Source organism: Chiloscyllium plagiosum, unplaced genomic scaffold (genome assembly GCF_037043375.1).
Source record: "Chiloscyllium plagiosum isolate Xiang-an unplaced genomic scaffold, Cpla_swu_hap1 HiC_scaffold_11, whole genome shotgun sequence".
In the NCBI taxonomy this organism is placed as follows: domain Eukaryota; kingdom Metazoa; phylum Chordata; class Chondrichthyes; order Orectolobiformes; family Hemiscylliidae; genus Chiloscyllium; species Chiloscyllium plagiosum.
Window position 1 is genome coordinate 65,275,006 of NW_028270149.1, and position 576,716 is coordinate 65,851,721.

Genomic DNA, 576,716 nt, shown 5'->3' on the forward strand with positions numbered 1-576,716 from the left:
CAACCAGTATAATGGGTAACATCCATGGGAACATTCTGCATTCATTAAAGCAGTTCTGAAATATCAAGCTCTTAACACTGCTTGTGACCTTTAATGCTGTGACATCTCAAAGTTGGTCTTCATTTCCTTTGGTCCAAACTTTTTCTAATACCAGCATCTTTCCAACATTCTGGTTCCGTGAATAGATTTGGATGGTCAGGCCCATTTTGAATTCTGCTTTATGGTCAGGCAAGGAAAAAGTTCTGAAGCACTTGGGAGCTCGTGGGCTTCAAAGTTCAGACATCATATTGAAAAAGTATCTGGGCAGGACTTCACTCTGTGCAAGTCTCTGTTAGTCCTTCTCACCCAATACTTGAGATGTCTGAGCACAGACTGGATGTAACTCCATGCTTTAGCAGTTCTTCCCTAGGCATTCTCCTGCAAGCCATCCAGTTCATATGGAAGGATGGTTTCAAGGGAGACAGGGGGCCATTCCAACTGGTAAAGCCCACCAAGGTCACCGCAAAGGTTAGTCCTATGGGCATTTCAAGGGAACCTAGGTTTAGCACTGCACGGTTGGATGATTGATGAGCTGTGTTCTGCCCGTGCAATTAGCACTGATCTCTCAATGATAACTTACACTCAAAGTAGCATGAAGAACTGTAAGTTTACCAATGCAGACAACTATAACACAAGAATGGGTGGCAAGCATCTCCATCAGGCACCTTGTGTGCACTGAACATGTTTCAATTAACCAGATACAACCAATGTTGTACCATAGTGGTACTGCTTCTCACACCTCTGTCAGGGTTCACGGTAAAACTTAAGGGAAGCTACAACACTCGGCAGCTCAACGTCATACTGTCACTGACCTTTCATCTCAATGAAGAGAAATTACACATCTGATACCAAAAGGAGGTTGCAGAGGATAACGACTTAACCACAAAAGGTTACTTTAGTCAGAACATGTCAGGAGGTAATTCAGTTACAAACATCACATAACTTTTATTGTGTTTCATCTTCTCAAACTTCTTGATGAAATGGACATGATTTGGAGATGTCGGTGTTGGACTGGGGTGTACAAAGTTAAAAATCACACAACACCAGGTTATAGTCCAACAGGTTTAATGGAAGCACACTAGCTTTCGGAATGTCGCTCCTTCATCAGGTGGTAGTGGAGGGCTCAATCCTAACACACAGAATTTATAGCAAAAATTTACAGTGTGATGTAACTGAAATTATACATTGAAAAATTGATTGTTAAGTCTTCCAACTGTTAGAATACAGTGATAGTTTCACTTCTTTCATGTGTAAATCACAAACCCTTTTTTTAAAGGTTGCATTCTCAGGTTAGCTGTTAACAATGGTGATAGCTCGACAATATGTTGAAGGTGTTGACCCCCTGTGTTCTCTATCTATGCCATGATGTTTAGATTGATTCTAATCTAAAAAGTGAGATAACGGAGTTTTACATTAATTCTTACAGTTTTTGAGCTCAGAGTTCTACATGAATGCATGCAGCTTTTGAGCAAAGTACAATGTAACCCTGCAAGTACAAATTCACCCCACAAAATATATGTGTGCATGTGGGTCTTTGCCTGTCTGTGTGTGTCTGTCTGGGTTGGGGGTTGTGAGTGTGAGAAAGTGTATGTGTGTGTGTAGTGAGTGCAGAGTGTCTTAAGTCTGTAGTCTGTGAGGGGGTGCATGTGTGAGTGTGGGAGTGTGTGTGTCTGTAAGGGTGTGTGTTGGTGTCTGTGTGCACATCTGTGTATATGTGTGTCCGGGTGTATGTGTGTATAGGAGTCCCTGTGTGTGTGTGAGAGTGTGTGTGTGTGGGAATATCTGTGTGTGTGTATAGTGCAATGGTGATCACCTATAATGTGACATGAACCCAAGGTCCTGGTTGAGGTCCTCCCTACGGGTACCGAACTTAGCTATCAATCTCTGCTCGGCCACTTTCCTCTGCTGCCTGTCCCAAAGTCCACCTTGGAGGATGATCACCCGAAGATCCGAGGCTGAATGTCCTGGACCATGGAAGTGTTCCCTAACTGGGAGGGAACACTCCTGTCTGTTGATTGTTGTGCAGTGCCCATTCATCCGTTGTCGTAGCCTTTGCTCGGTTTCTCCAATGTCCCATGCCTCCGGGCATCCTTGCCTGCAACGTATGAGATAGACAACGTTGGCTGAGTCACATGAGTACCTGCCATGTACAAGGTGGGAGGTGTTCCCACGTGTAATAGTGGTATCTATGTCCACACTCTGACATGTCTTGCAGCGCCTACCGTGACAGGGTTGTATGGAGTTGTCCTGAGAGCCGGGCAGCCTGCTACGAACAATGATCTGTTTGAGGTTTGGCGGTTGTTTAAAGGCAAGTAGTGGAGGTGTGGGGAAGGTATTGGTGAGGTGCTCATCCTCATTGTAATATGTTGCAGGTCACGAGGAACATGGCATAATGTTTCAGCTCTTGGGAAATACTGAACAACGATGGGTACCCTGTCGGCTGCAGCACGTGTCTGTCTCCTGAGGAGGTCATTACGGTTCCTTGCTGTGGCACATCGGAACTGGCGGTCAATGAGTTTGGTATCATACCCCGTTCTTGTGAGGGCATCCCTGAGTACTTCCAGGTGCCCGTCACGTTCCTCCTCATCTGAGCAGATCCGGTGTATGCGTAGGGTATGTCCATCGGGGATGGAAGCATTGAAATGGAAGCATCGTTTGCTCAGAACACTTAATTTATCAGCTGCTGCAAATCCTATTCTTCTTACCAGCAAATGCAGACATTCACAGCTCCAGGGACTGACACCTTAATCTGAATCCATAGCTGCAGGGAAAATGCTCGTGTACTGACACTAACAACTATCAATACTTTGTTTTGTCTGCCAAAGAAGAACTTACACACACACAGACCGGACAGCGGGTGTATGTCAGACAGAAGGCTCCTGACTCCCTTTGAAGGGCAGGGTGTTAGCTGACAGGTGGGCAAGGAAATGATGCTTTTCCTGAAGGTGAGATTTAATATGTACACACATCTGTTCAGAAAGCCTCATCTCTGCTACTTACAGCTGTACATCTAGTAGCAACATCTTAAAAATATCATGGACACGAATGATGGCTCATGACACACACAAAATTTATGTCTTTTAAATAGCGTCCAGATCTCTCGAAGATTCAGGGGAGAAAAAAGGAGCCCGTCCCCCTGACTCATCTCTTGCTGGTGGAGGGAGTAGATGCTTGAAAAGTAACTCAGTGTTGTGTCTTCCTTCTATGTCTCTGCATTATAAGAATGCCCCTTGCTCACAGATTTTGAAACCCCTGTGTATCCCAGCATATTTCCCTTCTGATTACCTGGCCCAGAGCCTGAGCAGGAGCTTGTAAGAGCAAAGTAAACCAAATAACTTGCATTGAAAGTTAAAAGAGAAGCATAAAGGCTAATTGTTAGAAATCAATCATTCCCCTGAGGGCTGAAAACTACAGATGCTTCCTATCTCTCAGTGTCTACATTTTAGACCAAAATCATTTATTGTCAAATTTAGCAACTATTAGAAATAAAAACAGAAAGAGCTAGATAGATTCTGCAAGTCTGGAATTATCTGTGGATGGAGAAGGAGATTTAATGTCTTGTGACTCTTCTTCCATTCTCTCAAACTTATGTGCATCATCCTCCCACTGCCTTGGCTTGCTCATCAGCAGCAACAGCATCATCACCTTCACCTCTGGTGTTGGACTCACCAGTTCCCTGTTCTAAGGAGACATTTGCCTGGACAATTTCTACCTCTGCTAAGTTGCCATCCCATCATTAAGTTAGGTTGTGCAGGACACCACAAACAGTCACTGTCCTGGAGACATGGGTGGCAAATACTGGAACGTTTCTCCTGAGTGGTGAAGGAATGGAACCATGCTTCAGTGGATCAATTGTTGGTTTAATAGTAGTCTGGGATGCTAAGGTAGCATTGCAGCACTGTTCAGCTAGAGTCAGAGTGTTACACACTGCTTGTGCCTTTGTGAGTACTCCTTATCACCCGTATGCCAACCTTGGAGATGGTGCATTGAAGAATGGAGCACATTTTAACCTGTGGGCGGCTGATTAAGAGTTTCTACATATGTCCCACTTATGATTTGAAAGAAGTTGGCGTGGAGAAAGTTCAATCCTGCAATGATCTTCAACAATAGTGTCTTGCTGGGCTTAAAAATGATATCTTCAAACCAGACCATAAAGGTTTAATTGTGAAGGGTTAATTACTCATGGCCATTGAAGGAAAGTGGGAAAATGCATGTAAAAACAGGCCAAATGAAACAAACAGCCTGCTTTGATTGGAAGGTAACTACATGACACTGAATTGTCTTTGAGATGTTCTGTAGTGACATGGGGCCACCTGGATTTATTTTTTTCAGCCCAATTTAAAGGTTGGAAAAGTAAGATTCAGAATAGCATTTAATATCAGGGACTTTGCCTCATTCATCGGACTTCTTTCCAATTGGGCTGGAGTTGACGAGATTGGTGCCATGGAACCTGAGATAGATGTCCAAGTGCCACAGTCTCTAAAGTCCCTGACAGAGAGAAGGCAATGTAGGACTCACTTGATTGTATGTACCTGTATATGTATGATATGTTGATTGAGCTATAAAAAGTTTGAATCTGTCTCTCATACATTAAGTAAATTAAGTTAATAAATTTGCATCATATTACAAAGTACACACGTCTTCTTATATTAATTTTGATCAGAACTCATTAGGTACTTTCAGTCTAAGGATACTCACAGGAATAGCACAAGTTGTTTGATGACAGCCCTTCCTGGAGATGGTGGTAGATGATGGTGACAGCATCTGCAGTCAATTGAAGATACCACTGCCTCCAGGATTGGCAATTGGTTATCTGTCAGTAGCTGCAACACCTTTGGTAGTACGCTGCCTAATGGTGCAGAGGACAGTGGTTTCTCTCTTCAGATGTTAGAGCCTCAGGTCTTTGTGGCTATTGGTGCTGGTCATTCCTTTGACTTCTCTTTCTTACCCATAGATGCACAAGATGCAGTGCAGCTGCTGGGTTTAGTTTGACATGGGAAAGAAAGGATTATGGATCAGTGAAGAGAAGAGAGATATTTGGTTTCCTTTTGAGAACTTGCCCTCAACAATGAAACCTTTGGGCTTGATCGGGTCTCTTCTATCATACGTGAAAACCTACTCTGCAGTCACCTCAACATGGTACAAGACCTGTGACATTGGTAGCTAGAAAGACACTGATATAATTCCTTTTTCCTTTGGCTGTGTCAAAGGGCCTAACTAGTTTACAGTAATAGAGAATGGCTTTACGACAGTATTAGATTAAAAGCTATAATTTGAGGTATATTGGTAAGATTTTGTTAGGTGTTTGGCCAAGAGAAGCAAAATGGAATATTTGAGGTAAGATAATCAATGACACTTACCTGAAATAGTTCAGGTCAGCAGGAGATCTGCATGTAAATGTGAGTAACTTATATTTAGTGCACAGCTTTGCTAGCCAGGAGACAAATCTTCCTCTGGGATACTTTGCTTCTTGAAGTTGATGAATAAAATGTCAAGCAAAAAAACAAAGAGGAAAATATATTCCCTCAGGCTTAGCCTGGAAGCTGTTATAGTTGTACAAGCACAAGATGTTATTTCTTTCTCATCAACCTCAGCTTTTGCTGTAGCCTGCAATCATGTCCTCTTGAGGCTATATGACTTGAATATGCCTTAATAACTTCAATGTTTAAATATTTGAAATGCTAAAATGCCATAGTTAGAACATGCTGAAAAAAAGGTTTGCACAGCTGCTTTAAGTGCGCAAAAAGCACTTGGTCTCAATAAAATAATTTTCTTGATTTCATGAGAGTGTTTGATAGTCTGACACTGTATATTTCTCAATCTGGCCATCAGTTTACTGAAGGTCTAAAGTGACATTTGTTTCTTCAATGAATGCGATTGGTGTGTTTGTATCCATCAAAAACAAAGCCCTTCTCCTTTGAAAGATATATTTGAAAGGTAACCTTTCCATCCCACAGCGCACCAGCATTTTGGATTTCAGCACACTGGCAAGTAGTCCCATTAACTATACAAAACACAGCATGATTGGCAGCTGGCTGCTGTGCAGGAGCAATGGGAGTAAATTTGACTTTGTGTGATACTGTACAATGAGCGATAGCGAATCAAAAGTGCATTTAGATGTAAAATTGGCTGCCAATGCGGTATCATGCATTGTATTCCCATAGTGGAAAAAACATTTTTGAAAAAAGAGCAGTAATACTTTGGAAACAGATGTATTGATCACAACTGGGTCTTTATGTTGAAGTATAGAAGATGAGTTGGACCAGTATTTCTCATTCACCACTTTAACTGGTTTTACCTTCTGGATTGTTAAAGCAGTACTGACACCATCCAAACCCCAATATTCTCATTATTATTGGAAAAGGACAAGTTACAACAGGATCTGTATTTAGCCAGCACTAATAATTTCTTTAAGACAAAACAAAGTAGAAGCACATTAAGGGTACCAAGTAACGAAGGCTGCTGTGCAAGTGACTTTGAGTTATTGGAATGATCTTTCAGGAGCAGTAACTAACATTAAATACATTGTTCAAAATACAATGACAGAATACATGGATGGCTGCTGCTGGCATTATGAGTTAGCTTCTCATTACCATAAGGTTGGTGTTTGATTCATCATCACAGTATGCAAGCTGTAAAAGAAATGTCCAAAGCCATCTGGCTTTAGACCATAGTTAGTTTTCTTGGACATACAAACACAGCAAGAGATTTACCTCACTCCCTTTTTGTAAATAAAGCAAAACAATAATTACAGAATGTATTAAGAGCAGTGTGAAACTTGTACGCATGATTCCAATCAACCACGTTAAAAACAAGTATTACCAGGCTGCTCTCTTCTACATGACTGACAGATCAATCTGGAAATTGCATTTGAGCGACTAATCCTATGGGTAAGCTTACAGTTCATCCAGTGATTATTGGGAGATATGAATGTGCCTGGCAAGGCCAACATTTATTGCTCATCGTTAGTTGCCCTTGAGAAGGTGATAGCGAGTAGTTGAACTGTTGCACTGCATAGGATGAGGATTCTCTCACAGTGCTGCTAGATGGAGACCTCTGTGTTTGCAACTCGATGGTAATGAAGAAATGCCAATAACTATTATGATGGCATGCAGTTTGCAGGGGATCTTGTGTTCCCAGAAAGATATTCTTCCTCAGACAGCATTTCAATCTTCTTTTATACCAGGAAGATATCATATATATCTTCCTGACATATCATATATGCCTGACATATATAATGCAGATTTCCCAAACAGTCAGTACCCTTAACATGACACTAAAATTGGAAAGGAATGCATTAAATGGCCAATGCATAAATTGATTGCTATGAAAATAGCAAAAAGTGAAAAACATTTTGGTGGTGTAGAACTCCAATTAAAAACAAGTTGATATATTGACAAAACTCAAGATTTGTTGCTCATGACAGCATCTCACTTTTTTGTTCCGTGTTTCCTTTAATCACATCTTCTGGTGATAAAAAGTAAATCTCTTCTGTCAAATCCTGCAGACCCCCATTGTGCATAAATGAGGCGGGTTTACTAGTTTTGCTCCTATGCTCTTTGATTTTTGACATAATGAGCAAAATCACAAGTCAGATGCATTTTAAGAAGGAACACAAGCAGAAACATCTACTGCTGCAATATAAATCCCTTCAAAAGCAGATGTGGTACAAAGTATGCTAAATATGCTTGCTTAAAATCCAATTAGTCCTGAGTACTTTTATCAAGAAAAGGGACCCTGCGGCAAAATCTTCTATTTTTTTCCCAATTGTCACTGCAAGTTTAAGTTCTTTACTAGTTGTCAAAAGCCTACTATATTTATAGTATCAATTCCAACCACATCTACATTTCTTCAAAATAAGAAGATTGTACATGTCAAATGTACCGATATAATGTAACAGACGACCAACTAATGTTTAACACAGTTGCATCAGACAGAAAAAAAAAATCCATTTCTGTACAAAAACAGATTTGAGGCGAATGTAGCATCCACAGTGCCCATCCAGTATCACAGGAAAGAGGTGTCAACAAAATGGAGGATTATGCCCTATGTGATTATGGTGGGCAAGTAGTTAGCAATACATGCTCTGGGTATTAACAGTTTGTCCATTGTGTCAGGCCGCAAATCTGTGAGCACTTGCAACTTCTAAAAAGAAGTCCGCACCTCCTAAAGAAAAAAGCGCACTTTAAAAATACAGCTCACTTCTGTGGCTGAAAGTAGAAACATTGAAAAAGATCACCAAACATTTTGGAGGTGCCTGTAAAGAAATTCAACATCATGTTTTGCTGATATGAGAGGACTGCCAAAGGAAGTAACTATCCAAATGAGAAGAAATAATGAAGCAGATTGAGTGCAAGGTGCATAGCTCCCAGGTGCAATGTAGAAAAATAAACTTCATGCTTTGAACTTTTTAGGTTAAGATTCTCACTCATTCTTCTCACTCCTCTCTTGTTGCCTTTTTAGACTACACCACTCAGCACACTTCCCGACTGACCTCACTCTTTCCCCAAGTACATGCAATATGTTTATTTGAACCTTTTCCTGCCACTTCTAGTACATTCTGCATCTATTACTGTCCTCACAACCACTCCCTTCACTGTCTGGTATCCCTTTGCCCCATTCACTCTATTACAACCTGACAGGGACATTTTCGTAACACTTCTGCAGGCCAAATACCAACACAGATCTTGTGAAGTCGATAGATGGGTTCATGTACAATAAGAGGTGTATTCAGGAGGAGGCCATCATTATTGGAGGCTACTCACTGGGGAAGAAGCCACCATTGTTGCAGTGGACAAAGGTCAGATCAAAGCTCTTATAACCAGAGAGAAAAAAAAATCTGCAGATTGTTCAATCATTTGACTCTCAAATTCTCTTCTCAGGGAGAGGAATTTGTTAAGTGTGCACAAAAAAATTTTCTGATTCAGGATTTACCTACCAGAGAAGGTGCAAAACTTGACCTACTCTTGGGAAATAAAGCAGAACAAGTGACTGAGATGTCAGCTGGGGAGAACTTTTGGGCCAGTGAACATACTTCTATTAGTTTTAAAATAGTGGTGGAAAAGGATAGATTAGATCTCAAAGTTGGAGAAAGACCAATTTTGACGGTTTTAGGCAAGAGTTGATTGAGTTGATGTTAGCAGGTAAAGGGATGGCTGGAAAATGGGTTGCCTTCAAAAATGAGATAACAAGAGTTCAAAGACAGTTTATTCCTGTTAGTGTGAAAGGCAAGGCTAGTAGGTTTAGGGAATTCTGGATGACTAGAGAAATTGAGACTTTGGTCACGAAAAAGAAGTAAGCATATGTCAGGTATCGAGAGCAGAAATCGACTGAATCCAAAGTAAAGTATAAAGGCAGTAGGAGTAGACTGAAGAGGGAAATCAGGAAGGCAAAAAGGGGACATAGGATTAAGGAGAATCCAAAGAAATGTTATAAATATATTAATGACAAAAGGGTAACTAGTGAGAGAATAGGGCCCCTCAAAGATCAGCAGGGCAACTTCTGTGTAGAAATGCAAGAGATGGGGGAGATACTAAATAAGTATTTTGCATCAGTGTCTCCTGTGGAGAAGGACATGGAAGATACATAATGTGACATCTTGAAAAATGTCCATATTACAGAAAAGGAGGTGCTGGATGTCTTAAAATACTTAAAGGTGGATAGGTCCCCAGGACCTGATCAGGTGGACCCTAGAACTCTGTGGGAAGCTAGGGAAGTGATTGTTGGGCCCCTTTGCTAGATATTTGGATCATCGATAGTCACAAATGAGGTGCCAGAAGACTGGAGGTTGGCTAATGTGGTGCCACAATTTAAGAAAGATGGAAAGGAAAAGCCAGGGAACTATAGACCAGTGAGCTTGACATTGATTGTGGGCAGAAAGTGAGGTCTGTGAGGACATTGATTGTGGGCAAATTGTTGGAAGGAATCCTGAAGGAAGGATTTACATGTATTTGGAAAGACAATGACTGGTTAGGGACAGCTAACATGGCTTCGAGCATGGGAAATCATGTCTCACTAGCTTGATTAAGTTTTTTGAAGAAGTAACAAAGAGGATTGATGAAGGCAGAGCGGTGGACATGATCTATATGGACTTCAGTAAGGCGTTCAACAAGGTTCCTCATGGTAGACTTGTTAGCAAGATTACATCTCATGGAATACAGGGAGAACTAGCCATTTGGACATAGAACTGGCTCAAAGGTAGAAGACAGAGGGTGGTGGTGGAGGGTTGCTTTTCAGACTGGAGGCCAGTGACCAGCAGTGTGCCACAAGGATCGGTGCTGGGTACACTACTTTTTGTCATTTATATAAACAAGTTGGATATGAACATGGGAGGTCTCCTTAGTAAGTTTGCAGATGACACCAAAATTGGAGGTGTAGTGGAGAGCAAAGAACTTTACCTTGGAGTACAATGGGATCTTGATCAGATGGGCCACTGGCTTGAGGAGTGGCAGATGGATTTTAGTTTAGATATATGTGAGGTGCTGCCTTTTAGAAAGGCAAATCATTTCAGGACTTATACACTTAATGGTAAGGTCCTTGGGAATGTTGCTGAACAAAGAAACCTTGGAGTGCAGGTTTATAGCTCCTTGAGTGTCAAGTAGAAAGGATAGTGAAGAAGGTGTTTAGTATGCTTTCCTTTATGGCTCAGAGCACTGAGTATAGGAGCTGGGAGATCATGTTGCGATCGTACAGGTCATTGGTTAGGCCAGTTTTAGAACATTATTTGCAATTCTGGTTTCTATCATATAAGAAGGATGCTGTGAAATTGAAAAGGTTCAGAAAAGATTTACAAGGATGTCGCCAGAGTTGGAGGGTTTGAACGATAAGGAGAGGCTAAATAGGGTGGGGCTGTTTTTCCTGGAGCACCGGAGGCTGAGGGGTGACCTTATAGGGGTTTATAAAATCATGAGGGGCATGGATAGGAGAAATAGGGTGGGGCAGCCAGAACTAGAGGGCATAGGTTTAGGATGAGAGGGATCTGACGCGCAATGTTTTCATGCAAAGTTGGTGTGTGTATGGAATGAGCTGCCAAAGGAAGTAGTAGAGGCAATTGCAACATTTAAAAGATATCTGGATGGGTATAGAGTCATAGAGATGTACAGCATGCAAACAGACCCTTCAGTCCAAACTGTCCATGCCGACCAGATATCCCAACCCAATCTAGTCTCATCTAACAGCACCTGCCCCATATCCCTCCAAACCCTTCCTATTCATATAACCATCCAAATGTCTCTTAAATGTTGCAATTGTACCAGCCTCCACCGCAGCCTCTGGCAGCTCATTCCATACACGTACCACCCTCTGTGTGAAAAAGTTGCTCCTTAAGTCTCTTTTGTATCTTTCCCCTCCCATCCTAAACCTATGCCCTCTAGTTCTGGAATCTCCGACCCCAGGGAAAAGACTTTGTCTATTTATCCTATCCATGCCCCTCATAATTTTGTAAACATCTATAAGGTCACCCTTCAGCCTACGACACTCCAGGAAATCACCTTCAGCACCTAAAATACCTCAAAAAAAGGAGCAGCTCTTACAGCCAGAAATTCTTCCTGTCGTCCATCTTGGATTACCTAGAATCCAGATCCCACTGTTGTAGCTACACAGAAACAGTTTGACGAGGTGAGTATCTAGTGCTGGAGAAGTATTCAGTGTTATTATCGAGATACTCTCAGAGCTCATAGCTTTTGCAGTATTCAGTGCCTTCAGCTGTTTCTTGATATCATGTGAGTTGAATTATAATTGGTGAAGACTGGAATCTATGGTGTTGGGGACCTGAAGAGAAGCTGAGGTTGAATCATCTACTTGACACTTCTACCCGAAGTTGGATAGAAATATTTAAGTCTTGTCTTTTGCACTAATATACTGGCCTCCCCTGTCATTGAAAATTGGAATGTCTCTGAAGCCATCTCCTCCAGTGAGTTGCTTAATTGTCGACTACTATTCACAAATGAATGTGGCATAACTTTGTCTAAGTTTGCCTTAATTCTGTGAGATTCGATAGGATGCAGAGTCAAATTTGAGGATGCCAACTCTTTCCCAACTCTACATCACTGTATCACCACCTCTGTCCTGCTGATGGAATAGGACAGAGCTAGTGATAATGCTGATGGTGCCGGGGCATTATCGAATTGTATGATTTCATTAATATGACTCTTTCAAACTGTTGATTGTCCAGTCTGTGCAAAAATTTTGAAAGTTTTCCCACAATCTCCTGGATGTTTTTAAGCATGATTTTGAAAAGTCAATGGGGTTTGCTGGACCATTGTCATTCATGACACCTACACTAATGCCAGATGGACTATCTGCTTTCATTCCTTTTACACTTTTCTCCAACTCATTGTTTGATACACTGAGTGGCTGGCTCAGCTACTTCAGAGAGCATTTTGGAATCAGCTATATTGTTGAGGGCATAGAGTCGCTTGTGTGCCAGACCCAAGGACTGCAGATGTCTTCCCTAAAGGACATTGGTAAATGAGGTCGGTTTTTAAGGCAAATGAGAATGATTTCATGGTGGCATTACTGAGACGAGCTTTCAATTCAAAAAGTTATAATCAAATTGAAATCATATCAGCTGCCACGGTGGGATTTAAACACATGTCCCTAGAATATTAGCCTGATCCTCTGGATTACAAATCCAATAATATTGAGACTAGACAACCCCCACCTTCTGCCTGGTATAATTGACTTCAAAATTGTTGAAAAAGTTTTTTTTGGGAAAGAGTTGTAGGGTGCTGTGTGCCTTGCTACTTCTTGTACAAGGGTCTAGATTAGAGTGGTGCTGGAAAAGCACAGCAGTTCAGGCAGCATCCGAGGAGCAGTAAACATCATCTCAAACATCAAAAACTGTAAGTACAACAAACTTTTATCTACCCACCTCCATAACCAGCACTTCTCAAACATTCTAGTAGATTCCCCCGGCCTCTGGAAGCTCACGCAGCCACTATCCCCATGCTGATTGAGGATGTCACTTCCATCCCTCACAATTCCTCATGCACCACACGTGACATTACTTTCATCCCTCACATCATCACTGATGTCACACGCTCAGTGGCTTCCACCCCCCCCCACTGCCGTGTTTGCCATCACTTCAACCCCCACCACTGCCACTCACCCACATTCTGCTGACACGCCCCCCACAGATCCCACTGTCACCATCCCCGCCCCCCAGAACCCTGAGGGGAACACTACCCCTGCTCACGACGCCACCCCCAGTCCCCCCATCACCACACCCACTCTAGTTACCAGCTCCGCCCCCACTCCCAGCTCCACACCCACACCAGATCCCAGCTCCCAGCTCTGCCGAGTTTTCACCATCCCTCCAGACCACCCCCTCACTGAGGACGAATGATCAGTCCTTAGCAAAGGACTCACCTTCGTCCCGCTCCGCCCACGCATCAATGAATTTAATACATGCTGTGACGTCGAACACTTCTTCTGCTGCCTCCGAGCTTACTTTCACAATCAGGTCTCCCGCCCACCTTCCGAGGTCCCCTTCGCCTGCCTCCAATACACTGCATCCACCTGGACACCCAGTGCTGGCCTATTTCCCGCCCTCGACCTCTTCATTTCCAACTGCCGCCAGGACATTAACTGCCTCAACCTGTCTACCCTCCCTCCCCCACTCCAACCTCTCACTCTCACAATGCGCAGCCCTCCAATCCCTCTGATCTAATCCCGATCTCACCATCAAGCCAGCAGATAAAGGGGGCGCAGGGGTAGTCTGGCGCACTGACCTCTACACCGCTGAAGCCAAACGTCAACTCGAGGACACCTCTTCCTACCACCCCCTTGACCATGACCCCACCCCCATCACCAAACCATCACCTCCCAGACCATACAGAACCTCATCACCTCAGGAGATCTCCCACCCACAGCTTCCAACATCATAGTCCGGGAACCCCACACTGCCCGGTTCTACCTCCTTCCCAAGATCCACAAGCCTGACCACCCTGGCCAACCCATTGTCTCAGCATGCTCCTGCCCCACTGAACTCATTTCTACCTACCTCGACACTGTCCTATCCCCCGGTCCAGGAACTCCCCACATACGTTCGAGACACCACCCACGCCCTCCACCTCCTCCAAGATTTCTGTTTCCCCGGCCCCCAACGCCTCACCTTCACCATGGATATCCAATCCCTCTACACCTCCATCCGCCATGACCAGGGGCTCCAAGCCCTTCGTTTTTTCCTCTCCTGACATCCCCAACAGTACCCTTCCACCGACACTCTCATTCGTTTGGCCGAACTGGTCCTCACCCTTAACAATTTCTCCTTCAAATCCTCCCACTTCCTCCAGACCAAAGGGGTAGCCATGGGCACACACTTGGGCCCCAGCTATGCCTGTCTCTTTGTTGGCTACGTAGAATAGTCGATCTTCCGTAATTACACCGGCACCACTCCCCACCTCTTCCTCCGCTACATTGATGACTGCATTGGCGCCATCTCGTGCTCCCGCGAGGAGGTTGAGCAATTCATCAACTTCATCAACACCTTCCACCCTGACCTTAAATTTACCTGGACCATCTCTGACACCTTCCTCCCCTTCCTGGACCTCTCCATCTCCATTAACGACAACCGACTTGACACTGACATTTTTTACAAACCCACAGACTCCAACAGCTACCTGGATTACACCTCTTCCCACCCTACCTCTTGCAAAAATGCCATCCCGTATTCCCAATTCCTCCACCTCCACTTCATCTGCTCCCAGGAGGACCAGTTCCATAACAGAACACACCAGATGATCTCCTTCTTTAAAGACTGCAATTTCCCTTCTCACATGGTTGAAGATGCCCTGCAACGCATCTCATCCACGTCCTGCACCTCTGCCCTCAAACTCCACACCTCCAACTGCAACAAGGACAGAACCCCCCTGCTCCTCACCTTCCACCCCACCAACCTCCGCATAAATCGCATCATCCATTGACATTTCTGCCACTTTCAAATGGTCCCCACCCCTATCTGCTTTCCGCAAAGACCGTTCCTTCCACGACTACCTGGTCAGATCCACACACCCCTCAACAACCCACACTCCTGGCACCCTCCCCTGCCACCACAGGAATTGCAAAACCTGTGCCCACACCTCCCCCCTCACCTCCGTTCAAGGCCCCAAAGGAGCTTTCCACATTCATCAAAGTTTCACCTGCAAATCACAAATGTCATTTATTGTAACCATTGCTCCCGATGCGATCTCCTTTACATTAGAGAGACCGGACTCCTTCTCGCAGAGAGCTTCAAAGAACATCTCCGGGACACCCGCACCAATCAATCCCACCGCCCCGTGGCCGAACATTTCAACTCCACCTCCCACTCTGCCAAGGACATGCAGGTCCTGGGCCTCCTCCATCGCCACTCCCTCACCACCCAACACCTGGAGGAAGAACACCTCATCTTTTACCTCAGGACCCTTCAACTCATGGCATCAACGTGGACTTCACCAGTTTCCTCATTTCCCTTCCCCCTCCACCACCATCTGACCCCAGTTCCAACCTTTCAGCTCAGCACCATCCACATGACCTGTCCTACCTGCCAATCTTCCTCCCCACCTATTCGCTCCACCCTCCTCTCTCACCTATCACCAGTACCCCCACCTCCATCCACCTATTGCACCTATTGGAAGGGTGGGTTAGGAACTTTGTTGATGACATGATGATTGGTGGAGTTGTGGATAGTGTGGAGGGCTGTTGTTGGTTACAGTGGGACATTGAAGGAATGCAGAGCTGGGCTGATAAGTGGCAGACAGCGTTTCACCTGGAAAAGTGTGAAGTGATTCATTTTGGAAGGTCAAGTTTGAATGCACATTACAGGGTAAAAGACAGGATTCTTGGCAGTGTCGAGGAGCGGAGGGATCTTGGAATCCATGTCCATAGATCCCTCAAGGTTGCCAACCAAGTTGATAGGGCTGTTAGAACATAAGAACATTGAACAATACAGCACAGTACAGGTCCTTCAGCCCCCGATGCTGCGCCGAACTGTGAAACTGATCTGAAGCCCATCTCACCTACGCTATTCCATTCTCACACACATATTTATTCAACGACCATTTAAATGCTATGATGGTTGGCATGTCTACTACTGTTCTAGGCAGGGCATTTCACACCCTTACTACTCTCTGAGTCAAAAAGCCTATGTCTGACATCTGTCCTATATCTGTCACCCCTCAATTAAAAGCTATGTCCCCTCGTGCTAGCCATCACCATCCGAGAAAAAAGGCTGTCACTGTTCACCCTATCTAATCCTCCGATCATCTTGTATGTCTCTATTAAGTAACCTCTTAACCTTCTACTCTCCAATGAAAACATCCTCAAGTTCCTCAGCTGTTCCTCATAAGACCTTCCCTCCATACCAGGCAACATCCTGGTAAATCTTCTCTGAACCCTTTCCAATCCTCCTATGTCCTTCCTATAATGCGGTGACCAAAACTGTGTGCAATACTCCCAAGTGCGGTCCCACCAGGGTTTTGTACAGCTGCAACATAACCGCGTGGCTCCGAAACTCAATCCATCTACCAATAAAGCTAACACACCATATGCCTTCTTAACAACCCTACCAATCTGGGTGGCAACTTTCAGGGATCAGATTAATGTCTACAGTCCCAAATTAATGAGTTTGACACAAACTGTGACCTTGAATGTTTCTTCCACCGCCTCCGTCTCTGTGCCTGCTTTTACAACCCAGACACCCACCCACCCACCAAGGACCCCCTCTCCCACCTCAAACATACCCTATCCACCTGGACACCCCATGCTGACCTGCTACCCGCTCTTGACCTCTTCATTTCAACTGCCACTGTGACATCAACCGCCTCAACCTGTCTACCACACTCCCCCACTCCACCCTCTCGCCTTCACAATGCGCAGCCCTCCAACCCCAATCTCACTATCAAACTAGCGGACAAAGGGGGTGCAGTGGTAGTGTGGCACACTGACTTCTACACCGCTGAGGCCAGGTGCCAACTCGAAGACACCTCTTCCTACCGCCCCCTTGACTATGACCTCACCCCCCATCACCAAACCATCATCTCCCAGACCATACACAACCTCATCACCTCAAGGGATCGCCCACCCCCAGCTTCTAACCTCATAGTCCGGGAACCCCGCACCGCCCGATTCTACCTCTTTCCCAAAATCCACAAGCCTAACCACCCTGGCTGACCTATCGTCTCAGCCTGCACCGAAATTATCTCCACCTACCTCGATACTGTCCTATTCACCTTGGTCCAGGAACTCCGCACATATGTTTGGGACACACCCACACCCTCCACCTCCTCCAAGATTTCCATTTCCACGGCCCCAACACTTCATCTTCACCATGGACATCCAGTCTCTCTATATCTCCATCTGCCGTTTCTTCAAGCCATCCGTTTCTTTCTCTCCCAGCGTCCCCAAAAGTACTCTTCCACTTACACTCTAATTCGTTTCGCTGAAATGGTCTTCGCCCTCAACAATTTCTCCTTCGAAACCTCCCACTTCCCCTAGGTATGTCTGTCTCTTTGTCAGTTACGTAGAACAGTCCATCATCCAAAGTAACACCGGCACCACTCCCCACCTTTTCCTCCACTACATTGATGACTGCATCGGCCATACCTCGTGCTCTCACAAGGAGGTCAAACAGTTCATCAACTTCACTAACACCTTCCATCTCAACCTTAAATTCACCAGGACCATTTCTGACATCTCCCTCTCCTTCCTAGACCTCTCCATCTCCATCCACAATGACCGACTCATCGCAATATCTTTTACAAACCCACCAACTCTAACCAACACCACGCTAACTGGATTACACCTCTTCCCACCCTACCTCCTGCAAAAATGCTATCCCGTATTCGCAATTCCTCTGGCTCTGCCATATATACTTCTGGGAGGGCCAGTTCCACCACAGAACACACCAGATGGCCTTCTTCTTTAAAGACTGAAATTTCCCCTCCCACATGGTTGAAGGTGCCCTCCAACGGATCTCATCCACATCCCGTGTCTCTGGCCTCGAATCCCACCCCTCCAACCGTAACAAGGACAGAACCCCTCTGGTCCTCACCTTCCACCCCACCAACCTCTATATAAATTGCATCATCCATTGACATTTTCGCCACCTCCAAATGGACCCCACCACCATTCAGTATATAAGTCCTACAATGACCTGGTTAGATTCATGCCCCCTAACAAGTCACCCTCCCCTCCTGCCATCTTCCCCTGACACCACAGGAATTGCGAAATCTGCACCCACACCTACCACCCCAACCTCTGTCCGAGGCCCCAAAGGAGCCTTCCACATACATCAAAGTTTCACCTGCACTTCCACACGTGTCATTTACTGTATCCGTTGCTCCCAATGCATCTCTGCTACAATGGGGAGACTGGACGCCTTCTCGCAAAACGCTTTAGAGAATATCTCCAGGACACCTCCACCAACTAACCCCACCACCCCATGACCAAACATTTCAAATCGCCCCAAAACTGCCAGGGACATGCAGGTCCTGGGCCTCCTCCATCGCCACTCGCTCACCACCCGACACGTGGAGGAAGAACGCCTTATCTTATGCCTCAGGACCTTTCAACCCCAAGGCATCAATATGGACTTCACCAGTTTCCTCATTTCCTGTGCCCCCACCTTATCCCAGTTCCAACCTTCCAGCTCAGAACTGCCTTCATGACCTGTCCAACCTGTCCATCTTCCTGCCACCTATCCGCTTTACCCTCCTCTCCGACCTATCACCTTTATCCCCACCTCCATCCACCTACTGAACACTCAGCTATCTTCTTCCCAGCACCACCCCGCTCCCATTTATCTCTCCACCCCCAAGGCTCCTAGTTTCATTCCTGATGAAGGGGTCCGGCCCAAAACATCAATTTTCCTGCTTCTCAATGCTGCCTGACCAGCTGTGCTTTTCCAGCAACACACTCTCGACTCTGATCTCCAGCATCTGCCGACCTCACTGTCTCCAACTTTCAGGGATCTGTGCATATGGACACCGAGATCTCTCTGCTCATCTACATTACCAAGAATCTTACCATTAGCCCAGTACTCTGCATTCCTGCTACTCCTTCCAAAGTGAATCATTTCACACTTTGCCGCATTAAACTCCATTTGCCACCTCTCAGCCCAGCTCTGCAGCTTTTCTATGTCCCTCTGTAATCTACAACATCCTTTTGCACTGTCTACAACTGTTGTGTCATCTGCAAATTTACTAACCCATCCTTCTATGCCCTCATCCAGGTTATTTATAAAAATGACAAACAGCAGTGGCCCCAAAACTGATCCTTGCGCAACACCACTAGTAACTGAACTCCAGGATCAACATTTCCCATCAACCACCACCATCTGTGTTCTTTCAGCGAGCCAATTTCTGATCCAAACTGCTAAATCCCCCTCAGTCCCATGCCTCCCTATTTTCTGCAATTGCCTACCATGGGGAACCTTATCAAATGCTTTACTGAAATCCATATACACTACATCAACTAATTTACCCTCATCCACCTATTTGGTTACCTTCTCAAAGAACTCACTAAGGTTTGTGAGGCATGACCTATCCTCCATAAAACCTGTATTGACTATCCCTAATCAAATTATTTGTCTCTAGATGATTCTAAATCCCATCTCTTATAACCCTTTTCAATACTTTACCCACAACCGAACTAAGGCTCACTGGTCTATAATTACCAGGATTGTTCTACTCTTCTTTTTGAATAAGGGGACAACATTTGCTATCCTCCAATCTTCTGGCACTATTCCTGTAGACAATGATGACATAAGGATCAAAGTCAAAGGCTCTGCAGTCTCCTCCCTAGCTTCCCAGAGAATCCTAGGTTAAATCCCATTCAGCCCAGAGGACTTACCTATTTGCACATTTTTCAGATTTGCTAACATCTTCACTTTGTGAATGTCTCCCGTCTGGTCTAATAGTCTGTATCGCAGTATTCTCCTCAACAACATTGTTTTTTTCTTGTGTGAAAACTGATGAAAAATATTCATTTAGCACCTTTCCTATCTCCTCAGACTCCACGCACAACCTCCCACTACTGTCCTTGACAGGCCCTAATCTTACTCTGGGGGTCATTTGTTTATTCCTTATGAAGGTATATGTTGTGTTGGCTTTCATTGATAGGGAGATTGAGAGTAAGAGCCACGAGGTTATGCTGCAGCTCTCTAGAAGCCGAGTTCAACTACACTTGAGATATTGTGTTCTGTTCTGGTCACCTCATTGTAGGAAGGATGTGGACAGCTTCAGAGAGGGTGCAGAGGAGATTTATCAGGATACTCCCATACTGAAAGACCAATATTATGAAGAAAGTTTGAGAGAGCTAGAGCTTTTTTCATTGGAGCAAAGAAGAATGAGAGGTGACTTGATAGAAGTGTACAAGGTGATGAGGGGCATAAATAGAGTAATAGTCAGAGACTTTTTCCCAGGGTGGAAATGGCTATCATGATGGGGTATAATTTTAAGGTGTGTGAGGAAGTTTTAGAGGAGATGTCAGAGGTAGGTTCTTTACACAGAGAGTGGTGGATGTGTGGAATGCACCACCAGCGGTGGTAATAGAGTCCGATACATTAGGGACATTTAAGCGACTCTTGGATAGACACATGGATGATAGTAAAATGAAGGTATGTATGTTAGTTTGATCTTAGATTAGGGTAAAAGGTTGGCAGAATATCAAGGGCTGAAGGCTTGTACTGTGCTGAAATGTTCGATGTTCTACGTTCGTCTCCACAGAGTTGTTTCCTGGGTTATCTTGCCCTAATTTCCTAATCTGGAATTGAGTAAATCTTCTAGTGCAAATCTTTCTAACTAGCATTAGTCATTTGGAGTTTGTTCTTCCAGGGTAAACATTAAATGATGGTGTATCATGTTATGGACCAGACCAAACACTCTCAAAATATATTAAAAAGATAGCCGAGACCCTAACTATTTTCTTATTTTAAAGATAAATGTAAGGCATTGCATTCCAGACACAATTCAATATGTCAAACTACTCGACTTTAAGCAAAACACACTTCGTTTCCACACTACAGTTAAAATACACACAAAATAAGAATCTGTAATAACTGTAACTCTATTGAAATGCTGAACAAAATAATACATACATTATCTACTACTACTTAATTGTTCCAATATAGTAACATCCCATAAACACACTCTTGGCAAAGGCAAATGCAGTAAAATAGATTGTCTCACATGCAATTCCAGTAGCCAGAAGAGAACCTTAGATTTTAGCTGTAACAGGGAGAGGAATAAAAGCTTCCACAACCAGCTTCAAGACCCTAGCAGCTGCAGAAAGCTAAAACTAAATATCCTGGTTCTGCGGGAACTTGGCTCCACCCATTCAGGCTGCATCTATAGTTCCAAATTTTCTTCAAAAAACTCAAGGCCTCACAAGCTGTTTGCTTTATTGGCTTTGAGCAGACATCTTTATACCTCTGTCTCAACCTTTCTTCATAAAAAAAATCCAGGGCAAAATACACCACCGAAAGCTATAAGATTGTCACAATCTTCATTGTGATCATCCAGTTCTTCCTTTGTTCTAACTGGGACGGGAATTTCAGTTGGGCGTGGAAAAAGAAAAGAAGAGACTCCATGGAACTAGCAGGAAAATGTAGGTAATAGGTTAAAATTGTACAATGCTGACATTATATATATAGGACAGCCAGTTCACTTCACAAAAAGAGGCAAGATTGAGTCATAAAGATGTACAGCATGGAAACAGACCCTTCGGTCCAACTCGTTCATGCCGACCAGATATCCTAAATTCATCTTGTCCCATTTGCCAGCATTTGTCCCATTTCCCTTTAAACATTGGCTATTCACAGGATGGCAGTTATAGGAAGGGGTGAAAGTCTCAGATACAGTCACATAGATGGGTTAATGCCAGGAAGGGTAAGAGAGGTAGGTAGCTAGGGCATGAGTCTTTTGTGGATATACCCATTTCAAACAAGTGTGCTGTTCTGGAAAATGTAGGGGGTGATGGATTCTCAGAGGAACGTAGCAAGAAACAGCCAAGTTTCTGGTATTGAGACTGGCTCTAATGTAACAAGGGATACATCAGCTTCCAAGAGATCAATTGTGTTAGGGGATTCTGTAGTCTGAGGTACAGACAGATGTTTCTGTTGCCAGCAGAGAAAAAGCAGAATGGTGTGTCGTTTCCCTGGTGCCAGGATCAAGGATGTCTCAGAGAGGGTGCAGAATGTTCTCATGGAGGAGAGGGGTCAGCAGGAGGTCATTGTCCACATTGGAACCAACGACATTGGAAGGGAAAAGGTTGAGACTCTGAAGGGAGATTACAGAGAGGTAGGCAGAAATTTAAAAAGGAGGTCCTCAAGGGTAGTAATATCTGGATTACTCCCAGTGCTATGAGCTAGTGAGGGCAGGAATAGAAGGATAGAGCAGATGAATGCATGGCTGAGGAGCTGGTGTATGGGAGAAGGATTCACGTTTTTGGATCATTGGAATCACTTTTGGGGTAGAAGTGACCCGTACAAGAAGGACGGATTGCACCTAAATTGGAAGGAGACTAATATACTTGCAGAGAGATTTGCCAGAACTGCTTGGGAGGATTTAAACTAGTAAGGTGAGGTGGGGGGGTGGGATCCAGGGAGATAGTGAGGAAAGAGATCGATCTGAGACGGGTACAGCTGAGAATAGAAGTGAGTCAGTCAGGGCAGGCAGGGACAAGGTAGGACTAATAAATTAAACTGAATTTATTTTAGTGCAAGGGGGTCTAACAGGGAAGGCAGATGAACTCAAGGCATGGTTAGGAACATGGGATTGGGATATCATAACAATTACAGAAACATGGCTCAGTGATGGGCAGGACTGGCAGCTTAATGTTCCAGGATACAAATATTACAGGAAGGATAGAAAGGGAGGCAAGAGAGGAGGGGGAGTGGCATTTTTGATAAGGGATAGTATTACAGCTGTGCTGAGGGAGGATATTCCCAGAAATACATCCAAGGAAGTTATTTGGGTGGAACTGAGAAATAAGAAAAGGATGATCACCTTATTGGGATTGAATTATAGACCCCCTAATAGTCAGAGGGAAATTGAGAAACAAACTTGAAAGATTTCAGCTATCTGTAAGAATAATAGGGTAGTTATGGTAGGGGATTTTAACTTTCCAAACATCGATTGTGACTGCCATAGTGTTAAAGGTTTAGATGGAGAGGAATTTCTTAAGTGCGTGCAGGACAATATTTTGATTCAGTATGTGGATGTACCTACTAGAGAAGGTGCAAAACATGACCTACTCTTGGGAAATAAGGCAGGGCAGGTGACTGAGGTGTCAGTGGGGGAGCAGTTTGGGGCCAGCGACCATAATTCTATTCATTTTAAAATAGTGATGGAAAAGGATAGACCAGATCTAAAAGTTGAAGTTCTAAATTGGAGAAAGGCCAATTTTGATGGTATTAGGCATGAACTTTCAAAAGCTAATTGGAGGCAGATGTTCGCAGGTAAAGGGACGGCTGTAAAATGGGAAGCCTTCAGAAATGAGATAACAAGAATCTAGAGAAAGTATATTCCTGTCAGGGTGAAAGGAAAGGCTGGTAGGTATGGGGAATGCTGGATGACTAAAGAAATTGAGGGGTTGGTTAAGAAAAAGAAGGAAGCATATGTCAGGTATAGACAGGATAGATTGAGTGAATCCTTAGAGTATAAAGGCAGTAGGGGTATACTTAAGAGGGAAATCAGGAGGGCAAAAAGGGGACATGAGATAGCTTTGGCAAATAGAATTAAGGAGAATCCAAAGGGTTATTACAAATATTTTAAAGACAAAAGGGTAACTAGGGAGAGAATAGGGCCCCTCAAAGATCAGCAAGGCAGCCTTTGTGTGGAGCCACAGAAAATGGGGGAGATACTAAATGAATATTTTGCATCAGTATTTACTGTGGAAAAGAATATGGAAGATGGTGACATCTTGCAAAATGTCCAGATTACAGAGGAGGAAGTGCTAGATGTCTTGAAACAGTTAAAGGTGGATAAATCCCCAGGACATGATCAGGTGTACCTGAGAACGCTGTGGGAAGCTAGATAAGTGATTGCTGGGCCTCTTGCTGAGATATTTGTATCATCGATAGTCACAGGTGAGGTGCCGGAAGACTGGAGGTTGGCAAACGTGGTGCCACTGTTTAAGAAGGGCGGTAAAGACAAACCAGGGAACTATAGACCCGTGAGCCTGACCTCAGTGGTGGGCAAGTTGTTGGAGGGAATCCTGAGGGACAGGATGTATATGTATTTGGAAAGGCAAGGACTAATTAGCGATAGTCAACATGACTTTGTGCTTGGGAAATCATGTCTCACAAACTTGATTGAGTTTTTTTGAAGAAGTAACAAAGAAGATTGATGAAGGCAGAGCAGTAGATGTGATCTATATGGACTTCAGTAAGGTGTTCGAAAAGGTTCCCATGGGAGACTGATTAGCAAGGTTAGATCTAATGGAATACAGGGAGAACTAGCCATTTGGATACAGAACTGGCTCAAAGGTAGAAGACAGAGGATGGTGGTGGAGGGTTGTTTTTCAGACTGGAGGCCTGTGACCAGTGGTGTGCCACAAGGATCGGTGCTGGGTCCTCTACTTTTTGTCATTTACATAAATGATTTGGATGCGAGCATAAGAGGTATAGTTAGTAAGTTTGCAGATGACACCAAAATTGGAGGTGTAGTGGACAGTGAAGAGGGTTACCTCAGATTACAACAGGATCTTGACCAGATGGGCCAATGGGCTGAGAAGCGGCCGATGGAGTTTAATTCAGATAAATGCGAGGTGCTGCATTTTGGGAAAGCAAATCTTATCAGGACTTATACTTAATGGTAAGGTCCTCGGGAGTGTTGCTGAATAAAGAGACCTTGGAGTGCAAGTTCATAGCACCTTGAAAGTGGAGTCACAGGTAGATAGGATAGTGAAGGCGGTGTTTGGTATGCTTTCCTTTATTGGTCAGAGTATTGAGTACAGGAGTTTGGAGGTCATGGTACAGGACATTGGTTAGGCCACTGTTGGAATATTGCGTGCAATTCTGGTTTCCTTCCTATTGGAAAGATGTTGTGAAACTTGAAAGTGTTCAGGAAACATTTACAAGGATGTTGCCAGGGTTGGAGGATTTGAGCTATAGGGAGAGGCTGGACAGCTTGGGGCTGTTTTCCCTGGAGTGTCGGAGACTGAGGGGTGACCTTATAGAGGTTGACAAAATTATGGGGGGCATGGATCGGATAAATAGACAAAGTCTTTTCTCTGGGGTGGGTGAGTCCAGGACTAGAGGGCATAGATTTAGGGTGAGAGGGGAAAGATATAAAAGAGACCTAAGGGGCAACTTTTTCACGCAGAGGGTGGTACGTGAATGGAATGAGCTGCCAGAGGTGGAGGCTGGTACAATTGCAACATTTAAGGGGCATTTGGACGGCTACATAAATAGGAAGGGTTTGGAGGGATATGGGCCGGGTGCTGGCAGATGGGACTAGATTGGGTTGGGATATCTGGTCGGCATGGACAGGTTGGACTGAAAGGTCTGTTTCCATGCTGTATCTCTATGACATCTCTATGACTCTAATTGGCAATGTGGGGAATTGCTACAATATATGTAACAGCTTAAGGACTTTAGAGTAACCTTACAATGCTGTGATGGAACTTCTCCTGTCTGGGCTTGAATAGGACAGTGTGCGCAGTGTTAAGAAGAAGAGAGAAACATATGGAGAGCAAAAGTTTAGCCATGTCAATAAATGAAATAAGTGTTAAGAAAGTGTTAAGTAGACTAACTACTAGGCAATGGTATTAATGGTTAGACTATTAATACAGAACTGATACACATGAAATACAGAATTGTGAGAAGCAGAATATGAGCTCCCCCCCCCCAACACACACACAATTATATCAATTGTGTGCCTTAGTTCCAACCCTTGCCAGACGCTCATAAATGCATCAATTACACATTTTTTTGCCACCACGTGCAACAAATATCCAAAGCAACCAAACTCAAGTTCCAATGTAGTATCTCATTGTGGAATGGTTTTTGCACTATTAACTGGAATAAGACTATCCAGTTGAATTTCATAAAGAAAGCTTTCAAATATAAGCCTTTATTTCTCCTCAGTTTGGGCTTGATTTAAGTGTGAAAGCAATTGTGTACATTTCTCTTCCTTATAAAAATCACTTAAAATAATTCCTTTATCCGACGACTAATGGAAAATATATGTGTATTATCAATACATATTAAATATGTATAATAAATGTCACATGCATTGAATAAAACAGTGATGTGAAAAGTTTGCCTCTTCACAAAGAAAAATTGCTTTAATAAGGAGCTTTGTAGTTCATGAACAAGATGATTCAACTTTCCAAATCACTGTAATGTAGGAAATCAATTAGCATCTCTATCCACAGAAATCACGCTTTAAAGCTTTTATGTGAAACTCTATTTAATGTATCAGTCTCCTTGTTAATATAAACTTTAAAAAATAAATACAGAACACATCACATAGAGGTCCCCAGCATAGAAAAGGACCCTTCAGACCATCAAATCTGCGCCAGTCAAAAGAATGCACCTAATTATTCTAATCCCCTTCCTGCAGCACTTGCTCCACAGCTGTGTATGTCTTGGCATTGTAGATGTACATTTAAATAGTTCTTAAATGTTACGAAGGTTTCTGCCTCCAAACTCCCTTATAAGCAGTGAATTCCAAACTCCTACCACCTGCTGTGAAAATGTTCTTTTCCTCACATCCCCTCTAAACCTCCTGCTTCTTCCTTTAAGTCTGCGTCCTTTGTCATTGATCCCTCCAGCAAAGGGAAAGGATCCTTCCTCTCTCCCTTGTCTATGCCCCTTGTAATTCTCTACATCTCAATTATGTCTCCCCTCAGTCTCTTGAGCTCTCAGGATAACAACCTCAGTCTTTGCATTATCTCGTCACAACTAAAACTCTCCAGCCCAGGTAATTTCCTGGTAAACCTCCTCTGCACTCTCTCCAGTGCAAATATATCCCCCCATAACATAGATTTCAGAACTGCACACAATTGTTAGGTTGCGACCTATTCAGCTTTTCATACAGTTCAGCATAACCTCCATGCTCTTCAAAACTACCCCTTGGTTGATAAAGCCAAATATCCCATATGCCTTCTTAACCAATGTATCCACCTGTTCCATTATAGTAAAGGAACTCTCATCCTTGGTGTTTCCCAGGGTCCTACCATCCATCATTATTCCCTTGTCTTGTTTGTACTGCCCATGCACATTACATCGTACTGATCCAGATTAAATGCCATTTGTCAATGTTCAGCACATCTATATCCTCCTGTAATCTAATCCTATCTTCCTGACGATTCATCACGCCAAGTTTCATATCATCTGCAAATTTACTGGTCAATCCAACATTCAAGTCTAAATAATTTATATTTACCACGAATAGCAAAGCCCCTAAAATTGATGCCTGTGGAACTCCAGCAAAACAGACTTTCAGCCACAACAACAGCCTTGACCATCACTCTCTGCTTCCGATCTTTCAGCCAATTCTGTTCCAATTAGTCAGATTTCCTTGAGTCCCTTGGGTTCCTTGTGGGACCTTAGCAAAGCCTTGATGAAAGCCCAAATAGATTGCATCAAATCCATTGCCTTCATCCACACACGCAGTTACCTCTTTGTTAGGGCTACCCATAACTGAGATACACGGAAAGACTGATGTTGGGTTTGCCCGTAACTGAAAGACACAAAATGGCTAACAAGTGGTTAAACAGAATTAAAAGCCTGATCCAGCATTTAAGTGAGATCATGAGTTTACACAATGGTACCTTTGAACAGAGGTTATTCCAAGGTCAGTTCTGCATAAACAACAACTGCAAAAAGGTCTGTTAGAGACAGTTTGAGAAATGTTCAAGGACAGACTGCTTGAAGATTTGTAACAAACATTTAAGGAAAAGAAAGCTCCCACAATAGCAAATGCAGATGGACTAATGGGATTATGTCTTGTAAAAATCAAGAGGATGAAACAAGTTCATTAGACTGTGACAGTGATTGATTCCTAGGCTCATTAATGAAAGAATGTTGTCACATTCGGTGAAAAGATTTAGCCAGAACCAGGGGAGTAAATCTCATCTCAGAAGACAGTACATGATCAGCCTAGGTCATGGTCGGGCTGTGAAAACAATAAAGATGTTTCACAATAATTCGTTGTTTCTTTGAAAGTATTCACAAATTTAAAAGGTAGCTCCCAGTTAAAGATTCTTCAGATAATCACAGGGATAGATTTCAGTGTAATTATAAATACACATAAATAACAAAAATATAAAGATTACTAAAAGCTTTAGGGGAAAGATTCAAATAAAGATGTGACAGTTAACTATTCTCAGAAAGCCTTCCCACTATCATTAAAAGAATACCTAATGCACACTGTAAGAAATAAATTGCTCACACCTCATTAGTTAAAGAATGCTAACAGTAGAGGTAGATATAAAACTTTCCATAAAACTAACTTCATAATAGAATTAATATTATGAATCATGTAGCAGTTAGTAAGCGTCAACTGTGTTTTGTATCTTTTACAATTTGGACAATGGGAAATAGAAGATGAGTAACAGGATCTGATAGGGAAAACATATGAATACAATGAGTAACAGAATTCAAGCAGTCCATAGAGATAAGCAAATCTGGGACATGTCTGAACGAGTACAGCCAGTAACTTTGGAAAGCGAATTATTTGGATACATTGAAAGATCCCAAGACCTGGTGATTACAATGTCTGTTAAACGTCATGAGATCTTGGGGAACCTGGGAGTGTCTGTAGAAGTATCCATCATGGATTAGGAGTTTCCCAGGATTGGATGTGTAGAATAAGGAGGAGGGCACAGTGACCATGTTGTATGTGCTTCTTGTAACACAAAATGTATAAAAATACTGTGACCCATTGACAACATCAGAGAACCTTGACCTCTCTTCCAATCTGAGCCAAAGATTAAGGGGATAATTGAGTCCTCATTGAGGCCTAATTCAGGCGTAGTCTTTGGCCCTGTCCCTGCCTGATCTGGTGATTGTTTGAAAAAAGCTACCATGTGCCTGAATTCTGCCTGCCTCCTGGGTCTTTGTCCCTAGTTGGAAATTTTTCTCCGACACTTCAAAAATGTAATCATGTTGGTCAGATATGACCTATGCTAAACTATGCTGACTGTTCTTGATTAATCCGTGTCTCACCAAGTGCAGATTAAATCTGTCCATCAGAATTGTTTCCAATAATTACCCCATGATTGAGTTTAGACTGGCCTGTAGTTTCCTGATTGAACAACCTAACATCTAACAATGAAGTAAAATGACAGTGGTACCTGTTAATCTTCAATATTATAATTTTATTTTTCAATATACTTTTAAGCGGTTAAATGCAAATTAGAATTTTATCTCCAGATCCAGCCAACTAAAACAATTCAAATATAGATTAAATAGAGCATTTAAACTGGTAAAATCTCACAATAAATTCACAGGACTGTTGTTAAAAACAAATTTGCCATCTCACCACAAAAGACATTTAGGGCAAAAAGTTTGGTAACCAAAGGTTTGGTCAAAAAAATAGGCTGCATACAGATGCAACTCATCTGAATTCTAGCTGCAAAAGGCATTTGTTCAAGTCTAAAATGGCATCCATACTGTGTATGTACTCTTCTGGTATAGTTCACAGACAGGACTAAAATTTGGTGATGTTGTCAACATGGCTGCTGGAGAATGGGCTTGAAGTTTCCCGAGTGAGTGTATCATAAGGCCAACCTGATTATATAGCACTGGATTGATGTCAGCACTACCATTTTTGGCCTTAACACTCCAGTTTTCTCTTTGCCTCATATGGTTGAGCATGCATTCAACAGCAGGAAAGACCTCTGGGGATCACCAGTTACTTTCAAATTGGTTGCTGATCAATTTCTATAGTTTATTGCTCAGCTAGTAGAAAATTTGGTGACTTGTTATTGCTACTTAAGTTCTATAGAGAATGTCATGGGTCATGGTGAAAGCCTTTGCTCTCCCTTTAAGTGTTCTGCTCAGAACACTTGTATGGATGGGTCCTGTAGTTCAATTCTTCTTTTTTAGGAGTATGAGCAAGAAAAAGAATAAATATGACAAAAAGGTGATCAAAGAGGGTGGACACGAAGTTATCTCAACAACAGACATGAATTAGCATCTAAAAGTGGGTACTTTTTCTAGCTCAAATAGGAAAAGTTTATATGAATCTCAGTTTCACAGAGAATGCCCATGTCTTGTGCACATGAAATGCCAATCATGGCCAACGTATGGCTGAGCAGCTAGCTGTCATTATCTTCGCTCTTAGACCGCATCTACAAAGCCTACTTGGTTTAAAGATGATGACGGAACACCACAAGGTAGTCTGATGAGCAGAGGCTCTTGTCTGAATCAGGATGTGGTTTAATTCATGGTAGCAATCAGATGCAAGTTACTATGGTAAGATGAACCTAGTAACTAAAACTACTGGAAGATCTTTTCCTTCAAGACCTTAAGGTGTTCTGTTGTTGCTAACACAAGTATTTATGGCATTATCAAATTGTGACTTAATGCAATCTTTGGCCTTAACCCTTTCAGAACTATTTGGCAGTATGGTGTCACAGTGGTTAGGGGAGAAAGTGAGGTCTGCAGATGCTGGAGATCAAAGTTGAAACTTTATTGCTGGAACAGCACAGCAGGTCAGGCAGCATCCAGGGAACAGGAGATTTGACGTTTCGGGCACAGGCCCTTCTTCAGGCCTGTGCCCGAAACGTCGAATCTCCTGTTCCCTGGATGCTGCCTGACCTGCTGTGCTGTCACAGTGGTTAGCACTGCTGCCTCACAGCACCAGTTCCTGGGTTCAATTCCACTGTCTGTGTGGAGTTTGTACGTTCTCCCCGTATCTGCATGGGTTTCCACTAGGTGCTCCGGTTTCCTCGCACAGTCCACAGATGTGCAAATTAGGTAGATTGGCCATGCTAAAATGCCCATAGTGTTCAAGGATGTTTAGATTAAGTGCATTAGTCATGGGAAATGCAGAGTTACAGAGATAGGGTGGGGGAATGGGTCTGGGTGTCTCAGAATACTGTTCCAAGGGTGGTTGTGGACACATTGGGTCGAAGGGCTGTATCCTCGCTGTAGGGATTCAAAAGATTACTTTATACAAAAGCTCGCTGAAATATATCTCCACTTATAGCAATACCACAGTGATGGTGATTCTTGCTATAAATGTCTTCACAGCGGATATATTTCTAGACTCAGTCAGGACAAATCCCCAAAATCTTACCGTTCCCATCCACCTGCTGTATTAGAGAGATGATCAACAGACTTTATATAAAGAGAGGAAAATTTATGCTTTCAATTTTTCCAGAGCTTGTATTTGAGTCTGATCTCCTAATGCAATACATGGAAATTGGGCGGCTTCTGCGTTTGTTGCACTAGAAACAGAGAGATTGGATAACAGATTCAGCATTACATTTGGATCAATTACATTGACCTGTTCTTACTGTCACCTAAGAGTTAGTCTGAAGGGCCATCCTGGGCCCCTATGGGTAAAGGACATTTAACTTCCATTAACCTCCTGCACCACCACCACTCCCAGCATCTGTACTGGCAAGAATATGCTTGGCTTTAAAAAGTGCAGGTGAGCTTTTAATAGTGCTTGATGGTGTACGTGAACCTGAACCTCAGCTGTCGCACAGAGCACCTCAACAGCTTGTTTATCACAGGGCTTCATGTACCCATCATTAATATGAGCAGACAGCATGTGGATTACATGCTGCCTACAATAGCAAAAACAGGCATATGCTAATCTCATATTATCTTTCCCATGCCTGTTTATGATGGCTAATGTGTTTTGTCTACTTATGCCAGAAGGAACATGTTTTTTTTAAAATTTGTTTATGGTATGTGAGTGTTGCTGGTTAAGTCAGCATTTATTACTCTTGAGGTGATATTGCTCATCTACCTTATGCTCATCTACCACGCACATAGTGCTGTGAGGCAGGACATTCCAGGATTTTAACCCAATAGCTGTGAAGAAATGGTGATATATTTCCAAGTCAGGATGGTATGTGGTTTGAAGGGGAATTTGCAGGTGGTAACATTCCCATGCGTCTACAGCTTCAGCTTTCCAGGTGGTTTGGAAGGTGCTGTCAAAAGAATATTGATGAGATGGTGCTTTGCAACCTAAAGATGGTATGAGGACTAAAGAGGCAGTGAGATATAGGGAGGGAATCCCAGAGTTTAATAAAACATCTTTCGCTAATGTTACTAAGTATACTGATACCACCTTTTCCTTCAATTATAGCTTGGAAATAACTGACATGTTTGCTTTTTAAAAAAAATATAAAGACAACAAAGGTTACAGGGAAAAGGCAAAAACAGTGGAGGTGAGGAATATTGATTCAATTGTAAGCTCATCGAAAGAGTGTACAGCAGACTCAATAGGCTGAATGTCCTATTTTTCTTCCGATTTCCAATGGCTTAAGGTCCAACTCTGCTTACACCCAACTGAAAAATATGCCATGTTTTTCCCTTCTTGGAAACTTTCAGCAAGGATTCACTGTTCCTAGTATAAGCATTGAAAATGAAACCATAATCATGTCAGGCCTCTACCCATTATTTTAATGTTACCATTGGCCTGTTTAAAGTAATTAATTTCTTGTCTCCTTGCCCTTTTTTGGGAAATTTATTATCGTGTTTCCATTGAGTAACTATGGATTTGTTAGCTAGAATGTTAAAGGAAAGGTGACATCTGAATAAACTATTGATTTAGTGCACTGAGAAAAATGTTTTGTGGTGATGTTTCGCAACTGACAATTCAACGCACTTCTGACTCTGGACTCACAAGTAGAGTTGTTCCTGTGTTTAATTACTCAGCTGCAAGTCACATTCAGCACAGGCCACAACACTCTGCTTTTCTTTATAGGAAATCATTGCAAGAATCCAGAAAACATTTATCTAACAAATCAAGAAGGACTGATTATATTGATAAACTAATTTATAAGGACATGAAAGAATGACCCTTCAACAGACAGAAATTGCTTTAATAAAAGTGTCCCTGCAATTTATGAAGAAAAGATACTTCAGTGTTTAAATTACTTGAACATTTTCTGGTGTAATATGGTTTCCATGGATAATGTAGACCGTGACTGCTGTGTCATACTGTAGAATATTAATTATTATCACTACCTACTGAAGTCATAGTTTAAACACTTTTCATAATAAGAAATCTAAATGTCATGGTCTGATTCCATATTGTAGGCAGAAAGGAAAATCCATTTTAATTAATAGAGATCCTAGATCAAATGCTTATCTGCCCTTGAAAAGGGGAACATAAATGCTTTATTTGTGGTATTGTAAACGTAGCTCTTAAAAATTTCATCACCTTCCAGAGAGACAGTAACCTTCGAGCTAATTGAAACTCTGCATTCTAATAGCTTCTGCAAAAATCAATCTGACCACTGTTACATGGCTAAGGGATTATCGAGAGTTGTCAACAGATCTAGATATCTGAAATCAAAAGGCAACTGAAATATGCTTATCTCATACCAAATGAGCTGCTAGAGTAAAGCCTAACCAGAAAAAGTAAGATGAATCTCTTCTTTAGTCGTTACAATTTAATGCATGTGGATACAAAATAAATCAAAAGACTTACAGATACGTGACAGGAATTTTGACAAACTTTGATCTTGTTCAAAATGTTCCCAGGCAATCTTTGACAGTTTAAATGTCTAATAAAACTTAATTTCCGTTGTCAATTTGTACTTTTTGAAATGGACAACATGATTATTACAAGCACAAGCTAGACAAAGGGTATCACAGGTAAAATAGAGATTCAGTTAGAAAGGTTGACAATGGGAAATTCACAGGATAGATTACAGGAGCAAATGTGAGGGGTAGACCAACTTGGGAAACAACTTATTAGATGGAGGAGGGGAAAAAATTTCTGGCTGTAACAGCTGCTCCTTTTTTGAGGTATTTTAGGTGCTGGAGGTGATTTCCTCGAATTCCAGGAGCAGCTATTACTATTTATATGCTGTTGCATTGCTTTGGAACTTTGGAAAAAAGTCAAAACAACAGCAGTTTTAAAAGGGAGGAGAACAGACAAAGGAAGCACGTGGTGAGGTCCGTGCAGGAGAGAGAGAGAGAGAGAGAGAGAGAATCTGCGCAGTTAGTGCCTTTGCTGTTTGAGTCCATGTGTCGCTGGACATCGGAGTGCATCTGGGAAAATTAACAAACAGTGAAATTCACAACTGATCTTGGAGGAACTGTTGGGTGAAGTTCACAGCACAGAATCAGATAAGTTAATTGTTGTTTTTAAGTGTGGCCTACAGAGAATCTGCAGTAGTGAGTAAAGTGGGTTCTTTCTTGATTATATATTTTTGGAGATATGTCTCTGGATTCAACTTAAAATATAAGCCTGGGGCAGAGTTTGTAGAGGAATAAGACAGTGTTATTTTCTAGGTCCGTAGATTGTGAAGGAGCAAACATGGCCTTTAATAGAGTGATATGTACTTCTTGCCAGATGTGGGAGTTTAAAGAGAGTTGAAGGGTTACTGCAGATTATATCTGCCATAAATTTTGTTGGATGCGAATCTTATCAGATGAAATGGATACGTTGGAGAGACAGTTAGAAGCGATGAGGAATTTGCAACAGCAACAGTATGTGATGGATAGTAGTTATAGGAAAGGGGGGAAAGTCTCAGATACAGTCACATAGATGGGTTAACTCCAGGAAAGGTAAGAGAGGTAGGCAGCTAGTGCAGGAGTCTTTTGTGGATATACTCATTTCAAACAGGTATGCTGTTTTGGAAAATGTAGGGGGTGATGGATTCTCAAGGGAATGTAGCAGGAACAGGCAAGTATCTGGTATTGAGACTGGCTCTAATGCAACAAGGGGTATGTCAGGTTCCAAGAGATCAATTGTGTCAGGGGATTCTCTAGTCCGAGGTACAGACAGACGTTTCTGCGGCCAGCAGCAAAAAATCAAAATGGTGTGTTGCTTCCCTGGTGTCAGGATCAAGGATGTCTTAGAGAGGGTGCAGACTGTTCTCACAGGGGAAAGGGACCAGCAAGAGGTCATTGTCCACATTGGAACCAATGACATAGGAAGGGAAAAGGTTGCAATTCTGAAGGGTTATTACAGAGAGTTAGGCAGAAATTTAAAACGGAGATCCTTGAGAGTAGTGATATCTGGATTACTCCCAGTGCTAGTGAGGGCAGGAATAGGAGAATAGAGCAGATGAATGCTTGGCTGAGGAGCTGGTGTATTGGAGAAGAATTCACATTTTTGGATCATTGGAATCTCTTTTGGGGTAGAGATGACCTGTACAAAAAGGACAGATTGCACCTAAATTGGAAGGGGACTAATATACGGGCAGGGAGATTTGCTAGAGCTGCTCGCGAGGATTGAAACTAGTAAGGTTGGTGGGGCGGGGGGGATCCAGGGAGATAGTGAGGAAAGAGATCAATCTGAGACTGGTACAGTTGAGAACAGAAGCGAGTCAAACAGTCAGGGCAGGCAGGGACAAGATAAGACTAATAAATTAAACTGCATTTATTTCAACGCAAGGGCGTCTAATAGGGAAGGCAGATGAACTCAGGGCATGGTTAGGAACATGGGACTGGGATATCATAGCAATTACAGAAACATGGCTCAGGGATGGGCAGGACTGGCAGCTTAATATTCCAGGATATAAATGCTACAGGAAGGATAGAAAGGGAGGCAAGAGAGGAGGGGGAGTGACATTTCTGATAAGGGACAGCATTACAGCTGTGCTGACGGAGGATGTTCCCAGAAATACATCCAGGGAAGTTATTTGGGTGAAACTGAGAAATAAGAAAGGGATGATCACCTTATTGGGATTGAATTATAGACCCCCTAATAGTCAAAGGGAAATTGAGAAACAAGCTTGTTAGGAGATCTCAGCTATCTGTAAGAATAATAGGGTAGTTATGGTAGGGGATTTTAACTTTCCAAACATAGACTGGGACTGCCATAGTGTTAAGGGCTTAGATGGAGAGGAATTTGTTAAGTGTATCCAAGACCATTTTCTGATTCAGTATGTGGATGAACCTACTAGAGAAGGTGCAAAACTTGACCTACTCTTGGAAAATAAGGCAGGATAGATGACTGAAGTGCCAGTGGGGAGCACTTTGGCGCCAGCGACCATAATTCTATTAGATTTAAAATAATGATGGAAAAGGATAGACCAGATCTAAAAGTTGAAGTCCTAAATTGGAGAAAGGCCAATATCGACGGTATTAGGCAAGGACTTTCAAAAGCTGATTGGGGGCAGATGTTCGCAGGTAAAGGGACGGCTGGAAAATAGGAAGCTTTCAGAAATGAGATAACAAGAATCCAGAGAAAGTATGTTCCTGTCAGGGTGAAAGGGAAGGCTGGTAGGTATAGGGAATGCTGGATGACTAAAGAAATTGATGGTTTGGTTAAGAAAAAGAAGGAAGCATATGTAAGGTATAGACAGGATAGATCAAGTTAATTCTTAGAAGAGTATAAAGGCAGTAGGAGTATACTTAAGAGGGAAATCAGGAGGGCAAAAAGGGGACATGAAATAGCTTTGGCAAATTGAATTAAGGAGAATCCAAAGGGTTTTTACAAATACATTAAGGGCAACAGAGTAACTAGAGAGAGAATCGGGCCCCTCAAAGATCAGCAAAACAGCCTTTGTATGGAGCCGCAGAAAATGGGATAGATAGTAAATGAGTATTTTGCATCAGTATTTACTGTGGAAAAGGATATGAAAGATATAGACTGTAGGAAAATAGATGGTGACATCTTGCAAAATGTCCATATTACAGAGGAGGAAGTGCTGCATGTCTTGAAATGGGTGAAGGTGGATAAATCCCCAGGACCTGATCAGGCGTAGCCTAGAACTCAGTGGAAAGCTAGAGAAGTGATTGCTGGGCCTCTTGCTGATATATTTGTTTCATTGATAGTCACAGGTGAGGTACCGGAAGACGGGAGGATGGCTAACATGGTGCCACTGTTTAAGAAGGATAGTAAGGACAAGCCAGGGAACTATAGACCAGTGAGCCTGACGTCGGTGGTGGGCAAGTTGTTGGAGGGCATCCTGAGGGATAGGATGTACTTGTATTTAGAAAAGCAAGGACTGATTCAGGATAGTCAACATGGCTTTGTGCATGGAAAATCATGTCTCTACTTTTTGTCATTTACATAAATGATTTGGATGCAACCATATTTGGTACAGTTAGTAAGTTTGCAAATGACACCAAAATTGGAGGGTTACCTCAGATTACAACAGGATCTTGACCAGATGGGCCAATGGGCTGAGAAGTGGCAGATGGAGTTTAATTCAGATAAATGCGAAATGCTGCATTTTGGGAAAGCAAATCTTAGCAGGACGTATACACTTAATGGTATGGTCCTAGGGAGTGTTGCTGAATTAAGAGACCTTGGAGTCAGGTTCATAGCTCCTTGAAAGTGGAGTCACAGGTAGATAGGATAGTGAAGGCGGTGTTTAGTATGCTTTCCTTTATTGGTCAGAGTATCGAGTACAGGAGTTGGGAGGTCATGTTGCGGCTCTACAGGACATTGGTTAGGCCACTGTTGGAATATTGCTTACAATTCTGGTCTCCTTCCTATCGGAAAGATGTTGTGAAACTTGAAAGGGTTCAGAAAAACTTTACAAGGATGTTACCAGTGTTGGAGGATTTGAGCTATAGGGAGAGGCTGAACAGGAGGGGCTCTTTTCCCTGGAGCATCAGAAGCTGAGGGGCGACCTTATAGAGGTTAACAAAATTATGAGGGGCATGGACAGGATAAATAGGCAAAGTCTTTTCCCTGGGGTGAGGGAGTCCACAACTAAAGGGTGAGAGGGGAAAGGTATAAAAGAGACCTATAGGGCAACTTTTTCACACAGAGGGTGGTATGTGTATGGAATGAGCTGCCAGAAGAAGTGGTGGAGGCAGGTACAATCGCAACATTTAAGAGGTGTTTGGATGGGTATATGAATAGGAAGAGTTTGGAGGGATATGGGCCGGGTACTGGCAGGTGGGACTAGATTGGGTTGGGATATCTGGTTGGCATGGACGTGTTGGACCAAAGGGTCTGTTTCCATGCTGTACATCTCTATGACTCTATGACAGATATACTTTCTGATCCTGTTCCAGTTGATACAGGAGTGTACCTTTAATGCACTGTTTACAGCAAAGTAGCTTGATTTATTGAACTGCTTACCAGGGACTAAGTAGCATTTCCAATATCACTGGAATGACATTGTGCCGTGTCCCCTGGGCAGTTCTTGTCTTGCCGCTCCAAAAAACATAACTTGCAAAAAACTTTATAATCAACTATAGCAGGCAACAAATATGCAAGAAAGGCCACAATCAGTCAAATATCAAATCAGATACTTACCTAAACACAGAAAGATGACCTCTCTAAATAATGCTGGCTTTGCCTCAACTCTGACAGTTCTGCTCAGGATTTATTACAAATTAAGCAGGGAAAATGCTGAAATTTGGAAGAAGGGTCTGTAAACAGATGTATAACCTTCATACATTATATTCATTAATCCAACAATCCAAACTAAAACTTGCTGCTGTTACAAGGATCCTTGATGATTATTTTTCATTAGCTTTCAAGGGATTGAAGTAATTTCGAATATGTTAAAGGGCCTGTGGTGTGTTCTGGAGTGAAAAGCTCATCAAATGAATTAAGATAACTCAACCATAATACCATTAAAACAGCTGTCAATTGTAATTTGAGCTTCCCCCTGCTACTTCCTGGAAGCTTTGGTCTCAAGTTAGTATTTGCAAAATGGTAATGCTAATAAATGCCATACTTGTTCACAGAGGGATCAGTCAGGTTTAACTTTATGTTTTCCAAGTTTCATAGCTCAGTGTTCAATGTTAATAAGTATAATTATAATTGATTTTGCTGAATAGCTCTCAGCATCAGACTGAGCTCAGTGGTATTATTTGCACCTAAGTTGGAAGGTCATTCGTAACAAACTCTACTCATCAATGTCATAGCATGGTTACAGAGCAAAAAGAGACTATTTGACTTGCAATGTCCATTCCAGATGTCTGAAAAACAAGTCAGCTAGCACAACAAGCCTAAACCTTCCCTGCAGCCCAGGATTTTATTTTTATCTTCAGATAAATATTGAAAGGCATGACTGAATCATCATCAATTATATTGTCAAGTTGTAAATTTGAGATCCGAGCCACACACTGTATTAGCTTTTTCTCACTGATTGCCATGAGCAGAATTTACTGTCTATTGTCAAAGTGTTTTCATTTGTGAAGTGTGTGTATTTTCTTACCCTCAGAATGGTTGTCTCAATTTAAATGTTTCTAACTTCATGCTTTTGAGACTTTAAAAGTTAAAAACAAAGGGTTCATTGCGATGAAGGGTTGTGATCACCTGATGAAGGAGCGGCGCTCTGAAAGCTAGTGTGCTTCCAATTAAACCTGTTGCACTATAACCTGGTGTTGTGTGATTTTTAACTTTGTACACCCCGGTCCAACACTGGCATCTCCGAATCATGACAAAAACATTAGATATGGTTAAATAAAGAAAGTATAATTCCAGTCTCTTTAGTTGCAGACTGATAGTTTCTTGGATAGATTGATGCTTCGGTAGGAGGGAAGGTCTTGAAAAGTAAAATATTCTCAGTCAAGTGCAAGGGTCCTTGTAGATGATTTGCCAGGAGAGGGGTTGGAGTTCTCATGTGAATTCGAAGCTGGAACCATTTCCTTCTTACCCACTTCCCAGGTAAAGCTTTTGTTGCCTTGACTGCTTAGTTGCATTGTAGCTGCACTGACAGATTTCAAATAGTTGCTCACTATCAGATTGGACTCTAAAGACTGAGTCCAAGTTGCATTGAGTTTTTTGGAGGGATTCCCACTATGAGGCCGATGCAGGTTTTCTCACCTTACCTTACCAAACTCATGTCACCCCCAATCTAACCTGCCCCTGTGGCTTTCTTTACATCTTATTCTAACCCAACCTTATCATGCAGCATTCGTACAACAGCTTGCCACTCAGAGGTTATCATAGAATTCACTGGTATTCATTGCACCCACTCCATCTTTAAAAGCCTGTTGTGCACTTGGTCAAATGCTTTCAATATGGATCTACCCTGCATGGTTCCTGACATTTGCTGTGGTCCTGACAGACAGGGAGAGATTGGCCTCTTGCAGTGCAGGCAAGGAGCTGCAGGTTCTGCTGAATGCCAGGTACAGAGGCAGGACCGACTCTTCCTCCAGGGACCAAGAGTGAAGGCCACAACACCGCACCATGCTAACCTGGCCTGTGGTTGCTACCGAAATTAAAAAGAGATCTCAAACATCTAGAGCAATGTCCAGCACGGTAGGAAGGAGGTTAGAGATCTTCTCCACTTTGCCAGCGTATATGGCCTGATCTTCTCCCCAATACTCATAACTACTCTGTTTCTGATACTATACCCCCCCCTTCCACCAATGCTCTAATGCTCTCACTGTTGATTGCAACACCATCTCTCATTTGCTGTCAGCTACTCCAACCCAAGTAGACCTGTGCCGCCTACTCATTCACTCGGGACACCTCTCTAACTCCATCAAAAGTAACAGTTGTGTCACCCACTTCTACCTCCCATAATATTGGAAATCTGTCCCTCATTCCAACAGGAAAATAGCCCACAGTCAGGCAGAATGACTCTTTTGTCCAAGGTGAAACATGGAAACAAGTTGCCTGAAAATGCCATGGTCTGTAGACTTGACTGCATCCTTAAACAAATCTATGTATAAATCTCTTGAATGACTGTGAATGTATCTACTTAATTAGGGATGTAGGAACAGGAGCCAGCCATTCAGCCCATCGAGTCTGCCCTGTCATTCAACATGATCATGGTTGATTGTACTCTTCAAAGCCTTTGACATCACAGCCCTATACATCACTGGTAATCAGAAATCTTTCAAACTCAATCTAAATATACTCAAAGACCCAGCCGCTACAGTCTTCTGTGATAGAGAACTTCAACAATCACAACCCTTTTACTAAAAGAAAATTCTCATCTCAGACCTAAGTGGAAACCATTCCATTTAAAATGGTGCTCCTTGTAACAATAAAGGATATTCTATTCCAGACTTCCCATTAATAGTCAAGATATATTGGTCTACTTTTGTGAAAGGATATAGTAATTAACTATGTCAGTCTTTCTGGAACAATGATTTTAAACCAGTATGTGCCTCCTGGAGTGTTAATGAATCCAAAGACTGGGAAGAGTTTGGAGAGTTTGATGGAAACCTGACTACATCAGATGTAAGAACATTTTCTCCTAGCAAAAAGGTTGTTCAGAACAGTTAAAGAAATGTCACCTTAAGTTAAAAAAAAAAGTTTTAATGTGTGAAAATTCCAGTCAAGGATTATCTGCTCGGAAGTCTGAAAATTCTTTGAAAAACTCAAAGTCAAAAATCTCAGTTGTGTGAGTATACTAGGGAAAAGATCTTGCACTTCCGATGACCAGAGCTAAAGACACAGATTTGATACAAAAGGGAGGTTTCTCTTGTTTTTGACTAATATGATGGTATTGAGGAGAAGAAAGGGTTATATTTGCTACGTGTTTTGATACTTTCATATTCTATTACAATTACATATACGCTGGCAGTGTGGAGAAGATCTCTGACCTCCTTCCTACAGTGCTGGACATTGTTCCAGATGTTTGAGACCTCTTCTTAATCTCAGTAGCAACCAAGGGCCAGGTTAGCATGGTATGGTGTTGTGGCCTTCACTCCTGGTCCCTGGAGGAAGAGTCGGTCCTGTCTCTGTACCAGGCGTTCAGCAGAACCTGCAGCTCCTTGCCTTCACTGCAAGAGGCCAATCTCTCCCTGTCTGTCAGGTTCATTTGTTTTCATTTTATTTATTTTGCACAATAAATGTCAGTTTTATTGTTAAAACCAAATGTACAGCCTGGTATTCCTTTGTTTCAGTGAAACAATGCCACTTTAAATTGAAAGAAACCAAAATATGGTTGACTGAACCAAATTTCATTCTGGGAGCTAATTTGTCCAATTGTATCATCAGTTGAGGTCACAACAAAATGTATCCTATAACTGCAAAAATATATTAAAATGTGCAAAGGACATGAAGTATAATGCACATTTTTCTTTTATGAAAAGAAGTGTAGTTATAGGTAACCTTTTATACATGTTCTTAAGATCCTGTATTGATTGCTGTTCCATGATAGGTCAGTTAGTCATTTGACATAGTGGGAAAAATAGTATTGGGTTGTTAATTTCTCTAGTCGTTGACACACAAATAATTTCAGTGCAATGAACAAAGAAATTATTGGGGTTGTTTTTCCACAATTGCCACTGGATAAAAATCTGTTGGGCCTTACTAATTTTTCTGAAGTACTTTATTGGAATTGCTTGTAACTAGATAATGGAATATTTGTTTTAAACAAGCAAGGAACTCTGATTTGGGGTAAAAACTGGCTAAAATAGATGCACAGCTGTATTTTCGACATGTTGATATGTAATGGAATGCTCCAGAATTTAAGAAACAATTCAAAGAGTAGAGGTTTCTTTGTTAAAGATCCAGATATTCACTCAGTCAGTATCAATTTTAGAATAAAACAAAAAATATAAGGAGCACCAATGACAGTTAATAAAACCAAGCTTTCTGACAGCATGTGTGCAGTACCACAGAATAATTTCCACTTATTCCATAAGAATATAAGAAATAAGAGTAGAACATATGGCCCCTTGAGTGTGCTGTACAATTCAACAAGATTATGGTCAAGTTTTGAATTAGATTCCACTTTCTTGCTCGGTCACCTTGGCCATCAATTCTCCCAGACACCAAAACCTATTGATCTTAACTTCTGACTGATACTCCACAGTCCTCTGGGTAGAAAATTCCAAAGACTCACAACTCTGAGTGAAGAAATTACTCTCCCATCATCTTAAACAATCGACCCGAATGATCCTGAGACTCTACCTCTGCATTTCAGATTTCCTAGTTGGGGAAACAATATCTCTTCAGCTAACCAGTCAAATCCCCTCAGAATTTTCTACGTTTCAATGAAAGGCTAGTGAATGTAGACCAATTCTATTCAAATTCACATCTTTTAACCACTCTCTCATCTCAGGAATTAATCTAGAGAACCATCTCTGGAGCACTTCTGAGGCAAGTATATCCTTTCTTATCAGAAAGATCAAAATTGTTCACAGAATTCTAAAAATGACTAGACCACAAAATAATCTCAAACTCAACAGTCACCTATTTTTCATTGTTTCTAATATCTGCAATAATTCTCAAAATGCTCTAAATGATCTTTACTAATTTGCATGTCAATTCACTAAATAATGGCCTTCCACTTATATGATTGATTGCATGTGTTATGATGCTGGTAGAAGCACTTGCTTGTTCTAATGTCACAGTTCTGAAATAAATTTAACTAATTTAAATTCAATAAGAATGAGATAACATAGTGGCTCCAACACCAAACTAGTAATTAAGAGTGTGGAATCTTATAGGAGTCGGAATGGTATGGACAATGGCAAGATTTGTGGCAGAATCAGATTAGAAGTCAGACAGGGCTGATCTCAACATCGGGAAGATCTTGTTCAATGTTTATGCTTTTAATTAGCAGTGTGTTGATTTTCTCACTAGCTAGCAATAAGTTGCCAACTCAGGAGGATTGCTGCCTGTGAAATGCTTTGTTAAAGGCAACCTGGCTTCATTAATATTCAGCTTCCTGTCTTACCAAATACTCCAAATAAGCTAGACGTGGAGACATTTCAGAATGAGATCAGAGCAGACACCTGGCAACTACAACTTGCCACTTGCTCCAAAGCACTTCCATGTTGCATATGACTGAACTGCACCTTGGATCATAATCTACAAGTACAAGCCACACTCCCCCTCTTCCATGGACATTGGCATCCAGAATTTGCCAACCCCCCTACCATGACCATCAAGATACCTGTTCTGCTCAGTAAGCACATGTCTATATTGCAAGGTGCACCTGCATTGAAAGGCTGCAGGGACCAGCTCAAGGATTGGATCAAGCTGCAACTCAGGGCTGCTTGCTTATTCCCTTCACACTCACTCACTTAGCACCAACCTGCATGCTCACAGCAGCCATGCTTTTCCATACCATGCAGGCTGATGCTTCAGGCAGAATCAAAGGCTCTCAATACTAATGTACAGAGGTAGATATTTTCAACTAAATGACCATGTCTGAACTGGTAAGGCCTAATCCTCAGTCATATCAAGGAGTAGCTGCTGTCTGTCAGAAGGTCCTAACACCATTAGTCATGGGCACAGCTTGCAGCCAGTCCAGGGGCTTGGCCACATCAGTTGTCAATGTACGAAACTCACAGTCCAGGGAATGGGCAACATAGTGTGCTGTCTGGCCATCAGAAGCAGTCAGGACAATTGCACATCATCAGCCAGAGAGCTGCAAGAACTCAGGAATCTGGTCAGCGTTGTCAAGGAACCAGTCATCAGAATCGGTCAGAGGTCTGGGGTGAATACATTGCTGGGGTTCCATCCATTGATCATTGAGGGGGCCCTGTAAGGGTAGTAGAAAGGGGTCAAATCACTGCTGAAAGGTGTGGGAGAGTCCAGACTGCAAATGGAAACCAAAGACATGCTGGAGAGAGATCGAAGAGCCTCGGGGTGGAGACCTTCCTTCCCCAGGGGCCGCTAAGGTGATAGCTGCTTTAAATTTCTTGGCTTCTGGCTCCTGCTAGGGAGTGACAGGTGACCTATTGGAGATCTCTCTGCTGTGCACCCACAAATGCGTCTGGACAATACCATCTGTGCAAGGTAACCCCCGTTCATTTGTTCCCTGACACAGTCAATGTTGGGTACAGACACATAGCTGGCTTCCTACGGGCACAGGGTTTCATTGACTGTGCATACATGGCACTGAGAGGATTATATCACAGTTCTGTAGAATTCATCACAGGAACAGGATTCCATTTGTTTAATGTTTAAGTGAACAGTGATCACCCATGATCACTTCCTATTTGTGTGTGCCCACTACCCTGGCAGCTGCCATGATTTCTAAATTCTGGAGCACTGTCATGTACCCTGATGCATTTGGGGGTCCAGGAACCTGACAAAGCTGATGAGTTGGTGACAAGGACAAACCATTGCACAATCTCTTCCTAATACAGAACACTGATGCAGTGCAGCCTATGCTTAGGCCAGGGGCATAGTGGAACAGAGCATAGGGCTTCTGAGAAAGTTGTTCCACTGCTTAGACCAGAGGGTGGAGGACCCTCCAGCATAGTCCAGACCAAATGTACCACATTATTATACTGTATTGTGCTCTATGTAACTGTAAAAGGTAATATAGCAATGTGCTGGATGCTGAGTAGCCAGGGGAAAAGGAATAATCTTCTGAAGATGAGGTCATGGATGTTTGTGAACAGGAAGCTCTCCTTGTCCATGACGGAGCTCTGCTGTGTCAAGTGCTACACGTCAAAAGCAGATTGCAGCAGACAGTTATGGGCTGGTCATTGATCACTGTGCCAGCATTTGGTTCTTGGGGATTGGGGATGTAAATGCCAACCTCTATTGGTCAACCTGTGATCCATCTTGTTGTCAGTAAATAAAATGCAGATTTGACCAATTGCTTGCTTGTATGAGATGTTACCCAACTGCTCAATGACAACTGCAGGTCGGCATTGGGCACTCGGGACAGAGTAGTGGTTAATTAGGGAGTATTCAAATAGAATGCAGGTACAGACAGGGTTGAACAGTGGCTAGGGTGAGAGAATGAGTTTGTAAATGAGAGGGACTGTCAACCATGCCAACTAGGTGTGATGGGCAGCATGGCTTTCTGGGAGCTGTTGCCAGTGAGGGCTATGTCGCATTGCCAACATTTTTCTGGGTGCTTAGTGGTTGGTTAAAGATGTGCAATGCCAAATATTGATCTTTTGGCTGATATCCAGTGAGTGGTGAGTAGTTCTTGGTATGGTGTGGGGCAAGATGGAAATAAAATCACGTGATGGATGCCATGGAGATGGGGGAGGCAAATAATGAGTTGAGTTTGATAAGATCTAGTGAGAAACCCTGCTCAGCCTCCTAGCACAACATCCTCTGTGAAACCTGGGACAACTTGCATATAGTCAAGTTTCAGCCACAAGAATCGAGAAATTGAGATCATGTTCCACTGTGGAAATTTGAAATCAGATAAAAATAAAATGGAAAATAGAATGCTATATGGTTGGTAAATGCGATCATAAATCTGTTGCATTGTTGTATTTCCAATGCATTCATGAACATCCTTTCAACAAGATGTAATTTCTGTTTGGTCTGCAGATGACTCCAATCCCACACGAATGTGATTGACTTTTAATCACTTGCAGAAGTGGGAGGAGAAGTTGTTGTCCTTACCTGGTCTAGCTTACATATGACTCCAGACCAGCAGCACTGTGTTGACTCTTAACTGGTCTCTCTGGGCAATTAGAGATGGCCTAACCAAAGATGCTCACATCCCATGAATGAATCAGAAAAACATGTAACTAAGATATATTAGAGTCTAACAGATTATTCTTACAAAATGCAGGTCATGCCATCATTGGCTCTGCAACACCTTTGAAGAACAATTTGGGATGAGGACCCGAAGTGCAAAAGTTCTAATAAATAGGTTTTGAGTATCTTCTAATTTTAACAACACCACAGAATAAGTCTACTTTGTCCATTTAGCTTTAGAATGCTCTCCTCAGTCTACCTCCTCTTGTAAGGTTGGAACTGAACTGCTTAGAACCAAGATACAAGTCACTTAAAATAATGGAGGAAAGATTGGATGAGCTTGATTGAATGAGACACTTTATGTTTAATTGAAATATGATATAAAACTTTGCACGGTTCCAATTATTTCAGGGAGATTTTTTGGAAGTTATATCAGTTTGAGCTAGTGAATGTGAGTGATATGTCAACAGTAACACTTGTTTGCCTGAATCTGAAATGCCAGACTGTTAATGCTAATGGGAATAATGCCTGTCTCAGAGACAGAAATGACATCTGGTAGTGACACAGAGAGTAGTGTCCAAATTCTGTGACAACAGTTATTGAATTCAAGACATTGGCAGAAGAAAATATCTGTCTGCTTTCAAAGAAAATGCCAAACATGACATTAACAGTTGAACAGATTTGTTTGAAGTGAATTCAGTTGAATGTTGCCACTCATTCCAGTCACAATAACTGACTAAAGTAAATAATGAGTGGTATTTTGAAATCTTTCACCAGGAAGGAGAAGCAGCTGACAAGATCTGATTGGTTATCCTTAACTCTTGACCTACTTTTCAGGAGAAGTGTGAATCAGATAGCTCATCCATTACTTCTATTTTACACTTGGACAGTAGATGGAAGCTCTTATCAATACATTATGTATATTGGTTCACTCCGATTCCACTGATTGGAAATGAAATTCTATTGACATTGAAAACCATATTCCCACTTTTCATAAAGGATTTTTTAAAGAGTCAATTGTGGAATATTCAATAGCATGCTAATATAATTTCATGAAGAAATCCACAATTCCCAATGGTTGCCATTGAAATACACATCAGACCAAACAGATGCGACAACATGGATGAATGCACACCAATCACCAAACAGGGCTGTTCCCTTCCAGTCGGGGAATACTTCAGCAGTGAAGGAGATTCGGCCTCAGACCTTTGGGTGACTGTCCTCAAAGGCGGACTTTGGGAAACACAACAATGCAGAATTGCCAAGCAAAGGCTGAGAGCAATGTTCGGTACCCATGAGGATGGCCTCTACTGGGATCTTGGGATCATGTCACACTGCAGGTGACCCCACTACATTATACACTCTCAGAAACACACAGACACTCTCACACACACACATACAGATGCCGTATCACACACACATGCACACACTCATTTCCTATCAAAGGCATGTACTCCATCATACTCATGCACATACTCTATCTAGCACTCGCACACACATTCTCTCTCTCCCACACACTCACACCCTCTCTCTCTCACACACATACATATAAGTCTATGAGATGAATTTGCATGTGCAGATACATTTTATTTTGTTCAAAAACCTGTAAGCAGTCAATGTAACATTTTACAAATTCCTACTTTGGAATTAGAACCAGTTTGACTCAAGGTTGGAATACAGACAGACTCTAACCTCACACCTTTAAAACATTACCTGAGCTGAGATATCTCCCTTTTTCTACACACTGATAAAAAGGGGATTGTGACTTGAAAGAAGTTCTGGAATTTCCATATTAATGGAAACCTACATCCCCATTCTAAGTGACTAAAAATTTAACAGCAATGAAGGTTTTTGCAACACATCGTATCAGTTGTATGACACTTTGACATTTTATTCTAAATTCTGTGTCCTATGATCCTGCTCCACTAGCTACCTGATGAAGGACCAGTGATCCGAAAGCTTGCACTTTCAAATAAACCTGTTGGACAATGACCTGGAGTTGTGTGATTTTTAACTTTATCAAAATACACATCGTTCACCAATGCTGCGGTCTTTGAAAGTTGGCAGCAGATCACAAACCATTTGAAGAACATCTGAAATATTGTGAATGGCTCCTCGCATGTTCATTTCTGTTTTCCTATTGAGGACAAAAGTGTGCTTCCCTGGATTATATTTCAAAATCATATATCTGTTACCTGAGCCAGAAAAAAAAGTGTCTAAATTAATCAAAGATGTGCCAGCAATTAACTGGCAAGCATTTTGCTTAGATGTTAACAGACATCATATATATTCAGGTCACATATAATTGTTAAAACCTAATTTGCATTAATTCAAATGTTGAGGTCTTATGACTGAAAATGGCTCTGTCATCAGTAGCTTAAATATTAAGAGCACCAATTGCTTTTGAAAGAGTAATGTTGCAATTTACATGTACTAATATTAACTTGTTAAAACAAAAGCAACTGTGAATGTTGATTTCAATGTGCAAAGTAGCTTTTGTTCAGCTTCTTCCTATTTGAAAGATTCAACTTTTTTTTAGGAGTTCCAAAAGTGCAACTTCGAATGTAGTTTTGGGAATTTAGTGAGTAATCGACTCCTTAATCTCCTTCTAAATATCTAATTCTGTTTGTATCTCACATTTAATTGCTAACTGCAATTCACTGTTTAATTTCTAAATTTCACACACACTTTAGTGTGGTTTTACAGACTCTCAAACTTGAGATCAGCTGAAGTGATATTAATTCTGCAAACCAATTGAACCTTTCTTTTGTACATGAGTAAGTCAATTCTACTTCAGAAGCAAGACAAATTGTGCCAGTTACCTCATTACAACTTAGCACTGCACATGACTTTGAACAGCGTGCTCAGAGCTTAGTGAGTGAGATAGTTAGGGGGAAAAGAGCTGCTACTTTGCATTTTCAACATTTCATCTCATAGAATTTGTCCTTGCTCTCGGGAACAAGGGAAGAAGCTAACTCCTTGGTGCAAATTTGTACATATTTAAGGACCATTTTATTCCTAAGTATTGAAATAGTACAGGAACAGATGGTAAAATATACAGAAAAGGAAAATAAATAATTGGATAAAGTAAATCGTTGCTTAAAAGATATTAAAAATGTGGGAGAACTATTGCAATTATGACATTTGGAAGCTCCTGGACTCCATGTGATCCGGGGCAAACACATCTGCATAAATGTTTGTAGCACAAGCAGCTTCAGCTCAAGAGTTTGAGTTGGAGGTTGTACAGATGCTACAACAAAGATTACCTATTAGTTATTTCAGAAGGCAGTTAAACCCTTGGGACAGGGTCTTCTGGTTTGGTTACTTGTCAGGGCAAGAAATGTGTACTTGTGAGTGAAGTAAGGGGACCCAAAAGGGCAAGAATGCAGAATTCTCAGTCTTTGCAGTTGGAGATGGTTCACATTGGCTGGTCAGATGGATGAGAAAATGAGGAGTATCTCAAATTGGAAGCAAAACTAGTGAGAAGTAGTAGAAGAGTAGCAAGCGACATGCAAAGTGAGGCAAAATGAGGACATCGCATTAACAAAGCATAGAACGTGGAATAATGTCAAAAGGACAAAGTCAAGGACATTCTATTTGCATCTATTTGTATGTTCTGTAGACAAAAACCAGAAAAATTCCTACCCAGCTAATTACCACTCCATCAGTCTACACTTAATCATCAGTAAAGTAATGGAAGGCATCATCACAAGCGCTATCAAACAGCATTTGCTTGGCAATAACATGTTTACTCAAGCTAAATTTGGGTCCCTACAGGCTGCTCAGTTCGGAATGCAGCATTTGATCAAACCTAGAGAAAACAGCCAAATTCCACTGAAATTGACTGCCCTTGACATCAATATTGTATTTCACCAATACTAGAGTCAATGGGAATTGGGTGAGAATTCTCTGCTGGTTGGAGTCATATTTAGCACAAAAGGAAAATAGCTGTGGTTGTCAGTCATCTCAAATTCAGGATTTTCTGTCAGAGATCCTTAGGGACTTGGCCTAGGTCCAACCATTTTCAGCTGCTTCATTAATGACTGTTCTGTCATCATAAGGTCAGAAGTGTGGATGTTCACAGATGATTGCACAATGTTCAGCACCATTCATGATTCCTCATATACTGAAGCAGTCCGTGTGAAAATGCAGCAAGACATAGACAATACCCAGGCTTGGGCTGACAAGTGGCAAGTAACATTTAAGCTATACCTGTGCCAAGTAATGACCATCTCCAAGAAGAGAGAACCTAACCATAACTCCTGTAATTCAATGGGATAACTATCACTGGATGACATATCATCAACATCCAAGGGTTACCTTTGACCAGAAAATGAACTGGAATAATTATATAAATTTTGCAACTACAAGAACAAGTCAGAGGCTAGAAATGCTGCAACAAATAACTCACCTCTCAATTTCTCAAAACCAGTCCATCATTCATATCTAAAATGTGTAAGTCAGGGTCGTGATGTAATACACTCTACTTTGCTTGGCTGAGTCCAAATGCACGTAAGAATCTTGACACCATCTGGGACAAAGCAGCCTACTTGATTGGCACCGCTTCCATGAACCTTCACTCCCTCCACTGATGATGCTCAGTAGCAAGACTGTGTAACAACTACAAGATGTACTGCAGAAACTAACCAATGTTTCTCAGACAGTATCTTTCAAATCCATGACAACCACCATCTAGAAGAACAAGAGCAGCAACTACATGGAAATTGCAAATTTCTCTCTATCTGGCTCATCATCCTTGTTTGTCAATACACTGCCATTCCATCTGTGACACTGGGTCAAAATCCTGAAACTCCTTCCCTGTCCCTACACAAGATGGACTGGAGCAGTTCAAGAGAGCAGCTCACCACCACCTTCCGTCATTCAGGTTAGCAACAAATGCTGATCCGTGCGATGAAGCCCATTTCCAATGAATAATTAATTAATTAAAGTCAGATGTGGGCAAAGCAGTACTGAAAGATTTTACGGACATTTATTACAGCTCCTTTTATCAGCATATATTAATACCACAGGCACTGATATGTCTAGGCTTGTACTTAGCAATTCACTTCCAGTCTCTCACGTGCTTCCCTCAGCATTTCATGCTGCAAGTTGCCTCAGTAATATGAAGACTGAGACAATAATACCAGGTTATAAACCAAGATATGTTGATGATATCACAAACATGTCTCAAAGGTATTTCAGGAGAAAGTGAGGTCTGCAGATGCTGGAGATCAGAGCTGAAAATGTGTTGCTGGAAAAGCGCAGCAGGTCAGGCAGCATCCAGGGAACAGGAGAATCGACGTTTCGGGCATAAGCCCTTCTTCGGAAGGGCTTATGCCCGAAACGTCGATTCTCCTGTTCCCTGGATGCTGCCTGACCTGCTGCGCTTTTCCAGCAACACATTTTCAGCTCAAAGGTATTTCAACCAGCTGAGGCACATAATATAAAAGATGGTCTCGCCCAATGTCTTGAGAGACCTGTATTGCTTCCCTTGAGGAAGGCTGGGCATATTGAATGCCTACTGGACACTGAAAAGATCAACATTCCATCAGCCCAGGGTGAAGGACCCCACTGAGAAGACCTACCTGTGATACAGATGCCGGCAGCTCCTCAGTCTTCTCTCTGGTGACTGTGACAGCAATGATGGTCATCAGTACTGTAGCCACCAAAGACCCAGGATTAGTGAGGGCTACAGGTCTCAGGTGAATGAGGTAGAATGCAGATTCTGGAGAGGGAGTCTTCAGGTGATGTCAGGGGCTAGGTTTTCAGATGAAAGGACAAGGGTGTTTCTGAACAGCTGTCCCTTCCCAGTGCGGAGCTCCTGGATCACCAATTTAGTTTTTGTAATTTGTTCATGGAATATAGGCATCACTGGCTAGGCCAGCATTTATTACCCATGAATAGTTGCCCAGAGGGCAATTAAGAGTCAACCACATTGCTGCAGATTTAGAGTCACATGTAGTTCAGAACAGAGAAGTCAACAGTTTCTTTCTCCTAAACAACATTAGTGAAACCTATGGGTCTTTTTGACAATTGGTAACCATTGTCATGATCATTGTTGAATCCTTAATTCCAAATTTTTATTCAATTTAAACTTCACCATCTACAAAAATATGATTTGAACCCGGGTGCCCAAAACATTTCATGGGACTCCAGATTAACATCTAGCAGTAAATCCACCAGGCCACTACCTCTCATAATGTGTCTGATGCTAAGGGAATGTACCATAGAAGTGCAACAGGGTTTGCTTTTCTGGCTTTGTGTGAGTTGATTGCCCTGTCCATTGCTGGTTGATTGCCAATGGAGTTGAGAAGTGGGTAAGGACCTTAACTGACGTCAGGGTACTAAAGCTGTCCTTGATCATTTCCACCTCAAGCATAATCAGGACAAAGGTAGGATAGCAGCAGGATATTCATCCTACCCCTCTAGATTTATTCATTGCCCCTTGCCTTCAAACTCACTTTGAGGGAGGGCATTAAATTTTGCTCTTCTGGTAGCAAGAAATTGCATAGGACCTTACATAGGATCTTACAAATTCCTTACCTGGTCTGGCCTATATGCAACTCCAGACACATAGCAATGTGAGTGACGTTCAGTTGCCCCCTGGGCAATTAGGGACAGGCAATAAATGCTGGCCAACTAGCAATGCTGTGCCCCATGAGTAACTTTTAAAAAAAAATCCTTACAGCGTTGTTGCAGAGAATGGGAATAAGAATTCTCCTGTTACTCAGCTTTGACTCAACAAAAATTATTCTTGCAGTTTGAAACATTTTTTGAAGAAAGTTTAATTTGTGTCTCGAAAATTCATCATAAAACAATTAACTGCCAAAATCTAGTTTCAAGTGAATGTATGCAATATTGCACAGTACAATCACTGCACATACTGAATCATGGCCTACTGTTGATATTATATACATAAGAGGTACAAGTGAATGGGCTTGATTAAGAGAAAGGGAGGGTTAATTAGAGGATAGGGGTGTTCAGAAGTATGTGAATTAGCAGTTTGGTCATTTGCTACATATACAAAAAAATGCTGCGAGATTTGAGCCCCAGGACAAATTATCTTGCTACATTGAATTTCCAAGTAGCCACTTATGACGTCTATGCTGTTCAAATTCCATCTTGTCAATCATAAAGTTATTGAACTTCACATCAGGGGATCAGAACAAGCCCCTGATGTTATAGATTTTATTTCCAGTCTGTGACCTACATGGGAGGGAATAAGTGGATATGACGGAAACTTTGTTTTATCAAAAGTAAGAAAAGCACTTAGTGAAAATTATCTTGTTCAAATGGCTCTCAGTCATGTCCTTTGAATGTTCAATTTATATTTTATGATTCACACGGCAGTAACACAAGGCACACAGCACAACTACAGCTGGTTGCAGGTCGGAATAAGTAAAATCTAAAGTAAATATAGGATATGGTCTGAACAAGAGACTGAAAATAAAGGCAGAGGTAAAGTTGTTGAGCCGTTGTCATTGACATTTTGATGAGAGATGAAAATGTGTTGCTGGAAAAGCGCAGCAGGTCAGGCAGCATCCAAGGAACAGGAGAATCGACGTTTCGGGCATAAGCTGAAGAAGGGCTTATGCCCGAAACGTCGATTCTCCTGTTCCTTGGATGCTGCCTGACCTACTGCGCTTTTCCAGCAACACATTTTCAGCTCTAATCTCCAGCATCTGCAGCCCTCACTTTCTCTCATTTTGATGAGAGAACCTAGGTCAACATGCTACCAATTTGTGGTGTACTTTCCAAAGGTGTTTGCGAAAGGACACATAATGCACTTATTAACAAAACTGAAACCATTGGATTAAAAAGGGACGGTGACAGCACAACTGAAAATCTAACAAGAAGACAGAGAACAGAGTCATGGTGAATGAAGTATGTAGTGCTGTTTCAAGATGTCAATATTAGGACCACCACGCATTTTGGTATGGTCAGAAATCAGACAACACCAGGTTATAGTCCAACAGGTGTATTTGAAATCACAAGCTGAAAGAGCAACATTCCAAAAGCTTGTGATTTCAAATACACCTGTTGGACTATAACCTGGTGTCGTCTGACACTTGACCTTGTCCACCCCAGTCCAATACCGGCACCTCCACATCATTTTGATATATACAAATGAACAGTCGTCAGATATAGATGACTTAACTGAGGAATGTGAGGGTGACACAAAGCTGTAAATGTAGCAAGCTGTAAGGATGCTAGTAGCAATGTCAGGCAACATGGATTCCTCGGTGAAATAAGTTTGACACATGACAGAGAATACTAATACATCAAGTTTTGAAGTGATGCATTTTGTAAAGATAAATGAAGAGATAAAAATCATTAAACATTAATTGTTTAAAATCATTGCAGAAACAGACCGACGTAGGAGTTTGCAGAGAGAAATATTTGAAGGCAACAGCACAAGTAGCTAAGTTATCCTAAAAGCGTACTTGATTTGTAAAGTGGAGGCAGAGTGCAAAAGCAAGGGAGGTATTCCTGATTCACTGTGATTTCCAGCATTTTCTGTTTTCAAGGAAGTTATTCCAAACCTTTATGACACATTGCTTAGATGTCAGCTTGATTAATGTGGCCAATTATGCGCCCCACACTTTTAATAAGTTAGGCTGAAAATCATGGGGTTGGGGGAATGGGTGGAAATGTGGCAGACTGAACATCCATTCTATTTTACATACTCCCTCTCCAAAAATATAACTTGTGGGTTCAAATATGATCCAGCCCTGTCAAAAAGCCTTACAACTTATACTTGCTATTGATTTAATAGGAAAGACAGACTTTTATTACATGGAGAGAATACAAAAGTTCAAACAGTTCTCCAGTGAACGGAAAAGGTGAAAGGAAGATTTCACAGAGTAAGAAAAAAGTTTCAAGATTTAAGTGTGTGTTTTTTTTTTTCCCATTGGCAGGAGGGTCAATCACCCAAGGACACAGACTTAAGATCAGTGGTAAAAGATTCAGAGTTAAGAGGACTTTTCAATGTAATGGTGTTATGAACAGGCATGCACTATGTGAAAAGATAAGCAGAATAAATTCAATATTAAATTTCCAAAAGGCATTGGATATATTATGTGTCAGCTCTAAATCAGTTGTTAGCACAAGAAAGTAGTTCAAATCCTACTCCAGGGCGTGAGCACACATGGTCAAGAGCATGGTGTTGGAAAAGCACAGCAGGTCAGGCAGAATCAGAAGAGCAGGAGAATCGATGTTTTGGTATAAGCCCTTCTTCAGAAATGAAGAGCTCATTGTAAGCACACAGGACTGATACTTCAGTGTAGCAATGAAAGTAATACACTGTCTTTCAGAAACATTAATCCAAAAACCCATCTGCCTGCTTGGATGGCTTGTAAATAATTCAGTGCAACTATTTTGAGGAGCAGGGGTGTTATCCCTTGTGTCCTGGGCAATATTAATTTCACAGCCAACTTTACCTAAAATGGATTCTGTGACCACTATTACAATGTTTGTAGGATTTTGCTGTCCAAAAATTGCGGCAATGATCAATAGGATGCACCAATTAACAGAATATGTTTTTGTTGGATGAAATCTTGAAAGTTCATAATTATACATACAATTGTTTTCTGACCCGCAAGCTTGGAGATATAGTTCCCTCATATAAATCAATATTGTGAATAGCACTGATCCCTGTCATACCTCATTGGCCACTGGCTGCCATTCAGAAAATGCAGTTTATTCCTACCTTTTTGTCTTAATGCATGACAACCAGTTCCTTATCTAGGCTGATACATTATCCGCACTCCCATGCGCTTTAAATCTGACAAACAAACGTCTTACATGGTTACTTTTGTCAAATGCTTTCTGAAAATCCAAGTAAACCACAAACATTGGTTCCCCTTATCAATTCAAGATGCTACAGCCTCGAAACATTCCAATAGGATTTGTCAAGCATGGTTTTCTTTCATAAATCCGTGCTGATCCTGTCACTGTTTCCAAATACTCTGCTATTAAATCTTTTATAATGGACTCTAACATTTTCCCTACTACTGATGTAAGGTTAACCAGTCTATAATTCTATTTTCTCTTTATCTCCTTTTAAAGTCATGGGGTTACACTCAAAGGTCAAATACAGAAAATCTAAGCCCAGTTGTGTGACTAATCGAGGAAGAAGCTACCAAACTCATGAGACCAAGAATTGAAATAAACAATTAAGTTAAACCTCAATGTGTGATGGAGAAACAATCCCTCTTTGGTGTTTGAAGATTGGAAACTCCTGGTGTTGGGATAGACAGGATTGTATTTTTAATGAGAGTTTTAAAATGTATTAAATTGTGTCCAACATAAATAACATTTTATTTTATTTTCTAATGTTTATTAAACTTTGATTTGTTATAAAATTATACTGCAGCGTTGTAAACTTACATTTCAAAGAGATCACCTCAATAAATAATGAAAAAAATCATTTCTCAAGCAAGATCTTCATTTGGGATATGACTTGTCCAACAATAGCATCAGTTAGGATCATAACTCAAGCAATGTCACACTTATGAACAAAGGCATTCAGCAGACAGATGACTAAACTGTGTTTAGTTTCCTGAAAGAGGAGCTTAAATAATGAGGAGTAAATACTGTATACTATGTTGGTAGATCTACAAGTAAGGGAAAATGACGATATTGTGTCAATGTCACTGGTGTGCATGGGTAATTCAGCTTCAAATCCCACCATGTTAAAAAGTAGCTTCTACAATGTTGGCAGTCACAACTATCGCCAATCACCATTAAAAAAACTATTGGGATTCATTTATATCCTTTAGGGAAGGAAATATGCCAATTTCATTTGGTTTTGGCCACGTGTCACTCCAGACCCACAGCAATGTGTTTGGCCGTTAACTGCCCCCTGAAATTGTCTAGCAAAGCATTCATTGCCAAGGTATTCAGGGAGTAATAGTAAACACTGGCCTTGGAGTCATATCCCATGAATGAGTAAGGAAAGATTTACAAGTTAATCACTATTTCATTTTGAAGGATTGTTTGGTGTCCTCGGACAACAGATGTATATTTCTGGTGGGTTTTTTGAACAATGAATCTCTGTTGCTGGCCAAGTGACAAAGAGACATGTGGATGAGTCAGTTCAGTTATTTTATCTGTTAAACCACAATGTAATGGATTATTTCAAGGTAAACCCAAATGAAAGAGGGCTGATGATCCAACTTGAGTGAATAGATCTGAGAAGAGCCAAGATCTGCTTATTTGAATATTTTAGTGGCATTTCTTGTACTAGTGAAGAAATCAAATAGGATTCCTATTGCAGGAAAATCTCTAAAGGCTTTTAGCTTCTCTCAAAGTCTTCAGTCTTTAACTGGACGATCTCCCAAATGTACCTTATATCTGAACATTTATTTAAAGATGTTGACAGTCTGCTACATTGAGAGTTCCATGTACCTCATTGAAATTCTTTTCAGAATTTGTGCTTGAATATCCCTTTGGGCTGAAGACATAGCTACAGTGAGTAGCTTAATGTCTTCCTGATCCTTGGAATGATAAGACCGTGGATGTATAATGAATTATGTCAATTTGCAGTGCAGTGAGCATTAATGCACATGTTCAACTATCAACAAACAGAAACCAGACATTCATGCAGCAGAAGTTCTGTCAAAGTTGCTTTGAGCTTGTACCTGTGCATCCGACTCATTTATTAAGCTCCACATCAGTCTAAGTAACGTTTCTTGAAAAGGGGTGCATGAGGTCAAGTCATTTTTGATAAATTTGTCTTACTGCAGAACCATGAAGAACAGAGGTACGACTCTGTCTCCATGCTAAACCTGCAGCCTGTAGCCGACCTATGCATATCCCACTCCTATATGATCAACCTCAGGCGTTCTTGTGAACCAGCACAGTGTTTAAGACAGCCAAAATCTGAAGGGTCAAGATCAATTTGGATCCACTTGTTACCATATTTATCGGAATTTGACCTAAGCATGAATTTAGGACAGACTCTGACTTTAGTTTTCAGGAGGAAAGGATTTATTCTCTCATCTGTCCAACCCAGCTCATACACTAATGCATCTCATACAGGGACCACAGACTGTATGGAGGTGAGGCAGTCTGAAGCCAGGTATTGGAGGTCCTGAGCAACCAAAAGTCATTCTGCAAGGCCTGTGAAAACAAAGATTCACCAGTCATGCGGCAACCGCTAGAACAATACCACAAGGAGAGACAAAAACTGTCTGTAATACAGGCATTATACCAATATCGTATAAGATCATGGTTCAACTAGAATAGAGAATAGAATAGAATATCCTTTATTGTCACATGCACTCAAATATAGAAGTACAGTAATACAGCGAAAAGTTTACAATGTCACCTCTCATGGCGCCATCTTAGGTGCAAATCTTAGATACAAAAGAGGAATAAAAAAGAAAAGTTGTATTACCTTACAGTAATTCACATTATTAGTTGGAAATAAGACATGATTAAAATGATAAAAATTACAGTCAGGTCAAAATATTACAGATTAATATTACATTGCAGTAGCTCAGCGCAGGAGATTCCACATGTGGTCTGACCAGCCTCTCAATCCACTGACTGCCTGCACCAGATCCCAGTCCAACAAACATCCACACTCCACTCCATGCCTCCAGCCTGCTCCCAGCTGCTCGAAGGTAAATTTTCTTATCAGAGCAAAAAACACTTTAAAATCTAAGAAAGAGCGAGAGGAAGAAAAAGGGAGAAAAAAAGCAGATGGATTGACAAGTCCCATTCTGAGGAAACTGAACGCTGCCTACTCCGCTGCTGTCATCGTAAATAGTGATAACGTGTCTGAATAGTTAATGCTGCATTAAGCTCCACCCAATCCGATGTTGTCATTGGGACCTGTTCTGTCTTTTCGCAACCATCTTAGGATCTTGAAGGCAACCAACTTGTTATCTTCAGTCTCTGTAAATTTAGGAATATAGGCCCGGATTTTCCACTGACCAGATCGTCATAAATCATAGAATCCCTTCAGTTCAAAAAGTCCACACTGACCCTCCAAAGAATAACCCACCCAGACCCATTCCTTTACTACTCCACGTTTAACCCAAACTAATACATTTAGCCTACACACCCCTGAACACTATGGGCAATTTAGCATGGCCAATTCACCTAAACTGCATATCTTTGGGTTTTGGGAGGAAACCAAAGCACCTGAAGGTAACCCACGCTGACACAGGGAGAATGCACAAACTCCACACAGACAGACACCCGAAGCAGGGATTGAATCTGGGTTCCTGGCGGTGTGAGGCAGCGGTGCTAACCGCTGAGCCACCATGCTGCACAATTACCATTGCAGTAGGCTCTGAAGAAAATGCTTGTGAAATTAAAGATTCTGCTTGGCAATTGCTTTACATCTGGAACCCTCTGAAAGCTTCCACAAAGAAAAATCAGAGACTTTAGAAGTTTTCAATGAAGTTAAGTAAGTTAGTAACTCAGGAGAAGTTAGACTATTAAATACATAACTGACACCCTCCCCAAGGCCTGAACATTTCCCTGAACCTCATTGACTTCCCCGACCGCCAAACACAATACCTCTACCCCAGTCTGCATCTGAACAGCCTCCCTACCACCATCATACTCATCCCCAACCCGCTTCCCTGCTGCCACCAATGGACCTGATTAGAGTGCTGCTGGAAAAGCACAGCAGGTCAGGCAGCATCCAAGGAGTGGGAAAATTGACGTTTCGGGCAAAAGCCCTTCATCAGGAACCACATGTGTACTCTCTGTTTGACAGCTGCTGTCAAAGTGACTGTCAGGACCTCCACTTTTCGGAATTCTACACTTCCAAACATCTGTCAGACCGGAAGTATGGCTTTGCACTTCTGGGAAAGGTCCACTTTAAATTTCTTCTCAGAAATGCAGAGCTTCATCCTTTTATAAAAATAAAGGTGGGGTTGAATGAAAAATGCAGCTCAATTACTGTCTTTAAACCTATGACCTCTATCACATAGAGGAACAAGTCTAGTGGACGCTTGGCAACATCACCATCTACAAGTTCCCCTCCAAGCTACACACCTATCCGACTTGGAAGTATTTGCTTTTTATTCATTCACACAATGTGCACAAAGCTGGAAAGGCCAGCATTTATTTCCCATCCCTAATTTCCCAGAAGGCAATTACGAGTCAACTACATAACTGTGGGTCGAGAGTCACATGCTGGCTTGACCAAATTAGGATGGCAAATTTCCCTTCCCTGAAGCACATTATTAACAATACATCAATATGCTAATCCTCCAGACAACCTGAAGGACTTATTTTGGACATATATCGCTGTTCCTTCACTGTCACTGAGTCAAAACCCTGGAAACTCCTTTCATACAGAATTACACAAGAAGTGTAGTACTTTAATATGGCATCACACCATTATCTTGTCCAGGCCATATAATAATGGGTAAAAAATGCTGGCCTAGATAACATGACCCACATACCAGAATCAAAAATAATTTTAAAGTAAATGCAACTTGTACTTGATTGCTAACATGAAATAAATTATATCTTGTTTAAGGCAACAGCCTCTACTTGCTTGACTTTGTACAGTCAGTTCTTCTATAACAAGATGGTTGCATTCTTGTGCAACCCCATGTTAAAGAAAAAACAGCACTTAAAGTGTTGGCAATGTAATTGCATTACATCAAACACGTTTTAAGAGTTAGCACTGTAGAAACAGCGTCCCCAATTCATCAATTGTGTAACAGCGAATTTGTGTTGATGAACCATGCGTAGTAACAGAATGATTTCTATTTTTCTACCAGTTTAGATCAGGTAACCTCCAGTCAGAAAATGAGGGCAGCAGTAGCAATCTATTCAACCACATGTTGGGATCAAACGTTCATTCAACATGGTAGGAAGCAATGCAGATTGGAATTCAGTTATAGCAAATGAATTTCAGTGAAAAATTCCAAGTTCCAGTTTTAAGAGTGACTTAGACAGTCAGCAGTGAAAGGAATTGAATTAGCAAGCATCCTGCAGGAGACAAATGTCTGATAAGATTTCACAAAACAGCATCTACAGTGAAAAGAAACAAAACACTTCAGACTTGGGAAGAGATGTCCAGAAGCAAATGTGACAGACAAGCCTTGTGGACCCAGCACACTAGTCACACCCAGGATACTGATCATCTGTCGGACCAGTCCCAATCAGGGATTCAGCCACGGAGACTGAACAGATATTAATGACTCATAGAGTCATAGAGATGTACAGCATGGAAACAGACCCTGCAGTCCAACCTATCCATGCCGACCAGCTATCCCAACCCAATCTAGTCCCACCTGCCAGCACCCAGCCCATATCCCTCCAAACCCTTCCTATTCATATACCCATCCAAATGCCTTTTAACTGTTACAATTGTACCAGCCTCCATCACCTCCTCTGTCAGCTCATTCCATACATGTATCACCCTCTGTGCGAATTTCACTACTTGTTAATTTTCCCAGATGCACTCAGATGTCCAACAATATATGAATTCAAACAGCAAAGGCAGTAACTGTGCAGATACACTGTGATGTCAGTCCATAAGTAAAGTCAAAATTCTTCATGGCCAAAGAGTTAATTTTAAAAATTAAAACATTGAAGTTGCAGGCTAAAAAAGCTAGCTAAAAAAAAAACTACCAGGGACAGAGATCCAGGATAATTCCAAGAAGAAATTTCCTGTCCCAGAAATCCACAATCAAGCAAAAAAGAAAATGTTTGTATCAACTGGAAGCAATTTGATATGAAGGAAATGCATGAGATTAAAAGATTTCCAGATGGCATTACAGGCAATTGCCTGTTACAGCAGGAAAAGCTATATCCACAAATAAAACTTAGGAAATTAATGATTCTTCAGTTAGGTCATGGATCAATTAAAAACTTCCATCCTCTGCCGCAAATATGCCAGAGAGAAATGTACTTCAGTGGAGAAAGGTTTTACAGACCTGAGAGTCCAACAGTCCTCAAATCAAAAAACAATCAAATCTTCCAAATCTCAAGAGAACACATTGTGGTGGAATTATAATTCCTTCACTCCATTTGAATTTGTGAAGTCAGAGATTTTAGTGAAGATGAGATAGCGATAAATGTAAATATATACAAAACATATAAATGTTAATCTTGGGGAAAACGCAAAGGATGTTGTATAATGCAATTGTTTTGAAAGGATTAAGGCTGAGGCTTGCATTAATTTCATTTGACGTATTAATGTCATAAAGTCTTCAGTGAAGAAAGGTAGAAAATTGTAAGATCTGGAAGTGAACAGATCTGTTATCCTTGCTCTCCCACTCTGATTCACAGTTGGCTGAAACTATAGAGTTTTTGGGTTAGGGACAGTCTTTGAGTTCCAGTTTCTTTCCATGAGATCTAGCAAGTTTGCTCATTTGGTCTTACCAAACTCACCTCATTAGCTACCTATCCTGCCTCAATGGTACTCCTCACTTCCTATTCTAGCCACAATCTACTATTAGCCTTACCCAGACAAACTCACCACAGACTGGATATTCCCATAGTGGACCCTTGCATTTGCACGATCCTTAAAAATCTGTTGAGCACTAACGTAAGTAGTGTCAGTGTGGAGCTGCTCTGATATTTGCACTAGACATGGGTGGGCAGGGGAAATCAGTGTCCCAGTTTGGAGACTTGGGAGGTCCTGTTGTGATGCAAATGCAGGATGTCCTTTTCCTCCAGGATCAGCCACGAAGGCTATGACACCAGACCATGCTAGCCTTGTCCAAGATTGCTACCAGGTTTAAAACTCTCTCAGCCTCCTAGGCAAATACCTAGCACTGTAAGAAGCTGGTCAATAACCTTCTCCATTCTGGGAAAAGATGTACCTGATGAAGGACATTTCAGCTATAGAGGGAGTGGAGATTTACCAGACTGATTCCTGAGATGGCAGGACTGATTGTTTAGAATTGTATTTACTCAAATTTAGAAGAATGAGAGGGTATCACAGAATTTTAGAGTTTCGTGGTTTCTAACATGATAAACACACATGAAGGATATTCCAAATGACTGGGTAGTCCAGCACCAGGGTCACCATCGAAGGACATGACAAGAGGACAAGAGTCTTCACCGAGAGATGATTTGGAGATGCCGGTGTTGGACTGGGGTGTACAAAGTTAAATATCACACAACACCAGGTTATAGTCCAACAGGTTAAATTGGAAGCACTAGCTTTCGGAGTGACGCTCCTTCATCAGGTGGTTGTGGAGGATACAATTGTAAGACACAATTGAATTTATAGCAAATTTTTAACTTTGTTCACCTAGAGAGTGAGAGAGACTGAAATTCTCTGTCGCAGAAAGCGGTTAAGGCCAAAACATTGAAAGTTTTCAATGAGTTGGATAAAGTTCTTAGGGCTAAAAAAACTCAAAGGGTATGGGGAGAAAGGAGGAATCAGCGTACTGATTTGGATCATCAGTGATGATGATTCTGAATGGTACAGCAGGCTTGAAAAGCCAAGTGGCCTACCTCTGTTATTTCTACTTCTATGTATTTAATAGTCTAACTTTTCCTGAGCAGCTATTTTACTTAAGTTCATCGGAACCTTTCAAAGTATCCAATTTAAATGGAAACTTGCACAGGGCACCAGGAGTGGAGAGATTGCCCTGCGGAAAATGTAATTTCCTGGGCAATTCCTTTGGAGTGTGCTGTGATTAGGATTCAACAGGGCCCTCATGTGAAATTCAATATCTGTGCAGAAATAACAACTACATGGCCAGTGGAAATTCTGGGCCATTGTTATAGAACATATTCTGGCTTGTTTTACAAATATATGTTGTGTGATAATGTTCTCTGTAAACAAGCACTGTTCAAATGTGATCAGTGACAGCAAGAGACATAAGCTATGCTTACAGTGGGTAGTTTCTGCTCCGCCTCTGGTTCTCTGCATGTTTTAATTCGAGCAAGAAAAGCTGAATAGCCTAAGATAAACACGTTGTTGTCACCAAGAGAGAGTGGAAATTCACTGCCATGATGCCCTATGCACGGTTGCACATCAGCTGAAATTTCAGGAAGTGGAACCTTGAAACTTAAGTATATCTTCTGATTGAGATGTGACACCTGCAGAGAAATATAAAGCCAGTCAATGGCTCCCAGGCAATTTTGTGCATGTGCTCACTCCAACTGCATCTTTCTGCTAAGAGATAAGACTTTGAACTCACTAATGCAGCAGTGCATTGCCAATATGACTCAATTTGCCATATCATTAACTCTCTGTTAGAAGTAATCTGATGTGCTTTGTATTTCCCCTCCAGCAGGGTATATACTTGATGCATATTGTCCTTTGTAACATCAGAACTATACGGCTGGTAATGTGGTACTTAAGAATCTGAAAGAATATTTATTATAACTCATTGTTATATACAAACATACATTCATGGACACATGCCTGGACTAGGTTATTTGATTACAAAGAGTGGCATGTTTTCATCAGTGTGTCATGCTTCAAATGATGCAAGTTAACACTGAGTTTGAGACCTCAGATCACAAGCTATGATACCATGATGATATCGTGGGCATATCTGTTAACGGTATACTGGTTGCATCTTTTGCAGTCACGCAGACATACTAAGGAATTACACAACCAAGTGTACAAATTTAGCAGCAAGTGATGTCCCCAACATCACCTACACCATCCTCACTTGGCAAAGTGACTACAGGTGTGGGTACAGGAGGTGGCATAGGTCAAATAACAACTTGTTTAACTTATACACAAACCCTTTACTGAGATGAATGTATGAAGTGCTTCCTATATATTCTACTTGGGTACAGCTTTATAGTGAGGCACTCCGCCTTCTGTGCACAGCTTTCTCTCTCTCGGTGTTGCCTGTACTGTTGTACTGTACACCAAGAGGGACAGGAACTATAGCCACCTTAAGTGACAAAGACTTTCTGCTCAGATGTCTTCAAATCCCACAAAACCCTGCTCCTTTAAATTCCCAACAAGTTCTAACACTTCTTCCAAACAAACACAGTACAGAGGAACCTCGATTGTCTGAATATTGTTTCTGTGAATTTTGGATTACCCGAAAAAGATTTCAAGGTCCCGCAAAAACGTTACATCAAAGAGGTAAGTATATTCGATTTACCTGTACTGAAGATGTGAAAACAAAGAAGCACAAGTAGCTCAAGCATCAGCAACTAGATTTTTTTTAGGTTAGGGTTGTTCCACAGCCCTTTGCAAAAGTAAGTGTTTCACAGTATTCCCGTCACTTTACTGGGCCATTCATGAAACAAATGGCCGAGTATGTAAATGCGAGCGGGAGGTGGTGCTTCTGTATTTCTTTCACAAGACCGCATTCCCAGGAACTGACAAATGCTCTTGTTTAATGCTGTCTTCACCATTCCTTGCCAAATGTTATCGACTGCTGCATTTTAAAAAAGAATTCTCGTGTTATCATTGCTTTATTTTGTTCCGCATGTAAAATCTGTGCCCTCTTCCGCTCAATACAGTAAAATTATAGATTTAAACAAATTCTCCGGTTGAGCACAGCATTAGATCAGCATGGATTCCCTTGTTGAAGGTAAAATCTGCACATAATATTAGCTTTGCAACTGTAAAAGGAAGTGAAAAGTAACTTACCTGAAAACCTTATGTTAAGCCCAGTAAACAAGGCTAAGTACATGTTTAGCCTTGAGCATTTGAAAGAGGGCATTAACAGGGCCTGTCAAATCAGAATTTTGAGTACATTCTTTGTTTGAGTGAAGAGTTAATTTAACATTATCCCTAATACTACTGCACACTTAAAAATGCAAATTATATGAAGCTTATTTTAACTGAAATAATCTAAATTATATTTCATTGTGGGTTTTAAGAAGACTGAGCATTTTCATACGTTTAAGATTGAGTATGTTTCAAACTGTTAGCCAACTCCATTAATCATAACATTATAACTGTCCCCATATGTAAAAGGAATAAATTGCAGGAAGATTAGTGAAGATTATTCTTTATATTCCAGAAAGGAAGTTATCGAGAAAGGGGTTTAGTAAAGCAGATCAAAAGTTAAATATTACTTCAAAAGGCTTTCAGAAATAATACCAGTTGACATCCCAAACAAAACAGCTATTAAAAACATAATACATCCTTATGCAGAGGGCTAACCAACATGGTATCAGAAGCAAAGTATCAGAATTTTGCAAAATATTATTGGATGCCATGGTCGAATAGTTGGTGCTCTAAAGTGATAAACAAAAAAAAAACACTTGACTTAATTCTTCCTCTATTTTCCTTAAGAAATCTTACCTTTTTGCTTGTTGTTACATTGTAAATTATGTGGGCAAGACATCATTTATTATCCATTCCTGGCTACCCCAAAGTCTTTGTAGTTCTAGTGCTCTCACAATGGTATTTGGGCACTCCAAGAAATTGACAAAGAGACAGTGAAACCAGTATCAAAGTCAGGAGGTTGTGTGGCTTGGAAGGGAACTTGCAAAGGATTGTTTCCTATGACAATGCTGCTCTTATCAATCATGGGCTGGATACCATAGGCTGCAGGGTTCTGTTGAGGTAGTTTTTGTGTATTTTTGCAGTTACAGATCATTAGAGCTGTAGGTGAGATGGATATTCAATTCAGTAACTGGAGCACTGTCCAATTGGATTTTTAAAAACCTGGATACTGTAGAGCTCCTTGAATATAGCCATCCAATAATTCTCTCACACAACAAGCATGAGTCTTGTAGATATGGGACAGGCATTAATGGTTCAGGAAGTCAGCCACCCATGACAGAATACCCAAACTTGTCCTTTCTTATAGCTTGAACGGTGACATGTCAATTGTTAAAACTTAATGTAGTATTTTCTTTTGAAATTCTGGGTAAGTGGTTCAGGCTTCATTTGTGAGAGATGGTTATAGTTTGGTACTAATGTGGTGTGAATGTTATTTGTCACTTCTGATAAATTTAAAGTTTATGATGCCCATTAAATTAAGCCTCTCCACTTAGCTAAACCTTCCACCACTTTCTCTTCAAAACTGTCACAAAAGTCACACTTTGTTTTGACCCCATGCTCCTTGATGAGCAGCCACAATGCCCCCAGACCTATACTGGTCAGCCACATTCACTGTCTTCAGACTTCCATAAGAACCAGCTGTTTGCTGAGGGAAATGAGCGACTTCCTGTACAGCACGTACTTCCAACGTCTCCATAGCAGACAATTGGCTTGCAGAAGCTAGCATTCCACTACATTGACTGCTGGTAGGGAGCCCTACAGTATACAATGGAGTGGCTTTCAAGGTTCAGAGTGGTCTGCTGCATCCTCCATAACATTACAAAAGGTACCAATGTCGTCTCCATGAGTCTGCAGACAATTTTGGGTAAAGGAAAAGTACATAGAACAATACAGCACACAGAAATGGGCACTTCAGCCAATGATGTTATGTCTAACATGATGCCAAACTAAACTAACCCCTTCTGCCTAACTTTGGTCCGTATCCCTCCATCCCTTAATTAATAATGTGCTTATCTAAAAGAGCCTTAAACACCTCAATCATATCGACCTCTACCTTGACTCCTGGCAGCGCATTCCTGACTCCTACCACTCTGTGTAAAACAAAACTTGTCTCTCACATCTCCTTTGAACGTTCCCCCTTCACCTTAAATGCCCACTCCTGGTATTAGGAGAAGGAAGGGAGGAGGCATTCTGGAACCCATTGATCCAGATGGGCTAGCAGAAAGACTGTTTTCAAAGAAAAAGCTTTCCCTGACTACCTTGGACAGACAATTCCCACCTACACACCTATGCTCTAAATATCACTTTTTTGGCCATCATCCAACAATAAAGGCCAGGCGCATAAAGATCTTCTTATTAACATTGTCACGATGGAACATGTCATCCTTGTGTATTCTCTTAGTTCTTGTACTTCAAGTGGGCTTGATTGATTCTTACACAGTGCTAACCTTGCAGTTGCAGGATGCCTGGTGAACGACAGCAAAGGACCTTGCGGGATGACCTTGAGCAGCCCTGAGGTTTGAAAGCAGGCTTCAAACATCTTCATCACAGCATGATTTGTAGATATTATAATGATTAGCTAAGAGCAAATGGTGAAACAGAGTAGTGGGAGCACAAATGTTACCAACCTGAAAGGAGTGAAGGTCTGTGCTCTATGGAACTGTTGTCCCTCTTGTAGGGCAACACGCATAATGTAAGAAATATAGTCAGTATGAGGGAGACTTCACCTGAATGACACAGTAGCCAAGTGAGTATATCTTGGAACTTGGTTCAAACTGTGAATTTGGTGCATGGAGGGAAAGAGGTGCTTTAGGCAAGATTTACTGCAATAAGTAAAGTGTGCTGAGTAGGGAGTTAATTGAAGTATGGACAGAAGCTTTCTTTAATTTCTACTATTTTCAAACATTACATTTGATTTCTTATGTTGTACAACAGATGGTGCCAGTATATCAGTAACTGATAATTATCAGAAACTATAAGCTTTATCAGGATTATAAATATTGCATAACTTTATCAGTAAAGTTTAATTTAAAATATAAGGAAGGTATAAGCTGTACTAATGAGAAATAAAATAACAATTACTAATGAATAAATTCAGAATACAGATTGCAGGCAGGTGATGTGCTGCAATTGCAGAATGCAGGAGCTTCTGGATGCAGGGATGATCCAAGACCAATGAATACATCGCGATAATTACTTGTGATTGCAGGAACGTCAGCTCAGAGTTATTGAGCAGGAGGCCAAGCTGCAGACACTGCAGCAGACTAGGGATGGATAAAGTAGTGCAGGAAGCCATTTGTGTTGTTTGAATTGGTGTGTGTGTGTTGCTCCTTCACACACGTTGGAGGAGCAAGAGGAATGTAATTGTAATAGGGACAGTGCATTGAGAGATTGACATGGAGCTCTGTCGCAAAGGGAGTGAGTCCAGACAGCTATGCTGGGATAGGATTCTGCTCTGAGCTGGAAAAAAAATTGTAATGAGAAGGGAAGAATGCAGTGAATGTGCTCTATGGCATGATCAATGATATAGGTACAGGAAAGTGGTGCTACTGAGAGAGTATGTGAAGTTTAGTACTAAATTGAAAAGCAAACCCTGAAAAGTAATAATTTACAGATCACTGCTCGAACCATATGCAAATTGCCATAGGATGAATAACATTAGAGAAGTGAATATGTAGCTTATAGGTTAGTATTGGAGAAGTTCCAATTCATGGGATACTGGCATCAGTACTTGGAAAAGTGGGACTTATTACTGGTCTTAGGATAGTCTACACTTGAACTGTGTTGGAATTGATGTTCTCATGAGCTGCGTAGCTAAGGAAGCTCACAGGGCTTGAAATTAAATAAAATAGTGGGAGCAATCAAGCTTGGGTGACAGGACCAAATCAATGTTAATGTGGAAAACGAAGGTCAGAGAATGGCAGGAAGGTACAGAGACAAGAAGCCTAAGAATATATTAACAGTTACGGCTAGACACCATGAAGATCACAAAAAAAGCTGAAAAATCTGAATCTGAATGCATAATAGCAATAAAAACAAAGTTTATGAATTATTAGTATGCATTGATGTGAATAAATATGATCTGGCAACTAGTATGGTGATACGTTTGTAGGATGATGAGGATTGTGTTCTGAATACTGAAGGGTGTGAGATATTCCAGAGAGTAGGAAGCTAGGTAAAGGTGAAGGAGTGACACTTCTAATCAAAGATAGTATTGGTGCAATAGCAGAGATGACCTTGGTTTTGAAGATCAGTTTGTAGAATTTCTTTGGGTGGAGATAAGGAATAGCAGAGAAACAAAATCATTTGTTGGAGTTGTCTGCAGGCACCCGAACAGTATCCATAACATTGAACAAAGAAATCCTGAAGACTGGAATAGAGGGACAGCAATAATTATCAATGCTTTTATTCCACACATAAGCTAGAAAGGAGGAGATTTGTCATTGTCACTTCAACTGTGCTGCTTTAAGAAACTCTGATCTGAACAGACAGCAATCTGTACAAGACCTGCTATTGTGAAAATTGAGGGGACTAATTAATGACCACAGCCAAAAGGCATCTTTGGGTAATAGTGATCCTTAGATGAAATGTTTGTGTTGCATTACATTTGGTTACTCTGTCTGCTGTTGCAGAACAGCACATATATGTAAATGGAAGCAACAAAAGATCTGTTGATTTGGCTGGTATCACTGGAAGATGTGTGTCTGAGTGAGGCAGGGTATGTCATGGAGTCATAGAGATGGACAGCGCAGAAACAGAAACAAACCCTTCGGTCCAACCCGTCCATGCCGACCAGATATTCCAACCCAATCTCATCCCACCTACCAGCACCTGGCCCATATCCCTCCAAACCCTTCCTATTCATATACCCATCCAGATACCTTTTAAATGTTGCAATTGTACCAGCCTCCACGACTTCCTCTGGCAGCTCATTCCATACATGTACCACCCTCTGCATGAAAAAGTTGCCCCTTAGGTGTCTTTTATATCTTTCCCCTCTCACCCTAAACCAATGCCCTCTAGCTCTGAACACCCCCTTCCCAGGGAAAATATTTTGTCTATTTATCGTATCCATGCCCCACATGATTTTATAAACTTCCATAAGGTCACTCCTCAGCCTCTGACCTCCAGGGAAACAGCCCCAGCCTATTCAACCTTTCCTTGTAGTTCAAATCCTCCAACCCTGGCATCATCCTCGTAAATCTTTTCTGAACCCTTTCAAGTTTCACAAAAGTTAGTTGTAAGTTCTGAATGTCAAGGAGTACTGCTTGATAAGTAATGTGATGTACTGAGTTGATAAGAACCTCATAACTAAGTAGAAATAGATGCAATGTCAAAATTAATTCACTATCCTTGACCACTACTGTCAGGTCCATGGGCTCAAAAAATGAACACGGACCACTGAGATACATACTCCATTGCTTCTTCGAGGGAAACAGAGCCAGATCTTTTTCTGGCCACCTCTATCACTATTATATGCAGCGCCTCAGCTGTGAATATGCGACTCTTCTTTCTGTTCTGGTGTTCCATTACCCTTTTGCAGAATTAGTCCAATTGCCGTCAACAAGAAACTCCTGTGATTCTAGTGCACAATCGCTTTTAGAGAGGCAGATCACCTTTCAGGACATGTGTAAGTCTCACATATTATCAACGTTGTCTCAGGCTATAAACTGAAATTCCAATCAGGAAGTATCATGCCAGCTTCAACGACAATAGATGAAAGGGATTAAGAAGCATAATTCCTGTGCCCTAACACAAGTCAGATGAACTTTCAGTTCAGATATTCCACATGGATCTTCAATCTTCTCTTAGCTTCGTATTTTATTACATGCATCTTGCATTTCAGTCAAAATTACGTGTCATTCTCCAGATCTTCTCATGCTTCAAGACCCTGACAGCCATTCTGTAACAATTCAAGAAATCAAACTGCAAGTTCTAACTGGTATTATATAGCACAGGGCCAGCACCGCCAGGGTGATGCATATGTTGTAAACCTGGACCCACATTAATCCTTTCAAACTATTTGAAATGCCGTGGGAATATTGTCAGCACTTATGATCTAAATATTCAAATGTATTAGCTCATATACTGTAAAATTTAATGCAGGAACTGCACTTAATGCTGCTGATAAATCTAATTTAAAAGCACACAGTGGAACCCTCACTTCATCATACCCAAGTTGCCAGTGAAATTTATAGACCATAGCAAGCTGCCATAAAAGGTGTTTTGTCATGCATAAGTAATATAAATCTCGATCAGATCATCTTTCCAGGATAGCAGATTTATAACAATGTGAAACCATATATTTTTGACTTTTTTTTCCCTAAAAGACAGTATTTATGTCTGCTGCCAAAATTGGCTTTAGAGAATTCACTATGTTAACTTAATTAATAGCTGGTAGAGAAATCTCTCTGCCAGATGTGATGTTAATTGAAATTTCAATGTCATTACTCTGTATTTTGAAAGAATAGAGTGAAGTAATATAAAACTATAAGTGACAATTTTATTTGGAAGATGCAAAAAGTCAAAGTTCTTTCCTTGATATACTTGGTTATAAGTTAATATATTTAGTGATTCGGCTAATTAACAACTGGCAAAGGGAGACAAATTATTTCTTTAACAAAGAAGTGAACATCATGATGTCCTAGGAGGTTTCTGTGCAGTTTCATTGCTTCATACTGAGGATGGCTGGTACATTGGGAATAAAGAAAAGAGAATGCATTTGTAAGAGTTACGATGATTTAGTTATGACACCTGGAGATCAGTGAAACTGAAGGGAGGAACAGTGAGGATTTTCAGTTTTGAACTCTGTCATTATCAGTGAGCAAGTACCCTGTAGATTAGCCATGCTAACTTGCCCCATCATGTACAGAATAAGTGGATTAGCCAGGGGAAATGTGAGATTATGGGAATGTTGTGGGTGGAATGCTTTTTTGAGGATTGGTGCAGATTCAACGGGCTGAATGACCTGTCCCTGCCCTAAAGAGATTCTGAGTCTATTTAAAAACAAGCAAAGGAGAGAAGAGATGATGCAGTCTGAATGCAGCAGCCATGCTTGTCATTGCTCCTGCCAGGTTTCCAGCATTTTGTAAAGGTTGAGCTAGCATAAATAATGATTTATTATCAAAAAGATAGAAACTATAATATGGCCCAAATGACATAAAATTGTTGTCAGTAAAAAGTCCTTCGAAGTTTCTTGTCCTGAAGAAGGGTTACACCTGAAATGGCGACTTCTCCACCTCTTGATGCTGCCTGGCTTGCTGTGTTCTTCCAGTGTCCTGCTTGTCTATTTTAGAAGTTTCTTGTGTCTCACATGCACAAAGTAAGAATGCTAGCGGCAATCTTGAATCCTTTGCACATTGGAAAGGCGATACATGTTTGAAAAATCACTTTCAGTGATGCTTTCCCACACTTCTTTACAACAAAGTATTTAAAAATTTTAAACTCATTGTGGAATTAAAAATTAGCAGAATTAGTTAATTGAACGGTCAACCATTAAGCTAATTTTGTGCCCTTGAGCTAAATGTCTGACTAGGCCATTTCAAATTCAGCTAAGTGATAACCTTCATTGCTTGAGTCTGAAGTCGCATGTACTAGACTGGGTAAAGATAGCAGATTTTCTCCCTGAAATGACGTTTGTGGGGTTTTTAATGACAATTTAGGATTGTTTCATCATTGACAGCAAATGTAGAATCCAAGACACTGAACAATATGGGCTATGGTGAGAAATGAGGGAGCATTGTGTGAGACATCAGGCGAGTCTTCCACCCCCCCCACCCCCCACCCCGGTCAAGATTAAGAATTCACATTTTCCTACCAAGCTCAGTGTGTTGCTGCAGGCCTGTGTATTACATTACTTAATGCCCCTGACAAATCTTTGTGTCTTCTTCTGTACTTGCATGAAGTCCCTAATTGGTGAATAGTTTGCAGATGACAAAAAAGCAGAGGGACCCTGTTTTCAGGTTGAACTCTGTTTGGCGACAAGGCATGGACTGGTCTATGGACTAGTGACCTACTATTGATGACAAAGTCTTTTGCCTGGCAACAACCATGTCATTGGTTTTCATATAACTGAAGAGCTTAGGACTGTGAACAAGATACAAGGAAGAAATTAGATCTCCACCAGCTCAAGAGCCATTTCTCTGTAAATAAATCTCACTATAAATTGAAGAAAAACTTCAATGTTTAGTTTTACTTTGATTGTTGCTATACAGGTAATTCTCCAATAATGCTGCAGTTGCATTCCAGGAAAGCCTCACTTAATAGAAAATTACTCAAGAGAAATAATGGGGCCTATAGGAAAAGTGGGGTTGGGGCTGATCAGCAGTAAATAGCACTCACAATTGCTCAAAAATCACCTTAAAGTCTAACACCAAAGTATAGCCAAGCTTGAATGAAGATATAAATCATATTTATCAATGAAGCAAAAGTAAATTTAACACAGTACATGTAAAATATATTATTAATGCAGGGGCAGAGGGACATCATGGTGCATAAGGTAGACTCCCTCATTCCTGTTAAATGAGCAATACCACATATTCTCTCCTTAAGCTCAAAATGCTTTCTAATATCTAACTTTTCTTCCAGTGTTATAGACTTGGTTTTGCATTTACCACCTGCAATTTTATCACCAGGTTGATAACATTGTTGTTCTACTAACATTGTTGTCACTATGCCCCTCCATCTTTTCAAAAAATGGGATAATCTAGGAGTAGATTAGATTACTTACAGTGTGGAAACAGGCCCTTCGGACCAACAAGTCCACACCGACCCTCTGAAGAGCAACCCACCCGGACCCCTACATTTACCCCTTCACCTAACACTACGGGTAATTTAGCATGGCCAATTCTTTGTGTCTTCTTCTGTACTTGCATGAAGTCCCTAATTGGTGAATAGTTTGCAGATGACAAAAAAGCAGAGGGACCCTGTTTTCAGGTTGAACTCTGTTTGGCGACAAGGCATGGACTGGTCTATGCCTTGTTCGGCACAACATCGTGGGCAGAAGGGCCTGTTCTGTGCTGTATTGTTCTATGTTCTATGTTCAATTCACTGAACCTGCACATCTTTGTGACTGTGGGAGAAAACTGGAGCACCAAGTGGAAAGCCACGCAGACACGGGGAGAATGTGCAAATTCCACACAGACAGTTGCCTGAGGTGGGAATTGAACCCAGGTCTCTGGCGCTGTGAGGCAGCAGTGCTAACCACTGAGCCACCGTGCCTCCCAGGAAACCTTTTATAGGAAGCTGCTCAATGTGCCTCTCACAGAAAGCTGCTCTGTCAGCAGCTCACATCGGCGCATGTGCTGAATAGTGCAGACATCAGTGCATGTGCAGACCAAAGCATGCAAAATGATCACCACAGGAATCATGCTATTGCAAAGAGGTTAGTGTTCTTGAAAATACCATTCCTTAATTCCTCAGCAATGTTATAAGCAAATTGCACTGCCAGAACATATGTTCTCTGAGAAATACCTATTGTTGTGATATTTTCATTGATTAGTCAGAGAACCATCATAAGAAAATCAGCCACCCTGTGCCTTTTGCAAATTAATCAAAGTGGAAAAGGAAGGCTCAGAGGGCTTTGACAAAGGGTCAGTTAGACTCAAAACATCAGCTCTTTTCTCTCCTTACAGATGCTGCCAGACCGGCTGAGATTTTCCAGCATTGTCTCTTTAGCCTCAGAAGGTATCTTTTGATCAGAAAGAGTGTGTGTGTATGTCTGTGTGTACTCACATACATGGGAATTACAGTTTTAATTGGTAGTGTTATATGTCAATAATTAATAACTGTTTACCTGTAGCTCGAGTCTAATTATTTCAATATATAGGAATTATTGGTACAGTAACCTGATTTTGACTAACCTGGATTTGAAAATGAGAAATCAAGGAATTTTGTGTACTCATTTTAAAACATCAACTTTTTTTTAATGATTCCATAAAGACCAAGGCTTCATTTCCATTGGTCTACCCCAGTGAATTGCATAAAATATTGTTATGTTGGACACAAACTTTAATTCAGTTTCTGTCTTCACAGATGTCTCCAGACCTGCTGTGTCTCTCCAGCACTTCATTTTTATTTTGAATGATAACTCCAACATCTGCAGTACTTTGCTTTTATTATAGAACTGTCATTATTTTCCTTTAAATTTGTGATTTCCTTCTTTTGAATTCATGATTTATTGCTGATGGCCTGTTTGACCACCTAGTGGGAATGGCATACAAAAATAAAAGCACTCTCCAACTTAAAATAGTGATGGAATCATTAAAATAGACTGATACTTATGCCAATCCATTACATTTGCTACAAAAAGCATTTGAAAAAATGTTTTGAGTGAAGAGGTGTCAAACAAGTTCTTTAACTGTAGTTCTATAACAGATTTATAATTGGGTCTCTATTCATCACCATGGACCTTTGCTGAGTGCACATTGACCAACTATGATGTGATCTGAATACTGGATCCCTCTTCTGGAGATCCAATTGTCTCCTGTGGAACATTTTAAAAGGTTCCCTCTTTGTTTGAGAAATACATAAACTTATTAACTACCTCAAGAGACAAGAATTCAAGAACCAATTAAACAGCAATTGTTCATTTCTAATCCAATCACTCTCAAGAAGGCAACATTCACTTAAAATTTATCAGATAATATAATGTTTTAAGATCTTCAGTAAGTACTGCTCCAACTTTGTTAATGAATAACACAATTAAAATCATTTTCTCAAAGTGTAAGGACCCTAATTAGGTGATTTTCTCAGCTTTGCATATTTTCAGAAATTAATTTATGTTGAGATCTTTCATCCAAAATTAATTGTTGCATATTCAATTATAAAAGAATAGGAAATAATGATTTAATTTCAAAATACAAGATATCTAAAATTAATGGCAAATTTAGGAGCTTTAGGGAGAAAATTACTTCTTTAATTAATCAAAGGAATGGAAAAGGTCCTTGAAAATTATGTATGATTTTCCACTTAACACATTCCTCCCTGCATTTGAATTCTATTCGTTATATTCTGCTTGTAATGTAACCAAACTGTGCTGTCATATCTTGCAGGATGTCTCTACAACAGAGACTTAAAAATATGGACAATCTATTCATATCTTTGACTTTTCACTTGATTACTGAGGTAAAATATGACCTTTTCCTTCTCCTAATTTGTAATCAATGTTAAAGAAACTACTTTCCAAACCATTAGCTTCAGAAAAAAAGTCATAAAAATTGCAATAGTTATGAGCATAACAGAGTTCAGAAGATAAAAATCATTTTCTCAAAGTGTAAGGTCACTAAGTTCTGAAGAAAAATCAAAATTTGCTGGTAGTTAGGGCGACAGTCTGTGTGGAGTTTGCACATTCTCCCCATGTCTACGTGGGTTTCTTCCGGGTGCTCCAGTTTCTTCCCACAGTCCAAAGGTGTCTAGGTTAGGTGGATTGGTCATGCTAAATTGCCCATAGAATTAGGTGCGTTAGTCAGGGGGAATGGGTTTGGGTGGGTTACTCTTCAGACGGTCGGTGTGGACTAGTTGGGCTGAAGGGCCTGTCTCCACACTGTAGTGAAATGTAATCTAATCTAATCTAAACTTTTGTAGGCTATTTCATGAAACAACAACTAGAAGGGGTAAACTTAAGATCATCATCAAACTAAAGGTTTTATTTTAATGCTAAGGGATTGTCCTAATATTATTTCTGATGGGGCATTTGATAACGAAAACATATTATTTCAAAAGACAAGTAGATAAATACTTGTTAAACAATTATCAAAAGAAAATAAATAGGACTAAGTGTTTCGCTACTTTACAGAGCTGATAATAAATTATTTCTTTCTCTGCTGCAAAATTCCATGATTTTGTCAGATAGTTTCCTTGTGCAGCAAAATGAATACCACAGATTTGTAACAAAGTATTTGAACAAGAGATAATACTAAATCATGGGGATAATCCCATGGCACACAGAATGAACCAAGTGCCAGCTAAATTTTGAACCAACACAACGGATGATTATCACTTCCATAATTCACCTTATTGAAGTGTTCAGCTTGTACCATAAGGCTGTATATAAACACCAATAGAGATAATTTCTGAATTGCAGTACCTACCTCTGTATAATTTTTGAATGCTCAATCTAGTACTGGAAATTTCACCAAATTATTAACAAAAAGCATACTTGCAAGTAAAGTCTTTTTTTTTCCCTTGTTTGGTACCGATTGAAGTAAATGACAGGCAGTCTTGTGATGTCACTGACATGAAATGACAAAATAGCTGATGTTCTGCAACTGTTGTGTTAGAATACTTAGGTTTGCTTCAGTAACATAAATGAGAAGTGGGTCACATTGCATGGAAGAACTCAATGCACTTTTAGAACAACACCTGAACAAGACAGATGTAGACTACAATCAGAGACACTTACGTACCTGGGGTCCAGCTAAAACAATTCAGATACATTGCAACATATATCTGTTCATGTTTCAAGCAGTAAAAGGACTGTGTCTCCATCTTTCTGAGGTTTATGACATTAGGTCACATGCCATAATAGAATGATGGCATGGTGAACATGTCCTTTAAAATTAAAATGGATGTCTGTCTTTCGGAAATAACAGCCCCATAATTAGTTTGTAATAATCTATCATAGCTGCTTAATTCAGTACGGAAATGCTTGTTCAAAGTACCTCAAATAAAATTAGTGCCAACTCCAAAGGGAAAAAAAAATCTCGATAAAAGTAATGAAGTTGTCACTTTAAAAATTATATCATCTGCACTCTTACCATGATTTAGAGGAGCAAGACTATTAGATAAATGGAAACATTCATGAAATTCTTGACAGTACAATGTCCATGAGCAGAAATGATATTTCAGAGCCTGAAAACTTGGAGGCTTCTTTTTTAAAGAATCTTTGCTTGGATTTAATGTGTCTAATAATTCTGATATGTTCTCACATTAGGCTAATAGTAATATGCGCCTTTCTAATTTTCCTGCCACTGAATTGTCAGTGATTTTATCTAGTGAGAGACAGGTAGAGTTGCAAGCCACCCATCCTTGGCTACTCAGCAAATGTTAAAACGATCGCTGTAAACATCATATACTTTAGTCCTACTGGAAACAGGCAGAAAGTGTCGAGGCAGAACAGTTGCACAGCAGTAGCTTCAGAATCCACAGCATGATGCCTTTGCCTCATCCTGAACTAATTATCAGGCAATCAAAATATTCCGGTGGAGAAGTAGTAAAATTATCCTGATCACCAGTGTATTCTACCTTTTCAACAAAACTAATTCTGAAAACATCAGTGGCTTTAGGAAGCTATTATACATTTAGCTTACATCATGGCAGATAACACTAATATAATGTCTTTATTGAAAAACTTAAAAACAAAATAGTGTTCATGAGATCTGGTTTGAAGTTGACTTAGACTGAGACTCTTAGTTAGAATCTGAGTTTAATCATTCAAACATATTAGAGGACTGAATGGAAGCAGTATTATATCTGTATCATGAGGACAATTAATTGTTAATCAATCCATTTGTCTTTTATTTTCAAGAAAGCATTTAACTGTTTGCAGTTCAATGCCTTTAAATATCAAAGAAAAGAGTTTTGTATAACTATGTTAACCAATCAGCATTAAAACACATGAAATAGGATCATTGCAGATCTATTTGTGCTTTGAATTCCATATTCACATCTGTACCTGATAACCTTCGATTCCATTGTCTAACAAGAATATAACCAAAAATATTCAGTGACATCTTCTGAGTCAGAGTTCCAACTCAGAGAAAATATGACTCTGGAGATCTGCCCTAAAAATAAAGGGCAAAAACAGCACTATTGTTTGTGACTAAATCATAAAAGAGAGCATCCTTTCCATTTTCCACTTTGTTAAGCACCTTCAGGACCTTATACACTTTGATCAAGTCATTTTGCACTCTAAACTCAAATGGAAACGAGCTCAGCTTGTCCAGCCTGTCCTCATTGGACAATGCACTTGTTACGGATATCAGTGTATCAAATCTCCCCTGAACAGCCTCTAACCCATTTATAGCCTTTATTAAGTCATGATAGCAAAACTGTACACAGTATTCAATGTGTTGTTTCACCAAAACCCTGCAAAACTGGAACATTTATTACCGCATTTTCCAAAACCTCTCAAAATGAAGGATAACATCCCATTAGCCTTCCTGATTATGTGCTATATCCTACAATTGCATTATCTTTGTGTCAATTGTGAATTTGGCTGCCAAGCCTTCATTCAAGACCATTTGACATAAATTGTCAAATGTTGAAGGTCCAGCACAAATCTCCATCGGACTCCACTCATCCAATCAGCCAGCTAGCTTCTATCCATGGCTTTAATGTTACCACACATCTTGAGCTTCTTATTTTCTGCAATAACCTTGGATGTGGCAAGGTAACAAAACACTCTCATTAACATTGCTCTCATTTCAATTTTCTAAATTTTAACCTATGGTTACTTTTGTTGGGAGAAATAAAAAGTGCAGCTGTTGCCAGTCTTTGTGTTCCTGTTTCCCCCTTGAAGCCCTCAGTACTTTAATCTTGTCTCTTGAATCACCATTAATAGTCATATTCAAACTTAAGCTGAACTTCACAGCCCCATCAAAGCTATTACTCAGATTGTACATTTGGACGATTATTTGCTTGCCTATCTCTGAAACTGATTTATACTATAATCACCTCAAATCTTGACTTCTTTAATTTCCTGCATTCAACACAGACCTCAACTATTCCATAATCTTGTAATAATTATCCTATCTGCACAAAGTCCAATTACACACCTGTCCTAGTCACACTGTCACCACTGACTCTCTGGCTTTCAATGTACTAACATTCTGCTCATTCCTGTCCTTCCCTGCATAATCTTGCCCCATACAATGTCTGTTAATGTCCACTAACTTCTTTCTGTTCATTGTCCAAAGCTCATTCTTGTAAAGACTTTGTTTTTTTTCCCTAATGTTATACTTTTGCTGTTGGTATTGACTGGTTTCAGTTACTACCTCCCACAACTGGATAAGGAAGTTGCAAAAATGTTTATATTATGTTAGAGATAAAGTATCTGTAAAAGCCTATGCAGTATAACAACAAATTAAAAAAAGGTACTTTCTGATGTGATTCTTCACTGTGTCTTTTCAGTGCTAGTGTGGGAGGTGCTGATCCATATCCAGATTGTTCTACACAGATTGGAAGAGTGTTACCTTCAAAACACCATTTCACATTCCTGACCAACTTTAATTAATGAAGTTCTGGGAACACATCAAACATTTGTTCCCTTAATATGGCTGATATGAGAGGTGACAAAAAACCAAAAATCTTAAATGAGAGAGCTCATTTCTAAATGAAGTACAAATGTACAAAGATTCCATGTTTATCTATAGCTGGAGACATTGTAAAATGTGAACTAATATTTTGACTCTGAAGGTGTAAATAATACTGCAAGAACTGATTTGAAGATGCCGGTGTTGGACTGGGGTAGGTAAAGTTAAAAATCACACAACACCAGGTTATAGTCCAACAGGTTTATTTGGAAACATTAGCGTTCTGAGCACTGTTCCTTCAACCACTTGATGAAGGAGCAGCGCTCTGCAAGCTAGTGCTTCCAAATAAACCTGCTGGACATGTATGGAATGAGCTGCCAGAGGATGTGGTGGAGGCTGGTACAATTGCAACATTTATGAGGCATTTGGATGGGTATATGAATAGGACGGGTTTGGACGGATATGGGCCAGGTGCTGGTAGGTGGGACTAGATTGGGATGGGATATCTGGTCGGCATGGACCAGATATCGGCATGAATAAAAATATGAACTGGTTGGTAACATAGTGGGCATTGTGAATTTATCATTTATCCATTGCCACATCATCTCTCTGCTCAGCTCTGTCAATTGAGAGATACTCTCCTCTTCCCTTACAAGTATCCCTACCCACGATCACTTCTGTGCTAACTAAGTGGGAAGGAACAAACAAATTTTGCTTAGATCACCAACCAAATAGAAAAATTCTGATGTGTTTACACAGAGGTATTTCTTCACCAGTAGTTGACTAACTCATCAAGACAAGGATTAACATTGAATACTTCTTCAAAGCGTATTTGGGTCCTCCACAGAGGAAAATAGCCTGCTCACAATTACTTATGAATAAATTGATCATCCACAAACAAAGATACCCTCTTACACATCCCCTGGTTTAACATTTCAATTAAATATAATTCAAAAGAAATAACTAACCACTCATCTGCAAAATCAATGGTTTTAGCACAAAAAAACAATAATTTTGCAGTTTTAAATAAAATATTTTAAAATTTGCACAATACAGATTGTGCATATTTTATCGATACTCCCACTGGCTTAAAAAACATAAATACTTTTAGCAATATTTATTTTGTATCATTCCACGATATTGCTTCTTTTTTAGGATGGCCTATTATTCAGCAAATCAATAATTAAGAGCTACAATGCCATTTAAAAGCAGGACAAATCATTCCATGAAGGAACAGATGAACAGTGGCATCTGAATACACTTACGGGGCAGGATTTTAACACCTAACCTCCACCCCCAGAGGTGAAAAGAAGGGGAAAGAATTAAGTGAAATGGCTTTGGGGAGATACTTGTTATGTTATTGCCACATCATTAATTAGGTTCTTGAGAGAACGGTCCTTTGAGGATTTATTTGACACATCCCTAATTAAGACCCATAACTAGTCCATTAACTGACCACTTAAGGGCCTTAATTCAAGACCATGGGCTCAGAGGCCCCATTGTGGTACAAAGATATTGACCCTACCCCTGTACTAAGAGGCCTGGATTCAAGTCCCACTTGCTCCAGAGGTGTGTAATAACATCTCTGAACAGGCTGATTAGGAAAATAGATTAAATTAGAAAATAATAATATGGGTTCTTGCTGCACAGTAGACCAAACAGAGGCATAGATAATATATGGGGAGGACAACACAACACCTATGTCTGCATTGCAAAATGGATCAATATACACATAATTTCTATCTGCTGAATCCCTTGAGGTGTAGGACTGAACTGATCAGCTTCAAGAACCTGAAGCTGCTGGTTTGTAATGACCTGCTGCACCAATGCCAAAGCTTTCTATCTGCTGATAAACTGACCAGTTCTACCCTCGATGTTTCAAAGGGAGAGATGATACTCGGTAAACTGAACTGAGAACTCCTGAGAGTTGTCTCCCTGACTATGATTATGGTGTGAAGAGAGTAAAGGCAGTACTGAGTGAAAGACACTTTTGCATTTTACCCTTCCAGAAATAAGCAGGAAAGAGGGCTAAAAATGCAATTGCAGCTTTTAGCCTGTACGTGGCAAACAGTTAGCATGGGGAGGCAATGGCCGAGTGGTATTATTGTTGGACAAATTTGTTTTTGTCTCCAGGCAACCAGCTACCCTAGCTGTTGGACCACATGTGACATTGTATCTTATTCAGAACACTTGGTGCTGTCAGGTAGTTCTGTTAGCTTTTAACTCTCTTAAAGGTACAGTACACCCACATCTTCATAACAGTGGAGAAGTCAACATTTCAGGTGTAACCCAGGTGACTTGGGGTGGGTGTAAGGGGAGCTGCAGATAAAGGCAGTAGTGGTGGCAGGGTGATTAAGTGGGGATAGGTGAAGACAGGTAGAGGATACAACCTGGTTGATCAATGGAAGGAATGAATCCGGTCAGTGGCTGGGAGGAATGGAAGGGAGGGGGAGGAATGGAAGGGAGGGGGAGGGCTGTGAATGGAGTTGGGGATGGGAAGGGAGGTTATTTGAAATTGGAGAACTCAATGTTAAGTCCTCCAGGCTGCAAGCTGCCCAGGTGGAAGATGAGGTGTAATAAAGAAAGAGAAATAAAATGCTAGCCTGTGATTTGAATTCCACTGTGTTAAAATGTGCTGTTAGGAGGCATATCTGTAAACTTCCATTCAACACCCCTGCATGTGCAGATAAAAAGGAATGAAGAGTTTTTCTTGAATGGCTGGAAAAATTAACTGGGGAAGTCACTATTGATAAACTCCTTTCAGCTAACTGCAGAACCAAAAATCTCTAAATAAAAAATTGAAAAATCTGCAAATGCTGTAAATCAGAAACAAAAATAGAAATTGCTGGAAAAGCTCAGCAGGTCTGGCAGCATCTGTGGGCAGAAACCAGATTTAACATTTCAGGGCGAGTGACCCTTCTTCAAAACAATTTTCAAATCACCCACCAAAATAGTTATCAAGTTTCACCATCTATTCATTATGGCCATGCCAAAAGTCATTTTGTATTCTTAAATTTGGCTTTTTGGACTCATCCTTCCTTGTTAATCTGTGAGTATGTGTGTTGCATTTTAATTCCAGTCTCATATTTTGGAGGCTAATAAACACACTCACTCAAGAAAAGTTCTGAGGAAGGGTCACTGGACCCGAAACATTAACTCTGGTTTCTTTTCACAGATGCTACCAGATCTGCTGAACATTTTCAGCAACTTCTGTTTTTGGTTCACTCAAGAAAGCCTGGTTAAGTTGATCTCTCTTGGAAACATAAAAATTGGGCTGGGGAAATGACATCATTGAGGGGAGGGATCCTTTTCAAATGAACCTCAATGCAATTAACTGAGGGAGGAATTGAGTAAAAGAGGGGAGCTGTTCATCCTTCCTCACCCAGAAATACAGTATAACCTTTATACCATTTGGAATAGTAATGAATTTGAAGCTTCACTCAGGGATGGGTGTCTGTTTTAGCTCTTTAATGCCTCAACCTCCCAAGTGACTACTTAAATGTGGTTGGTAGATCGGGTATAATAAGGTGACTGTTTCAAAACCGAATTGTATGCTGTACTCTTTCATGAAGAAGTGTTCAAAATAGGGATGGATCAGTTCACCAAAACAAAACATGGAAATTAAGTAAAGATAGCAACTATTCAGACCAAATTGTGCTTCTAACAGAGAGGTAACTTGTCTCCATGCATTCACATGATAACTTTTCAATAAAATCTTAGCATGGTGGGGTACTGTGTAATATGAAAAAAAAGGCATGTGTTAATTATATATTCCAGCCTGTAACATCTGCAGAATATTTGAGTATATAATGAGACTGTTATCATTTGACTGAATCAGCAATTAAGGGTCTCTTGAATCACTTTTCACCTGATTTGCTTCAGCTAAGAATTAAATGGTAATATGCAAACCTTACATGTGTAAAATTGACTCATTTAAAAAGGTTCCATGCTGCTATGCCTGCATGGTTCATAATGCTCCAACAAAATATGCAGACTTTTTTTAATGAGTAGAATGTATAGTAAAAGCTATAGTCACTGCAGATGGACTGAACCCAATTTAACCTTGTTTTCTTGTAATTACAACTTTCATTCTTTTCTAATAGCTGCAATACATATTAAAAGTGGTTTCCAGCTGTTTTTAATAAAAGATCTTGTATACCACTCAGCACCTAAGGCTGATTTGTTTCTATAGATTAATTAATCGTTTTTAAGGTGATTCAGAAGCTTCACACTGGTGAGAAATGGTTCACACTTTCAACTACATTAAACCTATGCACCCATAAATATTAAGGCCTTACCTGACTTTACGGTGAAGTAAAAACTGTTTTTTTTCTTCAGCGAATTTCAGTAAGTCTCTTAATCATGTGTCATATGAAGTCCAAAACTGGTTGCGTTGCTGTACCAGTAATCAAATCTACCTGCAGTCTGCTGTGCAAAGAGAGGGATCTTTGGGCAATTCTGGGAGAGATTTCAACACAGAGGAGAAGTAGTTTGCATTGCTTTGCTGTCAAGAGCTTTTGACTCATGTCAGAGCTTTTCAGTGATTGTGTAAAATATGCAATTCTGATTAAACCACCCAAAGCACATTTCCTTTGAAAATTGTGATCGCCCATTTTATGCCATCAGTCAAAATCAAAATTACCCATATTAATTTTAGTAAAGATTGATCCTACAGAATTTCTTGCCCTCAAGGTAAACTGTGAGAGATGTGAAATCATTCCATCTATTGGGAATGATCCAATGGCAGCCTGAAGTCATGGTATTGTATTTCCTATGTTCCCACTCTGGGAGTGTTGAAAGGATAAGAAGCAAATATATAAAACAGCACGAATCATCCTAAAATTCTTCATGGTCTCTCTCTCTCTCTCTCTCTAGAACAGAGAGCTAGATCAGAACCATTGGGAGAGGAGGACACTGGCATCTCCTGAGTATGAGGAGCAAGGTCTCAGGATCTTGAGATCAGGAATGAGTGAGTCAGTTGCATCCATATTGTCGAGAACATTGATTGCAAACTGTTTTCTGTTTTATGGCCTTGTTCAATTCCCACCTTGATGTGGGTTTTGCCTCCTGATGTAATGTGCACAGTTTTGATATTTCTTGATCTGCTCACTCACTGTATTTTTTGTGCCTTGCTATCAAGAAGAACGTTCAATGTTAAAATGTATGGGTGGCATGGTGGCTCAGTAGTTAGCACTGCTGCCTCACAGCTCCAGGGACCTAGGTTTGATCCCTACCTCAGGCGACTGTCTGTGTGGGGTATGCACATTCTCTCTGTGTCTGCATGAGTTTCCTCTGAGTGCTCTAGTTTCCTCCTGCAATCCAAAGATGTGCAGATCAGGTGAATTAGCCATGCTAAATTGTCCCATAATGTTAGGTGCATTAGTCCGGGGTAAGTGCAGGGTAGGTGCATGGGTCTGGGTGGGTTATCCTTCGGAGGGTTGGTGTGGACGTTTGGACCAAAGGGTCTGTTTCCATTCTGTAGGTAATCTAAACTAAAAATGGTTAAACAGCTGGTAACTAGGCAAGGTCATTCTCACCAGTTTCTGAACATATTTTGTGCTTTGAATGGTAATCTTTTCTCCATTGGTGTACAAAAATGCAGCAATGCAATATTAAAACCTTGTTTTGTTTTTCAAACCTTAATGATTGTTGATTTGATAGTACTCAAAGTTTATTTTGTTAGACTGTTTGAGCATGGATTGTGGGGTGACAATGCGATACGCATCATTCAGACTTGATACACATGTCTTCAAAGGGTTTGGCGATTTATTTTGATCTGTTATCCGGCCCTCTGTTCCAGGACACAGAACAAACTGAGAACAACACTCATGATGTCAACAGCGGTCATGCTTAGTGTGTTACTAATTCATCAAAAAATGGGAAATTTAGACAAACCAATCAGACACAGCAATTCTTCCCAATACATTGTGAATAGTCTGATTGCTTCTTTTGGGGAGGAAGTGGGTGTAACATTATGTGAATGTAGAGGATCATTGCAGCATGGTTTGGCATGCCTTACATGCATTTCACATGCAGCTGACCTCTGTGTTCAATACCCATGGATTCTTGGTGTAACATGGACATGATATCGAAGCACAATATTCTAGATATGAGGACATATTTTCCCAAAATCAATTAATCTTCTCAAGTACTTACTAAATAGTGCCAGTTGATAAGGATTTTCTGAAACTCTTGTAGTTGTTCACCTTCAGCAGTTGCTGACTGGTCTGGCCAGAGCATAATGGATCAAGCTTCAGAACATCTTTAACTTTATAATGTAGAGGCAATGTGTAAATTAAGAGCAACATCTTAGCCTTTGTGTGGGATGGATAATCTGCTCAGCGTGTCAGACACAATCAGCCTGGTACTTAGTTTATATCTCAGCATGGAGTCACATCCTTGCACCTCGCTAGGTAGGTACTGCAAACATGGTAATGCATTTGTTAGCAGTTTGTGGCATATTATTCCTAAGAGCTTAAAATCTGTATCAATGATAAATTTCTTATGAAATAAAAATGTGTGAAACTGCATCATGATATATGTCAGAGCTAATGTCTCATGGTCCATATTGCAATAGTTGCCTTTCACAGATGACAGAGTTTTTTTGAACTAAAAGGAAAAGATCCTTTTTCGTGTAAAGAGATATATATCTCTGCCTTTGTGATGCATCCAAAGAACACTGTGTCCTTTAGTTTTGCTTTGATTTGCAATTCCATGTTTTTAATTTTTGGAAGTGTCTTAGAAATTAACCTTAATTATAATCAAAAAGAAATATTCATAGACCAGTATAGCTCTCTGTACTCAAGAAACTGATCCTGCTGATGGTTTGAGTTAATGCCCAATTGATCTTTAATTTGTTTTCTTAAATGTCTGAAACACAGATTTTGTAGTCCTTTCCATGGATGACCAACATTGCTAACCATGGTGTAGGTTTTGCCTCCAGCAGTGAATATTACCTGATGCGCAATGCTTGTTTTATCTCTCTTAACATAATGAATTAGATTTTCATATCACGGTATAAAAAAATCCAAAACACATTTGTTACAGCGAGTTATGCAAACATCAAATTCACAGGCACATCAGCTTGAGGACTAACACGAAGTTCTTAAGTTACACAGCACAGATGTTTCTTGTATAACATGCTTAAAGTGATTCCTGGCTAAGATGGAGCATACAAACTTGATAATTTTACGTAACATGCTATGATAAAGTAATATTATAAATACATCCCTTAAAGGCAGACTGACATACTGTTTCTCTAAGAGTTATTAACCATGAAACATAACAGTTTTTTTTTATAAAACTAGTTTCCTAATTAACCTGTTCAGAGATGTTATTACACAGCTCTGGAGTATGTGGGACTTGAACCTGGGACTCTATCTTTCAAGGGCCCATCACTGGGCCCAAAAGGGTCCTAAACATAACACAGGTTACCATCATTCTGCTCTGGCATGACAATCAGTGATGTTGTGATCATGGTCCTCCTGCTTCCTATCTCAACTCAATTTTTTACCAATCTTTGTCTTCCACCCTCTTAATTTCAAACACAAAAGAAATGTTGCTTGTTCCCCACCTCCGGACAACCAAAACCAGCAGCAGCTCAACACGAGGAAGTCTTCAACCTTACTTGATCTGATACTTACAGCTACCAGTTCAGACACTGGTACCTTGAAGGTTAGTATTAAATTGGGCTTATAGCAAGTTCCTGGGTGTGAGTGGCCTTGATTGAAGGAGTGCACCATTGTTTTAGACTCACTATTCTGTGGAGTACAACATTTTTTTTAATCCTGTTGCCAAAATATCTATTTTAAACACCTCATTTATATGGACTTTTAAACAAAAAAAAATCTCAGCTGGCTTTCTGAATAAATAGTTCCACATTTGTTATCAATTATAGTAATAAAACTTAAAAAAGGCACAATAATGGTTAAAATACACAAGTAAAATGCTCATGTCTACAAATATCCCAAGAATATCATGCACATGAAAAAGAGAAAAAGTGGTGGATTTCTGGGGGAAAAAAAGAACAGTTTGGACAATTAGAAATTCTTGAATATAAAATGATAAACACATAGGATATTCAGGTGTTGCTGTCCTGAATCTCTGGCCCAAGTGATCAAGTCACTAATCACACATGATTGTAAGACTTCAGAAATATCACAGCTAGCTCAGGATCTTGGCATGTTCTTTCAAAAAAGAAAATAGGTTTTATCCTGAATGTAATTAGAGGGCTTTCTTTTCAGAAACCCCGAGTCTTCCAAGAAATATTAAATAGAAAGCATCTTTATAACAAAAGAGCAAACTATTGTTGGCCCACCAGACAGTGCAGACTCCAATGAATTCTGCAGCACGGACCTCAGATAAGGATATGAATGGGGTGCATTATGGGAGGGTGGTAAAACACGTGTATACCAAAATCCTGATTGCATTGTATGTCCTGCTGTACAGCCTTCTGTCAGTGTTGAATAAAATGGAGATAGCTAGCTAAAACTAGATGATAAAATGAGGCATAGGGTTTGACTTTGTTTGCAAGCTCCACTCCATTTCAATGGGGTCATGTGGACCCAGAGGTAGTGTTACTGCTTATCCCACACCTCATGCCTCCTTTATGTGCACAGCCTACATATCCCTCTGGCTTGGTCTTCAGGGATTTAGAACACTCACTGCCAAATTCAGGAACTCACCTACATCTCAAAAAATATTCCAGAGTGCTTTGATTTATTTTGCCCAAGAAACTAAAAACTACAAGAAAGAACAAAATATAGATTTTTATACTGAAAACCATCCATCTTCTTTCATTCCTTGCATTAAAAAATTCTAAATTGAAGACTTTCTTCTCATCATGGACTAAACTGATTTGGAAATTAACATTCTCTGAATTAATTGGCACTAAGCCCCTCTTTTCGTTCAGCTGGAAATTTTCCTGAATGCTTTGAATTCAAAACAAGAAACAAAGGCTGAGCTTGAAATATTAACTGGACTCTATTAGATAAGGGTTGGTCAATTGAACTGCCAAACATTCCACTATCTTCGCTTTGAAACTTTTCTGTTCTTTCTTGGTAGCTAGGAGAAAGTGCAGACTGCAAGATACTGGAGATCAGAGTCAAAGAGTGTGGTGCTGGAAAAGCACAGCCGGTCAGGCAGCATCCAAGGAGCAGGAGAATTAACATTCTGAGCATAAGTTCTTTATCAGGAATGAAACGCCAACTCTCCTGCTCCTCTGATGTTGCCTGACCAGCTGTGTTTTTCCATTGCCCTTCGACTTCGATGGTAAATGCTGATTTCAGTCTTCCTCTATAGAAGAGCCCTCTCAACAATGATTCTAATACACAATCCCTTCTAAATTGTACTACCCAATATTTTAAACCAACAGCCTTGGTCTTGCAGATCTCAGGAGAGAATGTCTTCCTCTACATGTTTGGAGCCAACTTAAAATTGCAGGACTGCGCAAAGTCTTTTGTTTTAAATGGAATGGAGGGCCCTTACAGGACGGAGATGAATTGTAGCTGTATGAAGCTGACCATTCAATGATCTCACAAATTCTGGCAGGCCTAATGTTCGAGACCAGTGGCAGTCCCATCCAAATCATCAAATCATGCTCTTGATGGTAACAAAAAGGTCCAAATAATTTCATTGGAGGAGCAGATTTTTGGAACAAGAAGGCATTGATAATTTTCTACATCGAGATCATAACATTGCATTTCCTCACCTTCCCCACTATTGACAGTTTCCATTTTAAGCTTTGTTAGAGTTTGTTGGGTTCTTCACGACTTACTTTGATAGGAAGGTCAAAACAGTACTACTACTACTTTTGGATATATAAGCTATCTTATCCTCAGCTGCCACTCTATCATCTAGCAGAACTATGATTTATATTCCACCAGGTGCAAAAGAATATAGGTTATTAATAACAGGGCTACAGCAAGTGACATTGTTTTGTGTTTCCACTAGTAAAAAGCAATCATGATCTAAAATAAATCGTGATTTCTCCAGAAGCCCAAACACAGAGTGTTGTGTAAGGGCCAAGAGGGTCATTGTTCAAATTTCAAATTTATTCCTGGGATCTGTGATCTGCCAGGCCACAGTGTGAAGCAATTTGCGACTAGACTCACACAAAAGAAATGTTGCTGCAAGTCAAGACAACAGACTGATTGCTTCCTCAACAACAGCAGCCCCAATCATCTGACAGGAGAATAAACCAAATATAACAGGTTCTTTCACTACTGGACTCCAGTCATCACTGAAAAACCTGAACAGACTGTTAATGCCATAGATAACAGAGCTTGCAATTGACAAAACATGCAAATGTGTTTCGATGGCCTGAGCATAAGAATGTTGAAGCTTTGATAAAGCTCAACTTTCTCTCAATAAGTAAGTAAGATAAACTTTTCTCATTCTCTCCCTAAAATGCCCATGTTGTCACATGGAACAAGATTTGGGAGGGTCACATATTAATAACTTCTCTTATTGGCTAAGTAGTTTGAAATTAATTTTTAATATCTGAGAAAGGTTCAGAAGTTCTGATTGAGCTCTTAAGAGGGATATCATCAATTAACAACGGGGAAAGGACCGTGATGTGAGATGGTCATAGTTTTAGTTATCTGCATGTCCCAAAATGTTTGTTTATTTAACACTGCTAGATTTGTCATTTGGAACCATTTTGTATTTGAATTGGTATATTTTTAGGAGCAAGTGAAGACTCGTTTCTGAATTCAATTGTCTTAGACTGGTTCAGATTGACTCAAGTGACATGGTCCCCATTTTCTCATACTAGCACCGGTAACTGGAAAAAATTAAAATGGTGACTGAACTATTAATATGTTAATTTATGTACTAATAGCAGGCTGTTGACCAATACAAAAACAATTTTAATCACAGCATGTTTACCATCTTCACTTCACAATTAAAAACAAAATTTAATTATTGACAGACATGGATTTTAAGTTTCTGACCTGTCTAAACTGTACTGCTATTGTACTTCACACATTAGAAAATGCTGTTGTACTTAAGTTTTCATCATGTCAGAATGAAAAACAAGTGCAATCTCTTGCTGCCAGCATTCTCTGACTTCTGCTCTGCCAATGGAAACAAGGTGAGGGACCTGATGAAATTGTTCTACTCTCTTTCATGATTTATACTGACCTGATGGTTCTTCTTTATTGAGGACAAAGATAACTACATTGCAAGTGGGAAACAAGATACTGCGTGAATCACCATCTTGTTGTATTACTGTAGAACTCCACATGGACAAAGTACTAAGGGGTTTTACAGTTCCTACCTGTGATGGGTTAGTAAAAGTAATTCTCTTTTGTGGAACATGATATTTATAACTGGTGTGAACGGTATAGACAAATCCACATGGTGTGCATAATGCAGACAAAACAATGTTGGCTTTGCTGGTGACAAACTATCAAGAAAATAAAATACTTCAGAAACAATAGACTTTAAACAGCAAAAAAAAATGACAGTATAGATTACCTCAGAGTTGTCTACACTATTCCTGACTGCTTTTCAGCATCAATTTCTATCTTACTATTCTGGATCTCTTCCAAAGCAACTTTCTCTCAAGGAGATGAATGGCTCAAGTGACTACAGCAAACATCATGCAGAATGTTCAATAAAACAAACCTCTGCAGATGAAATAAATCTGAAGCAAAAATAGAAATTGCTAGAGAAACTCAGCAGGTCTGGCAGAGCTGAAGAAGAGTCACTGGACTCAATGTTAACTCTGCTTTCTCTCCACAAATACTGCCAGAACTACTGAAGTAACATTTTGAGTCCAGTGACTCTTCTTCAGTTCTGCCAGACCTACTGAGTTTCTCCAGTATTTGTGTTTTCATGTTGTGCTTACGACCTTACAATTTTTGTCTGTGCCTGATTTGCTTCAAGACTTTTTTTTGAAGGGTTTTCACCATGAAGCCTGAATGTATTCTCTTGTCATACCTTAATTGCCCACCACAACTTTATAGCATCTCAAATGACCAATTTCCACCTGATCTTGCCATGCATCCTCTCTGCAAGAAACTGCCACTAAGCGAATATCCCAGAATTCACCATATCCCTTGCATCCATGCCATTGTTAAATGCCTGTTGTGCACCAAGACACGTACAGTCAGTCAGAGCTGCTCTGTCTGGTTCCTGACATTTGCCCCAGAGCATGGCAAACAGCAGTATTTGTGGGCAGGGTCCTGGAGCTGCTGCTGGATGGGATGTTACACAAGCAGGAAGTCCTCCTCCTCCAATACCAGGAGTACATGCTACAATGTCAGACCATGCCAACCTGCTCCAAGGTTATCACTTGGGTTAAAACACAGAAATTTGGAGGATTGCTGTTGGAAGGCAGCCAATGATCTCTCCACTCCACCAGGGTAAGTTCTCCTTTCTGGTACCTCTCTACTAATGGACACACCTCGCAGCAAGATTCATTTTCCGTCATTCTTCAAGTCTGCCCACTAGCTCTCACCCACAACTGGCACTACCAAGTCTGAATACCCTCTGGCCTTTGTAGTCAATTAGGTCACTTCCATACCTGCACCCACAGAAAGACCTGTACCACACACTTTCATCTCCTGTAAGACCTGATTCTCTCTCATTCCTGAGGAGAAAGCTCACAGAGTCAAGACATGTAGTGTTCTGCCCAGTATTCAGTTCTCACCCCTTATGAGCAGAGGGTTCTAACTCTGACGACCTGAATAGGACCTAGATTGAGGCTGCTCTCAACTTAACATGCTGGGAAACCCTTAGTGAAGGCTATCATCCTTGACCTGATTGAGAAGACAAAGTGCAAAATGGCAAGGCAAGGCAATGCAATGCAAGGCAGGGATATTGTCAGCATCGAGGTAGTGAGTCAATGTCATGAAAACTGGTGAAGAGCTAAAAGGTACAGCCTGGATCAGCCCATGAGGTCAGTGTGTGTCCTGGATTATACTCAAACTCATATGACTTGCTATAACATGTGGGACTAGAAGTTAGTCCTCTAATGAAATTGGACCTCTTTCAGGAAGCCATATAGAGTGAAGAACCAGAAACAGATTTTGAGGGTCTAAGGCAGGCTGTGGTCTGAAGTCCTGCTCTACCTCTGGAGGTCAAACAGCAACTGGCTCTAGGAAGGATGTTGTGAAACTTGAAGCGGTTCAGAAAATATTGACAAGGATGTTGCCAGGGTTGGAGGGTTTGAGCTATAGAGGGATGCTGAATAGGCTGGGGCTGTTTTCCCTGGAGGGTCAGAAGCTAAGAGGTGACCTTACAGAGGTTTATAAAATCATGAGGGGCATGGACAGAGTTATTAGCCAAGGTCTTTTCCCTGGGGTGGGGGAGTCCAGAACTAGAGGGCATAGGTTTAAAAGGTGAGAAGGGAAAGATTTAAAAGGGACCGAAAAGGCAATGTTTTCACGCAGAGGGTGGTGTGAGTATGGAATGAGCTGCCAGAGGAAGTGGTGGTAGCTGGTACAATTATAACATTTAAAAGGCATCTGGATGGGTATATGTAGAGGAAGGGTTTCGAGGGATATGGAACAAATGCTGGCAAACGGTACCAGATTTGTTTAGGATATTTGGTCAGCATGGACGAGTTGAACTGAGTGGCCTGTTTCCGTAATGTACAGCTTTATGACTGAGACTCTCAGAACTGCATATTGGAGCAATTCAAATGGTTCCAATTTCAGTCAGGTGGCAAAGAGCTGTGTTTCAGGTGTTAGTGGGCTAATTGGAAGCTTGTAAAGCTAACAGTGTGGCTTTACTTCCCCCATTAGCATATCCATTGTGAGGTGATGAGGCAACTTTAATGGCATTCACACTCATTTTAGCAAAATATATGTTGTGATGTTTTAATTTGAGCAGAGCTAGCTGCAAGTCGACACAGTCACAATGCCCTTTGATCATCTGTAGCTGGAATGTGCATAAAGTAACTGAGGCATTGTATGAGATGTCCAAGTTTGTCCTTGACACTCCTGCTCCTCAGATGGTGCCTGACCTGCTGTGCTTTTCCAGCATCACACCTTTTGACTCATTTTCTTTTTATGGAATAGAATTTAAGTGTAGAAGTATTTCTCATCATGTACCCTGTTCATGAAGCTTATTAATCACTAAGAGCACATGTACTCATTTTAAGAACCTTACCATTAGGCAGAAATGCTGCAAAAAAATCTCTCTGAAGAAATGATTTGGAGATGCCAGTGTTGGACTGGAGTGTACAAAGTTTTTTAAAAAATTACACAACATCAGGTTATAGTCCAACAGGTTTATTTAGAAGCACTAGCTTTTGGAGCACTGCTCCTTCATTGGGTTCAATTTCAGGTTCAGGTGACAAGTTGAAAATCTTCCCCAATGTTACAATATTACTTCTGTGAAAATAATTTTTTTGCTACTTATAACATTGCACATTTTAATTTCATTTATCCAATACACGTTACACCACAGTTAAGGGTAATTAACTAACTTTTAAACATCAAATGTCATGGAGCAGGCCACACCCCTCAAAACATTTCAAGAAGGTAGCCGAGACCCTAATTTTGCTAGTTGTTTTAACCAGGTGTTAAGTGGATATTCCAGGAGAGAATAGGCTGGTCAAACTATTTAATGTTAAACAAAACAGAGAATGTATTTTCAGGAATACTGAATAAAACACACAAAAAAGAACAGAATGCAAAATAACTTAACCTCTCCAAAAACCCAACAGATCATTGCAACTCAATGATGCTGTTCCAAATACATGCAACAATCTTCATAAACATCCCTTGGCCCAAAAGGAAAATTCAAACACAGTGTCTTACAGGAGACAAGTCAGAGAGAGAGTACCAGCCTGGACCTGCTTCTTTGGGTCCAGCAGCTTTTTCCACACTGCTGTTTAAAAAAGAAACCAAACCAGAGAAAAGCTGAGCTGGGAAAACTGGCCAGTCAGCTTTCATTGTGCAAATGGTTTTAAAACTTGAAAGCCTTCTGCATGAGGCAGTATCTGTCAGCTATTACAAAACCCTTGGCCCTAAAACCCTTCAATTTCAGAGCTATCGGAGGCTGTGTCATTTATGACCTCTGAGAAAAAGCCAAGAACAGCATAACCTTGTTAAAGGAGCAGCTTCGTCATACAAGGTTTCAGATGATATATAAATCTGAGGTAATATCTCACCAAAATACTTCTTTGTGATTTTAGGTTTGCAAAGATCAGATGAGCCAATGAACTGAGGATGGAGTTTAAATTTAGATAAAGATGAGGTGCTGCATTTTGGAAAGGCAAATCAGGGCAGGACTTATACACTTAATGGTGCATTGGGGAGGGTTGGGGAGTGTTGCTGAATAAAGAGACCTTGGAGTGCAGGTTCATAGCTTCCTGAAACTGGAGTCCCAGGTCAACAGGATAGTGAAGAAGGCATTTGGTAAGCCTTCTGTCATTGGTCAGTGCATTGAGAATAGGAGATGGGAGATCATGTTTCAGAAAGAATGTTGTCAGGGTTGGAAGGTTTGAGTTTTAGGGAGAGGCTGAATAGACAGGGGCTATTTTCCCTGGAACGTCGGAGGCTGAGGGATGATCTTATAAAGGTTTATAAGATCATGAGGGGCATGGATAGAGTGAAGAACCAAAGTCTTTTCCCCCAGGTGAGGAGTCTGCAACTAGATAGCATAGGTTTAAAAGGTGAGAGAGGAAAGCTTTAAAAAAGGCCTTAAGGGGCAACGTTTTCATGCAGAGTGCATCATGTGCATAGAATGAAGTGGAGGCTGTACAATTACAACATTTAAAAGGTATCTGGATGGGTATATGAATTGGAAGGTTTTAGAGGGGTATGGGCCAAGTGCTGGCAAATGGGACTAGATTGATTTAAGATACCTAGTCAGCATGGACGGGTTGGACCGAAGAGTCTGTTTCCGTGCTATACAGCTGATGACTCTAAGATTGTATATAGTACTGTTCATGAAATCTGCATAGTGCCATTGTTTGAAGGCTTCATTTTTAATGAACACATGCATAAATATTTAATGTGTGGGGGTGCAACAGAACTGAACAAAGCTTCAAACTAAGACAGATCCATGGAAATACTAAATTTAAAAAAAAACTTTTATCCAAGATATAAATGTCTAACAAACTTTATTTGTTGTATCTTTTTCTTGTATGTAAATGTTTATTTTATAACCTTCATTCTGCAGGGAATCATTCCCCCAAAATGTGTCATAATATAACACTATTGGGCTAAAATGTTATATTAGGTGTTTGATTTTACAAGGTATCAGAATGTTGGATACTGTGTTTGACAGTCACTTTGAAAATAATTGCTTTTATGCATGTCATAAGGACACAACAAAATTTCTGAGGAATGCGAGAACTTGTGATAAGATGGATGTTCAAATTCCATGTTTTCTTTTTGCAGTGCAGTACCATACATATAATGAGTCCCACTGTTAACATCCTCAAGGATTCTGGAGTACAATATGTAAACCAGTGGGACTGTGGGAATTTAGAAACAAATTCTGGACAAACGTCTTCAAATAATACAATCCATGAGTAGTCTGAGTATTGCCATACAACAGGCATTTGACATGTGCTTTGGCACATCTGACAATGTTCCACAGCAAACAAACATTAGCAGTTATTTGTACAGAGTGCATTTGGAAGATGGATTGTATTTTTCATTTCTTTAAGTAAATACTGAAGTACGACAACGGTATGTTGAACACTTGCCCCAGTTAGCCATAAATTAAAATTGACCATATCCAGAGGGACAAAAGCATTGATATATATGATCGATGTGAGAACTCTAACACTCTAAATAGCATTATTATGGTTAGAATAAATCAAACTCATCTGTTACAAAGCAGAATTGACCTCAACACTATTCTTCAGTCAAGCTCCATCATTATTAAAACTTAATGTTCAATTTAGTTGGAAATATTCCTCCATATTGAAAAATGAAAGCCAAGCTGTGTGGCGCTCAATAATAATAGTTCCAACTTTACCTGTGCAAATGCACTTTGAAAGAAAGACTTATTCAGGAAAATGTTTGAGAGCAGAACACACAACCAATGTTAAAGTAATATTGCTGTGACCAAAATATTCCAACTCATTACTTTCGAAAATCTGCAGGCCACAGAATGTCCTGGGACTCAACTATTATCTATTCCTTGATGAAACACACAGAGCAGAGTAATAATGTCACTGGGTAGTAATCCAGAACCCCAGTCTCATGTTCTGAGGATGTGCGCTCCAATCTCCCTATGCATATGATGAAAGTTGAAGTTAAAAAAAAACTAGTCTGATGGTGACCATGTAACCAATGTTGATGATTTCAATAAAAACCTATCTAGTTTATTATACTCCTTAGGGGAAGAAATCTACCACATTCTGTGGTCTGGCTTACATGTGACTCCAGATCAGCACTAGTATAGTTGACATTTAACTGCCCTCTGTACAATTAGGTATCACCCGTAAATACTAGCCGAACCAACAATACCAACATTCCATGAATAAAGTGATTAAAGATCAATAATCCCACAAAATATACTCTGTCACTTAACATAATTGTACTGACATTTCAGTAAAATGTCATACCCATTTATAAAACACTGAATGTTTATGAAAATTAAATACTTAAAAAAAAATGGAATGGAAAAACTGGACATTTTACAAACCTAAATGCATGTCGAACGAGAGAGAGAGAGAGAGCGCTGGAACGTGTGCGCATTTGTGTGTGCCAGTAAAAATACATTAGAATGTTGGTAAGTAAATATACTATTAAAAATGGTATTATACGAAAGCCTGTCTATTCTAGAGTTTTAGCAGTTTCTTTTTACAGAATCATGTCTGTGGTCAGTTAAGAGTTGGAAATGGAAGTGAGAGGGTACCATCCGACCATTTCTTCTATCTATACTTCTCAAACACATGCTGACATCCAATGGAAAATGAATTCATTGCTTCAAAAAATTATAAACAAATACCACAGAGTGGTTTCAAGGTTACAATACTACCAGGTAGTTAAAAGTTGATGGATTATATCATAATCACATCTTCATCCTGAAGAATTCATTTTTAAAATTTAACATATTCATTTTCAAGTAACCTGCTTTAAAAAAAAACACACACACACAAGCCATGCTATGAAGTTAACATTTTTAAATTTACAGCATACGCTGCTGCTGGCATTCAAACGGAGAATAAAAAGAGAAGAAAATTAAAATTTAACAAATGACCTCAGTGACATTCACAACAACTGAATGACAATACACAAAGCATTCTATGACTGAGGGCAAACTATTGAGATCCTGAAATAATGATTCTTCTGCTTGAACAGTGCCATCAGATTCTCTCTAGACGGTGTGCAGATTCAGCATTGTTTACTGCATCTTCCATCAGCCATGCTGCAGTCATTGTGACTGCTACATCAGATAAAGATACCAACAAAAACAAAGGGAGTGTAGAAGACTGAATATTCAAACATATGAACAAGCTACACGAGAAAGTCCCTCAACCCCTCGAGCCCGCTCTGCCATTCAATAAAATCACGGCTGGTCTGACTCGATACTCCTGCACCTCACTGATATTTTGACATCCCATTGGTAACCAAGGATCTACTTACCTCTGCCTGACAATTTCTAAAGTGTTGTTCGAAGTTTTGTTCCAAGAAAAGTTGTTATGGAATTTTTTCTTGTTGTGTGGTTATTTTCCGAAGAAACTGATGGTCCGTGCCAGGAGGATTGAATTCTGACCAGTTGTGATTTTCATCTGACATTTCAAATGGCCCCAGTTTGCTTCAGAACAGGAGTTCCAGATATCTCCTAGCTTCCTGGTTTTCACTTTCCTGAGGTGGGCCTCATTTACCTGGTGACAAGTCATGCACCCTCATGATAGTGAGGTAGTGAAGGCACGATCTTGCAGTAAACCACTAAACTGAATTTCAGTCCAGAGAGTACCTGACAGCACAGCTTAGACAAGTGAACCATTATTTCAAGATGTCAATGGTTTTCGCCCATAAGTGTTCCTGCTGGCTGCATGTCTCCCATCATTGGTTCACTATTCTCAGGCAGACAATTGGATAGCAGAAGGGGAGCCATTAGCCAGGTACATAAAGATATTGCTTGCCACAAAGAAACAGCCTCTAGCTCTTTGGCGGACTGCTGGCATCAATACAACTGCCAAGGTAGCAGGTAATCATCGCGAGAAACTTTCAGTTATGGTCACACATCAACTGGATGGAAATAGACTGGGCTTATGGGGGCTATGGGATAGTTCACAATAGGTTGGAACTGCAGATTCAGGAATTCAATTGATTCTGCAGTGCACCAATGCAAAGCCAGGCACATACTCTTCCTACTTCTCATGAAATCCTTTCCCCTGTTGTAGAGGGCTTCTCACATGTTCCTGTTACAGTAATGGGATGTAGATTGCATAATATTGTTGATGCTGCCTGTTCCCAACTGAAGGTGCAGAAATCCAGGATAGGGAAGGGGGATGGGAGAAGAGTAAATGAGGACCTTGACGGCTTCACCCTCAGCCAGCTATGTAGATGGATGATGGGTTGTAGGATGTGGGAGTTAGGCCCCTCATATACTTAGCTCTTGGCTAAGCTGGCAGGTCAAAATGCTCCCTAAAGATACTGGGCAGTCACATTTTCTATTAAAGGACTCCTGCTTCTTCCCTGCAGAGTTTCCCCTCTCTGCCGTCTGTGCTCTATTTTTACATTATTCTGCAGTTCCAAAATGATTGCAACTTTAGCTCCATTTACTGGAGAAGACTTTGTCCTGACAGCTTTTCCAACTCCTCTGACCTTGTTTGATTACACCACTACTCCTTTTAAAATCCAATACATTAGCAAAACTCCTCTAATAAATGGGAAATATTATTTGCACTAAGTTTGCATTTCGCAAAAGTAAGTCAACAACACCTCCTCTGGAATTGGATGGTTCTCCTTTTTACCAACTGGGAGCCCCTCATGCAACTGAATGCATGCGTGGCTGGGAGTGATCAAAAGGGATGTTTAAAAACCTTCAAGGTCCAAAAGGGCAGTGCATTCATCAAATCTGTCAGAGTATGCGTTAAATGTCATAACACATCCACTGTTCAGACTTTTGTTGCCAAAGTGGAATATTCTCACTATGGTTTTCTCAGACAAGTTCTGTCATGGGCTATACCAGGAGGAATCATAAGTATTCAGCCAACTTCTTGTCAATATCAATATCATGACAGAGCCCAATTTGTAAAGACTTCATCTTTTTTATCATTCTGTACTTTTGATTGTAAACTGAAGAGAGAAAAGAACCATTTTAAAAACAAAGGATTGTCAATGGACTGTTACACTGTTTAGAAACAAGTAAACTGAAACATATTAGAGGCATTGTTTACACAGCTGCTTTTTCAAGCAAGAATGGAAGTCCAGTTATCAACAAGCGAGAGCTAAGGGGTGTGTATGAGTGCAGCTTTGGCTTGTAAGTAGCTTATTGGTCTATGAACTACTGCCTAATGTTTGATGACAAAGGCCTTCTGCCTGACAATAACTATGTTGCCAGTTTGTTTTGAGTGTGAGGGTGTGGCATGTTTGGCAGAAACTTCTAGAGGAGAAGAAATTGCTTTTGTACTGTAGCAGAAAGCTTTAAGCCTGAAGACAAATCTAAGAAAACTGGGACTTGATTTTCAGCTCACCACTCTGGTGAGGCGTGGCAAATTTCATTACATTATTTTTTATGAGCATACTGTGTCTCTGCATAGCTAAAAATGTGTTGCTGGAAAAGCACAGCAGGTCAGGCAGCATTCAAGGAACAGGAGAATCGACATTTCGGGCATAAGCCCTTCTTCCTGAATAAGGGCTTATGCCCGAAACATCGATTCTCCTGTTACTTGGATGCTGCCTGACCTGCTGCGCTTTTCTAGCAACACATTTTCAGCTCTGATCTCCAGCATCTGCAGCCCTCACTTTCTCCTCTGCATAGCTAGCCTTCAAAATGGTTGCTCATGACAACATCACAAAATCCATGGTAAATATTAAGTACGGGGAAGGTGTGCAAAAGGTACAAATCATATATTTTCTTCATTTTACTAACAAAGCAGAACTTAAGTTCTATTTTTAAATCACACAAAAAAGAATCAGTATTTGTTAAACGGTGTGCACAATAGGATATTGACTGACAAGGACCAACATAATGGAGGTAGATGATCCATAAGGTATTTTACCACTATTTAACTGGCCACAACTGTTGTATACTATCAAGCAGTGAATGTTAAAAGATGAAGTGACTAGGAGTTACTCTTATTTTGGTACAATTCCTACAGAGACCTGGAAGACAGAATGCTGTATTTATGGATTTTTGTGTTTGATGGAATGTGATTGGATGAATTATTTTTAGCAGAATGCTATGGGAAGAGAAATCAATCATAAAGCGAACTAGAATAACAGGACCCTGCAATTTGTATTTCTGCCCTACAGATAGAAGGATAGTTCTGCAGGACATCAGCATGGACATGATCATCTTTAATCCTACACAGGGTCAAGAACAACAAACATTCAGTCTGTCAGTTGGAAAATGAGAACACATTCTGATTCCATGACAGAGGGAGTCCTTAAAAAGTTAAAGTTGGTAATTAAACCATCTTTCTAAAAGATCTAAGTACAGAATAGAGGTGATGATCTAACTGTGATAAGATTTAATATTGTGTCAAACAATATTTTAAAAGCTGTGAAGCTTGTAAAGAGATTATTGTTGGAGAGACTTGACTATACAGTACATGAACAAGGAACACAAAAATAACATTGTTGTGATCCCAGCTAATCAGATTAGAGAATGATATTTGGACTGATAGATTTTTTTCCCTGTTTGTTGAGTTAATATGGTGGTTAGTCACTCAGAAATTTACATGAGTCTTCAGGCTTTTCTTTAACAACAGAACAAAATAAAAATTGTTCCCATAATACAGTTCCTCTGGGGACTGAATCTATAAAATTGACTCTGCTTTCTCTCCACAGATGCTGCCAGACCTGCTGCTGAGTTTCTCCAGCAATTTCTGCTTTTGTTTCAGCTTTCCAGCACACAGCAAAATAAGTTTCAAACTATTTCCCAAACTGTATTCAGCACGGAGATTAAAGTACAGAAAGGTATACCCTTGTCTTGACAATTTTACTTGACTTACCCATGACAGTTTCTTTGCCATGGACTATTGAGAGGGTTCAATGAGTCCTTTACAAATCTGTTAAACTGAACTTGGACAAATCCGAGAGGCAAAACATTCTCTGTTCTGAAAACCTGTATATTTTTAAATCAAGCTCTCCTGGTGTGAACCTTTCACCTGCCAAACCTTTCTGTTGACATAATTTCTTCCAAGAACTGCCCCGAATCCTCCTCCTAGCTCAGAAAATAAAATTTGCTCGAAAATTTAACACTAGTAATCTGTAAATTGAATTAAAAGCACGACTTGCTCAGCCTAGAAACATTTGAACTGAAAACACAGCTAACGGCCATACTTGTTGACTCTATTTGTCATAAATACTGCAGTATAAAAATGTTTTCATAAAGTAATATCTGCCTACAAAAAGGGTTCTGAGCTGCTCTACTTGCAGGACACTTAGGAAACACACACCTAGACTGGAGGACACACCAGTAACTAATATTGAAAGTCAGCTGCTAGGCCAATTTGCACCTAGTGACAGGCACCCAGCTCATGGATTGTACTAAACTATACTTCAGGGCTGCTTGCTTGTTCTTAGCGCTCACTCACTTAGCACCCACTTGAATGCACACATCATTCCATGTCTTGCCTTACTGTCACACAACCAGGCAGCTTATTTTGATGGTCAGCAGTCTTCAGTCAAGAGGACAGATGTTTTTCTCTACAGCTTCAATCTCACACCAGCACTAAGCAAGCATGCTCTGTCTCAGTCTCAGGAGAGTCGCCCATGGAGGCAACAGTCAAAGGTTCCTGTCACAGTAACTAAAGAGCAGCCTCCAATACCCCTCAAGGCAATTGGCCACAATCAGATATCTAATCAGGGCATTGTCAGTCAGAAATTCTTGTCTCCACAGTCCATTGGATCCATAGTGGCTATGCCAAGACATAGGGCTAACATGGGCGGGGAGATGTATAGGCATCAGTCATGTGTGTCTGGACACTTCTCATACAGAATTGTCCAGTCTGTTCACTTAAGTGGGTGAATAACAGTTCATCTATCATGTCTGTCCAAATTGAACTAAGGTGAGAAAGGGTCAAGGGATGGGGAGGGTTGGGGTTGCTGTCATAGGAAGGGCTTGGGAGGCTATTTGTAGAAGGATGGTTGTTTTCAGCTGGACACAGTGATGCTGTTAAATGCGTTCATTGAAATTCTGTGTTTCATTGTCCATGTGGAGTTTGCACAATTACTTTTTTTTTTAAGAACATTCACACCAAACACATTGCATAACACCTTTAAGGGACAACAGTGAACAACATTTGACAGAGCGTGATAGGAAATAAGGATGGGTGAATAAAATGTTTGGTCAAAAGAAGATTATAAAAAAAACTTAGAGGAAATAAAGCAAATCAAAAGTCTGAGAAATTTAGACAAGGATTTTCGGAGCTTGTGCCCTCAGCACTGGCAGCCAAAGACAGAATTGTCAACATTGAAATGATAATAAATCAGAGACATAAATGTAGCCAGAACTAAAGGAGTACAGAATGGAACAAAAATTACAGAACCAGGAAGGAATGAGCCACATGAAGAACTTGTCAACAAGTCGAGAGTGTGGTGCTGGAAAAGCACAGCAGGTCAGGCAGCATCCGAGGAGCAGGAAAACTGATGTTTCGGGCATAAACCCTTCATCAGGACTTGTAAACAATGCAAGTATTTTAAAATGTAGGTATTCTTCAGTCAACCATAAGTCAAATTATGTCAACAGGCTGAACTTGGTGAATCGGGACAAAGACAGCAGAGCTTTTGATGAGCTGAAGTTTATAGGTCATGGATGATGCAAGAACTATCATTGAAATAGTACATTGTAAAGGCAATATGATGTTGATGAGCATTTTGGCAGTGTATTTATACGCTGAGAAAGTGGATGAGATGGATTTTTTTCCCAGGTGGAGACAATGGCCCTGTTGATAGAATAGTTATGAATTTACAGAATTGTTAGTCATGAAGTGTGTAAATGATTTGATTCAGCCTCTGACATTCACTCAAAAGGGATGTAATTGGTGGTTATTTATTTGGATGAAATTTGTACCAGTAACAGTGACCTCACCATCAACTTAAATTTACATTAAATATAAACTACACCAATTCTATCCAATCACCATTGCTCTTTCTGGTCTGTGACATTGCAAAATTCTTGGATAATCAAAAAATTAAGGTAAACTGATTCAAAACAATAACGTCTTAACCTGATTTCATTCCTTAGTTTGTGAAATACACACTTTTTAAAAAAAGTAGGCAGCTTCTTTAACAGAAATTCATTTGAAATAATTGATGCAGAAGTAAATTTTCTTAAACTTAAATCATATTATTTCTACTTGCATACTGCAACCAAATTTGTATTCTTTGCTGGTAAAATGCCTTGACAGTTTTAAAGTAAGATTAGTTTTACTTCATCTACTTCTATTATTTCTAACATGTTTGAAGAGTTGCTTACTGTTATTACTTTTAATCCTTACAATCATACCTCCTACGCTTAGTTAGTAATAATCACATACAGTCAAGAGTCCCCTACTCCTGGCAAAGAAAAGCAAGTAGATTAGAGTGCTCAGTATTATCTCTGAATAGTTTTCCCCCTGTGAATTTCTAATGAAATGCAGTTTCTCAGTAAATCAAATACTAAGTTTGAGTAGACTCCCACAACATGAATTTGAATGAGATTGATTGTAGAAGCAAGCTGAGCCTCTCTAATTTCAAAAGATCATTACTAACTAACAGCAATGTTTCAGGAATGAAGATACACAGCATGACTTCAATGCACCTTACTAGAAATTGAACAGCCAGTTACACATTTTGGTTTAATGTGATAAAAGTTAGTCAATCAAAAAGAAATAGACTAATAAAACAGTATGAGAGAGTCAGCATGTGCAGTTATAATATTCTATTTTGTAACCAAGAAATTAATGATGGTTACATCCGTCACATGAATTGATCAGAATAATTTAGGGGTAAAAAAAACACAAGTAATTGATAGACAAAATGCCAGAGGTGTATTTCGAGACTTTAGGTTCACTATTCAGAGTACAGCTTTAATTACAACTGGTGTTTATATTTTTCTTTTACTCATAAATGAGTGAATTCAGCAATAGAAATGAAATTAAAAAGTCTGGCCTATATCAAATAATTACTTTTTTATAAATAATGTTTCTTGTTTCATTTCATTTCCCAGTAATTCAAGTTGTCCTTTCATTTTATTAATCTGAATTATAAAGTGCTCAGAACCACAAAACTGATTCACTGGTGTTTTGGGTGAGCTGTTATTATTGGGAATAATGGCTGCCTGTGGCTGTTCAATTTGAGGTGGGCAAAGGGCAAACATCACATATCCATCTTATCAGAATAATAGTGGCAATAGTTTGAGTGGCTCTGCTACTGCCTTCTGCTCCAGAATGCAGCCTGCACACTGTAGGAAGTTGAAGCAATGTTGTCTGCAAACTATGTGGTGTAGCAGGATATTATTCTTAAAGGCAAGCTACGTTTAAACAAGATATTCGTGCAACTGCAAATCATTGCATGCTGTACCAAGACCAACATCTCATTGAAATGCCTCCAGAAACATGCCAGACTGTTTACAATATTAAAAGTCCAAAATTGTAACTTAGCAGCAATCAGGGTGCCTGTTGCTTTAAATAAGTTGATTCAAGATGCCAACTTCCTATGTGTTTATTGGAGTTGAGAAATATTATAGAAAGCTGTCCAGCTAGTCATTGCTTATATTTGGGATCCAGATGCAACTGAGGCATTTTGGGCTATTTGATGTTAGCTTGGCAATGTGTAAGGCCATTTATGTTCATGCAGTTGTGTGCTCTTAACCTGGAAGACCGTCAGGTAGAACGTGCAGGAATTGGCTGGTAGCATGGCCTCCATAGCCAGTGTTTCAGCAATGTATTATGCTACAGAAATCACGATAGCAGAACAATGGCATCTGATGAACTACACTGCTCTTCAGCTTAAAATTATGTTACATTCTGCAATTGTCACGGACTTTTAATTCTGTTTAGAGCAAACCAGAACCAGCAGCTAAACTGTGCTCAGAGCCTGGGCAGATGTCATAACCAACCCTCTGGTTTCATTATCTTGCTCAGCTGCTAATGATTCTTTTTACAGCCTAGAGCTCAGCTCAGGTCTGGTTTCACATTGATAAGCAAAATAACCATGGGACAAGTCATATTAATTAACTGGAAATGCTGTCCTGACCCATGAAGTGAAGTCAAGATTTTTTTCTCTCTTTACCTTAAGACAAAGTAATAGCTGGAAATTTTGAAATCAGTATTTAGAAATATGTAAGTGTTGGATTACAAATTCAATAAGGTTCATTAATGGGCTGGGTATCATGATGCACAACTAAGCTTGTTGAAGGAGACACATGCAAACTTCACATTGCCTGCATATTTTATGATAATGGTGTGTAGACTAGTTTTAAGCAATGCTGTGATGTGGTGGTTCAATTGCCAGAGGTCCAAGTGCATGTGAAGGTACTACCAATTGAATCTAACCTGCATTTATAACTGTCTCTTTTAAAGAGATGTATTCTGGTTGTGGCACTTTCAATTTTCTGAGAAATACCTATGAAGCAGGAGCAAACTGAAATAAGAGCTCAGTAGGCCAGAGACAGAGAGGGCTTCCAGGATCTCCCATGAAATGTGAGAAGGTCTTAATGTAGGAGATTGAAAGGGGAGTGGTAAACTTTCTGAAGAGGATCATCTCTTCAGATGAGCAACCATAACTCTATAAAGCTCATTGACAGGAGGCTGGTCTAGAAATCCTGGATGTGATTTCATAATCAGTTCAAAAATATCACAAAATTGAGCAAATTCCAAATTGGAAGTGTCATAATGATATAAAATTTGGATGATCAATTTTGAGTTTCATTGTATCATTTAATGCCTTGGACTTCCATGGACTAAAATGGTTATAGAGTCAAACAGCACAGTAACAGGCCCTTAGGCCCAACTCATCCATGCTGACTGGGTTCCCTGAACTGAACTAGTCTCATTTGCCTGTGTTTGGCCCATATCCCTCAAACTTTCCCATCCTTTGCCTGCCCAAAAGTCTTTTGAATGCTGTAATTGTGCCCACTTCTACCACTTCCTCTGGCAGCTTGTTCTATAGATGCACACTGTGTATGAAAATGTTGCCTTTCAGGTCTCTTTAAATCTTTCCTCTCTCACATTAAATCTATGCCCTATACTTTTAGGCTCCCCTACCCTGAGGAAAAGACCATGGCAATTCATCTTATCTATGCCCCTCATGATTTTATAAACCTTTATAAAGGTCATCGCTCAGCCCTGTATACCAGGGAAAAAAATACCAGCCTATCCAGCCTCTCCTCATAACTGCAGTCTTGGTAACATCCTTGTAAATCCTTTTTATACCCTTTCCAGTTTAATAGCATCCTTCCAAAAGCAGGGCAATCAGAATTGAATGCATTACTCCAAATGTGGCCTTACCAATGCCTTGTATGGCCATAACTGGACATTCCAACTCCTGTACTCAATGCTCTGACTGATGAATACAAACATGTCAAATGCCTTCTTTGTCACACTGTCTACTTGCGATGCCACTTTCAAGGAACTACGTACACCCCCATCCCCAGGTCTCTCTGTTCGACAACATGCTCCAGGGCCATGAACTGTACAGATCCTGCTGTGGTTTCTCTTACTAAAGGCAATACATTCCATTTATCTGAATTAAGCTTTATTTGCCATTCCTCGGGACACTGGCCCAGTTGATCAAGATCCACTTGCACTCTTTGATAACCTTCTCCACTATCCACTACACCATCAATTTTGATGTCATCGACAATTTTTTTCTTAAAAAAGAGGAACCAAAAAACAATGACTTCCATCTGGCTAGTTCAGTTTAGGAACCTTGGCCAGCATGATGAGATGGGCTGAAGGGTCTGTTATTGCGCAACATGGCTCTATAACCATTTTTGTTCAAATTTCACTCTGTATCAAAAAGGACCTTGAACCAGAAAGCTTCCAAAGTTTATAGATGACTTGGGGAATAGGATCACTAATTACTGATTGACCAAAAGATATATTTTTGGACTTTGTATTTCTGTTTTCTCATATTATTTCTGTAGATACATGAGCAGGGCTGACATGAGGATAAGATGAACCAAAAACCAATAGCTCTCCCTACAGAAGGGCTTTCAGTTCAATCCGGACTGTTGATATTGATGATTGTTTGTCCAATATTTGTCATTAACTCTTCAAAACCAGTGGGGAATGCCAAACAAAGAGAATGATGTACTTAGTTACTTCATTTCCATTTCTCCCATATTCCATCAACATTATGAAAAACATAATATTTTCATCACAGATACGAGGCAGAATTCTGACTAAAATAACAATTGTTCTTAAATAACATGTGATGGATCAGTAGATAACTGTTCTTCCTGTAGATATACACAGTCAGGGAGATATAGGTCATGCAGTACATCGACAGCCCAACCTTCACCCATTGCGCCAAGACCTGTTACACAAGCATTTTTAAAAAGTGAAAGAGTCCGCCTTATATAAATTCATTCATGGTCCAGCATCACTGGCTTGACCACCATATCTTGCCTTTGAGAAGGTGAACTGCCTTCTTGAACTGTTACAATTTATTGGATGTAGGTAAATCTACAATGCCAAAAAGAGATGGAGATCCAAGATTTTAACTCAATAATAATGAAGGAATGACAACATGTTTTCTAAATCAGGAAGGGTAGTGGCTCAGGAGAGGAACTTATAGGTAACTGGTGTTCTCTTGTCACTTGTCCTTCTAGATGCAAGTGATTGTGAGTTTGGAAGGTGGTGTCTGAAGAGCTTTGATAAAGTTCTGTAATGCATCTTGTAGATGGTACACACTGCTGTTACTGGATACTTAAGAGGGAGAAAAGCACCAGATTGAATTGGTGCCATTGTTTTTTTTCCGGTACTCAGTCAAAGTAAAAACAGAAGCATGCTGACGCTTTTGAGAGCGTTGTAGAATTCTTAAGCATTGTATTGTGTGGGGTTTAGTTCAAATGTCTATGTACAATTTAAGATATTGATGTTTCCTTTATGCTGCTCTCCTCACTTGGGTACGTTCAGCATAGTTCCAAGCAATTAGCATGATGTGGTAATACTGAGGCACTTAATTATTAAACTCAGAGGAACCTTGACTATTAAAGGACACGGGCTGTGAGTATTTCGTTCGGTTAATCGAATGCCAAATAACAGTGTGGTCGAGCATCCGAACCGTGCAACCTTGCCAGATAATCCGATATTCGGATAATTGAATGCCGGATAATCGAGGTTCCTCTATGTAGTGTAGCAAAGGCCCCTCTTTTCACAGATTAAATCAGCTAATAACAGTGTGCCACAAATATCCTTATTTGTTTAAATAAACAATTGGGCACTGGGTTCAAAAAAAACTGTTGCCATTTGTTGTATTGAGAATTATCAGGGGTTTATTTTTTAATCTGATAATCTGAGTGGGAGTATATGTATCTGATGTCCTTTACAATAGTCTGTAAAATGTTCTCCAATGTTAATCTTTTGTGAACCATCAATGAGAAACCTTTTATGCATGATGGTTTCACTTAAACCCACCTTGGATAGATATTCTGGCCAATCTGAGATGCTATCATTCAGAAACGTAATGAAAAGATGGTGAATGCCAGTGAGTTTTGGAATTCTGAGTATTTCATTGCAAAATGTAGGGACAACCTATAGTAATGTGTTGCCCTGTTACTGTATCCATATATGTTCTGTTTATTCCACTACTTGGCAAATTTGGAAATATTAAGTCAATCACAACAACAGCTCCCTACTCCTAGCATTCTTCTTGTAGTTTTATTCCGTCAATTCAATTCCATTCACAACACGCTACCAGGACACAGATTCCTCTAACCAATATTGAATTGACAGTCACAATTATTGTATTTCAAAGAGAAAGGTAGAAATTAGAACACTAATTACTGGTTGCTACAGTATGGATATGACAAGCAAGCATTGTCTAGGTTATAGAAACAAAATAACAGCTGCAACTTGAAGAGCTAAGATGTGAGAAAGATTGGAAAACTAACACTGACCGACTGAAAAGACAAGCAAAGCATTACTGAGGTATTTAAAGCCGGAATAGTAGCTTTTTAGATTTAGATTATAATTTCACATGTACTCAAACAAAGGGTTACAGGAGTACAGTGAAAATTTTACAATGTCACTATTCCCGGCATCATCTTGAGTACAAGAGATACCTTGGTACAAAAATCACAAAAATAAAAGATGTTAAAAAGTTCAACACTACAGTTTTTCTTAGTATAAAGTAGAAAAGTAAAGGAATATAAGTTAAACATTACAGTCCTTTAAACATTGGGCCTGCAGATGGTCCATGCTGAGCTTACTCCATGAGGCCTTGCTCTCACCAGTGCTAGGCATACCTTTATGCTTAGTATGTAGAATTTCAAATTAAACTTGTAAACTAACATTTTACTTTGAACTAGTTTCAAAATACAATTTGAAGAACTTGCTTTCTCCAAAAAAAGGCAACAGTTTCAATGATTGGGTCATAGAGTGATGGGCAACTCAGGAGAAGTAATAAATACTGGCCTAGTCAGAGATCCCCACATTCCTCCTGACTGAATAAAAGCAAAGGCTACATGGAAGAGCAGTAAACTGGTGGTCTCGAAGAAAGCGTTTCTTTGAGCTTCAGCGCTTTCTAAATCTGTTACCAGTTTCCTACATAGTTCTATTTGCTCTTTAACTTCCATTGAAAATTTATCAAAGACCTAGTGAACCAAGATTGTGAAAGAGAAGTTTTGTCCTTTGTCCTCTCTTGTAGGGAATGAAATCCTTGTTTCGTGAATGAAGGACACCCTAGCCATAAAGGTAAAGAGGTGATAAAATATGCGTGATAATGAAAACATGCATTGATATGGCTAATGACCTTACTATTTAACATGCAGATATGACATTAGTTCCAAATTCAAATCAATAATTTATTATCTCAACTGTCAAGTGACCCTGTGTAATTTAATATGCACACCCTTGATTAGAAATTAATGCAAACATGCATTGTCTGCATAACTACCCAGATGGAAAGAAGACAATGATGTATAAATGCATTACTTCATTCCTTCTATGTAGCATTCAAATTAACTGTTGCCCTACCAGTTATTTATTCTTACTTTGTGTCTTGAAGAATTAGAGTCATACAACATTTAAAATGCATCTGGATGGATTTATGAATGGGAAGGGCTTAGAGTGATATGGGCCAAGTGCTGGCAAATGGGATTAGATTAGTTGAGGATATTTGGTCAGCATGGACAAGTTGTACCAAAGGATCTGTTTCTGTGCTGTACATTTCTATGACTCTGAGATTATCATTTTTTAAAAATGTCCAAATATCTGTATGAATGAACTGTAAAGAGGAATTGAGGAGCCTATTTTAAGAGGTACACAGGTTATTTGATTGGAGGTTGTTCTAGCAAATGAAGTCCAATGTCCAAAAATGTGGAATTGTCCGTTTTAGCGAGAACAAAATAAAATAAAAACCCAAAACTGAGGTGTCTGGAGGTTTGCACACAAAAGTATTGAGGTTTTGCTACAGTCATGCAGCACACTAAAGGCTACATCTGAAATATTGTATACAGTAATGATCTCCTTAATGAAGGAAGTTTTAAATGCATTAGTAGCACTTGGGAGGTGGTTTGCAAAATGGAAGAGTCTGGTGCTGGAAAAGCACAGTCAGTCAGGTAACATCCAAAGAGCAGTAGAATCAACATTTTGAGCATTAACTCTTCATCAGAAATGATAGGGTGGCCATGGGAGCTGAGAGATAAATGGGAGTGGGGTGGGGGGGAAGGTAGCCCAAAGTGCGATAGTTTGATGAAAGGGGGGTAATGGTGAAAGGTCAAAGAGGAAGGTAGAGTGGATAGGTGGGAAGGAAGGTAGACAGGTAGGACAGGTCATGGGGGGGGTGCTGAGTTGGAAGGTTCGATCTGGGATATGTTTGTGGGAAGGGAAATGAGGAAACGTGAAATCCACATTGATCCCATGTGGTTGGAGGGTCTCAAGGCAGAAGATGAGGCATTCTTCCTCCAGGCATCGGGTGGTTAGGATTTGGCAGTGGAGGCAGCCCAGCCTGCATGTCCTTGGAAGAGTGGGAGGGGAATTAAAGTGTTCAGCCACGGGGCAGTGGGGCTGTTTCATGCGTATGTCCCAGAGATGTTCTCTGAAGCATCTCACAAGTAGGCAATCAGTCTCCACAATGTAGAGGAGACCTCTTCAGGAGCAATGGACACAGTAGATGACGTGTGTGTGTGGAAGTGCCAGTAAACCTCTGATGAATGCAAAAGGGTCCTTTGGGGCCTTGGATGGAGATAAGGGGGGAGATGTGGGCACAGGTTTTGCAATTCTTGCAGTAGCAAGGGAAGGTGCTGGAAGGGGAGTGTGGGTTGTTCTCCTCCAGCTTCCAACCTCATAGTCTGCCTCCTACCCTAGATGCACAAAGTTGACTGCTCCGGCCAACCCATCATCTCAACCTGCTTCTGCTCCACTGAACTCATCTCCACATACCTTGGCACCATCCTATCCCCCAGTCCAGGAGCTCCCAACTTTGTTCGGGACACCACCCGTGCCCTCCATCTCCCCTATGACTTTTGTTTACCCGGCCTTCAACGTCTTATCTTCACATGGACACCCAGTCCCTGTACACATTCATCCACCATGACGAAGGCCTCCAAGCTCTCCATTTCTTCCTCTCCCATCGACCCACCGGTACCCTTCCACTGACACTCTCATTCATTTGGCTAAGCTGGTCCTCACCCTTAAGAATTTCTCCTTTGAGCCCTCCCACTTCCTCCTGACCAAACGTATAGCCATGGGCACCTGCATGGGCCCCAGCTATGCCTACTCTTCGGCAGTAACATGGAACAGCCAACTCCCACTGCTACACTGGCACCATTCCCCACCTTTTCCTCCACTGCATCGATTACTGTATTGGCACTACTTCATGCTCCCACGAGGAGGTTGAACAGTTCATCAACTTCACTAACACATTTCACCTCGATCTCAAATTCACCTGGACCATCTTGCACACCTCCCTCCCCTTCCTGGACCTCTTCATCTCCATTTCCAGTGACCAAATCAACGCTGACATCGACTACAAACGCACTGACTCCCACAACTACCTGGACTACACCTCCTCCCACCCTGACTCCTTTAAAAATGCTATCTCTTATTCCCAATTTTTCTGCCTCCACGGCATCTGCTCCCAAGATGACCAATTCCACCACAGAACACACCAAATGGTCTCCTTCTTCAAAGGCATCAATTTCCCCTCAATGGAGGTAAGAAAGGAGGAGGAGTGGCGTTATTGATAAAAGATAGCATTACAGCTGTACTTAGGGAGGATATTTCCGGAAATACATCCAGGGTGGAACTGAGAAATAGAAAAGGGATGATCACCTTAATGGGATTGTATTGTCGGCCCCTAGTAGTCAGAGGGAAATTGAGAAACAAATTTGTAAGGAGATTTCAGTTATCTGTAAGAATAATAAGGTAGTTATGGTTGGGAATTTCAACTTTCCAAACCTCGACGGTTACTGCCATAGTATTAAGGGTTTTGATGGAGAGGAATTTATTAAGTGTGTACAAAAATATGTTCTGATTCAGAATGTGGATGTACCAACTACAGAAGGTGCAAAACTTGACCTACTCTTGGGAAATAAGGCAGGGCAGGTGACTGAGGTGTCAGTGGGGGAGCACATTAGGGCCAGTGACCATAAGTCTATTAATTTTAAAAATTGAAGTTTGAAATTGGAGGAAGGCTAATTTTGATGGTATTAGGCAAAAACTTTCAAAAGCTGATTGGGGACAGATGTCCGCAGCTAAAGGGATGGCTGGAAAATGGGAAGCCTTCTGAAAAGAGATAACAAGAGTCCAAAGATAGTATGTTCCTGTTAGGGTGAAAGAAAAGGCTTGTCAGTGTAGGGAATGCTGGATAATTAGTGAAATTGGAGGGTTTGGTTCAGAAAAAGAAGGAAGCACATGTCAGGTATGGACAGGATAGATTGAGTGAATTCTTAAAAGAGTATAAAGGCAGTAGGAGTATACTTAAGAGGGAAATCAGGAGGGCAAAAAGGATACCTGAGACAGCTTTGGCAAATAGGGTTAAGGAGAATCCAAAAGGTTTTTACAAATACATTAAGGACAAAAGGGTAACGAGGGACAGAAAAGGGCCCCTCAAAGATCAGCAAGGCAGTTTTCATGTGGAGTCGCAGGAGATAGGGAGAGACTAAATAAGTATTTTGCATTAGTGTTTACATGGACATGGAAGATATAGAATGTGGGGAAATAAGTGGTGACATTTTGAAAAATGTCCATATTACAGAGGAAGTGTTGGATGTCTTGAAACGCATCAAGGTGGATAAATCTCCAGGATATGATCAGGTGTACCCTAGAACGCTGTGGGAAGCTAGAGAAGTGATTGCTGGGCCTCTTGCTGAGATATTTGTATCATCGATAGTCGCAGGTGAGGTGCCGGAAGACTGGAGGTTGGCTAATGTGGTGCCACTGTTTAAGAAAGGTGGTAAGGACAAGCCAGGGAACAATAGACTGGTGTGCTTGACTTTGGTGGTGGGCAAGTTGTTGGAGGGAATCCTGAGGGACAGGATGTACATATATTTGGAAAGGCAGGGACTGATTAGGGATAGTCAACATGGCTTTGTGCGTGGGAAATCATGTCTCATGAACTTGATTGGTTTTTTTAAGTAGTAACGAAGAGGATTGATAAGGGCAGAGTGCTGAACGTGATCTATATGGACTTCAGTAAGGTGTTTGACAAGATTCCCCATGGGAAACTGATTAGCAAGGTTAGATCTCGTAACACAGGGAGAACCAGCCACTTGGATACAAAACTAGCTCTAAGGTAGAAGACAGAGGTTGGTGGTGGAGGAGGGTTGTTTTTCAGACTGGAGGCCTGTGACAGTGGTGTGCCACAACGATCGGTGGTAGGTCCACTACTTTTCATCATTTATATAAATGATTTGCATGAGAACATAGGAGGTATAGTCAGTAAGTTTGCAGATGACACCAAAATTGAAGGTGTCGTGGACAGCAAAGAAGGTTACCTCAGATTACAATGGGATCTTGATCAGATGGTTCAATGGGCTGAGAAGTGGCAGATGCAGTTTAATTTAGAAAAATGCCTGGCGTTGCGTTTTGGGAATGCAAATCTGAGCAGGACTTATACACTTAACAGTAAGGTCCTAGGGAGTATTGCTGAACAAAGAGACCTTGGAGTGCAGTTTCATAGCTCCTTGAAAGTGGAGTCGCAGGTAGATAGGATAGTGAAGAAGATGTTTGGTATGCTTTCCTTTGTTGGTCAAAGTATTGACTATGGGAGTTGGGAGATCATGTTGCAGCTGTACAGGACATTGGTTAGGCCACTGTTGGAATACTGTGTGCAATTCTAGTCTCCTTCCTATCTGAAAGATGATGTGAAAATTGAAAAGGTTCAGAAAAGATTTACAAGGATGTTGCCAGGGTTGGAGGATCTGAGCTACAGGGAGAGGCTGAATAGGCTGCGGCTGTTTTCCCTGGAGCGTCGAAGGCTGAGGGGTGACTTTATAAGAAGTTTATAAAATCATGAAGGGCAAGGATAGGATAAATCAACAAAGTCTTTTCCCTGGGGTAGGGGAGTCCAAAACTAGAAGCATAGGTTTAGGGTGAGAGGGGGAAAGATATAAAAGAGAGCTGAGGAGCAACCTTTTCATGCAAAGGTAGTGCGTGATGGAATGAACTGCCAAAGGAAATGGTTGAGTCTGGTACAATTGCAACAGTTAAAAGACACCTGGATGGGTACATGAATAGGAAGGGTTTGGAAGGATATGGGCCGGGTGCTGGTAGGTGGGACTAGATTAGGTTGGAATATCTGGTTGGCATGGACAAGTTGGACCGAAGGGTCTGTTTCCGTGCTGTACATCTCTATCACTCTATGACTCTGAGACGTGGTCAATGATGCCCTCCAGCGTATCTCATCCACTTCCCATACCTCCACTCTCAAACTTCACCCCTGCAACCGCAACAAGGACAGAACCTCTCTGGTCCTCACCTTTCACTCCACTAACCTTTATATACATCACATCATCCTGTGCCATTTCCGCCACCTCCAAACAGACCCCCCCCCCTCCCCCACCAGAGATATATTTCTCTCTCCATCCATAACTGCAGTCCGTAAAAACCATTCTCTCCGGAATTCCTTGTTAGGTGCACACACCCCAGCAACCCACTCTCCCCTCTCAGCACCTTCCCCTCCCAACACAAGAATTGCAAAACCTGCTCCCACACTTTTTCTTTACTTCTGCCCAAGACCCCAAAGGAGCCTTCCACATCCAGCAGAAATTTACCTGCAGTTGCACACATGTCATTTACTGTATCCATTGCTTCCGAAGTGGTCTCCTCGACACTGGGGAGGCAAGACACCTCCTTACAGAATACTGCAGGGGACATCTCCTGAACACATGCATGAAACAACCCCACCACCCTGTGGCCAAATACTAACTTGCCCTCCCACTCTGCCAAGGACATGTAGTCCTGGGCCTCCTCCACCTCCAAAGCCTTACTTCCCGACGCGTGGAGGAAGAACACCTTGGGACCCTCCAACCACACAGGATCAAAGTGGATTTCATCAGTTTCTTCATTTCCTTTCCTTCCACCTTATTGCAGATCCAATCTTCCAACTCGGCACCCCTCTCTTGATCTGTCTACCTTCCTTCCCACCAACTCACTCCACCTTATCACCTTCACCCCCAACTTGATCTACCCATCTCACCTTCAGACCCCTCCCTCCCCCACCCCAACCACCACCCCCCATCCCATTTATCTGTCAGCCCCCTTGGGCCACCCCCTCATTCCTAATGAAGGGTTTATGCTCAAAATATCGACTCTCTTGCTCTTCCGATGTTGCTTGAATGGCTGTGCTTTTCCAGCACCACACTCTTAGACTCTGATCTGCAGCATCTGCAGACATCACTTTCTCCTATATGGTTTAGTAGGCCAATATCTGTACCGTTAAGTTCTAAGGCGAAAAGGTTGACCAGGCTAGGCTTGTATCCACTAAAGCTTAGAAGAGTCAAAGGCAACTTGACTGAACCATACAAGATCCTGAGCGACTTTGAAAGTGTGCATGTAGAAAGGATAGGACTCACTTTGTGACAATCTAGAACTAGGGGTCACTGCTTATAATAAAAGGCATCAACCATTTAAAGCAGAGATAAATGGAGATTTTTGTGTTGTAAGTCTTCAGAACTCTTCTTCAAAAGGCAATGGAAATAAAGTCATTGAATAGGTTTAAAAGGCAAAAGTTGGTACATTCTGGATAAGTAAGGGGTGAAAGGTCATTGGGGACTGTAAACTAATCAGATCAGTCATGAATTTATTGAATGAATGAGCAAGCTCATAGAGCTTATTTCTGCTCAGAATTCATATGATCATAATTTCATTATCTCCAGTGTATAACCTGTGTACACATCTCACTTACCACTATAGAAAACAAAGTAATGAAGTCTGAGACTTACATCAGATGTTCGTAATGTCACTAATGCTACACCTTCCCAAATGTTTCAACATTATATTACAGCAAAATAAATGTTCCATTTTACAAGATGGTGAATGTACCGTTTGGAATTTATTTCTTAGTGAGAATTGCACATTTCAGTTCAAATGAATTTCAAAGAAATCATTGGCATTTAATTGCCAACTCTGCACAGTTCAATTGAAGTTCACGTAATATAGGTTTTAAATGCTTACCTGGGAACTCAACAACAGTAACAATGGCCTGTATTACTTTTTGTTATAATATCAGGAAAAAGATATAGTACATTGCATTCATGCATGGTATGAGTCTTGGAGGGCTCCTCAACCTCTAAAATAGTTCAAATAGCAGAACAGAAAGTTACTGTGACAAGCTTATTCAAGGGAAGAGATAATAAAAACAGATTACCATATGTATCAATTGTGATGCAAGATTTTTCAGCAGGTTCAATTCAGCATTAGTGGGCTTAGAAAAAACAGAAAACTTGAGCATCACCTGAATAAATTATGGAAATTAAAATGTTTAATAGGTCAATGAAGATTTAATGCAGAAATGATTTTTAGGTACCTCAGCGCAGCAAGTGGTATATAAAATAACTTATGTGTTGGAGGCTACAAGCTGCTTAGAGTTGGGACACAGTTGAGGAATATTTGCCATTTGTATGAGGAAAACTGATCAAAGAAGGACAAATGCATTGCCAACTAAATTAATGACGAGCAGTGCCCTTAATGTTAATGGATTGGACTCAGCATGATACATACAGGGAAATATCAAGTAATCAATGATTTTCCCAGATATCAGTCCTTTAAAGTTACAGCATTTTCAATCTTTACACATTTCTACCCACTTTAGTAATAACCAGCAACTCGAAAGTCAATAATGGATTTTCAAATTATTGCCTTCCCCAGAGAGCAGTGATGCTTATTGTAAACGTATGATCACCTTTACACCTAACAACAAGGAGGAGGTATGAATAAAAATAAAGTATTGCAGATGCTGGTGAGCTGAGATAAAACTAGTTGGTCTAAGTTATTCTCACCTGGGAAACTCTGGCAATATGGCAGAGAATGGGCTCTGGGAATTTCTACTGCTGCACTAGAGGACTTTGTTTAGAAATTATAATCAAGGTAGAGACTGTCCAGCCAGACTTTGCAACGACCCGAGAGCCATAGCAGTAAAATTCAAAACTGTAGACCGAAGAAGGAAATGTATAAATCATTGCACACATTTCACTCACTTCACAGGATGTGGGGAGGGCAACAAGGAGGAAGTGGAAGGTGGTCAGTGTCAGTGAATGCATCTTCAAGCAAAAAATGTCACATCTTAGTATGATTGTAATCATGCACAAATGCAACACACATCTCATCATGCACCTTCTATCAAGCATTGTTCAACTTGACATTAAAATCTTCACCTTTATTTTACACTCGGCATTGCTGTAAGCTTCGCACCAACAACACTGAAGCAATCCGCCAGAATATACAAGGCACACCACCCTAATACATTGCAAAACACTTATAAATATATATTTCCCTCTTTCTTGTCAGGACAAGATAGCCTATATCTGAAGGCAGTAAGATCTAACTGGGGGAGAAAGAAAAATGGGATGTCGCTCTGCAAAAAAGTCTAAAGAATAGTGTTTGTTATGTGGAATCCTGATGGGTGCAATAATTGCTAATTACATTAATACTTCTTAATTGCAATGATGCTGCTGAATTGAATGGAATAATTTTAATTGAATAACACTGTTCATCACGCTGGTTCAAATGAGTAGAGGTTGACAGAGATCAGACAGCTAAATCACAGCAGGGCATAAAGAAATGCAGCTCAGTCAATGGAAGACAACTTGGGATACAATAATCAACCAACAGCCAACCATACAACCAAATAATCATTCTGCATTCAGAGAAGTATTTCTCATGAGCTCTTGCATAAACTGTATTCTGCACGTAAAATTAGACAGGAATATAAAAAGATAGTTGAACATAAAGCAAGAGGAAATGTCTTTAAAAATGTTAATATATCTTTACTGCAATGGTCATAGTGACTAATAAACTAGGGGGGGCTCAAGGCATTCGTGTTGTGAAGAATAAATCTGAGAGGGATCTCTGACAAAAACCAGGGAATTAAATATGAAAAAATGTAACATATTTAGAAAAGAGAAGGATAAAATGATGAATTGAAATAGGCATGATAATTAGGGTTAATGTAATCTAAGTTTAGAGAAGGTGCACAGCTATTGGCAGGACAAAAATAGAATTTCATATAGATAGAGATAAATGATAGTAAAGAGTCAATAAGATTTATGGCTGTGGTCAACCAAACAATGGATGGTTGATGGGAGAAATAGGCAAATTAGAAATTGAGTAATAAAAGAATTATAATTATGATTTCATCTACCCTGATAATATTCTTATGGAGAAGAGGTAGATAAATGGGACAAAGGAATAGAGCTTATGTAAAATGCCCAACACTACTTAATAACACAATATATGTTTCAGAGACATGTTCAAGAAGGTGGGCAGATTAGCTACTGATTAGAATAGAATCATACAATCCCTACAGTGCAGAAAGTTTCTATACCAACTCTCCGAACAGCATCCCAATCAGACCTAGGCCCTGACCCTAACCCTATATTTACCATAGCTAGTCCACCTAGACTGTGCATCCCTGGACACTATGGAGCAATTTAGCATGGCCAATCCACCAAAATTGTACATCTTTAGACTGTGGGAGGAGTCCAGAACACCCAGAGAAAAACCCACGCAGACATGGGGAGAATGCACAAATTCCACACAGAGGAATTCCAGCCTGAGGCTGGAATCAAACCTGAATCCCTGGTATCGCAATGCAGCAGTGCTAATCACTGAGCCACTGTGCTGCTCTCAATAATGGGAAATGAATCAGAGCAGATTGAATTGATCAAAAATAGGGAAATATCTGGGGAGAAGGAATTAAATATGATGAAAATTAGATTAATACAGTAGACAAAAGCTGATTTTGAGGATCTGAAGGTAGAAGTTGGGAAAATTAAATAGGCAACAACATTGCCAAACAAGCTTCAGAACAAAAATTAAAAACAAGATAAATTCTGCTAAACAAAAAACAAACTAAATCTGGTGGGATTCCATTGATGAATAAAGGCATAAGTGAATAATTGAGGATTAGGAAAGAGTCATACAATACAGATGTAGACAGCAGAGGGCTACATGTTTAGTAGGAAGATACAATTGAGCACCATCACATTAAATCATGTGATATGCATTGGGATATGTGATTTAAAATTGAAAAAAGGAGAAAAATTGAATAAACTAACATTCCAAGAGGACGAAGACCATGTTCCTGATGGATTAAATGCACATATCCACTGACAAGTTAGGCAAGAGATAGGAGTTATTACTGCTTGTATTTCATAATTTAATTGAAAAAGATGTGCCGAGGCAAATAGCTTGTACAAATCACATTTTTTTTAAAAAAGGGGAGGAGACAACATGTCCAAAGATCACATCAGATTACTTTTAGTGGTTGGAAAATTAAAGAAATCTTCACTAAACAAGAAAGTAGAACAAGATCTAGAAATCAGAACTATAATAATGAACAGTGAGTTGGATTTTGAAAAGAAAAATATTATTTAATTTAAGCTTTTAGATTTTTTTTGAAGTGGAAACAGTGAAAACAGACAATGGTAATGCAATAGAAGTCATTTATCTTGATTTTCAAAAGACTTTCAAAATGATGCCCAGAATAGATTAATGAATAAGCTTAAAAAATATGGAAGAAACTGCACATTAGATTGCTAGCTGACTTCAAAATAAAGCAGATGACAAGAATAAAGGTTGGTTATTCAGAATGCAGAAGGTAGAAAATGATGTTTCACAATGATTAATATTGGGACTGTTTCTGTTTTATAATTTACATCAATATTTTGAATGTTGAAATAAAAATAAAACTCCCAAGATTGCAAATGGTGGAAGGGGTAGTGGTGTTGTGATAATCAATGCTGAAGAGCATAGCAGGAAAGTACAGAAAAAATGTTAATAAACTTGCAGAATGCACAAATAATTGTAAAGTGAAATTCAATAATTGTAAATTAGCACACTACTGGGAAGAATATGGGTAATTACTTTTTAATTGAAAAGGTACAAAGAGAATAAATGAGAATAAATATCAAATCAACAAAAGTTATACCATTGAAAAAAAAGGCTAATTAATTAAAATGAGGCTTTATTTCAAGAGGAACAGAAGAATTGAAAGATAATGGAATTATCCTAAACCTGTATCAAAACTTGGTTAGACCGCACTACAGTTCTATTTGCCATATTACAGAAAGGATGTAGAGGCACTGGAGATGTTGCAGAATAGATAGACAATGATGATACTAGACATGAATGCATAGATTTCTTTTGACATGTGACGATTATGAAAGAATGCTTCTTCATGTGGGGAAGAGTATAACTATGTGACTACCGTACATCAAAATCCTCCAGAATTACAATACACACTTCAGAAGAAAGTTCCTCACCCAAAGGTAATGGCAAAACTTTGTAACTCATTACTACAGGATCACAGGAAGCAAGGGAAGCAAGACATGCATATAAGAGAGAGAAGTTAATGCATGATTATAAACTGTGGATGTAGATTAGAGAAGACATGATGAGGTCTAAGTGGAGCAAGAACAACAACATGGGACTGATTGGGTCAAATAACCTATTTCTGGTCTGTACACTTGATATAATCCTGTGTAATATTGCACTATGATGCCTCTGCTCATTCTCCCGATCATACTGTAGGACAAAGAGAATACGTATTGTTGCACTCATGCCTTGAAGCAAGTTTTCTCAGCAGAAATCTTGAAGTCGGAACAAAGATCAATCAGTATGTGTCACACCACATGTTGGTTTCTGCATCTTTGAAGTGCTCTTGAAACCTCAAAATATTTCTACAATCGCAGAAACAACCAAATGAAATAAATCAGCCACAAACTTGAAAAGAGTTGATCCCATCTCTTTGTATAGCACTGGCAGTGAGTGCTAACATCTGCTGAGTGCACGTTTTGTGGAACATAGATAAGAGATGGTGTTAGCTGGAGTGTCCATTGGTTCCAAAATGGTCACACTGGTGTCAAACAATGCATGTGCTGAATGACAGCACAATGTACCTGATTTACATATTTCCACTAAACTGTTTGCATTCATGTTTACGTCTTCATCAAATAGTGTAGCTTGTACCAGAATTGTACTGTGAATTGTATGCAATATTTAAAGAGCAAACATGACTCAGTTTTCGAGGTGAACAAAACTAAATTACACACCCTATATTTTTCTTTATTTAGCTTTTCCAATTTATGACTAACCTCAGTCATAAAAGAATGACAGACTCTTGTATATCAAATGGGTACATAATTCTGATAAACAGCTATAACCTAGGCTAACGCCCTTTCCTTAGAAATAGGCACATCAATATCAATTATGTGACAAACAATGTTGAAGAATGGAATAAGTTGTCTAATGTGTTACAAGGTACAGAAGAGAAGAATGAAAAAGCGCAAACAATTATCTAATTGGAAATCACTTTTCACTTGTATTGCATGCAAATGGTATTAATGAAGAGCATAACATTTCTGTAAAATATGTGCACACAAAACTGATTTTATTGCATACAGCTTAGTGCTAATCATCTCCTTGGGAGATCAAGGAATATTATGAACACAGGTGTTGTTAACAGCATGAATTGACACAAGAAAGGAAAAAAGCTAGACATTGGCAGCTAGTCAGATAATAGAAATCGATAAAAATATTGGAGACAGACAGAAAAATGAGCCTCATAGAATTAATTTTCCAATCATAAGAGAAAACAAGGTGGGTTTATCATGAAGCAGTTATACAATTAACATAATAATATGGGATGCTTCCCCAAAACCCTGTAAAAAATAATGTTAACACAGAAAATCATCACACACTGCACTCAGCATCTGGAAAGTGTTGATAAGTGAATCAATAATTTTATCTGATGTCTAAAAATTGTGAAACTTTATTTGCCACACCAACATGTCTTTTTTTTTTGTGACATGTTGAAACATCTTCACCCCAGAAAATCCATTAGGAAGTAACAAATTTCTTTTAAATCCAGCCCACCTCAAAATGCATTTCGAGGAATGAAAAAATATCAAAGAAAATGCACGCTAAAAATACAAGTTGCAGACCACAGAAAAACAGTAGTTAACATAGTGATAATAAATTTGAGATGGGAACTAAAAAAAAGCTTCTCATTTTTTTCACAATCATCATAAAATTTTGTTCTCTTGTCAGCAGCTTTCATGTATTCATCCTGTAACTCCAAAAAATGTACTTTTAGGTCGTAGGTTGTAGTCGTATTGGTTCCTAATTGACATGAACATATTAAAAGTCAACCACAGAAGATGGAGCTGGAATCATATGTAGATTCGATAAAGCAGTGGGGGTGTAAGTCTCCTTCTCTCAAAGGCAATGTTCAGTCAATTGGGATTATACGACAATCCAGCAACTTTCAAGATCACTTTCTTCTCCAATGCTAACACACAATACCATGGCTGCAATAATCAAAATGCCACACTTCAGACTATCTGTAGTAAGAAAAGCTCTAACTTCCCATCTGTTATTTTACTACAATTGGCGTATAAATGAATAACATCTTTAATTAATAAAAAGAACGAGGACACATGAGAAAATGTTTTTGCAATGCTATTTGATGAAGAGCAATCTTTTTTGTTCACCTGAGACACCAGATGCAAGAGTTCATAAGTAATACAGTAGTTGCAAGTGATTTCAAAACTTATGTGAAGATACAGATAGATAATCCTGTTTGAATTTCTCATGCAGCACTGAATAACATATTTAATTAATAAAAAGAACTGGGATTTTCAAAGGAAACAAAAAACACAAATCTATGATGCTGTTATAAAAGATTTCACAGGCTTTGTAATTTAATATGTAGGCATACATGGCATTCATTCTCTCCATTAGAGTTTTGGCAAGAGCAATACAATGGTTGCAATTCAAAAAGGTTGAGACTTCAAACCATGTGCAAGCATGCAAACAGATAACCCAGATGGAAGCTTTAGTGCAACACTGATGAAGAGCCTCTGTGGCAGAGGTCCACCCCCAGTGCAAATGGCATGTTAAATGGAAGTCACATCTGGTCTCTGTGGATACAAAAAAATTGCTCTTCAAATAGCATTGCAAAGAAATTTTCCCAGTTAGCAACTGTTCTAACACAAAACACCAACATAAATGTTTAATTGTCGTGTGTCATAGATTGTCCACATATTGCACCTTTTCCACATATCAAGAGTAAACATTTTACAGATGTCAGAAACATTTTGTGACATTGAGGTGGTGACTGGAAAACGAATGGTGCAGCATTAACATATTCATAACTGTACAAATCAGAGTTATTTAAATACACAAATTGACTTTCATTTGTTTTTGAGGAGATAACTAAAACAGAAATCCATGAAACAAAGACACAGAGTGCTGGAGATACTCTGCAGGTCTGGCAGTATCTGTAGAGAGAAAAAAATACAGTGAAATATTTTGAGCCAAGTGACCCTTTGTCAGAATTGAAATGCTAACTCTGTTTCACTTTCTACAGTTGCTACCACACCTGCTGAGTTTCTCCAGTACTTTTTAAAAAAAAATTAAATCTCTAGCATCCACAGTATATAGCGGATAGGTATTTGGGAAAAAGGAGGTGACTTACTCACCACAGAAATGTTAGCCTCTGACCTATCCTTGTACCATTTGTATAAATACTGTTGATCCAGTTCAGCACTGTTGGTCCAGTTCAATGGTTAATCCTCAAGAAAGTGTTGACAATGAGGGATTTAGTAATGCTAATATCATTGAATGTCAAGGGGAGATGATCAGATTCATTCTTGTGGAGATAGTCACTGCTTGACCATGCCTGGTGAATGTTGTTATTGGACAAAACTGCTTCAGCACCTGAGAAGTCACATATCGTGCTGAACTTTGTACAATCAGCAGCGAACATTCCTAATTCTTACCATATGAAAGGGACAGAATTTATTTTAGAACTTTTTAAACGCCATGAGACCACAGCTTCAGAACTGCAGAGAGTTTTGGTCAACAGGTACAAGTTTGCCACTGTGACTGGAGAGGATGCAGAGGAGATTTACAAATATGTTGCTGAAGCGTTTTGTGTGTGAGGAAACATGGCATTGAGATTCTGCAGTCTTTGTTCTTGCAAAAAAAGGAGTATGAGGCATGTTTCAATAAGGTATATTAAATTATTAAAAGGAGCTTTGTTAAAGTAAAGAGGGAAATGCATTTACCTCAGCTGAACAGTCAAAACCATGGGGCTTATACACAAAAAAGTTGATAAAAGGATTAGAGAGATGAGGTGGAAAATGACAACTGTTTTATACCCAGAGGGTAGTAGTGACCTAGAACTCAATGTCTGAAAGCATAGTAGAGGCAGAAATTCTCACTGCATTTAAAATATACTTTGATGTCTACTTAAAAAGCTGTGGCTTGCAGGCCTACAAACATAACAAAGCTAAGATGGTATAATCTCTTCATCGACCAATAAAGTCATAGTGCACCAAATTCCCTCTTTTTCATGAATTCTTTATAATTTCCATGAGCACCAGAACATTACTTTATATTTCTATAAAACCCATACAACACAAAAGGAACAATAACCATTGAAGAGCCAACTTATATAGCTCCCAATTCCTTTTTACTTCACAGAAACACACACTCTTCCAGTTCACCAAATTCATTCCTCTCACGTCCAACATTTAGGCTGGCACCATGTCTCTTCATTTCCTGCCAGGTACTGAAAACATTTTCCTTCCACTTCCACTCCAGATTGCAACACTGGACTTCTTTTAATCACTCATCAAGAGAAATCTACTGTTCCCACGGGTTGTAATCTGGAGGTGGGAAAGTCACCTAATTAGGCAAGGTGATGACTGTCCACCTTCCTTCCCATCTATCTGCTCTACCCTCCTCTCCCACCTGTCACCTTTACCTCCACCTTTAGCTATATATCACATTCCCAGCTACCTTTCCCCCAGCCCCACCATTCTCCCATTTATCTTTCAGCCCCCTTGGCCCATAAGCCTCATTCCTGATGAAGGGCTTATGCCCGAAATGTCAACTCTCCTGGTCCTCAGATGCTGCCTGACCGGCTGTGCTTTTCCATCACCACACTCTTCGAAGGTGATGACATTCTCCAACTCTGCAATGCCTTCACCAGAATTACATTCTGAGAAAATGGAAGTCCACCTACCAGTTAAGTTGTGATTAACTGGCCCCTTATGGATCTTAAAAAGAGGCACAAGCACATGATTCTATGCCGGCCAGCATGCAGTGTACATAGAGTCATAGAAATGTACAGCATGGAAACAGACCCTTCGGTCCATGCCGACCAGATATCCCAACCCAATCTTGTCCCACCTGCCAGCACCCGGCCCATATCCCTCCAAACCCTTCCTATTCATATACCCATCCAAATGCCTCTTAAATGTTGCAATTGTACCAGCCTCCACCACATCCTCTGGCAACTCATTCCATACACGTACCACCCTCTGCATGAAAAAGTTGCCCCTTAGGTCTCTTTTATATCTTTCCCCTCTCACCCTAAACCTATGCCCTCTAGTTCTGGACTCCCCGACCCCAGTGAAAAGACTATCTATGCCCCTCATAAACCTCTATAAGGTCACCGTTTAGCCTCCAACGCTTTAGTTAGGGGGCAGGGGGAGCCCTTGATAAAGCAGTAAATAAGAACAAAAAAGTCAAAGCATTGCTTAAACAGTCAATGCTGTGGAATTCAAAAGATGTGAAGGATTTAGATTTTCTGGTGCAGGAGATGCCAAATTCAGGATGCCATTACAGCACATAATCAAGGCAGTGTTGTTGCCATTTAATACTAGAGGAAAATAATCAGAAACCTTATGCTTTAGTTATGCAGGCAAAATCACAGACAGTCTGCAGTTTTGTTCTCTTTATTTCAAGGCAGGATGTAACTGTGTTGGAGACTGTTCAGAGGAGGTTTACTAGATTGATAACTGCAATCACCAGCTTGTGTTATGAGGATAGGTTGGTTAGGTGAACTTGTTTCCTTTGGAGATTAGAGGATTGAGGGGTGACTTCATTGAAGTGTACAAGATCCTGAAGGTTGTTGACAAAGCGGATATGGAAATGATGCTCTAAATATTATCAAAAATAATCTATAGGTCAATATGTGGAATTTCCATCTAGTGAGTTCTCTCATGCAATTCTCTGCCGTTCACCCTATTATCAAAACACTGAAGCTCTAGGATGCACTCACCAGTGGCAGAAATGCTTACTGCTGCTGCAGACCTTTCTAGGATTTGTGTTACCTGTATTACATTTAAAATCCCGTTGAACACCAGTGGGTAGGAAATAAAACAAAAGAAATTCTGAGGGCACCATCGTGATACAGCTGACACTTCATTGCAAATAGAATACAATTGTCTATTTATATCATCATCTGTCTAATAAACTATTTTAGTAACTGCAGCTATAAAAATGAAGTCATCCTTAGCACCAGACCGGTCTGAGAGAGAGGACTACATTTTCCCTAATACCCAGAATAACATTACATCTTATCATTGTTCAATGTGAAGCATCACGTATTGTAAAACCTTTAAACAGTTGACAATGTTAGCTTTTTGTTATTCTTTCAATAAACATTAAAAGAAAACTGCATCTGCTTCCAAGAATAAACAAAGACTTCTTGTTTTTTGAGGAACAGCAAATTTACAGTCAATATGTGATGATCTCACCCATCTAACATCTAACATCTATTGACAGTGGGTGTCAACACAATCCTATCTGGCTTGTAGTGTCCAATGCTACACTGCTCCATCATGCTGAAGGTGATTTCCCTCTGCCCTTTGCAACTGGATCCTGAGCTCCCTGACCCACAGACTGCAAACAGTGATGATAGGCAACTGCACCTTCTCCATGATAATCCTCTACACTGGAGCTCCCCGCCTCCCGCCAAGGATGCATTCTCAGCCTACTGTACTCTTTGTAAACCCATAACTGTGTTGCTAAAATTCTAAACAAACGTCATCCACAAGTTTGCTGATGACACCACCATGGTAGGGCAGATATCTAACAATAATGTGCCAGAATACAGGAAGGAGATAAAGGACTTGGTGTTGTGGTGCAATGATAACAATCTCTCTCCCAGTGTCAGCAAAACAAAATAACTGACTATTGACTTTAGGAAGAAAGGAGGAAGACACGCCCCATTCTATAATGCAGCGGAGGTTGAGAGTGTCAAGAACATCAAGTTCCTGGGAATGATGATAACCAACAGCCTGTCTTGGACTTCCCACATAGATGTGATGGTCAAAAAAGGCACAGCAATGCCTTTTCCTCCTCAGGCAATTTGGGAAATTCATAAAGGACCCTCACCAACTTTTACAGAGGCACAACAGAAAGCATAGTATCCAGGTGCATACTGGCCTGGTATGGCAACTGCTCTGCCCAGCACTGTAAGTGCAGAAAGTTTTATGTATGATCCAGAACATCACAGAAGCCACCCTTCCACCCGTGGACTCCATTTCCACCTCTCATTTCCACAGAAAGACTGTCAGCATCAAAGACCCCTCCCATCCTGGTAATACTCTCTTTCAGGCAGAAGATACAGAAGCTTGAACACATGCACCAACAGGTTCGAGAACAGCTTCCTCCCTGCCATTATTAGACCGCAGAATGGATTCTCTACCTTCAAATAACGCTGATCTTGCTAATGCTGATCTTACTTGGCACACCTTCTATGCAGTCATAAGCTGTATGCCTCACTCTGTCTAAGCACTCCATGATCTGTATGTGCTTGCTTGCTTTGATCTGCCTGTACTGCTTGCAAAACAATTTTTTTCACTGTGCTTAGGTACATGTGACTACGGTAAATTCAAATCAAATCAAGATAAAAAGTGACATGAAAGATAAATGAGTCAAAAGTGAAAATCTACACTTTTGGAATGACATGAAGGCTTTAGTGTTGGTACGTGGAATGTTTACAAGAAACGGTTTCAGAAAAGTTGTACGCATATATTGAGAAAATTGAAATTGCTCTCCTTAGAGAAAAGAAAGTTGAGAGGGGGATGTGAATGACATGTTCAAAATCATGAGGACCAATCAGAGCAGCCAAAAAGAAACTGTTCCATTTGGCAGAAAGATCAAGCACAAGACAGCGCTCAGTTTTAATATGATTAAGAAGTGAATAAAAAGAAACATTAAGAAGAGGAGATGTTATTTATTCCTGCTCTAATTGGAAGCCAAAGATTCCTGATTGCTGGGATTAATGCATTTGCTGCTATAATTTGGAGATGTACAGCTCATTTGGCACTTTTGGCAGCTTTCATTACTACAAAAAAATCAAAGCCAATAATTCTGCACAGGTAAAATAATGTACATGAATAGTTGCAAAAATAACAGAAGAATAATAACCTCAAAACAGATCAAATGTTCAGATACCTATTAAAATGCAAATTGATGTGTCCCTCTTATGGTTTAAAAGAATTTTGATATAGGTTCTAGGAGGTTTCTTCAACATAATATACTTTTATTTTATTCATGTTTACATAGAAAAATGTAAAATAGTTTTTTTTTTAAATGGTTGGAATAGCTGAGTGAAAAGTAAAAATAAAATGACATCGGTTGTGAATTGTAGAGCAAAACAACTTCTTACCTTTTTTTCCAAACAAACTGGTCTCATGATGGTTTTAAGTAATAAGGAAAAAAAACCTATTGCACTAATGTTAAGCTTGGCAACCAAATGAAGCCGGTTTTAAAATAAAGGTGATAGGCAAAAAAAGTTATTCTAAAATGTAAAACAGAAATCGAATACATAATAAATTTTACTTTCCTATAAAAGTTATTTACCATAATGTACTCAAATTGATTTAATTCCTTTGACTCGAGAAATTAGTGCAGAGGAACATTCTGCACAACAAATCAAACCAGTATTTTAAGGCAGTCAGTTTAGAGTAATATCTGAATTCTAATTTGGAATACAAACCTTACAAATAATCTTGCAATAATTGAAATTTTACTTACAAGAAGTGGGTCAATATTTGGACAAAAGAAAAATAAAGCAAGGGTATAGAAAATAAGTCAATTAGTTCCAGTACTATATTTCAATTAAAATCGGAGAATGGGGCACTCGTAACATCAGGAACAAATGAAAAGGTGTTGATGAAACCAACTTTAGCTGACTACATCTGTTATTAATGTTCGCTGCTTGAATAATCATTTCACCTCTGACTAACTATGTGACAAGGTTATAATTTTAGTTTCATTAGAGTAACCCTGCAGAAATATGTTCTCACTTTTATTGAACTACAATGTTGACATTGTGTTGAGTTATTCATTGTCTGATTTTAGTCTAGAGGATTTCAAAGCCAACATCAGTTTACCTGAAACACCATACTATCTTATGCTGAAACCTTCTATTTGAAGTCTCTCCTAATTTACACAATTCATAGAAAACTCTGGGTTCAGATCAACTCACATTGAAAGATAAGACACCGCTTCAATATCCACTTTCCTCTCAAGTTAATTCACCTCACTGCATCAGTAGCAATAATGTGATGCAATCATGTCATACTGATATCAGGATGCAGACAGTTGATTAAAATTTCTTGTCTATCTTTTCTGCTCAAATATTTTTAAATGTGAACTGAAGTAGTCAAATCCTCTTGTTTAATCTATCTTGTTTAATCCCCAAATTCTGGTCTCTCGTCTGAAATGTTTAGTCACTGCATGAATTCAAATTGTCATCTATTGAATTGCCATTACACAAAACTAACAGCTCAGAAAGGAATTGATGTTAATTGTATTGCCACCTTTTAGTGAAGAACTTATATGGCCTGATGGAATATTTAAATTCTTGGTCATACTTACAATGGCAAAAATGTTAAGCATACTGTAATTTAATTCAATCAGGTTAGTCAACAGAATAATTCTACTCACCAATCTCCATTCTTAATTTTTATGAACAAGCCTTTCAAAATGGAGGAAAAATCAAAGACATGATGCCTGTATCATTAAATAACATGACAGTCAGTGAAGTGTTTTTATTTTTAGATGAGCCTTCAGTAAAACCTTGATAGAATTGCTAAAACAACATTTGGTGAACCAATTTTGCTTTTCTTCACATCAGTATTATCAGGGGTGCACAGTTATCTTTGGTTGGGTTGGAGAAGAGAGGAGAGGTGGGTAGGGGTGAATCATTTGGCTCAGTTGACTGGACAGCTAGTTGGTGAGGCACAGTCATACCAACAGTATGAGTTATATTTTCACACTGGCTGAGGTTACCATGAAGGATTTTCCTTCTAAATCTCTTCCCCCTTGCCTGAGGTGTGGTGACCCTCAAGTTAAACCACCACCAGTTGTCTCTCTTCTGTGTGGAATAAGCAGCCGATGGTCCGAGAAGACTATAGTGATTTTATCATTCTATTGACGGTTACATATGAGGCTAATTTGCCTTTTTAAAAGAACAGATGGAATAAGCATGAATGGTCTTGATGTGGGATTGAATTTGACCAGAAAAATCAGGTAAATGTTAGTTTTGATAAGTTTCATGGAGGGTTTCTCATGGCGAACCTTTACAAACTTTCTCACACTATTTAGTGAAGCAAGCCTCACTATGCCTTCATCTTTGATCACACCCCCTTTCATCCTCGACTACACCCCCTTTCATCCTATCTTACTTGACACCAAAGGTGGAAGAATTACATGACATTGCATTACCCACAGTGTGGAAACAGGCCCTTCGGCCCAACCAGTCCACACTGACCCTCCGAAGAATAACCCACGCAGACCTATTTCCCATGCACCTAACACTATCGGCAATTTAGCATGGCTAATTCACCTGACCTGCACAGCTTTGGACTGTGGGAGGAAACTGGAGCACCCGAAGGAAACCCACACAGACACAGGGAGAATGTACAAACTCCACACAGACAGTCGCCAGAGGCTGGAATCGAACCTGGAACCCTGGCGCTGTGAGGCAGCAGTGCTAACCACTGAGCCACCGTGCCGCCCTCTTCATCACCACCTGGACCTACCGGGTTTCCTGTTGCCATATTTAATGCGCAGTCATGCACCAGGTGAGACACAGCCAGGCAAAAGTGAGGGCTGCAGATGCTGTAAACCAGAGTTTAGATCAGAGCGGTGCTGGAAAAGCACAGCAGCTCAGGCAGCATCCGAGGAGCAGGAAAATCGACGTTTCAGGCAAAAGCCCTTCATCAGGACACAGCCAGTCCAGAGCTGCTGTGCATAGTTTCTTCATTGCCATTACCAGACCAGTATTTGCAGAAAGGAAAACTACTGACAGGGATCTGGAGTTCCTGGTGGATGGGTTGCTGGCAAGGAGGGCCACCATTTTCCTTAGGACGAGCAGAGGAGGAGCTACTACCAGATCCTGCCAGTCTGGTCTGAGGTTACCACCCAGAGCAGTTTTGTTTCCGTGGTCGGGGATGAACATGCACTGCCACCAGGTGGTCAATGACAATCTAACTTAGAAAGGATAAATGCCACTCTTTTACATGCACCTTTACTCCAATAGGTCTCAGGCTAGCACTCTCACCATCTTGTGCAGTATTGTCCCTCATTTGCTCTGACATCCCTCATCCCTGCTCATCAGGTTTCTAACCTTGCTTGGCATCTGTAACCTATTCACTCATAACAATTCACCATCTTATCCTGAACATCATCAGCACTTAATAGCTGTGCCAGACACCTGTATCTCACTTAATCCTTGTGATTGACTCATTCCAGGAGAAAAAAAAATGGAAGATATTCAGGGACCGAATGTCAGAGTTTAACACCAAGGCTCAACTTCTAATGCTAATGGAAAGGAAAATGGGAATGCACAATGTTGTGTAAGTTAAATGGTTCTGTAAGAAAGCTAAATTGAAGTTGCTATAGATCCACCCAACTTGGTGTTACAGTATTTGGCTGGAGAAACAGTTAATCTTGCACAAGTTCATGATGGAGACCATGTGATATACTTGGCTCCTGATATTAGTTCTAACTATTAACTGGTTAGACATAATTACATCAATTGCTATCTGTAAATATCTTTACCTTTTTGCAATACAATTGCTTCTTATCATTAAAGCTCACAAGCAATCTTTCGTCTATGACTGATCATGAGATAGGCACTGAAAAAGAAGATTACCCATGGTTATGCTAGTCTGAAAATGAGCAATTCGGTCCAATCTCAGACTCACACCTAGTTAGTCTGAGAGCTCTTGTGGTACATTGGTAGCATGAGCCAGGAGACCTGGGTTCAAGTTTCACCTACTCCAAACATCTCTAACAACATCTCTGAACAGGTTGATTCAAATATACCAAAAAGGAGGACTGTGAACTCTTGTGTGCAATGGTTGTAGTTCTGAGACAAAATATTTAGGTTCATGTCCATCTGCTCCAGAGGTATCTCATAACACATCAGAAAGGATTGGTGGTAGCAAACTACCCCAATGTCTAAATGTGATTAGTTAATGCTCACAGGGGTGAAAGTGAGGACTGCAGATGCTGGAGATCAGAGTCAAGATTAGAGTGGTGCTGAAAAAGCACAGAAGATTAGGCAGCATCCAAGAAGCAGGAAAATCAACATTTCTGGCTGGAGCCCTTCATCAGGAATGAGGGGCTCAGAATTCAACACAATGCACCAAAGATTTGAAGTGGAGTAACACACTTGAACTGTGACATGGCTCACAACTTCTCTCGGTGGTTGGTGTATGGAATGACAACAAAGAAAACACAATCTCCTCAGTGTTGAAATGATGCCTAACCTAAAACAACCTATATAGATTATGTAAAGCAGAATAGAACAGTTCATTTGAGCGCCCTGCATTCAGTTGATTTACTACTGCAGGATAACCAGCCAATCCTACTATCTTGTAAAACAAGTGTCTTCATGAAAAGAGTGGTCAATATTTGGAGCTTTCTTTATGTAGTTTAGTGAAAGCATTACAATGCTGTTTGGATATATGATGGAAGACATTATCTTGCTACACAAAGAACTACTCAAACATAATGCAATCTTCGATGTTAGCCTTTACTCAATGGAAACTCTCTCACTCATTATTGGTTCAAGCATCACTCTAGAGATTTGTAAACTAATCATGGCTGGTATTTCAATGCAGTGAATGTGTGGTGTACAGCAGTGGTTCTGGTTTTCAAACTGAAACATTGAATCCAATCTCCATCTGTTATCTCAGGTGGTCATTTAAGATCACAAGGCATAATCCAAAGAGGAGCAGTAGAGGAGTCATAGAGTCATAGAGATGTACAGTTGGTGGTGGGCAAGTTGTTGGAGGGAATCCTGAGGGACAGGATGTACATGTATTTGGAAAGGCAAGGACTGATTAAGGATAGTCAACATGGCTTTGTGCGCGGGAAATCATGTCTCACAAACTTGATTGAGTTTTTTTTTGAAGAAGTCCTTGCCAATGTTTATTCCAAATCAAATATTATTTAAAAATCTGTTCAAAAATAATACTATAGTATTATGAATTGTGGCATTGGCTGCACTTCAAAAGCTATAGGGTATTTTTTCATTCTTGCGGTGGGTAGTGGGAGTTGGTTAAATTCCCAGCTTTGCGCACCTGCCTCAAGAAATACTGGCACCAAAAGGGGGAATCTTCAACGGATACTCACTACCAATAAAGTCAGGCAAGTCAAAGTGGATAATGTTTGGATGTAGTCAAAAACGTGATGTTAGCAATGGTAGTGGGCTAAGTGGCTTCTGCCAGTGCTGTATGTCTTCATAACAGCTGCAAAACTTTAAAGAACAAGTTCTGCACCTCTCTCACCTCCTCAACCAACCCCATCCCAAACATTTCAAGTACCACATCAGTGCCACCTCATTCCCAAACTCCGTTTTCCCTCATGCACTCTCCCTACTCAATGCCCCTACATGCACCTTCTCACACTCTCCATAGACATCTCCATAGTTACACAGTTGTATCGCTAAAACAAGAGTTTGTTTTTTTTAAAACAAAGGAATTTTCATAAATGTTTTTAACATCATAGAAAATTATCATGATCCAAGATTCACCTACAGTTCTGGATAAACTGTGAATTTTCCATAATTCTAAGAAAATCCACACTACAGTATGTTTGCAAAACTTGACCAAACAGGTATTAATTTTGGGGTACACCAGTTCTGCTTAGTAAATTTAAACAAAGTTTACTGTTGAAAAGCTGCCATTCTACCTAGAAAATCAATTTAGTTTTAAATGTCTCCTCAAAAAGCTAACAATTGGCAAAAGATGTCACACAGTTTCATCTGTTCTGTAAATGTGAGCAGTTTTGTGGGGAGGACAAAACAAAAACAAATATTGAGAAGATTAAGAACAGTTTAAAATATTGTACAAACATAATCCACTGCTGTACTGACAATTCCACAAACCATTAAGTCAAGTTGACCAGTTCCTCATAGAATTTATACCCTTGTATCTTTAGTTAATCACCAAGCTTGAACTTCAGAAGCCTTTTTCTGCACCTTGTGGAAATTTCAACTGTGATCAAACCATCCCCTCTTTGAAGGCCTCACAATGTTCAGTTATATTTGATTATCAACTTTTGATTCTAATCCATCTGTCCAGCTTTTACAAGCCAATGAATTTAATCCTCCTCCAGTCTTATTTCTTTATGTTTGATTGCTGCTTGTCTTTTTCCATAACTATTCTGACTTGATTATATTATTATCACTGCACTCAATGTGCTCACCCACTGAAACAGGTCTGGTTTGCAATAAGACTTGTAGGCATGCACACATATGTGTAATGGCAAAAGGTTAACAATTATGCACATTGCATTCCTATTAAATAACATTCAATTTCTTTTACCCCATTCATAGATATGGAAATACATATTTTTTTCAAATGTAGATATTTTCTAATTAACTCATTCAGCAATGCTATTACACTCCTCTGGAGTAGTTGAGATTTGAACCTGGTTCTCTCACCTCAGAGCTAGGGACACTACCAATACACCACAAAACCTCTGTTCTTCATGAGATTTTTATAGAATCCTATAGACATGTGACCTGAATAAGGTAAAAACAGCAATGCGCCGGCACCTAACCTCTCTACAGTCTGCCCTGCCTCAGCTGAGGGCCACACTCTCTCAGAATTGCAAAGGACCCACTCTGTACTACATCCTCAGGAGAATTCATACTCTCAACAACCAGTATTTCAATTCCATCTCAAACATCAAAAACTGTAAGTACAACAAACTTTTATCTACCCACCTCCATAACCAGCGCTCCTCAAACATTCCAGAAGATTCCCCTGGCCTCGGAAACGCAATTAGCCATGTGGCTGCTGCAGCTACCACCCCCACGCTGATTGATGACGTCACTTCCACCCCCATCATGGTCACTCCCACAGCCACTTCCGTCCCTCACATCATCGCCGATGCCACACGCTCAGTGACTTCCGCCACCCCTACTGCCGCGTCTGCCACCACTTCCGCCCCCACCAGCGCCACTCACCTGCATTCTGCTGACACGCCCCCCACAGACCCCACTGTCACTATCCCCACCCCCAAAACCCCAAGGGGAACACTACCCCTGCTCATGACTCCACCCCCATTCCCCCCACCATCACACCCACTCCAGGTACTGGCTCCGACCCCACTCCCAGCTCCACACCCACACCAGATTCCAGCTCCCAGCCCTGCCGAGTTTTCACCATCCCTCCAGACCTCCCACTCACTGAGGACGAACGATCAGTCCTCAGCAAAGGACTCACCATCATCCCCCTCCGTCCACGCATCAATGAATTTAAAAGACGCGGTGACATCGAACTCTTCTTCAGTCGCCTCCGAGCTTACTTTCACAATCAGGACCCCCTCCCACCTTCCAAGGACCCCTTCGCCCACCTCCAACATACTGCATCCACCTGGACACCCCGCGCTGGCCTATTACCTGCCCTCGACCTCTTCATTTCCAACTGCCGCCGGGACATTAACCACCTCAACCTGTTGACCCCCCTCCCCCACTCCAACCTCTCACCCTCACAACGCGCAGCCCTCCAATCCCTCTGCTCTAATCCCAACCTCACCATTAAGCCAGCGGATAAAGGGGGCGCAGTGGTAGTCTGGCGCACTGACCTCTACACCGCTGAAGCCAAACGTCAACTCGAGGACACCTCTTCCTACTGTCCCCTCGACCATGACACCACCCCCCCATCACCAAACCATCATCTCCCAGACCCAGACCATCATCAACTTCACCAACACATTCCACCCTGACCTTAAATTTACCTGGACCATCTCTGACACATCCCTCCCTTTCCTGGATCTCTCCATCTCCAGACGACTGACTTGACACTGACATTTTTTACAAACCCACCGACTCCCACAGCTACCAGGATTACACCTCTTCCCACCCTACCTCCTGCAAAAATGCCATCCCGTATTCCCAATTCCTCCGCCTCCGCCGTATCTGCTCCCAGGAGGACCAGTTCCACCACAGAACACACCAGATGGCCTCCTTCTTTAGAGACCGCAATTTCCCTTCCCACGTGGTTAAAGATGCCCTCCAATGCATCTCATCCACATCCCGCACCTCCGCCCTCAAACCCCACCCCTCCAACCGTAACAAGGACAGAACGCCCCTGGTGCTCACCTTCCACCCTACAAACCTTCGCATAAACCAAATCATTCGCCGACATTTCCGCTACCTCCAAAAAGACCCCACCACCAGGGATATATTTCCCTCCCCACCCCTTTCCGCCTTCCGCAAAGACCGTTCCCTCCGTGACTACCTGGTCAGGTCCACGCCCCCCTACGACCCACCCTCCCATCCTGGCACTTTCCCCTGCCACTGCAAGAACTGTAAAACCTCTGCCCACACCTGCTCCCTCACCTCTATCCAAAGCCCTAAAAGGAGCCTTCCACATCCAAAGTTTTACCTGCACATCCACCAATATCAATTATTGTATCCGTTGCTCCTGATGCGGTCTCCTCTACATTGGGGAGACTGGGTGCCTCCTAGCAGAGCGCTTTAGGGAACATCTCCGAGACACCCGCACCAATCAACCAAACCGCCCCGTGGCCCAACACTTCAACTCCCCCTCCCACTCTGCCGAGGACATGGAGGTCCTGGGCCTTCTTCACCGGCGCTCCCTCACCACCAGACGCCTGGAGGAAGAACGCCTCATCTTCTGCCTCGGAACACTTCAACCCCAGGGCATCAATGTGGACTTTAACAGCTTCCGCATTTCCCCTTCCCCCACCTCGTCCTAGTTTCAAACTTCCAGCTCAGCACTGTCCCCTTGACTTGTCCGGACTTGTCCGACCTGCCTAGCTCCTTTTCCACCTATCCACTCCACACTCTCCTCCCTGACCTATCACCTTCATCCCCTCCCCCACTCACCCATTGTACTCTATGCTACTCTCTCCCCATCCCCACCCTCCCCTAGCTTATCTCTCCACGCTTCAGGCTCTCTGCCTTTATTCCTGATGAAGGGCTTTTGCCCGAAATGTCGATTTCGCTGCTCGTTGGATGCTGCCTGAATTGCTGTGCTCTTCCAGCACCACTGATCCAGAATGTGACCTGAATAACCTAGTGTGTGTATACAGGGATATGTCATTTCTGATTATTAGGCAAAGATGACAGAAAAAGGATTCATTCTGTCCCCTCAGCTTGGGTGCATCTTATGAAGGCCTACCAGGTCATGTTTTTAGTTCTGTTCAGTTAGTCTATGAAAATGTTGCAATTTGTTCACAATTCCAATAATATTAAACTAATAACCAAAAGAATAACAGTTTTAAAAAGAGACTTCTGATCTCAAGACATTTTCCATAGCAAAAAGGCTGAAAAACCCACTATTGACTATCATTATGGCAGTGTGAAGGATGTGCGTTTATGTACAGATGAAGACAATGATTATGAAATCTCAAATATCTTCCATCTTGTAAGTAAACAGACAGCTTAAAGCACAACTGTTTACAAACCAAAAATCTCAACACTTTTCTGACATTTAAGATTCACAATCCCCAATATTAACACACAAGTTACTGCTAATGTCTCCATAAATAGACATTGCAAATCTTCCCTGTAAAAGAATATGGGTTCTTTATACATCACTGACAATCAACTCACCCAGACTTGCAGAGTTCAAAACTAGTCTTATGGTTTTTTTTAAAAAAAAATTTGTAAAATGTAATGCTCCCAAAACATGAGAATTTCATAAACCATGCAGTTATGACAATTAAAAATCAAATGTGACTTAATGGGTCTGACAACCAGAACAGTTGTAAGTTCAAGGTTCAATGGTGAGTTTACTCAATATTTGGTAGAGAATTCATAAATGATTTTAAGATGGTTCGAGGTTACTGGAAGTGACCGTTTAGATGTGATGAATATGTTAAATAGGTAAGAAAACCAGATAGCCTGTGGCATTCAACAGCAGTTTACTAATTCTGCAGTTTGAACAAATGGATGACAGAGAGTGCAATAATTGCTACAGAAGCAGTTTGTTCAATAGATATTCAATGTTAGGAAGCTCTTTCCCCATTTTTCTTCAAGAAAACAACTGCATGATATGAATTGCCTCCTACATCTGTGTATCCTTTATTTTTTTTTCTAAATCAGCTTGATCAGAGATGTTATCACACACCTCCGAAAGAGGTGAGACTTGAACCCTAGATCTCCTGGCTCAGAGGTAAGGGACATGACTACCAAGTTCTTCTGTAACTGTTGTACACATTTGACATTATGGTTACATCATGACATATACACCATTTCATGATCATATCCATTCTCATTTACCACCCCCAACAACAGTTACCAGCTGAGGCACGTTCAGATCTAGAAATACACCTCTACAGAAGAGACAGCGCTTAAAATAAGTGAAGTATCATACTGTGGTCAGAGATGAGCTGAAACCATCAAACATCAAAATATTTTTGTTGCATCCCAGCCTATCACATAATTAGTTCTGATTTGTTAATCTGGAGATGCCATAGACAATTGTAAAAGCTTTCCAAAATGACACGGGCATTTTCCAACATGAATGCGAGGGAGATGGGATGCTGACAGGAGCAAAGATAACACTATCTGGATTGATGAAAGATGTACCATAAAGTGGAGGGTAAATGAGTGATCTGTTTAGAAGATTTAACGAATTGAACAAGATAGGAAATAATTCAATGGAGTCCAACAGAGATCAGAGTTGTAGTCTCAGTAATTTGCTGTTTTTTTTTAAAACAGAAAAAACTGAGATAATGGGATAGAAGTCCACATGCCCCACATTGCCACCCATCTTTGTATCATTAACAGTTATACAGATAACCCCAGAAAATAAAACAATATTAAATTTGGGGGTTTACATTGTGGCAAATAGACTTTGATATGGGTAAATGTGAGGTTATTTACATTGGATCTAAAAATGATGGGAAGAGAATAATTTGTGAATGGTGAAAAACTCAAAACAACGGAGGTGAGAAGATTAACTGTTAATCTGCATAGATCGTTGAAATGTTCAGGATAGTTTCAAAGAATAATCAAAATATTTGGTGGTAATTAGCACTTTTAGAAAATGAGAATACAAAGATCTAAATGGCCATGCTGTAGCTATATTGTGAGCTGGGCATCTCATTTTGGTGAAGAGCTTTTGATCTTAGGTTACCTCAGAGTACAATGAGATCTTGATCAGATGGGCCAATGGGCCGAGGAGTTTAATTTAGATAAATGTGAGGAGCTGCATTTGAAAAGGCAAATCAGGGCAGGACTTATAAACTTAATGGTGAGGTCCTGGGGAGTGTTGCTGAACAAAGAGACCTTGGAGTAGGTTCACAGTTCCGTGAAAGTAGAGTCACAGGTGGATAGGATAGTGGAAGTGGCAATTGGCATGCTTGTCTTTATTGCTCAGAGCATTGGGTATAAGAGTTCAGAGGTCAAATTGTGGCAGTACAAGAAGGACATGGATTCAGCCACTTTTGGAATAATCGTACAATTCTGGTCTCTATGCTATAGGAAAGATTTTGTGAAACTTGAAAGGGTTCAGGAAATATTTACAGGATTTTCTCAGGGTGTGAGGGTTTGAACTATAGGGAGAGGGTGAATAGGCTCGGGCTATTTTCCCTGGAACATCAGAGGCTGAAGGGTGACCTTATAGAGTTTTATAAAATCATGAGAGGCATGGATAGGGTAAACAGACAAGGTCTTTTGCCTGGGATGGGGTATCCAAAACTTGACAGAATAGATTTAAAAGGTGAGAGGCTCAAGATTTAAAGAGGGAATGAAGGGATAAGGTTTTTTTTTACTCAGAGAGTGGTGTAGTATGGAATGAGCTGCACGAGGAAGTGGTGGAGGCCGCTTCAATTAAGCATTTAAAAGGCATCTGAATAGGTAAATGAATAGGAAGGGATAAGAGGGATATGGGCCAAGTGCTGGCAAAATGGGACTAGATTAATTTTGAATATCTCTCGGCATGGAGGATTTGGATGGAGGGTCTGTTTCCATGTTGCATATCACTAGGACTCGATTTTGGCATGTGTAGATTTGTAGAATATGACTCCAAATGCATTATATTATCTAGTGAGGAACAAAAACTTGAATTTAGAATGTTATCAAGCATCTTGCTTGAGGTTTTCAATATATTATCCATAACACAGTTTTGCTCTGCTGACTCTATTTCTGCTTTCAGGATTCTAGGATTCTGAGATCTAGTCTAAAAAATTTGAGTGAAAGCTTTAGGATTGGAGATAGGAAACTTTTTTTAACGCGGAAGGTGGTAGATGTTTGGTACTTTTCTGCAAAATTAAGTTGCTAAACCTCTCAGTTAATTATGTTAAGCAATTATATTAAAGGGTTCTGAAACTTCTTTTTTGAAGGTTGTCACTGTACAGGTTCCTAAACTGCTAATTTTAAACAGAATTGAAATGCAACATTTTCAGTGAGTCAACTATTTTGAATGCTTATGAACATTTCTTTATACTCGGATGGAAGACAGTTTCAGGAAGATACTACACAAATTTGCTATAAAATCCCAAGGATTAGAAGCATGCCTTTCACATGAAGTGCAGTTAAAATTATGCACTCTAAATTCAAAATGTTCCTTCTCTTAAAAGAGCTTTTCTTTCAGAATTACACCTGCTCATTGGATAGTTTAATAACTTTTCATCAGAAGTTTGCTAAAAGGGTTTTTTTTTTAGCCAAAGCCACAACCGCTTTTTCAAATTTAGTGCTCAACTTACTTAAATAATGATTAAAGCATAAAAGTGAGGAAATGCAGGCGAGAACTGTCGACTGCAGCATCAGTGCTGATCAAAAGAAAGATCAGCACCAGCCTGCCTTGGAGATGAAAATCAATACTGCATGACAAGACCCATGCTGTGCTTTGGACTAATGAACTGGAGAACAGACTTACATGAAATGTTTTGGCAAAACAGACAGGGATGCTCCATAGCAACATTATGAAATGAATATGCTGAAAACATACAACATTAAGTGACAAATGTAAGGCCAACTTTGTATTTTGTGTTGATAATGCTTGAGCACATCAGTAATAGCATACAAAATTCAACTAATTTGAGAGAAAAATATTGGGCAAAAGTAACATTTTCGTCCTTTAATTTTCCACATACTGCACCTCAAAAAACACAAACAGCATTTCGTAATTTACATTATCAAGTAAAAGCTGTGTAGTTAGAGACATTGGACTCATGTGCCACAAATGCAATGAAGTCTTGGTTTCATTGTGTAGCCACTTCATTGATGCATGAAGTAGTCAACAAAATGAGCAAAAACCAGATGATTGAAGAAGTTGCAATGATAAACAGTACAACACGTACATCTATTTTCAATAGATGCCTGTGCTGTGTCCGAGATTCACCATAACAACAACACCAAGTCGCATCTTCCTGTCAATTCCTATAGAATAAAATCACTGAAGTTAGCTTAATTTAGCAGTGAGCAATGGGATAGCATGTGAACATAGAGAGTATCATTTGAACCACAAATTGAGAGAGAACACTTTGAAGCATGTTCATATCCAGATAAGTGATTCATCATTTTGCATAATAGTAATAGCTTAGAAGCTTGATCCAATTTGTATCATTTAATGCTGATAAGTCCTGTACCACTTTTTAAAATAGTTTATCATGTGTCAGAAAAAGTTAATCAGAATATTTAGGCTTCAGAGTCCAGTGTTATAGACTAGGCCAAATCACTCCAAAACATCCTTAAGCAGGCAGCCCAGACCATAATTATCCACCTGTGTAGCCACCTTCAGGGTACAATGGACCTGTACTCCCAGGTCTCTCTGCTCATCAGCTTCTCCCAAGACTCTTCTGTTTACAGTATAGTTCACTCTCGAATGAGACCTTCCAAATGCATCACCTCACAGTTACCTGGATTGAACTCCATCTGCCACTTCTCTGCCCAACTCTCCAGTCTGTCTATATTCTCCTGTATTCTTTGACAGTCCCCTATGCTTTCTGATACTCTACCAACCTTTGTATCATCTGAAAACTTACAGATCAGACCAACAATGCCCTCTTCCAGATCATTTATGTATATCACAAACAACAGTGACCCCAGCACTGACCCCTGTGGAACACCACTGGTCACCTTTCTCCATTTGGAGAAACTCCCTTCAACTACTACTCCATCTCCTGTTGCTCAACCAGTTCTTTATCCACCTAGCTAGAACACCCTGCACACCATGTGACTTGATTTTCTCCATTAGTTTACCATGAGAAACCTTATAAAACACCTTACTAAAGTCCCTGTATATGAAATCTACAGACCTTCCTTCATCTATCAACTTGGTCACTTCCTCAAAAGAACTCTATTAAGTTGATAAGGCACAATCGACCACTCTCATCTTTGTCAACAGGTATTCTGAAACTTACAGAATTGTGGTCACTATTCCCAAAGAAATCCCCACTGCAACTTCTACCACCTGGCCTCGCTCATTCCTCAACTCCAGGTCCAATATGGCCCCTTCCCTTGTCAGACTTCTGCCCCAAGCAGACCTCTTACACTAAGTGTATCCCGGTCAATGTTGGAAAAATTAAAATCTCCCATCACCACCACCCTGCTGCCTCGACATCTTTCCATAATCAGTTTACCTATTTGTTCTCCTACCTCACACTCACTGTTGGGAGGCCTGTAGTACAGCCCTAACAATGTAACTGCAACCTTCTTATTTCTCAGCTCCACCCATAATGCTTCACAGCTCAAGCCCTCCTTTAGCACAGCCATGATATCATCCCTGACCAGGTAAAAACAATAACTGCAGATGCTGGAAACCAGAGTTTAGATGAGAGTGGTGCTGGAAAAGCACAGCAGTTCAGGCAGCATCCAAGGAGCAGTAAAATCAACGTTTCAGGCAAAAGCCCTTCATCAGGAATACAGGCAGAGTGCCTGAAGGGTGGAGAGATAAATGAGAGGAGGGTGGGGGTGGGGAGAAAGTCGCATAGAGTACAATAGGTGAGTGGGGAAGGGGATGAAGGTGATAGGTCAGAGAGGAGGGTGGAGTGGATAGGGGAAATGAGGAAACTGGTGAAGTCCACATTGATGCCCTGGGGTTGAAGTGTTCCGAGGCGGAAGATGAGGCGTTCTTCCTCCAGGCGTCGGGTGGTGAGGGAGCGATGGTGAAGGAGGCCCAGGACCTGCATGTCCTCAGCTGAGTGGGAGGGGGAGTTGAAATGTTGGGCCATAGGGCGGTGTGGTTGATTGGTGCGGGTGTCCCGGAGATATTCCCTAAAGCGCTCTACTAGGAGGCGTTCAGTCTCCCCAATGTAGAGGAGACCGCATCGGGAGCAACGGATACAATAATTGATATTGGTGGATCTGCAGGTAAAACTTTGATGGATGTGGAAGGCTCCATTAGGGCCTTGGATAGAGGGGAGGGAGGAGGTGTGGGGACAGGTTTTGCAATTCCTGCGGTGGCAGGGGAAGGTGCCAGGATGGGAGGGTGGGTTGTTGGGGGCGTGGACCTGACCAGGTAGTCACGGAGGGAACGGTCTTTGCGGAGTGGGGAGGGAAATATATCCCTGGTGGTGGGGTTCGTTTGGAGGTGGAGGAGATGTTGGCGGATGATTTGGTTTATGCGAAGGTTGGTAGGGTGGAAGGTGAGCACTAGAGGGGTTCAGTCCTTGTTACGGTTGGAGGGGTGGGGTCTGAGGGCGGAGATGTGGGATGTGGACGAGATGCGTTGGAGGGCATCTTTAACCACGTGGGAAGGGAAATTGCGGTCTCTAAAGAAGGAGGCCATCTGGGTGTGTTCTGTGGTGGAACTGGTCCTCCTGGGAGCAGATATGGCGGAGGCGGAGGAATTGGGAAAAGGGGATGGCATTTTTGCAAGAGGTAAGGTGGGAAGAGGTGTAATCCAGGTAGCTGTGGGAGTCAGTGGGTTTGTAAAAAATGTCGGTGTCAAGTCGGTCGTCTGGAGATGGAGAGGTCCAGGAAGGGGAGGGAGGTGTCAGAGATGGTCCAGGTAAATTTAAGGTCAGGGTGGAACGTATTGGTGAAATTGATGAATTGCTTAACCTCCCTGAGCATGAGGTGGCGCCAATGCAGTAATCAATGTAGCAGAGGAAGAGGTGGGGAGTGGTGCCGGTGTAACTACAGAAGATGGACTGTTCTACGTAGCCAGCAAAGAGAAAGGCATAGCTGGGGCCCATACTGGTGCCCATGGCTACCTCTTTGGTCTGGAGGAAGTGGGAGGATTCGAAAGAGAAATTGTTAAGGGTGAAGACCAGTTCGGCCAAACGAATGAGAGTGTCAGTGGAAGGGTACCGTTGGTGACATCGAGAGAGGAAGAAATGGAGGGCTTGGAGGCCCTGGTAATTGCGGATGGAGGTGTAGAGGGACTGGATATCCATGGTGAAGATGAGGCATTGGGGGCCGGGGAAACAAAAGTTTTGAAGGAGGTGGAGGGCGTGGGTGGTGTATCCCTGACCAGCAATGCAACTCCTCCCCCACTTTTACTTCCCTCCCTGTCCTGTCTGAAGTATCTATATCCTGGAGCATTTAGTTACCCAATCATGCCCTTCCTTCAATCAAGTCTCTGTGATCGCAATAACGTCATACTCCCAGGCACCAATCCAAGCCCTAAGTTCATGTGCCTTACACACTATATTCCTTGCATTAAAGTAGATGCACTTCAGGTTGCCAGTTCTTTTGTATTCATCTGCTCTCTGCCTACCCTTCCCCTTGATAATGTGAACTTCATGATCGTTACAGTCTCTAGTTTCCACCTCACTGTCTACTAATCTTCTCTTCTGTTTCCCAGGCCCCTGCCATATTAGTTTAAAACCTCCCCAACAGCAGTAGCAACAACTCCCCCAAGGACATTAGTTCCAGTCTGGTTCAGGTGTAGACCATCCAATATGTAATAGCCTCACCTTCCCCAAAACCAGTCCCAATGTCCCACAAATCTGAACCCTTCCCTCCTACACCATCCCTTAAGCCACGTGTTCATCCTGCCTTTTTTTTTCATTTCTACGCTGGCTAGCACGTGGCACTGGTAGCAATCCTGAGATCACTACCTTTGAGATCCTCCTTGCTAACTTCTCTCCTCGCTCCCTGAATTCTGCTTTCAGGACCTCATCTCCTAATTTACTTATATCATTGGTGCCAATGTGCACCACGACAACTCGCTGTTCACCCTCCCCTTTCAGAATACTCTGCAGCCAGTCGGTGACATCCCTGACCCAAGCACCTGGGAGGCAACACACCATCTGGGAGTCTCATTTTCGGCCACAGAACCACCTATCTATTCTCTTGCAATAGAATCCCCTATGACTATGGCCCTACGAGTCTTTTTCCCACCCGTCTAAACAGCAGTGCCTGCCATGGTGCCATGACCCTGGCAACTGTTGCCCTCCTCTGGTGAGCAATCTCCCCCAGCAGTATCCAAAACGGTATACCTGTTTTGGAGGCAGATGACCACAGGGGGCACCTGCACTGCCTTCCTGCTCTTTCTCTGCCTTTTGGTCACCCACTCACTATCTCCCTCAGCAATCCTAATCTGCGGTGTGACCAGTTCACTAAACGTGCTATCCACGACCTCCTCAGAATCGCTGATGCTCCACAGTGAGTCCATCCACAGCTCCAGAGCCGTCATGCGGTCAAACAAGCGCTGCAGCTGGACACACTTCTCGCAAGTGTTAGAGTCAGGGATGGAAATGTGTTGCTGGAAAAGCGCAGCAGGTCAGGCAGCATCTAGGGAACAGGAGAATCGACGTTTCGGGCATTAGCCCTTCTTCAGGAACCTAGGAAGAACTGTTTGTTTAGTTTATGGATCCTTCTGTGGATGAAGAACAGTAGAGGTCCTTTACAGGTCTGTGAGAGTGTTGTCCTGAGCTGGGGTAGGTCGAGTTGCAGGGAATGTAGATAGCGGCGCATGGCTGCAAGCGTGGAGCGGAGGATCCGGAGGGATGTCTGTTGCTGGAGGCTTCGGATTTGTTGTAGGTACTGGTTGTCCTGGTTGGGTCCAAGTTTTGTTGGTCGGAACGTAGTCCGGAGTCCGTGCGGGATCAGTCGGTTCCGTAGGCAGGTGCTGAGGAAGGAGATGTGGCTGTGGTAGCGAGACTGTTTGAGAATGTGGCTGAAGAGCTTCTGTGCAGAGGAGATGACCTGGGGGGTGCAGTGAGAGAGGGACTCACTGAAACCTTTGTAGAGGGAGAAAGAGAGCTTCTTCAAGGAAGGCATCCTTGTAAGAGGATTCGCAGTAGGTTGAAATCTTTGAGGAGAAAGTGAGGTCTGCAGATGCTGGAGATCAGAGATGGAAATGTGTTGCTGGAAAAGCGCAGCAGGTCAGGCAGCATCTAGGGAACAGGAGAATCGACGTTTCGGGCATTAGCCCTTCTTCAGGAGTCAGGGATGTCAGCCATGTTCCTGAACTCCCACATCAAGCAAGAGGCACATGCCACACATTTGAGGTTCCCTGCCATTGTAAGCCTTAGCTTTATATCAACTAACTAAAACCAAACAATGCACTTAAATATATGAAAGAAAAAAAAACTTACCTTACAAAGTCCGTTTCTTCTGCTTAGAGGAGGCAGGTTTGGGGGCAGGGTGGAAGAGGTGGGTGGTATTGGAGGGAAGACACTACACATGTATTATCTTGGGCTTAGCTACTGCTCAAATATATACCAAATCCTTACCTTCCCAGCAACCTTCTGGTCTCCAACCTCACTTCTGCTCTGTCTCCCACTGCTCCTGGACAGGAAAAAGGCCGTAGGCTCCGAATGCAATATCAATACTAAGTCCTTACCTTGCCAGCAACCTCCCGTCTTCAACGTCACCTCCATTCTGTCTCCGACTACTCCCAGACAGGAAAACAATATTATTTACAAAATTACAATGAAACATGAAAAACAGAATGAAGAATCCCTACAGAACTCAGTCTATCCAAACTGGACTTAATTATGCTGCTCCGAATATACACAACAGTCCAAATAAGCAAACTCCCTTTAAAACACAGAACAAGAAAGGGTCAGATGTTTACAGGTTGAAGTTAAAAGGACAGAAGAGAGAGTTTCCACACAGCTCATTGTTGAATTCCCAACCAGTTCTGGACTGAACTAAATTGTTCAACTAGAGAGCTGACAACTCCCCTATCATTATACAGGTGACTTCTAAAACATGAGACTTCAGGTCAAAGTGATCATCTGTTTACATGTAACCAAAAGGCCTCTCAAAATCTTTTTCATCTCTGTCCCAAACCAGTCTGATCGGAGCCTGGCCTGGTTTATTACCCCCTCTGAAAACAAAATCAAGGACAGAGTCTCCTTGAGCCAAAGAGCAGCTATTTTCTAAAAAAAAAAGTCTAGCTTTGTGACACCAGTACATCTCAGTAAACGTATTTCTCACTCTAGACACTCTAATTTAATCTTATTTAAAATCCAGAGAAGGCACCATCAGTTACACGCCCAGATTGTAACTTGAAATTCTACCTTAAAATCAATCAGTTATTCTCAACTATGGAGCTGTAGCTCACATTTATTTATCCAATACCAGGACATACATGACACATTGTGGATTGGAGAAATATTAATATTTGGTTTTGAAGCTCTAGATAATGAAAGCTTCATTTAATATTGTATTATTGAGCTACTACTTTTCAGACAAGTTTAAACCAGCAAGCCTGTCAGAAATAGACACCAATCCCTCAACAACTTGACTTCAATGGTCAGATTTCCTCCCTTGTTTAAAAGATGGTAACTTGTAGCAAAAAAGAAATCTATAAACATGAGATTTTGTGTTGTTTGTGCTTGTTTCTATTTTCTTGCTACACTGCAGTAAAAAAAACAAGAGCAGAGGATTAGTGAGACAGTCCCATTGATCCAACACATCAAAGCATGAAGTGCACTTCAGAAGGAGCCCGAGATCACTGAACATTGCAACTCTTCCATTTACAGAGGAAAATAAATACAGTTTAGCAGCAAAAACACCAACCATAAAAACCAAGGGATTACAAAATTCACTCTGTTAAATGATGCCTAAATCTAAAAGTTTATCGAAATTGGTGAGGCCTGTTGCAAGACCATACACTACTCAAAAAGAAGAGAGATTGCAGTTAGGTCTGTGATGATGCTGTTTTAAAAATCAGTAAAATGTACCACTTAAATCACACACAAAGGAAGCAGAGAGATCACTAGTGTACAATTTGGCTTTTCTGTCTGCCATGTAGAAAGTAATTATGATAGGAGCTTTCTATTCCTTAACTACTAAAAAGCAATTCTAAAGATGCTGTAGCCACTGGCCTCTTTCTTCAAATTACAATTCTTCTTTATTTTTACTATTATTACTGCTTATCTCCTGCACATCTTATTTTTTTATGTGATTGGTAATTTCCTATTACTGCATTATAAAAATAATATCTTGCATGCACAACGCTGTTATGGAACCATAAAATTGTCTGCTTTTCTCCCATCAATTGATGTCAGGCTTGAAGTAGCTATTAATGACCAGAATACTTTTGATAAATCAGGGATGTCTGAAGAGATGGAACTTAATGTACCCTCCCTGACAGGCTGTCACCTTCCCTACTGCTCTCTTATTAAAAGGTTGGGATGGGAAGCACTGAAGAAGGCCATCCTTCCTGGACTATATAGTGACCCTTAACTCTTTATGCCTACTTCTTCCCATCCCTAGCTGTCCATCTAACTAACACTCACTCATTCTTATGGGATTTCTCACCCCTCCCTCATTAGATGCCTTTTGCTCTTTGCATTGCCTTAACACATGAACATATTGCATACATTACATTGCCTGGATAAATGCAGCTCCAAAAGTAAAGAAGCACAACACAACTCAAAACAAAGCAACCTACCTAATTGGCACCCATCCACTATCTTCAGCATTCTGCTGGTCAGCCAATCCTCTCTCCATGCCTGCACTTTGCCACTCACACCAAGTGCTGTTATCTTATTTAACAGCCTCCTCGGTGGGCACCTTGTCAAAGGAGTTCTGAAAATCCAATTAGATGACATCTATGAGTCTAACTTGCTTGGCATCTCCATGTGCTACCAAATTTGTCAGGCATGATCTCCCCTTAATGAAACCATGCTGAATGTCTCCCATTTTACCATGGACTTCCAAGTACTCTGCAATCTCATCCTTAATAATGGACACTAAAATATTTCTAATGACCAAGATCAAGCTTATAGTTTCTCATCTACAGGGGAACCTTGTCTACCCAGCATTCGATTATCCAAATACTGGATTACCTGACAAGATTGCAAGGTCCCAATGCTCGACTAAACTATGTTATCCGGCATTCGATTATCCGAAATTTGATTAACTGAACAAAATGCTTCCCGCCCGTGTCCTTCGGATAATCGAGGTTCCTTTATACCTCCCTCCCTTCTTAAAACAGTGATGTTATGTTGGCATTTTCCAGTCCTCTGGGACCCTCCCTGACTCCAGCGCTTTCTGAAAGATCATAAAAGCTGAGGAAGTGCTAAAGGCAATCTCCTTCAGGACTCTGGGATTAGTCCGTCTGGTCCTGGTGATTTACTCACCTTCAGACCTTGAAGCTTCCCCAAGTCGTTTTCCTTAACCATGGTTACTGTCTGACCTGACTCTCTTGGAGTTTTGGTATGCTGGTGAAAACAGGTGCAAACTACACAATCAGTGTCACTGCCATTTCTTTGTTCCCCATTACTATTTCTGCAGCCTTGTCTTCCTGTGGTTTAATGACCACTCTTGCCTCTCTTATCGAACATAGAACATAGAACAGTACAGCACAAAACAGGCCCTTCAGCCCACAATGTTGTGCTGATCATTGATCCTCATGTAAGGTAAACCTAATGTACGAACTCTCAAATTTCTGTGACCATATGCATGTCCAGCAGTCTCTTAAATATCCCCAGTAACCTCGCTTCCACAACTGCTGCTGGCAACGCATTCCATGCTCTCACAACTCTGCGTAAAGTACCCGCCCCTGACATCCCCTCTATACTTTCCGCCAAACAGCTTAAAATTATGATTCCTCATTTTAACAATTTCTGCCCTGGCAAAAATGTTTCTGGCTATCAACTCTATCTATGCCTCTCATTATCTTGTACATCTCAATTAGGTCCCCTCTCTTCCTTCTTTTTTCCAATGAAAAAAGTCAGAGCTCAATCAACCTCTCTTCATAAGATAAGCCCTCCAGTCCAGGCAGCATCCTGGTAAACCTCCTCTGAACCCTCTCCAAAGCATTCACATCTTTCCTATAATAGGACGACCAGAACTGGACACAGTATTCCAAGTGCGGTCTAACCAAAGTTTTATAGAGCTGCAACAAGATCTCACGGCTCTTAAACTTAATCCTCCTGTTAATGAAAGCCAAAACACCATATGCTTTCTTAACAACCCTGTCCACCTGGGTGGCAATTTTAAGGGATCTATGTACCTGCACACCAAGATCCCGCTGTTTCACCACACTGCCAAGAATCCTGTCTTTAATCCTGTACTCAACTTTCAAGTTTGACCTTCCAAAATGTATCACTTCACATTTATCCAGGTTGAACTCCATTTGCCACCTCTCAGCCCATCTCTGCATCCTATCAATGTCACGCTGCAACCTACAACAGTCCTCTATACTGTCAACGACACCTCCAAACTGTGTTGTCTGCAAACTTGCTAACCCATCCTTCAATCTCCTCATCCAAGTCATTAATAAAAATTACAAAGAGTAGAGGCCCAAGAACAGAGCCCTGTGGAACACCACTCACCACTGACTTCTAGGCAGAATATTTTCCTTCCACTACCACTCGCTGTCTTCTGTTGACCAGCCAACTCTGTATCCAGACAGCTAAATTTCCCTGTATCCCATTCCTCCTGACCTTCTGAACGAGTCGACCATGGGGAAGCTTATCAAATGCCTTACTGAAGTCCATATACACCACATCCACCACTCGACCCTCATCAACTTGTCTGAGTAACGTCCTCAAAGAACTCAAGATTTGTGAGGCACGACCTGCCCCTCACAAAACTGTGTTGACTGCATTTAATCAAGCCATGCTCTTCCAGATGGTCATAAATCCTATCCCTCAGAATCCTTTCTAACACCTTGCAGATGACAGACGAGACTGACTGGTCTGTAATTGCCGGGGATTTCCTTTCTTGAAGAGAGGAATTACATTTGCCTCCCTCCAGTCCTCAGGTACGACTCCAGTGGAGAGCGAGGATGCAAAGATCTTCGCAAGCGGTGAAGCAATCACATTTCTCGCTTCCCAAAGCAGACCATTTGCTCCAGACAAACCATAAAGACCATACCTATTTACAAGTGAAGAGCTATACTCCCAAGGAGACGCTGAGATGGAGCAGAGAGTCTGGCAAACAGATTCTTGGACCCACCCCCATGTTCTCCAGCTGAAAGTATGGGACCAAAAAAGACAGCCATACTACGAGAAGTGAGGTACAGTGATCTCCCATTTCAATAGACAATAGGTGCAGGAGTAGGCCATTCCGCCCTTCGAGCCTGCACCACCATTCATTATGATCATGGCTGATCATCCTGAATCAGTAACTGCATAGCTTTGTGAGCTTCCTGAAGGATGCACACTTCATATGTTTCTTCAAAGAATGCGAAGTTCCTTAACTACACTGTGCTTCTTTGCTCTCATTAATTCGGAGGCCAGTCATGGCAGTTTTCATGTCAACAGCTAGCTGCTATCAACAACACCTATTAAAATGCAGAGGGAGTAGCGATAACGTATGCTCCAGCTCCTTCAGGAGCCCAGTGTAATGCATCTTAAACTGCCCCTTCTCATTCTTCTTCTTTGTCTTCAACATGTTGCTAGTTCTTGACACACCAAAGTGCAAATAGTGCACATCTTTGTATTTTTCCAAGAAAATAACTCCCTCGCTCCCTCTCAGCAACAGTAGATGGTTGACTGTTGTGATTGGGCCAGTCTTCCGGTCATACATGCACACATCAATAAATGCTTTTGAACCGAGTCCAAGTCCACAAATCTACGACAGTGCTTTATTTCAATTAGGATGTGGAGGTGTCTGTGTTGGACTGGGGTGGACAGAGTTAAAAATCACAACATCAGGTTATAGTCCAACAGATAATTTTGGAAGCACTAGCTTTCAAAGCGCTGCTCCTTCATCAGGTTGCTGTGGAGCAGGATCATGAGACACAGAATTTATAACAAAAGATCACAGTGCCATACAACTGAAATTATATATTGAACAAATCTTATTTCAGTTAGAAATGCTCCATTAAATGCACCTCACCAATTACTAGTTCTCTGCATTTATGACCATTTCACACAGAATTAACGTGTCCATCTCCTGCTTCCTCATTCCATTGGGTCACACAAATCCCCTCAGACTATATTACATGATAACACCTCCTACTAATCTTTCAGTAGCTCACTAACTACCAGATTCTGTGGCTGTTAATTGGTTTGAGCCAGTCAGGATAATGAAATGTGCTGTTTCCAAGCAGGTATGGCTTCACCACAAAGATCATAAAAATCCAGACACTCTACTGCTTTGATATTGTCTCTTTTTTTGTGTTCCTAGAGACCTCATCCAGTATCCAGATCCCAATGACACAAATCTCGCCTTGTTTACACAACTACAACTCTTGGAGTTTTGTACCTCAAGGTGCACACAAAGAAGCATCTTCTCTACACTTGTCTGGAAAACAAACACTAACAGATTAAACAACCCCTGGGAGGAATCCTCAATTCTAAGCTGAGTTGAAGGGAATATTATGAAATGGTAGAAGATAGACAACTTGAGATTTTTAAGAAAAAACTTGTATCACACAAGCCATAGTTTATTGCATGATAATAATAATAGGTACAATTAAAGCTAACTCATTATTTGTAACTGCAACTCAGGGATCAAGCATGTCACATTTTTCTCCATCAAGAACCCATGTAACCCAAAGGCCTAGATATCATAAAGGTTGGGTAGAGCTTAATAAACTCAACATCAACTCTTTCAAAAACATTAGCCTGCACGACACCTACTCCTGAGCTTGCAATTTTAAGTACTCAATTACATACACATGAACCTGTACATTTACCATTATCTCATTCTCTGGACCACTGGTTGCTCTGTCAACCATTCTCAACTAGAGGATCCTTCATCTCCTGGAAGTGTTTCAGAGAGATTGGTACTCCTGCTGAACCTTAGTGCTCAGCAATTACCTTACCAAGACAAGCCTCAAAACTCTTGCATTTCATATATGAGCTCTTCCCTGTTAGTATGAGTAGTAACATGATCTGAGGGACAACTAATCACAAAAGATCAACCATGGAAGGTGGCTACATTGCTAAAACAGATGCTTTCTTCCTTGTAATATCCTTGGCATGCAGACGAGACAATTCTCTCTGTTAGACCACATTGAATCAGTGTGTGTTTATCAGCCCCCAGGAGTCTTATGTAGCTTGATTCAATTTTGTTCAAGAATATCTTTACTCTCATTCTGCTGATATGTTCTTCGTAAAGCATCCAGGTTCTCTACTTCATTTTGATTCAATTGGATATTTTCATTTACCCTCAGTTGACGACTTTGTGACATTTACACATCTCCAGCCATATTGCTGGAGGATTGGTATTCACTCAGATACTCTTTGTCATCAACATTGACAATTCCGCTTGACAATGGATTCCAGAATTCCAATGGCAAGGAAAGTAATGGAAAACATTTCCACTAATCCTGTAAATTCTGTAGCTTCCTTCCAGAGTGTATGAAGCAATTGTTTTTTTAATCAACGTAAGTAATCTCAATGGGTGTTTCAGCACAGAATGAATTCAATTTTGCTATCAAAAGCATTAGAAGGGAGTGCATAAGTTCCAAAGAGTACATAAAGGAATAGAGGGATAGAGAGAGGTTAAATAAGTGGCCAATGAATGAAGTTTCAGTTCGGAAAGGGTGAGGTTTTGCAATTTGTAGCAAGATTCAAAAGGCAAACTGTTATACAAATGGAGAAAGATTCCAAAATAGTGTAGCGCAGGAGGATCCGAGTAATCTTATGCATGAAACACAAAACGTTAGCATGCAAGTGCAGCAACTGTTAGGATGACAAAAATAATTTTGCACTTCATTGTTAGGGAGTTGGAGTTTGAAAATAGAGAGAAGTCTTGTTACAATTATACAATGTGCTGTTGAGGTTATATCTTAACTGCAGTTTTCAGATTTAGTCATTGTGTTTAAAAAACATATTTGGGAATTATTTAAAATAAGAATTCAATCAGCCGATTCCTAGCTTTTGGGAGAGTTATTATTAAGTATAACTGAACAGTTAGAGCTTTATTCATTGGTGTCTAGAACAATGTGGGGTGATTCCTCAACTTTAATATGGTATTGCAATAAATTGAGCAGGATTCCTAAAAGGACTAAACAATCAATTCACCCTAATATTACATTTAAAGCTTTATTTTCACAACTTAATGAAAATTTAAACAGAATGGTAACCAATATTTTTAAATCAGTTTTTGTCATCTACAAGATTTATTCCACATTGCCAAATAGCTTGTCTCTTAAAGAAAGAGTTAATTTATTGTATTGCAACTTTAAAATTAAATAAATCAGATTTAAATTAACATTGTTTTATTCTTTCTTAAACCAACAAGCAAAACTCTTCAGAAATGAAAATGTACACTTCTTAAAATGAATTCCTCATAATTTATATATGCAAAACCTTTTATGTGCTGAAATATTATTATAGCTTGTAAAATTCTGATTTAGTGTCTGGCACAGGTCCCATCTATCCAAAAATTTGTATCAATATTCCCAGAATCATAGAATCCCCAACAGTGTGGGAGCAGGCTATTTGGCCCATCACGTCCACCCTGACCCACCGAAGAGCATCCCATCTAAACCCACCCCATCTCTGCATTTCCCATAACTAATCCATCCAGCCTGAACATCTCTGGACACTATGGCAATTTAGTATGGCCAATCCATCTAATCTGCATATCTTTGGACTGTGGGTGAAAACTGAAGCACCTGGAGGAAACCCACAAAGACACGGAGAATATGCAAACTCACATAGACAGCTCCCTGAGGGTGGAATCAGACTCAGGTCCACAGCACTGTGAGGCAGCAAGGCTACCGTGGATCCACTGTGCTGCCCTAAAGAACTGTATCATCATCCCCTCCAGCACCTTTCCAGCAGTGTATTCAACAGCACTATCTTCCTGTTTCTAAGTCCAATAGACTTATGGACTTAGATTAAATTAATTAAAATTTTCATCTAAATTACATTTAATTAATATTTTAACCTCCAAAATGGAAGTCCTGAAAACAAGTTTGAATTGAAGCAATTTAACTTGAGCTATTACAATAATACACCTCCAAATTCCATTGAATATGACAGCTTTCATGACTGTTTGTCTTCACTGACAGGTGACAGTGAAAAACCACAAAGCAGTAGTGTTACTTTTTGTTCAAACAAACAAGAAAGTGATTCATCTCTACCCCTTTCTGCTGTTAAAATGACCAGCCGTCAATCTACTTCCAGAACCAATTCTATGATGATCTGTAACTGACAGAAAATAATAGAGATCTGACCAGGTTGATTATAAACTGTTAGGCTGTCCTGCTTTCTCTCTGTCATTCCTTTCAACCCAGTATCCTGCTAAATCCTAGTAACTATGGGGATGACACTTTCTTAACAGAAGTTTTGCTTAATTTCTGAATTGATTGACTGCTCCTTTCCAAAAAAACTATTCATCGGATACCTTAAAAAGCATTTACCAAAGTGATTTTCAAGGAATTTTAGATTTTCAGTTGCAGCTCAACTGTGGTGTGCATAGCCAGGACAGAAAACACACATAATAAACTGGATTCTGCTATAATCCTGCACAAAAGTCACAGGATCCAGGTTATAGTCCAGCAGGTTTATTTGAAATGACAAGCTTTCAGAACACTTCTCCTTTTTCAGGCAGTTACCTGGTGAAGGAGTAGCACTTCAAAAGCTTGTACTTCAGTAACCTTTTGAAATCACAGTGTGTATGACAAATTAGCCAACATAAATCAATAGAATCTTCAGGAATTACAAAGCTTCCAAGTTTGTCAACGTGTCGTTAGCATGCAAAACGCGAAACGCAAAAGGTCTTTACACAGGTGTTTGAAGGATTCTTGGGAGGTTGCAACAAACTTTTCATTTCATAGTAGTCCATCCTCTTAAACATTGAGAAACAGACTGATGGACTGGTTACTCTGATATAAAGCGACCCCATTTAAAGCATGGTGATTGAAACCTTTCAGCAACACGATGAATGAAGCACAAGAATTCTACCCATGAATACCATAGGTCTTGTGTAGTTCTGAGCAAGCCATCAGCGGGTTAAAGATGTACTTCAGCTGCCTGGACTCACCTCACAGTCTGCACTAGCTAGAATCTGCAGAATGGTCATGATGTGTCACACTCTATACACCTTTATAGAGCAGCGAAATTTGGACTTTCAGCACTGTCCATCTATATCCCCGCCGTTAGGACATAAGGAAACTGGAAGGGCAGTTACAGAGAAGGTGCTAGGGAATGTGGTATGTACATGTATGCACATGTTTATGTAAATTTTGATGTCCCTTTTCACCATCATTCTTCTCAGGGTCCTGCCACATTTTCAAGTTTAGCAGTGAGTTTGAGTTAGAATGTATTATTTTGTTACATTGAACAGTCAAGTTGAAATAGAATGACAACCATTATGTTAAAAATTTAGCCTGAGAGTAATGGGAAGACCTTTTAGAACAGAGATAAGGAGAAACTTCTTCAACCAGGGAATGGGGAATCTATGGAATTCATTATCACAGAAGACTGTGGAGGCCAGGTCATTAACTATAGTTAAGACTGAGATAGATAGGTTCTTGAGGGTCAGAGGAATCAAGGGTTATGGCAAGAAAGCAGAAGAATAAGGTTGAGAAACTTATTAGCCATGATTGAATGGCAGAGCAGACTTGATAGCTGGAATAGCCTAATTTCTGATCCTCGTGTCTTATGTTCTTCAGTATTTGTGCATGAATGCATACACGACTGATTGCTGTGCCTAATGCTTCAGAAATATGGCCACATATTGAAAAAGGAAGACATCACTGAATCACTTCAAAAATCAATGCAGTACAAGCAAAATAGGTCTTTCCAATGTCTCTCTGTAAACATGTACATTGCATGTTGCATTGTAATTTCTGATGTAGCCATTAATGGGGCTTTGGTTGTAGCATCTGCATGCAGTCGATCAGAGTTGCAGCATTTTGCATCCTCTAATGTGAATTCTCTACGATTATCTCATGTCTCCTAACCTGAATGTAATTGTGTGAGATGTTCGTCATTAGTTGGCAACCCTGTCTGCCATATTGATCCTCCTGAAGTGAGATTATCTGGGCTGGTGGATTGTCTTCAGGAGCCCTGTGATTCTATAACCTCAGGAATTAACCTCCTTTGAGGGGTTGGAAATGATGAGCAATAATCGGGCCATTTCCTACTGATTTTGTGAAGGGCCAATGGGAGAAGAAAAAAATTAATGACACCAATGTTAGAAACTTTGACATCATCATGCATGTGATAATATTTCAGTCACCATTGACATCAGGTTAACAGAAATTAGCGAGTATCAGAGCTTTAATGGCCAGACATGATGAGATGACACTTCTGCCCTCCTCTGCTGGAGCAGTCAGCTGTGAAAGGGCTGGGTGGGTGGGTGTGTGTGTGTGTGTGTGTGGGGGGGGGTGGCAATTCTAGGTCTTGGCATCTTCCGAATGTCTTACACTTCCTGCTCTTATATGATAGAAAAGAAGAGACATATCAGCGAGAGTAATGGTATGTGATAACCAGGTGAACACAAGACATTTGTTGAGGCTCATTTTCAGAAAGAGGCATAACATTGCACAAGGTTTCTACAGTTATCAGTGGCTGGATGGACCAATGGAGATGCAAGGAATATCATTGACGGTTAGGTCTAGGTGCACCTAGGTAAGAGTGATAGGAGTATTGTCCAAGAGTAGGCTTGACATAACAAGAGGGTTGGAATACTAAACGCCTAAATGAATCATTTCTCCACTGTAGGCAGCTCTACTTCCTATACTGTACCCAGGAATATGATACTATATGGTTCCTTCTAGTGATGCCTTCCACACAGTTCACAGACAATATTCAGGGATCTGAATTCAAAACATTCATTCTGGGCTTCCTCCCGAATGCATCAAATAGCATTCAGGCCCATGCTGAACCCTTGTTTGCATCTGCCTTCAGGCAATCAACAGACATGCTTTTGAATGCCCAATATATAGAAGTATGAAACTAATTCAAATACAGGAAAATGTTCAGATATCTGTGGTACCTCCAGTATTTTCTTCCTTCAAGTAAAACATTTGATGCACTCTGTGCCATTAAACCACAGAAGGGAACGGACAGAGGCACACTACAATAAAACACATGCTAGACCTTTATTAGTACATTAAACAAAGGCAAAGACACAATTCAACATGTTGAAAAAAAAGACAATAATTGTTTTCTTTCAAAAGTAGCCACTTGGGTTTAGACAACATGACAATACACTCTTGGGTTTCTGCACATTTCACAAACCTGTCAACAACCATTTCTCTTGATGTTAAATGCAGTATCGAGCATTTGTTAAGTTACAAAAACAAAGCACACACCTGTACAACAATTTTTTATTTAATTTGGCTGCATTCCTGAAAAATACAAATAAATGCTTTGTTTATCAGAAAGTGAACATGGCTGAAAAGGAGATCTGAAGCTTTTCATCTTACACACGGAACGTGGAGATGGGAAACTGACTTGAATGAAAAGAGTGTGATGATCTTAAATTGGTTTTCAATAGAATTTAGCAGACTTTCAATATCAGAATCACATCTTATGAAGGAAATGCCTTTTGGAGGTTTACAAGCAAAGGCTTAGTTGTGAATGGGCAATGGGATGTGTTGTATGATCCAGCCTGCCAGTTGTTAGGGTGTATGGAAACATACCTGATATTACACCAGCACTTAACTTCACAATTGTAATAGGCAAAATGTTGTGTTGGCTCAATCCTGTTAGTGGAGCAAACCACTCATGGATTTCTGCTTAGTGGCAGCACAAGGCTACTAGCTCCATTTGTTCATATTATGCACCAGACTAAGAAGTATATTAAGAAGGTAGCCGAAACCCTAACATTTTTCTTATTCCAAAGGTAAATGTGAGGTACTGCATTCCAGATGCAATTAAATTAGTCAAACTACTCAATGTTAAGCAAAACACAAATTTATTGAAGCACTATACAGAACAATCTCAGTTATCCAAATTTTGGATTGTCCAAACAAGATTTCAAGGTCCCATAAAAATGGCAATAGGCAACTCAGCGTTCTGTTAAAGTGGCATTATGCTGTGCATTGCTGGATAATTGAGATAATATTGATAACCGGTATTTAAATGACCACTCATTTACGATCAGATCAGTTTTCAGTGAAAAGGCATTATGGCGTGCATTACTGGATAACTGAGGCATGTTGTTCAGATAACCGGCACTCAAATTACTCCTTGTTTACGATCAGATCAATTATCTGAACAAAATATCCCTTGCCTGTCTCATTTGAATCAAGATTGTTCTGTAGTTAAAATGCAACAGAAGAAAGAGGAACTTGGAATAATTTACTTCTACTGGAAACCTTAACAGAATAAAAGACTTGGTCAGGGCCTATGCCATCATGCAGAATAGCTTTCCCAGCATCAAACTTACGTGGTAAGCAGATGATTGCAGCCTTATTCATGAGTTATGGGAAGATAACAGGAGTCTGCTCAGCCACATTCCCCTATATTACAACACAACCTTTTTTTCTCAACTCTCCTTCCTATCCCTCCACTTCCAGGCCCATTATCAGCACAGGGAATGTAAAATTCTGTTTCAGATGCAGCGGAACCAGGAGTGGGAGAGAAAGATCCAGTTGTCATGAACCATGTAAGTACGAGTGACATGTGTAGACGGAAGAGAGAGGTTCGGTGAGGCAAAGTAAGCAGGTAGGGGCGAAAGTAAAAAGCTGAAACAAAGAAGAGTAATAATCTCTGGATTATTATCTAAATTACAAGCAAAATTGCACAGGGTCTACAAGATTAAAGAGGGAAAACATGGGTTAAAAGTTTGGTGTGGGAGAAAGGAGTTTGTACTCATGGAACATTGACACCAATACCGGGGAAGCAGGGCGATGTTCCAATGGGAGGGGTTCCAATTGAATCATGGTGGGACAGTCCTGATGAATCGCATAACTAGGGCTGAGGACAGAGCTTTAAACTAAAGAGTAGGGAAAGGGAGGGCTGTTCAATTGCATGAAAAAAATTAAGTGGGGAGGTCTCAGCGGAGGTTATTAAAGTTTCCAGAACAAACAATAGGACAGGGTATAGACAGAGTCAGAAATCTAACTTCAGTCACAGCAGATAAGGAGACAACGACGAATGGGGAGTGGCCAGTCAATGCAGGGTCGAGGGTTTTGTACTTAAAATGCATGCAGCATATGAAATATGATAAAGGAGTCATAGAGGAGATTAAAATTGGCAGGTGCGATGTTCTTGGTGTCACAGAAATGTAAGTGCAAGGGACCAATGCTGGGAACTAAATATCCAGAGATATATGTCCTAGTAAACGGGTGAACTGAGGGGCCTGGGTTGGCTTGTCAGTAAGAAATGAATTAAGATTGATTGCAAGATCTATGTGTCAAAAGATGTAGAATTGGTGTGGGTAGAATTGAGGAACTAGAAAAAGGAATAAAAAGACCTGAAGGGAATTGTGTTCAGGCCTCTTTAGCCCCATTGCAGGATTTGGAGATGAAAATAAATGAATGGAAAAAGCATGTAAGAAAGGCATAATTACAATAATCATAGGGGACTTCAATATGCAAGTGGATTGGGAAAAATCATTTTGGCAGTAGATCTCAAGAAAAGGGATTTGTGGAAAGTCTACAAAATTTTTTTTGGAGATCAGTAGGAATCAGGCAATTCTGGATTTGGTGACAAGTAATAAGGCAGACTTGATAAGGGAGCTTAAGGTGAAGGATCTCTTGGAGGGGCTGCAGTATAATAAAATTCACCCTGCAGTATGAGAGAAAGGACCTGGAATTAGTTCTTAGGCTATCACAATTGTGGAGAAAGTGAGGACTGCAGATGCTGGAGATCAGAGCTTAAAAATGTGTTGCTGGAAAAGCACAGCAGGTCAGGCAGCATCAAAGGAACAGGAGAATCGATGTTTCGGGCATAAGCCCTTCTTCAGGAATCATTTAATACAATTGTGTAAAGGTATGTACAAAGACATAAGAGATGAACTGGAGTTTGGAAGAGAAGACTAGCAGGGAAGATGGTGGAACAACAATGGCAAGAGATAATTCAGGAGCCACAGCAGAAATTCAAGAATAAGAGGAAGATGAGGCAACCATGGTTGACAAGGGAAGCCAGGGACAGCTTAAAGCAAAAGAAAAAGCATGCAATGTGGTGAAGATTAGTGGGAAGCAAGTGGATTGGAAAACCTTTAAAAACCAGAGGACAACTAAAAATGCAATAAGGGGGAGAAAGATGAAATATGAGGGTAAGCTAGCTCATACTACAACAGAAGATTGCAAGAGTTTTGCAAGAAAAGGTGTCTACAACAGGCAAGATTGGACATTGGACCACTTGAAAAAGGAGACTGGAGACATAGTAACAGGAAGAAAGAAGTGATAGAGGAATTGAATAAGTACTTTACATCAGTCTTCATGGTGGAAGTCACCAGCAGCCTACCAGCACTTCAACTCTGCCCCCTGACTCTCTTGATTGTAGTGGCCATCACTAAGATGAAGGTGCTGTGGAAACCGAAATAAAATTCTAAAGGTGGATAAATCACACAGATTGGATGGACTATATGCTAGCTTTCTCAGGGAGATAGTTGAGATTGAGGCATTGTTGGTGATCTTTCAAGAATCACTGGCATCATGGAGTGTGCCAGAGGACTGGAAAATGGCTAATGTAATATCACTGTTTTAAAAAGGGAGGGATGCAGAAGATAGGAAACAATAAGCCATTGGTAAGATGTTAGAATCCATTATTAAGGAGGAGATTGTGGAATTCTTGGATGTGCATGGTAAAATATGGCTGGATCAGCACAGCTTCAGCAAGAGGATATTGCGCTTGACAAATCTGCTAGAATTCTTTAAGGAAGTAATGAGCAAGTTAGACAAAGGAGAGCCAGTGGAAGTGATCTGTTTGGATTTCCAGAATGCACTTGTCAAGGTGTCGCACAGGAATCTGCTAAATAAGATCAGAACCCATCATGTTAAGTACAAGGTACTGATATGGACAGAGAATTGGCTGACTGGCAGAGGCAGAGAGAAGGGATAAAATGGTCTTGTTCAGGATGGCAGCTGTTGACAAGTGGAGTTCTGCTTTCGTCAGTGTTGGGATGACAGCTATGCACGTTATACATTTATGATCTGGACAAAAAGAAACTGGGGGCATTTTTGCTAAGTTTGCAGATGATGCAAAGATAAATGCAGGGACAGGTCGTGTTGAGGAAGCGGGAAAGCTACAGGCTAGGAGAGTGGGCAAAGAGGTGGTAGGTGGAATGCAATGTGGGGAAGTGAGAGGTTATGCACTTTGATTAGAACAGCCATAGACTATTTTCTAATGGGGAAAGGCTTCAGAAATCTGAAGGACAAATGGAGTTAGGAGTCCTAGTTCAGCATTCTCTTAAGATTAAAATTCAGGTTCAGTCAACAACTATGAACAAAAGCGATGTTAGCATTTGTTTCAAAAGGGCTAGGATACACATGTAGAGATGTATTGCTGGGGCCTTACAAGGCTCTGGTCAGACCGTATGTAGAATACGGTGAGGGCTTTTGTGTCCTGTATTAAAAGGAAGAATATGCTGGTGTTGGGCGAGGTCCAGAGGTGGTTTACAAGAATGATCACAGGGAATGGAAAGCTTGTCAATATGAGGAGCGGTTGAGGACTCTGGATCTGTATTCAATATAATTGAGAAGGGTGGAGGTTCTCATTGAAACATAGAATACTGAAAAGCCTGATAGATTGGCCATGGAAGAGAGTAGGAGAGACTAGGATCACAGGACACAGCTTCCAAATGAAAGGATGACCTTTATAGATTGACAGGAGGAGCGGTCGGGGTGTGGAAGGCTGAGGGAGTTTCTTCAGCCAGAGGTGGATCTGTGGAACCCATTGCCACAGAGGGCTGTGGAGACCCAAATATTGAGCACATCTAAAACAAAGATAGCTTGTTTCTTCATTGGTAAGAGGATCAACAGGAAGCAGGTAGGAGAATGGAGATGAGAAACAGATCAACCATGATTGAAAGACAAAGACAATGCAGGCCTGATGGACTGAATGGCCTAATTCAGCTTTTTTATATTATAGTTTATTGTTATCATTCACTAAAACCTTACATTTCTCCCCTTACATAATTAAGAAAATGACAAAATCAATTTTAACCCAACTCTTCGAAGCACAACTTGAACCAAATATTTGCAAGATTGATTTTGGGAGGGGAAGAGCAAAGTGCAGATCATTAACTTTGGGAACCATGACGGATTTATAATTAAGGGAAATTCAACAGTATGGATGTTGTGACAAAAAAACCCGATTTTCTTTTTCAAATCAGGGAATATTTAAACTGCTAATAACTGCTGTAACAGTGACAGCAGCAATAGGCAATTATGTAGATGTTCTGTAAACCTGGTAAAAACTGTACAACCTGTTCAAACAATTAAAGCACCATGACACAGACACCCACACGCATTTAAGAAAGGCCACATCCATCTCCACACAAGACAGGGTTTGATAATTAACTATTTCAATACTCTAAAAACACGAATAGCTGAACTTGAAATTGAAAGAAAACAAAAGTACAATTACAAACAGACACTGCTACAATATAGTCTTCATTGGAGAGGGAGGTGGGTGCTACCTTTCTGTCATGACAACAAAAGCAGAACCTTAATGTTTCTTATAGACATTAGACTTATTCCTTCTCAAGAAAATTGTGATTAAAAGAGGGCTGCGATAGCAAAAAATCACTTGGATGTAACATTTAGTGACTGCCTGGCAGAGTTCTATGAGAATACAGGACATTATCTGCACAGGGTCTAGGAACCTTCAAACAGAAAAGGCTAAAAAGAGCCAAAGAGGTGATGACAGGCTGATTATCCATACCGTCTCAGTAGGAAACATATCCTGCAGACAACATTATGTTCTATCCTTTCAGAGATGCACAAAAGACAAGGGTTCAAAGTTCACAGTGTGGTCCAACGTTTGTGGCCAGATGCCCTGGATCGTTCATGAGTGTGCTGCAATGTTGACAGTTCGAGAACCACCATGAAACATCTCTGCACTGAAGGGACAGGAAGAGATGGAACATGAAGGAAGAAAAAGTAAATTGAGTGATTCCAGCCCAATTACCATCAAGACATGAAGTAGGACAACAAAGAACTTCAGTGACCACATCCTGCTCCATATTCAAATCCCTTCCCTCTGCTTCTAGATATGCAAGAGCCAATGCCTGTATGATTTCAGAAGGATAAAATAGCACAAACAAGCTGCCAGCAGCTCAGGTACTTGCACTTCAGTTAGTGTGTGCACTCAAAGGTACACGGAATAAAGTTGCAGTGAAGTCAGGATAATGTTTAGAGAGCTGGTAGGACAGTTAAGGTTTTAGCGGTGTTCTGCCGCAGGGTATTCAATCAAGGGCTTTGACAACACACAGATGAACATGATTTAGAAAAGGAGATCTATAGAGTCATCAGTAAACCTGTGGGAGAATTTCTTTCCAGTGTCAGGGAGTGTGGAAGTAACATGGCACAAAGCATTTGATATAGAGCATGAAGCTCATCCTCATTAGTGGAAGGAATGTGCAAGTAATGCCCAAATCCACAAAAACATTGGTAGATCTACCCACACTACAGGGACTAGTGATCATCGACTCAGCCTCCGATATGCAGCTTTCATTCGTTGGCTGCCAATGTCATTAGGTGGCTGCAGATTTGAAGGGATCTTCTATGGGGAATTGGTGAACTTTTAAAGTACTTCTTGTAGATTGTACACATTGCTTCTCCCAAGCATCAGTGGTGGAGGGAATTGATGCTTGTGAATGTGGTGTCTACCACATGGGCTGCTTAGTCCTAGATGGTCTCAAGCTTCTTTTGTGTATTTGGAGCTGCATTTATCTGGACAAGAGGGAGAGTATCCCATCACATTCCTGACTTATGCTTTGTCGACAGTGGACAGAATTTAGCAAGTACGGTAGTGAATTATCCGCTGCAGTAGTTCTAGCCTCTGACCTATTCTAATAGCCATTGTTTTTATCTGGCTAGTCTGTTTCAGCTTCTGGTCAATGGTTACTCCCAGCTTGCTGACCGTAGTGGGATTCAGTAATGGTACAATGTGTCTTACTGGAGATGGTCCTGGCATTTGTGTGGTGCGAATGTAACTTGCCACCTTCCAGCTTAAGCCTGGATATAATCCAAGTCTTGCTCCATTTTGGACATGGACATGCTACTTAAATAACATTTACAATGACTGTCAGGTAATATGTTTATAAAGAAAGAAATTGCAGCAGTCCTTGTGTATATAAATAGTTATTTTCCAACTCCAGTCTGCAATCTAAAATATAGGAAGATAAAACAAGTAATCTTTACAACTCTTCATTTTGCTTCTCAGTCAGCTGGCCCAACCTGCTGCCTCCTGTGCTAAAATTCTTCAGTCCAAAGCTGGGGCCAAACAATTCTGGAAAGCCAGTTGTCTCCATCAAAAAAGTTAGAACTTGGTTGGTGGAAGACTGCTATCTCTACATATAGTACTGAGGAGGAACAACAGAACACAACCACATTCTGGTCTGATTCATTTTGCATATCTCACAATGGAGCTCCAGTAATACCAATGTAGTTATTTCCAACTATTGCTACTTTTAAATCTTCACCCCTCCATACCCCGATAAATCTCCAAATCATCACTCCCCTGGCATACTGCCACCCCGCCCATTCCATTGAGTGGGATAACTTTTATAAGTTTCTGTCTTAAAAATCTCAACTGTCCCGAACAATAAAATGCCTATTTTATTGAGAAGAACATGTTAAACTCTGAAGTATTATGATTTTAATAAAAATGAAACAGGCTATTATGGTTGCGATTTCCAGAGATTTGAATTGTTATTTCTGATATGTTAAGATGATTTCAGCTTGTTAAAAATTTAAACTTTTTCTTACAGACACAGATGCACACAAAGAACATTTTCCTTTCCATTAAAAGAATTGGCAACTTTGTGCAAATATGTTCAGAGACTAACCATAATACCGACATTGAAAAAAAGCTTAAATTTGATTGAGTCATTTCTCACTGTAGGATCTTATTTGTCCATGTAACAAACCTTTGTGGAACAGTGGTAGTGTCCAACCTTCAGGGTAAAGGATCCATATCCATATCCCACCTGCTCATGATCTATGACATAACACATGCATACAGATTGATTAGTCAGCTGGAATTGGCAACTTTTGCTAGGATTTAAAGTTATTCTTACTAATTGAAAAACAGTTGAGAAACTTGCTAAAACAAAAACTGGACTTAAAGAAGGGCAAAACTGGGAATTCAACTGTCCTGTTCATGCAAAATAGTGAGCGGGAACAACAAAAAGTTGTTATCGCATTTCAGGTTAATAAAACATAGTAAAACTGTAAGGAGGAATGCTATACTAAAGTAAGAAAATGATGGTTATAAACACTCAAATGGGGGCAGGCATACTGCTGTGAGAGAGTGATCGACATACAGCAGGAGGTAGAAGACCAAATCAGAGTACATAAGCAATGGTAGAGGACTTCAATTAACCTAAATTAAGTTGGGAGATGGTTAAAAAGACATACATTTTTCAACGATTCAAGAAGAACTTGAGGCAATCAAGCAACAGGCTCAATAAGAGGGAATGCAATCTGTGATTTAATTTGAGGAACTTAAGCTGGAGAAGGAAAAGCAGGAGCAGAGAATCAACATTTCAGAGATGTTGAAAATAATTGAACAGGAGTCAAGTTAAATCTTCATTGAATAAAAGAGGAACAAATAAACCAGTGAGGGTGGGCTCGAGTGGGAAGGAAAGAAAAAGGGGCATTTGAAAGGGAGATTTTACGAACAGTTTGGACATGGCCTGATTAAGAAAAAAATGTTTGAACAGTCAGTCAATCCAGAGAGCATAATTATCATAAAGCTACAGGGCAAGATAAAACATAAGCTTATGATAGTCAAAAAAAAATGCTGTAGAAAGCTTAGAAACAGTATAGAAATTAGCAGAGAAAACAAATTGAAAAACTAAGGCCAAGGGACACAAGGAAATATTGCCATGTCAAAAGAAATCCTAAACATGTCTTTTCTCCTTGCTCTTATTGTAGTCATTACAAAATAAAGACAACGGTAAGGTTCATAATGAGTATGGTCACTGCATCATCACTGTCTTGCGTGAACACATCTTTTAATTCAACAGAAGGCATTTGAGATATTTAATGCAATAAGCAGAATGAGGGAGGAAGTACTGACATCCTTGGAAAGGTGGATAGATCACCAGGGTTGAATTATTCCAGGTTGTTAAAAGGAAAGCAGGAAGGAAATAAATGCTGAGGATCACTTCCTAATCCTCACTAGCCAATTCTAGGTCAGGCTGATTTCAGTGTGGGCAAATTAAAAATCAATGTGAAGAGAGAGGAGGAAATGTCATGTGGAAAGACAGACAAAAATCAGCAATAATCAGTATGGTTTTAAAGGTAAAGGTAATGTAGACTCACGACAGCAAGGTTTTGAGAAAACAAGAAGCATCGAGGACGCAAAATCAGAAATTGATGGCACAGCTGGCAACATCCGTGGACAGAAATCAGAGTTAATTTTTCAGGTCCAATGACCATTCAATTCACTTTCTCTCCACAGATGCTGCCAGACCTGCTGAGCTTTTCCAGCAATTTGTTCTTTTGGTTTCTATTAAGTATTGAGGATTTAGTGCATGCTGTCTGTGTGGATTTTAGGCATTTGACAAGTGGACACATTACAGAGTGATCAGAAAGAAAAAAAGGTCATGAAAACAGATCATAACCACAATGATACTGTGTGCATTTTCAGCTTCTAAATCTAAATGTGTTTTTTTTGAAAGCAAAGACTATACATTAACTTAAAAAAAGGCAATATATGTTTGGCAAAGTCTAGAGTAGGATGTACAAAATTTCACAACTGGAATATCAGGCAAACTTGAAAGGCACAATTAATATAAAGAGAAAATAAGGGGCTTGATTATTTCCCCACTCATTGCAATAAATTACAGTTAGGTCTAACCCGAAAACTCTATTGCAGGAATAAAACAAAGGATTTAAAACTGCCTGTTACTTTATTCTGGTTGAGTAGGTGGATTGAGGCACCCATGAATAGTATCCAGTATTTGAGTGCAAGTGTGTTCTGAACTCAGAGTCACATTGGTCAGCCCTGCATTGCAGCAACAGGAAAAAAAGGACCCTCTGTCTTAGTGCTGCCAACTTCCATCAAAAAAAAAAGGAGACAAATAGATTTCAATGAACTACACAGGCAATCATTTTGAAAAATAAAAAGAAAGCTGTCCTACTAATAACACAGTGAGACTGTCCATACCTCTTAATTTTTTTCCTTTTGGGCTCTTCTCACTCATTGTCTAGGTGTTTGTGTGCTGTCATTATTTCTTCACATCTTTAGGTACAAGTAACTCAAGCAAGGCTGATTGATGAGTTTTGAGAAGGCTTGTAGCTCAGGTTGAGGTTCTGGATGTAGGTTTGCTAGCTGAGCTGGAAGGTTCATTTTCCCACATTTTGTCACCCTACAAGGTAACACCTTCAGTGGGCCTCAGCTGAAGCACTGCTGAAAAGTCCTGCTTTCTATTTATATGATTAGGTTTCTTTGGGTTACTGATGTCATTTCCTGTTGTGATGTCATTTCCTGTGGTGAAGTCACTTCCTGTTCTTCCTGTTCTCAGTGGGTGGTAGATGGGGTCTAACTCGATGTGTTTGTTGATAGAGTTCCGGTTGGAATGCCGTGCTTCTCGGAATTATCGTGCGTGTCTCTGTTTGTCTTGTCTGAAGATGGATGTGTTGTCCCAGTCGAAGTCGTGTTCTTCCTTGTCTGTATATAAGGATACTAGTGAGAGAGTGTCATATCTTTTTGTAGCTAGTTGGTGTTCATGTATCCTGGCAGCTAGTTTTCTGCCTGTTTGTCTAATCTAGTGTTTGTTACAGTCCTTGCACGGTATTTTGTAAATGACATTAGTTTTGTTTGTGTTTTGTATAGGGTCTTTCAAGTTCATTAGCTGCTGTTTTAGTGCGTTGGTGGGTTTGTGGGCTACCATGATCCCAAGGAGTCTGAGTAGTCTGGCAGTCATTTCCGAGATGTCTTTGATGTAGGGGAGAGTGGCTAAGATTTCTGGACATGTTTTGTCTGCTTATTTGGATTTGTTGCTGAGAAATCAGTGCACTGTGTTCATTGGGTACCCATTCTTTTTGAATACACTGTATATGTGATTTTCCTCTGCTCTGCATTGTTCCTCTGTGCTGCAGTGTGTATTGGCTCATTGAAATAATATTCTGATGCAGCTTCATTTGTGGATGTTGGGATGATTGCTTATGTAGATCAATATTTGGTCCAATTGATTTGACTCATTTTAAAACAGTATAACTTGGCCATCCACAGGGGAAGGATTCTTTTTAAAAACTATCCTCAGGGCAACAGAATCAGGTCAATAAAGAAATGGAGCCACTCCAGCCCTCCACACCTAGGAGATAAGTGTGTCAGGTATCCTTCAGGGATCATAACAACTTGGGAAATATTGAAGAGAGTCTGATTGTCACACAAAAAAATGGGAAACTTCATGAGATTTCACATTAATTTGAGAGTTTGAACTTACTCAGTAACAGGAAAGAAGAGAAAGGAAATGATTGATAGACCATTAATGGCCATTTTTGTAAAGGGGGAAAAAGTGTTTCCAGTGATGTTTCACAGGGCTCAGTCTTGATTTCTGGATTGTTTGTGGCATGTGGCATATGTATTAATAATTTAAAGACTTCAAATGTGGCAGATGAGATTGGAAATTTGCAGATGCCAAAGATTAACAGTGTAGTTGATAGTGCAGAGAATGGTCCTTAAATCTAGAATGGCATCTATGGTTTGGAAGGTGGAATTGGAAGACAGGAAAGTGCGAGGTGATGAATTTCAAGAGGACTAATAAAGTTAAAGAATAAACAATAGAAGAGGACGAATGAAAAAGTTTGAGGAAAGGTACCTTGGAATGTTTTTCTGCACCTTTTAAAAAAATGACAGGGTAGTTAGACTTAAAAACAAAATGGTGGAAAGCACAGAGAATGAATGATTTTTATTGGAAGAGATACAGAATGCAAAAGTGGAGATGTAGTACCAGAACTGCAAAAATACTGATCAGGCCACAGCTGGAATGGTGTTCAGTTCTGCTCACAATATTACAGAAAGGATATCATTGATCTAGAGAGGAGTAGAAAAGATTTACCAGAACGTTACCAGGTTTTCAAAGTTGTAGCTAGGGGGAAAGATTGGATAGGCTATGATTGTTTGTTTATTCCCTCTCCAAAGCAAAAGGTAGGTGAAGGGTAACTTCAGTTGATAAATGCAAAATTGAGGGGCCTGGATAGAATAGATAGGAAAGTTTATTCTCCTACAGTGGAAAGGTTTAAAAATGGTGGTTAGAAGGATTGCAGGAAACATTTTTTTGTTCCCAACAAGAGGGTGGTGGGTGTCCAGAAACCCCCACATTTACAGAGAGTGATACCTGAATCTTCATGGAAAATACTGGAAGGCTATGGATCAGGTTCTGGAACATGAGGTTCCAAGAGTGAATGGCTAGCTCCCACCATCGCTAACCCAGCCATTACAGACAACATTGGCTGAATGAGGAGGTAGCTTTTCTATTGCAAACAACTCACTGTAGACAATGGCGGCTGCTCAACATTGTTAATAAAGAACCAGACAAAGATGGAAGATGACAAAAGAAACTTCACAAGAGCATGATTGGGCCTTCAAATCTGACAGAGTGTCCAGTGAAAAGAAAATCAACTTTTGCAACCTGTGCAGAGATAATGTCAGCATTGTAATTAAGAAAATTACAATGATCACCAATAGTCAATTTGGTCCAAGATACTTAGAGTCATAGAGATGTACAGCATGGAAACAGACCCCTCGGTCCAATCTGTCCATGCCGACCAGATATCCCCAACACAATCTAGTCCCAGCTGCCAGCACCCAGCCCATATCATTCCAAACCCTTCCTATTCATATACCCATCCAAATACCTTTTAAATGTTGTAATTGTACCAGCCTCCACCACATCCTCTGGCAGCTCATTCCACACATGCACTACTCTCTGTGTGAAAAGGTTGCCTCTTAGGTCTCTTTTATATCTTTCCACTCTCACCCTAAACCTATGCCCTCTAGTTCTGAACTCCCAGACCCCAGGGAAAAGACTTTGTCTATTTATCCTATCCATGCCCTTCATAATTTTGTAAACCTCTATAAGGTCACCCCTCAGCCTCCAACGCTCCATGGAAAACAGTCCCAGCCTGTTCAGCCTCTCCCTCTAGCTCAAATCCTCCAACCCTGGCAATATCCTTATAAATCTTTTCTGAACCCTTTCAAGTTCCACAACATCTTTCCGATAGGAAGGAGACTAGAATTGCACACAATATTCCAACAGTTGCCTAAGCAATGTCCTGTACAGCCACAACATGACCTCCCAACTCCTGTTCTCAATACTCTGACCAATAAAATAAAGCATACAAACGCCGCCTTGTTCAGTAACACTCCCTAGGACTTTACCATTAAGTGTATAACTCTTGCTAAGATTTGCTTTCTCAAAATGCAGCACCTCGCATTTATCTGAATTAAACTCCACATGCCACTTCTCAGCCCATTGGCCCAACTGATCAAGATCCTGTTGTAATCTGAGGTCACCCTCTTTGCTGTCCACTACACCTCCAATTTTGATGTCATCTGCAAACTTACTAACTGTACCTCTTATGTTCGCATCCAAATCATTTATGTAAATGACAAAAAGTAGAGGGCCCAGCACCGATCCTTGTGGCACTCCACTGGTGACAGGCCTCCAGTCTGAAAACAACCCTCCACCACTGCCCTCTATCTTCTACCTTTGAGCCAGTTCTGTATCCAAATGGCTAGTTCTCCCTGTATTCCGTGAGATCTAACCTTGCTAACCAGTCTCCCATGGAGAACTTTGTTGAATGCCTTACTGAAGTCCATATAGATCACATCTACCACTCTGCCCTCATCAATCCTCTTTGCTACTTCTTCAAAAAACCCAATCAGGTTTGTGAGACATGACTTCCCATGCACAAAGCCATGTTGACTATCTCTAATCAGTCCTTACCTTTCCAAATACGTGTACATCCTGACCCTCAGGATTCCCTCCAACAACTTGCCCACCACTGACGTCAGGCTCACTGGTCTATAGTTCCCTGGCTTGTCCTTACCTCCCTTCTTAAACAGTGGCATTGCGTTAGCCAACCTCTAGTCTTACGGCACCTCACCTGTGACTTTCGATGATACAAATATCTCAGCAAGAGGCCCAGCATTCACTTCTCTTGCTTCCCACATAGTTCTCGGGTACACCTGATCAGGTCCTGGGGATTTATCCACCTTTATGAGTTTCAAGACATCCAGCAAGTCCTCCTCTGTAATATGGACATTTTGCAAGGTGTCACCGTGTATTTCCCTACAGTCTATTTCTTCCATATCCTTCTCCACAGTGAATACTGATGCAAAATGCTTGTTTAGTGTCTCCCCCATTTTCTGCCGCTCCACACAAAGGCCCCTTTGCTGATTTTTGAGGGGCTCTATTCTCTCCCTAGTTACCCTTTTGTCCTTAATATATTTGTAAAAACTCTTTGGATTCTCCTTAATTCTATTTGCCAAAGCTATTTCATGTCCCCTTTTCAGCATCCTGGTTTCCCTCTTAAGTATACTCCTCCTACCTTTATACTCTTCAAAGGATTCACTCGATCTATCCTGTCAATCCCAGACATATGCTTCCTTCTTTTTCTTCACCAAACCCTCAATTTCTTTAGTCATCCAGCATTCCCTATACCTACCAGCCTTTCCTTTCACCCTAACAGGAATATACTTTCTCTGGATTCTTGGTATCTCATTTCTGAAGGCTTCCCATTTTCCAGCCGTCCCTTTACCTGCGAACATCTGCCCCCAATCAGCTTTTGAAAGTTCTTGCCTAATACCATCAAATTTGGCCTTTCTCCAATTTAGAACTTCAACTTTTAGATCTGGCCTATCTTTTCCATCACTATTTAAAAACTAATAGAATTATGGTCGCTGGCCCCAAACTGCTCCCTCACTGACACCTCAGTCACCTGCCCTGCCTTATTTCCCAAGAGTAGGTCAACTTTTGCAACGTCTCTAGTAGGTACATCCACATACTGAATCAGAAAATTTCTTGACACACTTAAGAAATTCCTCTCCATCTAAACCTTTAACATTATGGCAATCACAGTCTATGTTTGGAAAGTTAAAATCCCCTGCCATAACCACTGTATTATTCTTACAGAATCCTTGCAAGATCTCCTTGCAAGTTTGTTTCTCAATTTCTAGGGGATCTATAATACAATCCCAATGAGGTGATCATCCCTTTCTTATTTTTTAGTTCCACCCGAAAAACTTCCCTGAATATATTTCCCGGAATATCCTCCCTCAGCACAGCTGTAATGTTATCCCTTATGAAAAACGCCACTCCCCCTCTTCTCTTGCCACCCTTTCTGTCCTTCCTGCAGCATTTATATCCTGGAACATTAAGCTGCCAGTCCTGCTCATCCCTGAACCATGTTTCTGTAATTGTTATGATATCCCAGTCCCATGTTCCTAACCATGCCCTGAGTTTATCTGCCTATCTTGTTAGGCCCCTTGCATCGAAATAAATGCAATTTAATTTATTAGTCCGACCTTGTCCTTGCTTACCCCTACTGTTTGACTCGCTTCTGTTCTCAACCAGTCTCAGATTGATCTCTTTCCTCACTATCTCCTGGGTCACAACACCCCCCCCACCCAACCATCTTACTTGTTTAAGTCCTCCCGAGCAGCTCTAGCAAATCTCCCTGCCAGTATATTGGTCCCCTTCCAATTTAGGTGTAATCCGTCCTTCTTGAACAGGTTATTTCTACCCCATAAGAGATTCCAATGATTCAAAAATGTGAATCCTTCTCCCGTACACCAGTTCCTCAGCCATGCATTCATCTGCTCTATCCTCCTATTCCTGCCCTCACTAGCTCATAGCACCAGGAGTAATCCAGATTTGACTATTCTCAAGGACCTCCTTTTTAACTTCCTGTCTAACTCTATGTAATTTCCCTTCAGAATCTCAACTTTTTCCCTTCCTATATCGTTGGTTCCAATGTGTACAATGACCTCTTCCTGGCCCCTCTCCCCCTTGAGAACATTCTGCACCCCCTCTGAGACATCCTTGATCCTGGCACCAGGGAAGCAACACACCATTCTGCTTTTTCACTGCTGGCCACAGAAACGTCGGTCTGTACCTCAGACTAGAGAATCCCCTAACCCAACTGATCTCTTGAACCCTGACGTACCCCTTGTTGCATTAGAGCAGGTCTCAATATCAGAAACGTGGCTGTTCGTGCTACGTTCCCTTGAGAATCCATCACCCCCTACATTTTCCAAAACAGCATACTTGTCTGAAATGGGTATCGCCACAGAAAACTCCTTCACGAGCTGCCTACCTCTCTTAGCTTTCCTGTAGTTAACCTATCTATGTGACTGTATCTGAGACTTTCCCCCTTCACATAACTGCCATCCATCACATACTGTTGCTGTTGCAAATTCTTCATTGCTTCTAATTGTCTCTCCAACTGATCCATTTGATCTTTTGGTCAGGCAGCATCCGAGGAGCAGGAGAATTGACATTTTGGTGTGAGCCCTTCACCAGGTTTATGCCCTGCTCCTTGAATGCAGCCTGACCTGCCACACTTTTCCAGTGCCACATTTTTCAACTCTGATCTCCAGCATCTGCAGTCCTCACTTTCTCCAAGATAATTCTGCACTGTGACAGATGTGATGGGATAATGAAAAAGAATTACAAAGAATATGTCTATTAAAACTATAAGCTATGTGGTTACAAAGATAAGCAGTCCACAAAGTCTCAGGATGAGGTTGCTGCAGTGAATCTCAGAATTCAGACTTCTTGCACTGAAATCGAATGATCTGTACGACCACAGGTCTGAACGCCAAGTACTGTTAAGCAGATGCTCAAACAGAGACTAGCCTTGTATTTGTAATTACACAAAACAATCTTCTATCAATGAAGAAAAAAACATTAAAATTGTTTCATTAAAGTGCCCTTGAATCACATTTTGTTAGAAATTGTCATCAATACAAATCAGGCTTTAATTAACAAATGTTCAACCCAAAAGTTTTAAAGTAAATATACTAAAGTGCACAGCTATTTTGAATGAATGATCCAAAGAAAAGCTCAAGACTACATATAAATAATAAAAAAGTGTATTTCTACCTTTAGCCTGCAAATGCAGCTTGTTTATCCTGCATTGCAATGTCTGTAGTTTTAACAGTTCACTTGGAATACTCTGAAATCAGAGTTCCTCCAAATGCTGATCTCATTCTTGATGTACTTCACACAAATCACTGGTGACAGTGCCTTCAGCAAAACGTTATTATAGGATTAGCTCTCTAAACCACTCTCCAAAAGGCTTAGAAAAAGTAATTTGCCCCACCACTACCATGCTGGTTCTCTGTAGAGGACATCAGTTAGTCTCATTCCCCTGATTTCTTCCTGTAAGTCTGCAAGTTTATTTTGTTCAAATTGTCCATTCGAGTTTGTTTGGTGTTATTTTGAAAATCGGTGTAAAAAGAATCAATGATTTAAAAAAGAATTTTCTTCCTTGACTGCCAAATGTTCAAAACTTGAACAAACCATTCAACTTTAAAAAGGCTTCTACACTATTCTCTAGAAGAATTTCATAGTTCCATTTTTATCTAAAATCAAAAGAATCTTACTTGCAACTAGTTCTTTCCCTACTCCCACACTATTAACTCTAGCATCCCCAAAGCATCAATCCTTGGTCCCTTCCGATATTGTTCTCCAGCAACATTGAAAATACAGATATTTTTCACATGAACACAGATAATATCCAATTCTCTCTCAGCATCACTCCACTCCACTCCAAATGGAGTTTATTGTCCAGTATGGGGCATTGGATAAAAATCAGTTATTTCCTCCAGTTGAGTTTCTTTGTTCCTGGCTTCAAACTGTTCCCTAATTACCGACTGCCTGCCAACTGAGAGACTAAAAGCATTTGTGAGTTGAAGTGACATTGGATCAAATGATCCAACATCATTTATGGCATAAAAGGCTGCATGTTTCCAAATCAGTTAGCCTACTCTACCCCCATTTTAACTATTTCTGAAATTCTCAATCATGCTTTGGTTACTTTTAGCCTTGAAATTCCAATACACTTTTGGCTGAGCTACCATATCCTGCCCTCTGGAAACTTGAAGTCATCAGAATTTATGATGCTATGTCTTAAATCAGCTATTACCCATTCATTTCTCACTTATGCACATTGACCTCCATTGCTTGACCTGTAGCCAGGGGCATGATTTTAAAGTTGCCATTCTATATTTTGGTTTTAAGATACAAAAAGGGTATTTAACACTCCTCATCTCTTATCACATCCAGCCCAGACAACCCTCAAAAAAGATTGAATAACTAAATCAACTCATCCAATCTGGACACAAGAGTATTACAGTTTAAAATTGCTCCACAACTGGTGGTTATTCTTCAGTTGCCTGGACCAGAGAATTCCCAGCTTGCACTCCTCTGAAGAGTTCTGCTGTCACAATCAGTTTTAGATTAAATGATGGCCTTTATATTTTCAGTTCTCGTCTGATGAGACGACACATGGGTCTATTCCCTTAACAATGTGGCTAACGTATTCCATGACATACTCTACAATCACAAGTGCTGTTATGTCATGCTAGCACTAAGCAATTAGAGTCTTAGAGTCATAGAGGTGTATAACACAGAAACAGACACTTCCATTCAACTTGTCCATGCTGACCAGATATCCTAAATCAATCTAGTCTCAGTTGCCAGCACTTGGCCAAATTCCTCTAAACCGTTTCTATTCGTATACCTATCCAGATGCCTTTTAAATGCTGCAATTGTACCAGCCTCCACCACTTCCTCTGGCAGCTCATTCCATACACATGAGGATCTAAAATTTGAATTTAAGCTTAACAAGTATATATAGATTTTTATTAACCACAAAATTGCTTTTCAATTTAAAATAACACAACATAATGGCTGAAAGTAAGGATTTGATTCTGTGAACTTGTACTGCTGCTTTGCTGAGTTAAGCTAAACAGAAGATAAGAGAATACAATGGAGTTTTCATAAAATGAATCGTAAGACAGTGATTTGGTATTCAAATGAACCTTGAACTGCTACCATGGCATGACAATTTACATAAATAAGATTTCTTTTCCAAGGAATACCAACCATGTCACCATATTACAGTTGATTGGACTTTTCTTGTAATTAAGAACCCTTTCCCAGGAAATATCATTGGATTAGCTTGCTGTGAATCATGTCACCTTATTATATGTGATTGGTCTTTCTTGGAATTAAGGCTGTAATATCTCTATAAAAATATACAAATAATGTGTAATTTTCAAATGTAATTGCACAACTTCACCACGAAACACTGAAACTTTAACCTCTGTGTTGCTGGATAGAATTGCATCAAGGTACCTTAATTCAATAAACTAATGACTCTTGCTTTTTGAACAGACGGCATTTGTTGATTCTTTTGACCAATCTGGAACCAAGAGACCTCTCTTCAGGGGTCATAGATCTTCACACACACTACCTTCTGCGTGGACAAGTTGCACCTTAAGTCCTGCTTAAATCTTAAATCTTTGTCCTTTCACCCTAAATCTATGCCCTCTAGTTCTGGACTTCCCTACCCCAGGGAAAAGATCTTGTCTATTTACCCTATTCATGCCCTTCATGATAAGGTCACCCCTCAGCCTTTGGACGCTCAAAGGAAAACAGCCCCAGCTTGCTCAGCCTCTTCCTGTAGCTCAAACCCTCCAACTCTGGCAACATTCTTGTAAATCTTTTCTGAACCCTTTCAAGTTTCACTACATCCTTCCTGTAGGACGGAGACCAGAACTGCACACCACATTCCAAAAGTGGCATAATGAATATCCTGTACAGCCACAACATGACCTCCCAACTCCTATACTCAATGGTCTGATCAATAAAGGAAAGCATACCAAATGCCTTCTTCACTACCATATTTGCCTGTGACTCTACTGTCAAGGAGCTATGAACCCGCACTCCAAGGTCTCTTTGTTCAGCAACACTCCCCAGGACCTTACCATTAAGTGTTTAGGAGAAAGTGAGGACTGCAGATGCTGGGGATCAGAGCTTAAAAATGTGTTGCTGAAAAAGCGCAGCAGGTCAGGCAGCATCAAAGGAGAAGGAGAATCGACGCTTCGGGCCTAAGCCCTTCTTCAGGAATGAGGAGGGTGTGCCAAGCAGGCTAAGATAAAAGGTAGGGAGGAGGGACTTTGGGGGGGGAGGCGTTAGGAATGCAATAGGTGGAAGGAGGTTAAGGTGAGGGTGATAGACCGGAGAGGTGGTGGGGGCGGAGAGGTCAGGAAGAAGATTGCAGGTCAAGAAGGCAGTGCTGAGTCTGGGGGTTGGGACTGAGAAAAGGTGGGGGGGAAGGGGAAATGAGGAAGCTAGAGAAATCTGCATTCATCCCTTGTGGTTGGAGGGTTCCTATGCAGAAGATGAGTCGCTCTTCCTCCAAGCGTCATGTTGCCATGGTCTGGCGATGGGGGAGGCCAAGGACCTGCACATCCTTGGCGGAGTGGGAGGGGGAGTTAAAGTGTTCAGCCATGGGGCGGTTGGGTTGGTTGGTGCAGGTGTCCCAGAGGTGTTCTCTGAAATGTTCCGCAAGTAGGTGGCCTGTCTCCCCAATGTATAGGAGGCTACATCGGGTGCAGCGGATGCAATAAATGATGTGTGTGGAGGTGCAGGTGAATTTCTGATGGATATTGGAGGATCCCCTAGGGCCTTGGAGGGAAGTGAGGGGGGAGGGGTGGGCACAAGTTTTGCATTTCTTGTGGTTGCAGGGGAAGGTGCTGGGAGTGGAGGTTGGGTTGGTGGGGGGTGTGGATCTGACAAGGGAGTCGCGGAAGGAGTGGTCTTTCCGGAATGCTGGTATGGGTGGGGAGGGAAATATATCCTTGGTGTTGGGGTTCGTTTGGAGGTGGAGGAAATGACGAAGGATGATCCGATGTATCTGGAGTTTGGTGGGATGGTAGGTGAGGACTAGTGGGGTTCTGTCATGGTGGCGATTGGAGGGGCAGGGTTCAAGGGCGGAGGAGCGGGAAGTGTAGGAGATGTGGTGGAGAGCATCGTCAACCACGTCTGAGGGGAAATTGCGGTTTTTGAAGAGGGAGGCCATTTGGGTTGTTCGGTATTGGAATTGGTCCTGTTGGGAGCAGATGCGGCGAAGGTGAAGAAATTTGGAATATGGGATGACATTTTTACAGGGGGCAGGGTGGGAAGAGGTGTAATCTAGGTAGCTGTGGGAGTCAGTCGGTTTAAAGTATACGTCCGTGTTGAGTTGGTTGACCGAGATAGAGATGGAGAGGTCTGGGGAAGGGGAGGGAGGAGTCTGAGACGGTCCAGGTAAATTTGAGGTCGGGGTGGAAGGTGTTAGTAAAGTGGATGAACTATTCAACCTCCTCCTGGGAGCACGAGGTAGCGCCGATACAGTCATCAATGTAGCGGAGGAAACATTAAGTGTTTAGGTCCAGCCCAGATTTGTCTTTCCAAAATGCAGCACCTCACATTTATCTGAATTAAACTCCATCTTTCACTCCTTGGCCCATTGGCCCATCTGAATCAAGATCCTGTTGTACTCTGGAGGTCATCTTCTTTGCTGTCCACTGCACCTCCAATTTTGGTCCAATTTTACAGCAAATGTATTATATACCTCTTATATAAATGATACTTTCATGTGGACACAGATGACTTAAAGCAGTGGACCCAGCACGGATCCTTGAGGCACACCACTGGTCACAGGCTTCCAATCTGAAAATCAACCCTCCACCACCATCCTCTCTGTCTTCTACCTTTGAGCCAGTTCTGTATCCAAATAGCCAGTTCTCCCTGTATTTCCTGAGATCTAACCATCTACCATGAGGAACGTTATTGAACACTTTACTGAAGCCCATATAGATCACATCCACCACTCTGCCCTCATCAATCCTCTTTGTTACTTCTTCAAAAACTCAATCAAGTACGTAATACATGATTTTACATGCACAAAGCCATGTTGACTATTTCTAATCAGTCCTTGTCTTTCCAAATACATGTAACTCCTGTCCCTCAGGACTCCCTCCAACAACCTGCCCACCACTGATGTCAGGCTCACCAGTCTATAGTTCCCTGGCTTTTCCTTACCACCTTTCTTAAATAGTGGCACCACATTAGCCAACCTCCGGTCCTCTGGCACCTCACCTGTGATTATCGATGATACAAATATTTCAGCAAGGGGCCCTTTGGTTCCAAATTGTACCATGTTTCCCTCACCGTGTCCTACTGTGCATGGGCCCAGTCAAGATGGAGGTGGAGATAATCACACTATCAGGTCACATGTTAAAATATCCTTAGCATCTCTCAAAAGCTATACTGCACACTAGCCGCAAGACATAAACCACACACTCTTGCAGCGACTTTGTTCCTTTTAGGCACAGCTTAAACCTCAACCTATGACCAATCTATGGCTCAGTTTTTAAATTATTAATTGGGTTATTACATTTGAAAAGGTGCCATGTCATTATTTCACCAGTCACTATCACAGGTGAGTATGATGTTAAAATTAGCCACATGTCAGCTGTGTTTTGTCTCAGAAATGTTACTTCAAACTATTAGTTTTTGCAATTTATTAGAGTGCAGAAAAGTCAATCTCTGACTGCAGAAGCCTCGTTTGACAGCCTTCCTTGAGGCAGTTAATTGAACCTCAGAAGCAGACCTTGGTATTCTTCAGTCAACCATTCTCATGTGTGCATAATAAAATGATGTTAATTAGCATAGTGCAGGAAAGTCAGAAATCTCTACCCCAGGGCACTGAAACATAAAAGTTAGTAAATCTAAATGATGTAGTGTCAGTATTTGCCAACTCTGAAGCAAGCACTTAACACTATTAAATATTTACATAATCACTCTACATAATATCATGCAATACTTTGAATTTGGAGAAACAGTGGGGGGAGTAAATTCTCTTGGAAATATACAAACAGACTTAAAGGGAGATTTCCATCACCCAAGGTGTTGCAAGGTTGCTGAACATCTCGCTCTGCATTCATGCAAAAGATTGATAAATACAGAAAAAAGATACAGTACTACAGTTGAAGCTTTTAAGATGCACAAAACACAGAGTAATGATACACCATTTTATACAGTACAATAGAAGTAAGTGTCCACTCTGCATAAAATAGTCTCTTGTCTTTTCTTCTGCACCCCACTCCAAAAGAAATCTCTTACTTCCTTGTTCTGATGCAAACAAGACAAAAAGCCTCAACTTCTGGTTTCTTTTGTGGAATATTTACCTCCGTACTGTCAAATATTTATTCATGTGATAGTCTTGGTCATTCGGGTCAATAGGACAGTTAGTGTCCAATCACAGCATAGTTTTATTTTATATCATAATCACAACCAGCATTTCATAGACATGCAATTAAGCCACTTCACAAAATTTTCAGTGGGATTTTTGGTTTTGACCCATTTGGGTAATACCATATGAGTGAGCCTTGCTACTCCTAGAGTCATATCAAATGCTAATTTTCATTTTAATAAAAAAGGGTACACAGTATCCCAATTTACTTGTTTTTCAGATCAAGATTGATAGATAGCATGTACAGAGTTTTTCCAATAAAATATCATTTATTATAACTGGTTAGACAATAGCAACAGGTAAGCAGATATGAATAGTTAGCACATGGAACATTAAGCTTGGGAACTGAGATGATCTAGTAGCCTTCATGGACCATAACAACTTGGAAATATTACAGAGATTCTTCTTGTAACAAAAAATATGAAAGCCCATGAGATTTCATATTCGAGAATTTGATCCAGAACAGATTCAGTAACAGGAAAGAAGAAAAATCTAAATGATTGATGGATTGTTAAATGGCCATGTTGGACTTCTAACAGAGATGCAAAACAAATGGGAGTTTCTGTCTATCACAACATTGAGAATTTGATGCTGGATTAAATGGGGGGAAAGTGCAACAGTGTAGGACAATTCAAAATAATTATCTATTTTGAGTAGAAAGTATTTGATTACCAAACTGCATTATCCACATGCAAATCAACAAACACTAAATTGGAGTCTCTCAGGTTCTTAAAGCGGAAAGATGAGTATGGTCAGGATAAACAGGGGTTCAAACTGATTTTGATAAATGTTTTGATAAACTTTTAATTCCTGTTTTCTTCCTCACTATTACATCAGATTTTCCATTAGTTTTGAACTGGCCCATATCTCTCAGCATTTTGCAGGAGAATTAAAGCAAAATCAGACTCCAAAAGGTTAAGAGTAAATAGCCAAAAACCTGGTGTGACAGGTCTTAAAAAAAGGTATAATCTTTAAAAGAAAACTGAATACTCAGTCTTCAGGTAATGGCAATGGAAAGAAAAACCAAAATGCAGAGCTAATTGCACTTGATGTTACAAACAGACCCTTGGTAAGATTTCTCGAATTGTTATGGCTCAGACAGGACAATCTAAGCTGTTAAATCCCCAGGACAGGAGGGATGGATGGGCTCCCCTTACTTATTCACCCATGTCTCCCCACCCCCTGTTTGATTGCAACAAGGTAAACTTAAAAATAAACCTTCCCTTGAGGCTACCTTGCTCACTAATCCAGACTCAAAAGGAAGCCAAGTTAACCAGACTTAATTGATTTATGTCTATTAATTACTAAAATGTGAGAAGAATTAGTAATGCAACAAACAGACACTAAGATTAGAAATAAGAGATAATCCCAAAAGATAGAAGTTTATAAAAAAACACATAAACACATTCATACACTGGTAGCTACTATGTTGAAGTTTAGGACAAATGTTTGATGAATGTCAGGTAAGAGGAATAATCCCTGCACATAAGAGATTAAGTGCAATAATAAACATAATTGTTAACCGGGTCAAATTAGCCATTTGAAAAGGGAAAAAGAAGCTTCTATCTCTGCATCCTCAAAAATTAGAAGTAACTGAGCAACTTGAGTCGCCTCCACTCTCAAGTCTTCATGGGACATGATAGGGCTCTGGCGTTTCAGCTTCAGCTGTCTTAGGTCAATGTCTAAATCATTCAGGAAGAGCAGATAATTGTATATTACAGCAATTGCAATGGATGTTACTGATAGTATTAACATTAGTGATTTAATAGTCAGCTTTGCTATCCTTAATTGATTAGTTGGGGTTCTGTGGTTCTGATTCCTTTAAATTCTAACATTCAGGGTGAGAAAGAATCCTTTAATTTCCCTAATTTCCTTTAATAACTGTCCTGTAGCACTCTGTGTGAGAAAAAGTCTTTACCTGTGACGAGAAAGTTGGCTGGAGACTCGTGCTTTGGCTGTGACTTTCACAGCATGCTAACACTCAAAGGCAGATGGGTATATACAATAATGTTTCATCCCACTAACACACTCCAGGAGAATTGGGCAGGCTTTAAAAAGCCAGTTCATTTTATTTTCTTCAAAAGGAAAATTAACAAAATGTCTGCAGTTTGGGACATAAATCATTAGGTTGTGGCTTATTGTTGATCATCAACTCCTCACTATCTTTTGTAGCCACAAGAGATCACAGATAAGCCTAAGTGAAATTTTTTTGATAGGTGTCATGTCTCATTAATCTGATACAGATTTTTTTTACACATAATATTACGTTATTTTAATAGTGGTCCTCTTCTGAAAGGCACAATGTTAAATTAAGATCTAAAAAAGCCCATAGTATTTCAATGTTTTGTCTTCATAACACCTCTCCCACCAAATGAATTGATTGAGATCCATCCTTATTTCATTATAAAGTTAAAAATCACAGGTTATAGTCCAACAGATTTATTTGGAAGCATTAGGTTTCGGAGCACTGCGCCTTCATCAGGTGGTTGCCAACTTCCAAATAAACCTGGCGAAAGTGAGAACTGCAAATGCTGGAGATCAGAGTCAAGATTAGAGTGGTGCTGGAAAAGCACAGCAGGTCAGGCAGCATCCTGATCAAGGCTCCTGCCTGAAACGATGATTTTCCTGCTCCTCAGGTGCTGTCTGACCTGACCTTGTCCAACATCACACTAATCTTGATTCCAAATAAACCTGTTGGATTATAACCTGGTGTTGTGTGATTTTTAAACTTTGTACACCCCAGTCCAACACCGGCACCTCTAAATCAGTTTTACTTAAAATAGTCTAGTTGATAGTCTAGTTTAGATGGCAAGTAAAAGCCAAAATGTGATAGATGCTTCCTATTTTCTTGAACGTTGTGTGCAGAACCTCTTCAAATTCCCTTATCCTCTCCAGTCAGGTGTCTTGCAGTATAAACTCTGTCAGCATAGGAATTTATTCTTAAAATATTGCAGAGAAGAGCCAGAGTACAGGGTAGGAAGTTGATGAGGGATAACAAATGCAGCAACTTTGGAGCAAAACAAGGTTGTAGTGAAAATCAAATTTAAAACGTTAAGAAAATGAAAGCTAGTAACTCACCAAAAATTAGAAGGTTCCTACAACAGGACCTTCCAAACCAGTGACCTCTACCACTGAGGTCCCCATAGCAATATTTGAGTAGGAATGTAAGCTAAAAGTTCATCTCCAATCCACACACAATCCTGACTTTGAATTATATGACAACTCCTTTGTTATCACTGGATCAAAAACACATACTCCCCAGTTAATTGGTTGCTGTTCTTAACTACCTGACAGTTGTGGAGATGGAGGAAAATAAATGACAGCTCTAAAATGATCTACATTCCCTCTGGCACCTAGAGATCAGTATCTAACATTCAACAGCATGTATGCTTTTGAAGGGTGCAATCCTGCCCAATATTCAGATTGTGCCATTACCTAAGGAATGCAGTAACACACCTTAAATAACAAAAAACAAAAGAGGACAGAATGACAAAAAGCGTTTTTGTTGAAAAAAATAACTGCCACCCAAGCTGTACACCAAAACAATAACTTTGTAGTTTCCCTTGCTCTCTTCCAACTTTCCATCAAATTAGATTCCTGACTGGAGGAAGAACAACTCATCTTCTGCCTTGGGACCTCCAACCACATGCAATCAATGTCAATTTCACCAGTTTCCTCATCTCCCCTCCCACCACCTTATCCCAGATCCAACCCTCCAACTTGGCACCACCCTTTTGATCTGTCAATCTCCTTCCCCTCTATCCACTCCACCCTCCACTTCCGCCTATCACCATCACCCCCCACCTTCATCAACCTATTGCATTCCTAGCTCCCTTCACTCCGAGCCCCACACCCCGTCCCATTTATCTATCAGCCCCTTCAGGGCCCCCCCATTCCTGATGAAGAACTTATGCCCGAAATGTTGACTTCCTGCTCCTTGGATGCTGCTTGACTGGCTGTGCTTTTCCAGCATCACATTTTTTGACTCTGATCTCCAGCCCTTACTTCCTCTGCTAGCTGAGGCCACCCAAATCAGTGAATCCTTCAGACCTGATGGAAACACCTGGATTGGCCCATGTGTTTGAGCTGCTGCCATAACCTGCCAATGTCTAAGTCTCAAGACAAATCCTCTACAAATCATCTGAGTACTTTCACCTTCCTGACAATCCCCTCCTTCCAAGACCCAAACAACCTATCTTCTACCTATAACTGACAAATAACATACCCACAATCTGCAGGATATTTACAACCAGGACTGTATCTTCAAGCACAGTTGGACATGAAAAGCCTCCACATTGCAGTGAACAAATGAAGGTCACCTGCCTTCAGTAAATCCGAGACATGTTTTTCTGTTCAATAGCTCAGGCCCATAGTGCAGAGTTTCTGGCTTGCTATTACTAAGTTGCTGATTTTTAGGTGGTTTGAATCACCCCCAGATCCCTGGTCAAACTTAGTGGGTGGCACGGTGGATAGCACTGCTGCCTCACAGCAACAGAGACCCAGATTCAATTCCCGCCTCAGGCAACTGTCTGTGTGGAGTTTGCACATTCTCCCTGTGTCTGTGTGGGTTTCCTCCCACAGTCCAAAAAAATGTGCAGGTTAGGTGAATTGGCCATGCTAAATTGCCCGTAGTGTTAGGTGAAGGGGGGGATGGGTCTGGGTGGGTTGCTCTTTGGAGGTTCGGTGTGGACTTGTTGGGCCGAAATTAATTTAATCTAATCTTATTTTAATCAAGCTTCCTACCTTTGGGGTCCCTGCACTGTTACCACCTGCCTTCCCCTCCTCGCTAGCTAGGTTGGAAACTTTGGGACCTCAGGATTTTCAGCTCAGCCCAGGGAGAAACACCATTTTAAAGTGTGTCCGGTTGCTGAGCTTCTTGCCATCGGTTCTCTTGGTTCGGATCAGGCCCGTGTCTGAATGGTCGTGTTCAGATAGCACTTGGTTGGCCTCCTCCCCGTTGGATGTCCTTTGTTACAATGATGCTCTCGGTTTGCCTTCCTGACTCAGCTTCTCTGTTCGCCCTCTGTGGTTTTTGGTTCCAAAGCTGCTTGTTGGGGCGAGACCCGGTGGGGAAATGGTTTCTGCAGGAGCTTGAGGTTGGAAAAGGCTCTGCCTCTCCCAGATCAGAGCTAGCAGTTATACAGATTGTGCACCCTGTTATCTCCTCTCAGATCTGTGTTGACATTGTGTTTCTGGTGTCCCCTTTTTGAGGTCACTTGGCTTCCTGATAGTTAAGAGTAGGTGTGAATATAGTTTGATTAAGTGGAATGTCCAGTATCTCTGTGCATGAACGTTGATTGAAGTTGATCTGCCGAGGCCCCCTCCAGTCTGGGTTGGATGGGTTTAGGCCTGTTTGATTGTTCTTTTAGAGACAAAATGTGTGAATTTGATTTTTCGGGCAGAACAATGGTTCCAAGCAACTATCTTTGTGTCTGCATCATTTTCCCAGAATCTAGCCCAGCTGCCTACCTTATGCTTTTACTTTTAAAAAATGATTTGAAAAGTCCAGGATTTTGGTCCAGTATTTCAGAATATGGGAAGTTCTGCTTAATCCTCTTATCAGTTACTGCTTTTCCAGTAGCTACAGGTGAAGATTGGTAAATAGTTAGGTCGAATTTGGACGTAACAACTTATGTACCTCTTCATGCTGCCTGGCTTGCTGTGTTCTTCCAGCCTCCTGTCAGTCTACATTGGATTCCAGCATCTGCAGTTTTGTCTCTTAATATAGTTACTGGTTCCAACTGGCTTATTTTTCTGGGTCAGGACAACATTTAACAATCGACATGGACCCATGAACAGGATATCCTCAATATGTCAATTGCACTATTAATTTTTCTGTATTAGTGCTCCCCAGCCCTAACACTCATCTTGTGGGCGGCACGGTGGCACAGTGGTTAGCACTGCTGCCTCACAGCGCCTGAGACCCGGGTTCAATTCCCGCCTCAGGCGACTGACTGTGTGGAGTTTGCACGTTCTCCCCGTGTCTGCGTGGGTTTCCTCCGGGTGCTCCGGTTTCCTCCTACAGTCCAAAAGATGTGCAGGGTCAGATGAATTGGCCATGCTAAATTGCCCGTAGTGTTAGGTAAGGGGTAAATGTAGGGGTATGGGTGGGTTTCGCTTCGGCGGGTTGGTGTGGACTTGTTGGGCCGAAGGGCCTGTTTTCACACTGTAATGTAATCTAATCTAAAAAAAAAAGGTCAGGATGCATGGTAGCTCAGTGATTAACATTGTTGCCTTCTAGTGCCAGGGACCTATGTTTGATTCCAGCCTCAGGTGACTGTCTGTACAAATTCCACACATTCTCCCCGTGTCTGCATGGGTTTCCTTTGGGTGCTCTGGTTCCCTCCCACAGTCCAAAAATGTGCAGGTTAGGTGAATTGGCCATGCCAAATTGCCTGTAGTGTCTAAGCCTATGCAGGCTAGCTAGATTAGCCATGGAAAGTGCAACGTTGCAGAAATTGGAAGGGACGCTTTTCAGAGGGTTGGTGTGGACTCAATGAGCCAAGTGGCCTGCTTCCACATTGTGGGGATTCTATGTTCAGCTCTATGCAAAATCAAATTGAAATTGGCAATTAAAATACTTGCAATATAACAGTTTTGATCATCTATCCTACTTGCCTGATGCTATTCATCAGTGAGACTTAGTTTGACAAAGTCAAAGGCTATATGCACAATATATTTAGAGTTGGTCCTTTACAAATTAAAGGAAGGAATGCAAAATATACCACATGAAGTACAAGAAAATCCGACATCATCTCAGTGTCAAATGATATCAAAGTCTACAAACAGCCAACCTCTATCTATCCAACTGCCCAGTTGTTGCCAGCAACACTCCTTTTACTACTTAACTAGCCCCTTGTTAGAAAATTCTCCATCATTTCCAAATGTCTTTCCAGGAACAAATGACTAATTCCTCCCTTATATTAATCCTTTAATGTCAGGCAGTTGAGGAGATACTCAATTTGTGTAGATTTGACGTTGGCAACGTTTCTTGCAACAACATTTTATGTCTAGTCTGAGAGTTTGTAGTGTTGTAAGTAACATGTCTAATTAAAGCACATTTGATTCATTATAGAAGAGAAATCTATAGTCAGACTACTTTACAGATAGAAGATAAATTGAACTCTATTCCCTGCTTTCCATTCAATACGAGAGACAGAAACATTTTATTTTTATTTCTTGCCATGTTGAAAACAGCCTCGTTGCGTTTCCCTAAGAATTCAATTCAGTGGATTTGTAAAGTGATCTGCATTATAATTCTTTCGAATAAAATCAGAGAGGGTTGTGTGGTGAAGTGATAGGGATTCTGCTTCTGAGCCAGAGAGGTCTGAGTTCAAGTTCCACCTGGCACTGAGGTATATCATAACATGCTCGAGAAGAGAGTGGTTAAAAATAACCAGAATTAAATCAGGAATCATATGTTTTATTCATTCAAGTCTGGGAGATGATTGATATAACACAAAAAGAACAAAAATATTTACAAGAAATAACTTGGTATTACAGCACACTGACATTTAGGAATCCAGAAAGTTAGTGAGGATTTTTTCCTGTTTGAATTTAGACCCTGATGCGCACAGCTAGCTAATGCAGAGGTTGAAGAATTCATTTCAAAGTTGAAGGTGCCACAGTGAGGTTGGTACACAGCAGATACTCATGTGACTCAGCCAAAGTTGTCCATCTCATATCTGTAGGCAAGGATACCCCCAAGGCATGGTATATTGCCGAGACCATGCAGATGTTACAACAAATCGATGAATGGACACCGAACAATAATCGCCAGACAAGAATGCTCCCACCCAGCTGGGGAACACTTTAGTTGTTAAGGACATTCAGCCCCCAGTCTTCAGGTAAGCGTCCTCCAAGGCAGCCTTTGAGACACACAGTGAATAATGAGAGTAGAAACTGATAGCCAAGTTCCATGCCTGTGTAGACAGCTTCAACTGTGATCTTGGGTTCATTTCTTGCTGCACGTAAGCCTACCACACTGTTCTGTATTTATAAAATCTTATTTACTGTCCTGTTTTAACACCATCACCTTGGTAACCTTACAAACTCTCTACCTTAGTTTATACAGTTTTGAATTACTTGTTACTTTGGTTAAACCCTCAGCATGTGACTCTTCTACCTTCCATGTTATTCCAGCCATTTGATTTGTCTGTAATACCAGCTTATTTTTTAATTGTGTAATTATCTCTCTGCCTCAATTAAGTAGATTACAGGCAATCCCCTTTCACTGACTATTCAGCTGTTGACTCTTTACTCAAACTGTTTGACACGTTTGATCACCTGCAGAGCGACAGTTATTATTCAGCATACGGATACTCCACTCACACCATTTATATGATCTTTTGATCTCTCTGATTAGAAATTCTGTCTTGGTATCCTTTTCTTCACTTTCACTGGATTAAGGGGCAGTGTACCAAATGCTTGTGATTTCAAATAAACCTGTTGGACTCTAACCTGGGTGTTGTGTGACTTCTGACCATGTCAGAGTTAAATAAACATCATTGATGATCTTGTTGAAATCTAAATTCCCAAAATACTGTCAGGTTCACTTTCGGTAATGGTTTTGGAATCAAGATATGAAACATCTAAAACATTAGATAGATATTGGGGAAAACTCAGACTAAAGCATTTACTTGTGTACGTGTATTCCATTATCTATATTTGTTGGCCAGTATATATTCCCTTAAATCAGATTCCATTATCAGTGGATACTTTAAATGGATTTCAAAATGCTATGCAAGAAAGTGATTCGAAATGGATTCATCTGACATCCTTTTATCTGAATCCTTTTATTTTTAAGAGAATGTGCAGAAAAAGGTCAAGGATAAGAAAGTGGCATGGCCATTAAAGACATCTTTTCACAACGTAAATGTGATATCTGCAAATTGGTTCTTTTCCCCCTTGAGAAAGACAACAAAATGGTCATTGGAAAGGACATGACAGGTCTATGTATTCATGAAACAAACCCGGGAAGTAACTCCCTATCTTGCTAGGGTCCGTAAATGAAAAACACTCAGTCCACTCAAGAGTTCATTTCCTGAAAAGCATCAACTTGAAGCAGATGTTTATTATCTGCTAACAAACTAATCAGTGACTTAATCACAAAGTGAGGATGTCAGTTCTGCACATTGAGCAGCCACATTTGGCATTGAAGGCCGACTACACTGACCGTGTGACAACAGCAATCTTCCAAATGAACTTTTAGGACCTTTTGACAAAGAACAGTTGTAATCTCCATGCCTGAAAAAGAGTATTAGAAGGTTGGAACATCACAAAGTCACTAAGTCTGTGCTATTTTACATTCATAAAATTGCTAACCAGAAAAGCAATTAAAAACACTTTGATTGCAAAGGCAACAGTTACTTTATGAACGTTCTGCAAGCAAGTTCCATATAAAACTTCAGCTATTGAGCTTGTCTTCAGTTGAAGAAAACCTTGCAACTTTCCTTGCCCAAGATAACTGTTTGAATTATAAAAGTATTCCTTTTACACAATTAGTGAAATGTATATTCTTATTCCAAATGCATTGGGGAAAAGTACAGTTAGAGAGAATTAATCTGTATCCTTAGCATTTGAAATTGGAGTGAATACAGAGGGCTCAATAAGTTCATCACATTTCTTGATTTTAAAAAATTGTCTTAGAAAAGCCTACTATTCAGTCTTTGAATTGTCCATACATTCTGGGCTAAGAAGCACATTTTCCTTGAAATGTTACTTAGTGCGGAAACAGTCAGGAAGGAAGATAGGGATCTTAATGTTTCACTTTGTAACAAAAAAAAGTCAAAATTACTTATACAACAAATATGCAGACATTTTAAAATTACCCAAAATGGCCAATGATATCCCATGGGGTTTAATGTCTCATCTAAAAGATAGCACCTCCAGCAATGTTGTGTTCCCTGTATGGGCTGAAGTGTACCCATGTCCAGAGTAATTGGGAAAATAAAGTTGTAGATTAAGTGGAAAGATGTAATTGTAGAAAAGGTCTCAATTCGTAGTTGCCTATCAACTTATATGACTTTAAGCTCAGATCAGCCTTTCCAGTTTTTAAGTCATCCAATGCAGTATCAAAATTCACTTTGTTAAGCTCTCCCCATTCATCTTTCAATACATAATTCAAAGGAAAGTAACAATTATACCTAGACAGCAAATTGGTGGTAAACTTTACACAAGTGAACATTTTTTATGGAAGTTAAACTATTTAGAAGTGACAGCCTTTTATTTGTGATATCAATCATTAAAATGACAAAAACGTGAGAAAATATTTTCACCTCAAGAAGTTAGCAAAAAACAAGTTGAAAATACTAAGAAAAATTCCAAGTCCAACCATGAAAACTTTATTGGGTTTCATGTAACTAAATGTTTACAGTTACAAAGCAGTCCCTGATATCCCATGGTAAAGGACACATGTTCTTATTTTTCAGAAACCAAAATAGTCACCAGAGAACAAAAATTTGTTTGAAAGTACTGTTCAAGAAGCTTACCTTAAGGAGAATACCAATAGATTAATTTACATCAAGACAAACTTAATTTTTCAAACACATGCACATTACCAGGATTTGTATGATCCAAAGTCATCAGTGGAACAATGTATTAATACACCTGTAGCAAATAAAAGAATTAAGAGATAGCTCAGGAACCAATTAATTATTGAAGTGGACAACTCAAAGAATCTCCACCAATAAAGTTTGCACTAATTTATTCATAAGATTGTTAATTTATATCTGAGCTTTAAAAAGCAAATTGTGCTGCTGTGAGAGACTAAGGGTTATAAACAATGTGTTGCTAACTCTAAGACTTACAGCCCACTACTCTGCACCTGGCTAAACAGAGCTAAATCTGACTTGATGTATATTTTGTCCTATATAGAATTTCACAGTGCTAGATATTGTCACTGAAGCACATGGCTCCCACAATTGAGGCTGTAGCAATAACATGACATTGGTAGAAGATGGTCCCAACACTGCAAATGTAAAATTACAACTTGTGCTTCAAGTATCAACCTAACACTAGGGGAGGGATAAACCATTTTCTATTTCAGTTTCCTATCATGTGTCCTTAAATTCCAGTTTGAAATAATATACTGAGCTCTCTGGACTCTTATCTATCCAATTCCAACCTTTTTGAAATTATTTAAGACCAGGAAATGTTTGGTATTCCAATGTTTAAAACTTCCCAGCCAGATTTTCTGTAACCAACCAGAGGCGGATTTCTATCGGCACAAACAGTATCATTCCTCAAAAACTAATAAGAACAAGCTGCTATTGAAAACAAAATTTTAAAAGTGCCAGAAACTCAATGAAGACTGAACTTGTGACACACAAGATGTGTATTCTTCTTAATGGATCATAATCACTCCATTACACAGCAATGCTTCTCTTTGTCCATGTGCAAGGTCTGAGAAAATGTAACCAATTTCAGTGGAAGTTCAGTATTTTTAAAATTCTTTCACTGGATGTGAACACAGCCAAGAAGGCAAGCATTTGTTGATCGCACTCAATTGCTCTTGAGCAGTCAGCCTCCTTCCTGAATCACTGCCATCTGACTATTATAAGTACACCCACAGTGCTTTCAGGAAGTGTGCTGTAGGATTTTGATCCAGTGACAGTGAAGGAACAATAACATTGTTTCAAGTCAGCATGCTGTATGACCTGCAGGTAGTGGTTTTCAAATGTGTCTGCTGCCTGTGTTCTTCCAAGGGTTTTGAAGTTGTGGGGTTAGAAGGTTCTTTTGAACTAGCCTTGATGAATTGATGTAGTGCATCTTCTCTGTTGTACAAAGGGAATCAGTTGTGTTTAGAGTGAATGTTTAAGATAAGGTGCCTATCAAGTGGGCTGCTTCACCTTGAATGGGATATAGCTAAAGCTGTGAAGTTACATGAATCGAATTAGTCAGGCATATTATGACATATCTCTAGGACAGGACGGACTTGAACCCAGACATTTTGGCCCAGTGCAGGGACACAGTCACTGCATCAAAATAACTCAACTAAAGGCTCCAAGAAGGTGGAAAGTCACACTTCTGTCATAACTTGTTGACGGTAAATGTCAGAGACAGTTCCTGAAATATTTAACACAGCCACCATGATATAAAAGAAAGGAACTGACCGTCATTGTAGAGAGTTCTCGATGTGTTCACCAGTGTGTATAACTCTTCAGTAATTGTCCTTAATGTTCACAGCACATTGCTAAAGTAAAGTAACTTACTCATAAATTGAGTCCAATGTCTCCAAGAGACAATTGTGTATCTTAGTTACAAAGTTATCAGTTATTAAATAATCTGCAATAAACCTACTTACTGTTCATGAAGATCTTATTTTATCATTATCTTATGCCTCAGATATCAAGTGAGCATTCTTGCCACGTGGTAAGGGTAATGTAAACTAATACCAGTTGTGGTGAATCTACCAAAAGTATTCCAAATCATATCCAACTCATAAGATAGTGAGAATGGTAGGATGCACCATCTCTCAGAAGATTTGACAGGCTTTTGTCAATCAGGAGGTGAATTGCTGAACACAGAATTCTAATATTTGAATTGTAAACCCAGTGTGGTGTAAAATTATGTCCCAATACATGTGTGAATCATAGTGTAACACATGTATTGGGCCAAGCAGTGGAATGTGGTGAAAGGGTTAAAATTGTGTCCCAATACATGTGTGAATCTAACCGAAAATGGAAGGTGTCGCTTAGTCCCGTGTGAATCTTATTACACACCTTCCCGTGTGAATCTTCTTATCTGTATGTGACCAGAATGGAATGTGTTTTTCAGCCTTGCTCTGCTGTCCACATGAATGTTTAGATCTCGAAAAGAGTATATCAGCTGGAAAAGTCTCCAGTTCGGTAGAGTCTGCTCCGGGGTTGCGTTTAACCGCCGAGCGTGGGTTGTTGGCAATCGCTCTACGAGAACTGACGGCTCCCAGTTCCGGTAACACGTAGAGTGAGTATAAACCAGACCCGTTGTAAGTACGAGACCTGGTTGTGGCGACGCTGCGGGGAATAAAACACTTATATTCTAGCAGACTCGCCTCTTGGCTGTTTGTTCTGTGTCAGACTACTTTCCTGCGAGCCTGGTCCTTGACCTTGAGAATTTTTTAAAACACCCAGTTGAATTGCCAGTGAATGGCAACTCCTGAATGTTAATGGTGGGATTTCAATGACTGTAATGCTGTTGAATATCAAGGGCAGATGGTTAGATTCTATTTTGTTGGAGATGGTCATTACCTGGACTTTTCTTGGCATGAAAGTAACTTGTCGCTTATTAGTATGAGCCTGAAACTTGTCAAGGTCTTGCTTCATATAACCAAAGACTGTGGCAGCATCTGAGGAATCATGGATGATATTTAGCATTGTACAATTATCAGTGAAAATCCTCATGTCAGCATATGGTGGAAGGAATGTCATTGATTAAGCAGCAGAAAAAGAATGGACTTAAGATCCTAAGACTGTTAAATTTATATCCTGGGCCTCAATAATTATCTTCTTCCAATCACAACCATCTTCATTGTCCCAGCTATGACTCCAAACCATGAAAATCTTTACACTAACCACCAAATTGACTTCAGTTTTATTGAGACAGCTTGATGCCATACTCAGTCAAATGCTTTCTTGATATCAAGAGCCGTCACTCTTATGTTACTTCATCTCTTGAATTCTGCTCTTATCTCCAAGGCTGTAGTTATCCAAGGCTGTAATGAAGTCAGGAGCTGGGTGTCAAACTGCATGTCATTATATTCAGGCTTACACAAATCTATTGATCAGCATCTTGAGTCTGTTCCACATTGACAAAAACGCTGACAAGAGGACCTTGATAACAGCAAGGTGTACATGTATCACTGGAAAATTGTAGTCTGTCATGTCCATCGCAAAAGAAACACATATCCTGCATATAGCTAATGAAAACGTACCTGCGCTGATTTTCCTTAAATTAAGATAATTCACTAATTTATTCAGAACTTGGGACTTACCATGGTAGGCTGTGTTCCTGCTGAGGCTCCTCACCTCGAGTCAGTGGAAAAAATGTCAGTGCTATGTAGTTGTATGTTAATAATGTTAAAGCAGTATGATGAAACTCACTGATCTGATTCTCTACTGTGCATTTATTCAGTTATGATGAAGGACTAAATTCCTAAAGACCGCACATAGAATCATAGAGTCATATAGATGTAAGCATGGAAACAGACCCTTCGGTCCAAACTGTCCATGCCGACCAGATATCCAAACCCAATCTAGTCCCACCTGCCAGCACCTGGCTCATATCCCTCCAAACCCTTCCTATTCATATACCCATCCAATTGCCTCTTAAATGCTGCAATTATACCAGCCTCCATCACTTCCTTGGGCAGCTCATTCCATACACGTACCACCCTCTGTGTGAAAAGGTTGTCCCTTAGGTCTCTTTTATATCTTTCCCCTCTCACCCTAAACCTATTCCCTCTAGTTCAGGACTCCCTGAACCAAGGGAAAAGACATTGCCTATCCATACCCCTCATAATTTTATAAACCTCTATAAGGTCACCTCTCAGCCTCCAACACTCGAGGGAAAATAGCACCAGCCTGTTCAGCCTCTCCCTATAGCTCAAATCCTCCAACCCAGGCAATATCCTTGTAAATCTTTTCTGAAGGTTAGATCTCGTGGAATATAGAGAGAACTAGCCATTTGGATACAGAACGGGCTTAAAGGTCCAAACCCTTTCAAGTTTTACAACATCTTGCCGATAGGAAGGAGACCAGAATTGCACACAATATTCCAACAGTTACCTAACCAATGTCCTGTACAGCCGCAACATAACATCCCAACTCCTGTACTCAATACTCTGACCAATAAAGGAAAGCATATCAAATGCCTTTTTCACTATCCTATCTACCTGTGACTCCAGTTTCAATGAGCAATGAACCTGCACTCCAAGGTCTCTTTGTTCAGCAACACTCCCTAGGACCTTACCATTAAGTGTATAAGTCCTGCTAAGATTTGCTTTCCCAAAATGCAGCACTTCGCATTTATCTGAATTAAACTCCATCTGCCACCTCTCAGCCCATTGGCCCATCTGGTCCAGATCCTGTTGTAATCTGAGGTCACCCTCTTTGCTGTCCACTACACCTCCAATTTTGGTATCATCTGCAAACTTACTAACTGTACTTCTTATGCTCGCATCCAAATCATTTATGTAAATGACAAAAAGTAGAGGACCCAGCACCAATCCTTGTGGCACTCCACTGGTCACAGGCCTCCAGTCTGAAAAACAACCCTCCACTACCACACTCTGTCTTTTCTTTTGAGCACGTTCTGTATCCAAATGGCTAGTTCTCTCTGTATTCCATGAGATCTAACCTTGCTAATCAGTCTCCCATGGGGAACCTTGTTGAATGCCTTCCTGAAGTCCAAGTAGATCACATCTACCACTCTGCCCTCATCAATCCTCTTTGTTACTTCTTCAAAAAACTCAATCAAGTTTGTGAGACATGATATCCCACGCACAAAGCCATGTTGACTATCCCTAATCAGTCCTTAGCATGTACATCTTAGCATGTACAGAGGAGCATCAATTATCTGACATTCAATTAACCAAATATTGGATTATCCGGCAAGATCACAATGTCCCGATGCTTGGCTAAACTATGTTATCTGGCATTTGATTATCCTGAATTCGTTTAACTGAACAAAATACTCCCCGTCCGTGTACTTCGGGGATAACCAAGGTTCCTCTGTACAGAGTTTGGAGCAGCATTTCCAGCCATACATGCTGTTAACAGACCCTAGCTGTGTTCCCTTTAAACAATTCAAGAGCCTGACTATCCAGGTAATTAAGAGTGCATCAATGTGGTATGTAAAGCAAAAACCATGGCACCTGGGATAGACCATATGAGAAAAAAAAAACAGAAAATGTGTTGGGAAACTATCCAGGAACTCTCAGAATAAAAGATAACTAAGAAGATGACAGTGTCAAGGAGAAGAGACCACCGACAAAAGAGCCAAGAAAGAGGCTGCAATAGCAAAGTGATGGAGTGTGAGTAGGTCTGCAAGAAATCCTGAAACTCTCAACAGGCTGGAACTTTACCGATTGAGCTGGTGTTGGAAAGCTGTCTTGGGAAGACAAGAGTGATTCCTGAAGAAGGGCTTATGCCCGAAATGTCGATTCTCCTGTTCCTTGGATGCTGCCTGACCTGCTGCGCTTTTCCAGCAACACATTTTCAGCTCTAATCTCCAGCATCTGCAGTTCTCACTTTCTCCTCGAAGAGTAAACCTTTGGCAGGTAAAGCATGTGTCCAGGCATTCCAAGTCAGAACAGCATTGGAAGAGTGCAATCAGAAGTGGAATTTTCAAAAGTGAAAAGTAGAAGTTTCTATAAAAGAAGGCTGAGAGGTGATGAGATTTTATGATTCATGACGGTTTCTGATGTCTGAATGTGTTTTTTATTAACAAAAATATAAGGAATCAATCTAGATTGCTTGTGCCATTTAATTTAGAGGAGTTTGTGCTTAACCATGGTCTTCTTGCTAAAAATTACTGAAAGTAGAGGAGAAGCTGAAACTTTTTGTCTTGCATTCATCAGGCATTACCATGGGAATGCAACAGAGTTTGACTGTCACCACTTGCTTTATTTAAAAATGTTGCAAAGTATGCCCAAATTCTTTTTACATACTATTCATTCTCAGCTGGCCTATGCTTGCAAGTCTCAGAGAAGTTTATCCAGCATTAGATATGATTGAACTATTGGAAATTATTTACTAAATAATCTGGACTGTATTAAGCATTACACTGGAAGCCAATATAGAATCATTATCTGGGCACAGCTTTCAAATGCTAGAAGCTACTTGCAGAAATAATCAGGACATTGTTTTATTTAGGTCAAAGGAATTTAAGATACATTACATTGTTTTGAAACTAAGGACCATTGAGTCTGTAAAACATTGCCTTATTCCAATGTCTGTACTCTCTCTTATACAATCATATCATTCTGATAATGTGGCAACCAGAACTGCAGACTGTATTCCACTTGTGGGCTAACCAACTTTTCATAAAGTTTTAAAAGACTTCTTTGCTCCTTCCTTGCTCCTATATTTTATGCCTCATCTAAAAAAATGCAAGCATTCTGTGTGCTTTTTTGTCACCTTGACTATCTTTAGAGATCTATGGACTCACGCACCAAGGCTCCTTTGTTCCTCAGTTCTCCCTAGAGACCTACCATTCATTGTGTATGTGCTTCTCTTATTAGACCTCCTAAAATACCATAATGATTGTTCTGCCCAATTTACTAGTGGATCAATATCAGACTGTAGCTTGGGACTATTCTCCTTGGTACCAACAGCACTACCAAATTTTGTGTCACCTGCAAACCCACTAATTCAACCTTGTACATTCATATCCAAGTTGTTAATGTACATATCAAACAGCACCAGTCCCCGTGGCTCACTATTAGTCAGAGTTCCAATCACAAAAAACAACCCTCCACCATGACCATCTGCATCGCATTTGGAAGCCAATTTTGGAGCCAGTTTGCCAACTTGTCTTGGATCCCATAGACTCTTACCTTTTGGACCAGTCTTCCTGTGTGATCTTGTCAAAGGCATTACTGAAGTCCATGTAAACCACATTAACTGCACAACCATCATCAGTATAGTCAATTTTTTAAAAATCTCAATTAAATTAGTCAAACAGGATCTCCCTCTAATAAATTTGTGTTGACTGCCCCTATAATAACTAGAACTGGAGGTTAAAATGAAAATCTATTAACTTGAAAGTTATCAAAGTGAGAAAGGCTGCATTAAGAGTCAATTTTATAGGTCAATGATACAAACTATTTTATAATGTCCAAACAGAAGATAGCGTTTCTCCAAATTAAACATCCACGATAAGTTAAAAATAATGTGCTCTCACCATTTATGATGACTATAGGCTCGAAAGTGGTTCACAGTGGTTGGTCCATGCTGATGCTAAATACAAATAATCGACTTTGAGTACTCTCACGCTTCTGTTTTATTTAAAGGACAGTTACTTGGAGCCCAAGGCTACCATCTGTAGCCATAGCTGATGAATCAGGTGTCCAACATGCTGAAGAGGCAGAACATAAATGCAATGCAACTCATTCTTCTGCGAGAGGCATCATAGAGCAGATAAAGAATAAACTGCTTGAACATGAGGTTTTGATTTTTGGATCAGTCTGTGGGGGCTATGCAGTATCCTCCATACAGAGAGTATGTGATAGTCCATGCCTGCTGTGTCTGCCCAACTGGAATGTGATTGGAGTTCTTCTGAGGAGCTGTGGGTGTGGCATTCTTCTGAGGCAGGAAACATTTTACAGGAGGAACGCCACCTTCAGCATAATAGAGTGCTGCAACATGGGTCACAATAAGCCAGACAGGATTTAGTTTACACGTGCTTCCAGTAGATGTGAGTGAGTGTTGTAATCAATTATCGACTGTCGAGTTGTTGTTGTTTTGAAAGGTAAACAGTGCTGAGTTATGCCCAGAAATGAATGCAGCTTTTCTTTGCTTTTCTTTTTTCTTCACTTTTCCTGTTGTTAAATGTGTTCAACAATTTGAAGCTTTTGTTAGGGCTGGTCATTACTGAGTGACACAAAATAGCCAATGGATGCCCAACACTTAGTAGCAAAAGATGGCTGCCCTGAACTATTGCTGAATGACATTTTTCTCGGTTGCAAATAACTGCATTTGTCAAGACAATTAACATTCACAACTGACACGTAAGATAGAACAGTTGTAGCTAACGCATAAGATAGCAACAATTGAACAATAGCTAAAACATACATTTGAAGAACATTCTGTAAGCCATAGATAAAACAAGTGCAATTTTCGAGGTCATAATTAACAATATTTGACATTTTATTCAACTCTATAAATCAAGTATTTTCCTACCAGGGTGAAAGGGAAGGCTGGTAGGTATAGGGAATGCTGGATGACTAAAGAAATTGAGGGTTTCACTAAGAAAAAGAAGGAAGCATATGTCAGGTATAGACAGGATAGATCGAGTGAATCCTTAGAAGACTATAAACAAAGTAGGAGTGTACTTAAGAGGGAAATCAGGAGGGCAAAATGGGGACATGAGATAACGTTGGCAAATACAATTAAGGAGAATCCAAAGGGTTTTTACAAATATATTAAGGACAAAAGGGTAACTAGGGAGAGAATAGAGCCCCTCAAAATTCAGCAAGGCAGCCTTTGTGTGGAGCCACAGAAAATTTACTGTATTTACTGTGGAAAAGGATATGGAAGATATAGGCTGTAGGGAAATAGATGGTGACATCTTGCAAAATATCCAGATTACAGAGGAGGAAGTGCTGGATGTCTTGAAATGGTTAAAAATGAATAACTCCCCAGGGCATGATCAGGTGTACCCGAGAACTCTGTGGGAAGCTAGAGAAGTGATTGCTGGGCCTCTTGCTGAGATATTTGTTTCATCAATAGTCACAGGTGAGGTGCCGGAAGACTGGAGGTTGGCAAACGTGGTGCCACTGTTTAAGAAGGGCAGTAAAGACAAGCCAGGGAACAATAGACCAGTGAGCCTGACCTCGGTGGTGGGCAAGTTGATGGGAGGGAATCCTGAGGGACAGGATGTACATGTATTTGGAAAGGCAAGGACTGATTTGGGATAGTCAACATGGCTTTGTGCATGGGAAATCATGTCTCACAAACTTGATTGAGTTTTTTGAAGAAGTAACAAGAAAGATTGATGAGGGCAGAGCAGTAGATGTGATCTATATGCACTTCAGTAAGGCGTTCGACAAAAGTTCCCCATGGGAGATTGATTAGCAAGGTTAGATCTCATGGATTACAGGGAGAACTAGCCATTTGGACACAGAACTGGCTCAAAGGTAGAAGGCAGAGAGTGGTGGTGGAGGGTTGTTTTTCAGACTGGAGGCCTGTGACCAGTGGAGTGCCACAAGGATCGGTGCTAGGCTCTCTACTTTTTGTCATTTACACAAATGATTTGGATGCGAGCATAAGAGGTACAGTTAGTGAGTTTGCAGATGGCACCAAAATTGGAGGTGTAGTGGACAGCAAAGAGGGTTACCTCAGATTACAACAGGATCTGGACCAGATGGGCCAATGGGCTGAGAAGTGGCAGATGGAGTTTAATTCAGATAAATGCGAGGTGTTGCATTTTGGGAAAGCAAATCTTAGCAGGACTTATACACTTAATGGTAAGATCCTAGGGAGTGTTGCTGAACAAAGAGACCTTGGAGTGCAGGTTCATAGCTTCTTGAAAGTGGAGTCGCAGGTAGATAGGATAGTGAAAAAGGCATTTGGTATGCTTTCCTTTATTGGTCAGATTATTGAGTACAGGAATTGTGAGGTCATGTTGCGGCTGTACAGGACATTGGTTAGGCCTCTGTTGGAATATTGCGTACAATTCTGGTCTCCTTCCTATTGGAAAGATATTGTGAAACTTGAAAGGGTTCAGAAAAGATTTACAAGGATGTTGCCAGGGTTGGAGGATCTGAGCTACAGGGAGAGGCTGAACAGGCTGAGGCTGTTTTCCCTGGAGCGTCGGAGGCTGAGGGGTGACCTTATAGAGGTTTATAAAATTATGAGTGGAAAAGATAGGATAAATAGATAAAGTCTTTTCCCCGGGGTAGGGGAGTCCAGAACTAGAGGCCATAAGTTTAGGGTGAGAGGGGAAAGATATAAAAGAGACCTAAGGGGCAACTTGTTCATTCAGAGGGTAGTACGTGTATGGAATGTGCTGCCAGAGGATGTGGTGGCTGGTACAATTGCAACATTTAAGAGGCATTTGGATGGGTATATGAATAGGAAGGGTTTGGAGGGATATAGGCCGGTGCTGGCAGGTGGGACTAGATTGGGTTGGGATATCTGGTCGGCATGGACAGGTTGGACTGAAGGGTTTGTTTCCATGCTGTACATCTCTATGAATCTATGACTCTATAGATGAACAATTCTAGATCTCACACTATTAATTGTTTATTCAATAATTATAAAACCAATTTAGTTCATTAATGGATTCAAATCAGACCACTAATGGTTAATAACAGTCACAAGAAAGGTTTTCTCTCTCGCTCACTTGCTTTAGATTTGGAATTTTAATTGGAATGTGATACATCACTTAACTGTGTTGGAACTGATCAAGAGTCAATATTTTTTTGTTTTACCTGTAATGAGAAATTTCTGATTAATTGGCAGTTCTGGCAAATATTACTCGAAAAAGTTTCAAAAACAGAATTGTAACTGTGGTTGAGCCATCTAGGCGAGAGCCAATCACAGAGTGACCAATAATAACTCGGCTGACCAATAATAATCAAAGTGGGGGGGGGGGGTTGTGTTCTAATTTAAAAATGAATAAAGAAAGAAATTTTGTAGCTGTGTATTTGATTCTGTTGTGATTTTCTGATTTTTTTCTGTGCTTTTGTGACCTTGTGCCTTTTTTGTGCTGTATGCTGTATCTGAACAGTACAATCAAATAAAAGGTCATATTTTGAATCTACTTCTGTAACTCAGATTCTCATTGAAAGAAATGAGATCTACCAGCTTTGTAACATGTTATATTCCCATATTGAACAGTGACAAGATGTTATGCTGTGGTGAGAAATAAGGAAACAGTAACACTGTCTTTGACAGGGCACTAACAAGATACAGTGCTATGGATGGGAGACCTCAGTAGCTCGATTCTATTAGCTGCAGTTATAATGGCAGTTGATCAAACAGATGATGATGTAAAAAAGCAATAAATTTACAAATATAAACATGTATTTCCAATGACCTTTGCCACTGATGCACTCTCAGAATTTTATTTTACTTTACTCCTGTTACATGTACTGTGCAGGTTACTCACAGCTGGAAATAAATGCTGGGATGCAAAGCTAACATCATAGAAATCCCAGAAAACCATGGCACTGGCAAGAACTTCCACTGCTGGTGAGTGGGTGGTAGGGCAAGTGTGGTATCATAGAGATGTGATTCATTACATGATGCTGACATAATAGTTATCAGTGTAAAATTGTGTCAGGTAACTTACGAGAAATCATGAATAGAAACACTCTGAAATTGATATCTAGCTAATTCTTGATAAAATTCTGCCCATACAATTTAACATTTGGGAATCTTTTCATCCGAGAAGCTGCCACTAGCTGACAGTGCAGCAGCTCAGTCAGCCAGATAAAGATTTATAGTTAAACAGGAAGGCTCTCATCTACAACACAGCCACTGCTTTCCTGTCTTAATCCGTTGTTATTAACATAAGACCTGGGAACACAAAGGTGACAAGGATGTTCTTCATCATAAATGTTTAGTTGCAAACTTTCCAATTACATTGGTTTCATTTTATTCATATGTGCATCATTGTCATTTGTTGAATCTATCTGAGTTAGAGAACAAAAATTGCTATGTCTCATTGTTACCCACTTCAGGAAGGTTCTGCACTTTTCCTTTATTGTGCAAGAAACAATGTTGTGTTTCTGATTCACTTTTCATTTCATAATTGTTTTGCCCATGTCACTCTGTGGGACATGGCTGAACTTGCAGGCTCACCTTCCCATTCAGTGTAAAGGACATTTATCACCACCACAGTAAGTGGGATTAATTCAACTGTTAAAAGCGAACAAAAATTCTACCAACCAACACCCCAAGATGGACCCAATTTGGTCAATACTGATATGGGCTTTTAGGCCCCTCATTTTCTCACCTTCCTCTTCATTCATCCTTATCTCTGACAACACCTTGTGTCTGCTTTTGATCCCAAGAGATCTGACTGCTGCAGAGATCTGAGCACTGTATAATTTCATATATCTTCAGTTTATTTTGCAGCCTATTTTACAATGTTAGCTGCTTATAAATTTTACTAAGGACAAAATGGAAACAACATGGAAGAAATCCATTTTAAAAACAGTAAAGTGTTGTGCTTATTTGTGGATCAGATTTATATTCCTCTGTGTTAAATGTGAGACATACAAACATCAGAATTAGTCAAAAGCAGATTGCAAATATGAAAGAAGTTATTTATTCCTGTTGACTAGATCATTTCAAAAAAATGTTCTCCTCTCATCAATGATTTTACATTCCTAACATTTACAAGGTAAATATGAATTTATCTCACAAAGTCCATTTCAACCATGAAACTTGGTCAGTGGTAGGGTTTCTATTTTGAGAACAAACTTTAAAATGGGAGCAAATTATGCTCTGAATTTTACCCATTTCGAAACAATTTTCATTTTCTCGTTAGCACTCAAATGTATTTATGTATTGCAATGGAAACAATCTGCCAAGGAAAGTGCAGTCAAGCAGCATTTTTAAAAGTAATTTACAAAATAAAAATTTGTTTTAAAAAGTATTCCTTGAGTTATTCAGAAGTGTTAACGCGGTATAACTGAAATATTTTAAATTATACGTAAGCTTTTCTCAGTTTTATTGGGATATGGCAACTACTTTTTCAGCTCTTGATGTTCATCGAATCATAAAAAGTTAATTTTGGGTATTTTTGGAAAGGCTATAAAGGCTGTCACTGGACAGTCTGCATTAATGTTAATGGTACACACGCACAGCACATTTAGACCATCTGGGTGAGTTTGAACTGAAGTGTAAATTTGGAGGGAGATAGTCACACACCTCTCTCATGTGATTCTGCATAAATGGAAAATCCAACTGAGTTTCCAACTGAGTTTAATAAGTACTCAGGTACTTAACTGACCTGAAGTTATCCTAAGTGCTCAGATAATGCAAACACTGCAATCAAACAATTTTAAGTGCTAAAACATTATAAGGTAATTTGTCTAAATGATTGGATGGGGCCTTTGTATGTAACACTCATGCCTCTAAGTCATTGGGTTCAAATCTTAGTCCAGGCCTTGAACACAAAAATCAAGGTTTGAAGGAGAACTCCACTGTCACTGACGTCGTCTCTTCGAAGAAATATTGAAGCAAAACTCCATCTGCCTGTATCGAAGAATGTGAAAGATCCCATAGCTGTTATTTTGAGGAAGAAGAAGCAGGGAGTTACTTTAGTGGTACTTTGGTGTCCTGTTCAACAACTGACATCCCCCAAAACTGATCATCAGACCATTAACACAATTTCAATAGAGGTGAAGATAGAAAAGCACAGTGGGTCAGGCAGCATCCAGGGAACAAGAAAGTTAATGTTTCAGACTGAAGCCCTTCATCAGGACTGAGGAGGGGAAGGGGAGCGCAGAAGTAAATAGAGAGAGGGGAGCAGACTGGAGCTAGGTGGGATAGGTGGATGCAGGTAGAGGGTTATTGTGATTGGTCAGTGGGAAGGGTGGTGCAGTTAGGTGAGTAGAAGATGGACAGGTTAGGTCAGCTCAGGGAGGTGATGAGGAGGGGAGAGCTAGACATGGGATAAGGCTGGGTGTGGAGGGATTTTGAAGTTAGTGAAGTCAATATTGACGCCGTTGGGTTTTAAGCTCAACATATCAGGTGTTGTTCCTCCAGTTTATGTATGGCCTCACTCTGACTGTGAAGGAGGCTAAAGATGGTCACACCGCCAGGGGAGTGTAAGGGGAAATTAAAATGGATGACAACTGGAAGTTCAGGCTGGTTGATGAGCGCGGAGCATGGGAGTCTGCTAACCGGTCTCCAAGTCTGTGTTTGGTCTTCCCGATATAGAGGAGACGACATCAGGAACAAGTGAGCAGGTGAATGTCTGCCAGATCCAGAAGGATTGTTTGGGACCTTGGATGGAGGTAAGAGGTGAGGTGTTGCATCTCTTGCAGTTGCAGGGAAAGGTATGGGTGTGGTGAAGAAGTTGTTGAGACAGTCACGGAGGGAGCAATCTCTAAGGAAAGCCTTGGGAAAGAAATATCTTTTTGGTGGTGAGGTCTGATTGTAGGTGGCAGAAATGTTGGAGGATCATGAGTCAGATGCAGAGGTACGTGAGTTGGTATGTGAGGACTAAGGGGGCTCTATCCTTATTGATTTTGGGTAGAGTGTTTGAGGGCAGAAGTGCAGGAAATGGAGGAGATGCTGCTGACTGCTTGTGGGAGTATGCTATGTATTTCATATGTCTCACATTTCAGCAGTTACATTGTTTTAAATGCCAGGTACTTTGAGATTCTTGTGGCAATTAAGAATGTAGGTTTCTCTTTTCTTGCTTTCAACAATGTGTGTTTTTTGAGCTGAACCTACAAATTCCTGTGCCTCCAAGAGTCATTAGATTAGATTCCCTACAGTGTGGAAACAGGTCCTTTAGCCCAACAGGTCCACACCCACCCTCCAAAGAGTAACCCAGCCAGTCCCATCTCCCTCTGATTAATGCACCTAACACTGTGGGCAATTTAGCATTCCCAATTCATCTGACCTGCACATCTTTGTGCCTGTGGGAGAAAACTGGAGTACCGGGAGGAAACCACACAATTCCATGTGGAGAATGTGCAAACTCCACACAGACAATCGCCCGAGGTGGGAATAGAACCTGGGACCCTGGTGCTGTGAGGGAGCAGTGCTGACCACTGAGCCACCATACTGCCCATTCTTGGATGTCCTAGCTACTGTATATACAACTTTCTGAGGTACCATAAGCCATATCCTTTTTTGACTATCTTCTTTGAAGCCCTTAATAAAGCCAATATTTTTGAGAATGACTGGACTATGGCAACTTCAGCAAATTCAGCACCTTTGCATTTGATCACACAGTTTGGACAATCAACTCATGACGAAGTGTGTTTTTAAGTGTCTACAAAAGGGATAAATTACTATTACTAAAAAAAAATTCTAAATACAAATGTATAATAGGAAAATGAACACAAACTTGTGGTAGCTAATTTATTATTCATGCATGCTGTTTGTTTTACAAAATGAAGACAGGCAGGAATAACAGATCAAAAGTAATTTGCAATTTTTAATTTGTTTTTCATTCTAATTTGCCACTTAGATTTGCTGATGTTATTCTGTTTACAGATTGTTCATTTTTTTAAAAATGAGATTGCTTATGGAAAACATCAGAAAAGCTGTCGAAATAGAAGGGAAGAAGAGAACGAGTTTGTTTAATTTTTCTCAGTCGACAAGGTCACAATGCAATGGTTGGTATTACTTGCAAATCTAACTTTCCTAGCAGCATTGCCATGTTCATTGAAAATAAGGCATATGGAGGACACAGGAACAGGATGAGGGGAGATCTTTAACAGGATGAAGAGAGATCTTTAACAGGTTTTATGTGCTTGCTTATGCCTAAAGATTCAATTAAAACTTAAAACTCACAAAGCTCTGACTGCCAAAACACATGACAGAATGGCAGCAAGTTTCAAGCTAATTAGGATATGTTGCACTTGCACAAAGTGACAAATCAGCATCCAATTGTGCATACAAGCAGAGAAAAAAAAGATACAGAATTTAGTCCCCAGAGAATCTTTCTTGCCCCAAGTAACTTCCCGTTTCATTAAGACAAGCTTATTTGCTGTTATGGTCACTGTGGCTCATTGCAATTCATACATCATGTGTTCGATTTCATTCACAGCGGATGATTTAAGAATGGCTGCTAATATCCGTCAGCCATTTTCCAAAAGCTAAGACACATTTACTGTGGAAGTTTTAACTGGAACTTATTTGATTAAGCATGGATGTTTGCACAGGGATGATGTAGGTGTTTCATTTTCATGGAACACAAATGTTGCCCATTCTGCAGCTCGAAGATGACGTTTCCATCATTTCTATTGCTTGAATGTTTGTCTAGATGTTTGAGATATATTAAAGGCATATCATTATAGGTACACAGTGATTGGCTGCTTTTCAGTCCTTCCATCTCATGAAATCTGATTTAACTAAATTGCCTGGAGCAAATTGTTCTCACTCGCTGTTTCGATATACGCTTGTTAAAATGGGCAGAACAATAATGCAATTAACCCTTTTGTAGGAAGAGGGAAACATTGTATTCAGGGAGTGTTACATTTTTGGGGTTTACTCAGATTTTTTTCCCTTGTGCTAAGCTCAGAAGGTGAGATTTTGAGGTAAATTATCCCTTCCTGTGAATTAAAGTGCACATTAATATTCCAAACATTTGACTAGAGCAGCAAAATTGGGCCTAAGGAAATTCTATACACTTACCAGCTATGCCACAAATGCTCATGCGAAGACGGTTTTCACCTTTTATATCTGTGCAGAACTCTGGTGATTTTCTGACATTCTGTCAGAATACCACTTGGGCAGGGAAGGATAAATTGTACCCCGTGGTTCTCTATCCTTTAGAAAGCCACAGAATAAATGCAATTTAGAATAAATGTTAGAGAATCTACTAAATAACAATCACAGGATAAGCAGTCATAAAGACAATACATCAGATTTGCAGTAACACAGAGAATGATTTATTTCCCCTTGAAAGTGGAGAAGAATAAGCACTGCACTCTTAGCTTCAAGTCAGGCTTTGTGCATATGGAGCTCTGCCTGACAGGATCAGGACCCCTTCATCAATAGGAGCCCTCATTGACTGAGTTAAGGACCAGCCCCACCAGTTTCCAAGATGTTCATTGGTTTGAATAAATGTGCAGTGTTTGCCGTGTAGTCAGCTAGCACAAGTTGTGTGTATTAGCTTGATATCTTTGCCTGCCATACAGCAAGATCATCCCCTGTAGGATAGATTCCTACTAAAACAAGCAACCTCTCTGTGTGTTTGCATTAAAGAGCATGTCAATACAACAGTGCTGATTGTATGTAAAGGGTTCAGCCAGAGCCAGAGACTGACTGGCAGGGGAAGGTGCAGTAAGGTATGGCTTCTGCAAGCTTGCAGGTAGGTGCAAAGTGAATGAGCACTAATAGAGCAAAAGAGCACCCCTGAAATCCAGCCTGCTTCAGTCCTTGATCTGGGTGCCTGTCTATGTGTGGAAAGTGTTCCTGTTGTAGCTTTCGAATGCCAGCTGGTGGTGTGCCCTGTTATGTGAGAGCTTCCTAAGTGACCTGCCAGTGCACCAGAGAGGTACCATGAAAGTAAGGGTTTGACAAATGCCCAGTGCCTATGTCCATAAACAAGGGACGCATGTAACTAGTGTCCTTGGATAGTTTGATACTTTTGGCAAGATACAAAGTTGAATATGAATGAGGCAAGTTATGCCACTAACAACCAATTGCCCTCTTTAATCGACAACTTGCTGTGACCTGGAGAGAAACTGGCTATGCCACTTGTTAAAGGATAAAAGGTCGAGAGAGATTATCCTAAACTTGAGATCAGTCTATCCAATCCTGCCACAAATCTTGTCACAGTCCAAATCATGCCGACCTGTTTAGGTTTTCACCCTATCTTCTCTTCTGGAGGCAGATGCTGTTGGGTTGATTTGAAAGATGCTTCTCATTTTTTGTGTGTCATTAAAAACAGGCAAGGCTCAAGCTTTCAAGACAGATGTTGTGCGCGTGTGTGTGTGAGAGAGAGAGAAAAAGAGAGAGAGAGAGAGAGAGATCTCACTCAGAATCTGTCTCATTTTGACTAACCTGGAGAAAGTCAGATGCCTGGGGCAAATGCGGACCTGGGCACCTATTTATTGATGTTTCAGGAGACTGCGAGGGGGGCCCTGTTGGGACAGTGAGGTATCAGCATCAAAAGGGGTCAAGATTTGGATGACAAAGCAGAGACAGAGCTAGGAATAAAGACAGTGACATGGGGAATCTCAAGTGTGTGGGTGGAGAACATTTGCAATTGCACAACAGGTAGACTATGGGCGGGGCAGACGTGGGATTTAGTGGCAGTGACCACGTGGAGTACAGCGAGGTAGTTTGGACACCATCAAAGTGCAATTCTGAGTTCAGGTGGGCAGGGAAGACAGTTGCGGGTGACGTTTTAATGTCTTCACACTATGGGGGCTGACCAGGACTGTGATAGAGTAGGGTTTGCATCTGCTGAAGATGCAGGTCTACTACTTGGAGCAGACCCTCCAACATAATCCAGACAGACAAAGGCACATCACCCTAGAGCGCTGAGCTCTGCACAACAGCAGCAGGCAATAAAGTGGATTACTGAATGCTGAGGAACTGGGAACAGGAACAGCCTTCTGATGAGGAGTCGAGAAAGTTGCACTTGTCCATAACACCGACAAGTGTCCAGTGACAAGTGTCACTGGACTAGAGCTCAGCTATGTCCAGTGCTACAAACCAAACAGGAACTCATTTCTCTCAAAGAGAGGTGGCTGCAGCAGACAATTGTAGACTGTAAAGTATTCATCGGGGATGATGCTAAAGTCTGGTTTGCACTGTTGGAGTGAATGTCAGTAATGTCTGTAAATAAATGACTGCTATCTGTAAATAAAAGCTTGTGTTTTGGAATTGTCTGATTGTTTGCCTGTATCTGCTATTCTCCTACTGGACGATGATGAACTGTGGGTCTCCAGTGGGCTTTGGGGTGTGGTAGAGCTGACTTAAAAGCTATCCGGATAGGACGTAGCTATGGCCAGGTAAGTGTGTGGTGTGATGTTTACATATTGACTAGGGTAAGAGAAGAAGGTTTTATGTGCAAAGGAGTGCCAACATGCTGTCTATGTGCTGTGGACATAGCTACTGTGCCATTACGTTGCTGGTTTGCCAACATTTGTCTAGGTCCACAGTGGGCTTTCAAAGATACTATGTGCCCAAGGGATGTCAGTCTTTCTACAGCATGAATTATTCTGAGAATGATGTGCGGAAAGGTCTGTGTGGGGTAAGGTCTATGTGAGGTAAGGTCTGTGTGTGGGATAATATGTGTGTGGGGTAAGGTCTACGTGTAGGGTAAGGCCTATGTGTAGGGTAATTTTTGTGTGTGGGGTAAACTGTGTGTGGGGTAAGGTCTGTGTGTGGGGCAAACTGTGTATGGGTAAGGTCTGTGTGTGGGGTATGGTCTGTGTGTGGGGTATGGTCTGTGTGTGGGGTATGGTCTGTGTGTGGGGTATGGTCTGTGTGTGGGATAAGATATGTGTGTGGGATAAGATGTGTGTGGGGTAAGATAGGTGTGGGGTAAGCTGTGTATGTATGTCTATTTCCTTTTATTCAAAAAACTTACAAGGATACCAGTCCACATGTCCTTTATAGTCATACCGCGGAAACAGTTGAACACTCTCAGAATTGGCAACTGGATTTTTAAAAATACATTTATTGCAGACAGACAAGGAGTGGGAGAAGATGGCAGCCATTCTTTCACTTTACATCTTACTGTAATGATTGACATCTCCCACTTTCCACACCACAGCCGCTCATGTTGCTCAATGCACTGCACCCTCATCCACCAAGTAACACTCCACTTCCTCCAAGTCACCTTCATTCACCTACCAGGGCTGCTCAGTTCATTGCATCCACATACCACCAACTATTCAGTTATAGCTGGTGCATCACCAAAACACAGTGCCACAAAATCATTGACATTCTTCCCTCTTTGTCATAGGGCAAAGTGAGGCACAACAGATCACAAGTAAAGCAGACTTGCTGAGGGACACCTGTAATAAACTAACCTGATCCCAAACTGTGCAGAGGAATTGATCATCTGCACCAAGGGCAGGCTTGACATAGTTCATGGCTTCCATCAGTGACAACATTCAAGCTGAATTATGTCACATATTAATTATGCCTTCAGCCCCTTCCTAACTCCAAGCTCATCGCAATCCTTCTATATGACATGACAAGCAAGTTATACATGGTGTGACCACAGACTTCTGGCATTTTGTTTCACCTCTTGATGTTTCCTGTAAACCAACTTTTCCTTTCTCATTTTCTGCATTCAGACGCTAAGGAATTTCCCAGCCACAGCACGAATAAGAGGAAAAGAGGGATCAAGGAAAAAAAAAACACGGATGAAGAGAGACTAACTCTTGATCTGACACCCAGTAGTCACTAGTTCAGAAACACACGGCTTGTGCCTTGGACTAGAGTATTGAATTGTGTTTGGCTCATGGTTTGTCACGGAACCTGAGTGAGATACGGCAGATGGAAGAGTTTGTTGAGCCAACTGACCAGGGAGCAATTTTTACAATAATTTCTGCTACAATGGACTCAGTCAGTCTCCTGCTACTATCAGGAAGCATGGAAAACTTGTCTCCAAGTTAGCAGAGGGAAAAGAAGCAAATTTGCTCTCTTTGTAGCCTTTGCTCCTTTTCTCTGATTTACTGCAGGCCCAGAAACACAAGCACTGCAGGTTCCACACCAGCAGCTTCTCTGTGGCTATTTCACCTCTTTTAATGGCTATCCCTGTGGCCAGACAACCCAATACTTCAAGCCAAATCCAGGAACTAACCACAATACCTCCAAGAACACTGGGAGCTGAGTGTATTTCCCTTTCAATAACAGCAGCTGAACTTCAAGATGTTTGGTGAGTAATATACAGTGGATCTGTCAGGTGCAATTTGAGGCTAGTCAAGTTGTGTGCCTTCAGGGCAGAACTGATTTAGTTGTTTCAGGCTCAGGTTATGGATGCCCATGTGTGTCATGCAGACCATACAAGGACTGGCTGCCAGAACAAAACATGGTCCCTCTTCCATCCCTGAGAGAGATCAACTTTTATAATATTGTCTCCCATTTTCAGCAGCACGGTGGGATTGAAATTTGTCCCTGCTACGTTTTAAATGTTGCAATCGTGCTAACCTCCACCACTTCCTCTGGCAGCTAATTCCATACACATACTACCCTCTGTGTGAAAAAGTTGCCCCTTAGGTCTCTTTTATATCTTTCCCCTCTCACCCTAAACTTATGCCCTCTAGTTCTGCACTCTCCCACTCCAGGGAAGAGACTTTGTCTATTTATCCTATCCATGCCCCTCATGATTTTATAAACCTCTATACGGTCACCCCTCCGCCTCCGATGCTCCATTGAAAACAGCCCCAGCCTATTCAACCTCTCCCTATAGCTCAAATCCTCCAACACTGTCAACATCCTTGTAAATCTTTTCTAAACTCTGTCAAGTTTCACAACATCCTTCCGTTAGAGAGAGACCAGAATTGCACGCATTATTCCAACAGTGGCCTAACCAATGTCCTGTACAGCTGCAACATGACCACCCATCGTCTGTACACCTTTGCACAATCCAAGCAAAGTCAGCTGAAATAATGCAGAAGTTCGGGGAATTTTAAATATGAATTTGACCCAAAATATTTGCCCTTTCCATGATGTTTTATATTGACAATTTTGAACGTGATTTGACCAGAAAGTTAACAAGCCATTGCCCTAGGGCAAAGTTATTAGTTTCTGTTGGTTTGAGAGAGATACCAAATTTCATGAAGTGATTTCAAGAGGAATATCTATCTTATTACATTAAAGTGAGTAATCAATGCTAAAACCTCTGGAGATACACAACAGGCCTGGTAGCATGTTAAAGAGAAAACTAGAGATAATGTCATGAGTTCAACATGACTCTTCAGTGATAATCTATGTTGGGATTTCTGAGTATCTGAGGATGGGGTGAAAATGCTTATTTAGAATATTTGGGAAAGACAATTGGGCACATAATACATCGTTTCTTGTTGGTCGAAAGATGTTTGGATGTGATGGATACTCACTGGAGGTGGGGACTCGCTCTTTCCTGGTTGCCTGCTGGAGCAGTAATCACTCTCAAAACATCTGCCTTGATGCAGACCAGGTATGAGCCCTTTACACTATAGCTTGAACTTAGACTCTCAACTCCCCAACTCTGACCTGCCTATTAGCAGGCTTTTCTTTTCTCCCATTTGCGAAGGATTCCCTACCTCTCCCGATCATCTACCTTTCCTACCTCTATAATGGGCCTCTATGATTTCCTGATTTCCAGGAATAGTCTCCAAAATAGCTCCAATTATAGTTACTTGCCGCTATTATTTGCTGTTGTCCATACTGTTATATTGTCCACCATGGCAATCCCTGGCAGGAAATAATAGCTAAAAACATGTTTTCTGCCATAAAAATCAGCTAGACCTCCAGATCTCTGGTATTGCTGGGCTCATCAGCTACTTCTGGCCTCAGCCACTCCCACCCCCCTGTCCCATTAATATTATGAAGATCACATTGGAAACATGGCATCTCAGTGCTGGGTATAGATCATAAAGTGGGGCTGAAACTCCAACTGTCCAATTTAGAAGCAAGGGTGTGATTGTTCTGATCCTGTTAGGGACCATTAACATTCACAAAAGGAACTACAGACAGAATGATGCCGCAAGTTTTCATGGTTTTAAGCAAAGATGAGTTTGTCTGTATACACAAATGGAAATCAAACAAATCAAGTGCTACAAATTTAATACTATAAATTATAAAGCCAAGTCATAAACTCAGCTTTACATTTTATTACCCCTAAAGAGTTCTTTTATCTTACAAAATCTTGCTTTGTTCACAAGTCTGGGGATCAAACCAAAAAGTATGCCATAGTCTTCTGCAATGTATTTTAATTCTCCTCAGTCATTTGGTTACATGTCAAGGTACAAATTACATGGGGATCCTTGGGGACTGTCCCTAGAAATCAGGAGATTGAGAAGGGATGATGAAAAGCCTATGAATGGCAAGGTCAGAAATCCTGGGAACTGGGAGAAGTCTGCTGTCAAGTAGATCAGACAACCCAAAAAATTGCTGGGGGGGTGGGAGGCAGGAGGATGTGGGGACATGGATTTGAAAATAGCTTAAGATCAAGCCTGCAAAATAGTGGGCTCAGGGCTAGTCCATTGTTTACCAATCTTCTAACTTTTTCAAGACTACAACTAAGGGCTCTTTAGCTCTCTATCTAGTTGCAAATACACATAACTGCTTTTCCCCAGCCTGCTCCCACAGCTTCTGTACAGCTTCTTCCAATCTAACTATTCAAGTTGACAGCATTCTGCCACAAGGCTCTGTGGGGATCACTGTAAATCTCTTCACTAGGCACAACTATAACAAATCTCTCAGCTTCTTTATTGTTATCATTTCCAGACATCCAAACAGAAGTGAGTTGCTGCTTCAGTCAACAAGCACATTCAGATAAATTAAACAAAAGAGCCTTCTGAATCACTATAACAATGGCCATGTAGTATGCTTTTATTAATCCAAAGAGAAATGCAAACAAATTATTTTCCCTTCAGCACAAAACTTTGATTCAGTGACCTATTTGTAAAATTTGTATTCCTAATTGAATGTTACAACTCTTCTTCCAGCCTTTCTGGTTGCATTATTACCTTAAAGATGGATAATGCGTTGTTCAAGTTTATTCCACTATCAACTCTGACTTGTAAGATAAATATAGGCTAGCTTCTAAATGTGATAAACACGGGCTTGTTTAAGTTGCATTTATGACAGAACTTCTGAACGGTTTCTAATCAGATGCCCCTATATATTTACAGTCAAAACTTGAATTCTAAAAAATAAAGTTATTTTCTCTGATATATAATATGTGAACTGGGTTTTTGCCACACTACCAATCAGTCACTTTAACATGGTGGCGAGGTTTGCGCACTTTGATTATCCCTTCAGCAAGCCATCAGGAGCTATTTGATCCTGGGAGGACCATCCATGATGGCAAAGTCAGGTTAAAGTTGCTGATCAAAGTGGAGACCAAAAGATCCTCAATAACCATTCAGGCTAAGGAAGACTGTATGTCTCCATGGCTGTGAAAGCAAAAGAAGACAGCAGCATCAAGGTCCTGGTCCTTGTGGTTTAACGTGTCACTGAAATCTGACCAAGAACCCATCAAAAATATGTGACAAAGTGGAGTCCACAAAATCCTTAATGTGTGGACAACAGCAAGAGAAGTCACTTGCTGTGTCTACCAGCATCTACAGAGAGAAATGGAAACAAATCTTGCACTTTGGATCCCACTATCTCACGGCAATTTGTAGTACTTCTGCTCAAAGATCTGTGGTCAAGAATATGTCTATTCAGTCACGTGAAGTCCCATGGCTGAAACCTGGAGTAGGTTTCACCAAGCTGAGGGACAGACATGAATAGAACTAACATTGGAAACAGCTGTCGACACGTTTCAAAATGCAAAATAGGACACATCACAGTCCTGTTGGATACATTTGTATTTAGGATTCTGCTTATAAGGCAATAAATTCCATTGGCCTTTAGTACAATGAATGTATGCAGATAATATATTTTCATAAGGGATTGGGAGATCATGGCTCAACCAGTTCATGTTTTATTTTATCGGCTTAAGTTTGCCACAATGAATGTAAAAATACCCTCTTTATCATCTGCTCAAGAATATAATAAACATATTAAGTCAAAACATTAAATCCAATTTTCTCCACAGATTCTGCCAGACCTGCTGAGCTTTTCCAGCAATTTTTGTTTTTGTTTCTGATTTCAAGCATCCAGAGTTTTTTCAGTTTTTATATTCAGTTGAATATTGTACTCGTAGATAGCAAGACATCAATGACCTAACATATATCTTATTAGTAAATAATTCATGACAGTTTGCATTATTGAAGTACGATGAAGTATAGTACATATCAAATATAGATGGAACCAAGCACACTGTCATGGGCAAATAGTTTTTAATAATGTTTTAGCAGCTAATGATGAAGTATGGTTAGTTTTGTCTTCCTTTGTCCCTGTAATGTTTTCAGAATGTCGATCAGTTATCTTCCACATAATCCATTAGCTAGATATACTCTTTCTAACATTTGTGTGGGACATCTTCACAAAAGGTCTTTACACAAGTCATAACCTGATTTGAAAGGGGAATCAAATGCCACTGTCAAGATTTTTCATAGCAAATGACATTTTTTAGTGTAAATGTCACTGAGCTCAGACATGGATCAGAATCCATTGCAGTGACTGAACAATGCACTTTGAATCAATCTTTTCATCTCTTGGTGTGAAGAAAAAAGATACTGAAGAAAAAAATCCTTCTCGTCCTAAAACATGTACTTTTCTTCTTGGAAATCAATACATTTATAAACACTCCAACATTTTAGCAATCAATATATAAATGTCTGAAACTTGCAGGCGTCCTTCAGGATTGTTATTATGATAATATACAATGAGGGAGGAAGCCATCCCAAATCTTTCTAAAATGCTCAGATTAACTTCATGAATGTGAACATGTAGGAAATAAACAATGGAGACAATTCAGAAAAAAGGTGATGGACAGCTTTTTTTCTGGTATTTAGAACACAAAAACTGGAACAGTTAAATCTCAAAATTATATATTAATTGATAAAGTGTGCACAAGAAAAATAATAAGACTTTTTACACGCAAGAATCCTTTCTTATCATCATAATAGAATAGAATTGCTTTTATTGTCGCTTGCATTCAAGAGACTGAAGTGAAAAGTTTATAATGTTGCCGCCTTGGTGCTATCTTAGGTACAGGGTGTCTTGGTACACAATTACAGACTTGTACAAAGAATCATAAATAAAACTCAGCAATAGAACAACAAATAAGGAAGATTTACTTTCAAAACTCCCTCGAGTTCTTGACTATACACCAAGTTCTTGGGACCTGCCTGGACTTGCCGCCCTAATGCTGGCCTGGCCTGATGCTCATCTCCAGGACTCACCTGGTCTTTCCTATCCCACAGATTTGCCCCCAGGCCTCACCACCTCCATGGACTATTTAAACCTGGTCATTTCTGAGTTTTAACTAACATGTTATGATATTGCACACTACAAACAAAACGTATACAGTCTATCACTCTGCACATGTGAGGGAAACCAACTATTTTGGCAATGTCTATACTGACAGGGCTGCAGGACTGACCTCAACATGGGGAAACAAGTCATGTTAAGACTCATCAGTCGTTTCCTTCTGGCTCTAAAAGTGTTATACCTGAATGTAAGCAGAAAAGGAAGGAGGTAAATGAGCTTATGGCACAGATTGAAATTGGCAGGTATGATAAGGTGGGCATCACAGAGATGTAGTTTCAAGTTAATTAGGATTGGAAGTTGAATATCAATACATCCGAATGAAAAAATAGACAAGTGGGCAGAGGGGGTGGGGTTGCCTTATTAGTAAGAAATTAAACTAAATCAATAGTGAGAAACAAAGTAGAGTCAGATGGTATAAAATCTGTGTGAGTAAAAATAAGGAACCACAAAAGAAAAAAAAAAGCACTGTTGGAATTACGTGCAGGACTCCATATAATAGTCAAGAGCTGGGGTGCAAGATACATCAGGAGATAGGAAGGGTGTGTAAGAAAGGCAAAGTTACAGTGATCATGGATTTCAATACACAGGGTGGACTGGCAAAATCAGGTTGGTAGTGAATAGTGTAAATATATTCCTTACTTTAAAAACAGAAGGCTGGCTGTGACTCTGGATGGATTCAGCACTCAAAACCCTGTGGTGACTCAGTAACCCAAGCAGGGGGGGTGGTCACATGGCGTCCCCGTCTCACACCCGGAAGAGTGCGGGGCGATCACGTGACGTCCCCGTCTCGCACCCGGAAGAGGGTGGGCGATCACGTGATGTTCCGTTTCGCGCCTCGGAAGTGGGTCGAGGAGGTCACGTGATGCTCCATTTCGCGGGCAACAGAAGGTCACGTGGGGTCGGACAGCTAGGAATGCGTGGAGGCGGGGAATGGAGTCAGACTAACACCCAATCAGAAGATAATTCTACCTCAGTGTTTATATGACATTTTTTATTGTATAAATGACTGGGGCAGGGATAAAACGAGGTCTTACTTTTTGAACTGATACACTTTGTAGTTTGTCAGGGACAAAGAGGTTTAGACCCAGAGCTCTGAATGCTTTGTTCACTTACTGTGTAAAATAAAATTAAGAGTGTGAGACCGAATATCTTCTCCTATTGCTTCATTTAAAAGAACACGCAGGACTTGGCTCACACATAGAAGAATGTAAGTTTAAATTGGTAGATTGAGCCAAAGTCCAACAATTTGGTGACCCTGACGTGATGAAGACGGAGAAGTGACGGAAAGAGAGAAAGATAGAAACAACGGACAACTGACGTTTGATGATAACAACAAGCGGCGCCGCATAAAAAAAGGTGAGCAGACACCTGTTTACATCAAAGTTCTGCAATTGGAGATACTAAATTGATTGTTGTCATTATACTGCAAGTGTCCCAGTAATAGTAAGTGGACAAAGCATTGATAAGGTACGTACGGGTTTAAAGTCCCTTGGGGTTAGAATCCCCATAAAAGCAACAAGGTACGTAAATGTGAGGAGGTTTAAAGTCCATTGAGCAGGATCTCATAAAAGCAACGCTCAAAAATTTTGATGAATGATTGATGTTTTGTAAGTTTTAGAAATTATATTGGGGAATGTACGGAGGGTGGAAGAAAAGCCAGTAGCGTTTTGAAGATCAAGACGGTGGTGTTTCAGTGAGAGAGAGTTGGTAGTGGAAATCTAACGGTGACAACGAAACTGCTGATAAATCTCGCTGAAAGGGTCAGTTGCTCGGGTGTATTTCATCCAAACTGACCAGCCACCGGCTTTGTCTTTGATTGGGTCGGTTGTTTGGTTATATTTATATCTAAACTAACTGACTACTGGACGGGAGGATTAAAATAAAAATACATAAAATGGAAGGGGAGTTTGATAAAGAGTGTGAAGAATATGGAGGATGTTCTTCCGATTTAGTGTTGCCTGTAAAACAGCAGTGGGGTAAAGCCAGAAGTCAGTTAGTCAGTGGGCTTGCAAAGAATAAACAAAAAGCAATGATGGAGAAATATGATAAGATTTGGGAGGAATTACAGAAACAAGGCAAAGTTCCTAAAGATGAGGAGAAGAAGAAATTGTCACTGTTTTTAGGAAAAGCAGAAGAGCAAGCTAAATTAGAAGAGCACATGAAGGGAAAGAAAGGGTCAATATTAGTTAGAAGAAAGTGGACAAAAGAAGGTGGGAGGAAAGAAGAGAGGAGGATTCATCTGCACAACATGACGTTAGCCTGTATGGCGGTAGAAACATTACAAAAGGGAGTAGGTGGTACCTTTACAACAGATTTGACAAAGGAGATAGAAAAGGCAGGACCATCTGCGCCATTATATCCTAAATTGCCTGTGGTACAATCACCGCCTCCATATCCTGTAATACAAATGCCACTTATGTATGTTCAATAAGGGGTGTTAGACATGCGAGAAGTAGGAACAAGAGAGTACAATGTAGTAAAACAGAGACTGGCGGAGGCTGTAGAAGAAAGCATTAGAAAAGTAGAAAAATTAACATTAGAAGTTGATCAGAGGGTTAAGGAAGCGGAGGAAGCAAATAGGGTGACAATGATGCACAGTAGGAATAAAGAACAGCTAAAACAGGGCAGATGTTTTCCAGTGCAGGAGCCAGATGCTCATTCAACACCATATAGTGCTGAGAATGAAAAGAGGGGAAGATTACATGATTCAGGTCAGTTATTGGATGACGGGTTCTCAGACAGAAGAAGGAGAGATTTGAGGGAAGAACAGGATAGAGAGAAATTGGATGAGGAGGAGTCTAAAAGTAGTATAGATATTGAGGACGGAGAATCCCTGACAGACAATGATCCAAACACCTACCCGGTCACCTTGAAAGGCTCACTCACAATGCATACTGAACATGGCCCTCCACTGAAGCCCCTCCCTGAACTAAGTTACGACTTGTGTCAAAGAGACACATTACGACAACCTATAAAGTATCAGCACCACCAAATGCCATTAATGTACAGAGGCTCTTATCTGGGGAATGTCTATCAGCCTTTTACATTTACTGACATGAACTGTATCCTGGATAAAATGCCCCCACCCATGGAGGGGGGTGGGCCCTGGATGGTAAAGTTTTCTCAATATACACTAGGGTACAAGTTAGCCATGGGCGATTGGAGAGCATTGCTGGGTAAGCAATTGAATATGTGGGAAATACAGCAGATTGAAGCATCTGCGGGGACCACCTTATTACCTGATTCGGAACCGTTTGTGCAGCATGCCACCAGTGTGGGAAGGGCAATGAGGGATAGGTTTCCGATTCCACCAGGAGCGATGCACTCACTCACCTTCACAATGAAGGAGGGTGAGGATATGTCTGTCTTTTTGGCTAGGTGTAAGGACACGTGGGCAGATACTGCGGGGAGCCATCCAGGGTCAGGTCAGCTACAGACCACGTTATTTAGGAATGCCGTCATGACAGGGATGCCAAAGGAAGTAAAAGAGGCAATGGAGAGTAATCCTGACATCCCAGGTTGTACTACAGAACAGTGGGAAAAACATTTGACGCATCACATGAAGCGTTACAGGACAAAACAGGATGAGGATAAACAGAGTAATGAGTCAGCTAAAGTACAGTTGCTGAAGTTACAGCTCGATGAGGCTAGAAGGAAGAGATGGAAATGTGTTGCTGGAGAAGCGCAGCAGGTCAGGCAGCATCGAGGGAACAGGAGATTTGACGTTTCGGGCATTAGCCCTTCTTCAGGAAAGGCTAATGCCCTGAAGAAGGGCTAATGCCCGAAACGTCGATTCTCCTGTTCCCTAGATGCTGCCTGACTTGCTGCGCTTCTCCAGCAACACATTTCCATCTCTGATCTCCAGCATCTGCAGACCTCATTTTCTCTTCGAGGCTAGAAGGAAGGCTAATGATACAAAAAAGGCCTCCCAAAAGACAACTAATCAGATGGTTCAGTGGCCGTTGCCACAAAACAATCCGCCAAGTTTAGATCCAACACCTGATTGGATGCCACCCTACCCCCAATATGGGGGCAGAACAATAGGTGTACCGGGAGGAATGCGTGGTAGAGGAAGGGGCCGCGGAGGATTTAGAGGTCAGCCACTCAACACCTGTTTTGAATGTGGCCAACCCGGGCATTGGAGAAGGGATTGTCCCATGTTGTGGGGAACCCAGGGAGGCCAGGGATTGATCAGAGGACGGTATCGCCGTGCAAGTCAGCCTCCTTTTCAACAGGCTGTTCAGCCTTATCAAGTCCCAAATGCAGCTGCAGCCCCAGTGCAAGGACAGTACCCCCAAACTATGCTGGAAGGGCAGGGGTATGAATATTGACGGGGCCCGAGAACCGAGGGGCATGTGGGGTTGGCAGACCCCTATATGCAAATGAGGGTAATGGATAAGAATCTGTCTTTTTTGGTTGACACGGGTGCAAGATTTTCTACCATCACTTGTGATATACCTCGGTTAAGCATGTCATCCTCTAGCGTCCAGTTAGTAGGGTTCTCGGGTAAACCAGAAAATCTGCCTTTGACATCGCCACTGATCACATCAGTGGCCAGACAGACCTTTTGTCACCAGTATATTCCATCACCTGCATGCCCCGTGAATTTGATGGGATGTGACTTGCTGGTGCGATGCGGGGTTTCGGTTTTGTGCAGACCAGATGGACTGGTGGTGACCTTTCCAAATGGCCATTCCGTCAACTGTTCTATGACAATGATTCACTCTGGATCCCAAATGATGTTATCACCGGACACATCACCAACGGCAGAAGGGCAGTGGGCAGATATATACTGGGGACTTCTCGAACCCGAAAACAGGCAAAACAACGACATACAGTCTTTATACAGTCAATGGCGACCCTGGGTTCAGATGTTGCATCCCTATGCTCCTCCTGCAGATCCCCTTCATGTTACTTTATATTATGATAGAGATGATAATGAAATTTATCAGCATGCATTCTATCAGCACTTAGAAGGGACTCAATGGGATATTTCTTCCAGTTGCTTTCTGCTTGGCAACGAAGGTGTGGCGGGTGTTGTTGAATTAACTGCAGAACAGTTGGAATGGTATGAGATGTCTGAAGAAGCTATACCTCATGTCACATTGGCTGTGCATGCTGAATATCAGGCCAAGGATCTGGGACCTATGTCCAAACGCTTGATGGTGCTAGCGGACTGGGTGTGGACTCAGTTACCCGGTTACAATATTCACCATCGGAGGAAGCCTATAGAATTATGTACAGGACAACTGACAAGGTGCTGCTGGAACATAGGCAGATTGAACGGTTTCATGGTAGGGAGAAAACAGACCATCCACAGGCTGCGGCGATGCTTGACACTCTACCAGATACCTTGTGGTCAGCAGGTTCAACGGACGTTGGGTACTGCAAACACGTCACACCGATCACATTCGATTTAATAGACCACACTCCGATTTGGCAGAGACAATATTCACACAAACCAGAGGCTGAAGCTGGCGTTGCCGACACAATCGAAGGATTGTTAGCAGCAGGGGTGCTAGAACCCTCCCAGTCAGCTTGGAACACTCCTATCTTACCTGTAGAGAAGCAGAATACAGGCAGATATAAGATGGCACATGATCTTCGACGGATTAATAGTGTCGTTTCTACTCCAACAGTTCCAGTTCCAAACCCATACACTGTGATGTCTGTGCTGACCCCTGACCATAAGTGGTTCTCGTGCATTGATCTCGCCAACGCGTTCTTTTGTTTGCCCTTAGCTGATCATTTGAGGGACATTTTTTCGTTTACCTACAAAGGCCAACAACTATGTTATACAAGGGTCCCTCAAGGGTTTATTTTGTCACCTGGGGTGTTTAATCAGGTACTGAAACAGCAGCTGAAGGACCTGACGCTCCCAAAGGGGGTGGTATTGATCCAATATGTGGATGACATTCTTTTGGCAGCACCTGATCATGTTTCTTGTTTGGAAGCCCAAAGTCGTTGCTATTTCACCTGTATAGTGTCGGTTTTAAAGTTTCACGGGTTAAATTGCAATGCTGCAGACAAACGGTGTCTTTTCTGGGTAGAATTATTTCTGCTAAGGGAACAGGTGTGTCTCCGTCCCATAGATCCTCCATTCTGCATCATACCAAACCAGTCACTGTAAAAGACATGCTCTCATTTCTTGGGTTGGCAGGATACAGTAGACAATTTATTGCATCATATGGGGAGCTCACTTTCCCTTTAAGGGCCATGGTAAATGAGCAAGGTATGAGAAATTTGTCAGCCCATTTGCAGTGGACTACGGAGGCAGACAAAAGTTTCATATCTCTTAAACAGGCTTTAACGCGGGCTGCTGATTTAGCGGTCCCAGATTACAAAGAGCCATTTTTCTTCGATATTTCTGAAAGATTACACACAATAAATGGTGTTCTTTTTCAGAAAAAAGAGGGAGGCAGGCAGGTGTTGATGTACGTAAGTGTTACTCTTGACCCAGTGGAGGACAGACACCCGCCATGTACAAGACATGCAGCAGGGGTAGCAAAAATTCTCCAAAAGGTAGCACATATAGTCATGGGCCATTCATTAACAGTACTGACGACACATAGTATAGTGGCCTATGTGAACTCAACAGCTTTTACAATGACGTCATTGCGGCAAACCAGGTTAGAGAAAATCTTGAATGCACCACATATAATTTTTACACATGAAGGAATTAACATGGCTGATAACATGGGAGAAGGAGAGCCACACATCTGTGAGGAAAGGGTACAGAGAGATACTAAAGTAAGGGCAGATTTACAGGCAATTCCATTAGTAGACCCAGAAGAAGTGCTGTTCACAGATGGTTGCTGTTATAGACATCCAATTGAAGGACTTAAAGCAGCCTATGCAGTGGTGCGACAGACAAGTGAGGGATTTGAGGCACTGTTGACAGGAAAAGTGACAGGTAAAGAATCAGCTCAGTTGGCTGAACTACAGGCAATGATTGCTGCGTTAGAATGGTCAGAGGGAAAAAGAGTAAATATCTATATCGACTCTGCATATGTGGCAGGGGCTATACAGGAAGAACTTAGTCAATGGATCAGGGCAGGATTCTTAACAGCAGCAAAAACCCCAATTAAACATGAAAAAGATATGAAAAGATTAGCGGAGGCCCTGATGAAACCTGCAGAAGTGGCGGTGGTCAAGTGTAGAGGACATGATAAAGCAGATACAGTAGTAGCGAAGGGTAATCAGGAAGCAGACTCAGCAGCAAAGAAAGCAGCAGGGTATACCCCACAGTATATAATGATGCAAACAGAGAGAACAGTGTATGACCTGCTGCCCGCTTGTGATGCGAATGTGTTAATAAAAGAGCAGCAGAAAGCCTCTCCTCATGAACTGACAGTATGGAGAAAGAGAGGGGCCACAGAGTCAGAAGGGATTTGGAGGTCACCGGATGGTAGACCAGTACTACCCCCAGGTTTGATAGCTTCTATGCTTCAGGAGGCTCATGGGCTCACACATTGTGGAAAAACACAGATGCAGAGGTATCTGACACATTGGTGGCATCCGTTCTTGCCAGCGATGATTGAAAATTATATCAGGGAATGTAGAACGTGTACAGAATACAACGTGAGAGCAACAGTGAAACCACACGAGGGAAAATTCCCTCTTCTAAGAATGCCAGGTCAGGAAATAGTGATTGACTACACTGATATGATAGAGAGAGTAAACGGATATCGGTACCTTCTGGTAGCAGTGGATGCATACACTGGTTGGCCAGAAGCAATACCTGCGAAAAAGGAAGATGCAAAGACAGTGATCAAATTCTTGATAAACCAATATATTCCAACGCATGGGTTTCCAAAGAAAGTCAGGTCAGATAATGGCACACATTTTAAGAATAAAGACCTGCAAGAAGTTGAAGCAGCTTTAGGACTGAAACATACGTTTGGAACAGTGTACCATCCTCAGTCACAGGGAAAAGTGGAAAGAATGAATCAGTCCATAAAAGGAAAAATAGGAAAAGTGTGTGCACAAACAAAGTTAAGCTGGGTGGATGCTTTGGTGTCAGCTTTCTCCAAACAGGTTGGACCGGAAAAGGGGGAACTACAGAGCCAGGCGCCATCTACTACAGACTGGGTCCTGCTGAAGGTGATCAAACGGAAGTGGTCGGAGCCGAGGTGGACAGGACCTTATAAGGTGGTGGAGAGGACATCTCATGTGGTTAGACTACAGGGGAAAGGAGAAAGCTGGTACCATTGGAGCCAGTGTGCAGCCACGGAACCGCCAACCAGAACTTTAGAACAAATAAGAACAGGAAACGAGTAGAAGGGTCCTAAATGTTTAATGTTTGTACGAAGAAGGTTTTGGAAAAAGGGAGAGAGGTTCTCAAGATTTCTAAGCAAAGTTGTGTAAAGGATATAATGTTTATCTCTGTAAGCAGCCCACATTACCTTAGGCTGTGGAGATTGGGAGTCTTTGCTATTGTCTTATGTATAAGTGTTATGCTGCTGTTAATAGGAGTATTAACCATGAGGGACAAACATACAGGCGTGGGAGGAAGTTCCAGGAACAAAAGAGTAGTAGGACAAGAGGCGGATAAATGTTTAAGGGAGATGAGCCAGGTACACATCAGACACGATAGAAATCATGGTACAACATATCAGTTTGATTTATGCGAAGTAATTGATTATGGCAAAGATATAGGTAGCTGGAGGGAGTATGATGTATACCTTTGTTTTTATGCCATTTATTATGACCCATGCCCGTCGTGGGATAATGTATTAACATGGACTGGGGTACAATGGACCCCCAAGAGGTCGTCACCCTTGGATAATAGATGGAACATTCGAGACCATGTGAGCCTGACAAAGGGGCAACTTGATCATTCTTCAGAGTTAAAAAAGAAACCACTTTTGTTAACCCTGACAAAATTTGATATTAATCCTAGTCCAAAGGAGGTACAGAGTTACTGTGAGAGTGATGACAGAAGCTTTTATCTTGTAATAGGTGTAGATCAATCTGGAGTGGATAATATGGGATTATTAAAGGTAACCTTAGTGGACCCTCCTATGAGCCAGCCACAAACTGAAAATACAAGTATGGAGGTAGAACCAAGTTCAGGAGTTGTGGTAATAGACCACAACAACCTTACGAGAAGGGACATTATTAAATTAGCTACCGGGTATGGGGACAAGAACTTATGGCTGGACTGGATGACAGCGACTGCAACCTCAATGAATATGAGTAATTGCGTCGCGTGTTCTTTGGCAAGGCCAACCTTATTTACTACCCCGGCCCCATTGTTCCCTAACATAGACCCAGTCGGATTTCACTGTATGATGGCCCTCACTATGCAAGCGGACCCTCCAAATTGTACCACATTAAGTGCTATTTTCCCACCTGTAAAGAATTCTATGTTGCCTCCAGTGTTTACACCAAGAGCCAACAATTACACTTGTTTTGCTCGAAAGTCAAATATTGTCTTGGGAGACATGCCCGCTGACTGGTGTCAGGACACAATTAATGTAACTGGCTGGCAGAACGCTAGCACAATGGTTTGGGCCAGAGCTGATCTTTTTTGGTACTGTGGAGATAGAACACTGCATATTAGTCTACCTCCAGATTGGTCTGGAACCTATGCAATGGTTAGGTTAGGGGTACCCTTATTCCTTTTGGGAGAACGACGACAGGGAATAAATCCGTATACACAAATTCGTAGGGATTTGTTTGATGTCACATCTGGCTCAACCACTTACATAGATGCAATAGGTGTTCCCCGTGGTGTACCTGATGAATATAAATTGGCAGACCAGATAGCAGCAGGGTTTGAGAATCTCCCAATTATCGGGGTTTTATTCCCAGTTACGCCGAATAAAAACGTTGACCGAATTAATTATGTACATTACAATGTACTTAGGCTCGCCAATAGAACTAGAGATGCGGTGGCGGGACTTTCTGAACAATTGGCAGCAACCTCATTGATGACAGTTCAAAATAGAATGGCCTTAGATATGTTGCTAGCAGAAAAGGGGGGAGTGTGCTCTATGTTTGGAGATCAATGTTGTACGTTCATCCCCAACAATACGGCACCTGATGGTTCGATCACCAGAGCCTTGGAAGGACTAAGAATTTTGTCTGAAGAAATGCATGAACACTCGGGTATTTACAACCCTCTAGGAGGACTGTTCGATTCATGGTTTGGGAAATGGAAGGGATTAATTGCCTCTGTGTTTATGTCCCTCGGAGGTATGATTATTGTGTTAGTGTTGTGCGGATGTTGTTGTATTCCCTGTATTAGATCTTTGTTGAACAGGGTAATTATTACAGCAATTGAAGGGAAGGCTCCCCCGTCTTACCAGATGTCACAGATGGAGACGGAAACCATGGCTTTAGCAAGGAGGGAGGACTATGCATCAGAGAGCGAATATGATGTATAGAACAAAAGGGGGACTTGTAAATATATTCCTTACTTTAAAAACAGAAGGCTGGCTGTGACTCTGGATGGATTCAGCACTCAAAACCCTGTGGTGACTCTGTAACCCAAGCAGGGGGGGTGGTCACGTGACGTCCTGTCTCGCACCCGGAAGAGTGCGGGGCGGTCACGTGGCGTCCCCGTCTCGCACCCGGAAGAGTGCGGGGCGGTCACGTGGCGTCCCGTTTCGTGCCCGGAAGAGGGTGGGCGATCACGTGATGTTCCGTTTCGCGCCTCGGAAGTGGGTCGAGGAGGTCACGTGATGCTCCATTTCGCGGGCAAAAGAAGGTCACGTGGGGTCGGACAGCTAGGAATGCGTGGAGGCGGGGAATGGAGTCAGACTAACACCCAATCAGAAGATAATTCTACCTCAGTGTTTATATGACATTTTTTATTGTATAAAAGACTGGGGCAGGGATAAAACGAGGTCTTACTTTTTGAACTGATACACTTTGTAGTTTGTCAGGGACAAAGAGGTTTAGACCCAGAGCTCTGAATGCTTTGTTCACTTACTGTGTAAAATAAAATTAAGAGTGTGAGACCGAATATCTTCTCCTATTGCTTCATTTAAAAGAACACGCAGGACTTGGCTCACACATAGAAGAAAGTAAATTTAAATTGGTAGATTGAGCCAAAGTCCAACAATTGAAAGAAAGGAATGTGTGGAATGTCTATGAGATGGCTATTTGTAGCAGCTTGTGGTAGAGCCCACTAGGAAAAAGGCAATACAGGATTTAGTATTAAATATGAGGGTAAGCTAGCCAGTAATATAAAGGAAGACTGTAAGAGTTTTTTTAGATATATAAAGGGCAAATGAGAAGCAAAAGTGAACATTGGGCTGCTGCAAAATGGCACTGGAGAGATAGTGGTGGGGAATAAGAAAATGACTGACGAACTGAATCGTTACATTGTGTCAGTCTTCATGGTGAAAGACATGAGTAATATCCCAAAAAAACTAAAGAGAGTGAGGGGGCAGAGCTGAGTATGGTGGTCATCACCAAGGAGAAGGTACTAGAAAACCGAATGGCCTGAAGGTGGATAAATCACCTAGACCAGATGGACTTTGCCCTAGAGTTCTAAAGGAGATAGCTGAAGAGATAGTACAGGCGTTAATGGTGATCTTTCAGGGATCACTAGCATCAGGGAGGGTCCCAGAGGACTGGAAAATTGCTAATGTGAATGTCCTGTTTAAAAAGGGAGTAAGGCAAAAGATGGAAAATTACAGACAGATTACCCTAACCTCAGTCGTGGGTAAGGTTTTGGAGTCCATTGTGAAGGATGGGATTTCTGAATACTTGGAAGTGTATGGTAAAATAGGGCAAAGTCAGCATGGTTTCATCAAGGGGAGGTCATGCCTGACAAATTTGCTAAACTTCTTTGAGGAAGTAATGAACAGGTTAGACCATGGAGAGCCAATGAATATTATCTACCTGTACTTCAAGAATACACTTGACAAGGTTCTGAACAGGGGGCTGCTGAGTAAGATATGGTCCCCATGGTTTTGGGGACAAAGTGCTAGCATGAATAGAAGCCTGGCTGTCTGGCAGGAAGCAGAAAGTGGGGATAAAAGGATCCTTCTCAGGATGGCAGCCTGTGACAAGTGATGTTCTGCAAGGCTCAGTGCTGGGACCACAACTTTTCACTTTATACATTAATGATCGAGATGAAGGAACTCAGGACATTCTGACTAAGTTTTCAGATGATAAAAGATAAGTAGAGGGGCAGGTAGCTTTGAGGAGTTAGGGAGCTGCAGAAGGATTTGGACAGGTTAGGAGGCTGGGCAAAGAAGTGGCAGATGGAGCACAACATGGGAAAATGTGAGGTCATGCACTTTGGTAAGGAGAATAGAGGTGTGGACTATTTTCTAAATGGGGAGAAAATTCAGAAATCTGAAATTCAAAGAGACTTGGGAGTTCTTGTTCACGATTCTCTCAAGGTAAACTTGCAGGTTGAGTCAGTAGTTACGAAGGTAAATGCAATGATGACATTTATTTTGAGAGGATTTGAATATAAAAGCAGAGATGTACTTCAGAGGCTCCATAAGGCTCTGGTCAGACCACATTTGGAGTATTGTGCACAGGAAGATGTACTGGCCCTGGAGTGTGTTCAAGGGGAGGCTCATAAGAACGGTCCCAGAAATGAAAAGCTTAAAATCTTAGGAACATCTGTGGACTGTGGTCTGTACTCAATAGAGTTTAGAAGGATGAGGGGGAATTGAAACTTACAGAACATTGAATGGCCTGGAGACAGTGAAAGTTGGGAAGATGTTTCCATTGGTAGGAGAGACTAGGATCTGAGGGCCCAACCTTAGAGTAAAGGGAAGACGTTTAGAATGGAGATAAGGAGAAACTTCTTCAGCTAGGGAGTGGTGAATCTATGGAATTCACTGCCACAGAAGGATGTGGAGGTCAGCTCATTGTGTCTGTTTAAGATGGAGATAGATAGGTTCTTGATTATCTAGGGGGTCAAGGGTTATGCGGAGAATGAGGTTGAAAAACCCATCCCCCATCAGCCATGATTGAATGGCAATGAAGACCTGATGGGTTGAATGGCCTAATTTCTGCTCTTATGTCTTATGGTCTTATGGTCTCTGTAAACAAAGTCGGCCCAGAGAAAATAAGAGAATGGTGGCAGCAAACTGGTAATGACTGGTTTTGCTACACGTACAACAGAGTTTTACTTTGAAACATACCTGATGAATCTTGACCAAGGTAGCCAAAGTGGCAGAAGATACTGGAACATTGCCTGTGTGAGCTCAAAAGCTGCCAAAAGTATGAGTTTCAGTTCTTTGGATGGACTGGAGAAGGTGCAATCAAAATAGAAAATATTGGGAATATTTAATAGATGAGGTAGTAGCATAACATCTATGAATAGATAAATAGAGGCAATGTCTCAGATTGGGACCTTTCATCAGAACTGGAAAAAAGTTGCAAACAGTTTTTAGGCAAGTACAGAGGAGGAAAAGGGGAGGGAGCAAGGAACAAAACAGAAGACAACAGAAGAGCAAAGATTACATGACATAGACAATGATGGTGCAAGGTACAAAGAGATGGTAATGTGACGATTAAAGAAAGTAAACATGGATCCAGAGGAAGTATAATTTGGATTAGCAGAATGAAAAGCAGTGTCTGCTATTGAAATGCTGGGAGCAGCAATTATGCTTTAAAATTGTTAAACATAACGTTGATTGTGAAAATCTATAGGACGACTAACTGATCTTGCATTATGGTGAACAGAAGAAGTAAATATTCCAAATTTAGGAGGGAAGTATGTAAACCAAAAAAAATGTGTTTAGAAACAGTCCACAAATTTAGCATCTAGCATGTGGTGCATTGCATGAAGTTAGGACATGTAAGTCTAGAATTCAAGAGATTGAACATTTGCTGAACTCATACTAACATTCTTGTGGGTTTCGAACTAAATTTTGTCGATGTCCAAATTTCTTGAGGGTTGCACTAGTGTAAGTTAAAACCTAAAAGTTGCATAAAGCAATCAGCATGAGCGATTAGAACATGAGTAACACTTACAACATCTCACTTCTTTGAGTCCCTCATTAAATTTTATGACATGATGAGATAAAATTTCAAGTCATCAAGCTGCTATTTAGGTACAGTTTGCACAGCATGCTTAAAAAACACAACTGTGGAAGCTTTTAACACAACATTCTAATGTATGGAAAATAGAGAACAAATCTCAATAAGATAATTTAAAAAAAAACACAATCACAGTAAAATATCCAAAATTAAGGCTGCAACCTTTACTTTGCCTAAAATTTTGAACGTCGAATGACAGCAGTTCTGAACTGACATTAATTCAGGACAATTGTTTTCTCTTTTATTTGCATGGAGAAGAAACATATTTTTTTAATTCATTCACAGGATGTGGAAGTCACTGTCAGGCCAGTATTTACTGCCCATCCCTAATTGCCCAGAAGGCAGTTGAGAATCAGCCATTATTGCTGTGGGTCTGGAGCTACATGTAAGGCAGATCAGATAAGAATAACAATTTCCTTCTCTACAGCATGTTGGTTATATGTTTGTCTGACAATCAGCAACTGCTTCATGGTCATCATTAGACTCTTAACCACAGATTTTGTTTTATTAAATTCAAATTCCACCATCTGCCCTGGCAGAACTGGAATATGGGTCCCCAGGACATTACCTGCTTCTCTAGGTTAATAATTTTGTAATAATACCATTAGACCATCATCTTCCCCATGAGATTAAACATCCTGTCAGCATTAATTCTGTCAAGCCCTTTAAGAATCCTATATATTTCAATGAGATCATCTCTTACCCTTCTAAACTCCAGTGAATAGAGTCCCAATCAGTTTATGTTTTGCTGATAAGACATTCCTTACGGACCAGGGATTATCCTAATGAACATTCTCTGAACTACCTTCAATGAAATTATTTATGTTCTTAAATAAGGGGACTAAAACTGCTCACAGTACTCTAGATGAACTTTGAACAGTTGCATTAAGACTTGCCTACTCTCATATACCAACCCCCTTGAAATAAGGGCCAACATTCCATTAGCTTTCCTGATTATCTGTTGCACCTATGTGCTAGTTTTCTGTGTTTCATGTATATTTACCTCCAAGTCTGTGTTGCAGCTTTTTGCAGTTTTTCTCCATTCAGATAATATTCTGTTCTTTCATTCTCCCTTCCAAAATAAACAACTTCACATATTTCCATGTTATACTCCACTTACCAACTTTTTTGCTAATTGACTTAAGCTATCAACATTTCTCTGTGAACTGCTTGCACCCTGCCTTTCTGCCTATTTTTGTACTCTCTGCAAATATGGCTACAGTGTATTCACTTTCTTCCTCCAAGTCATTATATACATTGAAAAACAATTATAGTTCCAGTACTGATACCTGTGGAACTCCACTGGTTATGGGTTGCCAACCTGAAAAAGCAACCCTTATCCACACTCACTGTTTCCTACCCCTTAGCCAAATCTCTATCCATGCCATTGTACTACCTCCAACACCATGGACTGTTATGTTACCACTTCACCTTTTGTGAAGCATCTTGCCAAATGCCTTCTGGAAGTCCAGATACAACATATCTGCTGGGTCTCCTCTATCTACTGTTGTTGAGACTTCCTGGAAAAGCCTGAAGAAATTAGACTCACATAATTTCATCTTCATGAAGCCATGCTGACTCTGTTTGATTAAGTTATGATTTTCCAAACATTCTGCTGTTATGTCCTTAATAATTGATTCCAATATTTCTCAACAATTTCTCGAATGTACTTTCAGCAAATTGAGACACAAAGACCAACCAATTCAAACTGTATGTCTAAGCTTCCAATACAAAGTGCAGGAAACATGCCTATTGTGTGTTAAAGCCATATTGCATAAGCTAAGTTTATGGCATCCAGGTGATGTGCATAAAATGGGCTTGATACCTACTTATCTGAAATTCAGATATTCAGAACACAATCAGTGTTGGATACCTTGGTCATTGCATGGCCAAAAAACTGTTTATTAACAGGATCATCAGAGATTGCTATCAAAGAGCTAACATTTAAATAAACACTATTCTGAATATGGATGTGGGAGTTGGTGGCAGGTATTCTAGGGATATTCCCTGTGTGACTGAACCCCATACTAAATGTACTTCATCCTAATGCACTTTTTTTCAATATTCTAATTGCCCAACATCCCTAAAGTTCCCTGTCCTCTCTTTCCAATCCAATATCCAAAACATCCTCAGCTCTCAACCCTCTCCAAAAATCATTTCCTTCCTTGAACCATAACTTGGAAGTTAATATTGCAGCCAGAAATCCCAGTGATCTTGAGGATGTCTTTGAAGTGTTTAGTAGCTTAAGGGTTGGATTTCCATAAATCTGATGGGGGAATGGGGATAATACTGGTTAGGCCTTGGTTGTATACTTAATGATTGAATTTCAGATTAGCTATTGCCAGAAGATATGTTAATTAAACAACATTGGCTGTTGAACAATGCCACGTCTCTTCAGAGACATGACATAATTTCTTTCACACAAAGCTGATTTGTCCTTGACATTTCAGGTCAGCTAATAAAGTGGGACACGAACTGATGATTAAGTATTGGCCTGAGCCACTCAAGTTATGCTTCATTATACTCTATCATTATTTGCTGAAACTTGTCAGATTGTCTTCCAGTATTGATATATTATACATCTCTAACAACCGGAGGTTTTCATGTGGTCACAAGGTGAGTTATTCTCTTCAAGTGTATCACAATGGTATAGTCTTCAACAAACATCACACATATTGCAAACCTTTGCTTAAACCAACAGAATTTGACTACTTTTTTTTGTATTTACTCAATAATTAATCAAGTTTGAACTTACAGAGATAGCAGATATGTATGGTAAGCTGTTAACAGTTTAGTATTCTCTGATTTGAAAGATTATCTGGTGAAACTCTGTTTCTGTTGTACCTTACATTTCAATGAACAAGGTCAGATGGGCTAGGGGTTCAAATGATGCACTGATCAAAAGATGCCCAGAAATTCCAACAATTCAGAATATTAACCACATCCATTTTGAAGTTAATTTAGAAAGATAAAGAAAAATTCAATATTAGATCACAAGAAATCAAAGAAGCATTAAAGCTTTTGATTTTTAAACTTGCTGATCAGGAGAGTCTTTTGTTATTATGGGTTACCTTTTTTAGTTGAAAGGGATTTCGTTGCAGTGTTATGTCCATCCCAGTGGTCCAGAAGGGCTGTGTTTAACACTTACCTCTTATCTCTGATGATCCTGTGAAAGTGAGGACTGCAGATGCTGGGGATCAGAGTCAAGTTTAGAGTGGTGCTGGAAAAGCACAGCAGGTCAGGCAACATCTGAGAAGCTGGAAAATCGATGTTTCGGGCAAAAGCCCTTAATCAGGAATGAGTGAATCCTGATGCCATTCCAGATGAAGGGCTTTTGCCCAAAGCATTGATTTTCCAGCTCCTCGGATGCTGCCTGACTTGCTGTGCTTTTCCAGCACCACTCTAATCGTGACTCTTACCTCAGGATGCAATGGGCATGGAGGTGTGTCACAGCAAGTCCTAACAGGTTGATAAGAATGCAAAGAAACTTGCATTAGAGTCATAGAGCGATACAGCATGGAAACAGACCCTTCAGTCCAACTCTTCCATGCTGACAAAGTTTCCCAAATTAAACTTGTCCCACTTGCTTGCTTTTGGCTCACATCCCTCTAACTTTTCCTATTCATGTACCTGTCCATATGTCTTTTAAATGTTGTAACTATATCTGCATCTACCACTTCCGTTGGCAGTTCATTCCAAATGTTAATCACCCTCATGTGAAAAATTTGTCCCTCAGGTCCCTTTTAAAGCTTTTTCTCCTCAATTTAAGAATATGCTCCCTAGTTTTGAACTTCCCCACCCTAGGGAAAAGACCTTTGCTATTCACCTTATCTATGCCCCTCCTGATTTTATAAATCTCTATAAAGTCACCCCTCAACCTCCTACACTCCAGTAAAAAAAGTCTCAGCCTATCCAACCTCTCTTTATAACTCAAACCCTCTAGTCCCAGCAACATGCTCGTAAATCTTTTTTCACTCCAATTGAATTCACTCCAATTGAATAATATCCTTCCTAAGCAGGTTGACCAGAACTGTGCACAACACTCCAAAAGTGGCCTCACCAGTGTCCTGTACAACTCAACATGATGCCCCAACTCCTACACTGAATAGTCTGAGCAGTGAAGGCAAGCATGTCAAAAACCTTCTTCACCACCTTTTCTACCAGTGACACAACTTTCAAAGAAATATGTACCTGAACACCCTAGGCATCTTTGCTTGTTAACACTACCCAGGGCTCCACCATTAACTGTATCATTCATGCCCCTGTTTGTTTACTAAAATACAATACCTCACATTTATCCAAGCTAAATTTCCACTTGCCACTCGTCAGTCCATTGGCTCAAATGATTAAGATCCCTTTGGAATTTAAGTCAACCTTCTTCGCTGTCAACTTTACCACTAATTTTGGTATCATCCACAAACTTACTAACTATGCCTTCTAAATGCTCATTCAAATCATTTACATAAATGACAAACAACAGTGGACCTAGCATTGATCTCTGTGGAACTCTGCTGGTCACAGGCTTCCAGTCTGAACAATAACCCTCTGACACCACCCTCTGTCTCCTCCCATCAAGCTAATTTTGTATCCAAATGGCAAGCTCTCCCTGAATTCTATGCAATCTAAGTTTATTAATCACTCTACCAAGTGCAACCTTGTCAAAGTCCATGTCAACAATTTAATAGGAGATTTATTTGCAATGTCATAAGATTCTACAATGGGGGACACTGTGACACATTGCTAACCTTATCCGACTAGTATTCCAGAGACTCAAGCTAATGCTCTGGTGACAGGAACACAAATCGCACCATGATACTTTTGGAATTTAGTTCTAATTAACACATTTGGAATGTAAAGTATATCTTAGTGATGCTAAGCATGGAAACTATCCGAAATTGTAGTAAACACTCATTTGTTTTCCTCCTATCCTTTTGGGAAAGAAATCTGTCATACCAACTTGGCCTGATTGATCCATGACAGATAATTTCCATCTAAAATGACCTTTGTTAGAGATAAAAAAAAATTGCAGATGCTGGAATCCAAGGTAGACAATACAGCAAGCCAGGCAGCATCAAAAGGTGGAGAAGTCAATGTTTTGAGTATAACCCTGCTTCAGGAATTGAGGTGGGAGGGAGGGGATGCAGAGTTTTGGGTTGAGAGAGGGACAGAATGGTGAGTGATGATAGATGAATACAGGTAATAGGTACGACCTGGTTGGTCGATGGGAAGGATGAATCCAGTTGGTAGCTGGGTAAAGCAAAGGTCGGTAGGTGGAATGGAAGGGAGGAGAGCGGGCTGGGGAGGGAGTTGGGGGATGGGTGGGAAGATTGCTTGAAATTGGAGAACTCAATGTTGAGCCCTCTGGCCTGTCAGCTGCCCAGATAAGGTGTTGTTCCTCCGATTTGCGGACTGATTCACTGTGGCCATGGAGGAGGTCGAGAATGGACTTGTTGGAGGGAGAATAGGAGGAGGAATTGAAATGGGCAGTGACCAGGAGGTCAGGTTGGCCATTTCGGGCCTGGCTGAGATTGGCGAAACTTTGACCTAACAACCACTCTTCAAAATAATTAAGTTTGGGCAACCAATGGTATTTTTATAAATGATCACTGTTGGCACATGCCAAATCTACCACTATTGAATATTCGTAATCTGAGGTAGTTCACTCCCATCAATTCTCCTTTGTCTTTACTTGTCTCGGGCCTTTTGGTATAAAATACATCACCATAGATTATCAACAGAAGAGACAAAAGTTTTAGATTAAAAAGAAACTTTATGGGTGCAGCTTCAAGATGGCACCGGATACGGTCGGCTCCTTGCAAGTTTCTGCATGCAGATCTAAGTTTGCTATTTCTTACAATCGTGCTACACTCTAAACTTAATAGCAAAATTTTTTAAATTACTAATAATTATGGTATATCTTGACTCACAGGTTTCAAGCTCCTCCGATTCTCAAAGCCAGCTTACCAGATGAAGGCAGCAGACCACATGGTGCCCACGACCCATCCAACCCCGGAAGAAGGCCAGGCCAGCCAGAGGCAGCCTACGCGAGCACTAGGCATTGGGCCTGCCGGAAAATGGAGAGGCCCAAGAGACCTGCACCAGGAAGGAGAACCGACACAAAATGTTCCCGGCTCCATAAGACACCTGCCTGACATGAAATCGATCAGAATGTGCGTGGAGAGCAACCCAAACCCTGCTGCAAAAAACATGGCTGGACCTGTTAAAAAACACACACAGTAAATTACCTGCTACACTGGGGCCTAAGCAGACCCTCTCCAAAAGTACACTAAACTGCAACCTACCTGCTCCAGAGGGTCATGGGAAGGATCACATAACTAGAAGTAGTCACAATCCACTCCACCAGATGACTGGACCACTCAGATGTGAGAAACCTGCAAGAAAGCGGGGCAAGCGTGCTGGCCTGCTACTACGACTGAGACTACGCGGTTTCAAGACCACACCCTGCACCCCCCCCCCCCCCGCCCTTTCCTAGCTTACTCCCAGCAAACGTTACAATCTCTGGAGAACTAGATGGATGAACTCAGATCATGGCTCAGCTCCCAGAGTGAATTGTGGGACTGCTGTGCACTCTGCTTCACAGAAACCTGGCTCAACCCATCCATTCCCAACTGCGCACTTCAGGCTGATGTTTTTCTATCCATCGTATGGTATGTACGGCATCCTCAGGTAAAACAAAGGGTGAAAGGGTTTGGTTTTTAATCAACAACTTGTGGTGCACGGACATTGCCACCCTGGGCAGCCATTTCTTCCCAAAACTCTGAATTCCTCACCATCAAATGCCCAACTTCTATCTACCATGGGAATTTATCACTGCTATACTAACTGCTGTGTACATACTGCCACAAGCAAAGGTTGAGGAAGCTCTGGATGTGCAGTACTCCACCACTAACACCCTGGAGATGGAACACCCGAGGCCCTGTTTATTGTTATTGGCAACTACAAACAAGCCAATCTAAGGAAGGTGTTGCCCAAGTACCACCAGAACATTACCTGCCCCACTCAGGGCCTGAACATTTTAGACCACTGCTACACCACTATGAAGGATGCCTACTGCTCCATCCCCGCCCTCATTTTGGGAACACTGACCACAATGCCGTGTCTCTTCTCCCGGCTTACAGGCAAAAGCTCAGGCAGGAGACCCCCTTGCGGATACAGGTCCAGTGCTGGTCAGAGGAGGCAGAGGATCAACTCCGGCGCTGTCTGGAATTGGCTGGTTGGGCCATGTTCAAACAGTCTGCAGGTACCTTGGACGAGTATGCCACCACCATCACAGACTTTATCAGCAAGTGTGTGGAGGACTGCATACTGAGGAAGTCATTCCGGGTGTTCCTCAACAGGAAACCTGGATGAATAAGGACATACTGAACCTGCTAAAAACTAGGCGTAAGGCCTTCAGATCAGGAGACCTACTCAAATATAAAGGAATCCAAGTAAGACCTTCGCAGAGCCATTAAGGCAGCCAGGGACCAACACCGATCCAAACTAGAGACCCAGACAGATACCCAGCAACTATGGCAAGTACTGAATGACATCACAGGTTCTAAAAAGAGACAGTGCAAGATAGCAGGTGATGACACGTCCCTCCCAGATTGTCTCAGTGCCTGCTATGCTCACTTTGAGCAGCATTTTGGAAGAGAGGTAACATCTAGTCTGACAGGTCCTGATGAACCTATCCAACAGTCACTGCCTCAGAGGTTGGGTCAGTTTTCCTTTGTATGAATCTAAGGAAAGCAATGGGACCAGATGGAGTACCAGGCCGCGCACTCGGAGCATTTGCGGAACAACTGGCAGAGGTCTTCTCGGACATCTTAAACCTTTCCCTGCAGCAGGCCACTGTCCCTTCCTGTTTCAAGAGGCCAACATCATCCCTGTGCTTAAGGCGGCTCATGCAGCATGACTCAATGACTACCGCCCAGTGGCCCTAACTTCCATGGTCATGAAGTGCTTTGAAAGGCTGGTCACGGCATTAATCAACTCCAGCCTCCCCACTACTCTTGACCCGCTCCAACTTACCTATCAGACCAACAAATGCCGTATCACTTGCCCTTCACGCCTCCCTAGAACACCTTGACACCAAGAACAGCTACCTAAGAATCCTACTCATTTACTACAGTTCAGCCTTCAACACTATTATCCCCTTGAGACTGATTATTAAACTTAGTGATCTCAGATTAAGCCCCACTCTCTGCAACTGGATCCTCAGTTTCCTGACCCACAGGCCTCAATCAGTGAAGACTGGGAACAATATTTCATCATCTCTAATACTCAACACTGGAGTCCCCCAGGGGTGTGTACTCAACCCCCTACTGTACTCACTGTATAGCAATGACTGCGTGGCCAAATACCAGACTAATGTCATTTACAAGTTCGCTGATGACACCATCATAGTCGATCGAATCTCAGATGGTGACGAAACAGACTACAGACGGGAGGTGGAAGACCTGGAAAAATGGTGCACTGAGAACAACCTAGCTCTCAATGCTGGTAAAACCAAGGAACTCATTACTGACTTTCAGCGAGATGTTACTCATGCTCCCCTACACATTAACAACACAGAGGTAGAACAAGTGGAGAGTGTCAAGCTCCTGGGAGTGGTCATCCATGACAAACTTTCTTGAACTCTTCATGTGGATGCACTGGTTACAAAGGCCCGACAACATCTCTTCTTCCTCAGGCATCTGAGAAAATTTGGCACGAGAGCGAATACCCTTGACAACCTTTATAGGTGCGCTATCGAGAGCATTCTGCCTGGATGTATCACTACCTGGTATGGTAACTGTACCATTCAAGATCAGAGACAGTTATAGAGAGTGGTGAACTCGGCCTGGGCAATCACAAAGGCCAACCTCCCATCTATAGAATCCATCTACCACTGTCAAGGAAAGGCTGCCAACATTTTTAAAGATCCATTCCACCCTGGCAATGCTTTTTTACAACCTCTCCCATTGAGGAGAAGATACAGAAGCCAGAATACATGCACCAGCTAGTTTCGAAACAGTTTCTACCCTACTGTTGTTAGAATACTGAATGGACTTACAAGTTCTTAACATTCACCTGTACCTGTGTTTTTGTTTTTGCCGCTGTTTACCTATTATTTACTTATTTATGCTACTTAACTCTGTGATCTGCCTGTATTGCTCGCAAGACAAAGCTTTTCACTGTGCCTCAGCACACATGACAATAAATTCAATTCAATTCATTTCAATGTTTGCAGTGAAGGTATACATTGATCAGGCATAATTACTGAGATCTTGCAGATTCACCTGCTCCCTCTGAGAGTGGGAATAGAACTCTGTCTCTTCCTATAAACTGTGTGACATGAATAGAATGGGTGTAGCCAATATCGCACATATAAGTTCTGAGGAAAGGTCACCAGACCCAAAACGTTAACTCTGATTTCTGCTCACAGATGCTGCCAGATCTACTGAGCTTTTCCAGCAACTTCTGTTTTTGTGACAAGTACATAAACCCCTTCAGAACTATTATTTCTCCAACAAAATACTGACCCTGTCCACAGCTCCTGAAAAAGTCAAAGAAAAATGGACTTTAAATAAATCTAAAGTGAGTAGATGATTAAATTCTTTCCAGAAGTGTATCAATGTTCATTTACTTTAGTTAGACCAGAAAACGAGTTACACTTTACTGTTTGTGATAAAGTAACAGTGTTTGCTATTTTTTTAAAATTTTCCATAAAGATCTAGAGTACTCCAGGGTGTCTATCTGCCATTTCCTGATGGTAGTTAATTCTGACATCCAGTTAATAGGATCCACAGGTGAACGGCACCACTAATGACTGCCAGCTGAGTAATCATATTAAAGCAATCTCATAGAATGCAAAATGGACAGTTTACATTTATGAATCCTCATATATTTAGTCGAAATGCCCAAGTAACAAAATAAGTGTCCATGAATGAATTCAGATATAAGCTAAAATATAGCACTTTAAAGTAATATTTTCAAATGTTATATTGTTTTAACATAATGTGAATATTGGGCATTCTGTAAATACAAAAATAAACTATAGATAGAAACCTCTGGTGTTCTATGTTATTTAACACATTTAAAGACTCTTGAAAATGCTACCATTTTGAGTGGAGTAGTGCAGAGAATGCTAAACAGCCGGCTGTCGGTAATATGATAAAATCCAGATCAATACACTTGGTGTAACTTAGCAATAAGATCTGTATTTGCTAGTTGTTTCAATGCTTTGTTGAACTATACTGCAGTTGTTGTTTTAATTCAAGTAGGCTCATAATTAAAATTACCACAGAATAGGATATCCTAAGTTTTCTGAGCACGGTGTTGAAACACCTTACATTCTCAGACAATGGAGACTATGCTAGGTCACCAAACATTTTTTATCGCACTCGGTTTCACTAGCTTTCTGGTGTCTGTGGGGATTCTGTGGGGGTGGGGATAGGAAGAGAACATTTCTAGAGGCTGCATGTGGTTGTCACAGTTGTGTCTATAATGAGACATCTTCAGGACAGTGGATCTGCTGATGTTTAGCAGAAGATTTTGGAGGATTGCAAGAGATATTTAAAGCTTTCTTTTCCAACTTGTAGGTAATCTTGAATTGTGGGGTTTTCTGTCTGATCTGTCATCAGTTCCCAGGCCACTTTTTTTCAGCCCTAAGGCTTTTTTTTCATGTCCAGGGCAGATTGAGTTGCTAGAAAAATTGGCTTTATTAAATGCAAAACATAAATCGATCCTACTGACTCCTTAACTATCTTGATGGACCTGAATTTGTTATTGAATAATGATGAGGCAAATAGTCCTTGTTCTTGGGTGGCACGGTGGCACAGTGGTTAGCACTGCTGCCTCACAGCACCAGAGACCCGGGTTCAATTCCCACCTCAGGCGACTGACTGTGTGGAGTTTGCACGTTCTCCCTGTGTCTGCGTGGGTTTCCTCCGGGTGCTCCAGTTTCCTCCCTCAGTCCAAAGATGTGCAGGTCAGGTGAATTGGCCATGCTAAATTGCCCGTAGTGTTAGGTAAGGGGTAAATGTAGGGGTATGGGTGGGTTACGCTTCGGCGGGTCGGTGTGGACTTGTTGGGCCGAAGGGCCTATTTCTTCATTGAATAATATCATATTGCTACGCTTACAAGACTGGTATGGACTAGACTTATCACATTATTTTAAGTGATTTCAAGTCTAAGTATCTTTTTATCTGTAAACATTAACTAGCTACCAAACTCTCTGGCAATGAAGTGTAATTAATACAAATGTCAATATGATTTCTCAAGCTACTGATTGCAATAATAAACTTTAAAAGTATGAATTTGTGTTTTTGTTTCGGATTTACAGCATCCACAGTACTTTCGATTGGCTGTTGGGAAAATTTGATTTCCTCCGTATTCCTCTTTGAAATAAAGTTTAAAATTTCTATATTTGGCTATTTTCAGTGATTTTGTGATCCTAACCTCATGATCTTGTATCTGAATCTTGACTCCCTGTGCATATCAGAAAGAAGCTGTATTTTCATCATTCTAGCTTGGAATGAAAGTACAGATGTCAGTATCTCGAAGATGCAACTTCTTTCTATAACCTGAATTGCTCAATAGACATGACTGCAGTGTTGGAATCTCCTTCAAATACAGATAGGCATTATGCTCCTGGAAGTAACAGATATATATCTAGCCATGGTTGGTCAGAACACTACAACCCAACTGTGATAAGATTCCAGCAAATATGCCAGGCTCATAAGTTCTTTTTAAAACATGCAGTAAACAGTCAAAGTAAAAACCGATCCATCATTGAACATGATGAAAAGGAATAAATCAAATGGATATTCAGTAAAATACTGCAAATTCCTGCTGTAATATCAAATTATAAATCTAATAGCCTCAATCACAATTAAGACATCTTACCTTATGCAGTCAAAATTTGAAAACTTTAAATGATCTTAAAAAATTTGTTCCGGATAAAAATAAACTATTTGACCAATTGAACATTTTATTTGTGTTTCAGATTTATGATCATCAAAAAGGGAGGCAGAAGAGGTCAGTTAACATATTTTGAAAGATTGGGATCCAACAAACCATAAACAGCCCAAACAATCTCAAATTAGCCTCTGATATCGTATCCAAAATATTCTTTTTAGCGTCTCCCTCCTATCGGAAAGATATTGTGAAACTTGAAAGGGTTCAGAAAAGATTTACAAGGATGGTGCCAAGGTTGCACGATTTGACTATAGGGAGAGGCTGAACAGGCTGGGGCTGTTTTCCCTGAAGCGTCGGAGGCTGAGGGGTGCCCTTATAGAGGTTTACAAAATTATGGGGAGCATGGATCGGATAAATAGTCTTTTCCCTGGGGTCGAGGAGTCCAGAACTAGAGGGCATAGGGTTAGGGTGAGAGGGGAAAGATATAAAAGAGACCTAAGGGGCAATTTTTTCACACAGAGGGTGGTACGTGTATGGGATGAGCTGCCAGAGTAAGTGGTGGAGGCTGGTACAATGGCAACATTGAAGAAGCGTTTGGATGGGTATATGAATAGGAAGGGTTTGCAGGGATATGGGCTGGGTGCTGATAGGTGGGATTGGATATCTGGTCAGCAAGAATGTGTTGAACCAAAGGGTTTGTTTCCATGCTGTACATCTCTATGACAATGATATTTACTCTATCGCTCACAGTTTCAGAACACATTAGTGTGAATAATCATCTTTTGTAAGAATGTATGTAAATTTTTAGAAATGAAACTGGGCAGCATGGTGGCTCAGTGGTTAGCATTGCTGCCTCACAGCACCAGTGACCTCATTTCAATTCCAGCCTTGGGTGACTGTGTGGAGTTTGCATTCCCTCCCCTGTGTCTGCTTGAGCTTCCTCCTACAATCAAAAGATGTGCAGGTTAGGTGGATTAGCCATGGGAAATGGAGGGATAGGGGAGGGGAGAGTGAGTCTTATTGGGATGCCTTTTGGAGAGCTGCAGTGAGCTTGTTGGGCCGAATGGCCTGTTTCCATACTGTAGCATATCTGTGAAAACCTCAGTCTAATTTTGCGGTTGCCAGACTGGGTACAGAATATTTCTTTGAAATTGCCATAAAACAAGGCAGGGCACCTCATTTCTTGCTGCTGACTCAGTGTGATGAGCTGTGTAATGTTCCACCAGGCCATGGAATCTACACAAAGTTGACCCATCCTTTTTTATGGCCAGTGCATGGATATTTCTCAGAAAACTTTGTTAAATTATTGAACCTTTCAAAATGTTCAAAATACCCTCCTTCCCCTCACTGGATCTTAAATGTTTTGTCCTTCATAGCCCACCAATTTGTTTAAAGTATGGAATCACTGTTAGTGAATACAAGTCAGGGCAGAAACATCTGAGTGATATGAAATATAGCCAGATTTATAGCAGAATCACATTATCTCAATGCTGAGAGCATTTATTCTGCATCTTTTATGCATTTTATTGAGTGGCAAGGTGAGTTATCAATTAGGGTGGATTATAGACTCTTAAATGCTCTATTGAAGCCATAATTGCCCTCATTAATATTCAGCTTTATCTTTTATGCTATACACTAAAGAAACTAGACAGTGAGAAATCTCAACATGGAAATCTGAGTGGGTACTTGGCAACTTTAATATACTACTGACTCAGAAGAGCTTCCAGCACCATACAGCATTTCAGAGCATCATTCATAAGCACATGGTCTTCCACATCCTCAGACAACAACATCAGTCTCCTCAGGATCATCATGGTACCTCTCTGTCAAACCTGCTGGGCACTCACAAAGCATACTGCTGGCACACCCACAACTGGCACTGAAAGGTTGCAGCAAGAACACTTTGCACACAGGGACAGGAGCCCAGCCCACGGACTGAGGCAGGCTGCATCTCAGGGCTGCTCACTTTCTCTCTTACAGCTTGTTCACTTGACATTTAGCTGCATACTCGCAGCATCTATTCCTTCCCTTGATCAGCACCAAAGTACATCTCAAGGAATTACCCACAGGCCTCAGCCATATGCATCCTTTGCCGACAGCCATTGGCAATCAATCCCTCACGCTGATCCTGGCAACTGTCCATGCTGTTGTAGGAGTGGGGTCGGGTGGAATTAGAGGCATTTGTGGAGGTCGAAACAAGGATGGTGATGGCAGGAAAGTTGAGGTATATCGGAGGGATATGTGGAACAACATCTGATGGAATAGTAGGCTGAGGGAAGAGGTATTATTGGCCATGACCACTCCATGTCCTCCATAGGGGGAGCAGACAATAAGAGAGTGGACAACATTAAGGTAATGATGGGATTCACAGGAAAGGGAGGATTGTTAGAGACAAGCTTTAATTTGATGGGTCTCTGTGAGCTGTGGTCCCTGTCATTACTTGTCATTCTGTAAATGTGAAATTCAACTGAAAATTAACTTGGACAGTGCCCAGAGTAGGTGAAGTCAATATCATTTTGATGGTGGATACTTGTGATCCATATCTGAACATTAGGACTTGGTTGAGTAAACGCATAAAGTGTCTGTTTGCAGACTCCACCTATATTTCATTTGCAAACATTTCTTGGCATGTATGTGATATATGCAGACAATGTGCTTCTACATCAAATGTTGGTCAAAGGTGGGTTGCAACATCCCATTGGTGCTAAGTAAATTAACATTGGCTCTCAGTGAGACAAGATGTTAGTGGCAATAACTTAAAATGTGATGAATACTGGCAAAAAGCATCCTGTCACTTGTGGAGTTTCTCAGGGTGCTGTGGAACATGGGAGCACCACTCTGTCATCTGACATTGATGACCGACTCTTATAAATACAATGGAAAGTGGAATGCTATGGGTTTGGGTTGGGAAAGGGTCGGAGCTCAGCAGACACTCCCTTTTGGATGTAATGTTTCGGTCACTCAGCCAGCACAGCACCTTTATCAAGTTGGTCTACATGCTGCGACCAGTGCCGTGACGGAGCAGAGAGGAGGATTGCTGAAAGTGCAGTTCCACTGTCTAGAATAACCTGAGAGAACCTTCTAGTCTGGGTGGAGTGTGCTACAACATCATTGGGGTGCTTTGTTCTATATACCTCAAGCAAGCAATGTGGCAATGTGACAGGTGCTGAGGAGCTGGGGATTGGAACAAGTCATCCAAAGAGAAGGATGAGGACACTCAGCTCAGAGCATTACAGAGCTAATTACACCAGACTCTATGAGTCAGACATGACATGATGGACTCCCATCTCCAGTGGATGAGAACTGACTGCAGAAGTGCATCATGGACTGCAAAGGTCAAGATGCCACCATTTGTTTCACTTCGTGAGTATGAACTGAAGTTTGTACTGGATTTCTTTGAGTTCTCGTTTGCTGTCTGAGAACAAAGGAGGCACCTTCTCCTTGCGTCTGTGACTGCTCCCCCTGCCCCAACCAGCCCACACCCCACTCTCAGTCACCTTCCGCTGCCACCACAGAAAGTACAAAACCTGCGCCCCCTCCCCTCACCACCGTCCAAGGCCCCAAGAGATCCTTCCAGATCTGACAGAAATTTACTGTACCTCCCTCAATGTTGTCTACTGCATCCATTGTACCTGATGTGGTCTCCCTTATGTTGGGGAGACAGGACACTTACTTGTGGATCGTTTCAGAGAACATCTCTGGGACACCCACACCAATGAACTCCACTGCCCTATGGCTGAACACTTCAACTGCCCCTCCCACATTGTTAGGGATATGCAGGTCCTGGGCCTCCTCCATCACCAAACCCTTACCACCCGACACCTGGAGGAGAAACGCCTCATATTCCTTCTTGGGACCATGCAACCACACTGGATAAATGTGGATTTCACCAGTTTCCTCATTTCCCCTCCCCCCACATTATCCCAGTCCTAAGCCTCCAACTTGGCACCGCCCTCCTGACCTGTCCATCACCTTTCTCATCTGTCCACTCCACCTTCCTCTCCGACCTATCACCTTCTCCTTCATCTTCATGTACCTATTGCATTCCCAGTTACCGTCCCCCGAAACTCACCTCCCCCCCCATTTATATCTCAGTCCCCCGACCCACAAGCCTCATTCCTGATGAAGGGCTTGTGCCTGAAACATTGATTCTTCTGCTCCTCGGATGCTGTCTGACCTGCTGTGCTTTTCCAGCACCACACTCTCGACTCTGATCTCCAGCATCTGCAGTCCTCACTTTCTGCACAGGAAGAAAGTCAATCGATGTGCCTGAGGCTGAGAGTGGTTGGCAGCTCCATCATTTGACAAGTTGTCCTGTGGCCAGCTGACCCCTGTATCTCCAGTACAGTTTGGGATTTGAAGGAGATGTTGATGGCCTTCTCTGTTGCCACTGAGATGATGTCTCCAGGTACCTGTCAGACTCAATGGGTGGATAGTTCACCATCAGGAAGATCCTGGAGATATTCACCAATTTATTCCGAAGTGATCATTAAGTTAATTTTAATCGGTTAATTGCCATCCTTTTATGTGTACTCAGTTCTGGCAAAAATACTCAGAAGTAGGGACAGCATCAGATAAATAACCTAATGTACAATTTTCACCCTATTTTTTTGAGTAGATGAAAAGGTTCCATCTAATGTAGCAAAATAGGCCTTAACCTTCTGTCAATCAGTGTTGAATCAGCTAAGATGTATCAATAAACCTTTCAGTAAATTTAAGTTCATTTCATGTTCTGGATAACTTAGGTAATGCTCTATTTTCAAAAATAGAATTACAATAAACTTATGCATCATTTTCATCTACTTATTGGTCAATCAATATCTCCTCAGTATACTTTTTCAGACAAACCAAGGCTATTCATCGTTTGGTTATAAAGTTTTTTACCTTAGTATCTTTCTAGTTTTAGTTAATGCTTTCTGTTGCTGAATGATCCGATGTTTCATTCTTCCCTTCCAATTGAACAATTATCCTCAGTTTGGCAAAAGACAATTTATGCAATGGCTAAATTACAATAAAAAATATTCTTTGAAATTTAATATCTCTTGAGAAAAGATTTAAATTTCCTGTAAGATCTTATTTAGCAGCAGATTAGACTAGCTCCAGTCTTTGAAAACTGTGATAGATTTTTCAATCTGTTTTAATATGTGGTGGACATTTCAGTCAAGCAGATCTGAGCTTTCTCTCAGATTCAATGTCAGGGGAAAAGAGGCAACATCTTTCCTGATTGCTGGCAAATTATCCATTCAACTTTTTTGCAACTTCATTGGTAAAACTTTCTTGCAAACTAGAAAGTAATATTCTCTGTGACTTTGTATGTAGTTCATCACTGCATTTGAGATGTAATAATGTCCAGGCTTAGGAGCTGATCTTTCCTTCAAATGTTTCTTTGAGCAATTGATATAGAGTCACAGCATGAAACAGACCCTTGGGTCCAACTTGTCCATGCTGTTTAGATATGCTTTATTAATTTAATCCCATTTGCTAGCATTTGACCCATATCCCTCTAAATCTTTCCTATTCATATACTCATCCAGATGCCTTTGAAGTGTTGTAATTGTACCAGCCTCCACCACTTCCTCTGACAGCTCATTCCATATGCACACCACCACCTGTGTGAAAGTGCTCCTCCTTAGGTCCCTTTTATATCTTTCCCCTCTCACTTTAAAATTATGTCCTTGAGTTTTTGACTCCCATACCATGGGGAAAAGACCTTGAATATTCACCCTATCCATGCCCCTCATGATTTTATAAACTTCTCTAAGGACACCCCTCATCCACTGACATTCCAGGGAAAATAGTCCCTTGTATTCAGCCTCTTCCTATAGCTTAAACCATCCAACCCAGCAACACCATTATGAAACATTTCTGAACCCTTTCAAGTTTCAAAGCATCTTTTTTGTAACAGGGAGACAAGAATTGAATGCGGTATTCCAAACGTGGCCTAACCAATTCCATCCTCCAAGTCTTCTGTTTCCCCAGCCCCCAATGCCTCATCTTCACCATGGATATCCAATCCCTCTATACCTCCATCCGCCATGACCAGGGTCTCCAAGCCCTCCGTTTCTTCCTTTCCCGACGTCCCCAACAGTACCCTTCCACCAACACTCTCATTCGTTTGGCTGAGCTGATCCTCACCTTTAACAATTTCTCCTTCGAATCCTCCCACTTCCTCCAAACCAAAGTGGTAGCCATGGGCATCCGTATGGGCCCCAGCTATGCCTGTCTCTTTATTGGCTACGTAGAACAGTCCATCTTCCGTAATTACACCGGCACCACTCCCCACCTCTTCCTCCGCTACATTGATGACTGCGTTGGTGCCACCTCGTGCTCCCGCGAGGAGTTTGAGCAATTCAACAACTTCACCAACACATTCCACCCTGACGTTAAATTTACCTGGACCATCTATTACACCTCCCTCCCCTTCCTGGACCTCTCCATCTCCATTAATGACGACCGACTTGACACCGACATTCTTTACAAACCGGACTCCCACAGTTATCTGGATTACACCTCTTCCCACCCTATCTCCTGCAAAACTGCCATCCCATATTCCCAACTCCTCCGCCTCCATCCAATCTGCTCCCAGGAGGACCAGTTCCACCACAGAACACACCAGATCGCCTCCTTCTTTCGAGACCGCAATTTCCCTTCCCACGTGGTTAAAGATAACCTCCAACTCATCTCGTCCACATCCCGCACCTCTGCCCTCAGACCCCACCCCTCCAACCGTAACAAGGGCAGAACGCCCCTGGTTCTCACCTTCCACCCTACCAACCTTCGCATAAACCAAATCATCCGCCGACACTTCCGTCACTTCCAAACAGACCCCACCACCAGGGATATGTTTCCCTCCCCACCCCTTTCTGCCTTCCGGAAAGACCATTCCCTCCATGACTACCTGGTCAGGTCCACGCCCCCCCCCGACAACCCACCCTCCCATCCTGGCACCTTCCCCTGCCACCGCAGGAATTGCAAAACCTGTGCCCACACCTCCTCCCTCACTTCCATCCAAGGCCCTAAAGGAGCCTTCCACATCCATCAAAGTTTTACCTGCACATCCACCAATATCATTTATTGTATCCGTTGCTCCTGATGCGGTCTCCTCTACATTGGGGAGACTAGACGCCACCTAGCAGAGTGCTTTAGGGAACATCTCTGAGACACCACCACCAATCAATCACACCGCCCTGTGGCCCAACATTTCAACTCCCTCTCCCACTCTGCCGAGGACATGGAGGTCAAGGGCCTCCTTCACCACCGCTCCCTCACCACCCGACGCCTGGAGGAAGAACGCCTCATCTTCTGCCTCGGAACACTTCAACCCCAGGTCTTCAATGTGGATTTCAACATTTTCCTCATTTCCCCCTCCCCCACCTCACCCCAGTTCCAAACTTCCAGCTCAGCACTGTCCCCATGACTTGTCTTACCTGCCTATCTTCCTTTCCATCTATCCACTCCACCCTCCCCCCCCAACCTATCACCTTCATCCCCTTCCCCACTCACCTATTGTACTCTATGCTACTTTATCCCCACCCCCACCCTCCTCTCATTTATCTCTCCATCCTTCAGGCACTCTGCCTGTATTCCTGTTGAAGGGCTTTTGCCCGAACCGTCAATTTTACTGCTCCTCGGATGTTGCCTAAACTGAAATTTTTCAGCTGTCATTGTAACCTCTAATCCAATATCCTATACAGCCAACTGTATAGGTTAGTGCACTAACCAATAAAGGCAATTGTACCAAATGCCTTCTTCACCAGCCACTCCACTTTCATGGAACTATTAACTTGCACCCCAAGTTCTCTTTGTTAAGTATAGAAATAAATTATTTTGTTTTTCCTGATTGCATCCGTACCATCTGCATCCTCACAGCAGCGGTGGTGAAGGTGACATTACAGAGGAGGGTGGCCAAAGCAGGACTCTTGGTGGGACCATGGCAGCTCAGCCTGGCAGCAGAGCAAGGGATCCTTGGCTATGGGAGGCCCCTTCATCTGGTAGTTCTGGAGTAGCCCTCCAAAAGCTACTGCTTCTAAATAAACCATTAGACTATAACCTGGTGCCATGTGATTTTTAATTTTGTATACCACAGTCCAACACTGGCACCTTCAAATCATTAACACAATTGTACAGCCATCTTCCCTTTATCTCCTTTAACACAGTGTTTTGTAATCACCTGTTCTCATACATACTGGACTGGGACACTGTTCCAGAAGGACTCTGTGATTTTTTTTATCATAAAGGAAATCCTTCACAAACATACTAATTTTGAATTCCAAACTCATTACAAACAACATGTTTCATCACAGGTTTAGTGAGCTGTCCAGAGCTGGAGTTGTGGAGGAGCTGAAGGAATTCTATACGTTTGACACTTCAACAAGATCTCAGCTCTGTGTGGTTTCTCTGGAAGCAGACTGCAGCAACAGTAGTTGGCCACTTGGCTACTAATCATGGAAATCAATCCCTACCCTGGCAAGGAATTGACAATTTCCTGACAACTAACTGCTCTTGCACAAAATGAAGATCAGAAGGAAGTAGGGTGATGGAGAAGGAGTTTAAACACACAATAAAAGCCTTTTTATAATAATTCGATATCTATATATTGCAAGGCTTCGGTCTCCCAAGAAGAAGGCTTGCTTTCATAGTCACTTCACAGTGACTGGTTGTTTTTGCTAATGTAGCATTCACAGTAATAGCTGTTAGTTCCTTTTTACTGCAGGTGCCCGCATGGCACTGTTGTTACTGCTATCCCCTCTGAAGCACCCAAAACTATGATGGAGGCTGGTGGTGATATGCATGGACAGCGTTGAATGCACACATCTGGAAACACAGCCTCTGGTACAAATTTGGCAGACCTTTTGAAAATGACTTGTAGATTGGCTGCCTCTGACAAGATTGTGTTCGACTCCTGTCACAGCCACTTCTAGGTTTCCAACCTCGAATTAAGAAGCACAATCCCCTTCCCTACTTCCACACCCAGCAAAATTTGGCTTAGAATGATCAGAAACCCCTCTCTCATCTCAAACCTCTTACAATGACAGCTGAAAAATTTCAAGCTTACACTGCTCTCTCATAAGATCATAAATAAGGTTGGATTTGGATGAGAAATCACATCCCTCACAACTGAAAATCAAGAGTTGGAATGTTTGGAACTAACAATTTTAACAACATAAATATTTTTAACAACTTGAGATATTTAATTCTAAACTTGTGCACTATTCTCATTTGTTACTATATAGACAAATCAAATTATTTCTCATAAAACTTATATATCAGGGCACAGTATGCACAATGAGTAAGAAATGAACAGCTCCATTATAATCTTGTCACTTTGCTATTGATTACTCTTTGTAAACACTTGCTACTTTGATTGAGTGGAAAGCAAGATTCAGTACAAAAAGCCTCTGATTTGAGAGTATTTGCAGAAATTTCAAACTTTGCCTTTATTGGTTTGAGGCAAATATAATCCATCCACATTTCCCAGTGGAGAGAGAAGGAGCATTCATTTTGTTCAAGTTGATAGCACATCCGATCCTCCATCACCTGTCATCCTCCCTCCTGATTGACAAAATTATCTGCTGTCTCCTTTCCCATACCAAGGACATCAGAGTATGGAGTGAGTTATAGGGGAGTGATTAGGGGAGTGCTGAAATCAACAAGACTTGTTTGGTACTGAACCATAGAATGAAAACTTCTGAGTTGATGTATTTCATTGCAAATTCTGGATTGGGGTTATTAATCCAGTTTGTTACAGCTGTTATTCACCAAAATCTGGAGTTTTAGATAGGGTATGAGAAAGCTATACAAGATTGATCTTTACTGTCTCATGAGCATAGACTGGAAAACTTGGAATATCTGAAAGTTCCCTTATGGGGAGTCGGAAATTTACACATAGAACCTCATTTCAAATTCAACTATAAAGATTGGGATAGGAGGGACAACATCTTACCATAAATATCCTGCTGGAGGCAAAAGCCCGCATCACGATGGCCTATTATTTTGGATCATCAACTTCCTCATGCAATACAATTGATTTATTTTCTATTCTAGCTTCTACTTCATCAACCACCTCTCTGTGGGTAGCTGTTTTTACAGAAATAGCATTTTTAAATATGATCATAACTGCAAGGTTTTCTTGCTCCACAATGTTGACACTGATTTATAGTTATCTGCTGTCTGATCTACTCCTTGGATTGGGTTCTCACATGTGCCTTTACAATGTTAATGGAGTCTGCAGACCTCCTATAATAAGGGTGATGGACAGAGGACCACCACTAGCACCATGCTATAAGAGGTAGCTAGACCCTTGGTCACTATCAAGAAGGAAAATTATGAATTAATATTGGTATGGCATCCCTGTGAGAGAAATTAGATCTTTTTTTTTCCTCAGATGGTCATGAGTCAGTGGATTCACTTACCCAGAAAACAATGGATGCAGGGTGATTGAATATTTTAAATATACAATTTGATAGATTCTTGGGGACTGATGAACATGTCGAGGGCTATCAGGAGCAAGCAGGAAAGTGGAGTTGTGAACACAACCATGTTGTAAAATGCAATTGATCTGCAAGGGTTGCATTAAGAGATTGCATTAACAGAACTACACTGAACAAATCAGGCCCTGTAGATCCTGACTAAAATGAAGACGGAGGAAGCAAATCCACTTGATAGTGACCAAGAGTCGAGCTATCTCTTATAGCTTGGTGCTAGTGGTGGTCCTCTACCCATCATCCTTATTGTAGGAGGTGTGCAAAATCCATTAACATTGTAAAGTATAAAAACGCTAAGGGCATGTGTGAGAACCCAATCCAAGGAATAGATCAGACAGCAGGTAACTACAAGTCAGTGCCGACATTGTGGAGCAAGAAAAATTTACAGTTACAATCGTATTAAAAAATGTTATTTCTGTAAAAATAGCTACCCACAGAGAGGTGGTTGATGAAGTAGAAACTAGAATAGAAAATAAATCAATTGTATTACGTGAGGAAACTGATGATCCAAGATGATTTGCCATCAGGATGTCGGCTTTTGCCTCCAGCAGGATATTTATATCTGATGAAGCAATACTTACGTTTGCTTTTATAGCATAAAAAACAGATATTGGTAATGTAGTACTGAAAGATTTAACAGATGCTTATGGTGGCTCCAAACATAGGCACTTTTGTGTGTGGCCTGATGTTAAACTATTCTGTTAAAACAGAAGCACACTTCCATCAATGGGTCATACTTCAAACAGCCTCAGTTAAAATGGAGCAGAAGACCAGTGTACTCATAGGTCACATGCAGTAATAAAGGGATGATATCATGAGCATCTCTCTGAAAGATACACTGTATATGAGTTGTAAGATGTAATGCAAGAACAGCTTCTTCCAACGAAAAGCAAGAAATCCTGAACAGATATATATGTTTGCTTACAAACAATTGTTGTCAATTTTGATAACTATTACAAACAGGTTAAAAACAGAATTAACAGGATTAACGATTCAAAGATCAATATACTGTCTTGGAGATTTAATAATTCATCCTGATCTGGTGATCACGGTACTAGTCTGGAAAGATACATTTTGTTTGTGTTTCCTCTTGGTTGTGAACTTGATTATTGTTGTCGCTCAACAATATCACACAATAACCACCAACAAAATGTTCTTCCTCACTGCCCTTGTGCATGATTGACTTTGTTATAAATTGGTCTGAGCTGACTTCTGTTCCTTCATAGAACCCCTCCTGTGTGGAAACAGACTATCCGGCCCAACCACTCCACAGCGACTCTCCGAAGAGTATCCCACCCAGACTCACCCATCGCTGTAACTTCACAGTTCCCCTGGCTAATTCATCTAACCTACACATCCCTGGACACTACTGGCAATTTACTATGACCAATTCACCTAAACCTGCACATTTTTGGACTGTGGAAGGAAACCGGAGCACCCGGAAGAAACCCACACAGATACAGGAAGAACATGCAAACTCCATGCAGACAGTCACTCAAGGCTAGAATAGAACCCGGGTCCCTGGTGCTAACCATGGAGCCACTGTGCTGCCCCTTCAGAATGTATAGACAGAGAATGTCTTGAAATGACTTGTCAGTGAACTACAGTCTGTTGCCAAACACAATTAAATCTTGTGTGCTGAATATATTTAAAGGTAGCAGTCACTGTGTTAACAATGACACTCATAGCATTCCTAAACTGCTGAATAATGAGAAATTTGGCAAAGTTATGTACCAGAAGGATGTAATCCTTTCCTTTTCACTAAATAAGAATGTTATTATCTTCGTCCAAGGAGTGGATGGAATATTGTGTGGGACTAGAGACTCTCTCCACTGCTGGGGCTGATACATTTAGCATGTTTCACATGCATTCACAAGTTATTAAATATCCTGATACATCACTGGTCAGTACACAGATTCAAGTTCTACTTGTCTCGTATGTTCAATACCTATGCGTTACCTCATGTAATCTATACCTGACACCTTGGTGTTGTGCTTTCAGTATTTGATCATTTTGCCCGTGAAAATGATTTGTTGTGATATACCAAGTTCATCTTTGACTAAAATGAATGATGGTTCTCAGGTTAACTCTGCATATAGTATTTTACAACTCTTGCGATTGCTGACTATTGGCAGTTTCCAATTATAAATGTTTGCACTGGCTCTGACTGAAGTGTAACAAATCAACTTTGTGAATGCCTTCAACTTCAAGTTGTGTCACATGACCTATTCCACTGGAATGGGTGGAGTTCAAATTTCATGAATGTGAATGCACTGAGGTCTGTGCACAGTGATAGACCTGCCACTGCTGACCCTTTGGTATCTTCCAGGTAGAAAGTTTCAGGAAATGAAGAGGTGCTTGTGTATCAGCACTGCAGTGTGATTGTGTTAATGCATGGAATTGTGATACAAATATTTGATGAGACAGTCTCATAAATTGTACCATTGGAGCAAGATTTGTTATGGTGCTTCAAGAAGGATCAAGGTGATGTTATGGCACTAACTTTTATGGTGTCAGTTTTCAAATTGCACAGTAAAGCTGCTTCAGTATAAATGGTATAATGTAAAGGCATCTGATTGCCTTATGTCATTGACATCATATTTATCATTAATAATATAGCAAGGTTGGCCATCTTTTGAAATTTGCCTTTCAATTGGTTGACTGTGCCTTTCTGTGATGTGTTTGGATACATTCTTAAGATATTCCTTGCTGCTAGCTTTGAGATGTTTTACCATCTTATTTGTTGCCTGCGTTTTGTTCTGTGTTTACTTTGGCCTTGGCAATCAGATTTCCTGACCATGTGTGTCCAATGCCCTTTGGTGCCACATGGTTTGCAAGTGTGCAGAAAAAAAGACTGGCCAAAATTTTAATCAGTGTGACAATTCACATCTGTTACAGATCTTGTTTTGGCACACTTTTCTCTTCATAACAATCGTGTTGGTTGCCCCTAGAGCATATAGTTGTTGTGGCCAACATATCTGCACATAACATCTGGCCCTTTCATGCCCAGAAGATCCTTCCTGAAGGCTTTAATCAGAATTGAGGTGCTTACTGATGTGCTGATTCTCTTTGAGAGTTTTTCTTCAGAGAAACCATGCTCATGCCTTTTGTTGTAGCCTGTTACAACAAACTTGTTAACAGACTCATGGTGTTTCTGGTTGTATCCTTTTGATTTGCAAGCCTACATTCCCTTCCTTTCATCTTCATTAATACACATGCCTCATCTCATTAGACTGTCAAGACCTTTCCACGACAACGCTGGGCACAGCATGCACTGCAGATTCTAACATAACATGAGGATGTTGCCAACAAATTTATATTACCAGGTATATGCTCAGCAATATTTCCAACTATGGATGAGTTCCAAAGCTTGTGTTAGACATGGGCAAGGGGAAAAGGCAGAGAGCTGACGCTCCCTCAGAATGGCATTAAGAATCTCTAATGGAAGTTGCGAAATTATGGGATTAATCCCAAAATTGTGGAATTAATTCCCATTTGTTTCCCTGCCATGGGGATTTGATAAATTGCCTGGTGCTATTCAGCCATTTATTTGTCTTAAGAATTCCTATCAATAAGTTCAACATAAACCATGAGAAATTTTACAAAGCAGCAACTCATTAAATCTCAGCTAAAAGAACATGATTTTCATGAGATTAAATAATTGAATGAATATTAATATTGAACCATTGATAATGCGTGTGCATGCTTTTGAATGTTAACTGGAGCACTTGAAAAACAAATGTGAGAGTGACACATCAGGAAAACTGACAAGGAAATTAGTTTTCAAAACTTTTGTAAACATTTGAAGTGGAAAATTAATCTTTAATATATGCACAGACACAAAACTAATGAAAATGAAGAACTGTTAGAATTGTATATAAATCAGAGGAAAGTTTGATTCTTTGAAAACATTGTGTAAAATGCGCAAGCAGTTGTATCAATGTGCAGAAAGAATAAATGTAGTAGCCATAGCAACTGATTAGTTTGACATTTCACAAACCATTTGTACATCTGAAAGTGTTTGACCATGTCATTTAGAATTCTACATTGCCTGATCAGCTCCAAATGTAACAGGTGCCTATTATTAGTGGAAAGAAATTGCATTTAAGAGGTTATGCTACATTCTAAGTGTTACTTTCTATGATATTTTCAAATTTATGCCACTTTTGTTTCATTGCCAATGTGCATTGTCAATAGTTTATTCAGATTCCATCAATGCCATTTAATTTCAAAAGCTTGACATTGATTTGGTAATAATTATAGACAAGTAAATTCAAAACCTACCGCGTCCATATTCAGTCGGGACTTAGTAAGCATTGCTTTACTATGCATAATTCTATCATTGTCTGATCAGCAACAGCTAGTGTCGCTTCTGTATGTGAACATAACCAGATTATTTAACAGTTTCACATGGTGTGGCTAATGGAGGAGGTCTTCAAAAAGAAAAGAGAGTTTTCATCCATAAACTTATATTTACTTATATAAACTTATATAAACTTATAAATGCCGGAGGAAATATCACAGAAGCGCTTCACAGGAGGCTCCCAAGCACTGAGTATGTCACCTAGACAGGGGACGAAACGTCTGCAACACAAATTCCCAGCTCAGCAAACAGAACCACAACAACAAGCACCCGAGCTACAAATCTTCACCCAAACTTTGAACACTTATATTTACCATTTATGAAATCTATTTAAACCATGCTATGTAAAATGTATTTTTCTTAAAAGTCTAATGTTGATATACATATAAGCTTTGGCACTTATAGATAATTGAAACACTTAGCATGCATTAATGCATGCAATGTTGAAATGGAAGGTTGTTATGATCAACATGGTACAACATTTCATTCATGGGATTTTTATCCATTCAAAGAGGGATGTTGATCTTCAGTTGTTAGGCTGACTTCAATCTCTTCTTGTGAACAATGTTACGAGGATGTCATGTACAGAATATTCAATTCTAATTTCATCAACTGTTTCCTTCATTTGGATTTCTAAAAGGGCAACTTTTACCTGAAACAAAGAACATTGCCTGAAAAGTAAGATGGCCGAAATTAATTTGTTCCGTTGTGTAGTCACAGAACATGCTATTGGCCCAGAGAAGGAGACCTCAAGCGAAATAATGAATCCCTCGAAGTGTGAACTGACTCCTTCCTTCAAAGGAAGAATGGACCATTTAAGAAGTTAGTAACTGAGATCTTGATTATCTCAATAGCTAACCAGAAATCAGAGATTAATTGACTGTCCTTTATTATTTAAATATAACAATAGATGAAGGAACCAACACTTTATGGGATTATTATGAGACTTTATTTGGAACTTTGACTTTGCAGTTTGGACATCAGACACTTTTTACCAACAATCTTGATTGCCAAGTGTCATAGAGTGACAGAATCATGGAGTCATGCAGCACAGAAATAAACCCATCTGCCATCACGTCCATGCCGACAGGGTATCCAAAACTGATATTGTCCCATTTGCCTGTGTTTGGCCCATAATCCTCTGAATCTTTCTTATCAATGTACCTGTCCAAATGTCTTTTAAGTGTTGTAATTGTACGCGCATCAACCACTTTCTCTGGCAGCTTATTCCATATAAGAACTACTCTCTTTCTGAAAACGTTGCTTTAAAGTTCCCTCTGAAATCTTGTTCCTCTCACCTTAAACCTATGAACTCCCCTATCTTAACAAAAAAACCTTGGCTATTTACCTTATCTATGCACCTCATGATTTATAAACCTCTATAATTTCATCCCTCAACCTCCTACACTCCAAGGAGAAAGGTCCCAGCCTATGACCAGATAAGGGAAGCCCTAAATGAGTTTTTTTGCTTTGGTTTTCTGAAGGTTTATCCTAGTCTGCTCCGGGATGTGAGAAAGGAGGTTGCTAAGCCGCTGGCGAGGATATTTGCCTCCTCACCCTCCACGGGAGTCGTACCAGAGGATTGGAAGGAGGCGACTGTTTTTCCACTTTTCAAGAAGTGTAATAGGGAAATCCCTAGCAATTATAGTCTTACGTTTGTGGTCAGCAAAGTTGTGGAAAGAATTCTGAGGGATAGGATTTATGACTATTTGACAAAGCATAGTGTGATTAAAGGCAGTCAGCATGGCTTTGTGAGGAGCAGGTCAGGCCTCACAAATCCTATTGAGTTCTTTGAGGAGGTGTCAAGACAGGTCGCCAACGGTCGAGCAGTGGATGTGGTGTATATGGATTTCAGCAAGGCATTTGATAGGGTTCCCCATGGTAGGCTCATTCATAAAGTCAGGAAGTATGCGATACAGGGAGATTTGGCTATCTGGATTCAGAATTGACTGGCTGACAGAAGGCAGAGAGTGGTTGTAGATGGAAAGTATTCTGCCTGGAGGACAGTGTTGAGTGGGGTCCCGCAGGGCTCTGTTCTTGGGCTTCTGCTCTTTGTAGTTTTTATAAATGACTTGGATGAGGAGGTTGAGGAGTGGGTTAGTAAACTTGCAGATGACACAAAGGTTGGCGATGTCATCGATAGTATAGAGGGCTACTGCAGGCTGCAGCACGACATAGATAGGGTGCAGAGCTGGGTTGAGAAATGGCAGATGGAGTTCAACCTGGATAAATGCGAAGTGATGCATTTTGGAAGGTCGAACTCGAATGAGGTATATAGGATTAAAGACAGGATTCTTGGCAGTGTGGAGAAACAGAGGGATCCTGGTGTGCAAGTAGATAGATCCCTCAAAGTTGCCACCCAAGTGGATAGGGTTGTTGTGAAAGCATATGGTTTTGGCTTTCATCAACAGAGGTTAAGAGTTGCGAGGTTTTGCTACAGCTCTACAAGTCCCTGGTGAGACCACACTTGGAATATTGTGTCCAGTTCTGGTCACCCTGCTATAGAAAAAATACAGAGGCTTTGGAGAGGGTGTAAAGAAGGTTTACCAGGATGCTGCCTGGACTGGAGGGCTTGCCTTATGAAGAAAGGTTAAATAAGCTCAGACTTTTCTCTCTGGAGAGAAGGAGGAAGAGAGCAGATCTGACCGAGATGTACAAAATAGTGAGAGGAATATATAGAGTCAATAGCCAGAGACTTTTCCCCCGGGTAGGATTGACTGGTACGAGAAGTCATAGTTTGAAGATATTTAGAGCAAGGTATAAAGGAGACATCAGAGGTAGGTTCTTTATGCAGTGAGTTGTGAATGCAAGGAATGCATTGCCAGTTGAAGTAGTGGAAGTGAAGTCATTGGGGACATTTAAGTGACTGCTGGACATGCATATGGATAGCAGTGAGTTGTGGGGTGCGTAGGTTAAGTTACTATATTTTACATTAGGTTTAGATCTTGGCACAATATCGTGGGCTTAAGGGCCTGTTCTGTGCTGTACTTTTCTATGTTCTATGTTTTATGTACTATCCAGCTTCTCCTTATAACTCTAAACCTCCAGTCTTGGTAACATTTTTGTAAATCTTTTTACCCCCTTTCCAGTAAAATAACATCCTTACTATAGTAGGGTGACTAGAATGGAATGCAGTATTCCACATGTGGCCTCAACAATGTCTTCTACAGCTGTAACAAGATGACCCAACTCCTGTACTCAATGCTCTGACTGATGAAGGCAAGTGTGCCAAATGCCTTCTTTACCACCTTGTCTACCTGTGATACCATGATGTACCTGAACACCTAGGTCTCTCTGTTCGACAATACTTCCCAGGGCCCTAGCATAAACTATGCAAGTCCTGTTCTGGTTTGTCTTATTAACACATAACACCTCACATTTAAATTAAATTCCATCTGTTGTTCTTTGTCCCAGTGACCCAGTATGAGTCATGTGTGTCTTATGGTCAATATGGTAAGTATACTTTTAAGAGGCATGCTCATGGCATCATCACTATTCTTGCATGTGACCTGAGTATAAAAGTTTTATACTCCATCATACATCAGACCTGTTGAAGTATGGCATGCGCTTCTGTTACAACCTATTAATTTAAGGTTACCTCAAACATTTAGGTGTCTGAGGATAATATCATAAAATAATTAACTGCAATTAGATATGAAATAAGTGCATAGAGGCTGGTATCCTGTCACCAAGTCACTTTTTATTTACTTGTGCACAATACACTAGCTGTAGCTAGCCAGCCAGCTCAGAGCCAGTTCCTGAACTGAGGAATTTCTAAATCTCCTGATTATATTTTTTTTCTTTCTTTTTTTTTCTTTTAAGGGCAGTGCAAACACTCCTGTTTATTTATTTTTTTTTTCTTTTCTGTGTGATCAAAAACAGTGAAGGGACACTCCTGTTAATTTTTTTTTCTTTTTAACCCCCACACTACCTCCTAACTGCGGTAGTGCTTATTTTATCCCCAGCACACATGGTGTGTGTGTGCAGGTGTGAGACACAGTGAAATCTCCTGATTATATATTTTTTTTACTCCTGTTTATTATTTATTTTTTTTATTTTTTTATTTTTTTTTGTTTTTCCCCTTTAACCCCCACACTACCATCTAAGTGCGGTAGTGCTTATTTTTTCCCCAGCACCCATGGTGTGTGTGTGCAGGTGTGAGACACAGTGAAATCTCCTGATTATATATATTTTTTTTTTCTTTTTTTTTCTCCCCACACTACCACCTAAGTGTGGTAGTGCTTATTTTATCCCCAGAACCCATGGTGTGTGTGTGCAGGTGTGAGACACAGTGAAATCTCCTGATTATATAGGTCAGCCAGGGCTTTCCTGATTGGCCCAGGTTAACAGCTCCAATCAAAGATCTCGTAATCACCAAGGTCCAACTGGTTCCAATTGTTACAAAATATCTTTGCTGGATTTTTCATTACCACACTACAGATACCCATTTCCTTATGTTTTGGGAGATAAAATAATCTCTGAAAACATCCTACTGGAGAGAAACTCACTCAATGGTAGTGAAAGCGGCTGATAAAAAAAAACTTGGTAGTAGATATGTTGAAAGTTAGTTGAATATGAACCAGTCAACAGCTTTGGACAATAGGGAATTCAGAAAATGGGATAGTTTCTCACTCTTAAACAGCATCACTATCTGAATAGAAACAGACCTGAAAATCCTTAGACAAAGCATTAACCACAACAAGACAATACTAATGTCTTTTGATTGCACTGAGACTTTCAAGGTAGAAAGTTATTTTATGACTATCTCAATTAAAGATGCTTTTTTCAAACAACTGCAGTGTACTTTTGAGCTGAAATACAGTATAGTCCACAGCAGGAGCTGATAATATTTCCTTTCTGAAAGTTGATGCAAATGTACCAGTCTTTTTAACAAGGATCCCTGCTAATTTCCACTGATATAAAATTAAGGAGCTTCTCTTTTAATTTACACTGACTTAAAGATATAGTCCAACATTTTAAAGCAGAATCATATACAGTAGAATCCTCATTTCAGACCGGGAATCCAATGTCACTTTTACTGACTTCACACTATTCAAACAACACTACAATTATTACTTTTCTAAGGAGGAACCACCAGAGAGGCTCACTGAGTCGATCACCACCAGCACAATGAAGCTTTTAGGAAGGATATTTTGGCTAAAGGAAAAGAAAAAATCACTGACACATTACGTGAGAGCTGACACAATATGAAACCAATGTGGCGGACCAACAGCAATAGCATGTTATACATACAAACAAGTAATGATATGGTCAAAGCACACCAAGCCAATAAGTTTGTGAACAGTTATGGATCGCTAGACCTACCCATAAGCTGTGCATCTTTTCTTGATATCTGTAAAGCATGCAAGATAAAAGGATAATGGACATGTATGTGGAGAAATTCTGGTTCTAAAGGTCAAGTCAGACCACAGAACTAAATGTAGACTAACACAAGATGGTCCAACATCATCACACTGGCAACAGGGAAAATATTAAGAAGGTGCACAAATACAAACATGTCAGCAAGATTCAGAGTCAGCCAGGCAAAAGGTAAACATCAGAACTGATTGGACTGTTTAAACTGCTGACCTCACACACCATGTCGACTGCAAGCTTTTACAAACATCAATATAATATGTCCTGAAAAACAGGACAACATTAGGTTAGGGTGTAAGTGACAGAGGAACTCATGCCAAATAAATTATCAACATGCATCCTCAAAGCTATGTACCTCACCAAGTGGCACTCCACAGTACAGCCTAAAATGCATCATCTCACAGATCATTTCCAACATATCATCAGTTCCGTACATGAGAAGAATCAGATTGTAGTGCAAATACTTCAAGTTCATCTTGGCTTTCTGAAATTTTTAAATTGGTAAATAAAATTGGGCGAACACTGTTAGAACTACTAGCAGACACAGATCTCTTTATCGTCACAATTCATAAGATTAAAATATCATTCACCATAGTGTAATAGATCGTGTTAGACGCAATTGCAAATATCTGCATCCAGACTGATTGGACACAATTTGCATTTTTAAAGGTGATGCTTTCCATTGTAAGGATGATGCAACCCTCTTAATAATCCTTCGAGCATGTACAGTGTATACATTCAAGCAAAGATTTATTGGAATTAAGTGGGATGGAGTAGCTTGGTATAATTTGGAAGGTCAATCACCACACTGATGTAGCTCTGCGATATTGACTTCAGAGAATGATAACAGCATTAAGGTATGCCTAGGAACCTCAAACACTCACTTCAAAAGCGTCCACTCAAAACGTTAATGCTGAAAGAATGCAATCCCAATCTACTTGGATCAAGATTATTTTCTGAATAGATTTAAAATAGATACTGGTTTGTACATTTAACAGAAGAATCCAATAGCTGATACTATTTAGGATGCCATTGAGACAGTGCTGTTTCTGACAGTTAGCATTTGGACCATCAGTTAGCTAAGACCTATTTCAGCAACATATGAATAGGATCACTGAGTATGTGTCTGGCTCTGTTTACAAAGATTTATAAAAAGAAATTTACAGGGCAATTTATTGCCCATCCTAATTAAGAGTTAACCACTTTGCTGTAGATTTGAAGTCACATGTAGATCACAACAGATAAGGATAATAATTCCCTTACCTAAAAGGCATTCATGAACTAGATGGTTCCTCATGTTATGGACCAGACCAAGCCCCCTCAAAACATGTCAAAGAGATAGCCTAGACTCTAATTTGCTCTTATTTTAAAAGAGAGTGCCAGGCATTGTGTTACAGATGCAATTTGACTGGTCAAACTACCAGTCTTGAGGCAAAACACTCTTTATTCATACATGATAGATAAAATTCACACAAAAGAAAAAGAAAATGAAAAAGAAAACGAAAAGAGTTGGCTTAACTGTAACTTTATCGAAATGCTTAACAAAATAATAAATACATTAACCACTACTAATTAACTGTTCCAATATAGTATTATCCCAGAAACACACTCTTGGCAAAGGCAAATTCAGTAAAATAGATTGTCTCACATGCAATTCCAGCAGCAGGAGAACTTCAGCTTTTAGCTGTAACAGAGAGAGGGAAAACAAATCCACATCCAACTTCAAGACCCTAGCAACTGCTGAAAGCTAAAACTAAAATCCTGGTTCTGTGGGAACTTGACTCCATCCAGGTTGCTTTTATTCTTCCAACTTATTGTTCCAAAACCCAACACTTTCCCAGCTGTTTACTTTATTGGCTTTGGAGCAGACTGCACTGTACCACTTTCCCAACCTCTCTTCATTACAAAAAAGGACCAAATACATCTTGTAAAGCAGTTGTATTATCACCTTAATAACCAATAATGGTTATCATTAGATGCTTAATTCCAGATTTTCATTTTACTGAATTTAAATTCCATCTGCCATTGCAGGATTTGAACATGAGAAGCCACAACATTACCTCAATCTCTGGGCTAATCGTCTAGTGATAACACCATTAGCCCATCAGCACCCCATTGATTATAATGTGATAACTGGTAAATCAAAGGAAAGACCTCACAACAACTTTCGCCTTCTGATGAAAAAAATAGATTAATAATTAAACAGCTCAAAATGTCAGGTTGGTATCACAGAGATACCCTTTTTCAGGTCCACTTACTCCATGAATGGAGGCTATCCCAATCTAGATACGTTTGCAAATATTAGATTCCCTGGAAACAGGCCCTTCGTCCCAACAAGCCCACACCAACCCACCCTCCTCTGACTAATACAGCTATGTGTAATTTAGCATGGCCAATTCACCTGATCTGCGGGAGGAAACCGGAGCAAACCCACACAGACACAGGGATAATGTACAAACTCCACACAGTCACCCAAGGCTTGAATCTAACCTGGGACCTTGGTGTTATAAGGCAGCAGTGCTAACCACTGAGCCACCGTGCCACCCTAAATGCTAAACAAATGTCAGTGCCACAGGATAAAGAAAATCTACTCTATGTTCTCAACTTTGTGCACAAGATGTCGCCACTGAGAGATTTGCTCAGGAAATAACTTCCCTGTGAATGGAAAGATGACCGTTAATATGTCCTAGATTCTCTGAAGCAGGTTGAGTCAGCAATCTTTACTTACTATGCTATGACACTTGGAAAGCCATGGACACATCACAAAATGGCTTACAGACAGATCCTCTTCAAAATGAAAAACCTATTACTATTATTTTGAAAAAGCTGCCATGTACGCCAGCCAGAAATTAGCTGCGGTCTTTTGGCATCATGTGTTTTGACACCTACTTATTTGCCAAGGAATTCACCATTGAATGACATCATAAGCCACTGGAAATGACTTGTCATAATCCATTCGAGTTAGCAGCACTACATTTCAGTGTCTACATGCCAAGTAGCTGATGAGCTGGTTCAGGGCTCAGGATTCTCTTTCAGTTATATCTTTTCTCCTTTTTATTCTTAAAATATTCAAAATGGTGCCAGATTGTGATGGCTGTTGAAGCTTTTCACTGTACCTTACTGTATTACTCACTGTCATTTAATCTGTTACACTTTGGCCACGCCTTGGATATATTGTAAGATGTACTTACAGTGTATCAGGGAAGATTTTTTTTAAAGACAACTTATCTAACCAAAATTACTGAAATTGATGCTTTCTCTCTCTGAATGCTAGAAACAAACAAACCAATCAAAAGGAAATTGTACAAAAACATTTCAATCAACCTGCAAAACCAAGAACCTTAAAATCAATTGCTTGATGATCAACGTTGGATTATCTACTCTTCAAGTATCATGTGAAATATGAACAATATACTTTTTAACCTTATATTTATTTGGACTCACTTCTCATTTCTAATCTATGGGTATGTGTCTTATTTAGTATTTTGTCCTGCATTGAGCAACAAATAAACCTTTGTTAACTCATGAAAGCCCAGTTAAATTATTTCTTTTCAAAACAAATTAATTTCATCTGGGAGAAAGGATACCTTGTGGTACCCAATCAAGAGGACAGGTGAAACAAAAAGGAAAACTAATTCATCCCTCCTCACCGAGAGTCGGATAATTTGGGGTATTCCACCTGGAACTGAAAATAACTTGAGGAATCTCACCTGGAGTCTGAGTGTACCAATTCCCTAAACTCCCTTTTGTTTGAAGACTTCAGTCATACAACAAGCAGGACTGTCGCTGATGCAATGAGAGTTTTTTTCAGTTGTTCTACGTTCAAGTTATTTAATGTTCGAAATCTTGATGGTGTTGGAAATATACATTGTGAATGCTAACAGGTCACTTGCAGTTAAAAGTCTTTTTTTTTAAATTGTACTTCCAAAACCTGAAGTCAGAGATTCTCTTGCAGGAAGACACATCTAAAGAGGTCACTTCTTGCACTTGGTATTAATTCAAGTTTGGATTTTGAATGTTAGCTGATGAAAGTAAACCATTCAATATATGTGCTTTAATAGTCAAATCATGCCCTATTACCAAAATACAGTACCATGTGTACAGATTAATATTGTTGGCAATATCAGACTTGAAACTCTGCCTATTTTTTGACAGGACCACTTCAACTCAAGGTGTCAACACTAGAGGACGTGAGTCAGCATCTCATGTTCATCTGTCTTGGTGGGAAATGTGAAGCATCAATCATAAACTCCAACCAGTGGCTTCAGATGATGCCAATTTCTTTTGGAAGATTGCCAGCTGAACAATATGTTTGCTGATCCTTTGAAAATTCCATGTCGATACAGATTAAGTGCTGATCAGATGTTACAAGTATTGTTCTTTTATTATGATCCAATGTAATGTTATTACTGGACATGTCAGATCTCCCAGCTATCTGGCTTGTTTTGTTTTTATTTAATGAGGCGGTCTTTCACTGAAATACAACACGTAATGCTGTAAATTTGGGTTTAACAATGAAACAAATATTAATTATGCAAAAGAAGTGAAGGTAAAATAGAATACATAATATTATTTACATGTAATACAGCTTGATAGATTTGAGATAAACAGTCAAAAAATATCCAATTTATACCATTCGTTTGACAGTACTCAAATACTAGAGACATCACACCTTCAGGTATGACTTGGCTGTTTCTTAAAAGACGTGTTCTTGATGAGTTTGATGGCCTTTTTTCTTCATTAGTCACACAGCTAAGCTTAAAGCTTCTTAGTCTGAAATAGCCCCTTCAGGTTCTATCGAAACACTTCTAGTCCAGAACTTTCAAACTAAAACTCTTAGACGGAGATAACCCATGTCCTAACTTCTTTGAACTAATTCCATCCTCTGGAAAAAATAAATTGTTTATTACTTCTAATGTCAACTCAGACTTTGCAAACTAAAACCAAAAGCTTTCCAAGCTAATGGAAAATGAAGAACTGCAGAGGCTGAGGATCTGCAACAAAAATAAAAACAAAATCTGCTGGAGGAACACAACAGATTTGGCAGTATTTGTGAAAAGAAACTTAAATCATTAACTCTGCTTTCTCTCCACAGATATTCCAGGCTTGCTGAAATTCCCTCGTAATTTCTGTTTTGCAGTAGCATTCCAAGATGTGTTTCCTTCCAACTGCATTCTTACAAAAACCAAAAGTAAGCAATTGCTTTTCAATATTTACTGTGTTAATCATGAACTCTCACAAAATTCCATTCTCATTCTAGTGACTAACTTAAAAAAAAAACATGGCTTTAGAAATACTGACAAGTTAATCATTAAACCCTCTCACACACAAACCAAAACTCATATCCACTAGTTCAAAATCCAAACTCAACAATAAATGATATTAGATTGTATATAAATCGCACACATTTCATCACAGTTGAAAATATTCCTAGATAATCAGATCTTTCTTAAACATCTGTAAGCATGACTGTTAGTGTGTTCGCTAAGAATTTGAATGAAGTTCATTTAGAGTCATAGAGTCATAGAAATGTACTGCATAGAAACAGACCCTTCTGTCCAACACGTCTATGCTGACCAGATATCCTCAATTAATCTAGTCCCATTTGCCATCACTTGGCCCACATCTCTCCAAACCCTTCCTAGTCATATACCCAACCAGATGCTTTTTAAATGTTTTAATTGTATCTGCCTCCACCACTCCTCATTCCATACATGTACCACCATCTCTGTGAAAAAGTTACCCATTAGGTTCCTTTAAAGTTTTTCCCCTCTCACACTAAACCTAGTTCTAGACTCCCTTACCCCAGGGAAAAGACCTTGATCATTTACCCGATCCATGTCCCTCATAGTTTTATAAAACTGTATAAGGTCACCCCTCAGCCCCAATGCTAAGAGAAAATAGACCCAGCCTACTCAGCCTCTCCCTATACCTCCAACCCTCCAACCCTGGCAACATCTTTGTAAATGGTTTCTGGACCCTTTCGAGTTTCACAACATCCTTCCTATAGAAGGGAGACCAAATTGCACACAAATTTTCAAAAGTGGCCTAACCAATTTCCTGTCCAGTCGTAACATGACCTCCCAACTCCTATACTCAATGCTCTGACCAATAAAGGAAAGCATAGCAAATGTCTTCTTCACTATTCTACCTACTTGTGACTCTACTTTCAAGAAGCTATGAACCTGCACTCCAACGTCTCTTTGTTCAGCAACACTCTCCAGGACCTTGCCATTCAGTGTATAAGTCCTGCTCTGATTTGCCTTTCCAAAATGCAGCACCTCACATTTACCTAACTTAAACTCCATCTGCCTCTCAGGCCTCCAGTCTGAAAAGCAACCTCCACCACCACCCTCTGTCTTCTACCTTTGAGCCAATTCTCTAACCATAAGGATAGATCTCCCCGTATTCCATGTGCTCTTCCTTGCTAGCCATCTACCAGAAAGAATGCTGTTGACTGCCTTACTGAAGTCCATATAGATCACGTCCACTGCTCTGAATTCATCAATCCTCTTCATTACCTCATCAAAAAACTCAATCAAGGTAGTAAGACATGATTTCCCATGCACAAAGCCATGTTCACTATTCATAATCAGTCCTTGTCTTTCCAAATGAATGTAAATTCAATCCCTCAGGATTCCCTCCAACAACTTGATGTCAGGCTCACTGGTCTACAGTTCCCTGACTTTCCCTTAGCAGCTTTTTAAATAATGGCACCACATTAGCCAACCTCCAGTCCTCTGGCGCCACGCCTGTAACTATTTGTCCAAGTGTACAATTGTTCATGGCAGCATCTTTTTGTTTCCTACTTGAAATTCAGAGCATCAGTCAGAAAATGAGCCTGAGAGAAAACAGTGCTGCAGACCAATGATCAAAGCAGGGATGCAGTGTGAGAATCAGAGATGTTGTACCTGCAGGAGAAACAATGCTAGAGATCTGCAATTAAACTCTGTGAGCCAGAGAGAAAGCCTGGAGTGCAAATCAACCAAAATGAATCAAGAAATCACAGGACAGCAGGTGAGTGATTAGTTCCATGTAAAAATAAATCCTAGATGTGGAACATATAGCTGAAGGAGATCAGATTCAGAAGAGCAGAACAAGATGAGCATCTAAATTATCTTGACACTGCTGGGTATAAGACTCCTCCAGGTACAAGTTGGCAGCAAGTAGGTGTTCAATAAAGCATTTCCCAATCAGTTGCAGTCTCTCAATGATCCAGGTATTCTTTCCCACTAATGGCAAATACTGACATAGTCACCAGGATTGAGGTACCACAATTTCTGGCAATCTTAAATCCAGGAGTTTTTGTGTGGCTTGGTGGACTTTAGAATTGCATATACTAATGGTGCCTAAAGTAGTATAGTCCATTAATTCAAATCTTTTTGCTTAATTATCAACAACTTGCTTGGATTTTTATATCCAAAAAGTTACAAATCATAATAACAGGCATATATCAGCAACGTTCGTAAAAGGTAAGTCTGTCAACCAGGCTAGATGTCAGCAATAAGATCAAGACTTCATTGCTATAAATTGGTTTCACTGGAAATAAAAAATGCTTTTTGTTATTCTCCTGCTCTATTGTTCCCCTGACTTCATGAGTTCCTTAACTCTGACCCAAGTCTCCCTCTCTGTTTTCTTCTTCACTCCAAGCTCCTTTCTCCCCCTCACCCAGCCTTATTCCCTGCCATGAAAAGGGAAGTGTGCAGCATAGAGGGAGCCAATACATTAGGACCATCAGAGGGACCCTGCAAATCTGTATTCGGTGCAGTGAATGAATCTTTGAGTCATATTGTTTCCCATCAAAGTGCCTTAAATCAGAGGTTTTGCTGTCCCCCTCGTGCACACATTGAGCGACTTGCCCCATCCAGTCTGGGTGTGGTTGCTGCCATTTTCTTTTCCATTGCATACTTTCAATTTCCAGCACAATGGAAGGTGATAGCAAGCACTCTTCAGCCACAGGATTCAGGCCTTCAGCTCTACCTATCATTGAGGTCCTGAGCATCCAATCACTTCCTGTGAACATACAGGCTTTGCAGCTTCCCAAGTCCCACTCAACCCATCTACAAAGGCCTGCACCTGCCTCCCTTCTGCGCCACCTCAGCCCCAGGCATATGAGGTGACCATGCCAGATATGCTCATTTGTTCTATGCCTTGAGCCAAACTCCCTCCTGCATTATCCTGTTCCCATCCAGGTTTTATCATTTCTCCCCCTTACAAATACAGTTGCCCCCTTCATAATTAATGTGGCATTGTGCCTTACAACAAGATCTATATCCTCTTGACTGAGCGTTGGTGACCAACAATGCAAGTTGCCCGGTTGTATGACTGAATTAATTAGGTTATCAACTTCCATTTCAAGAATTTCTGACATTTAACTTGTTTGGTGCTTTAGTAAGACAGGGAGCTGAAGGAAAGGATTCAGAGAAGCTGGACAGAGGAGTAATCGGGGGCAGAGAAGCTCATTAGTGCTGATGCTCAAGGGACAGATTCCAGGAATATTTGAAAATTGCTACCAAATACTTCAAAGTATTTAAAGGTTTTATAATCTTTTATCTTTAAAAATGTCTTAACTGTATTGAATTACTAATGATCACTCTAAAAAACCTCCCCTGTAAACAAGCGCTTAAAGTATTTGAGTCACTTCACCGTTCAGAGTCTTCTTGCAGACAGAAGTGTCCAGTCTCTTCAATGTTCCCTGATGATGATACCTCCTCAATTCTGGGAAAGCGTTTTTCCTTCCATCTTCTCTCCATCGCTTCTATATTTTCCTTTACAATATGGAGACCGAGGATGTTTTTTTCAAATGCTATAGCAACACTGTCAGCCTGGCTCATTTATTTCCAATTTAGTGTTATCTTTAATTTTACATGTTTGAGATAAAGTCAGGAAAGTCAGTTTAGATTGGATTTGGTCCATAGTTAACAGCTTTGAATAAAATGGATATATTAAAGCATAATTAGTTCAATTTATTACCCATCAGCTTGCAACTGTATAATGATTCCAGGACCTGAGGCAACCTGAACTTTATGACAATTGTTGGCTTGCTTTCCTCTTTTGTTTGATTCCAGCATGTCTGCCAGATAAACCTCCACCACAAATTTTCCTTTTTCCTTTTATTGGTGAGTCTCTCAATAGAACTAACCCGGCTCCTGTTCTCAGAAACTCAAATACAACCATCCACTAAATCATTTGACTATCTCTAGCAAGCACAGTTCTTAAAACCTCTCTGAACTCTTGCAACCTCTCTCTAGATCTTTCATAAATCTTAATAAGTTTGATTTCAATTTGTGATTTTCCCATTGCTGTTCTCTCACATCTGTGTTCAAACCATTGCTTTACCTTTGATTATAAAGCAAATCTGGTTTTGTAGATTTTGAGCTGATCTGATTGACAGTATATTGCAAGGATCCCCTTATGGTTGGTGCCAATAGCTTAAGAAAGTTTCAAGTTCAGAGTTTGCAAGGGCAAATTTAAATTGCTAAGAAAATAGGGAATCTGTTTACTGATTGTAGAAACACTAATTAACTTGCATTGATTACAAATACAGTACTAAAACAACTTGTACAAGGATTAAAAACGTAAAATGCGGAAAATACTCATCAGACTAGTGTGATGGAACAGACCAAACCTTCTTAAAATATACTAGGAAGATAGCCTGGACCCCAAGATTTTCTTATTTTTAAAGGCAAGTCTAAGGCATTGTGTTCCTGATGTAATTCAATTGGTCAAACTGTCAGTCTTCAAGCAAAATACACGTTATTCTTACACTATGGTTAAAATTCAAATAAAAGAATGAAGAATTGGATTAACAATTCAATTGGAAAACTTAACAGAATAATAGATTATGTAACTACTAAACAACAACTGTTCCAATGGAGTAACATTTATTAACACACTCTTGGCAAAGATAAATTCAATATAACAGATTGTCTCACATGCAATTATAGAAACAGGATGAGAATGAATGTTTTTAGTTGTAACAGAGAGAGGAATAATAACTTCTACATCCCATTTCAAGACCCCAGCAAGTGCTGAAAGCTAAACCTAAAATCTTAGTTCTGTGGAAGCTTGATTCCACACATTCTTGCTGCTTCTGTTGTTCCAACTATAAAAAAAGACCTCACAAGCTGTTTACCTTATCGGCTTTGAGCAGACTCTGTAACTCTGTCTCAACTTCACTTCATAAAAAAAATACAGGACACAATACACCTCTTAAAGCCATAGTATCATCAGACTAGGTTGCATCCATAGTTGGAGACAGAGATGGACTGGACCTTCCCAAGATTTGGACCCCTGTAGAGATGTGTTTGGATCTTAGAATATTAGGGGAAGTCACATCAAGATAGATATGGGCTCTTTTCCAGGAAATATGGTCAATTCTACGGAGGGAGGGCAGCCAATTAGTCCAACTGAGACCTCACCTAACAGCCATCTTTTGAAGGTGCTAATATTTTTCCAAGATTGGAGCAGCCTTCCCCTACAACTCCCTGCATTGTGAAGTAGCCACTTGCCCAATCAAAGAGGCTTCCTATTGGTTAACAAATGTGAGAGGCGGACTCATCAGTATTGAAGGCTTCATGCTCAAATGAGGAGTCATTGGGATGCAAGTCATAGGGTTGCATATCACTAATCCTTTGGAGAGATTTTCCCTTAATCTGACATATTTATCAGCTTTAGGCCTCTTGGTTATATTTTTTAAAAATTCAACATTAAAAGTGTGCAACACCAGCTAAGCCAGCATTTATTGGCTATCCTAAATTGCTTTAGAGAAGTAATGGTGTGCTGCCTCTTTGAACTGCTGCAGCTCTCTGGGGCTAGATAAACTGACAATACTGCTAGTAAGGAAGGTCCAGGATTTTGTCCCAGGCGTGAAATCATGAACTCTATGCAACCAACCTGGGATACCTCCATGTTAAGGGCCTCCATGTTTGCCTGCTTACCTTGGCAACACCCATTTCTCACAGAGTAGCTGCCATCCTGCCTCAGGAATGTCATTTAAGTCTGAGACCAGGGTCTCATTTCAGTTCATTTTTCAAATCAATAGGCTTCTAGAACTGGGAGTTGTTAGTTATAACACATTAAGGCAATACAGAGGAAGCGCAGCATACATTGATAACCACATTGTCTCACTTCCTGTCCTGCCTTAAAAGTTCAACAACTTTGCATCTAATCCCAATCCTCCCTTTGCCTAAATATAATCATTTTCTGATTCTTCTATTCCCCTTCCCAATTTCTCCATTTCTAATTCAGGGGATAAGCTATCAACTAACATTGATAAGAAATTCACTCACATGTTTAGTCTTTCTGTGACTTTATGTCCTGGATTGAATTCACTCTAATCACCCAGTTTCTCAATTTTTGTTGCATTTGTTCTCATTCTGCCTTTTGATCACTTTGCTGAACATCTCTATTCTGTCCACAAATGTGAGCCTGAGATTCTAGTCACTTGTCATTTTAATCCTTCTTCTCACTCTGACCTCCTACACTATTTTAATGAATTCCGACAGAAATTCAAGGAACAGCATTTCATTTTTTGATTCAGCTATTTACAGCTTTCCAAACTCAATATTGTGTTCAATAAATTCAGATCATAACCACTGCTCCCAATTTCTCAGATAGCAAATGTTGATAATGGTTCTGTTGTTGCATGATCTCTATACTTACACTTTACTTCTTGGTTCTTTATATATACCAATTCAACCTAATTCATTTCCCCTTTTATCATTTAATCAAATGTGCTTTCCATCATAAAATGATTCTTCCTTTTTCTTCAACTTATCTCCTCACATTTCCCAGCATCTGCATTTAATTCAAATCTGTTAGATCCATAGTATCTGCAATTTCTAGGAAAGGTCATTGAACAGAAACTTGAAATCTGTTTCTCTCTTCAAAGATGCTGTCTGTTCTCTTGACTACTGCCAATATCTTCCAGTCCATCATCTAAGTGCTTTCTTTCCATCAGAATTAAATTATGCTCAGGTATCCTTAGTTTGTTCACAAAACACAGCCTTCCGTTCATCCTTGACAAAGTTAGGTGTACGCCGTGAGGCCTAGTCGGTGGCATTTTTGCCTTGGAGTTGCAAAGTTCAGACTTCAAGTCCCAATCCATGGTCTGGGTTTTATGCTGATCCATTCCCCAACAAACTGGTGTGTTTTCAGCAGGAGAGAGACAGAGCGAGTGTAGAAAATGACAATCAGCGCACCCAAAATCTTCCCCCGCACTCATTCTGCACAACACAATCGGTATTTAAGGCACTAACTAGGCCCTTCATCACCACCTATCTCCCTCTCCCAAACCCCTATAGCCAATTCATTCATTAATTGTTCCAAGTGTGATCATTAGGATGAAGCATTAAACTGAGAATCCATTTGCCTATTGCCATGGATAAAAACAATCCAGTGCAGTACTAACGGGGTATTTCCAGATAGGGCTATCTTTGAATGAGATGTTAAACCAGTGGTCCATCTGCCTTTTCATGTGAACATAAAAATTCCATGGTACTATTGCGAAGAAAATCAAAGGTTTTATCTGCTGTGTCCTGGCCAATTTTCATGCTCAATCAATTTTTTAAAAAAAATCAGGTCTTTGTCATATTGTAGCTTATAGAAGTCTATTGTGGAAAAACTGGCTGCCTAGTTTCTGACAAACTTCATTGCCTGCAAAGTGCAATGACATGTCTCATGGCCATGAAAAGTATTATATAAATATAAACATTTCTTTTGTCTTTTTAACCAAGCTCCATCACTAATTAGAACATAGCGTTAATGCCAAAGAACCGTTGTTTTCACAGGGTAATGTGCTGTGTTGAATATCCATTGTTCTTTGTAATAAACTTCATTGTATTCTGATAATTCAGCATGATCATTGCAAACAACATTTTTACATCATTTTATTGGATGCAAAACTGTGCAAATGGACTATCAGAGTAAAAGAACACCCCTATAAAGTATGCATGAAAAACATATTTTTTCTAATGTAAGAAATGGACAGCTACTCAGTACGGAGCCAATAAAATCAGATTTTAGATATGTTAAGCCTCTACTTGTTAACTGTGGTTCTCAATAGAAGAGAAAATCATTCATCCACCACCTGCCATGAAAATGGAAAACTAATATGAGATCTGACAAATTGTGAAACCTTTTCCTCTGTGTTATTTTAAAGAACCAGTTATTTCAAATATAAGTGATTGAAAATGTGGTTATTTTCAAAATAATTTGGCATTGCATAGTTCATGTCATTGAGTTTGATATTCTCTAAAATATCAAAGGAATAAAATTGCATTCACACGCTTGAGAATGCATCTTATTCTGTTGTCAATACGTAAACCATCTAATTTTCATTCTTTTACCTACTTAGAATAATGATGTTAGAATTGCTGGATTCCCCTTGAGTCCACAAAGTTAGAACAGTGCCACTGTGTTTAGACAGGTTCATGTGAATTTTATTCATAAATCAAAAATAGGAGCAAATTCTTCTGGGGGGAGGAGGGGTTGAATGTATGCAACCATCCAGAAAGGAATGTCAGCACTTTAATAAACTCAGGCTGCATGCTTCATTTTCACCAATCGCTCATAATTTAACCCTGATCAGAGGAGTTTGCAGTCCTCTTGCAAGCTGCCAACCAAACGACAGAGAGGATTGGATGAATCAGGAGGGCAGTGGCTTATCACAATCAACAAGCCACCCTACTCACAGCTGATATCTCCCTCCCAGGATCCAATATGCATATAGGGACTTACATCTCCGTGAATATAATTCCATTTGAGCCTTACGGTGAGATCTTCAATCGCTTCTTCAGGCTTTTTACACGGACCTAACCGCAAATCCCCACCACTAGCAAAACCCTCCCCACCCCCATCCAGAACGAAACATTCAAATTTCAACTACAAAGCCTCTGAACTTCAACCCACCATACCTCCAGTCTCCATTAACATAGAAACATAGGTAAAATATCCCGTTGAGATGGGATGAGATTGGGAGAAAATGTGCCTCTCCACTGTAATCTAGACACAGCAGCCTGGCACGCTGCATTTTGTACAGTTGAAGCAGGCAATGTGTTAGATGCTGAAGATGGGGAGAAATGGGAGAACTCTGAGGAGAAGGCCAAGGACTTGGAGAGGATGAAGTTCTCCCTGTCCATAGCTGAACTCAGCTATGTCGAACACAACAATTCAGATAGGAGAAGATTGACACCAATAGATAAGAGCTTGGTGCAGCAAACCATCATGGAATGTGAAATACTCATTGCTCATCATCCCAACACTCGGTTTATATTGTGGAGGCAAATTATTTGTTTCATTTGAGCTTGCTTTTGCTGGCTGTAAGTAAAAGTTTGTGTTTAGAATTATTCAATTGCTTGCTTTTGTGTGGTGTTTCCACATTGGCCAATGACAAGCTTTGGTCGTCAGTAGGAGTTGAAGACTGACTAGCGATAACCATACAACAGTGTTTAGATGGGATACAGCTAAGGAGAGATAAATTATTTAGTCGGGTGGTTACACAGGGACAAGAGAGAGAGAATAGAGTTTTATGTGGGAGGCAGTGTCAGACTTGCCAGACAGCTCTGTACCAAGAGCTGTGTGACTTTGTGACTGTTGTGCCATTGCACTGCTGGTGAAGGACAACATCAGATCACCAATTTTTACACAGCAATCTTTTAAGTTTGGTGCAGGCAGCAGTGTTGCCGATCTATTGGCAGAGATCGAATGAGTGGCAAATTGAGGAACAGCACATGGTAGAATCGCTCTGGAAATGGGCAAAAGAGGAACCATAGGGGCAGGGTAGGTAAGAGATGAGGTGAGTTTGGCAGGTTATGGTGAGAGATCTTGCGATATCTCACAGAGAGAAGCCCTTCTTGAAACTCAACAAAACTGACACTGTGCCACATCAGCATAAGATTCAACCATTTGTGAATTCAGATATTCGTGTTTGCAAGTTTCTAAGCTTTATGATCATGTAATTGTTTCTTGAAGGCAGTGAATGTAGCATTAGCTCATCTTTCCTTCTTCCTCTAATGGATCTGCAAAATACTAAATTTCAAAATACAATGTTCATAGTGGAGATAAAACATAACTGATTTGTGACAAATTCTTTACGTGCTGACAATCAAAGTATTTTGTCTTGCAAAGTGACACTCTGCAACAACTAAATTGCTCCTCTATAGTGTAAAGAAATTGCTGAAATGGGTTCTAGCCAGGAAAGAATCATTTATGATTTACAATTACAGAGAATGTTCAGCACAACAACAAGCTATTTAGCCCATGACAGTCCATGTCAGTTTATGTTCCACCTCTTGTCACAGAACAAAGAATAAAGAACAAAGAAAGATTACAGTCCTCCAAGCCTGAGCTGATCGAAATCTACTGTCTAAACCTGTCTGTCAATTCCTAAGCATTTGTATCCCTCTGCTCCCCACCTACTATGCATTTGTCCAGATGCATCTTAAACAAATCTACCATGCCTGCCTCTACCACCTCTACTGGCAATGCATTCCAGACATGCACCACCCTCTGTGTAAAGTACTTGCCACGTGTATCCCCCTTAAACTTTTTACCTCTCATCTTGAAAGCATGACCTCTCGTTATTGAATTCTTTACCCTGGGAAAACAAGCTTATCTCTATCTACCCTGTCTATACCCTTCATGATTTTGTAAACGTCAGTCAGGTCCCCCCCTCAGTCTCCTTTTTTCTAATGAAAACAAACCTAACCTACTCAACCTCTCTACACAACTAGCACCTTCCATACCAGGCAACATCCTCGTAAACCTTCTCTGCACCCTCTCCAAAGCATCCACAAACTTTTGGTAATGTGGCGACCAGAACTGTACAGTTTTCTAAATGTGGCTGAACCAATGACTTGTACAATTTTAACATGACTTGCCAGCTCTTATACTCAATACCCCATCCAGTGAAGGCAAGCATACCATATGCCTTCTTGACCACTCTATCCACCTGTGCAGCAACCTTCAGGGTACAATGGACCTGCACTCCCAGATCTCTCTGCTCATCAAGACTCTTCCCAAGACTCTTCCATTGATTGTATAATTCACTCTAGAATTAGACTTGCCTAAATGCATCACTACACATTTGTCTGGATTAAACTCCATCTGCCACTTTTCTCCAGTCTATCTATATTCTCCTGTATTCTTTGACAGTCCCTTATGCTTTCTGCTTCTCCATCAATCTTCAAGTCATCTGAAAACTTTATGATCATATGTATCTTCTTGATCATTTATGTATATCACAAACAACAATGGCCACAGTGTCCTCCCATCATTCCCAGTCAATTGCATAATCCTCTCTTTCCTGCACTTTCACAAGGATCCAGCAGCAGAGCAGAATTGGTGGCATCATTTTTGGAAAAAAAAAACTAAATGAAAGGCAATGATATTGGCCAAACAATTATAGAAATGTTGTAATATGCAAAAGGTTTCTGGTATATTTGCTCGACTTCTCTGTCAAGCCTGGTTATGATAATTGGTTGACCATAATGGGAAGCAATGTAATTTGATTTTGAATTTATATGATATTTTATTTTTCAAATAATGGGAAACTATAAGTACTTTATATATGTTTCATTTCATTGGTCCTTCTGACTAAAGATATTCAGGCTCTGAGATAATATTGGAGTGACAAATGCTTTAATTATAAATTTGCTCTCAATAAAGTTTTCTAACGGATGCACCATCCATTTGATTTTTCTTTCAAACCTATCAGCGTAAGAAATTCAGATATAGCAATTTGTTTTATGGTTTAGTCAATATCAGGGACCAAAGCCAAAGATTGAAGATAATCTTGAATTTGTTAGCTGGCAATCGAAAGCTTGGACCATGAAGTTTGATCATCTGGAAACAGATTCCATAATTATCCCATTCTCCTTGTTCCTATACAGATAATAACACTCATGCTCTCTAATCTCAAACATGATTGCAGCAAGCACTCAACATTAAATACACAGCCAAGTGGCTATGTTCCTGAGGAAGATTTTCAAAACATTGAGAGATTAATTAAAACTAAGACAGACAGGTCGAATGGAAGGGCATTTCGACTGGACCAGGTGCTGAAGATTATTCTGAAATGGATTTTGACTTGGGATATTAGAAGGAAAAGACATACTAAGGATAAAGATTTGGAGGACTGGATGAAGCCAGATTGAAAAAGATGCTTTATCTTCAGAGAGGTGCGGCAGCCCTTTAATGACAATGGAAATGGAAGCTACCGCAATGAATACCATAACGTCCTGAATGGGGTGCTGTAAGAATTTAATAATTTCACACAAGTATTTGAGATCAATGAATGGATCTTCCAAAGCTTTATCCCATCCATACCATTGGCCTTACACTCTGCTTAATGCACCACACCCCATCACTCACCCATGGGCAATCTCCAACCCTTAACAAACCACACTTCCACACCTTCATTGATACTTTCACCTCAACCTCACATATATAGTACTGCTGTAAGTCACATTCACTCCTCAGCTTGCACACACAGCCATTCAAGGAACAGGGAAGGAGGCATTTGTTCCAAAGGAGGACATTTTAGTGTCTATGGCTGAGGGTGTGGTCAATGCAGGACTGAAATAATTGAAAGTGACAGCATCGTCATAGTTAATTCTTCTTCTGATATTCCATTTCCTAACATCCCGCAAGCTCTACTGATCTGCAAGCTACAGATGGTCTAACCATTCTTCACCAATACACCCCACCAACTCCCCTCATTACAATGCTATCTTTGTGCTTTTCTCCTTTGTAATAATGAAGAACTGCATCCTGGCCTGGCAGAGGTGGAAGAACACCAAGTGGAAGAGGAAGAAGACAATGACAATTGCCAATTATCGTCATTTACCTTCACAATCCAGCTGTTAGCTCTGATACTGACACTGGCCTTATTTAAGAGGGTGTTCGAGAAGCAGGATCTGGATGTGGTTAGATGTTGACCATAAATAAATTACAAATAGCACAGGTGGAAGGGATACCATAGGTCACCAGTTATAGAGCCCTACTGCATGGAGACAGGGCCTTTGGCCTGAACTGGTCAATGCTGACCAAAAGGTCAATCCACGCTCAACCCATTTCCTTGTATTTGGCACATATCCTTCTAATCGTCTCCTGTCCATGTATTTGCCCAAATGTCTTTTAAGTATTGTTAATGTACCTAGCTCAACCACTTCCACTGGCAGCTCAATCTATATGCGTACCTCTCTCTGTGTAAAAAAACGTTGCCCCTCAGGTTCCCTTTTATTCTTGTCCCACTTGCCTTAAACTGATGCCGCCTAGTCCTCAATTCCCCATTCCTGGGAAAAAGACTGAGTGCATTCACCCTATTCATGCCTCTCATCATTTTATATACTTCTATAAGATTGCCCCTCTGTCTTCTACAAGCACTAGCTTGTCCAATTTCTCCATTTAACTCAGACCATTGAATCTTGGCAACATCCTTGTAAATTTCTTCTGCTCCCTTTCCAGTTTAATAACATCCTTCCTATTGCCAAGGTGACCAAAACTGAACACAATACTCCAGGTGTGCCCTCATCAACATCCTGTACAATTACAACATAACTTCTCAACCTTTATTCTCAATGCCCTGACTGATGAAGGCCAGTGTGCCAAAAGCATTCTTCACTGCCCTGTCTACCTGTGACTCCACTTTCAGAGAACCGTGACCCTGAACTCCAAGGTCCCTCTATTCCATTACTCTCCTTAAGGCACTACTGTTCACCATGAAACTCCTACCTTGATTTGACTTTCCAAAATGCGAGACCTCACACTTATCTATATTAAACCTCATTTGCCATTTCTCAGCCCACTTCTCCAGCTGCTGAAAAATGTGCTGCTGGAAAAGCGCAGCAGGTCAGGCAGCATCCAAGAAGCAGGAGAATCGACGTTTCGGGCATAAGTCCTTCTTCAGGACTTATGCCCGAAACGTCGATTCTCCTGTTCCTTGGATGCTGCCTGACCTGCTGTGCTTTTCCAGCAACACATTTTTCAGCTCTGATCACCAGCATCTGCAGTCCTCACTTTCTCCCACTTCTCCAGCTGATCAAGGTCCTGCTGCAGTTTCTGATAACCTTCCTCACTGTCGACGATACTGCCTATTTTAGTGTCATCTGCAAACTTGCTAATCATGCCTTGTACATTCTCATCCAAATCATTGATATAGATAACACCAGCAATGGGCCCAGCACTGACCCCTGAAGCACTCCACTAGTCACAGGCCTCCAGTTATTCAAGCATCCTTCCACTATTGCCAATCAAGCCAATTGTGTATCTTATTTGCCAGCTACCTCTGGGTTCCATACGATCTAACCTTCCAGAGCAGCCTACCATGTGGAACCTTATCAAAGGCCTTACTGAAATCCATATCAATTATGTCTACTGCCCTCATCAACCTTCCTGGTCATTTCATTAAAGAACTTTAACAAATTTGTGAGGCATGAGCTCCCACTCACAAAACCATGCTGACTACTCTTAATCAAATCCTGTCTTTCCAAATGCATGTATATCTCATCTCTCAGAATCTTCTGAAGTAACTTACGCACCACTGATGTTAGACTTTCTGGTCTATGGTTACCAGGTCTTTCTTTGCACCATTCTTGAATAATTTTCACAACTTTCACTTCCCTCCAGTTTTCTGGGACCTCACCCATGGCGAATGATGAAGCAAAAATATCAGCCAGGGCCCCCACAATTTCTTCTCTAGCCTCTTGCAGAGTTCTTGGATACATCTGGAGATTTATCCATCTTCATACATTTTAAAACAACTAACATCTCCTCTACTGTGAAATGGACTGTCCCCAAGATATGACCATTAACTTCCCCAAATTTCCAAGTCTTCATGTCTTGCTCCTCAGTAAACACAGAGGAGAAATATTAGCTACCACCCAATTATTTATGCTACATATGGGTTCTGCTCCAGAGTTTACAGATAAGGGCTTATTTTGGTCAGGATACAGAAAAAAATGATTGTGCATGCTGTACTGGCAGGTCTATTAGAAAGCCTGGTGACGTTATCAAATAACATAGGGAAGGTTGATATCAGACCTGCACACAGCATTTTGCAGATTTTTGAGCTCATTCTTTCCAGCATGGAAGTGGTAGCCTCTCCGTTATACCTCATGGTCTCAATCGTGTTGCAGCATAAGATGGCTAATGTCTTCGTTTTCATTGCGAAATAAGCAATGCCACCCAATGTTAGATTACTGCAGTGGAAGCTTACACTGAATCTATGCAACTTCAGTCTGCAGTCACAAATTCTCAATTTGCAGAGAATATGACTGTGAACACCAGTGCTCATAAGGGCACAGCAGAGTCTCACCATCTGTCCTCGGGCACATTACTAGGATGTTGAAGCACTACCAAATTCAAACATGGGTTTATAGTTCAATGCTCAATTCCAAGGGTATGGACTAAATGTATTATCTAACAGTAGGGTTTTCCAGGCCTTCTGCTAATGTTAATACATGACAAAATTTATTATGTTATGCATCCATGTTTGAAAAGTCTATTAAGACCGTGTTATAGTGCATGCATCCAAATAATTTGCTGAATGCACTGATTATGAGTAACATCAACATATTTAATTTTGTGAATTTTTTCATTAAGTCAAATTAATTCAACCTCCACTGAAAAATATGCAGAGTCACGTTTGTGTAAGTCTGACATTTTCATGAGCTTCTTCCCATTAGGAGAGACTGACGCTTGAATAAAATCAACTCTCGATGAAGCACCATATTAAAAATTGAAGCATTAAGAGAAGTAAGAGATTCAATGATCTTGTGTTTGCAGAACTACAGTATTTCACACTGAAGTCTAATTACACAATGATACAGAGAAAATGACATTTTAACAAGAGAACATACAAAGCCTTTCATTTGAAGTAACAAAAGCTCTCCTCCTAGACTCATTATTTTGTGGTGAACTTGATGGCATTCAAATTGCAGTATTTAATAAATGAAAGAGCTCTCGCACCATGAAGCTGAGGTGGAAATTAAAACAGGGTACTTATTTTGTCACACATACAACCATGATAAGTTCACTTAACAAAGTAGGAGGGAAAGACTTGAAACTTCAGTTCAGTTGGATGTTCATTTTGCTGATACTTGCATTTCTAACTCTGAACATAATTACATGATATGAGAGAAGTTGTTTTTTTCTTTTGAAAGAATATGTATTGAATTTTCAGCAACATTTCTTGTGAAAGCGTATGTGCAAGCCAGCCCAAATATGAAACGGGTGACCTTTTCTTTAGCCACATGAGAATTATAAATAGAAAGACAATTGTTGCTTGACTCTAAGACTGGATTTTCCATTTGTTTTGGCTGAGAGGAAGGCAGTTGAGAGCAAAATAATATTGGGGGACTGTTTAGTTTGTTCCCTTGCTGCTTCTACAACATGCTACTTCAACTGAAAATAATATAATGTGTTGGTTGTTAACATGTCATGTACCTTATAATTAATGCATTAAAAGTGCTAGATTTTAAGATTGCATTCCATTTCTTGCCTGCAGCTTTCTTCTGATGGGATGGGGAGTCAAGTGAAAAGGAAGTTTTGTTAATGTAATCATTGATTTTCTTATAGACTATGTACAAGTTTCTAATGTTAACTGCCATCCATTGTTATATTATTTTTGCCCCAATCCCCTCTAACAATGGCACCTTAATGTCAAGGATACAGCACTGGAGATCAACAAAATTGTCAATTAAACAGGAACAGGTGGATTATATGCTGGGGTCAGTGGTCTTGTTGACAGAAAATAAAACTATGCCAGCTATGCAAAATTTAATATATTCATAATTAAAATCAGAAAATACAGGACAGATCTGGCAGTAATGGCAGAAAGGGAAACAATGCAAGATTTTAGGTCAAGACCTGCTGCCTGACATGTTGAACCATTTCAGCATCTTCCATTATTATTTCACATTTTCAACATCTGTAATATTTGGCTTTTAAGAGATTCATTTTGACAAGCTGAACTGGGTTCTCGGTAAGTTCGATTCAGAATATACTGTTCTATGACTGTGAATCCATCATTAATGTTGACATGTGAGTCTGACCAGTTGGAAACAATCTTGTCAAGGTATTATATTTTTCTTCGAGGTTCCACCTGAGATCAAAAAAAAAGTGACCTTTTCTGACAGTGCTGGAGTGAAGATTAATGGAAGTTGGATGAATTGCATATATACATCTAACCAGTTCACTGCTGAAGCCAAATATGTTTGAGAGGGTAAAATAGAGCATCTAATGTTTAGTTTCATTTTGTCAATGCCTTCCTGTATTCAGTAAAAAATAGTTTTAATCTCATTAAATAAAATATTTATGAGACAAAATTGAGTAGTTAACAGCAGCGAACTTTATCACAAGTTCTTAAATAGCATATTACTTTTGGTGTACCATCCGTGAAAAATTTATTTTATTGACAGACACAGATTCACTGGCTACTAATGTGAATCAGTTTGAAGATATGTTATAGCATCTATTCATGCATGAACCGAAGATGATGAGTGTTACCATTTCCACTGCCTACCTTTTACCATCTTTCTCTATGGTTTTCTTGCCCAGTCTCTCTCTTTTTCTCTTTAGCATTGGAAACTTAACACGTTGAGGAAGGTCAGTTGTTCAGTATGGAGGTCTTCCCATTGTCAGTGTTTGCAACAAACACTCCCAGGTCAAATTATAGATGTTCGGGTACAGAGTAAAGCTTTGTCTGCTCTGGGAATTACAGCTACAGTTATATAGCTGTAAATATTTTTCAAAATGCTTCTAAAATGTCAGAGACCTTTCTATAGAAAGAATAGTTAAAAATATGTTTTAAAAGTCCTCTTGAACAATGTTTTGGCCAAGGATGTCTCTTTCATAACAAGAAGCAGAATTGTTTGCAGAACAATTCAATTATTTGTTACCTTTTCTTTTGAAACATTTCCAGACCTTCAAAGTTATTCTACTGAGGCGTCAGCTTCAAAGTATCTTTTGCTTGTCTGTAGTACGCTTTGCCCACTAAGTCACATGGATGATGCAAATTAGCTGCCAGGTTTGGTAACCTAAGAACTACAGAACAGATCAAAGTAACTAATGGTTCTCGCATTACATTTGATCAGCCTTCCTCTGAAGAGCGTGATGAAATAAGCTTGCAGATGGTACAATTATAGGCTTTAAGTCGCAAAGAGATTTTATTGTGGCATTCCAGGATTTTACAGCTGATCAGGTAGGATGCGGTGTGAAGTAAGCCCTGAGTAAAGTATAATGTACAAGCTGTTAAGGGAGATACCGATGCCTCTGATCCTAAGAAGATCTCTATGGTAAAATTGACTTGTCAGTGTTGGATTGTACAATTAGAAACATTAATGGAAATCTCCACAAGCACAAAGCTATAATGGTTCTGATTTTCTTGATTACACTGGCATCAATATCTTGGGCCTCATGTTTTGCAAAATACTTTTACTTCGACTAAGAGTTTTGATTTAAGCCTGGATGATTGATTTTGTGCCTTTTTTTCTACAGAACTGACAATGGTGTGGCTTATTTCTTACATACTGCAGTCTCAGCAGTTCACCTGCTCGTTCTTATTTTATATTATCAAACATAAATCTGTATGTATTGCATATTAACTCTTGTACAAAGCAAACACCTTGCATGTTTGATGACTGACTAAGTACACTCTCTGGGTTTGTAATAGTTCAGGTACGTGCCTCAAATCTGCCTATGTAAAAAACAGCGATATCCAGCTGCTCTTTTAAGCTGATATGCAGTAGCTTTACTTAATATTTGATGAGTAAAATATCTTAACAGTTTAGGCTAGGTGCTGCAATGGTGTGGTGGTACATTGACCAAGTTATTGGCTTCACCACACACCTACATTTTCCAGTGACTCTTGAGCTAAGCTGACATCACATCCATCCCACTTGCAAATCTGAAAATTTCAAAATCCAACCGGGACTCAGTCCAGAGGTGATTAACTTTGAGAAAACGCACCTGTTCTTTTATTAAAAAATAAAATTCAGATTTATTAACAGGCATGAGATTTTATTTTCCATTATAGAAATGGTTGTGAACCAAGACACATAGTACAGGCTTTAAGAACATGCACAACCTCAGTTTAGAATTTTAATTTTTTGGAAACTGCAACATTCTATTCTAATTGTTGGGTTGTAATGTCAGGCTAATTTCTGACTGAGTTCTCAGATGAAGGAAACTGATGTTGGTGATGCATAAGGTTAGGATTATTATGCTGGAAAATGTGAAAATGCAACTTCTTAAAAAAATTCACGACTGAATCAAGATGGTGGACAAGAATTATTTTGCCTCTGACCTGTTAGTATAGTTAATTCATTAGTGAGTACAAAAAAGGACAGAAGGAAACTTCCCTGCATTATTTAATGGCTTTCCAGCTCTTTTGGACATGAAGAACAACTGACAAAAATGTACACCAATGAACTGGCTTTTTTCAAAGGTTGGAGATCCCAATGGCATCAAAGTAAGCCACTTCCCTCTGGCATCCAACAGCCAGTGAACTACAATTACGTGTTGCTATATTCCAATGAATGCAGGAATCTATCACTAGCAGTGCCTCATTTCCCATCTTAGCTGTTGAATTAAACATTCACTGCACATCCTTTTAATTATGCAACCTTCATGTAATTGAATTCAAGCACAAATGAAAAACAACTGCAACAATGGGAATCTGAAGTTTGAGGAATAATACCTCATTTTGCACCTTGGCACTTTGCAACAGGTCTCAGCATTCAGTTCCATAACTTCAGAAACTGCTCTCATTATCTCTGTTCTCTATCTTTCTTACATCCTCTACACCCTCCCCTCCCCATATCTCTGCCCCTCTAGTTCTGTCTTGTTTATGTTACTCTTAGTAGAGAGGACCCATTCTCTTCCCATTTCACACGAACTTTCCATCTCTTTTTCTCTTACACCACCTTAACAACCCCTTTTTGTCTTTTGAGATGGGACTCTCTACCATTGGCTTCCGTGCTTCTTGCCCTCTTCAGTCAAAAGTATTTAAAAAATGTGTGTCCAACACCTTTCAGTTCTGAACGAGAGTCGTACTCGGCTTGAAATATTAATTCTATTTCTCTCTTCACGGATGCTGCAAAACCTGCCGGGTTTCATCAGTAATCTCTGTGCTTATTTTAGATTCCCATTGTTGCACCTATCTCTCAGTTGTGCTTGAATTCAATTACATGAAGGTTGCATAACTAAAAGGATGTACAGTGTATGTCTAGTTCAACAGCTAAGATGGGAAATGAGGCACTGAGATTGATAGATGCTAGAGGACTGTCATTCCTGTATTCACAACTGTCTGCTTTGAAAGAATGCCTGTTTGCCTGACTGGCCTGAAGATCCCACAACCTGTCTAACAACAGCTGACAACCAAGCAACTGAACACAGGAGACTGCAGAGACCAGGGCAGAAAGAAGACTCTGGGTGTTCTTGTGCTTTTAGCCATGCCCCATTCTAAAAGATGGCAAAACATCATAGTCATGCCTGACCAAGCATGAATGGAGATTACAGAGGAGGGAAACAGCCCAGACATTACCACCTCCTCGAACTTAAGTGCAGTCCGCTGATCCTGAAATTGTAGACACAGGATTTAATCAATACCTTGACGAGCCACACATGCCCAGTGGTCATGTAAAAGGATGTCGCTAGAAAGTAGCAATTAGTACAGCTCAGCACAAGAGAGTCTGCAGCATCCTCTTCATGCACATATTGGATTAAGTGTTGCTTAAAAAGACACTTGGAGATTTGGCCCAAACTTGTATGACAAATAGATCAAGCCATACTAAAACATAGTAGCAGCAGTGCAGACATGATTCTAGGGTAGGTGGTATTTCTCTGAGGAAAAGGAAGAACTATGAGGCAACTTTGAATGACAACGAGGCAAGGTTGAGGAACCATGAGGCAAAAACCCGAGAAGTCTTCCCAAATTCAGTAACTTGAGAATCCAAAGTGATGTCTGATAGTCAAAGTCTTCCTGAAGAGAGATAAAGTATGCTTTGAAGTGGCAGCACATTCATACCACGTAATGCCAATCACTTCCACTTTAAAGAACCATTGAAGAATCATTGGAGACACAGCAAAGAAATCTGGCAATCGAGAATGATTTCAACCATCAAGATACAGTGTTTGGAGGCAATACCCTTTCAATTAAAACTTATTCTTCAGCAACACTTAGCAAAAATAGTAAAGCTATGAAGGAGCCTATTTATGGCTGAAACTGAACAAAGTTTTGTGGATTTGTCATGCTTGTATCCAACTAGGTCTGCTACAGCCACTAGCACACATTCCAGCTGAGACAAAGGATGCTCCATGCCAAGCTGATGCCATTCCATTTTGTGAGGAGTTTCCTCAGCCTTTCCATACAAGATTGGAAGTTATTTTATGAAGATTTCCAATGACTTTTTCAGTCTAAGGTTTTACGCCAAAAAAGATTGGACAACTTTTAATGTAAGTAGCTGCTCAGAGTTTGACCAACTTCATGATTAGATTCCCTACAGTGTGGAAACAGGCCCTTTGGCCCAACCAGTCCACACCCACCCTCCGAAGAGTAACCCACCCAGACCCATTTCCCTCTGATTAATGCACCTAACACTACGGGCAATTGAGCATGGCCAGTTCACCTGACCTGCACATCTGTGGACTGTGGGAGAAAACCAGATTACCCGGAGGAAACCCACGCAGACACGGGGAGAATGTGTAAACTCCACACAGTCACCCGAGGCTGGAATCGAACCTGGGACCCGAGTGCAGTGAGGTAGCAGTGCTAACCATTGAACCACCGTGCCGCCAATCATGATCCTCCTCTGGTCATGTTAAATAAGTTTGGACATCTTTCTTCAGAAAGATTCCCAACCTAGAGAGGAACTGAAAATATATTTTCAGGCCCAGTCAGTAAGGAAACCCAGTGGCACCTCACCTTTCCATTGCTGATGCAGTACAGCAAGACCCCTCTGATACTCTCATAAAAACTAAAAGACCTGCAGACATTGGAAATCAGAAACAAAAACAGAAATTACACATAAAGAGATTCCTTTGAAGGGTCAATGGACCCAAAATAATAACTTTCTCACCACAGATGCTGCTTCGCTCGCAATTTTTTTTTCGCTGATATTCTCTCAGATCAGAATGACCATCAAGGCTCCACCCTTTCTTCAGAGATGGAAATGGGCACAAAGTCTAGGTGGATTCGTGCCATGTTAAACAGGTATCCTCCCAGTACTGCACATTCAGTACAGCCAACTTCCAGCCACATATTCCTCAGAGTACTCCCATGGAAGAAAGTTCCACTATTTATCTAGTGGGCAGCACGTTGGCACAGTGGTTAGCACTGCTGCCTCACAGCGCCAGAGATCCGGGTTCAATTCCCGCCTCAGGCGACTGACTGTGTGGAGTTTGCACGTTCTCCCTGTGTCTGCGTGGATTTCCTCCGGGTGCTCCGGTTTCCTCCCACAGTCCAAAGATATGCAGGTCAGGTGAATTGGCCATACTAAATTGCCTGTAGTGTTAGGTAAGGGGTAAATGTAGGGGTAGGGGTATGGGTGGGTTGCGCTTCGGCAGGTCGGTGTGGACTTGTTGGACCGAAGGGCCTGTTTCCACACTGTAATGTAATCTAATCTAATCTAACCATTACAGTATTGCCCCTCAGTTTGTGAAGGCTCCTTTATTTCCTCTTCTGTCATTGCCTGGCAATAGCCTTCGTGCACCACTCTCCCCTGCACCATAGATGGCAGGTAGAGATAGCAGTGAACTGTGCCCTCCTTTCCATCCCTCTTTAACTAAGATGAGATCTGAAGCCTCTTGGTTCCTGTGTACCATCGATAAAATTAGAAATATGCCTTTAAAATGTTAATTAAGTCACACGCTTTAAAATCTTAATTCATGTGTTGTCACCTTAACACCAGAAGCCTGCTCCCCGTGCCTTCTGGTGCGAGTGAACAAGGAAAGCAACATCATAGCACTGGGACTCTAATATGTTAACATCCCCACATCTCTCAAACTAATCTCACCAGCCCAGCAAAATTTCAGCCATCAGATACTGTGGAAAACCACCAGGCAGGTGAACCCATGGGTTCCTGATAACAAAGAACTTAAAGGAAATTAATAAAATGTGCTAAAAATGAAAATGAATAATGCGGTGTCAAGTGATAAAGCTGCCTTTCAAAGGTAAGGTCAGAATGAGTTGGAGGAAAGTCAAAGTAATTGTAAAAAGAGAAAAATTGGTAAGGCTCTTGATAGTGTCCAAGCAGTATATAACAAAATGGAATTTATTTAAGGCTCTACAGAGGAGACTTATATGAGATGGCCCAGTGGTATTAATCACTAGGCTATTAATCCAGAGACCTTGGTAACGTTCTGGGGACCTGGGCTTGAATCTTGCCATGGCAGATGGTGGAATTTGAATTCAATAAATGTCTGGAATTAGGAATTCAATGCTGACTATGAAACAATTGTCAAGAAAACCCATTAGGTTCACTGACACCCTTTAGGAAAGGTAACTGCCATCCTCACCTGGTCTGACCTACATGAGTACAGACACCCAGCAATCTGGTTGACACTTAACTGCCCTCGAGAAATGGGTAAAAAATGCTGGCCTGGCCAGTGATGCCCACGTTATGTGAATGTATAAAAAAACAAAATGGGTAAGGCTGGGTCATAGTAGGAGGTGAAATAGAGATTTGCCCATACTACCCAGTGTGTATATGGAATTATTCTTGCACATTACACCCATATGCTCAATTCTTATTCTCTAGCTCCTGCAGTGAAAACACAATGTCCAGAGAGATAAATGTCTCTAGCTCATAATATTCTAACTGTTTTCTTCAAGAAGCAAAGGAACTTCAGGATCAATCATGGCCCAGCTGCACTTCCAATTGATTAACCGTAATCTTGCTCACTTTCATCAATCAACAATGCAGGTACACATTTTATCCATTATATTGTTGATCAGGTAGCAGCAGGTGATGCACAGGTCAGTATTGTAAAAGGTTCATAAAATAGTGATGAATAAGAAGCTAAAGGATCAATTAATTTGAATACCACTCTAACGTAGTCATATGAAAACAAATCTTAGAGCCTTTGCTTTCAACTTGTAATGTTGAAACAGACAACTTGTATGAGAAATGGACTTGATCCTTACTTGCATTACTTAAGGGACAGATAAATGTTGAGGAGTACTGCAGTCTCTCATTAACAAGCAGCAATATCAGTGCCAATAAAGGTGGTAATCACTATTATACAGGTCTATAGGTAATTCAGGAGTAAATGAATAGGCTCTGACAAAGGTCTTGCATATGCAAATGAACTGAATGAAGAATGATTGGATAAAGGAGCACAGAACAAGCAAATGTCACTAATATCAGGAATTGTTTTCATTTAAGTACTGGACCTCTTAACAAGTTAACATCTACAAAGAGGAGTTTGGAATGAACATATTAAATATTCATATATAACCACTACTAATTACCTTGCTGATTGCATATGGATTTATCGACCTATCAATATGAACTCAAAACTCAAAACAAAGCAAAGATGAAATAAAATGGAGTTGTGAGGTGGGATTACCTTTTCTTTCCAGTAAATATACATAGAATTGCACGAGTTCCTTGAGCTAATCTTAGTGTCAGTACAAATGTTTAAAGTAAAGAAATGTTTTTTCAACATATGTTTAGTCAGTTATTAAAATACAATAGACCTTTCCTATGGTTTATGGCAGTACTTCTGCAAATAAAGTTTTTCTTTGAAATATTACTCACTGACTTTACAGCTTCAGAGTTGAATTCCAGAGAATGTGTATGAAATAAACTCTGTTCTATCACCATGATTTGAATGGGTGAAGATCAGATCCCATTGTTTTACACTGGGCTAGTTGTCAGAAGCTATTTGTAATGGCAGAAACACATGACAGAAACTAAGGGAAGATTGCTCACTTCCACAATCAGCTGAAGAAAATCCGGTGATAAGCAATGGACCAGAAATGGACCACAGTCAGAATGTGCTGAGGACAGGCTGAATTGCTGGAGATTGGGACATTTGCACCTCAATGGAGAGACATTGACTGGAAGCTCCCCTGGATGACAATCTGACTGTTGACAGTGCCAGGGATCAGTTATGGCTACTGCTAAGCTTACAAAGAAGTTCTTGAAGGAGGTCTGATCAAGTCAGTCAAGGTTTTTGAATGGGGAGCATTAACCCACCTTAGGGAGGGGTGCAAGGGGAAGAGAGTATCAGTTTTGAAGTATTGCTGGATAGGAAGAGAGGGTGCTGACCTCTTGGGGGTATACTTGATGGGCTTCCAAAAATAGTACCCACACTTCCTTCACACCATCTGAAAAGCTTTCGGAAGGTCTGCCTATTCCTCTGTCACCACCCTACCCTCTGACCCCAGCTGCACACACTACCCACTTTGTAGCATGACAGGGAAGTATTGTATGCACAACATGGTTGGGTTGCTGATTTCAATATTACTCACCCTCCATATTATGGGGGTGACCTTGATGATGGGTAGGAAGGTGATGCTTATTTGACATATTTCATATCCCCCATTTCTGTAAACACTCTCAATGGGTGCATCATCTTCATTCAGATCTGTTGTTCTTGAGTTTAAGAAATCATTCCTTCTTTTGAAATGCACCCGGTTTTCACTTGTTTGAATTGAGGACAAAGATTGCTGACACATTGCTAAAGTAGGAAGTATTTTTGGACAGTTTGTTTTTAAATCTCTCAGGTACCATGCTGTACTGAGAGAGTTCCAAAACTTCAAATCAATCACCCAAAAGAAGAATCACAAATGATAAATTCCTTTGAGTGATTCTATTGTATAAAGACTTGATAAGCTTATGCTAAATTCCTTGCTGCTTTACCAACAACATTAATCCATTCATGGTAAGTAGCTAAAAGCATTAAACAACAACATAACATGGACATTTTCTCACTAGTACCTATTTTAATAACTACTTGTAGCACTCAAGTAAAATGGGCCTTTTATGATCTTTTATCTGAACTTGATCAATTAATCCACAGTGACTATGAAATCATGTTGGCGGTCCTATGTATTGGTAAAGGGTAGAACTCAGTTTATTTGAAATAAAATATCTTCTACTTAAGAGGGATTATTAAACGATATAAATAATTTCAACTTTAGCTAGGTCACTTCAAAATGATTTTTAATATTGGTCCTTTGAACACTGATGGATATCAGGGTCTGCAGATTCAAAAGAATGGCATCTCAATTAAATGGAGCAGATAGTTACATCCTTAAAAAGAGTGGTGCTGGAAAAGTACAGCAGGTCAGGCAGCAAGCGAGGAGCAAGAAAATTGATGTTTCGGGCAAAAACCCTTCATCAGGAATGATGAAGAGCTTTTGCCCGAAATGTCGGTTTTCCTGCTCCTTGGATGCTGCCTGACCTGCTATGCTTTTCCAGCACCACTCTAATCTCGACTCTAATCTAGACTCTTATTTCCAGCATCTGCAGTACCACCACCCCCCTATTTCTGCCTTATCACATCCTTGATGACTGTTACCACCAGAAATCTGACTGTCTAACTCCTGACCAATTTCTGTTGGTGGTAAGAACAGGCCAACACTTAAACACAGCCATTCTGCTATTTTGTTCCAAGTGCTAATACAGTTACCTTAACGTATTAAGCATCTGTCCATTAATAATCATTGATGATTTTTTTAGGCTACTGACTTCAAAACTGTTGGCTCCAGTTCCATTTTTGTTAACATTATTGCTGCTCTTTTTTGTCAATCCTGGAAAGAAATCATCAATATTCAAAGTACTTTGTATATCTAAATACAAGTATTGATTGTGTAAATTCAAAGCTAGTTACATTTTATTTGACCAAAATATTTTTAATCAAATATACACCTAAGAATTGATCTGTTTATTTATATTGAATAAAAATCTATTTGCTTTCAAATAATTTTCATTGTACATGGAAACATGAAGCTCTACTCAGAAGCAACAACAATTCATTCGATCAAATCACGATAGAACTTGCTTTACTGTCAGGAAGTCATTCCAAGGATCGTCCTAAATGGTTTCTTCACAGTGGTTGAAGGGCTTGTTTAGGAGTCAGTGTGGTTTCATGCTTCTAAAAGAAACCACAAACATGTTTGTCATTCTGCCTGTAATTCAAACAAAAACAAGGAACACCGTTAACCACTGCACCTGCCATTTCCTCAACGATTACAGTTTGGTTAACTGTAATGGTTAACAGAGTATCCTCTTCATTTTGTCTGCCTAGTATTCACTACCATCCTTCACCTATTTCATGATAACATCCAAGGTGTGATTCTCCCCAGCAGAACCATCAACACTGAAATATCGGATTAAACAAAGTTTATTGTTGCATCAAAACTCTATTTTCCTCACTGCAGTACTGCATTTCACCTCCATCAAATGATGCACAAGTGTAGAGAATATCTGCAGGACAGATACAAAACTAATCAATCTATACTGCCTACAGCCCAAACTATCCCACCTTCAGTCATGGAGCTCAATACACAGATGACTCTTGCGTGCATGGCCATCGAGAAAATCAGCCGCAGGTCATTGTTCCTTCCTTCTCAGAAGTATATGGCATAATGGGACTTTGATTAAACACACAGAAAACTAAATCATCTTCCAATGTGCTCTAACTGCACCATCCACTGTGAAGATCCACAGTGTAAACCTGAAAAATATGGAACATCTTCTGTATTCCATTAGGAACTTCCCCTCAGCAAACATGGATATTTTAAGTTTGCAGATGACACCAAAATTGAAAGTGTAGTGGACAGCAAAGAAGGCTATCTCAGATTACAATAGGATCTTGATCAGGTGGGTCAGGGCTGAGGAGTGGCAGATGGAGTTTAATTTAGACAAATGCAAGCAAACCTTAGCAGGACTTATACACTTAATGGTAAGGTCCTAAGGAGTGTTGCTGAACAAAGAGACCTTGGATTGCAGGTTCATAACTCCTTGAAGGTAGAGTTGCAGGTAGATAGGATAATGAAAAATGTGTTTGGTATACTTTCTTTTATTGGTCAGAGCATTGATAATAGGAGTTGGGAGGTCACGTTGCAGCTGTACAGGATTTTGGTTAGGCCACTTTTGGAATATTGCGTGCAATTCTGGTCTCATTCCTATCAGAAAAGATTTACAAGAATGTTGCCGGGGTTGGAGGAATTGAGCTATAAGCACAGGCTGAATAGGCTAGGGCTGTTTTCCCTGAGGCATTGGAGGCTGAGGGCTGACCTCACAGAGGTTTATAAAATCATGAAGGGCATGGATAGGATAAATAAACAAGGTATTTTCCCTGGGGTGGGGCAGTCCAGAACTAGAGGGCATAGATTTAGGGTGAGAGGGGAAAGATATAAAAGGGACCTAAGAAGCAACTTTTTCACATGGAGGGTGGTGCGGGTATGAAATGAGCTGCCAGAGGAAGTAGTGGAGCCTGTTACAATTGCAACATTTAAAAGGCATCTGGATAGGTATATGAATAGGAAGGGTTTAGAGAGATATGGGCCAAGTGCTGGCAAATGGGATTAGATTAGGTTGGGATATCTGGTCGGCATAGACAAGTTGGACAAAGGGGCTTGTTTCTGTGCTGTACATTTCTATGACTATGACTCTATATGGTTATGAAATTCATTATAGTCTCCAATGTGCCAGTTTAGCCTTTAGCCTTTATCCAACACAGGAAAAGAGGACCAAGAGTCCTGAACTCAGGACAAAGGTTATTGTTTACCGGGCTACAGTGATTGCTGCATTCCACTTCTTCAGGCATCTACTGCCGGCATCTGGAAAATACAATTGCACTGATTTCATAAGATTCTCCAGATCAATAAGCCAATTGTTCAGCATTGAGGTACCAATCACTCAAAACCAGCTCTAATGTCCAGAACATGTCTATGCCTGACATCAGACTCCCGAAGCAAATATTTTAGACAGAATTTCATGACAGTGGAAACTCTTCAGAGATGTCCTCAAAGCACCCTTGAAGAGATTACAAATCTCCAATGATTCTTGGGACTACTTGGTTCATGACCAACCAAAATGAAGGAAGTTGATTCAAAAAGGCACTGATCATAGAGAGACTTCACCAGGGAATAGGCACAAACCTCCAACTGGTTCAATTGTCAGACCCTTCACATAGCTGTCCAATGCATAGTATTTTTTGTTGTTCATACATTGATCTCACTAACCATTTCAGAACCCATTAAACACAACTAGAGGAAAGTCATTCTCGAGCCCAAGGGACCAATAGAAGAGGAAAAGATAAGTCAGAGAAATGATTCAGCCCACGTCATCAAATGCTGTTTATTTTCACATGGCTGCTTATGGGACCTTGCTGTTTGCAAATTGCTTGCCATATTTCTTACATTAAAATAGTAACTACACTTCAAGAGTATTTGACTGACTGCAAGGGCTTTTGAAAGGTCAATTGTTCGGATACAGACTTTATAAATGAAAGTCTTTCTTTCATTTATCATATGTTAAATCATAGGTTGTGTTATTGGAATTATTCTGAACAGCTTTTTGATGGTAGATAATAAGAGCTTAATTCACAGGTAGCAAAACCATCTCCAAACGTCTAAGTCTATCCATGATGTCCATTTCCAATGACTTCACAAATTGAGTTAACAATTAGTTTGAAATTTACAAATGATTTATTTTCTGGTTATATACAATGACATTTAAACAAAAGCTTGGTTCTGTTACAAAACTGCATCACTATCATACAGGAGACTGACGGGAAATGTGGGCTGTATAACGATGGAAGGGAATAGGTGTTTTTGGGACATTGCAGTTCAGTCAGTTGGCTAGACATTTAGCCTGTGGATCAGAGTAACACTAACTGCATCGGGTTTAATCCCTATTCCAACTGAGGCAATCTTAAGGCTAGCTTTCGCCTTCACCAACATAGCTGTAATTTTGCAAATGAATTGACGGATAGGGAAGAGCCTGTTACCTTAGTAAAGGAAATGTGGATTTAAAGCAATTGACAGAAGAGTGAGAGAGGAATTACAATATTTTTCCCCACCCAAAGGGTAGTAGGGATATGGAACTCATTATCTGCAAAAATGGTTGACTAACAATCTCTTACAACATTTGGGGAAAAAAAAATCATTTGTTTATATATTTGAGATGCTGTCAAATAGAGGGCTAAATATCAACTGCTTGAAAGTGGCTAGCACAGACATGATGACTGAATGTCTGTGTATCTTTCTATATCATTTATCTGCCATTATCAAGTTGTAGTCTGACTGTGGATCTATTTAAATGTTGCTCGATCACAATTTTGCTCAGGAATACTGCTTAAAATGTTGATTATGAATACAAGTAACTTTGCAACATTTAGAGACTGACTTGAGAATCTCATTTTTCACAACAAAATGAAGGGAATGACATTTCATAAAGGTAGAGATAATGCGCAGTGAATTTATTCCTCTGCCAAAGTAACACAGTGTGGAAGCAATCTGAACCTTTATGACCAGAGGGTATAATGGTTATAAATTGGAACATTCTGAGGTAGTTGGTAATCATTTGTAGATAGACAGCTGATTCAAAAGTCAGTGCAATCAACAAGAAATTATTGCATTTCCTTTCTCATCCCTTCTTCTGACATTGTAAATGCAGCATTATGTGTTAGTCACAAGATTAGAACAGCATTAGTGGCAGTATTGACTTCTGAAGGGAATCTCTGCTGTTCTGTATATGTCTGTCACACATGTGCCAGGAGTTGTTGGAATAAGTGCAACGTTTTGAAGGGAAATAGGAATTTTCCCTGCTGGTGTTCAGAGGTATGGTGTTCACACTGCACAGGAGGATTAATAAATTTAGGGAAAGTTATACTAGTCAAATTGCTCATCAGCTGCTTGAGATCTCTTGAAGGATTATTCATGGAAGTAACATAATTAAAAACCAACAGAAAGGTTTCATCAGAATGCTCCCATTGCTATGGTGTGAGGCTGACTTAATGGAGCAGGGGTGAGGTTTGTTGAATGCAAGAGTTATGTTCACTTAGCTGGTGCATCAGGTTTGTCTGCTTCACTACCAACCCTTGCTTAGACACCAACTGTTCAGATCCTCCCTTCATCTTCTGCTCTCACCCTAAATCTTAAAATCGATTCCACAAGTCTTACAAACTTCCTTGAACCTTCTGATCTTTTCTGTAAACCCTCTGTTCACCCCGAGGAATCACCACACACACTATAGTAATGCAGGTGAGGCCTCACCCTTGCGTTGAGAAGACCAAATTTGTGAGGCTGGAAGATGTATCCATATTGTACAAAAAGGTAATCCTCCAGCAGCGAACCATAGACTGTCTTTCACAATAAAAGGTTAAAAATTATCAGATTGGGAAAGTAAAAGAATGGAATTGAGTCTTGGGGGAGCTATGATTTATGCACAACTGGCTTCCGGATAATTGAAAGGTTATTGATGGAACAATGTAAAATAAACCTTCAAAGTAGGTTTTTGTTTGTGCTAAAGGTAAAGGGGTACGTTGGATTTTGGGATTGAAATTACAAGTTACCAACACAGAGTGTATTTAGTTAATATTTATTTCATTCCTTGGCTGCAGTAAAAATGATGTTATATTTGCATTTGTTAAGTGGGATTTGTCTTTTTAAAATATTTGACTCTATTCAGAGATCACCAGGCGGTTTGGAAAAAGGTGCTATATGAAGGCAGGAGATGATGAGATGCAGAATCCGAATGAATCATATTAGAAACATATTACAAACATTTGCTCGATTAATGAAGTAGTAAAAGTTTGTATTTTTGCTTGTTACTGATTGGATGCCCATGTTAAAATGACGGGAGATGAAATGGAGTGTTTGTAGAATGCCAGTTGGAATTAAAGGAAGGCTCTTCAGCAACTATTTAATCATGTAAGTTTCAGTACATTCTCAGAGGAGGAAAGAAAGGGAGTTTATGCAAATAGACCTTGCTGTTTCTTATGGCACTTAGAAGGACTTGGCTGACCAGCTAGAGACTGGAAAAGGTCTTTCCCGGTACATGCCTTAATTAAAATGTGCCTCAGTTTACATGAGTTTATTAAACTCCACTTGCTTTATCCAACTGGTCATCCATCCAAATTAGTAATGTCAGGGAAAGGTTGAGCTCTAACAGTAAGCCAGGTCCAGCCTTCCAGGCCAATAGTCTAAGCCTGGTCACATAATCCAGGAGACACGTTGGACAGTTTGGAAATCCCAACACACTGACTCTGTGGAAATTGCTCAGGAAATTTGAACTTCAGACAGGTAATTCCCTTGCTCCCATAATCACCCAACAACATCACCAACTCGGAGTCAGTCTGAGACTTCACCTATTTGGATAGTTTCCCAGGAAATGTTAATCAGATTAAAACCATGTGTAACTCTGAAGTAACTGTATAATTGATTCCTCTCCGATATCCCTTCAACACACCACAATCATTTTGTATGAAGCCTCAATTCCCCTCATCAGTCCCCAGCCTATTTAGCCTCTCCCTATAGCTTAAACCCTCAATCCTGGCAACAACCTTGTAAATCTTTTCTGAACTCTTTCAAGTTTCACAACATCCTTCCAATAGGAAGAAGACCAGAATTGCATACAATATTCCAAAAGTGGCCTAACCAATGTCCTATACAGCTGTAACATGACCTTCCAACTCTTATACTCAGTGCTCAGTGCTCTGACCAATAAAGGAAACTATACCAAACACTGGGAAGTTATAAACAAAAGGTCCAAATTTGTTACCTGCTCCTAATTTTTTCTTTATTTAAACATGCCATTTAGGCTTTACATTTTTGGTTGGAAATTCTAATGTTAGCCTCTTCAGAAATGCAGAGTATTGTTTAAATTCAAGTCATTGCTCATAGAGGTGGATCATCGAGGCAAATTCTAGTGAGTTAATAAGCCTTTTATGATCTCAGTGAATTAAACAGTGTTCAGTTATGATGATAAGGTAAATGGGTAACAGGGTTGGGAGAGGAGATATCTGTTGTCTTGTTGCTTCCAGGACACCCTCAGTTCACTACTTACTGCAGCACTTGGGCAATTGCTCGTTAGCTTTGAGCAAGACACTTGTCTTTCACATTCAATGCCTCTGCTGAGTTGATGACTTTCAGAGTCCTCTGAGAAGTTGCTTCCTATTGAATCTGGATGACCTTTCTCTCAGTCACTGCATCCTCAATATTCTTCACAACGAATGCTGCTCTCAACAGCACAATCAGCAATGTGCATCCATTTCCCTTGCTTGTATGATGATTCCCAATTCCTCCGCCTCCGCCGTATCTGCTCTCAGGAGGACCAATTCCACCACAGAACACACCAGATGGCCTCCTTTAGAGACCACACCACCAGGGATATATTTCCCTCCCCACCCTTTTCCGCCTTCCGCAAAGACCATTCCCACCGTGACTACCTGGTCAGGTCCACGCCCCCTCTACAACCCACCCTCCCATCCTGGCACCTTCCCCTGCCACTGCAGGAATTGCAAAACCTGAGCCCACACCTCCTCCCTCACCTCCATCCAAGGTCCTAAAGGAGCCCTCCACATCCATCAAAGTTTTATCCGCACATCCACCAATATCATTTATTGTATCCGTTGCTCCCGATGCAGTCTCCTCTATATTGGGGAGACTGGACGCCTCCTAGCAGAGTGCTTTAAGGAACATCTCCGGGACACCCGCACCAATCAACCACACTGCTCTGTGGCCCAACATTTCAACTCCCCCTCCCACTCATCCGAGGACATGGAGGTCCTGGGCCTCCTTCACCACCGCGTTCTCACCACCAGACGCCTGGAGGAAGAACACCTTATCTTCCGCCTCAACACTTCAACCCCAGGGCATCAATGTGGACTTCACCAGTTTCCTCATTTCCCCTTCCCCCACCTCACCCCAGATCAGCACTGTCCCCATGACTTGTCCTATCTGCCTATCTTCTTATCCATCTATCCACTCCCCCCTCCCCCCTGACCTATCACCTTCATCCCCTCCCCCACTCACCTATTGTACTCTATGCTACTTTCTCCCCACCCCCACCCTCCTCTCATTTATCTCTCCACCGTTCAGGCCCTCTGCCTATATTCCTGATGTAGGGCTTTTGCCCGAAACGTTGATTTTACTGCTCCTCGGATGCTGCCTGAACTGCTGTGCTCTTCCAGATCCACTAATCCAGAATCTGATTTCCAGCATTTGCAGTCATTGTTTTTACCTAGGTCCAGATCTCTGCAAATGAAATATTCTTTGCAGATATTTTGGAGACCTAGAAGTAGTTTGAAGAAGATGCTTTGATGTGGCTTATGGTTCAACTTCACGGTCACCTTATTTCTTTCAAACAGGAATTAAAATACACACAAGCAAATACAAATGCCAGGCACTCTTTCAATCTGAGTGCAGTGTGATTCAAGTTACTATATGAGCTCCCTAAATTTGGCTGACACTTTGGCTGCCTAAAGGTTGTTCTAAGACCTGTTTTGCAAGCTTAAAGCTACAAGGTAATTTCACCATCGATATTGTGGCATTTCAAGCATTGGTATTTTCGCTAGTTTCTGAATGGAAGCTGCTTCAGTCTTGCTGTTGGGTCATGATCTTGAGCCACTTTCCACATATCTGCAAAACTCAAGATGTTGCATGAAACACTAGTGTCTGACAATTCATTATCACTTGATTGCTTTCCTCTATGGTCAAAGTTCTAAAAGTCACATACCTTTTAATATACTTTCACCTTACCTATTCTATGGAATAGAGTAATTCAGCAGAATCAAAATGGCTTTTCTTCAGCATCCATATTTGTGGGTTTGCTTTGCCTCTTTCTATTTAACACAGTTATTTAGCTTCTTTCAATTAGAAGACAGCTTTCCCCACACTATACATGATTTATTTTCTTCTGCATGTGTGATATCCTAATTGCAACCAAACTTCTGTGCTTGCTCTTTCTCGTGGTTTTTCACAAATGTTATTTTCTTTTTCTGATATTTAGTTATCTAAACCTGAAGAGTCTCTCAACATATTGTAAAGACCATCAATTCACCCATTAATATACATTAGCAGATGATAGATAACTTCAGAGCTTCTGAATGCATTGATTGCTTCCTTGAGAGTAATTTTCCCATCTCTCAGCAAAGTGTTCTGACATTAGATACACATATGTCCTATGTTAGCCATCAAGACTGGTGGTCATTTTAATTTTGTCTGATATCTCCTTTCAGCAGCAGGGACTAGAGTAATTATAGCCAATCAGACTAACCCAACAAAATATAGAATATAAATTTATTGCCATGTGTACTTTACTTTTATATTTAAAAAAACAGTGTAAAGGTTTATAAGTCACCCAAACATGGTGCCTACATCAATGACTAAAGTCATATATGAAAAGTTGTTCAAAAAGTAAAATTAAGACAAAGTTCATCACAGTTCAACTAATGTCTCCTGGGCTCAGGGAAAGTTGATTAAGGAATGATGGAATATCCTGAAGATTCACCAAGGTCAGACCATCACACCAGGACATTGGAAACTAGACTAGAAGCAACCACCAAAGAAAGCCATTAAGACTGCCAATCCTGGATGTGTCTGCCTGTCGGGCCACTTGAATACCTGGATGCTGAAGCTGAAGAAGGCCTCCACAAGTGGATGAAGCATCTTCACTGAGGTGGTGGGGTGAAAATTGTAACAGGTCAGAGTTGAAGATTTATTCTTGTTCACAATTTCATTTTTTCGCACACTAAATCTTAGCTTCACACATCATGTCCTTGAAATTCTGATCAGAGTTGAAAATCCTATTTCTGATCATGGGATGTGTATCAAAAAACATCTACTTACCTTTAAATGACTTCTGCAGAGAGTGCTAGATTGGGGTCTTCTGTTTTGAAACTGTTCAGGAATCCTCAAATCTAAAAGCAGAGAAATCCTGCTCCCATTGACAGCACTCTGAATCATATATTGAAGTTTAATTGTGCAGCAGACATACTGAGCTACTGTGAAAGGATGACAATGTAATGAAAGTGAGAAATAAATTGGGAAGTTGTCATCTTATCAATATTGGATAAGGAAGGTGCAGATGGGAGGTAAAGTCTTGTTACTGAAGGCAGACTAGGTACCAAGACCTGATGACCTGTACTCAACACTTTTAAACAAAATGACTGCTGTAATAATGAAAACATTGGTCAAAATATTCCAGAACTCAGTTGATTGGGGAAGACAAAAAAGAAAAACAGTAAAGCAATGCTTCATTTCAATAAGGGAGGGAGACAGAAAACAGGAAACAACAGGTCAGTCAGCCTAGCACCTGTCATTGTGAAAATACTAGAGGCCATTATTTACGAAGAAATAACAAGACATTTAAAGAAGTGTAACACAATCAAACAGACTCAATATGGTTTTGTGAAAGAGAATTCATCTTTGACAATTTTGCTGGAATTCTGAGGGTGCAGCAAACAGAGTTGATAAAAGGGAAGTGGCAGATGTTGTGTATTTGGATTATCTGGAAGCATTCAATATTCACAGTGGGATATCTGGTCCATATGAGGTTCAGGTCTGAATGGGGGATATCAGGGTTGTGTTGGGTCAGCGAGGTTTAAGATCAGGGAATGGAGCTGGGGTATTGGTTGTCTTGGGGAGTGATGTCAGGTTGAGGCGCATCAAATTCAGCAGGATGAGTGTCACATTTGATGGGGTCCAATGGCAGATGTTATCGGTAGGTCTCAAGAGATGGATGGGGCAGTTGGCAAGCATGGGCTATTGATGAACTGGGGATCAGCTTAATAGCTATCCAGGAGTTAAAGGATGGTTTTTATCTTTTAACATCTGCTGGGTAAGCAGGAAGCTTGATAGTTAGGAACATTTGATTTCTCCAGTGTTTAGGGGCTTTTTTGAAGAATACCAGATGAAGGGGGAATTGCCAATTGAACGTTTCAATGTTTTTTTCTTTACTAATTCACAGGAGGAGGGTATCGCTGGCTAGGCAGCATTTATTGCCCATCTCTAATTGCCCAGAGGGCAGTTAAGAGTCAACCATATTGCTGTGGGTCTGGAGTAACATGTAGACCAAACCAGGTAAGGATGGCAGTTTCCTTCCCTAAAGGACATTAGTGAACCAGATGGGTTTTTCTGACAAAGAATTTCTGGTCATCATTAGATCCCTAAATCCACATATTTATTGAATTCAAATTTCACCATCTGCCATGGCGGGATTTGAAGCCAGGTCCCCAGAACATTACCTGGGTCTCTGGATTAACAGTCCAGAGATATTACCAATAAGCCATCACCTCAGGCAATTCCCTCCAAGTTTGGCCTCATTAGGATTTCCATAAGGTGCTGATGCAAAACTCCAGTTAATGTTGCCACAACCATCCAGCATTTGGAAGGCTTGGGCCCACATTTCATGCAAACTGGTGAAAACTCTTACAGCTGAGGTAGGGGTCATGACTGAGGCAAGCTAACTGGTAAAACAGCATTTTTCCAAACACCTACCACAGAGATCATCCAAGCACTCTGATATTGCACTGATACCACACTTTGTAAGCCTCAGCTGCCCCCTCCATATAGAATTCAACTCGTTACTCCTCAAAAAGGTGACACGCATTTTAAAATATTTATAATTAAATGCTGCAGTGAAGCTGTATTCCACTTTTTAAAAAAAATTATAAAGTTGATGCTGGTGTCCAAAAACAATGTATATCTGTGATACATTATATTCAATTATTGAAATTTGACCTGGTTCTTCTTGAATTTTTAATTTAAAAAGGATCAGTTAATTATTCACAAGCATTTGAAAGGATTGTTGAGAATTATTTACATAACTGCTCAGCTGAAAATATTATAAATTATAAGCACTTTTAAAATATTTGTTAGTCCTATAGTTCCTTCTAAGCTGGAGATTTGCAAGCTAGAATATTTTACTGCAGAGGGCACTTCTTTGGGGAATTTTTATAATTCAATCACAGTTGGTTATGGACTAGCCTCAATCTAATATTCATAAACTGCAGCAGGGTATTTCACCATATATTGCATTTGTTGGTTATTGTTTTAAATTGCATCAAGTTTTTTTTTCATGTTTTATTGAAGATAATCCTTTTGAGTGCCTCAGTCAGTACAGTAACTTACAAATGATATTCAGAATAATGCTATGGAGAATTAAAAGCTTCTAGCATGTCAGATTATTAATACACCTAACTCTTGATCTTCAGTATAGGCTTCCTTTCATTATTTATTGTAACCATCAGAAACTTCTCCCTGTCCACCTGCTTCATAGTCTTGCTTATAATCTTGGAAGAGTCAGAGACACGTTCTTAGTTTCCAGAGGATGAAATGAAATCACCAATAATCCAAGTGCTCAAAATAAAAAAAAGTGCAACAATAAATCTTTAAGTAGATGTGCAGGCTGGCGTCACTGTAAATTGATGATTTTGTTTGATCCAAAACAGAGCCAAACCATACACCACTGCATGCAATCTGGTTTCTTAAACTGAAAGGGGAAATTTCATCTTGTAATTTAATCAAAAACCATTCTTAAAACAAATGTCAATGCTTGCTTGGTCTGTTGTTACACAAAATATTGCAGTTAAATAAACTACTAGGAGCTTCTCAGTTACTTATTGTTCTTCAAGTGAATTTAATTTGGTACATTTTGCATTCTTCATAATTCTGGAATCCCTGATGTGCATGTATTCAACTAATCTTATCGATTCACAGTGGATTTGGTTTCAGTTGGAAAATGATCTTTCAAGTTTGACCAGTCAATTGAGTAATTGTAGCTGAATTAATGTCTACAACAAAGAATCTATAAATGAAGCCAGAAATACTTAAAATACAAATTTAATTTCTTTAACAGGTGGCTATTTTAATTAATTGATATAAATGTGGTCAGCGTTATTGATGTCATTGTACTTTTTAGGAATTAACTCTGGTACCAGAGAAATTGATCTTGACAGAACTTTCACAGTAGATTTGTTTTAGGAAATGGCAAATAACCATTATGTTGTTAGAGAGGGTTGTAAAAAAAAATGGTTGAGCCATTGATTACTTTATCTGTCAATGAAATAAAGTGCATAGTTTAGATACAATTTTTAAAAATTCATTTGTGGGATGTGGACATCGCTAGCTGACTAGCATTTATTGTCTGTCCTGAGCTGCCCTTGAGAAGGTGGTGATGAGCTGCTTTCTTGAATCACTGCAGACAACCATCTATGACTTGATCTATGATGCCATTAGGGAGGGAATTCCAAGATATTAACCCAGTGAAGGTGAGGGAACAGTGACATATTTCCAAGTCAGGATGGTGGGTGGCTTGGAGGGGATCCTATATATCTGCTGCCCCTGTCCTTCTAGATGGAAGAAGTCATGGGTGTGAATGATACTGTCTAAGGGTCTTTGCTGAATTTCTAAAGTGCACCTTATAGATACACACTGCTGCTACTAGACATCGGTGGTGGAGGGATTGGATGCTTGTGGGATGCTAGAAAAGTTAAAAAGTCTTAAAATTGATAAATCTCCTGGCCCCAATGGGATACACCCTAGAGTTCTGAGAGAGGTGGCTGAGGAAATAGCAGAGGCATTGGTTGAGATCTTTCAAGAGTCACTGGAGTCAGGAAAGGTCCCGGATGATTGGAAGATGGCTGTTGTAACCCCCTTGTTCAAGAAAGGATCAAGGCAAAAGATAGAAAATTATAGGCCAATTAGCTTAACCTCGGTTGTTGGTAAAATTCTAGAATCCATCATTAAGGATGAGGTTTCTAAATTCTTGGAAGAGCAGAGTCTGATTAGAACAAGTCAACATGGATTTAGTAAAGGGAGGTCATGCCTGACAAACCTGTTGGAATTTTTTGAAGAGGTAACAAGTAGGTTAGACCAGGGAAACCCAGTGGATGTGGTCTATCTAGACTTTCAAAAGGCCTTTGATAAGGTGCCACACAGGAGGCTGCTTAGCAAGGTGAGGGCCCATGGTGTTCGAGGTGAGCTGCTGGGATGGATTGAGGATTGGCTGTCTAACAGAAGGCAGAGAGTTGGGATAAAAGGTTCTTTTTCAGAATGGCAGCCGGTGACGAGCGGTGTCCCGCAGGGTTCGGTGCTGGGGCCACAGCTGTTCGCATTATATATTAATGATTTGGATGAGGGAACCGGGGGCATTCTAGTGAAGTTTGCCGATGATACGAAGTTAGGTGGACAGGCAGGTAGTACTGAGGAAGTGGGGAGGCTACAGAAGGATCTAGACAGGTTGGGAGAGTGGTCCAGGAAATGGCTGATGGAATTTAACGTGAGCAAGTGCGAGGTCTTGCACTTTGGCAAAAAGAATAAAAGCATAGACTACTTTCTAAATGGTGAGAAAATTAATAAAGCCAAAGCACAAAGGGATCTGAGAGTGCTAGTCGAGGATTCTCTAAAGGTAAACATGCAGGTTGAGTCCGTGATTAAGAAAGCGAATGCAATGTTGTCTCTTATCTCAAGAGGGTTGGAATATAAAAGCAGAGATGTACTACTAAGACTTTATAAAGCTCTGGTTAGGCCCCATTTGGAGTACTGTGTCCAGTTTTGGTCCCCACACCTCAGGAAGGACATACTGGCACTGGAACGTGTCCAGCGGAGATTCACACGGATGATCCCTGGAATGACAGGTCTAACATATGAGGAACGGCTGAGGATACTGGGATTGTATTCGTTGGAGTTTAGAAGATTAAGGGGAGACTTAATAGAGACGTACAAAATAATACATGGCTTGGAAAAGGTGGATGCTAGGAAATTGTTTCCGTTAGACGAGGAGACTAGGACCCGTGGACACAGCCTTAGAATTAGAGGGGGTCATTTCAGAACAGAAATGCGGAGACATTTCTTCAGCCAGAGAGTGGTGGGCCTGTGGAATTCATTGCCACGGAGTGCAGTGGAAGCCGGGACGCTAAATGTCTTCAAGGCAGAGATTGATAGATTCTTGTTGTCTAGAGGAATTAAGGGCTACGGGGAGAACGCTGGTAAGTGGAGCTGAAATGCGCATCAGCCATGATTGAATGGCGGAGTGGACTCGATGGGCCGAATGGCCTTACTTCCACTCCTATGTCTTATGGTCTTATGGGTGTAATGCCAATCAAGCGGGCTGCTTTGTCGTGGATGGTGTCAAACGTCTTGAGTATTTTGAGCTTTACCCATCCAGGCAAATGGGAAGTATTCCATTACACTCCTGTCTTGTTGTAGGTGTAGGTTTGCTCACTGAGCTGGAAGGTTCATTTTCAGACATTTCGTCACCATACTAGGTAACATCGTCAATGATCTTCTGGACAAAGCACTGCTGATGATTCCTGCTTTCTATTTATATGCTTGGTTTTGTGTTGTTGGTGATGTCATTTCCTGCAGTGATGTCATGTCCTATGATGATGTCATTTCCTGTTCTTTTTCTCAGGGAGAGGTAAATTGGGCCCAAATCTATGTGTTTGTTGATAGAGTTCTGGTTGAAAAGCCATGCTTCTGTCTTGTATCTTGTAGATGGTGTACAGGCTATGGGGAGTCAGGAGATGAGTTACTCACTGCAGTATTCCTGGCCTTTGACCTGCTCTTGGAGCCACATATATTCATGTTTCTGGTCAATAGTAACCCCCCCAAGATGTTGATAGTGGGAGATTCAGTGATGGAAACACCATTAAATCTCAAGGGGCAGAGGTTAGATTGTATATTATTGGTGATGGTCATGATCTGGCATTTATGTGACTCAATGATACTTGCCACAATTATCAAATTTTATACTTAAGATATGGTTTGCTTTATTGATATCAGTTCATACATGTGTTCTGTTTCATTACTGTAATTTTTCTCTCCTTTTCTAATATTGGTAGCTGTTGTTTTCCACACATTTCCCTTTTGTTAATTCAAAAGATGAAAATAATATTCTGTACAGCAAATATTAAAAGATGAACGCTCACTCACATTTTACACAAACAAAGAGGGACCATTGGCAAAATAAATTCATATTTTGAAGTATGAGAAAGCCAGAAGCCAATTCACCCACTCAGTGCATAGAAGAAAAGTATTGATCCCACAGTGGAGTCTGTTGATTTTTCAGCACACAAGCTGTTGAATGTGTAGTTTAATCAGCCAGAATCAATGGGTCAGATAAGATCAAGCAATGTACTACAGTTCTTTTTAAGCGAAGCTAGTGTAATGAAGACAGCTTAGATGCTCACTCCTTATTCAAGTGAGGATTAGTAATGTAAGCCCATTTGATTTGTCAAATAAAAACTCAGCACTGTCGTCATAAATACTTTTCAGTAAAATCATATTTTCTCATCAATAAAGCCAACTTTAAATATAAAGCATCCCAAAGTACTTACTGTCCTGAAACAGGCCACTCAACTCATTGTATGCACAACCAGCCTTCTCCAACCCATCTGCATCTCAACTCCTCAGCAAACTCTTTGATTCCACTCCCTTTATGTTAAACGTAGCTTCCACTATACTATTTACTTCAACTTTCCGGTGATAATGAGTTCTTTATCCAGTTTGTGTTGTATTTTTCACATTATTCCTGGCAGCTGTTTTCTCACAAGCAAGATGTATATGAATTAATTTCAGGTGAGATGGAAGTTCAAGCCTATCCTTTTATTTTGTGCATGGATCCAACAAATTCTGAATATTTCTTCACCAAGATATCTTTTGAAGCAATCATGGAATAAACCTTTTGACAGTAGATTCACACAACATATTTTGATAAAAAATTAACTGCCCCTTGACTTCCTCTAAAGATGTTTTAACAAAGGCTAGCACCATTGCGTTTGCTTAATCAGCTTTCCAGTCGAAGAATAATCTTCAGGATGAGACAGTATTTGTACCATTTCACATCACAATGGCAAGTTGGCATTCAGCTTCTGATCAAAACTAAGGAGGCTGAGAAGATCACATGAGTGAAATCTATTGTACCCATAAGATTCTTTGAATCCCATTCATTACCCTAACTCTGTTTTCAAGTACAATCGCATGTTATTGTATAACAATCATGCAAACTGAGGGCAGTCATTTGTATTCAGTAGCGAATAATTTGAAAATTAACCCATTCCCTGGGAGCATAATTGTAAATATAAGTGCAGGATGAGATTAAAAGCGTGTTTATCATGGCAATATCATTGCTGAGTAATCCAATAGTATACTCTCAGACATACGTTCAAATCCTATAATGACAGCTAATGGAATTTAATTTAATAAAATCCTGGAATTCAGAACAAGTCTCAACAATATTCATCATAAAAGTTTTACCAAAATGTTGTAAAAGCCTTTCTGGTTCACTCATGTTCCTTGGGGAATAAACCTGTTGGCATTTATGTGACTCCAGACCTGCAGTGATTTGGTCTGTTCTTAAATGACCCAGCAAGCTGTCTTTTCAAGAGCAATCAGGTGTAGGCAACAAATGCTGTCCTTTCAAATAATATCATCGCATGGTTTTTTAAGCAAGTCTTAGGTGCTTGTAAAGGATGAATTAAAGGAATATTTGATTGGGTCAGCTTTCTTCCATTCAACGTGTCAGTTGCTTTATCTACAGCAGTCTGTTTAGCACTGATCTTTAAAAGTGGAATGATTCTGCACACAGTCTGATAATTGGTAAATTCTGTCAACTGTGGATCTTTCTTCCAGTCTGTCATCTGGAACATTTAGCCAATGTTTGTATTTATCAGTTGGCCTACTTGCACTGCTTATAATGATGTTTTTTTTTTCCATCATTGGTTCCCTCTGGCATATATATGACTTTTGGTGCTAACTATTAGTTGTTGCCCTCTGCGATAGATGGCCTTTTACTGCATCTCAGTATTTCTATCTGCACAGCAAGTGCACAGTGCCTCATAAATTTCTTCGACTTGTCCAGATTCTAAGTATGCAATCAGTGATTTTAAACCTCGAGGAATGCACTTTAACAGACTGGCTGCTGTGATTTGAAATTCCTTTTCGCAATCACTAACTGTAACTTTACTCAGATCTTTCAATTCTTTCTATCCTTCAACTTTTTTCAATACACCACATTCCTAGGACTACAATTTATTTCAATGCTTTTATATAATTCTGTAAGGTTTGCTGAGGTTTCTCTGAAACTCCAGCCTGCCTGAATGAATGAATGACTTTCTGTCTGCATGCAAGGCATTCAAGTGCTTAGAAATAATTGAGGTAATTGTAGTAACTTCCCAATTCAGTGATGATCACCCATTATTAATGGACATTTTGGATTTCTTCCAAAAGTCAGTTGACCTGGACTGTAGACAAAACCTTTGGTAGTGAGTTCTTTGCATGGTCTGACTATACCAATGTGGATATTAATTTGGTCTGCTAGGACTTTATGAAGCATTTCATCTAGAACCTGATGATTTCCTTTACACTCCATTACCCTTTCTCTGCTGCAGTCATGACTATAATTTTCAAATTTTCATACACAACCTAAATTCATCATTGTAGACTACCCTCATTGGTTCAATTCCTAACTGACAGTGTCCCAGCCCAATCCCTATCTATTTGTCTGTTATCTTTTGTCCTTACTACATATTATGGTGGACTGACTATATCAAGTTGTCGTGTCTAAGAAATGCAAGATGAAAATGCTTTTTTTCCTCATCCCATACTTCCAAGTTAATTGCTAAAACTTTGTTAGGGTCTCTAAAAAAGGCATATCATATTTACCACTGATCCCTTCTATCAGTTGAAAGCACTCATCTTGCTTTACCCCTGGATCTCTCAGTAGGATTGTTAACACGTAAAATGACTGAGAGGCAAACTGCTGACATGGTTGACACGGAGACTTTGATATCAAAGGGCAGGAATAGTTATTGGGTGTTCCAGGCTTTCAATGTTTCAAAAGGAATTGGAAGGGAGGTAAAAGAGGTGAGGGAGTGGCATTACTAATCAGGAAAAGCAGAAAGGGAAGTCATCAAGGTGGATTTGGTCCACTGAGTCAGTATGGGTAGAAGTCAGAAACAGGAAAGGAGCAGTCACTTTATTGGGAGTTTTTTATATCTCTTGTAACCCCCCCCCCCCCCCCCCCACAATAGCAACAGAGACACAGAGGAACAGATTAGGAAGCAAATTTTAGAAAGGAACAGAAGTAACAGAGTTGTTGTCATGGGTGACTTCAACTTCCTTAATATTAATTGGAACTTCTTTAGTGCAAGTAGTTTGGATGGAGCAGATCTTGTCAGGTGTGTCCAGGAAGGATTCCTGACTCAATATGTAGGTAGGCCAACTAGAGTGGGGAGAGCATTTTGGTGATAGTGATCACAACTTCCTGACTTTATTATAGTCATGGACAGGGATAGGAACAGATGTTATGGGAAAGTATTTAATTGTGGGAGGGGGAATTACAATGCTATAACGTAGGAACTATGGAGCATAAATTGGGAACAGGTATTCTCAGGGAAATGCACAACAGAAATGTGGAGGTTGTTTAGGGAGCACTTGCTGCGAGTGCTGGATAGGTTTGTCCCACTGAGGCAAGGAAGGATGGCAGGGTGACGGAACCGTGGGTTACAAGAGATATGAAACATCTAAACAAGAAGAAGATGGAAGCTTACTTAAGGTTGAGGAAGCAAGGATCAGACAGGGCTCTAGAGGGTAACCAAGTAGCCAGGAAAGAACTAAAGATTGGACTTAGAAGAGCGAGAAGGGGGCATGAAAAAGCCTTGGTGGGTAGAATTAAGGAAAACTTAAGGCATACTACACTTCTCTGAGGAGCAAGAGGATAGCCAGAGTGAGGGTAGGGCCAATCAGGGATAGTAGAGGAAACTTGTGCCTGGAGTTGGAGGAAGATAGGGAGATACTTAATGAATACTTTGCTTCAGCATTCACTAGTGAGAGGGACCTTGTCGTTTGTGAAGACAGCATTAAAAAGGCTGATACACTCAAACAGGTGATGTTAAGAAGGAGGATGGGCTGGAAATATTGAAAAACATGAGGATAGGTAAGTCGCCTGGGCCAGATGGGATACATGCAAGGTTACTACGGGAAGCAAGGAAAGAGATTGTTGTGCTTTTAGTGGTGATTTTGCATCCTCACTGTCCACTGGAGTCGTGCCAGATGATTGGAGAGTGGCAAATATTATTTCCTTGTTCAAGAAAGGGAATTGGGATAGCCCTGGGAATTACAGACCAGTCAGTCTTAACTCAGTGGTGGGCAAATTATTGGAGCGGATTCTAAGAGACAGGATTTATGATTATTTGGAAAAGCACAGCTTCATCAGAGATAGTCAGCATGGCTTTGTGAGGGGCAGATCATGCCTCACAGCCTTCTTGAAGTCTTTGAGGATGTGACCATACACATTAATGAAGGTAGAGCAGTGGATGAGGTGTACATGTATTTTAGCAAGGTGTTTGATAAGGTTCCCCATGGTAGGCTCATTCAGAAAGTAAGGAGGCATTGATACAGGGGAAACGGTCTGTCTGGATACAGAATTGGCTGGTCCATAAATGACCGAGGGTGATGATAGATGGAAAGTATTCAGCCTGAAGCTCGGTGACCAGTGGTGTTCCACAGGGATCAGTTCTGGGACCTCTGTTCTTTGTGATTTTTATAAATGACTTGGGCGAGGAAGTTGAAGGGTGGTTAGTAAGTTTGCCAATGACATGAAGGTTCGTGGAGTTGTGGATAGTGTGGAGGGCTATTGTAGGTTGCAACGGGACACTGACAAAATGCAGAGCTGGGCTGAGAAGTGGCAGATGGAGTTCAACCAGATGGAAAAGTGTGAAGTGATTCATTTTAGAAGGTTGAACTTGATTGCAAATTATAGGGTTAAACGCAGGATTCTTGGCAGTGGGAAGGAACAGAGGGATCTTGGGGTCCACATCCATGGATCCCTCAAAGCTGCCATCGAAGTTGATAGGGTTGTTAAGAAGACATATAGTGTGTTGGCTTTCATTAGCAGGGGGATTGAGTTTAAGAGCCATGAGGTTATGCTGCAGCTCTATAGAGCTGTGGTTAGACCACACTTGGAATATTGTTTTCAGTTCTGGTCGCCTCATTGTAGGAAGGATGTAGATGCTTTAGAGAAGTGCAGAGATTTACCAGGATGTTGCCTGGACTTGAGGGCATGTCTTCTGAAGAGAAGTTAAGGGAGCTAGGGCTTTTCTCATTGGAGTGAAGAAAGATGAGAGGTGGCTTGACAGAGGTGTTCAAGATAATGAGAGGCATAGATAGAGTGAATAGTCAGAGACTTTTTCCCAGGACAGAAATAGGTATAATGAGGGGGCATAACTTAAAGGTGATTGGAGAAAGATTTAGGGGAGATGTCGGGGGTGTGTGTGTATGGAATGCACTGCAAGCAGTGGTAGAAGAGTCAGACATATTAGATACATTCAAGCTACTCTTGGATAAGCATATGGATGATAGCAAAATGAAGGGTATGTAAGTTAGTTATATCTTAGAGCAGGATAAAAGATTGGCACAACATCGAGGGCCAAAGAGCCGGAACTGTTCTATACTCTATGGTTTTGACATAATAACAAAATGCTGGAAATCGTAAATATAAACAAAAAATGTTAGAGAAGCTCAGCAGGTCTGGTACATGTGTGGAGCCTTAATGTTGAGTCCAGTATGAATCTTGTTCAGAATTGAGAAGAGGTGAGATTAGAGATGGAATCCAAGGGCAGGGAAAGGGAGAAAAATGTCAGATCGATGTTGGTACATACACGTTTTGGGAACTTGTGTTCCTTAACATCTGAAAGGAAGAGACGACATTTCTTGTTAAAGCATAGATGAGATGAAGAATGAAATGGAATTGAGGACTGGAACAGCTTTGAGATACTGCAAGGCGGTGCTGATGAAGACGTTGAGAGCATGCATATGGCAGTGTATGGTACTGAGTGCGGATCTCAATGTGGTGGGCACAGCCGTCGCAGGAGCATTATATATGTCTTGAAGATCAACTTGGGTAGATTCAATAAAAATAAAATGAACTCCAGTTAGAATCTGAGAGAGCTAAGATGGAACTGGAGACAGTCACTGAAGAAATAGATGCGGCATTGAAGGGGAGTTCTGGTAAACACTGTCAAATATTCAGGAGGAAATAAAATCAATGAACATAGAGTCATAGAGATGTACAGCATGGAAACAGACCTTTCAGTCCAACCCGTCCATGCCGACCAGATATCCCAACCCAATCTAGTCCTACCTGCCAGCACCCAGCCCATATCACTCCAAACCCTTCTTATTCATATACTCATCCAAATGCCTCAAATGTTGCAGTTGTACCAGCCTCCACCACTTACTCTGGCAGCTCATTCCATACATGTACCACCCTCTGTGTGAAAAAGTTGCCCCTCTCAACCTAATCCTATGCCCTCTAGTTCTGGACTCCCCAATCTCAGGGAAAAGACTTTGCCTATTTACCCTATCCATACCCCTCAATTTTATAAACCTCTATAAGGTCACCTCTCAGCCTCCAACGCTCCAGGGAAAACAGTCCCAGCCTGTTCAGCCTCTCTCTATAGCTTAAATCCTCGGAACCCTTTCAAGTTTCACAACATCTTTCCGATAGGAAGGAGACCAGAATTACATGCAATATTCCAACAGTGGCCTAACCAATGACCTGTACAGCCGCAACATGACCTCCCAACTCCTGTACTCAATACTCTGACCAATAAAGAAAAGCATACCAAACGCCTTCTTCACTACCCTATCTACCTGCGACTCCACTTTCAAGGAGCTATGAACCTGCACTCCAAGGTCTCTTTGTTCAGCAACACTCCCTAGGACCTTACCATTAAGTGTATAAGTCCTGCTAAGATTTGCTTACCCAAAATGCAGCACCTCGCATTTATCTGAATTAAACTCCATCTGCCACTTCTCAGCCCATTGGCCCATCTGGTCAAGATCCTGTTGTATTCTGAAGTAACCCTCTTCACTGTCCACTACACCTCCAACTTTGGTGTCACCTGCAAACCTAGTAACTGTATCTCTTATGCTCGTACCCAAATCATGTATGTAATTGGACTTGTGGCACTCCACTGGTCACAGGCCTCCAGTCTGAAGAACAACCCTCCACCACCACCCTCTGTCTTCTACCTTTGAGCCAGTTCTATATCTAAATGGCTAGTTCTCCCTGTATTCCATGAGATCTAACCTTGCTAATCATCTCTGATGGGGAACCTTGTCGAACACCTTACTGATGTCCATATAGATCACATCTACTGCTCTGCCTTCATCAATCTTCTTTGTTACTTCTTCAAAAAATTCAATCAAGTTTGTGAGACATGATTTCCCACGCGCAAAGCCACGTTGATTATCCCGAATCAGTCCTTGCCTTTCCAAATACATGTGCATCCTGTCCCTCAGGATTCCCTCCAACAACTTGCCCACCACCGTGGTCAGGCTCACTGGTCTATAGTTCCCTGGTTTGTCCTTACCTCCCTTCTTAAACAGTGGCACCATGTTTACCAACCTCCAGTCTTCCGGCACCTCACCTGTGACTATAGATGATACAAATAACTCATCAAAAGGCCCAGCAATCTTTTCTCCAGCTTCCCACAGAGTTCTTGGGTATACCTGATCAGGTCCTGGGGATTTATCCACCTTTACCCATTTCAAGACATCCAGCACTTCCTCCTCTGTAATCTGGACATTTTGCAAGATGTCACCATTTATTTCCCTCCAGTCTATATCTTCCATATCCTCTTCCACAGTGAATGATGCAAAGTACTCATTTAGTATCTCCCCCATTTTCTGCAGCTCCACACAAAGGCTGCTTTGCTGATCTTTGAGGGGCCCTATTCTCTCCCTAGTTACCCTTTTGTCCTTAATGTATTTGTAAAAACCCTTTGGATTTTCCTTAAATCTATTTGCCATGTCCCCTTTTTGTCCTGATTTCCCTCTGAAGTATACTCCTACTTCCTTTATACACTTCTAAGGATTCTCTCGATCTATCCTGTCTATACCTTACATATGCATCCTTTTTCTTAACCAAACCCTCAATTTCTTTAGTCATCCAGCATTCCCTGTACCTACCAGCCTTTCCTCTCACTCTGACAGGAATATACTTTCTCTGGATTCTCGTTATCAGTTCTGAAAGCTTCCCATTTTCCAGCCATCCCTTGACCTGCGAACATCTGCCTCCAATCAGCTTTTGAAAGTCCTTGCCTAATATCATCAAAATTGGCCTTTCTCCAATGTAGAACTTCAACTTTTAGATCTGGTCTATCCTTTTCCATCACTGTCTTAAAACGAATAGAATTATGGTCGCTGGCCCCAAAGTGCTCTCCCTCTGACAGGTCAGTCACCTGCCCTGCCTTATTTCCCAAGAGTAGGTCACGTTTTGCACCTTCTCTAGTAGGTACATCCACATACTGAATCAGAAAATTGTCTTGTAAGCACTTAACAAATTCCTCTCCATCTAAACCTTTAACACTATGGCAGTCCCAGTCTATGTTTGGAAAGTTAAAATCCCCTACCATAGCCATCCTATTATTCTTACAGATAGCTGAGATCTCCTTACAAGTTTTTATCTCAATTTCCCTCTGACTATTAGGGGATCTATAATACAATCCCAATAAGGTGATCATCCCTTTCTTATTTCTCAGTTCCACCCAAATAACTTCCCTTGATGTATTTCCGTGAATATCCTCCCTCACACAGCTGTAATGCTATCCCTAATCAAGAATGCCACTCCCCCTCCCTTTCCATCCTTCCTGTAGCATTTGTATCCTGGAACATTAAGTTGCCAGTCCTGCCCATCCCTGAGCCACGTTTCTGTAATTGTTATGATATCCCAGTCTCATGTTCCAGAGCATAGAGCATAGAGCATAGAGCATAGAGCATAGAGCATAGAGCATAGAGGAATACAACGCAGTACAGGCCCTTCGGCCCTCGATGTTGCGCCGATCCAAGCCCACCTAACCTACACTAGCCCACTATCCTCCATATGCCTATCCAATGCCCGCTTAAATGCCCATAATGAGGGAGAGTCCACCACTGCTACTGGCAGGGCATTCCATGAACCCACGACTCGCTGAGTAAAGAACCTACCCCTAACATCTGTCCTATACCTACCCCCCCTTAATTTAAAGCTATAACCACGACCTGAGTTCATCTGCCTTCCCTGTTAGGCCCCTTGCATTGAAATAAATGCAGTTTAATTTATTTGTCCTACCTTGTCCCTGCCTGCCCTGACTGTTTGACTCGCTTTTGTTCTCAACTGTACCAGTCTCAGATTGATCTTTTTCCACACTACCTCGCTGGGTCCCACCCCCCCGGGTCCCACCCCCCCACCTTACTATTTTAAATCCTCCTGAGCAGCTCTAGCAAATTTCCCTGCCAGTATATTTGTCCAACTCCAATTTAGGTGCAATCCGTCCTTCTTGTACAGATCACTTCTACCCCAAAAGAGATTCCAATGATCCAAAAATGTGAATCCTTCTCCCATAAACCAGCTCCTCAGCCATGCATTCATCTGCTCTTTCCTCCTATTCCTGCCCTCACAAGCTCGTAGCACTGGGAGTAATCCAGATATTACTGCCCTTGAGGACCTCCTTTTAAAATTTCTACCTAACTCTCTGTAATGTCCCTTCAGAATCTCAACCTTTTCCCTTCCTATATCGTTGGTTCCAATGTGGACAATGTCCTCTTGCTGGCCCCTCTCCCCCGTGAGAACATTCTGCACCCTCTGAGACATCCTTGATCCTGCACCAGGGAAACAACACACCATTCTGCTTTTTCGCTGCTGGCCACAGAAACGTCTGTCTGTACCTCGGACTACAGAATCCCCTAACACAATTGATCTGTTGGAAGTCGACGTACCCCTCATTGCATTTGAGTCAGTCTCAATACCAGAAACTTGGCTGTTCGTGCTACATTCCCCTGAGAATCCTTCACCCCTACATTTTCCAAAACAGCATACCTGTTTGAAATGAATCTCTCCACAAAAGACTCCTGCCCTAGGTGCCTACCTCTTACCCTTCCTGGAGTTAACCCATCTATGTGACTGTATCTGAGACTTTTCCCCCCTTCCTATAACTGACATCCATCACATACTGTTGCTGTTGCAAATTTCTCATCGCTTCTAACCGTCTCTCTAATTGATCCATTTGATCTGATAAGATTTGCATCCAACAGCATTTATGGCAGATATAATCTGCAGTAACCCTTAAACTCTCTTTAAACTCCCACATCTGACAATAAGTACATATCACTCCACTCCTGCACCTGCACAATCTACAGACTCAGAAAATAACACCGTCTTTTTCCTCGACAAAACACTGCCCCAGGTTAAATTAATAGTTATGGCTTATATTTTAAGTTTAATCAAGAGACATAGCTCCAAAAACATATAATCAAGAAGAACCCACTCTCCTCACTACTGCAGCCTTTCTATTGGACACACTTAAAACAACAATTGACTTATCTGATTCTGTGTTGTGAACTTCGCAAAAACAGGTTCCTCCAAGATTAGTTGTGAATTTCACTGTTTGTTAATTTTCCCAGATGCACACTGATGTCCAGCGACACAGGAATTCAAAACAGCAAAGGCAGTAACTGTGCAGGTTTTTCTCTCTCTCTCTCTCTCTCTTGCACTGACCTCACCATGTGCTTCCTTTGTCTGTTTTCTCCCCTTTAAAACTGCTGTTGTTTTGACTTTTTTTTCCAACATTCCAAAACAATGCAACAGCATATAAAACAGTAATTGCTGCTCCTGGAATTCAAGGAAATCACGTCCAGCAGCTAAAATACCTCAAAAACAGGAGCAGCTCTTACAGCCAGAAATTTTTCCCATCCTCCATCTTGCAACACACACTCTCTCATGAAAAAGCAACAAGATTCAAACAGAAATCTTGTCAGAGGGACAAGCAAAATATCAAGAAGAGCTTAACTGGAAGAGAAGTGGAAATAAACTAAACACTTGATTAAAACCAAAATATTGCAGATGGAGGAAATTTAAAATAAAAGCAAAAAAATGCTGGAGAAATTTGGCTTGTCTGGCAACATCTATAGAGAGAGAAACAGAGTTAATTTTTTGAGTCCAATGTCACGCTTCTTCAGAAGAGTTTCAACATTATGAACTATTTTCTTTTAAACTCCTACCTCCCGATGCCAATATCACCCTCTTACTATTTTGATTTTTTTTTGTTATTTGGTCACAGGATGTTGTTGTCACTAGCCAAGCCAGTATTAATTGCCAAGATGGTAGTTAAGTAAGAGTTAACCGCATTGCTGTGGGCTGGAATTATATGAAAGTCAGACTAGGGGTGGTATGGTAGCTGAGTGGTTAGCACTGCTGTCTCACAGTGCCAGTGGCCTGGGGTTGATTCCACCCTCAGGTGCCCGTCTGTGTGGAGTTGCACATTCTCCCGGTGTCTGCGTGGGTTACCTATGGGTGCTCAACTTTCTCCACAGTCTAAAGATGTGCAGGTTAGGTGGAATAGCCATGCTAAATTGTCCATAGTGTCCTAAGACATGCTAGGTGGATAGCCATAGGTAATGCAGGATTACAGGGGTAGGGAGGGAGGTGTGAGTCTGGGTGGGATGCTCTACAGAGGGTTAACAGGACTAAATGGCCTGCTTCCACTGGAGTGATTTGATGATGATGGTCACCAGGTAAGAATAGCACATTCTTAGTGGATATTAAGATTCACTAAAAGGATATTAGTGAATTACATAGATTTTTCTGACAATTGGCAACAGCTTCACTGTCATCATTAGGTTCTTAATTCCAGATTACTGAATTAAAATTACACCATCTGCCATCATGGGAAGCAAACCTGGGTCTTCCGAACATGACTCAGATCTCTAGACAGGCTAGTGATAATACCACTAGGCCATTACCTCCCATCAAAAGGGAAGTTAGGACTTAAGAGAACACAACAATATCCAGATTTAAATCATCCTGACTTCCCACAAACAATGCATTGTCATGTTCCATGCTCAATTTTATTTCAACCCTTGTTTCAGACATGGCTTGCTCGACAGGAATGGTACTTCATTTCACAAACAATCTGTGCTGAGAAAATAGACGAGGGAATCAGCACATGCTTTAGAAATTTCAAAAATGTTGCTTCCCCTCAAAACTGAAGCAGGTAGAACTCTCGAGTTTCTTCAATTTACTTTGTTCTTGGTAACATTTTGCTCAACACACTATTGAATGAATCTTCAACTAAAACATTCATGACTCGGCTGAAGATTTTTATAATTATTACAATTCCCTCTGCTTGATCAGTATCACAGTCTTGTCCTTCTAACCTTTCCATGTTGAGCATAATTTCAAGAAAATCTGTTATTCCATTTGAATAATTCATTCCATAATGTCACTTGAGCTGCATCTAAAACACCTTTTGACCATACCATGTACATTGCTGTGGTTCTGTCTTCATTTAGAATTCCCCAATTCTTATCATCTGTTATAATTACCAGAAGCATTTCTATTCTCATTCTTTTTTACTCTTTCCACATTTAGCACTTTCACACAGTTCAATTATTTAAAAGCAAGCATTATTTTGGGAATAATAGAGTAGAATTTTTGCGATATACATATTGCCGATAAAATTCCATTGTATATGGTGTTCAATCATATATCCATCTTGGTACTCAAATTTATCAATGTCTAACCATGACTCACATGCATTTAGTCGGAAAGCTTTTCAAAAAATAAATATTGTCCATAAATTTGAATAGATTATCCAAACCTTCCTCAGAGTCCAAATCCTAAAACTTTGGCTCAGAGTATATGTGAGCCTGATTCTAGTAGGAAGTGATTGGGCCAAGATCTTACTTGGGTTTCTTTGTCAAGAACATAAATTGTGTCCATATAGCCACTTCAAATTTTCATAATTCATACTATTAAGCTTCACAGAGCAGTGGTAAGAAGGAACAGCCTAACACTTGGTTTTAGCCATTCTTCTCAAAAGTAAATCAAGTTACAATCTTAGACTCACCTTATCATTTAGAAAACCATCTAATGTCAATTTGAAACTAGGATGATCTGTGATTAGAAAACCAAGTCACATTCCTCTGCTGGATATAATTTACTGACTGCTAAATATTACAGCTCACCTCACTCTTCACCCAGTACCACAGACTCCCCCTATGTATATGCTCAGACATAATAACAATGATCAGTTTCTTCTTAACCAAATTAAGATATGAACACATTTAACAATGTGATTAGACAGACATTAATTGGATAAGGGAATGCAAAGGAGAGAAAGAGGAGCTGCTAATGGAAGCAAAGGGCCCACAAATGTCTGTGTGAAGTTTGCACGTTCTGCCCGTGTCTGCGTGGATTTGCTCCGGCTTCCTCTCAGTCCAAAGATGTGCAGGTTGGGTGGATAGAGAAGTTAATGTTACTGTGTGACTTTAACATCTAATGAATACCTCTGGTTGACATGTGCAAAGTTTTGAGGGGCGTAGACAGGATGAATAAGGAGAAAGTGAGGACTGCAGAGGCTGGAGATCAGAGCTGATAAATGTGTTGCTGGAAAAACACAGCAGGTCAGACAGCATCCGAGGAGCAGGAGAATCGACGTTTCAGGCATAAGCTCTTCTTCAGGAATGAGGAAGGTGTGCCAAGCAGGCTAAGATTAAAGGTAGGGAGGAGGGACTTGGGAGAGGGGTGCTGGGAATGCGATAGGTGGAAGGAGGTTAAGGTGAGTGTGATAGGCCGGAGAGGGGGTGGGGGCGGAGAGGTCGCGAAGAAGATTGCAGGTCAAGAAGGTGGTGCTGAGTCCGAGGGTTGGGACTGAGATAAGGTGGGGGGAGGGGAATTGAGGAAGCTGGAGAAATCTGCATTCATCCCTTGTGGTTGGAGGGTTCCTAGGTGGAAGATGAGGCACTCTTCCTCCAGGCGTCGTGTTGTCATGGTCTGGCGATGGAGGAGGCCAAGGACCTGCATGTCCTCTTTCCCTTAATAGAGGGGCCAAGAACTATGAAACACAGTTTAAAGTGTAAAGAAGCAGAAGGTTTAGAGGGAATTTGAGGAAATGTCTAAAACCCAGTTGATTTAACCCCATCTGTCATAGTAGCTCAGTGGTTAGCACTGCGGCCTCACAGCTCCAGCAATCTAATTTCAATTCTGGCTTGGGTAACTGTGGAGTTTGCATATTCTCCCTGTTTCTGTGTGGATTTCTGCCTGGTGCTCCAAATTCCTCCCACAGACCAAGTATGTCCAGGTTAGTTGGATTGGCCTTGCTAAAGTGCCCCATATCATGTCTAGGCATGTGCAGATTAGGTGGATTAGTCATGGTTACTACAAGGTCATGGAGGTAGGGTGGGGTCTGAATTTGGGTAGGATGCTCATCAATGTGGACTTGAGGCACTGAAAAGTCTGTTTCGGCACTGAAGGGATTCTATGATTGAGGGTATCTGCAGCTCAATGCCTGAAAGGATGGTAGAGGCAGAAACCTTCAAGATCTTTAAGAACTATTTAGATGAGTACTTGAATTGTCATAGCATATAAGGCTTCACAAAACGCTTTGAAAAGTCGAATTAGAATAAATTTACCTGCTTGGACGCAATAGATTGAAAGGACTCTTTCTGTGCTTTAAGACTTTAGAACTCTGTACGACTCCTTTCTTGAGTAAGGGTATTACATTTGAGTATTGCTGAAGTAAAGAACACATTTTGTCAAAGCTTTTCATCTTGGATTCATCAGGACAGCATGCGAGAATACCAATTCAAGGAGAAAGCCTTTTATACTGCATGACAGGAGAGTGCTGAATGATTGGGAAGAGACTCTGATTAATAAAGCTTTTGCCTTAGAGGATACATCAATTAATGCTGATTGACAGTTAACTAAGAGGGTTTGATTAAATTTTAAACCAGACAGGTTAATTCTGATTGGTTCATTTTTCAGGACTATGCCTTGACCAAGAAATGGCAGTCCCTATTGTGCTGAGTTGAAACATACACAGTGTCTGTACATATCCTTTCTGTCTCCAAAGGCCAGAGCATGAAATTGTTCTGATTGCCTGAAGTAATGCAATGACTAAAAGTACAATTTTCCAGGAATCAGTCTCATCAGCAGTATTTTAGAATAAAAAGGTCTTGCTTATATATTTTTCTTACATCAAAATATCATTTGATATGAGCAGTTAACTGGCACAATGTGTATTCACAGTTGCAAATGTGGTTAACATAAAAAGTATATGTTTTTAATCAGAAGCATGTCTTTAAATCACCAAAATGAATTTTAATCAACTTGGACAAACGTATATGACTTTCAATGATCTACACTGATCAGTTTTAAATATGTTTTCATTTCTTTATGATTTTATCCTTTATGAAAATGGACACCATGCTGATTGTTTCAATATGAGTGTGACATTTTCTTACTGGGGCTGAATTCCATTGCAACCTTTTAAAATTAGTGTTTTGATTATGGAAATCAAGTTATGCTCCACTTAAACAGTATTTAATTTTCTGTCACCTTTTACACTGATGTACCTGATTTCAAGTATAAAGCCATCGAACAGTATCTCAGTTGCAAAGACAAGGCCATAATACTAATAGAGACATTTCTTAAAGGTGGAAAACGTGATTATAATGTAAATCATTATTGCAGCAACACAAGGTTATTGATTCCTGACCACATCTTGAATGATTCTTTTCCAGGTTTTGTTTCATAAATTGTAAATTATTTCTGAAAGATATGATGAGTATATATGAAAATGTAAAGGTGAATGCATCAATATTAGATGGCATATATATTTTGGTGAGATAGCATGCATATGTATGTTCAAATATTGAAAAGAGCACCTCACTATCTACCTTCTCAATAAGTCTCATTTGGCTTGTCAAAATTACTACTGAATCTGCTGCCTGCACAGAGGAACAGCTTCTCAAGCCTTTCATTTCCACACAGATTGCAGAGACACTTGATAATGGAACACCAATTTTCTGAATAATGGCCTCTAAATTATTTTAACAATAACCACATAGACAAGATTATTTTCCTCGACAATTACGAACAAGGTTGGAATTATTTTCAATCACTCAGACAGACTACTTCGAGCAGGTTTAAATTAGATTACTCATGTTAGATGTTCAATCTGTGAAATTCATTTCAGAATGATTTTGGTTCTGAAGTTATTTTTCAACACTTTTCTGTCCTTCTCCACTCCTCCTCTCTCAAAGTAATCGACTGTGTCTGTTCATACAGATTAAAAGCGTGGAATTTGGGAGAAAGCAGCAACTGGGTGTTGAGTTGATGGTCAACCACGATCATGATGAATAGCAGAGCAGGCTCAAAGGGCCGAATAGCCTCGTTCTGCTATAATTATCGATGTTTTTGTTTCCATAGGACATTTACCTCACTTGCTGAAAAGGTGACGAGGCATGTACGCTAACTCTTCTGAGCAACGTCTGCCATAAACTCCTTCAATCAGGCAGTTGGATGGTGGGTCTTTCTCTTAAATCAGAGACCAGCAGCACTCACACTCAGTAGCTCCACTGAGAAACTCATTGCTATGGTCAGAAGAAGAACAAACATAGTGATGACCAAGGTAAGTACTTGTTGTGGCAGTGGAATGCTTCCAAGGTTTAAGGATCCAGCGAGAACAGGTAGTCAAAAGCAGGTGTATGGCTCTTAGCAGCCACCCCTAGATGTAGGTCCATATCTAGAAAATCCTCTCCACCACTACCAGGCTGTCCACACTTCCTGATGAAGGGTTTTGCCAAAAAACATCAATTTTTCTGCTCCTCGGATGCTGCCTGACCTGCTGTGTTTTTCCAGCACTACTCTAATCTGGAGTCTAATTTCCAGCATCTGCAGTACCCACTTCTGCCTGTCCAAACTGTTTGACCAGCCTCATGGACTGATTCTTTTCAATGCCACCTGGAGATGAGATAATTGAAGCCTGGACAGGACTGGGCCCTCAAGTGCTCATTGACTGGTCACTTTAAGGGCATCAGTTCCTTTGATGGAAGATTATTACATTTTGAAGATTTTGCGATTTCTTGTGCATAATTGATGACAGTCATCAATTCACTGCAGGGATCAAGTAAGTCTCTAGAGGAGAATTAAGGCAGTATATACTTAAAGAAGGAAATCAGGAGGGCAAAATGTGGACATGAGATAGCTTTGGCAAATAGAGTTATGAAGAATTGGTGACAGACTAACTAAATAAAGTTAGTAAATGCCCAGAGATTTAACAGAATGTATGTGACAGGAACATACAGAAGTTGATTGGGGAGGGTATTCACTGATAAAAAAGGATGGTTGGGAAGTGGGAGGCCTTTAAGAAAGTGATAATAAGAGTTCAGAGATAGTATTTTCCTGATAGTGTGAAGGGCAAGGGTGGTAAGTATAGGGAATGCTGGATGACTCGAGAAATTGAGGCTCTGGTTAAGAGAAAGAAAAAGGCATTTATCAGTCAAAGACAGCAAGGATTGGGTGAATCCCTAGAGGACTGTAAAGGCAGTAGGAATAAACTTAAGAGGGAAAACAATAGGGCAAATGTGGACATGAGAGAGCTTTGGCATATAGAATTAAGGAGAATCCAAAGAGATTCTATAAGTACATTAAAGTCAAACGAGTAACTAAGGAGAGAATAGTTGAAGATCAACAAGGCTGTCTATCTGTGGAATCAGAGGAGATGGGTGAGGTACTAAATGAGTATTTTGTGTCAGTATTTACTGTGGAGGAGGATATGGAGGCTAAAGAACGTGGGGAAATAAATCGTGATATCCTGAAAAGTGTCCACATTATATAAGAGGAGGTGTTGCAGATCTTAAAAAGCACAAAAATAGATAAATCCCCAGGATCTGGTCAGGTGTTTCCCAGAATTTTGTGGCAAGCATGGGGAGAAATTGCTGGGCTCCCTTGCTGAGCTATGTGTATCCTCAATGGCCATGGGTGGATACCGGAAACCTGGGGGTTGCCTAATGTGGTGCAATTATTCAAGAAATGTTGCTAAGAAAAGCCAGGGAACTGCAGACTAGTGTGCCTTAGATCAGTGGTGGATAGGATATTGGAGGAGACTCTGAGGGATAGGATTTACATGCATTTGGAAAAGCAAAGACTGATTAAGGATAGACAGCATGTTTTTTTGTGTGGGAAGCCATGTCTTGCTAACCTGATTGATTTTTGTTTGAAGGCAGAGCAGTAGATGTTGTCTCTATGGACTTCAGTAAAGCTTTCAACAAGGTTCCACATGATAGACTAGTTAGTAAGGTTAGGTCATGTGGATCCAGGGGAGGCTCGCCAATTGGACACAACATTGGCTTGAAGGTAGGAAGCAGAGAGTGGTGGTGGAGGGATGTTTTTCAGACCGGAGGCCTGTGACCAGTGGTAAGTCACAAGGAGCAATGTGGGGTCCACTGTTTTTGTTATATACCTATCTAAATGATTTGGATGTGACCAGAGGAGGTATGGTTAGTAAGTTTGCAGATGACATGAAAATAGGTTGTGTAGTGGACAGTGAAGAAGATTACTTCAGAGTACAACAAGACCTTGATCAGATGAGCCAATGGGCTGAGAAGTGGCAGGTGGAGTTTAGTTTAGATAAATGTGAGTTGCTGCATTTTGATGAGATGAACCAGGACTGGAATTATACAGTAAATGGTAGGGCCCTGGTGGAGTGTTGCCAACCAAGGGACCTAAGGGTCGACATGCATAGTTCCTTGAAAGCGCAGTAGACAGGATGGTGAAGAAGTGTTTGGCACGCTTGCCTTCATTGGTCATAACTTTGAGTACAGGAGTTGGGATGTCATGTTGCAGCTATACAGGTGAGGCCATTTTTTGGAATATGACATGCAATTCTGGTTGTCCTTCTATAGGAAAGATGTTATTAAACTTTAGAGGATTTAGAAAAGATTGACAAGGATGTTGCTGGGACTGAAAACTTTGAGCTTTAGGAAGAGGCTGAATAGGCTATGTTTTTTTTTTCCAGAGCATTGGGGACTGAGATGAGATCTTACAGAGATTTACAAAATCATGAGGGGTGCGGGTAGGGTGAATAATCAAGGTCTTTTTTACTTGGATGGGTGAGTCCTAAACTAGAGGGCATAGGTCTAATGTGAGAGGGGCAAGATTTAAAAGGGACCCGAGGGGTAACTTTTTCATACAGAGGGTGGTGTGTGCCTGGAACAAGCTGCCAAAGGAAATGGCCGAGGCTGGTACAATTACAGTATTTAAAAGACATCTGGATGCGAATATGAATAGAAGGGGTTTGGAGGCATGTGGGCCAAATACTGGCAAATTGGACAGGATTAATTTATGATATTTGGTTGGCATGAATGTGTTGGACCAAAGGGTCTGTTTCTATGCTGTACAGGTCTTTGACTCTATGACTCTAAATGCACAATTCAGTACGACACTGCTTTCAGCCACTCGAGATCCACTGAATAGTGTGTGCCATGGCTACAGCTAGATTTCTCTGACATAAGTTGAGATACCCACAGTGGGGGATTTAATACTCCTGTTTATCATTTATAGTCAAAGTAGTATAACAAGAGCCACATGCAACTCTTGTGGATTCTGTAACAAAATCCCTAATGTGACATCAATGAAGGAGTTCATGAATTTGTAGATTCCTGGGTTGGGAGGACATCTTAAAGTTACTTTCTGTCCTGGCTTCAACAAGTTACAGCACTGAAGATTATACATGCCTTTTTCTTCTTATCTTCTGTGATTCAGTGCTAAATCCAGGCAGGCGATGTCATATGTTTGATAAATTGTACTTCACTAAGCATAGTTGGTATTTTGACAGAAAAATGAGGCGCTGCTATGGGCAAACACAAACATAATTTACACTGCTTAATTGTGAAACTTGCATTTTTGTAACACCTTCCTTGTAATAAAACATTCCAAGTTGCTTCACAAGAATGTAATCAGGCAAACATTGACACTGAACCAAGGAGATGTTAGTACAGACGATTAACTACTCAGTTAAAGAGATATGTTTTAAGGCACACTTAAAAGAAGAGCAGTGAAGTTGAAGAAGAGGACTTCAAGGGATTAGGACATAAATGGATGAAGGCATAGCCATCAATGATGGACTGTGACATACAAACTGTTACAAGAATTCAGACTTGAATAGAATAAATAATGACAATGAGAAAGGCATAAAATTATAAAATGAATTATCTAATTGAATTGAATTATGCTCCAAAAGCACAAGGAAATGAATAGTGCACTACTAGGTGATGAACAGAGATTAACACCTTACAGGATCTAACAATGCAAACCTCAACACTGATCTCTTTTCATTCAGTTGTGTTCTCACTTTATAAATGCCCCAAAGAAGCTGAATCCTCCCTAACCACAGAATCATTGGCCAGTCTTACATAAACTACGAGATCAAACGTTTACACATCCAGTAGTCTGCTTGATATCTTTCCCATAGACCACAGCCTTGCTTTTCAATCCCTTTATATTGCCCACAGAGAATAACTTGTCTCTTTCACACAAGGATTCTATCTTCCCCTCAAATATTTTAACACACAGCCAGGAGACTAAAGGGTTACATAATCCCACACTCACAATTCATAGTTCCAAAAGGATAAGTGGCCACCTATTTCAAACGGAGAGGAGGAAATAGTTTCTGAGTGTTTTTGGAATTGCCTTCCTCAACATCAGTGAACATAGAATTTTTAAATATTTTTACGGCAGAGGTAGATAAGTTCTTCATTACCAAGAGAATGAAAGATCATTGGGGATATGCCTGAATGTAGAGTTGAGATTAAAATCAGATCTGCCATTATCATATTGAATAGTAGAGCAGACTTAAAGTTGAATGAGCAACCCTTATTCCTTGCCCATTTGTTTGTTTGTAAAGTTTTCTCTTGATCAGCGAACATCACAATTCAGACCTTATGATTGAGGGAAAATCAATGACGCAGCAGTTGAAGATGGCTGGATCTTGAACACGAATTTGAGGAACTCTTGCAAAGATGCTCAGGAGTTGAGATGACTAACTTCCAACAACCACAACCATCTCACTTTGTGCTAGGTATGACTCCAAACTGTGGAGAGTTCTTCTCCTGTCTCCTTTTTCTAAATCTTCTTGATGCCGCACTCAGTCAAACACAACCTCAATGTTAAATACGGTCACTCTCTCCTCGGTTCTGGGGTTGAACTCTTCTGTCCATGTTTAAACTAAGGCAGTGATGAGGTAAGGAGCTGAATTGCCCTGCAAAACCCAAACTGAGCATCAATGAGCAGGTTAGACAATAAGGTCATACAACGTAAGAGCTGAAGTAGGCTATTCAACCCACCAAATGTTCTCCACTGTTCAATAAGACCCTGATTAATTTGATGATCCTCAACTCCACTGTCCTGCCTTTTCAATTCATTTAAAATATGTTGTGTCTTGGCCTTGAATATATTAATAACCTGGACATGAGAGATCTCTGCAGTAACAAAAATCCCAGAGAATCATTAACAAACACAGAAATTGCTGGAAAAGCTCAGCACCTGTGAAGCGAAATCAGAGTTATCGCATGGCGTCTAGTCTTCCCTCCTCAGAACTTGATCTGCCAGATTGTTGCCCACTCACTCAAACTATCTATATTACTGTGCATCCATCCCTCTTCTCCCGCCTTCACAGCATTCTTCCTGACCTATCTTGGATCATTCAATTCAAAACATTAACTCTGATTTTTCTCCACAGATGCTGCCAGACATGCTGAGCTTTTCCAAGAATTTCTGTTTTTGTTTCTGATTTCCAGCATCTGTAGTTTTCTTGTTTTCCCAGAAAATCGCTACTATTTGAGAGAAGGAAACAAAACTCCTTATTTCTCTCTTAAATGGGCAATTCCTGACTCAGAAATAAACCCTCTGGTCTTCGAGTTCCAATAAGGGAAAACAACCAATCTGCATCCATCTTGTCAAGCTCCCTAAGAATCTTATATATTTTCACAATGTCCTTCCATTTGTCTTATGAACTCCAATGACTGCAAGACTAACCTACTCAATCTCATCTCATGAAAAAGTGTCTCCATAGCTGGTATCAGCCTACTGAGCCTTCCCTGGACTGCCTCAAATGCCAGCATGTCTTTCCATCTATAAGTGAACCAACATTGTTTGTAGAATGATAAAACAAAGAACTACAGATGCTAAAGAGCTGAAAGAATCAAAATAAGAGGTTGCTGAAGAAATTCCGTAAGTCTGGCAGCATCTGTGGAGAGAAGACATTTCAAGTTCTCAATACATACTGGTTGATTTTCTTGCATTTTCTTCTACTCACTATGTATGCTGCAAAAAAGAACAAGACATGCTGTTGAAGTTTTTCCTCACATTAGCATAGAATCGTAAAATAGGAGCTCATGGTATAGAGATAACAGGTTCGCATAGATAGAAGAAAGTCTGGCTGAAATTACAAGTATGTTTTAATAGGTCCTTTCCCAATTCACTGGGTGTGAAACGCATAGCCCCACAGGAGTCAGTTCTTGACCCACAGCTCACAATTAGTATCTCTGACTTAGATAAGGGAAAAAAAAGACAAGATAGCTAATTTTACAGAAGTTACCAAGATAGGTCAGAAAGAATATTCTGAAGAGGACAGAAAGGGATGGATGCATACTGATATAGATAGTTTGAGAGAGAAGGTCATAATCTGGCAGGTCAGGTATAATGTAGCAAAATATAAAAGTTGTTCATTTTGGCTGAAAGGATGAAAAGCAGAATATTGCTTAAGTGGGGAAAACTGCATTGTTCTTGGATTCTGAGGGATCATAGTGTTCTGGTTCTAGAGTCAGAAAAAGTTAGAAGGTACAATACATAATCAAAAAAGCTAACAGAATACATTCTTTACTACAAGAAAATATCATTAATGCAGGACACTGGTAAGATCACATCTTGAACACAGTGTGCAGTTTTGGTCTCCTTATTTAAGAAGAATGTTAATGCTTAAAGATGGTTCAAGGGAATTTTTACAAGATTGACAAATTGAGAAAAGATTGGATACACTGAGTTTGTTTTCCACTGGAGTTTATAAGTGTAAGGGATGACTTGATTGAAGTATGATTGAAGATTGAAGATTCTCAATGTCTTGACAAAGTAAACAAGAGAATGATGGTCCCTTTTGCTGGTTACTCCAGAATTGGGAAAAAAAAATAAAAATGAAGGGTTGCTCTTTTAATGCAAAGATGAGGAGAAATTGTTTTTTTTCCCTCCCCAGAGTAGGTGAGGAGCTTGAATATTTTTATGATGGAACTAGATAGAATCTTGTTAGACGAAGGCATCCATAGATTCTAAAGTTAGATGGGAGTGTGAAATTCAAAACACAAACATGATTTTATTATATAGCAGAGGATGATTAAGGCGCCAAATGACCTATTTCTGGTTCAGATTCTTACGTTCCTACGTTTATATCTAAAGAGAACAATTTGACTAACATGGAAAGAGGGCCATCAAGGACGGACACCTCAGCACCACACTCTACCGCAAACCCACAGACAACCTCACAATGCTACACTTCTCCAGCTTCCACCCAAAACATATTAAAACAGCCATTCCCTATGGACATACCCTACGCATACACCAGATCTGCTCAGATGAGGAGGAACGTGACGGACACCTGGAAGCACTCAAGGATGCCCTCACAAGAACAGGGTACGATGCTCAACTCATCGACCACCAGTTCCGACATGCCACAGCAAGGAACCGTAATGACCTCCTCAGGAGACAAACACATGCTGCAAATGACAGGGTACCCTTTGTTGTTCAGTACTTCCCAGGAGCTGAAACATTATGCCATGTTCTTCGTGACCTGCAACACATTATCAATGAGGATGAGCACCTCACCAAGACTTTCCCCACACCTCCACTACTTGCCTTTAAACAACCGCCAAACCTCAAACAGATCATTGTTCGTAGCAAACTGCCCGGCTCTTAGGACAACTCCATACAACCCTGTCATGGTGGACGCTGCAAGATGTGTCAGATTGTGGACATAGATATCACTATTACACGTGGGAACACCTCCCACCTTGTACATGGCAGGTATCCATGTGACTCAGCCAACGTTGTCTATCTTATACGTTGCAGGCAGGGATGCCCGGAGGCATGATACTTTGCGGAAACCGAGCAAAGGCTACGACAACGGATGAATCAACAGACAGGAGTGTTCCCTCCCAGATGGGGAACACTTCAGTGGACCAGGACATTCAGCCTCGGACCTTCGGGTGACCATCCTCCAAGGTGGACTTCGGGACAGGCAGCAGAGAAAAGTGGCTGAGCAAAGGCTGATAGCTAAGTTTGGTACCCATATGGAGGGCCTCAACCGGGACCTTGGGTTCATGTCACGTTACAGGTGATCACCATTGCACTACACAGACACACAGATATTCCTACACACACACACTCTCACATACACACGGACACAGGTACACACAGACACGCACACAGACACCCACACACCCTTATAGACACACACACTCCCACACTCACACATGCACCCCCTCACAGACTTAAGACACTCTGCACTCACTACACACACACACACACACTTTCTCACACTCACAATCCCCACCCCAGACAGACACACGCACACAGACAGACAAAGACCCACATGCACACACATATATTTTGTGGGGTGAATTTGTACTTGCAGAGTTACATTGTACTTTGCTCAAAAGCTGCATGCATTCATGTAGAACTCTGAGCTCAAAAACTGCATGAATTTATGTAAAACTCTGTTATCTCATTTTTTAGATTAGAATCAATCTAAACATCATGGCATAGACAGAGAACACAGGGGGCCAACACCTTCAACATATTGTCTAGCTATCACCATTGTTAACAGCTAACCCGGGAATGCAACTTTAAAAAAAAGATTTTGTGATTTACACATGAAAGAAGTGAAACTATCATTGTATTCTAACAGATGAAAGGCTTAACAGACAATCAATTTTTCAATGTATAATTTCAGTTACATCACACTGTAAATGTTTGCTATAAATTCTGTGATACGATCGAGCCCTCCACTATCACCTGATGAAGGAGCATCGCTCCGAAAGCTAGTGTGCTTCCAATTAAACTTGTTGGACTATAACCTGGTGTTGTGTGATTTTTAACCATGGAAAGAGGGTGCTGATTTGTTGTCAAATGAAGACAGATCTCTACCAATCCAAGTCAATCATGTCAGCACCCCTTTCTTATGCTATATAAATTGTTGTTCCCATTAGATGGGATACTAAAACCATAAGACAGAGGAGCAGAAATTAGGCCATTCAGCCCATTAAGTCTGCTCCACCATTCAATCATGGCTGATAAGCTTGTCAACACCATTCTCCTGCTTTCTCCCCATAGCCTTGGATCCCCTTGATTCTCAAGAACCTATCGATCTATTCTCGTGATCAGCATTCGTGGGAAGAAAGTGAAATTAACTCATAGTGCCAAACTTGCTGAGTTTCGTCAGTAATTTCTGCTATTGTTTCAGATTTCCAGCATCCTCAGTTCTTTGTTACAATACAGTTAAATCATACTGCCAGACCTGCTTAGTTTCTATTTCAATTTCTGTTCTTCCTCCCTCCAAAAATGCTAGAGCATCAATTTCTTTGTGTCATCCATGTCAGTTATTACTCAGCCAAGAAGTTCACTGGCTCAATAATAACAGGAGTCTGACATTAAAGTTACAGTGTTAAACTTTGGATATGTGCATTTAAGAATGGTTGACTGAAGTCTTCCATTTGTCTAGATTATTTATTTTCACATACTCATCTTTTTCATAGAATATCTGCTTTCCTTATATTTTGATCTGATATTCAGACATCTCAACATGGATTATTTATGGGCAAAGTTTTTATTTTAAATTAAATGTCGATTTCAGATTAAATTTGTAAGCAATGCAGCATTCTTTAGGTGTTCTCCTTTGCTGTAAAAGTAAATGACTTCTCATTGCTAAGAAACTGATAGATGGTTTCTATTGCTTGCATTGGGTAGGTGGTGCCTTGCTACATGATTTGGGATTTCCATTGTCACTGGGCTGGGTGGATGCAGTGGGGTGATTATTTTGTTTTCTTCCTAGAACATTAGAATGTCTGAAGTAATGCATACTGATATGTATTATCGCATGACAGGTTTATTGCACAGAATAGTACTACTTAACAATTAACAAGGTTGCCTTGCAGGCATATGCAGTTCTATGGTTTACATTAAATTTAATTGAATCATTAATAATCGAACTTCAGGTAAACCAGTGTGTTTTATGTTTCAAACAGAAGGAGTGCATAAAGATAACAGGAATATTAAAAATGGCTGAAGAGAGAGTTATGGCTGCTCCAAACCTGAGAGAAAATAGATGTTGGGGAAGTATAGTCATCAAACTCTTGAAGATATTGAAGCAGAAAACAAAATATTCAAGGTCAGTGTAACCTAGGGTTCTGTAAAAAGGGCATGACAAGAATTTGGGCTTGTGTCCCATTTGCAGACTTCATATGCTTCATTTAAGGCAATATTTATCTTTCTTTGTTGTGAGTACATCTGAATGAGAAAAGTTAAGGATTGCAGCAAAGTTCTGAACAAGCAAACTGCATAATGGGTTACATTGAAGCAAAGGACTACAAGTCAAAACAAGTTACATCAAACTTGTTTCATCATTCACCCTCTCCTCTTCCCTACTCAATCCATACAGTTCCCCAAGGAGCTACTTTTTAAACTGAATTGGCTGTATATATTATGTAAATACAGAAAGACAGTTTGACTTGTTCTGATATGTAATCCTGTGACTACCAGCTGTAGCCTAGTGAGACTTGTTGTGCAGTGGAGCCTAATGTACTGGTTAATCTACTACAAGCATGAAGTAAATGCATGAGAAACAATTCACAGAGGAATGACTAGGCTGACTCTACACATTAGAAAGTGTGCTTTTAAAAAAAGGTCAAGCTATTAAACTTATTTTCTTGAGAGAAAAAAATACAACAAAATATGACACATACTGAAAGAAATAAAAGGGTTAGATTAGAGTGTAAAAAGCAACCTAATTAACTTGAACAAGGAGCACAGTTGTAGAAGTTTTTAAAAAATCACAAGCCTTGAGCAAATGGAAAGATTAAAGAAAAAATTGTCCCTGCAGGATCATGAACATGCAAAACTGAACCTGAGAAAGAGCCCTTCAGCATCCTGAACACATTTATCACACTGCGGAGCAAGCCAAGCTTTCTTGTTTTATTTTATCTGAATTAAATAGATTAAGCCAAATTTTAAAGAAAAATGGCTTTTGTTATCTCAAAAGATTCTAATTTTTGTACTCACATGAGAATGCACAGCACTCTCAACAGAACATATTAAATTATAATCTGAAATTAATTTCATATTACTTGGGTGGCATTGAATCTAATTTTGCCTTTTCAGTTGTTGAAAGTCACTATTCACCTTATTATGCTTATTTCCTGGTTGGAAACATTGGCAAGCTCTAAAATTGCATTGGTGTTATGCTTGAGTCCTACTTAACTATAAAACCAGTAGGAAACTAAAAAATAACAGTGAATAATGACATCACCAATATCTTTACAGGTTCCTTACTGACATGCAAGAAGTTCTGCTTAGCCTTCATAAGGTAGGGAAGAACAGGGTTCCCATAATTTAGAACTTGTCCATGCTTCTTTGCACACTTATGTTCAGTGAATGATGACATAATGGTGCTTGAACCCCTTGCATTACGCAAAGAACTGCATGAACCTCCCAAAGAAGCTGAAAATGTTTCTTTTTAAGATTACTCACTGAGGAGTTATTTGGCCACAAGGTTTATTGTGGCATTTGGCTCAGCTCTTCACTTTTGTTCATTCCCAACCTATTAAATAGAGAGATTATTCAACTCAGTTACAATAGACTAGCACGTTGCTGAATATGAAACTGCAAAATGTTGTTAGTACATTGGCCAGTTCATGGGTGTTTGTTTATTTTAATCGGAACTTCATTTTCTCACAGAAATAAAAAAAAAGACAAAAAATGAAAGCTTATCTTTAAGAACTTCTCAGATGGAAATGATATCCATTTTAAAAGGAGTAGCAGAAATAGGCAGAAACACGGAAGACAACCTAAGAAATCAAGATTTTCATTTTCCTACACTCACTAGCATGGGTTGTCCATATCTAGTAAAATTTCCATCCATCCAAGAATAAAGTACTGACACAATACTGAGACGAAGATTATGAGCAGGGCAATTGCACATTTCAGATCTCTTGTTAACCTATTCTCCTCCTGCTCCTCGGATGCTGGCTGACCTGCTGTGTTTTTCCAGCGCCACACTTTTAGATTGGATTCCCTACAGTATGGAAACAGGTCCTTCAGCCTAACAAGTCCACACCCACCCTCCGAAGAGTAACCCACCCAGACCCATTCCCCTACCCTATAATTACCCCTGATTAATGTATCTCACACTACGCGCAATTTAGCATGGCCAATTCAGCTGACCTGCACATCTTTGGATTGTGGGAGGAAGCCGGAGCACCCGGAGGAATCCCACGCAGACACGGGGAGAATGTGCAAACTTCACACAGACTGTCACCTGAGGCAGGAATTGAACCTGGAGTCCCTGGCACTGTGAGGCAACTGTGCTAACCACTGAGTCACCACGTTGCCCCATTTTCAACTCTCTTCTCCAGTTTGTCCAAATTATTACTGCTTGAACCATTTCTCTTGGCCAAGGCAATCATGTCATTATTCTTTCGAAAGTTGGATGATGCATTCGCATCAAAATATACAAATTCAATATCCTGATGCTCTATTGAATTTGTATTCTTCTGTAACAGCAATTCTCTCAAGGTAATCAAAGCCTGAATGCATTCAGAAGCTCAAAATCTATTGAAATGTCCTAACCCACCATCAGATTCTGTGCTCGCAAAGGAATTATCATAAATAACACACAAAAAGTGAAAGACTTATTATGATCATTGTTCAGTCATTCTCCTATTATCAAGTACATTTCATCCATGCTGAATCTCTTACATAATGCTCAAGAACACAAATACCATTTTGTCAACAGAAAATGGAACACAAATTGCTAACATTTTTGCCTCTATATCTTTGGAATGTATTTTATTACATACATCCTGACAATTAGGATTTGATTATATGCTTTAAAAATTTTAAGCTTAATAATCACTTAACAGTTCACCACATAGCACAGTGATACCTCTATAATTATAAATACCAATAATTTCTAACCATTAAACACTGAACGGTGATACGTTTGCCACACAGAATGATTTTCTTCAGGAAACATCCATTTAAAAAAACACAAAAATTACAAAGTAAATCAAGGCCAAATCTTAGATTCCATAAAACATAAACATGTAATGATGCCTAAACACTTCAGAAGATAAAAGCACCACATAACATGGGCACAAAAATGAGAATTTTCTGAGAAGCTCTCCAGTTAGCCATTACAGATTTGACAGAGTCATAGTGATCTCCGGCACAGAAGAAAAACCCTTTGGCCCATCTCCTATATGCCAGTCAAAAACAATTACCTAACTATTCTAATCTTATTTTTCTGGCAATTGGCCACAGCCTTAAATGCCATGGAAATGAAAATGAAAATCTAACACTTTTTAAATGTTTTGAGGGTTTCTGCCTTTTACCACCCTTACAAGTAGTGAGTTCCAGATTCCCACCACCCTTGGACTGAACTATAATTTCTGTTGTTCCACCTCTAATTTATGATGGTTGGTCAAAAGATAACTTCAGATTCACCAGTTGTTTTCGTTTCTATTTGAGAGGAAGCAATAACCTCATTAATTAAGATATCCCATTTCTAGCCTGAATTAAACATTAGGACCAGGTTGATAATGAAGACTGTTTCTCAGCTATTTCCTTCTCAATGTGCATATTGGTAGCATTGACACAAAACCAGCACAATAAACATTTCTGCAGGAAATATATACATGACACAAACTGCGTTATAATGATGTCATTTAAAAGTAACTATTGGAGATACTGTAGAACCTAAGAATAATATGAAACATTATGATGGAGATCTTAGAGACATCAAGACATGATACGTTACATCACCTTTCCAACTCCCTGCAATTGTGCGTGTAAAAACTAATGACTTTCTTGTGGATTCAGTGGAGTGGCCACCAAATTGGGTACTTGCAGGATTATTAATGGTCTCCTCAGAGGCAATGACTGCCCTTTGGGAATAAGTCATAGAATAAAAAAAGATTCACCCATCATTTCAATGCTTTCTGGCTTATTTCAATCTGCAATGCAGTGATTTTAAAATGTTCACTTTTACTTTTAATCCTTCTGCCCTCCTGATATCTAATCTCCTTCAATGCCACCACCATTCAAAATCACTGCTATTCAACATATCTGCCTTCTTCCAATATTAATGGCATTTTGAGCATCACTTTATCATTGGCAGCATGAATTTAGGTGCCTACGTTGTACATCCTGAAATGTCCTCCCCAAAATGCTGCACTTGCTTTTTCCCTCGTTAAAATGCTCCCACTTTGAGCAATCTTTTGCTCATCTGTCCTTTTGTGGATTGGTGTGACATCTTGTGTATTGATGTTGCAAAGAAATGTCTTGGAACATTTTAAAAAATTAAAGATCCTACATAAATACAAGTTGCTATTGTTGCTCGGAAGCATCCTTTTGTCATCCCTTTGGCCTTACGAATAAACTAAACAATTTAAAGTGTTTCTCAATTGCTCCTCTATAGTTGATTGACATTATGAAACAAACTAAAAAAGGCGAATTAGTTTATTTGTTTGCTTTAGGGTCCGGTTCTCAATCATACTGAGGTGACTGAAGCAAATGATATCATTTCAGTCTTAGATTATTGCAATCAAGATAATTGTTGCTCTCTGATAGCATGACACCCTCACAGACACATTTTGAAAAGTAAGTATTGCTTCTAAGTCATATGATACAATGCAATTATCTCAAATCAATTTGAGTCCGTTTTCAAATTCTCCAATTATAATATGGAATGCTTTATCTTTTGCTCCAAAAGCTATGAGATGGTTTCAACATACAGTTTGTGTGATTGACTGTCACACATCTTCATAACTGAAACATAATATTAAGCAATCATAATTCTAACATTTGTAAATTATAGTCACTTTGGTAATTGGCACCAGCTGTCTGTTATTTGCAATTGTCATTACTTTTCAGATAGTCATTATAACGTTTGGTTTTAGTCTGTAGTACATTTGTCAATGGACTTTATCTCATGCATAGCCACATATTCTGCAAACAAATATGTTTATTAGGTTTTGGAGATGTTGGTGTTGGACTGGGGTGTACAAAGTTAAAAATCACACAGCACCAGGTTATAGTCTAATAGATTTATTTGGAAGCACTAGCTTTTGGAGCACTGCTCCTTCATCAGGTGATTGTGGAGAATAAAATTGTAAGACACAAAATTTATAGCAAAAGTTTACAGTGTGATGTAACTGCAATTATATATTGAAAAAGACCTGGATTGTTTGTTAAGTTTCTCATCTTTTAGAATGACCATGGTGGTTTCAGTTCTTTCATGTGTAAATCCCAGAACTCTTTTAAGAAGTTTTCATATGTAAATCACAAAACCTTTTTAGAAAGTTACAGATAAAGTACTGAAAGTGTTAACTCCCTGTGAAGCTGTCTGTGCCACTGTGGCACAGACATCTTCAATACATTATTTGGACCGACATGACACCAATTGTTAAAGTTCACTTGAGAATGTAACTTTGTAAAAACGTTTTGCGATTTACATATGAAAGAACTGAAACCAACATGGTCTTTTTAAAAGATGAGAGATTTAACAAACAATCCGGGTCTTTTTCAATATATAATTTCAGTTACATCACACTGTAAATGTTTGCTATAAATTCTGTGTCTGACAATTTTATTCTCCGCAACCACCTGATGAAGGAGCAACGATCTAAAAGCTCGTGCTTCCAAATAAACCTGTTGGACTATAACCTGGTGTTGTGTGATTTTTAACTTTATTAAGTTTGTTTTTTAAAAAAAAATCAACAATCCACCATGGCCACACAAATCTAGATCTTATTATTGTCCAAATATTGGAAAATAATAACAACGTTTCTGATGTGGGAGTTTTGGCATAGACATTTGTAGTTTCATCAATACCTTGTATAGTTGAAACAATACTTCCTTACCTTTATATTCTATTCCTATAGGCAACATTCCATTCACTTTATTTCCATTTATTATCTGCTGTACCTGGACACTAGTTTTCTGTGACTCATGAACGAGCACACCGAGATCCTGAATTCTGATCACAAAGCTCTATATTCGGAGTTTTCCATTAATTGAAACAAGTAATTAAGTATTTGTCAATGGATTTTCCTGAAAAACTTCTCTATTAAATCTATCTTTAAAAGAATGTTATTTATATCTGTTATAAGTAATTATTGAACACTTTCAGTCATCTTCAAATGTTTTCAAACTCTTTGATTTTATCTGTTATAAATGTACTACTGATTTCTCTGTTACAATTTATTCCTTGCTTTGTAATATATCTCTGCATAGTTTACTTGATTTTCCAAGGTTGAACAGTCTCTTATAGTGCTCCAAATGGTGACTACCTGCCTCATGTAGAGCTTCTACACGTGTTCTGATGGTAAATTGAATTTTCCACTTCCTCCCAGAGAGGATGCAATTTTCCCCAGCTTTTACAGTCTCCAAAACAAAGCACTTCCCTGTATATTTTTGAAAATGTCTCCAGCTTTCCTTTGCTGGATTCTTTCACCAGATTTCTTTACTTGCGCTAATTTTCATAATAGAGTTAGAGCCTTCCCAATTCTACAGCTTTGATCTAAGTTTACTTTTTGGCCCTACCACTGTTTGTTGCAGCTGCATCTCATCATGACTAATGTTTCTGATAATAATGTTTCTGATAGTAATGCTTGTTGTAAGAGGTGATACTTTCTTTCAAAGTGTCTTCCACTTCTGGTCTTTGTGTTGCTTTTATTAAATTATTCCTTTTCCTCTCTAACTTTACCACCTCTCACTTTCAGTTTTCCTTCCAGAGATTCCATTGCTAATGTCCCTACGTGTTTTCAAAGAGTAGTTTCCTCTCTATTCCTACTCCACTTTCTTGGCTCGTTGTCTCCTTTTCTAAAAGAGTGCTGAGCTTGTATTTTTGCTGCTTCCATTGTTGCTGTCTCTCTCTTGATAGTTAACAATTCAGCTGATGATTGACTGTATCTTTTTAAAGAGGTAATGCTTTTAGAGTGGTACTCACTTTCTCAATATTTTTTCTGAGTTTGCAGGACTTCCTGTCCCTGTGGTTGGGTCAGACCTGTACCACTGCAATCACATGGTATTTTCCCACATGACCACTGCTGGCTCCTGTGATAATTACCATCTCTACCAGTGTTTGGTACTGAGTAAGCATTGTTTGAGGTAGTTTACTGTCATGAATCCTGGTTTGTCTTTGCTTTGTTTTGGGCAATTTAATGATTATTTGATAGAAAATACACTACTGCAGACAGTTTATAAAAGATGTATTGTTAATTGCATAACAGTTGTAGATTACAACTACAATTGGTCAGGCATAATTACGACCTTATGGGCCTGGTCTGGATACAATCTGCTGCATTTGAAAGTTGTAGAACTGCTCATCTCCACCTAAAGACCATGTGGTGTCAGTAGAATTGGTGAGGCCAATATAACACAAACACTGACTCTGTCAAAACCATTATCTATATATCAGGAAATGGGAATATTTGGTGGTGAAAATTGCACTATCTGCAGTACCATTTGCAAATCTTCAGATAATGAAAAACTTTTTTACCCAGAGCAAGATAAGAAAAATGAGAGAGAGAGAGAATCTAATCAACTCCCTATGACTTTCTCTGGCCTTAATATTGCTGAATCCCTCACGATCAATGTCCTGAGGGCTTATATTGGCCAAAACCCTTGTTGAGCCAGCAGTATAAAAACTGTTACTGCAGAACACCATAACTCACCTCCTTACTTCCCAGAGCCTGTCCACCAGTTACAAGGCATCAGTCTAAGTGTAATATTCTCGACTTGCTTAGATACAAATAACCAGTACACACTCTGAAGCTCAGCACCATTCAGAATAAAACAGTCCATGTGTTTGGCACTCCATTCAACACCTTAAGCATTCAATTTCTTCACCACAAGCACATAGCGATAGCATTGTATAGAGTCATAGAGTCATAGAGATGTACAGCATGGAAACAGATCCTTCAGTCCAACCCGTCCATGCCGACCAGATATCCCAACCCAATCTAGTCCCACCTGCCAGATTCCAGTCCATATCCCTCCAAACGCTTCCTATTCATATACTCATCCAAATGCCTCTTAAATTTTGCAATTGTACTAGCCTCCACCACTTCCTCTGGCAACTCATTCCATACATGTACCACCCTCTGCATGAAAATGTTGCCCCTTAGGTCTCTTTTATATCTTTCCCCTCTCACCCTAAACCTATGCCCTCTAGTTCGGGACTCCCTGACTCCAGGGAAAAGACTTTGCCTATTTACCCTATCCATGCCCCTCATAATTTTGTAAACCTCTATAAGGTCCCCCTCAGCCTCCAATGCTCCAGGGAGAACAGCTCCAGCCTGTTCAGCCTCTCCGTATAGCTCAACTCCTCCAACTCTGGCAACATCCTTGTAAATCTTTTCTGAACCCTTTCAAGTTTCGCAACATCTTTCCGATAGGAAGGAGACCAGAATTGCATGCAATATTCCAACAGTGGCCTAACCAATGTTCTGTATAGCCGAAACATGACCTCCCAACTCCTGTACTCAATACTCTGACCAATAAAGGAAACCATACCAAACGCTTTCTTCACTATCCTATCTACCTGCGACTCCACTTTCAAGGAGCTATGAACCTGCACTCCAAGGTCTCCTTGTTCAGCAACACTCCCCTAGGACTTTACTATTAAGTGTATAAGTCCTGCTAAGATTTGCTTTCCCAAAATGCAGCACCTTGCATTTATCTGAATTAAACTCCAACTGCCACTTCTCAGCCCATTGGCCCATCTGGTCCAGATCCTGTTGTAACCTGAGGAAACCCTCTTCGCTGTGCATTACACCTCCAATTTTGGTGTCATCTGCAAACTTACTAACTGTACCTCTTACACTCGCATCCAAATCATTTATGTAAATGACAAAAAGTAGAGGACCCAGCACCGATCCTTATGGAACTCCACTGGTCACAGGCCTCCAGTCTGAAAAACAACCCTCCACCACCACCCTCTGTCTTCTACCTTTGAGCCAGTTCTGTATCCAAGTGGCTAGTTCCCCCTGTATTCCGTGAGATCTAACCTTGCTAATCAACCTCCCATGGGGAACCTTGTCGAATGCCTTACTGAAGTCCATATAGATCACATCTACTGCTCTTCCCTCATCAATCTTCTTTGTTACTTCTTCAAAAAACTCAATCAAGTTTGTGAGACATGATTTCCCATGCACATAGCCATGTTGACTATCCCGAATCAGTCCTTGCTTTCCAAATACATGTACATCCTGTCCCTCCAACAACTTGCCCACCACTGAGGTCAGGCTCACTGGTCTATAGTTCCCTGGTTTGTCTTTACTGCCCTTCTTAAACAGTGGCACCATGTTTGCCAACCTCCAGTCTTCTGGCACCTCACCTGTGACTGTCGATGATACAAATATCTCAGCAAGAGGCCCAGCAATCACATCTCTAGCTTCCCACAAAGTTCTTGGGTACACCTGAGGATTTATCCAGCTTTATCCATTTCAAGACATCCAGCACTTCCTCCTTTGTAATCTGGACATTTTGCAAGATGTCACCATCTATTTCCCTACAGTCTATATCTTCCATATCCTTTCCCACAGTAAATACTGATGCAAAATATTCATTTAGTATCTCCCCCATTTTCTGCGGCTCCACACAAAGGCTGCCTTGCTGATCTTTGAGGGGCCCTATTCTCTCCCTCGTTACCCTTTTGTCCTTAATATATTTGTAAAAACACTTTGTATACCATTTATAAGCTGTACTGCAGTAAAATACAAACATTCATCAGAGCTTGTACTATGTGAAAAGACAAAGAAACCAGATACATGGTAAGAACCACTGCAAAAGTCACATATTTTCCAGGCTTGGATCTATATTGCTGTTCCTTCAATTCCGCTTGGACAAAATGCTGGAAATCATTCTCTACCAACTCTAAGTTGTAAATCCAACAGATGAGCTGCAACAGAAATTAAGAATGACCAACAAATGCTTCCTTTGCCACTGATACTTAGGCACAATGAATGAAAATGAAGAAAAACACAATTACTCAATTTTACAATTAAACACTTTCATTCATTGTTAATTATTCTTCTCATATCATATAGAGGGTTAGTGACTGATAACTAAGCAGTCGGAATGTTAGGCTCAATGTAACTTGCAGCAGATTCAGCTGTGCTAGTGTGACAGCTAAACTGTGATCTCACCTTTCTAGAAAGCAAATCAGTGGATCTTGAACATCATGGAAACTATTTCACAGTACTTCAGAATATTCACAGGCATGGTACCAGGTGTTTGCTCATATTTTGAATCATCACTGCGATGATCATCACAAGATTAGATTAGATTCCCTACAGTGTGGAAACAGGCCTTCGGCCCAACAAGTTCACACTGACCCTCCGAAGAGCAACCCACCCAGACCCATTCCCCTACATTCACCCCTGACTAATGCACCTAACACTACAGGCAATTTAGCATGGCCAATTCACCTAACCTGTACATCTTTGGATTGTGGGTGGAAACCGGAGCACCCGGAGGAAACCCACGAAGACACGGGGAGAATGTGCAAACTCCACACAGACAGTTGCCCGAGGAAGGAATTGAACCCAGGTCTCTGGCGCTGTGAGGCAGCAGTGCTAGCCACTGAGCCACTGTGCTGCCCCAAATGACACCTCAGTAAGAATATGAGTCAATAAAATGTCGTTTCCAGGGCTCATTCAGTCAATGGCAAGCTCACTATCAAAGGAGATAAAGTCTTCTGATGTCCAGAGGGAAAACAGTCAGTTTTGTTATATGATATCTTTTACACCGACTGGGATCTATATTTGGCCATTTTGTCTGTTGATTTTCACATCCAATCCCGTGGAAGGTATTACGTCTATTGACATGTCAACTATTTCCCTAATGGCTTGTGAGGGTGGATGTAGACAGTGAACTTTTTGAATGTTGGTAATGATAGAGCTCAGGAGATACTTGTGGAAAATGGTTTCGATCATGGCGATTATGCCTTGATTGAGAGGTTGAAGACTAGAAGTTTTACCAGGTAATAAATTGTTCAAGATCATTAGGGAGTCTACGTTCCAAACAACCCTTTATATTTACTGACCAGTGGCATTGCTCAAGAAGGACTTTACAGAGCACTGTGTCTGATTTTTTTTAAGGTGCAAAATATACTCAGTGAGCAGGACTTGGTAGTTTCACAGAAAATCATTTTTGTCCCTTTTTTCAGACCTCTTTTGAATATTTCATAATGCAGTATTTTTGATAAATGTTTGTTTGCCCATTGATAAGTGTTTATAGGATTAGGTTTCACTCTAGTTTGAAACCTAAGAAGTATTTCAGATAGGAAAATCAAGGCAAATTGAAACAGGCATGTTAAACTTCAAATATTTTCTATTAGCTCATACAGAACAGAAGATAACAGGCACAAGAAAATGCATAAACAGTTTACAATTCATGCTGTCATTCTTCATATTCAAATCAAATATATCAGATCTTCTATTTATTAACTCCACTATTCTATTTGAGGTTGGAACAGTCCAAATTACACCCTCTCTTCACACCACCCAATAAACTTGTAAATTATTTGAAAAGTGTGATGATATTTGTATGTTTCATAGGAAACTATTTCTTTCAAGGGTGAAATCAATAGAATAATGTTTTTAATTTTTACATGAGATGTGGACATCAACACCTAGGCCAGCATTTATTGCTTATCCCTAATTGTCCTGGACTTGGTAGTGTTCAGCTGTCTCCTTGATCCACCGCAGACCTTGGTATAGAAAGGAATCCACATTGCTGTTTGGAAACAAATGCTAGCACTTTGATCTGGCAGTGGTTAAGGAATGGCCTTAATGGAGTGTGACTTGGAGGGGATGTTTTAGGTGGTGATGCTCTGAGATATCTGCTGTTCATGTCCATCTAAGTAATAGAGGTAGCACATTTTGAAGGTGCTATCAGAGAATCCATAGTGAATTACTACAGTGCATCTTGTTGATGGCACATACTGCTGTCACAATGCAACAATACATGTTGAAGGTACTGAATACATAAGGGAATACATGTTGAAGGTATTGAATGTAGTGCCAATTAAGTAGACTGCTTTATCCTGGATGGTATCAAAATTCTTGAGTGTTCATCCAGATAATTGGAGAATATTCCTTACTTGAGTCTTGACCATGGAGAAAGGCTTTGGAGAAATCATAAGATAGGTTATTGTTTGCAGTATTCCTAGCCTCCTGTAGCCACTGTATTTGTATGGTAAGTCTAGTTGAATTTCTGATCAATGTTAACCCGTTAGATGTTGATAGTGGAGAATTAAATGATGCCATGGAATGGAAGCAAGTGATAGATTCTTTCATATGGGAAATGATCATTGTCTGACATTTGTTGCTCATCAACACTTGCCAGCCCATAGCGAAATATTATTCAGAACTTTGCTGCATATAGGCACAGACTGCTTCAATACCTGAGGAATCATAAATAGTGCTGAACATTATGCGATCATCAGTGAACATCCCCACTTCTGACCTTGCAATGAAGCAAAGGTCATTGGGCCAGGGACATTTAGCATATAGTAAGGGGTTTGTCTGGCATAGTGGTAGTGTCCTTACCTTTGAGGTAGGAGTTTCAAAACCCACCTGCTCCAGAGGTGCATATTAACATTGCTGAACAGGTTGATTAGAAAACATCTACCTGGTATTGACAACCTGGATCCTGACTTAATCTGACCCTAATCAGCTCAAAGTGAACAGAATGCCTCCACATATCATTCTAATCTGGATAATCAGCAGCTGACAAAGCACCCGAGATACTAAAAACACGAGTTTCTGCTTGTGCTAATTAAAACATTATTAACAAAATATCCTCATAAATCTTCATACAAATTGGACTATGTTGTAGGGAATACTACGCAGAGATTAATTTTAAATGATAATGAAATGCAGCCTTTAGGGAACTGAGGAGCAGCAATATTAGAATCAGAACATATTTCTTCCTCCAATACTAGACCATAAAATAGGAGTGCAGTTTCAATTTGAGCAGCTGTATATAATGAAATGAAACTGATCTGTTGAAATTCATTTTCCAATAGATATAAACAAAACAATGCTGTATTCTAGTTAACACTCTTAACATTTGCTTTGATTCTTACTTAGAACACAAGGGAACAGAAAAGCAACATTCCAGAATAATGGAAACTGAAGATGATCCTTATGTGCCAAGGTTAAAACTGATCATTGGCCCAATATTACTGAAGGCCTATGACCTACATTTGAGAGCCTGCTGTTATCAACGCAGTGTACCAAATTGCCTAGAAAAACATAATAAATAGCAAATAATTTGTATATTGAAACAAATGGATATTTTCTTCCACAATCAAACTGAGAAAAGCATCTCATTTCATATTTACACAATACGCATTGTCAAATTGTTCAGAATTGTCAAATAATCAATTAGTTGTCAAGGATTTTGCATATAAACATTCAATCAGGGAAAATAATTTGATCACACTCCTGACATGTGCCTTGGACAGTGGTAGTGTCCCCACCTGCTGGAAAGTCCCCTTTGGGGAGTCAGGACTTGTTCCATAAATCAGATTACTTCTCTAAGACCTCCAGATTTTTCTTTAAGTGTGGATGCTGACATTTCTCCATTTTCCCAGTACATAGTCTTGCCCTAGTGCCACTTACCAGCTTCAGATTGAAGTTTAGCCTTTGGAGTGTTGAACCTTTTTTGCCTCTTTTTGCTGCTCCCCCAGCTGTTGCTGTCACTCTCTGCTGATGATGACTTTGCAACTGATGAATGACTGTTTGTCTCTTCTTAAAACAGCCATGCACTTAAAGCAATAACCCATTTCATTGTTTTGCTTTGCTTCTGGGTCTTCCAGATTTCTTCTCTTTATGATGTGAGTAAGATCTGTACCATTTAAACCATGTGGTATTTTTCCAAATGACCACTCCTAGTACCCTGTGGCATTTGCCTTTCCCACAGCATGTCATACTGGATAAGGGTTGTTTGAGGTAGCTACTGCCATCGATCCTCCTTTGTTTTTACTTTACTTTGTGCCTTTCTAGTGATCGGTGGTAGAGGATACTGTAGTGGAGGCACACTATTCTAAAAAATAACAAAAAGGTTTTGATAGAAATAAATACAATTTCATTTGGCCAGACACACTGGACTTGAGGACATTAAGGTAAATCCCTGCGAATGCTAGAGAAAGATACTTTGTCCCCACTCACAGGCTGAGTGAAATATGAGTGGAAAAAATGGGGGTAATATGCATGAACATTAACCTCTTTCGAACCATGTATTACTCACAGAACTATTAGCCTTTGATCTGCTCTTGTATTCACACTACCTACATGGCTGCTCTTTGCCAGTGTCAGGTCAATGGTAAGCCTCAGGATGTTAGTGGAAATTTAGTGACGTTAATGCCATTGAACGTGTCACAACGCTAGTCCCATTTCTTCTAAAAACTGTTTCTTAGCTCAAGGAGACTTTGTCCTTAATTTTTTCAGAGGGGCAATAAACTGGGCCGGCTCCGATTAGGCTGGTTTGGTACAGAGATGAAAAGGAATTTGGAGAGGCCTTTTGTTTATAGGTAAACAGATGAGACTTCAGGCCAAAGTGGTCTTGTTTTAGAAGTGAAAATGATGAAAGGGAAATGGTCAGCTCTCTCGCTGAGCTGAGCAAGTTTTAGTTCAATCTGACCTAGTGAGACATTCAACAGGGAGCTGTGTGGACTCTCTCTCTCTCTCTCTCTCGTTCTTTCTGCCCTTCAACTTCAATCTGTAAGCATGTAATTCATTTAGCACTAAATCTGTAATTCATTTAGCACTAAATGAATATTTTTCGACAGTATTCACTCTAGAAAACGACAATGTTGTCGAGGAAAATACTGAGATACAGGCTACTAGACTAGGTGGGATTCAGGTTCACAAGGAAAAGGTATTAGAAATCCTGCAGAGTGTGAAAATAGATAAGTCCCTAGGATCCTCTGGGAAGCCAGGAGGAGATTGCTGAGCCTATGACATTGATCTTTAAATCGTCATTGTCTACAGGAATAGTGCCAGAAGACTGGAGGATAGCAAATGTGGTTCCCCTGTTCAAGAAGGGGAGTAGAGACAACCCAGGTAATTATAGACCAGTGAGCCTTACTTCAGTTGTTGGTAAAATGTTGGAAAATGTTATAAGAGATAGGGTTTATAATCAACTAGATAAGAATAATTTGATTAGGTATAGTCAGCACGGTTTTGTGAAGGGTAAGTCGTGCCTCACAAACCTTACTGAGTTCTTTGAGAAGGTAACCAACCAGGTAGATGAGAGTAAATCAGTTGATCTGCTGTATATGGATTTCAGCAAGGCATTCAATAAGGTTCCCCACAGTAGGCTATTGTACAAAATACGGAGGAATGGGATTGTGGGAGATATAGCAGTTTGGATCAGTAATTGGCTTGCTGAAAGAAGACAGAGGGTGATGGTTGATGGGAAATGTTCATCCTGGAGTCCAGTTACTAGTGGTGTACTGCAAGGGTTGGTGTTGGGTTTACTGCTGTTTGTCATTTTTTATAAATGACCTGGATGAGTGTATAGAAGGGTGGGTTAGTAAATTTGCAGATGTCACTAAGGTCAGTGGAGTTGTGGATAGTGACGAAGGATGTTGTCGGTTAAAGAGAGGCATAGATAAGCTGCAGAGCTGGGCTGAGAGGTGGCAAATGGAGTTTAATGCGGACAAGTGTGAGGTGATTCACTTTGGTCAGAGTAACCAGAATACAAAGTACTGGGCTAATGGTAAGATTCTCGGTAGTGTAGATGAGCAGAGAGATCTCGGTGTCCATGTACACAGATCCTTGAAAGTTGCCACCCAGGTCGACAGGGTTATTAAGAAGGCATACAGTGTTTTAGCTTTTATTAATAGAGGGATTGAGTTCCGGAACCATGAGGTTATGCTACATCTGTACAAAACTCCGGTGCAGCCGCACTTGGAGTATTGTGTACAGTTCTGGTCACTGCATTATAAGAAGGATGTGGAAGCTTTTGAAAGGGTGCAGAGGAGATTTACTAGGATGCTGCCTGGTATGGAGGGAAAGTCTTATGAGGAAAGGCTGAGGGACTTGAGGCTGTTTTCATTAGAGCGAAGAAGGTTGCGAGGTGACTTAGTTGAGACATATAAGATAATCAGAGGGTGAGATAGGGTGGACAGGGAGAGCCTTTTTCCAAGTATGGTGATGGCGAGCATGAGGGGGCATAGCTTTAAATTGAGGGGTGATAGATATAGGATAGTTGTCAGAGGCAGTTTCTTTACTCAGAGAGTAGTAAGGGTATGGAATGCTTTGTCTGCATTCCATAGTAGATTCGCCAACTTTAAGTACATTTAAGTTGTCATTGGACAAGCATATGGACGTAGATGGAATAGTGTTGGTTAGATGGGCGTCAGATTGGTATGACAGGTTGGCGAAACATCGAGGGCCGAAGGGCCTGTACTGCGGTGTAATGTTCTATGTTCTATATTAGTTGAAAGGCAGTTTGCTGATTGGGACTGTTGTGTATATTCGGAATAGCATAATTAAGTCTAATTGAATAGACTGAGTTCTGTAAAGGTTCTTTATTCTGTTCTTTTTGTTTCAATGTGTAATTTTGTGAATAAAGTTTTGTCTGTTTTAAAATTTAGTTGTCAACCTAGCTATCTTAATCCGGGCAATTTTCACTGTACACTTACTGAAACAAATTACAAAGTTATAGAACATAGAACATAGGAAAGTACAGCACAGCACAGGCCCTTTGGCCCACGATGTTGTGCCGAGATTTAATCCTAATGTAAAATATAGAAACAATCTACACACCCCTCAACTCAGTGTTATCCATGTGCAAGTCCACCAATCGCTTAAATGTCCCCAATGACTCTGCTTCTACCACCACCACTGGTAACGCATTCCATGCATTCACAACTCTCTGTGTAAAAAAACTACCTCTGATGTCTCCTTTGTACCTTCCTCCTAGTATCTTCAAACTATGACTTCTCATACCAGTCAATCCTGCCCTGGGGAAAAGTCTCTGGCTAGTGACTCTATCTATTCCTCTCCTTCTTTTGTACACCTCCATCAGGTCTCCTCTCTTGCTCCTTCTCTCCAGAGAGAAAAGTCAGAGCCTATTCAACTTTTCTTCGTAAGGCAAGCCCTCCAGTCCAGGCAGCATCCTGGTAAACCTTTATTGCACCCTCTCCAAAGCCTCTGTATATTTCCTATAGTAGGGCGACCAGAACTGAACACAATATTCCAAGTGTGGTCTCACCAGGGACTTGTAGAGCTGTAGCAAAACCTCGCGGCTCTTAAACTCTATCCCACTGTTGATGAAAGCCAAAACACCATATGCTTTCTTAACAACCCTATCCACTTGGTGGCAACTTTGAGGGATCTATGTACTAGAAAACCCAGATCCCTCTGTTCCTCTACACTGCCAAGAATCCTGTCTTTAATTCAGCATTCGAGTTCAACCTTCCAAAACGCATCACTTCGCATTTATCCAAGTTGAACTCCATCTGCCATTTCTCAGACCAGCTCTGCATTCTGTCTATGTCGCTCTGCAGCCTGCAATAGCCCTCTATATTATTGACGACACCTCCAACCTTTGTGTCATCTGAAAATTTACTAACCCACTCCTCAACCTCCTCATTCAAGTCTTTTGTAAAAACTACAAAGAGCAGAGGCCCAAGAACAGAGCCCTGCGGGACCCCACTCAACACTGTCCTCCAGGCAGAATACTTTCCATCTACAACCACTCTCTGCCTTCTGTCAGCCAGCCAATTCTGAATCCAGATAGCCAAATCTCCCTGTATCGCATACTTCCTGACTTTATGAATGAGCCTACCATGGGGAACCCTATCAAAAGCCTTGCTGAAATCCATATACACCACATCCACTGCTCGACCGTTGTCGACCTGTCTTGACACCTCCTCAAAGAACTCAATAAGATTTGTGAGGCATGACCTGCCCCTCACAAAGCCATGCTGACTGCCTTTAATCACACTATGCTTTGTCAAATAGTCATAAATCCTATCCCTCAGAATTCTTTCCAAAACTTTGCTGACCACAGATGCAAGACTGACTGGTCTGTAATTGCCAGCGATTTCCCTATTACCCTACTTGAAAAGAGGAACAACATTCACCTCCTTCCAATCCTCGGGTCTGACCCCCGTGGAGAGTGAGGAGGCGAATATTCTCACCAGCGGCTTAGCAACCTCCTTTCTAACTTCCCGGAGCAGCCTAGGATAAATCTGGTCTGACCCTGGGGACTTATCAATCTTAATGTTTTCCAAACTTTCTATCACATCAACTTCATCAATCTTGATCTGGTCAAGTCTGTATCCCAGCTCCTCTAAGTATTCATTCATAACAAGTTCCCTTTTCTTGGTGAAAACTGAAGCAAAAAACTCATTTAGGGCTTCTGCTATCTGGTCAGACTCGACGCACAAGTTCCCTACACTATCCCTGATTGGCCCTACCTTCTCCCTGATCATTCTCTTATTCCTCACGTATGAGCAAAACGCCTTTGGGTTCTCCCGAAACCTTCCTGCCAAGCCTTTTTCATGCCCCCTTCTGGCTCTCCTCAGTCCATTTTTGAGCTCCTTTCTAGCAAGCCTGTAATCCTTTAAAGCTGTGCTAGATCCTTGCTTCCTCCACCTTACATAAGCTGCCTTTTTCCTTTTGACGAGAAGTTCCTCTGTTCTCGTCATCCAAGGTTCCTTAATTTTACCTCTTCTTACCTGCCTCAGAGGAACAAATTTATGTATCACTCGCAACAACTGCTCCTTAAATAGTCTCCACATGTCTGTTGTGCCCTTTCTGTGGAACAATTGCTCCCAGTCTATACTTCCCAACTCCTATATGATAGCATCATAATTTCCTTTTCCCCAATTGAATATCTTCCCTCAGTAATTGCTCCTTTCACTTTCCAAGGCTATGCTAAATGTGAGGCAGTTGTGATCACTGTCACCAAAGTGCTCTCCCACTGTGAGATCTGACACCTGTCCTGGCTCGTTGTCAAGCACCAAATCCAAAATGGCCACTCCCCTCGTCGGTCTGTCAACATACTGAGTAAGGAAACCCTCCTGAACACACCTGACAAAATTGACTCCATCCAAACCATCTACCCTTAGGAGGTTCCAGTTAATATTGGGAAAGTTGAAATCGCCCATAACAACAACCCTGCTCCTTTTGCATTTTTCCAGAATCTGCCCACCTATGATATCTTCAATCTCTACTGCTATTAGGTGGTCTGTAGAAAACCCCCAATGCGGTAGCTGTTCCCTTGCTGTTCCTAACTTCCACCCATACTGACTCAGTAGACAAACCTTCCTCAACAACCTTCATTTCTGTAGCTGTGATGCACTCTCTGATTAGCAACGCTACACCCCCTCCTCTTTTTCCACTCTCTCTATACTTTTTAAATGTTCTAAACCCTGGAACATCAAGCAACCATTCCTGCCCCTGTGAAACCCACGTCTCTGTTATGGCCACAACATCATAGTCCCAAATACTGATCCATGCTCTAAGTTCGTCAGTCTTATTTTGTACACTCCTTGCATTAAAGCCTACACACTTTAACCAATCCCTTTATTTCATCACATGACAAACCTTCCTTTTAGAATCAATATATCCTGTCACTGTCACATCTGCAACTGACCCCCTCTCAGACATGTGGCTCTGATTCCCACCCTGTTGAAACCCTCCCAAATCACACGAGCAAATCTCCCACCCAGGACATTTGTACCCCTCCAATTCAGGTGCAACCCGTCCTTCATGTACAGGTCCCACCTTCCCCAAAAGGTATCCCTTCCCCAAAAGGTATCCCTAGGTATCTGAAGCCCTCCGTCCTGCACCAGCCTCTCAGCCACGTGTTAAGCTGCATTCGCTGACTATTCCTCATCTCACTATCTCGTGGCACTGGTAGCAAACCTGAAATCACTACTCTATTCGTCCTGTTCTTCAGCTTCCAACTTTTTCAGATCCTCAATCCTTTTCCTGGCTATATGGTCTGGGCTGCTTGCTTAAGAATGTTTTGAGTGGCCTGGCCTAAGCCAGACCAGATTGGGCGCTGTTTGCAGGATTTTAAACAGCAAGTGGTAAGTGCTAGTGTCTTTATTTCGGGTATTGGTTTGGTTGGATAGACAATGCTTGGGATAGTAATGGCTCTTTCAGTTGCCAAACGTTTTCTGGATGCGGTGTCTTTGGAAGTTTTGCAAAAAGTGAATAAGACTAAGTTGCAAGAATTAGCAGAGAAGCTGGAATTAGAACTACCTGCTTCTGTGAGGAAAGGAGAGATAATTACAGCAGTAGCTCAGCATTTAAACTTGCGGGAGAAACCATCAGAATCTATAGAGATGGCAAAGATTCAATTGCAAATGAAGCAGCTTGAATTAGAGGCAAGAGATAAGAGCAGCAGAAGTGAAACAGTTTGAGTTACGATTAAAAGCAGAAGAGAGGGTAAAAGAGAGAGCAGAGAAAGGAAAAGAGAGAACTTTTGAACTTCAAAAACTGATGCTTAAAAAGGAAAGTCAGCTTAAAAAGCAGGAATAAAGGCTGAGGGTAGGCTCAGTAAGGAAGTAATGTGACCTCATGTGGAAGAGCGGAGAGCTAAAATGGCAAGGTTAGCAGCTGACGTGCCTGATGATTATGAGCTGGTCCATAAAACACGGTTTGGCTTCCAGAATCAATTTCACTCCATGAAGGATAGAAACTGGGGCAAAGAGAAATCCTCATGTGGAGAGGGAAAGGTAGATCTCAGTGAAGATCATAAGGATATCTTACCACAGGAAAAAAAGAAACCTTTGAGGGGGCCAAAGATGTTAAAAAGCTCTGGTGTTTTCACTGTAATAAAGTGGGCCACTCAAAATCGCAGCATTGGTGGGCTAGGAGAAAGCTAGATGTAGGAAATCCAGACAAGCCTGGGAGTTTTGTTGGACTAGTAACAAAAAGTGCAAGGAAAGTTACACCACTGCCTCAGAGTGTACAAGCTGATCAGAGGTTGATTAAAGAGGAAGTGTTTGATCTGCTTAAAAAATATACATGCATGGGTAAATTATATTCACATAGACCAGGAGGAATAGGTAAAAAGGTTACAATATTAAGGAATATAGGATCCTCTCAGTCTGTAATGCTGAAGGATGAGGAGATATGGACTCCTGAGAGACTATTGCCCGAGAAGGTACTGGTAACAGGAATTCATGGTGAGACAAAAAATGCTCAGTTATGTAAAGTGGGGCTAAAGAGTCCAGAGAAGAGCGGAGAATTTGTGATAGGTGTACTGGACAAACTCTCAGCTCCAGGAAAAAAATTGTCCTTGCAAATGATATAGCTGATTCACCGGTAGGCATGCTGCCTACTCTAGTTGAAACGGCAGTGGAGACGCAGGCAACTGAAGACATGGAGAATATTTATCCAGGAATTTTCCCTGATTGTGTGATCACAAGATCACAGAGGCACAAGTTGAAGCAGGAGGTATCAAAAGACACAGATAAGGAAGCTGACACAATGTTATCCAGAACACTCTCTGATCAGATAAGTGGAAGAGAGAAGGAGCAAATAAGTAAACATGCCTGTATTTTTAGCTCTACTAAACTGATGGAATTATAAAAGAAAGATGAGGAATTAAAACAGTTACATCAAAAGGCATTTACTGAGAAACAAAGTGTGTTATTATTGTGTGTTATTACTTAATAAATGATGTCTTAATGAGGAGAGGGAGACCATCACACATTCAAGAAGATGAGAAATGGGCAGAGATTCATGAAATTGTTTTGCTAGTAGGGTAGAAAAGAGGTGATGCGAGTGAGCTATCACTTGAGGTCATTTAGGAGCGAGGAAAACACAAGCTAAAATACAAAGACTTTTTTACTGGCCTGGACTACACCAAGATGTAGTTGAGTTTTGCCAGCCATGTCATACATTAGCTAATCAGAAAACCACAGACAGTAATAAAACCTACAACTTTAATACCTAGTCCAGCATTTGAGGAACTTTTCACAAGAGTCTTGATTGATTGCATGTCCCCAGCCTCAAACAAAACATGGGAATAAATAGTTATTAACAATAATGGATGTGCCAACTGGATTTTCAAATACAATCCCATTATGAAACATCACAGCTAAAAGGGTTGTAGAAGAATTACTTTTTTTTTTTACTAGACATGGACTACCAATACAGATCCAGTCAGATTAGGGATCAAACTTCACATCCAAACTATTCAAGGAGGTTGTGGATAACTTGGGATTAAAGAAATTCACATCTATTGCGTATCATCCAGAATCACAGGGAGCGCTAGGGAGATGGCATCAAACACTAAACACCATGTTGTGGGCTTATGGTCAGGATTATCCAGATGATTGGGATAAGGGAGTTTAATTTGTACTTTTTGCAATCAGAGATGCACTGAATGAATTGACAAATCCAGTCCATTTGAATTAATTTTGGGGCATAAAGTAAGAGCACCATTAAAATTGATTAAGGAGAAATTAATAAGTCAGAATTCAGAGACCACCCATCTGGACTATGTGTCAAATTTTATAGAATGATTAAACAGAGCTGGAGAGTTGGCTAGACAAAATTTATAACTATCACAGCATACAATGAAACAGGAAGCAGATAAGCAATCACAAATTTGCAATTTTGAAGTTGGGGATAAGGTATTAGTGTTACTTCCAGTAAAGGCGAGCCTTTAAAAGCAAGATTTAGTGGACCTTATCAAATTGAGAAGACATTGAGTGATGTGAACTACTTGATAAGGACCCCAGACAGGAAGAAATCTCACAGAATGTGTCATGTGAATATGCTCAAAAGGTATTTTGCTAGGAAAGGAAAACAAGAGGAGAAGGTGTTAATGATTACAGCACAGAGGGAAGAACCAAGTTCAGAGGATTCTGAATTGAACATTCCTCAAATCAAATTGGACAATGAGACAGTTGTTATTTATTGGAAACATTTTTGAGTTACCTTCCACAAGAAAATCGAAATGACCTGAAAGAGTTATTACTATCATGTGGGGAGAAATACAGAAATATATCTAATTGTGGGTGATGTAGGTATAGGAGATGCTGTTCGGATTAAGCAACATCCTTATAGGCATAACCCTCTAAGGTTGGCACAGGTTCAGAAGGAGAAAGAGTGCATCCTCCAAGATGGCATAACGAAGTGAGTTACAGTGACTGGAGTTCACCAACAGTCATGGTCCAAAACCAGATGGTATCCAACGGTTATGTGTGGACTATTGCAAAATCAACACCATTACAAAGATTGATGCATATCCAATTCCATGGTTGGAGGACTGTGTTGAAAAAGTGGACAAGCAACTTACATTTCTAAGTTGGACTTGCTCAGAGGCTAATGGTTAAGTACCTCTGTCAGAGAGAGCAAAGGCAATTTCGGCTCTCGTAATGCGAAATGGACTGTTTCAGTTCAAAGTCATGCCATTTGGTATAAGGAATGCTCCAGCCACTCTTCAGAGACTGACTAATAAGGTCACTGCTGGATTACCCAACTGTGGTGTATAATGATGACCTGGTGATTTTTAGTCACTCACAGAAGGAACATTTACAACATTTATCGGACTTGTTCGATTGACTTCGGAAGGCAGGCTTGGTGGTAAACCGAGCTAAAAGTGAATTTACCAAAGCCCAAATCACCTTCCTGGGCTATGTTATTGAACATGGACAAATGGCCCCGCAAGGTGCAAAAATGAAAGTAATTGGGGAATTTCTCACACCGTCGATGATACAAGCAGTACTACGGTTCCTGGAGTTGAGTGGATTTTATCAAAAGTTTGTGCCGAACTTTTGCAGTGTGGCTGCTTCACTTACCGTACTGTTAAAAAAGGGCAAGAAGTTTCAGTGGACAGTGGACTGTCAAAAGGCATTGACAGCCTAAAAACTGTGTTAACCACTGTCCCAGTATTAGCCACACCGGATTATATGAAGTCTTTCAAGGTGGCTATCGATGCCAGTGATATGGGTATTGGTGCAGTTCTCCTGCAGGAGAATGACCAGGGAATAGGAAGACGCATTGTTATTTTTCCAGAAAGTTGAACATTCATCAACAGAAGTATTCAACGATGGAGAAAAAGACTTTAAGCATGGTATTGGCAAGACAACATTTCAGTGTTTATATTACCAGCAATGCATCTGAGACAGTTGTATACACTGATCACAACCCATTGACATTTTTGGAAAAACGTAAAGACAAAGATGCCAGACTGTTTAGATGGAGCTAGTTTTGCAACCATTCAATTTGACAATTGTGCATGTGGCAGGTCGCGAAAATGTGATTGCCATTGTCAAGACTTGAATGAGATATAGAGATGCTCGGTGGCAGGTATGCCACAGCCTGAATTTGCATGTGGTTGTGCATGTTTGTGTGTTTATAGTTAATATAGCATATATGTATGTTGAAACTGCTAACTGGGTTTTGAAGGGTTAAAAATGAAGCCATCTTTTTGTTTCAATGGTTCTTTTTTTAAGTGGGATGGTAATCCCTATTTTTCTAAAAGCTGTTCCTTAGCTCAAGGAGACTCTGTCCTTGATTTTTTTTCAGAGGGGTAATAAACCAGGCCAGACTCCAATCAGTCTGGTTTGGTACAGAGATGAAAAGGATTTTGAGAGGCTTTTCATTTATATGTAAACAGATGACGCTTCAGGCCAAAGTAATCATGTTTTAGAAGTGACCTGTATAATGAAAGGGCAGTGGTCAACTCTCTAGCTGAGCTAAGCAGTCTTTAGTTCAGTCTGGCCTGGTGAGAAGTTCAACAAAGAGCTGTGTGGAAACACTCTCTCTCTGTCTCTCTCTTTTCTGCCCTTCAACCTTAACTTGTAAGGATGTCTTCCATTTATTCTGTTTTTTAAAGGGAGTTTGCTTATTGGGGCTGTTGTGTATATTCGAAACAGCATAATTAAGTCTAGTTGGATCGATTAAGTTGAGTTCTGTACGGGTTCTTTATTCTGCTCCTTGTGTTTCATTGTGTAATTTTGTGAATACATTTTTGCCTGTTTTAAAATCTGGTAGTCAACCTAGCTACCTTAATCTGGATAATTTCCACTGTACACTTACCAAAACAAATTGCAAAGTTATGGTCTGGGGCTGCCTGCTTAAGGATCTTTTGCGTGGTCTGGCCTAGTCCATAACAAATATCATTGGTCATTGCCTGGCACTTGTGTTCTGAATGTTGTTTAGTATTTCTCAGACTAAGCCTGAATAATATCCGGATGCTGTTACATTTGGATACAAATTTCTTCAGAATCTAGGGAATGACAAATGATACTGAACACTGTAATCATCTGTGAATATCCTCACTCTTTATCTTCTGACGGTGGGAAGATCATTGATAAGGCAGCAGAAGATGGTTAGGACCAGCACACTAGTCTAGAGAACTTTTTCGGCGATGTCCTAGGTCCGAGGTCTGTAATCTGCACAACTGCCTTTCTTTAAGCTCAGTGAAGTGGGAGTTGACATGGGGCATGCTGACACAGGGTACACAGACACAAAATGGCCGCTGAGCCATTACATGGAAAAATACAGCAAAGCATCCACAGATACTGCCTGAGGCTAACAGGAAATCAGCACAATAGACTCAGAGCATAGCTGATTAGTTTAGGGCAGATGGGGGAGAGAATACACATCAGTAATGTCTACTGCCCACTGAAGTGTCTAAGTCCAGCCACTAACTTTGATAGAAATGTTAGCTACCTGAGACTGCTTATGTACAAGTGTTAATACTTCAGATCTGCAGTAATGGAAAATGATCTTCCTTCTCAGGAAGAACGAACATGACCACTGAAACTGACAATGATTTTGTAATGTTTTCTGTAAACAAACCATGCTGTACAAACAAAAACTCGATACTTGAGCTATTGTGCCACAAAATATATAAATTATCATGACGTGTGCTCCAAGAGTGAGAGGAGGCTCGCAGCTGACAGCCATGCTGAAAAATGTCTCTCTCTCCCTCCCCGGAGCTCAGGTTTCTTAGTACAATAAACATTGAATCCCGATTCTGACTCCGAGACTGGTGATTTTCCCCCCCCCCCACATCCGTAAGACTTCAAAACTGTGAATAATTCTTCTGATACCCATGGAACTCAAGTTCCTTAGGACACCTTGCTCCAAAGATGCTTATGTACTGCCTTGTTTTTAAGGGCAATCACTCTCTCCATACCTCCTGAATTAAGCCATCTTTTCCATGTTTGGACCAAGGCTGTCATGAGGTCTAGAGTTGAGTAGAAACCAAACTGAGCATTGATGAGTTGCGTTAGTGTCACTGGATTGTATATCAATGAAACTTTCAATTAATTTGTTGATTTTTTTAGACTAGTCTGTTGGAGCTGCAATTTTGTAAGCAGGACATAGCTGGGTAATTTTCAGTATAGCTGGATGACTGTGTTGTAGCTGCACTGGAACAGAATGGCTGGAGAACAGCTAGCTCTGCCAGCTCCCATAGTGCCCTTTCTTTTCCAATGAGGTGAAAAGTATTTCAATTTCATCTATAAAATTAGGCACAAACACAGATTTCTAGTTAAATCAAGATGTGGAGGAGTTGGTGTTGGCACGGGGTGGGCAAAGTTAAAAATGACACAACACCAGATTTTAGTCCAACATGTTTATTTGAAAGTACAAGCTTTTAGCTTTAGAAGTACAAGCTCCTTCATCAGGTAGCTAATCAAAATCATCCTCACCTTATCGAAATTGTGTGTATTTTCAGACAACTCCTACATATATATAACATCTTAGCTTTAGCATATGAATTTATGTCTCTCTTTCTTTATTCTAAGCTTTATTTCAAACAAATCATATATTGTCTCATTTCCTGTCTCCTTGGAGTTCAAGCCTTTTAAATTCAATTCCTCTTGGTTTTTCTTTCTCCTGTCTTTCCATGTTCTTTTATTTTCATTCACTTCCCTTTCCATTGCTCTTTTTTCCTCTTTATTTTCCAATTCAGTTTCTAACTGAATCTTAGGCAATTTCAGTGGTAACATCTCCAAAGCAGATTTTCCTAATTCTGAATGCAGGATAATTGCTTCAATGCCTCATTACTGCAAGATCTGTTTTTCCTTTTAATTTCAACTTATCCATTAGCTCCACCAGTTAAAGATTTTAAATAATCAATTCTTCTATGTTTTCAACTGCTGGAATAGACAAAACCATTTTTAAATTCCAAACTGTGTAATAAATGTCATAATTACTTCTTCTTTTTTGTCCAGTTCTTCCATATACTTGTTTGTTTAAAGATTTATAGATCCTTTTACATTCAAAATATTTCAATTCTGCCAAGTGCCCCCTACTTTGCTGTGAACCAATTAATCTTAATATTGGACAATTCCAATCCTAGAGTGAACCATGGATTTATGAACCATTTGTTCTATTATTTTAATTTGGTTACCATTACAGTGGAGAAAGTGAGGTCTGCAGATGCTGGAGATCAAAGTTGAAACTTTATTGCTGGAACAGCACAGCAGGTCAGGCAGCATCCAGGGAACAGGAGATTCGACGTTTCGGGCACAGGCCCTTCTTCAGGAATGGAGGCCTGAAGAAGGCCCATTCCTGAAGAAGGGCCTGTGCCCGAAACGTCGAATCTCCTGTTCCCTGGATGCTGCCTGACCTGCTGTGCTGTTCCAGCAATAAAGTTTCAACTTACCATTACAGTCTACATTGAAAATATTCACATGAAGCTGATAATGTATTTTTAACAAAAATAATATGTTTGTTGCACAGAAGATTGTTTTAAGAAAACTGTATTTATCTAAAATGACAATTTGTGTTACTTTAAGTTGGCAATTTTATCTAGAACGAGGTAATTTTCCAATTGTAATTCCCGAATCTCAATAGATGAGTATATTTTTATTTGAATGGTTTGGACTTCAAAATTCATATGCTAAAGCTAAGATGTTATATACATGTAGGAGTTGTCTGAAAATACACACAATTTCGATAAGGTGAGGGAAGGTAAGGAACCTTTACTACTTACAACTTACAATAAGGTTCTATATGCAGTGATGTTGTGCAAGCATAAGGTACTGTCATTTTAACAAATTCTTGGACTAACTGAAAACATAAAGAAGGTTAACAGTCACAGAAATGATGTTTGACTGGTAACAACTATTCAACGGAATGTTGACCAATTTAGTATTCTGTCCACAGCATAACTAAGCCACAGGAACAAACAGAATTAGAAATGCCAATAATAAATTGGTCAAATTTGAAAATACTAAACTAAGGTAGGGAGAGGCAGCTGAGAATGTTGAGCCAAGCAAAAAATTTAGAAGGGTCAAAAGTAAATTTTCTGCTAGGAATATTTTCATAGATCACATTGATCACAAACAACTACGAAGAGTTATTTAGTAAACGGAGGACATTTATTCAATGATTGTGATTCAATGCATGAAGCATAATAGTGAGGCCTGAGGACCCCTGATAATAGGCTTCAAGTCACGTTTTCACAAATTGGTCAAGCTGCAAGGAGTGAGGTGCAGCCAAAGTGGTTTGCAATTGGTCTGTCAGGAATTCTATTCATTGCCATTAAACAAATGAAGAAAGAGTGACATTCAGCAACTAGGGAGGGCTGGTAAATAGTGCTGGTTGGGGAATGTGTGAAAACTTTGTTGCTGGGGATTGGGCAAGTCTGTATATGAAATTATGACTGCAGTTTTGTTTTTGAAAGCAAAACATCAGGAGGTTTTGTATTCAGGTTAGTAAATTTCAAAAACTGACATTTTTGGTTACAGTTAAGTTTTACTGAGAGCAAACTGTGCTGGTCCCAGCTATTTTTGTAAAAAAAAAATGCTTTAAAGAGTCCACAAACAGGAGTGGGCTTATTTACACATGAACAGGGGTTAACATGTGCTTGGCCTGAAAACTGCACAGGTGTTTGTTAGATAGTAGACTTCAGACTTATAAAGGTACACTTCCTGTCTGTCATACTGGAAATTTATAAGGTCATCTTCCACTTGAATAACAAGCATGGTGAGCCAAATGTCAAGGCAAAAATGCATTTCACTGGACTGTGTGAATTAAGTTTTGACTGTCGAACAAAAAAAGAGATTTACTTTAATTACATAAAGCAGCCTTTCAAGCAGAGTGTGATGAAGCCATATAAGCAGGGTATAACAGCCAAAAAACTCTAATCAGATGCTATTATGGGACAGTTTTAAAATGTATTATGTTGCTCTACTTTGTTTCATCATGATAGTCTTTGAGCTTTTAGATGCAGAGATCAAAAGAGAAATCACGGATTTCTCCACAATTTCTCATTTGTTCTTTTAAGTATAATCTATGACCATGAATGCAACTGGTGAAGAGGAAAACAATAAAAGTAATGAAATAATGTTTGGAAATTTTCTGATAAATGGCTATATTAATTTTACAGCATGTACAGTGAAAGAATGGATATTATCTTAAGATTTATGCTGAGTCCTTGGTTTTATTTTGTACCAAGCTCTTTACTGTATAATAACATAAATTAAATAATGTCAGAAAGTCTCTCAGTTCCTAATGCTAATTAATTGCATGCAGAATAATCAATCTCAATTTGTCACTTAATCAATTGTGGCAAGTAGTTTGTGTAACAATATATTAGCAGTCAGTTATAAGTAGGTGAGATTACATAATTAACAAATTTATGGCATTAATCGGGTCCTGTACACTGTCTGGACATATGTTCCATTCCATAGAGACGTTTTCCTGGTTTAGAAGTTGAATTCTTGATTTGAAGCCATCAAACATAAGGGTAAGAGAGCAGTATAGTGTAGATGCTGCACAGATGTTTACAGATATCTCAAGATTTCATTATCGCCTGTGTCGATCAGAAACATGTGTGCCAAAGCCTTTATAAAAAGAAAGACGTATACTTACACAACATTTTTTACAGCTACTGTACTTCATAAATCATTTTCTGCTTCTGCTTCAACATTACAGCCTAACCCATATTCCACCAACATTTTTCTTATTATTTGTATGGTTAACACCGTGATAGTGACCAGATAACTTTTTTTTGTCGTGAAGTTTATTGAAGGGCTAATATTGGCTGGGTCTTCGAAGATAACTCTCTTGAATTCTTTTGTCAGAAAATCTTTCAACTCAACTAAAAGGCAGGACTTTTGTTGCACTACACCAGAAGATCAGCTCATACTTAGTGCTTGTGCCCTAGTGTGCAACAAATTTCTGACCCATTAACCAGACTATTACCAACTGAACAATGGCTGACACTTCATGTCCCTATTGATACCTATGGATAACTTCAATCAATGCCTTAATTTGGATTTAAAAGGAAAATAAGAAACTTTTAAAAAGCGATACAGGAAAGCAGTAGATTTGAGGGAAGAGGAACAGAGGAGCACATATGTTTATTGCTGCATCATTGTACAGATGCCAGAAATGGAAAAATATAATCTGATTGATGTGAAGACCAGTGATGTGCAAGTCAGAGGCAAGGAAAACTTATCATGTTCCACATGCAATCTTTCATAGGTTTGCTCTCTAATCTGAAAGCAACTACATTTAGAGGTAATATGACAATGAAAAGTCACAAAAGTACAATTGTTTTCTTCTGAATTTTCCTTTTTCCGCAAATCAAAGAAAAATGTGCAAGTCCAAGTCACTCAATATATATGGTCTACAGCGAAAATTAATATGCATGCACAAAAGCTGCTCATTCTAATCTGTCCAATTTTCATCAAAATATCTACATCCTTAACCTTTAGAGCTTTCAGGTCTTTTAATGACAGGCATGTACATTTTTCTTTTGACGATCATCTGATGTGTGATCATTCCTGAGGTGATATTCTTCCTCCAGCATCAGTGAATACCTTTCAGTTTTTATTAATGCCCTGGATTCAAATGTAACTTGTTGTCCAAGCTACATGGGGTTTGGTTATGTCTTGCTTGCATCAGATTACATCAGGGTGAATTCATTGTTGATATCACAGAACCTTAACACTGGCATTGTTAATACTAGCTTGCTTATGCTTTTGAAAGCTGCTTCTGTTCTGTGCTCCAAAAATAGTGCACAGTCTTTGCAGTGGCTATATCCACACTCTGACAGCAAATTAAGAATTTTGCTCAATAGTTTACAAGTCTAACAAATCATTGCACCACTTTCACATCTGTTGTTTGAGCAACTGTACTACAGATCAGGATCGAGGCAAAATCTTTTTGCCATCTGTACATTTTTTTTGTTATTTACCTTCATGGTCATCTGGAAACCTCTGTCGAGCAGTATCACTAGACTTTGCTTAGTTTCTATTAACTGGAATTGTAGATCTTTATGTTTCCCTTTGTTTTAAACTCTGAGATTATTTGTCCCTTGGGATGAGGACTGCAACATCATATAACCTCTATTTTAACTTTGATGGCTTCATTAGTGGGGTGATCATTTTGTGCACTTCACACAATTGTAGAACCCAAGGACACAGCCTCAAAGAGAAAAGATGACGCTTTCGAAGTGAGATGAGGAGAGATTTCTTCAGCCACAGGGTGGTGAATCTGTGGGACTCATTGCCATAGAAGGGTGTGCAGGACAAATTATTGACTGTATTTTAGATAGAGTTAGATAGGTTCTTGATTGGTAAGGGGATCAAAAATTATATTGGGAGAAAGCAAGAAAATGGGTTGAGAAACATATCAGCTGTGATTGAGTGGTGGAGCAGTCTCGAGGGGTCAAATTCTGCTTCTAGATTTTATGGTTTTAGCTGCAAAGCTGATGGTATTGCACATGCAACCTGTGTCTATCTGGCACTTCCCCTGCATTTGAGGCTCTCCTTCTGCACTCATCATTTGAACAGTCACAAACCATTTATCACCTCAAAACCACCTAGTGCAAACTCATCATATATTCCTCAGCCATCTCTTCAGTTGCCATCTTTATAGAATTGCCTTGCTTCTTGCCAGCAAAAAAATGAGCATGCAAAAGCTCTGGGCAAGTCCTGGGCCTCCTCCGCCACCAAATCCGAGCACAGTGTTCCCCATGCTGGACATATTCTTTTTATGTGTTGCCATTCACATCTTGCTGGTGGTGATGTGCTGGTCACTGTGTGGTTGCTTTCCTCAGTAGGCAAAGACAGAGGTGGATGCAAGATCAGCAAGGCCAGCAGCAGGCTGCAGCAGAGGATGAGGAGCACCCAGCTCAAAGAGAGAGAGAGTTCGCAGCCTCAGGGTGCTTGGGTGTGCAGAGTTTTCCAGCTGCAATTCTGTTTCCTGGGGATGAGAGAGGTGCAGTGCTGACACAAGCTCCCTATGTCCTGGGAGAGGGTGATCGAATCATGCCTGATGCTGGAGTAGGACCTGAGGGCTGCACAAGTGAGAGACCATCCACATCCAGTGGCTGCGAATGATACTGTGGCACTAAACATCTTTGTGACTGGCTCCTTCCAGACAGCAAAAGTTGGCCTGTGCGGGATCTCTCAGTCAGCATCCATAAATGAATCAGGACATTGATGAAAGCCAATTGTGTGAGACTACAATGGTTCATTTCATTTCCCGATGACAAGGTAAGTGTTGCAGTCCGAGCAGTAGAAACATAGCTGGCTTATCCTAGATTCCCTTGTTAGATCCACTGCCCCCCCCCCCCCACAAACCCACCCTCCACATCCAGCATGTTCCCTTTCCACTGCAAGAGGTGTAAAACCAGCACCCACACCTCCCCCTCACCTCCATCCAAGGCCCCAAAGGATCCTTACACATCCATCAGAGATTTTCCTGCGCATCCAAACACCTCATCTACTATGTCCATTGCTCTTGATGTGGTATCCACTACATTGGGGAGACAGGACACCAGCTTGTCGAATGTTTCAGGGAATATCTCTGGGACACATGCACCAAACAGCCCTACCATCCTGTGGCTGACCACTTGAACTCCTCCTGAACTCTGCCAAGGACATGCAAGTCCTGGACCTCCTCCGCCACCAAATCCAAGCCATCCGACGCCTGGAGGAAGAACGCCTCATCTTCCACCTTGGGACCCTCTAACCACATAGCATCAACAGCGACTTCAACAGTTTCCTCATCTCCCCTCCCCCACCTTATCCCACATCCAACCCTCCAACATGGCACTGCCCTCCTGAACTGTCCCACCTGTCCATCTCTCTTCCCACCCATCCACTCCACCCTCCCCTCCAACCTATCACCACCTCCCACCTGCATCTACCTATTACCTCCCCAGTTACCTTAACCCCCCCACCACCACCATCACCCTCCTATTTATCTCTCAGTGCCCTTACCCACCACCCCCACATTCCTGATGAAAGCTTTATGCCCGAAAAGTCGACTCTTGTGCTCCAAGGATACTGCCTGACCTGCTGTGCTTTTCCAGCCCCACACTTTTCAACTTCTCCCAGGTAGAAGGATACCATTGACTGCACCCACATGGCACTGAGAGAGTATTATCATAACACTCCAGAATTCTGCAACAGTAAGAGTCCATTCCATTGATGTTCAGGTGATCTGTGATCACTGTTAGCACTCTCTTGAGGTTTGTGTCCTCTATTCTGACAGCTGCCATGACTCTCAAACACTGGAACAGTATCGTCTATTTGGTGTCTTTAGGGATCTAGGAGTTCACAAGACTGGTAACTGGGGAATAAGGGCCACCGACTGTGACTGTGGCTCATGATGTCATTGTGCAACCCTGATGTGGAATGCAGTTTTAATGCTAACCGTGCTGAGTGGTGAGTTGTTGTGCTTGGTCAGATGGGGCTAGAATCAGATGTGAGAGATGGCGGGGGGCAATAATTAATAGGGGGGCCTTTTTAAGTTCAAGCAAGAAAACCCTCAAGGTGATAAACTCTCCAAAAAATGCAATGTAACTCAGACTTAACCAAAAAATGTAAACTTCAGCCTATTTTTTCCTCATTGAGATTGGAAGAAGATGAAATTCAGTTTTATATCCCCTTTCACCCCCATAAGAGTGGGGGCTGGAAAATTCAAAGCCATGCTGATTCAGCCAATAATACATATTTGAGGTTGACAGTTTCCATAATTTCATTCTCATTTCATAGTTTAACAGACTCTTCAAGTTCTCAAAATGCATTCAATTTCAATTGTTCACCCCTTATACTATGCTCCATGTAAAGGCTTCAATGTGCTATGAAGGTGTCGAAGTACTGTACCTTTAAAGTGTTGAAAAGCTGGCAAGGACAAAGCACAGAGAGTCCCGAACATGGCAATAATGTAACACTTGGTCGAAACAGCCAGCAGCATCTAGGTTGCCATGAAACAAAAAATAAAATTCAAAATTCAGCCCATCAGTTTAGTTTATGTCGCAAGAAACTAGATTCCAATAAAAAATTAATTTAGCATTTTGATAGTATCAAAACCAATGAAATTATCTGATGTTTTGGAGTATAAATCCAGACATTTTTAACAGTTAGGGGGAGAACTGCTAAGCCACCAACAAGTGCAGACTGCCAGCAGAACAGCTCGCTGAAAGGTACCTGTCTATAAGAACAGCAGAACATCGAAACAACAACAGAGGAAAATTTACAGAGAAAGATACAAAGAGAAGATTTGACAGCTGGCTGGTTTTGAAAGTACAATTTTTTTTTGTAAATCTTAATCAGGATTTTTTATCAGACTAGTATTGTAGAGTGGGAAGTAAAAATTAGTTTTAAGAGAAAGGAGTTGTAAAGCATTGTTGGTTTTAATATTCTCTGTTGGACTTAAAGAATAAAGTTGTTAATTTTTACTTTTACTCTTGAATTTTAACAGATTACAGCATGAGGTGAATCTCTTCTGTGTGACTGGTTTAAATTAGCAGAGGGGTCTACCTCTTGTCATAACGAATGCCTTCTCTCTCTAAATGAAAACAACTCAGTTGGAGTCATATGACAATGGCAAAGCGCAATGTACAATTCCATTTCTCCAACTGTGATTGTTCTGTGAGGGCAGGGAAGGGATAAAAGCAGAAGATTGGGAAATGTGGTGGACATGGTTGTGGGCTCAGTTAATCACAATAGGAGAGAATTCTTGGTTAAGATAACAAGACACAGCGAATGTGCTGTTGGAGAGAGGTGCATCATCAGATCAGATGCAATGTAGGAACTAGTAGAGTGGAATGGAGTGCTTACAGGGGGTAGGGTGCAAGGGTGTATGAAGAGCTTCCTCAAAGGCAGCAATGAGTCTCAATGAGCTTGCATTGAATATTAGCAAGGGAAAGGAAGATTTTGAGATTGTGTGAATTTGAGAGAAAGGTAGAAATTGGAAGAACAGATGATAATGTTTCCAATTCAGAGAGAGACAGAGTAGGACAGCACACTGATAGAGTTATCAGTACACTGGAAAAAAATTGAGGAAGGGACCTGAGTAGGTCAGGAATGATGAATGTTTCTCACGTTCTAAAGGAAAGGAACACATAGCTAGGACCCCCAAAAGTACACAGAGCAACATCATTTATTTGGAGGATGTGAGATGAGTTTGAGCAACTTTTCTTCCATGTGAAAACCACTTCAGCCAGGTGGAGGAGAAAGGGTGTCAATAAAACTTGCTGGGGTCTCCATTCAAAAAAAAAGAAGACAGCCCTCAGAGCATCCTGATAAGGGATAGAGGTGTACAGATTGGACGTTCCATTGATGGTAATACAATTACAGCCAGGGAACTGGAAACTTTAAAGTGACAGAATGCATAAAAAAGTCAGAGACATTGGTTGGAAAAGACCAGAAAAGTGAAGAAAAAAATTGAGTCAGGGTATGAAAATACGAGCTCAGTGGGCAGTATAAATAATAAGTCCACTAGGACAATTCTGTTTATGGATCTTGAGGAGGGGTTAAAAGTTACCTGTATTGGGTTGGGAATCTATGACATGGGAAGTCGTAGAGGGAGAATTGCAGGAAGCTAAACTTGATATCCAGGAATGGGGTCAAGTCCCCGGGGACTAAAGGTTTGGCTGAGTACTGATGGAGCCAGCAGCATGGAAAATGCTCAGCCTAATTCTACAATCAGGTACTGAGGTGTCAGCATCATATATACATGCAGACTATTTCCACCTGAACAGGTAAAGGCAAATTATGAAACGTGTTGTATACAGTGTATTATGATTTATGTGAATTCTTCTGCAAGCATTCTTAGATACTACATAGATGTACCTATTGAACTGTGGAAGTCTACACATAAACTCTTACAAGCTGCTCCCTTTTTCTAGTTACCACTTCTTGATCTCTAACATCTCTCGTACATCCTCATCCTCAAGAAAAGCTCTCTCAGTGTCTTCAACACTGCAACACTATTTAATTATATCCATGTAACACAGGTGACTGAACACAGTTCCCCAGTATAGTGGCTAAGACCTTTCTCTTTACATAGCGTCGTAGAGATGTACAGCATGGAAACAGACCCTTCGATTCAATTTGTCCATGCTGACCAGATGTCCTAAACTAATCTAGTCCCATTTGCCAGTACTTGGCCCATATCCTCTAAACCCTTCCTATTCATATACCCATCCAGATGCCTTTTAAATGTTGCAATTGTACCAGCCTCCACCACATCCTCTGGCAGCTCATACCATACACGAACTAGGTCCCTTTTATATCTTTCCCCTCTCACCCTAAATGTTTGCCCTCTAGTTCTGGACACCCCCATCCCAGGGAAAAGACCTTGTCTATTTATCCTATCCATGCCCCTCATGATTGTATTAATCACTACAAGGTCACCACTCAGCCTCTGATCCTCCAGGGAAAATAGCCCCAGCTTGTTCAGCCTCTCCCGATAGCCCAAACCCTTCAACCCTGGCAATATCGTTGCATGCAACATCCTTCCTATAGCAGGGAAACCAGAATTGAATGCAGTATTCCAAAAAATGACCTAATCAATGCCCTGTATAGCCTTAACATGACCTCCCAACTCCTACATTCAGTGCACTGACCAATAAAGGCAACGTACTAAACTCTTCTTCATCAACCTGTCTACCTGAGAATAGACTTTCAAAGAACTATGAACCTGCACCCCAAGGTCTCTTTGTTTGGCAACACTCCCCAGGACCCTACTATTAAGTGTATAAGTCCAGTTCTATTTTGCTTTTCGAAATCAGTTGTTATATGTTTGACTTAAAATGAACCTCAAATTTTCATTGGAAATCCACATACAGAATATAAAGAGCTTTCTTTTAGGACTAGAAATATAAAACTTTGCATTTCCAGTAACATTTGTAAAGTAAAAGCTAAAGTCTTAAGCAGAATATTTAAAATGATGCAAGACTGTAGGTCAATATATCTTATAGAATTTAATTTAATTCATTCAGTTTGAAGCAAAAATACACCCCAAGGACATATTTGACTCAAAGAGTCATATAGTGGCTATAGTTTCCATAGCAATGTTCCTGCTTTCCTGGTTACTGGCATTCATTATGAAATGCAGAACCAATATCAAATTAAAGATTCTCTCACAGGAAATATTGAGCAGAATAGTTTACTAGATTACATTGTTAATATTTTAAGACTCTAAAATAATGTGACAACACATGAATGTAACTTGATCTGGTCATCTGAAATTCTTTGCTACTTAGAGAAGTGGACTAAAGCCCCCAATAAAAAGTGCAGGCAAAAATGAGGCATTAAAAATTTGTACTTTACTAACATCACACTGCTCTCTTACAGTATCATACAAAAATGCAAAATTATTTCCACACATATATGCTGATGAATGCAGCTCTACTTCACCACTGTCGCACTTGACACCTCCATTGTCTTTAAGTTGTCAGACTGTTTGTTTAACATCCAGTACTGGTTGAGCAAATATTTCATCCAATTAAATATGGGGAAACAAACTATTTACTTCAATACCCCCCACAAACCATGTTCCCTCACCGTTGAGGCTTTGGCAATTTGTCTGCAGTCCTTTAGAGTCAAGATTGATGTCTACCAGGTGAGATGCATCCCCAGATAACAGTAATGCCCAATTTGTAATCCAAAGATTTTCTTGCAGTGGGGGCACAATGATGAAGGGATGATGAAGGGCTTACGCCTGAAATGTTGATTCTCCTGCTCCTGAGATGTTGCCTGACCTGCTGTGCTTTTCCAGCACCACACTCTCAACTCAGATATGATTGTGACAGTACACTGTGTCAATACTAAAATCACCCATTTCCATATCTGTAACATTGCCCAAATCTGCCCTTGCAAAAGTTCACCTGCAGCTGAAACCCACATCCAGTCCTTTGTTACCTCAATATGTGACTACAGTAATATACTCTTCACTGACCTTCCACATTTTACCTTCATTAAAGTTGAGGCCATCCAAAATTCTGCAGATCGAGTCCTAACTTGTGACAATTCCCGTTCATGCATCAATCTTATGTATGCTGAGCGATAACACCTGAACTGTAATATTTCTACCTTTGTTTCCAAATCATTCCATGACCTTACCCCATCTTATCTCTATATTTTTTTTCTAATATTACAATGTTCTGAGAAATGGCTCAGTGGTTAGCACTGCAGCCTCACAGCACCAGGGACCCAGGTTCAATTCCAGGCTGAGGCGACTGTCTGTGTGGAGCTTGCGCATTCTACCTGTGTCTGCGTGGGTTTCTTCTGGGTGCTCTGGTTTCCTCCCACAGTCCAAACGTGTGCAGGTTAGGCAAATTGTCCATTGTGTTAAGTGCATTAGTCAGAGGGAAATTGATCTGGGTGGGTTACTCTTCGGAGGGTTGGTGTGGACTTGTTGGGCCAAAGGGCCTGTTTCCACACTGTAGGGAATCTCATCTAAAAAAAAAATCTTTGGCTATCTATTTTGAGACTCTTGTACATCAGCTTTAATTATTCCATCATTAGTGACCATTTCATCAACTACATGAGACATAATCTCTGAAATCTTCTTCCTGAACCACTTCGATTTTCTTCCTCATTTACCACTTTGAGATTCTATCCCATTATGTAGCTATTGTTATGTAAAATGTGTGATTATCACTCAACTATGATTTTGAATTTTGAACGAGTGACATGTGGGTTTTTGTGTGTATGTGAGGGTATAATGATTAAGTCAGCATTCCTGATTCTGTTATATTCTTTTTAATAACATGAGCGATTGAACCTCTGAAGTGATAGTGGAATTTGTTTGCACTGGGGGAGGTTTAAGAGCAGACAGTATAAACTTCAATGAGCATTATCTTGCTTTCAGTTCAGAAGGATCATGACATTTTCTTAAGAGACAATCCCCTAACTTTAAGATCTTTTTTGTTCAGTTCACAGAGGTCTTGGTTGAAATTAGATGTACGAAACAGATTTTCTTAGAAAACGGAATTTAGAAAAAGTTTGGAAATCGGCGACATGTATGGATTTCAGTTTGAAAGTTCCAGACCAGCAGTGTTTGATTAAAACCCCAAAAGGATTATTTTAAGTTAAGAAAATTGACACTCAGTTGTTTGACTAAACACTGGAAGTGATCAGACCCTCAAGGAATTATCATAAATGTATAAGTTGAATCTTTGGTGTGATGAAGCAGAAAACTGTCCATGGAGTCAGTAACATGATGTTGTCAGAATAGTTGGAATTATATTTTTACACAATTTTTGAAGATCTTTCAAATTGTGCTGTATGTAAATCTAACCCTAACACTCACCTGAGTCTATTATTTATCTGCTTTTCTTTTGTATTATTAACCTCTGTTTACTTGTAAAAATCAAATCTGCAGCATTGTGTGCTTGTGTTTTATTCAAGTATGTCCTTGATAAGTAACTAAATAAAATGTGGTCTATCAAACCAGATTTCAGTCTAGGATCTTACTTCCCTAGTAATACATTAGTAAAGATGAAGCACTATGCTGTTAAAATTTCCAAATTCATATCTTTATAAGACTGAACTGTGAGATTATTACATGGCTAAATTAAAAACATTAAAATAGAATAAAACATGGGTAAAGGAGAATTTCTAGCCCTGACTCTAAAACATGACACTGGAACAGTACAAGTTCAGATTGTTTGTTTGTCTAATTTACAACCTAACCAATTTTTGTTCTGCTGAAATCAATGGAGTATAAAATTAGGCATGCACTCTGAACATTAGAATAAGGTTCTGAAGAAGGGTCACTGGACTCCAAACATTAACTGTAATATCTCTCCACAGAGGTAGTCAGACCCGCTGAGATTTTTCAGCACTTTCTCTTTTTGTTTGTGTTAGAATCAAGATTTCCAACAACCTTTAGATATTATGATAAGCGTTTGACTAAAGCATGGACAACAGGGTGTCAATAGCTTGTGTTTAATCTCCATTCTGGCTATGGCAGTTATGGATGCCTGCCTCCCTGTAATGGCTTATTACAGAGGATGACATAACCAATTGTGTCTCACCAACAGAGATGCCAAACCTTGTGGATGATGGTTAATTACCCATCTATATGGCAATTTGATTTATCCCAAAGTTTGCTGAATTATTGCACTGTGGGTCAAATGAAAAACTGCAGGAAAACAACAATGCATAAAGATATATGTATATTATATATATAAGAATAAAGGTGCCTAAAACAGATAACCATTTATATATTTCCAAGTCTCACTTTAATATATCAACTTACAGTATCATTCCCTCCATTGCAAGAGGGCCATAACTAAAGCATTGCATGCAAATGTATGTATACTCACACCTATCTTTAATCCTAGCCCTGAGAAGAATGCATTAATATTGGCCATCATGCACTACACTTCAGTTTTTTTTCTCTTCTCAGGATCAACTGTGGCTTGTTCCTGAAAAATAAAGGGAAAGATTTGTATTTATGTAGTGCCTTCTGCAGGTTTGTGATATCCCAGGGTGTTCTATAGCAAATGAACGCATTTTAATTTCAGTTACTGTTGCAATATAAGATCTGCACCCTTCAGTTTGAGCATAAAAGGCTGCGGCAAATAGAAGTGTGATAATGTCAAAATAACCTCATTGTAATTGGTGACCTAACGATAAGTGTTGGTTAGGACACAAGGGATAACTCTCCTGCTCTCCTTCAAATTAATTCCTAGAAATCTATTACATTAGCTTGAGAGGTAGGGGAGAGGGTGTAATGGTTTAACATCTCAATTAAACGACAGCACCTTTGCGTTCAGCATATCCTCAACAGTCATTAGAGTCACAGCCTACATGACTGTACTTTAGTCCTCAGGAGTAACTTGAACTCTCAATCTTCAGAGAGGTGAGAGGACTACCAACTGAGCCGTGGGAGAGATAGATCTACTCAATGCTATTTTTGATTTGAGTTCTTTTCAAGAGTAAAGATATTTTTGTCTTTGAAGTATGCAAGCTTCAGTATTTCCAGAATTTTCAGTTTTTATTTTAGATTTTTTGCATCTGCAGTTTCAGGACTGTGGTGGAATTTTATGTTTGGCATATTCATTTCCTCAACATAGATCTCAATTACGGGTGATACTTTATTTTGGGATAAAGTTTAATCTGTACGAAGGCCTGGGGAAATGTACCGATGCTTTATGAAGTTTACTTTAGCTCATTCCAAATTTATTCCAAGTACTTTGGGTCGCAGGTATATGGAGAGACACTAGGTTTCTGTCGGGTTTTTTTCTGCCAGTAATTGTAAGATCAGTATCATGTGACAATTGGGAGACCTGAAATAATCTCATGGAAATAGGTCAGTAAGTACCCTCTATTTACAATTATTCTCTTATCTGCTAGAAGTTAATATATTGCTCTTCCTACATGGTGCAAACTCTGGCTTGGACAGAGCTAGAAGCAAGCTGTGAAATTTGACAGCTGAGATGCTCAAGGCCAATATCTTCTGAGGTTTGGAGCTGGTGAAGGACCCAACAAGTTTGTTGGACTTGGATTTGTTCCAGGTGAGTATTGGAAACAAGATGGCCTGTGGACCACTGACAGAGGAGACAGGACTGAAAGTGAGAAACTGAGTTAAATGCCTCCTTCAATATTTCTTTATCATCATCATTTCAAATTCCCTTCCACACTTCACTGTCATTTCTGTATTGCACACACGACAGTTTATATCAGTGCAACTACAAAAGCCAAAGGTTAAGATACTTATCATTTTAATTAAGGTGGCAGACAATTTAGTATCCAGGGTTTAGACAGTCAAATCTTGCAACAACCCACTTGATTGGAATGCATAATATTCAATGACACAGGTCACTCAATCCTGGAAAGAACCCATCATCTCAATGGCTTTTTATCTTTCACTCCCCACGCCAGGCTGAAGTGGGCTCCTCAGTCTCCTCACGATCATGGTGAGTGTAGTTTGAAAGCTTCTGTCACTGAATACCATAACATTTAACCAAACGCTCATTGTATCAGCAGCAGGCTTCTCTCTCCTGGTTCAAGGGATAAGTAACTATGTCAAAATCTTCATTGCCCCATCAGCAGATCCCAGAAAGTAACTGTGAAACAGGGGACTCTTTCTGCCCTTTTCCAAGTAACTGCAGATGCTGTTTGCACAATAGGTTTGTAGATAGTTTGGCTTTTGAATGGGTATGAGTTAAAAGCCTATTCTATCACAAGAAAAAATAGGTGTAACTCACACACTATTTGTGACTCAATGTTCCAATCGTGCAGGACTGTTTGTGTGGAAAATGGAAACCCTTGGTTGACAGAAAACAGATTGTGATAAGAAACATATTTTACCGCACAATTTGGGAGCAGCATCAGTGAATCAATCTGAGCAGTAAGAGAGAGATCAGCAAAAAGGAAGAACTGCTGAAATGGAAAGTTTCCAAAAACACCTTTGACCATAAATCCATTAGGCAGAGGTCAGCACACAACTTAATTGAGGCCCTGTTAGGAAAAGGAGGCAGTTGATTCCTATTGGATGGTTCCCTGAGCAGATTGTCAAAACCATTTGGAAGAATGGCTTATTACCGGTACTTCCAAACAAGCATCAAGATATAGCTCGTCTACGGTGCAGAGAAGGGCACTTCCCACAAGTTCATTCAAGTACAGACAGACTCTCTGCACTATCATACACTGCTGTTAAGATTGCTGCAGTAATGAAGAGATCATTGCACATTCCTTCTGTGCCTTTATAAAGAAATCCAATGATTTTGTTAAGGTTCATCCTCAACAGTTCCATAACAGAGGACTCTACACTCTACAAGCTGTTACTAGAGACATACACAAGACAAACATTAACAATGCCTGTAAGGCAATGATCTCAGTGGAACTGTTCTTTGGTTGTGCACCAATGCTAGACTTTCAGTGCAAAAGGTTGTCCTCGATCAAGTGTTGCACAGCCCAAGGTCCAGGTCTACTTGCTGAGGGGCATATTCATGCTTGAGGCAACTGCTGCAAAGAGGCAGTGAAGAAGGGCCGTTGTCTAAGGTGTTTTATCCATAGTACACTGAAGAATGTTGTTTATGGAATCACTCAGATTATATGCTTGCAACTGAAATTATATAGTTTATGTCACTTTTACTTAATGTCACAATTTTGTAATTGGATTGAGACATCTAAAAATACGGAGTGCTCAATTGAGAAAGGAGTATTTTGCGTAATGTCTGTGCTGAGGTATTTTGCAACATACTTGAAAATATTCTTATGTATAAACTATATTTTTAAACAACTAACATCCATTAGCAGAGGATTGGGACTAACTTTTATGTACTGATTTGAAGAACCAAAGCAAGTTTTCACCAGTTCTGAGGAAGGGTCACTCGACCCGAAACGTTAACTCTGATTTCTTTCCACAGATACTGCCAGACCTGCTGAGTTTTTACAGCAATTTCAGTTTTTGTTTCAAGTTTTCACTGTTCAATTAGACCCTGACTGAACGTTATAAACTAACAAGAAGTAAGCCTCTACACAGTCACTGGAAACTCCCAAATCTCCATATGTTTAGTGAGCCTTAAATAAGGGATTAGTCTTGCAAAATTTCAAAATTCCATCACCAAAGAAGCAGGTATAATAATTATTGTTTGGACTTTGCATGGAGGGCTGTCACAATATATTTTGTGTGAATAAATAATTGTTCTTTTTTAATCATATGAGAAAACATGTCATGAGTCCACTCTCAAAGATTATAGCTTTCAAGGATTTAAACAATTTTCCTTTAAAATGTATCAATTTGTGACCAGTCAAAAAATAAAAAAAGGGGAACCATTGCACCATCTTTCCCCCTGTCTGTAGTAAGGCCAGTTCCACCAGGAATCTGGACTTCGAATGTACTGTGCTGCTCCCAAAGACTTTTTTTGAATGTTTCCACTCCACAGTTGAGTTGCTGGGATTATTTGCATTCATGGGCAGATTATCTGTTTTGCTGATGCAATGTTATGGGCACATGTGTTTCTGCTGGTGTCGGATGATGAATCACACAAACTTGTTATTTTAGCATTAAGGACTTCTGAAAGTCTCGTGTTTTACATATCCATCAACATTCCATGAAGTAGGCGCTACAATGAGCTGTTGGTCTAATTTTTTTTGTTGGCTCAAGGTTTGATCTGATCCACTTAAATATGTACACTCACATTTCATTCTTTGTGTCAACTTAAGCATTCTGACAATTTCCAAGAATGTATTCTGATACATGCTTCTCAAGATCAGATCAGTCAGTTGCTGTCTACAATTCACTTTGTGTGGATAGATCTCAAACAGTTGGGCATCCTCTTGGTACCACAGCCCATCTTGTCTGCTTGATTTCTTACTCCAGCACAGAGTGTGGAGAAACCTAGCCAGCCTGGCAGTATCTGAGGAGTCAGAAACAGGGTTAACATTTCGAGTCCAGAATGACTCATCTCCAGCATTCTGTGTATTTGTTTGAAATTTGCAACATTTGCAGCATTTTGCATTTAGTTTGATCCCATGTGATGACTGATAAGAATAAACCCCAAACATATATGTTGCTGAGCTGAAAAATTATGGTCAACTCTGAACTTGATTATAGCTTTAAACATGAATTTAGTAGCTGAAAAACAGGGTCCATACATAAGTCTTCTAATGTTCTCATGGGCCCTGAAAACAGTGTTGCCCCATATACTGTATTGGGTCAAATTATGTACTTTGATCTACGGAATTTATCACTTACTTATCTATTAGAATTACCCTTTAAACAATGGAATTTAAATCATATTACGTGTGGTACGTCAGCCACAGCCACTGTTTCAGAGAGAAACTCTGAAATAAAATGATAATGTGTTAGCTCAGTTTCAAACACAAGCCACTGGCAGACACACTACACTTACTTTTGATCTCCTGCATACCACTGGATCCTCCTGCATGTTATTAAATTTGAAAACCAAAAAAGCATGTTGCAGTTGTAAAATCATGTAAATCTTTGACATACTTAAATGAATGTGTTTTAGCAAATTTCTATTTGAGAATAAAGATTTTTAACAATTGTTACACATGCAAGGTTTTATAAGGTGTTAATATTGTAAATTATCCTAGTAATTCTGGTGAAGTGAGGTAAGTAACATTCAACTGGTTCTGTGTGACAATAAGCCGAAGTGAACTGGTTGCTACAGGGACATGAGTCCACATCAAAACTTACTCAATGTCACTTGCCAGATTTAACATCTGAACATAAAGAAAGATGCAATTATTTTGCTGTCTTAGGCTTACTGCCTCAGAGGATATGTTCAGAGAGACAGAGAAAAGGAGTGTCAGAGAAAGAGAGAGTATGTAACTGTATGTTGTATTCAGTGAAATGTGTTCCTACAAAAACTACAATTCTGTGGAGAATGCAGTCTAATGTTTATGCATGGTATGGAGCTTTCAATTATGTTAAGAGGCTAAAGGGGTGATAACTTTTCTGTTGCTTTGTCTATTTCTTTCCAACTAACCAATATTTTGTCAATATTGATTTTCGTTTGTAAAATATTGTAAAATTCTGAAACTATCTTCTCAGGTTATCCTTTGACTTGGCCACTGAGAATTTGTGATTTCTTTTTTTAAAAAAGTAATTGATCTAAAAGGCTATCATAACACAATTGATATGATGTATTTATGATTACCCCTTTAAGGTCCAGTGGAGCTTGTTGAGGATGAGTTCTCTTGATCATAGATAATGACCTGCTGAGCTGGAACTCATCACCTGAGCCCTTTCTCAAGCAGACCCAGTGGCACAGTGGTAGTGTCCTTACCTGTCAACCAGAAGACCCAAGTTCAAGTCTCACCTGCTCCAGAGGGCAAAAAGGTTGTTTTTTAAAAAATCTATAAAGCAGACCCAGGTCTCTATTTGGTTGATCTAGAGGCAAGGTTCTCACATGGCGTTTATGTTAAACTGATACATGAGAGGTCCCAGGTTCAAATCTGGAATGAGCTGTGATTGTTTGCCATTAAATTAACTGGAACTGGAGGTGGAAGTATGGAAAAATCCAGAAGTTTTTATCGGAAATCTGTTTCGAGGTGTCGGCATCATAATTCATATTCAGACCTCTCCCTGACCCATGTGTGTTTCTGAGTCAGAAAAAAACATAAAGCAGAAAAAAACATAAAGCAAACCCAGGGATGGGTCAGCAAAATTGTCTGTCCCAAGCTGGCACTAGAAAGAACAAAGAACAAAACAACGCAGGGACAGGCCCATTAACCCTCCAATCCTTATTTAGACCTGCTATTACTTCCTATATACAATTCAACTTCTATTCACCTCCCATTCATATGTCTATCAAGAAAAACACTGCTAACATGCCTGCTTCCATCACCTCCATTGGCAGTCTGTTTAGGCATATACAACCCTCTGTGTGAAAACTTTTCCCCACATTCCTCCCCTAAACTTTCCCCTCTCACCTTGAACCTGTGCTATCTTGTATTTGACCTTTCCACACTGGGGAAAAAAAAACCTTTGACTATCCACCCTATCTGTGCCTCTCATAATTTTGTAGACCTCTATCAGGTCACCCCTCAGCTTCTTCCCTTCCAGTGAAAAAAAAATCCAAGTTTATCCAACCGCTCCTCATAAGTAAAACCAACCAGAACAGGCAATAACCTGGTAAACCTTCTCTGTAACTTCTCCAAAGCATCCACATCATTCTGATAGTGTGGCCACCAGAACGGTATGCAATATTTCAAACGTGGCCTAACTAAAATTTTATACAACTGTAACAAAATTTGCAAATTTTTATATTTGATGCACCAGCCAATGAAGGCAGGCATGCTGTATGCCTTCTTGACTACCTTATCCATCTGTGTTGCCACTTTCAGGGATCTGTGGATCTGTATGCCCACATACCTCTGTCTGTCAATGTTTCTAAGAATTCTGCCATTTTTTATATAATTTGCAAATGAATTTGATCTTCCAAAATACATCACTTCACATTTGTCTGGATTAGTCTCCATCTGCTATTTCTCTGGCCAAACCTGCAATTATTTAATAGCCTGCTATATCCTTTGATAATCTCCCTCACTAACTGCAACTCTGCCAGTTTTAGTGTCATACACAAACTTACTGATCAGACCACCTGTGTTTTCACCAGATCATTTATATGTAAATATGTATATATTACAAACAACAAAGGTTCTAGCACTGATCCCTCCAGAACACAGTTAATTACTGATCTCCATTCCAAAAATAGCTACTCTCTATCTTCAATGATCAAGCCCGTTCTGTATCTATCTAACCAAAGTACCCCCAATCCCATGAGACTCCACCTTTTGTACCAACCTATCATGAGGTGCCTTATCAAATGCCTTACTAAAGTCCATATAGACAACATCGACTGCCCTTCCTTCTTTCATCAATCATTCTTGTTACCTCCTCAAAAAATTCGATTAGGTAGGTGAAACATTACCTTCCACACAAACCCATGCCGCTATCACTAACAAGTCCTTTTGCTTCTAAATATGAATAAACCTTGTCCCTCAGTATCTTCTGCACCAGCTTCCCCACCACTCACCTGGGTTAATGTTGTTTCCCTTCTTAAACAGAGGAACATCATTGGCCATTCTCCAGTCCTCTGGAACCTCAACTGACCCCAAAGATATCTATTAAGGCCCCAACTATTTTGTCCCTTGCCTCCTACAGTATCCTGGGATAGATCCCATCTGGCCCTGGGGATTTGGCTACCTTAATGTATTTCAAAGAGACCCAACTGCCTGAGAGTATTCACACATCTTTCCCTCTCTCGCGTCGTCTTTTTCATCAATACTTACGTCAGGTACTCATTAAGGCTTTCATCCATTTCCTCTGGCTCCACACATAACCTCCTTCCTTTTCCTTGAATAGGACTATTCTTTCCCTAGTTACCCTCTTGCACCTAATATGTGTATGAAATGCCTTGAGATTCTCCTTAACGCTGCTGGCCAAGGACATTTCATGGTGCCTTTTAGCCCTCCTCACTCCCCATTTGAGCTCCTTCCAACTTACTCTATATTCTTCAAAGACTTTGTTTTTAGTTGCCTAGACACTAAGTATGCTTCCTTTAGCCTATGTGTATCATGAGTAGTGACTCAATTTTGATGTTCAACAATAAGCAATGTTCCTTTCCAGTTAAGCTTCTTGAGTTATTACAGTTTAAAAGAAATAATATTTGTTCACATTAAACAGCATATCATTTGATTGATTATGAACATGAGAAATCCACCTGTTACTATATGTTATTTAGGTTTATTGCAAATCTGACATTAGAAAACTTGCCTGAAGTAGCAATTACTTACAACATGTCTGGCAGATTCACTGTTGTATTTAATGGGCTTTAAAGAGATTGTTTTTGACAGTTACAGGAATGTACTCTCTGATTGTAAACACTTGATTTCAAATAAAGATTTACTACTTGCAGCATCAACGTTAGAATAAAACGTAACTAACTGTCAAACAGAAAATTTGTGATTGATACCTTACTTTTCCATTGGCACTATCGATTGAATCACTGAATTCATTCCTAATTTTAGAGATTAAAAGAAAAATGTTATTCATTGATTTACACTGTTCCACCTAGCCATTAAAATTAAAGAATGGAAAACCCTTGCCTTTTGGCATCTGCGTTCAGAGGGTCATCATAAACTTTGACTAAAATTATTTTTTATTTTTCTCATCCTTACAGTATTCTCAGTAGAAACACCTCTCTCAAAGTGCCCGAAACAATTGTTAGCTCCAATGTCATTGCCATTGAGCAAAGCAATTTCCTGTGCTTTAATATTGACTATACCATTTTAGCCAACATAGGAAGTCACACTAATATCAATGGAAAACTTAGCCCAATTCAAATCTGATTATTCAATAATCAGGCTTTTGTTTACAAAAATGCAGCTTGTAGATTATTTTGTTTTCCACTATAGTATCAGTGACAATATTTTACGATGTGTACTTTAGCTTCTTGACAGTTCACAATACCATATCCTACCAAAAGTTGTATAAAACTATAACCAGATCTCTGCTGTCAAGCTTTGATTCAGTAATAAGCTTGCCTTTTAGCTACTCTGAACCGAATCAAAATGTTCAGTCTGAATTTTCGCTCAGTGTCAGTATCAGGAATTCGACGGACGGTTACCTTTATGAGCCTTGGTGGCTTTTCTCACACAATTTTGCACTGCTTTCAGTATGTAAGAGTCACATCTCAATGGATTTTCTCTCATGTCATCAGCAGTGGCAAAAGTACTTGTTGAATCCATGAAGCAGGACCTTATAGCAATGCAAGGACCAATATTTAACCCTGGCTGTGCACCATTTTTAAGATAGCAAAGGCATCTGGATGGGTATATGAATAAGAAGGGTTTAGAGGGATATGGGCCAATTGTTGGTAAATGGGACTAGATTAGGTTAGGATTAGGTTGAACAGCTGTATGACTGCCAGCAATTGCGTTTGTCTGTTGCTCTACAATTCCAATTGGGTCTGGCTGAGAGAGGCAAGTTGGAAACCTGCAGGGCCTATATGGACTTGCAAGTTCTAGTGTACAAGGAAGTGGACAGGAAGATCATTTTATTTTTCCAGGGCTACCAGCAGAAGCCATGGCACAAGGCAGAGCCAGCTTGGACTGAAGAAGCTATCTGGGTTAATGCAGTGTCCAGAAGAGCATGCAGTAATGCCACAAGAAGGTTAATGACCTTCTGTGTTTCACAGGGTAAATGCCACTATCTTATCACTGGTACCTCACATGCACTTTAACTCTGCCATTGCACATACCTCCTAACAAGGCTTGTGATCTATTGCTCATACTATTATGTACAGCATCTTCCCTCAATGATTCTCACTGATCTGAGCCTCTCCCAAAACCTTCCTGCAATCAACACTTTCTGCTTACTCACTGGCAGACCTCACCATCGACCCTAAGGACAGACTAGGCCCCTAACAGATTTCTGTGTAGCTCCCTAAATGACATAACGGTAATTGCTGGACTGAGATTGGACAATGTTCTAAATAAATGTGGTGACACTTCCTGAATAGTCCCACATGACTGGACTGCGGTTACTCCCCTCTCAGCCACAGCCATCAGTTGAAGCACATGCAGTGTATTTGCTGCATAAACAGTTGGCATGTGATGCAGACATGACATTGACATGACCGAGTGCTGAACATTAACATGTTTATGACATAGGCATGACATTGACATGACCGAGTGTTGAACATTAACATGTTCATAATCTTGAACTGCTCCATAATCCAAAACAAGCTGCCTGGCTTACTGTCTTTGAGAAAATACAAAGCAAGGCAGAGATGCTATCAAAATCCAAATAAGTGCAAAGTGAGTGAGCACCACGAAAGTATTTTAAGAGCCCTGACCTTCAACATGTTCCAATGTATGAAATGGGTACCTATGGGTACATGCAAAGTGGCAATGCAGCAGCATTGCAATGCAAGGTGTTGGTGAGCTCAAATGTGCAGTATCCAAGCACTGAATGCATTATAAGTTGGCCCTAAATATGACACGGTGAAGTGGTGAGACCTTGCTAATGTCGACTTCCATGGATGGAGTAGGCAGGTGACCGCTGCCCATGGAACGTGCCCTGAGGTGTTGGGGAATGCTTTTGAACAAAGACTCCCAGAAAAGATACTGGCAACCTGCAATCACCAGGTTATAGCTTTAAGTTTCAAATCAGGAATTAGCACCATTGAATTTCTTACCATTACTGGGGAGATTGACAATCTGTGTATAAATAAAGTGAGATTAGCAAATAATGAGATGCCAATACATGCACATTGGGCCTTCATTGCTTACCAGAGAAATTCTCATCTAGCCATAGAAATCTTAAAGGGAAAATCAGAAATCTCTTTTCAAGATTGAGTATCTCATTTTTGCCACCTTGCCGTATTCTTTCAAATTCCTTGCCATTGTTAATGCCATTCAGGTGCTGGAAAAAAAAACTCATAAATTGCATTGAATTCATGTAATAACGTATACATCATTTTCTATGTTCATTACTTTAAAAAATCTTAACAGAAATGAAGGGCATGTTTGAAAGAAAGTATCATTTCTAATATTAGGATGAACCAAAGTCCTAATGAGTACTCTGGAGAAAAGAATAGTTATTCAATGAGAGAAAGTGATTATTTATTTAAGGGAAAGAATGATTACTCATCAAGAGGAGGATAATTGCTAATTTAAGAAAGAAAGATAATCACTGAGGGAAGATGATTACTCATTGAAGGAAGAATGTTAATTCATCGATAGAAAAAAGATCAGATCCAACACGTAAGTCAGTAATGTGTTTGACTTACGGACATAAATAAAAAGTTTCACAGTTGGATTTGAGACATTAATATTATTCCTGTCTTAAACTATTATTTTGGATTTCACTGGCAAATTAATTGTACATTAGAATTGATGAAGAGGTACAATTAAACTACTGAATTACAGTAGACTATGTTTCTTTGTCAGGAAAGGAGAAGTCAATATTCTCCCACGTTGGCATATTTTTGATGGGGATGTAGGTTTGCTCGCTGAGCTGTAAGGTTCATTTCCAGACGTTTTGTCACCCTACTAAGTAACATCTTTAGTGGGCCTCAGGCAAAGCATTGCTGATAAGTCCTGCTTTCTATTTATATGTTTGGGCTTCTTTGGATTGGTGATGTCATTGCCTGTGGTGATGTCACTTCCTGTTCTTTTTCTCAGGGGTGGTAGATGTGTTTGTGTTTGTTGATGATGTTCCAGTTGGAATGCCATGCTTCTAGGAATTCTCTTGCGTGTCTTTGTTTGGCTTGTCCTAGAATGGATGCATTGTCCCAGTCGAAGTGCTGTCCTTCCTCATCCATATGTAAGGATACTAGTGAGAGAAGGTCATGTCTTTTTGTGGATTGTTGGTGTTCATGTATCCTGGTGGCTAGTTTTCTGCCTGTTTGTCCAATGTAGTGTTTGTTGCAGTCCTTGCACAGTATTTTGTAAGTGACATTAGTAAATGACTAAATACACAAGAAAGGAAAGCACTGGGAGACTAAAAAAAGATAAAAACATTGTTATCCTACCTGCAGACAAAGGACGCTTGACAGTCATTCTAAATCGAAGAGACTACATTGAAAAAGGGAACGCAATATTTACTGATGCCAATACTTACCAACAAGTGGCGTTAGACCAGACCTCTCAAATAGAGAACCGAATCACACTCCTATTCAAAAATCCTCAGAAATCTGAAGAAATAAATAAGACCGACTTCCAAAAAATGAAACCAGACGGATCCAACATGCTACACTTCTATAGATTACCTAAAATTCACAAACCCGGAGCCCCCCTCAGACCCATAGTCTCGCTACCTGGAACACCAACTTACAGGTTGGCCAAGGAGATACACCAAACACTAAAACACTGAGTAGAAGACTCACATCACTCCATCCACTTCACCCAAAAATTCCTGAAGACCATCAAAGACACCAAAATAGAAGAGGATAAAATAATGGTCTCCTTTGATGTAACAGCCCTGTTTACATCAAGCAACATTAACCTGGCCAAGGAAACACTGACTACACTAGTAGAAGCCCCAAACACATAACAGCAAACACCACTAACTTCATCAACAAGGAAATATCATCAAACTAGTGGACCCATGCCTTACCACACACTTCACCTTCAACAAAAAAAACTACAGACAAACCAACACAACACCAATGGCATCTCCGATATCAGGGTTCTTAGCAGAGGCAGTAATGCAGAGACTTGAACAAACAGCTCTGCCAACCATCCGACCCAAACTTTGGGTCCACTACATGGATGTCACCTTTGTCATCACTAAACAAAACAAATTAGAGGAAATCTTCAAGACCATCAATAATACCCTCACTGGCATTAAATACACGAAAGAGGAGGAAAACAACAACAAACTGCCTTTCCGAGTTGTCACAGTAGAGCGAACAGCCAATAGGGAACTTCAAACCAGCGTCTACAGGAAAACAACATATATGGACCAAATATTGAACTGCAGAAGCAATCACCCCAACATCCACAAATGCAGCTGCATCAGAACATTATTTCAATGAGCCAACATACACTGTAGCACAGAGGAACTATGCAGAGCAAAGGAAAATCACCTATTCAAAAAGAACGGGTACCCAATGAACACAGTCCACTGATTTCTCAGCAACAAACCCGAACAAGCAGACAAAATATGTCCAGAAATGCTAGCCACTCTCCCCTACATCAAAGACATCTCGGAAATGACTGCCAGACTACTCAGACTCCTTGGGATCATGGTAGCCCACAAACCCACCAACGCACTAAAACAGCAGCTAATGAACTTGAAAGACTCTATACAGACAACAAGCAAAACTAATGTCATTTACAAAATACCGTGCAAGGACTGTAACAAACACTACATGGGACAAACAGGCAGAAAACTAGCTACCAGGATACATGAACACTAATTAGCCACAAAATGACATGACCCTCTCTCACTAGTATCCTTACATTTGGATGAGGAAGGACAGCACTTCGATTGGGACAACACATCCATCCTAGGGCAAGCCAAACAAAGACACGCATGAGAATTCCTAAAAGCATGGCATTCCAACCGGAACTCTAATAACAAAAACATCGAATTAGACCCCACCTACCACCTCCTGAGAAAAAGAACGGGAAGTGACTTCACCAAAGGCAATGACATCACCACAGGAAAGAACAGGAAGTGACTTCACCACAGGAAATAATATCACCACAGGAAATGACATCACCAACCCAAAGAAACCCAAACATATAAATAGAAAGCAGGACTTATCTGCAGTGCTTCACCTGAGGCCCACTGAAGATGTTACTTAGTATGGTGATGAAATGTCTGGAAATGAACCTTCCAGCTCAGCGAGCAAACCTACATCCCGAACCTCAACCTGAGCTACAAATCTTCTCAAAACTCACTAATATGTTTGATGTATACTTTCACAAAAATACGTTTAATATTGCACATTTAATGAAATATTAGTTCACCTAGCCAGGATTACCTTTATACAACTGCTTATTCAGATCAGATTACTGGCAATCTATAAAACTGGAACCACAGGAACCATCTTAAGTTGATTCACAGATGAGGAAAGATATGACATTGAGTTGAACGTTGGTTTTATTTCATCCTCGCTATTGTTCACTACTAATTTCAGTCAAGAGATGAGATATTAATTTGATATTGTACTAGGTGCCATCAGGTTCTGTCAAAGAAATTAGTATATTAAGGGTGCTTGAACTCAGCCCTCCTGGCCTAGAGGTAGGGACACTACCATTGCACCTCAAGGGCCATTTTGCTATTGAGATAAGACAATATTATTTCACAGTAACTTACCAAATGCTAATTCCTTAGGTGTGCATAGGTTAGCATAAGGATCTCCAAACCAAGCTAAAGAGAACTGCACAGATGTAGACATTTCTAGATATTACAAAATATTTCTAAGGTATAACAAGGATGCAATGCATTAACATTTTTGCTTTCAATTTAGCAATTTTGGGACAATCTCTTGCACTGCTTCTTTTGGGCATAAAGTAAACCAGAATGATGGTGTTAATATTCTGGTTGTTTTCTGGTAATGCACATTTTTCCTGCTTCCACAATGTGTGTAGGAATTCTGATTAACTCAATCTAAAAAAGATGCTACTGTTATGACACGAGGTAAACCCTCCTGCTTAATTTAAACCAGCAATTTAGAAAGGATTTATCCCGTGAAGTAATCTGTAAAAATTCAAATGACCATGAACTATTTAAAGTAAAAATTAATAACTTTATTTCTTAAAGTATAACAGAGAATAATTAACTAACAACTATTCACAAGTCCTTACTCTAACCTATCTTTTACCTTCCCTTCTATAATACTAGCCCGATAAAAATCCCAATTAAGATTTACAAAACAAAACTTTTTATCTCATACCCAAATAGCTTGCGATTCTTCTATTTGGATCTTCCTGTGTCTTCTTTTCTGCTTCTTGGGGATTTCTGCTTCACGAGCTACTGATCGAAAAGGTCCTTTCGAGAAAGCTATTTTTCAGGCAGTCTGATTACATGCAGGCCTTTGCAGTTCTCCTCCTAATAGTTCAATTTTCCCCAGTCTTATACCTCCAACGCATCAGATTGTGTCATTGGCTTTGAAGTTTGTCAATATATTGAATTCAAACATGATTGGAATTTGGTATTTTTCAGGGTATAATTTAAACTGATTGAACTAATTCAAACCTGCTTTTTGTTATTTCCAGGCAACCACCTACTCCAGGTGCTGGAGCATATGTCACATTATGTCTTATTGAGAACACTTGGTGCTGTCACTGCTAGCTTTTAACTCTCTTAAAAGGTATAGTACACCCACACCTTCATTACACTACCAACTTCCTGTTGATCAGCAAAGGAACAATCACTGGTAATTATTCAGTCAGATTCAACTGCATTGAAATTATAGTCAAGAGTGTGATGCTGGAAAAGCACAACAGGTCAGCCAGCATCTGAGGAGCAGGAAAATTGACATTTCCGACAAAAGCCCTTGTGCTCATCAATGTGAATACTTCATTACTGTTTAATTATTAAAATGCATTTTGTACTTTTCTTATTCAGAAATTAATCATCATTAAAATAAAGAGAAAGTCCATAATCAACTGTTAATGTTCATCGTACAGAACTCAATTGTTTTTTCCAAAGAGAAGACAAAGCTACCAACTACAAGACCTCTCGGGAGCCAGTACCTTGACAGTTAAAGATGAAATCAATTGTGTGTCCTTCATTAACAGAGATAACCAATGCAGATGTATTAACTTTGATAAAAACAAAATTCATGTTCTGGCTAGTTAAATAGAAATTAAAAAAAACAATTTTCTGGGCATAGATATCTTCCACTTCAGATTACTAATTAGGCAATACATTACATTTGTAATAAATAAATAAAAAGAGGTTCTGTCAGGAACCAAATGTGTTATAGTCCCTACTGTTTTTAATCTCTTGAGATTTACAGTGGATGACTCAGTTTAGACTCAACCCATAGATAACCATAGATGACTTTCTTGGATCAGGTCTCATTCATCATGTAAGTCAGCCTCTCTGTGTTATCGCTTCCACAGAGGGAGTTCTCAGCTGGCAAAGAGTTTCAACATATGTAACTCCCAACTCCCTACTCAAGAATTCAATGCCATAAGACAGGTTTGATCCCATGCTTAGAGTTCAGAAGAGAAGGACAGAAAACAAAGTTGCATTCTTCGAATGAATGAATGTCACTGTCCCTCAGCAGCAGGATCACTCTTACTCTTGTGTTCACATTTGGTACTATTGTCTTTTCAGAATCAAGAAGTGTGGTGCTGGAAAGATACAGCCAATCAGGCAGCATCCGAGGAGCTTGAGAGTCGACATTTCTAGCATAACTTGATGAAGAACTTACGCTCGAAATGTTAACTCTCCTGCTCCTCAGATGCTGCCTGACCGGCTGTGCTTTTCCAGCACCACACTGTTTGACTCTGATCTCCAGCATCTGAATCTTCACTTTCTCCTACTATCTTCCTTTGCCTTTTTAATCTTCAGCTGTGGTGAGAAGATGTGTATCTCTACCAGTTCCTCTAGATTGCATACTTATGATTAACTTTATTGTCTGCAAAGTTAAATAATATCCTTTATTTTTCTTTCAAAATCTTAGTCAAACTTTCTTGAAACCTAAACTTTTCTAGAATAAAACACCATGAGTCTTGATACCTTCAGACATTTTTGACACTGTGCTCATTTGAGGTGAGTCACAAACTCACCCTACATGCCTATGTTTGACTCAAACTTGAAAGTTCAAGCTGATATTCTATCTTCATCTTTTAGAGTATCAAGATCAGTACTTCCATAACAATACAGATCACACAATTCAGTTCAACCTGGAATTTTCTGGTTCAACATGGCCTGTTCAGTTAAAGGATTGTAGAAATGTATTTCAGCAAAATTGGATAATGTTTATGGCAAATAGAACACCAAAACAATTTTTAATACAGAAGTCAAACTGTTTCTTTATATCATTTTCCATCATGCAATAAGTCATGTCATGTCTGACTAATTTAATTGAGTTTTTTGACAAGGTGACTCAGGCAGTGGATGGCAGTAGCACTGAAGGTGTTGTACGTTTGGATTTTCAGAAAGCATTTGATACAGAGCCACATGGCAGGTTGCTCACAAATTAGAATCTTTTGGTATTCGTGTGAACTAGACAGCATGAATTAGAAGTTGGCTAAAAGATTGGAAACAGAGGATAGGCACAGATGAGAATTTCACAGATTACAGACGAGTTGAAAGTGATGTTCCCCAGGGTTTGGTGTTGGGATCCTTGCTTTTACTGATTCATAGAAATGATTTGAGGATGAGTGTTGAGGGCAAAATTTCTACATTTGCTAATCGTACTAAACTGGGGAGAATAGGGATATATGAAGATGATTCTGAGCGACTTCAGAGGGACAGTTGGCCAAATGGGGAAACAGCTAGTACATGAATTTCATTGCAGAGAAATGTGATTTAATGTATTTTGGCAGAACAAACATGGAGAGGCAGTCCAGGCTCAATGGTACAGCATTGAGGGGAGCACAGAAGCAGAAACATCTTGGGCTTCTTGTGTATGTTTCTCTGAAGGTGGCCAGGCTAGTTGAATCAATTTTAAGAAGGCGTAAGGGATCCTTGGGTTTATAAATAGAGGCAAAGAGTATAACATCAAGGAAGTGATGCTATACCTTTACAAATAATTGTTTAGACCGCATTTAGAGTATTGTCTTCAGTTCTAGGCACCTTATTTCAGCAAGGATGTTAAAACCCTGGAGAGAGTGCAAATTAAATTCATTAGAAGGATGCCAAGAATGAAGGATTTTAGATACTAAGAAAGAGTAGAGAGTTTGAGCTTATTCTATTTGGAGCAAAGAACATTGAGAGTTGACCTTGACAAGGTAAAGAAGGATATTTATATGTACTTAAATGTAGAGGGCTACAGAAATAGGGTAGAGGATGGGTCTAGCTGGGTGGCTCTTTCAGAAACCAGCACAGACATGATGCCTCAAATGTCCTTCTCTGTACTGTAAATTTCTATGATTTCTGTGTTGTAACCTTTCTTGTTGAAATACTTGGGACCAAGACATTTCTGGAATTTGATTTTTTTTTCTCTGGAATATAGAATCAGATTGGAATGGCTAACTACAAGAGTGTGAACCAGAAAACAGCACCGATGGAAATATTTATCTCAAGCATAAAACACTATGAAACTTTGTTAAAAAAAGTTTCATTTGCCAAAAATGACATGTTCCATTATTCCATTCCCAGCATACTGTACTAAAAGGAGGCTTGGATCTGCTCAAAATATTTTGGACAACTTTTATTTCTGGCCAACAAATTTCTAGACTAGAGGGGTAAAAATGTACCATGACTAAAATTATAAATAGTTGTATCATTCAAAAATCTGTACAGGTTTTTAATCATGCTACACTGTACTCTGGTATCATTGTCTCCTAACTAGAAGAGGTAGAAGTTATAAACTTGTGAATTTACATGGTCACACTTTCATTAGCAAAGTAAGCAATTGGACCTCCCAGAATCACAGGTCTTGAAATTCAACCGAGGGTGCACCAATCCCCCTCTTGGGAATTTAGGGTAATTTTCCTTCACATATATTTTCTTGTAGTTGAGTGTCACTGGCAAGGCTGATATTTATTAGTCAGCACCCAGTTAACTTTGTTTAAAACAACTAAATCACTTACCAAGCATACATCAAACAGTAATCGCTGTCGGACTGTCTCGGCTGGATTGGCCAATGCAATATGTTTCTCTCAAATCCGCTGTCGAACTGCTTGGGGATTTTACACATTTTTGAATACTTCTTGATCACTACTGATGATGATGTATTTGTTTCTGATCTTTTTCCAAATGGACTTTTTCTTCATGACTCATTAATCATCAGATTTTGCTCTTCAAAAGAGTGATACAGATTCAATGGGTTGAAAGACCTTATCTGGTATACACTATACTATAATGTTAAAATTTGTGAAAGTCTATAAATGGTCATTTTTGACAGGGTTCTGCTGGAGTTACTATAGGAATTGTTGGAAAGTCCTGGGTATGTCAGAGCTACATAACCTTCCAGCAAGAAGTCACTAGGTACGTTGTATCCATTGAAGGATAGTAAGCTATAACTCCACACCCTTTGAAACTTTGCCATTTCAAATAAAAAGCCCTTTTCTTTTCAAATTACTATAGATTCTTGTTTTGTTTCTGATTGGACATTCCAGCCTGGAACTTCCATTTGCTTGTGCAAGATGTTTGAGGTCATTCACCCAAAGATTTGACAGTTACTTAACTGTGCCTTACTTTATTGAAATCTCTATTGAATCTCCTCATAACCATCATTGCTTTATTGAAAACAGTTGCAGTTTCTGTCATCTCCTTAAACACTTCCGCCAACTCCAACTAAACACCACCACCAAGAACATCTTACCCTCCCCACCCCTCTCTGCCTTCCATGAGGACCGTTCCCTTCGCCAATCATTGGCTTGCGCCACTCTCTCCACTAACCCACCCGAACCCCAAGGTACCTTATCCTGCAACCGGAAAAGATGCAAATCCTGCCGGTACATCACTCCCCTCATCTCTATCCAGAATCCCAAACAGTCCTTCCAGGTGAGACAGAGGTTCACCTGCCTCTCCTCCAACCTCATTTACTGCATCAGGTGCTCCCGATGTGGTCTTCTCTACACTGGGGAGACCAAACGTAAACTTAGGGACCGGTTCACCGAGCATCTCAGCTGGGCCCGTAGGGACCAACTGGACCTCCCAGTCTCCACCCATTTTAATTCCCTTTCCCACTCTCTTTCCAACATGACTATCCTTGGCCTCTTCTGTTGCCACAATGAATCCAATCGCAAATTGGAGGACCAACACCTCATCTTCCACCTGGGCAACCTACAGCCCAGAGGACTCAACATTGAGCTCTCCACTTTCAAATAACCTCCATTTCCATCCCCGACTCCCTTCCCAGTCCCTCCCCCTCTCTTCCACACCTCCCAACCACCAACCAGATTCATTCCTCCCATTGATCAACCAGGTTGTACCCTTTACCTGTCTTCACCTATCCCCAATTTATCACCCTGGCCCCATCATCCCTTTACCTGCAGCTACCCTTACACCCAACCCCCGGTCCTGAAGAAAGGTTACACCTGAAGCATCAACTTTTCCACCTCCTGATGCTGCCTGGCTTGCTGTGTTCTTCCAGCTTCATGCCTGTCTACTTTGGATTCCAGCATCTGCAGTTTATTTTGTTTCTAACATAATTTTGTCTGGCATAATTTTCTCAAGTCTGCTCTTCACCCGTGTGGTTGGCCTCATCTTCTGCCTAGGAACCCTCCAACCACACGGGATGAATGTAGATTTCTCCAGCTCCCTCCTTTCCTCTCCCCCCCTCACCTTATCTCAGTCCCAACCCCCGGATTCAGCACCGCCCTCTTGACCTGCAATCTTCTTCCCGACCTCTCCGCCCCCATCCCCTCTCCGGCCTATCACCCTCACCCTCACCTCCTTCCACCTATCGTATTCCCAGTGCCCCTCCCCCAAATTCCCTCCCCTCCAACCTTTTATCTCAGCCCACTTGGCACACCAGCCTCATTCCTGAAGAAGGGCTTATGCCCGAAACGTCAATTTTCCTGCTCCTTGGATGCTGCCTGGTCTGCTGAGTTTTTCCAGCACCATACTTTTCAACTCTGGTCTCCAGCGTCTGCAGTCCTCACTTTCTTCCTGTTCTGTGAATTTGGCTGGTAGCTGATGGAGTGTAAGATGCAGGAGGTAACAGCAGATCCACATAAGGGCAAGGATCTACTGAACTGCTTTTGAAAGGGCACCAAGGATCAGATGATCTTGGCACCGTTCCCAGCATCCACCCCAATCCCATCACTAGGCTTGACCTCGGTCTAACTTAGTGTCTGGCATTAACCACCCAGCAAGTATCATGCCCCTTACAGCAAACCAGTGCCACACATTTGACGCTGCTCCCAGTATCCAGAGCACAGGCTGAATGAAGGTAGGGATGTTCTCACAGCTCACTGCTGCTCCAATCAGAGGCCAACTTTCTCCCAAATTTGTAACTGACAGGCACAAGCCTTGCAGGATCTCATGCGACTTGGCCTCTGAGTAACTAGACATGTATATTTTCTTATTGAAGAATTTAATTGACACTTATTACAGCTAGTTATTGTTTACAAATGTCACAGTCATAGGTACATACGAACCTAGGCTCACATTAAACTATTAGCATGCTGGGTTAAATCTCAGAATTTCCTCCTTTACACTATTGTGGGTCTAGGTACACCGGATAGACTTCAGCAGTTTAAAGAACACAGCTCACACCACCCTCCCAGTGGCAAGTAGGAATGAAAAATAAAAAATCCTGGCCTGGTGCCGTCATCTCATGAATGTATCAAAAAAAATACTTCCAGTGTCATACCATGCTTGAATTGATCCCAGGCAGGATAGAGTATGAAATCTTAATATCCTCAGATCACATACATTGATGATACCATGAACATGGCATTCTGACCATGAGAACCCAACTCCATTTTCATATGCATTTACCAGTATTCAAACACAGGGCGAAGGCTGCACAGGACTCTTCAGCAGACCGGATTCTGGATACAGGCTGCTTGTTCTAAAAGATGCTAGGGAAATAAAACTTTACATCAGAAACTATACTCTAGAATGATCACTAATAACATGAAGCCCAGGACTTTTCTTCTAAGGCACTTTACAGTCTTGAAGTCTCAATATTGAATGCCATCATTTCAAAAGCTGACCGCATTATGTCTGGTTTCTTACGTTCTACCTCATTCCACCACTTCTACTGCAACCTTGCTTACTTTGTACCTTTTTAATTTTGTTCTGGGTAGAGAGGACCCATTCTTTCCCTTTATAACCTTAAATTATACCCATTTTACAACTACTTTCTCTTTCTCATTAGCAATCCCTTTGCCTTTAGCACCAGGCCTCTACCTCAGTGACAAGTATATAAAAAAACAACATTTCCAGCAGCTTTCTGTTCTGAAGAACATTGACAGTGACTTGAAATGTTAACTCTGTTTCACTCTCCATAGGTGATGCTAGACCTGCTGAGTTTCTCCTTCATTCTGTGTTTATTTTGGGATTTTTCTATGCCAAGAACAAACACAGGAAATTGTCTTTTTCAGAAAAACAAGTGCCACTGAAAACAGTGAATTGCTTTGACAAATATTTCATGTAAATGTTAGTTTTGCCTTTTCGGCCTCTCATTTATTAATTTCACCATTATTAAAGGGTACTACAGTGTAAACAAATTTTAGAATGGTTTGAATAATTAAATACTTTCATGCATGATGTTTCACCTCATGTATCACCTTAATACATCCTCAATTTGGCTATTGCATTTTATTGTAACTCATCAGAGGAGTTGATAATTCAATCTGTTGTGATGCTCTTCCACCTGAATTAACATAAGAGAGGCAGATTTATTGCACAGGCAGTTTTCAAACCATACTCATCACATCTGCATGCAAATAAAAACAGATAGGACACATTCAGCCAAGATATCACAGTTGCTTTAGTGCACTGGTGATAATGGAAGATATCAGCATTCTGCACATAAACATCAGTCAATTTTATAATAAAAGGTATTTTGATGATTTCAAATCACATCACTGGCTGCATATTTCAGAAAGTCAGAAAATATTGTAAATAGGATGGTTAATTCACATCCTCTTCAGTATGTACTTGAAACTGGGAAATGTTGGATGCAAGACATTTTATAATGCAATCCAGAGCTTCTAATTCGAACTAAGGAGCTCGCAATCAGTGATGTCTATGTAGAAATAACAAACATACTCGTACAACTTTCCTGTCTGCACTCATTATAGTCCTGCTTTAACACTTTTATTTCTAATGGTACATAGGTTCTGTGAAAAGTTGCTCATTCCCATATTGAATTTCCAAATGAATAATGCTTCTGCAATGTTAACATCAGCAATTTTTCTCTCAACTAGAAACCAGCAGGTATGAATCTATTATAACATTTTGAACTGGAAACAAATAAGCTGGCATGAGGTAGCATGAGAAATTGATACGATAGCTGTATTTGCAAAGCTGAACATCATTTTAAATATTTTGTACCGCCAAAGGCTTGGATGGGTCAAGCATTTGGAACTGTGTGTTTCTACATCAAAGGGGAGGAATTTTAATCGTAGTGGTAACTTTGATTGACAACTCCATAGAGTCATAGAGATGTACAGCATGGAAACAGACACTCCTGTCCAACTCGTCAATGCCGACCAGATATCTCAATCCAATCTAGTCCCACCTACCAGCACCCAACCCATATCCTTCTAAACTCTTCCTATTCATATACCCATCCAAATGACTCTTAAATGTTGCAATTGTACCAGCCTCCACCACTTCCTCTGGCAGCTCATTCCATACACGTACCACCCTCTGTGTGAAAATGTTGTCCCTTAGGTCCCTTTTATATTTTTTCCCCTCTCACCCTCAACCTACGCTCTCTAGTTCTGGACTTTCCGACCCCAGAGAAAAGACTTTGCCTATTTACCCTATCCAAGCCCCTCATAATTTTATAAATCTCTATGAGGTCACCCCTCAGCCTCCGACACTCCAGGGAAAACAGCCCCAGCTTGTTCAGCCACTCCCTATAGCTTAGATCCTCTGACCCTGGCAACATCCTTGTAAATCTTTTCTGAACCCTTTCAAGTTTCATAACATCTTTGCGATAGGAAGCAGACCATGGACCAAACTTTTTTAAAATATGGAAACGTGAAAAAGGAAGAAAAAATCCTTTTTAAATACTGTCTTCCATAATCTTAGGATTACCTCATAGCCAATGAAGTACTTCTGAAATGCAGCCAATATTTTAATGTGATAGTCAAATTGTATATACCATTTTAAACCTCATAATAACTGCAATGTGATAACAACCAGGTCATCAATTTTGTTTTAACATGATTGATTCTGAGCTAAATTTTGGTCATAGACCATGAGCTGTGTTCGAGATGGCATAAACAGAGACCTCAGCTTCTTTTGGAATATTTTAGTTAATGAAGCAGAACTACACTTTGAGAAATGATAAGATCAATGTGAAATATGCACACTATTCAGTTATGCATTTTATATTTTAAAATTGCCCCAATTGAAATATAACTCTATACAGAGAGAAAAATGCATGAGGTGACATGTACATGTTTTTAGTAACCATTATATAAAGCAAGCATTCTCTGTTACTATCTTTGGTCTGAATCTTGTGTTATTTTTGCGAAGTGCCATTATGTCAAATCGCATGGAATGATTTTCTCTGCAAAGCCTACTAAGTTTCCTCACTGTATCTTACCAAATTTGTCTCATTTATTACGTATCCACCTCAGTGATGTTCCTTTCATCCAAATCTATCCGAAGCTTACCACGCATCATTCTAGAAGAACTTACTACTGCTGGGATATTCCAGAATGGACCAGTGTCCCTGACATGTTGCAACATCTATAAAACAACATTGTATACCTGATGAGCAATGTCAGTTCGAAACTGCTTTGCAATGGTTCCTACATTTGCCCCAGAATTGGCAGAGAAGGGAAATTTTGTTTTTCGTTTTCTCAGCGTGGACTAGATGTCCTGCTGAACAGGGTGAGGCAGTGGTGAAATGCCCTTTTCCCACAAGGCAAACAGAGGAGGCCAAGACACCAGACTGTGTCAACTAGTCTGAGGTTACCATCTGAGTCAGTGCAGGTTCAGATGTCTGGAGAAACACCTAAGGATGTAGGAAGAAAGTTAATGGTTTTCTCCCCTCCACCCGGATAAGTGGTACCATCATCTCTCAAGACCTTGCTCTCACTTTATCTCTACTACTGCACCCATCTCCCACCAAGGCTCATGCTCTACCACTCTCATTGTTGCCTGCACCATCTTCCCTCACTCACTGTCAACCTCCCCAACCCCCAGCATCTCGAACCCTTCATGTCCTCTACATCACCTATTCATTCACTCTAGTCACTTCCCATTCTGCAACAAAAGTAATCGTTCTCCCACACACTTTCATCTCTTTTAATAATTGCCTCTCTTTCAGCCCAGGATAAAATGAACCCACAATAGGGCAGAAAGAACTAAGGGATGGTGGTCGGTTGTCCTAATGCCTTATCCGGACAGTGTCCTGACTCTGTATGCCCTGAGCAGCTGACTGACAGGCACCAAGTCCCTAGAATAGAATCACAGGCTGCCATTAACTTAAGTACTGAGAACCCCTGAGCAAAAACCATCTCTGTCAACCTGACTGAGAATTGATCACAAATATGACAAGCATCCTGCAGAAGGGCAATACAGCCACCCTGTGGCTCTGGTATCTCCGGCTTCGGGGGAAGAGCTCAAAAGGGCAATAGCAGGCAATGTAAAGCAAGAAGGTTGAGAGCAATCAGGTAGGCTCAGAATGAGTGAGTACCATATCAGTAAGCAAAGAACCCAGAGTTGCAGCCTAGTCCAGTCCATGAGCTGAGTTCATGCCCCTGAATGCACAATGCCCTCCTGAGTATTATAATGATTGTGCTGGTGCAGCCTGACATACAGCTTTGAAGTGCAGAATTATGTTATTGTAAGTGGATTGGAGATGTACCATGAGACTTTTTATAGGATGTAAAGTCAGATGCCAATATCCATAGAGATGGATGTGTATAGCTGGGTGTACTTTCCCTGGGATGTTGGTGCTCAGTGTCAAACATGGAGATCCTTTGGACAACATAGCAAGCTGAATTTAGGAGGTCCTAACCTGAGTTACATGATTTCCAAGAATTCTTACTTAATTGCCATGTTTGGTATACTGGGAAACTGAATATTAATGAGTTGGGCCATTAATAAAGGTGTTCAAATCATGAGTATTCCTCCTCAATTGGCAACTTGCCACTACCTTGACAGATATGCTCACAGCTTGGCAAAGACATAGAAGATGCAATATGATGCTTTTGTCTTGAGATGGGCCTTGCCAGATTTCTTGTACAATTCCTGCCATAAATCTCACTATAGCTCACATCACTCAGATCTGTTTAAGACTCTACCCAATAACACTGTTTCTCTCCACACAGACCTGTTGGGTTTCTCCAGCACTTTATATCTTATGCCTGGCACTTCTGCTCAAGCTTCTATTGTTGATACTGTTACAGGTTGCAGAAACTACAAATAATTGGCAAATTAAGTTCAACATATAAAAACTTGACAGTACAATTTTATGGAAGGAATAACGATATCACTTACTACATAGAAGGTGCAAATGTAGATTGGGTAAAGGAACAAAAGTACAATTTCTAGTTCTAGTGGAATAGAATTGGAAAGCAAAGAAGTTATGCAAGCATAATTCAAACCTTGGTTACAGAATACCGAGAATACTCTGTGTATTCTCGAGTTTTGTATTTATTCACAGGATGTCAACATCACTGGCTAGGTCAGCATTTATTGCTCATTCCTAATAGCTTTGGAGAAATGGTGGTGAGCTGTCTTCTAGAGCTTCTATCGTCCTTGGGGTGTAGGAAAAACTGCAGTGCTGTTAAGAAAGAAGCTCCAGCAATTTGACCTAACATATGAAATCAGAATGTAAGAACTAGAAGCAGGAGTAAGTAGTTCAGCCCCATAAGCTTGCTTCACTATTGGATACAATCAAAACTGATTTCATCTCAGTCTCAAATCCACTTTCTGGCATATTCTCCATACTTCTTCAACCCCTTACTAATTAAAAATCTGTCTATCTTTTCCTTAAATTTAATCAATGTTCTGACATCCACCATTCGCTTCAGCTTTGAATTATTCAGTTCTATAACATTTTGAGAGAAGTAATTTCACATCATCTCTGTTTTTAAATCTGTCATTCCTTATCCCAAAACCATGACTCTCTTTCTGGATTGCCATATGTCTTTTCTACATCAAATTTGTCAATCCCCTTTAGTGTCTTATATATCTCAATTAGATCTCTCATTCTTTTAAACTCCAGAGAGTATAAGCTGCACTGTGGCACATTGGTCAGCCATGCCACCTCACAGGACCAGGGTCTTGGGTTTGATTCCAGCCTCAGGCGACTGTCTGTGTGGAGTTTGCACATTCTCCCCATGTCCGTGTGGGTTTTCTCCGGGTACTCCGGTTTCCTCCCACAGTCCAAAGATGAATTGGCCATGCTAAATTGCCCATAGTGTGAGGTGCATTAGTCAGAGGGAAATGCGTCTGGGCGAGTTACTCTTCAGAGAGTCGATGTGGACTTGTTGGGCCGAAGGCCTGTTTCCATACTGTAGGGAATCTAATCTAATCTAAGCCTAAACTGTTCAATCTGTTTTCATAAGACAACCTCTTATTTCTGAACCCAATATAGTGAACCTTCTCTGAACTGACTCCAATGCAATTACATCCTTCCTCAAGTAAGGGGATCAAAACAGTACACAATACTCCTAGTGCAATCTCAGTTGCAGCAACACTTTCCTATTATATACTCAATTCCTTTAGCAATAAATACCAAAATTCCATTTGCCTTCCTTATTACCTGCTGCATACTAGTTTTCTGCAATTCATGCACAAGGACAGTGAAGGAAAAGTAATATATTTTCAAGTTATTTGGAGGGGAACTTCACTGTTTTGTTGCTGTCAAAGGAACTTTGGTGAGTTACAACAGTGCATCTTGTAGATGATGCACACCACTGCCATGAAGGGAATGAAGGTGGTGTATGCAGTGCCAATCTACAGGTTGCTTTGTCCTGAAGGATCTTGAGTATTGCTACTTGAGTGATGTTGGAACTGCACTTATCCAGGAAAGTAGATCGTATTCTATCACACATTGTGGATTGCGGCAGGTATGCCAGATATTGAGACATGATGTGAGTCATATACCACAGAAATCATAGCCTCAGACCTTGAAGCCACAGTACAGGTATTTATATGTCTGGACAAGTTTATTTCCTGGTCAATTTTAACTCTAACAAGGTTGATAGTGAAGGATTCAGTGATGAAAATGCCAATGAATGCCAAAGGGTGATGGTTAGATTATTGCTGATTGAAGATAGTCATTATCTGCTTCTTCATGGCAAGTAGACTGGCAGGAAGCTGGAAGATCACAGCAAGCAAGCCAGCATCAGGAGGTGCAGAAGTTGGCATTTCATGTGTAACCTTCTTCAGGACTGGGAGTAGGTATGGGTAGAGCTGAAGATAAAGGGGGAGACGGGGGCAAGGTGCTGAAGTGGGGATAGTTGGAGACAGGTAGAGGGTACGACCTGGTTGGTCAATGGGAAGAATGAATCCGGTTGGTGGCAGGGAGCAGTGGAAGAGAGGCAGAGGGGCTGGGAAGGAAGTCAGGGGATAAAGAGGGAGGTTATTTGAAATTGGAGAGTGTTGAGTCCTTCAGGTTGTAGGGTGCCCTGCAGAAGATAAGGTGCTGTTCCTCCATTAGGCTCTGTGGTTTGTTTTGGCAATGGAGGAGGCTATGTCGGAAAGGGAGTGGTTGGGAGAATTAAAGTGAACGGTGACTGGGAGGTACAGTCAGCCCCCGCAGACCTGGCTGAGATGCTCAGTAAACTGTTCCCTAAGTTTATGTTCAGTCTCCCCAACATAGAGAAGACCACATCAGGAGCACTTGATGCAGCAAACTATGTTGGAAGAGAGGCAGGTGAACCTCTGTCTCACCTGGAAGGACTATTTGGGGCCCTGGATGGAGGTGAGGGGAGTGGTGTACTGGCAGGTTTTGCATTTTTTCTGGTTGCAGGGGAAGGTACCTGGGAGTTTGGTGGCGGAGGTGGCATGAACCAAGGACTGTCAGAGGGAACAGTCCTTGCGGAAGGCTGAAAAGAGTGGGGAGTGGAAGATGTTCGTGGTGGTGGGGTCTATTTGGAATTGGCTAAAGTGTTTGAGGATGATGCATTGAATGTGGAGACTGGTGGGGTGGTAGGTGAGGACAAGGGGTACTCTGTCTTTATTTTGTTGGAAGGGGGGGGTTTAGTGCAGTCGAATGGGGAATGGAGGTGATGCAGTGGATGGAGTGAGGAAAAGTAGGTGGACATCTATGATGCTTGCAATTACATTCCACCACAAATCAGCCCATCCTGGATGCTGCCTGGTCTTGTTATTTATGGAGACAGATTGTTTCAGTGAGTCAGGAGTCACAAATAGTACTGGATATATAGCAATCATCAGCAAATATCTCCACTTTCAACCTTATGAAGGAGGGATGGTCATTAATGAAGCAGCTGAAAATGAATGTGCTAAGGATATTAGCCTGGGAGGTGGGAGGGCCCTTGTCATGCAGGGATATGCCGAGAGACCCAGGTTCAAATCCTGCTTCAGAATTACATAGTAACATTTCTGATCAACATGAGGATAAATATCTACCCTAAAGAACTGTCTCAGTGCTGTCCTTGGTTTAAAATGGCTGATCCCTAACAACCACAATTATCTCACTTTGTCCTAGGAATGAGTTCAACCTGCAGAGCATATTCCCATTGACTTTTGTTTTGCTACAGCTACTTTATTCTGTACTTGGCCAAATCAGCCTTGATGTTAACGGTTGACAGTCTCACCTAACCTCTGGAGTTCAGCTTTTTTTTTCAATTTTCAGAACAAGACTAGATTGAGGCCAATACATGAGTGACCCTGGCAAAATCCATGAGTAAAAGTGAGCAGCTTATTCCTTTGAAAATTGCATTTGACAGCATTATCAAAGACACTTTTCATCACTGCTGATGATGAAGGGAAGATTGGTAGCACCACAATCTCTTGGGTTGCATTTGTATTGTTTTTTTATAGGCAGGGTATCCCTGAGCAATTTTCCATATTATCAGGTAGATGCGAGTTTCCTAGTTATGGTGTAACAAGTTGGCTAAGGATGGTTGTGATTTTGGGGCACAGATTTTCAATATTATTGTCAAAAAGTTGTCTGGGTCCATAGCCTTTGCAGCATTCAGTGTCATAAGCTGTAAATTGAAATCAAATCAAGTTAATTGAAAACCATCATCTATTATGCTGGTGATTTCTGGTGAAGGAGGGTATAATAAATAATGAATATTGAGACACTGGATAGGGTCCAGGATGCAAGGATTAAGTCAGAAATAGTTGTCATATACATCTTTTCTCTTGAAAAAGAGGGCTGAGGGATGACCTAATAATGATACTTAAATTTGTGAAAGATTTTGACAGAATGGATTCAAAGGTAATGTTTCTCTGCATGGAGTAAAACATAGTGGGAGATCATCATTATTGGGTAGCCTTCGAGAAATCTGATAGAATACAAGAGAAATTTCTTCACCTGAAGAGTGACATGAACAGTGGGACTCACTTTCACAGAATTTTGTTGATATAAATAAACCAGTTACATACAACAAATACAACAAATGCTAGATAAGCATTTGAGGGACTGACTTAGTTGGAAAAAGATGGGAGGAAGCTCAAGTGGATCATAAACACCGGCATGGACTAATTGAGCTGAATTGCTTGTTTCTGTTCTGTATATCCCATGTAATCCAATATAACTATCGACATTCATAACTTCTTTTCTTTGCATGTGTACATTGCATCATTATCGTAGATAGGTTTGATGGACAAGATTGCAACAGAATCAATTTTTAGATGTAACCACAGTTTACTCAGCCAATAATTTGCAAGTTGAAGCTGTGGACAATTGAGGGAAGATCATCACTAAATTACTTAAACCAATGGCTCTGAAGGTAATTGTCTGACTAGTGCTAGTGCAGTTCATGCAAGGAAGAAAGCATAGGAATTATCTTTTGGTTATCTGCTCACAACATATTATTTCCACATATACGTTCCATAAGTTCTGTTTAACACCATCAAATGTAAACATAGATATTTTAAGCTTGCTTTTAGGTATCACACTCGATGGTGAGAAATAAATAAAAAATATTGTTACCTCAGCTACTCAAAGAAATTAACTTACCAGAACAGTAATCTATTGATATGTGAATGGAATAGACTAGTCTGTTGGTCGGCCAACATAAAGTGAAAAGGTAATGAAATCAAAATATTGTGGATCTGAATTTTAAAAAACAGGGTTGGGGAAACTTGGTAGATCTTGCAGGATCTGTGGAGAAAGGAAGTAAGTTACTGTTTCAGGTCCAATTTACTCTTCTCCAGCTCAGAGTAAAATGTATAGGAATCAGGGATGCTGATAGCATATTTTAACAATCAGCAATTTGCTAAAATAAACCTTTGATTTTTGTTATTAGCTAACTTTTTGTAATAATTGTCGCATTTTCAAATATTCTGTTTCCAATTAAATGTATCCCTAATACATCAATACAATGATTGAGACAATTGCTAAAGATGTGCAAGTCTAATATAAGTCTGTGTGCAACTGATAATATTAAATACTATTAATAACATCTGCTATAAATCAGGATGAAAGTATAAATCTGTAAGTTAGCTCACTGAGCTTGAAGGTTTGTTTTCAGATGTTTCATCACTATACTGGGTAAGATCATCAGTGAGAATCTCTGATGAAGTGCTAGTGGTGTAACCCACCTCTCTTTTTATAAGTCATGGTTTGTTAAGGTGGGTGATGTCACTTCCGGTGCTTTTTTTCAAGGGAAGGTAGATAGAATCTAAGTCGATGTGTTTGTTGATGGAGTTCTGGTTAGAATGGCATACCTCTAAGATTCTCGTGTGTCTTTATTCTTACAGACTTATCATCATCCTGAGCCACAAACCTTCTCAAAAATCACTAGAATGAAAGTATGTTTCAATGTTGCTGCACATATTGGTTGCTTTCACTGTGTCAACAGCAGCATGAATCTCATGCAGGTAAAGTATATTTTTGGTAACAGAAACAGAGTTAACATTAACAAAAGAAACATTTCCGAGGTTGCTGCATTAACTTTATTAGAAAAGAACCAGCTGTTTTAGAATTAACAGTATTTTAGCACCCGATACAATCAGCCTTAGTGTTAGATGTAAGTAACTGGTTCATTGTTTAAGTTAAATCTATGGCTAATCACAATGCTGACTATATTAGCAAAGGAGACAGAAACAATAGTTGATGAGTGCTTCCAGATCCATCCACTTTCCCAAATTGGGGGCCAAGAGAATATTTGCATAATGCTGTTTGTTACAAGAATTCATAGTCATTATCTTCCTGCCTCAGGTAGCTAGTGTCTCACTGATGATACAATTCAGGTGCTTGTTGTCAGAAACTAGCAAGACATTAGCAAGAATTTATTAATTCTGGATAATTTTATTTTAATGAATAACTATCAGTAGATATTATTTTTAGCATGTGTTCCAATTATTTGAAACAAAATTCAATTGAATCAATACTCCTTGTCCCTGTTTAACACCTATGTCTTGCCAGTTGTCTATATTTATCTTGCACTTACACATTTGCTAATTTAGTTCTATAACAAAAAGTGGACTTCAAACCAGTTGATTCTTATGTTAAATCTTAAAGGAGAGAAAACAAAAAGCATTGCCTATGCCTAGATTTGAGAATGATAATCCTCAGGGTTGTAAGTTTCTGACCTGGGTGCTCGTATCTCATATGTCCCATTTGAAGATGGAGTCTGGAGTGCAATATTTGTTTTCTTTTCTTTCCTTCATTGCCGCTACTCTGTCTCATCACCAGAATGTACAAAGCTTGCCTTCTTGTGGTAAGTAATACCTCTGGACTGTTCACCCCTGTAATAAGCTTGTATGTTTGAAGCACAAAATCCATTGATCCCACTGGCAAAGAAAGGAACAGGAGTGGGCAGCATCTGGGCTCCTTCAGCCCGGGATTCATCCATCCTGTCCACTTTTTCTTTCTCTTTCTCATTTTCTTTTTCTCTCATTTTTCAGGTTTTACTTTAGTGCTTTAGTGGTCAGCATGGACTGGTTGGACTGAAGGGTGTGTTTCTGTGCTGTATGACTCTTTGCCTCTAAGTGAACACAACAAACGTGGTGCAGTTTGATGGTCAACTTATGTTTCTGAATCACTTATGTTTGCCCTTTATGCTTGGTTTTTGTCTCCTCACATACAACGTACGACAGGCACAGAAAAAAAATCATGGAACTAAAATGAAATGTTGATGCATAGGTCCTTAACAAGTATTAGTTCAGAAGGGTAGAAGAATTTGGACAAGGAAAGGACCTTGTCTTCAGTCTAGGCTTGCCTACTTTACTGTATCACAAAATGATATGATAGATTTCCAAGTGGACCATAGGATCCCATCTAAAATTAGCCTCAAAGGCATTCAAATTAGACTTTTTGTTTTCTCAGGACTATTCTAAAACCAGCTGTGAACAATCTGTGTGTGGTCAGCTAGCCCAGGACCTGAACGGTCAGGCCCAAAACCAGAATGGGCAACTATTGAGCAGCCAGGCCCGATGGGACTTCGAGTACAGGTCAAGCACAAATCATCCACACAAGAGAAAGACTTAGATTTTTCTCTTTTCTTCCACATTATCTATTTTCACAATCTGACAATGCCCTAAAAACAAGCATGTGCTTGTACCTCAAAATTTGGGCTAAGATCAGGGCGGGTCAACAACTGTTTATGAAGCAGAATTGAAAGAAGGAGGCCATCTAGCAGCATCAGATACTGAATGAGGACACTAACAGATGCCACCTTAATCTTTCACCCCGAGAATGTTTGCACACATAAGGGGCATCATAGTGATCACTATCAGTGACTCATCACTAACTACCCTTCAGAAGTGCTTCATTGCCTTGGATACATGCGATTCACCCCACTGGATGTGAGCAAGTATGAGGATGGTGTTCTGTGGGTACACCCCAACAACACTGTCATGTTCAGATGTAACAACCAGTGGACAGTGAACAAAAAGATAAATGGAAGCTCAAACTATTGCTACCAAAAATATGAGCTGACCATTTGCCAAGCTACACTTTCTGATCATGCATCAACTGACAATATATTGTTAACAGACATGTGGAGAATGACAAGCAGACTCGCTGGAGCCCCTGGTTCCTGCCATGACCATAAATTGTGAGGGGGACCATGCCTTAACCCATCAGGGATGGACACCAAGGGCGGGTCCAGCTTCTTCTCTATATGGCATCAGGGATCCTATTGGATGCCTTGATCATGACCTGAGAGATCCATTGGCTGAGGGCCAAAGAACATTCTAGAGGAATGCATAAGAAAGGATACCTGGTGGTCATTCCCTTAGCAAAGACGCAATCTAGCCCAAAATCAGGGTTCCAACTACCTGGAGATAGAGGGAAGACAATCACGTGTGAGACCAACCTTCATCAATTTCATCACAGCCAACTACACAGACTGGCCAAGTTTAACTAATCTAGATGGGGTTGACGTTCACAAAGAGGAGGTATCAACAATTCTGGAAAGTGTGAAAACAGATAAGTCCCCTGGGCCAGATGGGATTTATCCTAGGATTCTCTGGGAAGCCAAGAAGGAGATTGCAAAACCTTTGGTTTTGATCTTTATGTCATCATTGTCTACAGGAATAGTGCTAGAAGAATGGAGGATAGCAAATTTTGCCCCCTTATTCAAGAAAGAGAGTAGAGACAACCCTGATAAATATACACCAATGAGCCTTACTTCAGTTGTGGGTAAAGTGTTGGAAAAGATTATAAGAGATAGGATTTATAATCATCTAAAAAGGAATACGTTGATTAGCCACATTGAATAGTCAACGTGGTTTTGAAAGGGTAGGTCATGCCTCACAAATCTTTGAGAAGGTGACCAAACAGGTAGATGAGGGTAAAGTGGTTGATGTGATGTATATGGATTTCAATAAGGCTGGTCTTGACTCTAATCTCCAGCATCTGCACTCCTCACTTTCGCAATTTGAGATGGTTCCCCATGGTAGGCTATTGCACAAAATACAGAGGTATGGAATTGAGGGTGATTTGGCGGTTTAAATCAGAAATTGGCTAGCTGAAGACAGAGGGTGGTGATTGATGGGAGATGTTCATCATTGAGTTCAGTTACTAGTGGTGTACTGCAAGGATCTGTTTTGGGGCCACAGCTATTTGTCATTTTTATAAATGACCTGGATGAGGGCATAAAGGGATGGGTTAGTAAATTTGTGGATGACATTAAGGTCGGTGAAGTTGTGGATAGTGCCAAAGACTGTTACAGGGTTACAGAGGGACATAGATAAGCTGCAGAACCGGGCTAAGAGGTAGCAAATAGAGTTTAATACAGAAAAGTGTGAGGAGATTAACTTTAGAAGGAACAACAGAAATACAGAGTACTGGGCTAATGATAAGATTCTTGATAGTGTAAATGAGCAGAGAGATATCCATCTGCACAGATCACTGAAAGTTACCACCTAGGTTGATAGGATTGTTAAGAAGGTGTATGGTCCGTTAGCTTTTATTGGTAGAGGGGTTGAATTTCGGAACCATGAAGACATGCTGCAGGTGTACAAAACTCTGGAGTGGCTGGACTTGGAGTATCGTGTACAGTTCCGGTCACCACATTACAGGAAGGATGTGGAAGCTTTGGAAAGGATTCAGAGGAGATTTACTGGGATGTTGCCTGGTATGGAGGAAAGATCTTATGAGGAAAAGCTGAGGGACTTGAGGCTGTTTTCGTTAGAGAGAAGAAGGTTGACAGGTGACTTAAATGAAACATATAAAATAATCAGAGGGTTAGATAGGGTGGACAGTGAGAACCTTTGCCCTCGGATGGTGATGGCAAGCGCGAGGGGACATGGCTTTAAATTGAGAGTGATAGATATAGGACAGATGTCAGAGGTAGTTTCTTTACTCAGAGAGTAGAAAGGGTATGGAATGCCCTGCCTGCAACAGTAATAGACTCGCCAACTTTCAGGGCATTTAAATGTTCATTGGATAAACACCAGTATGACAATGGAATAGTATAGGTTGGACGGGTCAGCGCAACATCGAGGGCCGAAGGGCCTGTAATGCACTGTAATGTTCTATGTTCTATGTTAACGACAACAGTACTCTCTGGTAGATAATAGTTTGGATAAGAATTGTGTCATTGGTACAGTTAGTGTCTAAAATAGTGTTGAATTGCAAATCGACTCTGTCCCTTCTCTTTGTCTCACAAGTATGGGACCCAAGTACTGTAATGAGTATGTGCAGAAACAGATCGAAGTGTCCAAACCATAGATAATATTGTAAGTTGTCACAACAGCAGATACAAAGAACAAAACGGATTTACAGTTCCAGCTAGAATCTGCTTTTCTTTCTGTCAATTTCCTAGTAGGATGAAAACTAAGAGAGGAACACTGTCTACCAGATCCCACCCACTGAATTTCACATCAAAACTGAAAGACCTATTTTGGCTGTAATATTCAATATGCCTAGTCATATGCGGAATGATGTGCTGAAATGATATCTAAATAATAACTTTATGTCAAGTGACCAATTGTATTACATATCCCAGAGCCCAAGGAAAATACTTTATCACTGAGACAAAGTGACATTATGATGGCAGGGAATCGATTTATATTTTAAAATGTAGAAAGCCTATAGCAGCTGTTAATAGTTAGAGCAAGGGTACCACAAATACAAAACAAATGAGTAACAAGATAATTTAATTTGAGGGTATAAGCTGAAGGAAAACATTTCTTTCGAGATAGCTGGTGGATTTATTGTTGGAAAACATTGAACAACTAAAAATATTGAATTAACTCTGAGATTAGAAGATTTGAATGTGACCTTTTGAGGTATGGTAGGAGATTTATAATATTAAAGTGTTTTTAATGAGATAAATGATGATTTAAAGTAGATATTACCCAACAAACAAATTTGGAGCGGGAGTGGGCAATTCAGCTAGTTTTTTTTTGTTTTATTAATTCATGGAATGCTGGTATCACTGGCTAGGCCAGCATTTATTGCCCATCCCCAATTGCCCAGGGGGCAATTAAGAGTCAACCACATTGCAGTGGGTCTGGAGTAACATGTAGGCCAGACCCAGTAAGGATGACAGCTTCCTTCCCTAAAGGACATTAGTGAACTAAATGGGTTTTTGCATGCAACAATTGATAATGATTTCAAGGTCATCATGAGATACTTAATTCCAGATTTTTACAATTGTGCATAGGATGGTAGTAAATCTAATATTATTCTATCTCCCCTCAAGTCTCTGACTTCACAACCATTATCTTATACAAAAACTTCCTTTGACTCTGTGCTCAATCAAGAATCTTTTTAATTTCATATCAATGACTTTGTATTCACTGCTCTTGATGAAAGCAATTCAACAGACTATTGACCCTGTGACAGAAAGAAGAGTTCTCCATCACCACTGCAATTTGAAGACCTTTATTTCAAAACTGTGTTTCCTAGTCTTGTCTCTCCCATCAGGGGAAATATCCTTACAACATCTACATTGTAAAGATCTTCAGAATCTTGTATTTTTCAGTATGTTCACCTGTCATTCTACCAAACTCTCTTATTCATGAATAAGTGTGTGTGTGTGTGTATTTGGAGACAGATAGGTGCAATTTAAAGAGGCATTGTTTGAGTCACATAGTAGTAAATTAGTAATGTATTCTATTCTTCTCCAGTTGTAAAAGGGTTAGGTTTTTGTAATGAACAGTTACTTTCATGTTAATGACAAAACTGAGTGAATTGCTATTGCATTTAATAGCAGCCTGTCAGGCAAAATGATCACCTTGGTGGTTTGACTGAGTAGCCACACTTTTTGATGTCTTGCGGAATACCAGGGCTTGATTGTTAGTGCACTTTGCCCAATTCAGTCATGACAAAAGATTTGGAGTTTGCAGCTGGATTTTTGAAAGCAGACAGTGTGAGGCTGGTTATAAGATTACTTGAATGGGAGACGTTTCTACCGATAGAGGGGGATTCACTGATGATAACCCTTTGATTTAGACTAGAGTTGATTAAGTTAGATTTTCTCTTGTTGGAGATTGTCATTGTCTTGCACTTGTGTGATACGAATGTTATTTGCCATTTACCAGCAAAAGCTTAGAATTTGTCCACATCTTACTGCATATGGAGGTGGACTGTTTTGAGCATCAGAACCAGCTGAAGATGTTGGTGCCTACTGGTTGAATTTTACTGAAAGCAGTCAATTAGTTGATCATTTCTGTTTTTAGCTTTCATCTAGAGATAGCGTTTGGGTTTTAGAAGCAGAAGCCACAGTGGGTGTAGCCCACTCCAAGGGAATTTGGCTGCTCTCATTCTGTGACTATTGAGAGTGCTGCTGAGACTCAAACACCAGAATGGGTACTAAAGTAATGGAGCTACCATCAGTTGGAAGGACACAGCAAGCCAGGCAGCATCAGGAGGTGGAGAAATCGATGGGTGCAAACCTTCTTCAGGACTGGGGGTGGGGGTAAGGGGAGCTGCAGGTAAAGGGGGCAGCAGGGACAGGGTGGTGAATTGGGGATAGGTGAAGACAGGTAGAGGGTACGACCTAGTTGGTCAATGGGTGGAAGGAATCCGGTTGGTGGTAGGGAGGAGTGGAAGGGAAGGAAAGGGGCTGGGAAGTGAGTAGGGAAATGGGAAGGAAGGTTATTTGAAATTGGAGAACTCAATGTTGAGTCCTCCTGGGTGTAGGCTGCCCAGGTAAAAGATGAGGTGTTTTACCTCCAATTTGCTGTTTGGTTTGTTGTTGCAATGGATGAGGCCAAGGATAGTCATTCGGAAAAGGAGTGGAAAAGGGAATTAAAATGGGCCGTGACTGGGAGGTCCGGTCGGCCCCTGCGGGCCCAGCTGTGATGCTCGGTGAACCGCTTCCTAAGTTTACATTTGGTCTCCCCGATGTAGAGAAGACCACAAAGGGAGCACCTGATGCAAGAAACTAGGTTGGAAGAGAGGCAGGTGAATGTCTGTCTCACCTGGAAGAACTATTTGGAGCCCTCGATAGAGGTGAGGGGTGTGGTGTGCCAGCAGGTTTTGCATCTTTTCCGGTTGCAGGGGAAGGTACCTGTGGGTTCGGGGGGTGATGGGGAGGGTGGGGGTGATTGGTGGGGAGAGTGGTGCAAACCCCAAGGATTGGCAAAGAGAATGATCCTTGCAGAAAACAGAGAGGGGGGTGGGGAGGGGAAGATGTTCTTGGTGGTGGGGTCTAATTGGATTTGGTGGAAGTGTAAAGGATGATGCGGAGGGTGGGATGGTAGGTGAGGACAAGGTGGACTCTGTCTTTATTGCGATTGTGGGGGGGAGGGTGGTTTAGAGCAGTGGAACGGTCTCTAATCAGTGTTAATCATGACATCTTTAGGCTCATGATGAATGGAGATTTTCCTCTTTCAAAATTGTACACTCAATGGCAAAGTTATGACACTGGAAGATGAAAACTTTGCCATTTTTGAGGGATCAACTCCAGCTGCTTTGCACTCTCTACTCATTGCTGACAGACTGTTGTGTTACATCATCAGTATTGAATAGCTCCTTTGTTTTTGGCTTCTCAAAGCAGTCTAATAGATTCTCACCGCTGGGAAAGTGTGGGAAACCAGATATGTCAGGGATCCCATTTTGACACATTTTGGCACAATTTTCATGTGACTCCTCCAATCCCAAACCACTTCCACTGAGCTGGGAGAACTCTGCTACATCTGTCTGTTCCTTCTTACTTCTAAAGAATAGTCATTCCAGACTCGGAAGGTTAACTCTGCATCTCCCTCCACAAATGCTGCCAGACCTGCTGAGTTTCTCCAGCGTTCTCTGTGCTTGTTTCTGTCTGTTTCTTTATTGCTGGAACAGCACAGCAGGTCAGGCAGCATCCAGGGAACAGGAGATTCGACGTTTCGGGCACAGGCCCTTCTTCAGGAATGGCATTTCTGAAGAAGGGCCTGTGCCCGAAACGTCGAATCTCCTGTTCCCTGGATGCTGCCTGACCTGCTGTGCTGTTCCAGCAATAAAGTTTCAACTTTGATCTCCAGCATCTGCAGACCTCACTTTCTCCTCTGTCTGTTTCTTCCCAGGCTGTGTAATCACACATAACATGCAAAAGGGAGAATAAAACAATAAGCACAATACCATTCAAGACCTCATCAGAGTAAAAGCACTAAATGGAGCAATTAAGTAAGTTAAACATAACATTCATAATTAGATATCTATTGTGATAAATATTGTATGTGTCATTATTTCAAAGCCACATTTCCACATTTACAGAAACAACAGCAACAAATTGCCAAATTCATTGTTTTACATTAATTAGAAGTAATAAGACAGTTTGTTTACAACCAAATGGATTACATTACTCATTGAAATTTAGGATTGGTTTTGAAGATTAAGCTGGTGACAAAGTATAATCTTTGTTCTGGAAATGTACATATTAAGGAAGTAATGCATTGATGTTTCTATTGAATTTACTTCATCATATTTTGGGAAATGTCTTCAGAGAAAGGTTTATTGTTACTTCCCTAACCACTGTAACGGCAGTATGATCATAAATGGCTCTATTATCTTTCACATGTAAGTGGATTCCTTTTTCAAATAATTTAGATCAATGTCACAGTGTATGACAACATTTTGCAAGGGTCAGAATACTGAAAGTCATGTATACTGTCAAAGAGGCAATTAAAAACAATTGTTTGGTCCTTCATGTCTATGCCAGATTTTTGAAAAATTGCTCATTTTGAATAACTCTCAAACTAGGACATAGAGGCGGCAGTGTACACCATTTACAAGTAGACTTCAACAACTTGCCAAAGTTTCTACAACAATATTCTTCTCATCCACCTCTTCTATCACCTAGGATGAGGGGAGTAGACACATTCAATTTCACCTCCACACTGCACACCATCCTACCTTGGAGATATTTTCAGTTCCTTCACTGTCACTAAAGCTTGGAACTTCTTCTGTAGCAACATTGTGGGTGTATCTGCTGGCACTGGTTTAAGGTAACTGTTCACCATTACATCTAAAGACCAATTAGGGATTGGTGATAAATGCTGGCCTTTCCCATGATGCGCACATCCGAAGAATGAACAAAAACACATCATAGATTGTGATGCATAAGTCATCCGGCATATTAAAGTGACCCCCAAATAATTTTTTTCATATACTTGGTGTATAAGTCAAACTTCCCTTTCAGCTGCATCTGTAGTCAGCCTCAGTTTTTCACCCTACAAATGGATCTTTACTTACTCCTTCCTTATAAGGAATAAAGCAGATGATTATGCAAATAGGTGGGAGTTAATGCCATGTTCATATAAAATAGACCCACATAGAGGGGAATAACCATAGAGGGGAACCCCCACATATGCACTTCTATATCAATTTTTTTATTGGTGTTTAAGTCAACCACCATTTATGGAGGAATGTTCCGAGACTGCAAAAATTAACTAATATATCAACATTTGTGGCAATTTCATCCTAAGTAGAAATTAATTTCTTGTGAAAGATACATACAGTTGTTCTGCTGTAATGCACATTTTGTCAGCACGAACTGACTAGAACACAGTTGACAAATTGTGGATGGTGTTTGGATAATGCAAACTTTCTACTGAATGGATACAACTATTTTCTATTAGTAATCTTCTACAGCATGATTCTCTATAGCAGTTTTCCATAGTGTGATTTTCTATAGTGAGAGGTTGCAGAGGAACAAACCTCTGTGGAATTGATACCAGCTGAATTTTTTTTTAAAAATTAAGGAAACATTTTCTGGTGATTTCCTGACAGGAAACTAGATGAGGGAACTGTAGGCATTAAATGGTTTAGAGTAGTTTCAGTCATGCCTATCAATCCATGTTGAGGTAATACACTGCCTGAAATGCTATTATCGACCACAAGTGAAGCAAGATAAGTGAAAGCCTAAAAGTCCATAAATATCTTGGAAAAAAAAGAAAAAACATTCGCATTGTAAATTATAAAATTCAAAATGCAATGTTTGCATGATGCTGCATATCACAAACACAGTCAATAAAGTATTGTCATTTAACATCCTAAAATATCTCAAAATGCTAGCAGCCTATGAACTACTTTAGAAGTGTAATTTTCACCAAAATAGGTTAAAGAAATTAGGCAGAGGAAAGTGGCCAATTAAAAGCTACTTGTTAAATGCCTTATTAATGGTCCTACTTGCTTCAATAATCTTCAACTTCCTATCTTAGCAAGTATGCCAAATAAACTAGATTTCAAAAAATGTCATCATGGAAATCAGAGTGGATACCTACTCTCTCCCACGAGGATAAATATCCTTTCAGTATCCGCGCTGAGTCCCCTTAGGATCTAATATGGTTTTGTAAGATTATTTCTCAGTTTGCTTAACTTTTCCTCATAAGTTAATCCCCTTTATTCAAGGAATCAGTCAAGTGAAACTTCTCTAAACTGCTTTTAATGCACTTCATCATGTAATGCATTTATTAATTAAGAAGTTGTTTTGTAAGTAAGGAAATCAAAATGTATACTGCAATCTAGATGTGGTCGCATCAACTCCCAATAAAAATATTGGTTAACTTCTCTCTGTTTATAGAAATTTACAGTATAGAGAAAAGTCCTCCAGCCCATCACATCTATGCCAGTCAAAATCAATCACCTATGTATGATTCTCAATTTAAAACAACCAATATTTAATTTTCCTTCCCAGCCACTTGCTGTGGCTACACACCAACTTATTGTGATTTACGTTACCTAAATCTTGCTGGGCCATTGATTTTGTGGTATCTCTTCATTCAAATGATATTCTGTTTTTCTATTCTTCTTGCTGAAGGTGGTGTACTGTGCCAGGTGGGTCAGGGAGGCAGTACGCCAAGTGGGTGAGGTCAGAATAATGTCAGATGTATGTAATATTGGGTACATAGGTACCACCTAGGTGGGGTGTCAGGAATATGAATAAATGTTTTGGGTAGACAGGGTCAAATGTTATCAGGTCTGACATATAGGAGTAGAGCAGAGTGTCTCAGGTCTAATAGGTAGGAGATGGGTTTGGGTCTGATGGAGTGTCAGTTCAGGTCAGGGATGGGAGGGTGGCGTTATTGGGTCCAGCAGCAGTGAAGGTTTGCATCAGAATATCATTTCAATGAACATTGCAGCACAGAGGAACTATGCAGAGCAGAGCAGAGGAAAATCACATATACAGTGTATTCAAAAAGAATAGGTACCCAATGAACACAGTCCACTGATTTCTCAGCAACAAACCCAAACAAGCAGACAAAACACATCTAGAAATGCTAGCCACTCTCCCCTACATCAAAGACATCTTGAAAATGACTGCCAGACTACTCAGACCCCTTGGCATCATGGTAGCCCACAAACCCATAAACACAATAAAACAGCAGCTAATGAACTTGAAAGACCCTATGCAGACAACAAGCAAAACTAATGTCATTTACAAAATACCATGCAAGGACTGTAGCAAACAATACATTGGACAAACAGGCAGAAAACTAGCTACCAGGATACATGAACACCAACTAGCTCCAAAAAGACATGACCCACTCTCACTAGTATCCTTACATACGGATGAGGAAGGACACCATTTTGACTGGGACAGCACATCCATCCAAGGGAAGCCAAACAAAGACACGCACAAGAATTCTTAGAAGCATGGCATTCCAACTGGAACTCTATCAACAAACACATTGAGTTAGACCCTATCTACCAACCCCTGAGAAAAGGAACAGGAAGTGACTTCACCACAGGAAATAATATCACCACAGGAAATGACATCACCAACCCAGAGAAACCTATAATTAGAAAGCAGAAATTTTGAGCAGTGCTTCGTCTGAGGCCCACTGAAGATGTTACCTAGTAGGGTGACGAAACGTCTGGAAATGAACCTTCCAGCTCAGTGAGCAAACCTAAATCCAAAGCAGTGAAGGGTATATCAGGTCTGATCGGTGAGAGGAGTTTTCAGTTCCAGGAGTTGTGATACTTCTGAGGATGGGGACAGGGTATCTGTTCCAAAGGAAATCAGAAGTCAGGTTAGCAGGCTGTGGAAGGATATGTCCACTGATGGGGTGATCAGGTTGACGGGGTAGTGGATTGTGGGTTATTGGCTCTGGTAAGGCTGGTGGTTGTGGGGGAGGGTGGAATCTTAGCTAGTGTTGAGGGGTGTTAGCTCCAAAAGGTGGAAGAGACTTTAAGTTCTATGGTGCGGTGGGAAAAGTAGATTAGCCAGGAATGATGGAGAGATGCTATGCCTTTGTGAGGACTGGAATCTAGCATGATCTCTTGGATTTCTGTTCAAGGCACAGTTGTCAACAGTTCGAGAGAGGGTCTAAGAGGTCGGGGAGTGCAGATGGGAGGGTCAGTGATGTGTTGTGGGGAATAGTTTAGTAGTTGCCCAAGAGTTAGAGTACGGTTTTAATTCTTTTCCTGGTAACTATTTAGATTTATTGTGTTGGAAATTCTGTAATCTTGGAGGACTCTTTCAGGGGGTTCCAGGTGTAGAGAAATGGCCCATTGCAAAATTCAATTTTCCAGCAATTCCCACAAAGTCAGCTGGATCGGATATTCCACATGGTCCCGAGATCAACTGCTCCAACAATTCTCTGATCACTGGAATATCTGAGTTTGAGTGAATCATGAAGTCAATGTGAAAATGTAACTCAATTAAAAGCTATGAAGTTTGGAAATGCCATCAAATATAGCACTAATATAGATTCCAAAGCCATTTGAGTGCTAATCCCTCACTCTTGTATGGTAGCTTGTACTCACTGTATACCACATTACAGTGCCTGAGAGGGTACATTTACTGCAGTCAGGGCAAAGGGCAGAGTTCTTAGCATCACATTATTCCACCCTAAAATATTGGATGCCAAATCTGTCCTTTATGCCCTGTAGCTGAGAAGTGAAGTATATGTTTGTAAAGTCTGTCCATCATAGTACTTGTTTTGATTACAGCATAAGGCAGTCAGCATTAGATGTGTGCATAAATGAGAAGAATTATTCAATAAGTAAAATTTCTAACTTCTCCAACTTTGCTTTAGTTAAAATCTAACTAAACGCTATATGCATACTCTAATAAGACAGAAATTCTCAAAGTAAAACTATAAAACTGAAAACTATTTTGTAAATTATCAAGGGGATTGATTACATAAATAATTATTGCATTTGGATGTTAGCTTCAAATGTTCTTTTAAGTCTAATAAGTATATTTTAATTTAATGTTTCTAAAAAGACCAATACAGATAGGGCAGCTTTCAACATTATCTGAATATTTTACGACTTGACTGCTGCTACTAGTCTCTGAAGTAAAATTATTATTCATCACCTTTGCTGCAAAAATTGAAAAAGATTTACACTAGTTCCCGTAACTTATGTCATGTATGTTTGGGAGGTTCTGATATGAATATTATTTTGAGAAATACATTCCTCAGAGGGTCTGCTTTGCTAAGAGGAAAAGGAAAAGGAAAAGAAAGAGGATCCCATTAAACAGGGCAATAGTTTGAACGGAGCAGGTCTTCATGCAGGAACAGTAGCAAAATGGGAGAGTTAATCGCAGTCACTATACATACTCTAAAGGTGAGGTTGTAGCAGTAATGTCACTGGACTTGTAATCAAGAACCCTAGGCTAAATTTCTGTGGACATGAGTTTGCATTCTATCAAGGCAGAGGGTTAAATTTGAATTCAATGAAATAAAATCATTTAATAGTTTATAATCTTAGCTCATGTTATTACAAGACAAGTCAGTTCTCAGACTGAATTCAGGCTAGGGAGATTAGGGTTATGGTTTATCAAGGTATTCTCTCAATGAAACATAAACACGTGATGATGTAGATTCGGTTTAATATATTACAAAAGATTATTACACAAAAGAAATGAAGGTAAGAAGGAACAAACCAAACTAAGTACATATGACACAAACTTATAAAGATTTTGAAAATAAACAGTAAAATAAGATGAAATTCCATCAATCCCAACAACACTTTTATACATTACTCCCACCAGAGAGAATTTCACAACCATTGGGTTTAATTTAACAGTGGCTTCAATCTTGAGAATCTGATTATCTCTTCCTGGAGCCTTCATACAATTCATCTTAGATTTTATCAGCCTCAAATAACCCCTTCATAGAGTCATACAGCACAGAAACAGAGCCTTAAGTCCAACTCATCCATGCCAATTAGACATCACATGACCTAGTCTCATTTGCCAGCATTTGACCCCATCCCTCTAAACTCTTCCTATTTATATACCCATCCAGATACCTTTTAAATGTTGCAATTGTACCAGCCTCCACCACTTCCTCTAACAGCTCATTCCATACATGCACCACTGTTTGCACGAAAAGGTTATCCCTCATATCCTTTTTAAGGCTTTTCCCTCTCACATTAAACCTATGCCTGCTAGTTTTGGACTCCCCTGCATTAGGAAAAAAGATCTTGCCTATTCATCCTATCCATGTCTCTTATGATTTTGTAAATCTCTATAAGGTCACCCCTCAGTCTCCAAAGCTGCAGGTAAAAAAAAGCCCTGGCTTATTCAGCCTCTCTCTATAGCTCAACTCCCTCCAGTCCCAGCAACATCCTTGTAAATCTTTTCTGCACCCTCTCAAGTTTAACTACATCCTTCTTATAAAAGGGGGACCAGAATTGTATATAGTATTCCAAAAATGGAATCTGCCACATGATATTCCAACTCCTATACTCAATGTTCTGACTAATCAAAGTAAGTGTGCTAAACACCTTCTTCACCACCCTGTCTACCTGCTACTCCACATTCAAGGAACTGTGCACCCACACCCCAGGTGTCTTTGTTCAGCAACACTTCCTAGGATCCTACCATTAACTGCAAGATTTCTGACTTGGTTTGCCTTCCCAAAATGCAACACCTCACATTTATCTAAATTAAACTCCATCTGCCACTCATTAGCCTATTGGCCCATTTGATGAAGGTCCCAATGTACTCTGAGATAGCCTTCTTCACTGTCCACCATACCATCTATTTTGGTGTCATCTGCAAATTTACCAACCATACCTCCAATATGCACAACCAAATCATTTATATAAATGACCAAAAGCAGTGGACGGAGCACTGATCCTTGTGGAACATTACACAGGCCTCCAGACCAAACAAAACCTCCACCACCACCCTCTGTCACCTGCTTTCAAGCCAATTTTGTATCCAATTGGTTACTCCTTCCAGATTCCATGTGGTCTAACCTTACTAACCAGTCTACATGCGGAATCTTGTTGAACATTTTGCTGAAGTCCATATAGACAATGTTTCCTGCTCTGCCTTCATCAATCTTCTTTGTCACCTCTTCAAAAAACTCAATCAAGTTAGTGAGACATGATTTTCCATACATAAATACTTCCAATATGGAACATTTAAACTAAACTCCTTACATTTTATTCACAAATAACTATATCCCTTTCTCAGGAGCAACTGTTTTACACATCCAGCTTCAGTCAAGACTTCTGCAAATTGCCAGAAAGAGGAAGAAAAATAGTTTTTCTCCAATTTTCAGTCTACCACCCTCTAAAATCCTAATGCATTATATTATTTACTTTATTCACTCATAAACTCCCCAAAGTAAACAAATCCCCATTATTCTTCCTCTACTACTGAGTTTTAAAAGAAATTACCATTGCTACAGAAAAATCCAAAAGTTAATTACTAAACACTTTCAGACACACAGAAAATCCATTAGCCATTAGTTCAAAATTCCAAACATAAATGATATTGAAATATATGTAAATCACACACTCTACATCACAATAGTGACTGTGCAACCATTGTTGAATGTAATAAAAATTAATGTGGTTTACTAATGTCCTTCAGAGAAGGAAATCTGCCATCATCACATGGTCTGATTCCTGATGAAGGGTTTTTGCCCGTGTTAGAAACAAAATTCAATAAAATTTAGACAAGACCACCAAAACTGGAAACAAGACAATTTATTACGAACTTGCAAGTAAGGGCTTCAATTGCATAAGCAAATGAGCAAATTAGAACTCAGGTTAGTGTACAGTTACACCCTTTGAGCTGAGTGAGGTCATCTCTCCAGACTCCTAATTACCCAATCTCTCTTACTATTTTGCCTCTGCCCATCTATGCTCCACACTCATTGCCCCCTTCTTTCCAAGTTGGCAATTTTCCCCCTTGCACGTGCTGTCATAAGACTAAACTCTTATCTCGATGTAACCCTTTGTAACTTCTTTCATTATCCATAGGTACATTCCATTCTTGTACATACATCTTAACAATGTATCTTTTTCGTGCTTATATGTTTCAGTAATCTTAGCTTTTTGCTGAAATTGTTGTTTTAAACATGATGGTAAAAGGAATTATTTTCTTCAATAAATCTATATTAAAGTTAGTACTTAATTATCCATTATTATGCACTGAAAAGTAGAGATACTCTTCCCTAAATACCTGCAGAGTTAATAGTTCTCTTGCTGTACCCCTTTTCTGTATGCTTTTTCTATATCTGCAAAAACAACACTTTACCCCATTTATATCAGCCCGAAATGTCAATTTTCCTGCTCCTCGGATGCTGGCTGACCTGCTGTGCTTTTTCAGCACGACTCCAATCTTGACTTTGACCTCAAGCATCTGTCGTCCTCACTTTCGCCTGGTCTATATGTGGCTCCAGACACTGAGGAGTAAGATTGATTTTTAATTGCCCTCCCTTTGGGCAATTAGGGTGGGAAATAAATGCTGCCTACCCAGAAATATCACATCTCATATTGAATGAAGGAAAGACTCAAGCTGAAATCTTATTATTAACCAAATAGATAAGCATTACATGACACAAAACTTTTGTCCTTGTGTTACTGCTGATCAATACGTCAACTGAAGACGTTTTTACTTATTATGCTAAAATATAATGAACCTTTATTTATATAAAAGCTAACAGTATTTTATTTTATTCATTTTAGTCAGACAATTCAATACAGCAACTTCTTAAAATGTTTAATTAATGCCCCCAGAGCTAAACTCAGTCCAGTTGAATCCACAGCAAGTCGTGTCAATGCCATGTTACATCACTCCACGATGTGGTCTAGCAATCGGCAATGACAATACATGTTTGGGCAGATTTGGACTTTATTAATTTCATTCATTGACATTCATTGACATCCCTGCTGCAAAAACCTGAGCTTCTCTGAACAGGAGAGTTTTCATGCTCCCACCAGCACCATTCCTCCAATGTTCACTGCTTGTTTTTTAGTCAGTTGGCCCAGACAGCTGTTGCCCATGACAGTGGGGTATGGTCAAAGTTGAGATCTGAAGGTTCCTAGCAGTACTAGGTCACGCTGAGAGCTTATCTACTGTCTTTCCCATTGAAAGTCAACAGCCTTCCAATAGCCATGCTGTGAAGGAGTACGAGAGTAGGCAAAGGCACCTGCAAGAAAGAGACTAAGAGAATACACAAGGATAGATGGTTGAGTTTTACACATAATAATAGAAGCTTTCTTGAAAAAGTCTGTTGTGGTGTGTTGTTTTTGTTAGTTGACTTCATTTAAGGGGAATGTTCAAGAGGATGTTTACTTGGGAAACAGCAAATGGATTTGAATGCACAGAATTGTGGAGGAATTATGGTCCAGGAAGTGAAACCTCATGGGAACAGAAATCTGACTACCTCTCAAGGACCGTGAGTCAGGAATGGAGGAGTCCTATGTGCCTCCTTGATTTGTCTTATTCCTCCTCCGGAGATTCCCTATGAAAGCTTGATAGCAAGTTGGAGCATGTGCGTAAGCCTGCTGAAGAACACAGGAATGTACATCGTGATCTGTCCATTTAGCGGTGCGGCAGACTCATGATCCAGGTCACCAAGCAGTCAGGATTTGGTGCTTTGTGGTGGTCCAAAGACGGCATGGTTGGTGCAGGATGAATGTGTTGTGACTGTTGCCATGGTACCTTCTGAGCACGTTCATATCCCAAGTGCATGTGAATGAAGTGGTCAGTCTTACAGAACTGTTAACATGTGGTACCAGTTGGTAACAGTCAATTGCATTCTTCACCATCCTGCCAGCCTGGCAAAGCTGTAAGTCTGCTCCTGCTGCGATTTACTGGTCAATCAGAAGACAGTAAATTATTCTGAATGGAATGTGTGTCACCTTGTTGATGCAGCAAAGGGATGAAGGAATGTTGCAGGTATCCCTTTTTCCCAGCTGGGAAGATCCTGTGGCATAGTAATTTAGAGTCACGGATAAATAGACAAATATTCTCTTCCCTGGGGTGGGGGAGTCCAGAACTAGAGGACATAGGTTTAGGGTGAGAGAGGAAAGATATAAAAGAGACCTATGGGGGAACCTTTTCATGCAGAGGATGGTACGTGTATGGAATGAGTTGCCAGAGGAAGAGATGGAGACTAGTACAATTACAACATTTAAAAGGCATCTGGATTGCTATATGAATGGGAAGAGTTTGGAGGGATATGGGTCAGAATGCTGGCAGGTGGGTCTGGGATATCTGGTTGGCATGGATGAGTTGGACCGAAGGGTCTGTTTCCGTACTGTACATCTCTATGACTCTATCACCACTCAAACCTCACCTGTTTCAAGGCTGTAGGTCCTGGTATAGGAGGTTACAACAGTTCACCTTGACTGTGAAATAAAGAACTGGATTATATGTTGGCCGGCGACCCCATACTAATTCTCCATTACTCCAACATCAATTCTGGATAATGTGAGAGAATCTAAAGTCAGGAGACTACCACATGTTGGAAAAAAATGTTTTTTTTTAAGCAATTAAAGGTCTGATACACTCATTGATTTTCAATTTTCTACAGTTTTTTTTGTTAAGTGTTCAAGCTAAGCTTCCTTTCAAGCAAGCAGATGTAGCTGAGTATTAGCAGACATAACATTGAACTATTGTTCACGCTGGCAGTTGATCAGTCAGTGAGGAGCAGCTCAACAGGAAGTGGATGGCAGCTGCACTTGATTAAACCAGCAAATGAGCAAACTGGTAGGCCCAAGCTAATAATTTCCAAACACCAAACTGGCATAAGACGTTACATCTCGGTACAAAACTACAGGTAAAATATCAACTACTTAAATTTGCAGAAGCCCCAGTGCCTTATTACATCAGATTATCATGTCTTCCTGTTGTATTCCAGACAGATCCGGAAAATACAGCTGTCTGAGAATATAATGCCCCTTAAACTCAGGGGGGTATCATAATGCAGTGCCTCTCAGACCAAAGCAGTGACCACACAGCTTCACTGGAGAAATCTTATTCACTGAGGGCTGTAGAATTTTCATCATCTGAAGCCCTCCTAAAGGGAATTTCCATTATAATGTTCCTTAGGAAGGCCAGCTAAAATAGAATGCATAATCAGAAAGCCAAAATGTGATAGAAGCCCTTTAATGCAAATCTCACGCATTCAAAGTCTAATCCATCAAACAATTCATTACACATCAAACTGAAGAATGAACAAAATCCATCCACAGCACCATTATATATAATGGAACATCTCATCTAAGCTCACCCAAGTGTGTCTGCAATGCTTTCTTAAATCTGATCCACGTGCTGTGCTGTTGTAGTGCTCCCCCATCACTGCAAAACGGGAATAGAAGCAAGCTGTTAAATGAATTGCTTCTTTACTTGTGATGAACTTAATCAGGGCATGGGGGTGGAGGGAGCAGAGGTGTCCTTTGATGTGAGAGTCCTGCATTTTAGGAGGGGTGTGTTTGCCCATTATGGCACACCAGCACACTGGTCTCTCAAGCAGAGTAATGGAGAAGAGGTAGGAAGCATCAGAAATACACTGACAGGAGACACAGCCACAACTCATGGCTGGTTATTCGTCATCACAAGGTCCATTAGCTCCTCCCTGCTCATTTGATGGACAATCCAGGTATCTTGATCTCCTCTCCTTGTCCTTCTATCAGAGACATTTACTGCTCTGTTGAGGGATCAAGGGTTCTCTGATGATATTCTCTGTTGATCCCATGCTGCCACATCCCCTCTCTGCAGCAGACACAACATGCAACCAATCCCCATCCCACCATCGGTCAGCCATAGCTTCGGATACAGTAATTTTACCAGGCCTCCGGTTGGTATGGATATTCACTGCCTACCCAGCAGTGCTGGCCTGTGATTAGTCACCACCTCTCAGTGTGCAAGTCTTCTACCCAGAGGTCCTTAACCTTGAGGAAGATTCACTGCTATTCAGGTAATTTTCGAAAAGTGTAGCACTGGAAAAGCACTGCAAGTCAGGCAGCATCCAATGAGTAGGACAGTTAAAGTTTCTGACATAAGCCCTTCATCAGGAATGTGGGGGTGTGGGGCAGGGCAAGGGGCTGAGAGATAAATGGGAGGGGGCAGGGCTAGGGGGAACAGTAGCTAAGAAGGCTATAGGTAGACCAAATTGGGGGATAATGGTGATAAGTCGAAGAGGAGAGTAAAGCGGATAGATGGGAGGGAAGATGGACAGGTAGGACAGTTCAAGAGAGTGATGCCAAGTTGGAGGATTGGATCTGGGATGAAGTGGGGGAGGGGAGGTGAGGAAACTGGTGAAATTGACATTGATGTTATGTGGTTAGAGGGTCCCAAGGTGGAAGATGAGGCATTCTTCTTCCAGGTGTTGGGTGGCTTTGATTTGGTGGTGGAGGAGGCCCAGGACTTGCATGTCCTTGGTGGAGTGGGAGGGAGAGTTGAAGTGGTTGGCCACCAGTGGGTATGGTTGTTTAGTTCATGTGTCCCAGAGATGTTCTCTGAACCGTTCCACAAGTTGGCGTCCTGTTTCCCCAATGTAGAGGAGACCACATCATGAACAACGGACACAGCAGATGAGGTGTTTGGATATGCAGGAAAATCCCTGATGGATGTGGAAGGATAGAGGTGAGGGGGGAGATGTGGGTGCAGGTGGCAAAGGAAGATGCCAGGATTGGAGGGTGGGTTTGAGGGGGGGGGGGAGGGGGGGGGGTGCATGGACCCATTGAGGGAGTCACAGAGGGAATGGTCTCTGCAGAAAGCTGATAGAGGTGGGGAGGGGAAAAAAAAATCCCCTGCTTTTCGAACGTTCACTTTATGCAATTTTGCTTTTAAGAAAGGCCAACATTAGTACCTGCTTGTGCAAATCCGAAAAGGATTTTCACTTTTACAAAAATTGGTGATACTTTTTCCCATATAAATCATGCAACTTTGCTTTACACCATTTTTTGGCCTATGAAAGGTTCCTTGGGAATGCTCTACTTTTGGATGGGGGAGCTACCTGTGTATCTCTCCCGCAGAGATTTTCCTGCACATCCAAACACCCCATCTACTGTGTCCATTATTCATGACATGGTCTCCTCTACATTTGGGAAACAGGACGCCAACTTGTGGAACGGTTCAGAGAACATCTCCGGGACACATGCACTAAACAACCCCAACTGCCCTTTGACCAAACACTTCAACTCTCCCTCCCACTCCGCCAAGGACAGCAAGTCCTGGGCCTCCTCCCTCACCAAATCTAAGCCACTCAATGCCTGGAGGAAGAACTCCTCATCTTCCGCCTTGGGACCTTCCAACCACACAGCATCAATACCGATTTCACCAGTTTCGTCATCTCCCCTCACTCCAATTTACCCCAGATCCAACCTTCCAACTCGGCACTGCCCTCTTGAACTGTCCCACTTGTCTATCTTGCTTCCCACCTATCTGCTCCACTTTCCGCTCCGACCTATCGCTATCACCCCCCACACCTTCACCTACGTATCACCTTGCAAGCTATCTTCCCCCAGCCCCAACCCACCATTTACCTCTCAGCCTCCTTGCCTCCCCCCACATTCTTGATGAAGGGCTTATGCCCAAAATGTCGACTCTCCTATTCCTCGGCTGCTGCCTTACCAGCTGTGCTTTTCCATTGCCACACTTTTTGGCTCTGTTTTCTAGCATCCACAGTCCTCACTCTGTCTTATTCCGATAAGTTGCTGAGTAGCACTTAAATAAATGTCACTTCCCTAAAAGATCACAGCCAGTGAGTGAGACCCTGTCACTTTCATTAATTCCAGCCTATTAATGCAGGTCTTTATTTTTGTTGTGACATTTCTTGAGAATGAAGAGCAGGATGGCTCCTTACATCACCTCCTGAAGTAAGCCTTCCATTGAGCCCATTAAGGTATCACTGCATGAGTGAGGCACCATTTTTTGGAAGATATATTTAAATATTCCAGATGTTTTGATGAAAGACTATTTGAAGAAAATATAAGATTTTCCCTTGCTGTTTTCATAAACTACTACCAACAAACAATTTAATGTTTTCCAGTACCTCAGTTGATCTTCCTGGGTCTTTCCTGAAGATAAATTGCTTGACATCTATTGTCATAATGGACCAATTGCCACACTGCAAAAGAACAGTACTGGGATGAAGCAATTCAGATTGTCCCAAATATGTATAGGGGAGTTCAGAAGAGTCAGTGGGGAAATTACAAAGATTGAAAGGGTGATCAGCAATGTTGGTGGGAAGAGATCAGAATCATTCGGGAATATTTTGTGGGGGATGCTGTGTGAAGCAAGTAAAGTGAACCCAGCAGGTAAATGGAAAGATACTTACTTACCATGCCCAAATGTCCTCAGCTCCCTTTTACTGGTGGTTATTGCAAGATTGGTCAGGATCAAAATTAAAATAGTGCTAAGTATAAGACTCAATATAATGTAAATATTGACATTGACTGGGAAAGGTTTAGATAGATGTTTGCCTCATGTTCCATCTCTGTTAAAAATGGAAGTGGGTAAATCATCTTTTAAAATATTTTAACATAATATTTAACTCAAACCCACTCACGTCAAGGGGAAAGAAATATTGTCAATCCCTTCACCTTCCGTGCACATCAGGGCTGTTATTGAAATAGTGCTGTCTCTGAAGATTTGTATAGTTTGCGGAAAGACAAATTTGCACCTAAAGATTAAAAACAAAGTCAAAACAAAGCTAAAACCAAACCTCAGAAATAAAAGTAAAATTGCGCCAAATAATTACTAGATGAACCAAAGGTGAAATTAAGAGTTCAGAGATCATTTCAAAACAAGTTGTATCCTGAGTCTTTTTAATTTGTCATCAATCCCAGTTCTCACAATTCAAAAAACACAATGTCATTCCCAATTGCTTAATTATGGTCACCCATTTACATAGGTAGAAATAAAAATGATTCTAACAAAAGATTCAATTGAAACCAGTGGATGTTTTTAACATTTAATCCTAAGAACAACCCCTATGAGATTCATAAAAGCTGTTAGATTTAATGCATTGTTGTTTCAAGTAACTAGGTTGGAGAATAATCTGTAACAGCAGCAAAAATAACTCAATAACTTAAGGTTAAAAAGAAATGACCAAAGCTGAACAAAATGCCTAACATCTTGCACAAATCACACTACAACAACAATTTCCATTGTGCTTCAATCACAACTGGATCTTCAATTTTATGACTTTGTTTCTTCTACTTTAGTTCTCTCCTCCAGGTCCAAACATCAGGCAGGGCAAGCAGGATGATCCCAAAGTCATCCCCTCTGGGACAGGGATCCAACCTCATTATGTTGGCACAATGTGATCCAGTTTGGCCTTCCAGTTTACTGATCCAACCTGCTCCACAGAGTGTTCTGAGTTGACTTGGCAACATAAATGATTGTGTAAGGAGAGTATTATGTAAGCAGTGAGGAACTGTTGAATTCCAACATTGAAGGATCTCATTGTTCCGGAGTATGGATCTAAAAACATTAGTATGCAGGTACAGCAATTGATTAAGAAGATTAATAGAATGTTATAATTTATTATGAGAGGAATTAAACATAAGGCTGCGGAAGTTCTGCTTTGTTTATGCAGGGCAAAAACCATGGGTGGAATCTTTTATGTGGGCTTGTGAATCATTTGATAATTTCGAGTGAGATTGGCAAAACGGGATTTTCAACATCAAGAACAAAAGTTTTGAATAGCGAGAAGAAAACCTCATTGGTGGCCAACAAGAGGCCTAATTTCATCCATGGGCATGCATTAAAATGTTATTATTACCTCATATCGTCTCTTTGATTGCAGTTTCCTATTTTCTCACCTGATGGAGCGAAATTAGACAATAACAATTCCCAGCATGGGTGTCAGGATCGGAACCTGGTGACTCCAACTTGGCACTTGCTTCTCCAGACTTTCATCTTGGGCAGTAACCTCCAACATCTCAGGACACACTCCATGGCCAGTAACCTCCTGCATCCCGGCTCTAGGAAGATGACATCAAACAGATATTAGCCTCACTACACCCTCTTGGCACACATCTCTGACCCACTTAGAGTACAACATGGAAATGCACCAGAAGCTTTTATGACAATGTTGCTGCCAGGACATGCCATGTGCAGGAGCAGGTGCACAACTCATGGCTAGGACCAGGGTCCATCTCAGAGCTCCTCACTTTCTCTCTTAACCCTTCCTCACTTTGTACCTACTTGGATGCTGACAGCATTTCTGCCTTGGAAATGTGTTGCTGGAAAAGCGCAGCAGGTCAGGCAGCATCCAGGGAACAGGAGAATCGACGTTTCGGGCATAAGCCCTTCTTCAGGAATTCAAGGCATTTCTGCCTTCCCTTGCCTTGCTTTGGTTTGCATCTTGTCCCTTCAGATGAAGCATAAAGGTTTGCAGTATGTTTGTTCCGACATGTCTTTTAACTCAAAGCCAGACAGCTTTTCATGGTTGCCAGCAGTGATCAGTCAAGGGGCTGGGCACATTGTTGTATGGCACTATGCTGTATCACTTTCACACCCGCTTTTTGTGCAGCTGTGTATGCAGAAACCACCCAATGTGTCCTTCAATCAAATAGCATTGTCGCAATATCTAAGAGGAGTCGTCCTCTGTCGAGTCAAGGAAGGCAGGTTTCAGTCAGGGGGTTCCCACGCACTAAGTCAAAGGCAGCATCTTATATTATTCGAGGGACTGGACAGGGTCAACCAGCTACTTTGGATGGACTGAGACGGAGGGTATGTATCACTGTACTCTGAGAGGTGGGTCACAAGTAAGTTCAACAGCTGCAGGTGCAACTTGTCTAGAGAGTGCTGGTAAATCAGTTGGGGAGCTGCACAGAGGTTGATCAAGGGTTTGGTTAGTCAAGTCAGCTGTCCATCCAAGTCATTCAAGGAGTTGCACCATGGTCAGTCTATATGTCAATTCAATCAATGTCAGGGGTTTCTGCAGTGGTTAGGAATTTGGGGAAGTCAATTCTGGGGTTTGGAGGCAGCACGCTGGGATGCAGAGAGAATAATATTTGTGAAGAGGGAAAATAAGCATGTAAGGGTGAGGGGGAACGGCTAGTGGATTATGCATTGGAAGACATGGGTTATTGCAAGAGAGGAAGAAGACATCAGCAGTCACATCCTCTCTGGTCTCAGCAAGGTGTAGTGCGCAGCTAAGATGTAGGTTGAGGCTCAGATGGTAATGTTGAGAGATGAAATTGTTATTCGGTGAAACAAGATCAGAATTCGCTGGAGAAATTCAGCAGGTCTGCCAGCAGCTGTGAAGAGACAGCAGTGTCAACAGTTTTGGTCCCGTGATCCTTCTTCAGAACAAGTATACTTAGTATGGAAGCTCAAAACTGATTGGGTCATCAGGGAGTGCAAGAAAAAAAGTAACATAGAGGTTCAAGATTGATTACCAGGCTAAGCCTGTGACTCACTGTCCAAGCATTACCTGCCATAATTGTGTGAACCATGAATGTGCACTGGAAATGGAAAATGACTGTGACAACACTGAGAGTACATGATTTTTTTCCCCTCTGTCTGAGGATATAGACTTTACACATATCCAATGTAAGGCCAGTCAAAAGACTGTTGTATTAATCGAGTACTTTCATCGTACAAGTTGAAGACATGTATAATCATAATACCCTGTTTGCGAAATGCATGCAGTGTCCAACTGTGTGAGATATAAATCATGGTCACAAGCAACCTTGACCCATGCTATTAGCTATTACAATTGAACATAGGCAAATCTGTGAAGTAGGAGTAATCACATGCAACCTTAAAGGTCTTCCCTGTTGGTCATGATTCACAGATAGTTTGAGATCTCTGAGGCTGCTCAAGGGCATTGAATTGCTTTCCTCTTACCTTGAACTGTTATTTGCCAATATGTTCTGAAATGCAATACTGACTTTATTGGATAATGTGGCAGAAAAGGGAGAGGGAAAAGGTATTGTTGACCATTTACAGTCTCTTACAGTACTTGTGCGACATTGCATTTTGCTGCATTCATCAACATAAGTTCCTTTCTATTTGCTGTTTTCGATTCTTCTTCCACTACGTGCTCTGTGAAGGGCAATACTTGACCTGCTACATAGTTGGTCTTTAAAAATTGTATTGAGAACCCCAGAAGGTCCCAGCAGTGGCAGATAGCATGAGAAAGATGCTCAGCCAATGAGGCAAGTTATAGAGCATAGCATGAGAAAATTTGATAGGGTCACTGAGACACACTCCAGGAAACTTGTCAAAATTAATACTTAGCTGATTTCTGGTAAAATTCAGCCCAACATCTCAAATTGTGTTATTTAAGACGAATACATTTCTGAGGAGGTTTACTAGATTAACACCTGGAATAAACAATTTGTCTTATGATGATAGATTTTATAGGCTGAGTTTGTTTTCATTGGTGTTTAAAAGAGTGATGAATGACTTGTTTGAGGTGAGTTTTGAACAGTCTTCACTAGGTGGACATGGAGATAATGCTTACTCTTATGAATAAGTCCAAAACTAAAGGACATCAATCCAAATTTAGGGGTCACCATTATAAGGCTGAAATGAAGAGATTTTTGTTCTCTCAGAGTTGTGCAACTTCACAAATCTCTGCCTTCAAAGGCACAGTTTTTTTTTTGTGGCAGACTCATAGTCATAGAGTCATAGAGGTGTACAGCATGGAAACAGACCCTTCGGTCCAACCCATCCATGTTGACCAGATATCCCAACCTAATCTAGTCCCACCTGCCAGCACCCAGCCCATATTCCCTCCAAACCCAAATTCTTTCTGCTTTGAGGAAGGGTCACTGGACCTGAACCATTAACTCTGATTTCTGTTCACAAATGCTGTCAGACCTGCTGAGCTTTTCCAGTTTTTGTTTCTGATTTACAGCATCTTAGTTCTTTTGGTTTTTATAGGGTGAAGTGAACATGGAGTATGCACAAAAGGTCAAAATTCAAGAGTAATTCAGCGCATTGCACACTGTGGCTTATCTGCTGTCCATAAGATATACCCCATAAGATTACCCTACAGTTTATGGATTGTTGTATTGACATCCAAACATTTACCTGGTTTCTATTGAAGTTCTCTACCTGTTATTTTAATGGAGGTGATCTATTTAAAAACAATAGGTTAGTACTACTCTTACAATGATGGCAGGGAATTCTCAAAGGAATCAATTAACCACTTGTATACCAATATGACAAACATTGATTTCTATAAGTTAAACTCAGGCCAAACTTCTTTATTAACAAATCATTACATAGAAAACTGATAACAAAAATTTAAATACGTAAAATAAATGAGAAGAAGATTTAATGTTATGAGTGCATCATTATATTGTTAGCATTGAAAGGAACATATTTATGCACATTATGTCATTATGTCAATGTTGAATAAATATGCTCAAAATTAATAACATGCTGATCTATTCAAAAGTTTGCATTGATTGAGGTACTAGGGACATCTGAAAGTTTCTATCAATCCCCTAACAAAGTTTATTTTCAGTCAATTTATTTCTATGAAATATAGTGTTGAACTTACAATGCTTGCAACTTGTGCTGATATCTTCTACAACATGTTAAGCATTTTGCTATAAAAATAGTTATCACATAACCCCAAAATAAGTTGCTGCATTATGGAAACATTTATGGACTGAGTTTTCGGTTATGGATGTAACAGAAACATTCTTTCCTCTCCCAACTCAAGAAATAAATAGATTTGGGTTGGAATAGGTTCAGAGTTAAAGAGAGCAGACCTTTTGTAAACTAAATGTGGTTGAGATGAACTTTATTACACTTTAAAAATATCCTGTGTAGTGATGATAACAATGATCTCTGAGACAGAAGGTCAATATTTGAAACATAGTCATTTAACCAATCATCCTGAACATGACTCACATTCTCTTAGCCAGTTTGCTTTGAGTATTATTTGACTTTCGGTCTTTTTATTCTGTTGATAAAAAGGTAACCCAGTAATAAAAGGCAGACATCAGTACATCTTTTTACAGCTATAAAACAGACAGACAATGAGGGCCAACTTGAAGATCAATGTCATGTGCCAAAAAATGGTAGGCCTGACATTAGGTCAGGGAATTTATCAGGCATCTCTTACAGCTACCTAAATTGGCACAAACACATTTCTTTAGACGACTGCGTGCAGTCAGACCTTCCCCATTCAGAATTATTCAGCTGGAAAGACGTGAGGCTTAAAATTCAACTTAAGAGGAGGGGTTGATGAAGGAACTTCACAAATGCCAACAATTCATCCAAATAATATGACCTATACCTGAGGTCTAATCACAAGATGACCTCTGGTCTGCTAACTGGGCTATCCATCGAAGCAGGTCATTGATTTAAGCCTGAAAATGAGACTAAAAAAAAAATGCACTTCTTATAACTTTTGATAGAACATTTATATAAGTTTTCAATCAAAGTAGTTAGAAGACAAATTAGATGAAAATAATCAATCAAAATCTGCTTCATTCTTTCATGGGAATTACTCAATGAAACTGGTAATTCAAAATTGTATGCATGTCTTATGTTTTGTTTTAACTGTTGTTTAGGGTGGTAAGTGGTGGGAGGGAGGTAGAGTTTAGATAGGGTGAGGAGGGTAAATTAAACATAATTCCAGAAACTAGTTAAATATCTATTGACCTCATTCACTGATTTCTTCACTCTCCACAGTGGCTATTTGAACTGAACATTTTAATAATTTTACATTTTATAAAAATTTCTAGCATCTTCAGTATTTGACTTTTGCTAATACATCTCTTGATATCCTGTAATAGTTTCAGAACAGGCTTAAAATCACTAAAATCACAGGTGACTGTTTTATGTCCAGTTCTGGCACGAGCAAACTATTTATAGATATTTTAATCAGCACTTTCAGGCACATTTCTGGAGCAGGTGGGACTTGAACGCAGGCCTCCTAGGGCTCTCAGGAAACCACTTTGGTTTCACAAGATTGTGTGTTATTCATATCATTACCCATGACAACTTCCTATATTGCTAAAGCTACACACAATTTCTGACATTTCTGAAGGTTCAGTTCCTAAAATTATTCAGGGTACCAAATCCATGATTATAAGGACGAAACTACAGCTCCAAATCAAAGCACAAATAGGGTCACATAATTAACTTGTTTAGTTATTTAGTGAGTTCATTGGCATTCCGCAGTCAATCTACCATGTAAGCTTAATTACATCATTTCTTCAACTGTCAAACAAATGATTTGCAAAGAAATTGAAAATTTTAAAAAAGTTATTTCATTTCTTGTATGTCTTACATTTATGCATTAACTCATACCACAGCACTTTGCTGAGGATTTGTTTGTACGGTATTAAGTTTTGTTGTGTGCTGTCATCTACATCTTCTAATTGTATGGGTTCCTTTCCGGCTTACATGGTCGTATGTGCAAGGCTAGCCAGTTTCTAGTGTAATAAGAAGAGTCTTGTAGAGTAAACAAGATATAATTCATTGCAAATTTGCAACTATTTGCAGATGATAAAAATAGGCTCTATATTATTACAATAACTGTTGGATCAGATCTAACCTTCATTTAATCTTCCACAAAATCCGATTTTACTTTCCCTCACAGTCCTCAGGACACCATCTGAGGGTGCTGCTTGTTGTAGCTAGTCAAGTATATCCTTTTTCAGATCCAACTACAGCCCCTCTGAAGGTTTTTGGCATAGAATCCCTATAGTTTGGAAGCGGGCCATTTGGTCCATCGAGTCTAATACAATCCTCTGAAGAGTATCCCACCCACGCCCATTCCTGCACACCCTTTATTTCCCATGGCTAATCCACCTAGCCTCTACATCCCTGTACACAATGGGTCAATACACCTAACCTGCACACCTTTGAACTATGAGAGGAACTTGAAGCAGCCAAAGGAAATCCATGCAGACACGGGGAGAATGTGCAACCTCCACATATATTGTAATTATATGTACCACTACCACGTTGACCCCCCCGTCTTTGACTTTACAATTTCAAATGATCTAAATATTTCACACTTCTCCCCAAGCATGTTCTCTTCAGAACTGGAAGAATGGTAGATTGTTGAGAAAAGTTAGTTGCCTTGGACTGCATTGCCAAAAACCTGTGGTCTCTGTTGTTCCTCTGCTCCCAGGGTTGCCATATGGTTCATCTCAATCCTTATTTGAGGATGGTTCAATTACAATGGCATGATTTCTTTGTAACAGCATGAATGATATATTAGCAGCTTTGTTTTCCATCACCAAGGCTGATCATAGCTTTTTACAATAAATACCTGAACTACAGCTGATCCCTTTTTCCTACCTCCAGCAAATTCATTGCATCATATTATTTGTTGTAATATATATAATGGGATTTTTAAATTTTAATCATGTACCACTGGTGTAAATGTGGAAACACTTTCTCAGGCAGGACAGCAAACTAAGGCTTCAGGTTTAGGAACTTCAGAACATAGGAATGGGAGTAGGTGATTTATTCCATCGAGCTTGCATTGCCATTTAATACAATGATAGCTAATCAAATAGTTTAATGTCTTTTACCCACACTTTAAGCATAACCTATCTGATGGATCCAGGTAAACAGAAAACATTAACCAAGTTCCTGCACATATTATAAATCACTATTTATTGCAAATGAATAAGTACTAAACACAAGCAGAACAAAACTTTGAATTATCAACATATAACTATATGAGTTGAGACCCTAACTGATTTTAATACACAAACACACACCTACACACAGACAAACAGAGAAGAAACCATTGGTGTTATGGTGGGGGACAATACTTGGGAAATACAGTTCGATAGCACCAGTACACAAGATTGATGACATGTTCCTTTTGCTTTCCAAGAATTCTGTTTTCTGATCTCCTTCTCCAGGTATTTTCAATTCTTTGCTGGCACACAGAGTAATTGTTGAACTAATAATAAGTCTTTTGTTTATTGGTTAAAAGCAACAACTACAACAATAGGTGGGAGAAAATAACTAGCTGTCTTCAGGCCTTAGTTACTTTTACTGCAGAAAGAGAGAGTTGCAGAACCTGCTCCTTCAGCAATCCAGAACATTCACTCCTTCTATTATAAACATCCAAACTATTCAAATGCCCAGGAGCCAGAGAGTTGCCATCAAGCTGATGACATCTGCTATCCACATGTGATCACAGTTGTACAAACCAATCAATCTGTTGTTTGACAAATCTTACTGTGCATACAGACTTCATGGAGTTATTGTGTCTTTTCCCACCTCCCCACTGTTTGCAAAGTGACAATACAAATAATTCACAATTCATAAAATTCCTACAGTATGGAAGCAGACCATTCAGCCTATCGAGTCCACACCAACCCTAAAAAGGACATCCTACCCAGACACACTCCCCTACCTGCTCCATGTAACCCTACATTTCCCATGGCTACCTGCACATTGGACTGTGGGAGGAAACCCACACAGACATGGGGGGAAATGTGCAAACTCCACTTAGATAGCTGCCTGAAAATGGAATCTAACCAAGGTCTCTGGCACTGTGGGGTAGCAGTGCTAACCAGTAGCCACCATGCTGCTCTGTTATTTGTAGTAACCTGTTTTTAAAAGTGCAGCAATTCCTTCCAAATTCCTTATTTTTAAAACAGTCGTTTTCTCAGTTTAGGCCCTCATTAAAAATTTTAAAAAAAAAACATGATCTTTTCACATCAATCCTTAGATCTTTTGTAGGTTTCATTCAAAGTTCCCTCTTGTTCTTCAAAATTCCAAAGAATACAAGATCAGTTTGCGTATATCTGTTCATCAGAGATCTCAGGAACAAGTCAGCTAAAGCTCCATTGCATTTCCTTCCATGACAATAACATCTTCCTCAAGTACGGAAACAAAACTGTACATTGTGCTCCAAATGCTTTTTAAACAAGCTTCTACACAAATGAAGTAATCCTTCACTTAAATCTTCTTGCAATAAAAACTGACATTTCCTTCGCCTTCCTAATAGCTGGACGATAAATAATTCATTTAGTATTAAATCAAATTAGATTGGACTGGACCTCTAATTCAATAGTACCTTGTAAAAATCAAATTCTTCAGGAATGACGGACCATTCAGTCTCCCTATTCGGCTTCAGGTACCATACTTAGGTTGTGACATGTTTTAATCTAGAATTTCTTGCAAAGTTCTGAAGCACTCATTTGCAAAGTACGGACAATTGTCCAAAACAATCTCATCTGTGATAGAATGTATTTCAAACATCTTGAGTAAGACTATTCCAACTGCTTCCATCGTGATTTTTTGCAATTTCTTCATCTGTGAAGTCGTGCTAAAACTGTACAAGGTATTCGTCAGATCATACTTGGAATTCTGTGAACAGTTTTGGCTCTCTTTTCTAAGGAGAGAAATACCAGTTTTGGAAGGGTATTCTCGAAAAGGTTGACTACATTGATTCCAGATATGGAGGGATTCTAATGGGGAGCAGTTGAGTGGATTTGGCTTGTACTCATTAGAGTTTGGAGAAATGGGAGGAGACCTCATTGAAACATAGGACTTTTAAAGGGCTTGATGGGTTAGGCGTAAAGTAGTTATTTCTCCTGGTGGAAGAATCTAGGACCAGAGGGCACAGTCTCAGAATAAGGGCTGACTCATTCAACAGAGAAATGTTGAGGAAAATTTTTCTGAGGACAGTCAACCTGTGAAATTATTTAAGTCAGAGAGCTGTAAAATCATTAAGTTTATTTAAGGCTGAGAGAGACAGGTTTTTAAACAGAATGGGTTATGGGAAAAGACAGGAAAGTAGAGATCAGGATTATCAGATCAGCAATGATCTCATTAAATGGCAGAACAGATGCAATAGGCACAATGGCCTTTTACTTCTCTGCTGCCTGATGGGAGAATGATTGACATTGACACAGACCTTCAAACAAACCCACCTTCTTGTATTACCAAGATCAGGTTGGAAGTTTGGTGGGTATTAGTGATTTTCTTTTCCCTCTGGCATACGTCTGACAATTGGCAATAAATTCCTCAATGTCCCTGAAGATTCCAGGCCAAATAAGCTCTTCACAAGCACTTGGTGATTCCCTGTGCCTTTGATCTAGCTTCCCAAATATATTCCCTCATAGTGAAGTTGCACAATAAGTCATTCATCATGCACTACAGTATCAACAACAATGGCAAACGGACTCCTTTTCAGAATAAATTTTCACGTAATTGGACCTTGGTACTATATCAGTGGATGTTGAGATATTGCTTGTCTCTCTTTTGTTCCTGTTAAATCTGATTGAACCAATTGAGACTTGCTGGCAATGGTGTGCATGCCCAAACTTGATTTCTTGGATGAAATCAACAGCGTTACCTGTAAGGCTTTTTTTTAAGATAATGGTTCTGAAAGGGTTAAGGTTAATTTGATATTAGCTGTACCTGTTTTGCTGATGTTACACATAGGAGAAAGTGAGGACTGCGGATGCTGGAGATCAGAGTCAAAAAGTGTGGCACTAGAAAAGCACAGCTGGTCAGGCAGCCTCTGAGGAGCAGGAGAGTTGATGTTTCGAGCATAAGCTCTTCATCAGGAATGTGTTACACATAGTCTTTGGGTGGAAACAAGGCTCTGGCTTTTGAAAGAAACACGTGTGTATACCAGCTCCCTAAAATCCAATTAACAATGCCTGAATGAATACAGCTGTACTTTTTGCAACCATGCAATTCACCTTATTGTTGTCTCAAAACAGCAAAGTGATCTAGCTGCCACATCTGTCATATCCATTAATTACTAGGATTAATTTAATTTATCTGGCTAGTCAATGTTTCCATTCTCTCATATCCACATATGCATTCCTTCTGAAGTTGAGTTCTCAGTTGAAGAGGCTGACTTGCAAAAGCGAATTGCTTCATCATACGTGGCATAGCTACATTTCGTTGCTTGGCTAATACTTCAAGACCATTCACATAACAACATAGGGAAGTCAAGGTCGAAGAGTTCAGATACATCTAATTCAGGTACTGAATGTGGTAGTCTGCTGTTCTTTTCAAGTTAAGACAAAAAGGAAGAACAGTGGCCTTTCTGTGGACACTCCACAATGATGGCCTTTCAACCACTAATCACTAGTTAGGTCTAAGAGAAAGCAAAGATAAAGCATGATTGATGACAGTAAGCTCTTCAAATATCCTTTACCCAGTGCCACATACTGGTAGAAGTGACAACTATGACAAGGTACCACGAGTGGTCATCTGGGAATACGCAAGTCTGTCGATCATCACTGTGGATAGCTCAACTGCTGTTATCTGCATTTTGCCTGGTAAGTATATTGTTTCATAAGTGAGCCTCATGAGACAAAATCTTAGTAATCATAAAGGCATTATTGCAGGTTTCTTTTTGTCCAATAGAGAAGTGGAGGTTTGTGATCTGTTCTGATGATTATTTTTAGATCCAGGAAATAAGCTGAGTAGGTGTGTGGCATTTTAGAAATAATTTAATTGGTTTAGTGTACATGAGGGCAGTCACCTCTGGTCTGATGAGAAGAATCGTGTAAGGTAAGCAAAGATGTAGTTTATTACATCTCTGCTACTATTTACAGGTTACAAGAATAGGCTTTTAATTACAACAAAATCTGTTGGGGCTATCTAGTTTATAGCAGTCAATCAAGTATTAACACATTCAGATCTATACACAACAGATTTTAGGCTGACATCAGATGCATGGGAATAATCCTTAACCATTGGAATATAGTACAAGCAACAAGACAACATTAAATGACAACTTTTTTTTCCTTTTTTTTATGACAATCCTCTCAACATGGCGAGTTTTGACATTCTAACCCAAGACATGGGCCTAAAGACTTAAGCATTTGACCTGATAGATCTTCTAATACTCATCTGAATAAAAGCTACAACGTATTGTATTGCCTGCGGTCATCCTTGTAAGAGGTTGATGCTGATGCATACATATGACATTATTATTGCAGTTCGAAATGTACTGTAACCATTGACATTTAGTTCTCAGTGGGCAAGCCAGCTACTTAAAATGGGACTTTCATTGTCAAGTGTCACTGTACTGCCAGCAAGGTAATGAGGTGAATACCCCTTAAGCCAGTTTGTACATCAATACACTGTCTCAGAGCCCCAGGAGCTGTTAAGACAAAATCTCATGCAAGAGAAGTGGCAGTTCTGGCATGTGAATAATGACACTAGAACTGATGAGAGAAACATCTTTCTCACAGGAGACAACACTTGTCAAAAACATCTCCATTTTCAAAATTTGAGATTATTCACAAGGTAACAGGGAAAGAGTGATACTTTGTATGAACTACTAAAAAAAGTTATTATTCCTCACTTTTCAATAAAAAAGAGCAACATTTGATCTGTCAGGCCTTCTGCTTGCTGAATTATTCCCCTCAACAACTACAAGCACAGAAATGTGGATGTGATTTCAACCTTCTGTAATTTGTGTAACTCACTTTTTGCTTCAAAAGTATTGATTGTGAATATTAAAAGAAAACTGACCTAGAGCTCTAATGAGAATGACACATGATGTAGTTACTCCTTTTAGAACTGCTTCAGTTCTCCATGTCGCATGGAGAAGGACCTGACAGAACTTGTGCTAAAAACTCAAGTTATAAAATGCACTTCAGAATAACAGTCTCACATAATATTTGCACCTTCATGCTCAATTTCTTCATTTCAGTTTGGACAATAAAAATTAAGCAAATCTGAAATGGAAATTTTCTCATTCAGTGTTTTGGAAGTGGTCCTGAAAATTACACACTAGGTTTAATATTATGCTCTCTTTTTCAAATGCTCAAAGAAAACTGCTTATTTGAAATATAAAGGTACTTATGGTCATGGAGTCAACAATTTAAAGGAGATGCAGGTTTTTGAATAGAATGGCAGGACTGATGTATGAAGAGACATTGAATCTGTTGGGGTGATATTCACTCAAGTTTAGAAGGATGAGGGGTGATCTCATAGATATCTAGACAAGACAAGGTAAATTGGAAGGTTGCTCCCGACGATCAGGTAGTGTAGAAACAGGACCACAGTTTAAGGATTCAGCATAAGCCAATTAAGACTTTGATCAGTAGAATTTTTTTTTATCTAAAAAATGACGAGCCTTTGGAATTCTCTGTTTCAGAAAATGGTTGAGACAAAAAAAATTGAATGTTTTCCAGAAGGAGTTAGATATAGTTCTTAGAACTAAGGGAATTAAAGAGTAGGAAGTAAAATCAAGAACAGAGCTCTGAGATGGATGATCATCCATGACCATATTGAATAATGGTGTCAAATTGAAGAGCTGAATGGCCTTTCTTTGAATGTGATCCATGATGAATTAAGACATTAATTATCATAAAATGCATATTCAAAGTAGATTTTCTGACTATACATCAAGAAACTATTTTAATATTCCCATAAGTTCTCAAAAGACTTTCAATAGCTAGGTCACAATTAGCTGTGAGAAAGAAAAATAATTGTCACACTTCCATTTTTGTTCATGAAAATTCACGTTTTGTTAGATTTTAAACCATTTCAATTCACAATGACTTGTACTCCCATTTTGCAGATCCCATGTCAATGTGTTCATGTCAAAGGATAATAAAATATTTCCCATCTGTGACAAAACACTGGTCAATGTTGCAATGTAAATACTTGAACAGCTAATGGTTTGCATATTGGACAAGAGGCTGTAGGAGGGTGGGGGACAAATCAGAATGGAGAGGATTGGAGTGAAGAAAAGTCATTTTCTTAATAGTCTAGTGGAGACTGCACCTGCAACCAATGTTAAGCTAACAATGCTCCCATTAATCTCTACAAGGCAAGAGTAAGATCTGATTGTTAAAAATAATTCATTTTTGGGATGTGGGTGTTGCTGTCTGGTCCTATATTTATTGCCCATCTCCCAAGTTCCCTTGAGAGGTGAGGGTGAGCTACCTCTTTGACACCTGAATCTCAATCTTTGAAAAGAAATGTGAATCTAAAACTCAAAGAAATTGAAGTTGTGATTAAAATTCTTTCCACCAATGATTCCACTTCTTGCTTGAATGCACCCTTTTTTTTTGCATTAGATCCATTGGGCATTTCTTATATAAATGCTCCATTTAATGTGCCAGAGAAAGAGTTGTATTTTATTGGCCATCCATCTACATGTCAGTTTTTGTACCGTTGTATAATTGGTGTAAATTAAAAGGATGAAAGAAATATATTTTTCACTGGTTTCATAACATTACTGTGGGTTTTGTGGATTTGTTCAAGCTGCTTGCCGTTTATATTGTTTCAAAGCATTTTCATGACAGTGTGACACTTGTTGCAATAATGCAGGTTCAGCATTGAAATTGAGCCACTGCTTAATTATGGATTGGTATTGCAAAAGAGCATTTAGAAAAACAAACAGATAGAATCAGCACAAGTTTACATGAAAGCAATTTTGCCTTTTTTAAAACAGTCAAATTTCAGTGCAGAAGCAGCAGTCCAGTGGGAAAAATATATGATTACGGAGCAAAAGGCTGAAGTGATAATGACTAAAAGCAGCATTTACACACGTGCCTTTACTCTGTGTGCTTCAATGATTCCTAGAGGTGCCCTATACAATAAGAGGATATTCAAAAGAAAAAGGACACAATTAATTCAAATGCTGAGACTGGATTCCGGCATTGTGTCTCAGCATAAGCAAGACAGCCCACTGGGGTAGAATTGCTTTGGAAGCATTAAACTGTCTGTGCAAATCCAGAGGATTTACAGTACCGCTATGAACATATTTGCTTTAGCCCCTAGGTCCACACCAATTTAATAACAGCATCTACATGATAGAAATGCTGTCACAAGCTAAAAGTAGGTTCAAGAAGGCTAACAAAGCTTTCTGAATGTTATTATTTAATGACACTACACAATAATAACTGTAATTAGTGAACACACAATGAGGAATGGTGGATTGAAAGGAATAAGGTTCCCTACTGTGCTCTTGATTAGTCTGCCAGTGTAAATGAGTCCCCTAGATTAGAGTAAGCAGTTTGACACCAGACAAACCTGGTCTTACAATAGAACTTGCATATGCATTAAATGAGTCTGATCCAGTCCAGTTCATATTCTATCAAAGAGGCTCAAAAATACTCTGTATGTTTTAAAATTGGACAATTTATGCATAGCTGTAAATCTAGCAGACTACTGTCATGCGCAATTATCTCATCTTCAAAGGTTGGGGGTGGGGGCAGTTAGTTCATTTTGCTGGACAGCTGGTTTGCACTGCAGAGTGATACTGACACCCTGTATTCAAATCCCACACCAGCATGGAAGTCCTGCCTCTTCAATCTTGTCCCTCGACTGAGGCGTGGTGACCCCCAGGTTAAACTCACTACCCAGTCATCTTTCTCTAATGAGGGAACAGTTCCGGAGACTATAGTGACTTGACCTCTACGTGATGCATTGTACTATAATAACATTGTGACCCTAAAATTTGGGAGCTGATAGTAGTATTTATGTTTCAGAATAAAAATACGACTTAGAAAAAAATTATTCAGGGCAGTTCTGACGTATGATTGTTCTCCATTTGTATAAATTGCTGTTTTATAATATGGTAAAGTCTCATGTTCACCTTTTAAAATAATTTTGAGCAATTTTGGGCTCCATACCTCAGGAAGGATGTATTGGCCATAAAGCGGGTCCGGAAGAGGTTCACGAGAATCATCCCAGGAATGAAAGGCTTAACGTACGAGGAATGTTTGAGGGCTCTGGGATTATACTCGATGGAGCTTAGAAAGAATGGGGGAGAATCGGATTGAAACTTACAGAATACTATAAGGCCTGGTCAGATTGGACTTCAGGAAGATGTTTCCATTGGCAGAAGAGATGAGAACCTGAGGGCACAGCCTCAGAGTAAAGGGAAGACCTTTTAGAATAGAGATAAGGAGAAACTTCTTTAGCTAGAGAGTGGTAAATCTGTCAAATTCATTGCTACAGAAGGCTGTGGAGGCCCAGTCATTGATTATATTTAAAACAGAGATAGATATGTTCTTGATTGTCAAGGGGATCAAAGGTTATGGGGAGAAAACAAGAAAACGGGATTGAAAAACCTATCAGCCATGATCGAATGGTGGAGCAGACTCAATAGGCCGAATGACCTAATTTCTGCTCCTATTTCTGATCTTATTTTATCTTTTACCTTCGGTGTCTGTGTTTCCTGGCTCTCAGCAAACATGACAGATAAAAGGAGGTAAAAATGGTTGAATCCATTAGGCCCATGCCTTTACAGCAATGCTCATGGTCCAGGAAGTATCCTCCACCCACAATGTCACAAGTTTATCCTGTGAAACCTACACCTTGCAAACTGCCTGATAGGATCAAGTTTGCCCTCACCCTTTCTTAGAAATGGTCCAATCCCAGGCATATCGAACCTGTATCCCTCTACAGCAATGCCCCTACTTGCTCCTCTACTGAATTTTATTTTTGCAACAAGCTTTACTGCCTGACAGATTGTATATCTATCAGTAGAGTGGCTGTTGTCCAGGAAACCCAACAAAATAATAACTTAAATACATTCTGCAGTAAATTATACGTGATAGTGAATCAAATACAAAAAGCAAACTAATTATATTTCAAGAACAAATGGAACTGCAGAGAAGAGTGTGAGATCCCCATTTTCCAACACTCTTCCTCAGCTATGAGAGCTTATCCAGTATTCCAAGTTTGGTTTTGTTCCAAAGGAGAGTCACTGCACTCGAAACATTATCTCTGATTTCTCTCCATAGAATGCTGCCAGACCTGCTGAGCTTTTTCAGCAATTTCTGTTTTTGGTGCTTTTGTCTTTCCTAATTAGCCTGCTTAATTTTATACCAGAGAACTAAGAAATTGAATGAAATGCACTCAGCATTTAATTCTCTTCCAGTGTAACTTTAATTCAAGACGTTATGACTATGTAATTTCTATGCAGCATATTGAATAATGGAAGAACTAAGTACTCTCTGAAATATTAAATCAAAAGTGTCAAAAGGTTTTAAAGTCCATGTCTCCATCATTCATTTCATTGTGTTCAGTGAAACAAAGTACAAACTACTTTGCAATATCTTCTGTGAGTAAACAAAATCCTGGAGTTTCAGGTTACCTGAAGTATAAAATACATAAAGTATAAAATACATTATTTTATCTGCATTGTTAAACTTATAAATCTTCAAATCCAGGCTTGTCTCATTAAACAGCATAACTATAGGAACCTGTCTCTCACCCGTCAAAGTTAATGATTGGCTCTGGACAATCCAGCAACCATCTATGTTTTTTTTAAATCTACTTGAAAATTGGATACTTTCAGTTAAAGGTTTGTATATGTCAGTGAGAAAAATGAAAATTGGCACATCATTGTTTTCGAAATAAATTCCAATCACTAACCAAAGGCATTGTTTATAAAAATAAAATCCATGGGCAGTATCTTGTATTTTTGGCTAAAAGCCAATTGAAGAATTTTCACCGTGAGGCCTAATCAGATTCAGTGACATATCTTCCCTAACACACTTCATTAACTATCACCTTGCCACTGGAGCGTCCCTCTAATCTGGTCATGGGTGATAGTGCATCATGTAAAGTATATAAGGTAACCTGTTTGTATAAATTTGATTGGTTTTGTGCTACATCTATTTGTTGGATTGTCTGTGCAGCCCCAAGTGGAACAGTATCAACATGCTCCTAACTTCATGCAGGATGTACTGTGGTTCTATGTTTGTGTTGATATCCTGCTGCAACAGATGGAAACATGTTGAACAAGGCAATTACACTGCAATGGATTCTGCTGACACCAATGCTCCACCTCATGAAACATTTCTATTCTTTCCTTGGTCTCTGTGTCCAAAAGTATTGGTGTGAATGAAGCTGTCAACGATTTTGGAGCAAGGAATTGTACAGCACACAGGCAGCCAATGCCTTAAGATCACTGGGGACTAGGAATCCCCAAGGGTCTATGTCCTGTAGAGCGTGTGGGTTTGTGTGTAACGCTTCACTTTAAAGATCCTGGTATCAGTGGATCCAGCAACACCTCACCACTCACAGCCTAGGTCACTTACCCTGTCCACGTCAGATGTGGTCACAGTTAATATCAGTATTTTGCTGTTGAGTAGTGACTACCCTGTTGCCGTGCATTTCCATCTCACTGTTACCCCAAATCATCTTGTTTTTACATCACATTGAAATCTCTTTGCTTTTCCTGAGAAGCTAGATGACGCTTTTCCTGAAATGAAAACCATATTGGGTAGCTGCAGCTCATTAACTGCTGTGATCCAACAATGCCTTCAGCACAACTTCCCAATATTCTCCACAGCTATCGTCATCCACAGACACTATCCTCCTCCACCCTCTGTACATGTCAGTCATCATAGGCAAAGTTCCATCTTCTGTCACCTCAGAGCAAATCACACACAACTTCAGACCTTCAATACTTTACTCGATAACTCACAGACTTTTATCCCAGCCAGATTGCTTTACATATCATGCATCTGCACATTACGCATTGTACGGTTCTTAGCTCGTTTTCTGAGCATTTTCTGTGATTAGTTGGAGGCTGCTAACTTTCGTGTCCAGTATTGCTTTTTAGTGCAGTCAAAAAGGCATTCAGCTTGTCACGGTGTGGAGCATTGAATAGTCAAGGAAATTGAAATTTTGTACTACAGCATGAGGCTAAGTCAACATGACAACTAAAAAATGTTCCAACAATTCAATGGCAAACACACTGTGCATGCAGATTGCCATGTCTGACAGTCAAAGAAGAGCAGTCCTTAATGGGATCAAAGGCAACTATGATGAGTAAGGGGATATTATCCCGGTCAGTCTTTGAGCAAATCCAATTCCAATCCAGTTTTGTTTCAAACCACCAATGCCATTTCAAATGGCAGTAATCAGTACTCCATCTGTGTGACTAAGTACTCAAATTGTGAATAACAGAAAAGGTTCACCTGCCTCAGGTTGAGTATTGCTTATTGGAAATGTAAGAAGCAGTGAAGAACCAAAAGGTGCCAGCTGTTTCTATTCCATTCTCCATCCATTTGACCAGCACTTCCACATCCTCCAGCCAGACCACAGAAACAATGCCTTCTTTTTGGATGAGATCAATGCACAATATCGTTTCAGTTCATCAAATTGGTAAGTGTGTAATTTATTATGGCACTCTTTTTTATATAGAAACTTGGTTAACTACATCCCTCACATTCTCCAGAAGTTAGACGGATGCTAGAGATGTGGTTGGAACAGCACTGATAACTTGTCAGATTCTGGAAGTACGACTTCTTCAGACTCACTGCTCAATCTTCATTTGATAGCTGATAGCTGACTTCTTCAGTTTTGTTAAAGACAAAGAACAGACACTGAAGCTGAGCTCAGTGTGATTTGATTCTGTTCATTCACAACTTTAAACATATACACAAATACATATGCTTATCTATAACAAATCTACAGTCCATTCTTTAATGTCTGTTGTATTTCAAATGCACAGATTGCAAAGAACCAACAAGGACAGGACAGACATTGGAGTACACCCCAGGCATGCCTCAGCTTTGAATAGGTTCATCCCAGCTCCAGGACGATCCAGTCCGTGGATAGCGTGGTGACTGAAGAGAACAAGGCAACAGGTATGGGCCACAAGCTGGGCAGGGCAAAACAGTGCCAACCAAGGGGCGTGTCTGCATGTGCGTGAGGACCATCTTGGAATCATAGATAATCACTCCATTTCTGCACCAGGGCACTTTGTGGCATACCAGGTTAGTCAAATATTATTCACCAACCTGCAGCCATAAATGTTTGCCATGCAAATTGCAGGAAGTGTGAGCAAATAATGGCATGGTGAGGCAGTTGGATAGTTGGTAAACAACAGTGTAGTTCCTCTCAGATAAGACTTAGAAACCACGGAAGGAGTGAGGCAGGGCTGCATTTGAGTTGGTGAATTTAAGGCAAAATCGGGTACAAAACGAAAAATAAGGCAAGGGATAAAAAGATTGGCTTAAAAAGAGAAGTAAGGAAAGTTTAGGGAAAATACTGACAATTAAACATTTGACATTTTATAGTTGATGGTTTGACTGTTTGTGATATTGTGTTGCACTCCATATCTGCAACTAAGTGCAAAACATGACTTTTCTCATGGAAGTTCCTGGGACCATTCATACTTTCTTCATCTGTAGCGCTTCAACAACTTATACCATTTCCCACAACAAGAAAGGTTAGTCTTCTTTGAATAGCTTAATATAATAGTGTCTATAATATCGTAAGTATTTGTACACATATCACCCATTTCTTCCAGACTCTCATAATCTGTTCTATATAAAATAGAAGATGTCTGATGAACTCATTCTAAGTCACTTAACAAAACCTGTCATTATAATTGCTTTTGTCAATTTTTGAAGAATAAAAGATTACATAATGAAAGAAACTATAGACTATAAAAATTTATTTCGAAAGTATCGATCAAAAATAGGGATGCGGAGAATGACATCAACATAATGGTTTATTATTTGGAGAACTTCAACAGAACAGTCTCTTATATCAATGATCTAAACATTGGAATTTACTATCTAATATCCATCACTTTTAAGATATGAATGAATCATCAAGCCCGAGAATTGCTGTATTTTTCATTCTTTAGGCTATTTAATTTAAAGTCTTATTTTTATTGAACCACTTCTTCAAAATTAATAAACCCACTGGCTTGTGATTTTTTTTTTGTGTGGTAGAATGCTTATCAATGTAAGTAGTGAATTTATATTTTCAATCATATTTGCTCTTGGATGGAACATGGGCATTATTGGCAGGGCCGAGTATTTTTTGCCTCTGCCTTGTTTTCCTTGAGCTTTCTAGATAACATCAGAGGGCAGTTAAAAGTCAACAACATTGATGTGGGTTTGGAGTCACATGTAAATCAGGTAAGAATAGCAGATTACCTTCCACAAAGTGTATTATTGAACAAGATGGGTTTTTGTGACAATCAACAGTGGTCAACATTAGATTAGCCTTTTAGTTCCAGCTTTTGATTATTTGCAATTACACCATTGGCTGTGGTGAGATGCGAACACATGTCCCCAGAATATTAGCCTGAGTCGCTGAACTATTAGTGCAGTGACGTTACTGCTATGCTACCTGTCATTAAATGTTTTGTGTATCTTCATTTTTTTCTTAATATAGCAAAATAGGTACATCTGAAATTCATTTTTTAAAACTTTATTTGAAACATTTCCTTTGGAAACATTTGCTGAAGTGAAAAGTTCCAGATAGTGCACAATTTAATTCCAAAAAGCATGCAGTAAAGTAACATAAGAAATATTAGTACCCAAGAACCCAAAGTAAGGGCTCGTAGGATGGTCGGAAAGGTAATACATTGGGGAGACAGGCCGCCTACTTGCGGAACGTTTCAGAGAACACCTCTGGGACACCCGCACCAACCAACCCAACCGCCCCATGGCTGAACACTTTAACTCCCCCTCCCACTCTGCCAAGGACATGCAGGTCCTTGGCCTCCTCCATTGCCAGACCCTGACCACACAACGCCTGGAGGAAGAGCGCCTCATCTTCCGCCTAGGAACCCTCCAACCACATGGGATGAATGTAGATTTCTTCAGCTTCCTCATTTCCCCTCCCCCCACCTTATCTCAGTCCCAATCCCGGATTCAGCACCGGCCTCTTGACCTGCAATCTTCTTCCCGACCTCTCCGCCCCACCCCCTCTCCGGCCTATCATCCTCACCCTCACCTCCTTCCACCTATCGTATTCTCAGCGTCCCTCCCCCAAATTCCCTCTCCCCTTTTATCTCAGCCCGCTTGGCACATGAGCCTCATTCTGAAAAAGAAGGGCTTATGCCCGAAACATCGATTCTCCTGCTCCTTGGATGCTGCCTGGCCTGCTGTGTTTTCCCAGCACCACATTTTTCAACTACATATCCAACTTCCCAACTGAGCAGTTGGTTAATTGAGACAGTGCCGGCACATCTGACAGGAATTTGAAGGGTTTCATTCTTTCTTGTGGGGGAAAGAGAATGTAGCCTCACTGATCCAATGAAATAAAGGTTTCATGGCCACAATTAACCAGTTTCACAGATACCATGCTGGAACGAATATTGAACAATTATGAGCAAATGAGGCCTTCTCTTTTTGGCACTGAAGGGCATCATCATCAGATGTCAAGGTGAATGTTAGTATGAAGGTTATGAAAGTAAATAAGGAAGTATTTGGCAAATGTTAGAAAAGGTAGAGCTACATAACTATAACATGTTTCAAGCAGCTAGTCCACATGGCACAAGCATTCCTTATGACCTGCAGCTCTACCTCTCACTCTTTGAATATTCATGTGATAAGATCATCTATTGTCAATCTAAAATCTTAAAAGGGCTTCACTTAGTTAAGACATGTTCATTAGCACGCACACACCTTGAGCTACATTATATTTTTATGCCGAGATTGTTAGATTAGATTACTTACAGTGTGGAAACAGGCCCTTCAGCCAACAAGTCCACACTGACCCTCCGAAGAGCAACCCACCCAGACCCATTCCCCTACATTTACCCCTTCACCTAACACTACGGGCAATTTAGCATGGCCAATTCACCTGACCTGCACATTTTTGGACTGTGGGAGGAAACCGGAGCACCCAGAGGAAACCCACGCAGACATGGGGAGAATTCGCAAACTCCACACAGACAGTTGCCCGAGGTGGGAATTGATCCCAGGTCTCTGGCACTGTAAGGCAGCAGTGCTAACCACAGTGCCACCGTGCTGCCCTTGTGTGTAAAAAATGTAACAGAAGAAACTGAAATGGAGGGATAGAATGTAATTTTCAGCTCTTGATTCTTTTGGAAGAGCCCATGCTGGAGATTAAAGTCTGTATGAATGTGGTATAGTGGAGAAGCATGATAGAAAGAAAAAGAAAGGTATGCATTTATATTAGAACTGCCAGGACATCAGGGTATACCAGAGCATTTCATAGCCAGTTAAGTTGTTTTGAAGTACAATCACAGTTACAATTTGAGAAATGTGTGTGTCAGGTTGTACACACCAAACACTCACAAATAGTGAACTGATATTAACCAGATATTCATCATTTATGATATCAATTGAGAGATAGATATTGAACAGGACACCAGGGAGAATTCCCCCGCTCTGCTTCAAAGTAGTGCTATGGAATATTTCACATTCTGCTGAGGGGGGAGACAGACCTACAGTTTAGAGTCTGATCCAAAATATGGCATCTCCAGTCCTGCAGTACAGCACTGGAGTGTCAACCTAGGTTTTTGTACTCAGAGCTTCTGGAGTGAAACTAAGGTATATAACCATCTAGCTCTGAGGTGAGAGTAGTTTTTTTTTTAATCAACTTGTTCAGAAATGTTATGACATACCTTTGGTGGTCGAGAGTTAGTATAATTCTGCTCTTGTTATTTCATCTCCGAGCAATGCACGTATTTAAGCAATGCAAAGTGATCATATGCCCAGTGAACAAGATAATACATTTTATCTGTGTATGTATCAAAATGTTGCAGTGGCAGTAGTATATAACCCATTGTTTTATGCCACTGGTTAGAGGGTAATGGAAATATCATTAGTTTGTGGCACAGAGATTTGATTTGCAGTGTATCGGATAGCCGTCTGGGAAATATTAATATGTGCTTTGCAGCTGAAAAACCAGATTTGCCTCCATTTGTTTTCCAGTGAATAACCAATTCAGAACACTGTCAGAAACCTCACAATCCAATCATTTTATGCCTCAGAGAGTTCCCAATCTGCGAAGAGTTTATGCAATGTGCGACTGCCAATTCCAGTGAAAGAGAATTGAGCTACTTCCATTGTCTCTAGCATGACTCATGCAATGGACAAACAGCCTTTGAATTTAACCAAATGGGAATGCTCGCTATGTGTTTTGCTATTTAACTGTGGTGCTTTCAGCCTTCTAGCAGCACGTATTATGTTTTCTCCCCAGTTGTAATATCTTGAGTTTCTTTGAAACTGCACTTTTGATAAAATTGATCACTTCAGTTTTTGTCACAACTTAACAAGGCTCAAAAGTCAGATTATTGTTTGATCTGACCATTGAGCAAGTCACAAAATTCGTGAGTTAACATTTAGGGCATTGAATACTGTCGTTAATTGTTCTTAGATAATGTTTGATATGTACTAAGCTGGAAAATTCTCATTTTCTCAATATTTTCTGAGCAAGACGTGGTTTAGATATGCTTTTGGGCTTTAAACTGGGACTGAATGATTCTATGAATGATGCATTTTCTCTCATTAATGCCCTCACAATCACCATCAATAGTTTAACCATCATTTCAGTGGTTTTAGATTATTTGAGATATTTTTGTGTGACTTCATCATTGCTGTACAGTCACAGCAATATATACCTTTTTAAAATACATGTCATCAACTTGGTAAGGCTCCTCCAACAACATTTTCACATATCTCTATCCATCAGGTCAGCATCAGTGAGTGATTGGAACATCACCACCTTTAAGTTGATGTCCAAGTCGCACAACATGTTGATTTGAATGATATCACCATAACTTCAGTGTTGCTGGGTCAAACAACTGATTACTTAACAGTGCTGCAGAGGTACCGAAATGTATGGACTGCAGTGGTTTAAAATGAATGGTCATTGCAACCTTCTCACGAGCAATTAGACATGTGCAATAAATTCCACCCTTTTCAAGCAATGCCATTCCAGGAATGAATAATTATTGAAAAAAAAGTCTTACTTGCTGGACTCCTCTTCTATTGAACTGACAGCGAAGTGTGTCTCCTATCGTCAACCCAGCACTGGTATTAAACTGGCAAATGCAATTTCATGTATTAGTAGACAATGATTTTCATGTTAAATATTTTCTGTATGGCCCATGCATATATATCAGGGCATCAGATGAGAAGTTTAGTGGGATATTCTTGATGCTAAGATTGAACCTGTAAGTCACCTCACCTATTCTGTTTTCATATGTGTGAGATGTCTGAACCACACAGATCAATAGATTTCCCTGGGGTGTAGTCGTATAATGGCATTATTTTGAGATAAATCTGGAATTGAAAAATGCCATACAAATTGAGAGTGTGAAAATTTCATCAATAGTTATAAAATTCCACCTGGTTTACTACTAACATTTAGGGAGGGAAATCTGCTGTTCTTACCCAGTCTAGCCTACATATGCCTTCAGATTTACAGCAATATGGTTAACACTTAACTGTCCTCTGAAACAATCTAACAAGTCATTCATTTCAAGGGCAATTAGAATTGGGTAACAAACACTGGCCTTACCAACAATATCCCATGAAAGAACAAAAGAGAGCACAATAGAAGGTTAAATCATATGCTTTAATACTGCACATAAGTCCAGAACTAGAGGGCATAGGTTTAGGATGAGAGGGGCAAAGATATAAAAGGGACCTAAGGGGCAACATTTTCACGCAGAGCGTGGTACATGTATGGAATGAGCTGCCAGAGGAAGTGGTGGAGGCTGGTACAATTGCAACATTTAAAAGGCATCTGGATGGGTATATGAATAGGAAGAGTTTGGAGGGATATGGGCCGAGTACTGGCAGGTGGGACTGGATTGGGTTGGGATATCTGGTCGGCATGGATGAGTTGGACTGAAGGGTCTCTTTCCATGCTGTACATCTCTATGACTCTATGGCTCTCCATAAGTGATATATTTTTTATTTTGTGATGTATTGATTGTGACAAGGTCAGCCAACTGGACCTAATAGATTTGGGTCTGATAATTCAGTCCAATCAGGTTGCCGTGGCTGACTGATAAAAAGAGTATCAGAGACTTTGACACTCTGGACGCTGACTCTGATGAGGCTATGCAAGAGTCAAGGACTTTTCAAGTGTAATTAACGGGTTACTTGGTGGTGGGATACCAGCGTCTGTGGAGTTATTTCAGATGACAGTTCAATCTGGACTTTCTATTCTCTTTTGGAACTTGTCTTTTAAACTAGATGACTACAGTATGTCTGAGAACATGCGTGAAAAAAATGCTAACATCAAATCTTGGGAATAATTGAATTTTAAAATATTGTCTTTGGACTGTGAACTTTATCACAAGAAGAAATGAACTAGAAATGTCCCAAAGTCTTAGCAAATTAATTCGTATGTTGTAGACTATTACAATCTCTGTGATGGATAATGTAAACCAGTTAAAGCCATATTAAAGCGCCATTATGAATTCCTAGCATGATCATTATATGTGGAACATTTATTTAGTTCTTGCTACATTCCACTTTAAAATATCTGAGAATATATATCCTAAAGCAAGTAGTCAAAATATATAGCGTCTCACAGGAGCAATCGGATAAATGCATGAGGACCGGGGTCAGTCAGAATATGACTGGGGTCAGTCAGTGCGGGACTGGACTCAGTCAGAGTAGGACCGGGATCAATCAGTACGGGACAGGGGTCAGTCAGTGTGGGACAGGGCCAGTCAGTGTGGGACGAGGCCAGTCAGTGCATGACTGCGATCAGTTAGTGTGGGACTGGGATCAGTCAGAGCCCTGTGGTCAGTCACAGTGCAGGACTGGGGTCAGTCAGTGTGGGACTGGTGTCAGTCAGTGTGGCACTGGGGTCAGACAGAGCGGGACTGGGGTCAGTCAGAGCGGGACTGGGGTCAGTCAGTTAATGCGGGACCGGGGTCAGTCAGAGAAGGACTGGAGTCCGTCAGTTTGGGACTGGGTCAGTCAGTGTGGGACTGGGGTCAGTCAGTTACTACAGGACTGGGGTCAGTCAGTTACTGCGGGACCGGATGAGTCAGAGAAGGACTGGGGTCAGTCAGTGTGGGACTGGGGTCAGTCAGAGTGCTGTGGTCAGTCAGTGCGGGACTGGGGTCAGTCAGAGCGCTGTGGTCAGTCAGTGCAGGACTGGGGTCAGCCAGTTACTGTGGGGCCGGGGTCAGTCAGAGCGGGACTGGGATCAGTCAATGCAGGACTGGGGTCAGTCAATGCGGGACTGGGTAGGGCAGTCAGTGCGGGATTGGGGTCAGTCAGTGCGGGACTGGGGTCAGTCAGTGCAGGACTGGGGTCAGTCAGCGCGGGACTGGATAGGGCAGTCAGCGCAGGACTGGGGTCAGTCAGTCGGGACTGGGTAGGGCAGTCAGTGCAGGACTGGGGTCAGTCAGCACGGGACTGGGTAGGGCAGTCAGTGCAGGACTGGGGTCAGTCAGTGCGGGACTGGGTAGGGCAGTCAGTGCGGGACTGGGGTCAGTCAGTGGAGGACTGGGGTCAGTCAGAGCGGGACTGGGTAGGGCAGTCAGTGCGGGACTGGGTAGGGCAGTCAGTGCGGGACTGGGGTCAGTCAGTGCAGGACTGGGGTCAGTCAGTGCGGGACTGGGGTCAGTCAGTGCGGGACTGGGTAGGGCAGTCAGTGCAGGACTGGGGTCAGTCAGTGCGGGACTGGGGTCAGTCAGTGCGGGACTGGGTAGGGCAGTCAGTGCAGGACTGGGGTCAGTCAGCGCAGGACTGGGGTCAGTCAGCGCGGGACTGGGTAGGGCAGTCAGTGCAGCACTGGGGTCAGTCAGTGCGGGACTGGGGTCAGTCAGTGCGGGACTGGGTAGGGCAGTCAGTGCAGGACTGGGGTCAGTCAGCGCAGGACTGGGGTCAGTCAGCGCGGGACTGGGTAGGGCAGTCAGTGCAGGACTGGGTAGGGCAGTCAGAGTGGGACTGGGGTCAGTCAGAGCGGGACTGGGGTCAGTCAGTTAATGCGGGACCGGGGTCAGTCAGAGAAGGACTGGAGTCCGTCAGTTTGGGACTGGGTAGGGCAGTCAGTGCAGGACTGGGGTCAGTCAATGCAGGACTGGGGTCAGTCAATGCAGGACTGGGGTCACTCAGCGCAGGACTGGGTAGGGCAGTCAGTGCAGGACTGGGGTCAGTCAGTGGAGGACTGGGGTCAGTCAGAGCGGGACTGGGTAGGGCAGTCAGTGCAGGACTGGGTAGGGCAGTCAGTGCAGGACTGGGTAGAGCAGTCAGTGCGGGACTGGGGTCAGTCAGTGCGGGACTGGGGTCAGTCAGTGCGGGACTGGGTAGGGCAGTCAGTGCAGGACTGGGTAGGGCAGTCAGTGCGGGACTGGGGTCGGTCAGTGCGGGACTGGGGTCAGTCAGTGCAGGACTGGGGTCAGTCAGTGCAGGACTGGGGTCAGTCAGCGCGGAACTGGGGTCAGTCAGCGCAGGACTGGGGTCAGTCACCGCGGGACTGGGTAGGGCAGTCAGTGCAGGACTGGGTAGGGCAGTCAGAGTGGGACTGGGGTCAGTCAGAGCGGGACTGGGGTCAGTCAGTTAATGCGGGACCGGGGTCAGTTAGAGAAGGACTGGAGTCCGTCAGTTTGGGACTGGGTCAGTCAGTGTGGGACTGGGGTCAGTCAATTACTACAGGACTGGGGTCAGTCAGTTACTGCGGGACCGGATGAGTCAGAGAAGGACTGGGGTCAGTCAGTGTGGGACTGGGGTCAGTCAGAGTGCTGTGGTCAGTCAGTGCGGGACTGGGGTCAGTCAGAGCGCTGTGGTCAGTCATTGTGGGACTGGGGTCAGCCAGTTACTGTGGGGCCGGGGTCAGTCAGAGCGGGACTGGGATCAGTCAGTATGGGACTGGGTAGGGCAGTCAGTGCAGGACTGGGGTCAGTCAGTGCGGGCCTGGGTCAGTCAATGCAGGACTGAGGTCAGTCAGTGCAGGACTGGGGTCAGTCAGAGCGGGACTGGGATCAGTCAGAGCGGGACTGGCAGTCAGTGTGGGACTGGGGTCAGTCAGTCCAGGACTGGGCTCAGTCAGAGCGGGACTGGGGTCAGTCAGTGCAGGACTGGGGTCAGCCAGTTACTGTGGGGCCGAGGTCAGTCAGAGTGGGACTGGGATCAGTCAGTATGGGACTGGGTAGGGCAGTCAGTGCAGGACTGGGGTCAGTCAGAGTGGGACTGGGGTCAGTCAATGCAGGACTGGGGTCAGTCAATGCGGGACTGGGTAGGGAGTCAGTGCGGGACTGGGGTCAGTCAGTGCGGGACTGGGGTCATTCAGAGCGGGACTGGGATCAGTCAGAGCGGGACTGGCAGTCAGTGTGGGACTGGGGTCAGTCAGTGCAGGACTGGGGTCAGTCAGTGCGGGACTGGATAGGGCCGTCAGCGCAGGACTGGGGTCAGTCAGTGCGGGACTGGGGTCAGTCAGTGCAGGACTGGGGTCAGTCAAAGCGGGACTGGGGTCAGTTAGAGCGGGACTGGCAGTCAGTGTGGGACTGGGGTCAGTCAGTCCAGGACTGGGCTCAATCAGAGCGGGACTGGGGTCAGTCAGTGCAGAACTGGGGTCAGTCAGTGCAGGACTGGATAGGGCAGTCTGCGCAGGTCTGGGGTCAGTCAGTCGGGACTGGGTAGGGCAGTCAGTGCAGGACTGGGGTCAGTCAGTGCGGGACTGGGTAGGGCAGTCAGTGCAGGACTGGGGTCAGTCAGTGGAGGACTGGGGTCAGTCAGAGCAGGACTGGGGTCAGTCAGTGCAGGACTGGGTAGGGCAGTCAGTGCAGGACTGGGGTCAGTCAGCGCAGGACTGGGTAGGGCAGTCAGTGCAGGACTGGGTAGGGCAGTCAGAGTGGGACTGGGGTCAGTCAGAGCGGGACTGGGGTCAGTCAGTTAATGCGGGACCGGGGTCAGTCAGAGAAGGACTGGAGTCAGTCAGTTTGGGACTGGGTCAGTCAGTGTGGGACTGGGGTCAGTCAGTTACTACAGGACTGGGGTCAGTCAGTTACTGCGGGACCGGATGAGTCAGAGAAGGACTGGGGTCAGTCAGTGTGGGACTGGGGTCAGTCAGAGTGCTGTGGTCAGTCAGTACGGGACTGGGGTCAGTCAGAGCGCTGTGGTCAGTCAGTGCGGGACTGGGGTCAGCCAGTTACTGTGGGGCCGGGGTCAGTCAGAGCGGGACTGGGATCAGTCAGTATGGGACTGGGTAGGGCCGTCAGTGCAGGACTGGGGTCAGTCAGTGCAGGACTGGGGTCAGTCAATGCAGGACTGGGGTCACTCAGCGCGGGACTGGGTAGGGCAGTCAGTGCAGGACTGGGGTCAGTCAGAGCGGGACGGGGTAGGGCAGTCTGCGCAGGTCTGGGGTCAGTCAGTCGGGACTGGGTAGGGCAGTCAGTGCACGACTGGGGTCAGTCAGTGCGGGACTGGGTAGGGCAGTCAGTGCAGGACTGGGGTCAGTCAGTGGAGGACTGGGGTCAGTCAGAGCAGGACTGGGGTCAGTCAGTGCAGGACTGGGTAGGGCAGTCAGTGCAGGACTGGGGTCAGTCAGCGCAGGACTGGGGTCAGTCAGCGCAGGACTGGGTAGGGCAGTCAGTGCAGGACTGGGTAGGGCAGTCAGAGTGGGACTGGGGTCAGTCAGTGCGGGACTGGGTAGGGCAGTCAGTGCAGGACTGGGGTCAGTCAGTGCGGGACTGGGTAGGGCAGTCAGTGCAGGACTGGGTAGGGCAGTCAGTGCGGGACTGGGGTCAGTCAGTGCAGGACTGGGTTCAGTCAGTGCGGGACTGGGTAGGGCAGTCAGTGCAGGACTGGGGTCAGTCAGTGGAGGACTGGGGTCAGTCAGAGCAGGACTGGGGTCAGTCAGTGCAGGACTGGGTAGGGCAGTCAGTGCAGGACTGGGGTCAGTCAGCGCAGGACTGGGGTCAGTCAGCGCAGGACTGGGTAGGGCAGTCAGTGCAGGACTGGGTAGGGCAGTCAGAGTGGGACTGGGGTCAGTCAGAGCGGGACTGGGGTCAGTCAGTTAATGCGGGACCGGGGTCAGTCAGAGAAGGACTGGAGTCAGTCAGTTTGGGACTGGGTCAGTCAGTGTGGGACTGGGGTCAGTCAGTTACTACAGGACTGGGGTCAGTCAGTTACTGCGGGACCGGATGAGTCAGAGAAGGACTGGGGTCAGTCAGTGTGGGACTGGGGTCAGTCAGAGTGCTGTGGTCAGTCAGTACGGGACTGGGGTCAGTCAGAGCGCTGTGGTCAGTCAGTGCGGGACTGGGGTCAGCCAGTTACTGTGGGGCCGGGGTCAGTCAGAGCGGGACTGGGATCAGTCAGTATGGGACTGGGTAGGGCCGTCAGTGCAGGACTGGGGTCAGTCAATGCAGGACTGGGGTCAGTCAATGCAGGACTGGGGTCACTCAGCGCGGGACTGGGTAGGGCAGTCAGTGCAGGACTGGGTAGGGCAGTCAGTGCAGGACTGGGGTCAGTCAGAGCGGGACGGGGTAGGGCAGTCAGTGCAGGACTGGGTAGGGCAGTCAGTGCAGGACTGGGTAGAGCAGTCAGTGCGGGACTGGGTAGGGCAGTCATTGCGGGACTGGGGTCAGTCAGTGCGGGACTGGGGTCAGTCAGTGCAGGACTGGGGTCAGTCAGTGCGGGACTGGGTAGGGCAGTCAGTGCAGGACTGGGTAGGGCAGTCAGTGCATGACTGGGATCAGTCAGTGCGGGACTGGGTAGGGCAGTCATTGCGGGACTGGGGTCAGTCAGTGCGGGACTGGGGTCAGTCAGTGCGGGACTGGGTAGGGCAGTCAGTGCAGGACTGGGTAGAGCAGTCAGTGCGCGACTGGGGTCAGTCAGTGCAGGACTGGGGTCAGTCAGTGCGGGACTGGGTAGGGCAGTCAGTGCAGGACTGGGGTCAGTCAGTGCGGGACTGGGTAGGGCAGTCAGTGCAGGACTGGGTAGGGCAGTCAGTGCATGACTGGGATCAGTCAGTGCGGGACTGGGTAGGGCAGTCAGTGCAGGACTGGGGTCAGTCAGTGCGGGACTGGGTAGGGCAGTCAGTGCAGGACTGGGGTCAGTCAGTGCAGGACTGGGTAGGGCAGTCAGTGCAGGACTGGGTAGGGCAGTCAGTGCGGGGCTGGGGTCAGTCAGTGCAGGACTGGGGTCAGTCAGTGCGGGACTGGGTAGGGCAGTCAGTGCAGGACTGGGGTCAGTCAGTGCAGGACTGGGTAGGGCAGTCAGTGCAGGACTGGGGTCAGTCAGTGCAGGACTGGGGTCAGTCAGAGTGGGACTGGGGTCAGTCAGTGCAGGACTGGGTAGGGCAGTCAGTGCACGATTGGGGTCAGTCAGAGTGGGACTGGGGTAAGTCAGTGCGGGACTGGGGTCAGTTAGTGCAGGACTGGGGTCAGTCAGTGCGGGACTGGGTAGGGCAGTCAGTGCAGGACTGGGGTCAGTCAGTGCAGGACTGGGGTCAGTCAGAGTTGGACTGGGGTCAGTCAGTGCGGGACTGGGTAGGGCAGTCAGTGCAGGACTGGGTTCAGTCAGTGCAGAACTGGGTAGGGCAGTCAGTGCAGGACTTGGGTCAGTCAGTGCAGGACTGGGGTCAGTCAGAGCGGGACTGGGTAGGGCATCAGTGCACGACTGATGTCAGTCAGAGTGCGACTGGGGTAAGTCAGTGCAGGACTGGGGTCAGTCAGTGCGGGACTGGGGTATGTCAGTGCGGGACTGGGGTCAGTCAGTGCGGGATTGGGTGGGGCAGTCAGTGCAGGACTGGGGTCAGTCAGAGCGGGACTAGGGTCAGTCAGAGCGGGACTGGGGTCAGTCGGAGTGCGACTGGGGTCAGTCAGTGCAGGACTGGGGTCAGTCAGTGCAAGACTGGGGTCAGTCAGCGCGGGACTAGGGTCAGTCAGAGCGGGACTGGGGTCAGTCAGTGCGGGACTGGGTAGGGCTGTCAGTGCGTGACTGGGGTCAGTCAGTCGGGACTGGGGTCAGTCAGCGCGGGACTGGGTAGGGCTGGCAGTGCGGGACTAGGGTCAGTCTGTGTGGGACTGAGGTCAGTCAGAGCGGGACTGGGGTCAGTCAGTGCGGGACTGGGTAGGGCTGTCAGTGCAGGACTAGGGTCAGTCAGTGCGGGACTGGGCTCAATCAGAGTGGGACTGGGGTCAGTCAGTGCAGAACTGGGGTCAGTCAGTGCAGGACTGGATAGGGCAGTCTGCGCAGGTCTGGGGTCAGTCAGTCGGGACTGGGTAGGGCAGTCAGTGCAGGACTGGGGTCAGTCAGTGCGGGACTGGGTAGGGCAGTCAGTGCAGGACTGGGGTCAGTCAGTGGAGGACTGGGGTCAGTCAGAGCAGGACTGGGGTCAGTCAGTGCAGGACTGGGTAGGGCAGTCAGTGCAGGACTGGGGTCAGTCAGCGCAGGACTGGGTAGGGCAGTCAGTGCAGGACTGGGTAGGGCAGTCAGAGTGGGACTGGGGTCAGTCAGAGCGGGACTGGGGTCAGTCAGTTAATGCGGGACCGGGGTCAGTCAGAGAAGGACTGGAGTCAGTCAGTTTGGGACTGGGTCAGTCAGTGTGGGACTGGGGTCAGTCAGTTACTACAGGACTGGGGTCAGTCAGTTACTGCGGGACCGGATGAGTCAGAGAAGGACTGGGGTCAGTCAGTGTGGGACTGGGGTCAGTCAGAGTGCTGTGGTCAGTCAGTACGGGACTGGGGTCAGTCAGAGCGCTGTGGTCAGTCAGTGCGGGACTGGGGTCAGCCAGTTACTGTGGGGCCGGGGTCAGTCAGAGCGGGACTGGGATCAGTCAGTATGGGACTGGGTAGGGCCGTCAGTGCAGGACTGGGGTCAGTCAGTGCAGGACTGGGGTCAGTCAATGCAGGACTGGGGTCACTCAGCGCGGGACTGGGTAGGGCAGTCAGTGCAGGACTGGGGTCAGTCAGAGCGGGACGGGGTAGGACAGTCTGCGCAGGTCTGGGGTCAGTCAGTCGGGACTGGGTAGGGCAGTCAGTGCACGACTGGGGTCAGTCAGTGCGGGACTGGGTAGGGCAGTCAGTGCAGGACTGGGGTCAGTCAGTGGAGGACTGGGATCAGTCAGAGCAGGACTGGGGTCAGTCAGTGCAGGACTGGGTAGGGCAGTCAGTGCAGGACTGGGGTCAGTCAGCGCAGGACTGGGGTCAGTCAGCGCAGGACTGGGTAGGGCAGTCAGTGCAGGACTGGGTAGGGCAGTCAGAGTGGGACTGGGGTCAGTCAGTGCGGGACTGGGTAGGGCAGTCAGTGCAGGACTGGGGTCAGTCAGTGCGGGACTGGGTAGGGCAGTCAGTGCAGGACTGGGTAGGGCAGTCAGTGCGGGACTGGGGTCAGTCAGTGCAGGACTGGGGTCAGTCAGTGCGGGACTGGGTAGGGCAGTCAGTGCAGGACTGGGGTCAGTCAGTGCAGGACTGGGGTCAGTCAGAGTGGGACTGGGGTCAGTCAGTGCAGGACTGGGTAGGGCAGTCAGTGCACGATTGGGGTCAGTCAGAGTGGGACTGGGGTAAGTCAGTGCGGGACTGGGGTCAGTTAGTGCAGGACTGGGGTCAGTCAGTGCGGGACTGGGTAGGGCAGTCAGTGCAGGACTGGGGTCAGTCAGTGCAGGACTGGGATCAGTCAGTATGGGACTGGGTAGGGCCGTCAGTGCAGGACTGGGGTCAGTCAATGCAGGACTGGGGTCAGTCAATGCAGGACTGGGGTCACTCAGCGCGGGACTGGGTAGGGCAGTCAGTGCAGGACTGGGTAGGGCAGTCAGTGCAGGACTGGGTAGAGCAGTCAGTGCGGGACTGGGGTCAGTCAGTGCAGGACTGGGGTCAGTCAGTGCGGGACTGGGTAGGGCAGTCAGTGCAGGACTGGGTAGGGCAGTCAGTGCAGGACTGGGGTCAGTCAGTGCGGGACTGGGTAGGGCAGTCAGTGCAGGACTGGGGTCAGTCAGTGCGGGACTGGGTAGGGCAGTCAGTGCAGGACTGGGTAGGGCAGTCAGTGCGGGACTGGGGTCAGTCAGTGCAGGACTGGGGTCAGTCAGTGCGGGACTGGGTAGGGCAGTCAGTGCAGGACTGGGGTCAGTCAGTGCAGGACTGGGGTCAGTCAGTGCAGGACTGGAGTCAGTCAGAGTGGGACTGGGGTCAGTCAGTGCAGGACTGGGTAGGGCAGTCAGTGCACGATTGGGGTCAGTCAGAGTGGGACTGGGGTAAGTCAGTGCGGGACTGGGGTCAGTTAGTGCAGGACTGGGGTCAGTCAGTGCGGGACTGGGTAGGGCAGTCAGTGCAGGACTGGGGTCAGTCAGTGCAGGACTGGGTAGGGCAGTCAGTGCAGGACTGGGGTCAGTCAGAGTTGGACTGGGGTCAGTCAGTGCGGGACTGGGTAGGGCAGTCAGTGCAGGACTGGGTTCAGTCAGTGCAGAACTGGGTAGGGCAGTCAGTGCAGGACTTGGGTCAGTCAGTGCAGGACTGGGGTCAGTCAGAGCGGGACTGGGTAGGGCATCAGTGCACGACTGATGTCAGTCAGAGTGCGACTGGGGTAAGTCAGTGCAGGACTGGGGTCAGTCAGTGCGGGACTGGGGTATGTCAGTGCGGGACTGGGGTCAGTCAGTGCGGGATTGGGTGGGGCAGTCAGTGCAGGACTGGGGTCAGTCAGAGCGGGACTAGGGTCAGTCAGAGCGGGACTGGGGTCAGTCGGAGTGCGACTGGGGTCAGTCAGTGCAGGACTGGGGTCAGTCAGTGCAAGACTGGGGTCAGTCAGCGCGGGACTAGGGTCAGTCAGAGCGGGACTGGGGTCAGTCAGTGCGGGACTGGGTAGGGCTGTCAGTGCGTGACTGGGGTCAGTCAGTCGGGACTGGGGTCAGTCAGCGCGGGACTGGGTAGGGCTGTCAGTGCGGGACTAGGGTCAGTCTGTGTGGGACTGAGGTCAGTCAGTGCGGGACTGGGGTCAGTCAGAGTGGGACTGGGGTCATTCAGTGCAGGACTTGGGTCAGTCAGAGCGGGACTGGGGTCAGTCAGAGCAGGACTGGGGGACTGGGGTCAGTCAGTTTGGGACCAGGTCAGTGAATGTGGGACTGGGGTTAGTCAGTGTGGGACCAAAGTCAATCAATGCGGGTCTGGGGTCAGTCAGTGTGGGACGGGGGTCAGACAGTGCAGGACTGGGGTCAGTCAATGTGGGACAGAGGTCATTCAGTGCATGACTGGGGTAAGTCTATGTGGGACTGGGGTCAGTCAGTGTGGGACCGGGGTCAGTCAGTTTGGGACTGGGGTCAGTCAGTGTGGGATTGGGGTTAGACATTTCCGTTCCAGAGTCTGTCAGTGTTGTGGCAGTGAACATGGAACTGAAGATGGAACTCTAGAAGTGACATCAGAACTCAAAATGATGGGTTTGACTGCTCCAGAGGCAGGTTGAGACACTGACTGAATAGAGTTAGGAGAAACAGAGTCTATGAAGTCCTTACATTTGTCAGGGTAGTAAGTTAGAAATAGAGAACAAGAGTGAGAAATCTGATTTTGGTGAGTAGTTGGTAAGGTTGTGTAATTGGTTCCTCATTGATTGCCCGTAGATGATAAGGTTCACAGTGGTAGCAGAACCCATCCCTGTGGTTGCTCCTCCTGCAATATGCTGGTAAACTGGGACACCTACACTGTCCATGGTGACAATGCCTTAGGGAAGTGTGTCCAGCTGCAGCTCCTGAATTAACACATGGAGTGCCAGGACTCTCTGTGGAGCAGCTATGAGCATAGGAATGTTGTGGATGACAGGTTTAGTGAATTTGGGGGGGTTGGAGGAAGGGTTGGTGTGCTGGTGGCCTCTTAGGGGAAAGCAGCAGCAGCAGCCTGGTCAGTGGCATCATCATTGGCTTTATTTTACAGCAGGGAGGGTCAAAGTGTTGGTGAGCTGTAATAGTAGGGGACTTGATAGTCAAAGTACTGATAGATGTTTCTCTGTCTGCAAACAAGACTCCAGGGTGGTGTGTTTCCTCCCTGGTGCCAGGGTCAAGGATTTCTCTGAGCATGCACAGGATGTTCTGAAAGGGGGAGGCAGTGGTCCATATTGGTACTAACAAATAAGCAGAGAGTGAGAGAGAGATGAGCTCCTGCAAATGGAAGTTAGGCAGTTAGGTTGAAAAGCAGGATCTCAAGGGTTGTTATCTCAGGAAAACTCCCTGTGCCTTGTGCTCATGAGGTCAGAAATAGGAAGGTAATGCAGTTGAATGAGTGTTTAAACGGTTAGTGAAGGAGAGGGGAGTGATTCAGAAATCTGGATCATTCAAAACTCTTCCTGTACAAGGAGAATGGGCTACAAGTAAACTGGAGGGACATCAATATCCTGGCAGGGAAGTTTCCTAGTGCTATTCAGGAGGGTTTAAACCAGTGACGCAGGAGATGGGGAACCAGAACAGTGGGCCAGCATGTGGAGAGAGGGGTGAAATTAAGTAAGTCTTTTTAGGAAGAACAGCTTGTGTCAGGCTAATAAACATGGAAGAACAAGCGGTCTGACAAGGAGTATAATAGGTTAGGCTGATGTGTTTCGACCCTGGATTAGTAATTATAGCTAAATATGGTAGCCATTACAGAAATGTGGTTGAAGGGCAGGACTGGCAGCTTAACATTCCAGGGTTTAGATTTTGCAGGCATAATAGAAAGGGATGTAAATGGGATATGGGAGTTGCATTACTGATCAAGGAGGATGTCACAGCTATACTAAGAGAGGACAACTTGCAGGGTTCATCCAGTGAAGCAATATGGATTGAATTTAGGATTAAAAAAAGACACAGTCACTATGATGGAGTTATACTACAGGCCTCCCAATAGGAATTAGAAGAACAGATACATAGGCACATCATGGAAAGATGCAAAAACAGCAAGGTCGTGGGAGTGGGTGAATTTAATTTGGGACATGCTTAGCACTGGAGTCTTAGATGGGTTAGAATTTGGTAGTTGTATCCAGTAGGAATTTATGAAAAAATACGTAGACAGCCCAACCAGAGAAGGAGTTGTATTAGATCTTTTACTCGGGAATATGACTGGCTAGGCAATCAAAGTTTCAGCAGGGGAGCAATTTGGAAAAGTGATCATAATTCTGTAACTTTTAAGATAGTTATGGTAAAGGATAAGACTGGGCTTGGGTGAAAGTGTGAAACTGGGGGATAGGCAGGAAATGGAAACATTGCACAGGGGGCTGTTGTTAAAGATTAATCCACATCTGATATGTGAGAGTCTTTTAAAAGCCAGTTGACCAGAGTTTAGGATCAATATATTCCTGTCAGGATGAAAGATTCAGATGGCAAGCTTTGGGAACCTTTGAATGACGAGAGCTGTTGTAAGTTCAATAAAAAGAAAAAGGAAGCATACGTAAACTTTAGGAAACAGACATCAAACAAAACCCTTGAGGAATATAAAGGAAGCAGAGAAGTTCATAAAAAAAGAAATTTGAAGGGCCATGAAATGTCTCTAGCAAGCAGGATTCACTAGAATCCCAAAGAAATTTATGTATATATTAGGAGCATGAGGGTAACTAGGAAAAGGGTAGGCCCACTGAAGGACAAAGGAGGGAATTCTTGTGTGGAGCGTGAGGAAGTGGGTGAGGTCCTTAATAGGTACTTCACATTGCTATTCAACAACGAGAAAGATGATAGTAATTTTAGATATGGGCTCATTCATGGGCATGTTGATATTAAGGAGGAGGATGCGTTGGATGTCATGAAAAACATTAAAATAGATAAGTTCCCTTAGCCTGAAGGGACCTAAGTTAGCTTAATGAAGGAGGCAAGGGAGGAGATCACTGGGGTATTGACAGAAATCATTGTATACTTTTTAAACACAGGTGAGGTCCCAGAAGAGTGGACAATAGCCAATGTTATTCCCTTGTTCAAAAAGAGCAACAGGGATAAAACAGGAAATTATAGGTCAGAGGGACTTACATAAGTGTTAGGGAAATTATTGGGGAAGATTCTTAAGGACAGGATTTACTGACATTTGGAGAACAGTGGGACTTATTGGGGAAAGTCAGCGTTACTTCACACATGGGAGGTCTCTCACAAACTTGATTGAGTATTTTGAGGAAGTGACAATGATGATTGATGACAGTAGGACAGTGGATGCTGTCAATGTGGATTTTATTAAAGCATTTTACAAGGTCCCTCATGGTAGGCTGCTTCAGAAGATCAAATTGCATGGAATCCATGGAGAGTTGGCAACTTGGATATAAATTTGGCTTGGCCATCGAAGACATAGGTTTGTTAATGAAGGGTATTTTTCAGACAGGAGCTCTGTGACCAATGGTGTTCCACAAGGATCAGTGCTGGGACCTCTGGTGTTTGTATTATCAATAAATGATTTGGATGAAAATGGTGGTGTCTGATTAGTAATTATGTAAATGGTATGAAAATTGGTGGAGTATAGATAGTGAGGAAGGTTGTCAAAGGATGCAGCAGGAAATAGATCAGCTGGAAAGTTGGGTAGAGAAATGACAGATGGTGCTTAATCTGGACAAGTGTGCGGTGATGCATTTTGGGAGGTCAAGTGCAAGAGACAAGTAAATAGTAACTGGCAGGGACCTTAGGAGCATTGATATCCAGAGGGATCCAGGAGTCCAAGTCAATAGCTCTCTGAAAGTGACAATACAAGTGGGTAAGGTGGTAAAGAAGGCATACAGCATGCTTGCCTTCATCAATCAAGGCACAGAGTATAAAAGTTGGCAAGTCATGTTGTATCTGTATAAGGCTTTGGTCAGGCCACATTTGGAGTAATGTGCGCAGTTTTTATCACCGCACTGTAAGAAGGATGTGGAGGCTTTGGAGAGGGTGTGAAAGAGTTTTGCCAGGATGTTGCCTGAATTGGAGTGCATTAGTTACAAGGAAAGATTGGACAAACATGGATTGATTTTTTTTTAGAGCATCGGAGGCTGAGGGGCTGCCTGATAAAAGGTTATAAAACTATGAGGGGCATGGATAGGGTTGATAATGGAGTCTTTCCCCAGGGTGGAAATGGCAAATACTAGGGTGCATAGGTTTAAGATGGGAGGGGGGGGGATGTTTAAAACAGATGTACGATGAAAGAACTTTTACACAGAGTGCCTGGAATGTGTTAGCAGAGGTGTTAGAAGCAGATAAGACAGCAATGTTTTAGACATACACGTGAACAGGCAGGGAAAATAGGAAAGGTTTGGAGGAATATGGGCCAGGTGCTGGCAGGTGGGACTAGATTGGGTTGGGCCAAAGGGTCTGTTTCCATGCTGTACATCTCTATGACTCTATGAATACAGGGATGTGGACAATGTGCAGGCAGATCAGATTAGTTTAAAATAGAATCATGATCAGCACAGACAGGGTGGACTGAAGGTCCTGTTGCTGAGCTGGACCGTTCTATGATACACCCAGAATGACATTGCCACAATTATTTGTGTCTCCTTCAGCGATGCAAAGTTAATGAATGAGATAGAGTCATAGAGATGTACAGCATGGAAACAGACCCTTCAATCCAATTCATCCATGCCACCAGATGTCCCAACCTAATCTAGTCCCACTTGCCAGCACCCGGCCCATATCCCTCCAAACCCTTCCTATTCATATACCCATCCAATGTCTTTTAACTGTTGCAATTGTATCAGCCTTCACCACTTCCTCTGGCAGCTCATTCCATACACATACCACCCTCTGCATGAAAAGGTTGCCCCTTAGGTCTCTTTTATATCTTTCCCCTCTCACCCTAAACCTTTGCCTCTAGTTCTGTACTCCCCCACCCCAGGGAAAAGACTTTGTCTATTTATCCTATCCATGTCTCTCATGATTTCACAAACCTCTAACGTCACCCCTCAGCCTCTGAAACTCCAGGGAAAACAGCCCCAGCCTATTCAGCCTCTCCCTATAGCTCAAATCCTCCAACCCGGGCAACATCTTTGTCAACCTTTTCTGAATCCTTTCAAGTTTCACAACATCCTTCCTCTAGGAAGGAGACCAGAATTACATGCGATATTCCAAAAGTGGCCTAACCACTTTTGTACAGCCGCAACATGACCTCTCAATTTCTATACTCAATACTCTGACCAATAAAAGAAAGCATACCAAATGCCTTCTTCACTCTCCTATCTACCTGCGACTCCACTTTCAAGGAGCTATGAACCTGCACTCCAAGGTCTTTTTGTTCAGCAACACTCGCGAGGACCTTACCATTAAGTGTATAAGTCCTGTTAAGATTTGCTTTCGCAAAATGCAACACCTCACATTTACCTAAATTAAACTCCATCTGCCACTTCTCAGCCCATTGGCTCATCTGGCCAAGATCCTGTTGTAATCTGAGGTAACCTTCTTCGCTGTCCACTACACCTCCAATTTTGGTGTCATCTGCAAACTTACTAACTCTACCTCCTACGTTAACATCCAAATCATCTATATAACGATGAAAAATAGTGGAACCAGCACCAATCCTTGTGGCACTCCTTTGGTCACAGGCCACAGATAAAATGTGGATGCTTATTCAGTTGATACAGCTTGTTGAAGGTTTGCAAGACACAAGTACCTTGTAAAACATTTTGGAATTTCTGGTAGTCATGTAAAGTACAATATAAATTCAAGTCTTTCTTTCTATGAGGCTAGAAATTAATGTAAATGTATTCTTTTTTCCTGTTTTAATTTTATCCATCTTCCCAAAGAATTCTCATTTTCCTAATCTGCATAACCTCAGGAAATACACAGTCATGTTTATGCAAAATACTTCTGACAAATATGTACAAATTTCAAAGTTAGATTAGAATCAAAGTTGTGTTCAGGTTTTAATAGGATGCATAACCTGCAAAATTGGCATTACTTCTGACAACCATAGACTTCCCCGTTGTATCAGACATCAGGAAGCATGGAGGGAGAGAAATCCTTTGAATGCAACTGAACAACTCTTTGCCAGCACGATTGCTCTCACCATCATCTCAGACCCTACGCTCACATGAAATGTTCTTAATGCGCATGCAGTCATATAATAAGCGGATCCAATTAAATGTCTTTTAATGCCAAGGCTGATAAAGGCTCCTGTTTATTTTATGAATAATGATGCCTATACAGTTCTGTATATTCCAAATGTTAACTAACAGCACACACAGTCATGTATCTTGTGCAGTTGCTACATTGTGCTCATGGCATGTTTTTGTGCATCATTTATACTAAATATTTCACATTTTTGACCAATAATAGGTCTGTGAAGTATGATAACGAACAATCTATAAATGAAAATAACTTTTTTTTCCAATATATGGTGCACTTTCTTCCCAGTGGGGCTCATGCTACTTAGTTAAACCCAGAATTATGAGTGCAGGACCAAAACATAGCCCCTGCAGAACTCTCTGCCAACTCACAAGAATACAGAATACAACTGGAATTGAGACAGAAGAGACGTAACAGGCAGAATCTATGTTTTTTTTAACCATCCGAGATCAATACTTCTGCATGTAAAAGTGTATGTCTTCTTACACGAAGAGTGAGTATTCTCATTAAATAATTCTAGAAGTTTTAAAATTAATAGTTACTTATTATCATACACTAAAGATTTAAAATATGATATCTCTCCCTTAATCATCTCTCATATACATACAAAGATTAGATACAGATAACGGTGAAATAAAAGATTACAGCTTATAACTACCTCAGTTGTTATCATGTTAACCTCCAGTTACTGAGGTGAAGGTTATGATTTAAAGTTGAAGTGTGAAGTCTTGGTAAGGCAAAGAATTCTCAGTACAGCGAGAGGTTTCCTGTAAACCAATATCTGGGAAGTTGGTTCTCAGGTAAACTCTAAACTTGAGACTAAAACAGAAATTGGGGGTGAAACTCAGCAGGTCTGGCAGCATCTGTGGGAAGAAAACAGAGTTAATGCTTCGAGTCCCATGACTCATCTTCAGAACTGATAGCAGCTCAGAAAAAGTGCTATTTTTTCTGAAGAGGAGGTTTGGAGCAGTGGAGGAGGGAGAACTGAGCATATAAGTGGAAATGGAGCCCAGAGAAAGAGGTTTGAAATGGGAAGATAAATGAGGTGATTATGGATGGGGCTGAGGCTCACTGGAGCACTACAGCAGGCCTGCAACAGAGACGCTTGCCATGCAACACTGCGGTGTGTTGAAGAGGCAGGCAACTGAAAGTTTGTGGTCGTTTTAACAGACAGAACGTAGATGTTCTGCACATCGATCACCCGGTTTACATTCAGTGTCACCAATGCAGAGAAGACCACACTGTGAATGGTGAATACAGTGGAATAGATTGAATGAAGCACAGGGAAATTGCTGCTTCACCTGGCAGAGGTATGTCTAGGGCATTGAAAGGTGAGGAGGTAAACAGGCAAGTGTTGCAACTTCACGTGTCTGGTTGTGACATCCCGTGGGAGGTAATGGAAATGGCGGCTTACAATCCTTTGTATGTGGCTGCTAGTGGGATGGTCAGTGAGGACCCTTTCGGTGTTGTGGGAGGGAAGAGAAGGGGTGAGGACAGAGTGCAGGACACAGGTTGGCCCATCAACCACACTAACAGGGAATCCTCAGTTGAGGAAGAAGGTGGACATTTCTGAGACTGCTCTGTAGAAGATGGTATCATCAGATAAGGACATAAGACCATAAGACATAGCAGCAGAAATTAGGCCATTCAGCCCATTGCGTCTGCTCAGCCATTCGATCATAGCTGATAAGTTTCTCATCCCCATTCTCCTGCCTTCTCCCTGTTATCCTTGATTCCCTTGACATTCAAGAATCTATTTATCTCCATCTGAAATATACTCAATGACCTGACCTCCACAGCCTTCTGTGGCAGTGAATTCCATACATTCTAGATGCGACAAATACAAAGAAACTGAAAGAATGGAACGGAGTCCTCACAAGAAGTAGGGTGTAGCAGAGGTAACTGAGTGAGTCAGTGGGCTCATACTGGATATCACTGGCCAGCCTATCCCCAGAAATGCAAACAGAGATGCAAAGGGGGAAGGGAGGAGTCAGAGATGGAGCAGATGAAGGCGAGAACAGGGTGGAAATTGGAAGCAAACTCTAAATTGGAACGGATTGGGAAGTCCTGTCTGTTGGGATCTCCATTTGTAAGTTATTTTTTGTTAATACCTTGGCTGCTTGGATGAAATATGGTGATGGCTTTTGCTAGAATTCTGTCTGTCTGCGGATAGCTTCTGCTGATTTCAAAGCAGACAAGCAATATGATAATCCCATTATGTGATGCTACAAGCTAGAAGCCCTTCTTCCAAACAAAAGGTTGTTGATCAAAATCTATTTACATCATCATGCATGTGCAGAGTTTTTATATACCTTTTAGTCTGTGGTGAATTAGAAAGACAGGCCCGCTAGAATCACTACAATATGGAAACGGACCATTCAACCCATCAAGTTTTCACTGACCCACCAAACAGTATCCTACCCAGACCCACTCCCTACCTTATTTCCTATGGCTATTCACCTATTCCCCAGGCATTAAAGGGGAAATTTAGCATGGCAATGCACTTAACCTATATCTTTGGACTATAGGAGGAAACCAGAGCACCCAGACGAAACCCATGCAGACACGGGGAGAATGTGCAAATTCCACACAGACAGTCACCCAAGGCTGGACGTGAACCCAGGTCCCTGGCGCTGTGAGGCAGTAGTGTCAATCATTGAGCCACTATGCTGCGCCACGCAATTCTGTAACTCTTTCGTTGATGGTTTATTCTTAAACAAAGGGATGTCAGACATTCACAGTGGCTGTCACTGTCCATATTGAATTCAGTATTTGCTAGAAACTCAGGACTATCCAGGCATCAAAAGTGCCAAAGGTCACAAAGTGTCCAGTTTAAGAATCTGGCTGAGTGGAAATTTTAAAACCGTTGACTGAAATTTTACTTTGGATATAGTATATGGCCTACCAACTTAGAGGCTCAGGAAGTATCCTACTGTATGTCCAAGTAGAACCACCTGACCTGCAGGATGCTTCCAAATATACAATCCAAGTCTGCAGAACATAGATCTGCATTTGCATATTCCATATGATAAGATAAAATAACTAGCAAATGATCATCAGAAATCTGGAATCCTGCAGATCTATATTGATTGCTGAATTTGCCACTGAAAATTGGCTTGGATTTGTGTCACCATCACCAAGGTAAAAACAATGACTGCAGATGCTGGAAACCAGAGTTTAGATTAGAGTGGTGCTGGAAAAGTACAGCAGTTCAGGCAGCATCCAAGGAGCAGTAAAATCGACGTTTTGGGCAAAAGCCCTTCATCATGCTCGCTTGAAACCATTTCAACTCCAAAGAGACTTTGCTTACTTGGTCTCAAGAAAGGTGTCAAGATGACATCGACTGGACTATGGTTAACATTTAATTGGGGCCCATCACATTGTCAGTAGCTACAAAAAAAAATCACGAGTTTCATGCAAGCAGCACAATGACCACCATCCTCCCAATCACAACATGATATGTATATCATAACTAAAGTAACAATCGACTGACCAGTTGAAAATGCATAGCCTCTACACAGATGACAAGTATCCGTAGTTACGTAAATGTGTTTGATGTCCAGGTATCCAGCAACAAGCATTTTCACAACATCTATGCAATGAGTTGGAAATACCCCAAATCAGGCAGTTTGAACCAGGCCAGCCATTATGCTGTTCTCCTCCACCGCCAGACCATAGCAACACGACGGCTGGAGGAAGAGCGCCTCATCTTCCACCTAGGAACCCTCCAACCACAAAGGATGAACTCAGACTTCTCCAGTTTCCTCATTTCCCCTCCCCCCACCTTGTCTCAGTCCCAACCCTCGAACTCAGCACTGCCTTCCTAACCTGCAATCTTCTTCCTGACCTCTCCGCCCCCACCCCCGCTCCGGCCTATCACCCTCACCTTGACCTCCTTCCACCTATCGCATTTCCAACGCCCCTCCCCCAAGTCCCTTCTCCCTACCTTTTATCTTAGCCTGCTGGACACACTTTCCTCATTCTTGAAGAAGGGCTCATGCCCGAAACGTCGATTCTTCTGCTACTTGGATGCTGCCTGACCTGCTGCGCTTTTCCAGCAACACATTTTCAGCCATTATGCTGTTCTAAACATATAAAGCTAATGCCGTACCCTATACCAGCATTACTTAACACCAAGTACTCAATCCAAGTTCTTATTTGAAAGGCTGTATGAAATATGATAAAGGAAATGCTGAGGAACATATTGCACTTGTTTGCTAACATTTTGCAGTGTTATGTCAGCAATCCCTTCTCCTGTACCTGAAATATGACCCATCTCCAAAGACACTGAAATTTTTAAAAAGGCACTTCTGAAAGCTCAGCTGGTGAATAAATTGTCAACAGAGGATTAGCAATGTGAAAAACTGGATTATATGCAAATGTAAACGTAAGGACAGTAAAGTGTAGACGCATCAATACAAGGAAGCAGAGTATACTCCCGGATAACAAAATGACAACTACTAATATTAGTCTGAAGCAGCACTGTCTAAAGATCGATACTTAATTTGCAACAAGTAAATACAGACAACAAACCCAAAAGAATGTGCACAAAAGAACTCCCATCAATTACTCAAGCTGTAATAGCCTGCAACATGTCAAATGGAATCTAGTTTCAAGGTAATCCAACAGGGATTAACATCTCATTATAGAGGAATGCTAATATGATTTAGGGCTATTTTAGATGACTACCTGAATCCTCATATACCAAGCAGACTCAGCAGAATACTGTCAGTTTGAATTCTGTCTCTGTTTATTCATGGCACCACCTAGTAGAGACATTGTGTAATTGCATATAAAGTGATGAGTTTACATAAGAAAGAATGACTTGCATATGTATAGTACTTTTTTATGACCACTGAATATCTCGATGTGCTTTATAACCACTCAAATATTTTTAAAACGTTTGAACTAGAGAGTGTCACGGCCAAATGAGGCCAATTATGTTCTGTTGATGGGTCATTAAGGTAAATGCCTGACTGGGAGTTTCTGTTCATGCGAAAAGTAGACATTGGCCCAGGAGAAGGTAATGTTATCAATTCCTGCCCCGAAAATGAAAATACACCCTGATTTTACCCTAAGCTGTTAGCCAACGTCCAGTTATTTACCATTAACAAATTCCAATATATCCAATAGAAAATCAATAATATCTTGCCCCAAAGCAAGTCCACTTCATGTTTTATCATTCCTCTCAGTTTTCTAAGTTTTGTTGACAGCATATATGTGTTCTCTTAGTGTCCATGATCAGTTTGGTTTGCATAGAAGAAAGTACCTCTTTTCATAACATTTTGAGGCTGAGTCCCAATTAAATAGTTCAGGAGCAAGATTTTGAGAATTAAAAAATAAGGAACATTATTTATCTCAGATTTCCTCCAAAGAAACCCAACATCAAATATACTGTTTGCCCTCAGGCTGTCACACAACCATCTTGAATACAGAGAAAGATTACACAGTTTTGCAGGTTAGTGTTATCTCAGGCTCTGATTTATTATCTTACCACCTCAAATCACATGCCTGTGATATTTTGAATGGATTTGATGATTTAAAATTCAATTAAGGATCTTTTAAAGCAGGGCAATGAGGTTTCTTAGAGACAAATTTCTAAGAGCTTGGTTTTCAGGTGACATGTAACTGGATTAGATTACCTACTTTGACTGCCCGATTTCTCACAACCTGTTTATGAATCTAGTTCATAGACTGGCTAAAGTAATGCTTCAATGGTTCTACTGGAACTTGCAGCAAACTGCTCTTAGCTGATCCTTTAAATAGACAAGGAAAACATGACTACCTCTGCGTGGCTTTTCCAAATAAAGTATGGTGTTTATGTTGAGTCCAAATCCTGTGTTGTGGATGAACACACTGGAGGCAATATTCTTGTTTTAGCATGATCCACTCAAATCAGATAACACACCTGTCATTCGCTTCACAAAAGGGCATAACACATACCAGTCTGAAATGTCATTTTTATTCCCTTTTGAGCCAGAGGAAGGCTTTAGGTGGTCACCTTTTCCAGCCTTTTTGTGATCATTGTTTTAAAATATAAGATTAGTTTGAAAATCAGAACATGACATGCTGGTGCTGGGCATGACAATATGGTTGACTGCTCTGAGCTCAATATCCTTCATTTATTTGAAAATATCCTCCACAGCTCTGTCTCACCCTTTTCCAGTCTCTGTTTGTCAAACTACACCATTCAGTCTTCTAACTCCCTCCACTGTACAATTGGGAGCAGTTTCGAGCACCTTGCCTCTACTCTTTTCTCATGAAGCCTTTTGGGGACTTTCTATTTGTTTCACTTATCGTTAAATCTATCTTTGGACCATTCCTTAGGCAGTTTCTCCCTTGGTTCTACTTCTACTTGAAGTTGTGATCAGGTGATCCATCACTTTCAGGATTGTTAAAGAAACATTGGATTTTTCACACGAAAATGAATAAAAACTCAAAATGTGGAAGTCAAGTTCCAATGTGCGAACTGCCGAGCTAGCATTGGACAAAGAACTTCCGGTTGAAAGCAGACAGCCCTGGAACTGGCTGGCCAGTTGGTAAAGGCCACTTTGTTTCAGAATGAACCGTCGTTTCTACCTCCAGCAAATCCACTTTGTTAGAAATGAAAACAAAAAAATTGCTGGAGAAACTCTGTCCTGAAAAAGGGTCACTGGACCTGAAATGTTAACTCTGCTTTCTCTCCACATATGCTGCCAGACCTGTTTAGTTTCTCTGGTGATTTCTGTTTTGTTTCTGAATTCCAGCATTTGCAGTTCTTTGGCTTTTCTGCTTTGTTAGAAGAATGCTACACGGACTTGTTAGCGCCCAGCACAGTAGGACACCACAGGTATCGTGTGACAAGGATAACACTTGCCTGCTAAGGTTCTGTGATCTCCAAATATGTCCCTTCATTGGATTTTCCTGCCAACGCCCCCTCCCAAAGCTGGTATTGAACACCAGCCACAAGATCTTTGAGAAGGGCATGAGGAAGGTGATAAAAGAGCAACCTGGAATCTCCAGCTCTTTCTGCTTTTGCACCTTCTTCTACAGCATCTCTAATGAGTACCTTTGACTGGCAGCTGAGCATCTCCAGCCCCTTGTGCCTTGTGGTGAACTGTTTGTCTGAAAAGACTGCTAATGATGATCCATGTGGCTGGAATAGGCTATTTCTCAGTCTTCAAGGATTGAAGCAGCATCAGATTGGCTAGGCATAGAACACCACCTCTGTGAGATGACCCAAGCAGCAGAACCGGCCCTAATGAGAGATTGGAATCCCAGATTGGCTCTACAGAGCCAGAAACATCAGTCAATCCTTGAAGACCACTGAACAGCCTATTCCAGCCATATGGATCATTATTAGCAGTCCTTTCAGACAAACAGTTCAAATACACCAGTAGGGACCTGTATATAGGGTGTAGTGAATTATTGGATGTGTGTGTGTCAGAAGTATATAGCTAGTATAGATTTGAGACTTACTGAAGAATCCTGTGAAGAGGTTGATAAAGTTCAATCGAGTTTAATTAATGTACAACAGCAGAATCTGATAAATATTGTTGAACACTTTAATGAAAAACAATGTTGTGGGACTCATGTACCCTTTGTCTATCTCATCACATAATGCCTGAGTTCAAAAAGGGTTACGGCAAACTAGTTATGGTTAGTCAGATTTCCCCACTTTTCACTTTACAACAAATGTATCAGGTCTAAAAATATCCCAGATACAAATGTTTCAAATCAGGTTTTCTGAAAACTGATGGATGTCTGAAAATCATGCATGTTATAATCTGCCATCCATGCAGTTTAATTGTCATTAGGTAGTAAAAATAACTTACCCATTTGTTAGGCCTTGAGTTGCATTGTTACGGTGACTGTTAAGCCAATGAGTTATCAGCTTCACATATCTGTCGGTTCACACTTTATGAACATTCCAATTAACTGCAGACACAACCAAAACATCCAACCTGAATCTTTCATTTCAAAAGCTTGCAAGATTCATTTTTGAAACACTTGTACCTGTTTTTAAAGGGGGCCATTTATAATCTGTTGTTATGCGTTTGCCATGTTTAATATCAGTGAGCAGTTAAAGTACTAGATTGTATAAAATCCAAATATTTCACTTAAGTAATGCTTGCAGCTATATTTAGGTATCTTAGGTCACAGTGTCCAAAAGCACTTTATGCAATGAATTACCTATGAATACAGTGACTATTGTTATGCAGGCAAAACATTATTTAAAAGTATCATTCTTTGCTTTTCTTTTATTTCTCATGATAAAATATTTTGAAAGGAGAAGAAATGCTTTCATGAATCTTAATGAAATGTGAATTTGGTACTAAAAATTTAAAAAGTCACATGAATATAGATGATACCTTTATAAAGCATGCAAGACTAAACACATCTCCTTACAATACCTGACACATTGGGAAACTGGCCTACCTTAGAAATGGTTGTAAATGAGCGATTGCACATAGCCAATGCAATGTGACTACCTTTATTAAAACACTGCATCAATGCATTCGCTGTCAGTAAAGGTTGTCAAATGTTTAAATAATGACCCTGTTTGATGGACAGGGATATACATGGATCTACATGGTTTCCTCCTCCTCAGTTTTAAATTTTTCAAGTGATAGAAAGGAAGCAATTTAATATTGGCAAAAATTGAAGGAACAGTACAATGCTCATTCCACACTTGCGTAATATTATTGAATGTAACCCCTTGTGGGTTTCAGGATATATTTGCCTGATTTCAACCACCAATATAAGGTGGATTTTTTTTCTTTTACAGAGTTTACTGTACCTCAACACTGATATAATTTGATGTCTTAAATGTTATTTCCTCAAAAATAGGGAAATTCTGCCTCTGGAAACAATTTCATGTTAAATGGTAGCTGCTTTAACTAAGGTTTAATTTGATACTTTTCTTACAACACGGGGGCATATCAGCCCACAAGATAATGGTGTATATCAGCAATTAAATATACTGGGAAGAATGATGAGGAAGATTAATTTAAGTGTCAGGTTTAACATCACACAACAAATAAACTGATGTGTGTCAATAGACAGTAATGGGAAATAAATTTTAGTTCAATAAAAAAGAACACATCCAACTGATTATGTTATACATATACTGTGACTCCCTTTTACATTTGATCATACACTTTATAAATACTTAGCTTGCATAACAGTTATGTGTTATTAGGTATAACTGTTCATAACAGTTTGGTAATATTAAAGCCACATCTGTGCTCCTGAATACACTATTCATAATACATGGAAATCCAGCGTTTGATTATGACATGATTTTCATTTTGCTATCTCTGTTGTAACCTCTGATATCTTTCTTGGACATGGCATTCACATTAAAAGTTTGACCGATTCATTTACCAGTATTGGCAGCAATAAATCACAGTCATTTCCTTCCATTATAGTCACTAGATACAAAGAAAATCTCTTTTGAGACTGTTCTTTCCACTTGCCTACTGTTTTGCCTGGTATGTCATTTGTAATATTGTGCATAGTGATAACGTTTGCTACACTTCAGTTGCTTTCCCAAAGGAACAAACCATTATATTACTGCTTCTTCCCAGTAATATGTAGGAAAATGGCAGCTTTTATCTCCTTAGCTGCTATTTTTTTTCTCTCTGTATCTGTAAAACACACTTCCAAACATTGTTAAACCACTTCTAATTTTCGCAAGATTTTCATTCAGCAAAAGACATAATGAAGAATACAGTTTATTTATTTGCATTTGCTTTTTTGCTTGATGCATATTCAGTTTTTATATACCTTACCAACTCGCCTTTTGTGTGTTGAAAGTTTGCAAGTGCATTCAAAACAGATGTATTTTTATAACAGCGTTATCCTTGATAACATAAGCAATTCTTCACTTCCATACTGATGTTTTGTTAGATTTCAAATGCTAAAGTAAAATGCAACCAGAATGGAACTACCCATTCTCTTTAGTATCATGGACAGTGGTAAGAAATTTGGGAAAACATGGAAAATTTGAAATAAAAACAACTGATTTTTAATGTCAAGAAAATATTTTCCAATCTCCCCCATAAATTTTAGACAATTAACAACCCCATGGATGAATAGCAATCACCTTATCTCCTTGTACTTCCATCTTCGTAGGTCAACCCGCTTCATTTTTTTAAAACCCCCAAATCTCCTCTCTTTCCCTGAGAAACTCATGTAAGAGATCGAGTATTTTTGTTTTCGGACTATAAACTGAAATGGAAGTCAGATTGCTATACAGTCAAAACACCAGGAGAAAGTGAGGTCTGCAGATGCTGGAGATCAGAGCTGAAAATGTGTTGCTGGAAAAGCGCAGCAGGTCAGGCAGCATCCAGGGAACAGGAGAATCGACGTTTCGGGCATAAGCTGCAATTCTTTTCTCTCTGTATCTGTAAAACACACTTCCAAACATTGTTAAACCACTTCTAATTTTCGGGCTGAAGAAGGGCTTATGCCCGAAACGTCGATTCTCCTGTTCCCTGGATGCTGCCTGACCTGCTGCGCTTTTCCAGGAACACATTTTCAGTCAAAACACCAGGGCAACTTTGCAACTTGGAAAAATAAGTTGATGCTCATTTTTAACAATACACTTTCTTTTTGAGATTGTTTGAGACTGAGTGACACCAATTGTCTTTGATTTGAGGAAAAGTTACCTGACCACAGCCCTTGGATGGGTTGTGCTGTAGTCTGCTATAAATATCTGTAGTAGCAGGACAACCAAAAACTTCCAGAGAGCCAGCAAATGCAAAACATCTTTCTTACCCCTATGCTCTCTTTGTGGGTGAGAAGACAAGTGAACAAAGAAAGCTTAAACAAAAGCATTCTAATTGGAAAAGACCTAGGTCCCCTGGATCAACTATTGAAGTGAAGAATGGCCACCACTTTACATTCCTTCCTGAAGAAGGGCTTATGCCCAAAACGTCGATTCTCCTGCTCCTCGGATGCGTTTTTCCAGCACCACATTTTTCAACTCTGGTACTCCAGCATCTGCAGTCCTGACTTTCACCACTTTACAGACAACAGTGTATCATTATTGCTAAAATGAAAAGAAATTGAGAAAAACTATTAAGGTCACACTTGAGATCTGGACTTCTAGTCTTCAGAATTTTGTTCCCAGTCTACAGTTTCTTTTTCATCCACAATATCTGTGTCAAATTATCTATCTTTTACCTGTCTTTATCATTAATGAGTGTGTGTGTGTGTGTGTGTGTAAAGGGATATAATTTAAGTCTTTTAAAGGGTATAATTTAAGTCACAGAGTATTGGATTAGTAATCCTTTCTTTTCTCTGTCATTTGTTGAAGTGAAGCCAACTGCAATGGAGTTATTTTCTGTTAATGAAATACCTGGTGTGAATTGCTTTTGTCTTGCTCAACAGTCGGGCAGGCAAATGGGTCGATTGGGAGCTTATATGTTTTACAATAGCTGTGTAACAGTGGGGTGTTAGTAGTGGTGTACTCTTCTCAGTTAAATTCTGACATACTCCCAGGTTTAATGCTATCATAAAGGATACCAAAGCATTTCTAAACAACTTAATAGCCCACATCTACACTGAAACATTGAAGGGTGCATGATGAAGGATTGGTCGAAAGGAGATTTCTCAAGATTCCTCTCAGATTGGTGGCTATCAAGAAACTTGGGACTTTCTTCAGTCGGAAGGCATGAACATAGCAATTCAGGGACATTGTGTGAACTTAATTGAGGGGCTTGAATAATTTCGGGTAGTTCATTGAAGCATCCAAGGTCAGGGGTCAGCATATCTATTGCACCAAATTCCCATTGATTTCACATTTTATCAGGATTATTAGAGGGGCCCTTATGCTGCACTGGTAGCTTTCCTACCTCGGAGCCAGGAGGCCCAGGTTCAAGTCCTACCTGCTCTGATGGTGTATAATAACATCTCTGAACAGGTTGATTACAAATTAGAAAATCTTATGGTGTGCTTTTGAGAGCTCGCGCTCTCAGTGGAAACTCCCTAGTATCCCTACTCTGAGCAAAGTTTGCCACCCAAATCATCATGGTCTTCACAGTCTGATGGAAAGTTGAGCAGTGCTGAAGGAAGGTCAGTGATCTTCTCTGCTTCACCAGGGCATGTGCCACAATCTTAATCCCCTCTGCATCCAAGCATGCTGATTCCAATTCCCACAATTCAGTTCCCTCGCTTCCCTCCGTGGCAGTGCTCCCTGATAATAATGCCTTGACCTTTGGTGGATGGACCCCATTGCTGAACCCCTCGATCAACATAGATGGACAATCCTGAGTGATGACTGAAACAACTGCAGCTTCCAGACTGACTCCCTGGACTGATTGCACTTGACCCACAGGGTTGACTGTGGCCCACGCCCCTGACTGTAGAATTACAGGCACCCTGATCCTGATGACTCCCAGCAGCAGACTGACCATGTCTGAACCCTTGGACTGATAATGGTGGCTGCCCTTGACTTAAGTGCTGGGACACTTTGACTAAAGGTTGTCTCCCTTCACTTCATTGTGGAATACTTCCCTTAGACTTTGGCCATTGGCTGGCACATAATGCAAGTGTAGGATTGATGTAGCATGGTGACATACAGCAACATGCTCAGTCCTGTGATTGATTACTGCCTGCAGGCAGGACAAGCTGCCTGACTTTTCGGCTGCACTAATAGCCAAGACAAGATCGAAGCAGTGTATGATGTTAAACGCCAACTGAGTAGGCAAAGCTCAAAAGAGACAAGGCAAGATGTGAGCATCGAAGTAAGCACAAAGTGAGTAGATACTAAGAGAGAGGGCAAGCAGCACTGCATTGCTGGTCTGAGGTTGATATGTGACAGGTACCAATGTTCATGGATGGTGGAGATGTGTAGTTGCTGTCCATGGAGAATCTTTGAGGTGTTATTCAAGATTAGAGTGGTGCTGGAAAAGCCCTTGCTGATCAAGGGCTTTTGTCTGTAACGTCGATTTTCCTGCTCCTCAGATGCTGCCCTGACCTGCTGTGCTTTTCCAGCACCACTCTAATCTTGACTCTAATCTCCAGCATCTGCAGCACTCACTTCTGTCTCTGAGATGTTAGTGCCTGGTGTCCAAGATAGAGTTCCAGATGAGCAGGCAGTGAGCTGGAGTCACCAGGTAACTAATCTGACTTTTGTGTTGGGCATTGTAGATTTCAAGGATCTATTTGGTGGGTGGATGAATGGAAAACCACATATTAATGAAGCTAAAAAAAAATTAAATGTTAATGCATGCTAACATATGCTAATAGGCTTCTTGTTGCTTACAAGCAAGAATTTTGTCTTCACATTCAAAACTTCATTGGAAAATTGAATTTATTTTACGCTCAATATTGAGTAGCTCTTCATTGGTTATCTTCCAAAAATTTTCCCAACTTTTATTTTCCATAAAGATCGGGACTGGGAAGATGTATAGAGAGAGAGACACACAGAGAGAGAGAGAGAGAGACAGACAGACAGACATAGAGAGAGACATAGAGAGAGAGAGAGAGAGAGAGAGAGAGAGAGAGAGAGACTCCTCTCTACGCGTCCAGGGAAGAAAATGTCATTAATGTATCTGAGCATGAAGCAGATGTGCTGTAGCACGGTGCTAGGAGATTGGAAGTTGCTGGTATTGAGTACTGAAGCTGTTGCCGTGATGCTGTCATCATGGGTTACGCTGGTGTAGAGAGCTGACAAGGAATGTTCCCGGTTTGACTGGTCCATGGGTGCTGAGTTTCTGTAAGAAATATGCAGTGTCATGACAGAAACGGGGGTCCCCTGTACAATGAGTTCAAGATGTCTTCAACACAGTCAGAGAAGTTCTCACACAGGGTCCCATTGCTTGATACAATGGGATGTCCTGGGACGTGTATCTTCAGAAGGCAGTAGAAGTCCCCAAGAAGTGTGTGGGATGATAGCGTGTAAGGAACTCTGAAGGACTGGGTCAAAAGTCTTGATCAATGTGTTTTGTTCCTTTGCACTATACATTCACACTCTCTCTCTCACACACACACACACACTCTCTCATACGCACAGACATGCATGCACCCTCACTTAGGCTTATACCCCTTCACACTCACACACATATTACCAAGCTTGCACACATGCAAACACACACTTTCTATTGCACTCACACGCACAAACTCACTCTGTCTCTCTCTCCTACATGCGCACACACATATAAATTCATGGGGTGACTTTGTATTTGCAGAATTATATTTGAAGATACATACTATTTTGCTCAAAAATGCAGAAACTGCAGGCAGTCAATCCACTTTGGAAATAGAACCAGTCTGACTCAAGTTTGGGGTACAGACAGACTCTAAACTCACACTTTAAGGCATTGTCTGAGCGGAGATGTCACCTTTCATTATAAAACGTTAAGTTATCTTGAGAATGTGACTTAAAAGTAGTTCTGGGATTTACATATTAAGGAACTGAAACCAGCGAACCTATTCTAAAAGATGAAAGATTAAACAATCTAGGTTTGTTCAATGTATCATTTCAGCTGCATGACACTGTAATCTCTTGCTATAAACTCTGTGTCTTATGATCCTGCTCCACAACCACCTGAAGAATAAGCAGCAATTTGAAAACCTGTTGGACTATAACCTGGTGTTGTGAGATTTTTAACTTTGACCACCCCAATCCAACACCAGCTCCTTCAAATCATTCTCAAAAGTAATTAGGGATGGGCAATAGATGCTGACCTAGCCAGTGATCTCATATCCCATGAATAAAAACCAACGCACAGAAGAGAAAAAAAACATCAATTGCTTAAATTTGTATTTTACAAACTACATGCTTTTGATTAAACATTGTGATTCCAACAATCTTCAGCCAGGAGTGTTGAGAGCAGACAGGAGCAGCAGATTTTAGGATGAATTCAAGTTTCCAGGAAGTAAAATGTAGGAGTCCACTTAGGCTCGAAACATCAACTCTCCTGCTCCTCGGATGCTGCCTGACTGCCTGTGCTTTTCCAGCGCCACACCTTTTTGACATAAATTAGAACAGTCAAGTCTTGAAATGACAGAGGTTGAGGTTTTTATCAGTGGGATAGCCGCAGCATGTAAAGAGTTGAGTGCTGTTAAGGAGAAGGAATAGGTAATTTTAGTAACATCACAGGCATGTGATTGAAAGCTAATTTCAGGTTAAATGTAACAGTGAAGTTCCAAGTAGACTGGTTCAAGCTCCAAGTTCAGAATGTAGGCAAGGAGAGGTACAGAATTAAGCACAAGGGAACAGAGGTGTGCTCTCGATAATATTTTCAATCTTCAAAATATTTAGTTAATCACTACACAATTATTATAACAATCACATGTTAAAGGGCAGGAATAAAACTCATTACATTTTGGCATTAATTTGAAAACCAGACAAATTATTTGGCAGTAATTTTCACTTACTACACTATTAGAAAAGGTTTGAAATTATTACCCCAAACTTTGCATTTTAAGTTTAGTTCATATACACCATCCAAGTAAAAGAAGCAACTGAACCATGAATCAGATGGAAAGATGCCATTTTTAGCAACTAAAAGAGATGTTCACATCCAACTGCAATCTTCACCTGAAGTCATGGTGCAATTTTCAGATAAATGATGGTGACCACTATTACACTCAGTCTATTGTGTATTCTGCTTTAATGAATTAGTAAACTCAAATGCCTGATCTCTTAGAAGACAGATCAAAGGGTAAAATGCAAGATGACTTCACAAAATCATTACAATTTGATCAATTTACAAACTGAAAATCCAAGTTGTGAATACTTTCAGTACCAACTGCTTTATGGGACATTTGAAACATACACTTTCTCTGTGGCCTACTTTCAATTTTACCAAAATTTCATCTTTATTTAATAGACTGACAGCAATGTTCATTTCTAAGCATCACAGTGTATGCTTACTTTAAACTGCAATTACGAGAGTCTAGTTTGTTGCTTTAGAACAGAGTTCTTTCTATTACCAAAGTACACATCAATGGCATTACTACTACGGGCACATTTTCTCAGGCAGGTGGATTAAGTTTGGATGGATGCAGTGCATTAAAACAGTATCCTTGCATTCAACTCCTAACACTATTCCACCCTCTTCTGAGGTTCACCTGGGCAAGATTAAAGGTTAAGGCAAGAACTAAGGCATTTCAGTACAATAACAGGAAATTAAATTAATTTGAAATCCTCAATTCTGGCTTTAACAGCCAGAGAATTGAGTTCCTGACCCATCAGCAATTGGTGAATGAGATGATTGTGCAAACGGGAATATTTCAGCAAAATGGACAGGTTAAGATGGCTTTGGAGAATGAAAGCAAAGAGCTCCAAACACGGCCAGGTGAAAAGTTGATATTTATTGGATTCCCCTCAAAGAATTATTATTACTGACAGGTGATTACTTTATCTGTTTTGCATTTCCTTCAACTTAAGCTGCATTTCCCTTTTGGCAAACCTTCATTTTGCAGTGAGGACAAATTATGTAAGTCTACCTTCTACATTTGATGAGGAGAAACAACACCGACAGTGACAACAGCGAATTTCTCTTCAGTTAAATGTTACTCCAGAGAACACAGGGTGGACATGGAAATCCAACTCCAGACATGAAAGACATCCAACACATGGGCTACAAGGCAGTAGATCAGTTCTCTCAACACCTACGAGCATTAGTGCCTCAGGCAGTTCAGGTTTTTATGAAAGGTTGTTGCTGACATACGTAGCCTCTGTTACAAGACCTCCTTCCCATTGGAATGGGCTTGTACATATTGTCAGTTGCTATCAATGTGCTTGCCACATAACGGTCTGATTTTCAGCAGCAAAATGACAGCATAGAGTCATTGAGTGATAGAGAGGTACAGCACGGAAACAGACCCTTCGGTCCAACCGTCCATGCCGACCAGATATCCCAAAACAATCTAGTCCCACCTAACTGCACCCAGCCCATATCCCTCCAAACCGTTCCTATTCATATACCCATTCAAATGCCTTTTAAATGTTGCACACACCTTGTGGGTGATACTTACAAAAGATGCTCATGATGATTACCTACTGTTTGTGTGGTAGATTTCCCTGATCACAGTCAACTTGAATTTGATGACAATTCAGTGAGATCTTGAAGTGTGAAAGAGTAGCGATGTCAAGCAGCGAATCATGTTGAAGCATTCTCAGATGGAGATGCAAATGGCGAAGTCAAACTGACTGAATACCTTTATATTAAATCAACATTTTAGTGATATAAATTATTAGGATGTGCACATCTGATTAAAATAAAAGTTGAAGTATCATAAACAAACTATAAAGATGTCCAGAATTTACAGTATTAAGTTTGGTGAAACTGGTAGCATTCATTATCATTTCACACACTGGAAGCTGATGGAAGATTCTATGGCAAGGAACTGATTCATGGCAACACTGATTAAAATGCTGCAGAGATTTGCATAGTTTTGTGTCCAGTGCACTGCTGACTACTTCCAATTGGCATTTTGTTAGCATTAGGGTTATGCTGATGTATATCCTCATGCCACTGGAATACTGTAAATGTCGGAAATATACAAATGTTTGAAACTGTGTGTTTCTCTTATATTGAGCAGGAATACTATTGTTACATTATAATCAACAGTAATGTAAAATTGACATGTTTCACAGTGGTCTAATCCCACCTTAAATACCTTACTAGTCTATTAACGATACAACACTTGATGATTTATGCTTCATTACAATAGGAAAAGCTCACCTCAGGGTCAAAACATAATCTCACAATGAATGTCTGGCAGTCACACGCCAGTTACCAACGTGGTAACTTTCCTGACACTTTCTGCTCAAAGCCCAAAAGGTCAAAAAGTCAGCAGATCACTTGTGCCCATAAACTCACTGTATGCTGATCTGAACTGTATATCAGATTCAGATGTAAATACTTCTGAGGTGGATACCTGAAAATTGCATGGTTCCAACCTCCACTTTCATGGGCGCAGGAGGTCATGCATCATAATGTTAACCTAACCAAAGAAACCCTGCTTTTACCTGCTGGATTCCCTGCATATGCAGTTAACCCTGCCAAAGGGAAACTGTTGTTAGTGATTCTTCAATAATGCTCCTTACAGAGGAGTGAAGTTCCCTTGTTAGAAATCACTGAACAGATAAAATTTACCTTTTAAGCCATTAATCTTACTGCAAAAATCCTTGAAAAAGATACAACTTGTTGATGACCTGGAACTGGTCTTCCACCTGTGAATGAGTTTCAAAATTACTATTGGACAGCCTTGCTGAGCCTAAAGAAATACATTTTATACTGTAGAGCATGTCAAATTTCTTTGCTACAATAAAATAAATCCATACTTCTAAAACAATTTGAAAAATAAACTTGGTACCCACATTAATCCCACATTTTTGCTACAACCATTTATTTTAGTCTCTGTAAAGGCTTTAGTTCAACAAGAAAGAAACTCACTCCATTTCACTGCCTGCTTAGTAGTCATAGAGATGTACAGCATGGAAACAGACTCTTCGGTCCAACCCGCCCATGCCGACCAGATATCCCAACCCAATCTAGTCCCACCTGCCAGTACTCGGCCCATATCCCTCCAAACCCTTCCTATTCATATACCCATCCAATTGCCTTTTAAATGTTGCAATTGTACCAACCTCCACCACTTCCTCTGGCAGCTCATTCCATACCCGTACCACCCTCTGTGTGAAAACGTTGCCCTTTAGGTCCCTTTTATATCTTTCCCCTCTCACTCTAAACCTATGCCCTCTAGTTTTGGACTCCCTCACCCCAGGGAAAAGACTTTGTCTAGTGTGTGAGAATACTTCTGTATGATTAGCTCCTTATTCTGCTTGCTAATATAATTTCTGTTCCACAACAGGAGATTTCTTGAATTAGGGCTAGATGAAAATTGACATTGAAAAAAAGTGAAGTCCAATACAAAGGGACTGCTCGATTGTTGTGGGCAGCTGTCTTTGATGTTAGTGACACAATCGTCACTTAACATTTACAGCAAATTCTAGCCACATTCTCCTATTCAACAACACGTAACACTTTCAATGATTTACAGTAAGCCCAATAGCATAAAACAACAAATTATCTACCATTCACCTGTTTTGAATTGATTTCATAATGGGGCACCACAACAGTGTGTTCTTGGAGAAGCAGAGACTTCTGAATTTCTGTGATTAACAGCACATCCATGGATCCCACAAGTTACTTCAGTTTCAGAGAAGTAATTGCAACAAATGCTGAAGTGCTGATGGGTGTTGCCACAATCAGTACCACAAAATATGATCTGTGCATGCAGCTAATGCTAAATATGCTGTGTCAACTGAAATGAGGGGGAAAAAAAACACTTTTCCCTGTAAAAATGTTAATTGATTGAATGGTGACTTAAGTGTTTTCTGAAGAGAGACATGTGTTTACAATGAGTGTTGTAACTTTGTAGGAAATGGACTGAAATGGTGATACTGTATGCCTGAGTTAGTTCTGATTTAAAACATACACAGTGTACTAGACTTGTGATGTTAGATTTGTCAGAAAACAAAGTATGGTTAATCACTGAATGATGTTGTGTAAATGTCATATACTGTGAGGAAATAGCTTGCGTGATCAACTTGAGCAGGTTGGCATGGGGCCAAGGCTCACTGAAACTAAGAGATAAGCCTCTTTCCAGAGCAACCAAGTGGATTTCCTATTGAGTAAAAAGTTCAACTGATGTTAGTGATTAATATTTGTGACGTTAGTCAGTGGTCAAACCTATCAACTGCTGAAGCTGGCAAGTGTCAAGGTCACAAAGGATACTTGCATGAAAAGGAGTACAAGAGAATGTGCCTCAGAGCAATGGTTAGCGTGCTCAGGAAGAGGAGTGATCTTACCAATGACTGAAGATTGGGTCAGAGCTGGCTGATCACTGTTTCCGTCTAATCCTCAGACCAGTCCATATAAAGTTGATCAGTTACAAATGGAGTATTGTACAGGGTAATTTCTGACATATTACTATTATTGCACTACTTTGTTGCATACCTTTCCGCACTAAAGAATAATTTCCTACAGCATGCTGTTGGGACTTCCTTGCGTTATACAAAGTAAATCCAATAAATTGGGGATTGTAAGAATAAAAGCCTACAGCTAATAAATTCTTGAAAGGCCAAACATTAGAATTCTATAGGGCATCATCTGCCAAATGTTGAGTTCCTTACATGCAGATTTAACATCTCACTTACTACGCATCAAACCATTTTGCACTGCATTATACCTGTACTCACATTTTTAAAAAATTCCTGATTATGTTTCAGAATCTAACAGATGAGCATAATTCATGGCATTAATGGGATAAAATGGCACACTTTTTATCCCATGCAACAAGTGGAATTTTTAAAGGGCATCATCTCATGACAAAATGCCTGGCAAATCCTTTGTCATTTGTTTGTAGCACAGAACATGTTAAAATAATTCATTCTGAACATGTATTGCTGCACTAGTTAATTGCAATGCCATAGGAATAGTTAGCTCAGAACTTTTAAACAGAACAAAAATTTGTGTGCATCAACTTTCCATGTATTGGTAAAGACAACTGACAATAGATTTACTCTGATATAAAATATAAATTTTCAATAACACTCCAAATGCCACTAACCGCAATTGGGACTAACTGAAAATTACTTCAAACCAAACAGAACTATTTGAATGCAAAATTATTTTGATGTATGGTGGTCAATAAACAATGTTGTATTAAAAAGTCAAGAGTTTTTAAAGAAGCCTCTTACTTTCTTTGTCCCCTACCCAAAAGTGTCTGTGACCCAACCATCCTCAACTGCTTCATCAATGACTTTCTCTCCATCATAATGGCGATGGTTGCCGGTGATTGCACCATATTCAGCACCAGTCGTGACACCTCCAATATCAAAACGGTCTATGTTCACATGCAGCAATATGTAGAGTTGGGATGCAAACAGACAAGTAACAGTTGTGTCATAAAATGCCAGTCTTTGACCATCTCCAAAACATACAATGTGACTACCACCCTTCGATATTCAATAACACGAACATCACTGATCCAACACACTATCAAGATCCTGGGGATTGCCACTAAATACAAACTTTAACTAGACGATTCATAAGATTTAAATGGCTACAAGAACAGATCAGGGCTAGGAATCCTGGAATGAAAAATTTATTTCTCGACTCTTCAAGGCCCGTTCATCTGTCCACAAACACATGTCAATAGTGTGATGGAATATTCCCCACTTGCCTGAATGAGTGCAGTTTCAACAGCACTCAAGAAACTTGACACTATGCAAGACAAAGCAATTTGCTTGATATTTACTATATTCACAAACATCCCTTCCCTCCACTACTGATGCTCTCTAGTAGAAGTGTGTATGACCTACATGAGTTACTGCAGACATTCACCAAGGATTCACCAACAATCCTTAGATAGCACCTTCATGGAAAAGGGCAGCAGATACATGGGAATTCTGCCACTTGCAAGTTTCCTTCATCATCACCATCCTGACTTGGAAATATATCACCATTCCTTCTACGTTGTTGCGTCAAAATCTTGAAATGCCATCCCAAATGGAATTGTCTACCTGCAGCATAAAGACTTCTGTTTTTCAAGATTACTCACTTCCACCACATTCTCAAGGACCAATAGGGATGAGCAAGAAATGCAGTCAGATACTTTTAATGCTAAATATTAATTATGAAATATGTTCCTGATGAAGGGCTCTGGCCCGAAATGTTGATTTTCCTGTTCCTCAGATGCTGCCTGACCTGCTGTGCTTTTCCAGCAACACATTCTCAACTATAAACTCTGTTCATCTACTTTCACAGACATGACAGAACTACAGAATTGTTTTGATGCAGTGGAAGTCATTCTGCCCATTATGGCTGTTCTATTGATTCATAACCCTTTCACTAGTGAACAGAGAAATCTTTTTAACCAGTCTTGAATGGGTGACCTTTTATTCTGGTCACTGGTTTTAGATTCCCAGCCAGTGGAAGCATCTTTCTTCTCTCTACCCTGTTAAGTCCCTTAAGAGTTTTATACTGTTCCAGTAGGATCACCCAGAATCACAGCTGCAACATAACCTCCCTGCTTTTAAATTCAATCCCTTTAGTAATGAAGGACAAAACTCCATTTGCCTTCTTAATTACCTGTTGCATCTGCAAACCAACCTTCTGTGATTCATGCACAAAGACACCCAGGTTCCTCTGCACAGCAGCATGACTGCAATTTCTTACTATTCAAATAACAGTCTTTTTTACTGGCATTCCTACCAAAATGGATGACTTCACATTTATTAACTTTGTATTCCATCTGTCAGACCTTTGTCCACTCACTTAAACTACCTATATTCCTCTGCAAAGTTTGCTCTACCTCATCTTAGGGTCACCCGCATCTTTGACACACTACACACGGTCTCCAACTCCAAATCATCTATATAAATTGTAAACTGCAGCAACTTGGGCTTCAGTTGCATGTTGGGACCATAGATAAACCTCAGTGCGATTGGCAACAAGGAAATTGCACAGAAAATGGAAATTTCTGATGGGCAATTTCCCTATATATGGAACCCTCCATCGAAACAGAATGAAAGTAATAGTGCTCTGACTCACTTAAGCTTGTTACCCAGGAAATGTAAAAGGATTAAAAATCTGCTGTAAATCCTGGTTAGCCATTAAGTTTAAAAATGACTCACCATTGACATTGCGACACTCACTCTCCCATCTCCACCATATGACACTGCTGATACCCATCACCCTTGATCTCACCTGATCCTGTCGAACTCGACACCAACATTTCTTTTATCATGCGGTTTGGTGCCTTTGAGTTTGGGAAAGACTCCTCAAGTAGAAGGCAAATTCAAGGACAGCCTTCAGTTCAGATTTCAATGTAATATTATTTACCATATGTTTGTTTTAAAGATTGCTAGCCACAGTAATCATTAATATATCAAACTCTGACTTACAATAAGAGCTAAACTGTTGTCTTCATGTGTTCAAGTCTGTGTGCTCTCTGTGTTTCTTCCAAAGAGTGAACTTTACAGAGTGTTTCTTCCAACCGTACTCTTAATACCCAGTGAGGTGCATCAAGGCAAGTTAGTCTCAGGTGCTCAAGCTCTGAACACAAGACACACAAGACATATTTCTTCCCTTGAGATGATATCAGTGGACCTGATACCCACCCACAACACCAAAATGAACTGACAAGTTCCATCCCAACCCGATTCCCACTGCCATTTTCTTCATTCTTATGTGTTCTCTATGTTTCTACCACTGTTGGATATATCTGTGTGTTGGATCTGACCTGAAAAGCACTTTGACCCAGCCCTGAGTTGACCTGCCCAATCCCCTCTGACCTATTCTAAGCACTCATCACTTAGCTGGCGTACTACTCACCTAGCATCCTATACCCTCACCCAATAGGCACCATACCTCCCTCAGCTACCGTACAACTCTGCCACCTCGCCCATCTGGTATAGTACCTCCTGTACTCATCTACATATCTCTCCACCCACCTCCCATCCAATCACTCTCACTTACCTTACACATGTATCCTTTCACAGGTTTCAAAGCATCAGGTATACATTTACACTATAGAGTACAGCACTCAGTGCTGTAAAAGGCTGTCTGATTTTGACAATGGACTCACTGGACTTGACCTTTCTGGACAGTTTCGTAACAGGAGGCCTCTATTCAGGAATATCCAATGCAGAAGTCATCTAAACCTAAATAGTTTAATCTGATCAGAATTGTTGAGCTATTCTATGGAATTGGTACATCTCATGGTTCAAGGCATACTTGTGTGTGACAACTGGAAGAATGGGAGGTAGCAGAACCGATAAGAAGTCTATACTCATCTACTGGCTCAGAACTGATGACCAGGGATCACCCGAACAGCTCACAAAGAACACTTTGGCATCTAATAGGGTGGCAAGGTGAAAGTTACTTCAAGTCAAATAAAAATGTGATGATCAAATAATGTACATTTAATCAGAGATGTCAGGCAAATGTTAACTCAATTAAACAGCTCATGGCCACATTGCAGCAAATGGCTTTGACATGTTTAATTTCACAAGTTTACCAGCAAACAAATTCATGAACAATCATTTTTTGAAAAGACAACAATTGACTAAAGAGTACCTCCTCATGGAGAGTGATGATTTATCCTTGAGGAAGGCCAGGTTCTTGGCAAATCCTGTTAAATCTCCCTTGTTATATTCAAAGAGAAGCATGTCCTCAATCACAGACTCTGTTTGCCCAGCCAGCTGAAGTTATTTTAAAAATTCATTCATGGGATGTGGGCATCGCTGGATGAGCCAGTAATTATTGCCCATCCTTACTGGTCCTTGAGATGATGATGATGATAAACTGTCTTCTTGAACTACTGCATCCCATCTCCTGTGGGTAACTGCACAATACCAATAGGAAAGGAGTATAAGGATTTTGATGCAGTGACACTGAAGGGATAGCGATACCTTTGCAAGTCTGGATGGTGAGTGGTTTGGAGGGAAACTTGCAAGGAGTTACATCTGCTGCCTTTGTCCTTCTACATGGTAACGGTCGTGGATTTGAAAGGTGCTGTCTAATTGGCTTTGGAGAATTTCTATAGTTCATCGAGTAGATGGTAAACACACTACTTGCTACAGTGTGTCAATGGTGGAGAGAATGGATTTGTAGATGCAATGACAATCAAGCGATCTGTTTTATCCTGGATAATGTCAAGCTTCATGAATATTGTTGGAACTGTATGCATCCAAGCAAGTAGGGTGCCATGTAGACTCGGGACATTTTTTTTGGGGAGACAGGAGGTGAGTTACCTGTTGCAAGATTCTGAGTCTCTGACTTTCCGTTGTAGCCTTCTCATACCTATATGACTGGCCCAGTTCAGTTTCTGGTCAATGGTAACCCCTAGGATATTGATAGCCAGAATTCAGAGGTAGTGATGCCATTGCATGTGAAGGGGTAATGATTAGATTTTCTCTTGTTGAAGATCATTGTTACCTGGTGTTTGTGTAGCATGAATGTCAATTGCCATTTGTTAGACCAAATCTGGATGTTGTCCAATCTTGCTTCATTTGGGTATGGACTGCTTCAGTTTCTGAGAAGTCGCTGATGGTCCTGAACATGTGGAGTAATCAACAAGTATTCCCACTTTTGACCTTAAATTGTTGGGAAAGTCATTGATAAAGCAGCTGAAAATGGTTGGGTCAAGGGCAAGACCCTGAGGCACAGATTATAGATAAAGAGGTGTTAGTAGTCTCACCAACAAATATCAGGTACATCAAAACAGGGTCCCAAATTACAGAGGTACAGATTAGTTCATACGAGTTTGAGGCTAGTGGGATATAAGAGCTATCCTTCAGTGGTGGCTCATACTACTGCTGCAACACCGATGAATATTTGTACACTATGCAGATAAAGAAAGTTGTGCTGTTACAGGAAATCCGCTAAACTATGCTTGTGCTTCCTGACTCACACTGGAGGACTGTGGCATTATTCGGCAGAACGTGTATATCAAGATTGTTGGTTCTCTGTTCATGCCATTCAATCTTGGCATCACGATGGCACAGTCCTTGCCAACAGCTATCTCTAACCAGATGTTGAGGAAGACAGTGGGGCGGAAGAGGAGGGAAAGGAGGTGTAGGAAGGGGAGGATAGGAAGGTAAACAAGACCGCTCTTTCTGGCTGAGCTACCTGTAATTGACTTATCTGACTTTGATAATAATGAAAGCAGCCCCATTCACTACTCGTTTACAATGTACATCTGCCTTCTCACTATAGAACATAGAACAGTACAGCACAGAACAGGCCCTTCAGCCCATGATGCTGTGCCGACCACTGATCCTCATGTATGCACCCTCAAATCTCTGTGACCATATGCATGTCCAGTAGTCTCTTAAATGTCCCCAATGACCTCGCTTCCACAACTGCTGCATGCATTCCATGCTCTCGCAACTCTCAGTGTAAAGAACCCGCCTCTGACATCCCGTCTATACTTTCCTCCAACCAGCTTAAAACTATGACCCCTCGTGTTAGTCATTTCTGCCCTGGGAAATAGTCACTATCATGAGCTCCACTTGATTATGATGCAAACTAAAAGCCACTACAAATAGACAATTTTTCATTTTAAACGTTAACAATTCACCCTCTCTACTCCATGTGCCTTTGCCCTGTCCCCCTTCCCCTTAGCAGTACTCTCCCAGAGACGACAGCAGATATGGTGGAAGGCTAGTGACATTTTTATGGGGAATTGCAAATGGCATCACAAGTTGATCTTGAGCACAGCTGGAGTAGAAACCCTTGATACGGACATCATCTCTTTGGTATGTAACAAGGCAGATTGAGCTGGCTGGCAGACAGGTCAATGGCAAGGAATGCCGTTGACAGAATAACAGGGTTGTGGGCGTAAATGAACACTGTAAAATATATCAAATATATGCTCCATACAGCCACTGTCATTCCCTAAGGGACTATTCCAGCAATCTTAATAGTCTATTAGAAAAATAAAATAAAGTAATATTTCCTTTGTGTAGGACCTTTCACATCCACTGGATGCCCCAAAGCACTTCAGAGTTAATTAAGTACTTTTAAGGTAATAGAAAAGCTCCAAACTCCTAACATTATTATAACCAGGCATTTTGTTTTTCATGTTGATTGCAAAGCAAAAGAGAATGTGGGATTTGGGAAGTGAGTTGTGAAAATCAGAATTCAGAATAAAGGGTTTATTTTCCTTGGAGCTTTAAGCCTCACCAGTGACAATAGCCTCATTGGTGACTTTCTTAGCATCAGTGAGAATCATCTCCTCCATTGAAGTTGGGAAAGTAGGTTTGCCTGTGTCCTGCAAGTTAGACTGCCTCCCAGCTATGTACCACCTTATTTCGCCAAGTAGAGGGGTGGTGTCATTCATTAAGTTGTAATGCATTTGAATGTGTTTGCATCATGGACTAATAGCTGATGGTGTGTGCAAGACATGGATATGTACAGGAGGGTGAGGTGAAGCAAGCTACATTAGGAATGAGTTCTTGATGTGTGAGTGGTGTGAGTGTGCAGGGGTTATGTTAAAAAATAGAAAATAGAACATAGAACATAACAGCGCAGTGCAGGCCCTTCAGCCTTTGATGTTGCACTGACCTGTGGAACCAATAGAGTCATAGAGATGTACAGCATGGAAACAGACCCTTCAGTCCAACCCGTCCATGCCGACCAGATATCCCAACCCAATCTAGTCCCACCTGCCAGCACCTGGCCCATATCTCTCCAAACCCTTCCTATTCATATACCCATCCAAATGCCTCTTAAATTTTGCAATTGTACCAGCCACCACCACTTCCTCTGGCAGCTCATTTCATACATGTACCACCCTCTGCGTGAAAACGTTGCCCCATTAGGTCTCTTTTATATCTTTCCCCTCTCACCCTAAACCTATGCCCTCTAGTTCTGGACTCCACGACCCCAGGAAAAGATTTTATCTATTTATCCTATCCATGCCCCTCATAATTTTGTAAACCTCTATAAGGTCACCCCTCAGCCTCCGACACTCCAGGGAAAACAGCCCCAGGCTGTTCTACCTCTCCCTATAGCTCAAATCCTCCAACCCTGGCAACATGCTTGTAAATCTTTTCTGAACCCTTTCAAGTTTCACAACATTTTTCTGATAGGAAGGAGACCAGAATTGCACGCAATATTCCAACAGTGGCCTAATCAATGTCCTGTACAGCCACAACATAACCTCCCAACCCCTGTACTCAATACTCTGACCAATAAAGGAAAGCATACCAAACGCCTTCTTCACTATCCTATCTACCTGCGACTCTACTTTAAGGAGCTATGAACCTGCACTCCAAAGTCTCTTTGTTCAGCAACACTCCCTAGGATCTTACCATTAAGTGTATAAGTCCTGCTAAGATTTGCTTTCCCAAAATGCAGGACCTCATATTTATCTGAATTAAACTCCATCTGCCACGTCTCAACCCATTGACCCATCTGGTCCAGATCTTGTTGTAATCTGAGCTAACCCTCTTTGCTGTCCACTACACCTCCAATTTTGGTGTCATCTGCAAACTTACTAACTGAACCTCTTATGCTCACATCCAAATCATTTATGTAAATGACAAAAAGTAGAGGACCCAGCACCGATCCTTGTGGCACTCCACTGGTCACAGGCCTCCAGTCTGAAAAACAACCCTCCACCACCACCCTCTGTCTTCTACCTTTGAGCCAGTTCTGTATCCAAATGGCTAGTGCTCTTTGTATTCCATGAGATCTAACCTTGCTAATCTGTATCCCATGGGGAACCTTGTCGAATGCCTTACTGAAGTGCATATAGATCATATCTACTACTCTGCCCTCATCAATCCACTTTGTTACTTCTTCAAAAAACTCAATCAAGTTTGTGAGACATGATTTCCCACGCACAAAGCCATGTCGACTATCCATAATCAGTCCTTGCCTTTCCAAATACATGTACATCCTGTCCCTCAGGTCAGAGGGTTAGCTAGGGTGATAGAACCTACACTGTTCCATTTTCATCCATATGTTTATCCAATGACCATTTAAATGCCCTTAAAGTCGGCGTGTCTATTACTGTTGCAGGCAGGGCATTCCATACTCCTACTACTCTCGAACTAAAGAAACTATGTCTGACATCTGTCCTATATCTATCACCCCTCAATTTAAAGCTATGTCCCCTCATGCTCGCCATCACCATCCAAGGGAAAGGGTTATCATTGTTCACCCTATCCAACCGTCTGATTATCTTATATGTCTCAATAAAGTCACCTCTCAACCTTCTTCTCTCTAATGAAAACAGCCTCAAGTCCCTCAGCCTTTCCTCAAAAGACCTTCCCTCCATACCAGGCAACATCCTAATAAATCTCCTCTGCACCCTTTCCCAAGCTTCCACTTCCTTCCTATAATGCGGTGACCAGAACTGTACGCAATACCCCAAGTGCGGCCAGACCAGAGTTTTGTACAGCTGCAGCATGACCTCATAGTTCCGAAACTCGATCCCTTTACCAGTGAAAGCTAACACACCGAAGGCCTTCTTAACAACCCTGTCAACCTGGGTGAAAGTGAGGACTGCAGATGCTGGAGTTCAGAGTCGCAAATGTGGTGCAGGAAAATCACAGCAGATAAGGCAGCATCTGAGAAGCAGAAGAATTGAGGTTTCGGGCATAAGCCCTTCATCAGGAATTCCTGATTGCTAACAACTCCTTCTTTGAAACCTCAATACTGTCTAAACTAGTAGCCTACATCTCAGTATTCTCCTTGACAACATTGTCTTTTTACAGTTTGAATACTGATGAAAAACATTCATTTATCATGTTCCCTATCTCCTCAGACTCCACTCATAACTTCCCATTACTATCCTTTCTTGGCCCTAACCTTTCTCTAGGCATTCTTTTATCCCTGTTATATCTACATGTTCTGTAGGTGAAGTGCGAGGCTCACTGAGTTTGATTACTTGTCTCAAGTATTAAACATTTTGCAGTGTTACTGGTTCCTTGGCTAGACTATTAATATAGACTCCTGTGGCTATCAAGTCCTATAATCATTTGACGGTCTCCTTGGGACAGAATATCTCATCTTGCATAACACCGCAGAAAAACCTTAGAGTACTGCTGACTTCCATTTTTGCCACTTGCCTGTGTTTTACACTCAAAAATAGTCATAGGATGACCATCACAACTAACCCCTGCAAGAATGCAGGTTCTTTTAAGAGATACACGGTGGCTTTAAACAACGCAGATAACTTTAGCTCGTGTTAACCTTTCATGATGTTGCATCCCTTGTTCCACCTGATCAGGAGCATGGTCATCTTGCATCTTACTTCAACCTGGCTCCACATGGCAATCATTCAAATTAACAAGCGGTGTATGTGCTGTCTGCACCAGAAGCAACGAGCACATTTCCCCCCCCGACAATCTTCATGTTTGTTATTGGGCCCTATCTTGTTCTACAAACTGCAATGTGATAATGATTGTCTAATCTATTTTTGCAATGTGCAAAGAGGGTTAAAGAGATAGGCTTTCTGAGCATAACTCATTGGTTTTTCTTTGAAATGGTGTTATGGAATCTTTTCCATATACTTGAGAAGACACTAAGCTCCTTGGCTTGATGCCTCATCCAAAAGTAGGCACTTCAGACAATATAGCCCTGTTTTGAAGTCTTAATATTTGTTCCCTATGGTTGAAGATTCATTAGAACCCATAAGTTTCTAACTCAGGCAAAGCTGACACTTCAGGTTTGGAGGACATTCCCCTTTAAATTAATTTTGTATTGTTTTGGGATCATGATGAAATATGACCTTTAAAGTAGACATCAAGGATTATTTCAAGTTTTGACTTGACTCTCCATTTTTTTCTGTACTACATAATGCTATTTTGCTTTTGAGACTAAGGAAGATCTTACAAAATAAAATGTTATCAGTTAATCAAGATCAAAATCTACCTTTTTTATGCACCTCTTCACTTCCCCATTAATCACTTTGCTCTGCAGTTTTTAAAGACTAACTAATTCTCTACCTTGCTCGAAGTACCTTTCTCCAATGCCGTCTTTTTATCACGTTATTCAATTGCTTGAAGTCTGCATTCCCCTGTCTGGCTCCCTTTTCCCCACAGCTTGTTTCTGGCATGATTGTTTTTTTTTGTTATCACGCTATCAGAATAATACATATCTGGATGATTAATGGAGCTTCCTATCTCTTTCATGCACTCACTACCAATCTGTGGTGTGAAATGTGCTGAAACGGCAGGAGCAGACCCTAGTCACCACATGTTATGCTTCTGGGATTTGTAGTTCAGTGGTTCTCACACATCAATATACGCATTATCTCAGCTAGTTGATCAGCAGAAGCCTTGCTGAATATTTAGTTCAGACAGTAAGATTACTGATTATAAGCTGCCGTAATATACTGGAAAACAAATTCAAAGACAATTGCTATCAGAGTAGTTTTTAGAGAGTAATTTAAATCTAAGCAAAAATGAATTTCCTTGTTAAGGTTTAATTGAATAGAAATGGATGGAAGACCACATGATGTGCAAAGTTTTATAGAACTCATTCCTGTGAGTGGTGCACCAGATTGCAAAATTAGCCAGGTTATACAGCCGCTTGTCTAATTTATTTGTCAGATACTGATTTTTTTATGAGTGTCTGATTTATATATTCAATGTTAGACCACCTCATTGGCATATTTGTATAATTAAGGCTTAAATCATCAAATTGTTTTGTACATAAGCTGAGTGATTGTATGTACTTGTTGGGACATATCATGAATTTTGGAATACATTGTTATGGAAGTTTTAAAGCTGGCATCTCCTTAAATGCCAAATACTGTGACATTGCTTTAAGGACAAACACATCGGTCCTATGGAAGTGAACTGAGGTTGTAGCTGGGACACATTTGCATACTTGGGTTCCAGAAAGTTTCACATAGCAGTAAATATAAGCCTGATTAGCCAGGAGCACTAAATGTTCGAGGGCCTCCAATGAGATGTACATTGTAGTTTAGCAGATAGAGAGGATGGCAAGGCTAAAAATCTGGTTAACCATAAGAATTTATGGATCTTCGAGTATTCTTAGGACATATAATTAGAAGCACAATTTAAGGCTAGATTGATGTGAGAAGCTAGAAGCATTCTTCCGATTGGTTTAGGGTTGTAATTTTGGGGTTGGAAATCATTACTTGTTCTGATTTGGGGAACATACCTGGAATAAATGTTACAAAGTTGCCTGCAAAGTAAGGTGTAAAAGTAGGGTGCATCACTGATACTCTTGTGTTTGTCAAGAATGAGCATTTGTTCATGGACAATTGCTGTGAGGCAAATTAGAAAGAACTCACGTGTTAGAAATTTAGCATTTAGTTTAAGAATCCAAAATTAGAAGTGCCAGGGCTAAAGTCATTAACTCATGAGAGAGTGAAGAGAAAATATTTTACCCATTTAGCTGCCAAGGCATTGTTCAGTTAGCCAAAATGTAGCTTTGGAGAATTAGTGATGAAATATAAAGTCATTTTAAAAAAGAGACAGTTTTTGTTACAAAACTGTTTTCACCAGAAAGAAAGAGTTTTAGTGGACCGGAAGCTTCAGCAGGATTTGAGTTTTTACTTTATTCACTCAGTGGGATTGGGAAGTTGCTGTTCACCATTAATTGCCTATTGCTATCCTCGAGAAAACGATAGTGCTGCAGTTCATGTGCTGCAGGTGAGACTCACAGTGACATAAGGGAGAGAATTCCAGAATTTTGACCCAATGAGTGTGAAGGAACAGCAATATTTTTCCAAATCAGGATAGTGAGTGGCTTGCAGGAGAATTTGTAGGTTTGTCTAAAGATCTTTGGTGAATTTCTGCAGGGTACCTTGTAGATAGACTTTGGTAAATGGTAACCCTCACAGTATTGATAGTGGGGGATTCAGTAATGGTAACACCACAGATTGTCAAGGGGCCATGTTTAGATTATCTCTTATTGGAGATGGTCATTGCCTGGCATTTGGGTGGTGCAAATGTTACCTGGCATGTCAGCCCAAGCCTGGATCTTGTTGCATTTGAACATGGACTGCTTCAGTATCTGAGGAGTAGTGAATGGTGCTGAACATTGTGCAATCGTCGGCGAACGTCCCCACTTCTGACCTTATGAAGGAGGGAAGGTCATTGATGAGGCAGCTGAAGATGGTTGGGCTTACGACACTACCCTGAGGAAGTCCTGCAGAGATGTCCAGGAGCTGAGATGACTGACCTCCAACTACTCCTGCCATCTTCCTGTGTCCCAGGTATGATTCCAACCAGCAGAGAGTTTGTCATAATTCCCATTGATTCTAATTTTGCCCGGTCTCCTTGATATCACATGTGGTCAAACATGGCATTGATTTCAAGGACTGTCACTCTTACCTCACCTCTGGAATTAAACTCTTTTGTTCAAGGCTGTAATGAGGTCAGGAGCTGAGTGGCCTTGGCAGAACCCAAACTGGGCGTAACTGAGCAGGTGATTGCTGAGCAGGTGCTGGTTGATAGCACTGTTGATGGCATCTTCCATCCCTTTACTGAGCATCAAGAGTAGATTGATGGGGTGGTAATTAGCTGGGTAGGATTTGTCCTGCTTTTTATGTACAGGATATACCTGGTCAATTTTCCACATTGTTGGGTAGATGTCAGTGTCGTAACTGTACTGGAACAACTTGGCTCGGGGAGTAGCAAGTTCTGGAGCACAACTGTTCAGTACTATTTCCAGAAGGTTATCAAGGCTAATAACATTGACAGTACCCAATGACTCCAACTGTTTCTTGATATCATGTGGAGGAAATCAAATTAGCTAACAACTAGCATCTGTGATGCTGGGGACCACTGGAGAAAGCCGAGATGGACCATCCACTTGGCATTTCTAGAGATTGCTGGAAATTCTTCAGCCTTGTTGTTTGCATTGACTTGCTGGGCTCTTCTATCATTGAGGATGGGGAGTTTTGTACAGCCTCCTCCTCCAGTGAGTTGTTTAATTGTCTGGCACTGTTCATGACTGGATATGGCAGAACTGTAGAGCTTACATCTGATCACTGGTTGTGTGATTGCTTTGCTGTGCCTTGCTATTTACGCTGTTTGATACACAAGTAGTTCTATTTGTGGCTTCACCAGGTTGACACTTCATTTTTATGTATGCCTGGTGCTGGTCCTGGCATGCCCACCTGCACGCTCCATTGAACCAGGGCTGATCCCCTGACTTGATGGTAATGGTGGATTGCGGGATATGCTGGGTCATGAGGTTGCAGATTGTGCTGGAGTACAATTCCACCGCTGTTGATGCCCACTCTTGAGTTGCTAGATCCATGTGCAGTCTATCATTTTTAGCATAATGATAATGCCACACAACACATTGGAGGGTATTCTCAATGTGAATACTGACGGCTAAGGGGCCAAGTACAGAATCTTCCACACCTGCATTTAGAATGGCAGCACAGGAAATTGAAAGGGATCTGAAGCAGAAATTTAGATCCATGACACCAGATTAAAATTTTACTATCAACTTCTCAGAGACATTCAAGTGGATTGGGTTTCTGACAGGGATGGTCAGGAACCTCTTGTGCATTTATTAACATGCTGTATAAACTCATCGACACCCCAGACTGCTGGATTGTACAATCTTTAGATTACTTACAGTGTGGAAACAGGCCCTTTGGCCCAACAAGTCCACACTGACACGCTGAAGCGCAACCCACCCATACCCCTACATTTACCCCTTCACCTAACACTACAGGCAATTTAGCATGGCCAATTCACCTGACCTGCACATCTTTGGACTGTGGGAGGAAACCGGAGCACCCGGAGGAAACCCACGCAGACACGGGGAGAATGTGCAAAGTGATCTAGTGTGTACCGGTAAAGTATGTGGTACTTTCTATTCAGTACTTTATTCTCCAATTAGTGTGAGTAAGCATTGTACTGAAAAGGACTGTAGCACACAAGATTGGGCGCCAGACATCTCTATCAGATGCCTCATGTGTACTGAATATGCCCAAATTAATTAGAGCTACCAATATTGCACAATGATGCACTATGCAGATAATGGCTCTTGTGCATTTGCCAGAATTCACAGTTAAACATAAAAGGTGCTACAATATTCAGTAGCTCAGGCACCATGTAGTCTCAACTTCAGAAAGGAATCTTCACTGAATAATTAAACAATAACATTAAATGATAATGCATTGCAGGAATGTGGGAGGGACACATAGAAAGCAAACACCCACAGCTGCAAAAATACAACTTCTCACCAAAATTCTGAAAATGTTAAGAACTATCAGATAAGTATCAAACATTATCTTCTCCCACCAGGAGAATGTATCTTACTTACTTGGGGATTTAAAGGTAAAACCTTATGTGTTAAACATTGCTAGGTATTCTGGTGAAACAGTGGCTAAGTGGTTAGCACTGCTACCTCACAGCGCCAGGGACATGGGTTTGATTCCACCTGCAGGCAACTGTCTTAGTGGAGTTTGCACGTTTGCCCCATCTTTGTATGGGTTTTCTCTGGGTACCTTGGTTTCTTTCCACAGTCCAAAGATCTGCAAGTTATGTGGATTGGCCATGCTAAATTATGCATAGTGTCGAGGGGTGTTCAGGCTAGATGGGTTAGCCATGGGAGATAGAGAATTACAGGTATAAGGTAGGTGGTCTGGGTGAGAGGCTTTTTGGAGTGTTGGTGTGGACTTGATAGGCTAAATGCACTGTTTCCACACTGTAGGGGTTTTAATTGTTAGATATTCTTGAATAGTTATAAAAAATATTAAATTTAACTCTATTTGTTTTAATGTTGATAGTTTTTGGCTTCATAGTTTATCAGTTTAATTATGCATTTAAAGTGTTTGTTAATTAAAGAGAGAAACAGAGTTAATGATTTGAGTATGTTATGACTTTATTCAAAACCTTGTTCAGGAAATAGATTTTGTGATCTTGCTTGGAAGATCTGGGTTAGTGACTTCTAGCCTATAAGTTTTGAAGAACAAACAGACCAGACTCAAGACTTTAACTATGTTTCTCCCTGTACAGATGCTGCCAGGCCTGTTGAGTTTATCCAGCTTTCTCTGTCCTTGATTCAGATTTTCAGCATCCATGTTATTTTGCTTTCATTCAAGTTTCTTACCTTTTATCATTCTTTTTACAAACTTTAGCCTGATGACATGGCTTGAACTTACTGTGGGGAGCAACATCTATACAAAGATGTTCAACCTTATGCTACAGACATCTGTTTAGTTTAAATGGGCAACACTTCCATTAAAATGGTAAAGAAACTTGATGCAAGTTTTGAAAAAACAGTACCTTGATCCCAGTAATTTCTAGCCAGAGGATATTTGATATTGTCCAAGGGAAGAGGTCACAGCACTGTGGCAGTGACAAAGGGATTCACTGAGTACAAGTCTGAGGAAGGCAGAGAACTCCTTCAAAGTGGGTATCCTTTGAAGAGGCTTTGCTGTGGAACAAACTTGGTTAGAGACAAAGAAAATTTGCCAGCAGATGCAGATTTTTTTTGTCTCTAACACAGGATATTTGATGGATGATTAATTTTGAGATTAGGTCTTATTCCAAGAGCTGGCTTTGCATCTCTTCATTTGTAAAAGAAACAAAACTCATTTCCTACTAATTAAGCTTTTTCTATTAACCAACCTGATTTTCATTTTATTCTCTGTCATGTCAAATTCCATTTTGACAATTATTTTAACTTGTTGTTCACCAAAGCATTGACATTTCAATGGCATTCCCCAATATTAACAAGGGTTCTGACAGATTAAAATGTCTCCCAAAGGTACCGTGACAAAGAATAATCTATTTATATCCAAGTCTGTATTTCATAATTCATTGTGATCCTAAGGGAGACATTGATGTTATGTTTGTTATACAATGATCAGGATTATCATTTGACATGGCATGCTTATAAGGTGAAGAGTAATTAAAATCCAGGACGTGGCCCTTCCATCTCCTACTGACCTACGATGACTATGTACTGAGACAAAGGAAAGAAACACATTTGCAGATAACTAGTAGATGAGTGCTGAACCAGTCTGTTTGTCTGCTTCACCACTCAACTGATAACAAATGGTGTTGGCACATTATCCCTTCAAACTAGATAACTAACCCTAGTTTGACAGAGTGAAAGAGAACTTGCCAACAACTGTACCATGTGTACCTAAAAGTGAGATGTCAACTTTGTCAATTTGCGTCACCTACATGCATATCAAACAGTAAAAGCAATATGCTACAGACAGAGCTAAGCAGTTCTACAATAAAACAATCAGAGTTCTGTAGTCCTGCCATTCCCAGTAGTGAACTGTAATGAATACAGACAGCAAACAGGAGAGACTGCTCAATGAAGTGCACATCTTCATTGATAATGGAGCCAGATATATGTGAACAAATTCCTGGCTAATGCATTTGCAGTAGTTTTCAACCAGATAATGGATAATGAATCAGGCTACTCCCGAGGTTCTTATGATCAGACATGTTAGACTGCAGCCAATTCAATTCCCACCATATAATATCAAGAGATTGCCGAACACTCCAAATACATTGACCCTGGCTATGAAGTTGAAGATTAACTGTACCTCTAGCTCAGCTGTTACCCTATAGCCACAATACCAGTATCCACTAAATTGGTAAATTTCACAAGGATGTCCAGTCCACAGAAACAATCACATTAAGACAATAATTTTGACATTAGTCTTATTCATGTTCTCATCAAAGTGATGGAAGACATACTTGACAGTGCTACCAGCCAATACTCACGCCACAAACCTGACAACAAATTCCTTGTTTGGGACTCATTACCTATATAACAAGAGACTTCACAAGCATTTCACAGTACACTCTGGGCTTTTCCTCATCACTCTTCATCCCTAAAGTTTTATTAGGATCACAAATGTACAAATTCTGCAAGGTGTGGGCCCTGATTTGCTACAGTGAGTAATTGGCAATTAATGTCAGAATGCAGAGTTTTATTCAAACTTACATGGAGCTTGATGCTGAGATGCTGCTCTATGGTAAGCCTAACTGTGTTTCATAAGATATATCTTCCCCAACAAAGATGGCCACACGATTTACCTGTTAATAGCAACATACGTATTAAACATGCAACTATTTTGGCTGCAAACTCATCTAACAAAGAAAATAGATTGTTTTGGATATTAGCTTTGCCCTTGTACAATTAGTTACTGGGTATTCCAGAAACATCAGCAAACAGGGACTTAAGAGAAAATCTAAGGTCTGCTAGAATTCAGCAGCAGTGCTTTTGATTCCTATGTAACATTTCATATGTAAGCCTTTGAAAATTTCAATCTGAATCTATATTTCGATATTTCATCTTTTATTGTTATCACATTTTTAAACTTCTAGTACTCTTGGAATTTTGAAATGCAATCTGGATCTATTCATGGGTATTAACTCATTTCGACTTTTCCCAGTAGTATTGTGTGTCACTCCTGACTAAATTCATCGTCTGGTCCAATAGTAACATAAGCTGGAACAACTATTCTAATGCAAGTCTGAATATTCTCATCAACTTTTATTTGAATTGCTTTTGATAGACAGTTATTGGTGTATGTAAATTTGGTAGTTATATATGAGGTTCTTAGGTTACATCTTTGTGGCATGAACATCCTTTACTGTACATGGAAAGAACATATATTTCACAAATAGAGAACTCAGTGACTTACAACCTATTTTAACTACATTGCCATGACATTTGGTAAACTGACTGAACCTTGCATAAGCAAAAATGCTAAACAGCTCCTTCTGAATCTGTACATTGTTTTTTTTTTGTCTGCATCAATAAATGAGATGCACTGGCAATGTGCTGTCATCAATCATCACATTTTGCAGCATCACAATCCTAATCCTGTTTGTGATGCATCAGATCTATTTTAGTTTTGTCTTCCAGGATCAAAGCACTTCAAAACTGGCTCCGATGTGAACAATGTCAAGCAATTTTTCATTGTTACCTCTTGTTTACAACTCCATTTCATTGTCTTTTTGAACTATTTATTATGAAGTGATGCTTTATCACAAAGGTTTGATGGTTTACACAGGTAATTGACAAAGAAGTCTCTATACCTCTTTTGTGTACTGGGGAAGTTCAAACTGCTCAAAGGCTGACCCTTTGTTACTTCCACTGAGGTAGCAGACAATACATTTTCAGATGTACATGCAAAACACATTCAAGCACAAATAATGCCATCATTGATTTCAGGCTGTAGTAGTTTAAGATGAAGCAGTCATACTTAGCTGGGCAATGGAGGAAAAGTCATTTGCAAAGAATGGACAGTGCAAAAATGATACACAGGTTGAAATGGCTGGCAAAGACTAATGCATCAGAATATTAGTGATGAGGGAGAATACTTTGTGATCTTGATCAAAATAATTTTGCTGTGATCAGGGGAAATCTAGGTGATGTTAACAAATAAATACAACATATGCAGTAATGACTTGGATGAAGGGATGGAGCCTTGTATGTTCACTATGAAGCTGATATTAAGTTAGGAGTCAAAGTAATTTGTGTTGGTGTAAATTGCAATTGGACATCAAAACAATAGCAGACGAAGGAGCTATAAGGAACTGAGAGATTTGGAACATGGATCTGAGAAATGCAAACCCCTTTTGGAGGTGAGGATATCCACTTACTCAAAATAGGTTGAACAGTAAAAAGCAAAGTTTGCATTTACATGGAAATCTTTATGTCTTCTGTATGTCTTAAAATGTTTTAAAACCAATGATTTACTTTTCAAATGTTGCTGTTTAATGGGGGGAAAGGATCAATAAAAGCTGGAAGCCAGGCACAATAAAAGTGAAAAAAAGCATTTAAGAAGTCAAAAAAACTTGCCCCTTATCTCAAATTGACAGGATTGCTCAGGGAAAAACTTACGCTGCAATCATACAAAGCATTAATCAGATCCCAGTTGGAAAGTAGCTTTTTAGGTTTAGGCACATAACCGCAAGAATTGACCCTGGATAATATGCAGCACAGTTTTACCAGAATGATACAGGTCTTAAATGGCTACATTATAAGGATAGATTGCATTAGCTTACTTATCATTCCCTTGAGTTAGAAGATTGAGGAGTGACCTGATTACTCCATTTAAGATGACAAAGTGAATTGCTTGGCCAAGAACAAATTATTTCCTCTGGTGGACACATATGGAACAGAAGGTTATAATGTTAAAATTGGAACTAGTTGAGAAATGTTAAAATCAGGGAGCACAGTTTATCACATAGATGGTCATTAAACTCTGACACTGAGCTCATTGACATTTTGCAGATGAATTTTAATAAGTTATTATTAGATATTGGTATTAAGGGATTTGGGACAAAGGCATGCATATGGAGTTGAAATACAGATCAGACATAATGTAACTGAATTGCAAAAGTTGGCATATGGAATGAATGGCCTTCTCCAATTCCTAGATTCCTTTCAGGCATAAAATGGTCTCCAGCTTTACTGCTTCGACTCGAGCCATCCTTCGATTACAAGTCTCAGCAACTGTCAAGCTATTCAACAGCATTTTGCAGAATCCATATGTGGACCTTTAGAATAGGACTCACTTGAATGACAATTAGCAACGACCTTTATGATTTTAGGTCTTTTACTTTCATCTTTCTAACTACACTTCTTTCATCTTCTGAATTTTAAATCACCTTCCAGATGAATCAGAACTCCCTGTGGCATTGAGAACCTTTCCCTACCTTTGATATCTAGATAATGTGTTCCAATCTAATGAGAACAGATCAACCTTTCAGTTAATTACTTTTCTTTACTGGAACTAACTTATGCTGGCTCAGCATTTCCCTCTCATCTTTGATAAGGGCTAAAGCATTCCAATTTCAAGCCTTGAGTTAAATTATTAAGTACATTTGTTATATAAAATAAGAACAAGCAAATATTCTGCTGATATCACATATTTGCAGAACAAATACACCTCTACAGTTCCTCAAAAAGAATTCAATTCAAGGTTGCAATCTAAACATTTATATTTTATTGTTTCTGCAAAACCATTTTATAAACTCTCCGCCCTTCCCTTCATTTCTAATAATAGCACTGGTGTCTTCAAACTGTTAGAACTCTCAAATATGGATTGAATAATTCAAAAATTGACAATGCTTTAAAAATTACAAACCAGCCTTCCCTCCCGCAACACCATCAAAAAAAACCTAGAAGATTTTCAGGGCTTGGTTAAGTGCATGATTGTCTTGTCCACATTGAAGCAAATCACACTATCTGTGCTTGATTCTCTCTGCAGAAAACACAATAAAATTTGCAACTTTTTAAAAAAAAAACTGATAAAGATATTCTGAGGATTCTGGCTGCAGGCCAAAGGCTATAGTCAAAGCTTAACCTTGCTAGGGTGCAGTTTTCCACTGATCAACTCATCAGGAAAACTGCAGGCTGGTGACTACCAAAGTGGAAAGCCTTGAATTGCTTGCCCTCTCACTATGTTGGAGTTGAAAGTTGCAAGCTAAGCCTCAGGTCAAAGAAGAGCCTTGGGTTTTATGATAGCAAGAAAATCTGACTAATTGTCACCACCCCAAACCGAGGTCAATTCTTGTAATCCGGCTGTGCTTGAGTTGAGATTAACGAAATAAGCAGGAAGTCTACCTCATGATTTTACTCCATGCTTGGTTTTCTGAGTTCTAAAACAGAAATTGCTGGAGAAATCCAGCAAGTCTGGCAGCATCTGTGTAGAGGAAGCAAAGTTAATGTGCTGAGTCCAGACGTCCTTCTTCAGACCAGTTCTGAACAAGAGTCATTGGGCTCAAAGCATTAACTCTGCTTTTTCTCCACCGATGCTGCCAAACCTGCTGAGTTTCTCCAGCAATTTCTCTTTTCAACATCAGATTTTCAGCATTAGCACTCCATTGCTTTTGTCCTGAAGTTGAGTCAGATTCAGTGGAATGAGAAATTTTATCGGCACAGTAATTTAATTTACTTACTTATTGTCATGTGTACCAAAGTACAGTGAAAAGCTTTGTTTAAGAGCATTACAGGCAGATCATAGTAAAAGGATGTACAGAACAAAAGGTCTAGACACAGGAATAGAGGTAGCATTGCACAGGGCGCACAAGAGACATCAACATTAGCAAGATCAACATGATTTTAAGCTAGAAAGTCCAAGCCATCCCTGAAATTACCAGTGCATGTGTTGAGGCTTCTGTATCTTCTGTCTGATGGAAGAGGTTGTAGGAGATCTTTACCAGGGTGGGAATGGTCTTTGATTATGTTAGCAGCCTTTCCACAGCAGCGAGCCATGTAAATGGAGTCCATGGATGGAAGACTGGCCTGGGCTGTGCACACCACCTTCTGTAGTTTCTACGACCCTGGGCAGAGCAGTTGCCATACCAGGCCGCTATGCAACCAGATCGTATGGTCTCAGTGGTGCATCTGAAGAAGTTGGTGAGGGTCCTTATGGACATGCCAGATTTCTTGAGGAAAAAGAGGTATTGTTGTGTCTACTTGACTGTCACAACTACACAGGAAGTCCAGGACAGGTTGTTGGTTATCGTCACTCCAAGGATCTTGATGCTATCCATCCTCTTGACCTCAGTTCTGTTAATGTAGATGGGGGCATGTTCTCCCCCTTTCTTAATGAAGTCAATGGGAAGTTAGCTCTGGTGGGTGAGAATTGAAACTAGTAAAGAGTTCAGGATATGAAAAGATCCCCATTGAGACATACTTGGAAGATTAGGATGGGATATGGTGGACACTCCCTGAATACTTACGTTCAGCATCTGCTTGTGTCACAATGCTGCCATTGGTTTAGTTACAAGTACATCAGAATCCCTGTTAATATTTCATATTTCCAATAAAGTCAGGAATCCAGGACAAAACTTCAATAAAATTCAGGGTCAAGTGAGTGGAAAAAAAATCTTCTAAAACAATCAGTGGGGCTTTATTTCATTTTGTTTCATTAATTGTTCTTCATCATACCTCTGTAGAATTTTGTTTCCACTGAAGTCCACAAAAACCTAGCTTGAGAGGGACATATAGCTGAAAGCTGGACTGATTTTGCCCAGTTTTTAGGTGCTGATAGTTGAAATTTCCCTATTGGGTTAGCTTTTAATTACATAATTATAGTAAGATTATTTTCTTGTTGGTAAAATTGCTTGCTATGTCAATGCAACATTTTCATTTTTCTGCAGCAGAAACTGAATAGGGAAAACAGAAAAGGAATCCATTTTGCCAAATACTTTGAAAGCCAGCAGGAAAACATTGTCACTGTCAACATTTTTTCCCAGGAGCCAAGAATACAGTGGCCCCTATTTGTGTATATTCTCCATTGATATAATTGAAGATACCCACATGGACCATGTAGGTAACATCTCTTGCATGCCCCAAGGAATTGGTGTAGTCTGTGTAGTATCACTTGAAGCAATATTACGTGAAGAATTGCTCTCCTCATGGGCCAAATTCTTGACCGAGTGAATGACAGAACCTGCATTAGTTTGACGGGAGCAGAATCGTGCTAGTTTTCATATATTAAACGATTAGTTAGAATTTCTCTCAAGAAGAACAACTGGATGACAACAGCTCTGATAGTGCCTGCAGCTGTAACTTTAATCTTGCAGCCTCCATCCTGGCATTAGAACCGGAACATATTGGATTCCTATGGACCACAAAAAATATAACTCAACTAATAGTGACCCAGTTTTCTCCAGCACTGCTTGAAACAGGACTTGTGCGTATTGTCCTGATCTTACCACAGGCTCCTTTAAAAGTCGAATGCCTTTACCGCCATAAGTAGTCCTTCAAGAACTAGTTGTGTGCTATTCTGGTCTCCTTCCTGTCGGAAAGATTGTGTGAAACTTGAAAGGTTTACAAGGATGTTGCCACATTTGGAGGATTTGAGCTATAAGGAAAGATTGAGTAGGCTGGGGCTGTTTTCCCTGGAGCATCAGAGGCTGAGGGGTGACCTTATAGAGGTTTATAAAATCATGAGGGGCATGGATAGGATAAATGAGACAAAGTTTTTTCCCTGGGGTAGGGAGTCCAGAACTAGAGACCATAGGTTTAGAGTGAGAAGGGAAAGATATACAAGGGATCTAAGGGGCACTGTTTTCACGCCAAGGGTTGTGCACGTATGGGATGAGCTGCTAGAGGAAGTGGTGGAGGCTGGTACAATTGCAACATTTAAAAGGCATCTGGATGGGTATAAGAATAGGAAGCATTTAGAGGGATATGGATCAAGTGCTGGTAAATGGGACTAGATTAGGTTAGGATATCTGGTTGGCATGGACAGGTTGGACCAAAGGGTCTGTTTCTGTACTGTACATGTCTATGACTCTAATGCCAAAAAATGAGAGGCAAAATCTTCCTGGATAAAATAGTCTGTTCGCAAGGCATTACATTATCAACGCACAAAGATCCATTTTGGGGTTTTTACTCTAGGCGTTTTCTCCCCCTTCAGATTCCTTACCTTGCTGTACTGTGAAGGTACACCCTTGCTCCCAATGGTCAGTAGCGATCCTTAATAAAGTTTTGTAATTGACAGTGAATCCAGGGACTGAATTTCCATCAGGGTGCAGAGATGCATTTTATGTTTATGAATGGTCACACTGTTTTTTGTTTTAACATCATCATTTTCTCTGCAATCATGCCCTCCCACTTTCCTCAGGCTTTTCTGTAGGTCAGGATGTCTTGTGTGAAAAGCTCAATCCCAATGACGTTAGGTTCCCCATTTTTAATGAGGGCTAAAAATCACATTTTGTTTTGGTGGCAAGGGGTCATGGAAGACTGTTAAGTTTGTGAGTTCCTGAAGAAATTAAAAGCCTTCTGAGGAGTTGGAACTTTCTGACGTAAAATTTATTTTGTAATTGCAGTAATGCAGTGATCGTCCTTCAAAGTTAAATTGCCCTCTCACATGAGTATTCATGTGCATTACAGTAATTCTTCAGAAAGTTCGATAACATATTAAGAACATAAACAACAAAGCTCCGCTGAAAGTCACGGTCTTGTGTTTTGATTTAATAGAACTTGCCCGATTTGGCCAACATATAAAAAGACTGCTTCTGAAGGTTAAAAAAAGGCCAGGACCTGCTACCTCCCCCTCTGCTGATTAACAGGTACTCTGTTTTGAAATAGGCAGGGATTCCTGTTTTGTAAGTGGGGCTGGCATATTTTGGCAATGGAAGTGGTTTCGTTATGCATGCCTGGCCGGGGTACAATAGGTTCAGCTTAGCAGAGTGTCTTACTGATCCAAGAATTATTGAAACTTTTGTAAGACTAAATTATAGATTAAGTCTTTGATGTGATTTCCTGTTTATTTATAAGAGGAATTTAATAGATTAAAACATTTCTCCTCTTTCTGCCCAATGATAATGAGCTTGAATTCAAGGTTGTCTTCGAATGTTTGATGTTTTATGTATTTTTGAAAAAAAGTATTTCCCATTGAAGTGGACTTATATAGTTAATGGTAGGGCCCTGGGTAGTGTTGTAGAACAGAGACACCTGGGAATTCAGGTATATAATTCTTTGGAATTAGCGTCACAGATAGTCAGAGTAACACGCTTGCCTGTGTTGGACAAACATTTGAGTATAGGAGTTGGGACATCATGTTGAAGTTGCAATGACTCTGGTGAGGCCTCCTCTGGAATATTGTATGCAGTTCTGATCACCCTGTTATTATATCAGTGATATTCTCCTCATAGGCACACTCAAGGGTGAAGCAAATTGGATTGCTCATATAATTCAGCTCCATGCACTTATGGAAGCCGTCTTGAATTAATCTGTTTGAGAAAGATAGACTCCTTTATAAAAGAAGTCTCATCAAATTTAGTTAACTCTATAGGTTCCAAATTAGCATGATGATTAAAGAAGATTTTCAAAGTTTGTGAGAAGATTTGTAGCTCAGGTGCTCATTGCTGTGGTTCTGTTCACCGAGCTGGAAGTTTTTGTTGCAAACGTTTCGTCCCCTGTCTAGGTGACATCCTCAGTGCTTGGGAGCCTCCTGTGAAGCGCTTCTGTGGTGTTTCCTCCGGCATTTATAGTGGCCTGTCCCTGCCGCTTCCGGTTGTCAGTTTCAGCTGTCCGCTGTAGTGGCCGGTATATTGGGTCCAGGTCTATGTGTTTGTTGATGGAGTTTGTGGATGAGTGCCAAGCTTCTAGGAATTCCCTGGCTGTTCTTTGTTTGGCTTGCCCTATAATGGTAGTGTTGTCCCAGTCAAATTCATGTTGCTTGTCGTCTGCGTGTGTGGCTACTAGGGATAGCTGGTCGTGTCGTTTCGTGGCTAGTTGATGTTCGTGGATGCGGATCGTTAGCTGTCTTCCTGTTTGTCCTATATAGTGTTTTGTGCAGTCCTTGCATGGGATTTTGTACACTACGTTAGTTTTGCTCATGCTGGGTATCGGGTCCTTCGTTTTGGTGAGTTATTGTCTGAGAGTGGCTGTTGGTTTGTGTGCTGTTATAAGTCCTAGTGGTCGCAGTAGTCTGGCTGTCATTTCAGAGATGTTCTTGATGTATGGTAGTGTGGCTAGTCCTTTGGGTTGCTGCAATTGTATGAATATGTAAAGGCTACCAACAGAATGCTTGTAATTGATTGGAAGGTGCTCAAATTTAAAATGGAAGCAACACTCTTTGACAGCTGGAAGTCATACTTAAAACTTAGCGATGATTGGACAATAGTGTCCCAAAGTGATAGAGGTCAGAGGTGAAATTAAGGTGTAATGGGAACATTTTGAATTTTATTTTGTGTTTACAAAAGAAGTTACCCTTTGACAATAGGAATTAATAGCCAACAAGAAATACCATGATAGATGGTTATAAAGTTGCAGAATACTGAGGTCTAAAATGATTGGTTGTTCAGTACCAATAGGATAAATGTTTACAGATGCTGAAGGGGCTGGTATTATTCTGTAAGATAAATTGTAAGACATAAAATCTATACGGCCAATTCAGGGAAGTGTAATGCAATCTGGGCCGTAAGGTCCAGTAAAAAGCTTCATTTGCTCGGGAGATGCAATTTACAAGTAATTTTATTTACCATTACACAATTTCAAATGGGACAATATTGGACAATATTTGCTGAACTTTGGATAGGTTTATAATCGATCCTGAAAAGCTAATTGGGCCTTTGAAAGGCTCTCCAGTTAGAAAACTGTAAATTTAAATTTGCAGCTAACACAATATTCACAGCTAATTCACAAAGGTTTCGACAAAATAAAAGATCCAGGAACTTTACTAATGGCCCCTGAGTTTGGAATGAAGCCTATTGATCACAGCGTCCACATGCATGTTATTCTGTCTTTTGCTGCTTTGTGGTGTTCAATCTATCGGGTTAGTGAAGCACAGGCATAAAGCTTACCTGACAATTCAGCCGCTTCAATTAGATCTGTCAGTATGCTGCAGGTATGTTCCCTTTTGGGAAACTGCTCATTGCAGTTTCTTCCTGAACGACAGACTAATCTTGTATAGAAAGCAATAACGAATCTTATATGTGCTCACTGTCGGTCGTCAACTGTAACATTTCTGTCGATGTTTTTAAAAATAAGTGTCAATGGTTCTTTGCCATCCCATATGTCATCCCTCATTCCTGTTTTGCCCTTATTTACTTCCCAATCCTTTGTTTTCATCTCAATTGTATTTAGGTTGCCCTTTCATTTAATGTTCAGACTCTTTGCTTCCATAAATATACTTTGTACTGAGTGCCGAAGCTGCTGATACATCCAGACTGCAGAAAATCTTTGCTTGGAACAGTAACTGTGTTTTACTGTAATTTGGCTCTGGGAGATGTGCAATCCAGAGCACAGACTGTCACACCAGATAAACTGCACCATCTATAAATCTTAGAGCAACCAGTAATCATGCCACTATTGTTTATATTATTTACCACTGTAGTAGTACTCTGAACTTTAAAGTGGGCCTCCTGCTTTTCAGCCTCCAGATATAATGTAACAAACTGCCTCAATAATCGAAGTATTATTTAATAAATTAGTTGGGTTAAAAAATGAGAGTGGAAGCCTTGTCTGGGGTACGAAACCTCCAGGGTGTGATGTGCATTATCAGAGTTGGCTTAATGCCAAGTGTTGTTACCGAAATGGGACAAGTGATAGAAGCACTGATCAGCACAGCAGCAGTAATTCTGCAGTGTTGCAGATTTAATTAAATTGTTTACTGCTTCATATGAGAATCAACAAATGTACTCAAGAAAGAGGAGAAGTCATAGAATAAAGTGCCACATTTGAAATCTTGGAACACATAGGTTTCTCTTTTTCAATTATAAATTTTTGTCATTATTGCTGTTGAGATCCTGATAATTTTGTTACATTTGAGCAGTTATACTAAGTGCAGATTCCAGCTCAAATCCATGGAAAAATGATAAGATATAATCAGAAAAAATCACTGAGATGGTGCCAGGACAATAATCTGATCGAAGTTCCTTAATTCCACTGCACGCATCATTTTAATTAACCAACTTAACATCATGAAGCAGAACAATTTCATACATTTTTAAGATAGAACACATTGATCACTATCAGTGAGTTAACTGATAACAGAAAATGTGGAAACACTTCGTTAAAAGGGCAAAAGAATTCATAAAATTGCTTGAGTGTTGAAGCAGGCCATTCAGCCATTGAGTCCACACTGACTCTCCGAGGAGCATCCCACTCTCTTCCCTATAACCCTGCACTTCCCAAGGCTAATCCATCTCTTCTGAACATCTTTGGACCATGGGAGTCCACACGGGCAGTCACCCAATAGTGGAATTGAACCCAAGTGCCTGGTGGTGTGAAACACCAGTGTTAACCACTGAGCCACCATGCTGCAATTGATAAGTGTTCACAATACTCATATAACTCTGCTTTAATCTTTGAAGAAAGGATAACTTGCACTCTATACATGATTGCATATTTCTCTCTGGTCCAGTTTACCTCCATTTGCTCCTTTCGGTCTTCTATTGCACTAATTATTAATTTCTATTTTTCGATAATTAAATGCCATGGGTTTGTATTCACCTTGCTGTGTTTTCCTCAGGGTTCACTCGTCCATTTTAATTTCTCTGTTTCATTACTTGTAGTTGTCCTCGAGGATTTTTCTGCTTCCAAATCACTCGCTACATTAGTCCTTTGTGTTGTAAATTTGTTCTATTCCCCTCCCAGTTGTCTGCTCTCTCCACAACCGCATTCATTTTAAAGTAATGTGCACTTTCCTGAATAACTGTACACTGATAGAAAGAATTGTAATTCTTCACAAGGTTTATATACTACAGCATATGAACATAACGTCCAACTAACAATGTGGTTCAGAACAAAAATAACTCTTAATCTTACTACAGATAGATTTTGAGCAAAGGGCCCAGTTAGAGGTAGAGATGCTTGAAGAATATACATAAAAATAATAATGCTTCTTGATTTACTTTGAACAATTTTTCACAAGCATAGTTTTCCAGCTCTTATTTTGAAATTTGTTCTTATTCAAATTTTAAACAAAAGATTTCAATCAGAACAACAGTGTATTGCATTTTTCCCATCAGAACTGTAATATACAGATGACACACTACAAGGTGCATGTGATAGGAATCCCCTGAATTTACTTGGTTGGGGTGAATTCACACTTAATTAAACAACAGTCTGCACTTTTAAAACATAATTACTGTATAAATATTTTTCTTTATTTCTATAAAATGCACTGAGCTATTTGTGCAAATACATGAAGAATTGTAAAATAGCTCTTTACAAATGCAGGTTATTTATATGTTGACTTTTAATAAAAGAAATATTCTTAAGTGAGTCTTTTACCTCAGTGTTGAACTGACAAATCATCTCAATGTGTCCTTGACTTGGCAAGCTGAACATTTAATCCATTATGGTTACTAGATCACACCTTAAAGATTATTTATAAACTTGTCAGGCAGTTTGTCTGAATAGCTGTTCGCTCAGTGAAAAAGATTACAAGAGTGGAATCTAAGATGACATTCCATTATTATGACATTATCAGAGTATCCTCAGGGAAACTCAGTCAAGCTTAATGAAATGGAGCATTTGTTAAGCAGGGCAAATTAGGCATCAATCTGAACCTGATTCTTCTTTTCCAGTTTTTAAAGCCAAAGAATAAAAAGGTACAAGTGTATCTGCAACTAGCTTTTAAAAATCTTCTGAAAGATTTTCATGCAGAAGCAGTCACAGAAAAAATTGACTATTGATCCTTGATGCTTTGAGATTGCTACTTGGATACTCCAAAAATTTAAAATTCCTAATTTATCTTAAATAAGCTAACTTCTTTAGAAATATATCTGAATCTGAATTATTATTATTAACTTGATGCAGAATCTCCTACCCTCCCCCCATGATACAGAAATGTATCACTGCAGTGGGAACCATAAAGCTGCTCAGTTGAATTGTGTGGAATCTGTCTCCCCCTACTGGTCTGAGGTTAAAGTGAGGTGGGAAAAATAACTTCAAGAATGTGACAGTATATTTTGTAGTCCCATAACCGAGCATCAGGACCAGAGTTGAAGAAGCAACGTTTCATGTTTTTTTTCTGCCAAGTTGACTTTACAGATTTTTTTTCCCCAAGGTCAGTGTTTGCTAATCATACATCTCAGGATCCCCGCTCAAATTTGCCCTGATTCTGGGAGTTGTGAAGGGGCGAGAGCACAAGAGCATAGGAAACTGGTATTTCAACTGTACTGCTCAGATTGCATACCGAGGTGGTGCATAACAAAAGGAGCAGTCAGAATTTACACTTCAATTCACATTTGTATACAGGAGGGTGGCAGGAAAGAGAAAAAAATTTTGCAGCTCTCAATCTTCTTGCTGGTAGCAAGAATCATCCAGCTGTTAGTTATGACTTCTCTTCACAGACATATACATAATCTCACATACACGATGCACAGTTCGAACCTCGTAACATAAGCTCAATTTCAAGGAGCACTCTGGAGCCAGCATTCCAACATACAAAATTTACCAATCACAATGAAAAACATTTCAGCAGCTCACGTGGATCGACCCCATCATGATAGGCACATTAGCATCTCTGTGCACGAAGCCAGTGGCTTGAACACTTACAGATAATGTAAAACTTGTCTTATCAGAATGGCCATAAAATTCCCCTGACTTTCAATTCCTTTAGGGTAGATGAACTAATATTAATTCTTTTACACTAAAAATTAACATGTTCCCTAATAAAACTTACAACATGGAAAAAGCCCAACGAATCCATGTCAATGCCTAATCTCCATGAGAACAAGTATAAAGTATAGGAGCGGTTTGGCCATTGAAGCTGCTCCATTATTTGATTGTGGCTGATGTGTTTTTCATCCCTATTCTCCTGCTTTCTCCCTTTACCAATGGTCTCCGTCTTAAATAGACTCAATGACTTGGCCTCCATAGCGGTCTGTGACAATGAGTCCCACAGAACTGACTGAAGAAACCTGTCCTGATAAAGACCCCTTTAGCCCCACTGTCTGCCTTCTGCCAGTCAGCCAATCATCTATCCAGGCCATTACCTCACCCCAGACATCATAGGCTCTTATCTTCTTTGGCAGCCTTCTATTTGGAGGGCTGAATCGTGCACTCCTGCTTCTAGTTCTTCTGTTCGAGTCACATTAACTGTCTATTGTTTTGGTCATTCTTCCATCGGATCTCAGCATCACTGGCCAGGCCAGCATTTGTTGCCAATCTCTAATTGCCCTTGATTTGATTAGAGACAAAAATTAAACTGCAGAAGCTGGAATCTAAGGTGGATAAGCAGAAGGCTGGAAGAACACAACAAGCCAAGCAGCCTCAGGAGGTGCAGAAGTCAATGTCTCGGGTGTAGCCCTTCTTCAGAACTAAAGAAGGGTTACACCTGAAATGTTGACTTGATCTGATTGGCTAGTTGAGTGATTTCATTGAGCAGTGAAGAGGCAATTTAGCTTCCTCTTCCTTTAGTTGACCTAACGATGATCCTTTTCAGCATTGTTTTCTCAATCATCTCAGACCACCTGCCTCTTCACCAAACTCCTCCGCTTTCATAAATGTTGATGCAAAGCCCTTATCAAATGCCTCTAATCCTTCCTCTTCCCCCCCACCTCCCATATAACCTTTCCCCACCCTCTCTCTGGAATCTTCCAACATTGCTGTGGGTCCAAAAATACATATAGGGTGTTAACGGACCAGGTGGTTTGTTTTACAACAATGTCTTCATGGTCATTATTATTCCATATTTTATTAAGTGAATTCAAATTTAACTATCGGCCATGTGAGATTCAAACTGGGGTTCCCAAAGTATTAGCTTGGGTGTCTAGATTACTACTTTAGTGAAAATCTCATTTTGCTATCACCTGCTCTACCCTGTTCCCATATCCCATATCCACATTTCTGACAGCAGCTACATCTAAACAATATTACTTGCATTGTTCCTAAACCAGCCATTATCCGTGAAGGTGAATTGCAAAGCCTTATAACTTTCATTGAGAAAATATATCTTGCGCTCTGCATTTTAAATCTTTTACATTTATTAATGTATCTATGCTAGATTGTTTTTCACTCCTAAAAAAAGTTTGCTTCTATGAAACCTGTCTCATCCTTTCATAAGGGTTAAACCTCTATTCCATCAATGCTGTTACAACAAAGACCCATTTATCCTACACCTCCATCATGTTTGTATTTTCGTACTTTGCAAAATCTGAGGGAAACTGCATTCTTTTGTCTCACTAATCTTCTTATGACATGCAATGTTTTGACATCTAATTAATATTTTAAATAGGCTCGTCACATCATCAAGACCTTTGTATCCATACCTCAAAAGAAAACCCATTTACTAAGAGACTGTTCTACCTCCCACTATTTAGCCCTTTCAATCATCTCCTCATTGTTACTTTGAGGCTGCTTTAGGTCAGGTACAGCATTAATTCATATTCTTGCCTATAAAGTACCATCTGCAACTTTTTAAGCCTATATCTAGGTGTACAGGAGTGACCCCAGAATGAAAACCCAAGGCACACCAATTTGTCCAACCACTCTGTAAATCTGTCTTATATTTTCTCTCTGTTTTTAGATTTCTACATTTGTTAAACTCATTTGGTAATCTCTCTGTGTAGTACTTTGTAAAGATTATTTTAAAGTGACCACAATGCACCTTTCTGAATGATCAAGTTTTGTAATAGAACATAGAAAGGTACAGCACAGATCAGGCCCTTCGGTACACGATATTATGCCGATGATTATTCCTAATCCAAAATAAAATAACCTGATCTACGCTCCCCTCAATTCACTGCTGTCCATGAGCATGTCCAGCACTCACTTAAATGTCCCTAATGATTCTGCTTCCACCACCACCACTGGCAACGCATTCCATGCATTCACAACTCTTGTGTAAAGAACCTATCTCCTCTATACCTTGCTCCTAATATCTTAAAACAATGACCCCTCGTGCCAGAGGCCCAAGAACGGAGCCCTGCAGGACACCGCTCACAACTGACTTCCAGGCAGAATACATTCCATCTACAACCACTCTCAGCCTTCTGTCAGCCAACCAATTCTGAATCCAGATAGCCAAATCTCCCTGTATCCCATACCTCCTGACTTTATGAATGAGTCTACCATGGGGAATCTTATCAAATGCCTTGCTGAAGTCCATACATACCACATCCACTGCTCGACCTTCATCGACCTGTCTCATCACCTTCTCAAAGAACTCAATAAGATTTGTGAGGCATGGCATACCCCACACAAAGCCATGCAGGCTGCCTTTATTCATACTATGTTTTTCTAAATAGTCATAAATCTTATCCCTCAGAATTCTTTCCAAAACTTTGCTGACCACATACGCAAGACTGACTGATTTATAATTGCCATAGATTTCCTGCCATAGATTTCCCTATTACCCTTCTTGAAAAGAGGAACAACATTCGCCACCCTCCAATCCTCTGGTACGACTCCCATGGAGAGTGAGGAAGCAAAGATCTTCGCCAGGGATGTGGCAACCTCATTTTTTACTTGCCTGAGTAACCTAGGATAAATCCAGTCTGGCCCTGGGGACTTATCAATCTTAATGTTTGCCAAAATTTCCAGCATATCAACTTCATCAATCTTGATCTGTTGAAGCATGCTTCCCAGCTCCTCAAAATTGTCATTCACAAGGTCCCTTTCCTTATTGAAAACCGAAGAAAAAACTCATTTAGGGCTTCCCCTATCTGCTCAGACCCCATTCACAAGTTCCCTACGCTATCCTTGACTGGCCCTACCTTCTCCCTGATCATTCTTTTATTCCTCACATATGAGTAAAATGCCTTTGAGTTCTCCCCAATCCTTCCTGCCAAGCCTTTTTCATGCCCCCTCCTGGTTCTCCACAGTCCATTTCTGAGCTCCTTCCTAGCAAGCTTGTAATCCTCTAAAAGCTGTGCTAGATGCTTGCATCCTCCACCTTACGTAAGCTGCCTTCTTCCTTTTGACGAGAAGCTCCTCTGTTCTTATCATCCAAGGTACGTTAATCTTATCCCTTCTTACCCCTTCTCAGAGGAAAAAATTCATGCATCACTCACAACAACTGCTCCTCAAGCAGTTTCCACATGTCTGCTGTGCCCTGTGAATCAATTGCTCCCAAATTGTACTTCCCAACTCCCGTCTGGTTTAGTCATAATTTCCTTTTCCCCAATTACATATCTTCCCTTGGTAACTGCTCATTGTGAGACAGTTATGGTCACTGCCAGCAAAGAGTTCTCCCACCGCGAGATCTTACACCTGTCCTGGCTCATTGCCGAGCATCAAATCTAAAATGGCTTCTCCCCTTGTCAGCCTGCCTATATACTGAGTAAAGAGATGGAAATGTGTTGCTGGAGAAGCGCAGCAGGTCAGGCAGCATCTAGGGAACAGGAGAATCGACGTTTCGGGCATTAGCCCTTCTTCAGGAATGAGGAAAGTTTGTCCAGCAGGCTAAGATAAAAGATAGGGAGGAGGGACTTGGGGGAGGGGCGTCGGAAATGTGATAGGTGGAAAAAGGTCAAGGTGAGGGTGATAGGACAGATTGGGGTGGGGGCGGAGAGGTCGGGAAGAAGATTGCAGGTTAGGGAGGCGGTGCTGAATTTGATGGATTTGACTGAGACAGGCTGGGGGGAGGGGAAATGAGGAAACTGGTGAAATCCGAGTTCATCCCTTGTGGTTGGAGGGTTCCTAGCCGGAAGATGAGGCGTTCTTCCTCCAACCGTCGTTTCGCTGTGGTCTGACGATGGAGGAGTCCAAAGACCTGCATATCCTTGGTGGAGTGGGAGGGGGAATTGAAATGTTGAGCTACAGGGTGGTTGGGTTGGTTGGTCCGGGTGTCCCAGAGGTGTTCTCTGAAACGCTCCGCAAGTAGGCGGCCTGTCTCCCCAATATAGAGGAGGCCACATCGGGTACAGAGGATGCAATAGATGATATGTGTGGAGGTACAGGTGAATCTGTGGCGGATATGGAAGTTTCCTTTGGGGCCTTGGAGGGAGGTGAGAGGGGAGGTGTGGGCGCAAGTCTTGCACCTCCTGCGGTTGCAGGGGAAGGTGCCGGGAGTGGAGGTAGGGTTGGTGGGGGGTGTGGATCTGACGAGGGAGTCACGGAGGGAGTGGTCTTTACGGAATGCTGATAGGGGAGGGGAGGGAAATATATCTTTGGTGGTGGGGTCCGTTTGGAGGTGGCGGAAATGACGGCGGATGATGCGCTGTACATGGAGGTTAGTGGGGTGGTAGGTGAGGACCAGTGGGGTTCTGTCCTGGTGGCGGTTGGAGGGACGGGGTTCAAGGGCGGAGGATCGGGAAGTGGAAGAGATGCGGTGGAGGGCATCGTCGATCACGTCGGGGGGGAAATTGCGGTCCTTGAAGAAGGAGGCCATCTGGGATGTGCGTTTTTGGAACTGGTCCTCCTGGGAGCAGATGCGGCGGAGTCGAAGGAATTGGGAGAATGGGATGGCGTTTTTGCAGGGAGCAGGATGGGAGGAGGTGTAGTCCAGGTAGCTGTGGGAGTCGGTCGGTTTGTAGTAGATGTCCGTGTTGATCCGGTCGCCTGAGATGGAAATAGAAAGGTCGAGGAAGGGGAGGGAGGAATCTGAGACTGTCCAGGTGAATTTGAGGTCGGGGTGGAAGGTGTTGGTGAAGTGGATGAACTGTTCCACCTCCTCGTGGGAGCACGAGGTGGCGCCGATACAGTCATCGATGTAGCGGAGGAAAAGGTGGGGGGTGGGGCCAGTGTAGTTGCGGAAGATGGATTGTTCCACATATCCTACGAAGAGGCAGGCATAGCTGGGGCCCATGCGGGTGCCCATGGCTACTCCTTTCGTTTGGAGGAAGTGGGAGGATTGGAAAGAGAAGTTGTTCAGGGTGAGGACCAGTTCAGTCAGTCGAAGGAGGGTGTCAGTGGAAGGGTACTGGTCGGTACGGCGGGAAAGGAAGAAGCGGAGGGCTTTGAGTCCTTCGTGATGGGGGATGGAGGTGAACTGGTCCTCACCCTGAAATGACACCCTCCTTCGACTGACTGAACTGGTCCTCACCCTGAAATGACACCCTCCTTCGACTGACTGAACTGGTCCTCACCCTGAAACACCTCCATCCCCCATCACGAAGGACTCAAAGCTCTCCGCTTCTTCCTTTCCCGCCGTACCGACCAGTACCCTTCCACTGACACCCTCCTTCGACTGACTGAACTGGTCCTCACCCTGAAACACCTCCATCCCCCATCACGAAGGACTCAAAGCCCTCCGCTTCTTCCTTTCCCGCCGTACCGACCAGTACCCTTCCACTGACACCCTCCTTCGACTGACTGAACTGGTCCTCACCCTGAACACCTCCATCCCCCATCACGAAGGACTCAAAGCCCTCCGCTTCTTCCTTTCCCGCCGTACCGACCAGTACCCTTCCACTGACACCCTCCTTCGACTGACTGAACTGGTCCTCACCCTGAACACCTCCATCCCCCATCACGAAGGACTCAAAGCCCTCCGCTTCTTCCTTTCCCGCCGTACCGACCAGTATCCTTCCACTGACACCCTCCTTCGACTGACTGAACTGGTCCTCACCCTGAAATGACACCCTCCTTCGACTGACTGAACTGGTCCTCACCCTGAAACACCTCCATCCCCCATCACGAAGGACTCAAAGCCCTCCGCTTCTTCCTTTCCCGCCGTACCGACCAGTACCCTTCCACTGACACCCTCCTTCGACTGACTGAACTGGTCCTCACCCTGAAACACCTCCATCCCCCATCACGAAGGACTCAAAGCCCTCCGCTTCTTCCTTTCCCGCCGTACCGACCAGTACCCTTCCACTGACACCCTCCTTCGACTGACTGAACTGGTCCTCACCCTGAACACCTCCATCCCCCATCACGAAGGACTCAAAGCCCTCCGCTTCTTTCTTTCCCGCCGTACCACCCAGTACCCTTCCACTGACACCCTCCTTCGACTGACTGAACTGGTCCTCACCCTGAACACCTCCATCCCCCATCACGAAGGACTCAAAGCCCTCCGCTTCTTCCTTTCCCGCCGTACCGACCAGTACCCTTCCACTGACACCCTCCTTCGACTGACTGAACTGGTCCTCACCCTGAACACCTCCATCCCCCATCACGAAGGACTCAAAGCCCTCCGCTTCTTCCTTTCCCGCCGTACCGACCAGTACCCTTCCACTGACACCCTCCTTCGACTGACTGAACTGGTCCTCACCCTGAACAACCTCTCTTTCCAATCCTCCCACTTCCTCCAAACGAAAGGAGTAGCCATGGGCACCCGCATGGGCCCCAGCTATGCCTGCCTCTTCGTAGGATATGTGGAACAATCCATCTTCCGCAACTACACTGGCCCCACCCCCCACCTTTTCCTCCGCTACATCGATGACTGTATCGGCGCCGCCTCGTGCTCCCACGAGGAGGTGGAACAGTTCATCCACTTCACCAACACCTTCCACCCCGACCTCAAATTCACCTGGACAGTCTCAGATTCCTCCCTCCCCTTCCTCGACCTTTCTATTTCCATCTCAGGCGACCGGATCAACACGGACATCTACTACAAACCGACCGACTCCCACAGCTACCTGGACTACACCTCCTCCCATCCTGCCCCCTGCAAAAACGCCATCCCATTCTCCCAATTCCTTCGACTCCGCCGCATCTGCTCCCAGGAGGACCAGTTCCAAAAACGCACATCCCAGATGGCCTCCTTCTTCAAGGACCGCAATTTCCCCCCCGACGTGATCGACGATGCCCTCCACCGCATCTCTTCCACTTCCCGATCCTCCGCCCTTGAACCCCGTCCCTCCAACCGCCACCAGGACAGAACCCCACTGGTCCTTACCTACCACCCCACTAACCTCCATGTACAGCGCATCATCCGCCGTCATTTCCGCCACCTCCAAACGGACCCCACCACCAAGGATATATTTCCCTCCCCTCCCCTATCAGCATTCCGTAAAGACCACTCCCTCCGTGACTCCCTCGTCAGATCCACACCCCCCACCAACCCTACCTCCACTCCCGGCACCTTCCCCTGCAACCGCAGGAGGTGCAAGACTTGCGCCCACACCTCCCCTCTCACCTCCCTCCAAGGCCCCAAAGGAAACTTCCATATCTGCCACAGATTCACCTGTACCTCCACACATATCATCTATTGCATCCTCTGTACCCGATGTGGCCTCCTCTATATTGGGGAGACAGGCCGCCTACTTGCGGAGCGTTTCAGAGAACACCTCTGGGACACCCGGACCAACCAACCCAACCACCCTGTAGCTCAACATTTCAATTCCCCCTCCCACTCCACCAAGGATATGCAGGTCTTTGGACTCCTCCATCGTCAGACCACAGCGAAACGACGGTTGGAGGAAGAACGCCTCATCTTCCGGCTAGGAACCCTCCAACCACAAGGGATGAACTCGGATTTCACCAGTTTCCTCATTTCCCCTCCCCCCAGCCTGTCTCAGTCAAATCCATCAAATTCAGCACCGCCTCCCTAACCTGCAATCTTCTTCCCGACCTCTCCGCCCCCACCCCAATCTGTCCTATCACCCTCACCTTGACCTTTTTCCACCTATCACATTTCCGACGCCCCTCCCCCAAGTCCCTCCTCCCTATCTTTTATCTTAGCCTGCTGGACAAACTTTCCTCATTCCTGAAGAAGGGCTAATGCCCGAAACGTCGATTCTCCTGTTCCCTAGATGCTGCCTGACCTGCTGCGCTTCTCCAGCAACACATTTCCATCTCTGATCTCCAGCATCTGCAGACCTCATTTTCTCTATATACTGAGTAAGGAAACCCTCTTGAACACACCTGACAAAAACAGCTCCATACAAACCATCTGCACTAAGGAGGTTCCAGTTAATAATGGGAAAGTTTAAGTCACCCATAATAACAACCCTGCTACATCTGCAATTTTTCTTAATCCGCCAGCCTATGAGTTCTTCGATCTCCCTACTGCTATTAGGGGGTCTGTAGAAAACTCCCAATGAGGCGGCTGTTCCCTTGCTATTCCTAAATTTCACCCATACTGACTCAGTGGACAAACCTTCCTCAACATCCTTTGTTTCTGTAGCTGTGATGCACTCTCTGATTAGCAATGCTACACCCTCTCACTGTTCTTTTTAAACGTTCTAAACCCTGGAACATCAAGCTACCATTCTTGCCCCTATGAAACTCACATCTCCTTTATGGCCACAATATCATAGTCCCAAATACTGATCCATGCTCTAAGTTCATCATTCTTATTTCTGCCATTCCTTGCATGAAAGGAATTTAACCGATTCCTTTGTTTCATCACATGAAAAACCTTCCCAATAGATTCACTATATCCTGTCACTACTCCATCCACAACTAACCCCCTCTCAGATATATAGCTCTACTTCCCACCCTCTTGCCAAATTAGTTTAAATTAGAGTGGTGCTGGAAAGGCACAGCAGGTCAGGCAGCATCCAAGGAGCAGGAAAGTCGACGTTTTGGGCAAAAGCCCTTCATCAGGAATAGCTTTTGCCTGAAATGTCGATTTTCCTGCTCCTTGGATGCTGCCTGACCTGCTGTGCTTTTCCAGCACCACTCTAATCCAGACTCGGGTTTCCAGCATCTGCAGTCCTCGTTTTTACCAAACTAGTTTAAACCCTCCCGAACCACACAAGCAAATCTCCCACCCAGGATATTTGTGCCCCCCCGGTTAAGATGCAACCCATTCTTCATGTACAGGTCCCACCTTCCCCAGAAGGTATCCCAATGATCTAATTATCTGAAGCCCTCCGTCCTGCACCAGCCTCACAGCCACGTGTTAAGCTATACTTGCTGACTGTCCCTCATCTCACTATCTTGTGGCACCGGCAGCAAACTTGAGATCACTACTCTACTCATCCTGTTTTTCAGCTTCCAACCTAGCTCTCTGTAGTCACTTTTCAGATCCTCAATCCCTTTCTTGACTGTATCATTGGTGCCAATATTTACCACAATTTCTAGCTACTCACCCTGCCCCTTCAGAATCCTGTAAACCCGATCGGCCACATCCCGGACCCTGGCACCAGGGAGGCAACATACCTTCCAGGAGTCATGTTCCTGACCACAAAATCTCACCCACTTAAAAACTTCTCGTTGGCCCTCACAGCTCTCTCTCCTCGCCGCTCTGTTCAAAAATAATTCAATGCGGTTCGTCAAGTGTGATCTTCTCCTTTGAATTTCATGCTGGCCACACATTACTGTTTTAATTTCTTTATTTAACATCCATCAATGCAGGACAAACATTAATGACCTTCTCCATTCTGTAAGGTTATGTGCCACCATTTTCTCTCTGCTACCTCACACACAACCTAACTGTGCTACTACACCCACATCCCACCAACGTTCAGAGCCCACCAGTCTCACTATTGTGAATAGCAATGCCCCCCTCTCATTCTCATCCACCATATAGTCCTATGGAGCCTCTGCACTAACCACTCATTTGGTATCTGCACACTTTCTCTACTTGTACTAGCTCTAACAGCCAACCATTTTCATCTTACTTAATCCCTTCCTTTTTCTCATTCCAGCAACAAACACTGGGGAGAGTCAAACCACACGATTGGGCATTCCAGATCCATCTTAACTCCCAACGGGAAGATTATACTTGCCTTCTCAGGAGTGGATTGAGACCATTTATGGTGATGCTGACACCTCCATATCCTGGCAACCAAGTGTAACATGAGATTGGAACACACAGTAGTCCCACAGACCATGAAAGAAGGTTTCATTATTCTCCTAGTACCAGGTCATTCGAGACATGAAGAGGAATTAGGAATAAACTAAAAGAAGCTATTTACAGTATACACATGAATGAAGTCTATGGGTTACACTGATCTGACAAATTATTTGTCTATCTCCCAACAGCACCACCCCGCCCCTTTCACCAAAGACATCTTTTCCCCAGCTGGAGTCTGTTCAACTCCTCCAGCTGCCCTCCCTCACCATCACCACCTGCTGGTAGAAGTCCTGAAAACAGCTCAGCTCCCTTGCTCAGTGCCTTCGACCACTGTCACCATCTGCTGTTGGAAGTCCCTTGTTACAAGTATTGTCAGATTGTCAGATGTTGGTTTGCCATTGCTATCACTGTGAATGCATTCTTAACATGTGCAAAACTTTTTACACCCAGTTGGAAACTCATTCACTCTTTTTCTCCTTCCGCCGACACCAGTGGCATCGGCACTATCTCCATTCTCAAGAGGCTGCACCTGCAAGATATTGTCTCCTCATTCACCTTTGAGAAAGAAGCCACAGATCACTCGGAGGATGCATCAGCAAGGTTGTCGACTGCCCCACCCCCCCATCAGCTCAGATACTGACGCCTTGTTGGATTTGTTAGCATGTCAGGAGCATATTCTTGTGTGCAAATTACTGCTACATTTCTGTAGCTGGCCAGGAAAGAACCATCCAGGTCGCTGGCACTTGGAGACAAAGCATGTGTTCAGCCCCAAACAGGGGAAGACCTCGTGGTATCGATCATCGACAACTTTGTCCAAATAGACAAGCAACCACAAGAGCAGCAAGCAGATTCATCAGGGGCACTGAACACAAAGATTGGAGAATTTTACCCATATTCATTTGTACATCGCTGCCTTTTGCATCAGAGTGACTAGCTATCTCCATGGACAGGATTGAGATACAAATCTTGCACACACAGTGTCTGTGGAATATGTGCACATAGCTGCTCCCCATCATTCAAATCATTGCTCTTAGAAGTAAGTTGGTTTGTGGGGGAGGGGTGGAGGTGGTCAGGGACCTTGACCTCACTCCAGGCGCTCCTTGCTCACAAGGAGAAAGGGTGGTTCCATTAGGCATCCAGCTAGAGAAGGAACCACCCGCGGATGACCCAGAGGTATCCTTGGGACACTCCAGTCTTCACAATGGGCCATCCATTTCCAGCCTGCCTGCCACCTTTAGCCCTGTGTGGAATTCAAGACAAGGAGAATGAACCTTGCGTCTGGGCATTCAACAGGACTTGACACAGACATCTCCAGGGCCTTCCTACCAAAACTCCAAGGCCATCACAGTACAGTAGACTCCCTCCAACCCAGCTACAGACACTAAGACTTCACTTAAATGTCGTAGGAAAGGAAGATATACAAAGACCTTCTCAGAGCACACACAAGGCACAGATAAAATTTTAATATATATGTTTCACATGCATTCAATGTTCACCATTGGCTAGGTGAGCAAATATAAGTTTAGCTGCAAAGATAAGAATGAAAGTACAGAGGCCCTCCACGAAATCTAATCCTGTCTGAACAATAACTATTCTTTCCATAACACCCATACTGGCATTGAAAGAGAGAGCATCAGAAGTCACAAAATCTTACAACCATTTGTAACTAATTATATTAATGGCATGAACCATGTAAAAAGATCAAAGTTTTACAGTCAAGTTGAAGTTGGGATTATACAGGGGATGCTGGCCCCAGCAAAACACTTGTAGGTAATGAAAGATCACTTGATGCAACCCATTTCCATTGAATGACATCCTGTCAGCATTATTTTGGCTGGCATCTCTAACCATGGAGCAGGGCCTGAAACCTGTTCACTAAGCTGGTGGCTGGAGGAGAAATGATGAACTACAACCACCAGGAAATCACTCTTGCACAGAGGCATACAGTATAGACCTACAGTATAGAAGAAGGTCCTTCTGCTCACTGAATCTGCATCAGACAAAAGCAACCACTTAACTATTCAAACCCCATTTTCCAGCACATGGCTCATAAATATATATGCTTTGACATTGTAAGTGCACATCCAGACACTTCTTAAATGTTATAAGAAGTTCCACCTCTCCCACCCTTACAGGCAGTAAGTTACAAACTCCCACCACACCACGGGTGAAACAATTTTGCCTCATCTTCCCTCCAAACCTCCTGCCTTTACCTTAAATCCATACCCACCTTGGTAATTGATCCCTCCAACAGGTGGAATTTGCTTTTTTTCTACCCTATCTCTTTTCCTCTTAGTTTTGTACATCCACTTGAAGTATCCATTTCTTAACTACTTTATCTACCTATCGCGCTATTTTAAGGGACCAGTGGTCATGAATGCCAAAGTCCCTTTGATCCTCAGTGCTTCCTAATGTCTTACCATCCAATATATTTTCCCTTGCCTTATTTGTCCTGCTCAAGTGCATCATCTGAATTTAATTCCATTTGCCTTTGATCAGCCCATCTGACCAGACTAAACTAAGGCTACCCTCCTCACTGTTTACCAAACCATTAATTTTCATATCATTTGCAAACTTACTGATAACCTTCCTTTATTCAAGTCTAAATCATTTACGTATGCTGTAGACAGTAAGGTCCCCAACACTGTGGAATCCCACTGGACACAGTTCACAAAAACACCCCTCAAACATCACCCTCTGCTTCCTACCACTCAACAAACATTTGGATAAAATAAACCAAATTTCATTGGATCATATGGGCTCTAACTTATGCTACCAGTTTTTCATGCAGAGCCTTATCTAAAAACCTTCCTGAAGTCCAAGTAAACAATGTTGATTGCATTGCTGTCAACTACATATGTGGGTACCTCGTCGAAAATTCAATCCAGTTGGTCAAACATGACCTTCCCTGATCAAAACCATTCCGATTGTTCTTGATCAATCCCAATGTGCATAGACCTTGGTACACAAACACCAAGTGCCATTACATACTGAGATTCTACCTGTCTCCCAAGTTGTGAAGGATTGGCCTGGCCTTGTTGCCACGAGCGTTCCAAGTAGGTAGACTGTTCCCTATTACCTATTCTTTGTTGAGAAATTAGCAAAAGAAAACATTTTTGATTACAAGACCATCAGGAAGTGGTCAGCACATAGTGTCCTTACAACCGTGAGTGAAAAGGAGAGAGTGGATCCTGGCACATGGTTCCTTGAACAGACTGTCAAAGTCATTTGGCAGAATGCCTCATCACCAGAACTTTCCGACAAGCACCAAGCCATCGCCTGGCTAGTGGTGAGAAAGGTGCAACCTGTGAGATGCTTCATGTATGTCCAGTCGGCCTATGCCATCGTGCACTGTCCTAGAAGCAGCTGTGGGATGAGTAGAGACTGTCACACATTTCCTTCTGGAATATGCTTTTTCTAAGGAAGTCTGGAGAGAGATGCAGTAGTTTTTGTCGAGGTTTGACCCAAGCATCTCTGTGGCATGGTGCTCTGTGCTCTTCGATCTGTTCCTCAGGACACACACTGGGACAAACATCAACTGTAGCTGGAGGACCATCAACTCTGTGAAAGATGCTCTTTGGTGTGTCCAAAACTTGTTGGTCTTCCAGAGCAAGAAGTTGACCTTAACTGAGTGTTGCAGACTGGCATATTCCAAGGTCCAGGACAATGTGCTGAGGGATGCAGTAAAGCTTGGGGCAGCTGCTGCCAAGGCACAGTGAGGGAAGACCACCGTCAGAAGTCTTCCTGCCAAAGTCAAATGGGGTCCATTCAGTTATTGGGTTCTCCCGGTGCCTCAATGTATGTAAGTATCATCTTGTATGTGTAAGAGCTGCCTTTGGTTTGCTTGTTGGATTGAGTTAAGCTCTTTTTTTTTCCTTGATGTGCTACAGTATAGAACCAAACTGTATTTATGACAATGCATGCATATAAAGATTTTTTTAATGAATAAACTATATTTTTGAAATTTAAAAAATGAAAAAATGTTTGCTGTGAAGACTTATTTGACTGCAGAGATGAAACCAGATTTTATTTGAGCATCAGTGGTCAGCCTTTATTTCCTATTGCTAATTATCCTGGAGAAAGTAGTCATGAGTTGCTGACTTTAACCACTGCAGAGCATTATAGTTTCTCAATGTGGTTTTAATTTGTAATCTTGCGTTCTTTCAACACTTCAGTGAAGAAATAGCCACATTGCTGTGGGACTGGAATCATTTCTGGGCCAGACAGATTAAGGACACCGGATTCCCTTCCCCAAGGAACATCACTGAAGCAATTGACTACTTAGTGCTCTTTCACAGTCAGCATGACACATATTAACTTATTGTTCAAGATTTACTTATTTATCTGAATTTAAATTATCCAAGTACCTCAGTGGGATTTTAAACTTCGATCTTTGAATTACCAATCTTGTAACGTAGCCTACTGTTAAAACCACATGGTTCATACACAAGGGTATCATTAGATTCAGTACTTCTAATCCCAGACTTCACTGCATAAGTTTTAGGAAGCTTTCAAATATTTCTGATCAGCCACGTTATTACACCCCTCTGGTCGGACTTGAACCCAGACCTCCTGGCTCAGAAATAGGGATACTACCACTGTGCCACAACATCCCTTCAGATTTAACTATTATATAGGAATGTAGAGTCCAGAAATGAGCCTTTCGGGCCAATTACTTTATGGCAATGTTTATGTACCTCACAGGTCTCCTGCCATCTCACCTTGTTTAACTCAATTTGCATAATCTTCTATTCCTTTCACCCTCATGTGATTATCCAGAATTTTCTTAAATACATCTAGATTATTATAGCTCAATGAATTAACTTACTAGTAAAGTCCACATTTTGGCCAATCTCTGGATAAAGAAGTCACCAACGTGCTATTTTTTTAAATATTTGAGTTTAACCTCATCTTCTGCCATGTGTTAATGGGCTGCGAAAGAGTTACTGCAGTCAATGAGTATAATATTCAGGTAGATATCATCGAGAGGGACGAATAAAATCAAATGGACCAGGCAGTTGTAAATTGCTCAGTGTTTGATTGTGTGTGTCTGTTGACTCTTCTGTGTGCTGTTAATTAAACCTGGGTATGGTTCCTTAGAGGAGAAAGTGAGGTCTGCAGATGCTGGAGATCAGAGCTGGAAATGTGTTGCTGGAAAAGCGCAGCAGGTCAGGCAGCATCCAGGGAACAGGAGAATCGACGTTTCGGGCATTTCCTGAAGAAGGGCTTATGCCCGAAACGTCGATTCTCCTGTTCCCTGGATGCTGCCTGACCTGCTGCGCTTTTCCAGCAACACATTTCCAGCTATGGTTCCTTAGAAACTGAAATTAAACTGAAGTGAGTATCATGAAAGTGGAGATATTTTGGAAACCTTGCATGTTAAGCTCCTGTTTCAACATAGAAACCTGTGCTTCATCTCTGCAAATCTCTAACGCACAAAACACAACAGAATAGATATCAATGGGAAAAAGATAAATTTCAGGCATCTTATCACCTCTGCAATGCTCAAAGGCTAAGAAATCTTAGATGCAACTCTGATAGTATTCTAGTGAAGGAGGTTGGTCATTTAATTTAAATATCGTTGCAACCAGCACAGGGTGATGAAGTTTTGGTCAAAGCAATAAGGAATGAGAAAAATGTTAAGAAAGAGGTAAAGCGATAATATTTGTTCAGAAATTCTGCATGCTTAAGATAGAGTTAACAATACAGGAATGCAGAAAGAATTACTAGGGTCTGAATCAAGCATTTTTTTTTGAGAAAAAGTCTTTTAAGAACAGGTTAATTTCAAAATTGTAAAAGAAAGGGAGAGGAATTCCACAGTTAAGTTAGTGAGGTATTAAACAGGACAGAGTGCAACAAAATGACAAACTAGCATTTCTAAAATATGTTTTGAACTGTCTCCTCAAGAAGTAAGTTCATTAGTTTGAAAGATCTGTTGCATCTAAATAGACCAACTTATGAGGAACAATCATATTCTTTAGAGAAGGAAAGCTGTTATCTTTACCTGGTCTAGCCTGTATACAACTCCAACTCCACAGTGATGTGGTTGACTCTCAACTGTCCTCTGAAATGTTCAAACAAGACAAGCCAAGGACAATTCGAGAAGGACAAAAGAATGTTGGTCTTGCCAGTGACTCCTACATATCATAAAACAAACAGACTTCTGAACAATGACAAGCCACAACATCAAACGGCCAGTTATCATTTTCCTATTTTATATTGTTGTTCAACAAATACCATACAAGGTGAGTGGCGGATACTTCACAGGATTTTACCACTTGTTTGTGGATCGCCACTTCTCTTTCTGAGGAAGATAGCTCTCTCTATTCAGAAATGACAATCAGTTGGTAATTAAAGTTAGGAATATAGCAATCGATGTTGAAGGAATGGTTGTCCACTTCTCTAAATGAACTGGCAGAGGGTGCATCTGATAATTTGCTGGTGATACCAAGCAATTTGACAACAAGAAGAATATAAACACAATTGACAGCCAATGGGATTTAATCTAAGTATAAGTGTACACTTAAGATATGCAGATAAGCAATCAACATCAAACAAGTACATGATGAAGGGCTCTCATTTTACACTCCATTAGGAAAGGTAGGAAAAGATTATGCTGAATCTACCCTCTGAAAGTATCTTGTCAAAGGTGAGCTTTTATTAAAGCTAATTATTAAGTGATGTGTTTCAAACATTTTACTCACTCAAAGTATGTTATTCCAGTCTTGAGCAGAAAACTAGCAAAGCCATACTTGGAGAATAATCACTAATTCTTGATCATTTTATCTTCTGAAAGACATTGATATATTCTACGTGAATGATAGTCTCTGGTTTCTAATTTATGGAGAAATCTAAAATTGTTTTCATTGGAAAAAATATTTAGAGAGGGAATCCTTTTTTTTAATAATGATCAGGAGTAAGAAAAATACAAATTCAGATAGGGAATAGAATTAAGCCTGTGACATTAGAACTAGTGAATATGGAAATAGAATAGAAACAAATCAAAAGGTAACACCCAGAATAGGATAACTAGCAGCATGCTGCAACACAGCAAGTTGGGGATCTGCACATCGAAATACCTGGTGTCATTCTGTTGGATACCACAATTAATATTATATCGGATCATTTCTGGTGAAAATACTTCGAGTCCATCCCAGGAAAATTATTTTATCGGAGAATGTGCATGCAAGCATTGAGCCAAATACAATTATCCAAGACTGTAATTAATCCATAGCTCACCCGACTTTCTGAACTAACTATTGCTCATTTAAAGAGAAGTAAGAATAAACATTTAACGCCTTGATACATTCTCAGGATGCATTTCTTTTAAAGTGGAACTATTGCTCTTCAACAGATAGACATGACAGTCAATGTGTGTGTGTCTTTAAGTTTTGTTTGAGGTGCAAGGAGGTGAAGTCACTATAGATTTACCAGATTACAGGGCTGCTCTCTTATTTGTGGGAGATGACAATTGGTTAAACTTGAGGGTCACCATAACTCAGTTGAGGGAAAACCTCAAGACTTAGAGTCCTTCCTAATAAGCTCAACTGGTGCAGGCATTGAACCCATGCTGGTGGCACCACTCAACAACAGACCAACTGGCCACCCAACTGAGCTAACCTGGCTACAGCAAATTACATGGATTACTACTTAATGTATTCTTTGGTGTTAGGTTAGGGAGCAGCTTTGACCAAGAAAGCAATTTTTTTTTAGCAGCTCATGTCTAAAGATCTAATATTAGTTAGTTGTGGTTCAATGTGTACCTAACTATATATTATGCCCAAAATAGACTTTATTGTTTCTCTTAATTTTCCTTGTTATAAAAAGTGAATGCAGTTCATGGTGAAAAACATATTCTCTGAATTGTGGGTGTACTATCAGTTGGTGAAATGCTTCGGTTCCCAGACATTGATTTAACTTTTCACCTTAAACTCAGCATATCACTCATAGAATCGTACTATTGTACAATGTGGAAACAAATCTTTTGGTCCAACTTGTCCGTACAAACCAGTTATCCTAAATTTATCTAATCCCATTTGCCAGCATTTAGCCCATATCCTTCTAAACCCTTCCTATTCATTTACCCATCCAGATGCCTTTCAAATGTTGTAATTGTACCAGCCTCCATCACTTCATCTGGCAATCACTCCATATACACACCAACCTCTGCATGAAAAAGTTACCCTTTATGTCCCTTTTATATCTTTCCCCTCTCACCCTAAACTTTTGTCCTCTAGTTTTGGACACTCCTATCCTGGGAAAAAAGTCCTTGGCTATTCAACCTACTATCCATGTCCCTCATGATTTTATAAACCGCTATAAGGTCAACCCTCTGCCTCTGAAGGTCCAAGGACAATCTCCAACCCCAGCAACATCCTGATAAATCTTTTCTGCACACTTTTAAGTTTAATAACATCTTTTCTAAAGCAGGGAGACCAGAATTGAACACTGTATTCCAAAAGTGGCATCACCAATATCCTGTACAGCCTCAACATGACCTCCCAACTCTTATACTCAATGCAATGGCCAGTAAAAGCAAACATACCAAACACCTTCTGCACCACCCTGTCTTCCTGTGACTCAACCTTCAAACAATCATGAACCTGCACCCTAAGCTCTCTTTGTTCAGCAACACTCCCCAGGACCTTACCATTAAGTGTTTAATTCCTGCCCTGACTTACTTTGCCAAAATGCAACACTTCACTATTTTCAATATGAACAGTAAACATCCACTTGGTTACTGTTTTTGCAGCATTATTCAAAATGGAGATCAATACAGATCTAAGAACTGATTCTAATATAGCTTCTTAAATGGTCCATTTTAGATTTGTGTGGTATAGAGGTCAGAATATTGCATATTACAAATGCAAAGCCTGCTGTTCTGAGCTTGCGTAATATGAATAAAATAAAATAGTGACTTTCTTCATTAAAAGTAATTTCCACTTCATCAGTGTTGGTCCGCCCCTTGGAAATCAGAACTCATCAGAGGATTACTTCATTAGGCAGAACACACTTTACCACCCATGGTGTGTTCTCATTGCTTTCAATGGGAAAGCCAAACTCTGCATCATAATACAGAGCATTATACATTTCCAGAAATAATGCTGCAGATGGTACATTATATATGATAGGAAAGCAGCAAAGCATTCAGTTAGTAAAGAGAATTTTTTTTATGATGTCAACTGGAAAGCAATCAGTTACAAAGAACCTTAAGTTAGCTGGCATCCTAAATCTTCAGAAATGCAACATTGCCAGGCAATTAGCAATCTATAAATCAGTGGTGAAAACAAGTAAACAACAATGTCAAACTTAGGACACCATGTTATCGCTTAACTGGTCCCTAGTCACCTTACAAAATAACGTCAAACCACATATTTGGAGTCAAGGGAGCAGTGCGTTGCTAATGATATATTAAGCACAAGCAAGACCTATGGGAATGAGCTCCCCCAGTCAATTATGTGAACAGTGTGAAATTTCCTCCGGTTAACCTTTCTAATGAAATCCTAACTGTGCTCAAAACACAACTATTTCACCAGATCAATCAGGCAGAAGAATGTTCTTCCAATATTTGTTTATAATGTGGCTAAGTCATTTCAACGTGACAAAACATATATTTTTCTCAAATCTATATCATTTGAAAAAATGACCTAATTTAATATTTTATTGTCACTTTACAAAAAATATATTTGAATTCACTCATGGTGCGTGAGCTTTGCTAATGAGTGTTTGCAATTTGTTTTTCGAAGAGGTAGAAGTTATTAGTTCGGAAACTGCTGTCAAAGAAGTCTTGGCAAGTTGCTGTATTGCATTTTGTAAGTGGTACACATGACAGTAAATGTTCACCATAATTGGAAAGAGTGACTATTTAATGCAGTGGATGTGGTACTAATCAAGTGGGCTGCTTTGCCTTAGATGTTGTCAAGTTTCTTGTGTGTTATTGAAGCTGCACTCATTCAGAATTGAAGAATTTTCTACCATACTCCTGACGTACCTTGTAAATGGTGGGCAAGTGTTGTGCGGAGTCACCAGCTGCAGAATTTCCAAACTCTTGTAGCCATAGTATTTATGTAGTTTGTCGTCAATGGTATCCACCACTCCAATATCATCCTAACCCCAGGATGTTGATGGTGAAGGGTTCAGCATGACAATACAGTTGAACATCAAGAAAGGAAGTTGGACATCAAGAATGTCTCTTGCTGGGGGATAATCATTGCCTGGCAATTATGTTGCACAAATGTTATTTTCTACCTCTCAATCCAAGACTCAATGTTGACCTGGTTTTGTTGTGAGTCAATTTAGAGTAGAGCTGGAAAAGCACAGCAGGTCAGGCAGCATCTGAGAATTAGGAAAATCAATGTTTTGGGAATGAGGAATCGGAGGAGTTGAAAATGGTACTCGACAATTATCAGCAGCCATTTCCAATTCTGACAGTAATGATGAAGACATGAGAACTAAAAATGATTGGACAAGGAAAATATACTGAGGAATTCCCACAACAAGGTTGGGCACCAAAATTATGGCTCTCCAACAATCACAACCATCTTGCTTTGTGCTAGGTATAACGTTCAGTGAAGATTATTTTTTCTTTAATTCCCATTAACTTCAATTTTCCCAAGGACTCCTTGATTGCACACTTACTCAAATTCTGTCTTCATGTCAAGGGAAGTCACTCTCCTTTCAGTATGACATGAGCTGGTAAGTTCCATAACTTGTATTTATATTGACATATATATATATATATATATATATCCCTGAATATTTATAATCAGCATTTAATCATAATGGGTAAATAATACAAGCTTACTTTGATATCTGGAAGTGGGAATGGATGAGACAATGAGTGGAAAGTGAAATTCTTTTATAGTCTGAGAATGCTATTTAAAAGCAAGCATGTAAATTCAACTTATATATAGAGCTATGTACCATTTTAGAGTGATACCGTATTTTTACTTAGGGATGTTACAGAATATTCAAAAAGTATGTCCTGACAAAAAGCGGGAGAAGGAATTGAACCCTCCTTTTCCTATTCTGTGAACTTTAAAAATAATCTAAAGTCATACATTTTGTGAAGTTGAATATCCTTGTTCATCACTATATTGGATTTACATTCGAACATTTCTTCACTGTTCTGAATTAGTCTGTGTAATGTACTGCCCTAATATTCACAGGGACACTCAATGGAGTTCAAATAACAGCTTCCTGTAGGTAGTACTTTCTGTCAAGCCTGAAATTTTCCATGATCGGTTCAGCACAAATAATGATTTGTACTAATATACAAAATAGACAGTCAGCTTTTTTTATGAAGGTAGTGTAGAAGGAATACAAAATTGTATTAAGTCTATGCTATAACTGATTGGACACTGCATAATGTAAAGTAAAAACAGGCTCCAACTCTCAGCACAGCTAACCCTTATTTAATAAATATTAAAGTAATAAATTCCTGCAGTTAAATCTTCAGAATGCACATAAGTTATAGCAAGTTTAAATTTGTGAAGGACACTTTTTATAAGAAAAAGAGGAAAATGGATTTCTTAACAATAAAAGAACCCCTCCTCACCCTCAGAGAAACAGGATTTCATTTTATTTACTAATGTCCCATTAATTTTCAGGTGCTGCACAACTTCATTAACTAAATAGAATATGGACCCTTGCTTTTATTTACCATTATCCTACTTAAAATATAGACTCAAAATATCTTATTTGGGATGCATGATCACTGCAGATAGTGACGTTTAAATTTAATTTTGATTAGTCTCAAATTGTATTACACTTGCAACATTCGGGAAACTAAATGAACACTTATTGCTATTTGTTAGAAACTTTTGAAAAGATTTAGATTTAGATTAGATTAGATTACTTACAGTGTGGAAACAGGCCCTTCGGCCCAACAAATCCACACTGACCCGCCGAAGCGCAACCCACCCAGACCTATTCCCCTACATTTACCCCTGCCCCTAACACTATAGAATCATAGAATGGAATCATAAAGCGTAGATGAAGAACATTCAGTCCATCTAATCTGTACTGGCTGTCTACAAGAAGAGACACACGCTGAAGGATCTGGCTGGACTACATAAAACGCTATTTGGACTTGCACTCATCTTCAGCAAAACTCACTATTTCAAAATCATTCTGGAATGCAAACATAACCCTGTTCTTTCTTTCTGGAATTAAAGCCATCTGCATAAACCCCTCTGTTTGGTTCTGTTCCCGTTCACACACAATCCTTCTGACCTGAGAAGGTCCCATCTCCCCCAAAAATCAGCCCAATGCCTCAGGAATCTGTAGCCACCTCTCCAGCCACAGATTCATCTGTTCTATCCTTTGATCCATGACTGCATGGCACCAAGACTAATTTAGAGATTACTACCTTTGAAGTCCTGTTTTTTTTTAATTTCCAAAATAACTTCCTAAGATCTGCATGCAGGACCTCATTTCTCTTTCTTTCTATATCATTCATCTCAACATAGACCACAACCTATTGCTATTCACCAACTTCCTGCAGAATGGCACTCAATCATTCAATAACATTCTTGTGCCTTGCACTTGGGATGCAACCTATTTTGAAGTCACCTCTATGGGCGCAAAAATGAGTATCTATTGTTCTCACTGATGGTTCCCTTACTGCTTTGCTTTTCCATACTTGTTCCTCCTCTGAGCAGCTTGACCACCCATAGTGAAATGGCTTGCCTCTGGCTGGTCTCCACTGAGGAACTATTGCCCATATCCCACAGTCAAATACAATTTGCAAGCAAGATACATTCATGGGATCCACTTACACCCTGCCTGGTCCCCCTTTTTCTGTCTGTGGTTGCCCATTCCCTCTCTGTCTGTTAATCCTTAAATTGTGATATCCTGAAAGGTGATCTCCATGTACCTCACAGCCTTCTGAATGTACCATTCTCCCCCTAGTGTTGCTCAAGCTCTAAAACCCAGTACTTACATTGCTCCAGCTTGGAGGCACCTCCTCCATACATGGTAACCCAGATTGCCAGGAGTGCTGAGTATTTCCCACATCATGCAGAATGTGCAAATCATGGGTGGGACACCTGAGACATATCTTAACAGAGTGGAATGTGGATTCCTGCTTTTATTTTGCAGTTACTCCTACTTAAGGATAAATGAGAAAATATCTAATTTGGGATGCAATATCACTACAGATAGCAATGGTTTGAAAAGCTTCCATTGTAGTTCTGTAAGGTTCCATTGGTTGTTTGACTTTTTATTGTTTGTTGCCCTTTGTTTATGCACTGAGTCCCACTCAGGTCCAGTGAGTCCCCCCTGTCCCCCCTGTCCCCCTGTCCCCCTGTCCCCCTGTCCCCTTCTTTGTAAGCATCCTCACTCCTCCCACTCATGCTAAATGACTGTCAGAGGATACTCACCTCACCGACTCTTTTTGAGGATGCTGACTGACCTTCACTGGGTCCTCACCTCACCCGCACCTCTCCAATATGATCTAGTACCCCCTTGTGTAGCTCAATGTTAAATTTTGCTTTTTAATAGTGTGCCACAGGATCTGTGCTGGGTCCACTGCTTTTCATCATTTATGTAAATGATTTGGATGTGCACATAGGAGATATAGTTAGTAAGTTTTCAGATGACACCAAAATAGGTGGTTTTCTGGACAGTGTGGACCCTGATCAGATGGACCCATGAGTCAAAGAGTGACAGATGAATCATAGACTCCATACAGTGTGGAAACAGGCAATTTGGCCCATCGAGTCCACACCAACCCTCCAAAAAGCAGCCCACCCTGACCCATCCCCTACTCTACCATTATCACACTGACTTCCCAATGGCTAATCCATCTAATCTCCATGTCCCTGCACACTACGGGCAATTTGGCATGGCCAATCCACCTAATATGCACACCTGGATTGTGGGAGGAAACCAGAACATGTGAAGGAAACCCATGCAGAGATGGAATTTAATTTAGATAAATGTGAAGTGTCGCATTTTGGTAAGGCAAACCAGGGCAGGACTTAAACAGTAAATAGGGTCCTGGGGTATGTTGCTGAACAAAGAGACCTAAATGTGCAGGTGCATAGTTCCTTGAAAATGGAGTCACAGGTAGACAGGGTGATGAAGAAAGAAGGCATTCCGCACCCTTGCCTTCATTGGACAGAACGTTGAATTGTGAAGATTGATGTCATGTTGTGGCTGGACAGGACATTGGTGAGGCAAGTTTTGGAATTTGCATACAATTCTGGTTGATGTTGTTAAACTTGAGGGGGTGCAGAAAAGATTTAAAAGGATAATGCTGGGCCTAGAGGGTGAGGCTGGGACTTTTATCCCTGGAGTGTCAGAGACTGAGGCGTGATCTTGTAGAGGTTTATAAAATCATGGAGAGCATGGATAGGGTGAATAACCAATCTTCTTTATCCTAAGGTGGGGGAGTGCAGAACTAGACGATATTGGTTTAAAATGAGGGGGGAAAGATTTAAAAAGGACCTTAGGGGTACCTTTTCCACACAGAAGGTGGTGGATGGGAATAGAAAGGGTTTAGAGTCATAGAGATGTACAGCACGGAAACAGACCCTTCAATCCAACCCATCCATGCTGACCAGATATCCTCTCCACCTGCCACCATACAGCCCAGATCCCTCCAGACCCTTCCTATTCATATACCCATATAGATGCCTTTTAAATGGTACAATTGTACTAACCTCCACCACTTCACCTGGCAGCTCATTCAATACATATATCACCCTCTGCATGAAAAGGTTGCCATTTAGGTCTCTTTTATGTCTTTCCCCTCTCACCCTAAACCTATGGCCTCTAACTCTGGACTTTCCCACCCCAGGGAAAAAGACTTTGTCTATTTATCCTATCCTTGCCCCTCATAATTTTGTAAACCTCTATAAGGTCACCCCTCAACCTCCAACGCTCCAGGGCAAACAGCCCTAGCCTGTTCAGTCTCCAACCCTGGCAACATCCTTGTAAATGTTTTCTGAATCCTTTCAAGTTTCACAACATTTTTGATAAGAAGGAGACCAGAATTGCACACCATATTCCAAAATTGGTCTAACCAATGTCCTGTAGAGCCGCAATATGACCTCCCAACTCCTGTACTCAATACTCTGACCAATAAAGGAAAGCATACCAAACACCTTCTTCACGATCCCATCTACCTGTGACTCCACTTTCAAGGAGCTATGAATCCACACTCCAAGGTCTCTTTGTTCAGCAACACTCCCTTGGACCTTACCATTAAGCGTATAAGTCCTGCTAAGATTTGCTTTCCCAAAATGCAGCACCTCACATTTATCTGAATTAAACTCCATCTGCCACTTCTCAGCCTATTGGCCCATCTGATCAAGATCCTATTGTAATCTGAGGTAACCCTCTTCGCTGTCCACTACACCTCCAATTTTGGTGTCACCTGCAAACTTACTAACTGTACCTCTCATGCTCATATCCAAATCATTTATATAAATGATGAAAAATAGAGGACCCAGCACCAATTCTTGTGGCACTCCACCAGTCACAGGCCTCCCGTCTGAAAAACAACCCTCCACCACCACCCTCTGTCTTCTACCTTTGAGCCAGTTCTGTATCCAAATGGCTAGTTCTCCCTGTATTCCAAGAGATCTAACCTTGCTAACCAGTCTCCCATGGTAAACCTTGTCGAACGCCTTACTGAAGTCCATATAGATCACATCCACCATTCTGCCCTCAACAATCTTCTTCAAAAAACTCAATCAAGTTTGTGAGACATGATTTCCCACGCACAAAGCCACGTTGACTATCCTTAATCAGTCCATGCCTTTCCAAATACATGTACATCCTGTCCACCACTGATGTCAGGCTCACTGGTCTATAGTTCCCTGACTTGTCCTTACCACCCTTCTTAAACAGTTGCACCACGTTAGCTAACCTCCAGTCTTCCGGCACCTCAGCTATGACTATCGATGATACAAATATCTCAGCAAGAGACCCAGCAATCACTTCCCTAGACTCCCACAGAGTTCTAGAGTATACCTGATCAGGTCTTGGGGATTTATCCACTTTTATGTGTTACAAGACATCCAGCACTTCCTCCTCTGTAATATGGACATTTTGCAAGATGTCACTATTTATTTCCCTACATTCTATATCTTCCATATCCTTTTCCACAGTAAATACTGATGCAAAATACTCGTTTAGTATCTGTCCCATCTTCTGCGGCTCCACACAAGCCGCCTTGCTGATCTTTGAGGGGCCCTATTCTTTCCCTAGTTACCCTTTTGTCCTTAATGTATTTGTAAAAACCCTTTGAATTCTCCTTAATTCTATTTGCCAAAGCTATCTCATGTCCTCTTTTTGCCCTCCAGATTTCCCTCTTAAATATACTCCTACTTCCTTTATACTTTTCGAAGGATTCACTAAATTTATCCTGTCTAAATCTTACATATGCTTCCTTCTTTTTCTTAACCAAACCCTCAATTTCTTCAGCTGAAAATGTGTTGCTGGAAATGCGCAGCAGGTCAGGCAGCATACAAGGAGCAGGAAATTGACGTTTCGGGCATGAGTCCTTTTTCAGGAGTGAAGAAGGGCTCATGCCCGAAACGTCGATTCTCCTGCTCCTTGGATGCTGCCTGACCTGCTGCACTTTTCCAGCAACACATTTTCAGCTCTGATCTCCAGCGTCTGCAGTCCTCACTTTCTCCTCAATTTCTTTAGTCATCCAGCATTCCCTATACCTACCAGCCTTTCCTTTCACCCTTACAGGAATATACTTTCTCTGGATTCTCATTATCTCATTTCTGAAGGTTTCCCATTTTCCAGCCATCCTTTTACCTGCGAACATCTGCACCCAATCAGCTTTTGAAAGTTCTTGCCTCATTCCATCAAAATTGGCCTTTCTCCAATTTAGAACTTCAACTTTTAGATCTGGTCTATCCTTTTCCAACACTATTTTAAAATGAATAGAATTATGGTTGTTGGCCCCAAAGTGCTCCTCCGCTGACACTTCAGTTACCTGCCCTGCCTTATTTCCTAAGAGTAGGTCAAGTTTTTCACCTTGTCTAGTAGGTACATCCACATACTGAATCAGAAAATTGTCTTGTACACACTTAACAATTCCTCTCTATCTAAACCCTTAACACTATGGCAATCCCAGTCTGCAGGGATATGCAACACATTTCCATCTCTGATCTCCAGCATCTGCAGACCTCACTTTCTCCTGCAGGGATATGGGCCAAATGCTGGCAAATGGGACTGAATTATTTTTGAATATCTGGTTGGCATGAACAAGTTGGACAAAATGATTGGTTTCCATGCTGTACAAATCTATAACTCTATAATGCTCATGTGAAGCATTTTGGGACATTACATTGTGCTGATCAGTGTTGGTCCTGGGTGTTTTATTTTGGATGCAATTTCAATTTTATACCTTGCTTTTTGTTATTTTTTTGTTTCCTTATTTTTCATACTTTCAGCATGTATATATCACTTGGGGCTTTATTTTAACTTGATGATGTTGATACATTGCAGGCATTGAATTTGGAGCCATATAACATTGGGGGCCAACCTGTTATCCACTATTAGCCATCTTCAAAGTTATCCCCTTGTGTCTTTTCATTCCCTCTACCATTTGCTTATTCTGTAGTCTATATCGTCGTACTGGTGGACTTTCCTGTGTAGCAGATTGCAAGTTATTGATTTCATTCACACTACATTCATGATTAATGTATCTGCTGGTTCTCGGCCAACTCCTTTCAATTTTGCTCCCTCGTATATCTACTTACTCAAATGTCAGTTTATCTCTTGGCCTCTGAAGGGTGCATGGTCATTCCTGTGTGCACGTTCACTGATCTCTTGTACATTTCCAACATTTTCCAAGTAGAGTTGGAAAACCTCTGTTTGCCAAGAGAGTTGAATAACATGTTAAAATAATATGCTATGATAGTGAACAAAAATTGGATCTTTACTTGCAAAGAGTTGAAACTGCTGCTGGTTTCAAATTAAAATTTAATTGAAAACAATGGAGGCAACATAAAACATGAAAACTACTGAAATGTTTCATCTAAGCCATTTAAATCTCGATTGTTTGATTGCTAAGTTCAATTTAAAACTTAGCAAAATTGCACAGCTCTGCTGCAATTTTCTTTTTAATTGCACGTATAATTATGTCATTTTGTAATCTTCGAAACCAGTCAAGAGTTTATATTTAGTTCAAGCCTGAATAACTAGTTGCTCAGACTTGACCTAATTCAAGCCTTGTTGTTGTAAATTGGTGTTCATGTAACAATTAAATTGAAGCACCAAGTGAGCTTTTCCCTCTGAACATGTCAAAGATCTTTCTGTTACCTAAGAAAGTTTATCAATATTTTGAAATTCACCATCAATGTTTTGTGTGACTTAGTTGAGAGGAGAAAGTAGTTACACGTGAGAAGACTCTCATAGAACTACATTCACAGCTCCCAAACCTCACCAAGTACATTAAAGTGTACATCAGTGTGATCACAATTAAATCAATATTTCAGCTTTGTGCATTAAAACTCTGTGCAAGGTCCTTCCTTTATTTCATTTTTCATTTGGTTCTTATAAGTACTTGATTGTTCTTATGCACACAAGGTTGTTATGTATGCATTAAGCTTCATACTGACTGCTGCCTCAGTGAAATACAATTTATGACTATGCTTTAGTTGTCAAATGTTCATTGGATTCAAGAAGATAGTTCCTTCATTCAAGTTGCCTATACTTCTGCAACCAGTCCCAAGCGATTAGGATGCTTGTTACTAAATGGAATTATTAGTTGATCACTTTTAAATACATCGAACATTCTGTTAAAACACATTAAAGTATATTTTAAAAAATATTCTGGGATGTTGGCAATCACCGAATTAGCTTCCAATAATCATTTTTAAGTTTGTGGCCAACATACAAGAATGTGTGTATTTTATTTTTGTTATATTGCAATACCACAGTGACACCAAAATAAATTGTTCACTTGCCACTGGTGTTCATGGATACACATATATCATGTTACAACATGCATTTATTTTGTGGTTTTTAAATAGAAAACACCCTGACATTTGATATTGAGTTACATCAATAGATATTAAGACAAGTGAACAAAACTTTTCCACATAACTAGTTTTTAAGGATGAGGTGGAGGTAGAGAAATAAAGAAAGAGAAGCTGCAGAGGTAAATTCAAAATGTAGGGTGCTTTTAGCTGAAGGCATGGCCAACAGTGGTAAACTGATTAAAATCAATGTTGACCACAAGAGACCTGAACTGGAGGAATTCAGAAATCACGATGAACTGCACAGAGACTTGAAAACCAAAGAATTTTAATGTGGAGGAACACCATAAACCAATGTAGATCAGTGAACAGGGGGTGAATGGGACTTACAACTTTGTGGAATTGTTCAGTGAGTTAAAAATTCACTTTAATTAGTGTGACTGAAAATATGGGCAGCGGAGTTTTGGTTAGAAACTTGTGTTAAGGGAGGATGGAAGACAGGAGACCCATCAGGAGATTGTTGGCATAGTTGTGCCTAAAGGGAACAGTGGCATGGATGATTGTTTCAGCAGCAAATGAGATGAGGTGGTGATGGAGACAGCAATTATTACAGAGGCAGAAATAAGTGCTTTTGGTGATGGAGTACAAATGTGCTCAGCAGCTAAGCTTTGTTCAGAGTCAAGTAAGATACCTCGGATGTAGCAATTCAGTTCAGCCTCAGATGCTGGCCAGGAAAGCAAATGGATTTGATGTGAAAATAACAGAATTGTTAGAAAGGACCAAAGACAATTAATTCCAGCTTTTATAATATTTGGTTGTAGGAAATTTCTGCTGTTTGCTATCAGGGGTGAAAAGGTAGCATAACAAATTAGAGTGGGGAGTTTGGCAGAGTTGGTAGTGAAGATGAGTGCTCAACTGTTGCCTGTAGATGCGAGCTTTTTTGTAGATATTTGGGGAACTCCAGAAATAATATTTTGGGAGCAGCAAGGGAAATTAAACCAGGGTTGTCTTCAGCTAAAACTGATGAATCAGAACAAAACAAGAAGAAGTTTGGCTGGGCAACAAAAGTTCATCATTGGAGGAGGATGGTACAGACAGCAGTGTCAAAGACTTCAGATAGGTTGAAGTGGGATAGCCAAACATGTTCACAATCATACTGATTTCAATTTGTAACTTTGGTAGGAGTTGTTGCAGAGCTGTGGTGGGGCAGCAATCTCATTGGAGGGAATCGGGTATGAAGCAATAGGAAAGATCTTCACATTTTATAGGGTGATGACACTTTCAAAGGCTTTCGAGAGGATAGGGAGATTATGGATAGTGTGATAGTTTTCAAAGACAGGGCTACCAAGCATGATTTTTTTGAGGGGTAGATGATATTCAATGTTAACAGGAGACAGATGTTACCTGAGAAAATGACTGCAGAAGTGTTGTTGGTTTTACATCTTCTCACTCTTCTGTTTCAGGCTGATGAATGGGCCAAGCGTTCATAATATAACTGCTCCTTCCAAAGGCAAAATTATCTTCACATCAACTGATAGTGTGATTAGTCCTAAAGGTGGGGTGAGCTCCCATGACCCATATAATTGGTGGATTTGGGATGGGGAGGTCATCACCTACAAGACATGAATATCCTATTAGATGACAACTCAGGTATCTCCTTGCCTGGAACTGAGTTTGAAACATGACCTTCGGATTCCGAGGGTGAGAATGCTTCCAGTAAGCACATAGCTCATTCCAATTATATAGAAGTGTGCAACAAGGAACAAGATAACCTCCAGCACATGACGGAAACAAATTTTTTTCAGTATTGTATTAGGATAGCTAACAGCATCTGTCACTTGCGGCTTCCATAACAACAAAAAAAATAACTAACCGGCAAGGTAGCCTGTCCCTGTGCATGTGCTGATTTCAAAAATGCCTTCTGTTACACTGATTTTTCACATTTTATTTGATTCTTGGTATATTTTTGTTTAAAAATAGTCCTTAATACAATAATTGCATTATATACATCGAATGTCAATATTTGCAATATTGAAAATCCTTGCAAAGCAATGAAGCATGGTATAAATGTGAACACTTTTACAGTACATTGGTGACTACAGAGTTGATTTTTTTTTTCTGACAGACTGATGCTGTGTTTTTTTCATGAAGAATGAGCTTTCTGCACCGCAGTGTACATTTGAGGATGAGCCCACCTCAGTCATGAGTTCACTTTAATTTTTCTACTAATGGCACTTTAATTAATATAAGGCAAGGCTTCTGTCTCTCTTCATGTGGATGTCTCACCTCATAGACCTTCAGGCAATCAAAGGGCAGCATTTTAACACAGCAGTTTAGGAAAGGTGGCTATTGTAGTTTTTGATGTGTTAATCTGCTTCACATGCACCACACAGAGTTAAGTCCTTAATGAGATGGATGTCTTGAAGTTTATTTACAACACTTACAATTTGCACAGCGAAGTTATCACAGATTGACAAACCTATTATTTGAGCTTACTGATGTTAATCTACATTACATTCACAATCCTAACTGATTGAAGATGCTGTACTAATTCTAACAGATGGAGATTTACTGAAGCCAAGGTGGGTACCTTTATACTGGAACACTTCATGTTATTGTGTAAGTGTCTTGAACATACAGGCCTACACAGCCTGGAAACTGAGTCATTTTATAATATACTCATTTGATAGGCACATGTTTTCTGATATCCATGACGAGCATGTATGTAGATGTTTAAGATTGAATCTTGTAGCGGTCTGAGCAACATGACAATGGTGAAATGTACGACAAAATTGCATGAGAAAGCGAGGCATATCTCGACGTTGGGAGCATCTGACTCCATCTTTGAATGGTTTTCACATGCAGCATGGCAAATTTCTAAATAGGCACTGGTGAGTTGCCAATTAAGGAGAGATTTTTTTAAAATTCACTCATGGGATGAGGATGTCACTGGCCAAGCCAGCATTTATTGCCCATCCCAGAGGGCAATTAAGAGTCAACCACATTGCTGTGGGTCTAGAGTCACATATACGCTCAGGATTGGACCAGGCTGCATTCAGGGCTGTTCTTTTATACTGCCGTTATATATAATCTTTACACTGACTTTCGGACAAAACTGTAGACAAAGCTTTGGAAGATTCATTGAAATTGTTCTTTGGTTAGGTTTTTCAGCAAGTGCTGCTTTGAATCATTGTGTTGTACTTTGCATTACTCTGGGCAAGTGGATTCCCATCCAATTTAGCCCAATGACCTCAGTGGAACATACCTTGCATATTTCATGAAGTGTTGCCTTGATGGATGAGACAAGATCACATCTTGAAGAAGGTTTACAAGTTCCACTAAACTTTAAGATTGTAATATCTCTTCTAAAATCTAAAAAGCTACTAACATTTTATAATTGCTGCAAATTTACATTTGGTCTCTAAAAGGATGTTATTGGTGTATTCTTTGATTACATTACATTACATTACATTGCAGTGTGGAAACAGGCCCTTCGGCCCAACAAGTCCACACCGACCCGCAACCCACCCATACCCCTAATCTAACACTACGGGCAATTTAACATGGCCAATTCACCTGACCTGCACATCTTTGGACTGTGGGAGGAAACCAGAGCACCCAGAGGAAACCCACGCAGACACAGGGAGAACGTGCAAACTCCACACAGTTAGCACCTGAGGCGGGAATTGAACCCGGGTCTCTGGTGCTGTGAGGCAGCAGTGCTAACCACTGTGCCACCGTGCCGCCCACCAATCTGGGAATTGATTAACTTAACACAGCAGATTTACAATGTAGAGTGATGCCAATAGCTTGGGTTTCATTCCCACACCAGCTGAGGTTACCACAAAGAAATATCCTTCTCAACAGCTCTTCTTACCTTAGGCATGGTGATGCTGAGATTAAGTTACTACCAATCATCTCTTTCAAATGAGAGAGCAGCCCTGTTGTCTAGTAGGACTATGACTAATTTACATTATATTCATTAGGTTTGTCTAAAAGTGCTTTTTTTGAATGATCTGATAGATGTAGAGGTAATGCCCACTACCATAAGCCATTCAGTAAAGTTTACACTGGTGAATTCACATTTCATACCCTTGTGTTGGCATTTCTCTATGAATTAGTCAACTGTTTCACTTGGCTGCTTGGTGGTATGGAATGAGCTCAAACCTGGGCACCTGGGAATTGATTCAAACTTTAAGTTGATTTTCTAAAAAAAAGGTTTATTGTGATCTTTCTGGTCATTGTTAGAAATACAGAGAATTTACTCGATGTTATCCTTTAGGACCTAAAGGATGAAGACGTTCAATTGTCTACCAATCTTTTTAAGCTTGTTTGATCCATAAGAATACTTCTTATTTAAAAAAAAAAGAAACTGAAGTTCTTATAGAAGTCAATGGATTGACACTCAGTGTTAGCTGTTTGATTCCCATCTTTCTTTTTGTAGTTTTATGTTCTCTAAGATGGTTATGCATGAGTCTGTATTGCAGTGCAGCAATTTATCTGTATTTTTATGTGTAACTCTATTTTATTACCTGTTATTATTCTTTTCCAAGTTGTAAGCTTAAACCCAATTGTGGCTTTTGCACTAAAGTACAAACAGGTTTGGCATCATGTGCTTATTTTAAATTTTTTATCCCTTTTTAGGAAAAAAATATGGCAAAACTAACTGACATCCAGACACAGGTAAGGCATTTTTAGTAAAAAAGAGATTTTCCTTTGTTTGGTTTCTTGTGCTTTCTACAGAGGCTGCTTTCCTTGAGCAAGAATCTTCTTCAGTACTTTTTATTTATAAAGCTTCAGAGAGAGAGAGGTAGAGTACTCACTTTGCTTCTATGGAGGTTTGTAGACTTTAGTTTTGGCTGTTGCACTTCAGTTTTAGTTGCTGTTGTAACTTGGGCTCTGAAATTAAACTGGATGGATGACTGTTATGATAATGAATTGTTACAACTGCCATGTTGCAGCTTTTAGCATTCACTTATTGCAGAGGAGAAAGTGAGGACTGCAGATGCTAGAGATCAGAGTCGAGTGTGTTTTGCTGGGAAAGCACAACAAGTCAGGCAGCATCCGAGGAGCAGGAGAAGCAACATTTCGGGCATAAGCCGATTCCTGATGAAAGGCTTATGCCTGAAATGTTGATTCTCCTTTTCCTCGGATGATGCCTGACCTGCTGTGCTTTCCCAGCAAAACATTCACTTACTGTCACTATTTAGCTTTCACAACTAATGTTTACTGGCACCATGATACAGTAATGGTTACCTATATATTGGTCTGCATAATATATATTACATATAGTTGAATTCTTAGTTATACAGAATGTCTTATAGTTTGCTCACAATGCTAACTATTTATATGGCCGCAATATCATAAACTTAGTATCTGTGTTCTGTGCTTACTGACATTTATTGTACATTATCAATACTGACTGAATGAAGCACTAAGCTGACTCCATAACTATTAGAGAGTGATTGAATGTAAGATAGGTATCTTTCTACCAGAATGTTACATGTTTTAATGACATGTGACTGTCTTAAAGGCCTTTCCCTTGGCTCAGGATTAGTCCCAGGATCTGGAAGATTGCAAATGTAATGTCTTTGGCTTCAAAAAGGGCAAAGGATAATGCAGGAAACTACAGACTTGGCAGCTTTACTTCAATATTGGGAAAACTGATGAAGGCTATAATATGGGAAAAGGTAAATTTATATTTAGAGAAATAATAAGTTAATGCTAGAGTGTCAAATAGCTATGTCAAGGGCATTCCATGTCTGGCAAATTTGATTGATTTCTTTGATGAGGTAATACAAGCAGTGGATGAAGGTAGAGCTGTAGATGTTATATATCTGGACTTACAGAAATTATTTGATACGTTGTCACAGGGCAGCTTGTTTAGCAAATTAGAAATATGTAGAATTGATGTATCCAGAAGAACATGGATTAGAAGTTAGCTAAAAGATAGGAAACAGAAGGTGTGTACTGGTGGGCGTTTCTCAGATTGAGGATGAGTTGAAAGTGGTGTTTCCGAGTGATCAATGTTGGAACTTATTTTTCTACTTATATAAATGATTTGGAAATGGGTATTGAGGACAAACCCTCTGAATTTGCTGATGATACTAAGCTAGTGAGAATAGAGAATATAAGGTTTTTGCAAAGATCTGTAGCTCAGGTTGTGGATGAGGTAGTTGATTCGCTCATCAGGTTGCTGGGTTATCATGCAGATGTTTCGCTATAATGCTGAGTAACATCATCAATGCGACTTCACAATCACCAACTGGCAACTAAATGACAGGATCCACTCTTCCTCATCTTTGTACACACAGACCAAGAGGGCCATCAATTCGACTATGACAACATAACCACTCTAGCACAAGCCAACCAGAGACCTGCAAGACCGTTCTTGGAAGCCTCGTTTTCAACCAAAAAGGCCATCAACAAATACATAGAGATTGACCCAGCATACAAACTGCTGCAGAGAAGTCCCAGAAGTGACACTCACTCCAACGAACCGGACCAGATAAAAATCAACTGGGACAGAACAAAAGTGAGCTAAACAACTACCTCAGTATAGTGAATTGTGAGGATGAAGGTAAGCAATTTTAAAGTGACATTGACAAGTTGGCCAAATAGGCAGACACTTGGCAGATGAAATTCAAGGCAGAGAAATGTGAAGAAACATGGAGAAACAATACAGGCTCAATGGCACAATTTTGAAGAGAGTATAGAAGCAGAGGGACCTCGGGGTTCTTGAACATGATTCTCTGACAGTGGCCAGACAAATTGAAATAGTTGTTAAGAAGGCTTATAGGATCCTTGGGTTTATAAATAGAGGCATCGAGTGTATAAACAAGGAAGCGATGTGGCATCTCTATAAATGTGGTCAGACCACATTTGGAATATTGTGTTCAGATCTGGGCATCTTATTTAAGCAATAATGTTCATACCTAGAGAGGGTGCAAAGGACATTTACTGAAATGATAGATGGAATTGAGATTTTAGATATGAGGAAAATTTAGTGAAATTGGGCCTATTCTTCTTGAAGCAAGCAGTTAAGAGGTGACCTTATTGAGGTGTTCAAACTTTTGAAACTTCGACAGGGTAAAGAAGGTATTCTATTTCTACTAGCTGATATGTCAGTACCTAGGGGGTGTCATGATTGTCAGCCAGAGAGCTATGAGTGAGGTGAGGAGAGTTGTTAGGATTTAGAATGTGCTGCTTGGCAGAGTGTTGGAGGTGGTTTCTATAGGAGGTTTCAAAAGACAGCTGGATATATATTTGCAAGTGATGAAATTAGAGGACTACAAAGATAGGGCTGGTGAATGGGACTAGCTGGGTGGATCTTTTGGAATCCAGTACAGACACAATGGGTGAAATGGCCTCCTTTTGTACTATAAGATTCTATGACTCTACGATTCATTCTCTGCCTCTGTCAAAAGTATACAAGTTAACAATTTTCCAAACACTCTTCAAGTCTGAAGAAATGCATACTGTGTTTTTCTCTCCACAGATGCTGTAAGACATTCTAAGTTTCGCCAGCATTTTCTGTGTTTTTTTTCCTTCAAGTCCTCTCAGGTCTGAAATCTACCTCATAATAGAACACTATTGAGCTACAGCTAGAGCAAGGAAGTGTCATTCAGTGACTAACCCAGACATTCAGGTAAATTCTCTATCTTGCTAGGACTACTGACAGACCCCAGAAAAGAGATATAACAGGGAAGGTTGGACAAGGAGGTTCGTGAACATGAGAAAACAAAACTCTGAGAGGACATCCATTAACTGACACAGAGGGGAAAGGGACGAGGCATGATTCCCACTTTCCATTGACCAGTGAGCTGGAGGAATAAACCTTTAAGTCTTCAGATAAAATAAAACAAGGAATTGAAAATTGCTCAAAATGTGAAATGTGCTCAAAATGTGCTGAAAATAAAGGGTGAGGTGGGGAGAGATGGTGAGTGGCTGCTGGGAGTAAGCAAACTGTTGGAGACACTGCCCAGAGACAGAAAGACTGTTATGCAGACAAAGGGATAGATTATGATAAGGCAGCGAGAAAGAAAAGTCGATAATGGGGATAATGAGTAGGTGAAAAAAGGTTGGCTGTGCTAAAAGCAGCCCAAGTCATGACAGGGCCTGGGGTGTGGGAGTGGGGGAAGAACATTTCAACACACCTCCATGTTCCCTGACCAATATTCCTGTCTCAGGCTTGCTGCAGTGCTCCAGCAAAGTTCTGCGCCAAAATAGAAGAACAATGTCTCATTTTCTCCTCAAGGATCCTGCAGCCTTCATGGCTCAACATTAAGTTCAATAAGTTTAGACCACAACCACCTTACTCTGTGTTCCTTTATCCACCTCAACACCCCTGGTCATTACAAAGGCTAGGCTTTTGTTTGCCTAGTTGTCCTTCTCTCTCTCTCTTGGCTCAGTCTCCAGATTTATGCTTAGTCCTGCCTCTCTATCTCCATATCCCTCGCTTCAGTATATGTGCCACTTTTCCCAGCTACTATCAGTTCTGAAGAAGGATCACTAGACCCAACATGTTAACTCTGCTTTCTCTCCACAGGTGCTGCCTGACCTGCCCATTTGTATCGAAGCTGTAGAAGGATGATGTCCTAGTTTGGGCATAAATTGCACACTCAAGAGGTTCAGTTGGACATGGGTTGACAACCCATGTAACTCCTCCCTTACTGCCTGTAAAATCATAATGAGCGTGAAGATTGGTGGACTATCTGCAGATACATTGTCTTTGCTATAATGTTCTAATCTGTGTTTGGATGCCTAAGACACTCATCCCGTGACCTGCATCATTCATCCCATGGAATTGGAATGCTTAATTCATTGATTGAAAATTGTTAATCTCCAGAGGCATACATTTATCTTATTTCACAAATGGTCTAAGTCCCCTCCTGTTTGGTCAGTCATCAATATATATAATTTTTTACAGCGATTTCAACTAAAAAGTTAGAGGTTCAATACTGTCAAGAGTTTCTTTTGATTTCAAAATCATGAGAAGAGAAAGGAATCTATTATTTGCTGTACTTGATATGTTACATGACAATATTCAGCAACACAATATTCTGATGCTAAACCAGTAGAAGACAATTTCTATTAAACTTGCCTTGTCAAAAAACAAGATTTTATTTTCTGTGCCATTAAAAACTGTTACATTTCTTTATAAATCATTGTCAGGAAGGATAATCGATTCAGTACAGATCTGCATATATTATTTGTGCTTAGATAGATTGTCCTGTTAACAAGGGTAACTATTTCCAATTAGATAGAAAAACACAGAATTGTGCAATAGTATCCACAGAAAATGCAAAACAGTTTCAGAAAATCCTTAAAGCCTTGGAATTGAAATGGAAATTGACGTATTTAGCCACTTTAGTCCAACAGATCTTCATATCAACATTTAAAATCAATGTCATTGATCCTCAAAACACTGATAACATCCTGGTGCCCAATGTAACAAAAAATTGTTGACTAGCCTTCACAATTTGTATTGCTCAAATATCAATGGTTCCCATTACAGCAACGTCTCATTTTCTCCTTGGGGATCCTTTACCTGGGAATTCATTACCTCGATGTGACCATCAAGTCCAATTGTTTACTCAATCTGACCGTTAAAGTACTTGGAATTTATAAATTTTGATTTGACCTAATTAATATAACCTAAGACTTTCATTTGCTGTGTGAGACTCAACTGTATTTGTAGAAGGAACATTCCTGCAGTTTGGATGTGGTTTATACCTGATCCATCATGGCCATTGAGCATTTGAAATAAGTACAAGTGATTGGATAGGAATGACCGAGAGAAAGATAGTTCCTGTTAAAGAGTTACCATTAGCACAGAATTGGTGCACTGAATAGTTGAGTTTGATGTTGTAATTTTTAAAAATGATTTTGTATTAGCTGCTCAATTCTGAATAAGGAATATGTTTAACACTAACCAGTTGGAAGAGGTTCAAGTAGTGTGCCTGGAAACATGATCTATTCCAGCAAATATGTAACTCCCAAGTAGCATGATGTTTTTATTCCTGAAACTTACCTCCACTCATGCAAAGTTATTGGAGAACTGTAGTTTCACAATTTTAGGGACAGCTCTGCATGGCAGAGCTATGGAAAAATTGTTGGAAGTGAATGTGCAAGCAAAAATGTACGAGGGAATATGTGTCCAAATTCTCCTAGTTTGTTGGAAAATGAATGTGGTCATTACCCCAGGGAGTCTGGTGAAAACAACATGTATGCATTCTAGTGCTAGTACAGTAAAAACTATGAATTAGATCAGGTAACAATCTGCTGAACACATACCATGAAATACTGATATAATCCATCATGTGACGTTAAGCTTCACAAAGAGTTTAGTTTCTTAAACTGAAACTAAAATACAAGTAATTATAAACTACCATGCCCACAAGGTAAATCCAGAATATAACACATGGAAAGATGAAAGAATATGAATTCTGATTGAAACCAGTGCCTTATGCTGTAATTACTAATGATGATATTTCACTTTCTCCTCTTTAATATTTTCTTTTTTCTCTCATTTCTCACAGTTGCTGACTTTAATACCATCATTCCTTTCCAAAATTAGCTGACTTCTTTTCAGTTCCCCATAATGATACAGAGCAAGGAAATCTTAATTATTACATAAACCAGATATTTAAGTTAATATTTCAGTGAGAGTAATTCTCCCTGTCAGAAATATTGCAGCTTTTTTTTTTAAAACGCAAAGCACATGACTAGGCCTCTCTGTTGACAGTGTGTGCCTTCCCAAGATTAATGTAAGTTTCTAAAGCATTATAACTGCCTGATAGTCCTACCTATCATCCAACCCACTTTGTTTTCATTCTGTTGCAGATATCTGCGTCCAAACAAGTATCAGATATATTGGTGCAAAAATCTATACAGCAGTACAGCTGTATAATTCTACCAAGAGGGAAAACATCCCAACAAATAAGTAGAATAATTTGAAACAGATGTCCAAACAGCAGGCTTGAAAAGCATTTGTTGCGGGGAAATAATAGTAAATGAAACACTTTCAAAATAATCACACATTTTTTGTACTCAGACATATTATCAGAGGGTAAAACCTATTATCACATCCTCTGATTAACTGCCTTTTTTTTTGCTTGCAATACAGCAATGTGAAATATGTAGAAGTCATTTACAGTTAACCTTGAGTTCAAGCACAAAAGTTGAAATCTTTGAAGACCAAAGATAAACTTTGGAATTATAGAGAGTCAAGGGGAAGAATGTGGTTGCGGTTGAAAATGAGATTTCATGGCAGCTTAACCATTTAATCATGGGCACGATAATCTAAAATACTGCTACACTGCAAATTGTGATGGGTTCCACCAATTTATTTTGGAACCTGCTGTGAAGGGTGCAAGCATGGACATGCCATGAGTGCTTGAGAAATCATGGAGCAGATTATGACATCAAACAACCATTTCCACTGCTTAGATGCGAGTTTTGAAAATTAGAGCAGGCAGATCTGAAGAACATCTACACTAATCACTCACGGTAAATGGATATTCACCAGGAATCTCACTCTGTTGCTATTTAGAATGAAATTGCAGAGTTTATTTGACATGTATGTGAAGTGCCATTGCAAAGTTTGTACAAGTACTCTGTGTTGTACAAATGCATTAGGTACAGAAAGAGTTAATACTGAGGAGTACCTTAAGTACTATCGACTATAACAATGTTATGTCGACATGTGGACAGAATAGTTTAGGCTCTCAAAAGACTTAGATTTAATATTCAGGTCCTCTTCATAGTCTCTCTAATGTGACCTGCAATAAAAATAAAGAACTGTGAATGCTGGAAATCTAAAACAAAAACAGAAATTGCTGGAGAACCTCAGCAGGCCTGAAAGTATCTGTGAAGACAAAGCAGAATCAATGTTTTGGGTCCAGTGACCCTTCTTCACAACTGTTGGCATCTGGAAAATGGTGGTTTTTGTACTGAAGCCCAGAAATGGGAGTGAATGGATGGAACCCAGAGAGAGAACGGCAGTTTGGCAGACAAAGGAATGGATAATGGTGAGCCAGGGAGAAAGAAGTAGGGACCATCAATGGGTGAAAATGGGTTGGTTGTTATGAAAGCAGCCCATGTGATGACAGGGGGTATATAAAGGACAAGGAAGAAAGTGCTCAGATTCTAAAATTATTGAACACAATGTTGAGTCCTGAAGGCTACAGAGTTCTCAAGCAGAATGTGAGTGATTTTCTTTCAGTTTGCATCCCAGGAGCACTGCAGCAAGCTCAGCACCGAGATGTTGGTCAGGGAATATGGTGATTTGCTGAAGTGGCAAACAACTGGAAGCTCAGGGTCATTTTTACAGACAGAACATAAGGGTTCCACAAAGCAGTCGCCCAGTCCACTTTTCATCTCCCCAAAGTAGAGGACGCTACATTATGTGCCGCAAATAAAGTAGACAACATTGAGTGATGTGATGGCTAACCACTGCTTCACCTGGAAAGTGTGTCTGGGGTCTTGAATAGCAAGGAGGGAGAAGGTACGCGATTGCGTGGGAAGGTGCCGTGGGGTTGTGGGAAATGTTAGGTGGGGAGGAAGAGTGGACCAGGGTGTCCTGGAGGGGACAGTCCCTGTGGAAGGCTAAAAAGGGAGGGGAGAGGAGGGGAATATGTGTCTGGTGGTGACAGCCTGTGGGAGGTGGCAGAAATGACAGCTTATGATCCTTTTGGTGTGGATCTGATGGGATGGAAAGTGAGGAGCAGTGGTACCATACTGGTGTTGTGCGAGGGAGGAGAAGGGATAAAAGCCTAAGTACAGGATACGGGTCAGATATGCCTGAGTGCCCTATCAACCCCAATGGTGGGGAATAGTTAGTAGAGGATGTAACTAGCTGCAACTGTGCAATTGTCAACCTTTTCTTCAACAGCCCCTTTTAATTAGACCAATAAATGTTTTTCTCTACCTGAGATCTGTTTCACTGGAGTGTAGGAAGTTGAGGGGTGACCTTACAAAGTTTTATAAAATTAGGAGGGGCATAGAGAAGCTGAATAGCAAGGGTCTTTTCCCTGGAGTGAAGGTGTTCAAAATTAGGAGGCTTTTTTTTAAGGAGCCCTTAACTAGGGTAAAGGTGTTCAAAACTAGAAGCCCTTCCTGCTGAAGGGTTTTTGCCTGAAACGTCGAATTTCCTGCTCCTCGGATGCTGCCTGACCTGCTGTACCTTTCCAGCACCACACTCTCAACTCTAACCTCCAGCATCTGCAGTCCTCACTTTTCCCTAGCATATTTTTAAGGGAAAGGAGCAAGTTTAAATAGGACATGAAGGGCAAATGTTTTTGCACAGAGAATGGTTTGTGTGTGGGATCAGAAAGTGGTGAATGCAGGTACAGTTCGAATATTTAAAAAGGTATTTGGATAAGTACATGAATGGGAAAGATTTGGAGGGATATGGGACAAATGCAGGGCAGTGGGACTAATTTAGTATGAGCACATGGTTGGTGTGGAGTACCTTTGGACCAAAGGTTCTGTTCATATGCTGTATGACTCTCCCTCATTAAATTAGATTCCCTACAGTGTGGAAACAGGCCCTTCGGCCCAACAAGTCCACACCGACCCTCCGAAGAGTAACCCACCTAGACCCATTTCCCTCTGACTAATGCACCGAATACTATAGGCAATTTAGCATGGCCAGTTCACCTGACCTGAACATCTTTGGACTGTGGGAGGAAACTGGAGCATCCGGAGGAAACCCAAGCAGACGCGGGGAGAATGTACAAACTCCACACAGACAGTCACCCGAGGCTGGAATCGAGCCTGGGACCCTGGTGCTGTGAGACAGCAGTGCTAACCACTAAGCCACCATGCCACCCAATGACCTCATGACCTGGCCTCCCTAGCCTTCTGTGGCAATGAATTCCATAAATTCACCCCTCTCTGGCTGAAGAAGCTTCTCCTTATCTCTATTCTAAAAAGTCTTCCCTTTACTCTAAGGTTGTGCCCTCAGGTCCTTGTTTCTTCTACCAATGGAAACATCTTCCCAACGTCTACTCTGTCCAGGCCATTCAGTATTCTGTATGTTTCAACTAGATCCCCCCTCATCCTTCTAAACTCAATCAAGTACAGACTCAGCGTCCTCAAATGGTCCTCGTTTGTTAAGTTTTTCATTGCTGGGTTCATTCTCGTGAACCTCCTCTGAATATGCTCTAGGGCCACAATCCCTCAATTACATAAAAGGGATACATCCAGTTCTCTGTAACACAATTGCTTCCTTTTTATTGAATTGTACAGCATTGTAATACAGCCTCTCAGTGCTACGTGTTTACAGTTGATGGCACCCTACACCTGTGAAAAGCCAGCTACTTCTCCAGTCCGACTGGCCAGACTTGCAGCACAAACCTCACCATCAGGAAATGAAATGAACCGGCGTGACCTTGCACAAAGGGCATCAGTCAGCATCCCGATGTTTTTGCAAGTGCCTGACTGAGTGATCTCAGTCAGGTCTCCTGTTACCCACTGGAAAGGGCTGGTTGCATCAAAGTTCAATGCAGCTGCCACCTTCGCGGGTGCCAAGGGAGATCGGCCAGCCATTCGTGTTGTTCTTAGATCCTGTTACAGTTTCCAGGAATATAAGGAGCATGCATCAACAATGTGCCTCACTCATCGCATGAAGTAGAGTTGGAACCAAAAAGATCTGGGCCTCCTGTGGACCCCACACATCCTGAGGGCTCCTTTGGCTGCAAGGTCTCCCTGAGCTGACTGTCCTCATCCCCTGCAATAGTCTGAACTTGCTGTCAGCCCTGGTCCTCCTGTATCCACCTTCACCTTCTTTGGAAGGCAGCCACTGAGACCAACATCATGCTTCTGGCTGGGCCCAAGACTCCCACTGGAAATGACCTGTGTTGGGAACAGAAGGAATGGAGAAGATTCTTAGGTTACAGAAGAGTTATCGGTGTCATACCCCACAGCTGAGCGCTGCACATACTTCTCCATACAGTGGGATGCATGGCACACCTATAACATGGGTCAGGTCTCCATCATTCAACCAGCTTCATCGTGTGCCCCAACTTGGTGATGGTGCTGTGCTGGTTGTGGGACCACTCATTATATGAAGAAGGGGTTCCTGCTGTTCTGAACCACTTCCTATCCCAGACAACCATCAAAGATTCAACTTTACTTTGCATTCAGAGCAGAGATGACAAGTATTGAAATAATGGTGTGCACCTCCCACAGCTCCCTTGGAAGTTGGAAAAGTAATGGGTTGCCTTTGAATGTAATTGAACCCTCAGCGTTGATTCTGCATTGTGAGTGGACAAAGAAAGATTGCAAATCATGTGTAGCTAGAGTTTGCAAATCCTTGCATCAGGTATTTGCTCATTCAAAGCCCTGTCATCTAGCAGATGGAGTGTGGGAGGAGATGGGAGGAGGGTGGGAGGAGGGTTCATTGCCAGGGAGTCATAGTATTGGGGTGATGTAAAGGCATCCACCAAAGTGACACTGACTGAGCACTTCCTGGCAATTGCCCAGCAATTTTCTAGTTGCATTTTGCTTGCAAAGAATGGCACATGATGACCTAGAAGAGAGCACCCAGTGGACACTGTCGCCACCAGAGCCCACCTGGTTGCCAAGCAACCCCCACCCTCAGCCTCCAAATCCTTTCTTACATTACACCATGCCAACAAATCATTGAAACCAATTCCCCCCGAACCTGCCATGTTGAGCAATGAAACCTTGGATTTCGGTGGTCTGACTACCTCCTGAGTCCTCCTGTACCTTAATGATGCCCAACTTGGTCTTCACGTTCATCTATAAAGGTTACAATAGTGGTCGCTGCCAATAAACCCTCACCCTCCAACGTTGTTCTGCCTACCTTGCATTCAACTGGAAATTCATCCCTATCACCATCCCAACCTTATCTGTGCCTCTACAAATGCCTTAGCTTCATACCAGCACCATGACTCCCCCTCAGATTTTAGCAGTGAACCCCCGACCTCTTCAACATGCCACCATTGCATATTCCATAATGACCAATGGATACCGCCCCAGGACTATACTCCTCCTAAGATGTCTGACCAATTTTGCCATGCAGCCGCGAGACATGACTAACCCAACCCCTGACCGCTGTGTTCACAGCTCACTGACTGACAATGCACAATCTCCCTGACTGCTGCCCACTGTCCTGATTGTACTCGGACAGACCCTCTGACCATTAGCGGCCCAAGCAGATGATTGACCGAGTCCAGGTCCCTGGGCTATGTGCAGCCTGTGCTGATGATTGAAGGTACTGAGAATCCCCGACAGACAGTGGCCCAATACACCTCCAACGTAGCCATTTGTTTGAATAAGCTGGCAGTGTGTTTGCTGCGCAGACAGCAGCTGCATGTTGTAGGTGTTAGATTGTCATCTTGGTGTGCCTTTTGTGAAAACCACAAGCAAGGTAAGCAGCCTGTCCGTGTCCCTGTCCAAATGAAGGTATCAATCAAATAGCACTGAAAGCCTTTAGACTCTAGCTGAAGATTCAGTGCAGTAACAGTCATGGTATGGTTAGGCAAGGAAGCTGTGAGCATCCAGGCAGGTGCTAAGTGAGTGACATTCTAAGAGAGCAAGCAAACAGCCCTGACATTCAGGCTGATCTAATCCATGAGCTTTCAATTCAAGTTGGTGGATCATGAAATACACGTTCATGCTTTCTAAGTGGCCTGCAAGTAAATTGAAGATGGTTACGAGGGGTAGCTGCTAGTGGACCTGGATGACGGATGAGTGCAGTTGGCAGCCATGGAGTGTCCCCTGAGATGCTGTTTTATGCTGAACAACATGGAAACTGCTCACAGCCTACAGTGAGCAGAAGTTACACAGTCTCTGCATGGCTTCCAAATCAAGAATTCTTGATGTACAGTCTGTTCAGCGCATTGCGAAAATAAGAAATTGAATATTGATGAAGTTGAAATGTTAATAAAACATTTAACAAGCTGCAATTCTCTTTATTTGACAACTCGCTGCTGCCAAGGGAGAAACCTGCCTCTCCTCTGAGAAAATGCGTAAGAAATGCAGTAAATTGCTCCTGACGTTGAGATAGATCTCACCAGACTTCTCACCCAATTCTTCCATATTTCTTACCATACCACACGTCACTTAAGCACCTATAAAACTCCACCCTCAATATGTGTGTGCAAATCTTCACTTGCAACAGCGAAATCAATTTGATTTGGTCCCATAGTGAATTCCTCTGTGTCAGTGCCTCCAATGATATTACATTAAGCTGCTCCAAAGTCGATGCTCCTGGTTTAAAATCAATGAATCATTCCTGCAATTCCAACTCAAAGAAATACTGTAGCTTTCTTTCTTTAATAAAATCATTCTAGAGGTCTGAATTAGTAGCATTTTTCTCACACATTTGCCCTCAGGTTGGCGTCATCACTTTTAATTGCAGTTTACCTGCTTTGTCACAGTTCCGTCACTAATATCCACTTCTTCAGATTGGAAGAGAAACATGATTGCTTAAAGTGGCTGATCAGCATCTATTTTAAACAACAGTACTTTATGTTTTGAACCATCACATTAGATTCAAAATATCTTTCAGAGGCATACTTTTGAACTGTCGCTCTGAACTATGTACATAGAACATAGAACAATACAGCACAGAACAGGCCCTTCGGCCCACGATGTTGTGCCGAACTTCTAACCTAGATTAAGTACCCATCCATGTACCTATCCAAATGCCGCTTAAAGGTCGCCAATGATTCCGACTCTACCACTCCCACGGGCAGCGCATTCCATGCCCCCACCACTCTCTGGGTAAAGAACCCACCCCTGACATCTCCCCTATACCTTCCACCCTTCACCTTAAATTTATGTCCCCTTGTAACACTCTGTTGTACCCGGGGAAAAAGTTTCTGACTGTCTACTCTATCTATTCCTCTGATCATCTTATAAACCTCTATCAAGTCACCCTTCATCCTTCGCCGTTCCAACGAGAAAAGGCCGAGAACTCTCAACCTATCCTCGTACGACTTCCTCTCCATTCCAGGCAACATCCTGGTAAATCTTCTCTGCACCCTCTCCAAAGCTTCCACATCTTTCCTAAAGTGAGGCGACCAGAACTGCACACAGTACTCCAACTGTGGCCTAACCAAAGTCCTGTACAGCTGCAACATCACTTCACGACTCTTGAATTCAATCCCTCTGCTAATGAACGATAATACTCCATAGGCCTTCTTACAAACTCTATCCACCTGAGTGGCAACCTTCAAAGATCTATGTACATAGACCCCAAGATCCCTCTGTTCCTCCACCTGACTAAGAACCCTACCATTAACCCTGTATTCCGCATTCTTATTTGTTCTTCCAAAATGGACAACCTCACACTTGGCAGGGTTGAACTCCATCTGCCACTCCTCAGCCCAGCTCTGCATCATATCTAAGTCCCTCTGCGGCCGACAACAGCCCTCCTCACTGTCCACAACTCCACCTATCTTCGTATCATCTGCAAATTTACTGACCCACCCTTCGACTCCCTCATCTAAGTCATTAATAAAAATTACAAACAGCAGAGGACCCAGAACTGATCCCTGCGGAACTCCACTTGTAACTGGGCTCCAGGCTGAATATTTACCATCTACCACCACTCTCTGACTTCGACCGGTTAGCCAGTTTTCTATCCAATTGGCCAAATTTCCCTCTACCCCATGCCTCCTGACTTTCCGCATAAGCCTACCATGGGGAACCTTATCAAATGCCTTACTAAAAGGAAGTTCAATTTGAATTTCTCATCCACAAATCCGCCCTTTCAGAACCCTACAATAGAGAAAACAAGTCACCACCGTTAACACAGGATGGAAATTCATAAGACAGTGATAGTATTAAATTGTAGTTTTTGTTCCCCCAAAGCTTTAAATCTCAGTCTCACAATTGCTCTCTTCTGTGAACTGAAATCCAAACCAATCTCCTCACTCCTTTTCCTCCACACCCAGTTCTCACACACTCTCTCTTCTCTAGCTCCTGCCTGCAGACTAAGAACCAAAAAAAGGTTTCCTCCCACAATCCACATATGCGCAGGTCACGTGAATTGGCCATGCTAAATTGCCCATAGTGTTAGATGCATTAGTCAGAGGGAAAGGAGTCTGGGTGGGTTACTCTTCCGACGGTCAGAGTGGACTGGTTAGGCCGAAGGGCCTGTTTCCACACTGTAGGAAATCTAATCTAATCAAATCAATGTGTCTTAGTCGGAGCCTCCTGGATGTTGGTGAATCCTCCTCCCACCTCCCAGGGTTTCCTTCCTGGTCAGAACTAAACTGATTTTTTCCCCAATCTGGAACATTTTATTTATTTCCCCCACACGGACCCTCTGATGAGAACCATCCTGCACACACTGGCCAAATCATATCTGATTGAACTAAGATGAACCAAATTAGAACTTTAATTGCAGGCCCATCTGTGATCCTTTCCATAACATTCCTGAATCTTCACACGAGTTCTGATAACTTTCTGCAAAATGCAACCCCCCCCCCCCCCCCCGATAGCCGACCACTTGTCACGATATCAGGGCAGGGGCCATTTCCCTGGGTCCTGTTCCTAGAGGGAGGAAACTGCCAATGACAGATTAACCCCACACATGCACAGCCTCCCTCCTGGCCCTGACCAGCCCTGCACAT